General features: G+C 50.7%; 5 protein-coding genes across 16 annotated transcripts; 2 read left to right on the plus strand and 3 right to left on the minus strand.

Moving 5' to 3' along the window:
- Positions 1-62,893: 62,893 nt before the first annotated feature.
- On the minus strand, positions 62,894-77,445 carry METRNL (meteorin like, glial cell differentiation regulator). The gene is made up of 4 exons (XM_057536475.1): positions 77,050-77,445; positions 71,615-72,000; positions 64,394-64,453; positions 62,894-63,398 (listed from the first exon to the last, which is right to left on the minus strand). Exons 1-4 carry the CDS (start codon positions 77,208-77,210, stop codon positions 63,076-63,078), a joined length of 930 nt encoding a protein of 309 aa, XP_057392458.1. The 5' UTR covers positions 77,211-77,445; the 3' UTR covers positions 62,894-63,075.
- A 20,409-nt stretch (positions 77,446-97,854) lies between these two features.
- On the plus strand, positions 97,855-214,440 carry B3GNTL1 (UDP-GlcNAc:betaGal beta-1,3-N-acetylglucosaminyltransferase like 1). 11 transcript variants are annotated; one of them, XR_009006370.1, is made up of 13 exons: positions 97,855-97,933; positions 99,427-99,543; positions 99,640-99,739; positions 119,366-119,430; positions 144,526-144,591; positions 155,280-155,375; positions 184,195-184,290; positions 189,547-189,671; positions 202,089-202,380; positions 202,829-202,903; positions 209,959-210,063; positions 211,596-212,854; positions 213,088-214,440. XR_009006370.1 is itself a non-coding variant. In XM_057536571.1 (13 exons), exons 1-12 carry the CDS (start codon positions 97,871-97,873, stop codon positions 210,037-210,039), a joined length of 1,089 nt encoding a protein of 362 aa, XP_057392554.1. In that variant the 5' UTR covers positions 97,855-97,870; the 3' UTR covers positions 210,040-210,063; positions 211,596-214,440. The 11 variants fall into 11 exon arrangements, 5 of the variants coding, with proteins under 5 accessions (XP_057392554.1, XP_057392551.1, XP_057392553.1 ...); XR_009006372.1 differs by having other exon boundaries at positions 211,596-211,817; positions 212,641-214,440; XR_009006371.1 differs by having other exon boundaries at positions 211,596-211,753; positions 212,531-214,440.
- A 75-nt stretch (positions 214,441-214,515) lies between these two features.
- TBCD (tubulin folding cofactor D) lies at positions 214,516-390,423 on the minus strand. The gene is made up of 39 exons (XM_007185929.2): positions 390,087-390,423; positions 388,752-388,802; positions 371,354-371,451; positions 370,281-370,382; positions 368,875-369,021; positions 366,865-366,920; positions 360,470-360,602; positions 344,418-344,463; positions 342,763-342,895; positions 338,443-338,579; positions 337,745-337,805; positions 336,619-336,693; positions 332,043-332,137; positions 290,236-290,392; positions 281,009-281,066; positions 276,656-276,685; positions 272,325-272,410; positions 265,652-265,732; positions 260,705-260,778; positions 259,043-259,160; positions 257,675-257,735; positions 256,312-256,334; positions 251,069-251,100; positions 242,624-242,686; positions 241,621-241,697; positions 240,078-240,150; positions 237,545-237,663; positions 236,250-236,341; positions 235,393-235,533; positions 231,900-231,983; positions 231,222-231,380; positions 231,005-231,143; positions 229,747-229,868; positions 227,227-227,304; positions 224,114-224,203; positions 223,564-223,651; positions 222,416-222,522; positions 220,026-220,110; positions 214,516-214,774 (listed from the first exon to the last, which is right to left on the minus strand). Exons 1-39 carry the CDS (start codon positions 390,292-390,294, stop codon positions 214,760-214,762), a joined length of 3,594 nt encoding a protein of 1,197 aa, XP_007185991.2. The 5' UTR covers positions 390,295-390,423; the 3' UTR covers positions 214,516-214,759.
- Positions 321,481-323,863, plus strand: ZNF750 (zinc finger protein 750). The gene is made up of 2 exons (XM_007185928.2): positions 321,481-322,982; positions 323,122-323,863. Exons 1-2 carry the CDS (start codon positions 321,541-321,543, stop codon positions 323,789-323,791), a joined length of 2,112 nt encoding a protein of 703 aa, XP_007185990.1. The 5' UTR covers positions 321,481-321,540; the 3' UTR covers positions 323,792-323,863.
- A 941-nt stretch (positions 390,424-391,364) lies between the features above and the next one.
- On the minus strand, positions 391,365-401,714 carry FN3K (fructosamine 3 kinase). 2 transcript variants are annotated; one of them, XM_057536852.1, is made up of 6 exons: positions 401,292-401,709; positions 398,913-399,064; positions 397,944-398,035; positions 397,487-397,569; positions 392,708-392,830; positions 391,365-391,804 (listed from the first exon to the last, which is right to left on the minus strand). In XM_057536852.1, the coding sequence occupies exons 1-6, from the start codon at positions 401,430-401,432 to the stop codon at positions 391,466-391,468; spliced, it is 930 nt and encodes a 309-aa protein (XP_057392835.1). In that variant the 5' UTR covers positions 401,433-401,709; the 3' UTR covers positions 391,365-391,465. The 2 variants fall into 2 exon arrangements, with proteins under 2 accessions (XP_057392835.1, XP_057392836.1); XM_057536853.1 differs by lacking the exon at positions 398,913-399,064 and having other exon boundaries at positions 397,944-398,031; positions 401,292-401,714.
- Positions 401,715-407,905: the final 6,191 nt, after the last annotated feature.

The following is a 407,905-nucleotide window of genomic DNA, read 5'->3' on the forward strand; positions in this document are numbered from 1 at the left end:
TCCCCAGCTTCACCCCAGACTCCTGGAGACTATGGGCAGGTCCCCATCTCTCAGAAACTTGGTTTCTGAAGCTGAACCCACAGAGCTGTTTGGGGGTGAAAGAGACAATGCTGGGACATCATTTTGTACAACTGCCCTGACTGCTGTTGATTGCAGAAGGGGCGCCCCTTCCTCACCCCCCTTGAGGAGACCCGTGCACAGACCCGAATGGGCTTGGAAAAATTGTCCCAATTTATCTCTCACATGTTTGACTCGGGCCAAACCCAAATTTCTTTGGCCCAAACCGTCCTCACCTCCTCCAATGTCAAACCATGTGTTTCTAAGAAATGAAATCCACGTGTTTCTGAATCATTTCTCCTTAAATCATCCGGAGGAAGAGCAAGAAGCGGTCGGGTTTTGTCCCCAGAGACGCCTTCCGAGCATCCCTGCCAGCCTTGCCCAGCCTCCCCTGAGTGACAGGAAGTTCCCGTTGGCCAAGAGACATTCTGCCAGCTTCTAGAAAGGCTCCAGCGGAGCTGAGGTGAGAAGGTCCTAAGTCTGATGGTCACGGGGCCTGGGTGTCCAGAACCCACAGAGCTCGCTCAAGGGGATGGTGGGTGACCTAGGGTGAGGCCACATGCTGGGCCCAGAGGAAACTGCCCTCCACAAAGAGTTGTGACAACCCCCCACCCCGTACTTCTCTGTGGTCAAGTATAAAGTGAACTTGTCTTCTGTACACACTTCATCTGTTGATTCCCCAGGCAGGCCCCGGGCAGCTGCGATGCCCAGGAGGTCATGGTCTTGACCCCTATGGTCTTGACCCCTGAGTGCCGGCTCAGGCACAAGGAATTCTGGGCCAACTGGAACCTTCACCCGACCTCAGCCCCCTCCACCGTGGACTCCAGCAAGCCTGGTGATGTCACAGCTGGAACCCAAAGAGGCAGGGTCGGGGCAGCACCTTGGCCATTGCAGGCCCCGGGAGGACTGGACACAGCTCAGCATGGCCAGAGCCCTGAGTGTGGGGATGGGGGCGGGGGAGTGGGAGGGGGTCCCTTCCTCTTGGAGGCAGGCTGCCCAAGAGTGACTGTGAGGTCTTCCCGGGGAGGGGCCAGGGCCAGCACGGTCTCAGTCTCTCAGGCCCCACCAGTGCCCAGCGTCCTGACACCCAGGAGGCTCGGAGCTCATCTGGGGGTTTAACAATGTCCAGAAATCTTTAACAAAGTCCAGAAATCTTTATTCCACTCAGAGTCTACATACCGTGCACCACATTTGGAATTATGCAAACTGTTATTATAAATAAATCACATACATTAAAAAAGTGACCAAGTGGAAAATAAGCTGGGTCTGACGCCTGCCAAGTCACACCCCCCCCTACCTAGTGACCCTGAGAAGCCCCAGTTTCCTCGTCTGTGCCCCTGAAGCCTGGGGCACCGGGACTGACGCAGGACACCCCCCTCCATGGAAGTCCCAGCACTGGGGACTCGAGGTGTCCTGCCTCCTGAGACTCAGACTCAGAGCCCCAAAGGGGACAGTCCCCACTTCCGCCACAGAGCGCCCCTTGTGTCCTGGAAGTCTGTATTGTCCTGTGCATACCACAGCCCTTTGTTCTCCAAAGTAGGTACACCAAGGGATGGGCTAGATTGTCTGAAGGGCCGGGAGCCACGGAGGGTGGGGGAAACAATGCCCCTGGGGGTTCCCAGAGACCCCCAGAGGCCAGGCCAGGCCCCCTCCAACTGTGGCATCCAGAGTGATTTAGAAAAATCAAGACCTATGGCTTTGCCTCAGACCTGAGCTCATGGAGCTGTTGCCTCACTAGTTAGAAGCAACAGGGAGTGTCCACTGCTGGCCCAGGCGGGACTGGACAGGACCCTCTGCGTTCACACTGATCTGTCCACGGGCCTCAGACACGTTTTCGTTAAACCTGGGGAGGGGTGGGGGGCCACTGACATAGATATTCGTGGTTACATCACCTCTGCATAGGATTTCCTCACCAAGTTTGCTGCATATTTTCCAATCTTGACAGAGGAGTACAGGCTGCATCAGGTGAGATCTCTTCTAAACACAGAAACAGACGCTGTTTGGCAGGAGTATCCTCAGCCTTCATGTCACTGTCCAGCCAGTGGAGACTTTATTAACAAGCCACTTGCATTGCAAGACCAGCTGCTCCGTAAATAAATTATCCCTGGATGTGGACCCCAGCCTGGCTCCATGTGAAATTTGATGGCTTTGACGAAAGGGCCTCCATTCACAAATATCTCCTCTCGCCAGCTGGTATTTCACCATTAGAGATTCACTCCTTTGGCTGAGATGTGTCACTAACATTTCCTATGAAATGCAGGTATCTGGATGTGGAGGACACCAGTATATTATCAAGCACCAGCCCCTCTGTGGGCTTTGTTTGGCTGACACCATACCATGGAGAAGGAAGCCAAATTCAGAGATTGAAGGAATGGCACAGTGGTTGAGAGGATGCCCAATGGTCAGCACAATTGGAGGAGAATAGTGAGAGCAGTGGACATCTTTGAGGTCAATAGAGAGACCCCCCACCAGGTAGGAGAGAGGCGCAAGTCAGCTGTGGTTGCACCAGACAGGGAAGACCAGCAGAGCTGAGGGAGCTCCGTGTACCCCAGTCCTCAGCCTTCACTGCAAGGCATCGGCATGGTCAAGGCTGCCAAGACTCCCCAGGGACCCTCGCTCAGCTGACAGGAGGTCACAGCCAAGGTGGAGGCATCAACTGAGCACGCTTGCTGAGCCAGCACAGGGTGGGGGGATGGGGGTTCCAATGACTGGAGGAGGGCAGGCATTTACAGTGTGTAGGGCTATTGAAGGCTGCCAAAGTAAACCCACGTGTGTGCAGTTACATAAACTGCTCAGCCAGCCTGAAACGCCCTCCCGCCCTTGCCCCATGACAGCAAGAGCCTGGACCTGGGCACCTGCACCTGCACCTTCCCCCGGTGGGCGGGTGAGGGGGCCTCAGGTCCTTCTCTGGGTTCAGTGCATGAATACCAAGGCTGTGGGGTCCCTGGGCATCTGGAGATAGGAAATGCTACATCCAGGCAAAAGCCCGCAGTCATTTCCAGGGGGAAGCTGACTTGTCAGGAAACCCGGGTGCGGGGCTGAGCGGCCAGCACTGGGGGCCAGGACCCGTGCCAGCCAGCAGAGCCCCAGATGTCCCACTCGCACACCCCGCCGTCCTTTACAGACCGAGCGAGGCCTGCGGGCAATCACACACGCGTGAGAGCGCGCAGACACAGACGGAGAGAGACACAGGTTGGGGGGGAGGGAGAGCCCTAACCAGCCCAGAGCTGTCCCAACCCACTGGTCTAAAGGGCTTTTCTGTTCGGGGGAGTTGGAGTTCTGGACTCACAAAGGAGGCATTTGGGGTCCTTCCTGCCTCCTCATTGCAGCTCCGACCCCCACTGGCTGCACCAGACCCGGAACGAGAAGGGGTTCACCGACTCTACTCCCTGACGCCGTCCACCTCAACCCCCGAGGGACAGAGGGACAGCCTGGCACTGGGAGACACGTGTGATGAAGGATACACCTCCCCGCCCCTCTGCCCCTCCCAGCCCCTCCTAGACCTCCCAGCTCTTCCTCAGCCCCTCTCAGCCCCTCCTCAGAGCTCTCGCCTAGCAGGGAGGGGTCCAGCCCTTATGCCAAGGATCAGGACCCTTCCCACCGCCGTGGGAGGCTCTAGCAGCCACTGAACTCTTCCTTCTCCACTCGTTCTTTCTGTGAGTATTTCTGAACCTCCAGGTGATGCTGGGCGACGTCTGGACAGTGGGCAGAGGGGAAGAAGCAGACCTGCTACACCAGCCCTCTTCCCCGCAAGCCTGACTAGGCACAGCCATGCGGGGTGTTTGAGGGACCCCGTCCCACTGGGGTATATATGCCCACCTCAGCCCCAGCCCGGCCCTCTCTAGGCTTTTGCACCCCCAGCCTGGCCCACCATCCACTCCAGACTGTTCTGTTCCAGGAGGGCATGAGCGTATTATTTGAGAGTGTATGCTAGTTTGGTGTCCCCTAAACTAGTCTGTAAGTAGATACAAGGAAGCATTTGAATGAAGACCCCAGCCCTGGCATAACCTTCAGGGCCCACAGGTGGACCGTGGGCCAGCGCATCTTCTCGGAGGCCCCGAGTCTTCTTTGAACTGGCTCCCATGCAGACAAAGAAACCAAACAGCACCTTCTCCGCTTCTGACTCAGAGAGCCATGGCCGCTGGCGCCTGCCCTGGGCCTGATCAGCAGGCATTACCGTCTTGGGGCGAGACTTTGTGGAGGAATGAGACCCCCACGCCTGATGACACCCGCCCACCCAAGTTTCATGGCTGGAGGGACCGAGGCAGAGACACCGTCTCACCTGAGTGTGTCCTGGGCTGGCCCAGCAGAGAGCAAGGTCCTGACAGGAAGGCCGGGAGGTGACCATGGGGTGGCCAAGGGGGGAATGGCCTAAATGGGCCCCGGCCATCCCTCCCCTCCACGGTCCAGCCCCTTCTAACCCTTTGTTCTGATGGTGACAAAATATCTCTTCACTCCTGTCGTTTACAGCATTCACAAAGAAACTGATGTTACTCCATTCAATGCCAAAGAGCAAACATTTATTCAGCAAACATTAAGTACTTAGGGTGTGAGAAAACAAAACAGTAACTCCCCACGTGCGGTGAGAGCTGAGTATGCCAGGTGCTTCCCTCCTTGTTTGGGGGAGCGTGGGAGAAGGGGGCCCTGGGCCCCACCTTGGCGTAGGGATGGGTGGGCACAGGAGAGGCAGGTGAGACCAGACTCGAGGCTGACATGCTGGTGGGGCCAGGAAAGAAGGGAGTGTGGCTTTGGGGGTGGTAGGGGGGAAATGTTAGTGACACATCTCAGCCAAAGGAATGAATCTCTAATGGTGAAATACCAGCTGGTGAGAGGAGATATTTTTGAATGGAGACCCTTTCATTAAAGCCACCAAATTTCACTTGGAGCCGGGTTGGGGTGCGGCCAGCTGGGGCAGGCAAGAAGTCAAAATTAGGGATCTGGGGAGTTTGGGAATGCACTGTGATTACCAGGATGTGGAGCCAGACTTCAATTCCACTGGTAGGAGAAGTCAGAGATCTTGGGGCAGGGCAGGTGCAAGCCAGTGGGCCTTTGGTGCAGGGGTGGAGGCCGTGCTGGAGGAGGCTGGGGCAGGGGTTGGTGGGAGCAGCAATTCAGGCTGGAGGAGCCCAGGCAGCGGTGGAGGCCTGCAGGAAGGTGTGGTCAAGGGTTTGGACAGGTCGCATAGGTCTGTGAGGGGAAGGGAGAGGCCAGAGCAACTTTACATAACTTTACATAAACATAAAACTTGATTCAATAAGGACAATTTTACATTAAAATTGTAACTTTATTCTGTATTAAAGTCAGTTACGAAAGAGACCACAGAGGTTAGAAAGAGAATCCAATGACCAGGAGGTACAGCACAGCAGGAGCCCGCAAGCCTGTGTGTGTGGGGGACCAGGCACGAGGGAGGGGGGGCAGCTGGGGGAGGGGCTGTGCCCACCCACTCAGCTGGGCTATGCCTCAGCTCCATGCATCTCTGGAACAGGGCCTGGCTTATCCTCTGTAGATTTTTCTACCTTTTATTTTTTCTGGGTATAGAGGTTTTACATGCTTTATTTGTTGCCTAGGGCTGCTGTAACAAATTATCACGACCTGCGACCTGCGGGGCTTAGAACAACTGAAATTTACCCTCTCACAGTTTTGGAGACTAGAAGCCTAAAATCCAGCCTCCTCTAGAGGCTCCGCAGAGGATCCTTCCTGCCTCTTCCAGCTGCTGGGGGCGCCAGGAGTCCTTGGTTGTGGCCGCATCCCTCCCATGTCTGCCTCTGTGTTTACACGGCCCCCTCCTCCGGGTCTCTTCTTCCATCACAAGGCACCAGGGGAACTGGCTTGATCATGGCTCTGATGTTGGGCATCTAAGCTGTGTCTTATTCTTTCTGATTATAAACAACGCTGTGAGAACGTGTTGGTGCCTCACCTTTGTCCATTTCCGTTGTCCTCGGGACAGCTTATCAAGAGTAGAATGAACAGGCCCAAAGGTGTGCACTTTCTTAAGGACACTGGCAGATTTCTTCCCAGAAAGTGGAGCTGAACAAGATTCTCAGCAGTCACGCCCACCAGCACAAGGGGTAAAATGCAAGAGCCTTATTATTTTGTTCTGTGTTTCTTTAATGACTGGTGAGAAAATTATTTTTTACATGCTTATTAGCCATTTGAATTTCACAGCTCTGAAATACCGGTTTTTGACCTTTGCCCATTTATCTATTGGCACAAGATTGTGATCTAGGGGAAGGTAACTGCAATTCCCCAGGAAAGGAAACTCTCCCCTTGACTCTACCCACATTGTCACCGAGGCCTGGGAAGCTGCTCCCCTGCTAGACCTGGTCCCAGACATCGGCCTGGGCTTCCCTCACCCCTCCACACACCTCTGATTGGCTCCTCCAATTTAAGGTGGAGGTACCACCACTTGGCTACTTCCCAGGGGCACCCACTGAGAACAGGACAGACCTGACCTTGAGCGCAAAGCAAACAAGGAGAATTGTGCAAATTTGCTGTCAATATGATGACTTGAATGCTGAGAGCCTCACTGCTTAATTAAGCTGCAAGTCCAGTATTTGGATACCAAGACTCTCCTTCCCAGTCACAAGCAGCATAACAAACTCGTGGTAACTGCTGGATGATGGATTGTAAACAGCTGGCGGGATCACGCCTTTGCTGCTCAAAGAACTGCAAATCAAAAAGTCCACATGTTTAATAAACAGATGATGATTCAGAATGTGAATGGAAAAAAGACAAGAGACATGAGTGCTGTCCCTTGGATCCAGAGCTGAGCTGGCGGAGGCGGCCAGCTGAGGCTGGGCCCGATTCTTGCCCTTGGGTTCAGGACACCAGACACCCTGCTTGCACAGCGGTTCCCAGGCTCGAAGTTGCAATCCCTCCCAAAACGATGTGGATGTGGGCAGCCCCCTCTGACAGAGGCCAAAATCACAGAGAGCAGGGGGTTTTAGGAACACCAGGATAAATGCACAGTTGGCCCTGAGAAGGAGAGGGCTAGACCAACCCCTGCACACAGTGGTGCTTAATAAACATTAGCATACAGGAGGGGGTCAGTGGTCACTGGGGCCAGAATGGGAAGCAGGAACCCAGGCGGGGCCACCCTCAGGACGACCCGTCCCACCTCCGTCTAGGTGGCGCTCCACGTGACCTGCAGACTTCATGGTGCACTGAGGAGGGAAGGCCCCAGCGAAGGTGACAACTGATGATCCCAAGAAGCAGGGCGAGGGAAGAGGTGTCCACATATCGTAACTGAAGGGCCGCAGAGGGGTGCTGGGCCCCGAGGATCAGAGCCAGTGCAAAGAGATGCAACTGGAGCCGGACGTAGTGGCCGGTTAGGGGTGGAGGTGAGGATGCCCGTTCACAGCACATAGGAAAGATGGGAAGTTGGCCAGAGGAGTGGGGGAGGGAAGAGCCATCGCTGGGCTGGGTGGATCTGAGCTCTTCCGGAGGCTGAGAGAGGAGGTGAGCACACAGGAGTGGGGCAGTTGCTGTAAGCAAGGCCAGGGAGAGGTGTCAGGGACAGAGGGGACACAGGGAGAGGGGAGGGTGACCGAGGGCACAAAGAGATCTATAGCAGTCAGGAGGGATTCTGTGGGAAGAAGTCCTTTTTTTTAGCTCTGTCCTGACCATTCTGTTTAAAGTGCAGCCCTCACCCCACCATCACCTTATATTCTCCTCGTTCTTTTTTTCCAAAAAACCTATCACTAAATTTATAGACTATCTCTCACTCGAATGTAGGCTTAAAGAAAGCAGATGTTTTTGTCAGTGACATTTTTTCCAGCACCTAGAAACTTGCTGACATATACAAGGTGCTCAATAAACATTTACTGGGTGAGTGAGTGAAGAACAAGGCAGAAACGCTTGCCCTGTAGGGTATCTAGACCTGTGATGGAGTTATAGGGTCAGGATGGTGTTGGCCAAGGGGGCAGAGCCCAGAAGCAGATGGAAGCTCCAGTGCAGACCAGTAAACGGTGCCAGGAGCTGGTTATGCATATTAAAAAAAAGTGAAATTGGATCCCTATCTTGAACCAAACACAAAAGATCGCTTCCAGATGGGTAAGCACTTGTATGTGAAAATCAAAACTGTGAAAGTAAAAGCTACAGGAGAATATGCACTCGAGACTGGGAAAGGTTTGTTAAGATAGGAAAGGGGAAAAATCACAAAGGAAAAGGCAGACAAATTCCACCACATCCCAATGAGGAACTGCATCAAAAGACAAAAGGCAGGGGCTTCCCTGGCGGTCCTGTGGTTAAGAACCTGGGCTTCCACTGCAGGGGGTACGGGTTCCATCCCTGGCCCTGGAACTAAGACCCCGCATGCCTCGAGGTGCAGCCAAACAAAGGCAGAGGGGCAGAGGGCGGAGGTGAGGAAGGGTCTGTGCAGGGACAGAGCAGGGAGCCCACTCGCAGAGGAAGCTATGGGCAGACGCTACGGGCAGATGCCAGTCTCATTATCTCATTAATAATCAGCGAAATCTCAATAAACCCCAGTGAGAGACCACTCCATACCCACCAGTTTCCCAAACAGAAACAGCCAAGCGTGGTGGACCTGAGCAGTCACTCTTGCCGTCCACACTGCCCCCCTCACCAGGCAAGTGGGGGCAGTGCAGTGGGTGTTCTGGTTTCCTTTCTTAGTTTTTTGTTTTTATTTTTTATTGAAGTATAGTGGATTCAGTTGAAATTAGTTTCAGGCGTACAGCATTTTTACAGTTTATACTACATTAACAGTTACCACAGATGTGTAAGAGTGGCTGGCCCCTGGTACTTGGGTTACATCTGCATCTCTGTCCTCACCCCTCAGGGCAGGAGGGATGGTGTGAGTGTCCTGAGGTCACAGCCGGTCACCTTTCAGCAGGTGCTTCTCCTGGGAGCTCAGTGGGGCTGAGTTTTGTTTTTCTTTAAACTCTACATGTATTTTGGAATATACTATCTTTTTGCATGTATGACAACTTTTTAAGGAAATAGAAGATTCCATCCTTCTGGTCAGAGAAAAATGATTTGAAAAATAGGATTCAGAGCTCCGATCTCTGTAGATTTTACATACTTTATGTTTTGCTTTTCCTTAAAGATGAGGATTATGTCTTATTTATACTTTTATTCTCAGTACTTGCTGCATAATAGGTGCTAAATAAACAATTAGATGTCTTGAAAAGAATGGAGAATAAGTTCCCCAAAAGGCTGTGTCCCCAGGAACCCTGTGACTCTAGAGAATTCCAGGGGGTTCAAGGGAAGTAAGTCCAGGGTTGAATTAAGCTGTGACTAAAGAATCAGTAAGAATGATGCTAATCTTTATACAGATGCTCTTTTTTTTTTTCAAACTGGGTGGTGACCCATTAGTGGGAGTAACTTTTTTAAAAAATTAATTAGTTAATTAATTTATTTTTGGATGCGTTGGGTCTTTGTTGCGGTGCGTGGGCTTCTCTTCTCATTGCGGTGGCTTCTCTTGTTGCGGAGCACGGGCTCTAGGTGCGTGGGCTTCAGTAGTTGTGGCATGCGGTCTTAGTAGTTGTGGCTCGCGGGCTCTAGAGCAGAGGCTCAGTAGTTGTGCTGCACGGGCTTAGTTGCTCCGTGGCATGTGGTATCTTCCCGGACCAGGGCTCGAACACGTGTCCCCTGCATTGGCAGGCAGATTCTTAACTACTGCGCCACCAGGGAAGTCCTTGGATGCTCTTTTTAAAACACTTCCCAATACACATCACCTCTTATTACAAAGTTTTCTTATTAGTTATACTTATCTATTCTATGGAAGAGTTTAGTGTATATATTTAATAAGAATCATGCTTATCTGAATCTCAGGTGAAATTTGCCCCAGGAGAAGGCCCAGTTGCCCTGTGAGAGTCCTTGGATGGAGACGGGGTCCCCGACGAGCAACCGGGGGCACTCCGGGGACTGGACTCAGGTCCGAGCTGATGCACAGCCCCGAATGATCACAACAGATTGGGCTAAAACAGGGGCCCACACACCAAAGACCACCCAGACGGCCTCACCTGGCCTTGAGGGGGCTGAGGGTACGTGGGGAGTAGAGGCAGGGACCCCAGTGTCACCTGGTAGCTCAGGGGTCTCTAATTGGTGGGCAGATCTGGGCACCTGGATCCCCTGCAACGTGGGCGGTTCCTGGGGGCTGAGGGGTTCTTGGGGTCAGAAAGGTGTTTCTCGTGAAGAACTGGAGGGTTGACCGAGGGACGTGCAGGGAGGGTGAGGAGCAAACGGAGGGAGGTGGGATTTAAAACCTGCCCGCCCCCTCGCCAGGGCAGAGGGCATCACCTGGGCCCCGTGGGTCCCATTACTCCCTGGGAGAGGGCTGGCAAAATCCAGGGGCTAACATAATCCAGGTGATTCTTTGGATTGGGTCCCAAAGGCCCTGGGAGGCCCCTTCAAGCTCCCTAACTCCAGGGACTCCCAGTGTGCGGCCCGAGGTGGACCTGTTGCAGGTGTAGAAATTGTGGGGGGTGTGTCCCTTTGGAGCAGGTGTGAGGGGAGTCAACAGAGAGATGGGATGGGTGTTGGGCCCTGCCAGATCCAGCGATGCCCCCTGTCCCCCTCCCCACTGGAGCAGTGGAAGGTGCTGGGCTGTGCCCGGAGGACCCGACAGGCCCCGGCCGCAACCAGCTTTGCCTCCCCTGGGCCTCTCCTCGCCCAGGACCTCAGCGGGCAGCGGCCCCCATAGCCACAAACCCCGTCCAGGCCAGATGTCCAGGGAAGAAGACGGGCTAAGCAGGGCAGTCACTGGTGCCCTGGGAAGGGCCACGGGGGGAAGACCCAGGGCAGCATATCCCCCAACCCAGGTCCCTACTGAGCTCCCAGGAGTAGCACCTGCTGGAAGGTGACCGGCTGTGACCTCAGGACCCTCACACCCTCCCTCCTGCCCCGAGGGGTGAGGACAAGGGTGCAGATGTGATGCAGGTACCAGGGGCCAGCCACTCTTATACATACTTTTGAAATGAGGTATTTAATAATAAAAAAAAAGTGCCAGGACACAGCCGGATCCAGGACATGCGAAGAAAATAAAAGGAAGAAGTAAACCCAAACTTAACAAGAAGTGGTGAGAAAACGGGGAACAGAGAAAGTGGGGATGGGACCGAACATTTGTGTTTCCAGTTAGCCTATTGTGGTGACTCTTTGGGGAAAGTGCTGGTGACAGTTAGCAAAACGTGGCTGGGAAAGGAGCAGGCAGGGAAGTGAGCAAGATGTGTCTCGCAGATGCAGTGGTTGGCTTTCACATGTAAAACATCTCTCATTTCAGGTCACAAGGGAAAAGTCTTGGATAGTGGCCTGTCTGATGGCACTGGGGACGCAGGACAGCTCAGAGAGCCTGACAGTTAAGTCAGCCACCTGGGCCTGAGGGCGTCTGTCCCCTCCCCACACAGGGACCTCAGCCTCCACTTGGGTGGGCTGTCAGGCTGTCCCCATGGTACACGTCCTGATTAGGCCTCAGTCCGACCCTGACACCAAGCTCGCTCCCGCACGTCCTGTGGCCTTTGAGTGACGGGGGTCCCTGGGGTGCAGCCCCTGGCAGCCCCCTGCTCTGGGCTGACCCCCGGAAGGCAGGCAGCGGAGCCTCGTGTGCTGCTTCCGGGTCCCTGCCTCTTAGCTCACGGCTCTCGTGGTAGGAGGGGCAGCTGCCCAGCTGGGACTTTCCTTTTCCAGATGCTGGGTGTCTCCTCGTTTGGCGGTGTTGCCAGCCCACAGGTACCTCCCTCGGCCTCACCCAGATCCCTCTGCTGAGCCCACAGACGCCCTCCCTGTTCACATGCCCACTTCCCAGGACACAGCCACAAGGCCCATTTCCTGAGCCAAACCTGCCCAAGGTGGGAAGTTTTCCTCGCTCTGACCCTGTCCCTGTCTGGGGGCCCTGAGTCACACAGCCTTGTGGGTTGACCCCGCTGGCCTTGCCCTGAGCTCTGTGCCCCAACTGCACTCCCATCATGTGCCCGAGCTCCTTCTAGCACGGGCCTCCCACCTGCCTGCCCCTCCCTGCTGTGCACAGATGGGTCTCCTCTCTGGCTCCGACCCGAGTTCCCTTTCCAGGGGCCTGTCTGGAGTTCAGTGCAAACGAATTAGGTCAGACTTGCCTAGATGTGAGGAAAGCCCAGCACCCCAGCATCGCTCCTTCCTGCCATTTGTAAAGGCCTGGGGACCCGGGACCCTCTCCTTCTCACCCCAAGCTCCCCACCCTCCAGCCAGCGTCCACTATAGCCCCCGGGTCTGCTCCTTCTGCGTTTGTCTCCGTCCCACTCGCTTTCCCGCCTGGCCGCTCTGACCCTTCATGCTTTCTCAGCCACGCGCCTCGCTGAGGTTTCCCAGCTGCGTCAAACAGCCGAAAGCACAGTCGCTTTCTCAGGTGTTTTCCCAGCAGATCTGCCCAGGTCCCTTCTTCTGAGGCCCCTTCACCCAGAGTGGGCAGGGGAGACACCCAAGACCAGGACAGGGTGTGTTCCTGGCTCTTGCCCAGACCAGGAGAGGCGGAGGAGCCTCTGCACCCACATCTTCACCCCGACTAGAGGGAGAGTGTGCTGACTATCTTGGGCCTGCGGCCAGGCCTGTCAACCCCGCAGGTCAGCCCTGCAGACACCCTCCCCTCGACCCTCCCGGGTCCAGATTTCCTGCTGCGCGTGGGACGGCAGGACACCGTCACTTCCAAGGTCAATTGACGTCTGTCCGCACTGTGGTCCGTTCTGTCCACGGCCCTGCATGATGTCCCAGCATTGACGTGGTAGCAGGAGGGACAGTGGGGGTGGGTTTTGAAACTTCATGCTGGTCTCTGCTCCCAAGTTACCAACAATTTAAGGAATGTCAGAGGTCTGGGGTCAGAATGTAAACAAGGCATCGGCACAGCATCAGCGGGGGGCAGTGACCTTGCTGTGAACTGCAGGGTGTTCCTGACGCCTCAGAGGACCATTTGTGCCTTCAGTCTCGTGAAAACACAACAGGTCGTCTCTTACAAATATGAAGTTCACATCTTAAGCTAACAGCTTTCAAGTTCCAGAAAAATTGCCTACCTGTTATTTTTCTCAGTGTGTTCTTTCTCTTCTTAGGCGTGTGGCATGGGTAAGCAGCCCCAGTATGGACCATCTCGGTACTGCCGTCTTGGTTGCATGAGGGTCAGCCCAGATGTCAGCTCAAGGGCCAGGACAGGACCAGTATCTGTCCCCGAGAGACCTCGATGGCCGGCCTCGGCCCCAGAGGCAGAGGGACAAGTCTGAAAGGGGCTCCTCTGAGGACAGGGTCACAGTGGAGAAACGGCAGCATGCAAATGTCAAGGGGGAGGGAAAGAAGCGGGTTTTGTAGGAAGACATTCCCCAGGAAGAAAGCGGGGATTATTCGAGATCTGATGATTCTGCCATAAGAAACAGAAGCTCTGATAGGAAAATATATACACAAGGGCACGCCGAGGCAGGGGGTGGGGTGGGTGGGTGGCAGTGGTGGGGAAGCAGGACTCACGTCAGGAACTTTCATACTGTTTCCATTTTCTTAGCTTGCTTGGGCGTTATTCGTAGAAAAAACTGATATGAAGGAAGCGATTTGGGAAGGACTGAGGCTGCGTGGACGCTGGGTGAGCAGAGCTGCTTGTCGTTTCCACAGACCCAGGGCCCTGCCCCAGACACCACCTCCCAGGCTGTGGGTGGACGGCACAGCGATCACTGGGGTCATCTCCTTAGTCCCTGAGAATCCGAAGGCTCTGGAGCTGCAGCTGCGCCCACCGGCCCTCCCCACCGCTGCCTCCCGTGGGAGGGCTGGGAGACTCGCAGTATCAACCTGTCTGAGGATTAGTCACCTCGATCCCAAGAGGAGAAGTTGTCCTAAATCACAGAATTAGAGTTTGACACGAGAGAAGAAAGGGAGTAAAGTGGATTCTAGAACGAAAGTCATGATTCTGTAACATGGCTTAGGGGATGCAAAGCTGAACCCCAACCCTGCTCAAGCGTTTGGATTCCACGCTGTCTGCGGAGGATGGAAAGGCACCATGGGGGACTCAGCCGTGTCCTTTGGGACAGTCCTGGGGCTCTGACCGCACACACCTGGACTTTCCTGGGCAGAGCAGAGGCCTGATGAGCCCCCAGCGCCCTGCGTCTGAGTTACTCTGAGTCTCTGGAGCAGGGAGGCGGGTGTACCTGGAGCTGGGCCACCAGTGGGGAGAGAACGATCCTGAGATGGACCCAGAATGTTCCAGCTGCTCTACCAGGAAGAGGGAGGAACGGGCAGGTGGCCAAGCTGTGGGTGCCTGGAAAGCCACGGGGCCTGTCACAGCTGCCACCACACGAGGGCCACATGGAAGCCCTGCCTCATCCCCCAGAGATCACAGACAGCAGCTGCGACGAGGAGCTGAGACGGGGATTCACTGCGCAGTTGATGTGGTCCCCGCGGAACAATATGCCTGCCCTGCTGGCGTCGCTGGGCACGGAGCGGGGGGCCCTGAGAGGGTAAGGAAACCAGAAGAGCCTCTGCTTGCTGGTGATGCTGCTGGGAGCTCAGCCAGGAAGGTGTCCCAGGCTGCAATTCAGAGCGCTCATGGCCTGGTCTTCGTGGTGACAGGACGTGGACAGGCCTGGCGACACTGGCCCCTTTGGGTGTGTCACTTTAGCTGGCAGGGCTCTGAGTGAGATTCTGGACAGGAGCCAGTAAGACTCCCCGAAATCTTCACATGCAGCTCTCAAATGTTGGAGGGGGGGTGGTCCCTGAAAACAACACCCAGGCAGGACCCACATCCTTTGTTTTTAAAATCGAAGTACTTCTCTGCTCTTGCTAAAGAGATCACATGAGCGCCCCAGGCAAGGCCTCCTAACAGGCCATCAGCATCCCCTCATTTGGAGAGTTCCTGTCCCACTGTTCATGCTTAATTAGTTTAGACAGGAATAAAAATATTAACAAGGAGTGCAAAAGCCAAAACCAATGTGGTTCCAACCAATCAACAAGAGTTTATAGGCCTGTTTCCATCTATAACTAGCATCTGTAACTAGATTACATTTGACTCAAATAACATTTTTCATTATGGCTCCTTAAGGGAGAGGAAAATAGAAAAGCCAAGATGGGAGGGTTAGTCTGGTGGCCCTTATTTGCAAAGTACTTCTCCCAGGTCTGGCTGGGATCCTCACTGTGGCCACTTCCCATCCTAGAAGCTGGGGTCAGCAGGAATGAGTTGGGGCCCGAGTTCAGTGCGGCCCGGGACCAGCACAGGGAGGAAGAGCATGCAGATACTGTGGTGGTAACTGGCCAAGCCCATCCTCCGATGTCTGCCCCGCCCCACCTGACACCAACACCCAGCTGTGCCCCCAGAGGTGAGATCCCACCAAGTATTCTATGCTGACCGCACTCCAGCCCCAGCCCCATTCCAAGCATCACTGCGCAGGAGACAAGGTGGAGAGATGCCATATGCTGAGGAGTCTGGACTCCAGCAGGCTGGGTGTTTGTCTTTCCTGTGGGGGAGAAGGGTACCTCTAGAGTCAGACTGGCTGCCCTCCAGTCATCATCGGAGAAAAGAGGTTGGGGTTTTCGTATCCAGGCCATGTGGGAGTTCACCAAAGTCCAGGTAGGCCCAGGGTCAAGGAAAACAAAAAAGGGGAGATGCTAACATTTACTGAGCCCTTTCTAATGCCAGCCACCTGCTAGGTGCATAGCTGTGTCATCTCACATGACCAAAAAGCCCAAGTTAAATGACAAACTAAAGAGTGCCACTGGGGATCAGCTTAAGAGGCAGGGTCCAAGGCAAGGAGCAGATGCTATGAAGCAGAAGAAACATGAGGGGGGAAAAAGGACAGAAAATACCAAAATCAGGAATAAAAGAGGAGTCATCACTACTGACTCTACAGACATTAAAAGGAGTATAAAACAACACTATGAACAACTTTATGTCAATAATTAGACAGCTTAGATGAAATGGACAAATTCCTAGAAAGACACAAATTACCAAAGCTGACTCAAGAAGAAATAGAATCTGAAGAGATCTATAACACGTAAAGATATTGAATTAATAATTAACATCAGCCCACAAGGAAAAACCAGATGACTCCACTGGTGAATTATAGCAAATACTGAAAGAAGAAATGACAGCAATCATTCACAAACTATTCAAAAAAAATAGAAGAGGGGGGAATACATCCCAATTCATTCGATGAGGTCAGTATTATCTTGATATTCTAGCCAAAGACATAACAAGAAAAAAAACCATATCCCAATAACCTTCATGAATATAGACACAAAAATCCTTAGCAGAACATTAGCAAACCAAATCCAGCAACGTTTAAAATTACTCCCCTTGCAAGAGGGTATAACACCCAAATGTTGGTTTAATATTCAACATTTAGTTAATGGAATACACTGTTTATATAATAAAGAACAAAACCTACATGATTATCTCAATAGACTCAAAAATAAAAAATAAAAAAGGATTTGGCAAAATCCAATACTTGTTCATGATAAAACATTTTCACAAATGAGAAACAGAAACGGAAATTCCTCCCCTTGACAAAGGGTATCTATGTAAAACCTATAGCTAAGTCAAACTTAATGATGAAAGATTGATGAAATGCTTTCCCTCTAAGATCAGGACTAAGGCAAGAACGTCCACTCTTGCCACTTCTATTCAACATTGCAGAGGAGTTTTAGCCAATGCAATAAGGCAAAACGAAGTAAAAGTATCTGTGTTGGGAAGGAAGAAGTAAAACTGTCATTATTTGCAGATGATCCTATGTACAATCCTAAGAAATCCATCAAAAATACTAAAACTATATGCTACTAAAGTTCAGCAGATCACAGGACACAAGATCAGTATTCAAAAATCAATAATATTTCTATGTAACAGCAATTACAATTCTATACAGTGGCAAAAAATAATAAAATTAAGAAGAAAATTCCATTCACAATAGCATCCATTTCTTTTAAACTTAAGAATAAATTTAGGGCTTCCCTGGTGGTGCAGTGGTTAGGAATCCACCTGCCAATGCAGGGGACACAGGTTCGAGCCCTGGTCCAGGAAGATCCCACATGCCGCGGAGCAACTAAGCCTGTGTGCCACAACTACAGAGCCTGCGCTCTAGAGCCCGCGTGCCACAACTGCTGAAGCCCGCGTGCCTAGAGCCCGTGCTTGGCAACAAGGGAAGCCTCCACAATGAGAAGCCCATGTACCGCAATGAAGAGTAGCCCCCACTCACTGCAACTAGAGAAAGCTCGCGCACAGCAAAGAAGACCCAACACAGCCAAAAATAAATAAATTTTTTAAAAAAAGAGTAAATTTAGTCATAACAAAAGAAGTCCAAAACGTGTACACTGAAAACTATTACAAAGCATTGCTGAAAGACATTAAAGAAGATCTAACTACATGGAGAGGCATTTCATGTTCAGGGACTGAAAGACTATGTATTTTAAGGTAGCAATTCTCCCCAAATGGATCTGTAAACTCCACATGACCCCTACTGAAATCATTTCATTCTCTTTTTGCAGAAAATAACAAGCTAATCCTAAAATGTATATGGAACTACAAAGGACACAGAATACCAGAACAATTTTAAACAGAAGAACAAAATTGTAGGACTTAACGTTTCCTAATTTCAACACTTAGTACAAAGTGACAGTAATCAAGATAGCGTGGAACTGGCTTTAAGGACAGACATATAGATCAATGGAACAGAATTGAGGCCCAGAAGTAAAATGTCACATTTTTGTTCAGTGGATTTTCAACAAAGGTAATGCAGAGGGGAAGGGATAGTCTTTTCAACAAGTGACACTGGAACAATTGTATATCCATATGCCAAAAAGGTGAATGTAGACCGTTTCCTCACACACACACACACACACACACACAAAACCACTCAAAAGGGATCATGAACCTAAATGTAATAGCTAAATCTATAAAACTTCTAGAAGAAAATGTAGGAGAAAAAGCTCTGTGACCTAGGGTTAGGCAAAGAGTTCTTACATACAACACCAAAAGCATAATCCTTAAAAGGACAAACTGATAAATGGGACTTCATCAAAATTAAAAACGTTAGCACTTCAAAAGACATCATTGAAAAAGTGAAGAGATAAGACAGAGACTAGAAAATACAAATTATGTATTTTACAAAGGATTTGTATCTAGAATATATAAAGAACTCATAAAACTCTATAATATGAAGACAAAAAACCCAGTTTAAAAATGGACAAGACGGGCTTCCCTGGTGGCGCAGTGGTTGAGACTCTGCCTGCCAATGCAGGGAACACGGGTTCGAGCCCTGGTCTGGGAAGATCCCACATGCTGCGGAGCAACTGGGCCCGTGAGCCACAATTACTGAGCCTGTGCGTCTGGAGCCTGTGCTCTGCAGCAAGAGAGGCCACGATAGTGAGAGGCCCGCGCACCGCGATGAAGAGTGGCCCCCGCTTGCCGCAACTGGAGAAAGCCCTCGCGCAGAGATGAAGGCCCAACACAGCCATAAATAAATTAATTAATTAATTAAAAAAATTTTAAAAAAAATGGACAAGAGGTTTGAGTAGATATAATAAATGAATAGCTTGTGTCCATCAACAGATGAATGGATAAAGAAGATGTGGTATATACATAGTGGAATACTACTCAGCCATAAAAAAGAATGAAATACGGCCATTTGCAGCAACATGGATGGACCAGGAGGGCATTGTGCTAAGTGAAATAAGTAGGACAGAGAAAGACAAATACTATATGACATCACCTATACATGGAATCTAAAGAATACAGCAAACTAGTGAATATAACGAAAAAGAAGCAGACCACAGATATAGAGAACAATCTCATAGATATAGATATGGAGTGGACTGGGAGTTTGGGGTTGGTAGATGCAAACTATCACATTTAGAATGGATAAACAATGAGGTCCTACTGTATAGCAAAGTGAACTATATCCAATCTCCGGGGATAAACCATAATGGAAAAGAATATAAAAAAAGAACGTATATATGTGTATAACTGAGTCACCTTGCTGTATAGCAGAGACTGACACAGCATTGTAAATCAACTATACTTCAATAAAAAAATAAAATAAAATAGAGTACAAACTAGTGGTTACCAGTGGGGAGAGGAAACGGTGGAAGGGCAATATAGGGGTAGGGGATTAAGAGGTACAAACTATTAGGTATAAAATAAGCTACAAGAATGTATTATACAACATGGGTAATATAGCTAATACTTTATAATAACTATAAATGGAATATAATCTTTAAAAATTGTGTATCACTATATTGTACACCTGTAACTTATATAATATTGTACATTAACTATACTTCAATAGAGAAGTTAAGTGTATCTAAATATATATGAAAAACTGGACTAAGTACCTCACATATTCTGTCATTTAATAAAAATTAAAAATAATAATAAATCAATGTCTTTAAGCACACAATGTTTTTAAGCATGAAAAGATGCTCAACATCATTAGTCATTAGGGAACTGCAAATTAAAGCCCACAATGAGATACTACTCACACCCACTAAAATGACTGTTATCAAAAAGACACAATGACAAGTGTTGGCCAGGATGTAGAGGAACTGGAGCGCTCATACATTTCTGGTGGGAAAGCAAAAACGGAAGAGCCATGTCAGAAAATAATTTGGCAGTTTCTTTGAAAGTTAAATATAAACTTACTATTTAACCAAATGATTCCACTCCTAGGTATCGACTTAAGAGAAGTGAAAACATATGTCCGCACAAAGACTTGAATGTGAATGTTCACAGCAGAATTATTTATAATGGCCAAAACCTGGAAACAATTCAGTGTTCATTAACTGGTGAATGAATAAACAAGATGTGGTCTATCCATACAATGGGATTCAATTCAGCAATATAAAGGAACAAACTACTGATGCATGCTACAACATGGATGAATCTCAAAACATTATACAAAAGACTACCTATTTTACCATTCCATTTATAAGAAAGGTCCCTAAAGGACACATTTATAGGGACAGCAAACAGATTAGTGGTTGCCTGGAGTTGAGAGGGGCATGAGGGATGTTCTGGAGGTAATGAGAATTTTCTAAAACTTTCAGGGTTATGGTGATCACTGAGCAATTTATAAATTAACTAAAAAGAGTGCATTTTACACTTAAAATGAGTGAGTTTTATGCACATTATACCTCAGTAAAGCTATTTATAAAAAGCAACATCAGGAATACTACAGACTGGTGTTGCTGCAGTTTGAAAGAAGAGCACACAGGGAGGAGAGGAGTAGGCTAGAAGGGCTCCCCCTCTCAGGGGACTGACTCAACAATAACCAAACTCCTAGAGGCTGATGTACAAACCAAAATGCCAACACGTCAATTTACCACTCATCTGCCCATCAGTATTTCCTCATTCAATAGGCAACTATTCAAAGGAAGCCAAGTTATGATCAGAAGATTAACAGGGAATCAGTGCTAGCAGAATAGACAAATGAGCCTAAGAGGGGAATTGTTAATATGTAGTGGGGACCCCCACCTCCACCACAGGACTATGCCTCCCACAAAGGTCAGAATCCCATATTCAGGGCCAAAGCACCCTCCTTCCAAGCAATGCTGGAGAACAAAGCCAGATCTGTCTCCCTGGGCTCCCTTTTCTAGGTGCCATGCCGGCCACACCCAACCATTTATACATCTTTTCAGGCGGAGCAATAAAGTGCCTTAGAGAAGCACTTCTGTATCAGCCTGGCCAGCAAACACCTCACAGTCAGAGCCAACCTGTTAGGCCATTTCCCAAATGGCTCATCTCTTACATTTGGATTCTCCTTAACCTCATTTTTAACTTTACTTTGGGAGCATTATGTGCCAATCTGGGTCAGCATCCCTGCTCAAGCGTCGCTCTCCCTGGCCTGGGCTGGGCTGCTCAAGGACCCAGCATTTCTCCATCGGAGTTTCTCCAACCGGCGAGCTGACAGTGCCAAGGAAACTGCTATGTGATAGCTCAGCCATAAGGCTAGTCCCCAAATCTCTCAAGGACCCTGTGGTGTCAAGTGAGCTAAAACACACCCGGCCCCAGGCCCAATCCTCCCCCAGACCCCTGTACACACACAAAGGGTTAAAGACCCTGCAGAGAGTGAACGACGTCCAGCCTCCACACCCAGATCGCTCTGCTCGCTTCTACAGCAGGAGTGCTAAACGGGGCTTCTGTGACGGACGGAGGATGTGGCCCAAGCAAGTGGCCCAAACAGGAAAACCCCAGAGTCAGGGTAACTGGCTGGTGGAGCCTTGGGCTGGTGTGCTGAGTGGTGGGTAACGGTCCCTGTGTTGTTCTCTCGGTGCAGCTGCAGGGACGGGTGGTCAGCTCCTCCACTGCCAGGGCCACTGATGTGCTGGAGCTGCGCTTCCTGTCTGATGGGGCCCAGAGCTCTTGGAGCTCGGTCGGTCTGAGGCTTGTGAGCACCGCAGTGGCACCTCTGGGAGCTGGGTGTGGCCACGTGGACTGACCGCCGGCCAGCAAGCCCCACAAGGGTGCCTGCCCACGTGGCCTGGCAGTGGCCAGCCCTCCTAGGCAACCACAGCCTCATCTCCTGGTGGCCTCTGCTTCTTCGCTTTGTGTTGCTGGGGCCAGCCACCCAGGAAAGAGGCAGGCATGACCTGTGTCAAACTGTGCAGATCCCGGGGCTCGCAGAAGAGCCTCCAAGCAGTGTTTGCTGAGAGCCAGAGGCAGAACACAGAGTCACCACCAGCTGAGGCTCCCAGGCCCCTCCTGAGCTGAAAGGGAGAGGCTAAACCCCAAACGCCTGGGAGCATGGACAGCTCCTGCCTCCCAGCTGACCCTCCAGCCCGCTGTGAGGTCACCGAGAGCCGTCAGCCTCCCCAGCCTCTGCCACGGAGTAGGACTGGAGGCAGCGAGGCCAACAGGAACCTTCCCGTAGGTGGCCCATGCCTGGAAGCGGGGGTGTAAAGGGCACATGCGGCTGCATGTAGTAAGCTCAGCACCAGCACCACTTCCTGAGTGTTACGTGGGGGATCTGGAGAGGGGATTAAACTCTTCTTCTAATTAAAAACAGAGAAAACTTTAAAAGTACATACAACAAACACTCTAGGACCATTTGAGGTGGAGAGAGCAAAGGAAAGGGGAAAAGTAAAGAAAAAAATGGAGGCAGAAAGAGAGAAAATTGGCAGGATGGGGAAAGGAGGAAACTGGCAGAGAGAATGAGAAGCAATTGCAGGGACCAGGGCAAGTCAGTGAGTGTTCACAAACCAGTCCATCCCACCTGCGTCTGGCTGTGCTCTGGGCTCCCCGTCTTTGAAGGGTTTACAACAAGGGTTGTTCCTGGATCCCTAATAGCCACTCCAGTTCTCCAACTATATGAGCTGTGGCCGAATTCACATCCAACTAGCTTTGATCAAGCACTGAATATGTAAAGCTTTGAACATGTAGTTCTGCCTGGGCAGATTCTGACTGAGGGGGCCTGGAGGGGATGATGGGAGACACACTTTGTTCTTAGAAGTCCCGTGGTTGACTGTGACCCGTGGAGACCGAGACCCAGCTGGCCAGAAGCTCACATGTGCTGTCCACTCAGCTTGGAGGTGGGGGCCCTTCCTACAGGTGAGGAAACCGCTCCTTAGTGTAAGGGTCCTGACCAAGGTCACAGACAGTGGGCTGTAAGGACAAGATTCCAATCCAGGTCATCTGACCAAGTTCAGGGATTTCAGCTGCTCCGTATGAGGAGCAGAAGGGATCGTACTGTAGCCCAGACCAGCCCAAAGTCTGCATCAGATTCTCACCTTGGAAGAGAAGACCCATGGACAGCTTTTAGGGTGTCTAAACCTTCTGAGTCCAGTGTGAAAGTGTGCGGTTTTCTGGGAAGAGGATCTAGACCTTTGAAGACCTTTTCCTTTTTTTCTTTTTAAAATTTCCCTTTACTTAAACGTACATACGTGTAATTTTCAATAAAAGCACAGATGTCATCACATCATGATTCTTGAGTGAAGTCTGTTTTGTTTCCTCCTGTATTTTTGCTTTGCTGATCCTTCTTCCCCCACCACCACACCAACTCCAAGCCCTTCCCAGGTAACCCAGGTCAAAAACCAACCGTGTGCCCCCCACCCCATGTTTGACTTCATGTTTATATACATGGTATGCAAATCGACAGTGGCTGAGCAAGACATGAAGCAGAGGCAGCTGTACCCCCTGGCAGGGAGAAGCGTTTTATCACCAACAGTGTTTAGAATTGCTGATGCATGGTGATAATAAAAAGGAGACAAACTTCTAGGCACTTGTATTACTGTTTTAACATGCTCTACAGACACGGTACCCAATTATGGTCTACACCCGGGACAAACTGCACCATCTTCCCACATTGGTATAGCACTGGAAATACACGCACAAACGTAGACAAATATATAAGAGTTTGTCATTCCATTTTTGTAAAACTGTCACCCCTTCCATGTCAACATAGTTCTTTTTTTTTTTTTAATTTATATATTTTTGGCTGTGTTGGGTATTCGTTGCTGCACGCGGGCTTTCTCTAGTTGCGGCGAGTGGGAGCTACTCTTCGTTGCGGTGCGCGGGCTTCTCATTGCGGTGGCTTCTCTTGTTGAGGAGCACAGGCTCTAGAGAGCGTGGGCTTCAGTAGTTGTGGCATGTGGGCTCAGGAGTTGTGGCACGTGGGCTCAGTAGTTGTGGCACGTGGGCTCTAGAGTGCAGGCTCAGTAGTTGTGGCGCACGGGCTTAGTTGCTCTGCATCATGTGAGATCTTCCCGGACCAGGGCTCGAACCCATGTCCACTGCATTGGCAGGCGGATTCTTAACTACTGCGCCACCAGGGAAGTCCTCAACATAGTTCTAATTCATGTTTTTTACTGTGTGCATAACAGTACATGTTATAGATGAGCTATTATTTCTCAACCATTTCCCCACTGATGGGATTCATATTGCTTATAGTTTTTATTGTGTCTTCATTCTTGAAGACTCTTTTCTCTTTCTCCCTGTTTCTCAGAGCAGGCACCCCCCACTGGATCCTCAGTCCTTGGAAGACTGACCCAGGGATGCTCTGTTGTTCCCCTCACCTCCAGCTCCGAGATCACAGACCCAGGATGCCCGCAGCCTTTAAAGCCTCTGAAGAAACCACTTATCTCTGAGCCTCACCCTTGAACTTTGAGAGCCTGCAGATCTTTATCAGGGAAGGGTTTTAGTTAACTCCCCCTTTTCATATCTTTTCACCTTTTATTCTTAAAACGATGAGCCTGCATAGGAAACTTACGTATACATATAGCTGATTCACTTCATTGTACAGCAGAAACTAACACAACACTGTAAAGCAATTATACTTTAAAAAAAAAAAGAAGAGTGTGTGTTCCAAGCAGAGATGGGATGCCTGTCCCTCCCCTACTCCCCAACTCAAAGCGACTGAAAATCTCCCACCGACATCCCATCCCTCCATGATGGGTCACCCATCTCATCCCAAGGTGAAGTGTGTCGTGCTAAGGTTGGCCGGAAAAGAAAGGTTGAACATCCCTTTGAAAAATAACTGAAATGGAAATTTCAGAAGAGACATAGGCCACAAGCTGCCACCACCCCATCCTCCCCCAGAGGCTGTGGGGTCCGAATACATCTCATGCCTGTTCTCTCCATGAGCTGAAACATGACTGGACTAAACAGGAAAATCGGGACTGGGCCCACTCTTTTTTTTTTTTTTTAATTTTTAAATTTAATTTTATTTATTTTTTTATACAGCAGGTTCTTATTAGTTATCCATTTTATACATATTAGTGTATATATGTCAATCCCGATCTCCCACTTCATCACACCACCACCACCAGCCCCTGCCGCTTTCCCCTCTTGGTGTCCATACGTTTGTTCTCTCCATCTGTGTCTCAGTTTCTGCAGACTGGGCCCACTCTTGGAGGCTGTTTGCACCTTCCGTGCCCACGAGGGCCTCGTTTCAGCCGCTCGAGTTTCTCTTGCCTGGTTTCTTCCCTTTCCTTTTCTTCCTTGTTTTTCTCATCATAACCCATGCAGTCTTTCCCCAGGTTATTCAGTGAAAGTTGCAGGGTTTGGAGGTTGCTACCAGCACGGAGCTGAATACAGGTAGGTTCTTTAAGATGAAACTGTACTTTGAAAGGTGAAGAGTAGGGCCCCTGGAGCCTGCGCCCTGGTCCTGTTCTTCCTTCCCCTGACGCGAGGATCATCTGAGTATCAACTCCCTCCTCTAGAAGTCGGACGTGAGCTTGATCTTCACCTACGTGGTCTCTGTCTAGTGCTTACACGAACCTGGTGATCAATGAACTTACCTACAGACTATAAAGACTTTTCCTTTTTTGTAAGTTATTATAATCAATTTATAAAATTAATAGAAAACAGTTTATGAGACATTAAGCCGGTAGCGTGGAGCCCAGGGATTTTGACGGGGGCTGGGGAGGTGCGGGTTGGGGGCTGTGGGTGATGCAGTGACTCCTCAGGGGCTGAAGGATGGAACATTACTGCCTTGCACAGACCTGCGCTCCAGGCTCACGTCCTTGTCCTGCCCTGCTGGTCCCAACTCCAGCCGTCGTGCAGGTCCCTCGCTCCACCCCAGAGCTCCAGCCACCTCTCGGGGCCTCGCTCTGTCCTGTGGGTTTATTTTAAGCCCAGGCCTCTCAGGTAATCGTGTCCGTCGATTCGAGTGGACAAGGCCACCACAGGCAGCCAGCTCCTAGGAGGAGCCGTGAGGTCCAACCAGGAGGGAGTAAAGCTCTCAAGTCACATCAGAGGAGGAGGAGAAAGTGAATCCAGGATAAACTCCAAGTGATTCTGCGGGTGAGGCATTCAGGACCCTTGAACAACCCAGACTAATCTCTTCTATTTGCCTGTATCCGACTCAGACATTCTTTGGAGATAAGTCACCCAACAGAGTATCATTCACCAGGAAAAGTGCATCTTCGTTCGTGTGTAACTACATCTCCCCTCCAACTTCCCTTTCACTCCCTGACATCTCACCACGCAAATAACAGAACGGGAAGTGAGAGTGAGGGAACAGGACCGGGGTGGGGCTTCCTGCCTGTGATCTGAGCAACCCTGGGGGACCTCCCCTTGCCCAGGACAAATCCCCACTCTTTCATCACGGCCAAAACCCCAGCACCACAGGTGGAAACTTCGGAATTTGTCATCACTCATTACACCATGCAGCTTGGTATTTTGCATATGACTAACATATAACTCCCTAGTAAGATAAAACGAACACAAAATCAATTATCTTATTAAATAAAGCAAATAACACTACAGCTTCTGTGTAGATTTCCCGTCACCGTTGCCTTTTTTCACGGTGCTCCAGTGCAGCTGGGAGACGGTGTGTGGGCGTTCCTGTCCTGACAGCGAGATCGCAGGATGCCTAGAGCAGCAGGACCGCCTCACTGTGTTTGTCAGGCGTACACTATGGAAGTAACTTACTCGAGTGAGCGTGTCTCTGGAGAGAGACCCCGCATGCGCTGGAAGGTGGCTCTGTCCAAGGCTCTGAGGCCGCAGACTTCAGCCCCGGCATCTCCTGGTCTGTGCACTAGATCGGTGAGCCATGGACATCAGGGTTTCTGTGAGGGCTTTGGGAATAGGTAGGTGAGGACGGCGTCTATTGACTTACAACATTACTCTCACTGACCCCGTATGATCCAGGCCCCCAGGCCTCACAGGGGACATTCCACAGCCCCGACCGAAGACCAGGGGCAAACTTCAGACACCAGGGTGGGCAGTTTGCCTGGGTTACCCCTCGAGGAGATGGTGATTGCAGCCACCGTGGCACACATGGGTCCAGTGGGGATGTAGGCTTGCTCTGCCCTGTCTGGACCTGTGGCTTCATCACAGCCGGTTGAGATGGAAGTTGGGGGTGCAGAGGACTGCGTGACCCCCACAGCTCCCAGAGGGCCGTGTATGTGCTCATTTCAGCTTAACACGTGTCAGAAGCTACCTGGGCAAATGGGGTCCAGTGGGGGCACTTACTGATTTTATAGAGTCTCCTAGCAGAAGACCCATATCCCCAGGAAGGAAAAGCCTCTAAGCTCTAAGCTATGAGTCCTAACACATCCAAGGGATTTGCTGACCACGAGTTGGCAGAAGGGAAGGAAATCTCATCTGAGAGTTACCAGGAGGAGAAAGAGAGGCTTTGGAGAGAATGACCAATTTACCTGTTTTGTAAGTCGCCCAGAAGGGGCCTTGGTGAGTGGGGTGTGGGCACACAGGGGCACAGGGACGATGTAGGGTGGGGGCGCAGGAGGGCCATACAGACTTCCCCAGTGCCGGCAACCACAGTGCTATGACCGAGCATCTTTGTTCCATGGCCGCACAGAAGTTAGACAACCAAGGCCAGGTACTGCTGAGCCCCAAGCCATACGCTGCCGCGTTTAGGATGTAAACAGCTGTACATGCACGCAGCTCGTCCTAAGCCAAAATGAATATTAGCAATTCATGAACTATCCTAAAACCCTCGACGCCCCTCGATTCACTTCCTGAGCCCTGGGGACCAAGAAGCAACACCCAGTCCTGCCTTCCAGGCTCTTGGAGCTCAGCGGGCAGATGAAGACAGGCCAACACTTCATTGCAGTTCAGGGACAGACACCTGGGAGGCAGAGTGGTCCAAGCAGGATGCAATCACTCTGCCCGGGTCAGGCAGACCTCAAACAGAGCAACACCTGAGCAGGTAACACACGCTCACAGATGAGGGATAGGAGGCGCCCCAGCAGGGATGGGCAGCCTCGCCCACGCAGAGCCCTTGTAGCTGGGGAGGAGGGAGTTAGGACGGCAGCCGGCACCTTCTGAACTTCACCCTCAGGTCAAAGAGTGATCTCGTGAGACCCTAACAGAGCCTTGTTCCTCTCCAAGATGGGTATCGTGGCCAGCGGGCTGCCCGGCACCTCTGTGAGCCCCAGATAACGTGGCAGCTTCTGAGATCTGAGCACATAGATAAGGAACCCGGACACTTTGTCTTCTAGTCATTTCTGCTTAACTCACCCTGCCAGGGGGTGGGGGGCAGGGGGTTAAGAAGAAATGCTAGTGAGGAAGCAGGCGGGCAGAGCAGGGCACGGGTAGCCGCAGGCAGAGCCACCCACCCACGGGACCTTCCGAAAGATACTACTCCCTGTGCCTTGACTCTCCAACCGGCAAAAAGGGACATGACACAACCTACCTCCTGGGACTCACCTAGCCAGTACATGGAACAGAATAGAGGCCGGAACATGGGATGCTGACGTGTGCAAATGTGGTGCCAATAAGACGTTATGAATAGACGCTCATCAAACAATGAGGTGACCAACTTAGGTTAGACACACACCTCTCACCAGACACCAGCATCGTTCCAAAAGGATCAGAAATGTAAATGTTAAGGAGGAAGATCCTAAGCGTACTAGAGGAAAACATAGAAAAAAGGCTTTTCGTTGCCTAAAAAAATCCAGAAGCCATAAAAGAAAAGATGAAAATGTTTTCACTGAAAAAACTTTTTTAATGGCCAAAACAACTAAACACGAAGTGGAAAGACGAACGATACCAGGCTATTCATACCATGTAGGAAGGGCTAATCTTTACATACAAAGAGCTCTTACAGATCAGTGAACAAATAGTTCACCAAAAAAAAGAAATACAAATGGTCCTTGAACACATGAGATGCTCAAAATCATTCACAATAAGAGGAATAAATTTCAAGACGACATCGAGAAACCATGTTTCATGTATCTGTTTAGCAAAAGCCTAGAGTTTAACCCTACACTGGCGGGCAGCACAGGGACACCTCGGACCCTACTGGGGAGGTGGGTGAAATGGTACAAACCCCGCTGGAGGGAAGGCTCTTGCTCAGTAATTCCACTTTTAAGAGTTTATCAAATCAGTGTAAAAAGTAATGTTTTTACATGCATGTTCACATTTGGAAAACATAAGTTAGACTCCACATTGGACTATACTCCAAAATAAAAATCTGGGTGTTTAAAAGCCAAATTAACAAAACAAGATGAAGTATTAGCTAAAAACATAGGATAATATTTCTATAATCCTGGAATAAGCAGGCTTTTATGTCTTTAGTTTAAAATTTTTTTATTTTGAAATAATTTAAGGGGCTTCCCTTGTGGCACAGTGGTTAAGAATCTGCCTGCCAATGCAGGGGACATGGGTTCGAGCCCTGGTCCGGGAAGATCCCACATGCCGCAGAGCAACTAAGCCCGTGCACCGCAACTACTGAGCCTGCACGCCACAACTACTGAAGCCCGTGTGCCTAGAGCCTGTGGTCTGCAACAAGATAAGCCACCGCAATGAGAAGCCCACGCACCGCAACAAAGAGTAGCCCCCGCTCGCCACAACTAGAAAAAGCCCATGTGCAGCAATGAAGACCCAACACAGCCAAAAAATAAAATAAAGTTAAAAAAGAAATAATTTAAGATTTAGAGATGTTACAAAAATAATATAAAGAATTCCTGTATACCCTTTACCCAGATTCCCTAAACCGTTAACATTTTAACACATTTGCTTTTTTTCTCTCTTCCTCTCTCTCTCTCATATACATGTAACATATATAACCACATATTTATTTGTGTGCTGTGTCCCTCACAGTGTATCATATTGAGACAGGCTGGGACCTGGGACCCTTTGCTGCAGTGCTTGCACTTGCATCTAGACAAACATCTCCTTGAGCAACAGAATACAAAGAAACTACAAGGAACTAAAAATCACTGCATACATGCTCAGTTGGGGCAAATCATGAACAAGATACAAAAAGGCCATAAACCAACTGCCATTTCTGAGGTGCCGGGAGCAAAAGCTGGGTCCCCTGCAGGATCCCTGCACACAGCACCACCAAGGGGGTGGACTGACCACCTAAGCCTCCCCTCCATCCAACCTACCCATCAGCCCCCACCCTCACCCCATCTAAGGAACCAGCCCCTCCTCCTTGGAGAGCGAGCAAAGGGTACCTGTTACTTGTTTTCACTCCATCGTGCTGCACAAGCCCCAGTAAAGCTTTGCCTGAATTCCTTGTCTGGCCTCTTAATTTTTATTGATTGAAGAGCCCAAGGACCCTGGTCGGTAACAATATCAAGAGGCACATGATATCTATTTGTTGCATTACAGATAATGCCAGCTTGGATCACTTGCTGAAGGTGGTATCTGCTTGGTTTCCCCACTTATTTTAAAATTAACAAGTATTTTGTGAGACATACTTTGAGACTATGTAAATATACTGTTTCTCATAAAACTTCTACCTACTAGTTTAAAAAATATTATGCATGTTCAATGTTCTTTACATCCTAAATGCATATTAAGGAGAAAACTGGTCAAATTAGTTATGGCAGGTACATACTATGCAGGTGAGGAAAAGAATACAAAGCTGTACCAATAGGAAAAGCTCTCCAAGAAACAGCATTCAGAGACTTCCCTGGTGGTCCAGTGGTTGGGACTCCGTGCTTCCACTGCAGGGGGCACAGGTTCAATCCCCGGTCGGGGAACTAGGATCCTGCATGCCGCATGGAGTGGCCAAAAAAAAAAAAAAAAAGAAACAGCATTAAATTAAAAAGAATTGTGCATCCCTTAAGTGTGGGCTGTGGTAGGGATTTCCTTCCAAGGAGAACAGGATGGAAAGGGAGAGAAAGAGGTACCTGTCTCCCACATGTTCAGGAATCCCAGGGGGCAGGCAGGGCCCCCAGGGTCAGGCTGGGCGATCATCAGAAACGCTGGCAACCCTGTGCCTTTGCCCGAGTTCCTCTGTGATGACCTGGGTCCGAGAGCCCAGTGTCTGGGGAGCTGGACAAGAGCAGTGAGCAGAATGGATGGTAACAGGCCCAGCACACGGGCACCACCGTGCATCTTCCAGGGATCCTTTCACTGTAAAACCCACAGCAAAGCATCCTTGGAAGAATCTCAGACCCATCGGTATATTCTGATGCAAACGTGGTCACCATGCAGTGTGACGTTACCGTCATGAGACGAGTAAACGAAGGTAGTCGTTGGGGTGTCTGCTGCCCAGCACACGTGTTCAATCACCTTCTTAAGCTCCACAAACACGGGTCACGTGCATACGTGTGTCACAGAATGGTCCTGTGGTGGCCGGGTGTGGGACCACCCTTGGGAAGGACACCTCCAGCCCCTGCCCTCCCAGGGGAGCTGGGGTGGAGGTAGAGGTGTGGCTGAGGAGGACCCCCTGCCCCAGATGGGCTGCAGGGGGAAGGTCTCCCTCTGAGGGGAGGGGGGACCTTTGTCATGGCCACAGTGACCCTCCAAGCATGGTTGTGCCTTTCGCCACCAGAGAGAGCGGCCGGGCCTCCACCCAGCCCAGAGGAGGACACATCGTGGAGTGGCTTTGGGGAGTGGGCCCCTGAGTGGGCAGCAAAGGGAGTGACGGGGGTGATCACGGTTCTGCCCAGGAGAGACCAGACAACCCGAGTCATTGCAAGCGGCCTCTCGAAGGGCACAGCACCTGCCGAGAGTCCTTTCCTCACACCTCTTGGTGCTCTGAGGTCTCAAGGGGCCTCGACAGGCCAGCAGCCTGGCCAGGGGAGCAGGGCAGGGTCTCAGACATCTGTGCTGGTGAGGACTGACCGCCACTGCAGTGAGCAGCGTTCTTTATCTGAGACTTCCTCCTTCCCCATTTCATTCACTTCTCTTAAGTGATGATAGTGGTGACGTTTGCAGTTGCTTTATTTTTATTTTTTTTATTTTTAAAATTTATTTATTTATTTATTTTTGGCTGCGTTGGGTCTTCATTGCTGCACGCGGGCTTTCTCTAGCTGTCATGAGTGGGGGCCACTCTTTGTTGCGGTGCACGGGCTTCTCATTGCGGTGGCTTCTCTTGTTGCAGAGCACGGGCTCTAGGCGTGCGGGCTTCAGTAGTTGTGGCACACGGGCTCAGTAGTTGTGGTGCACGGGCTTAGTTGCTCCGCGGCATGTGGGATCTTCCCGGACCAGGGCTCGAACCCGTGTCTTCCGTATTGGCAGGCGGATTCTTAAGCACTGTGCCACCAGGGAAGCCCTGCAGTTGCTTTATTTTTAATTTTGGTGGGGATCGGGCAAAACGAAGTCCGTTTGAATCAGTCCTCAGACTTGGGATACTTAACTGGTCCCTGAAATTCAGAGCCAAAGTGCCGGTTTTCTGGATTCTGGTTGAAGCTTGTTCTCCTCGAGGAGTCAGATCTTGTGCAGCTGGGACGCAGACCAAGTTATAAATCATACAACCTAAGTGTCCAAAAACCACAAACGGGCTATTTCCCTAGATGCCCAGGCATCCATCAGAACACACAGGGCAGTGTCACTCAGAGGAGAACAGGCCCTGGGAAGCTGGCCACCTCCAATGAGGCCAGAACCCTCCACTTTCTTCACAAACACCCCAAACAGTAAATCTCACTGTGGTGTACCCCCAGAGACGAAATGGGATGCGCTGCAACCTCCTGTGGGAACTATTAACTCAAGCCAGCTGGTGTGGGTGTCCGCAGTTGTGCCTGGTCCTGACCTCCGACCCACACTGCCACCTGCTCTGAGCTCCGGGAGGCAGCACAAGTTCTCAGTGACTGTCCACGGCAGGGGGTGTGGATAAAGGGACATGCACGGGGTCTGAGGGCCGTCAGCTTAGCCCAGAGACCTGGGCTCAGACGTGGTGGCTAGTCCAGCTGAACCTTGGAGGCCTGAGCGGCCCCAGCCTCGCCAGTGGCTTCACCACCTTCCCCCAGTTTCTCACCTGTGAAACGCAGACAAGGAGCTGTTTCGAGGAGCAGACCCCACCTGGCCATGCCACCCAGGCCTGGCTGTCCCCACCGCCGTGTGGCTGTCACACTGTCAACGGAGCTGTCTCAGTTGCCACCAGCGTCCAGCAGTGCCTGGGGCCCAGATCAGGAGCCTAAGGGGTGCTTCCGCGGAGTCGATGGACGAGACAACTTAGGGGTGAGCCCCAAACTGCTGCCTTGAAAGGAAGCCTCACTCACCGCCCACTGGGGGCTGCTCCCCCCCACCCAAACTCACAGGGAAACAGAGCTTCCTGCAGGCACCTGGGACCCCCTGCCCAAGTGGAAGGACGGAGACCAGACCTGCGCAGCCCACCCAGTGTTCCCCGCCCTTCCCGTTCAGGCTCCACTGCAGGGACCCCTCCCCGGGCCGGGTCAGGCCGGGCTCCCCCTGCTTTGGGAGCCACGTCCATCCCAGGGCACAGAACTGGCCCCCCTGGCGTGGCCTGTCCCCTCCCCACGCAGATGTTTCCTGCTAATGTTGCACATTTCTGCTTTAATGCGATGCCTGCCCAGCACTGAGCACGTGGTGGAAATGTGCCGACACAGCCATTTATCTCCGTGTGTCGCAATTCATTCTCTCGGGGCAAAGTTCCAGCTGATGCCTCCAGAGGCCCCGAGGCTGAGCTAGAATCTCAGTTCTCCAAGGACCTGGGCTGCCTGGAACCCAGGGCGCGGCAGGAAAGGCGGCTGGGGGTGACGCATCTTGGGCCAGGGGAGCCATCCGACCACAGCAGTTGGGATGCGAGGATGTGAGACGCGAGGGCACTGAAGTAGCCCTGCGCCTGCGCAGGAAGGCGAGCGCTGCTGGCCCTGCCCGGGCCGTGGTCCCCACACAGGTGGGGAGCAGTTGCAGGACCCATCTGAGAGCTCCCTGCCTGCTGCTTCCTCCTGAAGACTTGTAAGGTGGCAGCAGTCGCCCCCTGGGTATTACAGGAGGTGAGAGCCTGTGGAATGGAGTGCAGGCCCGGAGGAGGAAGCTGCCACCACGGGGGCAGGCGGGGCTGCCAAGAGGCAGGCGGGGCCCGGGCGGGCAGGTTCCCCGGAGTCTGACCCCGAGGGCAGCATCCGGGTGACGCCCTTCTTCCTTGGGCTTCTCCAAATTAGCTCCACATGCAAGCCTGCCACCACCAGCCCTGGGCCAGCCCCCAGCAGCTCTTCCTCGTTCACTGGCTGGACTCCGGTCAGCTGGTCTGCACCCTTGGCCTTGATCAAACCCGCAGGTGGTGTTACACCTGCCAAGCCTGCCAGGGGCTCCCATCCCCCGCACCTGACGACCGAGGTCTCTCCGGGATCCCACCCCTCCCCTCGGGCTGCAGGCTGCTCCTGTTGCAGCCTTGGCTTCGGACATGCAGCTCCTTGGCTAGACTGCTCTTCGCCCCCCCCCCCCCCGCACGACTCCTGTCGCTTTCTCAGTGAGACCCACCCCAACCTAGAGTCGCAACACCCCCTGCACACACACGCCCTCCACCTTGAATTAATATACTATGCAGTGTCTTACTCATCTGCCTCACAAACACGCATGGCAAAACCAGAATGTAAGCTCCATGGGGGCATCGACTTTTAATGTTTTTACTACGGAAAATTTCAAACGTAAATGCAAAAGTAGAGAAAACAGTATCATGAACCCAACCTTCCCGTAACCCAGTTTCAGGAACTATCAACTCTCGGCCTGTCGTATTCTGTCTCTGCTCCACCTTCACACATACCACATTTGCCTGTAAATGCTGCCAAAATACAAGAACCTTTAAAGAACTTAACCACACTAACATTATCACCTAAAAATTTAGTAGCCTTAAAACCAAATAAACAGCCAATGCCCAGAATTGCCCAACTGTCTCATTTCATATAGCTGTTTTTTTTTAAAAATCAGAATCCAAACAAGGTCTTAAAAAGGCAATTTGTTAATATGCCCCAAGCTATATGAATAACACTCTCCTTCCTTTTAATGTCTTGTTGAAGGAACTGGGTTGTTTGCCCCGTAGAATGTTCCACATACTGGCCCCAGCGGGCTGCGTCCCCGGGGTTGCTTGACTGTCCCTCTGTGCCTGTATTTCCTGCAAGCCCGTGATGGACACAGAGGTTGGCCTGAGTCAGGTTTGCTTTTCAGCAGGACCATGTCCTCGCTGGGTTGTGGGCTTCCAGGCATGTCCTGCCCAAGGCTGATTTTACCTTCCCCACCTCCCTGCATCTGTCAGCTGGGTGTTTCTCTAAGAATCTTCTTGTTGACTGTGTGGTTACTATTCATTCAGGAAAAGCAGGATAAATGCCTGCTTCTTTCCTCTATCCATTTTCAGAGAAACAAGTTGGTTTCCAGCATCTCTCAAAGGTGACTGAGAGCCCCCTACCTTTTTTTTTTTTTTTTTTTTTGCTTTTGCTTTGTTTTCTGGGTAGTCATGGACTCATGAATTGTAATTTATTTAACACGTTTCAACCCATTTCAGTCATTATTCTTCCTGATGCTCCGCTGTCCTGTCTGTGACCAGTGGGGCCCCTTCCCATCAGCTGCATGTCCTTGGACGACCAAGACCTTGGAGGTAAGTCAGGATGGTCCAGGCTCACGTGGGTGCCCAGCCCTGGCAGCCCAGGCCCCGAGGAAGAGCCAAGGCGAGCCTGTGCCGTGGGCCCGAGGGGACGAGCACACACGTGGAGAACCTCGTCTCCAGTCAAAGCCCTGCTTCCTGTGCTTCTCCATGAGCTTCCGTGGGGCTCCTGCAACACTCTTTCTTCTGGATGTAATAATGCGTGTTCTCAGCCCCTCAATACCTCCTCTCTCCCTTTTCAACCTGCACTGACAGCTCCTGCCCTGTTTTCCTGATTGTTACAGGGTTTTCGGCTCCGAGGGCTTCGTGGCTTCCAAACCTGGATCCAGAGGCCCCCACGCCAGCCCTGATGCCTGCCCCAGGCCGCACGCTCCACGCTCAGTGCTTCTGAGCTTCTAAAATGTTTCTAAAAACCAAACCAAACCAGACAACGGCACTGGTGCTGCTCCCTTGATGCCGTCGTGACGTGTTAATTCCATGACGTTCATTCCTCCTACAGGTGCCAAAGTTTCGGCAACGGGGGCTCCTGCCCTCCTCCACCTCATTCCCCTGCAAGCTTCCTGCCACTCTGTCAGCCTCTGAGTTCTTTCCCTGGGACCCTCCTCCACGGGTGTGTTGCTCATGCGTGTGGGAGGACCCCTTGCCTCCTGTCTGTGCATGCTCCTCCATCAACTCCTCCACTGTGTTTTCCTGGTTTGGAAGTTGCCTTGGTCACCACCGTCGCCACCATCGCATGATCCAAGCAATGCTTTTTTTTTTTTTTTAATAAATGTATTTATTTATTTATTTTTGGCTGCGTTGGGTCTTCGTTGCTGCGCGCGGGCTTTCTCTAGTTGCAGTGAGCGGGGGCTACTCTTTGTTGTGGTACGCGGGCTTTTCACTGCGGTGGCTTCTCTTGTGGCAGAGCACAGGATCTACGCACACAGGCTTCAGTAGTTGCGGCACGTGGGCTCAGGAGTTGTGGCTCACGGGCTGTAGAGCACAGGCTCAGTAGTTGTGGCTCACGGGCTTAGTTGCTCCACAGCATGTGGGATCTTCCTGGGCCAGGGCTTGAACCCATGTCCCCTGCATTGGCAGGTGGATTCTTAACCACTGCGCCACCAGGGAAGTCCCCAAGCAATGCTCTTCACTCCATCAGTTCTCAGACTTCTGGTCCCTCAGTCCCACTCCCGTCCCCTCTCCCCAGATAAAGCAAAAATAATTTGTATCGCCTGCCAACGCCACCTTTGACAGGAGGACACGCTGCCGACCTCAAGCAGTTTCCCCCATTTCATTTGTGGGAAGGACGTACACATTCAGAAAGCAGAACTTTCTGCCTCTTTTAAATCCAAAATAATCTAAGATCTGGGCTATATTGTATAGTTTTCTAGCACCCTCATCATTTTGGTTAAACAAAATGCTCCAACACACATGCACACACACGCGTGCTCCCTTACCTGCTGACTGGTGAGAAAAGCCCCAAACTCCTTTGTGCCGAAGCAGGCTCTCCCCTCCCCCAAAGTGAGGCTGTGTCAGGTGAGGCCGTTCGCCTACAGACACCGGCCCCACTCGGCCTGCAGGTGAGGTCATTTACCTGCAGACATGAGTACCACTCAGGTGAGGGCGTTCACCTGCAGCACAGGCCCCACTCGGTCCTCAGCGTGTCTTTCGTGCCCTTTAGATCCCACCTTCCTGTTGGCAGCTGCAGGTCTGCCTGGACTCTGGTTCTGCACGTTCCTCTTCCCCTTTTCCTTCCCCCTGACATCTGCTTCTCTCTCTCTCTCTCTCTCTTCTCTGTCAAACAGCTTCATTGAGAGAGAACTCACACACCGTAAAATCCACCATCTGAAGTGTACAATTCAATGGTCTTTAGCACATTCACAAGGTTGTGCAACCATCACCACCACCTAATCTCAGCGCATTTTCATCACACGAAAGGAGACCCCACACCACCAGTGGTCACCCCCAGTCCTGTCCCCCAGCCCCTGGCAACCACTAATCTATTTCTTTCTGTGGATTTGCCTTTTCCGGACATTTCCCATAAATGGAATTGTGGCTCTTTTTCACTGATTATCATGTTTTCAGGGGTCAAGCACATTGCAGCCTGGTCGGCACTTTATTCCTTTGTGTGGCTGAATAATTTTCCACTGTGTGGAAGGACCACATTTTGTTTACCTGTTTGTCGATTATGGACGTTTGGATTATGTTATTATTCATAATAACACTTTGGGGTTATTATGAATCATGCCGTGTCCAGGGATTTGTGTGGATGTATGTTTTCGCTTCTCTCAGGTTTACACCTAGGAGTGGAATTGCTGGTCCTATGGTCACTCTGTCGAACACCTTGAGGAGTTGCCAGACTTTCTCCCGTGACAGTGATCAGGGCTCCCATTTCCCCGGCTCCTCCCTCGTCAGCACTTGTTACGTCTGTCTTTCGTTGTAGCTGGCAGACTGCTGAGGACCCGCGGCCGCGCCTCTCGGCTCTCAGCGGCTCCCTCCACGCTGCCCAGCTGTGCTCGGCCTCCCGAGCCTGGGCCTCCACCCCAGGGAGCCAGGAGCCTCCTTGCCTCCCTGACTCCCCACTGACCTGCCCCTCTGCTTCCACTGGGGCCTCAGGATGCTCCTCCCTGCTGCCTGTCCTGTGGCCTCGCACCCACACAACAAACTTTTCCACATTTCTTTGTTAAAATAATTAAGCGTGAATATTAAGAACATGCTTTTATGTCAAATGCACTGTAATGACATTTGTCATTACAAATGCCCAAGTGCGGACAAAGGTTAGTGTTTCACCGTGGGTACAGCATGACACCTCGCAACGCAGGTGGGCAGAGACGTGAACAGTTTACGGGAGGGACAGCTTAGCGCTCCTCTGAATCCCGAGCTTCACAAACCCCGTCTCCCAGCACAGTTGGGAGTGAGGACGGGCTTGGGAAGGATCGCCCTGGATCCAGAACATTCTCCCCATCCTGCCCTCACACCCTTGCTGTCCCGACGGCTTCTCCCGCTCTTTCCTGGTTCTTCGTCTTGTCCGTTCCCTGCACCTCCCACACCTCCCCATTTCCACCAGGACAAAACCCCAACCTCTGTGCCAGGCCTGCTCGCTTGGCGCTGTTGCTGCAGAACAAGAATTTGTGACTTAATAAGGAGCATTTACTAGCCTCATAGATTCTATGGGTCAGGAATTTGGAAGCCACGTAGCTGTGCTGGGCTGGGGTCTCAGCACGTCTCACCTGAAGGTTTGAGTGGGACCGGTGGCTCCTCTGCTAGGGCAGCCCTTCATGCAGCTGGGGGCTGGTGCTGGTTGTTGGTGGAGACCCGTTGCCCCAGGATAAGCCTCTCCCAGGCTGCTAGAACGTCCTCTGACAATGGCTTCCCCCAGAGTGAGTGTTCCCAGGGGGAGCGGCCCTTCCTCTGGCCCAGCCCCAGAGAACACACAGCAGCCCACCCTCCACCTTCCACTGACTGGTAACAGAGCACGAAGTCTAGCCCACACCTGGGAGAGAGGGACTGGGCCCCACCTTCTGGACAGAGTGACGTCAAAGAATCTGCAGATGTTTCCACAACCATCATGCCGGCATCCAAGGCCCCACAGCCTGTCTCACTGCTTTAGGAGATTCACAAGAAATGCAGGTTAAAGGTTCTGACAAGTCCTGCAGGTAGGAAACCTGTTTGATTTTGTTCAATTCCAAGTTAATGAGCACAGAGAAGACGTATAGCAACACGTCGAAGGCCAGCATCTGGTGACCAGTGATTGAGGGAGCAGAGCAAAGGCAAGCTCTTTGGGGGCAGAGCCCATGCCGCACACGAAGAGGCTCTCCACCAGTGTTGATCGAGTAAACGATACCTTGACAAGATGCTCAAACACCCAGATCAAATTCTAAGATGGGAAGTGTCCGTGTGACAGAGATTTCCAGGCCTCCCTTACACCAAGTCACATGCTGTGGAGTAAACTCTGAGCCAGATATTACATGTAGCTTCCATGAAGGCAGGGAACACGCACGCACAGGCCTCCCGACTCCTTTTCTCTGCTGTTGGTGTCCTTTGTGGTCCAGGTTCACTGAAGGAGGCTTCCACCTTCAGGTCGAGGCTGTAAAACAATTCATCTGTGCAGCTTACAGAATCAGATCTGCTATTTATATATTTAATTATTAATTATTTTTTAAATTAATTTTTATTGGAGTATAGTTGATTTACAATGTTGTGTTAGTTTCTGCTGTACAGCAAAGTGAATCAGTTATACATATATCCACTCTTTTTTAGATTCTTTTTCCATATAGGTCGTTACAGAGTATTGAGTAGAGTTCCCTGTGCTATACAGTAGGTTCTTATTAGTTATCTATTTTATATATAGTAGTGTATATATGTTAATCTCAATCTCCCAATTTTTCCCTCCCCACCCCCCTTTTGGTAACCATAAGTTTGTTTTCTGTATCTGTGACTCAATTTCTGTTTTGTAAATAAGTTCATCTGTATCATTTTTTAAGATTCCACATACAAGTGGTGTCATATGTCTTTCTCTGTCTGACTTACTTCACTCAGTATGACAATCTCTGGGTCCATCCATGTCGCTGCAAATGGCATTATTTCATTCTTCTCTTTGGCTGAGTAATATTCCATTGTATATATGTACCACATCAGATCTGCTATTTTAAACCAGCCCCTAGACCTCGTGCACTAGGAAAAAATGTGCGGAAGCTTGGTTCTGACACCACCTTGCTGAGGGGCAGCCAAGCTTGCTGGCCTCTCTGCACAGTGAGCTCATTTCTGGTCTGTGTGTCCTAAGTTTCTCTTTGCCACTCCGCCAGCATCACCTTGTGACCTTCAAATGCTTTGGGTTCAATCTTCCAAGTCTAAGCCATCCTTCCAGAAGACCCATTCCTCATCAGACTCTGCTTTTTTCCAGACAGCACTCCATGTCTGTGCAGGCCTTGTCAGTGCCTTTATTATTCATCTGCATTGACATCCTCCCAGCCTATCTCCATCCTTGCTGGCCTAAACCCTCAATTCTGCCCAGGGGGACACCGCAGAATAAACTGTGGCCCCCAGAGAGTGTGCCCAGTCGATGCTGTCCTACCTGAGGCATGGTGAATGGTGGGATTGGAGGCTGGGGAAAGGGAACACAGGTCTCTGAGGAAGGACATCTGGGATTGGGGTGGGGGCCCCCAGCCTACACGGAAGACAGCCCCCACCCCAGAGGATGAGTGGGTGCTGCTCCCTGGCCCCCAGTCAGCACAGGGCCCAGCGAGAGCTGGGGACACTGTTCGCTGTGTTTGCCCTTCTTGGCCTTTTCTCATGCTTGGCCTCCTTTTTCATATTTGGTCAACGGTCCTCCGCTCCCATCACAATTTTCTCAGTGTTTGCCCACCAGGGCTGCCTGTCAGCTATAAGAGGGCCCACAAAGCCTCCTGGCCCTGTGAGGCCACAGTGGTCCCGGGGCCCCAGCTGCCCCCGCACACATTCTTCACCTGCCTTTAATTTACTTCTGACACCGGGGGCCCTGAAGTCTCCGGCCCCAGCCGCCCTGCAGGTCCAGCTCCACGGCAACCCCACACGGGTCCCCAAGCTAATGAGAGCTCTGGAGTGGCATCGGGAGGGGCCGCTGCCGTGGAGACAGCCTGCGGTCACCCAGTTACCACGGCGCCAGGCGGAGCCCTGGGTCGGCAGAGGGAGTCATCTGGAAATATCCTGCTTGCTAAACCGTCTTTGCTCGCACAGAAATTCTGCAGTCAAATGCTCTGCCTCTGCGTTGTACCTCCACAGCCTTGCACAGAAGTTCTGGACTGAGCCCCTTGCCCGGCTCCGCAGCCAGAAGGCCTCCAGGGCAGGCGCCTCCCAGCTCCTGTCTACCCCGTGGATGTGCCCTGAGCTCAGGGGGACCCGTGGAGCTTCGGGCAGGGGAGGGCTCAGGGCAGCATGGACCCTGGACGGCAGGGTGGTGTCCCGAGGGCTGGGACAGGAGCCTGCCGAGTCCTATCACCCCACACCACATCCCCTGTCCCCAACACACTTTTCCTCAGACCCCACCACGGAGAGCCCCGTGGCCACCCCTCGCCAACTTGGCTGCCCCCCGGCCCGGGCCACAGTGCCCCCGAGGACGGCACCCCTCTGTCCACCTCAAGGCCCCTCAGCACCCTACCCCCAGCAAAGACACCTTCACACAGGAAGGAGTGGAAACAAGGATGCAAAGTTTGCTGCACAGCAAAGGGAGCTGTGTGATGAAAGCCCACTCTGTGCCCACCTTCTTGGCTCCCTGAGGAGCCCAGAGGGGCCAAGCAACTTGTCCAAAGTTGAACAGCCCTGAGTGGCAGCCCTGATGTGAGCTGAGAACCAGGCTTCCGACTCACTCTCCCCAAGGAGAGCGTTTAAGGAGGCCAGACACTCGCCTTAAAGGGACGAAACAGAGGGCAGCCACCCACTAGAGCACGGGCACCTGCCAGCTGCCCTTGCCGCCCCATCTATACATGAGGCGAGGCCAATTCCCCGAGGTGCACCAGGACAGGCGCCAGCAGCCTCCACGGTGCAGTGGCTCAGCTCTGCTAGGGATTGGAGACGGCCCCAACCGGCCAAGATGCCGTTGAGAATCAGAGAGCTGCATCTCAGGGGGCACCCCACCGGACGGCAGGGTTTGGGTGCAAAGCTTCCAGGGTCCTTCTATGACCCGGTGGAGCTGTGTCCAGGGTTTGCTGTTGAGGGTGGAGCGTGGGAGCCACGCCAGGCCTGATCACCCTTGAACTTCCAGCAAGTTCATAACACAGCTCGTGACCCCGGGGTAGAACGGAACTTCCAAAGCTGAAAAGACTATCTCCACCACTTTCACACACTTTGTGATGTTTAACGTCACCGTGCAAATACCGGACTGGGACTCAGGTCCAGGACCACTCAGCCCTGAACAAGACTTGGAAAAACTCAGAAAATACAGACCCTTGAGTTTGCCTAAGCAATCCAGGCTCCTTCCTGTACTCAAACCTAGGCTGCTCAGACTCAAACGGCAACTGACCTGGCTCCAGACCCTGGAAAGCCAGCTTTGCCTCAAGCCCCCAACATGAAAGGGCTTGAGGAAGATTGATAGGAGGACAGGCTAATGCCGCCCGTCCTCTCAATAAGAGGCCGTTTCTTTTTCTTTTCTTTTTTTTTTTTTAATAGATGTAAATAGTAGGACAGAATTCATTACTAGAGGCATAAGGAGATACTTTATTCATGCCATGCTATTTTTTAAATTAGGCGACTTGGCAGGTTAGAAATGAAGTCACATTTCAACCTCATGCGGAACTAGACTGGCATATTTTTGTTCAGATTAGGTTTTTTGTTTGTTTTTATAAGGAAGTTTTTAATTATTATTTATTTATTTATTTATGGCTGTGTTGGGTCTTCATTTCTGTGCGAGGGCTTTCTCTAGTTGCGGCAAGCGGGGGCCACTCTTCATCGCCGTGCGCGGGCCTCTCACTATCGCGGCCTCTCTTGTTGCGGAGCACAGGCTCCGGACGCGCAGACTCAGTAAGGGGGCCATTTCTTGGTGAGCACAGCCCTCTCCTCCCTTCCTAACCATCTCAGATTTCTTTGGGAGAAAACAGTGGAAATATCTAGAGAGAATTCCTGCGAGGCTTTTGGTTTTACGGGAGGCATTGATTTGAGGGAGATCTCTTTTGCTATCTCTTCCTTCCCTTAGTCTCCTTTGTGAATCACGATACAAAAGGAATGGGATTTTTCAGAAGAACAGAACTCACAAGAGCATGCAGGATCGCCTACAAGGTCCTTTCGAAGCTTCCTGCCAAAGCCAACCCTTGGCCAGCGTGTGCATTTCTGGGGCAACAGTGGGCTGAAGGCACAGCCTGGCGCTCGGGACAGGGGTGCTGGTTGCTGCTGGGAGCCCTTCACAGCTCACGTCGTCAACACTTGTCACTCAACGCTGCAGGAGTGTGATGCCACTTTCCCTGACCCTCACCACTTTCTCCTTTCCAGATGGAAGGGACTCTCTTCCCACGACGTCACGGAGACCCCTGGCCTCCTCATGAGCAACGTCTGGAGAGGATGAGGAGGAGAAAAGTCCCATGTCCTCTCAGAGCCACCAGGTCCTCAGCCCCAGGGACAGCATGGAGTGTCGGGCCACAAAACACAGATGGGATCATTGGTGTTGCCGTGCACAGACGGGTGCGTTCTTTACAAGAACTATGGGGGTTTCGTGAGTCTTGTCCTGTAAATAATACAGTTGATTGGTTGTTAAATGTCTAAAAAGCAGTCTGCCGGGTGTTAAAGACCAGTGGCGTTTGGACCCCGAGTCTCCAGCCTCCAGCTTAGCCAGGACACGTGCCCAACCTGCTCAGGCTCAGGTCGGTGGCCACAGGACAACACCACAATGGTGTGTCAACTGACCGGCTTGCAGTTTGGTTAAGCTGCACCCTGCTGCCTACTTCAGAAGTGAAACCCCATTCTCAGGAAGGGCTGTGCAACCCCGAGGAGAAGAGGGAGCTGGAGGAACATCTGGTCCTCAAGTTGCAGTATTTTTCACGCCATTGGACATGACTGGGACTCCCAGACTCTTCTAGAACTCTGCAGAAGGCTCCATACAGACCAGACAGGCGTTGATTACCACCCTGAGCTTATCTTTCAGGTCGTGCGCAGGTTCTTGTCATGTCACAGCTAATTATAGGGCAGTGAAATGGTTCTGGCTGTGCTTTGCAAGCTCAGAGCAAAAGCCCTGATTCCTCCTGTGTTCCTGGCCTGCAACAGGGCAGGGGGCCATCAGGTGGATGGGGCTGCAGAGCCTGGCTTTTGAGTTCAAACAGCCAGGGCTCCCCAAGGTAGGGGCGTGTGGTGACCCACCCCCTAAAAGGGAACCAAGCCTTGTCCAGTCTCCCAAAGGAGAGCTCCTCCCTTTGGGATGTTGGGCAACAGGGGACTGTCACGCCCTGAGCTGACCCTGGGCTTTGGAAGTGACTCAGGCCCACCCCCCAGCCCTTACCCACAGGATCCCCTCCCCTTTCCAAGACTGACTACATCCCCTTCTCTTCCGAAGACCTTGGTTGCAAGCTCTGGTCCACCTGGCTCTCCCATGAACCCCACTCCACACCCTTGAGACTTAATCATGTCCCATCAGGGGACGCATTCTGAATGATTTCCCTGGACTGCCATTTGACTCCTAGAACTTTTAACTCTGCATGTGCCTCTCACAACCAGGCAGCTCTAAGTGTGGGGCCGTGCATGAGACACAGCACCGGCACAGTAGGAGCTCAGAAAATGAATACAGATGAATGAACATGACTTTAGTTATGCTTAAATATAGTCATTTATGAAAACAATATAGTGTAAACTTTAAGAAATAAGATCGATCATTTTAAACCTAGTATATTTTACAAGGAGACACCAGTTCTATACCTTTTTCACTGTCTTGGCTCCTCCTCCTCCCATCCTGGCCCCTACTCCTCCCATCCTGGCCCCACCTCCTCCCGTCCTGGCCCCTCCTCCTCCCATCCTGGCCCCACCTCCTCCCATCCTGGCTCCTCCTCCTCCCATCCTGGCCCCACCTCCTCCCATCCTGGCCCCACCTCCTCTTATCCTGGCCCCACCTCTTCCCAAGCACCCAAGCACCACTGGGAGGGTCAGTGCTAGAGGGGAAGGGGCACATTCCAATGTTACACCCTAAATCTGAGGTTCTCTCTAGTTTCCAATAAACAAAAGGGAAGGTGTGCAGCCCTGGAGGGCTTTGGGCCTCTGGCCTCAGGGAATTCTCAAACAGCTTTTTTTTCAATTGAGGTAAAATCCACATAGAAAATTAACCGTTTTAACCCTTTCAGAGTGTACAATTCACTGGCATTTAGTCCATTCACAGTGTTCATCACCTCCATCTAGTTCCGGAATATTATCATCATCCCAAAAGGACATCCTGTACCCATTAGCAGTCATTCCGCATCCTCCGTCCCCAGCCCCATGCAGCCACCAATCCGCTTTCTGTCTGTAAGTCTGCCTGCTCTGGACACTTCGTATCAATGGGATCATACAACATACAGCACGTGGCCAGGTGTCAGCAGCATGTTTCCCAGGTTCCTCGTGCGGTAGCACATACTGGTGCATCCTTCCTTCTCAGTGCTGAGCAGTGTTCTGTCGTGTGGAAGCACCATGTTTTGTTTATGGGAGCAGCCGGTTTCACACTGGGGTGTGGGCACGGCCCACCCACTTGGCCCTTCCTGAGCTTCCGGCCCACAGGCCGGTGGACTGTCCCAATTAAGGAGTGTCCAGAGGGGGCCTGTGGGAGCTGGGCAGGCAGGGAGTGTCTGACCATCAGCGTCAAGGCATTGGATGTTTAATCGTTTTCCTGTGTGGCCACTGACCATTCCGGAGGAACGTGATCCACCTGGAGAAAGGAGAGCTGGTATCCAGTTCCTAGGACTGACGTATGGGAAGGACCAGCACTCGTCAGGAGAAAGGAGCAGAATCTGTCCTTGCTCAGCTCTGCCCGTGGCCTGTGGGTGAATAAAGGGCAAAAATTGTACATTTATGGGACTTCCCTGGCGGCACAGCGGTTAAGAATCCGCCTGCCAATGCAGGGGACACAGGTTTGAGCCCTGGTCTGGGAAGATCCCACATGCCGTGGAGCAACTAAGCCAGTGGGCCACAACTACTGAGCCTGCGCTCTAGAGCCCACGAGCCACAGCTACTGAGCTCACGTGCCACAACTACTGAAGCCCGCGCGCCTAGAGCCCGTGCTCCACAACAAAGAGAAGCCACCGCAATGAGAAGCCCACACACCGCAACGAAGAGTAGCCCCCGCTCACCACAACTAGAGAAAGCCCGCGCTCAGCAGCAAAGACCCAATGCAGCCAAAAATAAATAAGTAAATAAATAAATTTATTTAAAAAAAATTGTACGTTTAGTTTGTCTATGCAGGAAAAACATCAGAGCAAAACCTTCCTAAAATACACCCATGACCACTAACACCTTCAAGAGAAAACCATTTAGGAGGCTTTTCTAGACCAGTCAGTGGTCTCTAAGTGGGATTCCTGTGTCCCACGCCTGTCGGTGTGTCCCCAGCTGCATGGGAGGAGGGGGCTGGAAAAGGTGCTTGGCGCCCTGGCGGTGACCACACACACCGGGCCTGCACACGCTTCCCGGCTACCTGCCCCAGGAGCCCCTTGTGAGAGGCACACACCTCAGCTCTGGGGCCTTCACCCACTCCCTGAAAGCCCTGTGAAGTTTCTGGGTCTGAAAGCAGCGAATGCCGGGCCAGACCAGCCCCCTCTCAGGAACACAGGTGGCTCCTTCTCACAGAGAATGAGTTTCCATCTGTTTCACCTCTAACCAGCCTCTCCCTCCCAGCCAGCCTCGGACACCCAGCAGGCGGTCTTCTTGGGGGGACGCGCTGCCCACGGAGGGGAGCTGCATTTGAAGTTGCCCTGAGCCAGATGAATAAGCTTTTTATGGTCCCCCCACGCTGGACTCAGCCGGAATGTCAAATGGTAATTAGCAGCAGACCCGGCTCTGTCCCTGGTGATATTATCATCAGACTTCTTGGGTTTCAAAGTGAGCAGCCGACATGAAACAGTGGGTGGATTGGCCTCCAAGAAGGGCCTGAGAAGTCTTGGGACCAGGATGCCCAGGACTGAGTGGCCAGGACAGGGGGGAAGTCCCCACAACGTGGAGCAGGCCTCAGGGTCTGCACGGATGGTGGTGGCCAGTGTGATGCCCTCAGCCTGGCTATGACCGCTGTCCTCACCCCCGCGGTCCCGGGGCCCTGCACACCGTACTCCCACCTCAGCCCTCAGCCCCGAGGTCACAAAGATCAGCCACCATGGCCTCTCAGGCTAGCCAGTGTGTACGATCCCTGATCCTAGCCTCCTTGGGGGTGCTTGGGGATAGGCTGGTGTCCACATTCAGACACAGGCTGTGCTCAGGGAGGGGAGGAGACTTTGCAGGAGAGAGCGGGGCTGGGGAGACCAGGGCCTGGCCTACTGTGAGGCCTACTGTGAGGTGAAGCCTCCCCTCCTCTCCCTCTCTAGATCCTTCTCTGCACCAGGAAAGGGCTTGGTATCTTAGAAATGTAGCTAAGAGTCCAGAAGAAGCTACCACAGCAACGAACTCCCTGCCCCCAATGCCAGCCTGTTACCCCAGAGTGCCTGGAGCAGGAGGGCCTCAGGAGCCCCCTGCCCTGTGAGCCAGCAGCTAGGGCCCAGGAGGTGGGTCCAGTTCCCTCTCACTCAGGCACCAGGCTGCCTCTCTACACCCCGGGCTGACGCTTCTGTAAGTTTGTGTGAAAGACGGAATGAGAGAAGAGCAAGATGGTCACCATGGTGTTGCTTATCGTTAGAGGGGGAAAAGGAGTTTTAAACCCTAAGTGTATGTCAATTGTATTCGCAAAATAAAATCTGATGCAACCATTAGCTTTCATTTATGGTCATGGAAATCTGTCTGCAAGACATTAAATTTTAAAAATCAAGCCAGAAAACAATCATATAATGTGATCCTAATTTTGAAAAACCTGAAAACATACCAAGGTGTGTTTACAAGTGGAGAAAAGGATCTACACCAAAGATTACAATAGATGATCCTGGGCCACGACCAATGGATACTTTTCACTTATTTTGAAAGTAGGAGAACAATAGTCATTTTGTGAGTTTTAAAAAACAAGCCCCTCAAAATCTGTTCTCAAAAGTGTTGAAGGAAGTGTCCCATATCCCCCAACCCAGGGAAGACCAAGCCACATCTGGAGACACACCATCAGTTGTTGCTGGAGATTCGCACACACCCACCTGCGTGCACATTTGCACCAGCCCGTGCACGCACGCCAGAGCCAGGGTTCAGCATCTCCTAGGAGGCTGAAGCCTGGGGGAGGGAAGAGGACCCCCTCTGAGGGTCCACACAGGTTCCTCCAGGGCGCCTCTGGCTCTGGCGGCTCCCAGGGACTCGCAGGATTCCTCACCCCATCCTCGCCCAGCACCACCCCCAGTGCAGACCCCTTGGGCCTCTCGCCAAGCCCTTCTGCAAACCTTCTCCTGTCCATCTTTGCAGCACATCTTGTAAGTTCTCCTGTTGGTTAGACTTTGGGAAACTTCTGCTACTGTCTGTCTACTTCTATTTCAACGTTCTGCCTGACCACACTCCTTTCAATACGGAGAAAAAAGGAAATTAATCCCTCAACACACAATCTATCCTCATAAAGAACTCGCTGCCCCGCGAGTTCTTCATGAGGATAGATTTCTCCAGACACTGGGGAAACAAAAATGGCACAGGGACCAGCCACACTGCGGGCTCCAGGCCCTGGACTGGCCAGGCTCCGGAACTGGGCAGCCCCAACCCTGAGCGACCAACTGAGGCCCCTTCCCTGCAAGTCAGGCTCGGGAATCCTGCGCCCCTCTTCCGCCGAGGGTCCCGGCAGAACGTGGAGCCCTTGCCCTTCACCCCTCTCCCTCTCAGACAACAGAGAAAACGTTGGATGAAGAAGGGAACCCCGGCACTCTGTCCGGTGGCGCCTGAGGACAGAAGTGGTGTCTCCCACCAAGGAGTGGGGTTTGCAATCCCAGCCATCTGCGCTGAGAGAGCGTTGACTGACACATGAGTTTGTTGTCAGGAAAAGAAAGAAGAAACAGACTCAGGACAGCGAGGCTGGAGAGATCCTGACCCTCCAAAGGTGAAACCCTAAGGACCCAGGACAACTTGGGTTCCAAGTGCATCAGCTCTGCCAACTCCTGAGTCCGTGGGATGCAACAGGAAACGAGGACATTTTGGAAGAGAGGAAATGTGTGTTTGGTTTTGAACAAAACATACTGTATTTGCACACCCATGTTCATAGCATAATTCACAGTAGCCAAAATGTAGAAACAGCCCAAGTGTCCATCGATGGATAAACAAAATGTGGACAATGAAATATTATTCAGCCTTAAAAAGGAAGGAAATTCTGGCACAGGCTACAGCATGGATGAAACTTGAGGGCACTGAGCTCAGAGAAGGAAGCTCAATGAAAGACAAATTCTGTATGATTCCACTCACATGAGGTCCCTAGAGTAGGCGAATTCACAGAGAGAGAAAATAGGATGGGGGAGGGAAGGGGAGTTGGTGTTTAACGGAGACAGAGTTTCAGTTTGGGAAGATGAGAAAGCTCTGGAGATGGATGGTGGTGATGGCTGAGCTGCAATGTGAATGTACTTAATGTCACTGAAATGTACACTTAAACATGGTTAAAATGGTAAATTTTAGGTTGTGTGTATTTTACCACAATAAAATAAATGTTCAAATATATACATAACCCCTGTCATGGGAGCACACACACGTATGCATAAACACACACACAGACATATGGCTTAAGCAATTCTGAAAGAAATGCACCACAAGGCTGACGGTTGTCAGCTCTGGTGGTGAGATAATGCTTCTTTCTCTGCCTGATCCTTGCTGTGATTTCCAAGTTTTCTAAAAGGGGCAGCAGCATTTGCACAATGGAATAGAAGTTATAAAATGCACATCTTTCCCCAACTGAGCCCGCTCTGCTGGCCTTTCAGCCTCCACACAATGGGTCATTCAGCCGCTCTGCCCACTGCCCGTGCACTCGGCCATAAATCAGCCTGACGCTGAGCGCCGCCTGCACCCCCTCGGCCTCGCTCCTGCCTCCTCTGGGGCTGCGACAGGGCCCCATGTGACGCCCACCTCCTTCCCACGCACCCCCAGGCCCGGGCTGCCCACACACAGCCCCTGGAGGACAGTGACCCACATCAAGGCAGTGCTGGGTACCAGCCAGCATCTTTCATCTCCTGAAGAGAGAGACGCTTTCCCAGCTGCACCACTTTGCCGTCGCCTCGGCTCAGTAAAATAAACAGAATCGGTGGCATCTACCGGGTTTATTACGCATATTCCCCAAACGCATAATTATCTTTCTACAAGGCACATTCTTGGTGCATTGCCATGCCTCTGTGCCAGAACCCCAGACTGCCTTCCTGCATTCCTGGGCCATGACACCACCACGCCACGGCCTGCTGTGCTTGGCCAGATGTGTGCGGATCAGTCCGCCATGCCGGCCCGGCTTGGGGCAGATGGACGCTGCAGGCGGGCATGGCGGCCGCTGGGGTGAGGGGGCTGCCCAAGTCCACCACCAGTCAGGAGTCCCCTGATCCCGGCCTTGACACTTCCTGCCTGCTGCAGGACCTGGACCCCTGGAGGTCATTGTCCCGAGTCCTGGGTTGACTGCCCTGTTTCCTGTTCTGCAGAGGAGAGAGCCCACTAGGTCTGAGGTCCAAGGGCGGTCAGCAGGACTGGGGAGGACCCTTCCTCCTGGCCCTGAGCTCTGCTGTGAGCGGCCAGCCAGGGACGCTGTAAAATGAAGCCAGAGGGTCAAAACACCCTTAAGGCTGCTCCAGGAGGGTGGACCAGGACCTCTGGGCTGAGAGGCTGGTGGGCCAGCTTGGAAGGGACAACTTGACCCAACAAGCACATGGCGGGGTACCCACAGGCCAGGACAACCCCCACCCAGTCAGAGATGACCCCAGGAGCCACCTGGAACAGCCCAGCCCCGGGGCCTGGCAGGCCGAGATCATCTTCCTCTGAGCTGCCGAGGAGTCTGGGAGAGGGGAGACCCCTCACCTCAAACTCACTGAGGGCAACATGGATCTCAGTTATTAGAGTCGCTCAGGATCCATCACACCCATTATGTGTTCTTGATCCAAATGCTGGACGAGAATTCTGAGTTGCTCTCTCAGCTGTGTGGCCTTGGACTAGTGGCTCACCCTCTCTGTGCTGTGGTTTCTTCACATCCTCATAAATGAAGTTGGTGATAGTGCATATCTCACCAGGCAGTTGCGCCACAAACAGAATGTGGGTCCCGGTGTGCGCCCAGCGCTCGGCGTTTCCACTGCACAAATGAAGCTCGGGCGATTGAGGGGTCTGGTCCGTCCAGTTGGGGGAGGGGGTGCTGCCTATCTCGACTGGGAACCTCACAGCCTCCTGACCCCCCTGCTTCCCAGACATGCAGCCCAGGCCCACATCTGCCACCAGCTCCCACGCTGGCCTCATCCTCCTTCCGAAACCCCAGCCTTTTCACTAAATCCCCTGTTCAGAAGTCTTAACCGGGAAGCACATGGGCCACGGGGACTAGGGTGCCCGGAGCCATCGTTTAGCTGGGTGCAATTTAATGTCGTCATTGTGATGGGTGACTGGATGATGGCTCGTTTCTCTTTCTTCTTATTTTTACCGTTCTGACTTTTCCATTTTTCTTTCATAGCATGTTTTTCATGTGTTGTTTGAGATTATAAAGCCCTATTTTTAAATCCTCAGCACCGTCCCTCTCCTTAGCACATCTTCCCTGCTCTGGTCAACCTGACCCAGGCCCACCCCCATGCTTGAGCCGTCCCCACCTCTGCCCGGGCTGCCCACCGCCTGCCTTCCATCTTAGTGCCTGACGTGCCCCCGTCCACCTCTCACCCTCCGTCTGGGGGCTTCTCCCACACAGCTGAGCCCACCTGGACGGTCCTCATTTTCCACAGGGCCCCCTGGAAGGGATAACAGGTGATGGCAAAAGAGGGAAACTGGGCCTGTGAGAAACTTCATCCATTCCCACGCCTCCCCTCCTTTGTGACATGGACATCCATCACTGGTCATGGGACTTGAGTCTTCTGGGCCCTGCACCCGAGGGGAGCCCCAGGAGGAGGACTGGGGAGGAGCCCCAGGAGGAGGACTGGGGAGGAGCCCTCTGGCTGGGTAGAAGGAGTGGGGAGAGGGGCTGTCTGAGGTGCAGGCCTGTGTCCCAAACAGCCTCACACCAGCCCCTGTGGCCCCTGTGAGGGGAGATGGAGACAGAGGACCCCCTGCTCCCAGCAGGCGGCCTCCCACCTCCTTGTGCTCCCACAGTGCTCCCAGAGCCCCCGGTTGGCCACACACCCAATGAGGTTCTGGGGTCCCCAGCCAGAGGACTCAAGGCACCCTGGTCTTTGGTCCTAGGTCTGGCAGAATCACAGAGGTGGCCCCTTCATCATGCCCTGTGCACAGTTTCTGGGGTGACCTTGGCCTCTCAGAGTTGTCCTGGAGTCTAGGGGTGCTGCCTTCGGGCTCTGAGCTGCCTGGAGCTCCCAGGCACCGTGCTGGGGGATAGGAAGCGGGGGCCTACTGTCTGCCCCCCATGGACCCCTGAACTGTACCAGGCTGACCAGCCCAGGGACATGGAGTGTGCAGTATCCGACCCACCTCCTTAGATCTCCTCTGCCTCAGCAGCCTCAGCAGCCGTCCACACCCGTCCCCAGCCCACCGTGACCTCCCCTCCCTGACCCTCTCCGTCCTGACGAGCGGGGAGCCTGGGCTTCCGTTCACGCTCCACAAAACTGCGGTGAAGGGATTCGGTTCAACAAAACGGCCCCCGAGTCTACTCCAGGTTCTCCAGAGGCGCATTTTACACAGGCTCCCCTGTTCCCCGCATCCACCCCACACAGACCATCCTCATCTTCCTCCCCTGCCCCCAGACCCCCTGGAGTTGCTGATTCGCTCAGCCCAATGACCAAATTCCCTCCTGCTTCCACCCGTGTCCTGGACCAACAGTTCCAGCCTGGTGAGGCCAGGGTCACGACAGCCAAGACCACCCACAGTGGCCCTCGGTCCAGCAAGTGTCTCTCCAAAGGACCCAGGAAGTTTATTTCAATTGCTCCGATTTTCATTTTCTTCACGAGGCCCTTAAAATCCAGATTTTAAAAGCACTCCAACATCTGTCATCCCGACAATCGCCAAGAGCAAACGGAGACAGGGCCTGAAGTGGGCGTCCTGTGGGCTGAGGGTCTCCACCCAGGACCAGTCTGGTCCCCCGCAGGCAGAGGTGTTGTCCACCGCACGGCACTGAGGCCTCAACAAAGCTGGGTTTGAATCCTGGTGAGAGACTCTCCTTGTCAGGTTCAGGTCATCCTCTGTTCCTGGAGCCAGGGGGCAGGGGTCTTGGGCAGGAGTGTGGATGGGGGGCCTGGGGGGCATCCTCACAGGTTTGTCATGCTTGGCCTCATCTCATGGCCGGATCCATGAGCCAGAGCTGACCACTCAGAGACGCAACCTGCTGTGAGCTGAACTGTTGGTCCACACGCATCTTCAGTGTTTGAGGACATGCAAGTGACCCCAGGGAAGGGGCCCAGCAAGCCAGGACAGAGGCAGTTCGCACACTGCATCCCCTTTGTCCACTTGAGCCAATTCCCTTTGCCAGGAAAGGCGTCCTTGAGAGGAGATGCCCACGTGTCCCAGAGCCGGGAGGGAAGGTAAGGAGTAACCATGAACTCAGTTCCACCTGTTTCCGTCTGTTCATGCTCGCTGCTCAGGCCAGGCAGCCCCATTGCCCCGGGATGGGCCAGGGAGCTGGACGGCTGTCCAGGTGGGGTGGGCAGAGAGAGGGGGCTCCAGCCCCAGGCCCACTAATAACTACACTTGTGAGTCCATGAGATGGAGTGGGAGAAGGCAGAGGACCCTGGGAGCAGCAAGGATGCGGGGAGAGAGGTTGTGGCCACCGAGCCTCCTCCTGGCTCCCTGAGCTGCAGACTTTCCGGGCTAAGGGTCATCCTTCAGTCCTTGCATTTCGGCCAATATTCCCCCGGCGTGGGCCCCGCCCCCTCCCCATGCATGACAGTTTGCCAGGTCCCCATGAGGGCCAGGGGCCTGGTCCCCAAAGTGCCTCGTGCTGGGCTCAGGTGTCACCACTCAGACGAGGGACATGGAGGAGGCTGCACTTCCCTCTGACCAGCGGGCCTGGGGCATCTGGGGGATGTCCCCATCTCCTATGACCCCCCCACGACTGGACCTTCAGGGTCTGCCCCACCTGGACCAGCGCATACGCCCCGGTATCTGCAGCCAGCGCATGTGGAGGCCCCTCTGGAGGGTGGAGGGTAGCTGCCAGCGCCCGGCTGCCAAGAAAAACAAGAAAGACGGTGGGATTTACATCCCCAGCTCTCCACCCCCAACCTCCCCCAAAAGGCCAGGCAAGTTCACATAGGACAGGAAGCAGTGAGTCTGACGGCTGGACCGGCTCACTCACATCTCACCGGAACGTGCCCGCTATCTCATCAGGAAACGCGGGCCAGCCGGGTTCAGCCTCTTCTACGTGGTAGAGGCAGAAAGGCCTCTCGCAGAAGCTGGGGCCCTGGAAGGAAAGCGCTTCCACCTGGGGACTTGGAGTGGAGGAGCCGCGTGGGCTTGGCTGACCTTCCTTCAGCCTCAGGAGCTCTCCTCTTGCTGAGTGGGATTTATAAGCTCATAACCCTGGGATGGTAACGATTTGCACATGTGTGGTCAGCGTGTGTCCTGACTTTTTGCTTTGATTCGGTGTCAAATGCTGGTGTAGGTGGGTGTTTGGTGGCAGGGCCGGCGCCAGGGAGGGAGCAGGGGCAGAAGTCACACGGTTTTTGTTATGGATGGCATGGTCACATCAAGGACACCTGGCCCGGGACTATGTCTCCTTCTATCTGCGTCCAAGTTACACTGAGGTGGACCAGGCAGAGGCCCAGGTGGAAATGGAAAAGATATGATTGGAGAGAGGTGGGTGGGCCTGCCTGACACCAGTTATCTACGATCAAGAATGTGCCCTGGACTATTTTTATGCCATCTGTATTTTCTTTATTTTCCTCCTCTTCTGGTAGAGCTCCTTTTGGACATTTGGTCCAGCTCATTAGAGCTAAAAAGGAAAGAGGGGTGGAGGTCCCTGTGCTCCTCGCCAGGGTAGGGTGGTGGCATGGGGGCCGCGAGAAAGCTCTTCCGCACTGCCCCCCAGCCCTGGTCCACAGGACCACCGAGGACTCAGGCAGGGGAGCTGCAGAGGGGCCGTGGGGTCCCCAGCTCTGACACTGCAGGTGTCTGGCTGGGAACCAGGAGGCCCCTGCGGGTTCAGGTGTGGGGACGACACCGCACACACACACAGACACACAGACGTCCCCCTGCCTTTCTGGCACAGAGAGATCTTAGTTTTCTGCCTTCCCCTCCCTCCCAAACCCTCACACAGAATCCACAGGGGCTTTTGTTTTTTTGGTGTTTTTTTTTTTTTTTTAAGCACTTTTTTCTTCTTACCCCAATCAAATTGATGACTAGGAAAGTATGCGGCTTGGTAAGCAAAATTCTTGTGAAAACGAAATTCCAAAGCCCTCGGCAGCCGTGACCTCCCCGCACGGATACGCACCAAATCATGCTGTTTTTCATAAATCGCCACCCGCCTGGGGGCAGCACACAATGGCCAGTGTTGACACTGGATTCCTCATTGTTCCTGAGGCCTCCACCCCACGTGCCGCTGCTTGGGGTGCGCCCCCCGTGTGGCTCTGCGTCTGTCCCCAACCCCGGAGCCCAATCTGCCCTTGGGTGGACGTTCACCTGTGACTGACTGTGGAAGGACAGGCTGCACCCCGGGGCCAGGTGCAGCTCCAGCAGCGCTGGCCACGGCCCAGCAGGCTCCTCAGGAGGGACAGGACCCCCTGTGTGCCAGGCCCTATGCACGGCACTGGGAACCGAGGCCCCGCCCTCCTCCCAGGGCTCAAAGCCTCCCTGGGAGACCAGACCTGCACGCTGCATCCCGGGCTGACTTTGTCCTGATGGGTCTGGGGGAGGAGAGGTGGAGGAAGGGGGTGTTCAAGGTGCCCAGGGCTTTGGCTGCATGTCCCTCCCCCAGAGGACCCTCCAGGACCCCTCAGGGCTGCTTCCCTTGGCCTCCGCCCCAGCAGCCAGCCCCCCAGACACTCCCCCCTCTCACTGACTGGTTGTCACAGCACTTAACCACCTGCCATCTGGGGTGGAATCTCCAAGCAGGCAGGGCCCTTGGATTGTGCCTGCACACAGTAGGCCCTACTCAGCACTTGCGGAATGAATGTCAGCTCACACTTCTGGGGTCTCACCAGCTCCCCTGGGGCCCCACCAGTTATGACCACACAAAGCAGCCTCACAGAAGGGCGGCCCTGGGGGAGGGGACAGCACCCAGACCTGCATGACCGATCCCACTGATTCCCTGTCACATGACGCCCAGAACCACTGCTTATGCAGAAAGCTGCCCCAAATCTTACTCTGCAGAAGGGAATGCTGACAGCCTGGCCAGGCCAGTTCCCACCACGCCGGCCTGAATTAAACAGTTTAATCAATTAGTGAGATGGACGCCTCTGTGTCAGCTGCAGCTCTAATGAGGGGCTCCCCGCCCCCACCCGTGGGACGCACTGGCCTTCTCCCTGGGCCCCTCAACAGGGCCGGACTCAGCCCTTGTCCTCCCCAGGCGGATGCAGCCCCAGGAGCGGGTCTGGGAACCTGGCCCTGCAGCACCAGCTAGACACTCGGCCACACAGGGCCAGGCCCTCCCTGCAGCCAGCTTTCCTTCCAGAACCCAAGTGGCAGAGACAGGAAGGGCCGGGGGCGGGGGTGGGTGGGTGGAGGGGCTTATGCAACCGTCTCCATTTGTGGATGAGGACACAAAACTCCTGGGGACCCTGGACGTGGCCCAGTGGGACTGAGGTCACAGGGACAACGGGCGGGGAAGCCAGCACTCCCTCCCCAGAGTTCCTCAGCCTTGAACACATGCACACCACGGATAGACGCACAGACACACGTGTAGACACACATGCAACCGCACGCACAGACCCCCAGGCTGCAATCTCCTTGCAGTTTCCTTCCCAGAGTGTCAGCACAGGACCAAGCACAGCACCACCCTGCAGAGACTCAGGCCTGGAGCCTCCCCCTGATCTGTCCAGGTCAAGGCCCAGGGTCAGGGTCAGTGCGAGGGCACGTGTGTGAGCACGTGTACGTGTGTGTGGGGGGCGCGTCTCTCTGTCTCTGCTTCCCACTCCTTCCCTGGCGTCCGCAGCATGAGTGGCTCTGGGCACTGATCACACCAGCTGTGTGTGTCCTTCTGACAATCAGACTGGACTTTTCCCAGCTGTTTGGAGATAAAGCTGCCCACCCCCTCGTGACAATTAGAAAGTTGCTCATGTATTTACAATGGCGGGCGGGGCTGGATGTTTCAACGCCTGGCTTCAGTGAGCGGGAAAGGCCAGCGGGAAATAAAGCAAACCTCGGCCCAGCCTGATGTCCTCTGACTTCCTTTCTAAAAAGACAAGGGGCCATGTGTCGCTGGTGTAAATCTCTTCTCTTCTCCGGGTGCCGACACGTCCTGGGATGGAAGCCTGCCATGGGGGCCCACAAGCGGGGGGTCAGGGCCGTGTGCCCACCCGGCAAGGAGACCCTCACCCACACCATGGTCCACGGCCACCAGGCCCTGAGGTGGCAAAGGAAGTGGCTTTAACATGCAGGACGATCTCCACTCTCCACGGTAAGGCTCCCACAGAAGGACACGGGAGCCCAAGCTCACACGTGCTGGCTGTGGACTCCACACCCCGACCCCCCCAGGACCGCCCGCCTCCATCCACACACTGCCCTTCATCCACCGAGGTCTTGTCTGGTCTGAACGGCGGTCTGAACTGGTGGTCCCAACTGGGGGTCCGGCACTGACATACCCACATCATGCTCAAAAGCGCTGAGGGCCGTGGGGGCCAGGGTGCAGGCTGCCTCGGCCTCCAGGAGCTGGGGGCAGACCCTGCAGTGAGAGTCCGCCCCCAGCCTCCTGGGGTGCGAGCACGCTGGACAGAGGAGCAAGGGGGCCCTCTCAGGGCAGGGAGGTGCCTTCCCACCCTGCCCTTCTTCCCCTAATGCTGTGGGGAGGGCAGAGGACCGAGGGGGTGCCGGGAGGTGCCTTGGCAGCACTTGCAGCACGTTGGGGGGTCACCTTGGAGAGTGAGAAAAGGCCGTCCATCCATTTCTGGGGGCAGGATGCAGTGTTCGGTGGGGAAAGCCCCAGGCCGGGCTCCCTGCCGTACGTTCCTACTAGAGCTTTCAGGGCATTATTGACCCCAAGCTCCGGAGTCCCCATCTCGGTGAGGGGCCACCCCAGGGGCAAAGCCAGTTGAGGCCACGACAGGACCCCCATGGGCCAGCGAGGACCCGGTGAGTCCAGGCCCGGCTCCCACCACAGCTGCACCTGCAGCTGCCCCAGTGTGGCAATCCCAGCCCTTCTGAGCCCACCCTGTCATGCCACGTCTGTCTCAGCTGTGCAGGTGAGTGGAGCCCAAACACAGGGCAGGTGGAGCATCTTGGGGGTGACAGGGGAGGTACCGAATTCCAGCCACAAAAGAAGAGAAGCTGGGGAAGGTGGGGGGTCCACAGACCTGGGGTGTGTCTGGCAGACAGGAGAGAGCAATGGGGAAAAGGCCCAGCACTTCAGCACGGGCAGGACCCACGAGGGGCCACCCACAAGGAAGAGGGTCCCAGGGTGCTGGGCAGACAGGGGGCCGCAGGCAGGCCTTGTAGGAGGTCCCTGGGGCCAGGGGGGCCCATCCCGATTGGTGAACGCCAGAGGACCCCAGCCTCGATGTCAGGGTGACTCAGGACATGTGAGCCCAGGTGTGGGCGGTGCATTCCGGCAGTGCTGGAACGACACCGGACTCTCCTGGCAGTGAGCTCAAGGCAGCAGGTTACAGTGTAGTGTCAGGTGGCAGAGAGAAGAGGGAAAACACCTGAGTCAGGGGTGGCGAGCACAGAGAGAGACAGAGACAGAGGGAGAGACAGAGGGGGCGATGGTGGGGAGAGAGCATGATCCCTCGTACATCAGTGAGAAAAACCACAACTGCCCTGCGGTCTCCACCTGTACAGAATCACTTAACTCTGAGATTCAGATAAAAGTTATGAACCAGTTTTCTAAAACTGCAGGTAGACGCATAACACAGCATTCTACACACAACTTTAGGGGGAATTCACAAGCACCCAGGCTGCCCAGGCACCCTACCAAGTCCCCTTGACCCCAGGTAAGAAGGTACCTGGGTGGTCTGTCTCCTGTAGATGTTGTAACAAATTCCCACAAACTTATTGTGGCTTAAAAACAACACAAGTTTATCATCGCCTGGTTCTCGAGTGTCGGCAGGGCTGGTTCCCTCTGGAGGCTCTTCCTCTGCCTCCACGGCCAGCACCCACTGTCGAGTCCCCACACTGCGTTTCTCTGGTTCTCTCTCTTCTGCCTCGTCTTCCTTACAAGGGTTCTTTTAAGGACCCCTGTGATGACATTAGGCCCACCAGAATAATCTCCCCATCTCATTAGCAATCTTAGTTCCATCTGTAGCTTTAACTCCCCTTTGCCATGTAAGGTAACACATTCACAGGCTCCAGGGATTTGGATGAGGACATCTTTGGGAGCCATTAGGCTGCGGTCCACAGTGGGTGAAGATGACAGACAGGATATGGACCACATACGTGGAAACGTGGCCCAGACGTCAGGGAGCCGAATGCGAATTGCTCCTCCGACACTTGAGTTGTTTTCTCAGTGCTGACAGGAGGCAGAAAGCAAGGGGAAAGGTCACTCGGTGCACCATCCCTGTCGCTGTCCCCCACCCCTCCACCCCAGGGCCTTTGCACAGCCTGTTTTCTCCTCCCACACACCAGCTCCTGCCTTCCTCAAGGGCTGGCTCAAACCCCACCTCGAACACCATGGTTAAAACTGCAGTTCAGCCACCCCCACCTGCCCACATTCTGCACCCCAGACCCGTCTCTGCCCTTCTTTTCCCTTTGGACTAGTCGCCACCTCAGTGTGATTCAGCATCCGTGGGTTTACATACTGACAGTCGCCCAGCTCCCCCCCAGGGCAGGGTCCTGGTGCTGGAGCTGGAGGGAAAGCCCTGCAGGTACATCTGACTCAAGGCCCCTTTCTTGCCCAGCAAAGAGGAGGCTCACAGACAGGGCGCGTGTCAGGCCAGCCAGTCCGGCCTGGGACATCCACCAGGGCCCTTGCCTGGGGCCAGCTGGCCACCAGTGGCCGGGACAGGGACACCTACATGCAGCAGTCTTGAGGTTCCCCTGGGTCTCAGTGGATCACACGAGCGGGTGTGGGTCATGGCCAGCCCCTGGTGGCACGTGGCCCCTACACCTTGGTCCATCCTACCCCAGCTCCTCCGGACAGGTACCGTGGTGCTGGAAATGAGGTCTGGGGCATGATGAGCAGCCCCCAGCTGGAGGCGGCAGGGTCAGCCTGACTCCCCAGGCAGTCGGGACGGGGGAGAGGTGAGTGGCCCCCTTGTATGGGGGTGCAGGGGCCTGAGCCCTCAGGAAGCCCAAATGAGCAGGAGGAGAGGGCCAGGGCCGGCGTCCCACGTATGTCTCTGGGATGGCACGGGATAGAGAGGAGAAGAAAGCACCCTCAGCACAGTGCAGTCGTCAGGAAGCAGAAGAGCTGCCCACAGACGCCATGACAGCCAAATGGCTCAGAAAGTGTTTACTGATCTTGATGTCGTTGGACAGGCCTGAACGAGCATGTCCAACGCTGCAGAGGCCAAGAGAATAAGGACACCCCTTAGGGTTTGCCAGGAGGAGGTGTTTCTGGGGTGGTTCCAGGGCCTTGGCCAACATGTGCAGGTTGTTCAGGATGGGAGGGAGCGGACACAGAGGGTGCGGGTGCGGGGCACAGCTTAGCAGGAAGAAGGTGGGATCCGGGGCACGCTGGCCGGGACTCAGGGCTCCTACACGCCTCCCCTTCGACCTCTGGATGCAGCCAGAGGAGGGCCGGCAGCTCCATCCATAGAGTGGCCGGGGCTGCCCGGAGCCAAGACAGAGGCACTGTGCCGAGACCGCACGGCAGAGCTGCCACTCAGCCAGGACCCTCCGGAGACCCTCCGAGTGCCTGGCGTGGCCCCTCAGGGCTCCACGGTGTGTCAGAGAGTGGGCTGGGGCACGTAGGGGTCTCAGACCCCAAAGGGGGCTCTAGGCAGCAGGAAGGCACGGGTCGGAGGGAGGTAGGGGTTCTGTACCCCCTCAGAAATGGTGACCTTTCCAGCTCCTCCCCAACACCCAGCGGCCCTGGACTGCTGCCGGTGCTCTGCTCGGCCAAGGAGAGGGAGCTCCGCGTGCCAGCACCAGGAACCCACCTGCAGGGCCAGACCCTCAGCACCAGACCCCACCCTCTCCCCACCGTGTCCGACAAGCCCTGCTCTTCCTCCAGACTCTCACCAAGAGACCTCCACCCCCAGGCGCTTCCTACAAAGCTTCAGCCTCACATGGAGGGAACGCTGCTGTCCACCGGACATCAGCACGTGGGGTCAAGGTCCCGGATCCTCCTGGGGCAAATCCCCGCGTCCCTGTACTGACATGAGGAGGAGGAACACCAGCCCCGAAACCCAACAGTCTGGTTCTGCAGCACCCGCGTGCCCAACCAGCCCAGAAAACCCAAAGCACAAACCCAGGAGCGGGTCAGCTCCTCCCCCACCGTGGGCCTGGCACGTCTGCTGCCGTCACAGGCATCCTTTTGGCATAAAGCATCACAATCATTAGCCACAGTAGGACCTGTGTCTGCCACCAACCCTGTTGCTTCAGGTCATCACCCTGCTTCTTGTTGTGCAGGTATTGAGCACCTGCTTCCTGTTGTGACCTGCAGGAGCCCACAGACCTGAGCCAGCGCACACCTGAGGCAGGGCATGCCAGAGTTGGTGCACACCTGAGCTGGTACATGCCTGAGCCAGGGCACATCTATGTCAGCTCACACCTGAGCCAGGGCACACCTGAGCCAGCATACAGCCCCTTCCCATGGTGTGCCTGAGTTTTCGGTGCAGTTGGCTCGGTGTTCACTGACCGGTGTCAGCCTCTCCCAAGTCTGTTCATCTCAGCAGCTGCTTGGGAGGAATCGCAGGCTCAGGTCTGATTACATGACACCCCAGCAACGCCTGTACTGGGATGAACAGTGTCTCCCAAAACTCCTATCTACCCAGGACCTGTGAATGTGAACTTATTTGGAAACGGGGTCTTTGCAGGTGTGATCAAGATGAGGTCTTACTGGATCACGGTGGGCCTCGATCCAGTGATTGGTGGATGTGAGAGAGAGGAGGGAAATGTGGACAGAGACACTCAGAGAGAAGGAGGCCAAAGGACGGCAGAGCAGAGACTGTGATGTGTCCACAGACCGAGGACCAAGGACTGTTGGCAACACCACAACCTGGAAGAGACAAGGAAGGGTCTCCACCTGGAGCTTTTGGAGGGAGCGCGGCCCTTGATTTTGGACTTCTGGTCTCCAGAACCATGAGAGAATAAATGTCTGTTGTTTAAGCTCCTGGGTTGTGGTCATTTGTTTCGGCAGCTGCAGGACACTGACTCATCCTTGAGGATATGGGGCCCAGATCAGGCCCTGGGTATCTAGACACTTGCCCTGAGCTCAGGCATTTGGGGGAAGCTGAGGTCAAAGGGCAGGATCTGGGTTAACAGGAAGGAGGAGGGCAGATGCTGAAGGGGATGGGGGTGGTCCACCAGGAAGGCGGGGGGTACATCTGGTAGAGGCCGAGCATGGGGGTAACAGCCTCACTTATAGTTGGGCCCAGTGTGAAAGGTCCCTAACGTCAGGGCCGTGGGACTCCCTCAGAGAAGCCCTGACGTGGGCCCCCAAGTAAGTGCTACACACCGCTGACCAGGGCCGAAGACAGGCGCGCCATTGATCCGTCAGAGGCTGGTCTTTATTCCCTGGAATGGAAACAGCCTGCAGCCCCAAAATGACCATGGCTGGCAAAGTTCATTCTTTAAAAAGCAAAAACAAAATGAAAAAACCATAGGTATTTGGCTCCATAAATTTCCATCATAAGAAACAACTTTGAATGGTACCCAAGCCTGGTGTCGGGTATCGGCTGTGGGCCACGGTCCCCACACTTCACCCAACACACCAGCCAAATGCAGTGACTGCAGATGCTCAGAAAACAGTACGAAATGGCACACGAAGGCATTTTACGACACAGGAGTTTGCTTCCTATGAACATTTCTTTTTTAAAAAAAATATAATAACTTAGTTGGCATGTTACAGCATCTCCAATCAATCCATCAGGGAGTCCTTGGCCAGAACCAGTGTGTACCTCCCCAGCCGGAGCGCCAGGCACCCACCCCAGTGTGAGTATCCATCGCTGCGGCAGCGGTCACCCAGCAGTCACTCTGTGCCTATCTCGCAGGGGTTCAGCCCCCTCTCCTCAGCGTCCCTGTACATCCTTTGGAAATCCTTGAAGCGCGGGGCGCAGCCGAGCCAGGCCTCCCCAAAGTGCATGTGGCCGGTGAAGAGAAACTCGCCGCGCCCAGGCCGGACGCCGCACTCCAGCAGCGTGGAGACGCGCCCCCGCCAGCCGCCACCCTCGCCCTCTGGGGCCGGCCGGAAGACCCTGCTCTTCTGCCGGTAGAGCCGGCTCACGTTCAGGTGGATGGCTGACTCCTGCTGTTCCGGCTCGTGGGTGACATCCTGGATGGAGCCTCGGACGACTGCAGAGGAAGGAGACGGGGCGGGGGGCGGGGGGGGTCAGTGGTCAGCGGGGTGCTCACCAAGCAGACAGCACGCGCCAACCTCCCACCCCCAGCAGCAGAACCGGGAGCTGACCCTGAACTCTGCCTTCCAGAAATTTTCATTAAAAACCACCATCCACACGCAAGATGTTGCCTGGGGGTCGTCCCCGTCACACACACCGTCGTGGGCAGAGATGCTTTTCTACCAAGGGCCAGCCACAGAAGTGGAGAAAAATAGAATATACGAATCACGTTGTGCAACAAGTTTTCAAGTTAAAACAAGAAAAGTCACTGCAGTTAATACTCAAGATGTGCCGCGGTTCCGTATCGAGATCAGACAGAAACGGTGAAGCTTACAGGGGAGGAAGGTGATGGGAAGGAGAAGGGCAGAGCAGGCACAAGTTCGGGGACACTGCCCGGCCCCAGATCCCCTCTGTGCAGGGCCAGTGAGAAGAAAGGGGTTGTACTTCCACCACCCAACTGCCCTGGGAGCCTGGGGGGCTCAGAGCCAGGTCCTGCTGGGCCGGCTCCATCGAACTCACCCTGAATGCTGCCACCCTTAACTCGGGAGCGTTTGTGCCAACATCACAAGCAGGCGGCTGAGTCCCTGATCCCAACCCTGGCCCCACCAGGGCCTCCAACGCCTGCTGTGCTGCCTGCAGGGGACCTGGAGGCAGGCAGGGCACGGAGGAGAGGCTAGAGCCAGGACTTAGACTCACGCACCAAGTAGGAAAATGCTCAGTATCACCTCGAATAGGAATTCCCACCTTAAATAGGAATTCCCAGCTCTCTCCCCGCCCTGCACACAGGTCCCTTCTTGGGCTGGGGTCACTCTAAAGAGAACGGAAAGGAAGGCATTTTCCTGTGACTGCTATCAGTGATGGAAGGGGGGCCAAGCCCAGGGTCTTCAGCAGAGTCTCCTCCCCCCAGAGGGTTTAGTTCCCCCACGTGGCGGGAACTGCCAGCACACTCACCGAAGTCACTGGTACAGACAGCCAAGAGCACCTCAGTGTGGCTGCAAGGGCGGCACGGGGCTGTGGGGAGAGAACAGGGTCAGGAACAGGGTCAGGCGGGGCCAGTGCATGAACATGGGACCCTCCCGCCCACCGCATGTAGACCACACAACATAAGTCCTCTGACGTCGGGAGCAACTGTCCAGGCCCCGCACCTCTGAAACCAGGGTGCCAAGAGCAGGTGGGACCTCGACCTTGGCTGCACAGATGGGGAGACGTCTCCAGGGGCCCCAGGCTCACCTGGGCCACCTACAATGGCGTGAAAATGGAGGGAAAGTGCGGTTTTGTGTTCGATCACACTTAGCTCATTACTGTAGTCGTGCCGGGTAAACAACCCCTGGGCTCATGTGTAAATGGCTCTTTGGCGCCAAAACCAACCCGAGCCGATCTGAGGCCACGCCCCTGGCACCAGCCTGGCCGAGAGCCTCACTCAGCCTCTGTGGCCAGGCCCCAAAATGCCAGGGCCTCCCACTCACATTGCCTGCCCCCACGGTCCCATCTGCCACCTGGATTCCACAGGGGTCAAGGCACTGCCCAGAAGGACCAGGTGACCCTGCTAAAGGCACTGGTGGGCATGAGGGACATGTCCACCTGCTTCGGCCGTGGGGTCCTCATCTAACCGACAGGACCGGGTGGTCACCTCCAAACACCTCCAGACACCTTTCACAGCAAGCCCAGTTCACAGGGTCCCCTCTGAGACTCCCCAGACCTGGGCCGGGGCTGATTACTCCAGACAAACCAGTCCTTCTTGGTGGACCTCTGCGCCCCCCCCCCACCCGGTACAGCTCTCACCCCACCCTTCACCTACTGCCTCAGGCTGGCGTAAGGCCTCCAGAAAGGCTGGGGGGAGACAGAAACCTCGAGGCTCTGGGGACTCCCCAGGACCATGGCACTCCTAACTCAGCGGTGGATTTGGGGAGACACAAGTTTATTATTTGGCTCTGACGTTGCACGTTTCCTCACCTATTTCTAGTTTCTAGGGTTGGGCCCAAATTCCCTAACAACAGAAATGTTAGGCGTGAACTCTCACTAGGACAAGTTGCCCTCCGCCTTTTCATGTTCTGAAGGCCCCGCAAAGTCCCCAGGATTGGCACTCACTGGGCCTGGATGAAGCTACAACTGTCAGCACACCTGGCCAGCTGCCCTCGAAGCCCCTGAGCCGGGCTGAATTGTCACCTGCCCAGGGGCTGCAGTGACTCGGGGGCCCTCGAGGAGACAGGGAGATGCACAGGGGAACAGGAGGGGCCTCCGGGACCTGGAATATGTGTGGGGGCAACAGAGACCCTGGAGTCTCTGATGTCCTGGGACCCCTTGCGGATGCCCCCAGGCGGGGGTAGATGTGCATGTCCCAGGCTAGTCCAGCGAACGCATGACTCCTGCCCCCAGGCGGGGGTAGATGTGCATGTCCCAGGCTAGTCCAGCGAGCGCATGACTCACGGGAGCTTCTGTTAAGTTATCAGGAAAAAGGAGAAGCCGCAGAACAAGAACAGCCTGTGAGATGCCTCTGAAGCACCTGAGAGCACCGAGCGCCTCCCTCCCCAGCTCCAAATCCGGAGCCTTCTGCCCACCTGTGGCTTTCTGTCACGAGTGTGGACCCCCAGCCTCAAGGCCTTTCTTAAAAAAGAGGGTGGCCAACTGGGGGTCCCCTACTTCTAACCCGCTGGGGGCCTGCTGCCCATGCTGGGCCTGACAGAGACCCCAGAGTGAGGAAAAGGGGGAGCACAGCCCTGCAGACATTGGGGAGGCTCACATCCCACAAGAGGCGGCGTTTTATTCCGGCCTGTGTGCCGAGGGGCCCGCGGCAGTGGGGAGACCTCCCGTCCTGGCGGCTCCCCCAGTGCCCACCGGGTCAGAGGCCCCCGCCTGGGGCCTCGGAACCAGGCCACGCGAGCTCCAAGCGTGGGTGAACGGGAGGCAAGGTCCGCACAAGCTCTTTAGAAGTTGAGACAGGCCCAGGCCACAAACCGTGGTCGAAACCCAGGCCTGGGTGCGTATGATCACCAAGCCCTGGAGCCTCGAGCTCTCTGTGCGTTGTAGGCCCCGGGACCTCAGCTGACCGCTGGGGAGAAAGGTGGCGTGAGCTTGTCCTGGGCTCCCTGCCCTGACTCGCGCCCAGTCCCACGCAGGATGTACGAGGACCCCGGTGGGCCTGGGGGCAGGCGGTCAGCAGCCTGCAGACCCTCCCGCCCAAAGCTTCAGCGAGCCGGTGCCATTGACAGCTGAGCTAACAAAGCCCCCGCGAGACTCTCTTATGACTCTGAGCTTTATGGAGTGTAGGCACCTTTGTGGAGAACCCAGGCTGTGGACGCCAAGAGAAGCAATCTGGAAACAATTATTAATCGGAGTTAGGCTCGTGGAGGCTGAGTGGAATGCGCTGGTTCCTGACACATCGAATCTTGTTTCCTTGTGGGGAAGATGGGGAGGGGGCAGCCCAGGGGCCGGGTGGAATTCTGGCCTGTGGTTCTTGGAAAGGGGAGGGCTGGGATGTGGATGTCGGGAAGATTACTCTGGAATATGCATAAAATGAACTGAATGAAGTAGGAAATAAGAGGGTCAGGGAGACCAGCCGGGGGCTGCAGCAGGGATGCAGGTGAGAGCGGCAGGTACAGGTGGGGAGGGCAGCATCCCTCTGTCAGGCCCTGGGTAGCCCGATGCCCAGGAGAAGTTTGTAGATGGTGGGATGCTGGTCTGGCGGGTGAGACTGCCCAGGTAAGGATGACTGGGGTGGACACGATGTGTGAGACACCCTCTGGGGTCTTCAGTGCAGCCGCGACAGGTGGTGAATGAAGCATTTTAACAGGGAGGGGAGGAAAGGGAGCAACATTGCTAGAATGTGAGCGGTATTCGCTGAGCAGAGAGCCTCCTCTGATCATCATGACAACCCTGCACTCACCCCAACTCCAGGCCACAGGCTGACATCGCCCCAGAGGACCCTGTGGGACCTGGCCGGGGCTGGTCGCCCCCTGCGAAACCCCATCTCCCACGTGCAGGCACAGGGAACGCTTAGCCTCACCAGCTATCTCCCCCGCACCCACTCCCCTCCCTCCCTCTTCCTGGTGAGGAAGCCAGAGGAGTCACACCTTCCACCCCCAGAGTCCAGAGCTGGGTAAGATGAAAAGTAATTTTACAATGATTACAGGGGCTGGAAAAGCACTGGTGCAGGAATCTAAACGAACCTTAGGGAAACAATTAATTAAGTTCTCTCCTTTACTGTTTCCAGGAAATAACGAAGTTTCTTTTCACTTCTGAACGTTGCTGTTTATGTCCCACGGCCCGTCAAACCCACCCCTAAACTCTAAGGTGCCCAAGTGGGATCCCAGCAGGGGTCTGCACCTCCCAGGCCCCCCAAAGGGATCATTCACCCCTGGCTCATCAACAGAGCGGTTTCAAAGGGGATGGGGAGATGAAGCACATCAGAAACTGTGGAACCCAGGCCACCCCACCCAGCGCCCATGAGCAGCGATGGGAGTCACTCCTGGGCCTTCATGGCCGGCACAGGGGCAGGTCCTCTTGCCCCCACTCCCCTCCGGCTGTGGGTCTAAAACACCCCTGCCCAACACCCCCACCTCACCTGCACACCGGGGCCCTGCTCTGGGTGGACATCACACAGAGCCCAAACCCCAGAGCGTGGATGTGGCCGAGCCTGTGAGCCCCTGCTTCTCAGCCCCTAAGTAGTAAAAGAACATGCTGGAATCCAGGGTCCCCCCAAGCTGCCCCAGGAGAACCACAGAGACGGGGTCTGCATCTGTCCCCTAGAACCAGACCGAGTAACACCCCCGCCCTCCCTCTTTGGCCACCCTAACGCGTTCCCCAGCCCACTGGGCAATGGGGGTCCTGGTGGTGCCTGTTTCCCCAGGTGTGCTGGGACCCTGGGGAGGATGGTCCAGACGGCCTGGCCAGGTCCACAGTGAGGCTTCAGCGCACAGTGCAGGTGTGGCCTGGAGCTTCTTCCATTAGTGAGTTGCATCTGGCCACTTGCCTGCCTTTTGTATCCTGCCAGATTTTTCCAGCGCCAGAGGAAGGAGTGCCGTGTTACTCAGGTGTCTGGCGAGGCCCTCGGAGGAGGGGGAGGGCGGGGGAGCAGGTCCTCCCCTTCCTGCCACGTGGCAGCCAAATCCCAAGTCCCCAGGGGGCTGAAGTCCCACTGCCACCCGCCTGCCCCTCTGTCTCTGCCTGCCTCTCCGTCCTGGCCTCTTCTTGCCTGTTGGTGAGTCCCACTCCATACGAGGAAGCCGATTATGCAACACGATGGACACGAGGCTGACATGCTCACCATAAACACTCCCTGTGGAACCACCCAGAGCTGCGGCAGGTGAGCAAGGCTCACGCACACCTCTCCTTCGGGATCCCAGCCCACGGTGCCTCTTTAATTTCATATCAACACAAACTGGAACTCGTGATTCATCAGCGAGGGAGAAGGCTCATCCACCTCCCCAGCAGGTCGGGTCACGGGCATGTGCTCACCTCCACGGCACTCACACCGGGGCTTCGGCCTCACTGGGGTCTCCCCGCTGCAGCCAGGGCCAGACAGGAGAGCACTGCCATCTGAGAGCCCGCCTGGTCAGGGGGAGGTCACTGCTGCCAGATGGCCGGCACCAGCATTCCACATTACGTACCCATTCCTTTGGCATTAAAAGCTTAGAGGCCCATCCCTGGGGAGAAGGGACACACCGGACTCCCTGATCCCTGCTGCCCTTGCCTCCTTCAGGACAGAGAGGTGCTAGGTCTGCAGCTCCCAGACCCCAGGAGCCTTTTGTATCTCCATCTCAAGTTCTGACAGTCACTGTATCTGTGCTGCCCCAGGCCAGTGCCCCAGCCACTGGGCAGATGGACAATCACACCCCGCCATCCTCAGGGTCTCCGGGATCCCTGTGAGCCCCAGATTTAAAGAGGCACCCCAGGGCCAGGCAGGCGTATGTCTGGGGGATCAAGGGCACCCCAGCAGCCCAACGTCCAGCCACAGCCACGTGTCCTGTGTGGCGCCCCAGCCAGACAATCTACCCCATCACACGGGGCCTTCTCCCTGCGACCCCACGGGCCTCTCCCAAACCCACTCACTGCCCTAGCCTGGAAATGTAGACCTGGGGTCTGGGGAGCACAGACCGTGCCCCCAGGGAGGGGGAAAGAAACAAAGTCTCAGGTCCCTAGGGCTGAGCCACAGGCTCTGAGTCACCCCGGGTGGTGACCCCACTGTGGATTTTCCACCAGAGACTCTGGTCTGTGCCAACGGGAGCGCTCAGGTGGCAGCACGGAAAGCACCTTATGCCGTGGCCTCCAAGAATCTGGTGGGAGCCTCACAGCAAAGTGGAACAAAGCTCCAGCCGGACAGAACATGTGACCAGCAGCCGAATGGCCTCAACCCATCAACATTTTAATCAGTAAAAGGAATGTTAGCAAGTTCCTAATATCTGCCCCATCAGCCAACTATCACCATGGCCAGAAACATCGAATTTGGTGACTGGGTTTTTCCAGATTTTGGTTTTATTGCGAGTTTATCTCTAGAGTCCCCCACCCCCACCCCCGCCAATGAGCCTGGTGATCACGATAAAGGCTGTTGTGGTTAAAGTTTTATTCAAGTCCTGGGGTTTATAGCAGCTTTCAGCATTCCTGATGGGGTCCTACCCAGGCAGGCACAGGGGCAGGGGGGAGGGGTCCTACCTGGGCAGTCAGGCCCTGGGGGGAGGGGTCCTACCTGGACAGTCAGGCCCTGGTGGGGAGGGGTCCTACCTGGGCAGTCATACATTGAAGCTCTATAACAGACCAGTTTAGTTTGAGAGAGATTTAAGGTTTTGAAAACTCATCTGAGCCAAGAACACAGAACAATAAAATGTAGATTCCCACTCAGGAGAAAGTCTGCATTTCAAATCCTAGTAGGTCTGGTTTTTTCCAATGGAAGATTTTATTCACTAAAATGTGGAAATTATACTATTTTGGGGGGCTGGCCTAGCCCTCAAACCAGGTGTTTCCACCTCAGCAGTGCTGACACCTGGGGATAAGTCATTCTTCGTGTTGGGGTGTCCTGTGCTGACACCTGGGGATGGGTCAGTACCACACTGGGGTGTCCTGTGCTGATGCCTGGGGCCAGGTCATTCTCCGTGGTGGGGCTGCCCTACAGACTATGGGGTGTGAACAGCATCCCTGCCTCGCCTCCAACACTCGATGCCATAGCGCCCCCCACTGACCATCATCCTGGCCGGTCACCGCAGGAACAGCCTCCCTGGAACCTGCCCCCACGATTACCCAAGCTCACACCTTCCCCTTGGGAGGCATCTTCCTACCAACTAGCTTTGGAATTGAAGCAGATGGTGCACCTGAGCCCCACCGCCCCCCACCCCATGCGCTCGGACCCCACGAGGTCATCTGTGCCTTGCAGCAAGGGTTGCACCTGGCCTGGTTGTCCCTAACTAAAAGACAGGACCCTGAGTTTTCCCTGTGTGAGAGCTCTTGGGGCCACACACTCCTCTCTGCCCACAGAACTTTCCAGAGACCAACACTGCCTTCCACACAGGGCCCCACAAAGCTGTCTGCTGGCCTCAAAAAAGAAAAAGGAAGGAAAATCTAAAGCCAACTCACCAGCCCTCGGCCACCCAGAGACTCCCTCCAGGACCTCACCTGAGGTTCCCAGATCATCACAGCCACTCAGCCGCCCTGCATGGCACGGTGCTGGTGCCTTCACCGACACCCACAGATAAAACGGCTTGTGAACCTGGGAATGGCTCACAATTCAGGACATCCCAGCTCTGCATGGCTCTGGAACATGAATCAGCCTCAACTTCCACCCAAAACTCAATGTTTCAGGGACTGCAGCCGACGCCAAAAACACTCGGCCAACTCGCGTGTCAGAAGAAATTCTGGGGCAGTTTGGATGGTGACAGCACCCATTTCAAATCACAGTCAAAATTGGTCCAGGGGAGAAGAGCATATTACGGGCCAGGACCGTGTCACAGCTCTGCTCTGACCCGTGGCCATCATCCCAGGTCCAAACTGCCCACGGCACTAACGGGGCACCTGCTCCCGGGAGGGCCCCTCGGCCACCCTCAGGCAGACCTGCCAGGCCTGAAGCACGGACTCGAGCAGCATGTTCAGAGGCTGTGCTGAGGTGGGGGCGGGAGATGATCGGGGGGTCTGGGAGACGAGAGAGGACCCCTGAGGCCACCACCCCACCCTGGGCACCACACTCACCTGACAGGGTGTGCAGGTCCGGCCCCGCATGCCGGCTGGTCAGCTCGTACTGGAAGCCCGTGGTCCTCCTGCTGATGTCCTGCTGGGGCGTCGCCTCCACGAACAGGCCGCCCTGCTCGAAGCTGAAGCACGGGGCCTGGCCGGGCCCGAGGTCCCCGTCCCGCACCAGCAGTTTCAGTTCTCCAGTCTTTTCCAAATAAATATTGGCCCCCGACGAGCCCCTGAGGGGCTTGATGCACAGAGTCAGGTGCCGGGAGGGCGAGAAGGTGTTGGGCCGCAGGTTCACGATGAGCGCACCGGTCGGGTACATCCACTCGACAGTGCCCGCGGAGCAGCGCAGGTACACCTGCTCCACCTCCTTCCTGTGGGCCTCGTGCGTCAGTCCGCTGTGGACGGGGAGACTCGTCAGCCGGGAGACGCCTGCTCGGGCGTCCGAGCACCCCTCACCCACAGGCAGGCTGGCACCGTCTCCACCCTGCAGCCCAGGGCCCAGCTCCAGGCAGGGGTGGCCACACGGCCTCCCCCGCCCAGTTCCTTCCAGCGCACCGGCTCCGAGCGCTCTGGTAAGTGTGGGAGCTTCTGGCTCCCAGACCCTCTCACCACCTGGACGCTCTGTTGGCCTCTGAGCCCGTGTCCTTGGGAAACCCCTGAACAGGGGCAGTGATGGGTGCAGTGGAGGTGAAAACCAAGGAAAAGACGGCTCTTCCAAAAAATAAACAGGGAAACACCAGTGGGACTTCGGCACCAACCCAAGTTCCAGATAACCAAATGAGGGCCAGGAAATGTTGGTAGATTCCCACTGAGTGTGAAAACCAAGGAGCAGATTCAAGTTACAGGAGGCACGCTGGAATGCAATGCACATATAATAAATAATGCACTCCAGGGAGCAGCTTTTAAACGAACTGGGAATGTTAGCAATTTGGGGGGAGGTTGTGTAGGTTGTTGGTGAGTTTTGTCTTCAGGATCCCCGTTAGGCACAGTGTTCATATTTTCCTTACGGTGATGATTTGACTGCTTTTTCATTCATTTGCAAACCTGAAGACCCTGCATTGCCAATCATATTTTTTTCAAAACAAACACAAATATCATCAAAGCAAGATGCAAAAGTAAAGTAAAGGTTCTCCACAGGGAGACACGGGAAAGAATTGTGGAAAAGCAAAGGGAGGGGGGCACAAAAGGTCCGCAGATAACCTGTCTTCCCGATGGGGACTGCTGGGGGAGTCCAGTGGGTTTCACTCCTAATAAATGCCAAACAGGAAAAAATGAAGTGTGCTATGCTCTTGGGGAGGCAGGTCTTGAGTAAGTCATAACATTATGTTTTCGAGAAATTGAAACCATCAAAAACGTTCAAGTTTCCCCTACTCAAAACTGTAATGTAAATGTCAGCTTGTGGTAACGGTTACGTCATAAACACCAAGCAGCCCGGGAACTCAACGGTGACTTCAACTAAGTGTTTTATTACATGAAATTTGGTTCTGATCAGATCTCAGACAGGTTCACCCACATTCTTAGGATTTTTATGTGAAATAAACAATACTATATTCAGATCCCTGGCCTGAGTGAGTTACCAGAAACCTTTTCCACAGAGGAGAAAACACATAACATATGGTTTGCATTTACTGTTGGTGACTCACGCTCCAGGCCCCGAAAAGCCTCACTTTTCATACAACGGCCAGCTGCAGGCTAGGGCTGCACAGTCACCCTGCAGACCACATCAGAAGGAGGTGTCAAGGAGGTGGACTCCCTCCTCACTCCACTCCCCACCCCCAAGGCCCTGGGTCATGAGCAGCCTGGCCTCAGACACCTAGCAGGGCCGCACACACAGAACAGACTTAACAAATTACAGTCACATAAAACTCACACAAGCTCATCTGACACATAGGAGGGGATGGGCATAATTATAGTGCTGGGTGACAAAATTAGACTAAATGGTGTGTGGTTGCCACAGATGACTATAATCAACTCTGCTCTTACGCAGCCAAACAAACTTTATCACAGTGTCCCTTCTCTCCTGGCTCCAGCCTTGAGGGGCAGCTGGACACTTGCGCCGTGCCCAGGCACCAATCCTCAACTCTCTCTCCCAAAAAAACCACCCCATCCAAGGCTTCGCTTCCCTCTTGGTGGGAGGAGGGGGACCTAGGGGTTGAGGGAGTGGAGAACTCACACCAGAGGCTGTGGGTACCTCTCACAAGGTTGCCTTAACCCCAACAGTGGAGGGTGAAATGGGGAGGCCCACCCTCCACCCACATCTTGGCAGGGGCAGAGGGGGCCCTCGTGGGGACAGATGGCCAGCCCACGCTGCCCAGGGGGAGGCGGACCTGAGGCTGGGGGCTGCCATCCACCAGCCTGAGTACATGACCACGTGCATCCATTTACTCACAAGTCACTCGCCTAAAAGAGGACTAGGAACGAAACGACAGTGGACACATGAGAAATAAAGCGCCCATCACTTCACCCTCTAACAGGTCCAGCCCGTCCCCGGAGCCTGCACGGGCCCTGCTCTGCCTCTTCTCTCTCGTTCTGCTAAAACATCGGGACCAACAAGACTCTCACTAAGCACCCAACACAGGAGTGTCCACACTCTCATCAGAGCAAGAGCTCCATTCATACAGACACCTGCTCAGCAAAAGTGCTGGAGACGCAAAAACACACCACATCAGTAATGGTCACTGATGATGGTATGTTACAATTTTCACATGACATGCAAGTGACATCCTAACTAAGAAAAATGAAATAACTGCTTTCTGATGTTATGACAAAGCTACAGGATGCAGAAAAAAACTGTGGTTCTATTCAACCTTAGGAAACCGAGAAGACTGATTTGATCTTGGATTATTTAAACTGAATTAATGCATTAAAAAAAAGAGTCGGCAAGTGTCACCCCCCAGGAGGACACACCTGTGGAGCACCTTTACGGGAAAGATGGCAAATTCCAAGTCGCTATGGGGACTGTCTGACAGGGTCAGTGTGGTGGCAGCAGAGCCCACACCACTCACACCCATAGCCTGGCTCAAACCCTGAGTCACCAGAAGGAAGTGATGGTCTCTTTTTGACTAAAGTCAGGAAGAGCTTCTGATCAAGGGTGAAACCAAAAGGCTCTCCTGCCTGGAGTTACTTTTCATTTCCCCACCTTGCAGGAGAGATAGCCCAGGTGTGACATAACCGGCAATGCCCAGCCCATCGCAGTAGGAAAGTTCATGGTCCACCTTTACGACCAGGGCCTAATAAAGATAGGGCACGTCCTGCCCCTGCACAGGGAGAGGGATTTCAAAACCTTCTACTTAATTGCTTGGAAACACCCAGAAACACATTAGGCCTGTCAAATGTGAGTGGCCAGTGTCATAAAAAACAACCCCCTTCCTATCAGGGGGTCAGAATCCACCCGGCACATCAGGGCTTGCACCACCCTGTGCTGTCTTTAGAACGGCTCATAAAAAGTCGTAACTGCTACAGAGTCAGCAGGCAAACCAGCGCACCAGAGTAAGAATCTGTCAGCTGATTTGTGAAAAAAAAATGATAACTGGGGGCAGCAATTACAATGCAAGGGGGGCTTATGCTCCAGGAATGTGACCTGGCCCTGTCTCTGCTCCAGATCCCGCCCACAGCTCCTACAGCCACTGCAGCCGCCCTTGGCCGGGTTCTGCCTTTGGGTTGAGTGGAGGACACTGGAGGGTGTCCAAGTCCAGGGGTCCATTGGCAATGACGGAGGGAGAGGGGCCCTTCTTCTCCAGGTAGATAAGAGGATGCACAGGAACAGGAAGGTGAAGGGATTCCTCTACCCCCTGCAAACACCTGCGTGGTCCAGGAGCAGGTTGGCCCCCTGACCAGTCCTCGCTCACAGCTCCCTCTGGGCTCCAGGGGAGGCATCCTCTTCCAGGCACATGGTCCTCCAAGAATGTGAAAAGGATGTCAGCTCCTCCTCTGGAAACTCAAGCTCACAGGGTGGGACTGGGTTTCTGTTTTTGATCTGCTGAAGGAGGACACCCCAAGGCCTCAGTCTGGGGATGCACTGATTCATCCAGCAGAGGCTGCAAAGCAGGGAGTTTAATTACCAGCGAGGGGGAGAGGGCAGCCCCAGAAGAGTGTGTCAGAGTCAGAGGCTCCCCGCCAGCTCTGTGCTGGCGCCAGCATTCTCCGGGCCAACCCTCCCCCAGAGCTCTGATCTGCCACTCAGGGCTCCAGTCTCAGCTCTACCACCCCTGCTGTGGTGTGAGCTGGGAGAACTTCTGCAGCAGGGAGGGTGGGCAACACCAGCCCAAGCTCAGGAGCCCAGGACCTTCACTCTAGGAGGCTGGGAAGCGGAGAGAAGGGAGCAGGGTAATTGCCAGTTTCCACAGAGAACTGGGTCTGTACGTATCCAAGAGGACCAGCAACTGCCCTGCTGACGCAGAACCCAGCACAGTGGCACAACACTTACCTTCTCGGAAAAAACTGTCTTCACTCAAAATAACCCCGTGACACCCCACAGCATGAGGTGTCTGCCAGCGGGAGTCTTCCCATCAGAAGGCAGGGACTTAGGGGCCCTGCACGGTGGGACACCGGGACACACCCAGACCTAAGGGCAGCCCCGGCCCATAGCGTTTTCGGAGAAGAAGACGCTAGCATCTCCCTCTGCAAACTCCTGAATCCGCCGCAACTGCCGAAGCCCGAGCAGTCTTCTCCGACAGCGAGGTGCCTGGCTCGGGGCCGGCGCCCTGGCGGACGGAGGTTCTCTGCGCCCTCACCCCCACCCCCGCCCACGCTTGTGACTTGCCTGTCACACTGCAGTTTTTTTAAAAAGTCCTCGGCTGCCTGCCTTGGCAGAGGGCGTGAAGGGGGGTCGCAGAGCCCAGCGCGCGCTGCCAAGGGCGGCCTGACCTTCACGGGGCGGGGCGGGGGGCTCCGCCAGGCCCCGAACTCGCCCCGCGCAAGGTGCCCGCCCGCGGGTCTCCGCCCGCACCGACGTGGTCAGTGCGCGGTTAGCGCCAGGGCCCCCGCTCCGACCACCGGAGCCGCGGCTCCCTCCTGCGGACCCGTCCGTCCCTTCCCGCTCGGCCCTGAGCGCAGGCCCGGCTCCTCCCGGCCCGGGGCGCGCAACTCCTCGCCGAGGGCAGAGCCCGGGAAGGGCCAGAAGGCCGACCCCCGCCTGCCCCCAGTGAGGGGTCGCGGGGTCCGGGCTGCGGCTCTCGGGGAACCAAGTGGGGAGCGGCGCGGTCCGGCGCGGGGCGAGCGGGCTGCTGGACCCGACTGACACCACTGCGCTGCAGGCGCGCCTCCCACTGGGCGTCCGCCGGGCCAGGGGACCGGGACGCCGCGGGCTCTTTTGTTCTAAAACTGGGGGCGGGGGAGGGCGGGGACGGCACTCAGCCTGGAGAGCGGGCCCCCGAGCCCCCGCGCGCTCGGCCCGCGGGGAGGGGAGTGGACCCAAGGGCTGGGGTCGCGCCGCGCGAACTCACCTCCCCTTCCAGCTGCACAAGTCGCTCGAGTACTGCGCGCCCGCGCCGCCCAGCAGCACGGCCAGCAGCAGCAGCAGCGGCGGCGGCCCAGGGCCCGGGGCGGGGGGCCTCGGCCACAGCTGCCCCGTGCGCCCCCCGGCCGCCCGCGCCGCGCCCCGCATGCTCTGGCTCCGGCTCGGCCGCCGGCCCCGCGTCCGCGCCCACCGAGCAGACCCTCGACCCGGCGCTGCCAAGCGGCCGGGCTTCGAGTCCAGGCGGTCAGGTCGCGCGCCCCCCGCGCCCCCAGGGCGGCTGCCCGCCCATCCCCGCCGGAGCCGGGGCCGCCCGAGCCGCTGGAGCCGCTGGAGCCGGGCGCGGACCTCCGCGCCCGCCGCCGCCGCCTGAGCCTCTGAAGTCTGCGAGTCCGCGGTCCCGGTCTCTGCTCAGCTGGGGGGCGGCGCCCGCCCGGCCGCTCCGCCCCCGCGCGCCGGAACTCCGCCCAGTGCGCCTGTGCCCCGCGCCCAGGGAGCCCGGCTGGACGCGGCGGATACCGGAGTCAGCGGCGTGGCGGGGACACTAAGCGCCGGGGGGGCGTGTGGCCCGAGGGTGGGACAGGCTAGGACGCCGCGGAGAGGAGAGGGCCGCGTGAGGGACTGGGAGAAGGGTCTGGGGGAGAAGAGCCAGGTTGGAAAGTGGAGTTTCGAGCGGGAGGGGGACGGGCAGCAATGCGTCCCCAGCCTGTAAGATGCGGGGGCGGGGTAGAAACCCGAGACCCCCAGTACGTGCAGACCCAGGCCGGGCGCCTGGCCAGCAGGTCCGTCCAGCAGTGGTGGTGCTGTGGCCCCATCGTGCAGACTGAGTCTGGAATGGCCTCTGGGCTGAAGCAGCGGCACCTGGCCGAGCCACTGCTGTGTGACCAGCCTGAGGCCGTCAGAGATGTTCCTGGCACCCACCCTGCACAGGATTTGAGTGTGCTTTGCGGAAGTTCAGACTCTGTCCCGTTCTGCGGCCCACGGGGGAGGGGAGGACCAGCTGTGGCTGGTGATGTGGCTGACTCACCGTTGAGTGTGCGGGGGACCCTGGAACACCCGTTCCACAGAAAGGCTCTGAATTTGCCTGTCGAGGCCACCACTGCTGTGCTCCCTGCTGGTCCCCACCGTCCCTGCTCCAGAGTTCGTCTAGTACCCGATTCACCAGCTTTGCACTTGATTCTTCGTGGTGGGGACCCTCTTGTGCATTGTAGGCTTTTAGCAGCATTTTGGCAGTGGCCGTCCCCCCCAGCCCCAGGCTTGGCAACCTGAACTGTCCCCAGATACTGCCAGATGCCCCCTGGGTGCCGAATTTCCCTCTGAGGTCCCTGTTCTAGTGGGACCCAGCCTGGTGAGTGCAGCGTGATGAAAGCAGCTGCCTTCACCAGGTGGTCACTGGGGCCCCCAGGTACCTGACATCCAGTGGGGGAGACAGGGGGACATAGGCAGCCCAGAGGACACTGGCCTCTGGAAGGATGATAAGGGTCTGCCAGGCGGAGGGAGGGAGCCGTGGCACTCCAGACAGCCACCCCTGGGATCACAAAAGCAGGTTTTTCTGCTTCCTCAGACTCTGGTGTTGGTCTGAGCGAGCTCCAGAGCCTGAAACAACATCAAATGGTGGAGAAATCTGACCTTGTTTTAACATTTCTTTTCCAGGCAAGATATATTTCAGGAGGAATTTCGAGTGACCTGCGGGGGAGGGGAGTGACTTCCTGTGCCTATTATTTTCACGTTGCACCCTTTCATCTGGTTAGAGGTTTGGAAGTCTAATTTGGTTGTAGGGATGGAATCATCACCCTCTGGAGAAGCCAGAGCCTGCAGGTCCAAAACAGATGGGGCTGAGGGACAGCCGCCCTCAGGAGTGCTGGGGCAAGAGTGGGGGCGTCGTTCCCCCTTGAAGGGGGTTACAGTTGAAGAATCTATTAGGGCAGCCCTGGAACTGAGCAGGTCAACCCACCCAGCCAAAGCCCGGAGCAAAGACCCTGCCTGGTCAAAAACAGTGATGCCATCCCAAGACCCAAAGTCAGCTTTGAGGCTGGAGGACTACACACGTGCATTCTGGGCTCGGGGGCCTGCTGCACCCCTCACCACACCCCTGTTGCTGCAGGTACCAGGGTGCAGAACTGCTTTGAGAAGTGAGCCAAGTGAAACTGCCACCCAGGCCGCTGGGGAGAGGGGTCTACTCGTTGGAATCTGGAAGCTGCAACCACCTCTGCGCCCGCCGAGCCTGTCTGCACAGCAGCACTTCTCACCCAGGGCACTGCAGGTGGTAAAGAAACGCTTTATAAGCAGCCTGGCCGGGCCCATCCACCCCAGAAGGGCCCTGTGGCTGGTCAGGGTCCAGGTCTTCACACAGAGGAAGAGGCGGGGCAGCTTTAGGGCCCTTTCATATTACAAATGCGGAGTCAGTGCTGCCAGCCTGAGTGACCTGCTCAGCGTTTTAGAATCCTCTAGTGACCGCTGGACCAAAGGGGAGAGCCGTCTCTGGGGAGACACGGAGCTGGTTCCCATCCCAGGCTCAGGGCTGTGACCTAGAAGGCTGCCAAACCACCTCTGCCCAGGTCCATTTCCCTAAAACAAGCTCAGCACGATGGTGCATGCAGGACTGACAGAGCAATGACACAGGAGCAAATGCTGCAGTCTTCAGTTAATAATATGTCGGTATTGGCTCATTGATTATAGCACCTGGGCACACTAATTGGAGATGCCAGTAAGAGAGGAATCTGGGGCAGGGGAGGGGCTACATGGGAACCCTCTCTACTACCTGCTCAGTTTTCTGTAAACCTAAAAATTTAAGACTATTAATTAAAAAACAAAAGTTCCGGCAGTCTTCTTGGAAGAATCTGATAGGATCTTGGGACCATCAGACCTAAGTCTCTGTGACAGGCCCTCACTTCTGGAGACACAGGTGCCTCTGGATTCCTGGAGGGTCCCTGAAGCAGGAATTTCCAGATTTCCCTCCTCCTGACAAGCACCAGCCTCAGGGTGGGGCCGCAGCAGCAGAACTGGTTCCTCATATCTGCGCTCAGCTCTGGGCCTCCTGGGCACCTCTTCGCCCAGCAAGGTGGGGCTGATGAGCCCTCCTGGCCGTGCAAAGCCACTTCCTGGTGCTCATGGTGTCAGCTCTTGGGGGGGGGGGCATATGATGTTTGGGGCTGAGGCAGCAGGATGAGGTGGGTCATGTCTGTCTGAGGCCACCCAGTGACCACCTGCCCCGCTTCACGCCCTAGGGCCTGGCAGGGACAGATAAACCCTGCAGGATCCCAGGCAGTCAGAGAACCTTGGGGTGTGTTAGTCCATGGATGGCTGGGGGGGCACTTCCCAGTGAGCCTTTCTGCCAGTTAAACCCAGGAAGGGACCACAGCAGTGCCCCCACCCCCACCCATAGTGGTAAAGGAGACGGGCGCCATGGTGTCCGAGAGAAGCTGGGCACCTCCCTGCATTCACAGTCCCCCCAACACCAGAATGCCCACTGGAAGGCAGAGTGCAGGACCAGACCCACTGGGGTCAGACGGCAAAGCTGCCTGTCCCCACACCTGGGTGACAGCCCCATCGTCCTGCCCGAGTACCTTCCACAGCCCCAGGAAGCCAGAGGAATGGGGCACAGGCGGCAGAGGGACGGGGCTCAGCGATGGCAGAGGCCACACAGCACAGCTCAGCGTACCCTTGAGGTGCACGCTCTGGGCCTCGCCTCTGCTGCGTATGGCGGGGCGGTGATGCGGGCGCTTGCCCACAGAGCTGCCAGCCACACCCCATAGGTCCATGCAGAGCACGTAGTGAGGGAGTCCGTGGCCCAAACTCAGGTCAGTATCAACCTTCACTTGTGATCTGTTCATTCACTCAAGAAATGTTTCCCTGATGCCTCCTGGGCACATCTCTGTGGGGAGTTCCAGGGCTGCAGCCCCTGACTGGGGCCAGCCCGAGAGGCAGCAGTGGTGGCCTTCAGTGAGACCATGACCCATGGTTACGGCCGGACAACTGCAGCTCCCAAGTGTGCACCTGACCTGAAGGTGACCCTGCTGCCGTCTCTCCAGTCGTTCTTTTTTTTTTTTTTTCTTTTAACATCTTTATTGGAGTATGATTGCTTTACAATGTTGTTAGTTTCTGCTGTATAACAAAGTAAATCAGTTATATGTATACATACATCCCCATATCCCCTCCCTCTTGCATCTCCCTCCCACCCTCCCTATCCCACCCCTCTAGGTGGTCACAAAGCACGAGCTGTGCTCCCTGTTCTATGCAGCTGCTTCCCACTAGCTATCTGTTTTCCATTTGGTAGTGTATATATGTCAATGCTACTCTCTCACTTCGTCCCAGCTTACCCTTCCCCCTCCCTGCGTCCTCAAGTCCATTCTCTACCTCTGCGTCTTTATTCCTGTCCTGCCCCTAGGTTCATCAGAACCATTTTTTTTTTTTAGATTCCATATATATGTGTTAGTATATGGTATTTGTTTTTCTCTTGTGGACTTACTTCACTCCGTATGACAGTCCAGTCGTTCTTTTAAGTGTGGCAGGGACCCACCACCTGAGGAAGGAGGCTCGCTGGGGTGGGGTCTGTGGGGCTGGACACCCTTTCCCAGCCTCTGAACGTCAGGGTGTGGCAGGCCCTGTGGGTGATGGATGGACCTGGGCTGTGACGTGGCCCTCTTCCTGGTCTGGTTCACACGGGCAGTGGGGTCAGGGTCTGTTTCTGAGTCTCATTACCTGCAAAGTGGGTGGGGTCTCGATTCTCAGGGAGATGTAGGGTGTGTGACCTCATCGCACAAAGCCTCATATCAGGTCACAGATGTTGATTCGGGGGTCAAGGTGCCATCTGACTCTCAGCAGGACTCGGGACCTTGTGGGGGGCACCTTCTTCCCAGCCCCCTCCCCACCACTCTCCCTAGAGCATGAGTTCTTTGAGCCACTAACACGGCCCAGTCTCTGTAAACGCTTTCATTTTTTGCCCAGTCTTGAGGTCTTCAAATGTGTATTGATGGTCATTCTATTATTCAAAATGTCCAGTCACCTGAATCTGCTCATTGAAGAATCAACTTCCTCCCCTAGAAACTGGACACTTCCAGAAAAACGTTAAAAGTTTTCCCAAACACGTCCAGGAAATTCTCTCTTTGGCATTCAAAAAATATTTTAGAGGACTTGCCAATCACGTATGTGGGTCACGTGAAAACACCCAGACCCCCCCACCTGCTGAGGGAAGTTCGCACGTGGACCCAGCACCTTCCCTGCTCAGCCCCCCGGGCCTCCATCATTTCTGCCACTCTGTTTCCTCCTCCGAGGTCATTTTTGCTGACCTTCTCATAGGGACGTAATTATTGTAATTGTGGTGAAATGATGGATCACGAGCAAATGTTTGTAATTTGACATTTAGCAACTGCAGCCGGCAACATGTAATTACGACGTGAAACAGCCCGGAGAGTGCCGGCTGGCCCCAACCCAAACACCTTCACGCAATCACCTCCTTAACCTAATCTGCTGGCGTGTTTGCCGTCTGTGCGGCAGCGAAAGGTGGGAGGGAAAAGTGAGGGGCTGCTGCCAGTCAGCCAGGTGTGTGCACTGGGTGAGCAGTGAAGGACGGCGCCGGGGGTATGATTATCCCTGCGCCCTTATCGCCGTTGTTTGCTGCGGCCACCTCGTCCAGCCTGGCCTTAGCGGCATCCCACGCTGCCAGGTGGTGAGGTGTGGTGACCCCACAGCCGTCACACCAGCAGGAATGTCTCTGTACTCGGAGTCCCTTGAGGCAGCGCCCCTCAGGGGAGAAGGACCCCAACCCTGCACCACATATCTGGTGAGTACGTGCTGCTCATGGTTTAACAACCCTCCTCCTCACTCAGCTCACGCATCACTTCTCCTGGGAAGCCTGCTGGGCTCCATCCCAGCAACTGTCCCTGGCAGCTACAGGCCAGGCCTGGCAGTGCCCCCAGCGTGTGCACGTTTCTACAACCCTGCAGTTGCACCCGCCCTGTCATCAAGGCTCCTAAGCTGGGCTGGGATCACCCCTGCGCCTGGAGACTCCAGGGTGGTAATATTGAGAGGGCAGGGTCCTGGCTCCTGGGGGTGGCGTGCCAGGGGCCAGGCCCAGAGATCCCGCTTCTGTGCATGGGTGCCAGCCTCACTGCCCACATCCTCACCGTGTGCCAGGCTCACCGCTCAACTGGAGCTCCCATATGTTCCCATATGGGAGAATGGGAGTAGATGCTCCTCTGTCTCCCAGTAGGTGCTCACATGGGCTGCTCCCTATTCAGCTGCCGGTTGAACCAGCTTCTGATGAAGGACTCAGAACCACGCTGCCTCCCTGAGGAGGGGAGTTTCTGACACAGCAATTACCAATTTACGTCCCAGTTGTGCATTTTCAAAAGTCTGAAGCTGCACAAATCAGGTACCGTGCACCCAGCATCACACACCTTCCGATCCATCCACCCACTGTCAGCGCGGGCACACCTTTATGTGTCTTGTGTGTGCACATTTGTTCATTTTCCACTGGGCCATTTATAAGTTGCAGAAGTCATGACCCTTCGCCTTTAAATTCTTGAGGAAGAGTCGCCTGCCCCCAGGATCGTGCCAACACCACTGTGGTTCCCATAGCAGGTGAGGAGCTCACAGGGAGATGAGATCCCTCTGCAGAGAGGTCCGAGTTCCTGTTTTCTCAGTTGTTCCCAAAACCTCCCGTATGAGGAACACAGCCTCTCTCTGCCCCTCCCCCAGCCCGCAGCCCTGCCCCGGGACCCACCAGCCCAGGGCAGGCGGCCCTGGAGGTGCCAAGCCAGAAGTCCCATTCGTATATGAACTCCCAGCCACACCTGCTGACAGCTGGACACAGGGTGAAGGGGACCCTGTCCAGCCCCCTGTGGCCCTGCAGCCCTGCGCTTGCACATGGTGGCCTGTTCTGTAGGCCCAGGAATCTGGGCATCTGGCATAGAGAAAGTGACCAGGGGAACTCTGGCCTTCAAGGAAACCAGGTATGAAATCCCCTTCCTGCCCAAGAAAAAGAGAAGGCAGGTTCAGCAGAGGGTCTGTGCACACGCTGGACCAGCCCAGGCCCACCCGAGCTCTCCCCGCCCAGGTCCCCCGGTGCAGGCACACCTTGGCCCCAGGGGAAGGGACACATGCTGGGGACAGGGGTGGGGGGTGGAGTGCACAGTGTACAGTGCTGTCGCCACCCGGGAACTGACCGACTGGACTGGGCTCCCCCCTTTGTGGCCCCAGCTGGGAGCCCCAGGGACAGGCCCTCCCTGAGTCAGCTCTGGGTCACCCGCACCTCGGTGACTCAGCCCAGGGAAGCAGGCGGGGGCGGCTATAAAACACGCTTGTCTGGAGTCTGTGGGGTGGGGCCTCACCCCCCTCATGCAATTAGCTTCCCTCTCACTCGCCCAGCCCTGGGGAGAGGCCACAGCAGGCCGGGCAGCTCAGGGCTACCTCCACTGGAGCGGCTGAGGGCAGGCCTGTGGGCCCTGCCATGGGGCTGGGGGGGAGAGAGGGGGACGCCCCAGTTAATGGAGGAGGCCGGAGGTGTCACTGCGGCCATAGGCCATCGTCCAGTTGCCCCGAGGGTTCCATCTGGATGGACGGTGAAGATGAACCAGGAGAAGTAGGGAAGGTAGCCTTGGAGGACGGCTGGGGGTCCCCTCGTTGAGTTGGTGGCCCGTGCAGACATGGTCGTGTGAGATCCCATGTGCCGTGTGGTCCTCACCTTCCCTGGGCCCCAGAACCCCGTGCAGGATGGGTGTGGAGTGCGGACCCTGGGGGTCTGGGGAGGGTCCAGGGGGTGATCACGTGGGCTGGGCAGACCAGGAGACAGTGTCGAGGGGACACAGGCAGGGGCTGGGGGACGGACAGGTGCTGGGACCTGGGGCGGGATTGTGCAGGTGGGGCCGACGGCATGAGGAGTGTCAGGTCAGGTCACGGGTGCGGCCCCCTAAGGAGGACGTAGATGAGCTCACCAGACAGTGAGTTGGTTTCATTACAAACTCGTTCTTCTGGCCTCTGAAGTCATAGTGTGATGTGTGCTCTCCTTAAAGAAGGCAGAGGAAACATTTATTCAAGAAAATACTGGGTGGGAGCTGGGAGCAGGGCCCAGGTGACGGTTTGCCCCAAGTTAATGAGAAGATGTGGGTGGGGCCACTCAGCCCCCAGCCCCGTGGCAATGTGCCCAAAGCGGCATTTCCCCCTCCCGCAGTGGTGTCAGCCTCTCCCCCAACATCCACGTCTGAAGGGGTCAACCCTGTGGTTCCTGGGGAAAGGGTGACAGCCTCCCCTGAGGCCGCTGAAGGTGGGTACGAGGTGTGACCCATGAGGAGGTGGGCTACACTCCGGAAGAGTGACTTGAGTCCTCAGATTTATGGGAGCACACGCGAGGGGATAGAGGAGGGTGTGGGGTGCAGTGGAGGGAAGATCAAGGTGTTGACAGGGGCCCACGAGCAGAGACTGCAGCTGAGGTCGCAGTGCGGGGGCAGGAAGGGCTCTGACTGGTTGGCTGGCTGTTCGGCTGAAACACGGTCCAAGAGACAACCCCCTTGCGAGTGAATGGGAAATGCGGGACCTGCCTCGGTTTCCTGCAGAGGGGAGGGGCTCGGAGGCTGAGGAGACAGCATCAGGTGAGACCCGCTCACCCACCTGGGAGCATCCAGACACAGCTTATTCCCCACAACAGTGAGGAATAAACCCGCAAGGGGAGCCCTGGCACCCCTGAAGGGCTCCGATCCCCTTCTCTGTGGGTCAGAACTTAGAGTGGGAGGCACGGCCGCTCGGTCGGGAACCCTAGGTGCAGTGAGAGTGATTGGCTCCTGGGGTGGCCGGGCCCTGCGGGGGCGCTCGGCCGCCAGGATCAAGGTGGGTGTGTTCACCACGATGGACAGCAAGGAAGCAGGTCACCTGGCAGACTATGGCCTTGGTGTTCCTAGAAGTGAGACAGATGGGAAGCCTGCTGGATTCTTACTCCATCTGTGTAAGCAGAGAAGTTCTAGGTCATGTGAACAAAAGTCTAACCCGAATCATGAAAACAGAGTCATGGCTTTGACATCAGTTCCCAGACTAGGGCCAGTTTACAGGCCCAGAAGCCCCCAAATGAAGGGGAGGCCAGGTGCCCTCAAGGAAGGACCCCCAGACACTGCCAGCAATTCATATTATTACTCTTCCTCCGCCGCCACCCCCCTTCCCCAAGGGACCAGCGGCCTTTCACCAGCGTAACTGTGCCTCAGGGAAAAGGAAATACTCAGAAATTTCGGGGATGACTGCACGCTGCTGCCTCTGAACTGACCCTGATTCCAAGACCCGAAACATCACTGGTGTTGTGGTCAGAGTGGGGCTCATGGAGGTCAGGTGGTCAGTGGAATCTTAGCTCAGGTCCACCTCCCAGTGAGTCCAGTGGGTCCCAGAACCCATCCTGTGTCTATTTCCCCAGTTCCAGGCTTGATTGGAATAGGCACCCTCAGCAGCTGGCAGAATCCCACATTGCTTCCCTGACCTGCAGAGTGAGGGCTCTTCTGGTGGGAAAGGCCAGGTGAAGCCACTAGAATAGCCTCCACCTAGTGAACCAAAGTGACACTGCATTCCTGGAGGGACGGCAGGGATTAGTGCCACCATCAGGGGCTTGAAAGATGGCGGGGCTGGCGATCCCCACCACATCCCCATTCAACTGTCCTATCTGGCAGAAGAGAGTGGGTCTTGGAGAGTGACAGTGGATTATCATAAACTTAACCAGGCGGTGACTCCAATTGCAGCTGCTGTAACAGCTGCGGTTCCATTGACTGAGCAAATTAACACATCCCTTGGTACCTGGTATGCAGCTAGTGATCTGGAAAATGCCTTTTAATCCATCCTAGTCCATAACGCCCACCAGAAGCAGTTTGCCTTCAGCTGGCAAGGCCGGCGATACACCTTCACTGTCTTAGCTCAGGGGTACCCCCCCTCTGTAGGCCTATGTCACAATCTAGTTCTCGGGGAGTCTGAGCCATTCCCTTCCACGAGGTGGCACGTTGGTCCCCTGCCTTGATGACATCATGCCGATGGGAAGTAGTGAGCAGTAAGGAGCAACTACTCTAGACTTACTAGTCAGACATTCGCATGTCAGACGGTGGGAACTACATTCAACTAAAATTCAGGGGTCTTCTCTGTGTGGGACGTGCTGAGACATCCCTCCTAAGGTGAAGGATGAGCTGCTGCATCAGCCCCTCCCAGAACCACGGCAGAGGCACAAGCCTCGTGGGCCTCTTGGGATTTGGGGGCAACCTATCCCTCACTTGGGTGTGTTACTCCGGCCCATTTTCTGAGTGACCTGAAAAGCTGCTGGTGTGAGTGGGGCCCCGAGCAGAAGAAGGCCCTGCAGCAGGTCCGGCTGCCCTGCAGCTGCGCTGACACATTCTCTGCATGTTATTTGGGGAAAACCATCTTCACTTGGATTTACCGTTCCCCATCTGTAAATGGACCTGACGAAATCACGGTGTGGACCCTGCAGGGGCTGTTGGGGCCCAGGTGGTGTGTGCCTAGGCTCCAGGGTGGGTGAGGGCCCTGCTTTCCTTTGTGATTCAGGAGCATGGACCCTCCTCTCCCTCCATCCTCCCCACTGCCCAGTACTGACCCCCCTTAGCCCAGAGCAGCAGCGGCAGCCACTGGAAAGCACTGGTGTTGGTTTTACCCTGGAGCGTGGAGGGGCCATCTGACTCCAGGTACCCTGGGCCCCTCGCTGATTCCTGGTGGGGAGGCGCCTTCCCACCACCCCTCGACTCTGCCGGCCAGCCTCACGTGTGATGGAGAAAACGAGGTGAAAGATTATGATTGAGTCTAGAGAGCTCATTGAAATGTTTAAAGTCATCCTTCTTAATTTAAAAAGTAAATACTTATTGAAAAAAGGTCAATTCTTCTAGAGGTGCTGAGAGGAAAAAGGAGGAATTTCTCCTTGGTCCTCCCGGCCATGCCGCACAGTCAGTGTGTTTCCCAGTGTCCTCTGGGTGCTGCAGGTGTGCAAGTGTGCGTGTGCACACGTGTGTGCACGTGGAGAGCTCTGCAGGGATTCGGCAAACTAAGTAAGGAGCGTCCACGGTGGCCCCATTGCACCCTTGGCCCCAGCAGGAAATCTGCAGGGCGCTATATGGACCATGAGGCCGGCGTGGGTGCCTGTGGGACAGGTTCTGGATTTCAAGCCCAATTTTAGAGAACAAATTGCCAAGCTGGGGGCTGGCGGCATGACTTTCCTTCTCGTGGTCGTGGTGTCGCCCGGGGGACGCAGCACCAGCCGGGCCGCTGGCATTAGGGTGCAAGGAGAAAAGACTTAAGCCTGTTGGTGTCAACAGGAAGCCCTTTTGTTGGCGTCTTTGAATTCTGTCTGTTCTCACTTCTTTCAAGTCCGGCCGAGGGCGGGCAGAGCGGCTGCCATCTCCCTGGGTGACCAGCCTCTGAATGTCCACAGTCTCCTTTCCTGGCGACTGCCCAGCCCGCCCACCCCGCGGTCCCCCCTGACTCTTTCTAGGGTCTCAGGCCCCCCGAGGCCGCAGCCATAGGCAGGGATGCGACATGGCTCCTGGGGTGCCGGCCCGCTGAGCCCGGTCCCTCCCGCCCACCCCTCACCCAGCGAAGGTCTAGACTGGGCCCTCCCCAGGAAGGAGTCAGACTGCCATCCCAGGGTGGTGGTCAGGGCGCTGCTACCAGGTGGGCAGGTGGGAGCCCCCAGGTCCAGCTCCCTAAGGCACCCATGTCTTGCTCAACCCTGTACACAACAGGACTCTGAACCAGCGACAGGCTCTGACCTCAGCAGATGTGTACTTGGAAGGCCCGGCGTGACCAGTCTCCAACACGTCCTGGGGGAAGGGTGTCCTGCACAGCATGCCATGGCCGTTGGGTACCTGCTCCTCACAGCCCATCGCTCCGGCCACGTGGGGTCATGTTCTGGACATCGCCCATCTCCCTTGTCCTCTGCACTGTCTCCCCGAGGTCATGAACTCCAGCCACACCCTTCACGTAGCCCAACTTGGGAGGCCAACTCCAGCCTCCAATACCTCCTTCCCTGACTCGGAAGAGAGGCAAGAAGCCACTGGACTAACTGGCATGGCTTGTGTGCCTGTGAGCGAGGGCCATGAGGTGGGAGGAGGGACGGGCCCTGGCTGCGGCCTCAGGTCATGGTCGATGCCCCAAGGCTCCTGCAGTCACCCTCACTAGCTGTGGGGGAGGGAAAGGCAGCACTTTCCAGAAGGGCCTTCTTCTCTGGCTGTCTGAGGGTCCCAGGGCCAGACCCCATCACCAGTACTCACCACTGAGGGCCTGTTGCCGAGAGCCTGGTTCCTGGTTCCCAGCTCCACCGTGGGGTCCGTGACCCTGTGCCCCTGCCCACATCATGGGACTGACGATGGCGGCCCCTTGGGGTGACCCCAGGAACTGCACCCCCAGGATCAGGCTGGTGTGCAGAGCTGTTCTTGATGACACACTTCCAGGCTGTCTTGTTTTGTTTTGTTCTTTCCATTCTCCTGCTTGCAAGGGTGGTTTCTGTGTATCATAAGCAGCTTTAATCATTTCCTGAAAAATCACTATTTTAGGTAAACTGCGAGGATTTTTCCTTCCGAGAAAGGTAAAGTTAGGAAGGATCATCGAGCTTTCTAACAAAGCAGTGATACCCCTTCCAAGTCCCATCTGGGCCTTTACTCTCCGTCGCCCACATGTAAAGTGCCTCGTCCCCGCCGGGCATACTCCCTACAGAAGAGGAAGGTTTTGGAGGCACTTTCCCTTAGTTAAACGCCATGTGTTTCCTGTACTTCCCAAAATGTCCAAGCAGGAAGAACTAAACCTCAAAAAGCAAAAATAACTGTGTCTCCCCCCAGATGGCCCTCAGCCACAGAGTGCCATCTGTGCTGCCCACACTCCTAGGTCCTGGGTTACCATTTCTTATAATTTTAAATCTGAGCTGAGCCAACCTAACCTAACCCCACCCCATTCCCAAAAAGATTAAAATTTGCTTTTCTTAGCTGGCTCAGAGGCCTTTATCTATGGCCTGTCTCAGTGAGGTCTCCGTGAGTCCCTGCAGGGCAACAAGACAAAACACAACCTCAGATACGTGAGCAGAGGGAACGAGGTGAGTGGGTGGGTCAGGCCTGGTCGGTGCGGGCTCTCCACGTCCCCCATGCCCTCCAGACCTGGGACCAGGACTGGCCAGTGTGGTCAGCCGGATGCAATGCCTGGGCTCAGAGTGTCCGCGGGGTGAAACAGCCATCACTGGGAGAGGAGGGGAATCTGAGAGAGGCCTGGCCTGGGGCCTCATGGTGACCCTACCCTGGCCGACACGGCACGCTGCTGCTTTCTGTAACGTTTCTCCAAATTAGGGCAGACAAGAAGCCAAGGGATAATCCAGTAAGGGTGACAGGTAACTCGGTGTCACCCTTCTCACCAGGCAGCCCACGGGTTTGTGCCCTCACCATCCCCTCCCTTTCCAGTCAGGAAGCAGGCTCTGCATCCCACAGGCTAGTCATGGGGAAGCTGGTTCCCCAGGTAGCTCCAAGGGGTCCTCCTGACCTGACCGCTGGCCTCACCTCGTGGTCACATGTGGCCCGGACCCTGACAGCCAGGACATGTGTGCACGGTCATGGGGCAGGACCTGGGCCAGGCAGTGGCCAGACAGAGAGGAGGGCAGAGCTGAGTCTGGGAAACAACCATCACCGCTGTTGAAGATATTCTTGCACTTTCCTGGTAGAAACAGAGATAATGCAGAGGAGGAATCCCACAGGAAATGGCAACCTGGTGACATTTCGGGGTGTCCTCACCAGAGTGGAGATGGAGGGACCATGGGGGAGTCCCTGAGCCTGGACTCGGGGGCTCCTCATGCTGGACATGGCCCACGAAGCCCAGGCTGTGGTCCCCTAGGGAGGACATCGCATCTGTCCCTGATGGTGTGGCTGGTAATGCAGACCATTTAGGGCGTCGACAGTCAGGGCTGGCCCTGCAGGGGTGGTGACAGCCCAGAAGGTCAGGAGTCCGAGCCTTCTTACGTCCCAGAGTCACCCTGAAACATTCTGGGCCGGGAAACTCTCCCAGGGTGAGCCGACTAGGGAGGGGTGACCAGGCCCCACGCCTGGGGTATGAGAGCATCCTTGCCCCCACCTGCTGGGGGGTTGGGCAGGCTTAGTCCTGTCTGCCTGGGACTAGGTGCCCCTACCTCTCTGTGACACCGTCAAGCAGCTTCACGTCCCCTGAGCCCTGGCTATGCCCAGGCCCTGTCGGTCGGCCACTGGTTCTTGCTGGCGCTTGGTGACCAACAGTCCTGATTTTCTGGGACTGACGGGCTTCTGGGATGTGGGATTCTCAGAGCTAAAACCAGAAAAGTTCCAGGCAAACTGGAATGAGTTGGTCAAGGCCGGTTCTGCTGACACTGGAGGGAGGAGGCCTCTGACGTGGGTGCCACGCTGGCAGGAAGCTCTGCCACTCCTGGCCACTCAGGCCTCCAGGGGACAGTGGGACCCACGAGCGGAGAGGGGCTACATCCACCGACAGTATTGGCAGGGCCTGGACTCAGCTGCACCTGACGTGGGTCTTACCAGGACATTGACAACCAGCCAACCCCATGTTTTCAAAGCCAGTTTAAACCAGTTCAGCCAGGAGTTCTGATTCACACGCTCTCCAAATGCACGTGTTGGGCAATGGCACAGAGGGAGGTCAGCACCAAATCTGAAAGCCAGATTTGGGCTTTGTGAGAATGTTCCTCGAGGCTTCGTGGACCAGATCCCATCTGGACGTTTCCCCTTGTCACCTTGCACGTCCCGGCTCAGACCCGCTCCATCCAGCTGACCCTCCCCTGTGATGGCTCCAGCAAGGGCCCCACGTGGACTCCAGGCAGGCAGCTTTTCTCCCCGGCTGCCCCGGCAGCTCCCTCACAGTCTCCCCACCCCAGCCCCTCCCTCAGGGCCTTCACACCACTCAAGCAGGCAGCCATTATTAGTCTGTTTTGAAGGTGAGGACGTGAAGCTGAAGGGAGGCTGTGCTGAGCTGGGATCTGCATTCCACCCTGGTGTCCCCACAGGACTCCACGTGGGCCAGGAACTGGCTGCCGCTGCCCTGGGGCGAGATGACTCAGGGGTGCCCGGCGGTCAGAGAAGGCCTTTCTCCACAGCCAGGCCACTCCAGGCTACTCCAGGGTGGTAGGTCTGAGGCAGGACCTAGCAGGCCATGCAGAAGCCGGCCAGCTCCCAGCTCACCAGGGGGCAGCCGAAGGCATCTCACAGGCACTGCAGTGGCTGTCGGTGCCTCCCTCGGCTCCAGGGGGAGTGAAGGGCCCACTGGCTGAGAGGTGAGGCCAACAACCCTTCACCTGTTCAAGGCTTTGTGGTTTGGGCCTTGCACAGCTCCATAAAGACCCCATGCAGCTTCCTTCACTTGGCCCTCTGCAAATCACCAAGTCTCACCAGCCCAGCCAACAGCCAACAGCCAGATCCCAGTGCCAGGAAACCTGAAACTCAGGTTTCCTGGCACCAGCACAGAGTTTATCAGCAGTGCCTCTAATTCCGTTTAATAGATCTCCACACATTTGTGGATCTTCTCAGGAGAAAACTCTGACTTGTCTTTCAGCCAATCTGCTGTGGACAAGCAGAGGACAGACGGAGATCCCTCAGCGGGCTGGCTGCAAACTTGCGATTTGTTGAATCACTGGTTGGAGCACCAGTCGTTAGACTGGGACAGACTGGCAAGAGCCAGTGTTTCGGGGCCAATTCTCCTTTCCTCCCAAGTCTGGCAATACTTAGTGTTGCTGGTTATTATTTCTTGTTTTTCTGTATCATTAGTTCAGGAAGCTCAACAGTCATGCCAACAAGCACAATGGGCAGTATAAAAACGCCAGACGTGTCCTCAAAAGACAAGATTTGCCCTAAAATACTCTTGCATTTGAATGTTTGTTTTAAAAAAACTAAACACGCTCCTATTTGCTTAGGGATCCATCCATTTTAATAGATTTTTTAAACTTCGCAGGATGTACCAAAGCGATGCCAAGTTCACTTACAGAGAGATCTCCCCACTCAGGAAAGGCAAAAGAGTCACGGACATCGGTAACCAGTGAGAGGGCTCAGCTCGGGGAGGGAGTCCTCACAAACTGTGGCTTTGATGACATTCCGCTCACTTGTCCTGGGCAGTGGAACCAGGGCAGGGATGTGAGAGAAGAGCCCCCACCCAGCTGCCAACATGGGTCCCAGGAGGGGACCGTGTGAGCCCAGAGTTGTCATATAGTCCAGTTCTAAGAGGACCTGGAATCCAGACACTGTGGGACTCCTGAGAAGCTGGATGTGGCTGGGTGGTGGTGGTGGGGGTAGAGTTGCAGCCGCGTCCACAGACTTGGAACTGCACCACGTGAATTCCGGGAGAACCTGAATTATCACCTGACTTTACTGTCCATCCTGATCAAAATAACCAGCCGTTTATCCAGACAGGATATACCTGGTGTTTGGCAATTTCTACACTGACCATGTGAAATTTCGAGTTTTTTGATAATATTATTAAGACTCTAACTAGATCCAGTGTAGACACCGTCTCCTGTTCTAGATTTCATTACAGGTAGACTGTCCCGCACGCATTCATTCATTCTTTCCTTCCTTCTTTCGTTCCTGAGCATGTACCCTACGCTGTGCTATTCTGGGTCAGAGGCTCCAGTGAACAGCTGAGCAGTGTCTTCATGGACCTACCTTCCCAGAGTGAGCGAAGCAACACGGGGATTTCAGGGATGCTGGTGAGAGGGGCGCAGGGCTGAGGGCCGACATGCCCTGGGTGCAGGTGTGCAGAGCCAGCCGGGGCCTCCCTCAGGCCCCCACTTGGGCCCTCTTGGGAACCAGCTCCCTCACTTCTCAGCCTCCGCGTCCTGGCCCTGCATCGGCAGCCGGCTCACGTGGCCTCTGGACTCTGCCAGCCGCGGGGAGTTGGCAGTGGACAAAAAGACGTCCCTGCCCCCACTGAGGTGGCAGCTTAGGGGGAGGCAGTGCCGTGAGCACTTAGCGGGAGGATCCCGTGCAGATGGGGCCAGCGGGGCAGTGGGGTCTCTGAGGAAGTGAGCTGTGGGGAAGGGCCTAGAATGTGAAAAGATAAAAGTGTGTCAGCGTTTGTACTCGCCCCCTCACGCTGGGGCTTTATGCATTGATTTTCCTCACTGCCTTTCATAGCCTGCGACTCCTCAAGCTGGTGGGTCCAGGGCCAGGTCCTTGGAGGGGAGGAGGTGTTGTGAGGGCAGGACGCTGCCCAGAACCATGAAGGGGTCAGAGGTTTCCCTTCATCTCAAGCTAACAGGATGGCTGGCCGGCCACATTCTCCAGGTGCTGACCGAAAACACAGGCTCCTGGGGTAGAGTGAAGCAGTTTATAACTCACAGTACAAGCGGTGGCCAGAGGGTCAGGATCAGCGTGTGTGTGTGGGTTCCCAGAGTCCCCATTCCCCAGGGGTGACACGACAGGGCCCAGACAGGTGCTGCACGTCCGCCCTTCCTCCTGGAGGGCACCATGACCTCATTCCTCAAGGCTGCTCACAAAACAGCCCAGGTAAGCAGCGTGCCCAGCTGGGGGCGGGAGGAGCACGGCAGACCCACGCAGGAGTGTCTCGCGACAAAGTCCAGTTAAGGAAGCTTTGAGATCCAGCCTCAGGTCTCAGGGTCAGGGAGGCAGTGCTGAGGGCCAGGCAGTGGCTGTCCCCAATTCACATAGAGGCCACCGATTCCTTGGTGGCTGCTGGATGCTGTTCCATCACCAGTGGGTCAGGGTCCAGTCGCCTCTCGGGCCTGGGGACCTGTGAGTGGGCAGCACCCCCGTGTGGGCCAGTCCTAGGAGGCGGAAGGCCCGGCCACGGGCTGAGGGAATGGACGGCTCCTCACAGGGAGGGATGGCTGGCGTTTCCCTCCTTGCATCTGCCAAACTCTCACTCTGCCCCATAAAAGGGGAAACCCGGTGCTGGACCCAGCCCCATGACGCACCCCGCTTCTAAGGCAGCCTGAGGTAGCCTCCTCACTAACCGTCTGGCCAGGCCCCAGTGGCCCCGGCTTTGACAGTGACACCAGCAGCACTGGCTGGTGGCCCCTGAAACCTCTGGTGTCCCCACCCCTCCTCCAAGTTCTATCAGATGTGAATTTATACAAGCCCTTTCTCCCACAGATGACATTTTCCTGTTAATATCTCGGAGGAAGATGTCTGACTGGCCTCTCCTGGCCTTTCACCAGACACCGTCCGACTCACGGACAGGGGCTCAGGCGCTAACAGCCTGTGCTGTGCACGCGGCTCCCACAGGCACCTGGCACCCACCTGTGAGTCATCCCGAATTTGAAGGGCAGTTGCTTAAATCACTTCAGAATGATCCACGTGTGCTAAGTGTACAATGTGGTGGCTGGAGGTGATGCTATTTTGAGTTTCCATTTGCCTTCCTGATCACACATCAGGCTCCTCTGGCCCTTTGATCAGCCCTCCCACCCTCTTGGCCCTGACTCTGAGTCCAGCCAGGGCCACTGCACACCTGGCCTGCAATGTGCTGTGCATCCCCGTGCTGGGGGTCACCTGTGAGATCCTGAAGTCACCACCCTGAAGTGCAGGGGAGGTAAGGCTTCTGTCCCTCACACTCAGGTGGACAACTCTCCAGGGCTCTGGGAAGGTCCAAGGGCTCAGCTCCAATTGCCCATGATGGAGGCCCCCACAAGGCATCATGCTGGTCCCGGACTCACTCCTCCCCTGTCTCACTCCCCTGCCCCAGCTTCCTGGGAGCAAAAACCTTCACTGCAAAGACCCCGACTCAGTCTCTGCTTTCTGGGCTAAGGGGGTGGGCACCCAGGCCAGGATAAACATTCTATGTGATACCTGAATGCTCCCATCAAATCCACACCAAACGTTTGCCCAGCTGTTAACTGAATGCTTCCTGTGATGGGAACCTCATTATTTCCCAAGGCTGGTAAGAAGTCCAGCTCCAGTTTCTTCTCAACACAGTGAGTCTCAACTAGCCTTTACAAAAATGAGAACGTAGAAAAGAGGACACTGGTGCACATCACACAGTCACATAGCTGGTTGCTCCCTCATGAATGGATTTACTATCAGGGCACTATGGCCACCACAGGCAGCCCATCTCCGACAGTCCAAGTGCACTGTCGTCCACGGTGCTGGGTGGCTCCTGACCTCCCAGCAGTATCACTGCCCAGTGGAGGTCCAGCTGGAGCTTTGTTGGGGTTCATCCCATCAGGAAACTTGGACAGGACACTTGCTTGGAGGTCTTGCAGTGTGGGCTGTAGGGGAACATCCAGCTGCTGGCATTCAAGCTTGACCTCACCCTTCACGGGTGCACCCAGGGCAGACTCATTCTGACTTTGGGCCCAGTGTGGCCGAGTCCAGACCTATGCCCATCTTTGCTTCCTATACCCACATTGTAAGAGGGCTGTTGGCATTTTAAAATTTGGAGGCCCTGGCAGTTGGCACTGAGTTTTCTGAATACAACCAGGATTCGCCAACAGTCTGCAGAAACAACATTTAAAAATAAAGAAAAATGTCAGTCACTGGGTGAGCCAAGAGCTGTGGGAGACCTGCATCACTTCCTCTCCAGGGGCCCATGACTTTGTCACCTCTTCATCCTACCCCACATCCTCCCTATGTCCGTGTCCCTCTGGAGTGGTGGTGTCAGGCCCCATAGTCTGGTTCCTCTGTTGAGAATGTTCCTACCATGAAGAGGAGAATCTCAGCAGCACATCCCCCCAAACCCTGCACTTCTGAAGTGCCTCTTGGCACTCTGAATGTTTGCAAAAAGCAGACTCTAGCCAAATTTTTATTAGGGGGAAGGCAGTGAAAAGCAAACTTCTGGCAGCAGGAGATGTACAGGAAGCAAGACAGGAGCAGCCAAGCCCAATTCCGATAGCATGTGCTGTGGAGGTGCCAGACGCCGTGGGGACCCCTTATCTCTTCCTCCCACTGATTACTGAGGCAGTCCAGCTCCAAAGCCCACAGCACATTCTGGAAGCTATCATGCGACTTTTTACCTAGTCCCTTAAAATGAAACTATTCCTAATACACCAACCCCTGGAGCACATCAAGTCCTTGGAAACAAATTCTCAGATTGTTTTTGTCCCTTATCCTTTGTAGATAAGGATGCATTTTTACTCATCTGACCTAAGCGTTTCAATGTGTGCAATAGGCTTTGAAAATATTGATGCAGTTTAAGGAAAAATGACATTTGAAGTGATGCTTACAAGACATGAAACAGAAGTTCGGCTTTATCATAATTGCTACTTTGTAGAATGATTTGCATTTAACATTCGTTTGGAGCGGTAAAGGCTATGAACGCGCTCACTGACCCAGATGGGTCGGGGCACCCGCGTGACAGGCGGTCCCCTCGGCCCCCGGGCGGCGCGGGACGCCGGGGCCAGGTGCTCCACAGGGGGCCGCTCAGGCGTTCCGTCGCCAGTGCAGGGGACCATCACCTGCTCTTCACACAGAACCTTTCCTGGTCAGAGAAGGGACACACGTGGGAAGGCGTAGCCACCGGGACAGCGCAGCGTCTTCCCACAAACACCACCTTCTGCACAACCCAGGAACTCCTGTAACGCTTCACTGCGGACCTCTGAGCAGATCAGATGAGCTCCCTCCGGGCGGGGGGGGGGATGTGCGTGTGTGTGTGCGTGTGTGTGTGTGGCTGTGGCGGGGGGGAGAGTGGGAGGGGTCTGTGCCTGTGGCTGGACTGTCCTTCCGCCGCTCTAGGCCGCGCCTCTCCACTGCCTGCAGGTCCCCGCTGGATCGACGTCCCTCTGCACCAATCGGAGGCGCCTGGCCTCGGCTCCGCCTCCCGGCGAGCCGCCCGCGCACGCTCCGTAGGCCGAAGTGGGCGGGGCGGCCCGAGGAGCGCGCGCCATGCAGGCCAGCGGGTACCCGGCCGCCGCCGCCCACGGCCAGGCCAGCGCCCCAGTCCAAGTGGTAGGTGCTGGGCTGGCGGGGGTGGGAGGTGGGGATGGGGGTGGCGCCCTGCCTCTCCCCGCCCCTCCCCGCCCCTCAGCTCCAGTACCCCTCCTTGACTCTCTGACTCCCCGACTCTCTGGTCGTCTCCTGTCCCCTCCTCTCCTCTTCTCTCCACTCCGTCCCTCTCCCCTCCGTCCTCCTCCTCTCCGCCCCGCTCCCCTCCATCCCTCCCTCCCTCCTCTCTCCTCCCCATCCTGGGTCTCCATTTCCCACACCACCACCGCCTCTTCTCTTGGGCAGCCTGTGAGGGTCTCTGCCCAAATCAACGTTAAAGCACCAGCAAGAGTGCGAGCAGAGATTAATCAAGGCTCATCTTTGGCAGAAATTCACATTATGTTTTGTATTGTAGATCTTGAAAACAGTAAAAAATTCTTTCCTTTAAAAAATAATTCCAAAGTAAAGTAAATATGTAAGTAAATTAGGGAACTATTTATGTGTATAACATAAATGCAGGAAAGGATACCACTGTTGAATCAGATCCTCAGAGTAAAGAACTTGACAGAACTGTATTTTCAGTGCTTATATCTGTGAGCTTTTCATAACCATATTCAGATTTAGCATTTAAAACATCTATATTCTGTATAGATATAGAATTCGTACATATATGCATGTATGTATGTTTGCACGTGTATGCATATGTAGACACACGCTCACACCTGGATGACCTGTGTTTCTGTTTTCTTACTTGGGAATGTGTCCACTCTTCGTTAGGGTATAAAGTCAAGGGTGAGGACCGACTGTAACTTCTATCTTTGGGTATTCTGTATTGCTTAATGTGGTAATATACAGAATTAAGACAAATCCTGTAATCCGTTGTTTTGTTGGCAGTCAAGGTTCACTGGCTTTACTCCATTACACTTCATAAATTTTTGTTTTATGTGGGCCCTATGAGAAGAGGACAGTGCCAAACTATCCTAAACTGAGTAGAGCAAAGGAAGAGACAGCTGGAGGGAGGTCACCTCCCCTTTTCCCAGCCCCACCCCCATACTTTGTTAAAGCAAGTATAGGGGGGTACTTAAAAGGGTTTCTTTGTTGCAGTTTCTCTAACATCATGGTTTACTGAAAATGCTTATTTCATGAGTGGGTTCAAGATACACAGATGCTTGTTTCAACCAAAATGATGATGTTTCTGACCACTGATTGGGAAACACATGAATTTGCCCGTTGAATTGGGAACATTTTTGATGCCTTTCAGATTTTTGTTTCCTTTTCAAAAGCATCCAAAAGACCAATTCTGGGAAATCTAAGACAATAAATCTTGAGAGGAGGCATATACACCTTTTTTTTTTGTCAGGACATATTCTTTCCCTGGAAGCCTTATTCTGGGTTACTCTGTTCTTGCCCTTTGGAAATAAGCATTGTGCGGATGGTAATGGGGAAGTAAATTAGAGCCATGGAAAGAGTATTCAGTTTCCACACTTGTTTCTCAATCAGTTTGTTTTGAATTCCAGTCTGTTATCCTCCCGGTCCATGACGCTGAACTGTGGCTGGACGAGTGCTTGGGGTCTGTTTTGCAGCAGGACTTCGAAGGCTCCATGGAGCTTTCCATTTTTAATGATGCCAGTAAGGTATTTATGAACTTCCTGTTGGTGATTTAGCCCTAATGTAAGTCACCTCTGACTGGAGGAAAGTTTCCTGACCTGCCAACGTCCTTGTGCTTTCAGGACAAGTCCATGACTATCATTGAAAAATGGAAAGAGGAGCTGGAAGGTTCCGGCATCCTCGTGGTCATTGGAGGGCACGATTCTCCTTCTCCCCGAGGAGGTCAGTAACCGTGTTTAGTTTATTATTCTTATCGACTTATGTACTTAAATAGTTTCCTGTTGTTCAAATCCTGGTGAAAATTATCCTGAGTAATACTTGAGTATACCACTTATTAAGGACACGGTAAGCCTGGCTTTCTTATGCTTCAGTAAGGATTTGTGTACATCCACTGCTCATTCTTTACTTATTCAGCCCAACAGAAAGCCACTGGGTGTTTTTATTCCTGGTGTGATTGGTCATTATTGGTCACCTCTAATTTTAAAAACTCTTTTCTTGTGACATTAGATTTGTTTTTGTCCATCAAAAAAAAAATCTTCTTAAAGAAGCAGCTTTTGGTTTCATTGATTTTCTATATTGTTTTTCTTTTTCCTATTTTGTCTGTTTTCTATTTTGACTCTGAATTGTATTATTTTCTTTCTGCTCACTTTGTTTTTTTTTTTTTTAATTATTCTGTTTATTTATTTTTGGCTGCATTGGGTCTTCGGTGCTGCGCTCGGGCTTTCTCTAGTTTCGGCAAGCAGGGGCTACAGTTCGTTGTGGTGCCCGCGGGCTTCTCATTGCGGTGGCTTCTCTTGTTGCAGAGCACGGGCTCTCGGCGCGTGGGCTTAAGTAGTTGTGGCACGTGGGCTTAAGTAGTTGTGGCTCGTGGGCTCTAGAGCACGGGGTCAGTAGTTGTGGCACGTGGGCTTAGTTGCTCCGCGGCATGTGGGATCTTCCCTGACCGGGGTTCGAACCCGTGTCCCCTGCATTGGCAGGCGGATTCTTAACCACTGCGCCACCAGGGAAGCCCCTTTCTGCTCACTTTGGATTTAATTGGTTCTTTTTGTAATTCTTTTTTTTAAAATTAATTAATTAACTTATTTTTGGATGCGTTGGATCTTTGTTGCTGCGCGCAGGCTTTTTCTAGTTGCAGCAAGTGGGGGCTACTCTTCGTTGTGGTGCGCGGGCTTCTCATTGCAGTGGCTTCTCTTGTTGTGGAGCACGGGCTCTAGGCACGCAGGCTCAGTAGTTGTGGCTCGCATGCTCTAGAGCGCAGGCTCAGTAGTTGTGGCACACGGGCTTAGTTGCTCCGTGGCCTGTGGGATCTTCCCGTACCAGGGCTCAAACCCGTGTCCCCTGCGTTGGCAGGCAGATTCTTAACCACTGCGCCACCAGGGAAGACCCTCTTTTTGTAATTCTTAAGGTGAAAGCTGAGGTCATTGGTTTGAGACCTTTCTCATTTTCTAACATAGGCATTTAGTGATATAAATTCCCCTCTAACTCTTGCATTAGCAACATCCTACAAATTCGGATATGTTATGTTTTAATTTTCATTCAGCTTCAAAATACCTTCTAATTTCCCCTTTGATTTCTTATTTGATTTATGGATTATTTGAAGTGTAGTATTTAGTTTCCAAATATTTGAGGGATTTCCCAGACATCTTTCTATTATTCATTTCTGATTTAATTCCTCTGAAGTAAGAGAACATACTTTTTTGACTTGACTCTTTTAAATTTAGTAAGATTTACTTTATAGCCCAGGATAAGGCCTATCTTGGCAAATGTTCCGTGTGCACTTGAGAAGGTTGTGTATCTGCTGGTGTTGGTGGAGTTTTCTGTAAACGTAAATCAAGTCCAGTTGGGCACAGTCTTGTTTAAATCTACTGCATCCTTGCTGATACAAGGTCTACTTGTTCTCAGTTACTGAGAGGGGGTATTGAAATCTCCAACTCTAATTGTAGATTTATTATTCTTCCTTATAGTTCTATCATTTTTGGCTTTGTGTATTTTGAAACTCTGTTAATATTTGAGATTGTTGTGAAGAATTGACCCCTTCATCATTATGAATAACCCTCCTGACCTCTGGTAATATACATTGTTTGATATTAATATAACTGCTCTGGCTTTATTTTGACTAGTGTCAGCATAGTGTATCTTTTCCATCATTTTTTCTTTTAACCCATTCCTGTCTTTATATTTAAAGGATGCCCCCTCCCTTATAGATTCTTGTAGACAACATATGATGGTGCTTTTTAAATCCAGTCTGACAATCTCTGCCTTTTAACTGGGATGTTTACATTAGTTACATGTAATGTGATTATTGATGTGGTTAGGTTTGAGTCTCTCTTCTTGCTATTATCTTATATTAGTCGCATCTATTCTTCATTCCATTTTCCTCTTTTTCTGCCTTCTTTTGGATTAATTAAATATCTTTTATAACAGCTTTATTGAAATACAATTTATATACCATACAATCCACCCATCAATGTATACAATCAAGTGTTTTGTAGTATGTTCACAGATGTGTGCGGCCACCACCACAGTCAATTTTAGAACATTTTCATCACCTCACAAAGGAACCCTGTATCCTTTAGTTATCACCCTCCATACCCCATCCCCCCCAGCCCTACGCAACCACTGATTTACTTTCTGTCTGTAGATTTGCCTATTTTGGACATTTCATATAAATGGAATCATATAATATGTGTTCTTTTGTGACTGGCTTCTTTCATGTAGCAAAATGTTTTTAAGGTTCATGTTGAGGCATATATTAGTACTTCATTCCTTTTTATGAGAGAATAATATTGGGTTGGCCAAAAAGTTCATTTGGTTTTAAGTAAAAATAAAAGACATTTTTCATTTGCACCGAGAACTTTATTGAACAATGTATTCATTAACGAAACGAACTTTTTGGCCAACCCAATATTTAATTGTATAGATATACCATATTTTGTTTATCCATTCATCAGCTGAGGGACATTTGGGTTGTTCTACCTTTTGGCTGTTGTGAAGAGCGCTAGTATAAACATTTGTGTACAAATTTCTGCTTCAACATAGGTTTTCATTTCCTTTGGATATATACCTCGTAGTTGAATTGCTGGGTCATATTGTAATTCTATGTTTAGCATATTGAAGAACTGCCAAACAATTTTCCACATCAGTTGCACCATTTTACATTGCCACCAACCATGTATGAGGGCTCCAGTTTCTCCACATCCTTACCAACACTTCTTATTTTCCGTGTTCTTTTTTATTATAGCCATCCTAGTGAGTGTGAAATGGTTTTTCATTGTGGTTTTGATTTGCATTTCTCTACTGACTCATGATATTGAGCCTCTTTTTGTGTGCTTCTTATCCATTTGTATATCTTCTTTGGAGAAATGTCTATCCAAGTCCTTTGCCCATTTAAAAATTGGATTGTTTGCCTTTTTGTTGTTGAGCTGTAAGAGTTCTTTATATATTCTGGATACTAGACCCTTATCAGATATATGATTTGCAAGTATTTTCTCCCATACTTTGGATTGTCTTTTCACTCTCCTGAGAATATTCTTTGATGCACAAAAATTGTAATTTTGATAAAATCCAATTTATTTTTGTTGTCGTTTTATGTGCTTTTGGTGTCCTATCTAAGAAATCATTGCGTAATCAAGGTCATGAACATTTACTCCTTTGTTTTCTTCAGAGTTTTATAATTTGAGCTCTTTTATGTAGGTCTTTGTTCCATTTTGAGTTCATTTTTGTATATGGTGTGAAGTAAGGGTATAACTTCATTCTTTTGCATGTGGATATTGAGTTGTTCCAACACCATTTGTTTAAGACTATTCTTTCTCCATTGAAAGTTTTGGTACCCTTGTGAAAATCAGTTGACCATAAATGAATGGGCTCATTTCTGGACTCTATTCTTATGCCAGTACCACACTGCTTTGATTACCATAGCTTTGTGGTAGGTTTTGATATTGGGAAGTCTGAGTCTTCCAACTTCGTTTTCCTTTTTCAAAATTGTTTTGCAATTTCATATGAATTTTAGGATCAGTTTTTCCATTTCCGCAAAAAAGACCATTGGGATTTTGATGGGGATGGCATTGAATCTGTATATCTGTTTGGGTTGTGTTGTCACTTTAACAATATTAAGTCTTCCAATTCATGAACACAGAATATCTTTCCTTAGGTCTTAGGTCTTCTTCAGTTTCTTTTATCAATGTTTCATAACTTTCAGTGTACAAGTCTTTTGCCTCTTTGGTTAAATTAACTCCTCAGCATTTTATTATTTTTTATGGTAGTGTGAATGGAATTGTTTTCTTAATTTCCTTCTCAGATTTTTCATTGTTAGTGTATAGGAAAACTGATTTTCCTGTGTATTGATCTTGTATCCTGCAACTTTGTTGAACTTGTTTATTAGCTCTAGTAGTTTTTTTGTGAGTTTTTAGGATTTCCTATATTTAAGATCATGTCATCTGTAACTGAGATAGTTTTACTTATCCCTTTTTAATTGGATGCCTTATTTCTTTTTCTTGCCTAATTGCTCCAGCGAGAACTTCCAGTGTTTAGTAGGAGTGGAGAAAGGAGACACCCTTGTCTTGATCCTGATCTTAGGGGGAAAGAGTATGGTGTTTCACCATTGAGTATGATGTTAGCTGTGGATTTTTATAAATACCCTTTATCATGCTGAGGAAGTTCCCTTCAATTCCTAGTTTGTTGACTGTGTTTTTCTTTATCATGAAAGAGGATTTTGTCCAATCTTTTTTCTGCATCAATTGAGATAATCATGTAGGTTTTCTTCCTTCAGTTCTATTAAGGTGATATATTATAATGATTGATTTCATATGTTGAACCACCCTTGCATTACTGGGATAAATCCCACTTGGTCGTGGTGTGTAATCTTTCTAATATGCTGCTGGATTTAGTTTGCCAGTATTTTGTTGAGGATTTGCACATAGATATTCATAAGGGATATTGGTATGTAGTTTTCCTTTCTTCTGATGTCTCCGTCTGACTATAGTATCAGAGTAATGCTGGCTTTGTAGAATGAGTTAAGAAGTGTTTCCTTTTCTTCTATTTTTTTTTTTTTTTTGGAAGAGGTTGAGAAGGATTGTTGTTAATTCTCTAAATGTTTGGTAGAATTCACTAGTGGAACCGTCTGATCCTAGGCCTTTTTGCTGTTGTTGGGAGATTTTGATTACTGATTCAATCTCTGTATTTGTTATAGGTCTGTTCAGATTTTTTACTTCTTCTTGAGTTAGTTTTGATAGTGTGTTTCTACAAATGGTCCATTTCATCTAGGTTATCTAATTTGTTGGCATACAGTTGTTCATAATATTCAATTATAATCTGTTTAGGTTTCTGTTAAGTTTAGTAGTAATGAACCCACTTTCTTTTTCTTTTCTTTTTTTTTTTTTTTGGCCCTGCCTCATGGCTTGTGGGATCTTAGTTCCCTGACCAGGGGTCGAACCTGCACCCCCTGCAGTGGAAGTGCAGAGTCTTAACCACTGGACCATCAGGGAAGTCTCCCCACTTTCATTTTTGATTTTAGTAATTTGAAGCTTCTTTGTTCTTAGTCTAGCTAAAGGTTTGTCAATGTTGTTGATCTTTTCAAAGAACCAACTTTTGGTTTCATTGATTCTCTCTATTGTTTTTTTAGTCTTTATTTCATTTATCTCTGTTCTGATCTTTATTATTTCTTTCCTTCTGCTAGCTGTGTTTAATGTGTTCTTCTTTTTCTAGCTCCGTAACATGTAAAGTCAGGTTGTTGACTTGAGATCTCTTTTATGTAGACATTTATATATAAATTTCCCTCTGATCACTGCTTTTGCTGCATCCTGTAAGGTTTGGTATGCTGTATTTTTATTTTTATTTATCTCTTAAGTATATTATAATTTCCCTTATTTGACCCATTGGTTACTTAAGAGTAGGTTGTTTAATTTTCACATATTTGTCCTTCCGTTATTGAATTCTAGTTACATTCCACTGTGGTCAGAGAAGATACTTAATCTGATTTCAGTCTTTAAAAAATTTTTGAGATATGTTTTGTGGCCTGACATGTGGTCTGTCCTGGAGAATGTTGCATGTGCACTTAGGAAGAATGCATATTCTGCTGTTATTGAGTAGAGTGTTCTGTATATGTCTGTTAGGTCTGTTGGTTTATAGTGTTGTTCAAGTCCTCTATTACCTTACTAATCTTCTGTCTTGATGTTCTATCTATTATTGAAAGTGAGGTACTGAAGTATTCAACTACTATAGTAGAATTATCTGTTTCTCCCTTCAATTCTGTTCATTTTGCTTCATTTATTTTGGGGCTCTCTTGTTAGATGCGTATAGTTTTATAATTGTTATATTTTCTTGATTGACCCTTTCATCAATATATAGTGTCCTTTGTTTCTTGTAACAATTTCTGACTTAGGGTTTATTTTCCCTAGTACTAGTTTAATCACTCCAGCACTTTTTTTTTTTTTTAAACATTTATTAATCATCTACTTGTGGTGGGCACTGTGCTATGGCCCGGAGATTCAAGCATGGCCGAAATGATATAGTCCTTGCTCGCAGAGGACAGTGGGGGAAATGGACCTCGCGTGGCAAATGTATTCCTGACACTGTGTTGTGTATATATCTTTTTTTATTTTTATTTATTTTTCTATTTTTTTATTTTTTTTAAAGATTGATTGATTGCTATGTTGGGTCATCGTTTCTGTGCTAGGGCTTTCTCCAGTTGCGGCAAGCGGGGGCCACTCCTCATCGCGATGCGCGGGCCTCTCACTATCGCGGCCTCTCTTGTTGCAGAGCACAGGCTCCAGACGCGCAGGCTCAGTAGTTGTGGCTCACAGGCTTAGTCGCTCCGCGGCATGTGGGATCTTCCCAGACCAGGGCATGAACCCGTGTCCCCTGCATTAGCAGGCAGACTCCCAACCACTGCGCCACCAGGGAAGCCCACTCCAGCACTTTTTTTTTATAATAATTTTTTTTTGTTAATTTATTTTTACTTATTTATGGCTGTGTTGGGTCTTCGTTTCTGTGCGAGGGCTTTCTCTAGTTGGGGCAAGCGGGGGCCACTCTTCATCGCGGTGTGCGGGCCTCTCACTATCGTGGCCTCTCTTGTTGCGGAGCACAGGCTCCAGACGCGCAGGCTCAGTAACTGCGGCTCACGGTCCCAGTTGCTCCGCGGCATGTGGGATCTTCCCAGACCAGGGCACGAACCCGTGTCCCCTGCATTGGCAGGCAGATTCTCAACCACTGCACTACCAGGGAAGCCCCCAGCACTTTTTTGGTTGCTGGCTGAATGGAATATCTTTTTCCATCATTTCACTTTCGACTTATTTGTGCCTTTGGATCTAAGATGAATCTCCTGTAGCATTTAAATGGATCATGTGTTTTTTTAATCCATTCTGCCAATCTTTGCCTTTTAATTGGAGCATTTATATTTAAAGTAATTACTTTCGAGGAAGGACTTTTGCCATTTTGCTATTGTTTTCTATATGCCGTCTATCTCTTTTATTCTTCAATCCTCCATCAGTGCTTTCCTTTGTGTTTAATTGGTTATTACTAGTGTGCCATTTTTACTCCCTTCTCATTTCCTATTCTGTGTATTTGTAAGTTATTTTCTTAGTCATCACTGTGGGGATTACAATTAACATCTTAAATTTATAACAATCTAATTTGAATTAACACCAACTTAGCTTTTATAGTGTATGAAGCTCTGCTCCTGTACAGCTGTGTACCTCCCACTTTATATCATTTTTGTCACAAATTACATCTTTATTATTTGCCCATTAACATAGATTTATAATCATTGTTTAATGTGTCTTTTAAATCATATGGGAAAAATACAAACTGAAGATAAAATAATACTGGCTTTTATATTTAGCTACATAGTAATCTACATCAATGTTTTTCATTTGTTTGTATGGTTTCAAGTTACTGTCTAGTGTTCTCATTAGAGCCCGAAGGACTCCTGTTAGCATTTCTTGCAGGGCAGATCTGTTAGTGAATATCTCCCTCAGCTTTTGTTTATCTGAAAATGTGTTAATTTCTCCATTTTTGAAGGATAGTTTTGCCAGATACAGAGTTTCTGTATGTTATAGACCTAACAATACATTACTTACATATTTTTTTAAATTAATTTCTTATTGGAGTATAGTTAATTTACAATGTTGTGTTAGTTTCTGCTGTACAGCAAACTGAATCAGCCATACATATACATATATCCACTCTCTTCTAGACTCCATTCCCATGTAGGTCATTACAGGGCACTGAATAGAGTTCCCTGTGCTATACAGTAGGTTCTTATTAGTTATCTTTTATATATAGTAGTGTGTGTATGTCAGTCCCAATCTCCCAATGTATACTCCCCCTTCCGTAAGTTTGTTTTCTACATCTGTGACTCAATTTCAGTTTTGTAAATAGGTTCGTTTGTACCATTTTTTAAAAATTCATTTATTTTTATTTTTATTTTAGTTTTGGCTGTGTTGGGTCTCCGTTTCTGTGCAAGGGCTTTCTCTAGTTGTGGCGAGCAGGGGCCACTCTTCATCACGGTGCGCAGGCCTCTCACTTCCGCGGCCTCTCCTGTTGCGGAGCACAGGCTCCAGATGTGCAGGCTCAGTAGTTGTGGCTCACGGGCCCAGTTGCTCTGAGGCATGTGGGATCTTCCCAGACCAGGGCTCGAACCCGTGTCCCCCGCATTGGCAAGCAGACTCCCAACCACTGTGCCACCAGGGAAGCCCCCATTTTTTTTTTAATTGGGGTATAGTTCTTTTACAATGTTGTGTTAGTTTCTGCTGTACAGTGAAGTGGAGTTCCCTGTGCTATACAGTAGGTTCTTATTAGTTATCTACTTTATACATATTTTTGTATATATGTCAATCCCAGTCTCCCAATTCATCCCACCCCCCCATCCCCTGCTTTCCCTCCTTGGTGTCCATACATTTGTTCTCTACATCTGTGTCTCTATTTCTGCCTTGCAAACTGGTTCATCTGTGCCATTTTTCTAGATTCCACATATATGCATTAATATACGATATTGGTTTTTCTCTTTCTGACTTACTTCACTCTGTATGGCAGTCTCTAGGTCCATCCATGTTGCTGCAAATGGCATTATTTCATTCTTTTTTATGACTGAGTAATATTCCATGGTATATATGTACCATATCTTCTTTATCCATTCCTCTGTCGATGGACATATAGGTTGTTTCCATGTCCTGGCTATTGTAAATAGTGCTGCAGTGAACACTGGGGTGCGTGTATCCTTTTGAATTATGGTTTTCTCCAGATATATGCCCAGGAGTGGGATTGCTGGATCATATGGTAGCTCTATTTTTAGTTTTTAAAGAAATTACCATACTGTTCTCCATAGTGGCTGTATCAATTTACATTCCCACCAACGGTGTAGGAGGGTTCCCTTTTCTCCACACCCTCTCCAGCATTTATTGTTTGTAGATTTTTTGATGATGGCCATTCTAACTGGTGTGAGGTGAGTTTTCATTTGCATTTCTCTAATAATTAGTGATGTTGAACATCTTTTCATGTGCCTCTTGGCTATCTGTATGTCTTCTTTGGAGAAGTGTCTGTTTAGATCTTCCACCCATTTTTTGATTGCGTTGTTACATATTGTTTTATACAATTTTTTTTTTTTTTACTACTGCTACTTCAGTTAGCAGAAGAAATATGCATTTATATTGTCTTTTATAATTAACAATTACTTTACTGGTGCTCTCTTTTTTTCTTTCATGGATTTGAAATACTCTCTGGAATCATTTGGGGTCAATCTTTTTAATTTAAAGAACTTCCTTTTATCTCTTGTAAGGTGAATCAACAACAGTTTCTCTCAGTGTTTGTTTATTTGGAATGTCTTAATTTCTCCTTTATTTTTGAAAGATAGTTTTACTGGATATAGGATTCTTGGTTAACAGTTTTTTCTTTGAGTTCTTTGAATATGTTATCCTACTGCCTTCTGGCCTCCACTATTTGTGCTAAGTCAACTGTTAATCTTATTGAGATTTCCTTTCTTTTCCCTTGTCTCTTTTAAGATTTTCTCCCTGTTTTTGGCTTTCAGTGTTTTTACTATGACGTATCTAGTTGTGAATCTATTGAGTTTATCCTGCTTGGAGTTTGTTGAGCTCCTTGAATGCGTAGATTAATGTTTTTCACTGCATTTGGAAAGATTTTAGCCATTATATCTTTGAATATTTTTTGTGCTTATTGCTCTCTCCTTTTCTTTTGGTACTACTATTATGCATATATTAGTGTCTTTAATAGTATTTCAGATTTCTCTGAGGTCGTGTTTATTTTTCTTCATTCTTTTTTCTCTCTGTTCTTCAGATTGCGTTATTTTTATCCATCAAGTTTGCTAATTTTTCTGCCAATTCAAATATACTGTTGAGTTCCTCTAGGGAATTTTTTAGTTAGGTTGTTATACTTTTCAGCTCTAGAATTTCCAGTTGGTCCTTTTTAATAATTTCTGTCTCTTTATTGATACTCTTGATTTGATATGACATTGTCTTCATACCTTTCTTTGCTTCTTTAATTATGGTTTCCTTTAGGTCTTTGAACATATTTATAATGGTTACTTTGAGGTCTTTGTTAAATCAGACACTGTGATGTTCTCACTAGAAGTTTCTGGGCCTTCTTTTTATTCGGTGTCTGGGTAATGCTTTCTTGTTTCTTTCAATGTGTCCTAATTTTTGTTGGAAACTGGACATATTAGATAATATATTATAGTAACTCTGGGTACTGGTCCCCCCCATCCCAACTAGACTTGTTATTATTATTGACTTGTTTGCTTGTATAGTGACTGGTTGGATAATTTTAGTAAAGTCTACTCCTCTGCCCTTGCAGTGTGAAACCTCTAATGATCTCTCTCAGGAATACAGCGCTGGGTGTACCCACAGTCACCCTGAGGTGGCAGTGGTGTGGGCTGGCCTCTCTTTCCCTGACCACACCCAGCTGTCAAGCTCCACTTATTGCTGACTGCTTTACTGTTTTCAACAATACCTAGGAGCATAAATTGCTATATAAGAATAATTCAAGTGAATTCAGATTCTTTCAAAGGAATAGTTCTTGAGGTCAGTGTTTAAAGTTTGTTCTGACACCAGGAGGGCTCTTCTCAGCTGTCTCTTACCCGTTTATGTCTAGCAAACTGGTCGTCCCACAGTTTAGCCTATATTGCCAATTAATCTACCAATCTCCTTTACCAGCTGCCTCTCACCACTGTTTTGGGTGTGCCCTAGGGCTTGAACTTCACACCCTGTTGCAGATGAAGCAGGTGGTGGGCAGTAACCCCATGTCTCTCTCAATATGGAACCCCTACCCCACAAACTAGGGCAAGGGCATTTGGATCCCCAGTATTCTTGGTGATACCACTCCCAGTGTAGACAGAGAGTCCATCCCAGCATGGGGGCTGAGTGGGAGAAGGGAGCCCCACTTTTCAACTGCACTTGCCTGGGACTCAGCCTCAGCAACAGGTACCTGGAGTCAGGATGAGAAATGCTGATGCCGTATCTCTCCCAGGAAAATAGCTTTCTGACGGGCCTAGCAGAAGAGGGAACCCTGTATTTTAGGCTGTACCTGTCTGGGGTGGGGTTTCCTCCTTGGGGGAGGGAGGGAGCAGGTCTTGGCTCAGATACCTAGACCCTCACTATTACTGAGTTTCAGTAGATTTTCTTGAATAAATATTTTTTTCATATGCTGTGTGTTAGGGCCATTTCCAGAGACTGTAAATGGTTGGGTTTTTAAAACATAATTTTTAAAAAATTATTTAAAAAATAATTTTTAAAAATTAAATTACTTAAAAAATAATTTTTACCAGTTTTGCTGGCAAGCAGTCTGTGGAACTTGTGCTGTCAGGCCAGCTCCAATCAAAATTTCTTTTGGTTCTATTTTATCTCCTTTGTTGGCTTATTAGCTATAATTCCTTTTTTGCCTTGTTAGTGGTTGATTTGGAGTTTACAGAATATACTGTCAGCTTACCAAGTTCAGCCCCTCAAATGTGTGTACAACTTCACATATAGTGTGAGAACCTCATGACAGTGCATGTCCTTCTCTCCCTTCTTGCCTTTTTTGCTGTTGTTGTCATGCATTCTACTTTTACATGTACCATAAACCCCACAAACGTTGGTATTAACTTAGTTTAAACAGTCAATCATCTTTTTAAGAGATTTAAATAATAAGAAAGAAAATTACTCATTTACTCATATAGTTAGTTTTCAGTGCTCTTCATTTCTTTGTGTAGAGCCAGATTTCCATCTTCTATGATTTTCCTTCTGCCTGGACTTTTTAAAACATTTCTTGCAGTGATGGTCTACTGGCGATGAATTCTTTTACCTTTTGTATGTCCTTATCTGGCATGTTTGAGTGTTGGCTGGTGGATCCTGTGATGAAGAAATTTCATCACAAGCTTTATTATCCTTCCTTTAGTCCCTACTTGCTGCCCCCAGAGCACCTCCCCATACAGGTGAGCTTGCCCCTTAGGTAACCTGCCTGTGCTTCCCCCCACAGGTGAGCTTGCCCCTTAGGTAACCTGCCTGTACGGCTTTGGCCCACCCCCCCCACCCCCTTGCTTCCCTTCCTTCTGTTCATCCTTCCATCTTCCTCTGTTCCGTGCAATTCCTTTCCTTTTTGGAGTGGACAGGGGAGAAGAGAAGGAGGAGGCCTGAAATGGCTGTCTTCTGTATTTGTGGGAACAGCTTCTCCCAATCCTGCTGCTGCCTCCTGAACCTGCTGTTCTTTTGCTTCACAGCGATGGAGGGAGGGGTGGGCAACCAGCTCCCCACACAGTGGTGGGTGGAGGAAAGAACACAATCCAAAAGTTCTTGCCAAGCGAGCCTCTGGACTGTGGTGTTTGGGTTTCCTTCCACGTCAGGGTACAACCTCCTTCTGTCTCCTCTCGAGGTTCTTGCAGTCTTTAAATCGGAAGTTCAGAGTCTATGATCTCCTTTTGTTTCTAGTGTTGGACTTGGGTAGAGAGGGTAGACTACCAGTTTCACTGGTTCCCTGTCTTGTCCAATGCTAATAGTTTTTCACATTATCTCAGATTTTCTATTTAGGTAATCTGATCCTGAATAAATATTATAATTTTGTTTCTTTATTTCTAATTTATTCTTTATTTTTCATATATTTTGGGGGTGGGGTAGAAGAACAATGTGGAATCACATTAATGAATCCTTTTATTGTGCTGGCTTAGTGGGAATGTTTGTAGTGTTTCAGTGTTAAAAGTATGACATTTACTATTGCTTTCTGATAGATACCTTTATCAAGGTAACTTGATATTTCTAATTTAGTAAGCCTTCATAAAATGAGGCATCAGGGACTTCCCTGTTGGTCCAGTGGTTAAGACTCTGCACTTCCAATGCTGGGGACGTGGGTTTGATCCCTGATGGAGATCTAAGATCCCATGTGCTGCACGGTGCAGCCAGAAAAAAAAAAAAAAAGAGGCGTCAGTGTAGAATTTATTAGATGTCTTTTAGGTATCTGTTAAGGTGATTGCCTATTTTTTTCTCCTAACATTTTTATTGTAATAAATTACATTAGTATTTTTCTTAACAGTGAAGCACTCTTGCAGTGCCAGAACTAACCAGCCGTAACACTATAGAATTTCATACAATGCAATTATTCAGTTTTCTTAAGGATTTTTATATCTATATACTTATGGAACATTGGTCTGTAGTTTTTTGTGTGGGTTACATGTCTGGCTCAGGGTTGAGAGTAGAAGGTCTCGGACTTGCTGATGTAGCTTCATGAGAGCAATAACTGTGTAGAACAATTCAGCCCACTTTTGTCTCAACCTCCCATGTAAACTAGCCTCACAGCCTGCATTTAGATGGCAGGAAAACCATTTACTTATTTTCACGAATAAGTGTCTACTTTGACTAATTACAGATTTTTTTTTAATACCAGTTGGTGGTTAAAAAAAAAAAAAGAGGAAATTCAGGCATACAGAAAGGTCTGCAATGAAATGTAAAAGCTCCACGCCCTAGGAGCAACCAGTGTTTTTTAGTTCCTACTGGATTTATTTAACTCACAGTGTCAGTTGATACTTGCTATGAAAGAGGAAACATTTAGCCCACTGTAGGTACTTCACACTTCCCTTCTCTGTTTTCCCCCCTCAGAGTTTTGGTTTGTCATAATATATCTATATTGTCAGGGCTTATAATCTTTACATTCTGTTCTGTAACTCTTGTTGTTTTATGTACTTGACTTAGTTGATTCCAACAGTTTAAACCTTGCAAAAACAGCACTAATGGTTTTTTAAGTAACTGTTATTCACTGCAGACCACCTAGTGGATTAGACTTGGAGGAGGAACTGAAATAAATCTGCTGCTAACCCCATGCTGCACACTGAGGGGATTCCCAGGTGTCAAAATCTATGGAGCCTTTAAAAAATCTTCTGCTTTATTCCCTTCTACTGTATACGCATGCACCATTGTTTGGGTTTTTAATTTTTTTATTCTCTTTTTATTTTATTTAATTTTCTTTTTAATTATGTTCCTTTTTAAGTTCTCTGAAGTACTTCTTCAAGTAATTTTTCCGTATCCAGTATGTGGATGGTAAAATATTAGAGTATTAACATGTCTGAAAATGTCTTTATTTTGTACTTATACTCAATTGACAGTTCGTCTGGGTATAGAATTCTAGGTGCAAAATAATTTTCCTTAGAATTTTGGAGGAGTTGCTTCATTATCTTCTGGTATCCCCTGATTCTAGTAAGAAATCTTATGTAAGTCTGATTCTTGTTATTTTTTTTTTTTTTCGAGAGTAGGAACTCTCTTTTTTTTTTTTTTTTTTTTTTTAATTTATTTATGGCTGTGTTGGGTCTTCGTTTCTGTGCGAGGGCTTTCTCTAGTTGTGGCAAGCGGGGGCCACTCTTCATCGCGGTGCGCGGGCCTCTCACTGTCACGGCCTCTCTTGTTGCGGAGCACAGGCTCCAGACGCGCAGGCTCAGTAATTGTGGCTCACGGGCCCAGTAGCTCTGTGGCATGTGGGATCTTCCCAGACCAGGGCTCGAACCCGTGTCCCCTGCATTGGGAGGCGGATTCTTAACCACTGCACCACCAGGGAAGCCCTCTTGTTATTTTAAAGGTATCTTTTCTGCAAGTGTCTAAGGTTTTTCTCTTTATGTTTTGAGTTTTGAAATTTCACGATGCTGGGTCAAGTTGTGGTTGTTTCTTCATTCATTCTCTGTTTCTGTAAAAATGGTTCCCTTTGCATTTTTAGCTTTAATTGTAATCTAGCGTGCTTCCAGTAGTTTGACTTTACAGTTTTCATATAAGACTTGAAAACAGTATGCCTGCACACATTACTAGAGCTGAAAGTGGAGGCAGGACAGATGATGAGACTGTGGCTGGTGGGGTTGAAGGTGGAGGCAGGGCAGATGATAAGACTGGCTGGTGGACAGGTTCCTGTAGGTTTTAGGAGTCATGTCTTTCTTTAAAAAGTAGTCCTCAACTTTGGTTGCATGTTAGAATTGCCTGGAGAGGCTTTAAGAATCCTGATGCCTGAGTCCTACCCTAAGATGTTCTCGTGTAATTGGTCTGGGGTGCAACCCTGGCATGCGGGTTGTAAAAGCTTCCCAAAACATACTGAGGCACATCCAGGGTTGAGAACCACTCCTTTAAAATCCTCAGGAATGGTGTAGCTTCACCTCCATAGTGGGCTTGGTCTTAAGGGAACCTTGTAGCTCCTGACACAGCTGAAGGTTTGGGATCCCTCTGGAATACCCCTCAGATGAGATCCAGGGGGGTGTTAGCTCGGCTACGAGATCCTGTTCGGACCCAGCGGGTGACTTGCCAAAACAAAGGCTTGCAGCTATTCAGATCCTTTCCAGGTGGGTTGGTGGGTCAGTAGGGTTGTGGCATAGGATTGAAGCATTCGGGGTAGCTCTCAGGGGAGAGGCGTGAGCCGGGGAGACAGTTCTGCTCTTTCTAGATGCCTCTTGTCCTCCAAGACCCCTTCTCATCTTACCGCTTTCTCTCTGCTCTTTTCTGCTGGTGTTGGGTGGTCGGGGGACTCAGTGGGTCTCACTTGCTGATTCTTGCTTGTGCACCTTGCAAGCTCACGTGGGTCTCGCCTGAGTCCTGATTTACTCAGAGTTCACACTGCCCCCGTCGATGGCACAGCTGGGATCGGAGCTCTCTGGGGCCCGCCCTCAAACAGATTTAAGCATCTCTGAACACTGGCTCTCAGGTAAGATAGTGTGCTTCTCCACGAGGGGCTTAAATGCATCTCCTTCCTCTGAGGGCAGCCAGGGCAGGTACCCTTCACTTTACCTTTTGCAGCTTCCTGCCAGCATTTTGTTTTTGTTTTTTTGGAAGGGGGGCAAGTAGGGGGTGGATGTTGGTGAAAATGAGCTAAGAAATAGTTGGGCTTCAGAGAATGAAGCAGAGACTTCTCTCCCAGAAAGTGCTCCCCTGCCCTGCCTTGCGTTCCTCACAAATAGCAGCCAGCGCACTCTACTTAGGAAAGCAGAAAATTGTATAAAATATTTTAGAAAAAAATTTTAAATCAGAAATAATTTTAAAATCTTGGTCTTTTAAAAGAAGAAAGCCTTTTCCCTGCTATTTTAGAAGGTTCCTGTGGAAAGACCGTGTTCTCTGACATCGCACAGTGACCCATCGCACAGAGCTTGTGGTGGGTGAGGGCAGCACATGGTCCTGCCTTCTGGTGCAGCATCTGAGATGCCGAGGGTGGGCGGCGGGGCAGGTGCTTGAGCGAGGGGGCTCTGGAGCCGCTGCGGGGTTGGGTCCACTGCCCCCACCCCGTGCCTCTGTTTCCTTCTTTGTGAACAGGCTGTAGCATTAGGTGCCCATGTGGGTGTTGGGAGGGCGTAAGGCAAGCTGATGTGTGCCGGGTTCCAGAGGAGGCCACACACAGTGGGCCCTTGAGAAGTCTTAGCAGCTGTTCTGTTATTGTCTTCCTCCTCCTCCTCCTCCTCATCTCATGCATATTTTTAGTATTTTCCCCCAAATTATTTCTTGTTTTCATTATCTTTACTCTGTTTGAAATAGAAAATTTTTTATAAATCAGTTACTGTGCAACATCCATTTCAACCTGCTTCTGAAATGTGTGTAAACAAATTGTGGTTTTTGAAACTACTATGAGCAACCTTTCAAAGTATTCTTTAGTTAAGATGTTTCACATCTTCCATAGTTGAACAAAAGTAAATTAAAGGCATTTTGATGACTCTTGTGATTGCTTGTCTAATCTCCACTTTAAAAGCAAGTTTTATCATTCATAAAACACTTTTTATAGAGTAGATATAACTTGAGCCGTACCATATTTGTATGTATTCTATAAATAATAAAAAAGTAAATTGTAACGTTGTGAAGAAATGATTCTGCTGTCTCATTGAAGTTGGATAAGGCAAGCGAATTCATGGGAATCCTGTGTTACACATTAATAAAACAGTTAATTTGGATTATGTCAGAAAGGACATATTTTCCTATAACATTTTCTTAAATAGGAAATGTTATATCGACTATTGTATAATGTAGATCCAAAGTGTCTATTTTCAGGAGTGTTGGGTATTTAAATTGGGTTAAGATTCATTTACTATTATTTCATATCATAATAGAGCAAAACATTTCTTAATAATGTGGTCACTTGCTAAAATTGAAATAAAACACAATCCCACCCTCTTCTCTCCAAGAGTAAGGAATGTTAATATCGCACCGAGGCGGGAGTTTTTCCTGCTGTGGCCATGACAACCGACTCCCCTCACAAAGGGACAGACCTCCCCAAACATCAGGCCCTGGCACAAACATTTGACTTTTCAAGGCAATAATATTAAAGCAAATTCCTTATCTTTGCCAAACACAAGATTCATCGTGAGAAACTTTCAGCTTCCTTAGTAGATGCATTTTCCTTCATTACCCAAATTCTTGGGTTTGATTTTTCCCCTTCTAAAACCCAACGCTAATAAAACCACTTTTTAAACACAGCTCCTGTTAATTTCAATGTGTCTTTTCCCATTTTTCGTTTTGATTCCATGAGCTCTTTCTCTGGGCCTGCCTTGCTTTGTGGTGATGGTGGAGATTTACCTATAGTTGCTAATCCATCCCCAGGGGTCAGGAGCCAGGCCCCTGTCTCCCCTCGTGTGCACTTCCTTCTCTTGCTTGTTATACCTGTGGTTCTTTGAAATCTGTGACTGTCCTGCTAACTGGTTTGGGTTGGCCAAGCTCTAGGATTAATGCTGGAAATTAAGGTGCTACCTCATGTGAAAACAGCCAGAGGCACTGCTCTGGGTCACACCCTTTGACGCCCTGCATGAGGGCCAAGGTCCTTACTTCTGGTTGCAGTGTGGTTTGTTCCAGAATGTGGCTGAGTAACAGGAGGGACCTGCCTTCTCCCCCTGTTCCCCTTACAGCAGAAAACTGGGGAGCACCTGGGGTGAGGCCTGGGGTAGACACTTTGCTGGTATCCCCTGGGACCAACATTTTTCAGGTTGTCTCAGCTCTGAGTAAGAGGGATTTATTGTTTTAACTCTGCCCACACCTGTTCTGCTTTGTGCCACTTTCCTCGGTGACACCAAATCTAAGTGTCTCTGTAATACGATTCAGGCACCAGAATTTCCTTTCTAGGGAAGGTGGGAATTGTGCCCCTCGAAGGCCCCTTGGCCCCCTCTTTTGCACTAAGTGCCTCCTCTAACCTGCCCCGCCCTCAGCATGCAGACCGAGCTTGCTGCGTGTTCATTGCTGCGCTCTGTTCCTTGTTCGGAAGCCTTATCCCGGCTGCCCTCCCTTGGAAGCTGCCCGTGCTCCCAGTGCTGCTCACTGCCCAGTTCATCCCTCGGGACCCCATTCTCTCGATGTAAACTCACGTCATCTCTCTGGCCCCCTCTGCCGTGGTCTCGTCTTCTCTCCATAAGCCTCCCTAGAGCTTCCCACCGTTCATTTGGCATTTAATATAGGTTGTCGGTTACCTCTCCTTCCAACTCAGTTGCAATCTCTGAAGGCAAGGATTCTAAAACATTTCTTAAGATATAATATCCGTACAGGAAAGTACACCTATCATCTTTGTACAGCTCAATTAATTTTCACAAACTGAACACACCGTGCAGCCAGCACCCTGATGAAGAGCGGCATCACCGGCCCCAGAAGCCCCCCTCCCCAGGGGAAACCGCTTCCCTGATTTCCGGGTGCGCAGGTGAATCTGCTGCCTTTGTGCTCCATGCGCCGTCCCCGCATGGTGTCTGCTCCCTGTGCTCGGCGGTGCAAGGGGCACCCGCGCCGCGTGCGGCCAGGATTGTCCATCCTCCTGTGTATTTTCATACGCGTGGTGTACTTTCCATCCCAAGAGGGGTTCTTGGGCCGGTCATGTCTCGGTGAAGTAGGGTCTGTACCTCCCGGAAGAGCTGGGGGTCCCAGTATGTGCAGGAACAGTGGTCACTGAAAGGGCCTGTAACTCATCACTGAAATATGTGTTCAGGAAACTGCCCACGAAGTGTCCAGTCCAGTGAGCTTCTACCAGCCGATCGCACGTGTGTATGTGGCCCCAACTGCTGGGTAACCGTATCGTGACTTTTATCAGCAGAGACTTTATAGAAAGTGTTCCTGCCGGTTCTACTCAAGTCCTTCCATTCAGGGACATTGTAATTTTGTTTTTTAAAAAATATTCCCCAGGGTTTAGCTTAGTGCTATACTGGATAAATGTTTGCTGACTTTATTTTCTTCCGGTGAGCACATCCTGCTTTAACACTGGTACTGGATGGACTGTCGTCTCTTATCATTATACTTACTGCATCAGTTTCTTCTAAAGCGGCCCGATTTTTTAGTTGGTGGTGCAGAATGTTCCTAGCTTTCCTACTGTGTGCATCACACTGAATTTTATGAAAGAGAATCCATTGAAAATTGAATTCTAAAAGAGCTTTTCCTTTTCTTTTTTAAACAGTCGGATATTCTAAAAATCAAGCAATAGCACAGAGCTCAGGGTCTTACCTTTGCTTTTTGGATTCGGTAAGTAACTCTTTGTTTTATTTAAAATGTGTGACTACGTGTTGGTTGAATAATTAAGAGGTATTACATTTTAGTGTGGTTCTTGAAAATCATTGTTCTAATATGTTACAATCAGCCTTTAAGGTTGATAAGTTGTTGCTGTTTAATTGCTGTACCACCTAATGAGGGAATTGATTTTTGATAAATAGGGTTACATATAAACACAAAATTGCACAGCAGAGAAACATATAAACAAAGTGAAGGTAAGCTAGGAAGGTGTTGACAAATACAATGCTTAAAAGATTAAGAGCCTTAAATAGAAGTAATTCATGCAAGTTGGTGAGAAAACACAAAGAAAAATGAGTGGTAGATAAATAGGGAAGGACAGGAGTCCATACTCTCAGAGGTAGACATGCAAACAATGACCTTTGAAAAATGTTACATCGTTTGGATCAAACACAAATTAAATTAACTGAGATACTACTTTTAAAAATCAAATTAACAAAGTTCTCTACAAATGTGGATACTCAGTGTTTGGAAATGCAATGTGAACTGGTAGCATTGACAGCATAATTTTGCATTTTGTATTAAGAACTTTAAAAATGCTTGTGCCCTTGACCCTGAATTTCACTTCTAGGTATCCTTGAAATTCTGAAAAAGATTTATGTACAAAGAGGCTTTAGTGTTATTTATAATGATGGAAAATTAGTTAATGGAAACAAGTTAATACTGGATAGTAGATTAACAGTGAAGTGAATTGTGGTCAATCTGTATGAGAGACTTACTGTAATGTTCATAAAGAATTTTTTTTAAATTAATTTATTTATTTTTGGCTGTGTTGGGTCTTCGTTTCTGTGCGAGGGCTTTCTCTAGTTGCGGCGAGCGGGGGCTACTCTTCATCGCGGTGCGCGGGCCTCTCACTATTGCGGCCTCTCTTGTTGCGAAGCACAGGCTCCAGACGCACAGGCTCAGTAGTTGTGGCTCACGGGCCCAGTTGCTCCACGGCATGTGGGATCTTCCCAGACCAGGGCTCGAACCCGTGTCACCTGCACTGGCAGGCAGATTCTCAACCACTGCACCACCAGGGAAGCCCCATAAAGAATTTTTAATAACATGACAAATGATTATGATGGGTGAAAAAAAGAACACATAATTGTATGTGTAGTGTATACTCAACTATAGATTTTCTTTTTAGTGACTTTAAGGCACTCTGAGAACATTTATCTGTATGCAGTCTTCCTTTGGGCTCCTCCAGGTCTGAGGGTGAGGCGCTGCTCCAGGTCTGGGGGTGCAGGGCTCCTCCAGGGTGGGGCTGCACTCCTTTTGTCTGACTACTGCCCTTTGGGTTCCTTTTCCTCTACGTTTATTTGTTTTGTTTCTTTGATTTTCCATCTTTGTGGTTTTGTTTCTTCTGCTGTGTCTGGGCTCATCCTGGTGCTTGACCTCTGACCTTAAATTGGACCCCGAGCTCCTTGCTTGCAGCCCCTCCCTTCTCTGAAGTGCAATGTAAGGCAATCGTTTTCTTCTCATGACAGCTGTGGGGTGTCCCATAAGTTCTGAACAGAAATTGTAGTTATCGTCGTTGTTTTCCAGTTTCCAGGGTGATTTCTTTTCCTCTTTGTGAATTTAGGTCCCAGGGTCTCAGGGGCACAAAACTGGATGAACCCTGACCCTGGGTTCAGGACGCCTCCTCGTCACTGGTCCATGCATCCGTCTTGTTGTTTGCTTCTGTGTCCGCGACTGTGCCTGTATGTTTATTTTGATAATGCTCGGCACCTGTGAGCCTGCTGTCCGAGGCTAATGCGAGCTCCCTGCTCCGACCTCGTTATGCTGACTTCTGCTCCTGGCAACCACCACACAACGCCCTGTCCTCACCCCCTGCTGAACTTTTTGGTATCTATGCAAATCTGAGAAAAATCAATTAAAAATTCTTAGTTGTGTTTAACTTTATAAAAAGAGTACCAGGCTGTATATAATATTTTTGAACTTTTAAAACTTAAATTGTTAAGGTCCATCCATATCGTTGCACGTCATTATAGTTCATTCCATTGTTTTAAATTGAGGTAAAACTTATATACAGTGAAATGCAAGATTTCAGTGTGAAAACTGTGTACAAAGTGAGCGATGTGAGGGTTTTGACACTTGTATACACCCCTATAACTAACAGCCCAGTCAGGGCGGAGGATGTTTCCATCACCCAGAGCTGCTTCCAGACAGCGTGAGTGACGCCACGTGGTGTGAGCACCTGCGTTTAGCTTCCGCGCCACGTCGTGGTCACCCGTGACCGTGAGGGGCGGTGGGTCGCTCTGTGCTTTAACCCGTGGTGTGAAGCTACCACAGTTAGTTTCTGTGCTACTGCTGGTCGACGTTTGAGCAGTTGCCAGTTTGGGTTATTTTATTTTATTTTTAATTAATTAATTTATTTGGCTGCATCGGGTCTTAGTTGCGGCATGCAGGCTCTCTAGTTGCGGCACACGGGCTTCTCTCTCTAGCTGTGGCGCACGGGCTCCAGAGCACGTGGGCTCAGTAGTTGTGGTACACAGGCTCTCTAGTTGTGGCGCGCAGGCTCTAGAGCGCGCAGGCTTGGTTGCCCCGCGGCATGTGAGATCTTAGTTCCCTGACCAGGGATTGGACCCGCTTGCCCTGCATTGGAAGGCAGATTCTTAATCACTAGACCACCAGGGAAGTCCCCTGTTATTTCAGTAAAAGTGCCATAAACATCCTGATGTAAGTCTTTTTGTGGGTGTGTGTTTCCCTTTCTCTTGGGAAGATACCGAGGGGCGGAGTTGAGGAATCGCAGGTGAAGGGACCTGCTGGGCGCAGTATGGCCGCTCTGTGTCACTCCACCTTCTCCCAACATTGATGGGTCAGCCTTGGTTTCAACCGTTCTAGCAGAAGATGAAGTGCATCTCATTTGTTTTCATTTACATTCCCTGGTGGCTAGTGATGTTGAGCACCTTCTCATCGGTTTATGGGCAATTCATAAATCCTCTTTTGTGAGATGTCCAAATCTTTGCCTGTTTTTTAAAAAATGGGTTGTTTGTCTTATTCGTGAGTTGTGAATGTTTGCTGTGTATTCTGGATACAAGTCCTTTGTCAGATATGTGTTCTGAGTATTTTCTCCCTGTCTGTGGCTTGTCTTTTCATTTCTTAATGGTATCTTTTGATGAGCAGAAGTTTTAAGTCTTGATGAAGTTCAAATTATTGATTTTCTCTTTTATAATTAAATTCTTTTTTTCTGAGAAGTCTCTGCTTGCCCTAAAAAAGTTATTCTCTTTTTTTCTTACTTTTATGTTTAGACCCATTATCCACCTTGTGTTCATTTCTGTGTCTCATGTGATAGGAAGCAGGCGTTAATTTTTTCATATGAATATTAAGTTGCACCAATGTTGAAGAGACTTTCTTTTCTCAATTGAATTGCCCCCGTGCTTTGTTGAGAATCAGTTGGCCATGTCAGTGTAGGTTTATTTCCAGACTTTCTGTTCCATTCTGTTTCTCTATTGTCTGCAGCTCATTCATTCGTCTGCTGTACAACATTCCACTGGGCAAACACACTGCGTGTATTCACCCATGCTCCTACTGACGGGCACCCGGGCCGTTTCCACGCTCTTGCCCTTGTGAATAGCTGCTGTGGATGTCCTTGCACGCACCCCCTGTTGTACACATATGAGACTTCCTCTTGGGTTCACACCCAGGAGTGAGTGTCCAGGACTCAGGGGATGGGCGGGTTCGTCTGTGGGGGAGGAGCTTGCTGCTGTCATGTGGCTGGAGACGTCCGTCCCTCCTGGCAGGTCACTGTGGGTCCCGAGCCTCCCCAGCACTGGCTGTCCTCAGGCTCTTAAATCTTGTCCAGCAGGTGGGAGCAGAGTGGAGCCCCTCTGTGCTTTGATTTGTGCCCCCTGATCTCGAGCTGTGGTCAGCCTCACTCCACGTCAGTTGGCCATGTGAGTTTCCTCTTTTTGTGACACGTGTTGACATCTTTTTGCCCATTTTCCTTTTTCCAACTTTGAGAAGAGTGGCAGGGATAGTACCAAAAACTCTGTTTTGAAGGCCAGCATTGCACCCATCAGCCCGGAGCACTTCCGTGTGTGTTTCCTGTAAAGAAGAACGTCTCCTCCGACCCAGAGCAGGAATGTCTCGCCGACAGGTGGCTGATACTAGTCCCACCTCATTCACGTTTCACCCAAGGGCCCCAGAACCCATGTTGCCTTTACCTGGGAGTCTTTCATCTCCTCCTCTGGAGCTTTCCACAGCGCCTCCCTGACTTTCTTCATCTTGATGTTTTCGAAGATTCCCAGGCACTTTTGTAGAATGCCCTTAAAACTGAGTAACGGTGTTGGGCCAAGTGTCTCTGTCCAGAAATCTCAGAAGGGGCGCTGCCTTCGTCTCACTGTCCCCTTGGGTGCCTGTGATTTTGATTTGCCCCAACCCTGACGATGCCCTCTGGTCACTTGACGAAGGAGGCGTTCCCCGTCTGGGGGGCTCCCGTAGAGACTTCTCCTTTGGCCCACCCTTCTCGGGCAGGGGGTGTGAGGATGGTGGCAGGGCCTGCGGGGAACAGGCCTTGGCCCCTGAGTGTGTGCTTGTGGGAAGAAGATGGCTGTGGTCTCCAGTGAAGGCTGGGTGCGAGTGTGCCCGCTGTGTTCGGTCTCAGCACGGGAGTGATGCCAGCGCTGCACGACCACAGATGGAGCGTCAAAATGGACCATTTCTGCATGAAGAATGGGTTCATGAGGCCCCTTTGCTGGGGCATCGAGGTTGCATTTTGACTTGTTAGCCACCTGGGATGCAGTCTGGTGCCCGTGTTTGGATTCAGAACATATTTCACTAGGAGTGATAACGTCAGGGGAGACCGGCTCCCATGCTGCTCCTGGGACTGGAGTTCATTCATTCAGCAAATCGGTACCTGGATATGCCAGGTGCAGCAGCGGGTGCAAGGGATACAGCAGCGAACAGACGGACGGGGACAGCGAAAGCCAGAGCTCAGGCGACATCAGGCCCCGTGCCTCTGCTGCCTCCCTAGCCTCCCCTGAGAGCGGCCGCTTCACCTCCTGCAGCCCACGCCCCCGGGCCCTGCCCTTTCTCTCTCTCATGCACCTGCCTTACCCACCACACCATCCCCTCCGGCTTCTCAGTGGCGCTCTCACCCCTCTGTGCAGTGGCAGGGCCTGCCTGCGCCTGGGATTTCCCACCCCCAGCACTTCAGATCTGCACACGGCATTTATCACCTTCAGTACTGCGTTCTTTATTATCGTCATTGTCTGCCTTCCCTGATAGAATGCCAGCTGCACACAGGAGGGACTAGGCCCTGTTTTATCACTGATGTTTCTGAAGCACCTGGAACTTGGCAAATAGTAAGTATTAATAGATACTTGTTAAATGAATGAGCGGAGTTTGGGTTTATGTGTTCAATTTAAATGGTTCAGTTAGATTGAATTAGATACTTCTGTATACTTGTCTTGGAACCCAGCCATCCTGTTGGCTGTCATTTCCGTGGAGAGCGATGTTCTGAGTTTCTGAGTCTGTTTACAGGTTGACTTTCAGAGCCCGTCACTGTAGTGCAGCCCTTCAGAGAGTGTGCTCTTAGTAGCTTGTCCTGCAGGCTGCTGCCTGGGGGCCAATAGTGCCTTTCCAGAGTGTTGGAAGGGCCTCCCGGGGTGACCTTGGTGTCACTCCTAGTCCCAGATGTGTCCAAGGATATTTGTTTTGGAGAGAAAGCGAGTCACACAAAGATCCTGATTATCTCAGAAGGTGTCTGTCAGCAGTGTTTCGGGTGAGCAGGAGGTCGCCACCCATCCCCTTGTGGGAAGTTGAAGTCCGCAGAGACAGTCCCTCCAAGCCCAGGAGGCAAAGCACAAAGCTCAGGGACACAGGGATTTGCCCCGAAAAGAAACCCATGCAGAGTGGGGCTGGCGCCTCCCACGAGAGCCTCCCACGAGGGCTCTGGCCTATGGCCTTCAGACAGAGGACCCACGCTGTGTGATCTGGGCACCATCATCAGGAAATAAATTCCTACTTAGAAGGGGGTGTCTGTGGCCTTTCCTAAAAATGTGTTTTGCATTTCCTTATGTCGTCTTTGATTTCTTTCATCAGCATTTTGTGGTTTTCGGATACAGATCACGTACATATTTTGTTAAGTTTGCACCAACACACTTCATTTTCTTTGGAGCAGTTGTTTGTGGACATAATATCTCTAATTTCTATGTTCGTTGTTAGTATATAGATATGTGATTATTTTATGTGTTGATCTTGTAGAACTCACTGGTTCTAGGTTTTTAGATTAGATTCCTGAGGATTTTCTAGGTGGACAATCACATCATCTGCAAATGGGAGCAGTTTTATTTCTTCTTCTCTGATCTGGAGGCCTTTTATTTGCCTTTCTTGCCTTATTGCTCTGGCTGGAACTTCCATGCACGTGGAGCAAACATCTTCACTTTCTCCTGACCTGGGAGGAAGCAGTAGCTTTTCACGTTGTGTGTCATCCTCTGTTCCTAACTTGCTGAGAATTTTTATCATGTGGACAGGTGTTGGATTTTGTTGCATGCTTTTTCTGTGCCAGTTGGAACTTATTGGTTTTTAAAATATGTTTTTTACCGAAGATTTATAAGATTTTTTCCATCTTCTTGGAATTTGGGAGTTTTTCTGTGTGTGTCAGGAATCATTTCTGGAATGAGGCGAGCTCTTTCAAAGTACAGACTTAAGGTTTTTTCAAATGAGATGAATTTTTCTATATTGGCTCTTAATTTCTTCCTCTTAGCTTGTTTTCTTCTTTTGGGTTCTTGTGTTTGAATGTTGGGTCTTACAGTTTGCTCACTTCCCTTTTGATTTCTGTTTCTCTGTAACTTTGAATATTATAGTTCGACCTTCCAGTTCATTTACTCAGTTGTGGGCTGTGACCACCCCTTTCACCTTCGCCATTGCTGTTAGAAGTTAGATGTTATGCTTTCCATTCCTCCGTGTTCTAGGACACCTTTGAGAGCTCCTCTTTTTTGTCCTCTCCTCCAGCATCTCTAGAGAGCTGCCACTTCGCTCTGTGTCCTGGGTCCTCGTAGGCGCATTAATGGTTGATTTTGTTTGTTTATGGCTCTCTGCACCCTTGGAGGCCAGGCCACACCATCCGGGGGCTGTGGCAGCAGGTGTGCCAGGAGGTGTGGGGTCTCCACTCCTGGGACTCAGCCCTTTTATCCACAGGTGGGTGGCCCCTGCTGGGTCTGGGAGAGACCTGCTTCCAGGTGTCCTGGGTTTCTGGCCAGTTCAAAACCCAGTTCTTTCCCAGCCTCAGGGGTGAAGAGAAACTTAATCGTCTGGCTACCCCTTTCCCCAGTCCTCCCGGCAGATCTGCTGACCTTCCTGGTGCGCCTGGGCACCCCAGCCCTCCCCAGGGTGTCTGCGGATCTGTAGGCTCCTGGGGCACGCAGTCGGTCTTGGGGCTGCTGGCTGCTCTCCCCTCAAGCTCCTGTGCAGTTGTGGCCTTTTGCTGCCCTCTGGGCTGGCCGATGTGTTCAGTGTTGGAGGGTATCAAGCACAAGGTCTCGGCCCGTGTTTGCAGCACTGTGGTCACCTCCCCACTCCCTCTCTCAGCAGCACGGCATCTGCTTGCCTGGCTGCGGAAGGTGGCTTAGGCCACGCTGACTGTCAGAGGGCAGCAGGGGCCTCCCTCACCACATCCAGGCCAGGAGGCTTCCATGAGGCTCAGCCCGGGTCTTCCGTGTTCCAGGAGTGTTACCAACCCACTTAGATTTGCCAAAGTCATCTTCGTTTCATGGTGGGGTCAGCTTCCTGGACTGTCCCCACTTTCCCCTCCAAGCAGGCGTTTACACCCAGTAGGTTTAGTCATCCCGTGAAGTGTGCTCCACTGAGGCCATGGAGGCTGTGAGCTCGCCCGCCCACCCACGCCTGCCGTTCGTCTTGGGTCCTGGAACAGTGTTCTGCTACAGTGCAGAGAAGCAGCACAGCACCTCCGATGGCGTCTGTGTTTAAGTTAGAAACGGGGGTGCCCGCCTGGAAGATAGCCTGGCATGGCGGCAGTTCCTAAGCTGGCTGCAGGAAGAGCCACGTGAAGGGTGATCTCTCTAAGATACGGCGCTGCATGCTAGCAGGGATCTGTTGAATCCACTGGGCTTTTCTCTTGCGTTTCCCAGCTTCCAGCTGTCGGGGCTAGTGGAGGACGCGGTGCTGGGGGAAGGAGGCTGCCCTTGCTGGGTGCCCGCAGGCTGCCTGCCCAGCCCCAGGGGAGTCTCCTTCCTGACAACTGGGAGAGCTGCTCGGCCGCCTGGACACGCGGGGGGAGGTCTCGCTCTCAGGAGGGACTGTCCTGGACCTTTGTGTCCTTGGCTCTTGTATACCCTGCCCTGACCCCGTTCACCTTTGGGTCTAAAAGGAAGCGTGGGACAGAGCAGTGTCCTGCCTGGGTCAGGCCTGAGTCCTCCCCATGCCGTGCCTGCAGCAGTCTGGCTTTTTTTCTCTGTGAGATCAGAGAAGGAACCGGCACAGAATCTGAGTGGTGGGCCTGGGGTGGGGGGGGATCTTTTAAATAACTGATTTGCAGGTGACTGAAAAAGTGATTTCAGCCTCTTTTGCTATTAACCATTTTTTCCAAACTGCTGGTAAGTTGAAGCATTGACTGATGTAGATATTAGCGGTTTGTGTTTCTATTTCCCCTCCAATTCTTCCCTGCGCGTGTGGGGAGGGGGTGGAATGTTGAGACAGCAGGAAGAGGATTGAGTGCCTCCCGCCACGTCCCTCCTGGGAGTGGAACACAAGACCACGCGCTTTACTTTGAGGGTTTTTGAGAGCAAAGCATTTGACCACAGGGCATGGTGGTTACCACGAGGCTACTGAATAGTGTTATTTTCACTATATTTGGAATGGTGTACTGGCCAGTAACTTATTAAATGCAGATGTTGCCAGCCGAGTGAGGAAGTTTGTTTCTCCTGTCTCTGCATCACATGCCACCTAATTTTTTAAAACTTTACTAACGTATAGTTGATTTACAATGTTGTGTTAATTTCTGCTGAACAACAAAGTGACTCAGTTATACATATATATATTCTTTTCCATATTCTTTTCCAGTATGGTTTATCACAGCATATTGAATATCGTTCCCTGTGGCCACCTGATTTTTATGTTTGACTTGTCAATTTTAGCATGGGCTCATTCAGAAAAGAATATTGGCATCAGCTAGAGATAATCTGCTACAACTTTAGAAAACAGTTGAGAAATGTTGTGCGTTCAGGTCTGAAACAGGTGGAGGCTGCTGCTTTTCCAGGTGTGTCACCTAGAAATTTCAGCTCCGCAGGTAAGCACTGTTGCCCCCCCCAAGCAGGAGACAAGTTGCTTGGAAGCCCCAGGAGAGGTGCAACCAGGCTAGGAGGAACCAGAGCATGGGGCACTGGGGACTCTCCAGGTCCCTTCTCCCTGCCAGCCTCTCTGTCGCTGAGTCCTCACCCCTGTCTTATAGCTGCTGGTTGGCAGGAGGTTGTGTGTTTTCATGTGAATATATTTATAATTGAGCTGAACTTCAGTTGTTTAAAATCAAAGGCAATTTTGCCACGTTTTAAAGTTATACTTTTCCTTCTGTCTTCAACAATGTAACATAGTAAACAAACATTCCCCCTCCATTAAAATAAATAATTGACAGGAAATTCAAAGTTTTCTGTAGAAATTGTTTTACAGGCTTTATCAACTAATTTGAGTGTGTTGATGCCGCTGTGTGGTACGCGGGGTCGGTAGGTGGCATGGTGCTTTTAGCTGGATTCACTAAGAAGCTGGGTTGCAGACTTCCGGTCCTGAAAGCCCGCGCGGTTTGTTGCCTGCAGGGGCCACGCTGGGAGCAGCAGTCAGGATGGCCAGCCCTGCCCGCCTCTCCTTCTCCAAACACACCACTCACTTTCCTTTCTGCTCTCCCCCACCTTTTCTTTCCTGAGAAAAAAATTATGGGCTTGTGTTTCAGACCCAAGACCTGGAGGGTATCAGCTGGCTCAGGAGCAGGGCCATGTGATTTTAGTGGTGGCCATTCCCAAGGAGGCTCAAGAAACAGGTGTTGACCTTAATTTAATGAGGTGGAGGAATGGGCGACCCCTTACTTGATGGCAGCTGCCAATCGGTAAATATCCATGTGTGTAGACTCTTCTACTCCTGTTCTTTGAAAGAAGAAATAGTCCTTATTCTTAACACTCATGTTCAGAAAGATTTTCCTTGAACAGAGGAAAGACAGAAAATAGTTGAAGACAGACCTGAGACGTCTCGGCACCGTAGCTACTCGCACTCCCTCGAGGCCCGTCCCTCGGCACGCCACACACTCTTGTTTTTGTCAGCACCATAACCTGTTGTGCCTGGAAAGCTCTGCTCTTGCTAAGTGCCACTAAACTTGATTTTTAAGAAGAAATGATGCCTCAGACAGTAGTGAGCTTTTGAGATATTTTTTGTTTGTACAGAGTGTTTTCATTTTAAGGCTTAGGAAAGGGGGATGACCCGGGTGTTTGTTCAGCTGCTCTTTCGCAGCGCTGGTTCCGAAACCGCCGGCCAGGGAGAGAGCTTGCTGGAGACGGGGATTTGGGGCCCGCTGCTGCAGGCACTCACACTCCCGGGCTCCCCGACAGACTCGGCTTTAATGAGCTCCAAAGTGGTTCTCTGGCGGCCAGCATGGGCTGCGTGGGCCTTGGGTGGCCTCCGCCTAAGAACTTGCATTTTCCCGCGTTCTGGTTCTCAGGTAGGTCAGTGCTGGACCGTGTTGTCCCAGGTGCTCCATCCATGGTGTTCCCGAGGTCCGAGCGGTCATCTTGTCCATCGCGGAGTCTGGCTCTTGCTGCTCGTTTTGCTGTCCCTCTCTGTCTTACCGAACTGCGGGGGCTGTGAGAGCAGAGGTCTCTCTGTGTCCTGCACGGGGTGTCCTGGGCCCCGGTGAGCACTACGTCAGAGCTGCCTGCCCTGCCGAGCCCACAGCCAGGGTGGGCTTGCAGAGAAGAGGAGGCAGAGTTGTAAGGAAAGATGGTGTGGATTCCACCCCGGAGAGGGCACGCTTCGCTCTGCACGCATGTGCTCCGGGTGGACCCCAGTCCGGCTCAGGACCAGAACCAGGACCAGGGCCAGGGCCAGTGCCAGGCGTGTCCTCCCACCGAGACTCCCTCTGCCCCCCTTCCTGCCAATCTCTTGCTGGTGGGAGGGAATTCTTGTCTTCTCTCCTAACTGAAGGTAATTCCTTCCTCCACTCCCCCAGGACAGAGCAAGTGGCAGGGGCGGGGCTCCAGGAAGAAAGGGGCGGAGCTGGGGCAGAGCAAGAAGCAGGGGTGGGGCGTTGGCAGCACTTGGGTTCTGGGTTCTGCTGGAAGCGCTGTCAGCAGCGGAAAATGCACAACTTGAATTTGTGCGTATATGGTAAAATTGTGCGTTTGATTCTAAGTTATTTTTGTGTTCTTCTTATGCTATAATTATACCTGTAGAAAAATTGTATATGTGTATAGATGGGGACTAGAAGGGAACTTAGAACAGTGAAAACAGTACCTTCTGAGGATGATGATGTTGTGTAATGTATAAAACTGAACATTTCTGGTATTGCTGCTATGGAGCTTGTGCAGTAAACCCAGAATTATAATATTTTCAAAAAGCATCATGGAGTGAAGTCAGATTAAGTTTTTTCTAAATACTGAGTTTACTTTATTAGAGACATTATACTTTAAAAATCCACTTGACTGGGATATTACTTACATATAATAAAGTACACTCATTTAAGTGTGCATTCAATGAGTTTGACAAATGTATACACACATATAAAAACCATCTCAGTCAAGTTTAGAACGTTTCCATTGCCCCAGAAAGTTTTCACATGCCTCTTTACAGTCATTCCCCCACTTCTTGAAGCAACTACACATGTGATTTCTTTAGGTTAGTAATCTAATTATCTGTTCTTTTGACAGATTAGATTTCCCCCCCTGTTCTAGAACTTCATATAAATGGAATCATACAGTATATATTCTTGTGGTTGACTTCTTTTGCTCATTATATGTTTTTGAGATTTATCCGTGTTGTTGCTTATACCAATAATTCAGGTTTTTTATTGCTGAGTAGTGTATTCCAATGCATGGATAAACCACAAATTGTTTATTTATATAGCCATCCATTGATGGACATTTGGATTGCTTTCCAGGATTTGGCTATTATGAGTAAAGATGCTGTGAAAATTTGTGTACAAGTCTTACCATGGACATTTGTGTTCGTTTCTCATGGGTAAATATCTAGAGATAGAACTGCTAGGTGATATAATACATGTACATTTAACTTTGTGAGAAACTTCAAAACTATCTTGCAAAGAGACTGAGCCATTTTACACTCCCCCCAGCAATTTTCGAGAGTTCCAGTAGTTTCATATTGTTACAGCACTTGGAATTGTCTTTTAAATTTGAGCCTTTGTAGTGTGCATGTAGTTCTATCTCATTGTTTTGGCTTACATTTCCCTGATGACTAAATATGTTGAACATTTATTCGGGTGCTCAGTGATCATGCATATATATTCCCGTGTGAAGTGTCAGTTCAAATCTTTTGACTATTGTTTTTATTAAGTTCTTTGTCTTAGTATTGAGTTTTTAGATATAAAAACTGAATTCTTTATGTAAGTTCTTCCTCCGGGTTTAGTTTGCCTGTTTATCTTCTTTTTTTTTTTTTTTAAAGATTGATTGATTGATTGATTGATTGCTATGTTGGGTCTTCGTTTCTGTGCTAGGGCTTTCTCTAGCTGCAGCAAGTGGGGGCCACTCTTCATCGCGGTGCGCGGGCCTCTCACTATCGCGGCCTCTCTTGTTGCGGAGCACAGGCTCCAGACGCGCAGGCTCAGCAGTTGTGGTTCACGGGCCCAGTTGCTCCACGGCATGTGGGATCCTCCCAGACCAGGGCTCGAACCCGTGTCCCCTGCATTAGCAGGCAGATTCTCAACCACTGCGCCACCAGGGAAGCCCCCTGTTTATCTTCTTAATTTCCTAAAACCACCTTTTGATGAACAGAAGTTGTTAATTGTTACAAAGTCCGTTTTACCCATTTTCCCTTTTAAGAATTAGACTTTCTGTGTCCCATCTAAGAACCTAAGAAATTGTTTTCTACCCCAAGACTTTCTTCTCTATTTTCTCCTAGAAGTTTTATAGTTTTATCTTATACATTTAGATCTGTTATCTATTTTTAAGTTAATTTGAGGGTATGATGTAAAGTAGGGTTTGAGGATCATTTTTTCCCCTATGATAACTGGTTGTTACTATCCTTTCCCTATTGAATTACCTTGGCACCTTTGTTGAAAATCAAATAACTGAAAGAAATACAGATCCATTTCATTTCTGGACTCTCTGTTCTGTTCCATTGTTCTTTGTATCTATCTTTATACCAAATCCATACTGTCTTGATTACTGTGGCAGCTGTAGTGATAAAGCTACAATGTCGTTTTATTGAAAAAATCAGGTATTTGTCAGTCCTCCAACTTTGTTCTTCCTTTTCAAAGTTGTGTTCACATCTGTTTAGGTCTTTTGGATTTCTGCAAAATTTTAGAATCAGCTTGTCAAGCCTGCTTGGATTTTTATTGGAATTGAATTGAATTTATAGTTCTGTTTGGGAATCTTAATATTGAATCTTCTAATACATAAACATGGTGTATCTCTCAATTTATTTGGGCCTTCTTAAATTTCTCTCGGAAATGTTTTGTAGTTTTCAGTATACAGGTCTTACATAAATTTAACAAAATACTTCCCAAGTATTTTATGGGTTTTGATGTTATTGAAAATGGTATTAACAATTCATCTCCCAGTTTTATAGTTGTATTGCTATAAATATACTAAATTACCTTATTAGTTCTAGTTTTGTTTTGTCTTGTTTTTGTTTTTTGGGGTAAGAACTCACTATGAAGTGACCACGGCACCTGTGAGTGAAGACTGCCTCTTTCTCTCTGGTGCGTGTGCCTTTATTCCTTGTTCTTGGCCCATTATCCTGGCTGGGACCACCGCCCTCCCCCCCCACCCCAGGCAACACTGAATAGAAGTGGTTCTGGTGACAGTCCTTGTCATGTTCAGATTTTTATTTGTTTCATCATTTACAGTAAATTAAATTTACCGTAAAATTTACAGTAAATTAAATTGTGTGGAGCAGAAGTCGCTCCTTTTCATTGCTGTTTAATATTCCACGATATGAATATGCCCAGTTTATCCATTCTGCCGTTTGGACATTTGGGTGTTTGAACAATGCTGCTAAGAAATCCTTGTGCATGTATCTGGGTGCACACACACAGATGCACACGTAGGGGTGGAACTGGGATGTCTCTGTTTACCCGTGTTCGGTGGATGCTGCCGGGTTCCCACAGTGGCTGGTCAGTTTGCGCTCCCTCCAGTGTACAGGCATCCTGGCTGATTTGTATCCTTCCTCACAGCTCTGCATGTGTCTTTAGCCCAGCGTGAACGTGTGTGTGGCCTGCTTCTGGCCTCTGTGTTCTGTCCAGTTGGGTTACTGATCTGTCCTTTTGTCTGCCGATGCCACAGTGTAGCTTTAGAGAGCATACTGTAATTTGATGCTATATGTTTTCTTGTTCATCTACCTAATATTTTGGGCTGTTTTTTTAAAATCTTTTTGCATTTTTATATAAATGTCAGAGTAATTTTGTTAATTTTCACAAAATCCCCTCTGAGGATTTTGACTGGAATTATATTGAATCTATAGATCAATTAGGTGAGAACTAACTTCTTTATGATATTGAGTCTTCCTAACAATGAATATATGTTCGTTGATTTATTTACGTCTTCTTTAATTTACCTCAATAGCCATGAGTAGTTTTCATAGCAGAGGGCTTACAAGGCCTTTGTTAAATTAATACCTTGGTATTTGATTTTTTTAAAAACATTTTTATCAGCTCTACTGAGATGTAATTCACATAAAAATCCACCCATTTAAAGTGTACAATCCAATGGTTTTCAGTATATTCATAATGTTGTGCAACCATCACCACAATCTAATTTTAGACCTTTTCCATCACCACAAAATTAAACCCGATACCTATTAGTAATGACCCCCTCATTCCCCCAACTCCTAGCCATGGGCAGCCACTAACCTCTTTTCTGTCTGTATGGATTTGCCTGTTCTGGACATTTCATATAAATGGAGTCTACACTATGTGGTCTCTGTGACTGGCTTCTTTTACTTAGCATGATGTTTTCAAAGTTCATCATGTTGTAGCATGTGTCAGGACTTCATTTCTCTTTACTGTTGCATAATAGTCCATTTTATGAATATACATTTTTTTTGTCTGTTTACTAGTTGATGAACATTTGGGTTATTTCCACTTTTTGACTATTATAAATAATGCTGCTATAAACATTCCTGTACAAGTTTTTGTGCGGATAGATGTTTTCAGTTCCACCTAGGAGTGGAATTGCTGGGTCACATGGTAACTCTAATTTTAACATTTTGAGGAACTGCCAAAATGTTTTCCAGAGTGACTATACCATTTTACATTCTCACCAAAGAGTTATTTGATCTTTTTTGATACTATTGTAAGAGGCATCATTTTTAAAAATTTTGTACATATGAAGAAATTATTTATTGATCTTGTATCCAGAAACCTACTATTGTTTTTTTTTATAAATACCATCTATTCTCTTTATTAATCTTTTTTTTTTTTTGGCTGCATTGGGTCTTTGTTGCTGCGCATGGGCTTTCTCTAGTTGCGGCAAGCGGGAGCTCCTCTTCGTTGTGGTGCACGGGCTTCTCATTGTGGTGGCTTCTCTTGTTGCGGAGCACCGGCTCTAGGTGCGCGGGCTTCAGTAGTTGTGACTCACGGGCTCTAGAGCGCAGACTCAGTAGCTGTGGCGCATGGGCTTAGTTGCTCAGCAGCATGTGGGATCTTCCCAGACCAGGGCTTGAACCCGTGTCCCCTGCATTGGCAGGAGGATTCTTAACCACTGCGCCACCAGGGAAGCCCCCAGAAACCTTATTAAATTCATTTTTAATTCTAATATTTCTCTGTTGATTATTTTGGGTTCTTTATGTAAGCAATCATTTTTTCTCTTTCTAGTAAGCCTTGTATCTTTTATTTCTTTTTTTGGACTCAAGTCTCCAGTGAATTGTTAAATAGAAATCATGATAATGGGCATTCTTGTTTCCTTTGCAGTCTCAAAGAGAGCATTGAAACCTTTCACTGTTAAGTACAATATGTTGTTTACTGTAGATTTTTTTCATATATAGCCTTAATAAGTTCTCTCCAAAAGCTGAAGAAATATAGGATGCCCTGAGACAGAGAAAGGGTACTGGGATTGGGTGGAAATGCTTCAGAAAAGTGTCATTTCTGTTCCCCTCCATTTTAACTGCTCTCCCTCCGCTGTGAGCTCCATCCCTCTGCAGTTGTCACTCACAGGACTTCCATTTAGGATCTCTCCTTCGATTGAATGCCAGTAACACTCACCTCTGCAATAGACTGAAAGATCTTCAATGTCAGGAAGGATGTTGTGTCTTCAGGGTGGCACTGGTTACTGCTAGATATAGAACTTGCAAATATTTTCTCCCAGTCTATGGTGGTCTTTTTACTTTCTTGATAAATTTATACCTAAATTAAAACACAAAATTTTTAACTTTTGAAGAAGCCCAATTTGTCAAATTTTTCTTTTCATCATTTGTGCCTTTGTTGTCATATTTAAGAATTCTTTGCTTAATTCAAAGTAACCAATATTTGCTCCAAGTTTTGTTACCTAAGATTTTTAAATTTTAGCTCTTATATTTAGGTCTGTGATCTATTTTGAGTTAATTTTTGTGTGTGATGAGGGTCTGCATTTACCTTTTCCCTGTGGTGATCCACTTGTCCTAGCAGTTTGTTGAAAAGACTATCCTTTTCCCATTGAACTGCCTTAAATCAACCATAATTGCAAAGGTTATTTCTCTATTCTGTTATGTTCTACTGATCTCTATATTTATCTTTAAGCCACTGCTGTAGCTTTCCAGTAGTGAGTTTTTTGTTTTTTTGTTGTTTTTTTTAAATTTTAGAACACCACTTTTTTTTTTTTTTTTTTAATTTATGGTTGTGTTGGGTCTTCGTTTCTGTGCGAGGGCTTTCTCTAGTTGCGGCAAGTAGGGGCCACTCTTCATCGCGGTGCGCGGGCCTCTCACCATCGCAGCCTCTCTTGTTGCGGAGCACAGGCTCCAGACGCACAGGCTCAGTAGTTGTGGCTCACGGGCTTAGTTGCTCCGCGGCATGTGGGATCTTCCCAGACCAGGGCTCACACCCGTGTCCCCTGCGTTGGCAGGCAGATTCTCAACCACTGCGCCACCAGGGAAGCCCCCAGTAGTGAGTTTTGAAGTCAGAAAGTGTAAGTCCTCCAGCTATAATATTTCTTCCTTTTTCAACATTGTTTTAGCCATTCTGGATCTTTTGTATCTCCAAATAGATTTTAGGATCAGCTTGTCATTTCTACAAAGAAGCAAGTTGAGATTTAGATTTCTGTTGTATTGAATCTGTAGGTCAATTTGGGGAGAATTGCTTTGCTGAAGAATTTAGTCTTCCAGTCCTTCACCATGGGATGTCTATCTGTTTATTTAGGTCTTTAACTTCTTTCAGCAATGTTTTGTAATTTTCACCACACAAGTCTTGTACTTCCTTTGTTAAATTTATACCTCGATATTTCGTTCTTTTGATGCTATTGTGAATGTAAAATTTTCTGAATTTTATTTCAGATTCTTCAATGCCAGTATATAGAAATACCATTGATTTTTGTATCTTTTTTTTTTTTTTTAATATTGTTTCCGTTTTATGTTTTGGTTTTTTGGCCATGAGGTATGTGGGATCTTAGCTCCCCGACCAGGGATTGAACCTGCACCCCCTTCATTGGAAGGCGAAGTCTTAACCACTGGACTGCCAGGGAAGTCCCGATTTTTGTATCTTGATCTTATATTATGTGACCTTGCTGAAATTAATTCTAGTAGTTTTTTGGTGGATTCCTTAGGGTTTTCTAAATACAAGATCATGTTGTCTGCAAATTGAGGCAGTTTCTTCCTTTCTGATCTGGATGCCTTTTATTTCCCTTTCTTGCCTGATTGCACTGACCAGAACTGCAGTGCTCTACAGAAGTCACAAGAGCAGATATCGTCCCTGTTTCCAACCTCAGGGAAAGCATTCCATCACCCACCATTAAGATTTAGCTGTAGGGGTTTTGTAGATGCTTTTCATTGGGTTGGGGAAGTTCCTTTCTGTTCCTACTTTGTTGAGAATTTTTATCATGAATGACCATTAGATTTTGTGACATGCTTTTTCTGCACTTACTGAGAGATCATCATGTAGTGATTGTTCTTCTTTCTTTCAGTATGATCTATGACATTAATTGGCTTTCAGATGGTAAAGCAACCTTGTATTTCTGGGATAAATCCCACCTGGTTATAGTATATAATCCTTTTTATACATTGCTGGATTTGGTTTGCTTATTTTGTCAAGGACTTTTTCATCTATATCCATGTGGGATATTGTTCTTTAGTTTTCTTTCCTTGTAATGTCATTTTCTGGCTTTGGTATCGGGTAATATGAGCCTCAAAGAATGAGCTGGCTGCCTCTTCCTTTTTCTGGGAGACTTTGTAAAGGTGGGATGTTCTTTATTCTTTGAATGTTTGGTAGAATTCACCATCTGAGCTTGGACTTTTTTGTTTGGAGGTTTAAAATTACTAGTTCAATTTTTTTTTTTTGGCGTTTTATAGATCTATTTCGATTTTATATTTCTTCAATCAATTTTAGTAATTCATGTCTTTCTAGGAATTCATTCATTTCATCTAAATTATCTAAATGTTGGCATGCAGTTACTTATAGTCCTTTTTAACTTCTATGAGGTAAGAACTGCTGTCTCCTTTTTCACTCCCGAATTTAGTTATTTGTGTCTTCTGTTTTTCCTGGTCTGTCTAGCTCAGGAGTCCACAGATGACAGCTCACAGGCCAAACCCACTGGCAGCCACTGTTTTTGTATAGCCTCTAAGCTAAAAATGGTCTTTTTATTTTTAAAGTGTCGTAAAAACAAAACAAAACAAAAAAATACAAAGAATATTGACAGAAACCGTATGTGGCAGCAAAAGCTAAAATATTTACTATCTGGCCCTTTATAGAAAAAGTTTATTCATCTCCAGTCTAGCTAAAGATTTGTTAAATTTCTTGGTGTTTTCAAAAAAACCAACCATTATTTTAATTGATTTTCTTTTTTTCTACTTCATTGATTTCTGCTCTAATCTTTATCTTCCTTCTCTTTACTTTTGGTTGAGTTTGCTCCTTTTTTTTTTTTTTTTTTTTGGTGGTTGGTTCCTAAGATCTTTCTTTGTTAATAGAGGCATTAACAGCTATAAAATTTTCTCCAAGAATTGCTATAGCTATTTTGTGTCATGTCATGTTTTCATTTTCATTCACCTCATAGTATTTTCTAATTTTCCTTGTGATTTCTTCTTTAACCCATTGGCTATGTAGAAGTACATTGTTTATAGCCATATATTGGTGGTAGATTTCCCCAAATCCTGCTGTTTTTGAATTCTAACAATTTTGTTGTGGTGAGAGAACACACTTTATATGCTTTTAGATCTTTAACATTTTCTGATCCCTGTTTTGTGGTCTAGTATGCAGTCTGTTGTTATTGGGTGGGTGTTGCATAGTTAGATGTCAGCAGGTTGATGTTGTTGGGTAGGTGTCCATAGAGAGAAGTCAGCAGGTTGATGTTGTTGGGAACATGTGCATAGAGAGAAGTCAGCAGGTTGGTATTGTTGGTTGATGGTGCAGTACTTTGTCAAGTTATTCTATCCATTCTTGATGGTGGGGTATTGAAGTCTTCAACTCTTATTGTTGAATTGTCTATTTCTCTCTTCAATTCTGTTCATTTTTGTTTCTGTTTTTTCACTGCTGTTAGGTACATGAATATTTATAATTGTTGTATCTTTCTGATGGATTGACCATTCTGTCAATGTTTAATGTCCCTCTTTGTTTCTATTAAAGTTCTTTGTTTTAAAGTCTGTTTTGCGAAATTGAGTTATCTGTAGTGAGGTGGATAGACCTAGAGTCTGTCATACAGAGTGAAGTAAGTCAGAAAGAGAAAAACAAATACTGTATGCTAACACATATATATGGAATCTAAAAAAAAAAAAAAAAAAGGTTCTGATGAACCTAGGGAAAGGAATAAAGACGCAGGCATAGAGAATGGACTTGAGGACACGGGGAGGGGGGAAGGGTAAGCTGGGGCGAAGTGGGAGAGTGGCATGGACATATATACACTACCAAATGGAAAATAGATAGCTAGTGGGAAGCAGCTGCATAGCACAGGGAAATCAGCTCAGTGCTTTTTGACCACCTAGAAGGGTAGGATAGAGAGGGTGGGAGGGAAGCGCAAGAGGGAGGGGATATGGGGATATATGTATACATATAGCTGATTCACTTTGTTATATAGCAGAAACTAACACAACATTGTAAAGCAATTATACTCTAATAAAGATGTTAAAAAATAAAATAAAATAAAAGTCTGTTTTGCCCCGTATTAGTATAACTACTTCATCTCCCTTATGGTTATAGTTTGCTTGGTGTATCTTTTTCCATCCTTTCACTTTCAGTGTATTTGTGTCTTTGAACCTGAATTTTGTCTCTTATAAATAGCATATAGGTAGAACTTGTTTTGTTTTTGTGTTTGTTTTTTTTAATTGCAGTTTGACAACTTTCATCTTTGATCAGAATTTTGAATTTATTCACATATTTCAGTTTTTTACGATTGGATTGATGCCTGCCATTTTGCTATTTATTTTCTATGACTCATATTATTTTTGTTCCTGTGTTCTTTGTTTACTGCTTCCCTTTTTAAAAAATTAAATAGATATTTTCTAGTGTACTTTTTATAATAAATTATTGATTTTTAACTCTTTTTTAATTATTTTCTTAATGGTTGCTCTGGGAAGTCTTTTATTATCTGTTCTTTCGTGTGTTTTTACTTATGTGCCCAGTTATCTTTGTGTACTGGTCACTGTATTTGAATACTTCTCTGTGGAGTGAATTTGAGGCCTTGAATGAAAGTTCTTTCCCTCAGAGATTTTCCTTTGCTTCTTCCAGGTGCCTGGGAGAACCACCATCCTGGGACCCTTGTTATCCAGTTTTGAGGCTCCCAGGCCCTGTTAGGCTATGTATCTCACACACCTCTTACCTTGAGGAGGTAACCAACCTGCCATGGCCTGAGCTAGGAAATGTTGTCATTGAATAGCAGTCCCACCCCCACCCCGCCGAGTCTTGAGCAGACACTTGGCTCTGATTTCCATTCCCTGCAGCCTCACAGGGTTACCAGAACCATCGGTCGGAATTTCAGCTATTTCTTGTAGATCAGTGAGGACTTGAGGGTACAAGTGGCTTGTTTCCTCTCTCGGCTAATGCTTCTCAGAGATTTGGGCCCAGTAGTTCCCCACAATCTTGTTAACTCTCTGTTTAAGACTCTTTCAATATCTTTTACAACTTTCTTAGTTGAACAGAGCAGGATTGTTTGTGTGCCATTAGCCTGTCATTTCTGCAAGTGGATTTGGAGGCATTTTGACCTGCCTGTGGGTCCTGCCCTGCCCTGTACAAGCTAAGTAGCAAAATCACGGGCAGACAACTTCTCTCGAGCTTACTTACTTCCCCTCAGTATCTCGGAGTTTGGGAAAACGTAGGTAGGTCACATGTGTGAGTCCCTTGACACCGTGCTTTGGAAATAGGCTCTCAGTGTGTGGGTTGGGTTTGCTCTCTTCTCTTCCCTGTCCTTCAGGATCCTCTGTTTGGAGTGTGGGTCCTAAGGTTGAGGTTTGACCAGGGAATTTCTATCTGTGTCTTCAAATACTATTTGTCTAAAAGTCAAGCATAAGAAGACTTAACAAAAACAAAAAAATCAACTTTGCTTTCTTCCGCAGAAGATCTTGGCTGTAGACTATTATTTCCTTCATTTGCAAGTGGTCCGTCCTGCCCCTCACCCATCCTGGGCGTTGGTCATCCCTGGGAGTCCACAGCCTCGCTCCCTCAGGACCACCCTCCACTCAGAAGCTGCAGAACTCAAAGATGCAGGTTTCTTTTAACTCTGAAATTCTTTGGCTAGATTAGTTTTTCTCTACCCAATATTTTTATGGTCAGAAAGGAAACAGTGTTTCATCTTGAATTAGTGTTATTTTTATAATACATTAAAATTCTTTTCCCTTGGCTGCCAAGAACATTTCTTACCTGGTTATCATGGTGGAATCCTGCACACTTTAGGCAAATAAATATGGAGGTTTTGAACCCTCCCTCCTGTAGTAAGGAAAGTCCATCTGCAGATACACCTTGGGATCAGGACATGCAGACTCGGCTTTTGCAGTTCGTGCTTGATGACCCTTTGTATCCATCCTTTAGGCCCCCCTCCTATCTGCATTTCAGATACCAGCTGACTTTTATTAAAACCAGCTCCTGGTATGGGGTACCAGCTGTGAGCACAGTGACCTTGACCAGGGCAGGCCCCTCCCTGGGATGGGTGCTGATAGGCATGGCCTCCAATGAAAGGTGGTGGGATCACAGCCCACGAGCAGAAACACATCTGGACTTGTTATTAAAATATCACATCACTTTTCATGTATTATAAGGATCTTTTCATGCTTCCATCTTTCAGCAACTTTTTCCTCTTTCAGAATGGTCTTGGGAGAACAAGGAGCTTATCTATAATCTGCAGAGTCACCGTGCAGCTGAGACAGTCTGTTACTCTGTTACGCTATCACTCAGTGTGTTCGTCCTTGACCTTCTCAGCTGATAGTAAGGGGTGTGTTAAATGTCTTCCGTATTCTCCTCATACTTGCAGATGTTCACTTTATTCAGACACCCGGCAGCAGAGGTGATTCCGGTAAAAGAGGTGATGGAAGACTATATTAGAATGTTCTTGAGAGCTAAGACTTTCTGGACAATTTTGCTTTTTGCGTAGATCCTTGAACTGTAACACTGGACCCTCCGTTGATCCTGTGTTCAAATTTTAACCCTGACGTGTAATTGCTATGAGATTTTGGATGAGTTCCGTAGCGATTCCAAACCTTGGTTTCCTTGGCTACAAAATGGGGATAATATTAGCTGCTCTGTCTCCCAACTATAGAAGATTGTGATAAATATCAAAAAAAGAGTGTTGTGTTTTGTAAATGGTGAGGTGGATTGAAAATACAATTCAGTCCTGAGAAGACGCTTCATTTGTTCTACAAATATTTTTTAAGTCCAGCCAAATACAGGAGCTGAGCTGGTCCACACGAGATGCCCCATCCCAGTGGACATCTTGGTGCCATTGAGTAAGTGTGGGAACTAGAGGCCAGAAGGCTTGTGGTGTGGTTCCTGGGGCGCTTGCCTGGGTTTGCAGGAAGTGGGGCTTGCATGTGTGGTGGTGCCACTGCACAGGGTCCCAGAGGAGGTCACGCTGTGAGCAGAGACTAACCCTAACCCTGACCCCGACCGTGGCTTCCTCTACCCTCCCCACTTTCTCTTTGAAATACTGGCCTGGTCCTGTGCTGACTTGTGCACCTTCCCACACGTAACCAGGAGTCGGGACTGGTTTAGGAAACCTCAGAAATTTGTAGGATTCTGTGTGAGGCTACCAGACACAGCCACTTTTCAAGAGTTTGATCAATACACCTTCCCTTTCAGGGAAATTTCCCTGCTTTTGTCTCTGCCCTGCTGCCTTGCTATACCCTTAGTGGGAGAGAAATAGGCTAAACTCTAGCATAACTTCTTTTTATCCTCCTCACATCACCCACCCTTTTCTGCTTCAGTTTTCCTTGTTTTCCTTTTTAAGATTCCCAGCTGTGGTTGACCATGCACATGCCTGCAAGCGTGTTCCTGATGGGAGCCAGGGAAGGATTCAGGCCTGGAATAGCCAACTTCTCTGCTCCTGTTCTGACAGCTTCCTCCCTGCATTTCTGTTCCCGCCTTCACACCTGCTTCCTGCCTGCTGAGGGCGCTGCTGTGCCTGGAGGGGCCCCTGCCCTGCCTGTCCCCCTCCTTCTCCCCGCCTTGCCCCCTCCTCCTCCTCCTCCTCCTCCCCCTCCTCCTCTTTCAGCACCTCCCTCCCCACCTCCTCACATTAGCCACAGGCTTCCTCCCAGCTTACTTCATCCACAGCTCATTTGATTAGCACAATGCTCATGAGGCCATTTTGCAGAAATAAGAGATACAAATACAGTTCTTTTAGTTTACCTTATTGCTCAGTTTAAAGATAAATATCCTCCCAATGACATAGTTGGCATATTTGTACCTTTAAATAAAACACTGAAATCTTTTTGATTTTTTATCAATTTAAAGCACTTTTTAAAATTGTGAGATGGAACATACCTATGGAAAAATACACAGAACATACATGTACACTTTAAAGATTAATTAGGCAGTAAATACACGTGTAACTACCACTCAGTCAGGAAGTACTGCATTGCTAATACCTTAGAGGTACACCCTGACTCCGTCCCCACAAAGTCATCACTATTCTGACTTTGGGATTATAATTTCCTTGCTTTTCTTTATGATAGTTCACATTAAGTGTATATTTCTTAAATAATCAGGTTAGTTTTGCTTGATTTTGAGCTTTAAATAAACGGAATAATACTATGTATATTCTTTTGTCTTGCCTCTTTCACTCAGCATTGTGTCTGTGAAATTCATTTATGTTGTGTGTAGCTGTTGTTTAATTTCACACTTGAATGGTATTTGACTGTAGAAATGCGCACAATTTATTTACCTTTGCTGGTATCTGTGAACGTCGGGCTGTTCCCCGATTTGAATGACGCTGTGGTGAATGTTCTCTACATCTCTTCTGGTACATACGTGTAAGACTTTTTCTGCCCATGTGGTGAAGTTACTGGGTCTTGGGGATCTGAGTCTCCTCCTTTCTGGACGTGCCCCGCTCTCTTCCCTGGGTCCTCATCCCTGCCAGCCGTGTGAGTCCTGGCTGGAATTGTCCAATGTCCCGCGTGTCCTACACTGCAGCCTGGGTGCTCATGTTTCCCGGCCGACTGACAGGTGGGCTGCTGGGCAGCATCCGAACTGCCTGTTCTGGTCTCTTGCCTACTTTGCTGTCAGGCTGTCTGTCTTCTTGCTTGTTTGTCAGAGTTGCTTCCAGGGAGTGTAACATGTGTTCTCTCCTGCAGGACGACGTGATGATGCCTCAGAGGGTGAGGCTGCAACACGCAGCTGCTGTGCGACACCCAACAAGTGTGAGTACGGATGTTTCTGCATGTTTCTGCTGCATTGTTACACCTTTCAGTAGAACTGCCATTACAGCTTTTTAGATTAAGATTCTTGCTTAGGATAGGAAGAGTCAGTTTGTAATCAGACTGCCCCCTTGGAGAATGATGTGTGCCTGGTGTGTCTGCGCCCTCAAGGGTGTTTTCCTTTGAAGGAAAATGTGCTTCTTGTTTTGGGTAGCACTGGTTACTTTCAAATGGGTCCAAAGTATTTTTTTGGTTTGGTTTAGTTTAGTTTGGTTTTATCAGCATTTCAGAAGCTGTGTACCTTGGACATGAAAACACAGGTTGAGAGCTGTAGGGTGTATCTGTTAAAAAAAAAAAATGCTATTAGCTACATAACCTCAGACTACGTTCTCATCTTTAGAATGGCCTCCCCTTTGGCCCCCATGAGCCAGGCTCTCCAGGACCCGTCCTCCTTGGCACTCGCTGGGTGAGAGCTCACTTCCCCCCGCAGGAGCCCCATTTCAGGGAGCGTCTCCCACCCACTTGGACCTGGAGGGGACATCTCGGGCCCATGGATTACTCACTCCCGTGTGACTCAGGGTCAGGGGTGGCCCAGGCGTTGATCCCCAGAGCTGGTATCTGACCACAGAGCCCACTGCTCAGATCTCTATGCTGAAATTTTAGTAACAACATCTTTGAATTACTGTGATGATCACTGGTTTTGAAAGTGGGAAGGAGAAAGGTCTGGAACTGTCTTAAGATACATGGTGTCTGATTGCCTGGGAACAGCCTCCGGGTTTTGCTCACTTCTGCTGCAGTGCCATGTCCACCCATGTCCACACACTAAAGCATCTCCAGGCCACGTGCACACGAGCCCCTGGGATCTGATCCCAGGTGTTGGTGGGGCCTGAGACTCTGCATTTCTCATGGGCTCCTGGGTGCTGTGTTTGGGGTCCGACTGCCTGGCCACTGGGCCTTCACGAAGGAAAGAGCCTGTTCATGGCACAGGGCTCAGGGCTCAGAGAGTGGACCCTATGAAATGTGTACTGAGTTAAGACAAAGGCTCAAATATACACTTCCTTCAGATACAGTTTCTCAAGGAGGTTGACGGACGTTTGTTCACCCAAGATGAATTCTTTCTCTTCCAATAGCCCCTTATTTTGGAGCTCTGAATTTAGCCCACTGATTTTCTGCTTCTAGGAAATGTAGCCCCTCATGCTCTGTCTCCAGCTGCCCAGCCCCTGCACACCTGACAGTGACTCGGGACTTGGCTGTCATGTAAACAAACCTACGCACTCCGCCTGAGGGCTATTGTTGTCTTTTCATGGAATAGGTGATGTTTTACAGCCTTGAGTTTGATTCTGAGGATTCTTATTCTCAGAATTGTAATTGCCCTTATATTGCTTAAATTTAAACATTGTTAACGTTGACATGTCCTTGAAATACGCCTGTAAGAAGATAAAAATGGCCTTCGGCTACTTCTTTTTTTTTTTTTTTTTTTTAATAATATAATTCCATTTATTTGAGATACCTATAGTAGTCAAATTCATAGAGATGGAAAGTAGAATGGTGACTGTCAGGGCTGGAAGGGGGAATGGGGAGTTGTTTAATTGGGGGCGGAGTTTCAGTCTGGGGGATGAAAACAGTTCTGGAGATGGATGGTAGCAACAGTGGCGCAACAGTGTGAAGATACTTAATGCTAGTGAACTGTACACTTAAAAATGGCTTAAAAGGTCTATTTTATGCATATTTTACCTTAATTAAGAAAAGATCTGAGGTGTCACTTTACGGTTTCTCCTTTCCGTGTTTCTTTTTGCAAAATAAGCAGATGCACACCCAGCCAGTCCCTCCACTCCTGCCCTCCCTCCACGTCTCACGTTCACTTAAGACAGAGCTCCCCCTCGTCACCACTCTTCCTGTAGACTTTAGGCTCCTCTAGAAACGTATCCAATGTTATACAAAGACTATGGCGACCTGGGAGTTACTTCACTGTTGGGAGGAAAATTCCCAATTTCCAAGTGTTACTTCTTGAGACGCCACTCCACTGCTACTCAAGCTGGAGCTTCCAGAAGGCTAGATGTGAGGGAGGTTCAGAAGTGCCCAGCGCCTCTTTATTGAGAAGTGGCCCTTCGGCCAAGGTAGCATCATGGGGGCCAATGCACGCCCTGGGGTCTGATGGCAGGGGGCTGGTGTCACCTGACTCACCAGGACTTCTGGAATCCTTGGGCCGGTCCCCTACGGCCCAGAGTCCGTTCTTTGACCAGAAGGTCAGGAGTGGTAGTAACTAGACCCGCCTTCGGGGAGGGGCCCACAGCCTCTTCTCTGGCCCAGCAAGCCAGCACTGCCTACCCCAGTGCCCGCCCCCAGCGCCCCCAGGTCCACCCACAGCGTCTCACAGGTCTGCTCCTCCCAGCAGACTCCCCTGCTCACTGACCGGGGCCTGGGGGTTTGTGTGTGTTCTTGCCCTGAATGGGGCTGGGCTGCAGTATCAGTCCCTTTTGGGGTTGTGCCAGTGCACCACGCCAGCCTCCCTGTGAACCTGCTCTGTCACTGGGTCCTGGGGACCACCCCCGTGAGGCCCTGGGTGCAGCTGAGGGAGAGGTCAGAGCCGTGGGTGGGTGACCCGTGGAGTGGTCTCCATGGCCGTGAGGCCACTCAAGCTCATGCCTTGGTGGTCTGACAGTACCCAGCTCCTGGTGGGCAGTGTGGCCACGTGGTGCCCTAGCCACGCCACCTTGAATGGCCCACAGCTCCATGTCACAGGGTCCTGGGGTCTGTGCTGTGACGGCCCCACTGGGGCTGCAGGTCTCCACGTCGTTGACTGCCACCAGATTCCTCCAGGACTCTGCAGCCTCAGGGCCAGATGGCAGGCCCGTGCTTCTTCGGACCCCACTCTTAACTATGGTCAAGGGTGAACAGGACCCCAAGTGGCCCAAGGAGACCTGCCAAGTCCTGTGCCTCTCTCTTCATGGTCCCTCACCTGAGAGGTAGTGTTGCGGCGCCCAGACCTCTGGACCCAAAAGTCTTGCTCATCAGACGCCACAGGATGTCCTCAACACGGTGGCCAGCACGACGAGAATGTCCAGCGTGCAGACCACTGAGCGATGTGAAGACAGCAGAAAGGGTCCCAAGTGCTGACTCGCCGATGCAGCATGTGAGCGGGACGTCTGCTTCTGCAGGGGTGTGTGGGACCAGCACCGCCTTCCTTCAAGCCTCCAAGGTGGCCCAGTCTCTGCTTTTTCCCCAGGATGTGATATTGTATTTGATTTACGCTCGAGGCTGGGATGGCCTCCACCTGGCCCTTCTCTTACACTAGCCCCTAATCACACCCCAAGGAACCCGTGTGAGGCTCGGCTGGGTGCTAAGCCTGTGCTTTCTGGTTACACGTTCAGGAACCTGGAAGTGGTCACTGGTTGGACCTGTGTGCCCATGAGCCCAGTTTATTACCTGACTTGTGGACCCTTACTCCAATGGGCGTGATGGGTCTGGTGTCCCCTGGGCCCTTGTGTCCAGCTGCCTCACGTGGTCAGTGTCCCCTCCCGGCCTTAGATCCTGCATCTGCGGTGCATCTCCCCTGCCGTCACAGGTCCATCCTCGTGGGTGGGGCCTCTCCTTCAGCTGGTGGGTCTGAGTCTGAGAACTGGCCCAGATCTGGAAATGGTCAGGGGTGATTTTCACAGTTTCCAAGCACTTAGAATATATTCTACATTGAAAAAAGAATTTTGTCTGAAGAATTTTGTAACCAGTGTATACATTGTAGAGAGTGAGATACTTTCAGATACATTGTCCGCCCCCCCTTTTTTTGTGTGTGATTGGTTCACATGTGAAGTTACTTTTGGTTGCTCTCCACGTGTAAGTTCAAAGACCTCGAAATCTAGGGATATATAAGGAATTTGGAAAAAATGTAGACAGTGTCAGTTAATCTTAATTAAAACACATTGGCTTGTGCCTTTATAAAGTTCTAGGTTACAGCTTTTCTTGCTAACCTTGTATTAAGTGCACTTGATACTCTGCTCCCAGCGCTGGAGCACCTGTGCCGCCTCCAGCATCACAGGTTTGCAGCGAGACCAGGGGTTCAGAACAGTCCTGTTGCACCAAAACAAAATCAGCTTTAGAAGGGTTGTTACTGTAGTGCTGGGTTTTTTAAAAGTCATGACCCTCAAAAATCTTGATTTGCAGTTGCTGGTTGGTGGTTTTGCTGATTATATCACATTGTTTGGAAAGAATGAAATGAATGCTAAGTATATGTTTGTCCTTGGTCATTACTTTTTTAAGGCCATTTATAAGAAAGCCATTTAATTATGAGGGTGGCAGCTTCCATAAATTGTGCCGCTGCATATTCTCTGCAGAACTTCTGAGATGTTACATGTCAGGCGTCACCGGTGTAGAATTTCTCCACCCACTTATTGAGCATTTTGGAGCAAGGATCCGCTCTGGGACAGGAGTTGGGTGGGGTCAGGGAAGCCGCTGTGTTTGGTCTGGGCCCCTCCCTGGGGGTTCACCTGCGCACGGGTGGAGGTGAGAAGCTCTGCATTCTCAGGAATATGGAGGTGTTGAGGATGAAAGTGGGAAGGAGGCGGGGAGCACCTTGCAGAGGTACAGGGCACCCCAGAGCTTTTCCAGCACACGTGGGCGTGTCCTTCCCCGTGGCCTCAGGACAGTCCGATGACAGGACTTCCCTACGTCCCCGATGTGAGTCTCCAGGGGGCTCGGGAGGGGTCCTCAGTGACCTGGCCTGGCTTGGAGTCGGCGACAGGCTCATGCCTACCATGCCCTGTGGGAATGCAAGGCGGGAAGCAGGAGCTGTGGACCCGTTTCTGCCTTCAGGTGGCGCCAGGGCCGTCACCTCACCTCTGCTCAGCGCAGCCTCTTCCTGCCCTGTGAGTGCAGCTGCTGCGGCCTCTGTCTGCTGAGTGGCACTGAATTGGTCGGGCTGAGCGTGTGCCCTGGGAGTGGCACAGGCGCTGCAGAGAGGGCACAGCTGTTTGAGGGGCCGGTGAGGGGCTCACGCTGGCACGAGGTTGGGAGGCCGGTGGGTCTGCTGTCAGCATCTAAAGCCCGGCGGACGCTGCGCCACTTCCAGCTCCGTCCTCACCGCACCTTGGAGCGAGCACCATCCGTGTGCCCAGCGGAGGCCGGGAGAAGTGGGGCGCAGATGGGGGCCTTGCTCAGTCACTCAGGACGGAACCTGGTGCTGGGCCCTGTGGTCCAACTCTGCCTCACAGCGCAAGAGACCGGCTGGGGAGGCCCCTGGCCCGCGGTGCCCAGGGGTGGGTTTGCAGGTGGCGGGGGCGGGGGTGGGCTCTGCGTCCACGGTTGGCCCTGACGGAGCCTGGGGGGTGGGACGTGCTGCAGGCCAGGTACGGGTCTCTGGGAATGCTTGATATTTGTAAGGTGGGCGTGAGGCAGGAGGAGGAGAGGGTGACTGGGGGGCTGCGGGGAGACTGCAAGGGCCCTGCTGAAGACGGACCCGGTCCAGAGTAACGTGCTGGAGCAGGATGCCCGGGAGATATGAGCCGATGAGGGCAGCTCCTGTCCTACCGTCTGGAGAAGTCTCTCAGGTTAAAAATCACAGCGACAGAGCTCGTGTTCCTCCACATCTGTCCCACGTTGATGTGACCGCCACACGTGAAAAACACACGTCTGTGCATTTAGGTTTCGTGGAGCGTGGCCTCCACACACCCCAGCCACATCTGATAGGTACCGTTCCAGACGAGTAAGCACAGGTGAGCCTCTCAGGAGCTAGAAGGTGTTTGAATGGCCCTGTTTCCTAGTGGCAACTGTTGTCCAGGTAAGTAGAAGTTGATCGATAAGTAAAGTCATTTTTTAGAAAAGATTTTTGATGACGAGAAGCATTTGGGAGGATGAAATAAGGAAAATAGCTAATCTAACTTAAAATATTAAAACATTGCTTCCATTCCTAAATGTATCCACTTAAAGTATTTTAAGGATTGGGTCCATAAGACAATTAGGAGTTCTTAATGAAATCTAATTTTAATTTATATTTTACATTTTAGTAATCTTTATGCATAAATATAAATTAGGAACTAATTTCATAAGTATAGCTAATTGATAAAATTATAGCCTTACATTTCTCTTCCCCCCCCCCTTTTTTTTTTCATCTTCAGACCATGGTTCTGAAAGCCCTGCTTAGAGGAACCCTCTAGCAACACCATGAGGACGGTGGGTGGGGAGGATGGGCTGCCTTCCTCTCAGAATTTGTGTTGCCAAGTCCCGGGTTCATTTTATAACTTCCCTACTTGAGTTTGCTGTGTGGGTCTGCGGTAACAGTTCTCATTTCCATTAAGAACTGAGGTTAGTGAAGTTTACAAAATTCAGTTTCTGAATAAGATCTTGCGAATGGGTGCTGATCCCAGCAACGTCCAAGCCAAGCCGCCCCGGAACGGCACACCTCCTAACACGGCCACACTCTTGTCCCTTCCCTGCCCGGCTGGTTTCCTCTGTTGTCTTTTCCATTTTATTGACTTTTGCTTTTTGTTACTTCGTTCCTTCTGCATTGCATGTAATTGGTTTTCATCTCCCGGCTTGTGTTTTGCCTCGAACCTCTTTCCTCCTGGTTTCCTCTTTCCTACCTTTTGGTTTTGTTTTGTTTTATGATTCCATTTTATCTGTACTATTGCTTTATCAGCTATCCCTCTTTGTTTCATTATTTTTCAGTGGTTGGCCTAGGGTCTGCAATGTGCATCTTACCCCTCACACGCTACTTTAAATTAATGGCATTTTTATTAATAAATAAATGGCACTTAAATGGCGCCATCTCACATGGAGCATAAGAAGATTACAAAGTTGCATCCTGTCACACAGCTTATGCTGTAAACTCCACAGCGTTTGCTTTTATTTTTACCAAAGTCAATTATCTTTTTTTTTTTTTTTTTAATGCACACCGTGAGAGCTGTGAGTTTGGGGGGTTTTTTTTGTTTGTTTGTTTGTTTGTTTAATTAATTAATTTATTTATTTATTTTTGGCTGTGTTGGGTCTTCGTTTCTGTGCGAGGGCTTTCTCTAGTTGCGGCGAGCGGGGGCCACTCTTCATCGCGGTGCGCAGGCCTCTCACTGTTGTGGCCTCTCTTGTTGCGGAGCACAGGCTCCAGACGCGCAGGCTCAGTAATTGTGGCTCACGGGCCCAGTTGCTCCATGGCATGTGGGATCTTCCCAGACCAGGGCTCGAACCCGTGTCCCCTGCACTGGCAGGCAGATTCTCAACCACTGCGCCACCAGGGAAGCCCAGTCAATTATCTTATAAAGAGGTTGCACATGGGAAAATGTCTTCTGCTTTTACACATCTGTTTACCATCATTGCCACTTGCCATTCCTTGGTATAGATCAGGTTGTTTCCTTCTCCCCGGAGAGCTTCCTTCATCTTTTTTTGTAATTTAAGTCTTCTTGGGATGAATAATTTTGGCTTTTGTTTTTCTGAAAAACTATTTCTTTTGCTTTAATTTTTGAAAACTATAGTACTTGGCTAATGAATTCTAGGTTGAAGTCATTCTTTCTTTAAAGACATCTCTCCCTTGTCTGTTTTCCATTGCTTCTGCAGAGAAGTCTGCTGTCATCCTTATGTCTGGTTCTCTGTGTGTAATAGGTGTTTTTCTCTGGCTCCTTTTAAGATCTTCTGTTTAATACTGTTTTTCAGCAATTTGATTATGATGTACAAGCATGAGTTGTTTTTTTTTTTAAAGGTTGGCTCTGCTGGGGCTTTGTTGAAGTTCTGGGATCTGTGGTTTTATAGCCTACATCAAATTTTGAAAAAATTTGACCATTATTTCTTCAAGAATTTTTTCAGTCTCCCACTCTTTGGGTTCATTCAGCCTGTGTCTATTGAGCACCAACTGTGTACAAGGTACCGTGCTGGCCTGGTGTCCACAGTGGTCTGGCGTGAGGGCAGGGCAGACAGCACAGGAGAGGAGCTTGGCATCCCACTGCAGGTGCCTCTTTTGATGGTTTGCCTTTGTCTGCCCTGTGGTCCAGGCCAGCATTCTTTTAAAAAATGTTAAGGCAAACAAAATATCCTCACTTTTGTTCTTTGTAGACCAGCACTCACGGTGTTCAAAGCCTCAAAGAACAGCCAGCCCCCGAAGCTCCAGCTTCATTTCGTGTTCACCTAATCCTCCTTCTCGGTGTGAGACTCCACCCAGCGTGGTTCAGCCTTCATCAGAGGCAGAGAATGGAAGAGGAGGTTTGGGGAGGGGGCTCAGGCACTCACCGTGGAAATCGCACAAGTCAGCTCATGTCCCAGAAAGACCACGTCTGCCGCCCCTCACAGTCTGGCTGGAAGTGTGGCTTTCGGCGCGGGCTGGACTGGGTGGCACTCTGCTGGTCTGCCGCCCCCAGCAGCTGTTCATGACGCAGCAGTCATGGGGCCAGGGCCTGGGTGTCTGTATAGAAGTTAAGCCTCTTCATCTTCATGTTTGGGAATACTTTTGAAACAGGATTTCTACCTCACAGCTTTGATCCACATTTTTGTTTTTTGACTCAAAATCTTTCCTGTTCAGCAATCGAATGCAAGACAGTGTCAACAAGGCCAGAAAAACAGATGGAATAGACAGTTTAAAAAAAATACACTTCGGTCAGATCAGGTGTGGTACCTCGCAACTGGGCAAGGTGATCATTCAAGGGCTGTTCTGATTTACAGCTGAATTTAGTATGTGTTTTTAGGAGAAATATATGAAAAGTTCACACATAGAATTCAGCAGTATGTAAAAAGAATACAGACCTATGGCCAAGTGTGTTTTATCCCAATCATGAAATGGATGAAAGACGCTTCCCTGGAAGGTCAGGCAGATGAGAAATTATCCCCTGGAAGGAGATTCAGCCTTTTGAGCCATCGGGGGTGCATGTTACAACCATGACAAGGTACCACACACACCTGTCGGAAAAGCCAGAATAAAACACATGGCAAGGATGCAGGGAAACTGGTCACACACGCTGCTGTGGGGTTGGAAGTGGTGCAGCTGCTCGGGAAAACAGCAGTTTCTTTAAAAATTAAACATGAAACTACCATACGACCCACAGTCACGCTCCTGGGTGTTTATCCCAGAGAAACGAAGACTTAACATTCACACAAAAACCCCTGTGTGAGTGTTTGCAGCAGACTAATAGTAATAGCTTCAAACTGGAAACAGCCCAGGTGTCCTGTAGAGGGTTAAGCTGTGGAGTATTTTTCAGCCAAAAAAGGAACGAATCTCCAGGGAATCACCAAGTGAAAAAAGCCAATCTTGAAAGGCAACACACAGTGTGATTGCATTTATGCAATGTTCTTGAAAAGACAGAATTACAGCGCTGCAGTAGCAGGTTCACGGCTGTGAGCTGGGTGGGGGGGTGGGGGGGAGGCGCAGCTATAAAGGCACCACGAGGGGTCCCTGTGGCCGTGGAAACGCCCAGGGTCCCTGAGCCCAGTGGAGGCCACGTGTTGGCTTTTCAAGATGTTACCATTAGAGGAAACCGTGTAAAGGCTACATGGGATCTCTGTGTATTATTTTTTAACACTACATGTGAATCTACCATTTCTCAAAAAAAAAAAAAAGCTTAATTAAAAAAAAAACACAACAAACAAGGACCTACTGTATAGCACAGGGAACTCTACTCAATATTCTGTAATAACCTATATGGGAAAAGAATCTAAAAGAGAATGGATACATGTATATGTATAACAAAACAAACAAAAAACAACCACACAACAAAATTCAAGCAAAGCAAGCAAAAACCTTCTCAAAACTCTTCAGTAGCATAACTGCATTAATATAAATTAATCATCATGTGTACGTGCTGTGTATATTAGAGCAAGATTTAAGAAACTCAAATATCGTGGGGTGACTTTTGATAGTTTCTCAGTAAGGAGACTTGGGCAGTGATGTAGGTTTGCCGACCACTCTGACCTTCCTCACCGTGTTCCTCGGCGGTCAGGGAGGTGGAGAAGGCACAGCCAGGGGATTGGAGGTTAGTGTCGTTTCCCCGAGGCCAGCCAGCCTGTGAGAGCCTATCAGGACCCTCACCAAAGGGCAGGCTCTCTGCTGCCACGGGCACCCCGGCTGCCCTCCCCCAGCCAGAAAGGAGGAGAAAGGCCCCCTCCTGCTGCTGCGAGGGGTCCCTCCCTCAGAAACCAGCCCGTTCCCTGCCTCTGAGCCCTGGGGCTGCTGGTGTCTGAGCATCAGGACCCCTGATATCTGCGGCAGGAACCAGCCTCTCTCCAAACCTGCCTCACCGACCAAAGGGCCGGACCTTTTACCTCTGAGCAGTCTTAGAGATGTGTAAATGCGCTGCAAGCAGATACCCCAGCAGAACGTGCAGGGGGGCTTCCCTAGGTGCTGGGCACTGTCGGACAGCAGGACAGGGCTGCCGGGGGTCAGCGTGCAGAGCTGGGTATGCGGAGAGGGGATCGTGTCCACGCCAGGAGGAGGCAGGCCCGGGTTCCAGGACCAAGGGGGGAAGGAGGTGGTGATGCAGGGTACGGAAGAGGATTTAGAGGACAGCTAGCGCAGATTCTTCCTGGGATGGGGTGTGCTTGTCTGGTGGCGTCGTGGGGTGGGGGGCCGCTGTGGCAGCCTAGACAGAGGGAGGTGGCCGGGGGAGTGAGCTCTTAGGGCTGCGACTCTTGTTTATTTAGAGGCTGGAAGGAGAAAGTTATTGAGAAACGGGGCTGTTCCAGCGGCTGCAGTGGATTTCTTTTAAGTCCCGTTTGTTATTGTTTCACAGATTATCGGTTGCCAAGTGAGGAGGGAGCCCCCCAACTCCACTGAGCGATACACGCGGTGGATCAACCAGCTGGCGCCCGACCAGCTGCTCACCCAGGTACGCCTGCCGTCTGCGGTTGGCCCCGGCCTCCCCGAGAGGGACTTTTCATGCTCTTAGCACCTGTGTCTGCCTGCCTCCTGGGTGCCAGGCACAGTCCGGTAGGCGCTCCCTGGAGAAGGGGGACGGCGTTTCAGAGGAGCCCGGCCTGGGAAGGAGCCGGAGCCAGAGGGCAGGTGTGGAGGGCCTGGCTGGAGACCTGGGAGCAGGGCACCTACAGGCCAGCCGCGTAGGCTGAGGTGGATGGATTCAGAGGGCAGGAGGCGGGGGCTCGGGCAGCGCCGAGCTGCTGCAGGGGTGAGGTGTCCAGGAAAGGCCTGAGTGTCTGGCGGGGCGAGGCCATCCCCGAGCAGGGCAGCTGGAGGGGGGCCAGGTCTGGGGGAATGAGCTGAGATGCACCGTCTGGGTGGAGCTGGTCAGCAGACATCAGGAGCCCTCGGAGCTAGAAGAGGGCGTGGGCTGAAATCAGACTAGAAGCCGCCACGAGCTGGGCCCCGGCCTGGAGGAGGAGGCCAGGAAGAGGTTCTCGGTCTCAGCTGTGGGGTCCCGAAATCCACGGGACTTTGGGTGGGTCCACGACCGTGTGCTGATGACGTGTTGAGTGAGGACAAGAACCAAAGATTCTCTGTTCATCCACCTTTGAAAACAAGCCGCTGCCTCAGCGTGCCAGCAGCCACTTAATGCTCCGTAGCAAGTCACCCCAAAACAGAGACTTAAAACAGCCCCGGCTCTTGGGGGTGGGCCCAGGCCTGTTCCATTTGCCTCCTGGCCCAGCCCTGGCTGCCCCGCCGAGGGCAGATGCTCCAGACTCTTCCTCCTGCTGGACGAGCTGCTCCCAGGACTCACCCCCCCGCCCCATCCCACCCAAGACCGGAGAAATGTGCTCCTCAGGGTGGGGGCCCCAGTCGGGGGGGAGGAGTGGGGAGCAGCCCCCCAAAGCCCAACCAGGAAGTAGCTCTAGAAGGCCTGGAAACATTCTCCCCCCAGTGAGGTGCTGGGGTCTGTCCCATGTTGCGATTTCCTGTGATCCTGCCATATAATAGTGCTTTTTTCTAAACTCTGAATTTTGAAAACTGAAATCTTGGTATAATGGAATGATTTATAATGATAATCAGCTTCTGAAATTAGAGCTGCTTGTGATTATGGCATCAGGTGTTCTGTTCACTGAACTCAAAGTGACGCGGCAGAAACCCTGAGAGTTTCCTCTTGTGGGGCTGTTTCACATGCTTCTTTGGATAATCCAAGATTATTTACCCTTTCCTCTTCAGTGTTGGGTTTGCCAGTTGCTTCTGTTATCAAAATGACTTCACCAGCTTTTAAGTTCTATGCCGTTCATGCTGGTCCACACACACAAAAAGCACTTTTGCATTTGGATTTACTTTTCCCATTTTGAGATGAATATTCCAGTAATGGCCTAATAGCTACAGGTGGTGCACTAATAACAGGTAATAATAATAGGTGCACTAGTAACAAGTGAGGGCAGCGAGGGCACTGGGGAGGCTCAGTCACTGCTGCTCCCCCAGCCGTGAAGAAAGGAGAAGGGCCGGTGTATGTGGCCCACGTGGCCTCCTCGGAGCTGGCAGGGTCTCTGGTGTTGGTGGCGGGAGCTCACGGGTTGATGCTGACGGTCACGTGGGATGGTTGCGGCTCTGTCCCGTCTGCACCAAACGGCCCTGGATCACCGACGGCCACTGAGCGTCTGGTTGCTGCAGAGCTGTCGGGAGGGCGTCCTTCCACGCGGAGGGGTATGTGAGGTGGTGGAGCTGTGAGTCCACAACAGCTTCAGGTCTCTGAGCAGAAGGGAGTCTTCTCTCCAGGTTGTGAAGGTACCTGAAGGACAAACCTTCGACCTTAGCATCCCGAGTTGGGAAGAGGGCCGAGGGCTCTGGGTACACAAGCTCTGCGTACCCCTTGCATCTCAGTTGGCATTTGGATACGAGTCCGCAAACCATCATTGGTGCATGGAGAATAAGCACTGGGTCTGTGACTCCTGTTGCCATCCCTCTCCTGGTCCTTCCGTCCGTGGAGCAGGTCCAAGCCGCGGGTCACGGTTCTGGGATGTACCACCTGTTTACAGATGCCCTCCCAGGACGTGCACTGATGGTTTCAGAACAAAGAATCACAGCCGCCTCAGTGAAGAGCTAGTAAGAGCTTTCATATCCTAACTGGGAAATTAAAATATCCCATTGAGTGTGAATCCCCTGGCCTGCGGTCAGCCCTGAGTCCCCCTCAGATGCGCAGCTCTGCACCTGCAAGGGGGCTCTGAAAACGCTCACCTCAGTCCCGAGTATTAGAGGGTCTGTGAGTAAGTGTAGAGGTGGCTGCGTGAGAGAAACTGCTGGGTTGGCTTCTGCCATGTGCTGGATTTTCTGGGAGAACGTGAGTCACGCAGAAACTGTGTGACTGAACACTGACGATATAATTTACATGCAGCACATTCTCAGCCAGAAATACAAGTTCTGAGCCGAGGGCAGACTTAACTGTTTACTGTTAAGCATCATAGAAATAATTAAGGTAGGGTCTTCCTAAACAGTGTTTTTCTTTAGCAAGTTACGGGAAATTAAAGTATAAAGTTTCTCAAAATAAAGTGAAAGAAGATCTCTCTTATTTAAGCCATTTCTCAACTGTTACAGTCACAGAAATCACCAGCACTCTGCGGGGTCTTTGTTCATAGTCTAAACTGAGTCACGTTTGTGAGGTGGAGAGCAGCGTAATTTGGTTTGATATTTGTGTGTCTACTTGAATGTCTGATTAGATACCCACCATGCACAAAGTTGAATCAGAGTACTGTAAAATTAACACTCTGCTAATTCCAAATAAATCAAGGGGTGGCAACTTGTCTGGACAAATGGCCTGTGCCAGCCTGAAAATGCACCTGTTTTAGGCAGTGCCCACTTTACACCTTCAGTGAGGGGCTATTCCCAAGGGACCTGCATCTCTTGGATGGGGATGGGGGGCAAGGGGAGGCAGGGCCAGACCCCATCCCCGCCTCAGAGGCTGCCCCTGGGGGGGGGTCCTGGCAGCTCCAAGGAGGGGTTGGGGGCCCTGGCAGCTTACATGGGTAGCTGGGTCCTTACGGAGGCCAATGAGCCCAGCCCTGGCTGCCTGGAGTACGTGCTCAGGTTCACAGCGGAAGGAAGACAGCAGGAGTGGGTGAGGCGCCCCCTTTAGCCCAGCCCCACCTGGGCCTTGTCCTCCACGCCTGCTCCCAGCTGCCCTTGCACCTCTCTCCAGGATCTGTGCTTCCTTGGTGTCTTAGCCTGCTCGGGCTGCCATAACAAATACAACAGACAGCTATTCCTCGCAGTCTGGGGGTTGGAAGTTCGAGATCAAGGTGCAAGCAGGTGGTTCCTCCTGAGGCCTCTCTATTGGGCAAGGAGACGGTCGTCTCCTCCCTGAGTCCTCACAGGGCCTTTCCTCTATGAGCTCACTCACTCCTAGTGACTCGTGGATCAGGGCTCCACCCTTATGACCTCATTTAACCTAAATTACCTCTTTAAAGGCTTCATCTCCAAATGCAGTCGCATGGGGGATTAGGGCTGCAGTGGGCTTTGGGGGACACAATTCGGTCCATAGCATTTGGACACCCTCTTTGGCTCCTCCACAGCCCCTGGTGGTCCCCCCTGGTCTGGGCCCCCTGCCCCTGGGCCCACAGGACACAGTGGTATGTGGACAGGGCTGCAGCGAAGAGAACAGCCCCCCTTCCTGTACAGCCTCTCCTTCGTGGCCCCGTGCGTTCCACAGGCAGGGTGTCACCCAGCTTTCATCTGCCCACAGCGTCTGAACAGCTTGGCATGAACGTAAATGGGAAAAATTTACAACCCACCTGCCAGCACTAATGCACAAACTCTCACTTTATCCAGTATCCAAGGACTCTAGACAAGCAAAATTTCTAGATAATTAGTTTCCCTCTGTAAGTACAGACTCTTTACCTAAACCAGCACTCCCCAAACTTGTTTGATCATAAAATAGCTCAAAAACTTGAAAACAATGCAGATCCCTCATCTACTCCCGTGGAGCTTCTGATTTAGTGGCTCTGGAAGTGTGCATTTTTAACACGTGCCTGAATGTTTTTGATGAAACTCTTTGAGAATGTCATTCCAGCCTCTAATCTGGAGGCCAGGCTCCTGGTGCCTGCACAGAGAAACTGCTTCCCCACCGGATCGTAGAGTCATTTTACAAAGCCTAACCAATTAAAAATTTTGTATTTTGAAATAACTCCAGACTCACATAGAAGTTGCAAAAATAGTAGAGTTCCTGTGTGCCCTTCACCCAGCTCCCCATTCGTAACATACCCACAGCACGATGTTCAGACCAGAAGACGCACACTGGTGCAACCCTGCTCGGGGCTCACACGTTCTTGCTGGGGAGGGGTGGGGGGTTTACGGGATTTCGTCACGCGTCCGCACCAGCACAGGCGGCACAGCCCCTGCCACAGTCAGGATACGGGGCTCTCCTGCACCCCAGAGAAACTGCGTCCTAGTCACACTTCCTCCTGCCCCTGCCCCTGGCAACAACCTCTCTGTCCCCTTCGCTGGAGTTTTGTCATTTGAGGCAGTTATATCAGTGGAACCATGCCTTTTTCATTCCGCATTGCGCCTTTGAGATGATAGTTTGTTCCTCCTGTTGCCGAGAGAGTCCAGCTGCAGGGACGTGCCCGTCATTGTGGGGCTGTGACAAGTAGGGCTGCCGAGACCCTGACGGACAGGCTTCACCTCCTGGGATGAGCACCGGGGTTGAGACTGTGCATCTGTGTTCAAGTTGGAAGTCCATGCGAGGCTCCCGGAGTGGCCACACCATTTCCCCTCTCGGCACTTGGTGGTGTCAGATCTTTCGTGCCAGTCGTTCCGTGGTGTCTCATCACTGCTCTGCCTTGCATTTTCCTAACGGCAGTTTTTTATGTGCTTATTCACCATCCACTAAGCGTCTGTTCTGATCTTTTGCCCATTTTCTTACTGGATTGTTTGTTTTCTTGCTATTGAGTTTGAGTTTCCTTTTGGACAGAAGTCCCTTGTTAGGTGCGTTTGCAAGTCTTTTCTCCTTATCTATGGCTTTTCTTTCATCTACTTAACAAGAGTCTTTCACAGAGCCAAAGTTTTTAATTTTGGTGAAGTCCAACTCATCTATTTTTTAAATAGATTGTGCTTTGGGTATCAATGTCTAAGGATGCTTTATGTAACTATAGGTCACACAGATCTTCTCCTAAAGTTTTATAGTTTTACGTTTTACATTTAGAGCTATGATTCATTTTAAGTTGATTTTTGCATAAGGAGTGAGGTTTGGATCAAGGCTCTTTTTTTTTTTTTTTCTTCTTCTTTTGCTTACAAATGTCCAAGTGTTTCCACACCATTTTTGCTGAGAATACTACCTTCCTTTATTGCTTTTGGCCTTTGTCAAAAATCAGTCGGCCGTGCTCGTGTGGGTGTGTTTCTGGGCCATTCTGTTGCATTGATCTGTGCGTCACTCCATGGCTACACTCTCCTGGTCACTGTAGCTGTGGAGGAAGTTTGAAATCAGTTAGTGTGGTTCCTCCAACTTCATTCTTCTTTTTCAAAATTATTTTTGCTATTCTAATTCCTTTGCCTTTTCAAATACTGAGCAGTTCTTCAGTTCTGAGCAGACACAGACTGGGTGTCCTAAAAGACTCAGTTCTGACTCCACCTGCCTGGAGACGGCATCAGATCCCACAGATTAAGGGCTCAGTCCTACAAGACTGCCTCACTTCAGCCCAATCACAAGTCCAGGTCGTCACCTGTGCTTTCACCTGACTGGCTATAAATCAGGGTTCCCACAACCCCCTCCTCTGTCAATTAATTTGCTTGAGCCATTCACAGGACTCAGAGAAACATTCACCTATGTTTACAGTTTACTGTCGTGGATATGATGAAGAATACAGGTGAACAGGTGCATAGAGTGGGGTCCAGAAGCGTCCTGAGAACAAGAGCTTCTGTCCCCAAAGAACATGAAGATCCACCCACATTTCATGGATGGTGGCCTCTGGAGGGGGGGACCTTGCCTGTGTCACCCCCGTCACCCCTACCTGAATTTCTGGGACAGTGTTCCTCCTTCATTCTGTTGCCCAACCCGAGGCAGGTTCCGCTCGGGTCTAGCTCTAACCTGGATTCACACTGAGAAGGGGCCCCTGAGAAACCGGTGCCCAGCTCTTGCTGATTTGACACAGCACAGTCCAGCATAGTGAGATTTCTTATTACGTGGAGGAGAGTAAATTAGCTAAGAATAATTCGGAAAAATTTGCTAGAACCAAAGATGTGGACTGCCAGATGAAAAGGGCCCTTGGGTATCTTGCCCAGGGTACGAGAGAAGACCTTGCCCAGGATTTAAAGCCCTTGGGCAGTTCAGAGAGAAGAACAGCAGGAACAAATGTGGTCTTGGATTTCTCAACAATTGCAGTGGAATCTATAAGACACTGGGGCACAAGTTTCAAAATTCTCACAGAAATGGTTTTGAATGTTGAATTCTATGCCTAACGAAATTGTCAATCGTGTGAAAATATAACAAGGACTTTTTCATATAAGGATTCAAAATATTTGTCTCTTACAAAAGCTTTCTCAGAAATTTACTGGAAGACATTCCATAAAATTAAGAAGCAAATTGAAGAGGAGGAAGATATGAGATCTAGGAAGGAGGTCTCCAACCTGGGAGGGAGGCCAGAAGCAGCCCAGGAGGGAGTGGGGAGATAGAATAAGTGCTTTGCACACAAGCAGCACAGGCCTCCTTTTTCTTAAATCATAGAAACACTCAATTAGGCAGCAAGGAAAACAACGGAGAGGCCTTTGTGTACAATGGGATGTGACAAGGGTGACCACACTCAGCCAGCTCCTAGTGCTTGAATGCAGCCGCAACAGCAGAGGAGCAGAAAGGCACCAAGAAGAACAGAGATATAGAAGCTCACATAGCTGAGACAGAGGAAGTTCTGGGCAGATAACCGCTCAAAATGAGAAGACAGAGAAGTGCAGCAGCGGGAAATACCAGACGCTCATGTTTTTATTCTAATCCAGTACCTGTGACCTTCCGACGGCCCTGACTTCCTGACTGCATGCTTCATCCCCTTGTCTCCGTCTCCCGAGGCCACTGGGCTCGCCCTGGGTACCGAGAGGGTCATGTCCAGCCCAGCTGAAGGACACTCGTGTGTGTGTTTGATGTTCTAGTTGTTCACGGAGGGGACCAAGCCACCCTTTACTCTGGTCACCCCTCCCCTAACAAGAGCACCCCCTGACCATCTCTTCTGTACTTGCCATTCCACATACATTTTCTTTAAAAAATAGAAAAAGGAAAAAAAAAAAAGAAAAAAAAAAAAAGAAAAAGGAAAACTTTTTTAAAAGTTGAAACATTTCAGGGCTCCAGAAATGCAGAGAATACGCCTCCCTCTTTGCTGCAGTGCGTGCCCTTGGACGACCCCCTTGCTGCTCGGTCTCGTGCGCAACCCAGCCCCTTGTCCCTTCCTGGACAGTGTACCCAAGACCCCCGCTTCAGGTGCTGCTGCTCAAGCCCGTGAAGGTCCCCGCCGTGAGGGCTGGGTCCGGAGGCTGCGCGATGTTCCTCCGGTCTCACGTGAGACCCCAGGGCCCTCAGGGCAGCTGCAGCCTCTCCACTGCTGAACGTTCCTCAGCTTATACCCTGAGGCAGTCACCCCCGCAGCCAGCAGCTCCACTCCGGGACATCAGTCTTGGTCAGCCGCACCACCTCCCTGCTTCCTGACCCGCCCGCGGCCTCCCCGAAGCGGGCTGACAGAAGTGCCGACCCTGGTGATCTGCGTGGGGAGCCACGCGATCCTTCTCTGTTGACGAGGACCCAGGAGAGGCAGGAGAGTTTGATAGGATGCTCTTGAGTGGCTGAGAGCCAGGGCAGGGAGGCGGGTGTCCCCCACCCACCCCTGGGGGCAACAGGGCAGAGGCTCACCCTGTGGGGTCAGAGCCACAGGGGGGCAGGGGCCAGCTGGCCCAGGACGCTCTCATGAGGTCCAGGGCTCAGGCCACAGTGCAGGTCAACAGCGGCCCTGGTAAAAAAGCGCCGGTGTCCTGCTCCCCGGGTCCCTGCTGGAGTGGGTGCCCCCCTCCCACCCCGCCTCAGGTTGCTGCCCCGGAGGCCCTGGCCTCTGTCTCCCCTCCAGCCAGCGCTCAGTTTCACTGTTGGTAAAATGCAGGGGTTTAGCAGCTACACCCAGACTCCAGGGCCAACCATCTGTGTGACCCACGCATTTGAAGATATTTAGCAAAACTAAGTGAAGGTAACTTCGGCCAGTTGAGAAGGCAGGGCGTGAGGTGGAATCACAGGGGTTCTTTCCTGCCCATGGGACCGGGCCTCCCACGTGCCCCTGACCCCACTCTTGTGTCTACTCTGTCGTAGCTACTTTGAAAGACCTTTCCTGTCATCCAAGTGGAGTCTCTACAGCCAGGCGGTTAGAACCCACCTGGGTCTACCAGACAATTACATTTCACATATTCATTCAGCTCGGTGTGTCTTTCCCTTAAAAATTTGTCCTTCACAGCTCAATGGTTTTTACCTAATTCTAATCAGTTAACATGCATAAAATTTTAAAAGTACATATTTTTAAGTGGATTAACCTGTACTGTTTTTCTTCACTTTCTCATTTAAAAGGAGTATCTGCATTATAGAGCCATGGTACACTAGCAACTTTTAGTTGAAAAAGTGGTTACTTACCAACTTTCTCCAAAAAGTACTATTGAGTAAAGAAACTTTGTATTGATGTCTGTGTCTTTATTAAATCCAGAAGCCATAGGTTTTGGATTTCATATCAAAGTTTCTTTTTGTTGCTATGTGGGTGTTAAAATGTCAGAATCCTGGAAAATTTGTTATCTGTCTAAAGATAGTCTTGCAACAAATTAGAATTTAGAAATGAGGATAATAAACCACAGGAATCTGGAAATGAGTCATACAAACTTTGCTCTTTTTCTCTAAGAAGAATTCATATCACTTCCTGGTAAGATATAGCTAATGAGGTCTATAAATTTCATTAAATGGTTCATTTTCTTTCTTTAACTCAAGGGCTTCTCCTTTCTAAATAAAAAACTGAGCCCATTTTAAGTCCATTATCCTTACTTTTGTGTTTTTAAAGCACCAAAAGCATTAAAAAGTATCCATCCGAATCCATATGTTTTCACGCGCCTTTCTTGAGAAGAAAGAAAGGTGCACTCTGTTCAGGACAGAGTATGGCCAGTAGCTTATGGAATGTTTCAGTTTCTGCTGTATACTCCCCAAGGCACACTGGAAGATTTTTAACTTGTATGAGCTCCATAGAATTTATTTTTGCAAAGTGCACTTTCTGTTGGTGGCAAAATAAGGGGAGAGCCCAAAAGCAAACTCCCAGGTCCCGGAACAGCAGCATGGCCCCTGAGCCTTGCCTGGGAGCCCCTTCTTTTCAACAAAGTTCTAAGAAACTAGATTATCTGATTATTCACTTGGTGACATATCAGAACCAGAAGAGGGAGTGACACCTCAAGAGTGAGAGGAGACAAAAATCGATGAAAAGGAATCATTAGCAACTGCAAGCTTGGTGTTCCTGGGGAGGTCTCCTCAGCCCACCTGCACTCTCACCTGTGTGCACGCCTCCCCTCACCTGTGTGCACTCCTCCCCCTCACCTGTGTGTGTTCCTTATCTGTCCTAATGAACTAACGGGCCATTCTGTTTCTCTTCAGCTGGAACCGCCCCCCACCCAAACGCATGACCTCTGTTCACAGCAGGACACCAGTAGTGGCCTCGTGACCTGAAGCATTGTGTCACCTTGCCCACCAACCAGGGTCCTTCTGCCCCTTCAGAACTTGCCTTTTCTCACCCAAACATGAGCCAGAGGAGCTCACCTCGGTCCTCTGGGAACCAGGGCCACAGCCGCTGCCTCACCACAGACAGGTGGCCTTCGTGCATCTTGGGGGGCTGTTTGGCTCCACTGTGAAGAGGTTTGATCCTCTGTCTGGTTGGTTGTACATCTGCAGTGTTTGGGAACAGATGTCTGACTCATAATTGGATATCAGAGTAGAGATGCTGTTCGGCCCTGATGTCCAGCTGCCGCCCTCACTTCAGGTGCTGCAGGAGTTCGGGGGCATCAGGTGTCTGCATTCTGCGTGAGCGCCATCACAGGCGGTCCGAGAAAAATCACTGGGATGTGTCCTGATGCTGCAGATAGGACCTGTCATCCCAAATAGGTCCTGTGCTGCAGAGGGTACTGGCCTGATCTGTTCACATAACAGCTTCTGACCATTTTAGAAAAACTCTTCTTTTACATACTCACCCCTCCTCAAGTAAAAAGAGCTCTTTCCTGAAGACACGCTTTATGGTCCAGAGGGAGGGATGCAATTCCCGCAGAAATACAAAGTACTAGTGAGGTGAAGACAGTATTTGTAAAAAATATCACTGAAAACCAACTAAATGACTTCCCATATGCTGGAAACAAAGGCCACTTGCTGGGACTCCTGGACAGAGGGTGGTGGGAGGGCCGGGCCCCTCCTTGTGGGTAAGGAGGGCAGAGAGGGGCCGGCCAGCTGGGCTGGGCTGGTCCCAGGACCAGACTTGGGGGGTGGGGGAGCTGGGACACCAGCGGGGCGGAGCCAGCTGCGGCCCTTCCTTGGAGGGACAGAGGGATGAGGTGGGAGGTGGGACCTGCTCCCTGTGCCTTCAGCCTGCCAGAGGCAGCCCAGGACGCAGCTCCATCCACATCCTGCCATTGTGCAGCCTTGCCGGGCGTTTCTGGGGAAAAGGAGCTCCCAGAGCAGTTTGCTGGCGAGGTGCGTTTGTGTTCCCAGGTGCCCTGTGGTCAGCTGCAAGGTCTGACGCTGCTGTCCATGGGCCAGCTCTTCCCACCCCCGTGGCCGCGGGCAGCTTCCCTCCTTGCGGCCTGAGCGCCCTCTGCTGGGGCCTGCACATCCTCACTGTGCTGTCATCTGAATAAGACTAAATGACCCGTAACTTACCTAAACATATGATAATACAGAAAAAAGCAATGAAAGCATTTTACACCTCTTGGATCTATTTATTTAGGTTCCAGGAATTCTGACTTCTGGGGGACTGTTTCTGCAACTCTCTGTACTGCATTTAATCACAGACCCTACAGTTGGAGGAGAGGTGAAGGGGAGATACTAGCCTATTCCAGGTTTAAGTAATCAAAGAAGCAGTTTTTGTTTAAAGTCAATGCTCCACTGCTTACCACTTAAACCAGGGGTTGGCAGACTGGCTGGAGGGCCAAATCTCTTCTGCTGCCTGTTTTTGTAAATAAAATTTTATTGGCACACAGCCATGCCCATTTGCTAACGTCGTGTTGTCTGGGGCTGCTTTTGCACTGCAGTAGCAGAGCTGAGTACCTGTGACACAGACCCTAAAATGTTAGCATCTGGACCTTTACAGAAAAAGTTTGCCGACTCCAAGTGAGGCAGTGGTGCGGCTAATTTGCCAGCACCAGACTGTAATGTCCTTAGTAGGTGTGTTCTCTGGGCCAGGAAGTGGTCTGCGGTCACTATGGGATCATTCTGTCTTTCCCAGAAAGCTCTCAGGGAGATGGTATTATCCACACCGTTTTCCTTGCGGGGAGATTGAGGGCTGGCGGCGAAGGGCATTGCTGGGCCTGAAGGCGTTTGCTCTTCCCATTTGCTTATTTTCACCACCTTGGCATTTATCTCTTGCATTCATCTTGAATGTCTTAGACATGTGCCGTTTTTGCGTGGCTCTCTCTCTGTCTCTTTCACAAGAAAGGAGATGCAGCAGATTAGATCAGGGTTTAGTTCTGTTTCTTCTCACCCTCAGAGCCTCTCACCCAGATCATGGCCGGGGTCAGCAGCCCGGGTGGGCCAGGGTGTGCGGGTCAGCAGCTCAGGTGGGCCAGGGTGTGCATGTCCAACAGGTCCTCAGGGGCCTCACGTTGAGGCCAGAGGAAGGGAGGGTCAGGTGCAGTCCCAGCCCCACACAGGGTCTCTCCTGGAGGCCTGCTGTCTGGTCACTGGCATTTGGAATCACTGAACACCTGTGCAGTGATCTGTGACTTGCATGCAAGTTGTATGGCAGAGGTAGATGGAAATATTTCCTAAGAAAACCCTTTTCTTTGAAATTTAAAAAGTGTATAAGTTCCTCCCACCCCTCAACTTGCCACACACACACCGTTTAAAGAAACACAAGAGTTTACTCAGCAGACGTGTTTCTCTTTCTTCATGTGCTTTAGCTTAAATTGTTCATGTGGCCGGCCCAGCCCATGTGAGGTGAGCAGGAAGCAGATAAATGCCATCCGGCCTCTGGTTCTGATGCTACAGTAACTGTAGCTGATACAATTGAACTTCAGTCGTGGAAAGGACAGTCCTGGGGAAAAGAAAGATCACAGCTCATGTCTGAGTCATTTAACTGATTAAAGGGGATAACCTGGAGCAAGCCAGCCCCCACCGGGACGTACGAAGGTGCTGGAGGGAGCCAGGCCCACCGTGGTACCTGCTAGAATGTGCTGGCGAAAGTCCCGGTCCCATGAATCTGTGATTCATTCTTATCCTGGCCTCCTCGCTAAGAAGGAAGCTGTCTTAGGTGTCAGCTGTGTGTTGAGTGGCCATTTCCCATGTGCAATTTACTGGAGGTAAAGAATGAGCATAGGGACTTCCCTGGTGGCGCAGTGGTTAAGAATCCTCCTGCCAATGCAGGGGACATGGCTTCGATCCCTGGTCCAGGAAGATCTCACATGCTGTGGAGCCACTAAGCCCATGTGCCACAACTACTGAGCCCATGTGCTGCAACTACTGAAGCCTGCACACCTAGAGCCTGTGCTCCGCAAGAAGAGAAGCCACCACAATGAGAAGCCCGCACACCGCAACAAAGAGTAGCCCCCGCTCACCGCAACTAGAGAAAGCCTGCACACAGCAAGACCCAACGCAGCCAAAAACATAAATAAAAATTTATTTAAAAAAAAAAAGGATGAACGTAAACTGCTCGTTGGAGTCAGATATAGTCTGGTCTGGAGAATCACGCAGGCAGGGACCCTTGAAGCAAATGGGGACATTCTCATCATAGTTCGTTTGCTGTAGTTCATCTGGCGGCCCCAATCCAGTGGAAGCCAGCGTCCTGTATTCTCGGGTGTGTCTGGGCGTTCATGTGAGTATTAAGGCAAAGGTAGGATGCAGCCCCTCAGCCATAGGCGGCAGGAGGCTGCTGGTGTCTTAAGTCATGGGTGACTGTTGGAAGCAGGAGCAAAGGAAAGCTTGAAAGAAACCATCATGATGAGCCAACTTCTCTTAAGAGAAGAGAAGTTCTTGGATTTTGAAAATAATTGCATTGTTCTGACGGGGCCAAAAGAAGTGACCACCGAACTTGTACTTTCTTTGCTCTTTCTTGTTCCGTTTTTATTCTTTTGTTCCCGTTATCCTTTCAGATAATGCAGGGTTGTGGCAGTGCCTGGTGTGTGTCACAATTTCATTCCTCTTCATGGCTGAATAATATTCCATCATGTATATGTACTGTTTATACCACATTTTGTTTGTCCCTTCACATTTTGATGGCCACTGGGTCATTTCCACCTTTTGGCTATTGTGGCTAATGCTGCTGTGAATATTGCCCTACATTGTCTGTTTGAGTCCCTGTCTCTGATTCTTTGCGGTATATACCCAGGAATGGAATTGCAGGATCATTTTATGTTTAATGTTTTGAGGAATGGCAGCTACACTGTTTTACATTCCTACCAGCAGTGTAAGAGGATTCTAATTTCTCTACATCCTTGTCAATACTTACTGTTTTCTGGTTTTGCTTTTGGTTTTGTTTGTTTATTTTTGATAGTAGCCATTCTCACAGGTGTGAGGTGGTATTTCATGGTTTTGGTTGGCACTTCCCTAATGATTAGTGATGTTGAGCATCTTTTTGTGTGCTTATTGGCCATTTGTATATCTTCTTTGGGAAAATGTGTATTCAAGTCCAAGTGTGCGGGGTCCAGAGTGTTCACTTCCCTTCTCCTATCCCTGATGTGCAAAACCCCATGTATTTCTTTTTTTCAATAACTAACTTCTGGGGGATCGTTCGTTATATTTTATACTACTTGAATCAAATATGTATTTCTTTAAAAGAAAAAATGTTTAATGATTTAGGGTAAATATTTTAAAGAAAACAATCATGAATGTGTCTTCTGGACATTCTCTCATTAGGGAAGGTTTTTTAATATGGCTTTTCTGGTTTAATTCTACATTTAATTGATTTTTTAAAAACCTCCAGTCCTGGGGAGTTCATCATAAAAACTTCTTGCTTAAGAATTGCATTTGATTTCTCTGAGTCTTGACCGGAGAAGGAGGAGAGGAAGCAGAGAGCTGGAGAGGCCTCCTGCTGCCCCTGCTGGAGCACGAATGGATCCGAGTCCCCGGCACGGTGACTGTCTCCGCACGGGGTGCTGGGGCTCTGAGTCAGATGACCTTCAGCAGGACCAAGGGCACAGCCAGGCCAGGGTGAGGAGGTCTGGGGCCCTTTCTGTTGGAGCTGTGATTGGAGCCAAAATGTCCCCAGGTGTGGTTAAGGATCATTCGGGGTGAGATGTGTATTGGAGGAGATGCCAGTTCATGGGAAGGAGGTGAGAGTGAGGGGAGGCAAGTGCAGCCTGAGAAACAGTGAGCCCCTCGGGGTGTGCAGCCCCAGCGAAGCTCAGCAAGAGGCGTGAAGGCCGAGAGGTGCCCTGGGAGTGGCGGGTGGGGACGGAGGCCCCTCTCTTTGTTCTTTTTAGAGTGAGAAAAACATTACGAAATGCTTTGGAAACTGTTCTGTCTTGTTCAAATAGGATTGGGGTGGGAGGTGGGGTGAGGTGGGGAGTCAATAAGACCGAGAAAGTATGAAGCTTTAACAAATGTCTGGGAAGGAGCAGCTCCGAAAAATTATAGGTGTTCTGCTCTCGGCAATTATGTATAATCTGAAATGATTCTGTGTAAATTGGGGGTTAAGGAAATCTCCATGTCACTGCGGGGGAGACTGCCCTGCGAAGCTGGCTCCAAGGGAGGCTTTGTTGCACGTTCAGAAAAAACCTTCCTCCTCCCCCCACCCACCTCCCCTCCCCCAAAGGGAGGTTGAAGAGGGAATTTGGAGATCAAAGCACAGAGCCAAGAAGATCCTTATGCAACAACAAGTCCTAGAGGAGGGGTCCCAGAGGAGGGGTCCCAGAGGAGGAGTCCTGACGCAGCCCATCACCCTCTCCCTCCTCTTCTCCCAAAAGCCTGTAGTGTGGTTGGAGGACAGACGGGAGGTGGCGGGGCAGGACCACCAGGACCGCAGAGAGGGCAGCGGGATGTGGCCTGTTTGTAACCACGCAGCCCAACTGCTCCTAAAGGTTGGGAGGAGGGCCACAGCTGACCCGACGGATGAAACCTGGACGTGGGGTGAGGTGGTGCGGGCAGGGGCAGCGGCCCCAGCCTGGGCACTTCTTGTTCTGAGGACGGTGGGAGGTGAGCGGAGGGTGGGTGTGGACCATCGGAGAGGGCAGATGGGGGCCATGGGACTGCCCACCTCGATCCTGTGATTGGGGAGGTCCGGGTCATGCCCATCAAGCAGCGTGAGCCCGTGATTTTTCCAGATGCCTCACGCCTATTGACTGTGCAGCCCCCGGCCTCCCTGAGGTCAGTACTGTTATGAGGAAACAGCGGGGGAAGTTAAGGAGATTGCCCAGGACTCGGGGTGGAGCCCACTGTCCAGGTCCTTGCTGGGGGTGACCTCCCCCTCAAGCTCACCATGTCCAGGCCAAAGTCACCATCTTTGACACCCACCACCCTCTGCAGCCCCAGCGCCCAGGGTGTGGGTGCCCCACCTCTGCCAGCAGCACCCCTGGAACAGACATGTCTCTCTATCCTCCCTCCACCGCTCCTGGTCATTGCTAAGCCCCCTGTGCCCCCGCCCATCCTCTCCTGCCTGTAACACACAGGGATGACTTGGGTTGGGTTCCCCAAAGCAGAGCTCAAGACCGGAAGGAGGTGGGGGAAGCAGATAGGGCAGGGAAGGAGCCGGCCCAAGGCCAGCCCCAGGCGGCTCCACGGGGATGCTGGACCATGACCCACACACCCAGCTGGAGGGATGGCACTTCTGTTCCCCCACATCAGAGGTTCGCCAGCTTTGCCGCCCCCAGGGACATGGTGTAACCCTGGCATTTCTAGAGGAGGGGCTCCTGTCCCCCTGAGGGCAGTTCCCCAAGGGTGGGTGCAACTTGAGCTTAGTGTAATGAAAAGGATAATTTTCCCCTGGAGTTAGTTTAATAATTTCCTCAAATAATGACAGGAGGGCTTTTCCTGACATTGTCTTTTTATCGTTTTCATTGACTCAGTGTTGGGTGGCTGGCAGCCAGCTGGGCCACGGGGGCGCTAAGCACTGAGCTGCCTTCAGGGAGAGCAGCGCCCTTGGCACCCGTTACGAGGAGGCTGGGAGTTGGGGTCCACCGGGCTCAGTGCGCCTACTGCTGCCGCGGGATCCCTGGCGTCGGCCAAGTTAAAGAGCTGTTTCAGGTGCTGGGTTGTGCCCACGTCAAGTCCACCCAAGAATGCGGTCGACACGTGAGCCGTCAGGCTGAGGAGGGGCGGCCGTCAGAGCAGCGCGGAACCTCCTGGTGGTGCCGGTGTAGGGTGGCGACAGCCCGTGGTCTGCAGGGCGGCGGAGGCCTGCTGCTGCCCCATGGCCCACGTCCCCCAGCATCCTCCCGCTGAGGGCCCGGCCGGCACAAGTGGGGCCCCTACAGGCAGAGCCGGGAGAGGCAGGAGGTGTGGCAGTGCTGCCGTCCCCTCGCCGGGCCCCTCCTTCCTCTCATACACACGGGCAACGGGCGCCTGGGGGTCCTGGCTGCCGCCCTCTTACTCAGCTGCTGCCCGTCGTCCCCAGATTTAAGGCCTTTTCACAGCCTTGGTGCAGGCCACGTCCCCCTGCAGACCCCGCCCCTCTGGCTGGCCCGGAGACTCTCGCAGGCCTCCCACCCCTACGGGTGGGTCAGTGTGCGATGCTCTGACCTCTGACCTCTAGCATCCCACAGCTGAGTCTGACCTGGAGAGCTCTGTGGGACCTCTGACTCCTCGTGGCCTCGTCACGTGGTCTCTGGGGGCCAAGGGCCTGTGGAGCCAAGGGTGGGATGGCGAGGCACAACTGAGAGGCACCGGGCTGCCCCTCCCTGGGGACTCCAGTTGAAACGAGCGTGTGCATCCTGCCCAGGACACTGCGTCCACCTCTGCCCGTGCAGTCAGCCCCTCACAGAGTGTCCACCCACTGCTTTCGCATCACAGTGGACGCTCGCAGCCATGTGTACCTGCACGCGTGTGAGCAGAGCACATGCACAGGCCTGATTCCCTCGGGTGGGTCCCGCTCCTGGCGCTCACCCGATCACCCACTGGACACTTGATGAGCCCTGTGGCGAGTGGGACACCGCTGGGCACCGTGGTCAGAGGGGAAAACAAGACAGACACGCCCCACCCAGCCATGGAAGTGCAAACAGCTAGGAGTTCGGGTGGTGCTGGGCACACCAGCCGCCTCGCGGGGTGACTTGGAGCTTCCGACACGAAGAAGGGATGGGCCCTAGGCCAGAGGCGCCTCCTGGCCCAGACGTGGGCTGGACCGCCGGGCCTAGACAGCAGCACTGGGCCCCAGGAGATCCGAGAGGTGGTTCTCAGGGCCGACACTGGCCGCTCAGCAGGCGAGGGAGCCATGTGGGTGCTGCCCGTCCCCAGTCCACCCCCAAGGTGGGAGCAAAACGAAGGGGTTGTTCTGCAGCAGCTGGAACCAGCTGTGAGCACTCCCTCAGGTCCCACCACCTGGGCAGGTCAGCAGCTGGCCTGGGCGGTGTGTGCCTGCAGGTCGCCAGGCCAGACCCTCACCTGCCAGTGAAAACCAGTCAAGCCGCCAAAACCTTTCCTCCACCACCGGCTGCGTCAACGTCGTAAGTGGCTCAGCAGATGTTTCTGGAACCAGGATTTTACATTTACCAAATGTAAATCGGGCTCCATCCACATGGGATGAGTGTGGATGCATGTGAACTAAAACGCCGGCCCTGCAGCCCAGCGTCCTGTGGGCAGAACTGCCCGCGTGGAGCTCTTGGCCAAGGCGTCCCCGTCCTGCATCGCCTGTGTGGGTGGCACGCATGTGCTCTGTGTCATCCATGCAGGATGGATGACATGCAGCCCCCAGGTGGGTGCTGGCAGAGCCCTCACCCCTTGGGGGGACATCATGAGGCTGAGAGGCCGCAGAACGCGGAGAGGTGTGAGGACACGTGGGGTGTCGTGGTCGACACGGCACCATGTGCGGTTCTCGGGACGTGAAGCTGCTTCTAAACCTGCTGTAAACCCGTGGTTTCTCTCTCATTTTAGGGGGGAGCCTGAGTGTTCTGCGTTTCATTCTCAGACTTGACTTTTATGTCAAGCCAGTATTGATTTTCTACTCAAAGTATTCTATTTTGTTTTATTTTTCTTCTTTTCTTTCTTTATTTGGTTGCACCAGGTCTTAGTTGCGGCAGGCGGGCTCCTTAGTTGTGGCTCGTGGGCTCTTTAATTGTGGCTCTCCAGCTCCTTAGTTGCGGCTCGCTGGCTCGTTAGTTGTGGCATGTGAACTCTTAGTTGCGGCATGCGTGTGGCATCTAGTTCCCTGACCGGGGATTGAACCCGGGCCCCCTGCATTGAGAGTCTTAACCACTGTGCCACCAGGGAAGTCCCCAAAGTATTTTAAAAATTGTGCCCAATGCTGTAGCCTGCCCGTTGTAGGCTGTAGTGTTTTCTTGCTTAATCCCACTTAGTAAATTACTTTTTAGTGCTTTAGTCCCCGGGGGACACGCTGACTGCATATCCGGGAATGGACGTGGGCCTTCTCTTCCTGTTCTCTCTGATTAGGATTTGGGATTTTAAGGTCTATCTGAAATATTATTAATGTGTGTTATTCAGTTCATTTGGGAGCAAGATTCCAAATCCTGGCAGTCATCTTTTTCTTCCAGAGAAGAGTATCGTACTAAAGCATTAAATCTACCCTCCGTCCATTTCCTCCATAGATTCAGAAAGAGCAGGGGGGCCTGGTTCCTGGTGCTGGAACCACTCAGTGAAATAAAATGATGATGCATAAGCGTGGGCGAGAAGGGTTGATGAATCCGACGGCTTCCCTGGGCCATGTGTAACCAGTTCTCGTGTGATGGCTTGTGAGTAAAGGGGTGCCCGAGCCCGTGATCCTCTGTCCTGCAATACTTCCAGAAAGTTCAGTGATTCAGACACCCTGAGTGCCCTTCTGGGGCCTTTCCTGCCAGGGCCTACGGGATGGTGGACATCGCAGGCCAGCGTGCTGTCTCGTAACAAACATTTATTTTACCAAGTGTGCGTCTGTGTAGGCCTGACACTTGGGTTCCTTGAACTAACCACACGTGAGAACACTTCCCGACAGCGTCCTCAACAGCTGTTGAATATTCACATGCTGGAAGCCTTGGTGCCTTTTCTGAAAGAGCTGCTGGCAAATCTCTCTGGAACTTCGAATGATTCCTTCCATCAGCCCAACGCTGGAACTGAAAGTGGAAAACGTTTCCAGGACGTGGAGGTTCCCCTGGGTTCAGTCTGAAGGTCAGAAGAGAAGGTGCACAGGCCCCTCCTTGTGGGGAGAGACGCTACGGAGAACACAGCAAAGTGACCGATGTGCACACGGGCGCCGGAGCTGGCAGGACGGGGGAGGCCTGCTCTGGGCCTCGGGGACTGTCCCTTTGGGGCCAGCGTGCAGCCTGCGAACAACACGCCTGACCCGCGGAGGGCTCTCCAGGTCCCGCTGCTATGATGGCTCAGCCACAGAACTGGAGGAAACAGGCCCAAACCTTTGCTGCTCGGCTGACAGCTGCTCCCCAGGAGCCCTCGTTCTGGATGTGGGGTTCATGGGGCCCTAGGCACCTCCAGCCCCGTGTCCTTTCTGGGGACATAGGGGGTGCCCAACGGCAGCTACAGAGGACTCCGGCCCTGAGTGCTATGCCCCACTACCCAGCTCTGGGGGTGACCCTCTTCCTCCCCTCCCTCCACACCAGCCCCGGACAGGGCAGGGCTGCCTGTGGCATTTCTAACTTCTCTTACCTTCTGGTCGTGGTATTTCCACCACTTAGGCCACCCAACACACACTTACGTTGGTTCTACTTATGTACTGCTGCTTAACGAGCGACTCCAAACTTACGGCTTAGAACAACTTGTCATTGGTAACGGTTTGTGGATTAAGTGGGCAGGTGAGTCTCTTGGGCTTGCGGTGGGCTGGGGACCAGGGCTGGGGGTATCTGTGGTGCCTTTCCCCCAGATCTGGCACCTGGTCTGCTTGGCTGGAGCAGCTGAGAATTTGTCCATTTTATCTGGTCATTGAATTTATTGGCATAAACTTAATAGTGTTCCTTTACTATGCTATTAATGTCTGTAGGTTTTACAGTGACTTAGGTTCTTTTATTCCTCATACTGATCATTTGTGTCTTTTATCTTTTATTTTAATCATGTGTAAGTTAGAGATTTGTCAATATTATTGGGTTTTTTTTTTTGAAGAATAAGCTTTTGGTTATTCTTGATTGTTTATTTTCTATTTCATGGATTTCTGCTCTTGTATCTATTATGTCCTTTCTTCTGTTTACTTTGAGTTTACTTTGCTCTTTTCCTCTCTTAAGGTGGAAGCTTAGATCATTGGTTTGAGACTTTCTTTTCTAATATAAGCATTTCAAACTATAAAATTTTCTCTAAATATTGTTCTGGCTGCATTCCATGATTTTGATGTGTTGTTCCTTTCTTTTTGGCCTAAAATCTTTTCTAAGTTTCTTGTGTTTTTTTCTCTTCGACCCATGGAAATTTAGAAGTACGTTGTTTTAATTTCCTAGTATTGGAGGTCCTGACAAAGCAGTAAGCAGCGCAGGAGGGAGGGCTTGTGCTCACGGAGTCCACACCCACCCAAGGCCTGACCCTCAGCCAGTTCTGGTGAAGACCTGGCTCTTCGCTGACTAAACCCCTTCCTTCTCGCCGGAGCCGCCTGTTGTCTGAACTAGCCTTTGCCATTTCTGCGCATTTCCTCCTGCTTCATGGGTCTGTACCACTAAAGAACAGATTGAATTGTTTGGGGACAGATACTTAGAAATATGCGTGATACAGCAGAAATTGACACAACATTGTGGATCAACTATACTTGAATTAAAAAAAAAGAAATATGACATGAGCCACAAATGCAAGCCAAAATATAATTTTAAAAATTTTAATAGTTAACACTAAAAAGGTAAAAAAAGCAGATGAATTTAATTATAATAATATTTTATTTAATCTAATATATACAGACTATTATCCTTTCAACATGTGATCAATGTGAAAATATCAACGAGATATTTTACGTTCTTTTTTTCATACTAAGTCTTCAAAATCTGATGTGCATTTTACACTCACAGCCTCATTTCATGCGCCTGTGTGCCTGGGGACTGGGTCTGTTTTCTCTGGTCAGTCCCACAACCGGGGGAAACAGCTGGAAATCAGGTGTGCAGCTGCAGTCACTCGCCAGAAAACACATCTGGAGTTTTGGCAAGTAAGCATTGAAAACAGGAAGCTCAGTTTTGCTTTGTAATGGTTTCCAAATAACAGTGTGAAATCAGCTTTTTTCTGACAGTCAGGGGAAGTTATGGAGCACGTTTCTTGGGACTGATGTTTTGTATTTGCTAGAAAATGCTGGGTTCAGAGGGCCTCAGGGGCCCTTCTGTGGCATTTGCCGGCGATAGGCCTGGTTTCCCGGACCCTCCAGGACGCCCCCCGCCGCCCCCCAAGCACCCAGATGCTGGGATGCTGGGAGTCACGCGTCTCAGAACTGCACTGATGGCTTCAGGACACTCGTGCTGGCAGCTTCCTTGGCGGCAGCAAAGATTTTGTTAAAGATTTTTAAAGTTTGTGTCTTCGCACCTCAGCCGCAGGCACCACTGACCTGATCTCTGTCGCCAGTGACTAGAATTCACATTTTTAGGATTCCACGCAAATGCAATTGTGGTGGCTGCTCTTGCCTGACGCTCACCTGAGTTGCGTGCATATCAGCAGCTTATCTATTTGCTGGGGCGCGTCCACTGCGACTGCACCTCAGTGTCCGGCCACGCGTTGTTCATGAACATTTGGGTTCAAACAGTTTTTGTCTGTTGTGCAAAAAGCAGCTTGGAACATTCGTGGACAAGTTTTGTGCGGCGTGTGCCCAGGAGCAGAGTGGCTGGTCGTGCGGAGGGTCTGAGCATCTGCTCAGCTGCTTTGCAAAGTGGTTCTGTCTCACCATCCCTCCTGCAGTGTGTACGATTTTCACTTGGTGTTGTCAGTCTTTTTAATTGTAGCGTCTTGAGGGTGTAGTGTGTTTCATCCAGTTAAAATTTCATTTCTCTTCCCAATTAGATACCAGGAGTACTCCTCCCATCCCCCCACCCCACCCAGGTGTAACCACCAAAAACATTTGCAAACATCGGGGATGGGGGTGGGCGCACTGGAAATGTTACCTTAAATGGAAAAAGGGTCTTTGCAGATGTGATTGAGGACTTTGAGACAGGGAGATTGTCCTGGGTTATCCAGGTGGGACCTAAATGCCGTCATAACTGTCCTTATAAGAGGGGGCAAAGGAGATTTGACCCAGAAAGACAAGGAGGCACCAAGCTGTTGGCTGTGAAGACAGGAGAGGGACTGTGAACCAGGAAGGGCGAGGGATGCTGGCAGCCTCCAGAAGCTGGACCAGGCGAGGAACGATGGTCCCCCCGCCTCTGAATGGAGGAGGCCCTGCTGACACCCCAGTTTCACACTGCGAGACTCATTTAGAACTTCTGCCCTCCAGACTGTATGAAAATAAACTACTATTGTTTTAAGTCACTAAGTTTGTGGTAGTTTGTGACAGCAACCACAGAAAACTAGTACAATTACTGCAAGAAATGAAATAAGACCTAAGTGAATGGGAGATACACGGTGCTCATGGGTTAGAGGACTCAGTGTTGAGATGTCCATCCTCCCCAGACTGATCTCTATGTTCATCATGGTCCCAGTCGATATCACAGCAGGGTTTTTTTTAAATAGAAATTGACAAACTCATTCTAAAATTTGTTGGACATACAAAGGCTTTAGAATAGCCAAAGTTCATCTGAAAAAGAACAAAGCTAGAGGACCAGCACTGCCTGACTTCAGGGCTAATCCAGACAATATGTGTTGGCGTAAAGATAGACAAATAGATCAAAGAAACAGACTAGAGTCCAGAATTGACCCGTGTGGACACAGACAACCGATTTTTTTATAAAAGTGCAAATGCAGTTCAGTGGAGAAAGAGCATAATCTTTGAACAGATGAAAAACTTGGATACTTTTATGCGATAAAATTGAACCTTAAACCTCACACCATACATGAAAGTTAACTCAAAATGGATCCTAGAACTAAATGTAGAACTTAAAACTATAAAACTTCCAGAAGAAAACAGAAAAGTATCTTTGCAACCTTGGGTTAGGCAAAAAAGTTCTCAGATAAGATACCAAAATCACAATTCGTAAGAGAAAAAAATGGATAAATTGGACTTCATCAACATTACAAACTTCTTACCATCACCCTTCTGCTTTCCATAAAGAATATGGGAGTAAAATCTCTGAGTGGGGAATGAAACAGGAGAGAAGGGGACAGGACACAACCTTTGAAATAATGACATAGCCCAAGGACATGACATAAACTGATTAGAACCAAATGGGTCCAAGATGGCCAACAAGTTGACTTCCACTAGACCTTGAACCTCAGTATACACTCACTGTAACACATCAGCCAGCTAAATGACACACCCACAGGGGCCATGACAGTTCCAAGACTGACCATAAGGATCAAAAAGTGGGCAGTGGCCCAATTCCTGGAAATCCCCGCCCCTTCCCAAAAAAGCTGGAATACTCCTCCCACTCATTAGCCTAGGAAATTACCCACCCCTATAAAAACTGACAACCCCACACCCTGGTGCCTTTCTCGAGGTGGCCCACACTCTGTCTGTGGAGTGTGTTTCTCTCTAAATTCACTTCTTACCTATCAAAAAAAAATTATAAACTTCTTTGAAAGACATTGTTTTGTTTTGTTTTTTAATTAATTATTTATTTTTGGCTGCATTGGGTCTTCGCTGCTGCACACAAGCTTTCTCTAGTTGTGGAGAGCAGGGCCTACTCTTTGTTGCAGTGCGTGGGCTTCTCATTGCGGTGGCTTCTCTTGTTGCGGAGCATGGGCTCTAGGTGCACAGGCTTCAGTAGTTGTGGCATGCGGGCTCAGTAGTTGTGGCTCGTGGGCTCTAGAGCGCACGCTCATTAGTTGTGGCACATGGGATTAGTTGCTCCACGGCATGTGGGATCTTCCCGGAGCAGGGCTTGAACCTATGTCCCCTGTGTTGGCAGGCGGATTCTTAACCACTGTGCCACCAGGGAAGTCCCGAAAGACATTGTTAAGAAAATGAAAAGACAGGCCAGGGGAATGGGAGAAAATATTTACAAATAATATCTGATAAAGGACTTGTGCCCAGACCTCTGTAGGACTCTCAAGACTCAGTGATAAGAAAACAAACATCCCAATAAAAAATGGGCCAATGATTTGAATAGATGCTTCATCAAATAAGGTATTTGGATGGTAAATTAGTTCAGCATCATTAGCCATTAGAAAAATGTTAAGTCCACAATGAGATACCACAGCACACCTATTAGCACGTCTAGAGTGTAAAGGCTGGCCATCCCAAGTGTTTGCGAGGAAGTGGAGCAATGGGATCTCACACAGTGCTGGTGGGAATGCAAATGATCCAACCACTATGGAAAACAATTTAGCAATTTTTTTTTAAAGCTCACCATACAACTGCCTTATCATCCAGCCACCCCCTCCTGGGTGTTTACCTGAGAGAAAGGGAAGCCTCTCCACCCAGAGACTTACACACAGATGCCCACAGCACAAACTGGGAGCAGCCTGCATCCACTAATAGGCAAATGGAAAAACAGCTGTAGTTTTGAGCGAACAGGTGATACTGAGTGTGAGAAACCAGAAAAGAGCACTACCGCGCGACTCTGTGAAATTCTGGAAAATGCAAGCTAACTTATTTGTGATAGAAAGCAAATCAGGGAATTTCCTGGTGGTCCAGTGGTTAGGACTGCACACTCTCACTGCCAAGGGCCTGGGTTTGATCCCTGGTTGGGGAACTAAGATCCTGCAAGCCACTCGGCCAAAAAAAAAAAAAAAAAAAAAAGCAAATCAGCAATTGCCTGGGGAGGGAGACAGGGAGCTTGCCAAGGGGGACAGACAGGGGCACGAGGAAGCGGGGAGGGGGCTGGTTCAGGGGTTTGTACGCTGGTCACGTTCATCAGACTTTAAATATGTACCGTGTATTGCATGTCAATCATAGTCAACAAAGCTGTAAGAAAGTCATTTGAGTCGCTCTCTACACAACCAAGAGGAGATGTCAGTGGGCAGCCAGGTCTGTGGTCTGGAGCTTGGGGGCAATTAGGAATGAGTGGTCAGTGCTGATGGGCTGCTGGGTGGGAGGGTCCGTGGAGCAGGGCTCTGGAGCACCTAACACTGGGGGTCAGGGCGGAGCAAAGCTGGAGGTCGCTGAGTGTCTGTGTCCCCCATTCCTGTATCGAAGCCCTGACCCCACAATGTGATGGGATTGGGAGGCGGGGCCTTTGAGAGTCACTAGGGTCAGCTGAGGCCGTGAGGGTGGGGCCCCGTGATGAGCTGAGTAGCACAGACGCTGGAGCTCTCGCTGCCGCGTGGGAACATGGGGAAAAGGCCGCTTGCAGGCTAGGAAGAGGCCCCACCAGACCAGACCCTGAGCTGTGGCGTGAGCCGCCATCCGCGGTGTCCATTTCAGCAGCGCCGGCAGAATGAAGCCTCACAGGTGAGCCGAGCCCGTGTGCATTAACCAAACATTCGGCTTGGAGGCCTGGGGGCTGAGAGTGTGTGTCGCTCGTTAGAATCGGTGGTAGGAGCACACGGTGGTCACGTGACGAAGCCAACGCGGCCAGACGTGGCGCCCGTGCTCGCAGGTGGGGGTGGGGGTGGGGGTGGCTGTAGCCAGCCCCGCGTGGGGACCTCAGACCTCCTCCGGGGGCTTTGCCCGAGCCGCCCCCGCCCTCTGAGGCTGCAGCGCCGCTGGGTGTGGGAGCTCGTGTGCTGGGCTGAGGAGGGTGTGGGCATCCCCTGTCCTGTGCCCCTGATAAGAGTGGAAGTGAGCCGACTTAGGTACCCGGGGTCTTCAATTCCCGCACGTCCCTCTCGCAGGTGGTGGGCTAGCCCTCGGGGCCGCCTGCCCAGGGCAGTGGGGGTGGGGTGTGTGTGTCTCTGTGTGTGCGTGTGTGCGTGTGCAAGGGGCTTGTCGGGGTTGAAGGCTCTGTGCCCGGAGCCTGGGGCCAAGAGATGCAGGGTGTTTGGAGCTCCCTGGGGACCCCTTCCCTCCTGGGGGCTGCCGTCCTTCTCCCTCCCTGCCTCGGACCCTGACCCAGACGTCAGAGCAGGCAGTGCAGCCGAGGGGAGGAAAGGGAGCCTGGTGCCCATATCCTTCATGCCCCCGAGTGTCAAGGGAGAGAGCCCTGTGTTCTGGTCTCTAGTTGTTGTTGGCGGAACCTCTGTGGCCCAGGCCAGGGGTCGTGGCTGCCGGCAGGGCAAATCCCAGAGAAGCCAGGAGCCACTCTCGGCCCCTCGGTGGGCTGGCTGGACTAGCCTGAGCCTGTGGGGCAGTGGAGGCAGAATCGTGACCATGCCAGGGAACTGGCCCTGGAGTCCTGCTGACCTGCCCGACGCTGGGGCCTGGCCATGTTTCACATGTGGGGGACAGGAGGTCTGGCCTGGCCACTTGGACACGTGATGTGAGTGCAGTGAGCGACCCAAACGGGCCATTCGTGGAAGAAAGGTTGGTTTTCTTCTAAGACAGTTTTGGTCAAGATTTCTTGTAATGAGTCTCTGGGATTTTAGAGGCGGGATACACTCATTAAGCCTAGGCCACTTTCTCCCGAGGGCCCCACAGCGTCCCCCGGCCAGCTGGTCGGTGGCCAGTCTGGACAGGACCTGGGCCCCCTGCTCTGCCGCAGGATGAGGAAGGGGGACCCAGTGGCAGCCTCGAGGGGACAGACAGTGGCACCTGTGTACAGAGGGCGGCCGAGGGACTCACTGCCCGCTGGGCCCCCTACACGCTACACTTCACACACCAGGTTAAAACATGGGATTCGTTCACGTGCACATAATTCAGTTTAAATGGTGACTAGAACTGATGACTGGCAAACTTCTAGAAGGGTTGTTAAGACCCTCACAAGTTCTGTCTTGCTGGAAACCACATTGAAAACTCGGAACCCGCACGTAAGTAGCTGCTCCACTTCCTAACCTCGCGGAGGGGTGTGAGGGACCCCATTGTGCCTTCGAGCAGCACCCACGTCAATCACCAACGTCCTCGTCACCACTCCAGCCTCGTTTCTTCCCTGTGTCGCCAGAGAGAAAATTCCACAAATGTGTTTCCCCACATTTGTGGTCTGTGAGGCTCCAGAGTGAGCAGAGAAGTCGAGAGGCGGGGACTTCTGGGGGGCCCTTCGGGGCTCACTGCTCTGGAGGCCCCAGTGCACAGAGGCAGCTGCAAAGCTGGTATCCCCTTGGCAGCCCTGTCTCCTCTGGTCAGTCTTCACGTTGGACAGTGTGACGGCCTGGAGAGGTGGCCGGCTGCTCTGTGTGTGTGTGTCTGTGTGTCCATGTGTCTCTGTGTGTGTGGGTGTGTCTGTGCGTATGTCTATATGTATCTATGTGGTTAGGAATGTGTGTGCCTCTGATTTTTTTTACACAGATGTCCCCTCCGAGGCATCATTAAGCCTGGAAAAACCATTTGAATAAAAAATGTTTAAGAAAAATTAAAGTAAAACAAACTCTTTTCCTTTTTGGTGTACAGTTTTGTGAGTTTTAGCACATGTGTACATATTTGTGTAACCACTACAACCCGGCTTTGTTTTGTGTAAAATGGTGATAAATGTTTGGACCTCACCCTCATTAATGTTCCCCAGCTTCAAAAGAAGCCCAGTGACCTGTGTGATCGAGGTTGCACCGCTCACGGCAAAACTCCGGCTCAGGTCACACCTGTGGCTCAGACGCAGAAGCCACTTGGGGCGCCGAGTGAGCTGGTGGTGGAATCATCTTGAAGCAAAAGTGCTGAAGAGATGCTTGCTCAGGGCTGAGCGAGCTTGGCGGGTGTGGGCTGCATGCGAGGGGCGACCTGTCCTGAGTGACCGTTTGCTGCTGGACGTTCACAAGCCACGTCCAAATACGGAAGAAACATCCCAGGCACGGAGGGATGTGGGTCTGTCCATCCTGCTCTGTTCCAGCTCAGCTTCCGGCCTCTGGCTCCCTGTCCCCGCAGCGCAGCCTCTCGCTGTCAGTGATTCGGGTCCAGGACGGACTGAACGTCCGCCAGTTTCTCACAGAGTCAATGGTGCAAGCGCAGATTTTATAACATAGTAGAAATAAAGTAAGACTGCAGAGCCCTCAAGCCCAGCTGTCCACCAATCGTGCTGGACGTGGTGAACAGACCCCCACGTGGTGGCCGTGCAATGCCTTGTCACCCCTCTTCATTTTAGATGCTTGTTTTCGTCGGCTCGCTCAAGCAGTGATTAGAGCACGCCCCCCGAGAACCTGGGTGGTGAGCGTCAGCCACAGAACGGGACCTGGTGGGGGAGCTTGAGCCCATGTGTCAGCCTTGGGAGTTGGACACCACTGACCTGGCTCTAAAGCCCCTTGAACCTTTGTCCCGACAGGGAAGGGCTGTGCACGTTTGCTTGTCACTTTCTGAGCGACTTTGTGGGGAATAACCTGTGGGCTGTGTGGTGAGGCGTTCTTCTCTGTTAACTGTGTCCACACTGATTGCTTCCAGGTGTTCACCTCCAATGGCCCCACCGTGATCATGCCCACCTGGTTCTGCTCCCGAGCCTGGTTCTCCCACGTGGGCCCATTTGACGAGGGCGGGCGGGTAAGTGCGGGCCCCGTAGATTCCTCCTCTGGGCTGGGCTGGGCCGGGCCGGGCTGGGCTGGGCCGCCGTCCCCCCCCGTGAGGGCCTTCGCAGCGCTTCCTGCTTCCCGGGCCGTGCGTGCTGAGCCTCCCAGGGCGTGGCCGGGGCACCGCTCGGCCTGTGTTGTGCGGGAAGCAGGGGATTTCTGTGTGAAGGCTGTGGGCGCTGGGCGTCCGCTCCTGGCTCACACCCGCCCGGCACGCTGGTCTCCGGGCTCCGGCCCAGAAATGGGGACGCGACGCTGACCTGCTCCCCTCCCACCCCGACAGTCTTAAGGGTGAGCGCTCCGACACCGACCAGAAGGTAAATCTTAGGGTTAGTTTATTTTCCCTTAACCCCCCCTCCCCTTAAATTGGCTTTGAGATCGCAAGTTTTGGTCCTCATGGTGGAAGGGGTGGGCCAGGCATGTTAAGGCCCATCAGGCCGGAAGGTGGGGATAACTCAGGCCCAGGCTCACCGTCTGCCCCAGGACCTTGGCCACGGTCCTGCCTGCTCTGACTCTCCTCTCCGCTTCGGGGGGACCTTCACTGCCTGCACAGGGGCCATGTGGAGCCTTGGCTTGGAGTCAACCCCCTCCCTGACCCCACCCGGCATTCCTCTGCCCGCCCCCCTGCCCGTCACGCACACAGTCTCGTTTTGGAGGGAGAGGCTGGCTCCCCCACTGCCCCCTGCCCTGGACCCTGGCCGGACGGTCCCTCATGGCCGCCCAGACGTGCCCTCCAGGAGCAGTGCTGGTCTCACGTTTACAGACCAGGGGCTCGAGGGGAGCATGGTGCCCTGAGGGCTGGACTGAGGTTTGGGGACTGGTCCTCAGCTGATTCTCCAGGTCCAAGAGGCTGCAGTTCTTGCCCATGGAGAGAAGGGCAGGGAACCAAAGCAGCCGGGACAGTCGAGGTGCTAAAGGACGCAGAGCAGGAGGGTGGCGAGACTCGGGGGTGAGGGTGGCTGAGCGGTCGTGGACACGGCGGCCATGAGCTGGAACCTGCAAGGTGCACAGGCTTTAAATTGGGAAAATGCACTCGCAGAGGCAAGGTGGGGGAGGGGAGTCGGAGATTTGGAGGAAGGCGCCATCTGGCGCCCTCAGCATCCAGCTGAGGGGTCTGGGTGTCCCCAGGAGGCAACCGTTTCAGGCCCTTAAACAAAAAGGAAAGTGACAAAAATGGTGTTTGTTGGTTCAGAACAGGGCTCTTCTGAGGGCCGGTCTGGTCTGGGTGAGAAAGTCCTGGAGGGGGAACGGCCTGGAGGGGGGTCGTGGTTGCTCAGAAGAGCTGCCACCCAGCACAGCAGACACTTGGCAGAAGTGCTTTTGCATCTGTTGGAAAGATCCCCAGGCTCAGAGTCGCTGTGGGAGTTATGAGCTGTCTCCCCCTCTCCAGAGGGTGTACCCCAGGCTCCTTTGCATTTTAGCCATTCTGATTGCAGTTCTGTAGTTTCTTGTTGTATTTTAATTTGCATTTCTGAGATGACTTATGACGTTGAGCAATTTTTCATGTGCCGATTGGCTACTTGTATGTTATTTTATGAAGCGTCCAAATCTTTTGCCCAGTTTTCAGTGGGGTGTCTTCTTACTGTTGAGTCGTTGGTGTGCTTGGTCAGATACTTGCTTGTGGGCATTTTCTCCCACCCTGGGTCTCAGCGTTCTGGGATTTCCTCTCGCTCCCACTTGTGTTCGTCCCAGATTCTATCCTGAGGACGTCAGAGCAGCGAGGCTGGGGCTTCCACCCGTTTTGTGGGTTTTATCTCCCCGCCCCGGGGCTTCCCACTCTGGGCATGGGGCTCACAGATGCCGTAGAGGTTGGCCACTCAGCCACCCAGAGCCAGAAGTCGGCACCTTCTCTTGTGCATTAAAAACCTCTCTTGGTATCAAAGAAGGTTTGTATTTTGTCATCTCTGTATTTATCTCTCTTTAAATGCCCTTGGTCCCAAGTGCTCTGCTTAAACCTTTCCTGGTTGGCTTTTTTTTTCGGTTTTTGGAAGTATTCTGACTCCCACCTGTTGCCTGAACAGCAGCCAGTAGATCACCCTGTTCCCTCTTTCCTTTCTCCTCCTATTTTGTTGCGTGATTTCCGCTCTCGTCAGAACGCAACCCCGCGTGCTGAGTCCCCAGCTGCCTGTCTGTGTCCCTGGACTCAGCCTCACATGTCAGGCTGTCCGGGCCTCCGCGTTCCTTGAGTTCCTGCACATTCAGACTGTGGTTCTGGACATGTGAAGGAGGTATGGGCTGGACAGAAAACCCTGAGTCACACCTTCCCTTGCATGTCTTGACAACACAGCTCCCTGTTGCCTTGCTTTGCCTGACACTCCTTCGATTCGCTCGGCTTTGTAAGGTGCTTGACCTTTTCCTGGAGGCTCTGAGAATTCCTCCCTTGTTAAAAGACTCATGGTTTCACTGGGATTGGTCTTAATGCAGACCTGGTTCCGATGTGTGGAACCAGGTCTGCTTTTATCTCTTGTTTGGGTTATAGTTTTAAGTTTCAGCTGTCTGCCATTGTTGTGATTTTCTGTTTCAAAGACTCATTATACATTGGCTAGATTTTCTTTGACTGTCTTCCATTTCAACAACTTTCTCTTAACCCTCGTTACTTATGTTGTTATTTAATTTTCATTTTCTTGTTTATTTTCCTACATTTCTTCAGTGTCCCTTACTAAATTTTTATTCAGATCTGTTTTCCCTGGAGGACTTTCTAATTTAGTCTTCGTTTCTCATATAATTTTGTCTTTTTCTTCTATTTCTTTTTTGAGTTCAGTCAACCCTCTTCTATTTAAAAGGTTTATTGGGGTATAATTCACATACATATGATTCACCTACTAAAATGTGCAGTTCGGTGAATTTTAGCAAATTCACAGGGATGCACAACCATCACCACCATCTGATGTTACACAACAGTTTCACCCCCCAGAGAAACCCACGTGCAGTCATGCCGCCCTGGCCTCCCCAGCCCAGGCTAATCCTCCTCCTCCTCCCCTTCTCATGTCTGTCCTCCTTTTTGCAGGGGTCCAGCTTTGTTAGTTACTGAATTTCTGATTCAAGACAGGTCTCCTCACTCTCAAGCCTTGTGGAGGACGTGTGATTTCACTTGGAGGGTTATTCACAGGGTTTTTTCTCCTTCATGGTTTTTGTTGTTGTTGTTATTTGGGGTGAACTTCTGTCCACGGAAGTGTTCGTTTTCTGTTTCTTCTCACACGGGCTTTGTATAGCCGCAGTTCATGGGATTCCTACCTCAGGGTCGCCCCCTCTGTCGCCCCAGGGAAATGCAGCGGGTGTTGAGGGCAGGGAGGGGAGGAGGGTGTGTCTCTCCTTCTTTGTTTCCTTTTGTCCCACAGGGTCCTAATCCCCTTTCACCGCATCTCTGAGGGCGCCTAACCATCCAACTGCGTTCTCACACCCCAGAGGCCCCAGGGCTCTGGGTGACCCCCCCCCAGGTCTGCCCAGGCCCCCATCTCCACGGGGGACCGGGGCTCAGCACCCCGTCTTCCTCGATGTCACCTCTGCACCCCATCGCGGCCTCTGTGGCTGTTTGCGGCCAGTCGGCGGTGCCCAGGCTCTGTGAATCGGGGCTGGGGGTGCCCTCCACGCCCCAGCCGCCGCCTCTGGCTAAATTCTCACTTGTCTCTGCGGTTGAGGTCCTCTTGGTCATGAGAAGAGAGGACATTTTCTCTCCTTCCTAAATCTATAAAGCGCAGAGTCACAACGTGCTCTTGAAAGGTGCCTCTGAAAATGCAGAAAATTAGAAAAAGGAAAAACTACGCAAATGACCCGTGACCCCATCACCACACATCTGCTTTGAACTTTTGTGTGGGGTCCTTTTGTCTTCCTTTTACTGTGGACAGCTTTTAGCCAAGCTGCAAACACAATTTTGAAACTTGATTTTTAACTTAACATTTTGTTATAAATCTTTTCATGTCCTTGTGGCCTTTGTGAAAACACTACAGTCACCACACAGTGGTCCATCGAGTCACTGATTGACTCAACCGCCCGACGCTGCAAGTGAAGTGGTTCGCGTGTTTCCGCGTCACTAACGAGACTGCGCCGATTTCCTATTCGGCTGGCTTCCATCGCGTTGCCCTGACGGCCTTGCGGTGTGTCAGGGACCCCGGGCGGCGATTCCCTGGGCAGTGGTGGCTTTGTTCAGGGACAGAGGCGGGCAGGATGGCGCCCAGTGTGGCAGCTCAGGAGTGAGAGCTGAGTGGGCTGCTTCCGGGGATGGCGCTCAGGCCCGAGCCAGGAGGCAGCGGAACTCGCGCCGGGGCGGCCACAGACAAAGAGCATCAGTTCATCGCAGACCTCAGAGGCCAGGTGCATAGGGCCCAGTCAGGGGGTACGCTCTGGCCAAGAGGCTGGCCAAGAGGGGCCAGGGGTCCCATCTCCCCCAAGGATGACGGCCACCAGGCTCCATCAGGACGTCGAGACCTCAGAGGCCAGCTGTGCCGCCTTCCTCTCGGGGTGGACGAGCTGGGGGGCAGCCGTGGCTTTACTGGAAGCAGTGGGCCCGGCCGTGGTGCTGGCATTGCCTCGGTGAAACCGAGCTCGGGGTGGAGAGCCAGCGGAGGAGGACAGGCTGGGGCCGGAGAGCAGCAGCCTCTGGGCTGTCAGGAAACCAGCCTCTGCCCGGAGCAGGGGTCCTGGCAGTGTCCCCAGCTGTTGCCGGGCTCTGCTCACCAGACACACCCTGGGTGACCTCCTGTCCAGACCCCCTGCTCACTTGGTTTTCACCTTGAACTTAAGAAAGTGAGGGGAGCCAACTTGGTGTCCCCACCAGGACTGAGATCCCCCAGACTGACCAGCAGCATGGCTGTGATCCCAACGGCCAGCCCTGGTCTGCGCTTCTCCAGGAGGGGGCAGGAGGCCTGGGTTCTCACAGGACGGGAACACCCAGTGGGACACTGCAGACCCTCGGAGCAGCATGCCATCAACAGGGAGGGGGCGGGTCAGCGGGCCAGCAGTGCGGGCCAGGGGTCAAGTTTGAGGCTGTGAGTGGGGGTGACACTGGGGCTTGGGTCCACCCCTCGGGCACCTTCTTGTCCTGAAGACGCCTCTTGTGGTCACGCTTGTCCAGTGCCGGCCACAAGGTCGGGGAGCTGGACGTGTTGTTTTCCCGCTGAGGCCTCACGGGTCAGGCCAGGCTCAAGTGGCTGGGGCGCCGGGCGGATCCGCGTCTCCCGTCGCCTGAATGAGGCTCTGTCGTGAGCGGATACACGTTTCTTTCGTCCCGCAGGGTGTCCCCGAGGACCTGCTGTTCTTCCACGAACACCTGAGGAAGGGCGGCGGGCTCGTCCGCGTGGACCAGAGCCTCCTCCTCTACCGCTACCACCCCGGCGCGGCCACACACTCCGTCCTCGAGTACGCAGGTCCCAGGTCCAGACCGCGTGGGGTCAGTGGGGCAGACACAGGTGACCCAGTCAGGTCGCAAGGCAGGAAACCTGGGAGCGTGGCCGGCACGGGGCATGCGGCCTCCCGGGAGGGACGTTGTCCTAGGTCCACGGACCAGCATTTCCCCGGGATCAAGGCCAAATGTCTGTTCTCACTTTTTTGAAGTGAGGTAGGATTCACGTGTAGTTGTTCTCTTGAGGTTTTGTTCTCACTTGCTTTGAGTTGATGGGATTCTCAGAGTGAGCCCAGCCCCCCGCTAACGTGATTACAGGCGGGCTGGGGGCACCCTCTTCCTTCTCCGTCCACCAAGGGGAGGGCTACTGGGACCGAGGTTGGGCCGCTCCCTCTGTGGGGCATCACAAGGACACTAGCCCCCTCCCTCTCATGGCCCACACGTCCCCTAGGCCCCAAGGCTAGAGGCCAACTACCAGGGACAGGGCAGGGACGGTGCCGAAAGTACAGGCAGGGTGAAGGCAAGGGAGGGTGTGTTTTTCTTTCTTTAGTTTGAACTGTGTGTGTGTGTGCGCATGTGTCTTTGTGTGTGCACGTTTGTGCACGTGTGGGTGTTACATTTCAAACAACTACAAGTACGTATCCCCCTTGGTGCTACCGTAATGCTGCTCTCTTAGGGACAGGGAGGAATGGGGCCCTGAAACAGGTCTACGATCAGGGGATCTTTTGATTGTAAAGAGCGTGATGCAGGAACATGCATTTGTGTTTCTGGAAATAGAAGAGACTCTGTTCTTCCCCTGGAGGGTGTGAGACTCGTTAGAAGGTGTGGCTTCTCAGTTTCTGTCCTGGGAGGTCTCCTGTCCACTGTCACAGTGGGTGTGATGTGCACTGTCACAGTGGGTGTGATGCTGATTTGGGCACGTGTCGTCGGTGGGGGGGGCGTGTCCCAGATTGCGGCATCCATATAGTTTATTTATTTATTTATTTTTGGCTGCCTTGCGTCTTCGTTGCTGTGCGCGGGCTTTCTCTAGTTGCGGTGAGCGGGGCTACTCTTCGTTGTGGTGTGCAGGCTTCTCATTGCAGTGGCTTCTCTTGTTGTAGAGCATGGGCTCTAGGCGCACGGGCTTCAGTAGTTGTGGCACGCGGGCTCAGTAGTTGTGGCTCGCAGGCTGTACAGCGCAGGCTCAGTAGTTGTGGCGCACGGACTTAGTTGCTCCGTGGCATGTGGGATCTTCCCGGACCAGGGCTCGAACCCGTGTCCCCTGCATTGGCAGGCGGGTTCCTAACCACTGCACCATGAGGGAAGCCCCCAGCATCCATACTGACTTGGGAGATCCTTGAACTTTTGCACATGTGCTATTCAACACTAAAACTTAGCTTCTTTGTTTTCCAGCTTTAAGCAAAAGAGTTCGATTTCTCTTTTGTTAAGTCTGAATTCTCTTACAGTAGATTTAGTGGAGCATCACTGGGAGTTTGTTGTCATGAATTTGACTCAATGCAAGTGTGATTTGCACACATGGGGTAAAGGTCATTTTCTAGGGGGACATAACAATCCTAAATGTGTATATCCCTAATCACAGAGTTTCAAAATACATGAGGCAAAAACTGAGATTGGAGTTGGAGATTTTAATACTCCTACCTCAATAATTGATAGAAGCTGGGGGTGGGGAAGTCTGTGAGGATCAGAAGATGTGAACAACACTGTTAGCCAACATGACAGGAGACATTTAAGGAACACTATAGTCAACTGCAGAATACGCATTCTTTTAAAGTACAAGATAGACATTACTTTGGAGCAATAAACAAATCTGAATAAATTTCAAATGATTGAAATCATACTGGTTATGTTTTATAAATTAGAAATCATTAAGGCATCTTTTTTTCTTTTTTTTTTGGCTGCGTTGGGTCTTTGTGGCTGTGCGTGGGCTTTCTCTAGTTTTGCGGCAAGCGGGAGCTACTCTTTGTTGCGGTGCACAGGCTTCTCGTTGCGGTGGCTTCTCTTGTTGTGGAGCACAGGCTCTAGGTGCACAGGCTTTAGTAGTTGCGGCTTGCGGGCTCTAGAGCGCAGGCTCAGTAGTTGTGGCACATGGGCTTAGTTGCTTCATGGCATGGGGGATCTTCCCAGACCAGGGCTCAAACCTGTGTCCCCTGCATTGGCAGGCAGATTCTTAATCACTGCACCACCAGGGAAGTCCTAAGACATCTTGAATATACAAAATATTTGGAAATTAAGCAACCAAGGGAAAAAATCACAGAGGCTATTAGGGAAAAAATTTAACTTGATGACAAAACAGTATGTCAAAATTTGTGGAATTTAGCTAAAGCAGAGTTTATAGTAAGTTTTTATAGCTTTAAAAGCTTATATTATAAAAGAAACTAAAGAATTATCTAAGTCTCCACCTTTAAAGGTTTCAAAAGTAATAGCAAAGTAAACTCAAAGTAAATAGAAGGAAAGGTATGAAGAAGGTAAAATTGAAAATGGACAGTCAGTAGAAAAAAAATCAGCAAAACCAAGAATTGGCTTGAAATAAAATCAATTGACAAACCTCTAACAAGATTTATTTTTAAAAGAAAACACAGGTTACCAATATACTGGGAATTAAAGAGGGGACATCATTACAGATCCAATAGATATTTAAAGTATAAATAATAGAGAATTCCCTGGCAGTATAGTGGTTGGGACTCCGTGCTTCCACTGCAGGGGGTTTAGGTTCAATCCCTGGCTGGGGAACTAATATATCCTGCATGCCCTGCACACAGCCAAAAAAAAAAAAAGGTATAAATAATAATTAAAAATTAGGTTAGTAATTTAAAAGCTTTTCATAAAGAAAAGCCAAGCCAGATGGCTTTACTGATATATTCTATCAAAAATGTAAGGAAGGGCTTCCCTGGTGGCGCAGTGGTTGAGAATCTGCCTGCCAATGCAGGGGACACGGGTTCGAGCCCTGGTCTGGGAAGATCCCACATGCCGCGGAGCAACTAAGCCCGTGAGCCACAATTACTGAGCCTGCGCGTCTGGAGCCTGTGCTCCGCAACAAGAGAGGCCGCGACGGTGAGGGGCCCGCGCACCGCGATGAAGAGTGGCCCCCGCTTGCCGCAACTGGAGAAAGCCCTCGCACAGAAACGAAGACCCAACACAGCCATAAATAAATAAATAAATAAATAAATAAAATTTAAAAAAAAAATGTAAGGAAGAAATAATACCAGTCTAACATAAATTCTTTCAGGAAATAGAAGAGGAGAAAGATCTATTGGGTGTTGGGAGGGAGGAGCTTCACACTCACCCTGTGAGACCAGCATGACTCTGAAGTAAAAAATGCTACAAGAATATTGCAAGAAAATAAAATTACAGATAAATATCCCTTATGAAAATAGATACAAAAATCATTCACAAAATATTACCAAGTCAAATTCAGAAATATATATGAAAGGATAATACATCATGAATAAAAGTCTGGTTTAACATTCAGAAATCAATTAGTATGATTTAATACAGTAACAGAATAAAGGATAAAAATCACACAATCAGTGCAATAGATGCAGAAAAAGCACTGGGAAAAATTGAATACCCATTCATGATTTTTTAAAAAACTCAGCAAACCAGAAATAGAAGGAAACTTTCTCAGTCTGATAGCATCTACTCAAACCTATAACTAACCTCATACTTAATCATTAAAGACTGAAAGCTTTCCCTTCTAAGATCAGGAGGAAGCGATCTGATCTCTCCTCTCACTACTTCTATTCCACATTGTAATGGAGGTCAGTGCAATGAGACAGGAAAAAGGAAAAATATAAGTATTAGAAAGTGGAAGTAAAACTAGCATCATTTGTAGATGGCATGATTGTGTTTCATAGGAAATCAAAACCAATAACTTAGCAAATTTTCCAGAATACAAGTTTATAGAATTGCAATGAACAACTGAAAAAATGCAGTTGAAAAAATGTACAACGGCATCAATAATAAAATACTTTTGAGTAAGTTTAGTAAGGTATGTCTATGTCCGCTAAAACCTACTCCAAAAAAGGCTGAGGGAAATTAAAAGAAAACCTATAAAATAGATGGAGAGATATACTACATTCATGGATTGGAAGACTCAGTAATGTTAACGTCAGTTCTCTCCAAATTGATCTGTAAATTCAATGCAATCCCAGTAAAAGTCCCAGGTGGCTTCTTTGTAGAAATTGATAATCTGATCTTAGAATTTGCATGAAAATCAAAGGGCCCAGAGTGTCCTAAACAATCTTGAAAAGAACAAAATTTGAGGACTTATTGTGCCTGATTTTAAGACTCTCTCTGAAGCTACAGCAATCAAGAAAATGTATTAATAGAATAAAGATAGACATACACATCAATGAAACAGAGCAGAGAGTCCAGAAATAGACTCACAATTGATTTTCAACAGTCTCCAAAGGCATTCAATGGAAAAAGAAAAATATTTTTAACAAATGGAGCAAATGGATATCCATATGGAAAAAAAATCTCATGTCCTTTAGAAAAATTAATTCTAGATAGCTTAGATATAAATATAGAAGCAGCTAAAATATACAGCTTCTAGAAGAAAACATCAGGGAATATCTTCACAACTTGGGGATAGGAAAAAATTTATTAGAGAGGACACCAGAATCTTTAGCCCTTTTTTTTTTTTTTTTTTGGCTGTGTAGGGTCTTACTTGCAGCACATAGGCTCTTCGTTGCAGCATGCGGGCTTCTCTCTAGTTGAGGTGCGCAAACTCAGTAGTTGAGGCCGGGGGGCTTAGTTGCCCCGGCATGTGGAATCTTAGTTCCCCGACCAGGGATCGAACCAGTGTCCCCTGCATTGGAAGGCAGATTCTTAACCACTGGACCGCCAGGGAAGTCCCTCTTTAGTGCTTTAAAATTGATAAATTGGACTTCATCAAAATTAAGAACTTTTGCTCATAAAAAGACACCATTAGGAAAATGAGTAGACAAACCACAGACTGGGAGAAAATATTCATAATCTATATATCTCACAGAGGGTTAGTATGGGGGAGATATTAAGAACCCCTATCACCCAAAAATAAAAAGAAAATCTAATAAAAGTAGGCAAAATAGTTGAACGGACATGCCACTTAACAAAGAAATAATATATAAGGTCAATTAGTCCATGAAAAAGGTTTCATCATTATCAGAGAATGCAAATTAAACTCTGCACACCCACTAGAAGGGTTAAAATTAATGTCTGCAATTCCGAATCATGCTGAGGACACGTATACATTGTTCTCAGGAGTGTAAACACAGTACATTCTCTTTGGAAAACTGTTGGGCCTTATTTTATTAATTTAATTGATACCTGCCCTATGCCCCAGCAATTCCATGTCTAGGTGTTTCTCCAAGAGAAATGAATACATTGCTCAACATTTCTCTGTTAGTAGCCAAGAATGGGAACAACCCAGATGCCCATCGGCAGGTGATGGATAAACACTGCTGTAACGGAGCACTCCTCAGCACTAGAAGAAAACAAATGACTGATACCTGCAAGAACGGGGATTAATGTCAAAAAAATATATGGTTAGTAAAAGAAATCAGATAAAAAAGCATGCATACTGTGGCTTCCACTTGTACAGAGTTCTCCAACAGGCAGAACTAGTCCACAGTGATAGAAACGAGACTGTGGTATTCTCAGGGGAAAGGAGGTACAAGGGAGATTTCTGGGGTGGTGGAAGTGTCCCACCTCTTGATAGGTGTGTGGGTTACACGGATGTGCATGTTTGTCATAACCGTCTGACTTGTATGCACACTTAAGATCCTTGCTCTTACTCTATGTGAATTTCATTAAAATTTTTAAAATATCTGGCAAGTGTTTCTTCAAGGAAGTAACCACTTTCCCACAATCCATAAATGGAGTTGGAAACTCTGGGTGAATAAAGTACAAAGATGGTTTTCTGGGCATGAATCTGTAGAGCTGAGAAGTGCCTGGACACCTGGGATCCTCTGCAGAGCCGAGAAGTGCCTGGACACCTGGGATCCTCTGCAGAGCCGAGAAGCGCCGGGACACCTGGGATCCTCTGCAGAGCCGAGAAGCGCCTGGACACCTGGGATCCTCTGCAGAGCCGAGAAGTGCCTGGACACCTGGGATCCTCTGCAGAGCCGAGAAGTGCCTGGACACCTGGGATCCTCTGCAGAGCCGAGAAGCGCCGGGACACCTGGGATCCTCTACAGAGCTGAGAAGTGCCCGGACACCTGGGATCCTCTACAGAGCTGAGAAATGCCTGGACACCTGGGATCCTCTGCAGAGCTGAGAAATGCCTGGACACCTGGGATCCTCTACAGAGCTGAGAAATGCCTGGACACCTGGGATCCTCTGCAGAGCTGAGAAGTGCCTGGACACCTGGGATCCTCTGCAGACCTGAGAAATGCCTGGACACCTGGGATCCTGTGCAGAGCTGAGAAATGCCGGGACATCTGGGATCCTCTGCAGAGGTGAGAAGTGCTGGAACACCTGGGATCTTCTGCAGAGCTGAGAAGCGCCTGGACACCTGGGATCCTCTGCAGAGCTGAGAAGTGCCTGGACACCTGGGATCCTCTACAGAGCTGAGAAATGCCTGGACACCTGGGATCCTCTGCAGAGCTGAGAAGTGCCTGGACACCTGGGATCCTCTGCAGACCTGAGAAATGCCTGGACACCTGGGATCCTCTGCAGAGCCGAGAAGTGCCGGGACACCTGGGATCCTCTGCAGAGCCGAGAAGTGCCTGGACACCTGGGATCCTCTACAGAGCCGAGAAATGCCTGGACACCTGGGATCCTCTGCAGAGCCGAGAAGTGCCTGGACACCTGGGATCCTCTGCAGAGCCGAGAAGCGCCTGGACACCTGGGATCCTCTGCAGAGCCGAGAAGCGCCGGGACACCTGGGATCCTCTGCAGAGCCGAGAAGCGCCTGGACACCTGGGATCCTCTGCAGAGCCGAGAAGTGCCTGGACACCTGGGATCCTCTGCAGAGCCGAGAAGTGCCTGGACACCTGGGATCCTCTGCAGAGCCGAGAAGTGCCTGGACACCTGGGATCCTCTACAGAGCCGAGAAGTGCCTGGACACCTGGGATCCTCTGCAGAGCCGAGAAGCGCCTGGACACCTGGGATCCTCTGCAGAGCCGAGAAGCGCCGGGACACCTGGGATCCTCTGCAGAGCCGAGAAGCGCCTGGACACCTGGGATCCTCTGCAGAGCCGAGAAGTGCCTGGACACCTGGGATCCTCTGCAGAGCCGAGAAGTGCCTGGACACCTGGGATCCTCTGCAGAGCCGAGAAGCGCCGGGACACCTGGGATCCTCTACAGAGCTGAGAAGTGCCCGGACACCTGGGATCCTCTACAGAGCTGAGAAATGCCTGGACACCTGGGATCCTCTGCAGAGCTGAGAAATGCCTGGACACCTGGGATCCTCTACAGAGCTGAGAAATGCCTAGACACCTGGGATCCTCTGCAGAGCTGAGAAGTGCCTGGACACCTGGGATCCTCTGCAGACCTGAGAAATGCCTGGACACCTGGGATCCTGTGCAGAGCTGAGAAATGCCGGGACATCTGGGATCCTCTGCAGAGGTGAGAAGTGCTGGAACACCTGGGATCTTCTGCAGAGCTGAGAAGCGCCTGGACACCTGTGATCCTCTGCAGAGCCGAGAAGTGCCTGGACACCTGGGATCCTCTGCAGAGCCGAGAAGTGCCTGGACACCTGGGATCCTCTGCAGAGCCGAGAAGTGCCTGGACACCTGGGATCCTCTGCAGAGCCGAGAAGCGCCTGGACACCTGGGATCCTCTGCAGAGCCGAGAAGCGCCGGGACACCTGGGATCCTCTGCAGAGCCGAGAAGCGCCTGGACACCTGGGATCCTCTGCAGAGCCGAGAAGTGCCTGGACACCTGGGATCCTCTGCAGAGCCGAGAAGCGCCTGGACACCTGGGATCCTCTGCAGAGCCGAGAAGCGCCGGGACACCTGGGATCCTCTGCAGAGCTGAGAAGTGCCCGGACACCTGGGATCCTCTACAGAGCTGAGAAATGCCTGGACACCTGGGATCCTCTGCAGAGCTGAGAAATGCCTGGACACCTGGGATCCTCTACAGAGCTGAGAAATGCCTGGACACCTGGGATCCTCTGCAGAGCTGAGAAGTGCCTGGACACCTGGGATCCTCTGCAGACCTGAGAAATGCCTGGACACCTGGGATCCTGTGCAGAGCTGAGAAATGCCGGGACATCTGGGATCCTCTGCAGAGGTGAGAAGTGCTGGAACACCTGGGATCTTCTGCAGAGCTGAGAAGCGCCTGGACACCTGTGATCCTCTGCAGAGCTGAGAAGTGCCTGGACACCTGGGATCCTCTGCAGAGCTGAGAAATGCCTGGACACCTGGGATCCTCTGCAGAGCTGAGAAATGCCTGGACACCTGGGATCCTCTACAGAGCTGAGAAATGCCTGGACACCTGGGATCCTCTGCAGAGCTGAGAAGTGCCTGGACACCTGGGATCCTCTGCAGACCTGAGAAATGCCTGGACACCTGGGATCCTCTGCAGAGCCGAGAAGCGCCGGGACACCTGGGATCCTCTGCAGAGCCGAGAAGTGCCTGGACACCTGGGATCCTCTGCAGAGCCGAGAAGTGCCTGGACACCTGGGATCCTCTGCAGAGCCGAGAAGTGCCTGGACACCTGGGATCCTCTGCAGAGCCGAGAAGTGCCTGGACACCTGGGATCCTCTGCAGAGCCGAGAAGTGCCTGGACACCTGGGATCCTCTACAGAGCCGAGAAATGCCTGGACACCTGGGATCCTCTGCAGAGCTGAGAAATGCCTGGACACTTGGGATCCTCTACAGAGCTGAGAAATGCCTGGACACCTGGGATCCTCTGCAGAGCTGAGAAGTGCCTGGACACCTGGGATCCTCTGCAGACCTGAGAAATGCCTGGACACCTGGGATCCTGTGCAGAGCTGAGAAGCGCCGGGACACCTGGGATCCTCTGCAGAGCTGAGAAGTGCCTGGACATCTAGGATCTCTTCCATTGTTCCTGAAGGTTCACGTACATGTGTCCTCACCTTCAGCTCCTGTGAAGCAAGGTAACGTGAAGGCATGTCTGTGATGACCCTGGTGGTGACCTCCTGCTCCCCACCCATGGTGTGGCGGGTGCTCATGTATCTGGGGGGCCAGGCAGCCAGCCAGACGGCTTGCGCCACACACACCCTCATTCTGTTTTCATGCGATAATTCTTTTTTTTTTTTAACTTTTTTATTTATTTATTTATTTATTTATGGCTGTGTTGGGTCTTCGTTTCTGTGCGCGGGCTTTCTCTAGTTGCGGCAAGTGGGGGCCACTCTTCATCGCGGTGCGCGGGCCTCTCACTATCGCGGCCTCTCTTGTTGCGGAGCACACACTCCAGACGCGCAGGCTCAGCAATTGTGGCTCACGGGCCTAGTTGCTCCGCGGCATGTGGGATCTTCCCAGACCAGGGCTCGAACCCGTGTCCCCTGCATTGGCAGGCAGATTCTCAACCACTGCGCCACCAGGGAAGCCCAGATAATTCTTTTATGTTGAGACTTTTTCTCTTTTTGCAGTGTGAGGCTTTGCCACCCACAAGGTAAAAGAGGTGATCTCATGTTAGTTTCTGTGTTGGATTAAAGTCTTTGAGCAGCAAAACCTCACAGAGCAACTAGCGCTAATTACACCCTCAGGCTTGTCAATAATTGATTTCCTTCAAACTCTCTCTCAAGAAGCCCTCTGTTTGAGAGGCTCCCTGAATCGTGACCTTTGCATTTTAAATTGAGAATGATTAGCATTTATATCATTTAACAATTTTCACTATGAAACACTTCCGACAGCCAAAAGGCATAAGGAATCATCTTTAAAACAAAAAGTTACCCATTTCCCCAAACCTCCTGCATCTCCCAGGTTCCATTTCGTGGTGTCCTGAGTGGGATGTTTATTTGCCATGAGATCCATTTCTCTATACTTTTACCACATGTGATGTCCTCTAAACAGTGTGCTTTCCCTCTTTAAAAGTGTGATGTCGGTGGCAACGCTCTGCCTCATTCTTCCAAAGTCACCATGCTGCTCACCCTCAGGGCTGAGCTCTGTGTGGTGACGTCGCTCCTCCGTCTTCGTCACCGCGTGGACCTTCCTGCCGTCCTGCTGCTGAGGGTCCACACACGCCACTGCTCCCCGCCCCCACCTCCGGCCCGCTGCCTCCTGGTGCGGTGCGCATCCCTGACACTGCCCTGCTTTCCAGAAGGTTCTGGAAATGCCGACCTGTGGGTCTGAGGAAACCTGTGAGCAGCTCCCACACACCCAGCTCTTGGTGGAGCCTCCTCGCAGGGCTAAGAGTGGCATGAAGGACACACCTGGGCTGTTCTCCCGAATAAATAAGAACTGAGCAGCACGGTGGAGAAGGGGACCTGCAGGACAGCGGCAGCAGGAAGGGTCTCATTGTCCACAACACGGAGGTATTGGTGGCAGTTTCTGAGTTGTGTGGTGTGTCCTCAGACCAGAGACCAGACTCCGGAGGCACAGGGAGGGCGCAAGGCAGGGGCTGTACCCTCAGGACCCACAGTCCCTCCAAATCCACTCCGCGGGCGGTGGGAGGTGGGGGTCAGCTCTGTCCCTCCCACAGGCGCCGTTTCCAGGTGAGGCACCCTGCGCTGCTCAGACCCGGCCCGTCACCCCTGCGTCTGGTGGTCACGCTGGTGCGGGCCCCACACTGTCCTGGTCCCTGAGCATTAAGTGGAGTCCTGGTTGGGCCATTTCATTTCCTTGTGTCCCTAAAACCTTTGGGCATTTTTTTGGCAGTTTCATTGAATTGTTTATCAAATTGAAGAGAGTTGACTGGATAAGAAGAGAAGCAATTAAGTCACAGAAGCAGCCAGACCTTTTGCCAACAAAAGTAATTTAAAAAGTAGGAGCCAGAGAGGAAACCGTGGAGCAGAGGGCGAGACCTGCCTAGATGTCTGTGGTCCCTTATCTCCTGCTGCCCCTGTGGTGGTAGGCGTGCCTCCTGGGGTCCCAGGCAAGGCCTGGAGCGTGGTGCAGGTCCTGCTGCTGGTGGGGACCCGGGGCCCACCCCATCTCTTCCTTGCTGTCAGGGTCTCATGGGTTTGTCAGAGCTCACTTGCAGGAAGTTCAGTTGTTTTGTTCTCAGAATTGTCCTTCGTTTCTTGGATGCTGCCAAAGCTGCGTGTTGAGTGCTGTACCTGGTGGTGTCTTATTTGGGCTGGAGTGTGTCTAGCTTGTGCTAAATGGCCCAGACTGGGGAGTTATTCACCTTATTCACCTTTGCAAGCCCCAGTACCCCCCGCCCACTGAAATTATGGCTGCTCAGCACAACCCTAATTGAGACATTTCAAGTGGGACGTGGGTGGACCAACCACAGAGGAGCCCAGCAGTCAGAGCCCACCCCTGGGCACGCGGACACCGGTGCCCAGTTGCATTAGAGTGGGCATCACTGTGTTGTGTCCGTGGACCCCACGCCCTCACCTGGAGGAGCTGCTCCCCTGAGGTACCTTGTGGGACCCTCAAAGCTGGTCGCCACGGAGAAGGTGGCGGGGCAGTGGCTGCTGAACCACGGGTTCAACACTTGCCACACAGAGCCCCAGGCCAGACACCAAGAAGGAGCTGAACCCACACTGTAGAACGTGGGGGAGCTGCAGCAGGTCTGCACCTGGCCTAGAACAGTAGGTCTTGGGGCTCTGTGAGAGGGTCCACGGAGGGCACTTCCAGGTGTAAACTGTGATTTTATACAAGGGTGTGCCACCCTTCCTTACGTCAGAGGTTTCTCTGGGAAGGAAGACCCGGGTCAAGTTTGGTCCACTGTGTACCTGCAGAAGCTCCCCCTTAACCCTCCCGATTCTTAAGTGATGGTTTCACACCTGCACCTTGGGTCCTGTCCCTGTGTCCAACCACTGGAGACAGCTGACATGCTGTTCTCCCCGGGCACTGGGCCTCAGGCAGCTGCAGGCCCCAAGGGCCAGCCTGGACCTCAGGTCTGCATGCGGCAAGGGGCCAAGGGAGGGGGTCCCACCTGGGGAAGGTGACCCCGCCATCTCCACAGCTTCCACAGGACACTGTGGCCCCTTCCATGTGGCCGCTCGAGGTGGGCAGTCACGTCCAGGCCTCTCTGATCATGTTTACCATGGTCGCAGGTGCCAGACATCAGCGTGGCTGGGTTTCCCTCGGGCTCCCCAAGCTCTGTGCCTGGTGTCCCGCACGCTTCTTGAGTGTGTGGACGTGAGCTCAGCACATCCGAGGATCCATGGAGGCCGTGAGGGCGGGCGAGGGGCGCGACCTTCTGGTCCTGGCCTCCTTGGTTCAGTCACTCAGCCAACAGCTGCAGCACTGCCCCAGGGGCCCCAGACCAGGGGGACTTGTGGGCAGGCTCAGGGGTGGCGGGAGGAAGGCCTTGGGCGCTTGGAGGCCCTGCCCTCCTGGGTCACGACCCCCCACCCCCCATCCCCCACAGGACCACCATCTGGACCCACCGCGTCCGCTTCCTGGAAGAGTGGGCCCTGCCCCACTGGGCAACCTTCACCATCTGGAACGCGGGCCGGCAGGGCCGCCGGCTCTACCGCAGCCTGACAGCAGGGTCACGGTGCAAGGTGGGGCCCACCCCTTGTCCCACCCCTCCCCCATCCAGCAGCACTGCCCCCACTGCCCCTGAGGCTGGCGTCCTGGGTCCTCCCCAGGTGGTCGCCTTCTGTGACGTGGACGAGAACAAGATCAAGAAGGGCTTCTACTGCTACGAGGACTCTCAGGTGCGCCCCCTCCCCACCGAGCCCCACGGTCATGCACAGGGGCCGCCCACACCGCACTCTGGGGCGCCGTCCTGGGCCTTTTGAGTAGACGCTGCCCAGAACCTTCCTCCTTGGGAAAGGCCATCTGGGCCCAGACAGCTGCCAGGCCTGGCAGATGCAGCCCTCAGGCTCCTGGGGTCTCCAGGACCCCAGAGGGCACCTGTGCCTGCCCCCACTTGCCCCTGTCCCTGCTGGAAGGTGCTCCTCGCAGGCTTGGGTCTGTCCGCTGCCCACCTCAGGTAAGTCCTGTGGCAGCCATAGGCGGTGGGTGGCGTTGCTGGAGACCAGGTCCGGCCCTGGGTCTGGCCGTGGCCCGGGCGCCTGTCTGAGGGCATCGAGCTGTGAGCGGGGTAGAGGTGGGGGACTGGGGAGCAAGGTGGAGCAGCCTGTGGCCCTTCTCTCCTCTCAGGAAAGGCCCAAGCCCCGGGTCCCGGTCCTGCACTTCCGAGCCGCACAGCCACCCTTTGTCATCTGCGTGAAGCTGGTGAGTGTCAGGCTGGGGCATGTGTGGCTGGGACAGTCCCAGGGTCAGGAGGGTGGTATGTCGTGTCCACCAGGAGGCTGCGGGCTAGGACGGGAAGTGATGACCGCCGCTCTGGGGGGCCAGGAGAGTGATCCGCATGGGGGCGGGGACAGGAGACAACAGGGCCACCTCCAGCCAGGCCTGGGGTGTCGGGGGAGGTGGCGGCGATGGTGCCCCATGAGGCAGGTTGCATTTCCCATGAGAGCTGCAGGGGACAAGGCCGCCCAGAAGCACCTGCGCCGGCCCTGCATCCCCCGACCCCCACCAAGTGACTGCCGTCCCAACGGTTTTCTCCATCACCCCCTTGCCTTTTCTCCCTCTTCGCGGCCACGCAGGACAGGTGCTCGTTTCTCGGCTCTAGGCCCGACGCTGGGGTCCTGCAGCAAGGCCTGTGTGCTTGAACTCCCTCCTTCCCTGAGTGGGTCCCATTTCCTGGCGTACAAGTTCCCACCACGAAGCCTGCTGGTGGGCTCTGGTGATGGGGACGTCCTCCTGATTTTGGAGCCCTCACCCCCGCCCTGCTGGCCTGTCCATCTCTTCTCCTTGGTTTCTGGGAGCTCTGCATTGAGTGGTGCTGGCCCTTAGTCGACTAGTGTTTAGCAGATGTTTTCTCCCAGCTGTGACTTGTCCTTTCACAGGTTCTTCCCAGAAAAACTTAATTTTATTTATTTATGCATGCATGCATGCATGCATGCCTGCAGCGCCGAATCTTGGTTGCGGCATGTGGGATCTTTTAGGTGCGGCATGTGGGCTCTTTTAGGTGTGGCATGCGAACTCTTAGTTGCGGCATACCTGTGGGATCTAGTTCCCCGACCAGGCCCCCTGAATTGGGAGAGTGGAGTCTTATCCGCTGGACCACCAGGGAAGTCCCGTGAAAAACTTATTTTTAACACAGTACATTTATCAACTTTTCTCTTGTGATGAACACTTTTAGTGTCCTCCTGTTTTGGAAATTCCTCCCCGTGGTCAGAAAGATAGATTGTCACAAATGCAAATATAAAGTGTCTTTAATCCACCAGGACTACAGGGCCCAGGTCAGCTCATGTGGGGCGGGGCTGCCCCAAAGGGTCCTCAAGAGGCAACAGTAGTGGCTGGGTGAGCAGGTCCCTGTGCTGTGCCACTGGGGACGTGGGATGACGCACAGTGTGTGGGGACACAGGCCACTGCTTCCAGCAGTTTCCAGCCTCTGAGGTTGAAACCTTGGTAACCAGGGTGCCCGGCCAGAGGCCTTCCTGGAGGTGGTGGCTTTAGCAGAAGGGAAGCAGGTGCATGTTCATTTGCCAGCATTCACCAATAGCAGTGGGGAACCAAGCAGGACGTGCCTCTCACCCCACATCAAGTGCAGACTCTCACCAAGCCTTGGGCTCAGGGAGCCTGCAGCCCCTACACACTTTCATAGCGTAGGTGGCCTATTCCACGTGTATGTGGAGGGCGCCAGAGAAGGGGAGAGCCCTTCGTTGGTGGCTGGTTTTAAGATCCCAGACCCCCTTCTGCACTGACTGGCATTACTCTCAGCTTCTAATTGCGGTTTACCGTGTGGTCCAGGCGCCTCCACAGGGGCCCCACCAGGCCAGCGCATCCTGATGGGGAACGTCACCTCCCTGAGGCTGTGCTCCCATGGGGCCCGAGCTCAGACACGGGGGACAGCGGGCGTTGTAGCGTGTTGGTCAGGTGGGGTCGCATGCAGGACCGGAGCACAGGCTGGATGTCCCGATTCTGCCCCTCGCTTGAGGTGCCACTTTGGAGAAGTCACCCAACTGTCGGGAAAGCGGGCGTGAGAACAGGCTGACCCCAGGAGCCTGGCGCCAGGAGTGGCCTCAGGGTCCCAGCTGGTCCCTGCGTGGCCAGGCCCAGCCCTGAGCTCCAGCCCCACAGAAACTGAGGCAGTAAAGGTGTGGTTTCCTCTGTTCAGTTGGTGGAGACTTTGCACGGCCACGGGTGAGCTGAACACTTGGGCCAGAACACAATCTCATGGGCACAACAGGCTTTGTCAGTTTGAAGAATGAGGCCGTGTGAAAATTCAGGTCAGATTTCCACGTGGAAGTGTTTTCAGTTCTCTCGGACGCGGAGCTGGGGTGGAATCACTGGTCTTAGGGCGACTTATGGCCCCCCCCCTGCCGCCCAAAGGTTCCAGTTTCTCGTATCCTCGCCCACCTCGTGACGTGTGTTTGTTCGTCACGGCCATCCTGGTGGATGAGTGGCTCTCACGGCGGTTTCCATTTGCGTCTCCCTGACAACTGAGGACGTGGAGCATCTTTTCATGGGCTTATTAGCCATTTGTCTGCCTCCTTTGGAGAAGTGTCTGTTCAAGTCCTTCACCCATTTTCTAATCGGGTTGTTTGTCTTTTTGTTGAGTCCTGAGAGTTCTCTTTATTTCTAGACTCAAGTCCCCAGTTGGATGCATTGGCAAATGTTTTCTCCCATCCTGTGGGCTGTCTTTTCATTCTCTTGATGGTGTCCTTTGATGCACAAAAAGTGCTTAACTTCGACAAAGTCCATTTTATCTATTTTTAATTTGATTTCTCCTGTATTGGGTGTCATGGCTAAGAAACCACCACCCAACCTAGGGTCATGAAGATTTACCCCTGTGCTTTTTTCTTAAGAGTTTTATGGTTTCAGCTCCTTCATGTAGGTCTTGGACCCATTTTGAGTTGATGTTTGTGTGTGGGGTCAGGTGGGGGCCAGCTTTGTGCTTTTGCAGGTGGCTGTACGCTGAGTGTCCCAGGGCCAGGCAGCCAGGTGGCTCCAGTCCCAACGTGTCACCTTGAGGTTTTCTTCTGTTTGACTGTTTGCCAGCTTGAACCTGCATTATTTAACTATCACTACGTAACAGACTACAAACTTAGCCTCAAACGGCACAGGTTTACTACCTCACGTTTCTGTGGGTCAGAAGTCCAGGCACCACAGGTGGGTTTCAGCTTCAGGTGAGCGTGGTGGTGTCTGCCACTGATGATGTCTCAGCAGGAGGCCCGCCTGGGGCAGATCTGCTTCCAAGATCTCGTGGTCGTTGGCAGAAGTCAGATCTCCAGGGTGTTGGCTGAGGGCCTCAGTGGTTTGCCAGCTGTTTGCTATGCAGGCCCCCCAACCATGGCAGCTTATTCTGTGAAAGCCAGCAAGGCGCAGGGTCAGTAGCAAGACACACGTCACACTAACGTGTGACCTAATCAGAGAAGTGACATACCAGGGAAGGGGGTTCCACGGGATGTGGGTGCTATGAGGCAGGCTCATGGCCATCTGGGGCCTGCCTGCCACAGGGACAGACCCACTTGGCTTTGGGTTTCTTGGTTTGAAAGCAGTTTCCTGAGAGGCCAAGACAAACAATGTTCCAAGTTGCCAGGAGAATTGGATGAATGATTATGGGGCTGCAAGGAGCAGTTGTAAAATGAAAGTTTTAATTCTACACAAGTGATACCTAGCTTTTCAGAGATAGGCTCTCTTAAGGGTCTACTTCTCAGGGACCTGAAGTTGCCACGAAGGGAACACCCCCACCCATGCAAACCCTTCCCAGAGAGCAGACTTTGGGTGGGAAGGAACCCATCCCTGTCACCCACTTTGTTTCCTTGGAGGGTCTAGAGGTAGAAACACAAGGTGTATGTGATTTTTTTTTTTTAACAAACAGCAGCATGTTATACATACTTATTTCGCTTTTTTCACATAATAGTATATCTTGGAGTTAATTCCATATAAATCTGCTCGTGCCACCCAACTGTGTTGTTATCTTTTTATGAAGGAAACTTTCCAGCACATTTCAGCCAAAGCAGCCAGCCCCAAGCCCCAACTCCCCCAACCTGGGAGCGAGGCAAATTCTAGCCTCATTTCTTGTTTCCTGAAAAGATTAAAAGCTAAAAAAAACTACCATAATACCACTATGTCACCCCAAATTTCCAGATATCCCATCAGTGTTGAAATCTAACTGCCTTGTAGATGTGTTCTATCTTTTCACACTTGCCTGTTGGAATGCAGACCCAGTGTGACCTTTGTCTCCCTCACTTTCTTACGTTTGTTGACGAAACCGGCTTGTGGTTTATTTAACGTGTTTCCCAAGGCTCAGGTCCAGGGTCTGTTCTGCTGGCAGGAACACCTTCATCGCTGGCTGCAGGAGCTTCTGAGGGATTCATGTACCTCACTTTAAAAATATCTGCATCCCACTCGATTACATGGATGTGTCATACATTTATTAACCAGTTACTTATCGATGTACCTTTAGGCCAGTTTTAGTGTTCACCATTAAGAATAATGCTGCCGTGGATATCTTTATATGTGCATAATTTTGCTCAAGTGGCTACACATATGGGATAAATGTCTGAAAGGTGCTGGTCAAAGAGTGTGCCCGCTATCGGTCGTGAGACCAGCCATTCTGTCCCTGGAGGCTGAGCCAGTTCACACACCCAGCCCCCACCATGACCCTTCTCCAGCAGTGTGACCAAACCTTCCACCTTTGCAAACCACAGGTGAAAAACAGTAAGTTTATGGTTCCAGTTGGCAATGTCATATTGTAAGGAGGGCATCTTTTCACATATTTGTATTCATCTTTATTTCCCTTTTGGTACCTTATCCTTTTCATTGGCCCATTTCTCTGTTGGTCTCTCAGTATTTTTCTTTATACAGTAACAGAAACAAACTACTGTCTGTGATGTGTTGCAGATTTTTCCGTGTCATTTAACTGAATTTATATCTTTTGCCATTTAGAAGTTTGTTATTTGGATATAATCAAATTAATTTTTCCTTTTATGGCTTTTGGGGGTTTTATTCCTTCTAAGACCATCATTTCTCACTGTGATATTTAAAAAAACATGATCCAAGTCTGGTCCTCAGACTCCTGTTTTTTCCTCATATTTTTGGTACAACTGGAATTTATTTTGTTATAAAGATTATAGTAGGGATCCAGACTTTTTTCTTTCCATTTGGATCCTCAGTGGTCCCAACATCATTTGGTGAGAAACCCACATCTTTTCCAGTCAGGAAATGGCATCTTTGTGTGTTGGGTATGCATGTGGATTTGGAGCTGTTTCTGGAGTCCTGGCCTTTTTCTACTCAGCTGTCATGCACCATTACTGACTATAGCTTTATGATGTTCACCACTGAGTAAGGCTAGTCTTCCTTCATTATTCTTTTTAGAACTTTTCTCACGTTTTTCTTCTTTGAATAAACTTTATCGTGAATTCTTAACACCTTCGGAAAATGGCCTAAGTGTGGCCCACCAGCTGCTTCTGTAAATAAAGTTTTACCAGAACACAGAGGACGTATGGCCACAAAGCCGTAAATGCTAACTATCTGCCCTTTAAGAAAACTCTGCGGCCTCTGTTCCAGAACCTGCCGCACAATTTAATGGGCGACATGCCCTCCCACAGCGCCGCCCGATTCTGTACTTTCTCCGCTAATCCGTTTGGCGCAGAGTGCATGTCTGTGGTCCATGTGACAGAGTCGGCTGTGTTTCTGTGGGTCCGGTCTCCTCCACGTCATGCTTGAGGCCTGCTCTCCTCTTCCCGTTGGCGCTTCGGGACCCAGCTGTGGGCATCACACCAGAGCTTCTCATGGAGGGTCCTGACGCTCTTCACAGGTCGTGGGGTGGCCACGTCTTCTGCTTCGCTAGACAACGCCCAGGAGGCCAGGCCAGGGGACACGCCCAGAGGCAGGGAGGGAGGGGTCCCTCTAGGCCTCGTGACTGGATGGTGGGGCTCATTTCCATCTGATCCCCACTGAGGCCAAGACCTTTCCTGCCTCTGTCGGGCGTGTGGACTTCCTGTCTCCTGGTGTTTCTCATCAGCTTCTCGTCCGCGGGACCGTGTGTCTTCTCCTGACCTGAGGAGTCCTCTGTGCCCTCTGGGTTCTAGTCCTTGTTGGTTTCATATCTGACCTTTTTAATTCTCTTAAGGGGGTGTGTCCACTCATGGACACATGAGTACCTTCCTGGTGGCCCCTCTACAAGCCCAGGTCTGTGGCTGGGCTGGCCCTGAACCCACGTGTATTTCCTTTGAAAACTTGGAAGCAGAGAGATAATGGGAGGAGAAAAGGGGGGCTGAGAACGGACAGCAGGTAGAGGACAGAATGTGGAAATTTCAGGTGTTTTCCAGGTAGAATGGTTTTCATTTAAATACTTCTAGCAAAGCCCCGGTAACAGCAGTAAGAGGAGCAGAAACAGCCCAGGACAAGGGTGAGTCCCCGTGTTGGGTCCAAGGACAGACGGATGACACCCAACAGGAAGGAGTGTGGTGGTCAGGCAGCCCCTCCCACGTCCTGGCAGAGAGGCCCCCGCTTTGCTGGTTATGGAGGCAGGAGGGGACCTGGCAGGTAGCGCTGGGACGAGGGACAGGAGCCTGCAGATGTTTCCCAAAACCCCACCGTGGCCCCGCACGGGAGGGCGGCCGAAGCACCAGTGCACAGGGCCAGCTGAAGAGTTTGGGGACCCGCCCCCAAGTCTCGCACCAACAAGGGTACAGGGAAGACGTGGGTGGGGCCTGCCTCCTGTCTCGGCCTTCCGGGTGGGTATTGGAGCAGGAGGTGGGAGGGGCTCTGCCAGCAGCTGGCTGTTGGGTCGCAGTTTCTGTCCCCAGGGCCGCCTCCCACCTGTGGCCCTGGAGAGACCATGGGGGTGGGGCGGGGGGGGCCACCACAGAGACCCCAGGATCAGTCAGGACAGGGGAAGCTGGCTCTGCCCTGGACCAAGAGATGAGCGGAAGGGACTGCCCATGAGAGCCTCACCTCCTCCCCCGAGTCCCTGTCGGGGGCCAGCTGCCTCCTGTGGGGAGGGGCCGAGGCCAGGCTGGGTGGAGGCACCTCAGAGGACCCCCTGCCCCCAGCCTCCCTGGTGACCTATGGGACATTGTGGCCAAATGCCAACAGGTTCTCTTCTGGCACTTTTCTCCTTCTAGCAGTGGAGCAGAAGTTCATAGTGGACCACCTGACAGGCGGCCACAGGCAACCCCAAACCCCAGGCCCCCAACGGAGGCTCCTGGGGTCCCCAGTGCAGGCCAGGGGAGGCCTGGATAGAGCCAGACCTGTCGCTCCTCCCCCAGGACCTCACAGGGGGCGCATTTGAAGACAATCTGAGGTCACTGAACCTGCAGGAGGGCCGGGATTTCCTTCACTTCAGCTGACGGACCCATGGCAGCTTCTCCCAGGTACGTACGAGGCCCCCAGCAGCCGCAGCCCAGGGTCGAGAGCAAGTAGGGAAGGATGGCCCCGTGGCCCCCAGTGGGGAACGCGCCTGGTGGAGGGTGGCACCCAGATGCCCCTCAAATCCCCTTCACCAGGAGGGCGCGTCTTAGTGTTCTTATCAGGTGTGGTTTACATGTGGTAAAGCACACAGTCGTGAGCACAAGCCGTGAGCAGCTCCTCTGCCCTCGGGGAGTGCGTGGCCGCACAGTGCACCCTCCCCAGAGAGCCTCCCTGGCGTCTGTGGCAGACGTTCTAGTCACTGCACGGCTCCCCAGCGCCTGCCGCGTTCCCAGCTCCGGCCACTGTGCAAAGTCTGGTCCATGTCTGGCTCCACCCATGTGGGGGCCGCATGTGTGAGAGACACGGAACTAGACAAGGCCCACCCCGCGGACAGGGGCTGCGTGCTCACGGCTTGTCTGGCGGGGAGCTGACCCCTCACCGAGCGCAGCAGAGTCCTGTGGGCGGGCGGAGGGGGAGGCCCCGCTGTGCCTGGCGGGGGGCCGTGGGCGTGAGCGGTAGGGGAGCGAGTCTCCTTCTCCGACTGGTCCTAAGTTGGATGTATGGCTAGAACTGGGGAAGCTGGCAGTTGTGACCACGCCCTGGCCATTGGGGACCAGTGGCTACAGAGTTCTATGCTGAGACATGGTCTGGAATCGTCCTTTGTGCATTTGGTCTCTCGGTCCCAGGAGGCCAATGGCTTGTCCCTAAAGGTGACGCACGGCTGCTACCCCCGGGGACCTGTCTCCTTGATCCAAGAACAAATCATCGATGTGTTGAATCATTAGTGCCATCAATGCTGGAGTTGAGTGATGATTCCCACTGATGGGAGCCCTGCCCTAACAGTTCATGTGAACAAGGCAGTAACTCCTGGGTCCGAGGAGGGTCGGGGGCCTTGAACAATCAGGAGTGGCCTCATTGTGGAGTCACGTCTGAGTCAGAATTCTCCGCCTTGGTGATTTAAAAGCATCGGGGTCTCTGCATGTAGAGTCTCGGAAGACCCTTCCCAAAGCACACGAGGTGTTGGTCAGAGGCAAGAGGATCAGTGTTCTGGCCACAGGACTCCAGGACCTTCTAAAAATGCATGTTTATTTTTATACTGTATGCTACTATTGTCCATTAAAAAAAAATTCTACGTGCTTTTAAAAATCTACACATTAGCCATTATTCTTTTTGTTACATGGTCGTTGTTTATTGTTTTCTCTGCCCAACATTCTCTCTTGCACCTGCATTCACCTGGCAGCAGGAAAATGATCTCTTAAGCTTTATCCACTAGAATCTGCCCCCAGAATCTGCCTGAAGATATTTCTGTCATCACAGCTGGGAAGGGGGTTTGCTACTGGCATCTAGGTTGTTGCTAAACATTCTGCAACACACAGGACGGTCCCCACAACTAAGAAATATTCGACCTCAAATGTCAACAGTGTCAAGATTGGAAACCAGCAGTGGCATTAATGAGATTTGTTTTATCTGTAACGACCTATTTTGTTCTTCCCAGAATGACAGCTGTACTAGCTTCAGTCCAGCCAAGGCGAATTGTTTTCTCTCAGCTCGATGAGGATCTCATTCCAGTGTTAAGTCCACTGTTGCCGCTCAAGAGGGGCAGCTGCCCGGAGCACCCAGTCTCCCAGCAGTTCCGCTGCAACATGCCCAGACGTGAGCTTGTCCTGTTTGGGATCTTCTATCACCAAGTGTGTGGCACCGTCTCCCGAGACCCCAGGTGCACACAGGGCAGGTTCTCTGGTGTCTCTTGACTTTGTTTTCATATTTTCCAGTTGTTTTTCTGGATAAAATTCCTTCAGATCTTCCAGTTCCCCAGTTCTCTCTTCAGCCATGTCTAGATGGTTGTTTAATTCATCCATTGAGCCTTTTTTTCCCCTAATTTCCTCTTGATAATTTCTAACCCTTTTCAAAACTGAATTCATTTTATATTTTGTGTCTTCTGGGGTCTGATTTTATTAAGGTCTTGCTAATGGTGCCCTGTTTCTTTGTGCATTTTGTGCAATTTGGGGATGTGAGCTTATGTTCTTCTCTCTGTGGGGCTCAGCCTGCATCCTTCCAGAGAGGGTTTTGTTTGCCTCCTCTGCCCAGTGTCTGTCAGCACCGCTGGTCGGGGGCCAGCGTGATCGCATTTCCCTCCACCAGCACCAGGCAGAGACCGAGACAGGTGTGCTCCTGTGGGTACCTACTTCTCACTCTCCTTGCTGCTGAGGGTACAGCTATTTAGGGCCCCAGCTGTGTGTGGGGTCTTCCAACTAGATTTGGCCCTGGGCCTTACGCTGTCACATCCACCCTTCCCAACCAGCCTCCAGGGCTCAGCAGACATGGATCCTGGGGACGCCAGGGACCTGCTCACTGGGATGGTTCACTCTGTGTCTGGGACATGGCCGTATGCTCACGGCCACACCGCTCCCCTCACATATCCTGTTCCAGGCACGAGGCTTCTTGCTGCTCTTCAGACCCACCCACCTCACTCCCACTGGGGCCACAGGTGCCCTTCTCTGCCCCTTTCGGGGGGGACTCCTGACCACTCCCTCTACCAGGTGGCAGCCCAGCCCGACTTGCTTCAGACCACTGCTTTCCACGATGTCCACCTCTGCTGTTGTCTGCTTCTGGCCACGTCGTCAGTCCTGAGGGGGGACTCCCCACAAATCCGTCACCTGGACCCAGGTGGGCTCCAAATGAAGGAGGAGGTTCCCAGCCACCAGGCGCCTGATGAGAGCAGGTGGTGACCAGTAGGATCTGACACGGCTGAAGGTGCGCAGGGGTGGCTGGACACTGCCGGCTTTGTTGGTTTTCCTCGGGTTGCAAAGTTAGACCAGCAATGAAAGAAGAATTGCTTCATGATACAGTATCATCAATCAACGTGGTAAACTGGCCTGTCTCCATGTCTCAGAGACCATGTCTCTGGAATCTTGGTGGTTTTTTAAATTATGCTAAAAACAGTTCATTTTATTCCTTCTCAAAAGCTCCTTGCTTGGTTTTCTCAGCCAAGGTCTAGGTGCTGCTCTGTGGACCCCGTCTGCTGCAAGGATACAAGTGGGGCCTCCTGTGGCCGCCCTGCAGGAGAGCCTTCCAACCAGCGTGGCCTCATGTGGCCTGAGGCCGCCTGGCCATCCAGGACCCCTCACCACATGACAACGTCCACCAGCTACGGGGCCTCTGGCTATTCTTCCATTGAAAATGGAAAGCTCTCTACTTATTTTCAAGAGGAGACAGACATGTTTTAAGGCTTAAATGAAATTAAAGTTAAAACCTCACGCAAGACTAACATGGGCTTCCACTCTCAGGGAAGGTCAGCGATCCTGGCATGTCCAGTGGCTCAACTGGAGCAGGAGAAACTCACCTGGCAAAGGCAGCAGGAAAACACGTCTCAGGATTGTACCAACAACAAACACCTACCATGGCCTCCAGCCGTGGACCCGTGGGCGCACACGTCCCAGGAGGGGCAGTCTGTCCCGTGGCCCAGGTGCAGGAGCACTGTCCTGGGCCCATGGCCGGACGACTTCACCTCAGATGTTCTACCCGCCCGTCCACATCTGTCCTGCAGCCAGACCTCAACCCGTGAAGCAGCAGGTGGAAGGGTGGGGATGGCCCAGGAACCTGCCACACAAAGGCTCCCGTAGTAGGTGGCCTGACCCCTCAGCACTGAGACTGGCCACGCAGGTGCTCAAGTGGGGAACCTTTACACACATCGGCCTCACTGGCCCCTGGACAGGCCAGCATGAGTGCCAGCCCATGTGGACAAAAGCAGCCTGTCTTTGCTTCAGAAGTGGACAAATGAAAAAAACCCATTCTGGACAAATGAAAAAAAAGTTCAGACAATGTGGTTCTTCTCCCGTCACCAGAAAACCGCTCCCTGGAGGCCACACGTCGGCAGATCTGTGAAGCCACTGACCGTGCCCTGCTTCCGTCGAGGGTTTAAGCTGCCGTCACAAGTCCCCTGTGTGGCTGGAACTGGTCCTGGTGGGATTCTGAGAACACGGGTCAGCTCTTTCTGACTGAATGAAATCGCACGAGGGCGGGTGACGTGCGTGCGACGGCCACGCACGCTGGGCACTAGAACGGGGTGAGGAGGGAAGACGGCCCCCACCCGCGCTGCAAAAGCGACCCAGAGGCGGCGCTCGACGGTACCCACCCCCACCCCGAGGCATGGTGCCTTCTCTGCCCCTGCAGCATCTGACGTGTAACGTGAGTCGCTCAGAGCTTGTCAGCGGCTACGAGCAAGCCCAACAAGGCCATGGTGGACGTGGCGACAGGACAGCCCACGGGAGGCTGCAACTGGCCTGTCCCGGGCCTGTCCCCCCTGGGGTCACCTCTCCCAGCGGGTCTCGGTGCAGGAGCCGGGACAGCCTACAACCCCCTCTGGTTCCAGCTCCCCCACCGGCACCAGTGTCAGGCACAGGCAGATACAGAACTGCTCAGCATGTGATTTTATAAGTAAGACACAGGTTAGAGATTAGGACAAATGCACCAACAGCCCAGGTCACTGTGGCACAGGATGCATGGAAGGAAATGCCACCTCCAGGTGACGAACTCCGGGTCCCTCACACGCACCAGCCAGACCGCCGCCGTCCATCCAGGTCCTCCATGCTGACCATGCCCGGGCTCCTCCTCCCAGCCAGGCAGGCAGAGGCAAGGACTCAGCTTCCCGGACCGGCCTCAGCGGACACTGGGCTGCGGAGGACACATGACAGGGTCAGGCCGGTCAGCGCTGTCTCCCCAGCCCTCCCTGGGTCGCGCTTCCTGCAGGAAACTGCATCTGTGCCGTTTCCCCGAACGTGCCAGGAGCCCCGTGGCCAACACAGCCTCTGGGCAGCAAGCAGGGGGGGAGGGTGACTATACTGTCCCCCCAGCTTCATCCACCTGTGCAACATTTTCCTAATAAAAATGCAGAAAGCACGTTTCCTCAGGAAGCCAGTGTTGTGTTTGGCCGTCACACGAGGAGAGGGGAGAGTTGACACTCAGCCTGCCATCCCTGTCACCCACAGTGTCACCTGGGGGCCGACCAGAGCTGCCCTCACCCTGCATCTGAGGGGGTCCTGTAGGGGCCCCAGAGAAGGGCCAGGCAAGGTGGACACTAGTTACAGCATGGTCGGGGGGAGGAAAGGGGGAAAAAGACGTCACCTCAGAAATAACTTAGCCACAAGGAGAACAGAGGTAAGAGCCCAGTGAAGAACTGAAGGACAATGAAGAGAGAGGCGGCTGAACGGAAGGCAGGCCACAACCACCTGCGCCCTGGGAAGCGAGGGGCGCCCCAGCCAGAGCCCCCCGCCCGGTGCCGCCCGTCCTGACTGCCGTACGTCGGGAAGGAATGCTGTCCTGATGGGCAGTCACTAACAAACAGCAGGAAAACTGCAGGAAGTTAACAGAAGGGGAAGTGAAATGGTAAAAATGTCATTAACCAATCCAAACAAAGAGAAGAAAGGAGCAAAGAGACAGGGTTGAATAGAAAATGGACAGATGGCAAACTAACCCAGTAAATCCAAAATCACACATTAAATGTAAGTGGACAAAACACTCCAATTACCAAAAACGGTTAAACTGGATTAAAAAGAGATGAGACCTATCTACTGTTCATAAGAAACACATTTAAATGTAGGAACACAGAAACTGAAAGTGAAATAATTAAAAAAGATAAACTACATAAACACTAATCAAAAACTCCGCTGTGGCTCTATTAACACCAGACAAGGGAGACTTCAACCCCTCCTGTGGTTTCCCTGAGGACGAGAACACGAACCAGGAGGAACTCTGCCCTGGACCTGCTGCTGCAGCAAACACCTTGTGCTCTGGTTACTTAGCTCCTGTTCCCCCAACAAGGCTGGCCTCCAACAAAAAAGTACAAAATACAACAAAAGGCAAGAAAGAGCAGTCTGAAGAGACAGTGCAAATGTAAGAACCAGACTCAGAAATGGCAGAGACGTTGGAACTATCAGACCAGGAATGTGAAACAGCTGTGATCAGTGTGCCGCGGACCCTAGCGGACAAAGTGGCACCACGCAGGGAGGGACAATGTAAGCAGCGGTGGAAGGGCTGGGGACCACAAACACGGTAACTGAAACGGATGCCTCCGACGGGCCTGTCCTAAGACCAGACGCGGCCAAGGAAGCAATCAGTGAACCTGAAGACAGGTCAACAGAAACTTCCCAAAATGAAAGGCAAAGAGAAACAAAAATGAAAAAAAAAAGAATATCGAAGAACTGTGAGACAATTACAGAAAGATGTGCAACATCTCTGCTCCAAAAACCATAAAACACTGAGGGGGTCCATGCATGGACACACCATGTTCATAGTCAGAAGACTCAGAGCAGAGACGGCACTTCTCACCAAATCGACCTTCAGGCTGCAGGCAACCTTGGCCAAACTCCTGAAGCACAAACTGACAAGTTGATTCTACAGGTGGGGTGGGAACCCAACAGCCAGGAGGAGAAGACAATCAGGAAGAAAAAAGGACCACAGGATTGAGACAACTGGGCACTGTGACCCACTGTGAGACCTAAACCCATCCCTGCATCTCTAGGACTGAGACCTACATCTGTATCTGTAGGACAGGCTGTGCTGGCTCACGGATGGACAAAGAGACCCAGAGGACAGACAGTCCAAGAGTAGAGCCACATGTGTGGCCTGACGACACGACGTAGCGAGAAGGGAGCTGGGTCAGCTAGATCGTGAGTCCAAACGTAAAAGGTGAAACAGTAAAGCTTTTAGAAAAAAACAGAATGTCAACCCTGGAGAAGATCAAGATACCCCAAACAGGACCACATTAGGTCTAAGGACAAGAAGGCCATCCCTGGAGGAGGGGACATTTGCAGGACGTGCGTCCAGAACAAAGTCCCTGAAGACAAAGTATAAAAAGACAGACAACCTGGAGAGAACATGAGAGATCTGACACATGACGAAAGACGATGTCCAAATGGCTCAGATCTCAGAAAAGGTGGTCACACTCCCGTCACCAGGGAAACCAGCGGGCCCACCTCCTGGAGCTGCCATGGTGGCCCTGAGCACACACGCTGCCAGGGAGCCCCAGTCGCTTTGGAATCTGCTGGTCAGCATTTCCCACCGTGAGTCCTCGGCCAGGTGAGTCCACCGGAAATGGGAACCGGTGACCCCTGCAGCCTGAGGCTCACGTCGGGGGGTGATCAGGGCAGACACCCGGGTGCGTGGAGACCTGGGACCACGCACTACAACCGCCACGCACTTCTGCACGGACGTCCTTCCTCAACAGGAAGCTCAGGAGCAGCCTCTCCAGAGCCAGGGTTCAAACCCAAGGCCAGAGGGACGCAGCCGATGGGAACAGGAGGAGGGCACAGCCCCTCCCCAGGACCACAGTCTGTGCTGCTGCGACCCACTCCCGCTCCTGCAGGACCCACAGACTGAAGAGAAACTGAATTCTGATTCTCTGCCAAGGACACACAAAACAGTCTCAAGTCTCCCAATGACACAACCTGGAAGAACAGCCTGTGGCCCTCGATCTCAGAAAACCACAGCTACAACGCACACACCACACTTGCCATGGAGGACGGCAACTTCAGCAGACACCAGCAGGCCCTGGGAGGCCCTGGAGGTGACAAAGTCCCAAGTGGGATGGGTGTCCCGGGGGCAACCGACACGGTGGAAGGCTGCTATGCTGCTCTGAGGGCGAGAGAGGCCAGGGCGCTCGGCAGAGGGCTGGTCCTGGGTGCCGTGCTCCCCAGGACACACGTGAGACGTGCCTGGCTGGAGAGAGCGTGCTGGCGGGGTCAGGGCGGGGGATGGGGCGAGCGGGAGCAGCAGCAGAAACGCTGCCCCATCGCTTGGGGGCCCCCGGCTCAGCCCACGGGGAGGAGCTGGCAACGGGCACAGGCTCTGGCTTGCAGGGTGAGGCTGGGGGCAGGTGGGAGAGGAGAGTGGGGGCCTCAGCTCTGCTCCCGTCCCACGGCCCTGCCAGGGCCGCCTCCCTGGGGTCCTGAAAGCCCTATGGGGACTGCGACATGGAAAGCGAGGCAGGCAGCATGGCCTGGAACGTTCTAGACCCTGGAATTCAGGAAAGGAGCTTGTTGGAGCTGCATTTGGAGGCCTCACAGAGAAGGGGCCCCAGGTAAATCAATGAAGTTGGAACACACCCTCACACCATACACAAAAATAAACTCAAAATGGTTTAAAGACTTAAACATAAGACACGACACCATAAAACTCCTAGAAGAGAGGACAGGTAAAACATTCTCTGACATGCACCAATGTTTTCTTAGGTCAGTCTCCCAAGGCAATAGAAATAAAAACAAAAATAAACAAATGGGGCTTCCCTGGTGGCACAGTGGTTGAGAATCTGCCTGCCAATGCAGGGGGCACAGGTTCGAGCCCTGGTCTGGGAAGATCCCACATGCCACAGAGCAACTGGGCCCGTGAGCCACAACTACTGAGCCTGCGCGTATGGAGCCTGTGCTCCGCAACGAGAGAGGCCGCGATGGTGAGAGGCCTGCGCACCGCGATGAAGAGTGGCCCCCGCTCGCCGCAACTAGAGAAAGCCCTTGCACAGAAACGAAGACCCAACACGCCAAAAATAAATAAATAAATAAATAAATTCATTTAAAAAAAAAACAAATGGTACCTAATCAAACTTACAAGCTTTTGGACAGCAAAGGAAACCATAAAAAAAAACTGAAAAGACAACCTATGGAATGGGAGAAAATATTTGTAAATGATGCAACAGACAAGGGCTTAATCTCCAAAATACAAACAGCTCATACAACTCAACAACAAAAAAACAACCCAATCAAAAAATGGGCAGAAAATCTTAACAGACAATTCTCCAAAGAAGACATACAGATGGCCAGTAGGCACATGAAAAAATGCTCAACATCACTAATTGTTAGAGAACTGCAAATCAAACCTACAATGAGGTACCACCTCACACCAGTCAGAATGGCCATTATTAAAAAGTCTACAAATAACAAATGCTGGAGAGGGTGTGGAGAAAAGGGAAGCCTTTTACACTATTGGTGGGAATGTAAGTTGGTGCAGCCACTATAGAAAACAGTGTGGAGGTTCCTCAGAAAACTAAAAACAGAATTACCATATGATCCAGCAATCCCACTCCTGGGCATACACCCAGACAAAACTATAATTCAAAAAGATACATGCACCCCTATGTTCAGAGCAGCACTGTTCACAATAGCCAAGTCATGGAAACAACCAAAATGTCCAGTGACAGATGAATGGATAAAGAAGATGTGGTACGTATATACAATGGAATACTACTCAGCCATAAAAAAGAATGAAATAATGCTATCTGCAGCAACATGGATGCAACTAGAGATTATCATACTAAGTGAAGTAAGTCAGAAAGAGGAAAACAAATACCGTGTGATATCACTTATATGTGGAATCTAAAATATGGCACAAGTGAACCTATCTGCAAAACAGAAACAGACTCACAGACAGAGAACAGTCTTGTGGTTGTGGGGTGGGAAGGGAGAGGGAAGGACTGGGACGTTAGGATTAGAGATGCAAACTATTATATATAGGATGGATAAACAACAAGGTCCTACTGTATAGCACAGGGAACTATAATCAATATCCTGTGATAAACCATAATGGAAAAGAATATGAAAAGAAGAATGTATGTGTATAATTGAGTCACTTTGCTGTACAGCAGAGATTGGCACAACACTGTAAATCAACTATACTTCAATTAAAAAAATTAAATTAAAAAAATTTAAAAAAACAACTTATAGCAGCTAGGATGTGGGAGAACTTAAATACTCAGTTTGGTCTACTGTTTGGATAATGATTAGTAAACACTTCAGATGTTATAGTAAAAATTCTATTGATTAATAAATATTGAAAAAGCTAGAAAAATATTTTAAAATAACGTCTATTTTAAATCATAAAAAAAAGAAAAAGGGGCCCCAGGTCCCCCATGTGGCCTGAGGGGACAGGTGGTTACCTTGGGGACGAGCTGAGGCCTGGGCACGCCCAGGAGGTCACACAGGCGGTTCCGCTGGGCTCTCACGACCGGGAGCTCTGCATCCCTGGGGAGGAGGAGAGGGGGGCAGCATCAGCCGCAGGAACAGTCCGTGCAGCCAAACCTGCCAAGATCTTTCAGCTCTCACTACACTTCCTGTCGGGTGTGCAGAAAACCCAAGGCACCTTAGATTAGGTAGGAATCAGGGAAAAAGGACGCCTCACTCCAGAACCTACACCCCGGCAAGCCTAGCTCGGGCGGGACACCTGCACAAGACTTTGCTCCTGAGCCCTTTCTTGGGAAACTGCAGAGGACGAGCCCCACCAAACAGGGAGCCCCATGAGGGGCACTCAGCCCCCAAACAGCCCAACCCAGGGGCCGGTGACAGGAAATGCTAAGACAGTGGCACAGATTTTATCCCATGGGTTTTAAGTTTTATTTGACTTGGAAAGCTGTTTAGTTATAACTTTCATTAAAAACAAAAATTAAATTTAGCAATACCATAAAGAAAACTGGGCATGTTTTTCTTTTAGAGTAAGAAAAAATGAGCTATCTTTAAATCCTCTGGAAAGTTAACCCCGCCCTGAACTGTGAGAGGAGAAAGGCAGGCGTGGGGAACTCAGGGGAACTCTGGGACCCACTGGGTGTTGGTGGTTTCATGTCATGCTCCCTTCACTGTCCTTTTCAAGCTGAAGAGTTTTGAGTGTGATGTAGAACGTGCCTCCGTGCTTTTAAAGCTGACAACGTAACAGAAAAATGTGTCCCGTCCCAGCTGCTCACAGAGCGGAGGCATCCACGTCTCCTGAGGCCACGTTTTCTGCTCTGGAATTTTCACTGAGGCACCCGCAAGATGTTCACCAGAATGCCCTCCTGCTTGAGGCCAAGTATCTCCCTAGAAAACCTTAACGCAGCCCTAAAACCAGAGGCCCTTTTCTGTCCTTCAGGCCACAGTGGCTCACATCCGAGCAGGGTAGCTGGGCCGTCAGGCCAGGAACGGAAGCTGCATCAATGTGAGGTCTGTGCGGAGCTCAGCCCTTGTAGGAACGTCACTGTTTTGAGGGTAGTGCATGTGAGTAGGTTATGCACATCCTTTCCCGCGTAAGCAGAGTGCACTGACCCCAGCGACGGAACCCAGTCCTGGGGGACCCTCATCACTGGTGCCTGAGCAGGACGCTGCCTAAATAACCTCTGAACTTTGGTCCTGTGTCCAAAACAGGGCTGAGGAGAGTGGTCACCCTGTAGGGGCGTGTGCGAGCGCCTGAATGTGCACATGTACATGTGTGTGTGTGTGTGTGTGTGTGTGTGTGTATGTGTGTGTGTGCAGTGCCTGGAATGGGACAAGCATCACTCCCGTGTTTGTCATCATTCAGTGTTGCCCGCTGGACCCATGCTCACGGGCTACCCCTTTCCCTGCTTCCCCATCAGCCCCCTCCACCCCCATTCAACACCCCTCTTTCAAACCTGCCGTCCAAACTCACTGAGAGTTGAGGAGCCAACAGAAATGGCAGGAAATTGTGCCTAAAACGAACCTGGAGACCCGACCTGGAACAAGGGGTGACCCTGGCTGTCTGGGAGGGAAGTGGGTGTCTGGGGTGGGAGGGAGGAAAACTTATTCTTCCTGGTTCCCTCCGTCTGTTTGATTTTTGAATGTGTCCACACGTGGCCTTTTCCACCAAGAGTGAGCAAAGGCCAGTGGACGGCTCTCCTCTGTGGCGAGTCTGGGCCTGGGGGCTCCTGCTGCAGCCACTCAACACCCTTCCGCTCCTTGGGGGCCACAACTGACACACGTGGCACGTCCCCGAGGAGGGAGAAACTGCCTGCCACGCCACACACTCCCCTGCATTTCTGACACCACAGTTCAGGGGGCAGGAGCTGCCATTCTCGAGTGATTTCAACCCCAATAAACTGCAGAAACAGGTGCACCAGCACCCACCGGCACCCAGAGCCATGACGTGATCAATAGAAAAGCGACCACAGAGAAATAGGAAGTCAGCCTCTAACCAATCAGTGCTCAGAACAACCCACCTTTTCACTTACAAAAATTGTATTTGAGGAAAAATAATTTCACTTTGAAAATCTTCCAGCCTGAACACCCCAGGAAGATACCCCTCCTCCCTCGTCTGGCTGCCCAGCCCCTCTTGGGTGTAAGGAATGAGCCTGTGCTACAGAAACACAGACACGTGGGTGAGGAGAGATCGGTTACAGACACCACTGCCTCCTCGTAAACCCAGAGCTGAGGCGGAGGGCTGGAGCCCGTCTTCCCTCTTTGCTCTGGAGGGTTTGGGGAGAGACCACGAACAGGCTCTGGGCGTCCCGCTCACTTTGGCGCTGCACCCGCCACACTCTCGGGGAGGGCAAGGGCCCACACTCACCAGGCCGTGCCGTTGAGCACAGCCATGACCTCATCTAGGACATCCGCGGCCACCACATCGTAGGTCAGCACCATCTCGTACACCTGGCTGGCCGTGCTCTTCCGGATCTAGAGGGACAGAGCGAGTTGGTGGGAAGGGAAGGCCCGTGACAGAGAGCAGAGCTGACGGGACCCTGCCCGGAAGCAGGGACGAGGGCCCAGGCACCTCCCAGGGGCCCAGAGTCCAAGTAAAACAGGAAAGGCTCGCCGGGCAGACGGTTAAGAGGAGATGACCTTGGACCGCCGCTCAGGAGACCGGGGCCACAACCGATGAGTGACCACGAGGCGCGCTCCGCCAGGGCCGCCCCGTTCCCCTGTGGTCCCCCAGAGGCCCTTATCAGGAGGAACATCATTCTTACTGAAATGCTTCATTAAAAACCTGCACCGTATCAGAGAAGTCTTCTCACCTGCTTTCTTTTCTAGCTGTCCCTGGGGGGGACTTATTTAATGGAACAGGTGCTCTCGGAATCCCAAGGCCTCCCCTAGAGCTCCTGGTTTGGCAGGTCAAGGCCTGAGAATCTGCATTTCTGATAATGGGGGAAGGGGAGTCCAGTGACCCCACTTTGAAAACAGCTGTGCTAGATGAGAGTTAAAGTTACTTTAGCTGTTAAGGAAGGTGTCACATTTGAGTTATCTGAAGAGCATTTCTTCTGCCAAAGGGAAAGAAGAGACTTCCTGGGAAACCTGGCCCCAGGGTGGGGGCTGTGAGGTAGGCGCCTTCCAGGAGCCCCTGAACCAGAGCCTGCAGGACCCCGATGGGCTGAAACTCCCCACCCCCCCACCCCGTGGCAGGGCACCTGGGTGCACCTGCGGCCAGGATCCCAGGGGGCAGGGGTCCCAGCCAGCGTCGGGTGTTTCCCTGGCGCCTGGGCTCGCTCCCTGGGGCTCCAGGGGCACATCTGGCCCCAGGCCCTTCGCCCCCAGGGGCCAGGATCAACCATCACACTGCAGCTGCTGCATCCACAGGCACAGCATGCCCCGCCCACCCTGACGAGGGCCCGCCCTCCATCAAGGTCCACTTGCGACAACACCAGGAAGCATCAGACCCTGGCGCCAATGTGCAGGCCGGGACGCTGGCCCCAAGTGGGGCCTGGAGCCGCAGACACTCACCACGGGGAAAGGGTGGCAGAGCAGGAGGAACAGCTGCAGGAGGACCTTCCTCCTCACGTCGCCGGGGAACTGCACCAGCCCAGAGAACCTGCAGGGACCCCACACTCTGGTGAGCTGACCCTCGCCCAAGCCTGCTGCCTGGATACCCCACGCCTTCACTTCACTGGGGGGCCTGCCGGTCTGCGTGGGACGGGAGGCCCCCCATGTGCTGCCCGTGGTGACCCCCAGGCCTCGGCTGTTCCACTGGGGAGGCAGCCCTGGGTTCACGTCCACTTTCTCCCCGCAGGTGGGGGCATCCAGATCTCCAGAGTGTCGGGGAATCGGGGCTTTTTCTATGACAACACTCCCTGACCCAACGCCCACCTGTCTGGGAGGCTGGTCCAAGGGTGGGCAGGCTGTGGCTGGGCCCACCTGCTCCACCAGGAACACCGGTCGGCGTGACCAGGGCCACCCGCCTCTCACTCTGACATCAGAACGCCCCTGACCCCGCGCTCTCGGCTGCCGGGCCGGCCCCTCCCTTTACCGCCTCAGTGAGTTACTTGGAACTCACACCGCGATGCTGGCCCTCAGTTTCTGGACGTCTTTGGACTTCTTGATCTCTTCCTTACAAAGCGCGAGCAGCTTCACACAGAAGGGGTGGCTGGAAGGAAAGCACAGGACCCAGAGGTGGGCTTCCAGGGAACATCTGATGATGGTGGCCACCCCCGAAGAGGAGAAGTCTCGTCCCTGGGGACATGCACCAGGGCACGTCAACACCAGGGCATGTAACTGGCTCCTTTGCAAGTGCAGCAGGGGACAGACACCTGCTGTCTCGTGCACTCAACAAACCACCTTCCCCGCGGCACCTCCCCGGCCTCACAGACCCTCAACAGGAGGGCAGGCTGACCCCTGGTGGGGCCTCGACATAACAGGAACACCCAGAACTCGGCCCCGCTGCAAGCCCAGCCAACGTGTGCCGTGTCAGCCGCCAGGCTCAACCCAAGATCAAAGCAGGACGACCGAATCGTGACCAGGCCCCACTCACTCACTTCCAGGTCCAGGTCCTTGGAGGGTCAGGGAGGGACTGGAGGCACCCTCCCCGGCTCTGCTTGGCCGAGGAGAACACGGGGCCACGGTGGCCACGACCAGCGTGAGTCTCCGTGAGATGAATGCTCCTCTCCTGCGGAGCCGCAGCCCCAGGCCAATTCTGGCCATACGACGAGGGCTGAGGCACAGTGGTCTGAGTGGCCCCACACTCCCTCTTCCCGTCCACTGGCCAGATAACCTGGGATACGGCTGGGGGCAGAGCCTTATGTCACCAGACTCCCGGGCGAGGGCGCAGGACAGACCTCCCGCCCTAGGCAGGCAGCAAGCAGCCGCCCATGGTGGCCATTTCAGGGTCAGCCTGTGACAGCAGCTCCCCTGACCAGAAGTGGTCCCAGGGAGACTCTCCCGTCTTCTCAGGCTAAAGGAGACCTCAGCCCCCCAGGGGCACCGCCGCCACCTGCCATCCACGTGGCACCACTGCCCTCTCGGCCGGCCCGCCCTCCAGCCCCACCCCTCCCTGATCCATCCGGCTTCTCCCCACAGCTCGCTGAAATGTCTGTTAGGGACCAAGTGACCACCAGGTCGCTGAGGGCCGCGGTCACTCCTGTCCTCAGCCCACGTGACCACTCGGCACACATCATCGACGCCCCCGTGACTGCCCCTCCGCCCCACCTTCTTCCTGGTAGATCTGCTTCCCCTCTGCTCCCCATCTCCCTAACAATGGGGCACCCCTACAGCTCTGCCACGGCGCTTCTGTCTACACACCTCCCCTGGCCACCTGTCTACACCTGCCCCCCTGGTGGCCTCATGGGACCACATACCACCCATTTTCTGAGGACATTCCACCGAGTTCCAGCCTGGAAGATCCATCTCCTCTGGAGGAGATCTAACAAGCATCTTAAACCAAACATCTCTGCTATGAACTGAATGTTTGTGTCCCCGAGATTCCTACGTTGACGCTCTAATGTGGAACATGAGAGTGTTAGGAGGTGGGGCCTTGGGAGGCGATTAGAACATGACACGGAGCCCACGGTGGGATCAGTGCCCTGCAAAGAGGAGACACAAGAGGTGGTCTTTCTGCCATGGGAAGACACAGCGAGACTGCGTCCCTCTGCTGATCTCGGATATTCAGCCTCCAGCACCGGGAGGAATGAGTTTCTGGTGTTTAACTGCCCGGGCTGTGGTACTTCTGTTACAGCAGCCTGACCTGCTAGGACAGCCTTCCAACTGGACCTCCAGGCCTCTATGGTCCACACCGACTCCATCCAGCCTTCCTGTCTGAGAACCACTGCCCCCTTCCAGTGGCCAGTCCAGGAAGCCCACAGTCACCCTTGGCTGCCTCGTCCCCTCATACCCACACTGATCTGCAACCGGTGGTTTTCAGCAAGACGCACGGGGGCCCACTGCTCTCTCCAGCTCCCCAGCTCCCATGTCTCCTGCACGGCAGCACCCCCTTCCCTGGACCCCAAGACTCCCCTCCAGTAGCAGCAGCTGGAGTGCCCATGGCCCCCCGCTGCGGGAGGTGAGCCTGATACTTGCGGTACTATTTTCTCCTACCATTTCATTTTGAAATTTTCAAACCAGGAAAATAGGTTAAGATCTGAAACAGAATATTTAGTAAGCAGTCATACAATGTATAAAAGGATCACATCCCACAACCACGGGGCGTATCCCGTGAATGGACAAGTTGCTCTGACAGTAGGTATAAGAAACATGCTGTGATGTACCATCAGCAAATTAAAGGGGAAACCCTTTGATGTTATTCAGTTAAAAGAGCATTTGAGCGTCTCAGCAAAGACGTAACAACAGGGACCAGATCCACTCCCACCTGGAAGAACTAAAAGTGAACAAAACTCACTAGACAGCAGGCTGCAAAGGACGGTGACCACTGAGGCCTGGGAGGCAAAGGAGGTGAGCCTGCAACTGCCCAGCTTCCTGCCTGCGGAGGGGACATGCAGGGGACCTGGGCAGAACCTGGTGCCACCCTGAGTTTTCGGTGTGCAGGGCAGAGGGCCCCCAAGGATTCACCCAAGCCCTGATCAGTGCAAGGACACTGCCCCAGACTGGGGAAGAACCCCCAGAAAGATGACACACAACGACTGTCACCCCCAGCCGAGCAGGAAGCTCTGAGATCAAGCAGCCAATCAAGCAGCAGAGACCTCAGAAGTGGGAGAAAGTTAACCCCAAGGCACCAGAGCCTCAGACAGGGAGGCCGACGAAGCAGCTGCGGTGTACCTGTGCTCGGCGGCCGAGGAGCCCCGAACACAGCAGAGGAGGGGAGCGGCCTCTCAGACCCGCTCCCTGCGCCCACACCCACCCGGCCTGTCTGAGGTGGGCTCTCCACCTGGACCAGATCCCAGCACCGTGCCCATCACGGCCCTCTGCGATCCCCATTCACCGTCCTGTCTGCCGTCCGTAACTGCCCTGACTGCAGGCCCCCGTCAGAGGGGACGCCTCACTTGCTGTTTCCTGCCTGGACAGCAGGGCGGCAGCAGGGGCCCCCACCCCCACGTGGGAGCAGCCAATGCTTCTCGGTGGCACTTACACGGTGTATAAAAACCGACCCTGAACGTACTAGAAAGCTATCTCCTAGAAGCCGGATTTCTGGACCTCACCAGCTGTTCTCTGAACACTTACTTCTCCTCGGCGGTGAAGATGGCGAAGCAGCCGTTGGCTAGCATCTGATCCAGCATCTTTAGCAGCGGCACAGACACCCTGGGAGAGAAGACACGTGTGAGACGCCAGGTACCAGAACCCAGCAGAAGGGAAGACCTGGGCACAGGGGGAAACTCAGTGCTGCTGAGATGAGGGCTCTCCCTGGACGGCCGTCAACTCAACCCCAACCAAAATCCTGGCAGGACGTGTGCGGAAAATGACAAGCCAATTCTAAAGTTTATATGGAAATACAAAGGATGAAGAAGAGCCCAAACAGCTACAGGAAGAAAGGACGAAGCTGGAGGGCCAACACTGCTCAATTTAAATAATTGTGGCGGGGACTTCCCTGGTGGTCCAGTGGGTAAGATTCCGTGTTCCCAGTACAGGAACGTGGGTTCGGTCCCTGGTCGGGGAACTAGATCCCGCATGCATGCCACAACTAAGAGTTTGCATGCCACAACTGAGAAGTCCGCACGCGGCAACACAGATCCCACAGGGCCACAGCTAAAGACCCGGCACAGCCTAAATAAATAAATATTTTAAAAAAATAATAATTATTGTGGCAAAGCTCAAGTGATCAAAACCGTGTGATCCTGGTGTGAAGACAAGCATCAACGAAGAGAAAAGTCCCAAACTGGGCTGCACATCCACAATTTCTGACAATGAGGCAAAAGCAACGCAGAGGGAAGGTCAGTCTTTCCCACACGTGGAGCAACTGGGCGTCCACAGGCAAAACCAGGACACAGACCTGGACCTGTAGCTTGCATCACACAGAAACCAACCCCAAACGGACCTGAAGTCTGAATGGAACACTCAAACTATGAAACTTCTAGGAGAAAATGTAAGAGAAAGTCTTTGTAGCCTTGAGTTAGGCAGAAATTTCTTCGATATGACACAGAAAACACAATCCATAGAACAACAAGAGTACAAACAAGTTTATCAAAATGTAAAATATTTGTTCTTAACAGACTGTTAAGAGTGTGGAAGACAAGCTAGAGACTGGGATGAAACATCTGCAAATCACGTCTCACAAAGGACCTGTCCAGTATGTATAAGAAAATCTCAAAACCCGGCAGCAAGGTAAAAAAGAAGCACCCAGTTTAAAAATGAGCAAAAGATCTTAACAGATACCTGACCAAAGAGGCTATGCAGACAGCCAGCAAGCACCCGAGAAGATGCCCGGCACCCTCAGTCAGGAGGGAAACTCGAATTACAGCCACGACGAGAAACCGCACCCCCTTGGATCGGCTAAAAGGAAAGGACCGACCACACCAGCTGTGGTGAGGACATGGGCGCCCAGAACTCTCAGAGGCCATGAGCAGGAGCAGGAAACGGTCTGTCAGCTTTGAATATTCCCCCGCCCTGTGACCCCAGCCAGTCCGCTCCTTAGCATTCACCCAAGAGCAAAGGAAAGACACCGCCACATGAAGGCTTGTGCGTGAACGTTCATCACAGCTTCACCTGCAACTGCCTCAACCTGGAAACAACCCCAGTGCCGGTCCACAGGTAAACAGACAAATTGTGATGTAACCACACAATAGAACATAACTCAGCACTAAAAAGGCTGACTCTAAAAGAAACATGCTGCATCCGAGAAGCCAGACACTAAAAGGGCACACACTGCATGATCCCACTTAAGTAATGTTCTAGAAAATGCCAACTAAGCTACAGTGACAGAAAGCAGATCAGTGGTTGCCTTGGGGCTGGGGGACCCTGGGGGGATGGGGTTAGAAGGGGCAGGAGGCAACTGTGGGTGACAGATGTGCTCAGTGTCTTGATTGTTTTCAGGGTTGCTGACCTGAGTCAAAACCTCTCAGACTGTACACTTTACGTGTGTTTTGTTAGATGTCTTCTACGCCTCCAGACAGCTGCTCGTGGAAACAACAAAGAGCAATGGCCTGAGTTCCTGTTTGCTGAGAGCTATCTGTGCATCCCAGGGACAGGACAAGGCCTGCATGAGGGGACCTGCAGCCATGCGGTGGTAACCGGGGGCCCAGATGCTCCGGGACAGTTGAGAACGGAGTCCAGGAACAGCCCTCTCAGAAGGTGCAGGAAACATCCCGAATTCTGAGGTAGGGCTTTTGGGTCTACACTCCATTTTCTTGGAAAAGCAGTTAACAAAATGCTACAGCAAAAACATTTAGAAAACAGGTCACGTTCCAATCCTAGCAGGCTGAGATCTCATCTTCTCGATGGTCGTGGTTGTGTGTGAACCACGTGTCTGAGCAGTGGCACTGACATGTCAGTGTGCGTGACGAGGGAGCACCACAGGCCAGAGCCACACGAACTCTCCTGGCTCACAGCCTCTGTCACCTTACTTCCAACGTATACAACCGGCCCAGAGTGCAGGCTGCGAGGGGCCCGGGAGGTGACTCTGATCACGCCCTTGCCTGGCTGTGCCCACGTTCCTCACCTGGGCCCACCCTACCTCCCCTCAAAACCCTGCTGGGAAATGAGACCCTGGGGATCTGAGAAACCGCTGCAAACAGCACCACCACTCACCTGTCGTTCAGAAGGCTGTCCTCAAAGACCTGCAGAAGGGTCCCAGTGAAGTCCTCCAGGGCTTGCGGGTCGTTCTGAATCCCCTTCATGTACTCAAAGAGGCCCTGTGTTGAGTACCTGACCTGTAATACGGCATTCTTGTAAGAGGGACAAGACCACGCCACTCCTGGCACCCCCTGCCCCAGGTCTGGCCGCGGTGACAGACTCAAAACATCCGCTACAGAGGGTGAGGATCCCTCAGAGCCTGTCCGGGCCGGGCGTGAGCAGGCCACAGTGCAGACACCCGAATCGGAAACGCAGCTCTGGACGCAGCAACACAACCCAAGCCCTCACATGCTGTTGCTAAATTTGGACCCCTTAGATGCACGGTATCTGGGCGACCACCGCTGCTGGGGAGCAAAAGCAGAGGCTCCTCCCCTCAGGTCAACAGCTAACACCATCGCACAACCAACACCCAACTGGTGAGTCCTCACGAAGGAGTCTGCAGAACAAGAAAGCAGATGCAGGCCTCCCTCTGACAGCACACACTGGATCACGTGACACAGAATGTAGGAGGATATTGTGTGTTAATTATTACAGAGAAATGCAGTCACAAAGATAAGCATGCGATGGAAAAGCACGAGAAACAGATTTCAGAACAAACTGAATGGTAATGAAGATACAATTACTGAAACACCAAAAAATGCAACAGTGGGAGGGAATGAGCAGGCTACACAGAACTGCAGAAACTGCAGTAATTTGAAAAGAAGCGTGAAGGCGGAGAGGACTGACTGTGGGCGGGAATGAGGACGGTGGAGAACTTTCCAGAAGTGACGAAAACCAAGAATCCACTGGTTCAGGAAACACAGAATCAGGGCCCAGGGAGTGATGAGGGGCAAGAGGGAGAGGGAGGGGCCCACGCAGGGGCGGCAACACAACAGAACGGAGACAACACAACGAACCACCAAGAAAATGCACAAACAGGAAAGAGGAACCTGGAGAGACAGGTTGGGGAACCATAGGGCGCTTGATGTGCAGGGAGGGTGAATCGAGACCGGCAAAAAAGCCAGGGAGTGCAGGAGCTGCACGCATCTGCATCTGCAGTCTCCCTGCCGCTAAGCTCACGCCCCACACGCTGTCCAGTGGATCAGAGGTAACGCCCGCCCCCCACCTGCCCCGCAGGCACACTGAGCCCCAGCAGAGGCTCCTGAAGGAAGGATGGAAGGAAGGAAGGAGGCAGCGCTCCCTCTCGGGAAGGCCCACTGAGGCGCCTGCTCACCGTGGACTCGGTCAGGCCGCCCACGGACACAGCCAGCCCCAGCAGCACGTGGTAGCGGTAGGCAGGCAGCCCCAGGAGCTGGGCCACGCGAGGGAAGGCCTGCGACGGTGCGCCCCAGTTCACAGAGGCCACAGCAGACCTGCAAGACAGAAGCACGAGCTGGAGGGGCCGCCCCACTGGGAACAGAGCTGCCCCACTGGGAACTCAGCGCCAGTACCTGGGGAAAAGCCTCTCCAGCTCCTCCCGGTGGGGCACGTGGGGGATGGCGGGGCCGTCCCAGTGGAGCAGCGCCAGGAACACACGGGCTGCGTGCGCCCGGAACCGGTCGATCTTCTCACTCGCCTGCTGGGCTAAGCAGCACATGATCCGCTGGCAGCTGCAAACCGAGAGCGCAGGGTTAGCTCGGCTGGAACATGAGAGCGGGCACACGCGCCACCCTGGCTGCGGGTGGGAACGGGATCTGACAGCCCAGAAGCCTAAGTGGGAGGTCTAGAGTGGAAGCAGTGAAGACTGATACGGCTACCGGATGGGTGGTGTGTGAGAAGAGACGGAAGAAACGGGAGGACGGGGTGCCTGCAGCCAGAGGAGGAAGTCGGGGTGGTGGTGCTGCGGAAGCAACGCCCGGGTCTCCTCGGGGGCCTCGGCAACAGAAGGGGCACGGTGATCCCAGGCCAGCAAGGTACCCGGAGGCAGCCCGGTGTCCAGGGAACCAGCGGGGGACAGGATGGCCAGTCCCCAGCAGCAGCAGGCGCTCGGCGCAGGGGTCCTGAGCCAGGAAGCTGGCTGTCCTGCAACAGGCCTGGACCCTGAGGGAGGCCTAGCCAGGAGCAGGGGCTGTGGAGTCAGGAGGGAGGACCCGGCAGACCCTCTCCACGCAGCGGGAGAACACACTCACACTGGGGCCTCGATCAGCTCTGGCTGGTCCCTTGCCAGCAGAAGAGTCAGGTCCATAAGACTCGTCATGGCGGCCTCGCGGACCCTGCAGAGACATGGAGGGGGTGAGGCGCCGGCTTCCTGCCCCAGGAGCTATGTGACCATCAGCCACTCTGCGGGGTCGGGTTCAGACACCCTCAACCCAGGGCAAGAAACATGTAGGAGGCTCGACAAAGGCCGCCGGCAGCCTTTCCTCGACAAATATTTCTCTCACACATTACCTTGAGCAAAGACACCTGTTTGACACCTGAAGACTAATGGCCAGGTCCCAGCAAACTCTCTCACAAGTGCACACACAGAAACAGCGCTGATTTTCTCACGAACCTTTAAACACAAAATATACCCACTCTACAAAGTTTTTTTCCCAGCAGAAAAACTCTCAAGGGCTTTTTGGCTTTTCGAGGGATAGATGTATGTAGAGCAGCTCATGTCTGCTGGCCTAACTGCAGAGTGAAAGCATCATTTTAAACTTGGGACAAAGAACACTCAACCCAGGTCGGACACAGCTGGGCAACAGGGACCACAGACACTGTCCCACGTCACCAGGGCCGGCAGGTCCTATATGCCTGGGGCACCCACCCTCCCGCCACCACACGGGAGATAGCCTGTGCTGTTCGGACCTGCACGGACAGAGGCCCCGGCCCCGGAGAGGCCCAGCAGCCAAAGCACTGAGTGCAGGTGTGGTGGTGCTCGGAGGCATGAGACGGACACAGGCCGGGGCCGAGGGAGCTGGACAGGCTCAGACACCAAGGCACAGCCGCCAGCCAGCTGCTGCTCAGGACACAACATGCACGACCCTCTGGAGGCGCCAGGGTGGGTCAGGGCATAGAGGGAGGGAGGAAAGAGCACCCCCCCTGGACCCCCAGCGCCCACAGGCACAGCACTACAGGGAAAGGCCGGCGAGAGGAAACAGGAGCGGCTAAAGCCTGCAGCACACGCCCCTGGGGCCCTCAGCAGCTCCTAACTGGACAAGCACAGGGTGTGGGTCCAAAACCCCAGAAGCCGGCAGCTGGGGGGGCACATGTGCAGGAGGAGGGCCCTGGGAAGCCCCTCAGTCAGAGCTGCGGGTGTGGGCAGAAGGGCCAGCCAACCCCAGCCCTGAGGACAGCAGGTGACCCACCCACACAATAGGGGGCCTGACAAAAGGAAACTTAAATCTTGCTGCAAGGAAATTACACAACCCAAAATCTCTGCAATTTTGAATTCACAATTTCTGGATTTAGTTAAAAGTTACAAGGAATGTTAAAAAAGAAAAAAAAAAAAAAAAGACCAAGTGTTACAATAATGAGAGAAAGAAGACGACAGAAATAGACCCATGGATGACACGGATAATTGGAGTAAATGGCCAGTCTTTAAAGTAACCATGAGGAACACGCTGAAGAAAAAAAATAAAGAAAGACGGAAAACAAATGAAAGAGATGAAGACTTTCTACAGAGAATTAGGATCTCTGGAAAAGGACCCAACACTGCAGAACTCAGATAAACCTCTGGAATTAAAGATTCACAGAGGGGACTTCTGCATGTGCACAGCACCGGCTGGCCCTCCTCTGTTCACTTGATGTTCCGCGTGCTCTGGGGGCAGCCACGGTGGCAACTGCAACACCAATGAAAACCCACTGCCCTTCTGGCTTGAACTGTGCAACCAGGGTCAGAGAGTAAAGGGCTCCCCTTAAAGGGGCCTGAGAAGGGGCCCCCACGTTCACAGAGGACCACCACCCACAACTCCACCACGCAGCCAACACAGCAGAACCTGAGCGGCTGCCCGTATCGGGTGAGGCAGAGACCACGGCACTGTACTCAAAGGGGGCCCACTGCCTGCTGCGAAGCCCTCCGCACCCTCTGGGAGGATGAAGCAGAACCAAAGCGTCCTCAACAGAACCCTACCAGTGTCCAGGATCCACTCTAGAGCCACAGGCCACGCAAAGAACCAGGAAGAGGGGCTCAGTGTCCAGGGCAGACACGTGAGCCCCGGCTGTGGTCAGAGCATCTTTACCCACACAGACCCTAAAAGGCACGGCTGCCACGGCCTCGTCCCACGGAGGACAGGGAAACAAAGGGCTCAGGTGGCCGTGCTGGGCTGGGGCCTCCCAGAGGACATGGGCCCGGGGAGGTGCTGTGGCCCCCTTGAGAGCCCCCATGCTCCCACTGTCTGGGAGGACCCCGGGGTTCTAGATATGCTGTGCAGACACGTGCGCAGTCCTCAGGCCCCCACGGGAGCCGTGCCCCAAATGCCATCTCAGGATGAGAAGAAGGAAAGGAAAGCAGCGGGTGAGATAAGGGAACACTCCTGGTGGATGAAGAGGCAGGAAAGGCCAGCAGACAGAGAGAAGGGGGAAAAACCCAACCAGGTATGTTATTAATGAAAATACAAGACGAAATTAAAGCTAACTTCTTTTCGCATCGTTGTAATAAACAAGTAAACCACTTCCTCTCAATGTCAGCGACACCTCACCCGGTGCTCGGCCCACAGTGAGCCCCTCGTCACAAGGCGCGTCTACAGGGGGTCTTGAAGGAGAGAATGTGAATAAAAACACTTAGAAGAGGTTCCAACATAAGCTGTAGGAGAACCTCTCAGCTTCTCCAAAATGGCAACTTAGTCTCTTATTTCTAGTAAACAGAAAAGTACTTTTGCAACCTTGGAAAGGAAATACAAGCGAATCCAGGCAGGGATCCGAGCACAGCGGCGTGAGCGTCTTCCCCGTGCTCGGCTGACAATGACACAGACCTCCTTCAGGTCAACAAGCAACTGAAGGGCTCCTCCCAAGACTGAAGTCTGTGCACCTCAAGTCTTATTCCTAATCAGGCAGGAGCCAAGATGATGATATACAACGGGATCCCTGGAGAACTGCCCAGGTGCTCCCTACTCCCCTTCCCCAAAATGGTTTCAGATCCTTCCTGCTTTAAACAGTTGCGTGGGGGCTTTGCGTGAACTTTATTAGGTAAAACTGGAGAGCAGACAACTGGGGCTTAGACGAGGGAGACACAACAATGTTTGTATTTTATGAAGTTAATTTTTTTTTTTCAGTGAAGAGTAGGACAGGGACTTCCCTGGTGGTCCAGTGGTTAAGAACCCACCTTCCAATGCAGGGGACGCGGGTTCGATCCCTGGGCAAGGAACTAAGATCCCACTTGCCGCGGGGCAACTAAGCCCGCACGCCGCAAGTATTGAGCACGAGAGCCACAACTAGAGAGAAGCCCACGCTGCAACAAAAGATCTCGCATGCTGCAACTAAGACCCAACGCAGCCAAAAAATTAAATAAATAAATAAATATTAAAAAAAAAAAAAAAAAAAAAGAGGAGGATGCACACACAAGAGACGGGGACGGAAACCCCGGCTGCCCTGGGAATAAAGGGTCTGGGCTGGGGCCAGGGCAGCAGCATGAACGCCCCGTCTCTGGCCTCGGCAGGACATTCCTGAGAGGAGCAGGGAATGAGGGTGACGCGTCCGTCTCACCATGCTCCCACGTCCCCGCGGCTGTCGGTGGTGTAATCGCTCAGACAGCCCAGCAACGTGCAGTAAACCTGGGCAACGTCCTCTCTGCACACAACCTCGTCTGGAGTCCCTTCTGCTTGCACACCGACAGTCTGGCAAATCCTGAAATTAAAAACATGGGAAACATAGCTAATGTCTGCAAATCCCATGCAAGCTCTCCTGTCTCTCTCATCATTTTGGCCTGATGTGTCTTTCCTGACAGGATGACCTCTGAACAGACCCATAACTCGGAGGCAGACTCAGAATCCCCAAGTTTCTCCCACACTGATGTAATGCTGAGTGACGCTCTTCTCCAAACCACATTTCTAGTGTCTACCGTTTCAGGGTGCACGGGGTGGATGGGTTGGGGGGATCTGTGGCTGGTCCCTCCTACCCCACCGCCCCCCGCAGAAGGGGCTCCACCCAGGCTCGTGGGGAGAGAAAGGGCGGCCCCTCCCGACGTGTGCGTGTGTGACTAGCGTCAGCGTTCCCTCCACATGTGCCACTCCCCGTCCTGGGGGCCGCGGTCTCGAGTGGAAAGCTCAGCCCCAGTCCCTGAGCAGGTCCAGTGTCCCCAAAGCACAGAGATAAGTGCGCTATGGGTTTAATATTCATTATAATTATGACAAAACTGTAACGATCCTCTAGGAGCTGAAATGTTCTTGGACAATCCTCTGAAGAGAGAAGAAACTAGAAAATAAAAAATAACATTTGCCTCAAAGTAGATTCAGCCCCCAAGACTGGGCTTCTCACACAAACTGCCGTGAACATCCCTTCATGCTCGGTCACTGGCTTCCGAGAGAACAGCGACGTTGGGGAGGAAAACCTGCAGGGCTCACCTAGCGATTGCCTTCAAAGCATCCCGCCTGGACTCGGCAAAGCTCACGTCCTTGGGAGAAATGTGGGTAACAGCCCTCAAGCCTGCTAGAACCTGAAAAGCAATGACAAGTCATCAACAGAACTGTCAGTCTCAAGATGAATGTACTTTCCATGCAAGTGGAGACCTGGCCTGGTGCCCTGCTGCTCCCAGAATGCAGCACAGCATGGCTGGTGGCCACCCGGGTGGGCCATGCGCCCCAAAGAACACACGGTGTGGGGACAGGGGGTTGCCCCCAACCCTTCCCACTGCTGGGCTCCCACCCCCACCCCACCCCCTGGCGCCCAGGCGGCCTCTGCAGATCTGCCTCCTCCTCCGGGGCAAGACCCTGCACTCGCGGCCAGCATCCCCTTCTGCCCCCGGCTTGGAGCTGAAGCACAGGGCACACAAAGCACCTGGCTTCTCACATCTCCACCAGTTACTTCTCCAAGGAACAGTTCAGTTCTAAAAGCCAGGTGTTTCAAACACATAAGCCCCAGAGCAGGCTTTGGATGGTCTGTCCCCACTCTCGGTACGTAAGTTGGTCTAGTGCGTCAGATCCCAAAGTGTCCTGAGCAGGGGCAGGTGATACAGGTGAGGGGCATGTGTGTGCCAGGCACTTGGCAGCAGCGACATCTGGGAGGTGGGCTGGCAGGACCATGACTGATGTCTGAGTTAAGGGAGAGGGGCGCGTAAGCATAAGAGTTTGGTGGGCTGAGGCCAGCTGGGTCTCCAGGGTCTGACTCTGGCACCCACTCTCCCGGGAGCTCAGGACCCAAGTCGGGGTGTCAGGAGAGCTGACAGATCACCCCTGAAAGGAGACAGGCCAAGGACGGTGGAGCTCAAGGGAGAACCCCCCCTGCCCCCAGCCATGCCAGAAACACAGGGCCCAGTGCTGGGGAGAAAGGGCAGCTCCCCAAGGAGGAGTCCTGGGGTGGGAGACCCAGCGCCCTTCACCACGGCCACAGGGGAGGCCAGCATTTCCAGACAAGGCTGGAGACATTCGTTAACACAGAAAACACTGGGTGATGCACCACAGACAAGTAAAGGCCAGGTGTGTTTCCACGGAGGCCGCAGCTCCCTACCCAGCCTGGGAGTCAGCAATCCCGAGTCGCCTTCAGGCGAGAACATTAACCGGCCTCTCAAAGACCACTTGCTGCCCCCGGTGCTCCCATACCCTTTCTTGTGCACACACGTGCTGGCTTTCAGGAATTCCTTCCGCCCACAAACCCCACTTGCGTCTCACACGACACCCCGCCATGCTCAGGCCAGCCTCACCTGCCGGAGCCGGCCCTTCAGGACAAAGGCCGGCAGGGCGCCCAAGGCCAGGGCGAAGCCACAGCGAGCCATCTCCTCGGGGCTCTGAAGTTCGGCGAGATACTGCTTTACCAGCTCCTCTGAAAAGATGGAACCAGAAGGTGACCACTGTTGTCCATTATCCACAAGACACACTCTTCACATACGTTCCAGAACACAAGCAAACAGTGCTGAAGGAAGAAGGGAGGGGCTACTTAGGCTCCTAAAGTAGATGTATTTTCAAAGTGGTGTAAATCAAAACAGATTGAAGAAAAGAGTACTTATTGGGTGGTTTTAAGGTTTTCGTAAGCATTTTAATACATGATTTCACTCCTGGGAAAATAAAGCCAAGACAGTTTTAACAGTAGTCAACACAGTCAAACTTTCATTTTTTATTCACTGAGAACACAAATACCTTCCTCAGAAATGAGGACACTTCCTCAAAGACGGAGAGCAAACGTGGTCCCAAGCTGGACCCCCAGGGCTGAGCGCTCGGACACAGCGGGGGTGCAGGGACTGCTCCTCACGAGACGCCCATGGCTGGTTGGGCAGAAACAGGCAGAGCAGTCAGCCAGGCTGAGTCAGAGCACGGGGCTGGGAAAACAGACCTTCCCACACGGGAAAAAGCCCGTCATGGGAACTGCAAGAGTACCTGGAACTGAGGTTGTGAGAGGGAGAAATGGGAAAGAGGGCCCTGAAAGTCCAGGGCGTGATTCAAGAATTCTAGGAAGTGAAGTGGAAAAACCAGATCTGTTCTGAAAACGCAGCTCAGAAAGTCAAGAAAGGCCAGACACCCTTACTCTGTTACCTACCACAACCGAAGAGATTCTTGTTATCACTGCCTACATTTCAACGAAGCATGACTTCTATGACGTGAATGTGAAAACCTTACATCCTCATATATTAGGATAGGAAAAAAAAGCTGGAACTCCACTCGTATGTACACTAAGGTTTTATCTTTGGTGGAACTTAAAACAACACACTTCAGCAACAGCATGAAAATCCTTCTCTACAACTCACTTGAGTTTTAACATAACATGTTAATTTCAGAATGTCGTTTGTTTTTATAGTCAGAGTGACATGACATGTTACCCTTTTCTTAGGCAAAAAGTAAAATATGACTTGATCATCCCAATTTAATATAAAGTAACATTACAGTAGTCCCTCAATATCCAACAGGGACTGGTTCCAGAACCCCCCGAGGAAACCAAAATCCACAGATGCTCAAGTCTCTTTTATAAAATGGCGCAGTGTTTGCATATAACCCACGCACACTTCCCATACGCTTTAAATCATCTTTGGTGATGTGTGATACTTAACACAATGCCAGTGCTGTGTCAATCGCTGTAAATATAATGTCAATGTTATGCAAATAGGTGCCTACACAGAAAATTCAAATTTTACTTTTTGGAACTTTCTGGATGTGGAACCCGCAGATACAGAAGACCAACTGTGCTTTCTGTCTCTTTATGTAAAATTGCCTACGGTAAAGGAACATAGTGTAACATCATTAATTTGGAAAGTCTGTCAGAAGATCAAATTACAGAATATTTTCTTATTTTTGAAAAAATTCACAGAAAGTAGATTTAGACTATTGCACTCATGATTCTTCTACACTTACGATAATTTTTAAAGTGTTTTACTTTTGAAGTAACTGTAGTGCATGTTCTATATAATGGTATAAAGGAAAGCTACGGGGCCACATAACATGTGAATATGAAGCTTCTTCATACAAAACTAACACTCTTGAACTAGACCCTACAAACAGGACCATGTGATGTGTGAGATAAACTCCAGCTTAGAGGTGGTTCTGGAAAACCCGACTGATGCAATGACGTGTAGTGAGGCAGCTACACCGACACTGTTCCCATGAAGAGGAAAAGAGCAGAAGTGTTAACACGTGAAGGACACTTGCCAGAAAAGCGCTGCCATGGGTCACACAAAAATTCTAAAACACACTACAGTGAAATAGAAAAGTCAATGAAGTAATCACTAAATGAACAGACTCCAAGGAGAAAGCATGAAATCAGGAGGATGTGGCAGGACAGCAGAAGCAGACAACTCTGAGCTGACAGAGCCTGGGAAACGAGTGTGGAAAACAGTCACCCGATGATGAAGGCCGGGCACCAAGGGACAGGATGGAAGAGCGGCCTCCACAGAGACAGGGAGCGCAACCATGGTAACGGGAGCCTCCAAAGCACAAAATGGGGGAAAGCGGACTTAAAAACAGAATTTAAGCAAACGCTGCTGAAGTAAGTAAGAGTTGATTCTACACGTAAAGTGGTAAAATCCAGGCAAGTGGACCCCGCGTGGCCTGCAGAGCCCCTCTGGGCGCCAGGTGAGGGTGGGACGGGCTGAGGAGGAGGCGGTGTCTCCACGGCCTGGAGCCCGCTCTCCCCCGCCCCCCCCCAGGCCCCATCCACACCGCAGCGGGAGGGGCAGTGGGAGGGGCACCCAGGGCACCGCCCACCACCCCAGCCGCGGAGGATGCGCCCGAGTGCAGGCGCCCACTCACCCTGCGCGGTGGAGTCCGCCTCCCCAGAGAGGTACTCGTTGCAGAGGGCCGCCAGGGCCGACACAGCGGCCTCCTGAAACGAAGCAGATGAGAGTGAGCAGCAGGCTCCCGGCCCAGGAGCAGCCGGGCAGCCCTGCGATCAGGCCAGTGACTCGGTTTGAAAGACCCAGAGGCTGAATGACGTCATCCCTTCCGGTGCATCTGCTGGTCATCGGTCACATACAGTCATAACTTTAATATTCTCTGCAACTAATACACTGAAGAGAAAACGATTATTTCCTCCATACAATGCAAATTCCATGTCTTCCAATGTGAACAGGTAACAATAAAACGTGGCATTTTATTCTTTCCCAGCAGAAGTAATGAAGGAAAAGTGTGGTAAACACCCAGAAGCAACGTGGCAAGGCCCCCAGGCGAGCCATGTACAGACCTCGTTTGGAGAGGAGTTGGGATCCATGGGTGCTGGGAACAGGAGGGGCTGGACGAGGAGGAGGAAGGGCCAATCTGAGGGTGGGGCAGTGAGAGGGACAAAGCGCAGGTGCGGGGCTCACACCGCACGCAGGACCCTCGGCCCCTCCTGTCGCCTCCACGGTCACTCACCTAAGCCTTTCTCGATCGTACAGACAGTCAGGGGCAAATGCGGGGTTCATGTGCTCTTCCTGCTGCTCCCCCAAACCAGGGAGCCCTGGCAGAGGTGCTGGGGGAGGGATGTCCTCGTACAAATCAGAGGAGCAGACCAAACCATGGTCACGACTGGTATGAATCAACTATGAATATGTTTTTAAAAGGAAATTCTAAGGCACTGATTGTGAAGAACTCAAATTCAACTAGTAAAACTGTACCTGGATTCTACAGAATGATAAAGTTACTTTAAAAAAGGGAGAGGGACTGAAGATTTGTTCTATTAACCCAGCAGAAATGCTGAGACACACAGGAGGCTGGAGAACTGTAAAGGAGACCAATATGTACTTTCACTCCTTCATCCTCAATATCAAAGCCTGGTCATTAACAACACCCAAGACTGTTATCTCTGCAAGGGGTTAGGGGTTGCAATGCTGCTAGTCCAAAGTTCACCTGTCCTGGGGCAGGACAGTAGTGGCCACTGGGACGGGGACACACACACACACACACACACACACTCTTGCTCGCTCGAAATGACTAACGCTGACGTGCTGACATGATTCTGGATGCAGTTTGCTCATCGGTACATGAGCATCACGAACAGAGCTTCCAATCCTAAAATTCTACTGCTCAATAGGACAGAGAGTGTATAGGGGAAATGTTTATAAGGTAAATATAATTAATAAAGCCAGAAACAGTAATAAAAAATTTAAATATTCTGGTAAATAATGGCTGCATTAGTGTTCTTGATCATAAATTACAAAGACAGTATCATCCAGAATTCCAAATGTAATTATGACATTTATCAATCATGTTGGTCTATAAAAGGAACTCATAATGCACGCAGCCCTTTGAAATAAACACTAAAATAAGTAATTATTTCTACACAGTGCAACAGCCAGAAAGCCCTCGCTCCCCACACCTTTATCTGTTGTCGAGAGTGACTTGAAATGAGGTGAAGGTTTCTCAAGGTGTCGTTTATCAGCCACTGCCAACCATCTGTCAAAGAGACAGATTCATTCAGTCAGTAAAGAACATTTGTATGAAATTAAAAACAACAACACACAGATCTTCTTCTACCTCTCAAGTCAAAGTAGATGGTGATCTTTGAGAGGAACCTGGAGGAAACCTAAGGTACACGTTCTCCAGATTGAACAAAATTCTAAAGGCCCTCACCCTCTCCACCTAAAGGTGGAAAGTCTTCTTTCCACTGTTGAAATGTGAAAACTGTCATGTGGGGAAGTTTCTGTTCTTTTATTACACCTTCAAGCTTCAGGTGGTCTTTTCCTGTACCTCTCCCCCGAACAATCCCCCCAGACCCCCACCAATAAAAACCCATTCAATTCAATTAGATCCAATACTTGGAAACAAACACTAAATCTATTCAATTTTTTTTCAAGTTACAGAACTTCTGAGGCTGCAGACCAAAGAGCCAGGACAGCCCAGTGGTGGAGGTGACCCCGAGGCTTTTCTTACTGCTTCTCTGTGGCCAGGTGCCACGGAATGTGGAGAGGCTCCCAGACCCGCACAGGGCCTGGCCGCCACCCCCAGGGAGAGCCGTGGCAACTGCTGGCCCTCCCCTCATCCTGCGAGAGAGTGCCCCTCAGGCTTGCACCATCCATCTGGGGGAGGAACAGCCGAGAATGCCGGGTGCTGGGCACGGCCGTGACAGGCAGAGCCCCAGTCAGCAGCTCTAAGGAAGGAGCTTGACCCCTTGGAAGAGAAGGGAGAGTCTCTGTTTTTGTGGGGAGAGTCTGGTGGACGCTCACTGTTTACAATGGGTTCTTACAGCAACTTCAAAACAAGGATTCTAACAGGATGGAACTTTCCCGTCTACCCTAACAGGTTGGTCTTCACTTTTTAAGCTGAAGTAGTTCTGGAAGAAAAGGCCACAATGTGAATCACTGGAGAAGAGAGGCACTTACCGATCACGGCGTCACCTCTGAAGGGCATTTTGGAAAGGGACAAGTTTTCTATTAAAATGCACACTAGGAAGAAAAAGGATGAACACAATGTCACTTCCCCATAAGTGCTCATCACAGCACCTACCCTGCTACACCTGAGCCCAGAGCTGCAACACCAACTCCCCCCCCCCACCCCCTCCCCATGCCTTGGTGCTGGTGTCGGGAAGCAAGCCCCCAGAGTGGCCTCAGCACCAGACCTGGCCCAGGCTCAGGGGCAGCGCCAGGACCCACGAGGAGCAGCATCAAGTGGGTGCCCTCAGGGAGCCCCACCCAGTCAAGGGAGTGCCACATGGAGGCTGCAGGTTTGACCCCCATACGAATCCCCAAAGATGACTCAATGCAGAGGACTTGGCTGCTGGGCCATCGACACCCACAGGTTACCAGGAGCTGTGGATGAACAGCAGGCACCTGCCCAGTGAGGACCACAGAGAAGCAGGTTCTCCTGGGGCACGGGGGCTCCAAAGACAAAGGAGATGCCCTGGTCTCAGGTCAGCACCAGGGTCAGGACAGGGTCAGAGGAGGTAACATTTATCATCCCCATAGGGTGGTCCCCAGGTGAGCTGCGGTACTCAAAGCTCTGGTAAATTCCCCACCTCTGTGAATAATGTAGTGTCCGTGTTTATAACTGAACTACCACTTCCGTGGGTGGGAACATGGCCAGTATAGCTACTGACTGGCCACGACTGCAAGGATGCCTGAGCTTCCGTCTGGCGGCCTCACCGTGATGGTCCCGCCACCAAGGGGGCTCCACCATGGGGACCACTGCAGTGACCTGACCTGCCCAACGCATCGCCCGGCACCCGCCGACACCTGCCAACAGGCCATGTGCCCCGGCCCATCGTGACCGCACAACTCCTCATGCTGCCCACTCACGACACAATAAGAGGGCGGCCTCTGCACTCCCACCTTTGTCACTAAAACAGAAACAGCATAGTGGTTTCTTCCTACTGAGTAAGTAATTTGCGTTTGCTGAAAAACATCTAACACTACAGAAAAATAAAATAGAAAACTACCATTGACATTGTGGGGGCCATGCATTTTGGGGATCCCCCCCATGGACCCTCACAGGCTGAGAGGGCACAGGCACACCTCCCTGTCGGCTCTGTGCCCCCACTCCTTCTTTGTCACTGAGCTCCCACCTTGACCCTGAGACTAAGCTGAGCTGGAGCATGGCTCCTGCACCTCCCTCCATGCTCAGAGGGTCACAGACCACCGACACCCCACACGGCCAGGCTGGGCTGGGTGACACCGCAGCAACAAAGCCTCAAGCTCAGCGTCCACGGCAACAAAGGCTCCCCCTGTTCACGCTGTACATCTGTCACGCATCAACAGGGGTGCCCGTCACTGTCACCCAGGGACCCCAGTGACAGGTGGCGGCCGTCATCTGAAATGCTGCTAGGCTAGTAAGGAAGCCAGCTCTGCAGAGTCTGCGTGAGCATGGAAGGCTCCCGACAAAGTGACACCATCCCTCCTCCTCACAGCTCCTGACTCACACTATCTGTGACCACAAACGTGGCCCTGTCGAGCACAAGGGGGCCCGGGGGCCAGAGGCGGGATGTTGCAGCAGAATCAGGACGGACACAGACCCTCGCACACGGCTCCTGCCGCCAAACTGCTCTTCTTCTCTAACAACATAACCAACCGCTGGAGAGCCCACGCTCTTTAGTAGACAGGTAACATCCCACACTGTGGCTGTAAAACAATTTATTCAGTATTTCCTGACAGGCTAAGCTCTCCTTCCAGTTTTCGTCACTTCAAACAAGGTGGTAACACACATCCCTGTCGGCACACGGACTGCCTGTCTGCCCATCAGGTTGCCCGTCACCCTTACACGTTTTTTGGTGCAGAGTCCCAGGAGTGGCCCTGCAGGGCAGAAGACTGCACATTTCTAATCATAAGAGACACCGCCCACAGCAGCCTGAAAAGACAAGACTGTAACAAGGCACACTCCAGAGCGAGAACCCCGCTGGCAGCAGGGCCACCAAGCTCTGACGTAGCCAATGTGATCGAGGAGACGCTTCCTCCTCGTGGAGCTAATCAGCATCTCCCCAGCGACCAGATGAGGCTGGGTACCCGTCACCAACTCAGAGCCCACCTGGGTCTACGCTCAGGTGAAGTGTCCACTTACCTGCATGGCCCAATTCTCAGATGGATTGCTTATCTTCTATTGGCAATTTTAAAAGTCTTTGCAGCCTATAAATAACAACTTCACCTTTCAACTGCTGTACAAGTATTACCTCTAAATCTATGTTTTGTCTACTAATTTTATACATGGTCTATTCCGCCATACGAAAGCTTTTAATATTCATTTAAACAAACTATTTTCTGTTGCTCTTTACTAGCTGCAGAACTACTGTTAATTCTGTTAGGTGGTTATGTGCCAAGAGCCAAAACCAAAACGAAACAAATTTAAAAAACAAAAGAAAGTGTTTACCAGTTAGAACTAACCAGTACAGTGTTACTACAACACAGTGTCTGCATCTGCTTTATAATTCTGGGGTGGGGACTGGTAGGAATATGCTGAGGGAACAGATAAAACAAGAGGAGCAAATACTGATGCTCACTGAAGCTGGGGGCCCGATACATGGGACCCATTACTCTATTTCTCTTTGCTTTGTGTAATTTGAAAACTTCCACATTAGGAAGTTTTTTAAGGGACCAACATGATCCTCTAATGTCTCCTAAAATTTCTTTGAAGTTTTTTAAATTATATTTTTTTATACTGAAGTTTTTAGCTAATCAGTTAAGTTTCTGTTCATTAGAAGTTTAGTTTTGTATACGTGTGCAGTAGGGACACAGTTTTGTTTCCTTCCACACGGCCCCTTGTGACATCATCATCCACTCAATAAACTGCTCTCTTCACCGAGGTTGGAAACACGTCTTCTTTGTCACACGTCAAATCCCACATATGTTTTTACTTCCGATTCTCTCTTCTATTTTGCCAATCTATTCGCCTGCTCCTAAGAAATGCCATTCTGCTTTGAACAGAGCAGTTCACAGGACATCTTAAGGACTGGAGAATCCAAGCCTCATTATTATTAAAAATAATTTTCTTGGATATTCTCCCTGCATATGAACTTTAAATGTATTTTATCAAGTTAAAAAATAAGAAAAAAAACAGCACATGGGAAGATGTTCAACATCACCACCCGTTAAGAAAATGAAATTGAACCCACAATGAAATATCACCGCAAGCCTACTAGGACCGCCAAGGTTAAAAACAGTGACAATACCGAGTGCTGGTGACATGTGGAGAAACTGGAACTCTCTCACACATCGCTGGTGGGAACGTAAAATGGTGCAGACGCTCTGGAAAGAGTCTGGCAGTCTCTCACAAAAGGAAACATATACTTAACCATATGACTCAGCAGTGAAACTCTTGGGCATTTATCCCCAAGAAATGAAAAGTTATGTTCACACAAAAACCTGTATGCAAATGTTCTTGGCAGCCTTATTCACAGTAGCAAATGCTGGAATCAGCCCAAATGTCCTTTCATGGGCAAAGGGTTAAAACAAACTCTGGGGGCTTCCCTGGTGGCACAGTGGTTGGGAGTCTGCCTGCCAGTGCAGGGGACGCGGGTTCGAGCCCTGGTCTGGGAGGATCCCACATGCCGCGGAGCAGCTGGGCCCGTGAGCCACAATTACTGAGCCTGCGCGTCTGGAGCCTGTGCTCCGCAAGAAGAGAGGCTGCGATAGTGAGAGGCCCGCGCACCGCGATGAAGAGTGGCCCCCGCTTGCCACAACTAGAGAAAACCCTCGCAAAGAAACGAAGACCCAACACAGCCATAAATAAATAAAATAAATTTTAAAAAAAACAACTCTGATGCAACCAGACAAGGAGACAAGAAAGACAACCTATGAGCACATGAACTGTCTGCATGGGTCTCAGGGTCATTATGCTTATGGACAAAGTCAGCCTCCAAAAGGGGACACCACGGGACTCCATCTACACAACGTGCTCAAAATGGCCAAGTACAGGGGCAAGCAGAGATCAGTGGCTGCCCGGGAGACAGGGAGGGCACGAAGCAGGGGCAGCAGGAGGCCACGCAGGGGGCAGTCCTGCACCCCCACCGGTGCTGGCTGGACTCCTGTGAGCACAGCTGCAGAAACCCGGACGCACGTGAAAACTGCTGAAAGCTGAGCGGGGTCTTTTGTCTGTTTAGCGGGGAGGACGCCAACGTTGACTTCACGGCTTTGACATGATACCCTAAGATGCTGTCACGGGTGGGGGGGGCGGTGCTGGTGAAAGCAGCAAAGAGCTCTATATACCGACTTTATAACTTCCTGTGAGTTGACAATTATTTCAAAATAAAAGGTTAAAAAAACTAATACACTAGGTAATACAGACCACCCCACAGCTAAGACGTTTTTAAAACACTGGACAAAATTAAAATCAAACAGTAAGTGCTCGGAGTCACTGCTGAGCCAGCAAGGGAGGGAAGGCCCAGCGAGGAGAGCAGCTTCTCCTTGACCTGTATCGGGGGCCCCGGAGGAGGCACTAAAATCCAGGAAGACAACCACGGCGTCTAGGAGCCTCAAAGGGGTGGTGGTGGTACAAATCTGGGAGTCCAGGGCTTCTAGGGGGGTTTGAATCCAAAGAACCACACCCTAGAAGTGAGTGTAAAGTTTGGGTCAGCTCGCTGAAGCCCAGCACTGAATCCCCCACGTCTGGCCAGAAGCAAAGGTAAAGGTTCTCTGGGAGAGGAGACGTTTCTAGGCCTCAAAGTACTGCTGTAATTTTTCATACCCAACATCCAGGCCTTTACAAACAGAACCACAGAAGGACTAGATGATGGTATTTTTTAGAGACAGATTATAAACTGTGCTTATCGTGTTCAAAGAGGTGAAAGAAATGACTGAAAGCCATGACAAGGATACAGAAACTATGAAAGATAAACAGAAATTATGAAAGATAGACACACAAGAATTAAGAATTCAACAGATGGGTTCAACAGCCAATAAGACACAGCTGAGGATGTGAGGGGAGTAGCCACTCAGCCTCAAACCTTCCCAGCGCCGTCCCCAAGAAGAAGTAACGAGAGGTGGCCAGTCCCTGCTCCTCCCCTTCCATGTGTCTGCCAGCCTGGCGGCACACTCTGGGAAGCACGCGGCAGCGGCCCAGGAACGCTCCGGAGTGCACATCCTTTCCGGCACTCGCTCCCTGTCCTAAGAAGGCAGTTCTCCCGGGCTCTGACGGTGTTTGTGACGGGTGGCGGGGCGACACAGCCGCAGCAGTCACTCTGCAGCCGTGAGCAGCTCACCCAGCTGGCGTGGGAGGCTACATGCAACATGACCCCAACTTCCTGAGACATGAACCAATAAGGAAGGAACAACCACCGTGAAGGAATCCCTGAAACAGTGGCTGTCCCCAGCTGCTGGGATGACGGGTGATCTTTTTATTTCCTCTTCACTGTGAGCGATGGTTTCTGTGCAAAGTCACTGCTTCAACACAAAAACAGACGCCCTGCACCCCACCCCAGGCCAAGCCAAGCCCCTAAACCCAGAAACGGTTTGCAGATCACAAGCTGTCGATGACACACAGGGGAGCGACTCAGAGTCTGAGTGTCAGCCGGCAGAAGCCAGCTCATGCTTCCAGAGTCCATGCTCCAGCAACGCCGGTGAAACCCATGAGAACACTGAGCTGACGAACCTCCCAGCAGAGAAGTCCCTGAGGGCAGGCAGGAGGCGAGAGACGCGGGCCTCAGGCGGGTCCCTCCGGGTCGGGTGGGTATAGTGGCCAGAACACCAGGTCAGCTGGCCCTGTGCACCAGGCTCGGGCCTTCCCGTCCACTCGCGCCCCAGACCTCAGCAAGGCGTGCATGTGGTCGGGGGCTCACACGGGGGTTCCTGCACAGAGTCACCAGCAGTCCATCCGTAAACAAGGTGAGGCCCCTCAGATCCTTGAGACCGGCCGGTTCCACTAGGAATCATCTCGGGAACTGAAATCAGGCTTTCCTAGTGCCGTTTTGTGGACTGTCTACAACACGTCTGTGCTTCCCTCCTCACATTCATAAAGAGAATCACCAAAAGCAAACTACATCCCTTGAAGACGCCTTAGGGAAGCCTGTGCCTTACTCGACAGTAATGAACCGGGACACGAGGTCCCGCAGGCCTCATCCAGAATCGAGCATCTGGACCGCTTTTAGAAGGGACCTCTGTTCAGCTCCCCTCCCACTGCCTCCTGTCCCAGTTCCTCCCTCCGCACCCGAGGTGGCCTTGGCTCTGACATCTGTGGGTCCAGGAGGGCAGCCCCAGGTATCTCTGCTCTCAACCTGGGCAGTGCAGAGTGAGTCCTCAAGCTCCTTGACTCAGTCAACCCTGCTCTCCTGAGATGTCTGGCTTCCTGTGAAGTCGTTCCGGCTTCGTTTCCCCTTCTCGCTGAGGGGACCCGTCGTCTGCTCCGCTGGGGTCACCCTGCATCCCTGGCTTGCCCCTCGAAGGTGTGTGCGCCTCCACACAGACCCACACACGTGGCCCCGGTCGGGCCTCTTGTGCTCTGGACCCAGCAGCACCACTCCTGTCTGCCGTCAGGTGGCAAATGCCGGTCGGTCCCCAGTGGCAGAGACAAGGAGCCTGTGCACGGTGGACTGGCCTGTTAACGACACTGCTTCTCACACTGCTCCTAGGAGCCCAGGACTTCTTCCCACATTCAGGTGGGAATGCGTCTCCTATGTGGTCTGACTCAGACATGTGGAGCAGTCCTGGGCAGACAGTGTGCTGCCAGGCCACGGTACGGTCAGGAGCTCTGTGACAGCTGTGGCTGGGGGAGACCCTGCCCACACGCCCTCACTGCACCCTTGGCGCCCGTGCTCGGTCCTACCCAGGCCTCACCCCACACACGCCCTGCCCCCTGCCAAAGGAACTACCTGGCCACCCAGAGGCCCAGCACTCTCCAGCTTGGTGGCCACTCTGAACCCCAACACCCTCCCACCAGCCAGGGCCATCCCTTCCCCCAGGACTCCACTCGCCACGCCGCTCCTCCTTGGACGGAGGTGTGACATGCCAGGCCTGCATGAAGTCACCGTGGCCACTGGGCCCTGAATATGCACAGGCTGGGCACGAAGATCAGAGCAGGAGCTCCGGGTGGTGGGGGGCCGTGCGGAGGGCCTTGCAGCTGGGTTGCAGCAGAGCCTGGCCAGGCATCACCTTCCTGGCCTGCAGACCAGCTGAGGTCTGAGTACAGGGGGTGTCCGGAAGCTCAGCAAGGCTGTCTGTGCAGCCCCTCCAAGGATCTGCACACTACCTCTCCTCCTATCAAAACTGAGAATCCCAGTCAAGCAAGGACTGAGGCAGAAGAAGAAAGCCAGCAGTTCTTTGTGAGGAAGAGGATTTGGGACAGCTGAGAGCAGTAAGGGACCCTGTAACCCCCTTCCCAGGGACAAGTGGCTACTAGCAGACATGAACTCTTGGAGGGGCAGAGGGGACAGGCAGGGGCGCACGGCAAGAAGATCCAAAAGGAACAGTGGGAACTGGCAGGGTGGAATGCTCCAGAAGGGGACAAGAGTCCCAGGACGGAAACAAACAACCACATGCACCAAAGGGTCCAGAAGATAAGGCCAGGGGACCACACCGATCACCCAAGAGCTCAGGCTGGTCCCAACACGTGACTTCAGCCTGGCGGGAGGGGGACAGCGAGGCGCAGGGAGGGCTGCAGATGCTGCCCCGCCCGCCCTCTGGGGTGCCGAGCAGCCCGCGTCCCTGGCCAAGCAGACGTATTCTGCGGTCGCCCCCTGCAACTCCAGAATGCTGAAGGCACGTCTGTCACATCGACACCAGCTGACCCCGCCCACCCTCCCCCTCCCTGGGTGAGGGGCTCTCCCGGACCCCGGCCCAGCATGGGGCCAGGACTGACCCGGCGCCTGATTCAGCACAGAGTCCTGGGTTTTCTAGTAGGTTTAGCTGAAAAGGCTTCAAGAAATCTAGATATTTACATGTTGGCATCTCTTGAGTTCCCTGCAAACATTTAAATATAATCTTAAAAACTGTTCTTTGCTCTACAGTTACATTTAAATATTGTATTGAAGAGGGAAAGATGGCAACATTCGACATCCCTAACTTTATCATCCCCCTCTCACCCATCCCACCCCAGCCGCCAGCAGCCCCGTGGCTACTAAAATATATCAAAACCCACAGAAGCTGAAAATTAGAGCCTCGAGTGAACACACACAGGAGAAGCAGTGGGCTGGGCAGGCAGCCCCGGAGTTACCATGTGCAGGCCAGGTACACCGCCATGCTAATTCTGACCAGAAAACCACCCTGCCACTTGTCACTGCAAAGGGACCCATCAGGGAACTTCACAGTGTTGAAAGCAATGAAGTAAATGCCCTTAGGACTTTTTGTCTTCCCTCAATGGTGGGAAAAAAGGACCACAACCCAAAATCTGCAGCCTCCGTGGCTCAGACCTACCTGCTTGTCTCATGAGTTCTCCTCCCAGACCCCTGAAAATTAATGAAAACATTCAAGGTTAAATCTCTTGTTACACAAAACAACATAAAATATCCTCACCAAGAAACAAATGTAACTTCAGGCTCCAAAAAGTATTATGATGTTAAATAGTTGCATTTGTTGTTGGAAGGATGAACTACTTTTTATGAAAATATGTGCTGTGACCACCTTCTAGATGATTTTCAGTTTTTACTGGAGACTCTAATCACTGGTACTAATCACATCACACAATCACACATAACAAATCCCAAATACTGTTCAACTCTTACTTTGTAAAAACTAAAGGAACTTAAGGCACTAGAAAGATATCATCATCCAGCAGGACTGGGGAGAGGAAATGCTGGCCGTCTGGACCCTGATTGACCTCGGACGCTGACAACGGGAAAGTGGTGGACGTGAATCTAAGAAACACTCCAGGGAGACGGTAGGAAATTTATGAGACTGCCTCCTGGCCCAGGTAGAGGAACAGGATTCGAGTTTGCCCCCCTGCCTTAAATAAACAGAAAACTGGATGAAATAAACAAAGGTTCAGATGCCGAAAAACAGAGGTCTTGAGAGGAGGGAGGGAGCAGCCAAGTGCCAGAGCCCAAGGCACAGTAGTGAAGCCCAGCGGAGCTGCCTGTCCTGCGGAGTCACGAGGTTGAGATGGAAGGTGGGGAGGCCGAGGCGGCCGAAATCTGAGGGGCTGGGGAGCAGCATGGACAGCGCTGACCTTGAGCTGCACGTGCGAGAAAAGAAACTACCTGAGCCTGAGAGGAGAGAAATGCTCCTGAAGAGAAGGCAGGGCACTTGCAGGAACCCATACGGGCGGGAAGAAGCCCCCATCAGCCAGAGCACAGGCCTGGTCATGCACGAGGCATCAGCAGAATCCTCAGAAGGGCCACCTCGGCAGCCGGTCAGATTGTTCTGGCCCCATCAGGCCTTCAGAACAGGGCTTGAAAGGATTCAACCGATCCCACCAACCAAACACCACCAGAAAGCAGCAGCCGGTGCCCAGCGACAAAAATACCACAAAGCCTGGCACCCAACAGAATTACCAGGAAAACACGGCCCACAGCTCCAAGAAAACCAATCCACACAACCAGACCCAGAAGCACCCAAGACGATGGAATGAACTTGCGGGGTCAGAATAGCTCTTAGTTTCTGCACATGTCCAAGGAGGGGAGGAGAGAGACTGAGGCATAAGGAAGACACGAATGGAACCTCAAGAAACAAAAAACACAGATCTGAAAATAAAAACTGCACTGAATGCAATCAATGAAGACAGGAACAGAAAGCAAAATAATAGAAATAAAGAGGTTTAAAAAGATATTGCTCAAAGACTAAGTGAATCATGTGAAAATGACAGAGGAGTTCATTTAAACAGGCTCCTGTGGGTCAAATAGCAACAGCTTGAGCAACAGAAAGAATAACAATGATGTTACTGGATTACAACATACTGGGGGGCGGGGAGGACCCATGAGTCTATAGTGATACATTACAAAGAGAGAGACCAGGGTGGGAGTGGGGAGGAACATTGCTCTCACCAGACAAATTGGAAAACGAATGAGGGAATCAGCCAGGCACCCTCTGGCAGGCCGCAGAGCGACGATTGATTCAGGCCAGGCAGGCAGGCACTGGACACCGGGGATCCACACATCTCGAAGCCACCCCCTCAGGTCAGTCGCTAGCTGCAAGGGGACACACCTCGCTCACGGGCACGTCTGACCTTCTGGAGGCCATCCCTGAACCCAGGGATCAAGTCAGCGTCTCTACTAGGGGACAAGTGCACTGGCACAGCCCCTTCACAGGCAACACCAGTGTCCACGCCAGCCATACCAGCCACGCCAGCCATGCCACGGGTAAGCCAGGTCCAACCATCAGGGAACAACCCAGCAAACCCACAATGTGGAATGGTACACAACACAACAGGCCTGAACTCTTAAAAAGAGACTGTATCATGAAAAACAAAAACGGAGGGGACTGAGTAACACCAAACACAGTACATGAATTTGAGCAGGTCCCAGCTCAAAGGGGAAAGACTACGGAGAGCATTTGAAGATGACCTGAAGGAACCTGCGCTCACAGGTCACTGAGGTCACACCGACTCTCCTGGGTGTGGTGGGGACACTGGTTGTACATGGTTACACAGGACAAAGTCTCTGCTCTTCCCTGATGCTTTCTCAGGTTTTAAAGAGGAAGCAACATGCCCGCAACTTACTTTCCATAAAGAGAAACGATACACATATAAAGAGAGAGACACACACACACTAGCTGAGATAAAACAAACAGTCAAAATGTTATTAATAATGGGGGAAAGGTGAACAGGTATTCACTGCACTAATTTTATTTAGACCCATAATCCCTCAAGATAAACTGTTGGGGGTTAGAGAAAATCAGTCCTTGCTATGCCCTCTCCCAGGAAGACTTCTGAGCACAGTCTGCCAAAGAGAACACAGTTCCCAAGGTCATTCAGATCGCTGAGAAAGCGACGGGAGGCCCCAACGAGACCAAGGGGACCGGGCACCCCTGGGGCCACACGGCCACGGCTCCCAGGACACCGGGCGGCCTCCCGAGGGCTGACTGCTTCACTCACAGAGGGGCAGGAGCACACCCTCCAGGGGACCAGAGCATGGGGCTGGTGCAAATCCCACATGCATCTCACATATCCCTCCAAGATCAAGATCCATCTCCCTCAACTACGTGAGCTGCCATTTCCATTTACCCACAGTTCACATTTCTTTAAGATTAAGACTTTCACGCTTCTGTTCTGCAAATGAAGGCCTGTCACCACTCCTGCAGGAGGGCCTGACACTGCCAGGTGACATGCAGGGACTAGGAGGTGGCCATCACAAGCAATGAGGCTGCCATGAACTCACGTGTCACAGGATATTCACCGAGGGCTCCCCAGAGCACTCCAGGCCTGCTGACGGGAAGCACTTGATGGGTTTGAGAGTTCAGGCATTCCCAGTGAGATAGGAGCACCAGGCGGCCTGGCCAGGAGTCCTCACCCCCCTGCTCCTCCCCAACAGGGAATTTTCCTTCCAACCTGCTGGACACAGCGAGCGCTCAGAGCTCCCAGTGCACGCAGAGGTCCTCCCAGCACAATCCCGCACAGCCAGCCAGCACTGACCACCCCAGGGTGTCACGGGGCAGCCCCGTCCGCTTGTCAGAACCTACGGGATGCTCCGATCCTTTTGCCGGTGCGGGGGGATATGCAGGGCACATGGGACACATGGCTCTAGCACTAGGCAGACCTAAGGGGTCCCTTCAAGAACAGAGGATTTATTTCCACAGCCAAGGCCGCTTCCTGGAGGTGAGGGCCAAGGAAGGATGGGTCTGGCGCTTTGTCCCAGATGTGGGAGGTCACCTCCCAGTCCCTAGAAGGTTCTGCCTGACAGGATCCTCTGTTTACCTGGGCCGGGGGCCCTGCTGAAAGGTCTACACTGGTGCCATCTATGGTGGGGCCTCAGGTCACAGGGAATCAGCTCAACCCAGTGGAAACCCTGGACGCCAAGGCCCGGAGGCGGGGGGAGGTGGGGGTGGTGGAAACCCTCCCTGGGTGGCAATAGCTGTGCATGTGTCACGAGTGGCCACAGGGAGGATTCAGCGTGACTCCACAGGGAAGGGACCCAGGAAGCTGGTGCCTGGTCTATCCTGGACTCTGTCCTGTGGGCCTTTTATGTTGCTGATTTTAATCTGTATCCTTTTGCTGCAATAAGCCATAACCACAAGCATAATGGCTCTGCTGAGTTCTGAGTCCTTCTACCAGCAAGTCACTGAGCCTGAAGGTGGTCTTGGTGACCCCCAAACTCTCAATAAGAAAATAGTCCAAGGAAATAATGGGGCTAAGCTGGATCTACAAGGTCAGAAGGACTGGACACCTCACATTCAAGCCCCAGCAAGAGCCTTCTGGCCTGGTCCTGCAGGGCCATGTGACCCCCCCTTCTGTGGTCACTGCCAGGGCCTCTGGCCAAGACCTGTGTGGGAGTCACACTTCATGAACAAACGCTGCTGAGGCACCCACCCAGGCCCGTCCCACCCAGAGGGCCTCTGTTGCACCAGAGGCCACGTGCATTATCTTCCTACACTGGCCTCACTGGCCTCCAAATCAGCAGAGGGTGACGCCAGCTAACTGTGAGGTCACCGAAGCGACCTCTGAGAGAAGCCCCCGTGTGGCCCCAGCCACCCTGGACGGGGAGGTCACAGCAGGCCCTGGGCTGCCAGGAAAGCTGGAGGCAGGGAGAGCAGCCAAAATGAGAACAGCTCAAACAAGAACAGGCTGACGTCCACTGCCCTGCACCGTTTTACATTAAAACACAAGAAAAACGAGATGCAAGCCACAGACTGGGAGAAAATTCTGGCAAATCACCTGTCTACAAAGAGCTCATGTCCAGAACATGACGAGAGTGCTGACAGCTTGGTAAGAAGACGACAGAGCATGAGATTTTTTTTTATGAGCAAAAGATGTGAACAGTCACTTCACAGAAGAGGGAGGACAGCCAGTCCACACAGGAGGTGTCAAGGTCACCAGGCCCCAGGTGTGCAAACTAAAGTGGTGGTGAGCTACCCCACACCCAAGGATCAGCCCCAGCTTAAGGCTGCCCACGCCCAGCGCTGATGAGGACACCTTAGACACACTGCACCGCATGACCCAGCAACACATCCACACCAAGACTCGTACACCAATGCTCACAAAACCTTTATCCCGAAGAAGCCAAAGCTGGAACAACCAGATGCCCATCACCTGGCGAGCAGATAACCACACCAAGCACACACACCACCGACCACCACACAGCACTACAAAAGAACACACCACTGTACACCAACCACACAGTGAATCTCAGAAACAGCACGCTTGGTGACAAAGACCAGACCCCAAGGCTCCACAGAATGGTTCTATCCGCATGACATTCAGAGGGCAGACCCTAGCCACCAGGGCGGAGGGGACCCACCGCAAAGGGCAGAAGGCAGATCCAGGCGGTGCCGCTGCTGCAGGTGGACGGTCCACAGCCACCAGCCCCGTCAGACTCCACAGTCAAATGAGCAAGCTTCTCACCACATCATCAGTGAAGCTCAGAATCCAACCAGGCCTTTCACGGCTCTTCACCCCCTCAAACAGGATAAGCACAGACAACTTGGCCAGGACCACTCGGGAGACACCCATGACTAGGGGCCCAATATTTTCTTCACAAAACATAAAACTTGAGGTGTGTAAAGCTTACCTGTATAACTGACGATCGTAAAGCTAAAAATAAAGAATTGAAAGTTACTTAGTTATTTAAATTACTAGGATTTAAAAAATAACACAGCAGGTATATAACAAGCATCAAAAGGATAACAAAAAGAAACACACAGGTGGGCGTTTCCCAGGAGGGGCTGACGGAGCCCACTCCACTCTCCAAGAGCACCTCACTAACAAGCCCCTCCCTCACTAAGACCCACCGTGCATTACCACATTTAATCCTCACAACAGCCCAGATCCCTCCTTCCCTCACCTGGAAGAGAAACCAAGCGTCAGAGAGGGGAGGAAGAGGGTTGCCAGCCAGTGAGGGGGACCTAGATACCCGGACCTGCCCCCCTGACAGCCCCTCAGGCAGTAAACTAATCCTAATGGTCCTTCTCCTTGCAAGGAACTCAGAGAAGCAATTCACAGCATCACCACTAACTACCAACCCAGCCACCACTCACTGAATGTTCATGCTGTGCCAGAAACTCCACTCAACCCTCCGAACGCATTCTTTAATTCTCACAGAAACTCAAGCAAGTAGGTTCCACTATTACCCAGGCTCTACAGAAAAAGGAAGCCGAGGACGGGGGACGGTCCCCGCACTGAACCGCCTCCTGCGTCACACGGCGTCAGCCCGGCTTGACAGTGTCAGGTGAGCACCAGACTCCACTCTAAAGGTGAGAAATGCACCTAAACAGATGGTACGGTTTTGCCAAAATGGAAAAGAAAGTTAACGGCACCAACAGGATGAGGAAGGAAAGACGTCAAAATGGTGAATTAATTACATAAAGAGCTAAATCTTAAAGAAAACAAAACTCTACTCAGAACAACAAACAGTAAAGCCGTTTAACATCTCAAGAGTGACTTCCAGGTTATCCTATAACATTAAGACCTACAGTTCATACTTCACCAATTTTGACTCACAGAAGCCTTTGAGAATCTCAAAAACCCAGAAAAATGCACACACCTCCTCCCCAGAGAAGTGCATACACAAACCCTGGGTGTGACTTCAGACTCGGGGTTCCCCCACCGTGGAGGCACAATTGGGGGTGCAAGGCCTTCGTGCTTGTTCTGTGTGCCACTGCCCACCCGCCCTTGCGTGAGGACGCGCCCCGAGCGAGGAGGGTGGCCAGGCTGCACAGCAGGACTAGATGAAAGGCGGGTGCTCTGCAATGTCCAGCGGAGGACACTTGGCCACACAGAAGAGCCCGAGCTCACCCCAAGGGTTTGCACCATAGCCCCAGGACTGACCCTCGGGGCTTCACTTGGGGCTCAGGAGCAGAGAGGGCTTGGGGGCAGGCAGGCGCCAGGTCCCAGGAGACCTAGAAGAGGGGTGGCCCCAGAGGCTGCACACTGACCTGCTGGTGGATCTGCTTCAGGCCCTGCACGGCCTTCTCGTCTAGGAAGTCCGAGACGGGTCTGCGGGAGTTCAAACACAACGTGTGAGGTCCTGGGAGAGCATCAGGGAGACACGCATGCAGGCCTGGCGCCCCGCCAGCTCCCAGCCCGCGAGCACCTGCAGGGGCATCCCTGAAGGTACATCCACCAACTCAAGGGGGCAGACGGAAGACCTTCTCAGTCCGCGGTTAGCAGACAATAGAGACAGGGCTGTGACGAGGCGCCTGCTTGAGAGCGGGGACCCCAGGTTCGGGAAGCATCTGAGGCCCCGGGACGGGGAGCAGCCCAGCTCCCAGGTGCCCCGTGACTTGCTTTGGAAAAGAGTACAGCGGCTGAGGCTGCGGTCAGGGCCCTGCAGCCAGCGGCCTCACTGCCGCTCTGGACAGGCCTGCTCGGCACCCAGAAACCTGGATTTCGGGAGGGCTCTCCCCATTCCCTAACTGCCCAGACTGTTTGCACAAACCACGTGGCTTATGCTGAAACCTGATTTCTTCTGGGAGTCTGGGATTTGGGTTCATGGCAGGTAGAGAACCCACACGACCAGCCCCCAAAAAACCCCCGGGGGCCGGTCTCTCTGGCCTTCCCTGGGGGGACACGTGTTGTCACACGCACTGCCAGGGGATTAGGTGAGTCCTGCACAGCTGCACCAGGAGAGGATTCCATAAACGCCAGGTCCTCGGCCAAGCCCACAGGTGCCATTTCACCCCCTCGCAGATGTCCTTCAAACGGACTGTGGGGAGAGGAGCAGGGTCAACTCGGACCTGCTATCATTGTGTCCCCAGGAAATCACCTCGAAGGACAGGAAGCGACTTAAAATACAGTTTTCCCCAAGCTGGAGTCCAAGAACCACAGCACAGACATCACAGTGTGCTGTGAGCTTTTGCCTTTGAGGAAAAATCAGTTGGAAAGTCAAGTAGGAAGACGAAGCAGCTGCTTCACAAAACATTCTCAACATTCGGACCTTCTCAGCAACCCCACACTGCGTGTCTATTGTTATTTATACCAACTGAGCCAGCAGAAAAGGCTCCTGGTAGACACTTTTAAATTTATATTCTCTGGTATTTTAAATTATCGAAAGTGATAAATGAACAAAGAATACTGAATATATGAGCTACTCAACAAAAGCTCTGAAAACGTGTCTTTGCTTTTACAATCTGTTTACCTCAGAAAGAGCGAGGTGACAGGAGAAGCCCAGAGAGGTGGGGTCCCCCAGAGAGGACAGGGGACCACGGACAGACGTCATCAGGAGCACAGGCCCCTGGAGACCATGCCGCCGGTACAAAGGAAGGGGCGCGTGGACAGGGCCCCAGCTGTGACCCAGCTCCTACCTGCCCTGCTGCACGGCCAGTGTGTACAGGCTGTGGCTGACCTCTGCGCAGGCGAGCACAGCCCCGTGCCGAGTGTGTAGGTCTGGACTCTGTGTCATCGACAGCAGACGTGGGAAAACTGCAAAGGACACATGGGAGATGCACACAGGGTGACAGACGCGAGGATTCAGGATCCAGGGGAGAAACAAACCCACTCAGTTATCTCTGTCAGGATCATTACCTCACAACCAAGGCTAAACTAAAGTCTCTGACATGCCAAACTTCGTCAGCAGACACAAGGGCAGCGAGCAGGAATGTGAACGAGGATGACACTTGCCCCCAAACAGCACATGCTCTTCAGGGCTCCGGACACAGGGTGGTGACCCAGGGTGAGAACAGACAGCAGGGAAGAAGGAAAACAGACTGTTTTCCAGGTCTTTCCTGCTGTTCAGGGGCTGCCAGGGCTCTGCCTGGGGGGCAGGGAGGACAGAGGCCGGGCTGCAGGACCCTACAGCCAACACACGGTGCCTCAGCCTGGAGCTCGCCCTCTCCTGCTCAGAGCAGAGGAAGCCCCCAAGCCTGTGCTCTGGGGACAGAAAGCAAAGTCAGAGAGTCCTTGAAGCCTGGCAGGGAGCGCAGACAAGGAGCCGCACCCACAGCGGCTCTGCCCCACCAGCCCCACCAGCCAGGGGGAACCACAGTCACAGCCGGGCACAGGCCATGGAAGCCGACAGCGTCCTTGCCAGGAGAGAGCCCACACAGGCGCTCAGACGTGGCAGCTGGTAGCGGTCAGTGTTTAAGAATCAGGGAAATCCCTTATCCTGGGATGGTCAGCACTCTTGAACTGGGAAGAAAGTGTCCCCTTCATTCAAGCAGCAGGATTATCATAAAAGGAAAGTAAACACCAGGTGAGATTCCTGACATTAAGCTTAATTAACAGACCATGAAGCTGAAAGGGCCCTTCGGAGCTAACAGGCCCCAAATCTTCATTTAAAATCCCAGAGTGTGTGATTAAAACCAGTAACTCCAAATGAAGAAACATGATCCAACCAACAGTTACTTCTCTAATAAATGTCAGTGGGAATAAGTATAATGTGGAGAAATTTGTGTATTGTTCCCTAAATTAAAATCAGACGCCCACTTATTCCAAGTAGAAAAAACATGATGGAACATATACGGGTTCTTTCCTTAATGATAAGGGCATGTCACCAATTCAGACTGGCTGTTCTGTTCTTGAGTAAAGTGCGCTCAGGCCTGGCCCAGGAAGTCAGCAAATCCACTGCAGCCCCAGGGAAGCAGCTCACTGTTTAATATGTTATATTATGAGTTACTTCACTTGTTGTTTTAAGGCTAGTTCTGAAACACACAGTGTACAGCAGATCCATCGATTCCTGCTGGGATGGCGCAGGAATCCTGCGGCTCCTGGGGACACACACACCTCCGTGCTCACAGCACCTGCGCTCCCAGAGGCCATGGCACCTGGTTTGTGATCTGTCCCTGACGAAGCAGAGACCAGTTCTTCAAGCCCTTCTCAGCAAGAGAGAAACCCCCAGGCCTTGAAATCAGTGAGGGGGCCTCCGGGGCTTCCTGCTGCGTGTTTGTGCATGTGTCCGTGGTGCACACGCATGTGCAAGTGTGAGTGCACATGCACTTGCATGTGCAAGTGTGAGGAGGAACACCTACCATGACGGGCGCTGTGCTCAGGTGCTCGCTGAGCCAGGTTCCGCAGTGCCTTGGCCGACAGCTCCCTGATGGCCCTGGAGGATGGGGCAGAGAACACTGTTAGTCCTTCATTTCTAGGATTCTGGCTTTATTCAATTACAGAGAGGACAGTGCACGTGAGCTGTCAACTGACCACTTAGTCAAACACTATGAAAACAAACACAAACTAACAAGCAAATAAGAACCTCTGCTCATAACAAATGAGGGAGAGAGACTTCACCAAGAAGAGGCACTACATGCAAGTCCCTGTCAGGATACAGCTGCCATCTGCACGGCGCTGGATGGCAAAGTATGTCTCCAACCTCCTGCACCCCAAGGGACGCAGAGGACGCGAGTACTGGGGAGCCTGTGAAACCACCACTGGGAAGATCGAGGGCTAAATGAGGGAAGCTCGTGAGGCTCAAGCTAATAAACAGGAGGCATACATCACATCAGTGCAAACATTTCCAATCAACGCACATTTGTTATATTCTCAACACACAGAACAGAAGGATGACCCCAGGACGGGTTAATGAAGCCGAGTTCCCTCCTGAACCCGCCAGGGGCCAGACAGGTCTGATCAAACCTTGAGGGTGACTTGTGAAGCTGACACCCTCCCCCACGCCCCCCTAGCCCCATCCCGGCACTAAAAGTCAGGAGGGCACTGCCAAGACCTCCAGACAGAACAGGAAGTAGTCACTTCCTTAAAATAATAATTAGGAGGACTACAGAACAAGGCAGAACATGATAACGACATTAAAGAAGAAACACGCAAAAGGGGGCATCTGCAGTTTGATCATTATACGTTCCAAGTACACAAGCACCAGAGAGAAGCACTTGGAGGATGAAAGTGGATGCTGGGGCAGGAGATCCTTCCCCTATTGTGTACGCCCGGGCCTCTCGACGCCCCCAGACCAGCTTAGGGCTCTGCTTCCAACAGAAAACAGCCAGCTCTTCAAGGCAGGGAGGTCTCATGTGCTAAAAGCCCATTCAGGAAGCCACTTCTGAAGGCTGAGTGATCAGGTCTCAGAGCAGAGAAAGTCCCACAGTTGCCAAGGAGGTAGCTATTCTAACAGGCTTAGTTACACTTACCCTCAAATTAGTGCACTTCGAGGATAAGCCTTCTGTATTTAAAAATATTATATTTACCATCTAAATGTCAGACCTCAAACTATAAAACTCTTAGAAGAAAACAAAGGGGAAAAGTTTCATGACATTAGATTTGGTAATGTTTTCTTGGATGTGACACCGAAAGCTCAGGCAAAAGTAAAACTATATACATTGATAATAGGTAAATTGGACTACATTAAAATTTTAAACTTCCGCATATCAAAGGATACAGTCAACAGAGTGAGAAGGCAACCTACAGAATGGGAGGAAATATTTGCAAATCATGTATCTGATAAGGGACTAACATCCAGAATATATAAAGAACTCTTACAACCCAACAACAACAACGAAAACTAAGAAACTGCATTTTAAAATGGGCAAAGGACTTGAACTATTTCTCCAAAGATGATATACAAATAGCCAACAAGCATATGAAAAGATGCTCAACGTCACTAATCATTAGGGAAATGCAAATCAAAACCACAATGAAATACCATCTCACACCCCACACCCATTAAGATCGACACTATTTAAAAAAAAAAAGAAAGAAAGGAAGAAAGAAAATAACAAGTACTGGTGAGGATTTGCAGAAATTGGAATCCTTGTGCATTGCTGGTGGGAATGTTAAATGGTACAGCCATTATGAAAAACAGTATGGCTTTTAAGATTAAAAACAGAATTACTATTTAAGCTCACAATCCCACTTCTGGGTATATACCCAAAAAACTGAAAGCAGGGTCTCAAAGAGATATTTATACACCCATATTCATAGCAGCATTACTCACAATAGCTAAAATGTGGAAGCAATCCAAGTATCCATGGACGGATGAATGGATAAAGAAGATGTGGCATGTATATACAATCGAATATTGTTCAGCCTTAAAAAGGAAGGAAATTCTGACACATGCTACAACACGGATGAACCTTGGAGGACAGTATGTTGAGTGGAATCAGCCAGTCACAGAAGGACAAATCCTGTAGGATTCCATATGAGATTCCTAGAGGAGTTACATTCATAGAGACAGACAGGAGAATGGGGGCTGCCACGAGGAGGAAGAGTCGATGATTAACCGGGACAGAGTTTCAGTTTTGCAAGATGAAAAAGTTGGCTGTACAGCAAGGGGAATGTACTTAACTGAACTCTACACTAAAAATGATTAAGATAAATATTACATGTATTTTACCACAGTCAAAAAATTTTTAATTATGTTTATTTTGATACATAAATTATTTGGGGTGAGTACGTCTAAGTATCAGAAATTTTTTTCTAAATTTTATTGAATTATAGTTGATTTACAATGTGTTAATTTCTGTACAGCAGAGTGATTCAGTTATACATATATATTCTTTTCCACATTCTTTCCCATTATGGTTTATCACAGGATATTAAATATAGTTCCCTGTGCTATACTGTAGGAGTTTGTTGTTTATCAGAAAATGTTTAAAAAGAAACCCAAAACAATGGATAATACTTCTCAAAAGTGTATACTATTAAAAGTATAATAGAATACCTATACTAGTGAAGGTATAAATACACCACTAAAGAATGTCTGTAAAGAATTCTCTAAGGCTCCCCATTTTCCACAAGCCATGTATTCACAGGAAATTGAATAGACCCTATTTATGAACTTTTAGCTGATATCTCCTCATGGATGTAATCCAGGCCAAAAACAGAGAAAGGCAGAAATATCTCCATCTCTGAAGAATCATAAGAAAATTAGGTCATAATCATGCTCTGTGAATCCCAACATTTGAGAAAATGTGAGCAGGCGTTATCGTGAGGACCTTCAAATCTGACTGCAATTTCCCCTCCATTCTGTGATTCATGCATCCTGGAAACTTCAGGTTTTTAGAGCTTATACTAAACATAGTATTTCCACAAATAATGTTTTAAATAAAATTAACAACACCAAAAAAAAGAAAAAAATAGAAACCAAATAGCAAAATGACAGGTATAAATTGATAACCACTTCAGATGTGAAAGGACTGAAGCCCTCAAACAAAAGGCAGACGCTGTCAGGCTGGACGTAAAGGCAGGACCATCTGCCATCCCCCTGACACACAGACAAGGGTGCAGGACAATAGTGGCTGTGAGAGGCCTCTTTTTGTAAGGCCCCAGCTTCTAATGGTTTTCACATTTTTAAAGGGTTTAAAAAGAAAAGGGGACTTCCCTGGTGGTCCAGTGGTGAAGAATCCACCTTGCCATGCAGGGGACGCGGGTTCGATCCCTGGTCAGGGAACTAAGATCCCACATGCCAGCGGGGCAACTAAGCCCATGCGCCACAACTACTGAGCTCGCGCACCTCAACTAGAGAGCCCACATGCCGCAAACTACAGAGCACTCGCCCTGGAACACGCATGCCACAACTACAGAGGCCGTGCGCCCTGGAGCTCGTGCACCACAGCTAGAGAAGAGAAAACCTGCACACCACAACTAGAGAGAAGCCTGCGCACCAGAACGAAGATCCCGCGCCCCCCAACGAAAGATCCCGCATGCCTCAGCAAAGATCCTGCGTGCCGCAACTAAGACCCGACACAGACAAAAATAAATTAAATAAATAAATAAATAAATAATAAATCTTAGAAAAGAAAAAAACAATAAAATACATGGGACAGTGACCTAAAATGTTTACTCTCTGGCCCTTTAAATAAAAAGCTTGCCGACCCTTCAGCCGTAATAATATCAAATTACACTTTAAGACAAGAAATCTAACGTGAAACAAAAAGGGGCATTTCATAACAATAAAGGGTCAATACATCTGGAAGATACAAAAGTTAGAAATGTAATTGCACCTAACCAGAGAGTCCCACCCTAAATATGTGAAGGAAACCTGACAGAACTGAAAGAAGAAATAAACATTTCAACAACAGCTGGAGATTTCAATAGCTCAAAAGTTTAGTCTAACACCATGGATGACACAGTTGCAATTTTGGTTTTAAATGTCCTATTGACTGCAACTAACACCCACTGTAAGCTGGGGTTCTGGACGTAGAACCTGAAGAAGCTACTTGGCGTTCGTGTCCCTCAGACCACGGCCTGAGCACCGGCAGCCACGCCGAGCCTCCCACGAGAAAATAAGCTGTCTTCCCAGAGGTGCTGACAGAAGCACTGATACCCGCTCTGGGTTAGGCACTGGCCCTCCCCTTTGAAGGGACACGTTCAACTGCTGGAAATGCTAAGACACCTTGAAGCTGCTTCGTAATCACGAAAAAGCTACAGGCCTGCCTGGCTCCAGGAAGGATGGAGAAGACGGCTAAGCGGCCACGTGGATCGGACTCGAGCTGGGATGCCCTGGCCGCAGAGCAGATGAGGCAGATCCCACAGCCTAAGGTCCTCGCCCTCAGGAGGCCACCCGCCCTCCATGACACGGGAAAGTTTCCACACCCAGCAGACTTCACTGAGGTCTCCAGAAGTAAAACGGGAGACAGACCATTAACCAACACATCAGGCATGAAGACTGGAACTTACGTTACTTCTCAGGAGTTACTTTAAAATATGAAATCTACCTAGATGGGAGGGGAGTCTGAGGAGAATGCATACATGTTTATGCATGGCCGAGTCGCTTTGCTGTGCACCTGACACTATCACAACATTGTTCATCAGCTATACTCCAATATAAAATAAAAAGTTTAAATGGTAAAATATATATATACATATATATAATATATATGTATATAAACTGAAAAAAAAAAAGAAATCTACTATCAGACAATATACTCAAGGCTTACGAGCTCAATTTAATCTCTCCTTTGGGAAAAAATAAGAATTCTTATTTGACAGATAAGCTAATTAGGCAAACACAAAAACACAAAACCTACCCATCCCAATGGTTTATCTTCATGGTAACCAGGTGGTCTATCATTGGTTGTGTGTATTCAGGAAAGCCGGCAATAGACATGCTGGAAAAAACAATATTCAGAGATGGTGAGAATGAGGAACAGGAACTCACACACTGCTTATGAAAACGTAAAATGGTACAACCACTTTCCAAAAAAGTTCGGCAGTTTCTTATAAATATACAGAAATCCCCTTATAAGTATGTATCCAAAAGAAATGAAGATATATACATCCACAAAAAGACTTCTAAACAAATGTTAGCAGCTTCATTCATCGGAGCCCAAAACGCAAAACAACCTAAATGTCTATAACAGATGGACTAACAGATAAACTGCAGAACAGCCACAGACTCAAAACAGCTCAGCAACAAAGAGGAACAAGCTACCAACACACACAGCAAGCATGACTCTCAGAAACCACTGTGCTGAGAAAGGAGCCAGGCACAGGGGGCCATCCTTTCTGACTCCACTCGTGTGACATTCTACAAAAGGCATCAGCGAGCTACGGGTGGCGCCTGGAGCCGAGGTGCTGAGCCCTCCATATCTCAGCGACGGCGCTGGTCACCCAGGTGTGTGTGCTGCCAGCACTCACTGAGCTGTACGCTTCATACGAGGGCAGCTGGTGGAGCATAATTATGCCTTAAAAGTAAGAGTTACATCTCCTGAAAATACCATAGGAGAATTAAAAAAAAATAATCTCCAAGTGGGACAGGCCTTTCTAATTATGACTCGAAACCCAGAAGCCAAAAAAGAAAAGACTGGTACATTCAAACACTCAACCAAAAGAGAAAAATACTATCAGGAAAAACACACCATAAACAAAATCAAAAGTATCTGCAACTGCTATCACAAACAAGAGCCTTCTGTATAATGGAGTTCTTCCAAATCAATAAGAAAATGCCATCACCTAGTAGAAAATCATTAAAGTTTATAGAAAAGAAAGAAGATGCAGCTCAAACATTCAGCCTCATTCAATGGGAAATGGAAAGGAAACTTCTGTCCATCCGTCAAACTGCCAAAGTCAGAGGGGTTGACAGCTGCTGCTGGAAGGCTCTAGAAGCGTACAGAGACACTGCTGCAGACAGCGTCTTGGCACAGCCTCTAGAGAGAGCAAGTGGCACTGCCCAGGAAATTGAAAATGTAATGCCCTTTGGTCTAGCAATTCCACTTCTGTTAATTCACTCAGATATAACCACACAGGTGAGAAGTGATATATACAAGAATATTCACTTCACATCGTTTATAACAGTGAAACACTGGACAGAAGCCAAGGGCCAGGAAGGGAGATCTACAGGTCACACTCCATGTCCAGATATGGAAGGCTCTCCAAGACGCAGGACGTCACAGGCAGCCTACGGTGTATAGGTTCTGCTGTATGTAACAGTACACACAGAGCTGCCTCCTTACTGCTAAGAGCTCATCATTATTACTGCAGGCAGACCTCGTTTTACTGAGCTTCACAGATGCTGCATATTTTACAAATTGAAGGTTTGTGGCAACACTGCATCGAGCACGTCGGCACCATTTTCCAGCACCATTTGCTCGCTTTGTGTCTGTGTCACATTCTGGTAATTTTTGCAACATTTCAAACTTTTTCAATATTATTATTGTATGTGTTATGGTGATCTGTGAACAGTGATCTCTCATGTTACTACTGTGACTCGCTGAAGGCTCAGATGATGGTTAGCACTGCTGAGCAATAAAGCATTTTTAAATTAAGGCATGTACATTGTTTTTTTAGACATAATGCTATTGCACACCTAACAGACTACAGTACAGTGTTAAGATAACTCTCATACGCACTGGGAAACCAAAAAATTCGTGCAACTCACTTTAATGTGATACTCACTTTATTACGGTGGTCTGGCCCCGAACCCACAATATCCCCAAGGTGTGCCTGTACTTGACCAAGCCTCTGAAGATGAGCACTTCAGGGGTTCCAACCTTGTGTACTGTGTGCCACCGCTCAGCGTGGACAGAAGGAAGTCGACACACCCGCAGGCATGATATGAACCCAATCTCTCTAGAAGACACAAGGAACTGGGGCCAACAGGGACCCCCAGGGTAGAACCAGGTGCCTGGAAGGAGAGGTGAGATGCACTGCTTTTCCCTAAACACCCCCTGCACCTTCTGAATTTTATACCGTGAACATGTATCACTTATTCCAAAATATGCACTTTTATACTTCATGCCTCTAAAACACCCAATTGCTTACAAATATTGTCTGAACCTGCCACACCATCCACATAACCCCACCACGGACCTCACCACCACCCACGTGTTACAAGGAGGCTGAGAGACAGAGCGGATGGCACAGAAGGCCAAGAAGGGAGAAACAGGATTTTACCCAAGTCCTGTGAGGGCACACTGCATGTGCACAGCATGAACAGGGGCGCTGGGCGGGCATGCGTGTGCTACAGGGTGTGAGGTCTGGGAGAGTCGAATCAGGGAAAATCTTTGCTCTGGGCGTGACAGGGAGAAAAGCAGATGCTTCACCAGCAGCGAGGTGGATTGAGAGCCCCCCTAAAGATGATGAAACCGCTTGGGAGAGAGTCAGAAGAAGAAAACAGAAAAGTGAGGACAGCAGACAAGCTGCTGAAGCTGTCAGAAATGGAGGCAAGACACAATTCCTGGTCCCACATAACCTACAGGCCCCTGGCCCACCCCACAGATAGACCCACCCCAGGCCAGCATCCTGAGCCTCCAAAGCTTCCAGAGACGCAGGCAGAGGCAACAGTGGCCTCTAAGAAAAAACCAGACAGAGGTCGGCCACCTAAGTTCTAGTCCAAGCTTTGACACCAACTAGCGGCTGACCTTGGAGAAGACGCACTGCTGGCACTGCCGGCCCAGACAGCGCTCGGCACTTACTGAGCACTCAGGCTGCACGGCGGCCAAGTGCAAACCAAGAGGGGCGTCCACCACAGGGCGGAGGACTGGGGGAGGCGAGCCAAGGAGGATGCATGGCCTGCTGGGGGCCGGGAGGCAGGGTGGTGGTGTGACAAAGAGAAAGCGCTCCGTTCTGCACTCAGACAAGTGACGGGGGTGGGGTCGTGGAGGCTCTGCAAGTGTACAGGACAGTGAAAGCTGGGCTACGGTGACAGCTGACCGGACAAGCAGAGTGAACGTTTGAGGGCTCTTAGGGATGCAAGAGTGACAGAACTAGGTCACCAACCGGACGTGGGGAATGAGAGAAGGAGAAGCAAAACTGAGTTGATGATGTGGATGGCATGCTGTTCACCGAGTTAGGAAATAAGAGAGAAAGTTCACTCTGAGGTTTCCTTGGTTTGAAGAACTCATGGGACAGGAACGTGCAAAATGATTGGAAAGCAAACTACTAGAAAGCAAAATGTGAGAAAATCCTTCTCTAGAAGGATGCACAGTGTTGTGGTGCCAGCAATCTGTTAAGGAAATTCACAGTTGCAAGAAGACCAACCAATAAAAATTGCTCACGACTGCTCGTTATGTCACAGCAGAAAACAGCTGGGCAAGTGGAAGCACCACCCACATGCACACATCCAAAGCCAAGGGGCTCGGACGACCACCAGCTGGTGAGTGGGAGACAGGCTGCAGCCCACGCGGTGGACCGCTACTGAGCAGCATGGATGAACGATGACATACAGTGACAGGAGCCCGCACACCACGTGACTGTCCTACAAGTTCTAGAAAAGGTCAACTCCAGTGACAGAAGGCAGCTCAGAGGCTGTCAGGGCCAGGGCATGAGGGAACTTTCTGGAGCGACAGAAACATTCCCTGTGTTGACTGCAGCAGTGGTTACACATCTGCCAAAACCCACATTTTAAATTAGTGGATTTTACTGTATGTAAATCATATGTAATGAAATAGGAGAACAAAAATAAAGCTGATTTTTAACAAAGGGTTTTGTCTTAGGAATACACAGGACGCTGAAAGAACAAGCCACGGACCAGGAGAAAACATCTGCAGATCATGGACCTAAGAAAGGATTTGTATCCAGAACATAGGAAGAATTCTCAAAGTCTCAGTAAGAAGAAAACAACCAACCCAATAGATAAACAGGCAAAAGATCTGTCAAATAAGCCCATGAAAAGATGCTCAATGTCATTAGTCATTAGGAAAACACAAATTAATGAGCTCCTCCTGCACATCCATTAGAATGGCTAAGATTAAAAACACTGACCACACCAAGGGCTAGCAAGGACAGGGTGAAATGATGCAGCCACTCTGGAAAACCATCCAGCAGTTTCTTAAAACAATCAGGATCCAGCCACTTCACTCCCAGGTGTTTAACCAGATAAAGGAAAGCACCTGCCCACAGACAGACGTGCACACGAAGGTGATCGAAGCCCTAACCTGGAAACCCCTAGACGTCCCTCACAGGGGAAAACGTGGTTCATCACACGAGGGAACTAGGAACGCGTGGGCACTCACGCAGGGAGGACAAATCCGAGAGAGCAGGCAGAGCACAGGCGGCCAGAACAGCACCCAGAGCCCACACCACACGACTCCATTCACCCAACGACCCAGAGTGACAGGAACAGACTGGTGCCTGGAGAAGGGGCGCCCAGAAATCCTGTGGAGACGGGTCTCTATCTGCATTGTGGTGACAAAGATCTGTGCCCGTCAACACTGATCAGAACCTACACGTTAAATACGTGCAATTTCCTGTGTGTCACCAGCACCGTGACAAAGCTCTGAGTCAAAAGTAGAGGTAAGACGATGCTGGTCCCCCCCCCACCTGATGGTCTTCGTCCACGTGTTTCAATTCCCATCCGTGTGTCACACACTCCCGTCTCCAGGAGAATCATCCACACATCGGCCCATGCGTCCACTCAGATGTGCTGTGAGCCCCGCATGTTCAGTGAATCTGAGCTCCGGACCTTCCCCAAAACCCACAGGCGTTTTCTCCCTCACTGGTGCACCCCAACACCTCCACTCTCCTGACCACACCCACTCTCGCCAGAGGACCCAACCCTGTGCCCTAGCTGTCCCCTGACCATGTCTCACAACTTGGGAGGGGCCCTGACCACCCTCTGATCATCCCCCACCTTGTAAGGGGGCCCTGACTGTCTCCTTGCTTCCAGTTACCAAAACGCAGTCACAGTGGTATATTCAAAATGCAGATGTGACCGTCAAACCTGGTTCCCTGACCTCAAGACAACCCAAGGCCCCACTTTGGCTCAGAAGCCCCACCACCCCAGGCTGACTCTGGACCCTTCCCTGCAGGACTGTCCCCTACCCCACACCAGGCTCCCTGGGCACAGTTCCCTCTGCCCTGCCGTCCAGGCTGACAGCAGGACCCTGGGTGTCAGCCCTGCCTTGGGGCAAGGGAAGAGCTCCCCCAAGCGCCCTGTGGTGATGGGGTACAGCCACAGACCCTGCTCCCCATGACTGCTGGACCCCTCCTCACAGACCGCCTCTCACCCACGGAAGTGTGCAGAACCCTCTGTGGAAGACAGACCCTGAGCCAGACCATCTATGAAACGCAGACCAGCTCAGAGACCTCAGCCACAGGACAAGGACGCCAGGGCCAAAAACTACGAGTTCTTTTACCCATGAAACTCAGGCAAAGGTCAGAGATTCTCCATGTAAAGTATATGTTCAGATATTAACAATCAAAGGAAACAGAATTAAAATAGGAAAGAACTGATATAAGGCACAGAAGACCATTAAATGTTGAGGAAAGGTGGAAAGGACACTAAAAATACAGTGTGTTTGGTCAAAGATTGTTTCTGGGAAGGAGGCCAAATGCTACATTAAAAAAAAAAAAAAAAAAATCTGTCCATGCTGGTTATGGAGAAATGTAGTTTCTGCATGGTCTGCACAGCAGGGGTATCAGGGAATCTACCCTTAAGACCCATAATGGTTAACAATTTTAAAAAGCACTGGCGTGTTTCCTCTCCCAATTTAAGGCAAATAAGTCACTTCATAAAATCATGCCCATCTTGTACTAGTGTTGCAATGAGTTAACTAAGACACGCGGACTCACTGCCCCACTACTTACCTACTTATATTAAGTTTTGATGTGATTTCTGCAAACCGCAGTTAGGGATGTTAAATATTTATTCCTTGACTTGATTTCTCAAATACCTCTTTCTTGCTCATCTCATAAACAAGCTAGAGATAACTTCAACTTGGGAAACACTACCTTATTGAAACAGAAGAAGAAGGACAGTCACTACCAATCTAAGAATTCATTCTGAGAAACTCCCCAGTGGAGCAGCGGCCACACAGAAAGCAATGCACAGTTTTGGCTTGTGGCTGTTCTCTGGAGAAGACCAAGCTCTCAACGAAACAGCTAGTGAAACAGGCCGGTTTAAGAGAAAAATAATCACCACAGCACTGTTCTTGAAACTCTTCATACCTCTTTAAAAAATGAGCACCCTTCTCCGGACCAGATCCTGCACCCCCTTCTCCAGGCCACCCCTGCCCTGCTACTGTCCCTTTGGATTCATTTGCATTTTGCAAAGTTTTATGTAAACAGAATCATACACTATGCACTCTGTCCAATCAATCTGAAACAAAAGTTTCAAAACAGTTTTCAATTCCTTTTTTAACTTTTCACACATGAATTAAAATTTACTCTTAGTGGACCTTCCAGGCTGAAGAAACCAAATGGTGGAAACTGATCTGTGACTCAACGAAAACATTATATTTTATGATGAATATTAAAACTTACCTTATAACCAGGAAACAGTTAGATCTGTTACCAACAGTAAAGTAGTCAGCTGTGGTCAAAATATCAATCCCATGAGGGAAAGTGCCCTAATGAAAAAATAAAATGGAAAAAAAGGAGACAAAAATAATTTTATTGAGTAAAGGCATTTTCAAAGTTTGATAATCATATGCACATATGTTACTTTTATGAACAAAGAAGCATGATATAAACTGAAAGCTAAAACTACACGCCACTTAACCGAACTCAACCAAGGACTTTCAAGTCAGGTCACTTTACTAACTGCCTCTCCAAGGCTGGACACTGTGCTAAAATTATTTGAACCACTTAAAATTTTTTTTCCTAACAATTCAAGCATTTCAACTTTAAAATGTTGTAAGAGCCCTTTCTTTAAACCACACACCATAAAAACACATCAGGTTTCAGCAGAATTAAAGCTTCCAATTTCATTCAACCCGTGCCCCGGCGGCCAGAAGGACCCCAGAGTCCCCTCTGAAGGGCCGGCACCTGCCTGGGCTATGAATCCTGGACAAGAGCCCACCCCCCACAGCTGGCAGGAGAATGAACAAGACAATAACTGGGAGGTCCCATTGGGGGCCTGACAGCCGACACCCAGGACCAGACTCTGAAACAGGGGGTTGGGGAGTTGGGGACAGCCTCCCTTAACACACCCAGGGACACACTCCCGGCCTAGGTCCAGGCCCCGCCCCAAAGTCTGCAAGTTATTATTGATACCACTCTCTGGTAACAATACTTGAAAATCTGAAAACAAGACAAATAGTTTTTTTTTTGGCTGCGTTGGGTCTTCGTTGCTGCGTGTGGGCTTTCTCTAGCTGCAGCGAGCAGGGGCTACTCTTCATTGTGGTACACAGGTTTCTCATTGCGGTGGCTTCTCTTGTTGCACAGCATGGTCCCTAGAGTGCGTGGGCTCAACAGTTGTGGCGTGTGGGCTATAGGGCTCATGGGCTTCAGTAGTTGTGGCTCGTGGGCTCTAGAGCACAGGCTCAGTAGTTGTGGCGCACGGGCTTAGCTGCTCTGCGGCATGTGGGGTCTTCCCAGACCAGGACTCGAACCCTTGTTCCCTGCATTGGCAGGTGGATTCTTAACCTCTGCGCCACCAGGGAAGTCCCCAAATAGTTTTCTAAAAGGACATAAATGACAAACTTTCGACCAAGGAGTGAATGCCTTGCTGTCACCAACCATAGGAGGGTGTGTTGAGGCCTGGGTCCCCAGAGCCCTTCCCCACTCTGAGCAAGCTGTAGACTAGGGACCCACAGACTGCTAACCTCCCACACCGTCTCGAGGGAGCCCCACACATGAAGAACTTGGGATCTGACTCCAAACTGTCAACGGACCCCAGCGTGTTCGTCACGGACACAATGTCAGGATCAGAGGTTTGGTTCCCAAGCGAACCTAAAAGCCAATCAGTCTCCCAGCACAGCTCAGGGCAGGGGACGGCCCCCCACCACCCAAGGGGCCACCGCGCGCCGGGCTGACTCCTGCTGGACTCCAGTCCACCCCAGACCAGCCTGAGGCCGCGTCAGATAAAGGCCACTGTGGCTGCAGGAGGAGGTGGTGCCCTCTGCTCCACCACCCAAGCCTGCCGCCCCCTGGGCAACGTTCAGATGCCTCCTGACACCCCAAGATCTTCTTGGTCCGGCCACTGCATACCCAAGCATCACAGCTCTGTCCAGACAGCTCATCCCTGCAAGGAGGGACAGAACGGACAGAGGGGGCTGTGTTCCAGCAAATCCCTCCTGAGGTTTCTCTGGGAGCCAGGAGTGGAGGCTCAGGACCCCTCGCTCAGGCCTGAGTCCCCGGTGGGCAGGGGCGAGTCTGGACGGAGAGGTGGGCCCCCCACCAAATCCTCCTGCAGATTCCCCCGTCGCTGAAGGTGGCCAAAGACAGGGTCTGTGCTCGCACCCAGGAGCCCGGAGGACATCCCACCCCAGGGCCGTGGACAAACGCGCCCCCTGCTGCCCCTCACTTGCGCTCCATGCCCTCAGCAAGTCCACCACACACGGCCGCTAAGAGCCTCGCCCCACGTCTGGGAACGCATGTGCCCTCTCCACGCTCCCCTCCCGCGCCCCCATTTCCTTTGGCAGGTTCACATCCTTCTCCTCCTCGTTCCAGCCAAGCTGCAGAAGGACATCACCAAGTGCAGGCCCACAGTACGCACCTCTCAAACATCAGCATGGCTTCCCCTGGACCGCACAGGCCGGTTTTACCGTAAACACCAGTGCACGGGGAGACAGGGAGGGTAAGGGCACAAGGACCCTAGCTGCTCACCTTCCTTCTCTGACGGACCCCCCAACCTGAGTGGCCCCCACGCTCCGACTGCGCAGGGAGCAGTACTGCCCAGCTCCTGACCGCCCTGGTGTCTTCTGGAACCTGGGGCTCTGCCGACAGGGGTGCCATGGGGGCTGGAGGTGGGCGGGAGACGCCTCTTCTCCTGGGCTCTGACTTTCAGGGTGCCCAGGCTCCCCTGGCTCAGCCTCCAGCAGTTCCCTTCTTGATCACAGCCCCCGCCCTCCTCTCCAGGCCCGGATCTTGGCCTGCGGGCCCCTCGACAACCCCACATTTCTCCCTGTCAGCCTCCCTCGTTCTGCAGGCAGCACTTGCTGCCCTGACACAGCGAAGCCTGTCACCGCTAGAGGTTGGCATCTCTGTCTAGTGACCAGCTTTCTTCTAAGTTTTCAGGGCTCCAGGTAGACAGGACTAAGGGACACCCAAGGATACTGGGTCTCAGTCACCTCCCAGCCACGGAAGAAAGGCTGTGACCTTACTGGGCTCCTTCCACAGACAAGCACACCCACAGAATGAGGCAGCACCCCAACAATTTCAAGGTAGCACGAATTCAAGTTCAAGATGAGTGATTTGGTTCCCTCTGTCTTTGGCGATGACTGTGGAATCCGAGACTTCATTTGGACCCATCTTGGCATCAGTTTAGCCTTAACGCTGCATTCAGAACTGGACACCTCACCTCAAGGCCCCGGCCCCTCCACACACACGCTCACAGCTCACAGCACAGGCTGCAGAACCTCCAGCGAAGCCGCCCTCCTCTCCACCCCTTGGCTGCTCTATCGCCTTTGATGGAAGGTCAGCAGGTCGGCCGCCCTCCACAGACCTGGTCCAGCCTGAAGCCCCGCTGGCTCCTCTCTCTGCTCCACCCTGAGTGCTGGGGGACCCCTCACCAACACCCAGGCCACGTGGACGGAGGCGCCTCGCCCAGCAGCCCACACTTCCGGGAGAACTTCCCACCGTGCCCCAAACGTGACCCCCGTGGAAGCCACAGCTGCAGCATCACCCCCTCTCCCTGGCCTTTGGCGGCCCAGGAAGGGCAAGCGGACCCAGCGCTGGGAATGCAGGCCCCGGTTCAACAGCAAGGCCGGCCCCGCTGTGGGAACCCTGACAGACTCGAGGGCATCCAAGGGGACAGTCCCTGCACGCACGCTTTCTCGCAGATGTCCAGGCAGGAGTCTTGGAATCCCGTGTTTGTCCAAGCCTTCCCTCTTGTGCACGCCCACCTCTCCTGTCCTCCCACCTGCTGAGCAGCCACTCTGCGTGGGCTCCCCTCGGTCCTGCAGCCTGACCTCTGCCCCTCAAGGCCCGTCACCGCTTGTCCCCAGTATCACCTGCTGATCCCCAGGCCCACAACGCACTCACCTCTCTGGGCTGGAGGAGGGGATCACCGTCCAGATCTCTCTCCTGGCGCCCTTCTGAGCATAGCTCAGACCTCTCTCCTGGGCTCCCTGGCCATGGGAAACTGACCCTTGAGACGGCCCATTTGCTGCCAGACTGGCCACGTGTCCCAGGGTGGTCACTGTCACACACAGTATGAATGACTTGGGGATAAAGGCCACACCTCCCAGCCCAGGCTGACCGTAATAAGAGGTACAGGGCCGGGGGCACGACGTCAAGTCAGGAGGGGCCATAGGGCGGCTGGCAGGCGGAAGCTGGCTCCTTCCACACGTGGGACAGGCAGGGGTCACGTCTCTGCCCCCGCCCTGCCAGGCTCCTCTGCCCACACCCCTCCAGCGCCCACGGGCAACTGCTGACATCAGAAGGCTCCCGGCAATGCACAAGGCACTGATTTCTGACGTGTGTGAAAATTACTTACACATTCAAGTTTCCTGTAAAACAACAACTCATTGTTTAAAACTTGTGTCAATACTCATCTGAGTCACGTTATGAGTGAATCTGCAACCGGAAGTCACAGTGTGAAGTACTAGCTTATTCTAGGTAAATTCTTTACCCACATTTGTAGCTTTACTATTTCTACTTCTACATCTACAGGAAGTTTTAGGAATGAAGATTTTTGAAAATAGCCATACCTGTCTTCCCACGTTCTCCTGGAAAGCAGCCTAGGAAGAGAAGCACAAACACAGCGGTGAGTTAGGTGTGTCCTCGCTGGACGTGAGTGATGGACACACAGCAAACCCAGTGCAAGACAAATGAGCCATGACTGTTTTCTAAATAAAGGTCCTCACTGCTGGCCACTCAGAGCCTCAAGGGTGGTTTATCTCTCTGTTTTTACATCCTGGTGTGCTTTAAAACCATGATTTAAGAATTCAAGTTTATAAAATCAGCTTAGCGGCCAATGCTGAGCTTCACACCAAAGCCTAATTCAAGGCCTTAGATACAAAAATAAGAATAGAGTCATATCTATTTGGTTAACTAAAAGCCCAAAACACAAATCATTTTCCTGGGGATGTGTGATGACCGCCCACAGGACGGTGACGCTGAGTGCCGGTCTCCCCCCCAGCACCTGCCACGGACACGCTCCACGTCCTGCTCACAGGCCCAGAGCCGGACTGTTCAGAAGGTCAGAACATTACCTCAGAATGAGGCATCCTTAGGTGGACCTTCTTGCCACCAGCTAGCAAATGCCCAAGGCATGCAGCTGCGCACAATGCAACCTCATCGCCACGCGCCACCCACCAGAGAGACAGGTCAGAGGGCAGAGGTCAGGTGGCTGGTGGCTTCAGGGAGCACTTGGGAGGGGTGACCCTGCCTGCAGACGCAGCCCCAATGCCTGGGGCGGGAGGAGCTTCCTGGAAGTGAGGTCGTAACCTCTAGGACTTTCATTTCAGCTACAACTTCATCATCCCCTGTGGGGCGCTGGGAGGAGCACATGCAGTTGTGCACAAGGAATCAAGACAACGGAACACAAAGACCCCCACGTGATGTTTAAATGTGCACCCGACACCTCTGGCAGGTTACAGAGAAAACCAGAAACTTGGTCGTCTCTAAGACCTCGCACTTGGTGGCCCTGGGAGGCACAGCTGGACTGGCACTTCCCCAGGGGCCCTCGTGCAGCTTTCACACTGGGAGCAAGGAGACTCGACTTTTGCTATGTACCATTTTGCACCTTTTGCAATAAATTCATTAAAGAAAATTTAAAAGCAAAAATGAAACCAACCAAAAGGCAATGGAAAAAAGATACAATGCCAATTTACGTAACATGCAATATTTAGGAACACATTTACTATTCTGGTGACATCATTTAAAAGGTAAAAAATAATACGAGATTTACATGAAAAAGCACAAGTCCTAAAATGGTGACACAATGTTGAAAAAAAAAGAAATGGGAGGAATGGCTCTACCCAGTATTAGGGTTACTAGAGAGCCATGGTAACCCAGACAAAAAGACAGACACAGATCGATGGGACAGAACAGAGAAAACCTTTAGGATCGAGAGCTAAGCAACGAATTCTCAGATTCTCAGGCTTGACACCAGAAACATGACCCATAAAAGAAAAAACTGGTAGGTTGGATCTCATCAGAATTAAAAAACTCTTGTTCTTGTGAAAGACCTTGTAAAGAGGATGAACAGACAACCCACAGACTGGAAGGAAGAACCTACAAACCACTCGCCCAAGAAAGAAAAGACTCCTAAACTCAACAATAAAAACAAACAACCCCGTGAAAAAAGGGGCAGAAGACTTTGCTGGGGCTCAGGGCAGGCCACCCAAGCCACATATTGATATTTTGAATTAAAGTTACTTGAGAAACGGCCAGTAGGAGAAAAATGATATTAAAAACACTCTGACTGTAAAAGCAGGAATAGATCTCCCATGTGAAGGTACCCTCCCCATTCCAGGAGGAGAGAAAGCGTCCTCATCACCAGTTAGGGAAATAAACCTTGTCACTTCTTCATGAGCCCCTTTGTTAAATCTTCACAAATAACCGTTTCTTTGTCTGAAAATGATATAGAAACAGCCTGCTTTGGTCACTTTGTGGGTCCTATTTTTATGAGACCTCCGTGTATACGAATTACCTTGTTTCTTTTTCTCCTGTTAATCTGTCTTGTGTCAATTTCATTACTAGACCAGCCAAAACCCACCAAGAAGGACTGGTGTGGGGGGAGGAATTTCCCCCTCCCCAACAACTTAAGCAGACACGTCACCAAAGAGGATACAGGTGGGAAACATCACATGAAACTTGCGCAACATCACTAGCATCGCCATCAGAGAAATGCAAGTTAAAGCCACAGTGAGGTATCACCACACACCTACTCAGAGTAACTAGCGCAAAATTAATGACAACACCAAATGCTGGTGAGGCCATAGAAAAACTGATCACTGACAGAATGATGGAGGGAAGGTACAACGGTGCAGCCCCTCTGGAAAACAGCAGGGCCCTTTCTTACAGAACTAACCATGCAACTACCATATGACCCCAAAATTGTATTCTTGGCATTTATCCCAGAGAAATAGAAATTGTGTTCACACAAAAACCTGTCCATGAATGTTTACAGCAGCCTAATTCTTAATAGTCCCAAACCAGAAACAACCGAGAGGCCCTACAATACATGAACAATTCAGGCAGCTGTGGCACAGCTGGCCAGGGGACGTGACTCGGCCAGGGAATGGCAGGAAGGAGGGGTTGACAGTACTGCCACAGCCTGGATGGACCCCGGGAATCGTGCTGCAGGAAAGGCAGTCCCGAAGGTCACACCATGTGAGTCCACGTATATCACATCAATAAATAATACGGGGTTTAGTACTAAACATCCAATTCGACGTCCAACGAGAAAGACTGGGACTCGTAGCTACACCCAGGCTTCAAGGACATCTAATGTCAAGAGAAGTGTGGCTCGCTGGCCCCATTCTGTCCTCCTGAACCTGCCGCCAGAAACCGGTGGCCGCTGGGGAGACACATTTGGGGGCCTGCTGGGCACTTTCTAACATGTACAACAACTAGCATTGAACAACCACTTAATGGGACATCTTTTCACAAATTCATAAATATATTCACCGTGATTAACCGGGTGGGCCTCCAGTTGTCACCCTCCGCGACACCCAAGTATGACGGGAAGGCCATCCTCCCAGGGCTGCTGGTGGTGGTGAGAGCCTTCCGGCACCTGACAGCCTGGAGAGGTGGTGCCCCCAGGGCACAGGACGGAGAGAGAGGACAGCTCACCACCCTCACTGAGCCCCCACCTCTGGGTGCTGGGGAAAGAGGCCTGAGGTTGCTGGGCGGGCTCCCAAGGAGAGCACAAAACGTGAGCACAAACAGGAGCCAAAAAGGACGAAATACGTCTTCACGAGGAAGCAGCTTTGCGGTGAGAGAAATTTCATCCCCAATAATTAGGGACTTGTCCTGACATTTTCAAATGAGCTTCAAACAAAAGCACCTTTCACTGCCTTAGCCTTGCACCACTAGGTAAGCAGGGGTCACTTAGGTGGTGTTTAATGCAAAGAATTTCTGCTGATTTTAAAGGATTTTAATTTTAATTTGAAAAAAAAATTATTTCTGTTGTTTTATTCCACCTCTTCCCCAGGGTAAAAAGTATCGGTGCTTCGATTTTATTACTGCTTCCCAAAATTAGCTCTTAGGTTCCAATAAACAGAAAAGAAAATATAAAAGGCAATTTTTTTTTTAGGCCACACTGCGCTGCTTGCGGGATCTTAGTTCCCTGACCAGGGACGGAACCCCGGGCCCCCTACAGTGGAAGCACGGAGTCCTAACCACTGGACCGCCAGGGAACTCCCCAAAAGGTAATTTTTAAGTACAGATTTAACAAAAGATTCTTACTGTATCTCAATGAGTCTTACAATTACTGCCTGAGGGTAAATATCAGGGCACAAACGTGAAGACTTCTCAAAGAATCACCAGCCTTCCTACTGATGCTCAAGACAAAAGAAGAGAAACTGCAGGACACAGATGAGGTCCTGAGCTTTCCTGGGAAACTTTTTCTTGAAAGTTTCAAGGACCCCATGTACTTCAGGGAACAGAGAGCAGGCAGGCCATCGGGAGCTGCAAGGGAGCACGGGGCTCTGTGACCTGATGGAGCCCCTGCATCTGAGGACGGAGGCTGCGCTTCCGTGTCACCCCACCAACCAGAAGGCGAGGCTGCAATGCTGACCCCTGGCCAGACACTCACTCGTCAAACAGACAGCAGCACCCACTGTGCACACTTGCCCACTCCTGAGCTGTGGACCCTCCAGGCCCCCTCTCCATCCCCACCTGGACGGGGGCAACCCGTCCTGACCCACCCTCCACAGGCTATAGTCCACTCCTCGGCTGGGACCCAGAGGGAGTGGGAGCCACCCTCCATGGGCCCCCATCCCCTGGGCGTCCCTCCTGCTTCACAAGCCAGTGACCACAGCCTCTCGGGGGAGCCGGTCACAGGTCAGAGCCACCCACACCCTCAAGAAAAGGAACAGGACAGGAAAACTTACAGAGGCTGCTCTCCTGCAGTTTACATCTCGGTCAAACACGGCAGCAATCACCAGTGCGCTGTGAGAAAGAGGGAAGGCGATTAATGAAAGGGAATCCGCACAGACACCTGGGACGCTGACCCCATAGTCTCCCTCCTCCGCATGCCCACAAGCCCGTCTGTGGCTCGGGGGCCTTGGCTAAAGAGACGCTCATAGGACAGCGAGGGTGGCCAACCCCGACTTCATGAAAGCCAGCAGAAGTCACAGGGAGGGTGGCCTCGTGTACGGGCCTCACAGGGCAGGACGAGGACGGCAGGGTCGGGGCAGGATGACAGGTACAAACAGAGAAACGCATGGGCAGCCAGCGGGGCCCAGGAGGCCAGCAGGAGCGATGAGCCCTGCATCTCCCCAGAGACTGTGGGCAAGCACAGAAAGCAGCTCTAACAGTCCTACCCCCCCCCCAAGCCAAACCACGACTGAGCTCCGCAAGAAGGAAGCCCCCAGGCTCATACTGTCCCCCAGCTTCACTGAAACCTCCCTTCACTACGTGATCGCCCTCAACCATCAGGGACAAACCAGAAGGTACTCAAGTGCCCAGTCGGCTTTGGCAACAACAGAAAACAAAGTGGGAACAAAGTGCTGTTTCTAAGTGTGACTTGTAAATTTGCATCTCCTATCAGCCCACAGAGGAAATGTTTGAAAAAGCGTTATTCAGACACACAGAGATCACCTGAAAGGGGTGCTGCCCTCCCACCCGACAGCCATTCTGTTTGGTACTGAAGTTGTGGAACGCAACCCTACAAATCTGTCAAAACCCACAGAACTGTTCACGACAAAGAGTGAGCTTTCCTGAATGCAAATTAAAAAGAAACTATAGGAAGTGGGGTCCTGCAACAGCAGAGGAAATGTGCCTGCGTTACACAGAGACACTACACTCGATGGACGGGGAGGACACACAGGAACTCTCTCCTCTGGGGCGCGTGTGTTTCTCACGGGGGAGGGTTAGCAGTTCTGAAACAACTGCATGTGGATGCTGCAGAGGAGGGAGCCAGGATGAAGAAGCACTGCTCACAGGAGGCCAGGGGACCCGGCGCTGGGCTGGAATCGCAGGTGTCCACGCAGTCGGCCAGGCCGGAGATGCAAAGGATACACTGTGGGAATGGGAGTGGAATCCAGGTATTGGATTCTAAATACTACTCTCCACTATGAGGAACACAGACTCCTGGAGGTGGTCGACTCCAGGGCTGGGTTGAGGGAAAAAGAAAAGCCTGGGGCATCCTGTCATGCTAGAAATTGAGAAACCATTAAAAACAAAGGCGCGTGGGGGCAGGGAACACACCGCACAGAAACCAACCTGAAATTGCTCCCAACAGCCAAAGGCAGAGCAATCTGAGCAACAAAATAACAAACAGTGCTAGAGGATAACCCATGATCCACACTGACATAAGTAAACAAAGGAGCAAAAAGCAGAGCAGACATGTTTTCCTATGAAAGAACCACCATGGCTAGCCTAGCGCAGTACCTGATGGGCGCTGGGTGTGAAAACTGGATAGTTATATAGTCTCAAAGTACCCCCAAAATGTTTATTATTTATTAAAAAAGACCAGTCACTTTAAAGACCTCAACTGGCAGAGTGAGTTTGGGACGCACCCCAAATGCGACACCAAGAGGGCAGGCACGTCACCAAAGAGCAGCTGCGGTTCAACCACTGGCCCCACACGACGCTCATTCCTCGGTCCCCTTTGTAAGAGGTCGACATTCAGGGAAGCTGGTGAAGGGCTTTTATGGGAAAGTCTATTATTTTTGCAATTGTTCATTAAGCCTAAAGTTAGTTCAAAATTTAAAGTTTTTTTGAAAAGCCACTAAGTATCTGAAGATTTTTAAAGATCTAGTATCAGTATTTGGGGTCCTTTTACTAGTTGAAGCTGAAATTAATTTTAGCAAAACTCTATTAACAGAACATTATTCCCTTTTCCTCTCTCAACTCTTTATTATATTATAAACTACAGCCAAAATGAGATTTTTTAAAAATACTGGGCTTAACACTAAAGGAAATTCATCAACTTTAGCAGGACCAGTTAAAGATTAATTGATTCCATTTCAACATCATAATTGCTTTTGTTAATAAAATCTTAGAAATCATTAAACTGATCAAGACATTTACTACTGTGATCTTTCAATAACCAAAAATTACACAACTACTGTTCTTTTTTTTTTTTAATTGAAGTATATAGTTGATTTACAATGTTGTGTTACTTTCAGGTGTACAGCGAAGTGATTCAGTTATACATATGTGTGTGTGTGTGTGTGTGTGTCTCTATTCTTTTCCAGATTCTTTTCCTTTACAGGTTATTAAAAAATATTGAGCATAGTTCTCTGTGCTATACAGTAGGTTCTTGCTGTTTATTTTATATACAGTAGTGTGTATAATGCCATTTGCAGCAACATGGATGGACCTAGAGATTACCATACAAAGTAAGCTAAAAACAAATATATGATATTGCTTATATGTGCAATCTAAAAAAAAATGATACTAGTGAACTTACATACAAAAGAGAAATAGACCCACAGACATATAAAACAAACTTATGGTTACCAAAGGGGAAAGGTGGGGAGGGATAAATCAGGAGTTTGGGATTAACATATACACACTACTGTTCTTAACAAAAACATGTTTGGTGTTTTATTCTTTTTTTTACATTTTTATTTATTATTTATTTATTATGTTTATTTTTGGCTGTGTTGGGTCTTCGTTTCTGTGTGAGGGCTTTCTCCAGTTGCGGCGAGTGGGGGCCACTCTTCATCGCGGTGCGCGGGCCTCTCACAATCGCGGCCTCGCTTGTTGCGGAGCACAGGCTCCAGACGCTCAGGCTCAGGCTCAGTAGTTGTGGCTCACGGGCCCAGTTGCTCCGCGGCATGTGGGATCTTCCCAGACCAGGGCTCGAACCCGTGTCCCCTGCATTGGCAGGCAGATTCTCAACCACTGCGCCACCAGGGAAGCCCTGGTGTTTTATTCTAAATGTATTCTCATCATTGATGGAAATTTAAGTATTATATTTGCATATTAGTAACAGCCTTTTTTATTTTTTATTAATATTTATTTATTTATTTATTTGGTTGTGCTGAGTCTTACCTGTGGCAGGCGGGCTCCTTAGTTGTCAGGTTGCATGGCATGCGAACTCTTAGTTGCAGCATGCATGTGGAATCTAGCTCCCCAATCAGGGATCGAACCCAGGCCCCCTGCATTGGGAACGCAGAGTCTTATTAACCACTGCGCCACCAGGGAAGTCCCAATAAGAGCCTTTTTAAAAACTCCATAACATCATATGTATTCTAGGAAAAGATACTAACCAAGAATTTCTGCTTTCCTTTAACATCTGACACCAGAAAAATGTTGACGTATCTATACTGCCTCTGTACCAAAAGTTCACATTTTACACTGAATTCTTGAAATTTCCTGTCAATCTATTTATCCTAAATTACAATTTTTAAATTATGGAACACTGATTAATGAGAGAATAGAAAAAACATAGAGAAGAAACTTAAAATCACCTGCCATCCTAACCCTACAGGCCACCATAACCCCTGTAAGGTCACTACTAAGTTATGCATCGAACCGCTCTGACCACCAGCCCTCCCAGCTGTGGACACCCTGGCCCTGCCCAGGGCAGGCTGAGGCCAACTTCAACCTAGCTCCTTGGTGCAGCCGAGACCACTGAGCCAAGTCCAAGTTCCACTCCGTGCCACCGCCGCGCCGTGCAGGTCAGCCTGCGGGGCCTGCTCTGTGGTGCCAAACGGAGACAGCATGGCTTCAAGTCTGTCCGTTTACGCTGTGACTGAGCCAAAACGTTAATGAACTCCTGTGCCGAAGGGTCCTTGCCAGCTTTGTCGTGTGTGTTACCTCCTTCCAGCCCCTCCCCTGAACCACAGTCGGCAGCCACAGGGAAGGGGCTCTATCTACTTCACTCTTCCGGCACACGCTCCCCATAGTTACCTGGCAGTGACGGGGCCCAGGCCAAGCTCGGGCGTCCCCACCACAGGTGACACCGCTTACATTCTCCTGCAGACCCTTCTCTGTGTTCGGCCTGAGGTGGGTCTGTGGGCCTCCCGCGCCCCCGTGGCAAGGCCCAGCCCACTTGGCTCGGTCCCTGTGGTCACTTGCCACACAGCAATGGCTCCTGGAGAGACAGTGTGTCGTGGGAGCCCGGCAGAAACCCCCCTGAATGGCACGCAGCGGCCTGCCTCTGGGCGCAAGCCTCCTGTTCCATCCCGGTGAACACACCCTGCCTGTGGTCACAGGAGCAGACCCCGAGCTCACAAGGGCCACAGGGCCAGGCCACCGACTCAGACACACAGGGTGAGGCTCGTCCAAAGGCCAGCTTCCGAAGGGCTTGCGTTGGCTACAGCCTGAGAACCTGACCCTGGGGCACCAGAGACAGGCCCAACCGCCTCCATCAGGTTGCTTCTGCATTCACAAGTAAATGGCTTCAAATATTGGCTGCTTTATCCATATTTTATCAAACTTCACAGAACACAGTAGGACAAATATAACAAAACCACTTAAAAAGCACAGCTCTTAGTCAAATATAGACTCAAGTTAATTCAACAAATCCACTGTGTATATACCTATGAATGCAACAGGTTTTAAATACTGTTCTGATTTGGACTAAATTTTGAAAATTACTCCAATTTCACACTTTCAGAACAAAACTGGCTTATCTAGAAATACTAGCATGTTTCAAATAAAAGTAGGTATGACAATATTGGTTAAATATAAACATGAGAGCTCCCCCAGGGCCCCCATGTCCCATGTGCTGTGAAGTTTTCCTCAGCAGGATGGGGCTGAGCATGAGTCATGTGCTTTCACTTAGAATTTCAGAGAGAGGTGCAGGGGCCAGACTGTAGCCAGCAAGGACCACACCGACCACAGCCACTGGGGCTGGAACACTCTCAGGTATCTTCAGCTGTTTGCTTTCACTGGGAGAATTCAGGTAATACTTCACCAGGATTTCCCAACACAGAAAGATGGTCTGTGTCAAACAGAAAGGGACTTGCTTTCTTGTCCGAGTCAGGGGAGCTGCGTGCCTGGACCTGCTCCGAGCTCCAGGCACCTGGTTTTAGCAGGTACAGCAAAGAGCAGATCTCACCCGGAACTCAACTGTTGTTAGTTTGTGTAATATTTTGTAGCAATAAAATACAAAATATACTTTTTACCTTAAGTAACAGTAATCTTGTCATTTCAAAGTCAAAAACTTTTTAAAATATCAGACTAATAATTTCTTACCCATCCGTGTTGTCTGAAAGTTGTAAGTCACATTGGTTTTGGAATAAATTACAAGACGCGCCTGTGGCTGAATTTCTTTCCCTAAATCAGAAGAATCAAAGCTCATACCAGCTGACACAACAGTGAAACACACAAGACATCTTTCAAGTGCTTTTCATTCACAGCGGAGCTAAAATGGAGTCTGAGGGGAGACCTAACAGGTGGATGCGGGGAACACTCTGGTCAATAACTGCCACAACTTTTCTCGAAAAACAGAAAGGTTATCTTCCCCCTGGAAGTCTGCCATCAAGAAACGCTGAGTGGGAACAAGACGTAGCTTTGAGCAATGCTTGCCATTTCCTGATTTTTCAGGACAATCTTGCCCTCGAGGAAGAGATCTGCGAGCCAATCCCCAGGCACTGCCCACGCTGCCCTGCTCGCCCAGCTCGCTCTGCGAGGCTGAGTCGGGCACTGCCCCTGGTGCGGGAGGGGCCCTGCAGGGTTGATGTCAACAGGAGCTCGGCTTACAAAAGAGTTTCAGGTGAGGAAATCGCTAGAAGGTGACAACCAACACACATGCTGGCAACAGGGATCTTTTTTCCTTTTCTTGCAAATTAGCTTTTGATTACTGGTGAGATGGTACTTTCTAGATAATGCACAACCAACCTCTACCATTTTAACTTTATGTGTTTCTTTCTCCCTAAATTACACTTGGCTTTTCAGGAAGCTCTATGTACTTATCCACAAAATAATTATTCCATCTCTTCATGTGTCTGCATATAACGCTTAGGAAATACAGGTTTTCAAAATCGACCAACACTAATTCAAACCATGATTAAAATAACCTAAAAACTTCCTTTTTGGTATTTACAAAACAGAGAGGGTAAGCACATATTCACAGGTGAGGTGGAAAAACAGTTCCTCAGGTTCCTTTAGGAAGGGGAGCAGGCCGGAACAGTTCCTTTAGGAAGGGGAGCGTTCCTTCCCTGCACGGCTCTCTGAGCCGGTGGCCGGCCACACTCTGACCTCTTCCTCTGTATGGGCTGAGCCCAGTCCAGCCTCATTATCACCACCACCTGATTCTTTTCATCAGCCATTTCTAGTTCATTTACGGAATTACAGTTTGATCTCAACTGTCTACTTTTGCAGGATCTACTGAAGAGTTTGTGGAAGTATAAAGATATCAAGATTTTATCATGTGCCACGATGAATGGGCTTAAAAGCTGACAATTAAAATGTGGTCACTTATTACAAACCAAGGGAGGCTGATCTCAAAGGACACACCCCAACCGATACTCTGGGGCAGGGAAGCGAGCACCAGCAGCGTCCTGCAGACTCACCTGGCACTGTGACTCACCCCCCAACCCGCCCGCCTGCCCGCTCCACCCCCCGGGCCTGCTGCTTAGATGGACCGGGAAGGGCTGGAGCACAGGCTCCCTCGGAACCTGCCAAACTGGACTCAGAAAGCTGCCAGGCATGGCTCCAACAGGCACTTGCTGACCCAGTCCTGGGATGGGCACAGGGGAAGGGGACAAGAGGGGCCTTTCTGAGCAGAAACTCCATGAGGCACTAACTCCAGGGTCAATTAGGAGAAATTAGTAGGGCTGTGAAGCAGGAGTCTCTGGGCTCCCCTGCAAGCTGGTGGTTTCAGTGTATGTAAACTCATCAGTGATTGCTTGGGCGTACCCAAGACGTCAGGGAAATTCAGCCTCCACGGAGATCAAAGGCCCCAAGAACCACATGAGTTTCTGTGGACGGACGCTGCCACCAGTACATGCAGCTGTGATCTGTCCCTCGTGCTGAGTACCATTATTTAAAATGAGTCCCAGCTCAGAAAGCTCGGTGTCCTGACCACCCACCTGCACTCCATCCCCCCCCACATTCCAGTTCCCCCAGGGGCCCCACAGTAGGACTCGGCCCACCCCTCAGCTGCAAGCAGACCTGCATCACCCTCGTCCAGCAGGTGGGCCGCACAGGCCTCCAGCCAGTGGCGTCGCTGGTCTCTTCAAAGCCCTCTCCCAACAGGCGCCAGTCCAGGAAGTAACCCTCTCACCAAAGGGGGTCTTTCCTTTTCTGAGTAACAGGGCGTCACCCTGAAGTAAGATGTGCCGGTGCCCCTTCAGCCTCCAGGAAAATTGGACAGGAGTCTGTGAAGGGCCGCCTACGCCGCCGGGAATCCACACTGACAGTCACACCACGTGAGCAAGGGCCAGGCTTAACACTTACCAGCACTTCTGCTCACCGGCTGGTACTCTGCATTATAAAAACCACTGCTGAGATTAGCATTGCAATGGTATCTGCTTTTGGGTGAAAGAGGCTCCCTTCCCAAGCCCAGGGCCTGCACAGAACCCTGCTCTCTGGCCCACGTATGCCAGCAGGGACAGCAGGACTCAGGACCCTTCACACTATTTCTCTCCAAGTTGGTGACTTGTGACTCTGACGTTCTCACCTACGGGGCAATGAGAAGCTTCTCCCCGAAGCAGAGGACATGGTGAGTGGTGGCCGCCCACCTCTGTGCCCAATGCCTCTAAGGACCCTTCAGCCCTTGGCAATGCTTCTCCCATTGGGCTGAACCAAAGAGAGTCCCTGGAGAAAGCAGGGGCCCAGGTTCCTGCAACCTTCCAAGCTCTCAGCCGCAAAGGTTAAACTGAAAAATGAAGCCTTGTCGGGATGATTTAACTCTGAAATGGGAATGACCATTGGGAGCCAGATTCCCCCAAAGCAGTCACACATCTGCTTCTGGCAGAGGCAGCGTGGCATTTGCAGAGCCAGGCCTGGCTCAGCTCCAGGCAAGCGTCCTTGGAGGAGTGGGAAGCCGCGACACTGAATGAGACAGCACCCATCTAAGGGTTCATCATCCTGTGACTGCTGATGTAAACAATGAGCAAAACACACTTTTTTTGCCTTCATTCTCTAGTTACAGAAGCAACTTCCAAAAAGCTGAGGAGCAGAACAAGAAAGCAGTAGGCAGCGCCTTCCCTGAAGCTGCATTAAACAGCAAACAGTCTCATGTTTGCAGAGCTGGGAGAGTGGGGAACGCACGCCCGAGGGCAGGAACAAGGGACAAAGGCACAGGCAGCCTGGTCTCCGAAGCCAGGCCTCAGGCCACGGTCTCTCCACAAGCCTACTGCCCTCCCACCCCACCCTTCCCCTCCCAAGGATGGACAGGACCAGGAGGAGTCAGACACCTTTACAACTTCCTGGGAAGCAGTGTATCTCCCTAAGCAGGGATCAGAATCCTCAGGCTGCTCTGCAGGCTCCTCCTTCACGCGAGGGTAAAGATTGAGAGATACAACCTGGCCACGTGTCCGGAGCAGTAAACAGGCCTGAGGACCCTCTCCTGACCCTAGAGTGGCCCACGCCCTCCACGGCTTTCCCCCAGGCCCTGCTGGTGCTCAGAAGGTGGGAGGGACCCGACGCTCGGACCAGAGGAGGAGGATGTCAGGACAGAGTTGCCGTGTGGATGCTTTGAGACCTGGGGGGTCTCCCGCTCTTTTCACGGCACCTCCTTTGTGGCAGGCAGCCTCCAGGACCTGAGAATAATGTTGCAATCCATCTCCTAGTAAAAGCCATCAGGTCAGTGTTACAACCATGACTAACCCAGAGGCTGCCGCCATGCTTGGCCGCCTCCTCCAGCTCCTTAATCAACAACCAGAAGTACAGACCTGACCTCCTTTTTCAAGTCAAAGGGACTCCATCCAACAGGAGACAGGGAAAAAATTAACTTACAACATCACTATACTGAGGACACATCTGTTTTGAATTTTCCCGGGCACAAACATAGGATCCTAAAAGTAGGGCTCACGCCCACGCGGGTGGCACAGCCTGCTGCCCTCACTGCTCTGTCCAGGAAACCAGGGAAAATGTATTTTTCCAACCTTGTGAGGCTGAGCTGGTTTTCACTGTACAGGTGCAGACAGTGAAGCAGGCGAGCCAATGCTGTCACTCCTCCATAGTGATTGGAAAATCATTTAACAGGCTTTACCTTGAGATTGCGGCCACGAAGGGCTTCAGTTCCTGAGGCTCGTAGGCCCGTGCGAAGGCCCAGCACACATAGCAGGCGGCGTCCCTGACGTTGGAGCCCACGCTGCAGGCGCCCCGCTTCTCCTCGTATGTCAGCGCCTTCAGGATCACGGTGACAACTGCACATGGGAGACAGAGACCGTGAGGCGGCCCAAAGCAGCACTCAGCTCCACAGACGCTGCACCTACTGTACCACAACCCTGCTGGCACCTCAGCCCCGGAGAGGCAGGTGTGAGCAACACACATGGTCCCCCACCCAAAGTCACCCTGAAACTCACGACCTGCTCAGAAAGGGCATCTGCAAGGAAAACACAAGTCTACCAGCTCAACTCAGGTGAAAACGTTTCTTAAAAGTTGCCCCAAAACTCCTAGAGAACGGCACGGACATGCCTGTGGGGCCCACCAAAGGGACGCTGCCGGGCCCAAGGAGACACAAAGGGACACAGAGGCCACCAGCAGCAAGGGGAGGGGCTGGCATTTCACGGGAGCAGGAGGAGGCTGAGCAGCATCACCCGGGACACCTTCTGATGAGGAAAGAGCATCTGACCCAGAGGACACCTGCCCCGGAGTCTTGCTGTCAAGGGGACCACGAACGATAGATGGGCTTCTAGTTCTGCCCAAAAGCAGTTACCAGCTGGTGAGCAAGCTCGGAGGGAGGAGACCCCACTCGGAGGGAGGAGACCCCGTTACACAGGTGTCCTAACTCTGCTCAGAGGGCATCTGTGACCTCACCGAGCTTTGGGGCTGAGAACTAGGATGACAAAGTAAAGCAAGCCCATGGTCATTCTGTGCTAGCTTCAGGAATAACCCAGATACATTTAATTATCTAAAACACCTGTGATATTTAAAGTAATTTGAAGTACATACAGATTGTCCTGGTTCCATTTTAAAATGTCTTACTGAGTTTTGTTTTGTTTTTTTTAATTTTTATTTATTTATTTATTTATTTATGGCTGTGTTGGGTCTTCATTTCTGTGCGAGGGCTTTCTCTAGTTGTGGCAAGTGGGGGCCACTCTTCATCGCGGTGCGTGGGCCTCTCACTATCGCGGCCTCTCCCGTTGTGGAGCACAGGCTCCAGACGCGCAGGCTCAGTAATTGTGCCTCACGGGCCTAGTTGCTCCGCGGCATGTGGGATCTTCCCAGACCAGGGCTCGAACCCGTGTCCCCTGCATTGGCAGGCAGATTCTCAACCACTGCGCCACCAGGGAAGCCCTCTCACTGAGTTTTTAATAGTGCACATGTAATTTCTGATATAAAGAGAGAATTTAAGACACATGGTAAAAGCACTGTAATGTTTAAGGGAGCTGAAATTGTACTGTATTTACCTATTAAATTTATCAGATTCATGTATTTCAAGTACTTGGGAAAGGTTTGCTTATTAGAGACATGTACTTAAAAAGAAAATATATAACACTCATGCATAGGGTTTTAAAAGTATAAAGGTACTGAATTAATTTTATAAATGAACAATTTTTTAAAGTCTCTTAAAATGATTATAATAGTAAAATGTAATAGAAATAACCTTCAGAAAAATTTTAACTAACAATTCAAAGGTAGAGTATTAATTTTTTTAAATCACACTCAATGAAATTCTGTGAAGATTGAACATCAGTTCAATCTACTGATCCAAAACAGACAACGATGCTGCCATAAAGCACACTAAACAGCTCCCACGGTGTTTAGAGAAGTATTAGAAGTGAAAATGAGTATCTGTTCTGAGAAGATGGCGTGGCCGCACATCCCAGCTCCCGGGCACCAGGGCAGAATCGCTTCCGTGGATCACCATCCAACACTGGGCCGCCGAGCACAACAGTGGACGGGCAGGTACAGAGCCCACGCCCCCGGGGAGGCCAGCGTGGGAGCACATTCTTCTATCTGTGCACACGGCCAGAGTCTCCCTGTCCCAGCAGCACCACCCCTCAGGCCACACGTTGCAGACATGGCGAGAGATGTCCAGGGTAGAACTGGAACATGGTAGCGTCCCATGTGGGGCAGGTGGTGCCAGACAACTCGTGCACGATTCTCACGTGCATGAACTGGTGTGAGCGTGTGAAGGTCGACGCACAAGACAGCACAGGAGACAGCACAGGAGATCAACCACTGAACAAAGCGAACAAAGAAAAGCCGGAGAGCCAGCGGTGAAACAGATAGGGTCATAAAATGCACCAAGTGACCAAAGGCACAGCCAGAGGGGACAGCCCTCCCTGCGGCAGCCCCACCCTCTCAGGCACATCTGGACTGGGATCTCCCCTGGGTCTGGGCACCTCACTTCTCTCTTCTCTATCTTCTCTCTCTACTGTAATCTGCAGTCTGAGAAAAGACACTCAAGGTACGGATTTAAGAAAAATGAAGCACCAATTATTTGCACATGCAACTATCATCACAGAAATTATCTTCCAAAGAAATGTACCTAGAAACAGTCTTAGGCAAAAAATCAAAAGAAACAATGGCAGAACTATGAATATTATATACAAATGTCCCCTCTGCCTTTTGCATCTAAGGACTTTTGATTCTCCATAGAGAGCAACAAAAAATAGATTTGATTCTGTACCATTTATTTTGTATACATATGATGATTACTTTTAATAAGATTTGTAAATGTTCACATAAATTTACTTAAAATTACACAAGATAAATGTACTCCAAAATAAAAATCTCAAAGACATTGTGTCATCAGTTACATGCATCTCAACCAGGACTGAGGAACTCAAGAACATGTTTCCTCAATATTAACAGCGCCGCAAGGGCACCTGCACTCAAAGTTCTGGCGGGGCACCCACACTGTGGACACCAAGGTCACTCACGCCTGGAGCTGGCCTTATCCCTCCTCTGTGCACGCTGAGGATTCCAAACATGGGGCCACTCTCTTGCCAAGTTCTCATGTCTTCAACCCAATGGCAGTACGACACCCCACATGGGATATGCAAAGGCCCCTCAAATTCCACAACGTCTGAAACAAAGCCCATCTCGCCCACACATCCTATGTCAGCCAGTGGCCCATGCCCCTCTGGGGCACAGTTCAGGGCACAGTGGTCATCCCAGGGCTGCCCCTCCTTGCTTCCCTGTGTCCAGTCAAGGCCTGCCCCGCCCCTAGCAGCCACACCTCTGCAGAGGACCCCTTCACTCTGGTCCAGCATCTCCCTGCCCAGCCCCTCCATCACTGTTGGACCACTACCAGCCTCAGCCTCTGGTCAGCCTAGTGATTCACCTCAGCAGAGCAGAGCCCAAGCTACCCATGGCTCCCTCTCGTGAGTGCCCCAGGGCCACTACACCAACTCCCCACTGGCCTCGCATCTCTCTTGGCCACAGCCAGATGCATGCCACCCCTCCCACCTGCAAAGCCCCCGGAGCCCTCTCTGCCTGGCATCATACCCTGGGAGCACCAGGCAAACTTCCCTGAGCAGGAGCCACTGAAGCTAACAAGGGTCTGCCTCCACCAGTCAGCACACCAGGAACTAAGCTCAGCTTTCTGAAAGAGTACCTGTCCCTCTTTGTCTACCGCCTAAAACTGAAGCATACGGTTAAGGCTCACGGAGCATGTATACCCAATGTTCACTGAAGCACTATTTGTAACAGCCAGGACACAGAAGCCATCTTAATGTCTGACAACAGATGAATGAATAAAGAAGATGTAGTGTACATATACACAATGGAATATTACTCAGTCATAAAAAAGAATGCAATAATGCCACTGGCAGCAACATGGATGGACCTAGAGATTATCATATTAAGTGAAGTAAGTCAGACATAGAAAGACAAATATCATATGATATCACTTATATGTGGAATCTGAAAAACAGTACAAATGAACTTATTTACAAAACAGAAATAGACCCACAGACATAGAAAACAAACTTATGGTTACCAAAGGGGAAAGGGGGGAGGGATAAATTAGGAGTTTGGGATTAACATATACACACTACTATATATAAAATAGATAACCAACAAGGTCCTACCATATAGCACAGGGAACTATACCCAATATTTTGTAATAACTTCTAGGGGAAAAGAATCTGAAAAAGAATATATATATATTATATAGATATATATATCTGAATCACTGGGCTGTACACCTGAAACTAACATGACATTGTAAATCAACTATACTTCAATAAAATAAAATAAAAAATAAAAAGACTCACGGAGCATGTATAAATGCCAAACCAAACCAGAGGACACTACCACAACTGTTTCAGATAAAGTAGTTAAATCTAATTAGCGATTTTAAAATTATTATCCAAACTTGAACTAAATCAAATCTGTAATGCTTCAAATTGGTCTTCATTTGTCTTACCTGGAAAAGTTCTAGTTTACCTGGAATTACTCCTAGTTTTCTAGTGTTGTTCATATTCACTCTCTGTGTTAAGAGGGTAGCCCATTCATGGCCCAATGCATGTCAAAACTAACAGGCTGTGGCACCTTGAGGGGAAGCATCGCATAAACTCGCTGTCACTGCCGCCCCAGATTCTCTAAAACCGCCACTTTACCCAGCTGCCCAGACACTTCTGGGGAAGACCGTTCAGCAACTCTATAGCCTGAAGGAAATCTGGATGCTAACTGCTGAGTCCCAATTTATCCGTCCATTGGACAAAATCAATTTCAAAATAGACAACTATGAATGACAGCGGTCAGTACTGTTCACTTCTACTTCAGGTGGACGTCGCACTCAACTACTACACTGAGAAATGCTCAGGGCCCCCAGGGAGAAGTCCACCTCCACAGGGACACGGCCCCGCCCTCGACCTGCTTGCCTCCGAGGCCCCTGAGTGGCTGGGGGAGCCTGACCCCAGGTAATTGTGAGATGGCTCGTGAGGTCGACCAGTCACGAGGAAAAGGACACGCACTGTCATCTGTACCCACTAACAGACGTCTGCCTCAGCACAAGAGACCCCCTCATGGCTGACTGGCACTTATTGGTGGGAAAACTGGCAGACTAGGAGGTCCAACCATAGGCTCATCTGGCCCACTTCTCTGTCTCAAGGGTCGGGACCTGCGCACCCACCACCCGTGTGTGGCTCCGGGCGCCAGTCTTCACCCGCTCCGCAGACTCCCTGGCTCTGCTCCCCGGCCCATCCGCTTCTCTGTCTCAAGGAACGGAAGAAGGTCAGTTTGTGAGAGGGCAGTGGGAGCCGTATGCTGCACTCGGGCTCAACCCTACTTGAGAGAGAAAAGACCGGTGGGAAACATGGGCTCTGAGTTCGGTGTGGCAAGGTGGCCCCCACAAACCCCAACTTTGGTCCCTGGCACCCATACATATGCATGTGATGTCCTTGGTTAGCTGCCTGGCCCTCCAACGACATGAAGGCGCTGGACTTCCCTGTGTCCTCCTGCATCCTCCCGCCGAGCTAGGTCAGAGAAGTAGAGACCCAAGCCCGCCTGGGCCTCAGGGTCTCACTGCCAGCCCTGCCCACCCACGTGGCCATGCTGCTGCAGCTGCCTGGCAAAGCCTCCCTGGCAAGTTCCACCCCAGTCCTTGGCACGGGCAGTTTCAAAATCTTTCTCTCGAAAGCTCCAGTGACCCATTTATAACACCTGCCACAAACATCAGTGGCTGACATCCAAGTGCAGGTGAAGAAGTGCTGCCAGCAACAAACACAGGCCTCGCTGCTGGACTGGGGTCTGAGAGAGGGGACTACGCAGCCACTGGCAGCAACGGTGGGACACCTGCCTCACAGTCACTGGAAAGGAATTTGATTTTCATGAAGGAAAATAGCTCGGAAGGAGAGAAAGCAAGATGATGGATTTCTTCAACAAGAAAACTGGAAAGTGGGGCTCTCGGCTCCAATTCATCCCAAGGTGGTAGTAAGTACCGTGCCCCGGGGGTAGAAGGACGGGGTCGGGCCTGCTTCTGCTGCTCCTGGGCAAGGCCCACGGCTGCCCCCGACCTCTCAGGCCTTCACCAGCCTCTCCTGTGCGAAAGGATGCTCTGGGGTTCCAGCTCTGATATCCAGGGACAGGAAGACAAGAGACAGACCAGCTCCAGTCCATGCAGGGTACTGAGCAATCACAGAGCTTTGCGGAAGGAGGTGGTATATGAAGTAGAAATAGTCTTTGCCCTAAACTTTTATAAGAAGTCATTATCAGAGAAAAAAATTCAAAAACTAACAACTCTTTCCAGATCCAACAGGTTTAAAATACGGAAAACTCTTCAATAGCACTGAACAAAGAGCTTTCTCACGGTTCCAATTACACACTGCAAATACATGTCAAATATATAAGATTCCCCAGAGGGCTTCCTTTTGGCAACCCAGAGTCCAGCAATGTAATTTAAATACCCTTCTCTCTAGACAGCATGTCATTTGTCTAACGCCAACAATCGCCTAAGGACAAAGCAGCCTCCAGGTGAGAGAAACGACTTAACCCTCAGAGCACCAAGTCCCCACTGCAAGGCTTACAGATGCACATCTCCAGAGGTCAGGAGGAACCCAGTGTACTTTTCAGCATCCACAAAAAAATCATCACACAGCCAGCACAGAAGTTATGTGTTTTGATAAGTAATGAATTATACTAATTTAAAAACAAACTCATCACATAAGGAATATCACTGCATGGGGCCAAGTCTCCCAGGATCACTGGGCCATGTCTCCTGAGATGCACTAGAATGATATCTCCCAGGATGCACTAGGCCAAATCTCCCAACACGCACTAGAATAACATCTCCCGGGATACACTTGGCTGAGTCTCCCGAGATGCCTCTGAGCCTCGGCACATGATGGCGCTGTCTGGGGAGCCAACACTCAGACCACGAACCTGCCTGCCCAGAGTCTGAGCCCAGGAAAGTACCAGTTTCCCGGGAGCAGGTGTGGCCATCACCACAGAACTTCTACTTCATCCACCAGTACAAACAGCCATCATACCTTCCTGAAGAATGCAGTCCAACTTGCTCAGAAAAAAATATGTTGAATTTGCTGGGGGAGAGGCAATGACGGACAGAAAATCTGGTTCCACAGACACGTAGTTGTCGGTTCCCACAGGACATCTGAAAAACTGTCCCACAGGCCCTTAGCTGACCTGTGGGCAGCACTGCCAGCCACAGCACCAACCACTCAGACTTGCGTGCTGGCCTTCCTTGGAGGGTGAGGGACCCCCACCCCACAGACACTGGGAGACCCCAGCCAGGGCTCGTCTCCACAGCGCATAACGGAACGGGATCTTAGCAGCATCCTGTGCGGTTTGGGATGGGCCCCTGGTTACACTCTCCCCCAGGTGCCTGAAGCACACTCACCTGCCACAGTGGGAGCACCCATGAAGCCCTCTCCCTTTCCACAGAAAGTCACATGGCTGTGCTGGTCCAAGAGCCCTCCCACGCATCCTCCCTGTGAATAAGATCCCCGCCACCACTGCCCACGGTGCTGTGGCTGAGAGCCAAGGCTCAGCTGTCGAGAAGCCAGGAACAGACGCTCTCTCACCAGATGCTCTGAAAACACAAGTTCCCAGCACATGTGAAGCCCACAGTCCAGGCTAAGTGGGTACAGCCATTACTGTGATGCATATTTAGCCAAGATAAGCACTCTCCTCACAAGAGAAACACAACGGCAAGACAGAATGAAGTTACTGTTTTAGCCGGCAAAGTCTTGCCTGAGGGCAGGACCTTCTGAAATGCTTGATACAGTCACAAAGCAAGACTGAGGCAAACAAGAAGCACCTACTCTTCCATCTGATTGTGCCCTATCCCCTCGGTGTACAGGGCAGTTCCTGCCACATCACCTGCTCAAAAGAAGTGATTAGCAAATATTCCTGCATAAAGCATCTCAAACCTCAGTAGATCAATACACTTAAGAAACTTTTAAAGCAAATAACAAATGACGTAAATGTGGTATAATGGATAAAGATGGGATGGCAAATACACGTAAGGAGTTCACATATATCATACGAACATCCCAACCTAAAAAGAGGAGAAACAGCAGATGAAGAAAGTTGAAAAAATGTGAATGTTGAAAATAAGGACAAGAGAGCCATTTCTGAAGATCACATGGACAGAACCTGACTTTCAACGAAATCCCCAGACGTGCATGTTGATGCAGCAGGCCATGTGGCCATGACCCACCTTGACCCATCCACAGAGCTGTGGGCAGAACGCCTACAAGCTGACCCTGAACTAGCAAGTCCACTGCCAGGCACTTGTCCTGAGGAGACGGTGCAGGCAGGCGCTGGTCTATGCTCAAGCCACTCACCATGGGACTCAGGAGGAGTGGGTAACAAAGTGGTGAGGGCAGCTCTGCAGTCAGACGGACCTGATCCTGTGTGCCTGGGCCTCCCGGGGAGTGTCCCCAAGTTGTCACGAGAGCCACACTGCTGCGACCATGGTTTGTAACAGCAGAAATAAAGCCCTGCTATAACGGGGAGGGGGAATGGGAGGTAATTAAATACAACAGAACCATTCAATGCAACTCACACTGCCACCCAAAATAATATTAAATGACAGGAGGACACTCAGAACCCCCAAGTACACTGTACTTAGTCAATGGCTCATGTGCTGAAACCAGTGACAATCAGTACTCACTCTGGGCCAGGCCCTTGTCCAACTGACCTTGAGAGGCGGGAACCGAGGCACAGAGGGACAGCCCAGGACTTGGACTGCATAGCCAGCCCATGCATCACACTGACAGAGCCCCAGATCACTCGTGCTCACGACCCCCACCTGCCACAACATCAACAGGGCTGATCTCCAGGCATCAAGATTCCAGGTTTCCTTAGCTTCTTCTTTATGTCACTGTCCCAAATGTCCATAATGAACACACATGATCCTCATGATCATTAAAAAAAGATAACACAACACTTTAAAATGTGGTTCCGCACTTTTCCACTATTCAGGGGGCACTGCTTGGCCGCAAGGCCAAGAGCAGGTGAAGGACTGCCTGGGACACAGGACAACCGCTCCTCGGGGTCCACCGGCCAGTGTGGGTCCCAGGAGTCTGACACCTGAGACAGGATCGCAGTGGGGATCCTTCTCAACATCAAACACATTTACTCCATTTAGAGACCATTCCTACGTGGAACATGGATCAGAGAAGAGAGGAGGACAAATCAAAGAAGAGTAAACATTAAAATGACCTGTGTGCTCACTTCAGCAGTACATATACTAAAACTGGAATGATAGAGAAAATTAGCATGACATCACTTATATGTGGAATCTAAAATATGACACAAATGAACCTATCTACAAAACAGAAACAGATTCACAAACACAGAGAGCAGACTTGGGGTTACCAAGGGAGAGGGGGTTGGGGGAGGGATGGAGTAGGAGGTTGCGGTTAGCAGATGTAAGCTATTATACACAGAATGGATAAACAAGGTCCTACTGTATGGCACAGGGAACTGTAGTCAATATCCTATGATAAACCATAATGGAAAAGAATGTTAAAAAAAAAAAAAGAATGTATGTACATGTATAACCAAATCACTTTGCTGCACAGCAGAAATTAACACAACATTGTAAATCAACTATACTTCAATAAAAAAATAAATATGAACTACAAAAAAAAAAAAAAAAAAAAGGACTTCCCTGGCGGCACAGTGGTTAAGAACCTGCCTGCCAATGCAGGGGACACGGGTTCAAGCCCTGGTCTGGGAAGATCCCACATGCCACAGAGCAACTAAGCCCATGCGCCACAACTACCGAGCCTGTGCTCTAGAGCCCACGAGCCACAACTACCGAAGCCCGCGCGCTCTAGGGCCTGTGTTCTGCAACAAGAGAAGCCACCACAACAAGAAGCCTGTGCACTGCAACCAAGAGTAGCCCCTGCTCGCCGCAACTAGAGAATGCCCACGTGCAGCAACAAAGACCCAATGCAGCCAACAAATAAATTTTTTTAAAAAAAGAAAAAAATTGAAAAATAAAAAGATCTGACACCAGTTGAGGTGACAGAAAGACAGAAGGTAAGCCCCCCACAGCGGTACCCCACCACACACACAGGGGTCCTCCTCCAGCCCACAGCAGCCCACCCCACCCCAAGCAGGTGCCCCACCCAGCCCACAGTGGTCCCCCCCTCACCCTTGGGGGTGGCCATGACAGAATGCCAATAAAGCCGGATGGCTGACAACCTTTGAGGCCATGGGTTCCTTGTCACTGCTACCACAGCATCCACCCAGGTGAGATCAGGTACCTCTCTTTCCTCCCCTTCAGCTCCCTGGGCTCCCAAGAGGTTTAAGGAAGGTACTGAAAGTCAAAGCAAGTGCCCAGTACAGGAAATGTCACTGTGACTGCTGTGGTGAGTTTCCACGAGGCTGGACAAGCAGGTACACTTTCCACGGGAACTCCTGGTTAGACTGTTTATAATAAATATCTGGTGTCTGAATGGTACAGAAACAAACCGTTCTAAACTAGCTGGTTCCAAGTAACCCTTCGAGTAACCTTGGGCTCAACGTGCTCAGCCAGTTTACTCGACCTTCTGCCGTGGGACACAATGCCAAAAACACAGACTTCACATGATCCCAGGTGTCCAAAACTTTAAATAAAGATCTCAGTCAGGAGAGTGCTTTTCTTTAAATAATTAATTTTTAAATGTCACTTTTTGGACTGTACTGTAAAATAACCAGAACAAGTATCTTTCCTATTTTAAGAGACAATCTCACATCTTTTTTTAAAAAAAGTCAATTAAAATACACCAACATGTTAAGATAGAACATAAGCAAAAGCACCTCCTCTCTTGGGTACAGTAACCGTCCAAGCGGACAGCGGTGGCTCCCTCCAGAGCCCGGTCCCCCCAGTGTGCTGCCGCGGAGGCCCCACCCCAGGACAGACTTCAGGGGGTTAAGATCTTTAACTCGTCATGGCTGAGGTCAGGGGCTGACTTTCCATCCAACCAGTGTGGCCTGGCAGTTGACCTCCTCCTGGTCCAGGTCTGTGCCCACGTCCCCACCATGCCTCGCCCCCTGGACGGCTGACGTGTGGTCATCCCAAGGAGTGGCATGATGGGTCTGTATACCGTGAGACAACTCAGTGCTGGCTGGCACTTCTGACCGTGGTGAGGCAGGCTGTGAGTAAAGAGATGACCTCTACAGTACTAGTTCTCTGGCGCAGGGGAAATGAGCTTCCGGTCCCGTCAAATGAAACGACCTCCACGTGCTATGAAGATGACACTGAACATGAGGCAAATATGAGAGACTGAGCAACTGAGCCTTCAGGAGGGACGAGAGGCCTCCAAGGAGGAAACGGAAATCATGGGGTCCCCGAATTCCCTACCCCCAGGCCCAGAAACAGGACAGCCTGCACGCTCTGCCACCACCACCCAACTGAGTAATAAAGAAACAACAGGACAAATTGACAGGCCTTCCCCACAGCCACCCTCCTGGGGCCAGCTGGTTCCAAGCAGGCCGGAACAGGAACCGATAGCTGGACCTCCATCAGGGAGCACTCACAGGGCCATCTGCCCCATCAGCTCACTCGGAGGCTCAAAGAACTACTGAAGAAGGGCAGGAAGTGTACCCACCGCAGAAGGTGAGCAAAGACGGGAGGACAACAGCAGTGAGGACAATGTCCCGGGTAGACGTCGGCAGAGGACATAGCGGGTTTTATATTCTGAGGACAAACTGCACTTTCCATGAAATCAAGATGCTGGACCCCTTCACAGAGACCTGGAAGAGCAAGTGAAGTTAAAAGGCACATGGAAGGTTCCTCGTCTTTCTCTCCAAGAAATGAGCCCACGAAGAAGACTCCACGGGAAGAGGAAGGACACCGTGCAGCATTCACTTCATTTAAGATGCTCCTAAGAACAGACTCATGGACCATTTCCAGCATTGAGAACTGTGATGTGTACATGACAGAGACATTTCTCTGTTTAATCCTGATGGTGCTATGTTAGCTCACTGACCTGCCCCTGAATGTGAACCGGCATTTGAAAGGCTTGAGGACCACACCTCCCCTTGAGTGCGGGTCCCCCACCCCGAACCACGCCCCGACTCCCGTCAAGGTGGTCCAGGCAGGCATCAGAGCACCAGCATGTGGAGAGGAGTCGGAGCACAGCCCCCAGAGTGGCCTCCCAGCCACACCATCTAGCACGTTGCCTTGCACACAGCAGGTAAAAATGTTCTGAGTGAATCAGAGTGTTTCTCCTTCTTTCTCCAATGACACACATCCCTTGCAATTTTTTAAACTGCTTAAGCCATCCCTCCTGGAAACATTTCCCTAATGTTTCACACAAGCATAATCTTCTTTATAACTGAAGGATAATAGATACCTCTCTACCGCCTTTGAAATATACTTACCATCAGCAATCTTCCAGCTTCTCCAAATTTTATGTATACGAACAACAGAGTCTAAAGCTTTTGGAGGAAAACCTCTTTCCTCCCTCCCTCGCCCACCTGTCACGTAGCCTAAAGTAAGTGTGACCACGCATTTGGTCTGGGAGTAAGGTGAGTGCCTGGACACTGTGTGGACGATACAAGGACAGGGACAGGCGGGACCGCGGTCTGGTTCTCTCACCACCAGCCCCTGGGCTACTGGGAAGTCACAGAAGAGACTAAGGTCCAATCCTCACATCTCCAACCACATTAACAAGCCTCCCAAAGAGGGAGCATGTGAAAGCAAGCAGCTACTTTCCATCCGGGTGACCTGCCCCCACGTCCCAGCCACGCTGAGAAGGAGCAGAAGAGCCGCAGCACAAGGCGAGGCTGCCTGCTGAGAAGATCTACTAAGGAGGGCGCCCAGGCCTCCATCCAGGTGGCCTCCTGGATGTTTAGAAACCTCCGCAGGTAACTGATTCCTTGGCCACGGTGGGAACCAACTGCCTTAATCTAGCTCTCGGCTGGAAAACAGTTCCTAAGCTGAACATCACCCCACTGCGCTAAAAGTCAAATAAAACTGCTTAGAAATAATCCTCAGAAAAATACAACCTTCTACTGACAGACTCCCTTTTAATTTTTTCAACCCTGAAAACCCAAATTTTCAGTTTCTCTAAGATCAAAACATTCTACTCCTTCTAAGTCCCCAACAGGCCTCCCCCGATCTGCGAGGAGGAAGAGCCTCCCAGGAGGGAGCGGGCGGCCCCGCGCCTCATCCCCGCTGGACCCAACCCGGGGCCACCCGCCCTGCAGAGCCTGCGGCCACAGCACACACCTCCCGCTGAGTCAGGGCTATGCATGAGCAGCTGTCACCTCGTCAGCAGCCGTGACGAGCAGCACCACAGCGCCTGGAGCGACGCCATCGAACAGGGGCTCTCTCCTCACCCGGCTGTGGTTTATTACATTCGAACTAGAGGACGCCAAGTGAGCCCAGGGGAAGCTGTCACTGGGAAAACACAGGCACGAACCCATCCCACTGATGTCGCCCATACCGGGTCCAGGTGCCCACCTTGTGTCCCAGGGGCCAGGACGAGGGGACAAAGCTCTCCCACCACCCCAGAGCTGAGGTGAGATGTGAACTCTCATGGGGGCAGCCTGAACCCCCAGGAGGAGGCCCCGCCCTCGGCTGACACAAATGTTTCCCACTTTCTCAGTCCCGGCAAAGCCGGAGCATCTACTGGCTCTCAGTTGTCACACTGGGTGCTGGCTCCCCAAGGGGCCTGCCCAGCCTTAGTCTACGTTCTCTGTCAGAACTTTCTTGTCAAGCCACCTAGGTAATGGTTCTTGTCAAATTAAACTCTCGTGATCTCTGAACGACCCTCCTCAGGGAGAGATAACAAAGGCTCTTTCCCTCTGCCCTCCGCCTAGGACACAGCACCAGGGGACCAGTGCCTGTCCGACCAGTCTCTTTGCCCAAGGCCACGGAGGGGGCGGGACGGGGGAGGGGAGCTCGGCTGTGCCGCTGGCGCAGGAAACGCCCACAGCTGATGACAGAGTGGCCCAAGTACAACAACTTGAAAGAAGCAAAAACAAGCGCTCCGGAGAATTAAAGGCTTAACCAGGAAGTCAGGGACCAGTTCTGCCACTGACTCACAGCCTTGGATTCCTGGCCGCAGTGCCCAGACCTCCACTGGCCCCAAGAGTGTCCATGGCACAAATGTCAGGACTGGCAGGCCTGGAGAACCATGTTGCAGGAGAACCCACCTCACCGAGCTGAGGGTCACTGGACCAGACGTGCGGCCCAAGGTCAGACGGCCAGGACGAGGAAGGAGGGTGAATGTTAGACAACAGGCCACTCGCGTTTGATTGATGACACGCCCGCGCCTGGCTGGGGCCAAGTTCTCTGAAGAGTTTTCTTCTCTAATCTCACCACCCGGGTCACCGCCCTGGACAGCTGGGACAGGGGAGTGTGGATGGCAGACTTCTAACCACAGGCCGAGGATCTTTCACAGCCACGCTGCTCCGGACCTGCCCCAGTGACCTCCCACATTGACCTCCCAGGGTGATGCAGACCCTCAGGCATGGCTATGCCTGCACGGCAGGGAGAGGTCCCACCAGGTAGGGGCAGAGTGTGGCCTCATCCTCCCTTTGTCCAGAAAATGGCAGGTCCCCCCCACCACGGGCCCCTCCTGATGACACAGCCCAGGCAGAGCTCCGTCCTCACTTCTTCAGCCCCCAAGCGCCTCCCTGCTGCCCGCTGCACCCCCGCAAAGATCTGGACCCACCTCAGGGCTACACTTCGACTCCCACAGCACCCAAGCACAGGGCAAGCAGAGAACCCTGCAGCAGGGCCTGGCCTGCCACGCAAGAAATCAGGTCGGTACGTCTTCTCCTGGAGTGACCACTGGGCTACTCCCCAGGGCGCTCCTGCAGGCTCACTTCCTGAAGCCTGGGACCAGGGCCCCACCGGCGTGGAAGGCAGAGCAGCAGCCCCACGGCTTTCACGGTGGGGGCCGGGGAGGGAAGCGCCCAGGGGGTTCCTTTAGGAGCGAGAGCCACTGTGCACCAGGCAGCATAATAGCATAAATATTATCAACATGTCTAAAATAATGAACTATGTGGACAGACATTACTTTCTGAGCACACTGTATATAACACATACACGTACTTTCTGAGCACACTGTATATAACACATACACAACCAAATCACTTTATATTCATAAATGTCACAATCTTAGTTTTGACCCAAACTATGAATTTCAACTCTTAAATACAACATTTAAAGCCACATTATACAAGATGTTTTGTAATTTGCATGGCTTCTATACATGTGTTAAGTATAAATTCTAAACACATACCACTTAGAAATGCAAAATACTTCTTTCATCAAACTATAAATTCTTTCATAAACAATCTCAATTCTAATTAAAGAAGTACCAAATATTTAAAAACAAAAAAATTAAAGATACCCTTTAAAAACCCATACACGTTCATGTGTGTATATGTACATACACAAATACACATTCACACCCCAAAACTGCACACATAAAAAGAACTCAAATGAAAGAATTAAAACAATGGTACGGGGGACTTCTTTGGCAGTCCAGTGGTTAAGACGCCATGCTTCCAATGTAGCGGGCGCAGGTTTGATCCCTGGTCGGGGAACTAAGGTCCCACATGCCTTGTGGTGCAGCCAAAAAAAAAAACAATGGTGAGGGAATTCCCTGGCTGTCCAGTAGTTGAACTTCCGCACTTTCACTGCCAAGGGCAGGGGTTTAATCCCTGGTCGGGGAGCTAAGATCCTGCAAACCTTGCAGTGCGGCACAAAAAAGAAAGTGAAATTTTTACATCAAAAATGACACAATACACATATAGGATCAAGAAAAATACACAGCCACAGAATTGGTGAAAATATTTGCAAATTGTCTACCTGATAAGGGTCTAGAATCCAGAATATACAAAGAGCTCATACAGCTCAACAACAAAAAGACAAACAACCCAATTTAAAAATGGGCAAAGAACTTGAATAGACATTTCTCCAGAGATACACAAATGGCCAACAAGTACATGAAAAGATGATCAACATTATTAGTCCTTAGGGAAATGCAAATCAAAGCCATAATCAGATACCCACTAGGTTGGTTATAATTTTTTTTAAAATGGAAAATGACAGGTGCTGGTAAGGGTGTGGGGAAACTGGAACCCATGCCCTGCCAGCCGGACGTAAAGCAGCAGCGTACTCACAGCGGCCAAATCTCCATTAGTTGACACATGGATAAACAAAATGTGGTCCGTCCTTATAAGCTGAATTGTGTACCCCAAATTCACATGTTTTAGTCCCAAGTCCTAATACCTCATAATGGGACTGTATCTGGAGATGGGGCTTTTAAAGAGGTAATTAAGGTAAAATAAGACTACCCGGGTGAGCCCAAATCCAACAGGGCTGCTGTCCTTATAAGAAGAGGCGCTCAGGACACAGACACAGACCAAAGGGCGGACCACGCGAAGACACAGCAGGAAGGTGGCCATCTGCAAGCCAAGGAGAAAGGCCTTGAAAGAAACAATCCTGCCAGCACCTTGATCTCAGGACATCCAGCCTCCAAAACCGTGAGGATAAATTTCTGTTGTTTAAGCCACCCAGTCTGGGTACTTTGTTATGGCAGCCCTAGCAAACCATACTGTGGAGTATTCTTCAGCAAAAAAATGAAATACTGACACGTGCTTACAACATGGATGAACCTTGAAAACATCATGCCAAGTGAGAGAAGCCAGTCACAAAGGACCACATGCTATATGATTCTATTTATCAGAAACAACTAGAATAGGCAAATCCATAGTGATAGAAGGTAGATTAGTGGTTGTGCAGCACTGAGGAGGATGGAGGTTTCAGGTGACAGCTAAGGGGCATGGGGTTCCTTTTGGGGCAATGAAATGTTCTAGAATTGATTGTGGTGATGGTTGCACAACTCTGTGAATAAAATAAAAGCCATTGATTTGTACGCTTTAAATGGGTGAACCATACAGAATATAAATTATATCTCAACAGACCTATTTTTAAAACCTCATAGATAGGTAGTTATTATCCCAATTCATCAATAAGGATACCAAAGCACAGGTAAGTTACCTTTCTATCTCTATAGGGGTCAATTTTGGTAAGTTATATTTTTCTAGGACTGTCTATTTTGTCTGAGCTATCAAAGTTATCAGCAAAAGATATTCTGGACATGTGGCTTTTATTTTTCACAGGACCTGTCTCACAGCCCCCATCCGGGTGTCTTACTATTATTTATACGCTTCCCGTCCTGCTCTGTCAATAAGCCGGAAGTCTCTCAGTCTGTCTCTTTGGTAGGCCTTTTGGCTGTTGATCCTTGTAGACCTGTGTCTTCTCCCTCACTCATTTCTCATGCTCCCCTCACTGTCTCCCCACCCCTCCCCTCGCTCCTTCCCTGGCAGTTTGAGTCTTTCTTCTCTTACAATATTCTGGGGCAGCGGGGGAGGAAGGGTCAGCAGCAGTTTCTACAAAGGGCCAGAGCCCAAGCAGTCAGGCTTTGCAGACCACTGGCTGCTTCCCTTTTCTTTTTTTGAAAACAATGTTGAAAAAAGGAGAAACCATTCTTGGCTCCAAGGCCGTACAAAAACAGGCCAAGGCCAGCTTGGGCCCGCAGGCCATAGTTTCACAACTCCTGCTTAAGGTTTTAAATTTCCCTGTAAGTACACTACTAGCTGTATCTTGAGAGTTCTGATACATAATAATTTTGTTACTGTTCATTTCTATCTTTAAATTTTTATTATAAAATTTCTATTGGGATTTCTTCTTTGATTCATGTGTTATTTAGAAATCCATATATTTTCAAACTAAAAATTCATGTCATACCTTTATCCTTCTGTATCTGACTTTTAATTTCATTGCTTTGTGGTCAAAAAAATGTAGTCTGGGGCTTCCCTGGTGGCGCAGTGGTTGAGAATCTGCCTGCCAATGCAGGGGACATGGGTTCGAGCCCTGGTCTGGGAAGATCCCACATGCCGCGGAGCAACTAGGCCCGTGAGCCACTAGGCCTGTGAACCACAGCTACTGAGCCTGCACTTCTGGAGCCTGTGCTCCTCAACAAGAGAGGTCGCGATAGTGAGAGGCCCGCGCACCGCAATGAAGAGTGGCCCCCGCTTGCCACAACTGGAGAAAGCCCTCGCACAGAAACGAAGACCCAACACAGCCAAAAATTAATTAATTAATTAATTAATTAATTTTTTTTAAAAATGTAGTCTGTACACCAGTGGTTCTCTGAAATTTCTTGAGACTTGTTTTATGGCCTTACTAGTAAACGTGCAGCATTTGTAAATGTTCCTCTGTGTCTTAAGATTGCATCCCCTCAACCACAGCTGCAGAGCCCTACACAAACCCACGGAATCAGGCCTGTTTTTCTGTTGTCTAAGTCTTAGATACAAGGCTCCCTGCTATTCTATTTCATCCCACTATTCTAGTTCAGAAATGAACTGTCAGCAATCAAGAGAGGTGTTCTGAGCTCTCAGGAGGACACCAGATTCGTCCATTTATCCCTGCAACCCTACTGATTTCTGCTTCTCACAGCCTCAAGTTTCAGGAGGAGTCAAAGCCCCTGGGCCATGCGCACCACCTTGAGGGGGATGAGCCCCTGCTGAGAGACTCACAGGAAGCCTGCTCCAGCCTGTCCCCTGGGTCCTGGACAAGCATGGTAACCAGCTGCTTCAAAACAGGTAGAGTAAAAGGCAGGCGTTGTAAAATTACACAAGAAAAGCACACACATGAGGGAGAGTCTGCAGACACCACAAAAGGATCAGAAGCCCAAGCACTTTGGACAAAAAACAGAACCTAAAAGACACTATCAGAAATACAGGCCTAGAATATTAAACACATAAAAAGAGGAATGGAAACCATAATGAAGAAAAGAGGAAGATCTGAAAAAGAACTGAAACAATGTCTGGAAACAAAAGGGAAAAAGATTCATGCCGTGGATGGATTTCGACGGTGACCTTGGGGGCCAAGCTCGGGAAGCGAGCCCAGCCAGCAGAGCATTGCGACACCACACACATGAGGGCCGGCACCCGGAGTCAAGCAGAACAAGGGAACGAAAGGGGGCCTGCCCTCACTGTCTTTAGTCTGTTCATGGCTCTTTTATTGCTATGTTTTCACTGATGTTATTTGTAGCATGAGACAAAAAAAAAAGTCTGTGTGCTAATTTTTCTCCTTGTTCTTGTTTACTTTAACCAAGTAACTTCTACACGTGGTTGTAAACATATCCCGAGATGAGAGGTAAAAAGCACCTTTTAAATACAAATTCAGGGAATTCCATGGCGGTCAGTGGTTAGGACTCCGCACTTCTACAAGCAGAGAGCACGTGTTCAATCCCTGGTCAGGAAACTAAGATCCCACAAGCCACGTGGCATGGCCAAAAAACAAATGTTTTTAATTTAATGAATAAATAAATACATACATACATACAAATTCAACAAAAGGAGGTAAAGTGCCACATGACCTGCCCCTGGAAAACCGTAACCAGCCCAAGGAGGGACCAGTGAGGACCCTGAAACACAGGCATGATACTGTCAGGCAGACAGAGGGGAAGAGGTGAGGAAAGCTGTGGGAACCCTCGAATCTTGGCCCAAGGTCACAAACCTGAATCAGTCTCCCAGCCAAAGCTCACGGTTTCAAGTTTCACTTCAGACACAGAAGCCACAGCCCAGTTCACACTGGGCTCCAAGACCCTGTCCAAAGCAGAACCCCTCCCCCGCCCTGGCCCCCACGCGGGCTTCCCGAGCCAGGAGGAGCCCCGGGTCCAGCTCAGCTCTGCTAGGTTCCACACCTCCCTGGGGCAAGGCGTCATCGGGGAGGAGTCGCGGGAGCTGCAGGCACTAAAGCTGCCCACAGGCCACACACACCGAAACCGGCAGCTCCGCTGCCACCATCCCTGAGCACCAGACACAGGACAGCCTGGCGGGAAAGGGGCCGGTGTGCTCCCCTCCGAAACATAAAGTAGCTCCAGTTCCATAAATATTCAAATAGTGGCATTACTAGAATAATAAGCAAATTAAAATTTAAGTAATGCATTACACATCTCAGACTTCAAGTTACAAATGAATTCCTCTGCCTCATCATCAAAGGAAGGTAAACGTCCAACAATAAAACTTCCCCGAACACTCTCACACCCCTTGACCTGCCTCACCAGACGGCTAAATAAACTCTACTTTCATTTCTATTTTTCAACTGTTTGATAAGCAAAAATCGATTGATACCCTCAGGGTTTTTTTTTTTTTTTAATTTTTTTTATAGCTACTTTATTTATTTATTTATTTATTTTTTGGCTGTGTTGGGTCTTCGGTTCGTGCGAGGGCTTTCTCTGGTTACGGCAAGTGGGGGCCACTCTTTTTTTTTTTTTTTTTTTTTTAAAGGTTTTTTATTTATTTATTTATTTATTTATTTATGGCTGTGTTGGGTCTTCGTTTCTGTGCGAGGGCTTTCTCTAGTTGCGGCAAGCGGGGCCACTCTTCATCGCGGTGCGCGGGCCTCTCATTATCGCGGCCTCTCTTGTTGCGGAGAACAGGCTCCAGACGCGCAGGCTCAGTAATTGTGGCTCACGGGCCTAGTTGCTCCGTGGCATGTGGGATCCTCCCAGACCAGGGCTCGAACCCGCGTCCCCTGCATTGGCAGGCAGACCCCCAACCACTGCGCCACCAGGGAAGCCCCGGGGGCCACTCTTCATCGCGGTGCGGGGACCGCTCTTCATCGCGGTGCGCGGGCCTTTCACTATCGCGGCCCCTCCCGTTGCGGGGCACAGGCTCCAGACGCGCAGGCTCAGTAGTTGTGGCTCACGGGCCCAGCTGCTTCGTGGTATGTGGGATCTTCCCAGACCAGGGCTCGAACCCGTGTCCCCTGCATTAGCAGGCAGATTCTCAACCACTGCGCCACCAGGGAAGCCCCCCTCAGGGTTTTTTTAAAAATGAGAAACCAAGTACATCACCTGAGAAAGACGACCATGGTTCCAGCTCCCGGCTCAGCTGGCGTGTGCCCCATGCTCCCCACACTTGGTCTCATGGGCCCAGCTCTCACATGTGCAACAGGGGAGGACCCTGAGGGCCTGGTGGGCTCAAGCCCAGCCCCGGCACAAACCAAGCTCAGCTCGAGCGAGGTCCCAGGCGCCAGTCTCCTGCGGGGCCCGTGGGGGCAGCCTCCCGGCACACATGGGCTGTATCAGGACAACAGCCCCAGAGCACGTGTGCAAACGGCAACAACCTGCCCCCCCACCCCCGGCCGGCACCTCTGAGCAGCACGAGGGTGGGGCCGGGAGCCTACGAGCAGACAGGCTGCAGGGCCAGAAGAGAGCCCAGGAAAGCGGCAGGACCCTCCGGGGCAGGGCCTCCCCTCCACCTTCAGAAAGATCCTGCCTTGACCAAGACATAGAGGCCAAAGGCCAGCAGCAGAGCTCGGCACCAAGACGCAGGCAGAAAGGAGGACGTGGAAACAACGCAAGTCCCAGGGAGAGGAACCAAGCAGGAGGGGCCCAAAGTGGGGCCACCTCAGGACCAGTCCCCCTGGACAGGCTGCTCCCTGTGGGGCCCCAACTGGAAACGAATTATAGTCGAGGGACCCTGATGAGCACACGGGCCTGAGGCACGAAGCAGGAGGGGGTGTGGGGCGGGGTGGTCAGCACAGGGCGGGGGCAGCAGGGGACAGTGTATGTCCTCGTCCCTCATACTCGTTCTCCAACCAATGAACAAAGGCCTAGTGAGCAAGTGTGTGTACTCGTGTGCACGTGCATGAGTGTAAGCTGCCATGAAAGACACAGGTGCCCTGCCCTAAAGCAGTCCAACCACCCACGTCCCCCCAGGGGAGCAGCATCCTGCCTGCTGGCCTGAGCCCCACCACATCTCACGTGACCCACGAAGGTGGAGCTCACGTCTCAGGGGAGTCCTCAGAGACAGTCTGGGCAGCTAGGTGCCCCTCAACCTCAGGAACCATCCCCCACTCCCCTTCTCAAGGGACCTCCCCGGGGCCATGAGGACAGGACCTTTCAGAACATGTGTTCATCTCAAGAACTTAACAAATGCCCTCTCGGCAGCTGCTTAGGACTTACTGTCTCTAACGACAACCAAAATTAGAGAAATTGAAATTATGCCTTGAATTTTCTGTAGAGTTTTCATTTCCTTTTCCTTTCCTCTGGATGCTGCACCCCAAAAGGAGTGCTAACAATTAAAATTAAAACTAACTTGTATTTACTTGTAAGGTCAAAAGTATAAGCGATCTGCTACCTTCATCAAAGATGTTTTGTTCTGTGACACATACCATTCCCAGCATACAAATGCAATTCGGTGGGATGTTGTAATTAACCCATCAGGTTCCGAAGAAAACCCACGAGTAGAGGCCTCCAAGGTACCTTCTACAGAGGGGAAGGCTGACGCCCAGGTCAGATAACTGCTCCAAGTCACAGGAGGACGAAAGAACAGAGCCAAGACTCGAGTGTCTTGGCAGCAGCCACAGAGCACAAGTCCCCGATCCAACTCACAGACACAAGCATCCCTCTCCCAGTGCAACCTTTCCACTGCCTCTAGGACTCTGCTCTGTCGTCCTTCAGGCTGGGTGACCTCGGCCAAGTTACTTAACCTCTCTGTGTTGCTTGACTCTGCAAATCAGGCTCCTGACAGTTCCCATTTTGAAGAGTTGTTGCAGTGATTAAACGGATTAACGCAGATAGAATGCTTATTTAGCACAAGGCCTTATACCTAGTAAACACTCAATAAGTGCCTAACCACCCCCCCGCCCACCCCCGCAAGAGAGTGAACTCTTTCTGGCGATGGCAAGCAGGTGAAGGAGGGGTCACAATGAAAACAGAAAACCTTTGTGAAAGAAATGGAGACTACAGGGAGAACCACACCACCTGCCCAAAAAACCATCATTAAAATCCTCAGAGAAATAAGAGAAGCTACTGCAACTACTACCTAAGAATAAGATACTAAGAAAGGAACGCTCAGAGAACAAGCACGAACTCTTGGAAACCAGAAATAATAATAGCAGAATAGAAATACTTAAAAGAAGGGTCGAAGAGAAAGCTAAGGAAAGTGAGAACACTGAGGACAGAGAAAAGGGCCTGCAGGAGAGAAGCAGTGGCATGTGGAGAATCAGGGAATCACCATTTATACAAAATTTCTACAATAGGTAAAACTAATCTATGAAGGAAGAAAATCCAGCCAGCAGCTGCTTCCGGGTGGGGTGATCGTAATGCTCCACTTCCCAGCAGGGGGTATGCTCAAGATTCAGGGAATGGTACTCTTGGGATCTGTGCCCTCATCACATGTGAACTCTACCTTTAAAAGAAGAAGTGTGAACGGTTAATAACAAGCCTGAGGTGTTCAGGGGTAAAGTGAGTGATGTCTGTCACTGACTCTGAAATGCAGCAAATACTTGAGATGGACCGATGCGTGGATAAGGGGAGGGAACGTGGAGAGCCATGAGTGGTAGGGCAGAGGAAAATGTTCACTGCAGACCCAGTGCTGGGTGTCTGAGCATTTACTGTCAAATTCTTACAATTTATCTGTATGTTTGAAATTTTTCATATTAAAATGCTGGGGGGAAAGAGTCAGGGATCCGAATCACATCAAACTTTTCAGCAGCACTGAAAGCTAGATCACTTTCAAAACACTGACAGTAAATGCTTTCTGGCCTAGGCTTCTATACCCAGCCAGACTATCAACTAGGAAGAAGGGTAGAAGAAAGACCCTTTCAATCATTCAGGGTCTCCAAAGATTCCCCTCTTGCATTCTTTCTCAGGAGCCTACAAAAGGGCTGTGCCTCATACCCAAACAAAAGATCAACCCAAGAGAGAGGACAACATGGGATCCAGGAAGCCTGGCTTCCAATTCAAGAAAGAAGTAGAGGAAATCTCGGATGATGGGGAAGGCTTGGAGGCTTGGAGGTAGAGGGGCCAAAGAGCTACATTCCATTTCCCATAAAGGCAAGTCAACAGACAACACCCGAAACTGGGAGCACTGAGGTGGGTGGAGGGAACAAAACTGGCAATAGAGTAATATTATTTGGAATCAACGAGGTAAATATCAAAATCCTCAGCTAAGAAAAGGTTCAAGTGGGGCTCCTGGCAGGAAGGATGGGAGGGGAGCAGCCAGCTGACACCCTCCCACTGAGAGGTGGGGCCCATCCCCTCCCTCAAACCTGGGGAGCCAAGTGTGACACCGCGGTGCTGGGACGGTTCTCTGCCTAGCCTCTCGGAAGACTGGAAGTTTCTGCCTTGCGCTCTGAGTCCCACGCGGAGTTAAGACTGATCACCATCCTGGAGAGGCCTCTGGAGTGAAACTAAAGGGAAGAGGAGGGCCCCATCGCTCCCTCAGGATACAAGGCAGGTGAGTGCCCACTAACGCCACAGGACGCAAGGCTCGCCCAGCACAAACCAGACTCTTGACCCACAAAACCTCGAGATCATAAAATGGTAGTTTTTTAAAGCCATCTGCTTTGGGTGGCTCGTTACCAGCAAGAGGCGAGGGGAGCAGCAGGAACTGCTGTTCTTTCTGACAAGATTCAGAACTATTTTTTCACTCTCTAAATTATGTGGATGTCTAATTTGGACAAAAGTAATTAAAACTTTTTTTTTCAACTCAATATGAAGGTAAAAAGCCAAGTAAAATCTTAAGCCTTAAAAGAAAAAAAAACTAAAACAGCAACTGGCCCGGCAGGCCCACCCTGGCACCCGCGCCCACGCAGCGCACACCCCTCTCCCTACTCACACACCCGCACCACACGCAGCCCCTCCGAGCGCAGGGAGGCAGCCACAGACTCAATAGCAAGCAGCTGAAGGGGAGGGGGATGCCCTGGATCGCAAATTAAGTGCCTTACTTATTTGAAAAGAGAAGAAAAGGGCCGAGCGAGGGCATGCAGGCCGTTCCCGCGGCAGCACACGGCCACGCGGCGGGGCAGCAGCGCTCAGGGCTTGTCCCGGGCGTGCACCGGCAGGTCCCGGAGGTGGCTGAGGCGGCCCCCCTCCTGCTTTCCAGGAGGACCCGGGCAGGCCTCCCAGGCCCCGGGGTGAAGGGTGACAAAGGCTCCGCCAGACCCTCACGGGGAGGACACAGGGGCTGTCGGCATCTGTCAGAGGAGATGCATTTCAGGCTAAATATCAGCATCTGCTGCTGCCTCCTGTACCGGCTGTAGCTCCCCTGGGAGGCCTCTATCCTAAACCCGAACACGTGCAACCCCCGCGTCCAAGGAGAGCCAGGCGGCACTAACGTGGCACTCACAAAACCTGGGCAGGGAGCTGCCGTGAGGCACGGAGGTGGCACTGGCCGGCTGGCTGGGTGGGTGCAAACACATGAATCGTAGCTGCGGGCGGGAGGAATATCAGGTGCATCTCTACGCCCCGAGGGCTCGACTCCTACATTAAATCCCTCCCACTGGAACAGCCGGCTCCAGTTTCAGCGAGAGCAAGCGTGAGAACAGGTCCTGCTCCGGCCAGGCAGCCATAGCCACGGCTTCCACCTCCCCGTCTCTGGTAAGTACCTACTATTTCTTCTCAAATGCGAGTTTTCTTTCAGTACTCCTCTCAGATGTATCTTAAACTATCTGCTCAGTGAATCACCTGCCCAGAGTTTCTCTGCCCCGCTCTTTTCTCTGCGGATTACTCAGGACCCAGCAGGTGCACTGCTGGAAAGGAGACCATTGTTACAAAACTTTTAATAAGGCTTACACTTTATTCTAAGAGTGTAAACAAGTTTATGTGGATATATGAAGTTCTCATTTCTACCGTAAAATTCATAAACTTTATTTTTTTTGATGTGGACCATTTTTAAAGTCCTTATTGAATTTCTTACAATATTGCTTCTGTTTCATGTTTTGGTTTTTTGGCCGCGAGGCATGTGGGATCTTAGCTCCCCGACCACTGATCAAACCTGTACCCTCTGCATTGGAAGGCAAAGTCTTAACCACTGGACCACCAGGGAAGTCCCAAAATTCATAAACTTTAAACCAAAACTCAAATTGATGTTATTGCTTATCTGTTCCTCACCTTAAAAATAAACTACAAGTTTAAATATAAAAGGATCATGTATATGCATATATATAATTGCTGATCTTAATTTATAATTTCTTAAATTTTAAAACCTTTTCCTCGGGTTTAAAATAAGTGCTGTTTTGACATAAGCTTACCCCCCCAAAAAAAAAAACACCTTAACTAAAGAGGATCCCTGTATATACAAAAGGTGTTTTCTTACTCTATATAAAGTTTCTCATAAATCTGCATGAAAACCATTATTGACCAAATTACTGGTCAAATTTGACCAACATCAGACTTAATGCAATCAAAACCTGTCTACGTTTGTTATCATGATCTGTATTTTGTATTAGCCAAGTCCTTGCAATGCTTTAATGTGGTGCTTTAAGGTGAGGAGGCAGGCTGGTGGCTGGGGGTTCTGGCCCTAGGGAGGTGCCCCAAACGTTAAAGCTGTGCATTCACTGCTAAGCGCTCTGTCTGTATCCCAGGATCTCTGGCTGAAACCAGAAAGAGCCCCTGGTGGTCTTCCTGGATCCATTCTTCCAAACTATATGCCAGAAAACTGTCTTTTTCCCTAGGTCATGGTTGCCCTGAAGTTTATCCTTCATTTTAAAGAACCGAAAGTCTGGGAGGGAGTGGTGGTTAATCACTGGAAAAGCTCAATTGGAGTAAAACTCACAAATCTCGTTCTTGCGACACCCCAGTGGGTAGGTGACAATGGCGTGTCCCTGAGTTATGCAATAATGCCACATCACAGTATCGTAATTATAGCATGCCCTTCAGAACGCGCTACCTGGTGAGGCTCCCTGCCAGGCAGCTGGACACCACCGGGGAGGGATGAAGATTATTCCAGTGCAGAAGTTAGTGCACATGACATGCATAGCGAGCCGGCACATCACAGCAATGCCCTATAAAGTTAAGCTATAATTACCTCTATTGTGTCCTATCAAAGTTCAAAAAAAATCTTTCTCTTGCCTATACTTCTGAGTTCAAACCCCTTAGAAAATTATTAAATATGCCAGCCACTCACCATCACCCTAACAGCCGGCAACTACATTCATAGTCCACACTTAGGAGGCTATTGAGAGACATGCACTGGCACCTCAGTGCTTCAGAAACAAGCAGATAAAGCCCCGTGGACACAAAACCACGGGCTGCTCAGAGCGCCGTGTGGGCACCACCGTCCAGCCTCCCAAGCCTGTGGGAGGGGAGGCCAGAGCCAGCTCCCGGGCCTCTGCAGGGGTGACAGGCTCCTGGGACACAGGCAGGGGTGACAGCGCATGAGGAGTCACAGGAGGGTGTTCTGAAATGGAGCAGGCTCAGGCCAGACGCTGTGGTGTCTCTGTGGCGCTGCTCCCCACCCTCTCCCCTCAGCATTGGGACCCGACTCTGCTGAGGGCACAGCTCTGAGGGCAGGGCTCGTGCCAACAGCTGCTCGCAAGGCAGGCAGGCAGGCAGGGACGCCCTCCTGCATTCGAGGACAGCACCCTGACCCTGACCTGACATGCAGGGCTCCCAGCACCTCCTGCTGACCCAGTGGGAAGTGAAAGAAGGGTGAAAAACACTGTCCCACACACATCCTTCTAGGACTAGGCTAACATCTGCATTTTTAGCTAACATGCTAACAGTGCAGTTCTCTGAGGAAAGCCAAACCCAGGGCTGTGCTTTTTTAACCTCTTCCTGTGCAACCCCCCAGACTGTACCAGCCTTCCCAGGGCAAGGATAGTGAGACACGAATCTTATCACCTTTAGAAAAAACTTCACCTCTGATTGCTAATCTGAACTTACTACAAACAGTTAAATTCTGGATTATATTGTTTAGACAACAACACCCTTTTTCCGCTGCCAGCCTGCACCAACCAGGCCTGGCAGATATAAACTGACCAGAGACGGGCAAACCCCATCTCTGCAGATGGCCAGACCGACAAAGTCCCGGGCACTCAGCTTTAGCTCCTCATCCTTGTGAACCTCACCTGGGCAGGACAGAACTCACAGACTGACATCACCTTCCTAGAGGCTGTCCCCCTTGGAAGTTTACAGAAGCCTCAATCTTATCCCGCTTACTTCTCTGACATTATTGCATTTTTATAACCGAGTGAACTAGCCTGTCTCCTTCAGCATCCAAAGCAGCTGCGCTCCCTTGTTTTAACTAGCGAATTGTGTAACCCTGAGAGGTCAGTTTACTCAAAGTTACTAAAACTACTGCTCCTGTGACTCCATCCAGGCTTCCCTTGCAACAATTATACCCTAGAATACTCTCACCTCCCAGAACACCAGTACCAAGGAAACCATCCCCTGAAAACCTCTTTACTGTCCCTGTAAGCTAACTGACCACAGAACAAGAAGTTCAGACCAAACCAGTGGGCACAACATCATTTGACGGAAAAAAGGTATATATTAACATAAGAGCAATTATTTCCCAAACTATTATTTGGGGTAATGCTATGATAACTTACATACAACTTGCCTCCTATAAACCTTTGAGAAAACTTAACCAAAGTGGGTTTATTTCTACTTTTGCCTAAAAGTATGAGCAATATTAAATAATACTGCTTCTGAAGCTAACACCATCATTATCTTAAATCCGAGGGGGTTTTCAGCTGGTTTGGGCTCGCGTGTCCTGGGTGCAGCAGATGTGTGTCTGCGTCCACTCCTGGTACCACCAGGACTTTGGGCTCACACTTGATAAACATTTTTGCAACTGTCATCATTTTGATCACGATGCTTCCAGCTAGTGATGAAATCATCAGTTTTCAGATCTTTGCCATAACATATCCTATACAATCATGGGAACCTGACTTGCAGAGGTTCTCACGCCTTCAGAACCAGGGAGCATAATGGGACGTGCCAGCACAGGCCGCCCTGACTTATCAGGCTGGCCCCGAGCTGGCTGGAATCGCTTCCTGACGGGAGGCAGGAAATCGTGCTTTTATAGCCCAGGGCATACCTGCCCCACAAGGTATGAACTGAACTCACACAGAATTATTTCGCATTCTCCCTTACTAAGAGGGGAAATTAGGAAGATGCAAAGTTGTGACCACGTGTTTAACTGTGCTGGGCTTTCACATTGCCGTGCAGCTCTCACAACTGCTCACGGTGGGAGAGGAGGAGGGCAAGCAAGCTGCAAAGCCGCAGAGCCAGGCACCAGGTGCCGCCAGCCTGGCTTCTGTCCACCCGACACCCTGCCAATGAGCACCCCCAAAGAGGGCCTGGGGACGCCCTCTCCAATTAGGGGGCAGCCAAAAATCTCATTTCTCCTCCGAAGTACGTGCCTGAGCACCCCTGCTCTGCAGAAACTCTCCCCGCAACAGAAGGCTGCAAGCCACCCAAAGCACCTCTTAGTAAAGAAACATGCCTTTGAGGGAACGGGACAATGAAACAGGTTAATAGAAGCAGCTTCTTGGGGGGAGAGTGGTTCCTTGTGTTTTTAAGAAATATGAAAAAATGAGTAGAGGAACCAGTTTGCTGAGAATAAGATCAGATAGCTTTTTTAGAATTTAAGATATCCAAGTGAAATTAAAACCGCACTCCCTCCCCCCTTATACCCTCCTCCTACAAGCTACCCATTACCTCATCTGATGCGTGAGATGGCAAGGAGAGTAGCTATGTTTTATTTTGTGAAAACAAGTCTCTTAGATTTCCCATGTGTATTTCTCTATTTTTAAAGGGCTGCTTTCCAGCTCAATGTTTTAACCAACCCGATGTCTAGAAGGCGATGCTTTACACAAGCAATTTCACGAGACTCAGAACTGTCCATATTTACTTATTCCTTGAAGCAAAACTGCAATTGAAAAGTTATTTCCTTTTAACTTTATTTTTTTAAGTGTTTAAAAATATCCAGAAGCTAAATCTTTTTTACATTTTTTATGCAAATTAAAGTGCAGGCCTTGATTCCTCACACCCACTCCCCCAGCCCTCCCCACCCACAGGCTTTCTCTAAGACACAGTCACCCCATGGGCTGGTCCTGGACACGCAGCCGCGCCCGGCCCTGCTGAGATCCTCCCAGACCTCACGTCTTTGTTCTCAGCTTCGGGTTATGAGGCAGAGAGAGAGCCCAGGGGTGTGCAGAGCAGCCTCTGAAGGAAACCCGGGGGGGGGGGGGGGGTTAAGCTTGGGGGATAGGCAAGGACAGGAGGACCCTGGGGAAGATATCCAGAAGCCCCTTCGTACAGGTTAAAGGCTGGGGATGGGTTCCTCCCAAGATCCAACCATCTGTAAAATTAGGCACCACTCACTCTGGTTTCCTCTTTTTAAAAAAAAAAAAATATTTATTTATTTATTTATTTATTTGGTTGTGCTGGGTCTTAGTTGCGGCAGGCGGGCTCCTTAGTTGTGGCATGCAAATTCTTAGTTGCAGTATGCATGTGGGATCTAGTTCCCTGACCAAGGATGGAACCCAGACCCCCTGCATTGGGAGCGCAGAATCTTAACCACTGCGCCACCATGGAAGTCCCACTCTGGTTTCCTCTTACCAGGAGGGTTGCTAAGCTTTTCTGCCTTCGGTTAAGGCCAGAACAGGCAGGGATGGGCTAGCGCATGAACTCACTCCACGCCATCTGTGAGGTGGGCAAGTGGAAGGCAGCAGTGCACGAGGACATCTGCTCACTCACTGACTCACAGCATCTTAATATCATTCAAATCAACATAAACACAGCACTTATGTTTGTATTTGGGCCAACACAAATGCTACCGACCCAGAAAGCTGACTTTTCATTTGCGAATTTAGAAACAGGGTGGGGCGGGGGTGGGCATTTTTAAATGTTCTTCACTTTTAAATACTCCCTCATAGAAGAGAACACTGTGATTAAACAGGGCAGATGGACTGAAGGTTACAATCACACGTGCCTTGTTCTCAGTGAGCACAAATGTGAATGTCACACACACGCATGGGCCCAGACCTCCTCAGGTTCACGTTAGAGCAGTCAGGCCAGCACAGTGATGGGACTCAGTCCAGAAACTCCAGGCACATGGATGGGGGTGGGATCTCAATGGTCACTCAGCCTGGTGGGTCCACAACCTTCCTGGCACCTGAGGCCTCAGATCACAGGCTAAAGTTTCCCAAAACTCAAAGAATTACAGGTTTTCTCTGAAATGACACTAAACACTCCTGCAACCACACTCGCCTGGGACCAGACTTGAGAAAACAGAGAACGCCGTAGGGGTGGCGCCCGGGGTACTGAGGAGGGGTGGCTGATGCCCGTCCCATACCTGCCGCGCAAGAGTACTTACGCCCTCTGCACCTGCAGAGGCCTCTGCTTCACCCCCTCCGTGACCCCGGGGAGCACAGGCTGGTTCTTCGTTAGCCTGTTAGCCATCGTCCCAACACTAAGGCTCTGCTCCTCCATTGCAGCTCCCGGTCCCCAAATGAGCAAGACTTCCCAGTCCACCCGTGGAGCCGGCTTCAAGTAAAAGTACTCAGAAAGGAAAGCGAAGGAGAAGCACTGACCTGCTTCCTTAAAAATCACCAAAGCTGAACTACGCAGGAGCCGGCAGGGCTCAGACGCCTAACCACAGAGGGAAAATGAGCCTTCTCAAAGAGCGAAAACCAAAAAAGCCGCATTACATCCCCAGGCCCCCAGGAAAGCCCTTCAAGTACAAGTGTTTCCAGTGTCCCTTTACTTGCAACGAAAAGTCACATCTTTTTAATCACATGAAATACGGTCTCTGTAAAAACTCCATCACTTTAGTGTCCGAGCAAGATCGCATTCCCAAGTGTTCCAAACCGAACTCTTCGGACCCTAAGCCAACCAATCAGTCCGACCCCATGGCAAAGCCCACCTCCTCCAAGCCCGTCCCAAGTGGGCTCTCACACCTGGACGCCAAGCTCCAACATGGCCTCGCCAAGGATGACATCAAGGAAAATGTGGACCTGCATGCGTGCGGGCCCCACAGGTGCCCCGGACAGAAGCCCACTCTCCACAAGGAAGCAGCACCCCTGAGTCCAGCTCCAGAAGCCACCGCGGGCACCCAGCCTGTGCTGGAAGGCGCTACCCGGCCTTCAGCATTCATTCCAGTCGGCGAGCACAGACTCAAAGGGCAGGAACTCACCGAGGCTCCTGAAGCGCTGACCCTGACCCAGCCCCCTGCCAAAGCTGCCTCCTTCCACACCAAGTCTGCCTTTCATGCCCCTGGCTACCCGTGGAAAGCTGGCTCACCTTTCCTCACACCTGAGTTTCCACATAAAATCCCATCCACAAAGGGGTTTGGTGCCACTTCCCCGTACGTGCACCCCACCATCGCAGAGTACCCACCTCACTTTTACACAGAGCACGGACTGGCCACCATCTACTCACCGTACCTACTCGCAGGGAACTCACCCGAGTGTGACAGCCCCCTGCTGTCCGTCTACGGGGCCCAAGACCAAAGACATTTCCTGCCTCACCCAGGGCCGATCCCTAAGCACCTGAACCCGGCTCCATCCGCGTACGACCATTACAGATTCTTCCAGCAGTATCACTCCAATCTGCCGATTCCTTATGGATTTTATAGACCAGAGTCTGCATTTTCCTCCTACGGCCTCAGACCCCCACCCGTTGCTGGTATTTCACAAGATCAAAGCTCACACCTACTGGAAGAAGCTGCCCTGGCCTACCCGGCCTGGAGTCCATCCAAGTTAACCTCTTCCAACTCCCACAAAAAACACACAGAGTTTGAGAAAGAGAGTCCGACTCCCGAGGCTAAAGACCTTTCCAAAGATGGGCAGAGGGACACGGAAGGGACCAAAATGAGCCCACGTGCAGGCAGCGCGGCCACAGGCTCCCCGGGAAGGCCGAGCCCCACCAATTTCACGCAGACAAGCCAGCCCTGTGCCGGGCTGTACAGCCTCTTGGACATGCCGGCCTCCGGCGCCCCAGGAAGTCTCCATCCACCAGAACAGAGCCTCACAGCCTTCAAGCCTGTCAAGAAGAACACGGAGCGCCCACATTCCCAGGCCCCAGAAAACAGAGCTGCATCTCCAGAAAGGTAAGAGAGTCCATTTTCAAAACCTCCGAAGTAATGTCTCTGGTTGTGCTTAATCAGAGGAGCTGGTACTTGCCCAAACCCCCCACGGGCAATGGCCCTCAGCAAGGTCCCTGTGACTCCCTCTCTGTGTCTCTTCCAGCCTCGAGGCCATGAACGAAGACGCTCTGGCTCAGATGGGGAGCCTGGACGCTGCACCCTCCAGCCCAGAGGACGGCTCCAGGGCAGCCCCTCTGAACCTCTCCACGAAACCAGAAGCGGAGCCGGCCGCTACACACACCACGGCCTATGGAGAATTTGTGGAGCCACAGGACGCGCCCCTCAACCTCTCGGTGAAGGACCCCTGCAACGCCCTGACCTCGAGGCCCTCCGTCCGCAGCCGCCCGAGAGGGGCCGAACCCGCGGCTGCCCCCACCCCAACTCCTGCTCCGCAGTCGGAGACAGCAAGTTCCGGGGGCGGGCCCGACCCCAGCTCTGCAGAGGCCCCTGTGCCCAGCCCCGCCGGGAAGGCCCAGGACGCACGCTCGGCTGACAGTGACGAGCAGAAGCAGACTGCGGCCGTGGCCCTCTGCCAGCTGGCGGCCTACAGCCCAGGGAACGTCGAGCCCGCTGCCCAGGAGCCTGCCTGCCAGCCAGACGCACCCACCCCCAGAGCCCCTGAGAGCCAGGAGGCTCAGTGCGACCTCAGACCCAAAGGGCAAAAGAGGACGAGCCCCAGGGATGCAGGGAAGGCCCAGCAGGGAACCAAGAAGGCAAAGCCCAGCGACACAGCCAGGGTGTTCACACTGCGGAAAAGAACGCGGGTGTCGTAGAGCCACCTCTGGCCAGCCACAGGCTGCAGCCACAAGCACGCCTTCCACTGTAGGCGAGACAGCAGCAAACCTCCATCTGGCCCTTGCTTTTTCATCTGGTAAATTTTTACAACGCAGTTTTCTTCTTCTCAAAAAAAAATTAAACTAAACCTGCAACTCAATTCAGTTTTGTAAATACTAAGCATGAACACTAAAAGGTGCTTCTACTTTTGGTTGTAAAATATTTGAATGACTCACACTGTAGGACCTGATGAAATGCATAGAACTAAAAGGTAACTTTTAGGTGTTAGCATCTTAGAGAAAATCTCTTTAAAACACTTTTCTTATAAATATCTCAGCACTAGAACAAACTTTTAACTGTTTTTCTATTAAATCTACTGTGTGTTTTGAAGTAAATAACAATTACTGGGGAAAAATGTCAGGAAAAGACATTTCCAGTACTAGCATTAAAGTTCTGTGTGTAAAAACACTGTGATTTGTTATGACTGAATAATACACAGACAGCAAGAGGCTATTTATACAAGTAATTTATTTCCACTGGGGAGAATGCATTGCTGGGGAAGCTATTCTCTACATGCTCTGTCTTCACAACTCATTCAGACTCGTTTTCCACTTCCTAAAATGATGTATATGTTGCTAATTTTCCAATAAACTCACAGGTGAACTTTAAGGATACATAAAAAGAAGACAAGCATAAACAACTCTGTGTTATACAATATTTTGCCACAATAAATAAACCCAATGAAAAAGAGAAAAGAGCTGAGGCAGCGATTAAAACTGAGGACGAGGGTACATCTGTGTGTGCATGTGAGGGCGTGTGCATGTGTGCATGTGTCTGCTGTCCACCGGCAGTCATCCAGCCCGGGGGAGCGCAGGCATCCGGGGGCACCTTTGGAGACCAAGCGTACAGGGCCTGGCTGGCTTCACATGGGCCCTTCCCCACTGTTCAGAGGGTGTTTCTCAGCAATGCACTGCCTGGGGGCGGGGCGGGGGGTCAAGAAAGGGCCTGGAAACAGTGGCACCAAGCTGAGCTGACTGGGTGAACCCTCCCTCCACAAGATGGGCAGTTTCAACTCACACTCTGACCAAAACAGAGGTGGTCCCAATAGAGCCATCCAATGAGCGTTCAAAGAAAAAGCACTGCTAAAGCTAACACCTGCCGTTCCCAGTGACGTGCACGTACAACAAGGTCTCTCAGTGCTCAGAGCTAAAAATTAAAATTTTTTAAATAAAAAGTTGATCTGGAACCTTGCCTTGTTCTAGATATAAGCACTACTCACCGAAAGATAGCCTGAACTAAAAACCCATCTTGTTAATAGTTGCATTCCAATAAAATGTTATTTTCAGTTGTTTTGATCAAGTTTGTACTAATAACTAATCCTGTAAAAACTCAATCTAGAAAACTTAAATACTTACTACCTTTTGGCAGAACAAAATGTAAGAGTTAAAGTTTGCATTCACAGACATCCTCTTGCTGAAGATACTTGACAGGGAGAACAGCAAAAGATTCTCAAGCACAGAAACATGTTACATTAAGGAAAAATTCTCTAGGAAAAGTAAATGGAAATACAGGTTCAAGGAGACAAAGAATAAAATCCCTGCATTTTAGATGGAGGATGGTGGATTCCAAGGTACCATGATGACTGGATTCCACCAGACATATTTAAAACAGTGATGCAGAAGCTTTGTTTTAAAATGACACTATTCAGGATGGCAAATAACCTGCCTTGCAGCAAGTTAAATCTATACAAAACCACTGATACCAACTCACAAGAGGGATGCAGAGCTTGTCATATTCTTTTAAGGCAAATAGGAGGCCGCTGTTACAAACTGCCCCTAAACCATCCAGGATGGCCCACGAGCCCCTGCCGCCCGTCCGAGGTGTGCCTGCAGACAGCCACACAACCACGAACCCAGTGCGTGCGCTGTCACGACCAGAAACCGATGCACACCTGTGCAGCCTTCACTGGCATGCCTGGGCTCTCCTTTTTTTTATATACCAATGTGCTTTGACAAAGACCAAAAACAGGGTACCCCTGCCTTCCAACAAGTCCATACCCTGTGGGAAGCAGAGCCAGGCCTCAGAAGCCTCCAGGATTGGGGCCCAAAGTCTCACGCCCTAGAGACAAGCTCTCGCCTCGTGCCTTACACACAAGAACATAAATCTTCCGGGGCCCAAAGATTCTGAGGACACTGTTGTATAGCTCACCCAGAACTGTCCGCCACCATCTTAAGTGACAAGAAGAGGAACCAGAGACGGTTAACGACTGTCCGGTCTCCTGCAACCACACAGGCCGGGCGCCCAGCGCTGCCTCCAGATGTTCACGGTGGAGCCATGTGTGCCTTCAGCCCTGTGGACTCCTCCCACCCAATGCAGTTCCTCCAAAAGGTCACCTGCGCACACACAGCCGCAGAAACCATGCAGGCTCTCTGTATCTATCCTTACAAGCACCATGGGGTCTTAGATCTTTGTAACAAAAAAAAGAAAAAAAACCAGCCTTGGTGGTTTTTCAATGACAGTACGTTTCTTCATTCACATATAACCCAACTTCAGAGCTGGAAGTTTCTAACCTTTACATACAAAAAGCGATAAACCCTCAAAAAGTTAAATACAGAATTACCATGTAACCCAGCAATTCCACTCCTAGGCATACACCTAAAAGAAGTGAAAACAGGGATTCAAACAGATATGTGCACCCAATGTTCATTAGCAGCATTATTCACAATAGTGAAAAAATGGAAATAACCCAAGTGTCCACTGACAGACGAACAGATAACTAACAGGTGGTCCATCCACACAAAGGAATATTATTCAGCCATAAAAAGGAATGAGGTCGTGGCACAAGCTACAACATGAATTTAATCTTGAAATTCTGAGTAAGGGACTTCCCTGGTGGCGCAGTGGATAAGACTCTGTGCTCCCAATGCAGGGGGCCCAGGTTCAATCCCCAGTCAGGGAACTAGATCCCACATGCATGCTGCAACTAAGAGTTCGCACACCACAACTAAGGAGCCCACGAGCCGCAACTAAGGAGCCCACCTGCCGCAACTAAGACCCAGTGCAACCAAATAAGTAAATAAACAAATAAATAAAAATAAATACAAAAGTTTAAAAAAAAAGAAATTCTAAATGAAATAAGTCAGGCACAAAGGACAAATCTTGCATGACTCCACTTATATGAGGTTCCCCAGAGCAGGCAAACTCACAGAGGCAGATAGATTCATGGGTGTCGGGGCTGAGGGGAGGGGGAAGGGGGAATTAGTGTTTAAGGGGGACAGAGTTTCTGTTTGGGAACATGAAAAGTTTTGGAAATAGATGGTGACAATAATGGTTGTACATCATCATAAATGTAGCTAATGCCACTGAATCGTACACTAAAAAATCATTAATATGGCAGATTTCTATGTCATATATATTCTAAAATGTTTTTTAAAAATTAATAGTGTAATAGACTAAAGCCATTGACTTAGATACTTAAAATAGGTAAACTGTATGTTAGGTGAACTATATATCCCAATAAAGCTGAAAATAACTTCTAAACGGATCCTTGAATTCACATTGAAGAAAACAAAAGTACTAACAAGCCCCTTTGCAACAGTCTCACCAGCAGCCCACAGCCATCTATCCCTACCCCTGGTTTAATCTTCGACCAAAATACTCCGCTCCCAAGGGCGGGAGAGGGCTGAGATGAAATGAAGCACACACACACTTTCACTCAAGGAGAAAAGCATTTTAATATAGAAAAACACAACTCCTACTCCACACACTAAGCCACAGACGTCTCATTATGGCTGTCACTTTTCTTACAGGCTGGAATGTCCAAACAGCTCAAAACTGCACAAAGGTTAAAAATCAGGAAAGCGCACAATCATCAGGAGAATGGGAAAGTGCCAGGAGGGGTCAGGAGCAGTGAAGAGTGGGAACCCAGGCACAAAGGACCATGGGGAGGGACTGGTCAGGAGACAAGAGAGGTCAGCACTCTGCAAATGAAGGCTGTGGACACAGCCAGGACTCACCCACCGGCGCAGGCTGACCCCAGGCCCCACGGCCACTCCACCAGGGAGGCGGTGTGGCAGCCACAACTTGCGGCCCCTTCCAGAAAGACAGGAATGACTCTGAGGCTGACTTTGGCTTGAGGATCACCCCCCCCAGAAGCCCTTCCTTAGACCACACAGCCCACCAGGACACCGCCACCCTTACCCCAGCTCCACAGCTCTCGGGATCAGACGGTGGCTCTGCCACGCTTACCAGCATTTCCCTAATAACTGCACAGTTCATCCTGTCTTGGTGTCTTCTCACAGTACCCAGACTAACGCTAGAATGCTATTCAGATGCTAGTTTTTGGATGATGTCGCAGAATACAGCCAAGTAGGGAGCGCCACGAATTGGTCCCTCCACCAAACCAACCAGTAAGCTGGCAAAAACAGAGAGAATCAAGTTTTTCAGCACTCTGGAATCTAATCAAAAACCTGCCGCAACCAGGGGAGTGCTTAGTGAAGAAGGAGGCTACTAAATTTCAACATTTAAGAAACCTCTGGGGACTTCCCTGGTGGCACAGTGGTTAAGAATCCTCCTGCCAATGCAGGTGACACAGGTTTGATCCCTGGTCCGGGAAGATCCCACATGCCGCAGAGCAACTAAGCCCACGAGCCACAACTACTGAGCCCATGTGCCACAACAGCTGAAGCCCACATGCCCCAACTACTGAGCCCACGTATCACATCTATGGAAGCCTGCGCACTCTAGGGCCCGCATGCTGCAACTACTGAGCCTGTGTGCCGCAACTACCAAAGCCCACGCACCTAGAGCCCATGCTCCACAATGAAAGAAGCCACCACAATGAGAAGCCTGCACACCGCAATAAACAGTAGCCCCCGCCCGCCGCAACTAGAGAAAGCCCACGCACAGCAACAAAGACCCAATGCAGCCAAAAGAAAAAAAGGAAAAAGAAACCTCTGTTAGGTCACTGGCTAAATGCTAAGATAACAGAACAGAGACTTCAGTGACCAAACATAACAGGGAATACAGTCGTTGCAAAAAAAAATCTGGAAAAGGTCACTAAATAAAGAGGTGACTAACAGTCTTCAACAGCAGCAGCAGCAAACTGCTGGCAAGGGAGGAGAACATGGTTTCCAGAGTTATCACATAATAATATGTCAGAATGTCCAGTTTTCAACCAAAAAATAACAAGGCACACAAAGAAACAGAAAACTATGGTCCATTCACAGGAAGAAAAAGAAATTGACAGAAACCACCCCTGAGGAAGGCTAGACAGTGTCTTACAAGACAAATACCCTAAATCAATTATCTCAAATAAGCTCCAAGAGCTAAGGGAAACAAGAGAACAATGTCTGAACAAACAGAGAATGTCAATAAAGAGACAGACTATAATAGAGACCACAAAGAAATTCCAGAACTGAAAACAGAGTAACTGAAATGAAAACTTCAGCTGAGAAAGGAGAACAACAGCAGATCTGAGCAGGCGGAAGGAAGGGCCAGAGAACCTGAAGACAGGGCAATCCAAACTACCCAGTCTGAGGAGCAGGAGAAAAGAGAGTAAAGAAAAATGAACGGTAAGTGTTAGACCCATCACCTCTGGAGCCTACTGCAGGACAAGACCACTGTCGCCTGCACGACCCCTCCCAGGCAGGAGACAGTGCAGCTCCACAACCCACCGGCCACGCAAAAGGTCTGCAGAGAGGCTCAACCCATGTGGAGGGCACCACAGGCAAGAGACAGCCAGCCACTCAAGTGAAGATCATGGGCCAACTCATCATATGTGACATCTCAGTTTTTTGGCCACAGCTTGACACTTTTCATCTACAACAACACTCTCATTCTGGCTGCCTGTGGTCGGTGGACACTGCTGACATCATGAGATACGACAGACACACACATGCCAGCGGGTCTCAGGCATGAAAAGCAGAGAGAGGGCTTTGGTCTCCTTCAAGTTAAACTGGAGTCGGCACCACACAGGCGGAGACTTCCTCTTGACCCACCCCACCCTCACATACCCACACACCCACACACATCTATTTTCACAAATAAATGTGTAAGTCACTTAGGATGGAACAAGAGTAAATAAAAGCACAGTAGTACATCTCCGTGGCCTTGGGGTAGGCAATGACTTCTTAGATATGACACCAGGGGCACAAGCAACAAAAGAGAAGACTGATAACCAGACTTAAAACTTACAACTTCGGTGCATCAAACAATACCACTGGGAAAGTGACAAGACAACCATAGAGGAGAGAAAATATCCACAAATCATACATCTGATAACAGACGTATCTGTGAAGAACTCATAACAATAAAAAGACAAATAACCCAATTTTTTAAATTAGCAAAGGACGTGAATAGACATTTCGCTAATGAACATATCCAAATGGCCAAGAAGCACATGAAAAGATGCTCAACACCATTAGTCGGTAGGGAGATGCAAATCAAAACCACAGTAAGATACCACTTTACACCCACTAGGATGGCTATTTTCAAAAAAAAAAACAGAGAAAAACAAGTGTTGGAGAGGATGGGCGGAAATTGGAACCCTCATACACAGCTGGAGGAATGTAAAGTGGTACAACCATTTTGGAAAAGGGTTTGCAGTTCCTCAAAAAGTTCAAGACAGATTTAGCATGTGATCCAGCAATTCGACTCGTAGGTCTATACCCAAGAGAACTCAAATCACATGTCCACACAAAAACTTGTATACAAATGTTCAGGGCAGCATTATTCATAATCACCAAAGGTGAAAACCCAAATGTCCATCAACGATGACGGGATAAAACAAATGTGTATCCATACAATGGAATATTACTCAGCCATAAAAAGGAATGAAGTACTACTGCTACGTGGTGCAGTAGGGATGAATGTTAAAAACATTACACTAAGTGAAAGAGGTCAGACACGAAAGACCACTACCGGAGATTCCATTTATATAAAGTGCCCAGAAAAGGCAAAGTTATAGAGACAAAAAGATCAGTGGTTGTCTGGGGCTGGTGGTGTTGAGGGAAAATGGGGAATGACTTTTCCTGAGTATAGGGTTTCTTTGAGGGGAAAATGAGATTAGATTAAGATGGTGGTTGCACAACTCTGTAAATATACTATAAACCACTGAACTGAACACTTTAAATGGGTGAACTTTATGGTATATAAATCATATCTCAGGGACTTCCCTGGCGGCGCAGTGGGTAAGACCCCACGCTCCCAATGCAGGGGGCCCGGGTTCGATCCCTGGTCAGGGAACTAGATCCCACATGCGTGCTGCAGCTAAGAGTTCGCATGCCACAACTGGGGAGCCCACATGCCACAACTAACGAGCCCTGGAGCCACAACTAAGGAGCCCACGGGCCGCAACTAAGACCTAGCGCAACCAAATAAACGTTTTTTAAAAAATCGTTATCTCAGTAAAGCTGCTACAAGAATAAGCAGAAAGAGCCCATAGAAACCGAGGGTCCTCTGCCCTGCTTGTGCTTCACAACGCCAAACGCACAGCCAGCACCTGCAACACCCCCACAGCTCAGTTGCTGAGCTGCACCCTTCTTTGCACAGACGTCCTTGTTCCGGACAGAAGTCGCCCTCGGGGTACACGGTGTCTGTGGTGACACACTCCCGCACAGGGCCCTCTCCATCCTTCACAGGCATCCCTCCCTTCTGTCCACAGAGGCACAGCGGGCCGCTCCCAGGGACAGTCCCCACCCACCACAGACAAGCGCCCCCATGCGGCCGGGCCCGAGAGCTGGCACGTGCAGGCCTGGAGTTCGGTGGCCCATCTGCACCAGCCGCACTGTGCCCCTGCTCAGGCCCACTGCCGAGCTTCCTCCCCAGCCCCTCACTCGCGTGAGCCTTGTTCCCAAGAACCATGATGTCACGCCAGGGGCTAAACGCAGCGGCAGTGCACACATTCTTAACGGGCGATAGCACCCTCATGAGGGTGAAACTAGTTCTGGGGGACAAGACAATCTCAGACATCGCAACAGCTCGCAGCCCTCCAAATCCAGACCTACAGTGTACACGTGCTATTAAAATTTCACAGCGGGGAGAAGAGGCATCGGGAATCAGAAAGGCCAACATAAGAAAGAAGGCTGAGAGCACAGGTCTGGAGGGCTCTCTCCTGCAACACTCATGATGGTCAGGGAGGGCAGAGGCGTGGTGTGTGCTGACAGCTGGCCACACCGGGGAGGGGGCCGGATGAAGCACCTCGACATGCACAAATGGTCTTGACCACACAAAACTGAGCTTCATACTCACCGTCTGGGAGTCGGGAAGGGAGCAACAGGCCTCGTCTGCTCAGTTCCGCCAGCGCCAGACAACCGCCATGCCAGGCGTTGTCTGTCTCCTGGAAACTGAAAGCACAAAGAGCCTGAGACCCAGCACGATGTCCCCCAGAGCCCAGAGTGAAAATCCACCCCCTGGGCCAAAAGCCTCACTAAAACCCTGAGTGAGTTTATAAAATATCTGTCAGTAACGAGATAAAGTACTCCAAATCAACTGAAGATAACGGCCATGTTCAGATCTCTGGAGAATGAGTAAAAATCCTGGGTCAGCCTCACACGCCCCAGGGAGAGCAGCCCACACACGTGCCCACTGCACCTTCGGGCCAGATCAGCTAGCTCTCTCAGCCGTTTAAGCAGTTGTGCCGCTCAAGAAATGCTGGGCTCACAACACAGTGACTGCACCAAATGAAGGTTAGGAAAATGTTAGCAGGAAGGGCAAGGAGACCCCCTTTTCATGGAGCCCCTGCTGGCTTCAATGATGAATATTGAGATTAGTAAGTTAGAATAAAACGGCATATACAGAACTTTTTTTGTACTGTTTGAAAAAGATTTTCAATAAACAATTGAAAAGCCAGTCAACTCATAAGCAAAATTTCGTATTTAATAAAACTTTCCTGAAGTGGTTTGGAAGCTCTCATGTTTAAAGGTGCAGCTCTGGCATTGTAACTAGCGAGAATAACTCTTTCTTACATCAATAACTGTTTCTTACATCAATAACTGTTCTGAGAGTTTCCACACTTGGCTGCCAAAATATACATGGAAATATACTTCACCCAAAACACCAGAGAAATTATAGGACTCTCTCCAATTCTGAATAAATTAATTTGATGGCAAAGAAATGTTTAGGAAAACCAAATAAATTGCATCACTGGCTGGCAACAAACACAAGAATACTCAGATAGGATAGAAACTAGGCTTATCTTTTCACTCAAAATACACTTAGCAGTGTCTCCCACGTGCCAGGCCCTGCTCTGGGCTCTGCGGAGACACGCTGACCAAGACAGACACAAAAGCTGCCCTGGACCTCGCCAGCAACCAGTGACTCAATTCCAATTATAACTTTCTTAAGTTCCAGATGTTTATTAAATGTCTGTCCCAAAGACTATATGACCGTTTCCACAATTTAATATTGTACTTTGTGTACTTCAGGATTTTAGTTGGAGAGAAGTGCTTTATGCTTTCCATAAAAGATTTAATAACATTTGGAAGAACCTGATAAAAGGTCAGCAGTATGATGACTCAATTATCACTAAAACAATCGCCAGTCACGCCTTTGTTTCTCAACTAAATGTGTGTGTGCTGTCGCTTGTCAATAGCTGTGGACAGTGCAGGACCTTGTGTCAGGCTGTAAAATGCCTGTGGCCCAAGGGAGACCGAGGAGGACCATGTCGTCCTGCCCACACTGCTGCCTCTGCTCTGCCCGCTCCAGGAGGACGTGGACCCTCTCCAAGGCCCAACCTGCACAGCGGGGATGGACGCAGAGTACCGAGTACCGCCAGAGCGCCCAGTGCCTGAGGGCGAGCTCCTGCCCCAGAGCCAAGCCTCAGACAACCATGGGAAGGCCCAGGGTCTCAGAGGAGTGGAGACAACAGCAAACAGAAGGGCCGAGACAGCAGGTTCGGGAGAGAGAGAAGCCAAGACGGGCTCGGGGCCACTGGCCTCACATCGGCAAGGGCACCCAATGAGGACCACCTGGAAGAGCAAGAGTGGGGCGGCGTGGAGGGCGTGGGATGAGCAGAGAAGTTCTTATCCTTCCAGCCACCTCATACCCACTGTCCCTAGAAGGACACGGAGAAAGGGGGACAGTGCGTGCAGGGTGCAGAGCAGAGGGGGACACCCCATCACCTTCATCTCCTTCTGAACTTTTAACTGCAAAACAGCACTAGAACTCAAGGAAAAGCCTGGGAAGGAGCCGTGAAGAGCACTTCCTGCTGAGACAGGGCTGCTCCTGCGGCCACAGCGGCACCACCACGGCACACCCAGGACCCAGGCCGCAGGGCTGAGGCCCATCTGCTGACTGGGGACCCCCGCGGGCTTAGTGCAGATGGCAGACACAGAGGACCCGGCAAGGCCTCCCGGGGCAGGCTGCTTGCACCCACCCTGGACTGGTGGTGGGTCTGGGCACCATCTCTGGGATCCTGTCCTGAGGCCATCAAGGGGCTAACGCGTGGTTTCCTAAGTGGTGGGAGGGGTGGGGGAGTGCAGGTACTGAAGGGCACCTGCACATTCTGGGGCGGGACCTGGGAGGGGAGCAGAGGGCCAGAGGAGGTCCTGTGGGGCTCAGTGGGAGGCCCCAGCCACATAATCTGGCCCAGAAACAGGGCAGGGAGCGAGGTAACAGTCCCAGGAGTCGGGTGTTCTTACATGTGAGGGAATTAATGTCCTATTTCTGACCCACTGCAGAAATGGCTGGCGGCTCACCACATACCCCAGGAGGACACAAAAGGAGGGAGGAGACCAGAGCGGCCTCTGTGCTGGGTCGCCAGCCGGCCCGGCCGCCCTGCCAACCTCACACCCCAGCCCAGCTGGTCCCTGCTTCTCCCCATCTGCGCTGACTCCTTTCTACGGCCTGTTCTGCAATCAGGAGTTTCACGCCCATTGTGTGCGGTCCTGTCCAGGGAAAGACTGCCTCCCCGAGGGCCCACTCAGGCCCCTTCCCTCAATGTTGCGTTGGTCTTCTGGCCTTGGGAATCCGGAGCAGTGAGACCATTTCTACTCTCCACAACCCAGACACAAAGATCAGAGGAATTCATTAAAACGACAAAATAAAGGCAAAGCAGCGTCTGGAGATTAACTAGGATGAGTGAAACTGGACTAAGGTTGCAGGCCGAGAGAAAGGAACATACATCTGACCAGAGAAGCATGTTTTGGGAGAAAAGATGTTAGCATTCAGGGGAGACACGTTGGGGTGACGGGCTCACAGCCCTTGAGGCAGAGGCACAGCGGCTAGAGAAGTGACGGAGTTTGAGAGCTGGACGGAGGGGACCGAGGAGCGCGTGGGAGGGGAGACTGCAGAAGGAGTAGCAGAAGGAAGGCTGGACAAAGACGGCTTCAAACAGCCAGAGTGCTGTGCGGAAACACTCCAAGGAAGGAAAGAGGAAAGCGAAGTGCCTGAGGCAGACAGACTCCCCAGGGGAACAGGTTGGGAGGAAAGGCTGGAGGCCCTGGCTCCTCCATCCTCCCAAACCCCCCACGCCCCTGGTTGCCCTGAACCCACACCTCTTCGCCCGGGACCAGTGGGGTGCCCGCATCATCTCGTGCCCATCAGCAAGCCCCCAAAAAAGAACTCCAGGAAGACACCCTACAACAAGCCAGCAGAGTCATCATGCAGACCCACGGTTCTACAGCGTCCCGCGAAGGAGCACATGTCTTCTGCCACAGGAAGACACAGTGGCCACACACGCAACATTACTCTGAAACAGTAGTGTGAAACTGTCTCCTGCAGTCCTTAAACCTCACCAAGCAGGCTCGGGGCCCAGGGCAGGAGGAGCCGCGCCCCTGGGACCCCGTGGGCCGGCTTGGTGATCGAGGCCTGAGTGCCCATGAACTCCAACAGCACAGCTCTCACATGCATGCGGGCCCCGAGAAGAGAAGCAACTGGCTGACAAGGGTGGGACCACAACTGGGGGCCGAACACAACACCCATTCTCAAATCACCTGCTTCTGAAACCAAGGGGCAAGCAGGGCAAGAGTCCTGGGGAGCAGCTGCACTAACAGGGCCTCCCCCAGCCCACCTGCACTGCTCGGGGCTCTGCCCTTTGCCCCTGACCTGCAGGCCCCAGGCTCAAACTCCCACACCTGCCACCTGCACCTCCCGGCCCACACCTGCACCTCGGGCAGGCCGAGGGTCCCCAGGATCCCCTGAGAGGTGAGGACAGATGCAGCACAACCATTGGCACATGTGGATATTAGATTTAAATCTGATGAAATTAAATAAAATTTGGAATTCAGACCTCAGTCACACTAGCCTCTTTTAAGATCTCAACAGCCCCAGATCTAGAACAGGCCGTCATCACAGAAAACTCTCTCGCACAGGGCAGCCCTGGTTTCATTCCAATGAAAACAGGTTTCCTTGAAGGATACGTTTCTGTGTGTGGACACGCGTAAAACTGACTTCTTTCTCCTTAAGGTTTTTAAATGTAATGGAGTCTAAGCTGACGAAAGAAATATAGCAGGGTGGGATGAATTGGGAGATTAGGATTAACATATATACTAATATGTATAAAACAGACAACTAACGTATAGCACAGGGAGCTCCACTTCACTGTACAGCAGAAACTAACACAACATTGTGAAACAACTATATCCCAATTTAAAAAAAAAAAAAGACGTATTAGGGGAACACACACACACACACACACACACACACACACACAAAGAAATATATCAGAAATAACTAGAGTCCTCAAATGTAACTTCAAAAGGAAAAGAAACGACTTCAGAGAATCTGATAACTAGCTCAACTGAAAGAAAACGTAGGAGGAAGTAAGGAAAGAAAAGCCACTGCTCTTACCCAGAAACACATCTACCCCTCTAATCTCCCCACATACCTGAAACAGTCCAGCACAGACCCGGCCACATCATCCGCCAGCTCTTTGGGAAGTCTTCCAGCCAACCTACCGATTCTGAAAAGGAGAAGCAACGTCAGCAGCTGTCAGCATCACCAGCCCGTCGAGGGCACACGCTACGCTAGGAACGTCCCGAGTGACTGTCCTTCTCTCCAGAGGATGGCAAAGAGGCTGATTCTGCTCCATAAAGGCCACCTGCCCCATCAGGGAGCCCATCACACTGACATACAGAGGCAGGACAGGCATCTGGGGGACCAAGGCAAAGGGAGCCCACAGGGCAGGTGCACTTCTCAGACAGTCAACGGCTCCCAGCTCAGGCCACCAAGGTCCATCCCATGCTGCATGCCAACCGGGCCGGCTCCCATCAGGTCACTGCCCAGGCTGGGTCCCGGCCAGCGGCGCCCCAGAAAGGCCCACCCTCCCAGCCCATCGTACTCCAAGCAGACAAGACTTTGGGCTCCGAGGTTGGCCAAAAGCCCCCGTGTGAGCCTCCTCACCCCGGCATTCGCTATGTGAGTGGATTGGCACAGACACCCGGAACCTCTGTGGGGAGGGCCCACGGGCACCTTCACCCATTTTCCTTTTCTCCACAACATCTCCTTTGTACTCTGCCCCCTAACCCGCCCTGGCCTCACTGGGTGCGCCCGGGCGCCTGTGTTGGCTGTTCCCTCAGGCGTAGCAGAGGGGGATGCCAGCCCCTCCTGGGGGCTCTGGAATCCAGTGAGGCCGTGCAGCATCCGCTGCCTACATGGGGGGCCGCCCCTGGCTGTGGAGGCAGGAGGTGGGGGTCGTGGCAGTGAGGACGTGAGGAGCAAGGAAAGGAACACCTGAAGGTAAAAAAGGCAAATGTGCTCATTCCAGCCAGAAGGGCAAGAAAATGAAGAAGCCACTGACCAACCTCAGTGATTTTCTTGAAAATCAGAACAAAAAGCAGTAAATGTAAATTAGGAAAAAATCATTCTACCTTTTAAAACTCTCGGAGCTGTTTGCAGCCCTCCAATTCCACAGGAAGTACGGAATGATTAAGAAGACTCAGGAGACCTGCAGGCATCTGGGGCCTAAGCTGTGAGCCCCCAGCCCAGCCCCCCAACCAAGTGCAGTCACCTACCCTTTGGCCGCAGACCACCGCACGATCGTGTCCTTGTCCTTCAGCCCAATCAGCAGCTGCTCTGGAAGAGCACAGGAAGGCCGGTCTGTGAGCCCCACGGAACCACCCAGAGTTCTAGATGAGCTCTCAGTTCCCAGCTTTAAGGTAACCCACCCTGCACATCACTCAAAACAGTGCCATAAAGGCAATTACATGAAGAATCTCAATTCTAATCACAATAAAAGAACATTTCCTTCTCTGTGTCTTTAAATCATCACTGAAGGGCAATTTCTGTCCTAGCTCCTAACAGTCACTGGGCAGAGAGCACCAGCGAGGAAGGCCAGAGGCCGATGAGGGAGGCTTCCCAGAGAAAACAGCCTCTGCCAGAGGCTGCAGAGAGCAGCCCTCCTAGGGACAGGGTCTTAGAAATGGTCAGCCGCTAGGAAAGGCCGCACAGAGGGCTCCCAAGCAGTACAGGCCTTGCAAGCCGGTCAGTGGAAGCCCTGGTGGAGGGCACATGGCAGCACAGGAAGCCTGATGCGGAGGCAGGACGGAGCCTGCGGAGCTGCACGGCGCACTGCGACCAGGGCAGTCTAGGGCCACAACGGGGGGCGGGGGAGACAGCAGATGCACACAGCCCCAGCCTCACCTCCCACCCTGCAAAGACCAGAGGTGGGGCCAGGTCCCCTGCAGGCCGAGATGAGGTGGCCCCCACTCACCTATCACGCTCTCCACCTCCTCGGGGACGTCGTCCTCTCCGTCGCTGTCAGGGGTCTCGGCCTGTATCCCTGGATCTCTAGGACTCTGGACGCCGAGCTGCAGGCTCGCAATCAAGGAGCGGCAGCCACGCTGGTACCTGCAAGGAGCAAACAAACACACCTCAGACCTGCTGCGACAACTTGGAGCTAGAAGATCCTGATGACTGAATTCAACAATTTAGTGTCACTGTGAAAATTCCATGTGCTTTACAGGTACAGGATGGACAGGAAGGAAACTGAGCAGTAACTGTCACCAGCATGGATTGTCAAGGAAGACAACAACCTCACCTTAGCCACAGAACATAGATTCACCTTCTGGATGACGCAGAAACCCTCACGTGTCGGAAAGCTTTCTTAGCAGAAAGGCAGGTGGCAAAGCGTGACAACAAGAATGCACCCAACAGGGCTTCCCTGGTAGCACAGTGGTTAAGAATCCGCCTGCCAATGCAGGGGACACGGGTTCGAGCCCTGGTCCGGGAAGATCCCACATGCGGTGGAGCAACTAAGCCCATGAGCCACAACTACTGAGCCTGTGCTCTAGAGCCTGTAAGCCATAACTACTGGAGCCTGCGCTCTAGAGCCCGTGAGCCACAACCACTAAAGCCTGTGTGCCTAGGGCCCGTGCTCCACAACAAGAGAAGCCACTGCAATGAGAAGCCCACGCACCTCAACAAAGAGCAGCCCCCGCTCGCCGCAACTAGAGAAAGCCCACGCGCAGCAACGAAGACCCAACGCAGCCAAAAATAAATAAATAAAAATAAATAAATTTTTTTTTTAAAAAAAGAATGCACCCAACAGAAATGGCAGGGAGGGCACGTTTGAACCCAATGGCCTTGGCCTTATTTCCACAGGCTCTGCCTCCAGGTCCCACCTGAGCAGAGCCCCACCCCCTGCCTCCGGGCCAGACACCGCCTTCCACACCAGGGGCCACAGCTGGTCCATGCCAGCTCCCACAGATCCTGCCTCCTGAAAGGCTCTCACCACTTCCTGCCGCCCACACCCCCCGCCCCACCTGCTGAGGCCACCAGCATCATCTCCCACAGCACCACGAAGGGGCCAGCAGCACAGGCCAGCTCAGCTGTCTGACTGCACAGCCCCTGAACCTCTGCTTGCCTCAGTTTCCCATCTGTAAAATGAGGCCCCACCCAGAGGGCTGCAACGAGGCCAGGTGGGAGGATGTGCACAAAGCACTCAGACCAAGCCCTGTGCAGAGAAAGGCCCAGGAACGCCTCCCCTCCTAGAAGCGGGACAGGCACGCTTGGGCCTGACTCTGGGGCAGCCCCATCTCAGGACAGGGCCTGGGGCATAAAAGGTGACAGGTCGAGTTACATCATGATTATTGGGGGCTGCAGCCTAAGGCCAAGTCCAGGTCCAGATAACTGGGGCTTCGGAGACAGAGCCAACTCAGACACTGTTTAGCTGTGGCCTTGAGGCCTCAGATTCCGTGAAACAAGGACGGTGTGGGCAGTTCCCAAGATGGAGGTTCAATCAACTGCCAATGGCCAGTGATTTAATCAACCCTGACTATGCAATGAGGCCTCCAATAAAACCCAAAAGGAAGACTTCCCTGGAGGTCCAGTGGTTAAGACTCCGAGCTTCCACTGCAGGGGGCGCAGGTTTGATCCTTGGTCTGGGAACTAAGATCCCGCATGCCACATGGCCAGGCCAAAAAAAAAAAAAAAAAGGAGTGGGTTAGGAGAGCTTCCAGGTTGGTGAACACAGGGAGGAGCAGGAAGGGTGGTGAACTCAGAGGGTATGGAAGCCTTGTGGCCTCTCCCCAGGCCTTGCCCTCTGCATCTCTTCCACCCAGCCGTTCCTGAGTTATAGTCTTTTATAATAAACCAGTAATCTCAAATAAAATATTTCTCTGAGTTCTATGAGCCACTCTAGCAAATTATCAAACCCTCCAACCTGTAGCCAGACTGTCAGAAACACAGGTGACAACCTCAACTTGCAATTGGGGTTGACAGAGGCAGGAGAGGTGTTGAGGTGGGGGGAGACAGTCTAGTGGGCTGAGCCCTTAACCTGTAGGATCTGGTGCTGTCTCCACAAAGACAGAGTCAAAACTGAGTTACACAGTAGGACACCCAGCTGGTGTCCGACAACTGCCTGGTCTGGAGAAAAACACACATCAGAGTTGTTGTCAGAATCAGAGCAGCAAGGGGTAACTGAACCAGGGAGAACGTCACCAGGCACCACAGGATTGTTGTCAAGATCATAAAGCTCCCAGAAAGCAGCAGGCACTTGGCAACGACTGTCGACACGGTTACTGTTCTCCTCCAATGAAGACACACAAGGACTTTACCTCACAGGAAAAGTTCTCGATATCATCCAGCAACCAGGGACCAGACAGGCTGCCACTGGACTTTCCCTCCTGACTTAACCACAAATCTAGACAAAGTGTATATACCAACCGCTGGCAGGCACAAGATGACCACCAAGGCAGGGCTACAATCCCTCCTCAGAGCAGGGAAGCCCCCAGGTGCACCCAACTTCCCCTCTGCTTCCTCCCAAAGGCACTTTCTAAACCACAGCACAGGAAAGTACAGCCCGAGCACAGCCGCCGTCCTGCTGGGCAGAAAAAACAAGTCATGACTAGTGAGATGGCTACTAAGCGGGGACAGACGCTGAAGGAAGGGGAGCTGAGACGGCATCCCAAATTCTCCCTGGATCCTCAGGCAGCTGTGAGGCGTGTGAGACCCAGACGCGCCATCAGAGAGCAGCTGGGAGGCCAGGAGCCAAACAGAGTCCAGAGGGCAAGTAACGCTGGGCAGTCACTGAAGTGTGGGTCCAGCAGGAAGGACTGAAAGGCCACGCGTGACACGTGAGCAGCTGCTGCAGGAGCAAGGGCCACACCCCGGCGGGGGGAACTGAGAAGGCCTGCGTCCCAGACAGCAGGAGGGGCAGTGCGGCCAGTTACCTGCCTGTCCCTAAGGGGAAGGTAACCAAAAAGGGAATGAATCTAAAAGATAAAAAGAAAATGTATCAGAGGGGATAAAATGAAAAAAAGACGGAAGAGAGAGAAAACAAAGAACAAGATGGGAGAATGAAGCCCCCACGTTAATGGTCACACTCAGTGTACAGAGAGATACAGACTGAACAAAGTAACTGGGCTGCTAAACTACTCTCCTTCCCACGTAAACGCTTGGAGTACCTGTGATAGTTCATTTTAATGTGTCCAGTTGACCGGGTCACAGTGCTGAGATATTTGCTCAAACATTATTCTGGTTATGTCTGTGACAGTGATTTTGGGTGAGATTAACATTTAAGCTGTGGGCTTAGTAAAGCAGGTTGCTCTCCCCAGTGTGGTGGGCCTTGCCCAATCCATTGAAGGCCTGAGGGTCACAGACAGGCTCACTCTCCCCCAGTGAGAGGGGTACTTCCTGCCTTCAGACTCAAGCTGAAACATCAGCTCCTCCCGGCCTCCAAGCCTGCCAGATCTGGGGACTTGCCAGCTCCACAAGCATAAGCCAATTCCTTATGATAAATCTCTTTACACACACACACACACACACACACACACACACACACACACACACCCCAATTGGTTCTGTTTCTCAGGGGAACTCTAATACAGCACAGAATGTTAATTTTCCACAGCATCTGCAAAGTAACCACTAACATTGAGTCTCATAAACAACTTACAGAATAAGCTGTATACAGAACACCCAAAAGGTATTTCAGTAAAACATCACTAAAACATAACACACTTCTCTGGAATTTCCTATAATTGGAGACAAACTTAATCAAATAATTCCTCCCAAACCACACATATGAATACCTGAAATAAAACTGAAGACTGCTAAAATGCAGTACCACCCCCAGCACAGTAAATAGTCTGTTTCCGTGGAAGCCACTACTTCAAAAGAACCCTTAAGACATCGTTTCCATCCACAGGCAGAGACAGCTCTCCCTTCTGAGTAAATCTCGAGGAAGGAGCCCAAGACCCAGACTGAGTTGACCAGAATGGAGCTTTCCCTACGGTGCGACCTGCCGGTGAGACTGCCCTACACTTGAATGACAGGCACTCTCAGTGAGTGCGAAACAAGCCTTCCTTGTCGTCAGTTCCACTTCAAGATTCTACCTGGAAGATGTGGGGTCAGAAAGTAACCAAAAGAAAAGCTGTTCCTTTCAAAATCAGAAACACTCCTGAGACTGGGAAAAAAATGAAAGCAGGAGGACACGTCAATCAGCCCGCTGTGTCCAGCCACCTGAAACACCTGGCCCCGTGCCAGCCTCCCGACACACCCTGGCCGCACAGTCACCATTCAGTCCACCCACCTCCACTTGGCCACCTGGGGCTTCAGGAAGGTCAGGCCCAGCCGCTGCACGAGCTTCACCCCAAGCTTCCGGAGCAGGGTCTGGTTGCTGTCGGGGAGCCTGCAGTCGTCCAGGCACTGGAGAACGGTGGCAGCTGTGAACACAGCACGTCCCGCTCAGTTTGGTGGGAAGGGTTTGTGTCATCTCCCAAACCCACCAACCCCACCTGACACGCACGACACCAAAACCAGACACTTCCACAGGCCCCCCGACCCCAGTCAGTGTGAAGGCCTACATCTACGCTGGACCCCTTGAGCTCTGCTTCACAAAGACCCCTTCACCCCATGTCATTTACTAAGTGCAGCTGGAGTCGGACCTGCCCAACCCTCTCACTGTGAACCACGGATCTGGAGATGGAACGTAGAGGAACCCAGGGAGGGAAGAGCGTCCTGGGCAGGGAGAGCGGGCACGTGCCTGGCAGGTGGAGCACACGCTGCAGGCCACGAGGACCATGCAGACAGGCTTGAGCATGAGGCTGCAAGAACGGGGAGGGGTCTCTACAAGCAGGGAAACCGTGTGATCGGGCCCCCCTGCTGTCAAGGCTATTTGGGGCAATGAGGAGGGCGTCGGGGGAAGCGGAGGCCAGGAGAGCACACAGGACCATGTTTCGTGTGAGACAAGGAGGGGGCGTTCAAGACAAGTTGAAATGGCATCTGGGTAACTTCCCAAAAGACCCAAACGGTGCACAGTGACCAGCGTGGGTACAACTGACAGTAACTCAAGATGGACCTGGGGTCTGTATGTGCGAGTCCGTCGAGGACAACGTGTGACGATGCTGAATGGCGACTGCTCATGCTCTCAGGTGTGACAATGACATCAAGGTTATGTTTCCAAAAACAGGCAACAGATGCCAGTGGAATGATAGGGTGTCTAGGTGGTGGGTGAGGGGGAGCATGGATGAAACAGGAGTGCCCATGAATTAAAAACCTGAAGCTTGTGATAGAAATATGAGAGATCACTATACCAGTCAGTCTTCCTGTATGTGTATGAAATGTTCCATGATGAAAACTTCAAGAAATAGACTCTACTACCTAAATCTGATTCATAAATCTTCTAAAACATAGACTAAGAAATTTCTTTTGTTCCAGGGAGTAAGCCTTCCTGCAGCGAAAATCACTATATTGATTTTCATAAGTTGAGGTTCAATCTAAAATTAAGAGAATGAGGCAAAAAGGGCAAACGATGTAGCCATGGTGCTGGGAAGAATGCAGTTGGGCCCCCAGGAAGCGAGCCAGAAACCTCAGGGCTTCATCTACATCCCAAGGCCCGCAGGATCAAGACCAGGCAGTCAGGGCATCAGGAACCCAGAACTCCTCCCTAAGAGGCCTGAGGCCTAACAGTCAGATTATTCACACACACACACACACACACACACACACACACACACACACACACACACACACACACACACACACACACACACACACACACACACACACACACACACACACACACACACACACCCGAAAAAAAAAAAAAAAAGAACTATGATAGTATCCAAATACAGCAAGTCACAGATTTTTGTGCCTGTGAATAAACTGTTAAGGAGACACATTTGATCATAATTCAGGCAAACTCATGTCACAAACACACCCTCACTTACAAATAAACCTTACCGTAGGGTAAACAGTCTTCACGTTTTCCATGCTTAAATATTTGTGCCTTAAAAAAAAGAAAAAGAAATTCTATTAGAATTTGCAAATACATTTACAAATTTAAAACATAAATTATCAAAACAATTCATTGCATCTTCCAGGATTTTTATTCTAGACACTCGCCAGGAAATAACAAGAGAACAGTTTCTGTACATGACAAAGAAAGGAATTGTAAGGAGAGTAAAGAATCGTACCGGGTTTCCATGACCAGCGTGTAACTGAAGGTACCAAAGGATAAGAGTTACAGGTCGAATTATCCCACACAAAGGTAAGGCACCCACATACTCATCTTCGTTCTGAGCCGACAAAGGAGAAAGGGCCCCTCCTGCTTCTCACACACGTGGTGCTGGCAGCCTGTCAAAACCTCAAAAACCTGGATTCCTCAACCTGAAATTTTACCCTCCACTTTCAACTCTGCAAGACTTGGGTATCCAAGCCCTTAAACGAAGAACCCTAAAGCCAAGCAACTCTAAGAAAACAGCTAAGGAACTTCTTCTCCTTCAAGAATACTATTTAACTGGCAAGGTGAGATCACTTCTGTCTTAGACCGTCTGAAGGTACGTGGGCCCGACTGCACTGGACCCCGTCCCCCGACACCAGGTCCTGCTGGTGAAGGAGCTTCTCAGCCGAGGTAAAGAGGGTGAACACCATCCCAGACACTCAGTCAATGGTGTTTCACGTGGAGACCAACCACCCGGGGGCCCTGGACACTCTGAGGCAGGCTCACAGGAGAACAGTCCACAGGGCTCAGACCCACAGGCCCAGGACATCCCAACACTCAAAGCACCGTGGAACCTCCCAGCCAGTGGCCCATGGTTCCACCGCCTCTCCCAGCACACGTGACAAAGGCCTCACCTCGCCAGCCCTGCTCTGGCCCTCTGCTGCGACAGCCCCTCGGCAGAAGTCATGCTTTCCTTCATGCTTTCTGCCCTTCTTCTCCCCCCAACAACTCAACCCCAAAACCATGAGCCAGCCATCAGACTAGGAAGTTCAGGGCATTTCATTCCCCCACACCTTCCCGTGACCCACACTACAAATGGAGAAGGACCCCCAGACATCCACGGGCCACATCTGAAATATCCCCATTTCATGACTGGTAAACCACTCCCAAAACACTTGAAATCTTTGTCTTTACAATCTGGGTTTATGATGAGGGGAAAGTCACCTGCATCCCCTAGCTTCTTCCTGGTGAACTTTTTTTTTTTTTTTTTTTTTTTGGCTGCACTGGGTCTTCGTTGTTGCGCACGGGCTTTCTCTGGTTGCGGCAAGTGGGGGCTACTCTTCATTGAGATGCGCGGGCTTCTCATGGCGGTGGCTTCTCGTTGCGGAGCACGGGCTCTAGGCATGCAGGCTCTGTTGTTGTGGCACGTGGGCTCAGTAGTTGTGGCTCATGGGCTCTAGAGCGCAGGCTCAGTAGTTGTGGCGCATGGGCTTAGCTGCTCCGCAGCATGTGGGATCTTCCCAGACCAGAGATCGAACCCATGTCCCCTGCATTGGCAGGCGGATTCTTAACCACTGCGCCACCAGGGAAGCCCCCTGGTGAACTTTTAAAGGAGTCAGGGAGGTGGGTCGGTGGATAGGAAGGAGGAAACCATCCTGCAGCCGGATGAGTCTGAGCAGGACGTGCGAACCCCAGGTGAGCCACCCACAGCCCTGGGCACAACGCCCGCCACTCTCCTCCTGCAGCAGAGGCCACGAGAGCAACCCCATCTACGCTGGCCATCAGCCTCCTGCCCCGACTGCCACAACAGGACCAGTGGACTGGCTCAGAAGGACAGACACCCAAGCTGGTGGCCGTGGAGCTGGTCTGGGACCAGGAGTAAGGAAAGGGCGGGCCACACCATGCAGCCCACTGCCGTCCCTCACCTGCCTCGCATCCCTCCAGCTCTGCCGCGGCCTCCCCCAGGAGCCAGGCCAGGCCTTCATACAGGACTCAGACAGTCAAGACCCCAGCAGTAAAGCTTACAGAACAGACCACTGTGGCTAGATATCTCTAACTTTAACAAAACTAAATGTCAGGGGGTTCACATAAACAACCTGGATGCAACGGTCTCAGCTCCAAACGGCCTCACATACAAACCAGGACAGAGAACCTGGCCGAGGATGGGGCTTCACCGAGGGTCCAGCTCCTCCTCCAAGCAGGAGGCCCAGCCTGCAGGGCTGAGGGGGCGTCTCAGGGCTGGCCCAGCCCAGGTCACAGCGCCAGCGTGCCCTGCAGACACATACCACCTCCCCTCTGTTCTTGGGGCACAAAGCCATCCACACGGCCAGTGCACACAAAGACAACCCGTGCCACAAGGAAACAGCTGACAACACGACAAGCACACAAGTTATAAAAACCACTCAGGTCTCAATCAACTTTCAAAGTTATAGTAATTATACACTTAAAAACGCAAATAAATGTCTTGGTATAAAAATAACTAACATAAATTTTGCCAAATTTTCTAAAACTGTGAAGCTCACTCTAGTACGCCAACAGCTCTATGGTAGAAAATACCACCAGGAAGACTTACCGTCTCAGCTGCTGAAACACCAGAATCACTGCTGTCCTTTCTGAACCCTGCCCACCCCAAGCTCCGTGCTGAGTCCGGGCGGCAAGAGGGGAGGCCTTGCCACACCCAGCTGCATGGCGGGCAGACACAGCCAGATTAACAGACATGAATGCACAGTTAAGCATCACTGAACTCGAAGTACCCACTCTGTGTTCTCTTCCAGTGGACACTACAATCAGAATTACTATCATGTGCGAAACAACAAAACTTTCTTTTGTTTTAAAAAGAAGTCCTCAAAATGGTATGCTAATTATGTAGAGTACACACTGAAGTATTTACAGGCAGTGGAGTGATTTAATTTAAAACAGTTCAACAGCACAAGTGTGTGGTTGTATATTTTATTTTAATACACACACGTGTGCACATGTGCACACACACACGTGTATACATAAAAATAAAGTCAGGGATTCAAGGACTTCACAAAAGAGCCTACAGAAGCTAAAAGGATAACAAAGGAATTTTATAAACAACTTTACAACAACAAATTAGACGGGACTTCCCTAGTGGTGCAGTGGTTAAGAATCTGCCTGCTAACGCAGGGGACACGGGTTTGAGCCCTGGTCCGGGAAGATCCCACATGCCGCAGAGCAACTAAGCCCGTGTGCCACAACTACTGAGCCTGCCCTCTAGAGCCCGCAAGCCACAACTACTGAGCCCTCATGCCACAACTACTGAAGCCCACGCGCCCTAGAGCCCAGGCTCCACAACAAGAGAAGCCACTGCAATGAGAAGCCCGCACACCGCAACGAAGAGTAGTCCCTGCTCGCCGCAACTAGAGAAAGCTCGTACACAGCAACGAGACCCAACGCAGCCAAAAATAAATAAATATATATTTATTTATTTTTTTAAAAAAAACAAATTAGACAACCCAAAGGAAGTGGACAAATTCCAAGACAAATTCCGAATAAGCAAAAATGACTTAAGAAATAGAAAATCTGAATAGACTTGGATCATGTACAGAAATTTAAATTAGTACTTTAGAATCTTTCCATAAAGAAAACCCCAGGCCCACATGGCTTCACTAATGAATTCTAGCAAACATTTAAGGAAAAAATACATCCTACATAAACTTCAAGAAAACAGAGGAGGAACAGTTCCCGGTCCTCGCCTGATACAAAAGCCACAGACATCACAAGAAAACGGCAGATCAACATCCCTCATGAACAAACATATAAAAATCCTTAGGACTTCCCTGGTGGCGCAGTGGTTAAGACTCCACACTCCCAATGCAGGGGGCCTGGGTTCGATCCCTGGTCAGGGAACTAGATCCCACATGCATGCTGCAACTAAGAGTTTGCATGCCACAACTAAGGAGCCAGCAAGCCGCAACTAAGACCTGAAGCAACCAAATAAAATAAATTAATTAATTAAATAAAATAATTTTTTTTAAATCCTTAACAAAATACTAGCAAAATGAATCCAGGAACATATTAAATGGACTTTACTCCATGACCAAATGGGATTTATTCCCCATTTGCAAGGAATGCAAGGCTGGTTTAACATTCAAAATTGATTTATATAATATATCGTATTAGCAGAATAGAGAACAAAAACATACAATCAGCTCAGTAAAAGCAAAAAAAGCACCTGACAAAATCCAACACCCATTCATGATAAAAGCTCCCCATCAACTACAAATAGAAGGGAACTTCCTCAATATGATAAAGAGCATCTATGAAAACCCACAGCTGGTATCATAATTAATGGTAAAAGACTGAACACTTTCCCCTAAATAAATAGCAAGAAATCGCAACAAATTTTCGATGGAGTGGTGAGAAGGTGCGCCACACTAGAAGTGGGGCTACAAGAGGAGGATCCAGCTTGTCCCAGATGACCCAGAGGGGCTCCACAGAGTCAGCAAAAACACAGAGCAGAATCTTCCAGAAGGGTGGAAGGAGGTCTAAGCAATCAACAAAATAAATTAGAAGTAGACTATATTAAGGGCTAGTGAAGAAAAGAAAAAGATAAGCAAACTACAAGAAAATCAAAACTGTACAAGTTGTGGTCCACATATGAAAGAAACAAAAACAAGACAGGATTCTGATCAATGGGAATGTTAGAAAGTAAACTCCATCTGACATTAATACCAGGCACAACGCTCCTTCATAAGGACCCTGGGACTGCAGAGCAGAAAACGAACCCCTGTCATGAATGTTATTGACTGTAAAAGTTACAAACCAATAATTCTAAGCCCAAGACTTAGAGAAGGATACAGAACGGAAGGGAAATGTGGCCAACTCGTATCACGTACAAGTGAACGCACACAGGCACCGGCTGAGAAGAAGCAACGAGCGAGGCAGGCGGCAGGGGAGGAAAAGCACCATGACATCCTCTTACAAAGAGGGGTGGGATCAGGAGACCCTGTGGAGAGGGGATGGCAGAGGAAACAGGTCCAGAGCACCTAAAAACAGTGACATTGTCAACAAAGCTGGGAGATGGCAGGAGGGGCGTCAGCAAGCCAGCAGATGGGCTGGAGCACATCGGGCAGGAGGAAGGGGCAGCAATCACCCTCAGCACAAAGCGGGCTGTCTCCGGGAGAAGGGGCTGTGCGGACAAGAGCGGACAAGGGCTGATGTGTTTTCATCACCAAGCCTCTGGATTGCTTAATCTCTTCAAGTGTAGAATAAAAATGATTTTTCAAAGAAGAAGGAGCTCCTCCTACTCTACCCGTTGAATGTGCTGAGGATTCTCCACGAATGTCGCACAGAGAAGCATCCAGACCCCTGACCACCTGTGTGACGGGGCAAGAAGGCGCCCTCTCTGAATCTCAGTTTCCTCAGTAAACGACATGCGGCAGTGACGGTACCAGTTCGCTGAGCCACTCAGAGAATAAAATGCAAATGAACATAAAACGCATTATATTAACCAATGAGATCAGAATTGTCTCCTACCTGGTAAATACAGACATATTCCTTTCGTTCGTCCGAAAACTATTTTAAGAACTCTTCCCTAGGTTTCATTTACAAAATTTAAAGTTAACTTACTCCATGTAAATTCAAATGCATCCAATTTAATATACTTTAGACATAAGTCATCCATTTTCAGAACAATTAAATCCTGAGCAGAAACACCTGGTTCCTTCCATGCGAGGACTTGGAATCCGGGAGGGAGCCAAAAGCACCAAAATACCCACTTACAGTCTGTAGACCAGTGGAGTGATGGGGTCCACACAACGTGCGATGAGATGCCTAACAGTGCCGGGGGCGGGGGGGCTCAAAAACAAACCTCACCGAGAAGCTTCCCTTCAGCAGCTCTCAGCGCAGGGACAAGGTCTACCGATGGGCACCCCATGCAGGCGGGCCGCGGGTACACTGTTCTACTGGAGCATCGGGTCAGACGGGCACCTTGGCCTGTTCACCCCCCTCACTCCTGGCAGCTTTGTTATGAATAGAGCAGAGCCTCCTTTTACTCTCAAATACACAGTGTGGATAAAAATCATACGGTCACCCTATGTGGTAAGTTCTCTGACCTCCTCCCCTCCACAGCCAGGGTCTCTGGGGTCAATGCCTCCCTCCCTGGGGCCAGGGGTCTTCCAGCTGCTTCAACCAACGGAGCCAGGCGGAAGCAACACTGCGACTGCCAAGCCCAGGACCCTCTGCCTGGGACGCTGCCCCTGGAAACCCAGCAGCCACGTGCAGAGGCGCCACGCAGGAGCCACAGTCCACAGGCCCAGCTGAGCCTAACCCTTCTAGTCACCCACACGGTGCGGGCTTCCCAGGCAAGGCCCTTGGCAGCAAGGGGCAGAGACAAGCCCCCCCCGCCCCCGCACCGGCCCATGCCCTGGCCTGTCAGGACCCACAGAATCCACACACAACAGCTGCTGTGCGAAGCCACAGGCTTAGGGGGTGGCTTGTCCATGACAGACACAACTCCCTCCTCAGGATCCGTGTGAGGGGCTGAAATCTCACCCTGCAGGCACCACCCTGGCAGCAGTGTGCGGGACACACGGGGAGGCCACTCTCAACGTCCGGGAAGCTGAGGGGGGCGCCCAGACCAGGGCAGACGGTCTGCAGGGGGAGGGAGGCTGGACAGGCAACGGCAGGAAACAGAACTGACAGCACCTGGTGACCACTTAAACGCTCTTTGGTCTCATTCACTAATAAATAATAAGAATTTAAAATACGAGGAAAGGCCCCAAATGCTCTCACACATGAACATCCTTCATTTGCCAAATTCCTTACAAAGTCTAAGTAAGAGAAAAGAGCAAGTAGTGAAGACTTCCCAGGACAACTGTCACTGACACAGCCCGCCACTGGGCATGCGTAGATGGTGACAGGCCCCCATGGTCCCCACCCCCACAGAGGGGACCAGCCCCAAGGCCAGGCTGCAGGCCACTGTCTGGACCAAAGGGGACCCAATACCCCATCTTTTATGGGTTCAAGGTGAGTTCTTTTTATCCCTACACTTTTCCTGACCTTGAAGCCCACAGGATTTCCCAGGGGCGGGGGTGCTCTGTACACACAAAGGCAAAGGTCACAGGAGTTACGGACTCTCCCGTGAACAGACTCAGAAGGGCTAAGGGGATGAAAAGGAACAAAAATCACAGAGGGCCAGGGCTTTGATTTTGTTTCTTGGTCTATTTTTCCACGTAAAGTAGGGCCGTCTTCACTGCCCTTCCCTCCTGAGAGCACACGGTCCAACCCGGCATGTGCACAGAACAGTGACCCTCAGCAACGGGAGGAAGCGGCCGACAGAAATGCTCTGATCTTCAGATGGTCAGGAGGCTCCATCAGCCAAGCCACTAAATGGGGAGTGTACCCCATTTTTCATGGAAGCATAAAACATGAGCCAACTGAAAACCACCAGCTGGAAGCACACACTCCATACAAGCCATCACACCACAGAGAGACGAGACCATACAGCACGCCCATCTGAGGAGAGATGACCGCCAGGTCTGTTCCTGTTGTTCTAAAAACTAGCACAGCACAAAGTGCAAACAAATGCATTTCTCAGTAATCACTCTAAACCACCACACCTTCCAATCACTACCCACCCAAGCCAGCTCTTCTGCACCGTGCAACCAGCTTCCCTCCCCAGGGCATGTTCTCCAGCCATAAATCACAGGCTATAGGTTGTTGCGAGCAAGTCCGCCCGGCTGCCAAGCAGGAGATGCTGGTCTGAGGCCCCTGAAGGCACCACTGAGTCAAGGGCAAGAAAAGCAGCTCCACCCCAGGCCCTGGGAGAAAGGGGCCCACTCCACACGGCTCAGGGGTGCCACTTACTAGCACCCAAGAACTACCCTGCGAGCTGATGAGCACTGGCACTGCGGGGCACCTCGCTGCATGATGGCCCCACTCCCAGTCCCTCAGAAAGACGTGACATCCCAAACACACCGACCAGCAGACAGGATGGGGCTCAGGCAGGGCAAGCTCCCCTGTTCTGTGCTCCTGAGTCCTGTCCCAGGGCAACAGAGGGGACCACGCCCCAGTATCACAGCTGTTCCTGGATGTGCACACACAAAGGGGACAAAACATAAACAGAAAGGACCATCAGCACTGACACACAGTTTCAGGCTGGACGCCACTCCAGAGCTTGACTGATGGTCCTTGCTGGAGCCACAGAGCCGAGCCAGGACCAAACCTTCCATGGAAGGCAACAAAGCCCAAGAGCTTGGCGCCCTCTGAGTAATACCCAAGGGCGCTATACAGACGAATTCTCTTAACTCACACTCCAGGCCCCCCTTCCCTGCAGGTCAGAGGAGAAGAACCCCACCACCTGCACCACCCTCCACCCCGCCCACCCTGACACACACACACACACACACACACACACACACACACACGACTACTGGCTTGCAAAAATAAAAGGGAGGGGGAGGGCCACCACCACCCCAAGAAATGACAGTAACCTGAAACTATACGGGTGAGCACTAAGAAATACAGAAGGACAACTGGCCTGAAGGCCGTGCCCACCAGACTGCGCTCAGGACCAGCCCTGAGGGAGGGGAGGGGGCAAGCCAGCCCAACCAGAGGCACCTGCCACCCCAATAAGAAGCAAGACATCTGTTCTCTCGAGAGGTGCCTGGTTTACTTCCTCAGGACTGCATACATTAAGGGGAAAACAAAAAGCTTCCAAATGTGGAAAAATTTTAGTTGTTGAAATTGAGTTTTCAATGGCTAGGATAAACAGCTGATTATTATCAGCTAGGACCCAGAATGAAAAAATACAATTCTGATAAAATACATTTATATCAAGTAAACTATAAAGGATTTTAAGTACACAAATATGTAAATAAAAATTAACTTCAAAGAGAAATGTTTAAATGATCAAAATAATCACATTAGTTTTATCTTCCCATTATGTGTTAAATCTTTTCCTAACCTAACAGTGAAATCCCAATCATAAACACACACCTTCACAGGAGGGGAGACAGCCCGGCCCACCCCAGTCCCTGACTGCAGCTTCCTGCGTCCTGTCTGGAAGATGAGGCTGCACGATGCCCAAGAGCCCAGAGGACACTTGACGACTGTGACCTCCTGTTTTCAGATGTCAATCTGCTCATAACGACGTATTCCACCACCTCAATATCTACCCAGCTTCCTCAAATGTTCTAAACAGCCCCCGTGAAGTCAGGATCCTAATAACAAGCTGCATTAAGATGTTCCCATTTAAATGACCCCTCCTAGACCCTAGCGTTTGGGCTGCCTGTGGTCCTACTACTCGGAGGGGCCCAGCTTTCCAGGGCAGGGGGCGGACGACTGGGAAGCCACTCGGGGTGGCCCTCGTCCAGCCCACCCACCCCAAGAGAGCGTGGTCAGATTCTACAAACCATGAGCAACCACACAAAGGTACAGGCACAAGCAGGCTTTCTACCGCCCCTAATACAGGAATTTCAAACACCATGAAGCAAAAAAAGCTAAAAGCTCTTCCCTTAAAAGGGTCAGAATCAGTCTGAAGAGCAGTAAAGATGCTGCCACACCTCGACCTCCACTATGGGAAGAGCAAGCCTGAGGATGGCAAAGACCCGCAGGAACAATCTTGGAAGGAGAGCCAGACCAGCCGACGCCAGTCCCTCCCGAACATGCCTTGTTAGGACCACTTACTCAGTGCTGATGATTCTTCAGATAAAAATCGATTCTCAGTCGATTCACAAGTACCAGAAACACTGATCATACATCTCCTATTTGCCTAACAAAGTGACGTGTAAAGGATGCAAAAGGCACAATTCCTGCCACAGAAACTTAGAAACAATCAACATAAAGCCTGCAGTTCCCAGAGCAGAGGTCTGAGGAGGCGGCTGTGACACACAGGGGAACGTCCCGAGAAGAGCTGGCTCGGGCACAGGAAGTGGCAGAGGTCGTGCTCTGGTGCCAAGACCTGGGGGAGGAGGGGGCTCTGTGCGGAAGTGAGACAAGAGGAGATACAAGGAGGAAAGGGAGGAAGAGCCTCGCCTGGGACCAGATGGGCAGAGCTGAGCCCACTGAGGGGCTTTGACAGGGCAGGCGACCTGGGCAGTAGAAAGGAGCATGGGACCCAGAACACCCAGAGGCGGTGTCACTGCCCAGAGGGACCCTCCAGACTGGGCCAGCCCCTGAATGGAGGGAGGGCAGCAGCAGGCAGATGGCCGAGAGGACCCTGGACAGGGTGGAGGATGGGCCAGGGAAGCGGCCAGCACAGCCCGGCGAGCACCGGACCAGTAAAGGAGGGCAGGGCCATGGAGACGCCTCAGGCCACCTCCCCACCACCTTGGGGCTCGGCCCTGGACTCAGCCTGTGAGAGCACAGACAGCGCCGGCCGGCATCCTCCTCTGCGGCTGGGTCTCACTCGGAACTCAGGCGGGAGGAGGGAAAAGTCACAGCACAAGACGCTACCTGGACCTGCGGAGCCTGAAGCACAACAGGTGCACAGAACCAGGGCTCTGGGACCAAGGACAGAAACTAAGGACTAAGGTCAGTGGAGAATCGGGCACAGACAGAGCCTGAGGGACCCCTGCGCTGGAGGGAAGGTGAGGGTGGCCAGGCAGCCAGGTAAGTGGGGGCTACGAGGTGGGGCACCACGGTGGAGGGACAGTGGCCAAGCAATCTGCATTTGTCACACAGAGCACAGCGCTCTGTGTTCGTCTCTCATCCAAGAGGCAAAAGCACTGCGATGGCCAAGCCCCTTCCCGTGCAAGCGTGGGCCCAGGCTGGCTGCCTGCAAGCACACACCTGTCCAGCAGGACACGTCACCCCCTCACACAGCAGGTGTACAAACCAGGCCGCCGGTGAACGGAGACAAGCCTCACACCGTGCGTGTTCTAACAAGACCTGTGCACTGGGCAGCCCGCCACGCATAAAACACAGTCACATGAGATTAAAGCAGCCTCAGAGTTGGCTGCTCCACATCTTAGACCCACAAGGAAACTGAAGATGCCTTATTTCACCTGAATCCTACAGGAGCACATGAACATTACATAAACATGCACACCCTGAAAATGGTCACATTCAAATGGTTCTACCACGTTTTCCTCCACCGGACACCCTGCCCCAGGCAAGTGCTATGACTAAGAAGCCCAGTTTGGTTAATTTGTCCTCTGGCCAAACAACTTTAATGAAACCACAGGGTGCCGTTTCCAAAGACTCCTGAAAGAACAGGAATCAAAGCCACATGAGAAATGTTCTGGGTAAGCAAGGGCCTTCTCTTCAGGTTCAAAGATGAGCTCACGCCACGCTCTGAGGCCAGAGGCCTGCTGCTTCCCTTCCACAGACGGGGGCATGGAGAGGGGCTGCTCCCGCTGGGATCTCAGGTGCTGCTGCAGGACCCGCTCCTCCCTGGGGGGCAGAGCCAACCACGTCTGGAGTCTGGGGCGTGCATCTGGGGTGCGGCCTGCCCATCCGAGGGTGCAGACCACCTGCTCGACAGCCACCCTGACCTGGACACGAGGCTCCTCCACGTCCTTAAACCACATGCCAAACCAGGGCCCCCGCCCTCCCCACAAGGGGCTCAGGCTGTGGGACTGTGGGCATCTGCCGTCTTCACTTCCCGGGTCTTTAATCTTGTTTGTGACTGCTTTACCCTTTAACAAGGTGTACTTGTGACAGTGACAGAACGGATAGAAGAACCCTCACTGTGAAGGGGGGACAATCCCAGCAGCTGGCAAACAGAATGGCGCGCCCCTGTCCGCTGCCCGCCCTTGGGAAGCACACAGAGCCACCTGTCTGTCAGTCTCCAATCTGAGGAGCCAGAGCGGAGACGGCATGCCTGCCAGTGTGAGCAGAGCGCAGCAAGTTCAAAGGACCACCAGCCTCAATTTTTAATATTGTGTTTCCCTTCCTTGAATTTCCTAGATTTCCATTAATCCTAATGCTTAAAGAGGGACTAAACCAAAGGGTGTTTCAAAGATCTACAGTAGAGGCCTTCCAATGAAATGAAGTTGCCAAACACTTATTTCCCTGCCAGAGGGTTAAAAATCATCCCTGCCAGAGGAAGAGGCTTCAAGGGAAATAAAAATCAAGCGCCAGTTTCGATGGTACTTGTTACAAGTCCACCTGTTTCGCCTCACCCACACTAATGAGCAGGTGGATAGAATGAAGCCAAGTGCACCGAAGGAGGCAGATGCAATCCTGAAGCGCAGCACACCTGCAGGTTTCATCATGCACAGCGGACACCCAGCCTCCCCGTTCAGGTCTGACAAGCTCATGGTGAAACCGCTCCCGCCCGGGAGAGTTCAGCACCAACACTGTTTCCTCCTGCCTGGGCGGCAGTAGCAGCAATTAAACCAAATTTCTCCTTCAAAAAAAGGAAAGGAAAGAACGTGCATGATTCCAGAAAGACCCTGGGTTTTCCAGAGGAAGCACTGGGCTTCTGAGGGCTCCAGAAGGAGGTGCCTGCACTGGGAGCCGTGGGAGGGCCAGGCCCCCCCGACCTGGCAGGACTCTTACACCAGGTGATACCCTCACTGAGGGCGCATCTCCCCGACAGCTCCGGGGTGCGGCTGCCAAAGGGCCTCGGCCCCGCAGGGCTTCCTCCTCTGGGCCGACAAGCGGGCAGGGACACAGGGTTCGACTTTGCTAAGCCTTTGGGAAAATCGTTTTATTCCTCAGGAGGAAGAGAAAACGGAGGCCTTCTCTCCTCCTGAGTGTCAAACGGGGAGACATCCCAATAAAAAGCACTTCCCCACTCATGGCCAGTGAAGGGGCCAGCAGGAGGGCAGCAGCGGGCTTGCCAATGCCTGTGCCCCACTCGGGGAAGAAGGAACAGAACTTGGGAACAGGGTTTCCCTGGTGGCGCAGTGGTTAAGAATCCTCCTGCCAATGCAGGGGACACAGGTTCAAGCCCTGGTCCGGGAAGATCCCACATGCCGCAGAGCAACTAAGCCTGTGCGCCACAACTACTGAGCCTGCACTCTAGAGCCCGTGAGCCACAACTACTGAAGCCCGGGCGCCTAGAGTCCGTGCTCTGCAACAAGAGAAGCCACCGCAGTGAGAAGTCCACACCGCAATGAAAAGTAGGCCCCGCTCGCCGCAACCAAAGCCCACACACAGCAATGAAAACCCAACATAGCCAAAAATAAAATAAATTAATCAAAAAAAAAAAAAAAAGAACTTGGGAACAACCTAGTGACAAGCAGTAAAAGGATCAAAAACGTTAAAAAAGAAAAAAAAAGGACCCGTGGGCCCAACCACGGCAGAACTGGGCAGAAAAGTGGCCCCACAACCTTCTCAAGCCAAAAAAGCACTGGCGCCCCCCAGGACTCTCGCTGGTGGCCTGACGCACAGGCCCGCCGCTGCCAGCCCAGGCAGGGGTTACACAGGCCTCGCCAGCTGCAGGCCCCAGGGGTGGTCACTGCCGGCCCCAGCCCCATGGTGGAGGCACCTGCGGCTCGGCTACCCTGACCTGAACGCAGCAATGGCCTCTGGAGAGGCAGCTTCCAGGCCAGGGGGGCCTGGCAGGAGAACCCAGCAGCCTGTCAAGGACACAGATTCCAGACTGGGGGAAGGAGGTCTAAAGCAGGACAAAAGTGAGTCAGGAAGCAGCACCAGCGTCTGGGCGGGTCTACCCTGCAAGGCCAAGTGGACTGACAGGCTTGGCCGTGTTCGTCAGACCCTTGTTTCTCTGTGACCTAAGACTTCTCAATGTGACTCATGCAAAAAACTAAGAATCCACTTACACTCAAACTTTCAAATAAACCTTCTCAGCTGCATCCACCCATCCTTCACCAGGGCTGGATGCCCTGCACTACCTCCCTCCCCCGCCCGCCCAGGACCCCTGCAGCGATGTCCTGGTGACCAGGACCACCCCCTCCCCTCTTGTCAACACTCAGCACCATTCCTGGCCAGCCACCTCCAGCACTGACCCCCATCATAGCAATAAAGTCCTCCTTAAGCACCTCACCACACATGCAGCTGGAACGAGAGCCACCTGCAGGCACAGGCTGATACCTATGTTCCATCAATATTACAGGTGTGCAAGCCATAACAAATTTTTAAAAAACCTCAGAAACACAGAAAAAATATTTAAATTATTGTTAAACTGGGGCTTCCCTGGTGGCGCAGTGGTTGAGAATCCGCCTGCCAATGCAGGGGACACGGGTTCGAGCCCTGGACCAGGAGGATCTCACATGCCATGGAGCAACTAAGCCCGTGCGCCACAGCTTCTGAGCCTGCGCTCTAGAGCCCATGAGCCACAACTGCTGAGCCCGCGTGCTGCAGCTGCTGAGGCCCGTGCGCCTAGAGCCCGTGCTCCGCAACAAGAGAAGCCACCACAATGAGAAGCCCGTGTACCGCAGCGAGGAGTAGCCCCTGCTAGCTGCAACTAGAGAAAGCCCGCGTGCAGCAATGAAGACCCAAAGCAGCCGAAAATAAATAAATAAAATTTAAATAAATTATTGTTAAACTTAAAAAAAAAACCCAAAACCTGTTGCTACTATTGTAGCAAGGAAATTGAAAATATATGCTCAAACAAAAACTTATACACAAAATTTCAGATCAGCATTATTCAGAGTAACGAAGAATTCCCATACAGTGGAGTATTGACCGTTAGAAGGAACAAAGCACTGACACAGGCTGCAATGTGGAGGAATCGTGAACACATGATGCTAAAGGAAAGAAGCCAGACTCAAAAGGTCACATTGCACACGATTCCACTTGTATGAAATGTCCAGAATAAGCAAACCCAGAGAGACAGAAAGTAAATCACTGGTTGCCAGGGGCTGGGGGATGGCAGGGGAGGAACAGGGAGGGACTGCTAATGCGTGTGGGGTTTCCTTTAGGGGTGATGAGAGTATTCTGGAATTAGACAAGTGGTGATGGTTGTACCCTGTGCATATACAAAATAATCACTGAACTTATATACTTTAAAAAGGTGAATTATGTGAATTACATCTCAACTTTTTAAAAGTCAATTTAAGTATAACATATCACATTTATTTACAGAATGAAAGGACACATGAGTAAACAGATCACGTCATCAGACTACAGGAACATGTTTTATTTTTCCAGGTTTCTTTTTAAAACATCTTGAGATACCCTCATCATGTAAATGACAATCCTTCCTGAAGACAATGGCATCATAAATGAAAAGACACAGATGAGAGAACATTCTAGGTGCAGGGCAGGCAGGGCGGAGGACTGTCCTCTCCGATTCTCCCACCTCCTGTCCCTCCGCCCCAGGACATCACACCAACAGCCCCACTTCCCCCAGGCCCTCACGCCTCCTACACCCCGTCAGAACCTGCAACAGCCAAGGAAAGGAGATGGGATGACACCCAAGAATATGACATCACGCTGAGTCACAGCCCAAACGCCACCATTTAAACATAGTCCAAATGCCCTGCTCTCCTCAAAGTGGGCCCTGGGCTCTCCAGCTTCAGAAACAAGGGCAAGGACGAAATCACACCCACTGCAATGAAAAAGCAAGGACCACAAGGTCCAGGGAGGGGAGCCCTGATCCCAGAGCATCAAGTGTGGCAGCCTCCCCTCCCCCGCAGAATTTAAACTCAATTGATCTTTCCTCCTAGAAAAGGCACCACCAGACAAGCAAAGCAGGCAGCCAGGAAACGGTGGGAGCTCTCAGGCCAGGGGCCAGGTCTGCGCTCAGTACAGTGGTTACAAATACCCTGAGTATCTGAACAAGACCAAATTTCAAATCACCTTATTTCCTTCAAGCTGGCTCCAAGCATTTTTCTCTGTAACACAGCCGAGCAGCAGGAAGCTCGAGAAGGACACGCCCCTGCCTGCCTGCTGGCTCCAGCTCTGCAGGCATCGGTGCCCCCTGGCGGCGATGCGCAGGGCCACCAGTCCACCCCCTTCCCCACAGCAGAAAGCCCATCGCTAACAATGCAGGGCCAGCCCTCAGTCACAGGGCCCGGTGCAAAGCAGCAGAGAAAAGAAACCGTGTTCACTGTCCTGTCGGGGTTCAACATCTCCTCCTGTGTTCCAACCACTTCCCCACAAAACCAAGGTAAACAGGGCTTGTCCCCAGGGTTCTGACAGCCCCGCAAGCTGACCGCTGACCGCCCCGCACCACCGGGACAGTGTTTACCAGGGCCTGCAGCATCCCATCCATGGTGATGACCCCCTCGATGGTCTGGAAGGAGGAGGAGGCCAAAGTGCATAGGCTCCAGTCCAGGAAACTCGCCATCTTCTTCTGCTTAACGTCGGGCCGCGTGACAAACCTGCCAAAAGGGAACAGACATGTAGGTGACAGCTCGACCGAGTCCCCAGCTGCCAAGAGCTCATCCTTTCCTGGCCCACTGCCACTCTCCAACCTAAGACCCTGGCTCTCAGGTGGCAATTCGCACCACCACTTCTCTGGGGTCTCACACAGTCCCCACGCCCCCCACTTCCCGCCTCCTGAGCCCCCTCATCCCGAGACCCTGTGTAGCATGGGACCACCTTCACCTGAGCCCACCCACGCCCACTCCTCGGCCCAACTCTGTATCCCTTCACCTTGGGACCCCATGCTGCCATCTGTGACCTCCCTCTCTGCATCTGCCATGGGACTCCTTCCCCGTCCTCTCTGCCTGCTGCACACGCCATGCAGAGCTCCAGCTGTGTCCACGGCCCAATCGTCCCCACTGCAGGCATCTGCTCAGTGCTGCACTCCCGGGGTGCTGGCTCTCACCCACCCTCCTGTACACTGGTCTGGGCCGGCAGCCACCCTCGGGCCCCCACACCGAAGCCCAGGCCCCCTTCACTCCTCTCCAACCAGTGCACACACCCATCCCCCAGCTCTCTGACTAAGGCTGAGCCCCTGCCCTCCTGGGGGAACTTGCAGTCTTGGGGCAGAAACACAGGAAGGAGGCAAACAATGAGAAGGAAACAGTTGAGTGAGAGGAGGACGGCAGGCGCAGGGACAGCATCGCGGGAGGTGACCTGTGAGGACCTCTCGCTCCCCTAGCTGCCCCCACAAACCACACCCAGAGAGGGCTCAGCACCAATACCACAGAAACAAGCCAGGTGGCACTCGCCCCGGGAGCAGCACTCAACATGCCTGGCTCTGTCCTCTGCACCCCTGCAGGAGTCTCCTGTCCTGACCAGAAGCCCCCACAGGCCCCTCTTCCCTCAAAACCGCCACTGCCGCCCCGCGCGAGAAGATGCTCAGCCAGCGCAGGGATTACACTGTGGCCACGTAGAAGGTCTCCGTGTCGGTAAAACAAAGCTGCCACGAGTGTCTTCGCCCACCCCCTTCAGGGTACACACCCAGAGACTCGGTCACCAAGGATTTACCAAACTTTAGGATGCTGGTTACAAAGGCGAACTCACGTGCCACCCCCGCCAGCCAAGAACTTGCGTTACGGCGGGTCTGAGAAGGGGGCCCAGGAATTTCATAAAATCTGCACCTCAGAGTGATCATCTAAAATGGATAACTGGTAATATATACCCTATCTCAATGTCCTTGGCCCTGTTTAAAGCCCCTTGATTCTGGAGGGGGCCACAGGATGAGGGTCACACCCACAGTGACCGGATCCTCAGCCTGAAGACAACAGCCGCCGGCACTCACCCTGCACATGGGCAGGCACAGCGCCTGCAGTGGGGTGGCCCTCAGGACAGGCAAGGTCACAGGCACAGAACGGCCCACAGGGCTGGTAAGCGGCCCTGCTGGGACCCAAAGTCCAACTTGGAGACGTGAGTCACCGCGCCAGCCACTCAGGGGCCACGCACCCTGCTTCCTCCACCCACTCATCTGCTGAGCAGGCAGGAGGCTGATGTTCTGTGTGCAGCCTGTGGCGGCCAACTTCCATTCCTGGGCAAAATCACACAAGGTGAGTTTCCAAATTACAGTAAAAACCTAAGGCTCCTTTGAAAGATTTAAGCAAATAGGTTATTTTATATTTTTTTTATTTTTCTCTCTAAAAAAGAAAATGTTATGTTCGCAGCAGAGGTCCAGAAGTACAGATAAGCAAAAATAGAAAATACCTATCCCACAGATGTAACACACAGAACGAGACCCTTCTACACAAACTGAAAGATCTCTGAATCCTACACTTCCTTCCCTTTTAGGAAAAGTTACATCACAGACTACATCTACTTTCAATGTGGAACTCAGCTAACATGTGCAGGTGTTTAGAGACCCCACTGTCTTTCTCTCAGGAAGGTGATCTCCACAAGAGTGATCAGCAAAACCTTAACTACAGGACTAGACCTACCAGAGGGACAAAGGGCAAAACACCAGTGGGACACACTGCTGCCCTGGACCCTTGTCAGTACTGTTACCACAGAGCATCTGGTCTGAGAGTGAAACAGTACGGGTGAAGTGACAAACCCTATTTTGTGTAAGAACTTACTTTGTGTGTGTTTTTAAATTAATTAATGGAAAAGTTAAATATTCACAAAATGGTGATAGAATTTAGCTACCTGTAAGAAGGAAAAAAATCTATCATATATCCTATACCAAAAGAAATTCCAAATGAATTAATAATTCTATATTAAACAATAAAAAGGTAGAAAAATATAAATGATTCTTTGTAAAATCTCTTAATAGGGTAAGCCTTCAAGCATAAAAGTAAAAATAACTAAATAAATAAAAGGAAAAAAGTTACTATTTTGACATTAGAATTAAAACTTTAGTCCAAAGAAGAAAGTAAAAGGCTACCAACCCACTGGAGGAAGTATCACACCCTCCTCTAGCTAACATCCTTCAAAGAGAAAGCTCATACGACTGGAGAAAAAGCACCAAGAAGCCCTCAGATATTAGAAATCAGGTCACTACATGGGACATACGATGTCTGAAATAAGACTCATGAGTTAAAGCCCACCAGCGATCAGTGAAATACAAACTAAATGTCAGTAATGAGCAAAACAATGCACAATCCAACTGGGGGAAGAGAGTTGTTCTTGAGGCTGCCCATGATTGCAGAAGTCCTGAAAACCCGCTCCCAAGAGTCACCCAGTCACCCAGTCATCCAGCAACAGGTGTACAGACTCAACAGTGTCCTTGTGTCCTGTGACTCAGAAGTCCATCTCTAAGGGCCTAGCCTAAGAAAATAATCCCAAATACCAAAACAGGTTTACACCCAAAGCTAGTTATTACATCATTGCTTATAAGAGGAAGGACGTGAGAAAGCTGGTCAGAGTAACTAAAAACAGTGGAATCTAAAGGAGCCATTTAATCAACGGTAACGTGAAATTAAGTGAAAAAGCAGGTGCTAACTCAAAGAGATTGTGCTATGCAAACTCCATACAATAACAGCACAGAAAAACACCAAAAAAATACAACACATGTATTGTGTATTATTATTATAAATGTGTGGGGTTTTCCTAATTTTCTATGTTCCAAAATTTCCAACTTTTCTACTTGGAGCATACCTTGATTTTATAGTTAGATTAAAAATATCTGCTTTTTAAAATTAATGTAATCAATAAGAATAAAGGCATATCTTTCCATTGAAGAGCTTCTGTAAAATAACACTCATAGCCACACGTCTTGGCGTAAATGTAACACCAAAGTTACAGAAAATGCAGCTGACGTTTAAAGGTTCCAGTTAATGAAAGGAAATAGGTGCAGCTCCAGAACTGCACGTGGTAAGAGGAAGCGATCAAAGCTGACGGCAGAGAGAGTAAGACAGGCAGCTCCCTCGTGAAATATCAGAAAACAGATGCCAGTGGGGACAAAGGCCACACGTGACCACCCTTCACACCCAGGGCCTCCCTGTTAATAATCCACCGAAAAAGACAGAAATATGCGAGTCAGAACCTGCCCGTGAGGTGGGTTACTCAGAGCAGCTCTAGGACCTGAGGGCATCCGCCCTTTCTAGAACTGAGGAAAACTGGCTGCACCTACAACCTGGCACACCGGCAGGAGCTGGGTGGAAGACGGGCCTCAACCTCAAGAACACTTGCTCGTCCGACCACTAGATGGCGGTGGAGCGTCCCGCCAGCAGTGGACAGGCAGCCAGGGTCCCCAGCTGCCACCTTTCTGGACACCAGAGAGGGAAGAAGCGTTTAGGGTTTCACCTCCCCCACCCCACAGGTGCAATACTCCACCAGGTCAAGCTCAGCAGAACTCTACCAAACCCTCAGTACTGCTGGTAATAAAAGATAATAAACAATAAAGATATGTTTCATTTAACAAATTTACTAAACATTTGTAAGATCACATGCAGTGTTGCTAAATATGGGGAAAAGGAGACTTCCGACTGGCTCAACCTTTCCAGTAGCTGCATTTAAAACCCCTAGAATGTTCATTCCACTTCTAGGAATTCATCCCTAAGAACCAATCAGAAATCAAACTCATACAAAAGGAGATCAGACTTGTGGTCACCAGAGGCAGGGGTGGGGAAGGGGGAACTGGAGGAAGGCAGCCAAAAAGGTACCAATTTCCAGCTGTAAGATAAATAAGTACTAGGTCTGTAACGTACACCATGATAAATATAATGAACACTGCTGTATGTTTCCCATGAAAGGTGTTGAGAGTAAATCCTGGGGGGAGAGGCAATAAAGGGGTACGGGGAAAAGGGATTATTATGAGATTATATGAAATCATGTGTGTGAAACTTCTGAAAATTGTAAAGCAGTATAGAATTTAAAGAATCTTTCATTCAATTAAAAAAAAGGAGAGTATATCCTAAGGGTTGTCATCCCAAGGAAAAAAATATTTTTCTGTATCTTTAATTCTGTATCTATATGAGAGATGATGGATGTTCACTAAGCCTACTGTGATAATCATCTTATGATGTATGTAAGTCAAATCATCATGCTGTACAACTTAAACTTGTACAGTGCTGTATGTCAATTATATCTCAATAAAACTGGAAGGGGGACTTCCCTGGTGGCGCAGTGGTTAAGAATCCACCTGCCAATGCAGGGGACACGGGTTCGAGCCCTGGTCTGGGAAGATCCCACATGCCGTGGAGCAACTAAACCCGTGTGCCACAACTACTGAAGCCCACAGGCCTAGAGCCCGTGCTCTGCAGCAAAAGAAGCCACCACAATGAGAAGCCCGTGCACCGCAACAAAGAGTAGCCCCCGCTCGCCGCAAAACTAGAGAAAAGCCCGCACCCAGCAACAAAGACTCAACACAGCCAAAAATAAATAAATACATTAAAAAAAAAAAACTGGAAGGGGAAAATACAGCCGATCAGAACAGTACAAAGTTTCATGTAGAGTGTCCCAGGCGGTGCTAATTTTACTAACAAAAAGTCCCCACGTACAGTGGGGTTGGAGGAAGAATAGATCACACCATAATCGCATCTGGAAGACTGACCAAAGCTCCAGGCCTACCTGCCGGCACCTGGAACAACCCTGCAAGTGTACCCACGGGCCACAGACCAACATGCCCATGGGCAATGGGGGACAAAGGACAGAGCAGTCACATCTCTGGGGATGACAGTACATGTGAGTTTTATTTTGTAATTTTTTACTTTTCTTTATTTTCCTGAACACACGATTACTTTCACAGTTAGAAAGAAAGCCATGCTTTTTCATTGTTTGTCAAAACCATGAGAAGCCTGTGTCAGTGAGTTTCTCCTCCCCCAAGGTAAGCATCGCAGGCGAGCTCAGGTGTTTCCTTCCTCACTCCTAAAATCAGCTTCTTGCATTTAGGCTCTGCCCTCTGGTTTAGCCAGTACTTTCACAAATACCTCACCAATGCCCCCAACTGCCCCATAAATCAAGCATGTCTCTTCACGCCTTGTGCAAGGTCACGGCTACACACCTAAGACAAGGTGACCCTGAAGGAGGTGTTGCCCTGTTTTCCCGATCAAAACATCCAAAAGCTTTTAGAGCCAATTTTTAACTTTCACAAATGTAGAGGGGAAAAAAAGCCAAATTTTCTAACTCGTTTATGCTATATACATACTTTAAATCACATGTCATGAAGAAGATTAATTTAGAAAAACTGCTTTCTTCCATTCTCGCATTTCATGAAACAGGTCTACTCAGCTTTCACATGTGTCTTTGCCACTTTTTTGGAGACTCCAGGCCCTGCTGCCTGGGTCATCTTACCCAGCTCATCAGATAAACCCATCTTTGCCTGTTTCAGGCACAGCCTGTTGTTTTTAGTTAACACAGGATGTTTGGGGATTTTTATCCCAAGCCACAATGACGCAATCACAGCCCATGATCCCCACAAACCATGGTGTGGACTGCTTTCTAAGTGACTTCCAAAGGCTCTTCTAACTGCCACCCCCCGCCACCAAGAGGGGAGGCCTGGCCCCGACGAAACTGCTACACCTATTCTAAATCTGCGCTCCCTTGACGGGCCCACAAACTCCTAACCCAGCGTCAGGTGACCCTGAGCCCCTAACCAGCACTGTCAGTGGTCACATCAGGTTCAGAGGTTTCCTGCACCCAAACAGCATTGGGTTCCCTCAAGGAAAGCAGCAGAGTCCTCAGGACAGCAAAGACTTCCCCAAGCCTATCATCCCAGCATCCTCTCTGATGACAACAGACACACACAGGTGACACAGACAGTCAGCCTTCTCAGAAAGCACTTACTTGGACACGAGGACAGCAGCTGCGTCTTGGGCCTTGTCGCTGACGACCAGGTAGGACTACAAGGAAGCGTAAAGGACAGGCACCGTTAAACACACGATGTAGACCTCAGGGACCCGCTCAGCCACCTGGTCCCACACTCAGCAGCTCCACAAGAGCCCAGGCTCACGGACAGAGGCCAGATTCCAAAGCTGCACGAACCACTCATAACGTGAGCTCAGGGCTACCGCTGCCACGTGTGTGCTCACCCTCAGCAAGTGCCCAATCCTCATACAGTGTGTGGTTACACCCCTTGAAACCCACATTTGCAAAAGCAGCAGAAAAATGAAGAGTGTATGTTGTTACCAAGAGTGTGCACAGAACACTCCTAGAACCCACCAGCACTCTGGCATTCACAACAGCTAGGAGGCCCCACTCAGACGCAGGAGGGCCGAAGTTTAACGCAATAATAACGACACCTTAAGAGGTTTCCACTTCTCATCTCAACTGTTTTCCAAATGATACACTTAAAAGATCTTTTTTCTGGAGGACAAATTGTTAGAAATTAGGTCCTCTCCCCAGGCAATCCCACTTAGGAGACAAGCACTCAAAGGGTTAACGGAACACAGCTAGAAACAAACCACCTATCTAGAAAAGACTATTTTAGAAATGAAGATACAGTGGAGCACCTTTTCCCTTAAAGACTCTGAGGGAGATGTCTACTTACTGACACAAGACATTCAGACAGTCCTGCTCAGGGGAAAAGCAGGTCCCAGAACAGCAGGACACCAGGGGCCCTAGTACACAGGGGCCGCGTGGAGCACTGTGAAGAACAGGCAGGGAGCCAAATCCCTAGGTTCAAATTTAGATCCGCCACACGTGAGAAAGTGAGCTGGCTAAGTCACTTATTTTTACACCTGTTGCCTCCTCAGTAAAATGAGGATAAAAACAGTGAACTGCCTCATTAAGTAGGATGAAAGGAGTTAATGTATGAAAAGCCTTTAGAACAGTGTCTGGCGCCCAGTAGGGGCTCAAAGAAGCTTAGTATCAGTAAGTGTCGGGGGCAGGCTCTAAGATAGGCCCTGGTCCTGCCCACCAGTGCCCATGTCCCGTGTAATCCCTCCCACGCAGTTGGAGGACACGCTGACTTGCTTCTAACCAAGAGAATTCGGCAGGGGGTAGGAAGTCATTTCCATGATTGGGTCACACGTGAGTGTGACATGCATCTTGCTACAGCCCCTGCCCCTTGCTGGCTTTCACAGAATAAGCTGCCATCGTTGGAGGGGGGGGGGGTGCAGGGTGGGTTCCAAGTGGCAAACAGCCAGCAAAGCACTGAAGCCCTCGGCCAACACCCTCGAGATCTGACTCCTGTCGATGACCATGAGAGCTTGGAAGCGACCTGCCCCCAGGTGAGCTCTGCCTGCAGCCTGGGGAGAGCTCGAAGGACAGGGCCCAGCGAAGCCACAGCCAGATTCCTGACCCACAGAAACTGTGAGATGATGAATGTGTGCTGTGTTAAACCATTCAAGTTCAGGGTAATATTTTCCACAGCAAAAGATAATACAATAATCTATGTCTACACATATAACATCTGTATCAGGAGAAGTTTGAAAAAATACACAAGTGTTATCTCTTGGTATTTGAGAGATTTCACCTTAATATTTTTCCTGCTTTTTATTTTCTGATTTTCCTACAATGATCATGTATTATTTATGTAATGTTAAAAATTAAATTAAAAATTAGATTTTAAATGGACCTTTAATTTGTCTTACCATTACCCCCCGAAACCTATTCTAAGCTATCATCAGAGTATCTGCACTATCTACAGAGAAATGAGTTTTGCTAGAGTAATTCATCCTGACCCCTTTAGGAATTATCAGTTTCATGGTAAGTTATGAAATGGAATTTCACTTCACTGAAAAAGAGTAACAATGGCTGAAGAAATAAACAAATGTCACAAGTGTACCTAATTAAGCCCTAATGGCATGAGAAAGGACACTGGTCAGCGGCTCATTACTTCACAGCCATACTCACCTCTGCTATCTGGAGGATACGGTCCATGGTGGACACTCGCTCTTGCCCAGGCTGATTGTGGAGGTTGCCGTCAAGGCGTGAAAAATCAAACGGGATCAGGCAGGTCACGGAGAGCCACAGGAGGAGCACGTAGCGGGTCTCCCAGGTCTACAGGGCCAAGTCAAAGCAACGTGACTCCTGCGCAAGGGCATCCACGCAGTCCTGCCACCCCCTCCCGCTCAGCGCCCACCCAGGCCTCCAAATGCCAGGGCCTCGGAGCCAGGCTGCAGAGCACCGCACCCCACCACATGCCCTGGGGCATGCAGCCAAGAGAAACAGCAAAAGGAACAAAGAAAAATCATAACATGTCAGTCTAATGGCTTCTCATCACTGGCACCCTTCAGCATGAAATCAGCTTTTCAAGAAAATGGAAAACAGAGAAAAAGATTAAAAAAACATAAGACTTAAGAATAAAGAAAAAATTCTCAACTTCCAGTCACAGAGGAGTCAATAAAACAAGATTCTGCTTTGGTCCCAGACTCCCCATCAGAGGCATGAGAAGCAGAGGAGAGCAGGGCACATGCAGAGCAAGACAATTCCCTGAGTTTGCAGTTACAACCTGCGTGCCCTTCTGAATGCGTCCTGTGCCCAAGAGCGCTCCCCATCACGCTGGACTGCAAGGTTGGCCACTGGCGGGCATCTGGGAACCTGGTTTTCGGGGAACGTTCCCACCATTCCCTAACTGATGAGGGTCACTCTGTGCCCAGGCCGTTTGTACAAACCATGTGGCTTATGCTGAACACCTGCTTTCCTTCTGGGTTTTAGTATGTGCCTGGCGGAGTACCCAGATGACCAGCCCGCACAGGTGGGTGCCGGCCTCTACGACCTTCCTGGTGGACAACACCTCATACGTGTTCTCACAACTTGGTGCTGCGGAATCACAAGTGCCTTGCGTGACCCAACAGGGAGACGATTCCGGAAGCTCACTCCTGGTTTCCTTTGGACTTCACCCCATGTGCCTTCTCCCTCTGCTGATTTTGCTGTAGTAAATCATAGCCATAAGGATGACTACATGCCAATTCTTGTAGTGATCCTAGGAAATCACTGGACTTGGGGTGGTCTTGGGGACCCCCAACATAGTTCTATTTTAAGTTAAAAAAATTTGGATGATGATATAGTTATCATCACCCTGTATGGAGGTTTATTGTTTTCTTTATAAAGGGCATTTTTTTAAATAAAATAATTCAAAGTAACATACATAAAAAGAGAAAGCCAAAGGAATAAATGAAAAGAGAGGGAATGACACAAAACAGTACAAGATAAAACTGAAGGAAACAGGAAAGGAAGCTGCCAGTGCAGGAGCAGGGAAAACCAGGGAATAAGTCGGGGGGACAGGAAATGAAGAGGAGGAGGAAAGGGACACTCACTTCATGGTCTTTAGGATTCTGATCTGTAAACATATCTAAAACAGGCTTCACATCAGCTACTTCATGTGGAAATAAACGAAGAAATGTTTTATATCCTCGAACCTATCAAATAAAGACATTGAATTATTATATAATTAGAAAATAAAGTAGCAAAATTATTTTTTTCTCTATTACCAAAAATCACCACCTATGCCACCCAATGATCAAAGAGAATTACATCACATTACAGTGATACAACTTAGTAAGACTAAACAATAAGAAAGCTACCTTTACTTCTTAAATCATTTCATAAATATGTTGTCCCAATTTGACCAACCAATCTTGGTTCATCAGAAATATAGCTACGTTACAAACGAACAAGTTTTGCTTCTACCTTGATTATGAGGAATAAGTCCTCGGGAACCCAAAAGGTCCCAAATTCATTAAGGCTTCCATGAAACGCGGTGGCACTACACCTTCAGGAGAGACCCTGCATTCAACCAACTGAGGGCAAGGAGTGTGCACACAGGCCTCCCTCCACCACACAGCAGGCCCCACAGAAGCAAAACCCCAGCCGAGATGGCCAAGTCTCTCCCATGGTACATATGGACCAGCACACACATCACCTGGGAGCCTGTAAGAATGCAGAATATCAGGCCTCACACCAGACCCACTTACTCAGAATCTGCATCATAACAAGATTCCTGAAAAGCCATCTGCACATCCATATCTGAGAAGCACTTCCACTTCCAAGTTTATTTCCTTTTTCCTTGTAAGAAACTTTTCTCAGTTACTCACATATATATACGTATATATGTATACATATATCCTCTCCGTCCCTTTCTGGCTAGCTGGTGCTTGATCCATTCAAATACAAGACGCAGAAAACAATGCTGAAAAGCACTGTTTCAGCCAAAGGGTCCCCTGGATCACTAACATCTGATCTCCAGCATGTGGTAAAAAGAGAAAGCATGAAACCCACAACTTTTGTATGAGAACAATCTTTCCTGAGAGATACCATTTTGGAAGGTACTTCTGAACCGAGTATATTAAGAAAGTGTTCTGTCAACTACAAAGTGCTATGTAAATATTACCTTGGTGATGATGTAAAGAAATTTAAAAGCCAGATGTACGAGGTCAGCCGGAGATTTCTTATCTCGCACAAATTCCAACAACAAGTTCATCATCCATTCTAGGGAAAAACATATATAAAATATTTCCTGTTAAACATCAACATGACATTAAAACAAAATGTCAAAAGAAAAAAGGGCTATTTAGAAATATAAGAATGGTTTAATATTAGTAAATCTATATAATCCAAGTAGCAATAGAGCAAAAGAAAAAAAAACCACTTTCATCTTCACAGTTTCTAAAAGGGCATTAGAGTTAATACAACATTTATTCCTGCTTTTAAAATGTAAGGAAAATATTCTTATTTTTTATTATTATTCTATATCAAATCAATATCTAATACCATGCTTTACAGAAAATACCTCTACAACTACTATGACCTAATAACAATCTGGTTCTAACCAATGTAATAAGAGAGAAGAAAAAGGATTTCCACTTCCAGTTATACAGGAATAATTGATATGGAACTGCCTTACCACCAACAACAATTAGAGAACAGGACAATTATATTTTCAGACACTGGAACAACAGGCAGCACATGGTAAACCAACTGCAATCTACAGCCACCCAGGCCATCCACCAGAAGGTAATTTTTAGAACCCAGTGCAGGGGGGGGGGGGGGGGGGGGGGACTCAAGCATAGCAAAGACTGGCGTTCAAGGAGGCTGAGTCAGCTGAAATTTGCAGGGCAGCATGCCAGAGGAAGCTAAGCAGAGAATGAGCTCCGGAAGTCTGCAGAGGTCCCCTCGAATCTTTGGGTGAATCTTCACAGGCACGGTGGTTAGTCCACTAGGCTGGGTAAGAACTGCCAGGAAGCACTAAGGCAGAGTTCCCATAGCTCATATAGGGCTGGCATTCAAATTCCACAAGGCCAGAGTGCAGAGTCCTTGTTGAGCACCCAGAGCAACCAGCAGACATTCCAGAAATGTCTCTCCTTAGTAGTAACGCTAAATTGGAGAAAAACAAGAGAAAAAGCTATACCTGCCCTAACAAACCTTAAAGGATATACATGATATACAATTAACTAAACTGTCTTGCCAAACTTCAACACTTTAAAGACAAAAAACTTAAACCCAACAACATAACCATCACAATGTCCATGATCCACTAAAAATTTGCTAGACATATAACTAAAACTGCTGTGACCCCTAACAGAAGGAAAATCAGTCAACAGAAATGACCAGGGACTTCCCTGGTGGCGCAGCGGTTGAGAATCCGCCTGCCAATGCAGGGGACATGGGTTCAATCCCTGGCCCAGGAAGATCCCACATGCCACAAAGCAACAAAGCCTGTGCACAACTACTGAGCCTGTGCTCTATAGCCCGTGAGCCACAACTACTGAGCCCCCATGCCACAACTACTGAAGACCGCGTACCTAGAGCCCGTGCTCCGCAACAAGAGAAGCCACCACAATGAGAAGCCTGCGCACCACAACAAAGAGTAGCCCCTGCTCGCTGCAACTAAAGAAAGCCCATGTGCAACAAAGAAGACCCAACGCAGCCAAAACAATAAGTAAAAAAATAAATTTATAAAAATTAAAAAAAAAGAAATGACCAGAAATGACAAAGATGATATAATTACTAGATGTAAACTTTAAATACTACAAAATATCCTCAAGGATGTAAAAGAAAACATGAACAATATACAGCACGCAGACTTCTTAGTTGCAGCATGCAACTAAGATAGATATTTAAAAAACAGAAGATATTTAAAAAACAAACAACTTCAAGAGCTGGAAAATGAGATCCAAAATGAAAAATTAAATGGGATTAATAGCAGATTAGACACTGCAGAAGAAAAGATCAGAGAACTTGAAGACACAGTAATAAAAACTTCTACCCTAAGGGGAAAAAGGAAGTAAACAACTAAACAGCTTCAGCAACACTGCCACAGTATCAAGTGTATCTGCAGATGTGTGACTGGAGTCCAAGGGGAGAGGATGGAGGCAAGGGCAAAAGAAATACCTCAAGAAATAAGAGGCAAAAAATTTTCAAATCTGATAAAAACTATAAACCTATCAATCCAAAAGGTTCAGCAAACTCAAAGCAGGATAAAAAGGAAAAAAACCACACCATGGCCTGTCATAATCAAATTGTTGAAAACCAGCAGTAAAAAGAAAATTCTAAAAGCAGCCAGAGAAAAAAGCACACACTACACAGAGAAATAGAGATGAGTAAAGACAGACTTCCTGGGACTTCCCTGGTGGTCCAGTGGTTAAGAATCTACCTTCCAATGCAGGGGATGCGGGTTCGATCCCTGGCTGGGGAACTAAGATTCCACATGCCGCAGGGCAACTAAGCCTGCATGCCACAACTAGAGATCCCACGCACCACAACTACTGAGCCCATGCACCACAACTAGAGAGAGGCCCATGTGCCGCAATAAAAGATCCCACATGCCGCAACGAAGATCCCGCGTGCCACAACTAAGACCTGACACAGCCAAATAAATAAATATTGAAAAAAAAAGACAGACTTCCCATCAGAACCAATCAAGCCATATCTTTTAAAATGCAAAAAGAAAAAACTGTCAACCTAGAATTCTATAACCAGCAATATATCTTTCAAAAAGGCAAGTGAAGGGACTTCCCTGGTGGTCCAGTGGGTAAGACTCCGTGCTCCCATAGCAGGGGGTCCAGGTTTGATCCCTGGTCAGGGAACGAGATCCTACATGCTGCAACTAAGAGTTTGCATGCCTCAACTAAAGACCCCGTATGCCGCAACTAAGAAGTCCACATGCCACAACTAAGAACTGGCACAGCATAAATAATTTTTTTTTTAAATGCAAGTGAAGCAAACTATCAAACAAAAGCTGAAAGAATTCAACACCAGTAGATTTACACTAGAAGAAATGTTAAAGTAAATTCTTCAAACAGAAAATAACTACCAGACAGAAAACTACAATTTACAGAAAGCAAAGAATAAAAGTGGAAATAGTAAATACATGGATAAATATTAAAGATTTTTTTCTCATTTTTAAATTTCCTTGGAAAAATAACTGTGTTTAAAGTGAAAACAATACACTGTAAGGTTATAACATACACAGAGGCAAGATGTATGACAAATTGGCGGGAGATGGGAGTCCTCCTATGAGGCTCTCACGTTATACACGAAACACTGTGACATCATGTGAAGGTAGACTGTGATACATATTGAGAACACATATTGTAAATCCTAGAGCGATCACTAAAAATATAAAACAAAGGAACAGCTAATGAGACGACAGTGGAAACAAAATCAAATACCAAAAAATGCTAAATTATTACAAAAGAAGGTAGGAAAGAGTAAAGAAGAAACAAAACATAATGGGGCAAATACTAAGCAAAGAGCAAGAATTCAGAGCTACATTAAATGACCTAAACACTACAATTAAAAGGTAAGGATTACCAAATTGAATTTTAAAAATAGGAAGACCCGACTACATTCTCCCTACATGAAATGTGCTTTAAAAATAAAAATGTAGCTAGTTAAATGTAAAAGGGATGGACTTCCCTGGTGGCGCAGTGGTTAAGAATCCACCTGCCAATGCAGGGGACACAGGTTCAAGCCCTGGTCCAGCAAGATCCACATGCCATGGAGCAACTAAGCCCATGCGCCACAACTACTGAGCCTGTGCCCTAGAGCCCACGAGCCACAACTACTGAGCCCACGTGTCACAGCTACTGAAGCCTCCACGCCTAGAGCCCGTGCTCCACAACAAGAGAAGCCACTGCAATGAGAAGCCCACGCACCGCAACAAAGAGTAGACCCCGCTCGCCACAACTACAGAAAGCCCACACATAGCAACGAAGACCCCATGCAGCCAAAAATAAATAAATAAAATAAATAAATTTATTTTTAAAAAAAAAAAGTAAAAGGGAGAAGAAAGATACACCAAGCAATCACTAACTATAAGGAAGCTGGAGAGGCCACATCAATATCAGACAAAATGGACCTCACAGGGCTTCCCTGGTGGCGCAGTGGTTAAGAATCTGCCTGCCAATGCAGGCGACACGGGTTCGAGCCCTGGTCTGGGAAGATCCCACATGCCGCGGAGCAACCAAGCCCGTGAGCCACAACTACTGAGCTTGCGCGTCCGGAGCTTGTGCTCCGCAACGGGAGAGGCCACGACAGTGAGAGGCCCGTGCACCGCGATGAAGAGAGGCCCCCGCTCGCCGCAACTGGAGAAAGCCCTCGCACAGAAACGAAGACCCAACACAGCCAAATATAAATAAATAAATAAATGAATAAATAAATTTAAAAAAAAAATGGACCTCAGAACAAGGACTATTACAGAGAAAAAGAGAACTTTTTTTTTTTTTGGCCACTCAGTCTTCAGGATCTTAGTTCCCTGACCAGGGATTGAACCCGGGCGCCCTGCAGTGTAAGCGCAGAATCCTAACCACTGGACAGCAAGGGAATTCCCAAAGAAGACATTTTATAATGATATAAGGATCAATTCATCATGAAGACTTAACCATCCTACAAGAGCATACATGAAATTAAAGAACTTCAAGATAAAGCAAAAACTGAGAAAACTGAAAGGAGGAAGAGACAAATCTATAGAGTTGAAGATTTCAATACTCCTCTCCCAAGAATTGATAGAACAACTGAAAAGAAAATCAGTAAGGACATAAAAGACCCAAACAACACTACTGACCACCTTATTTAAATGACACTTACACAGCACTCCAACCAAAAGCAGAAAGACATTCTTCTCAAGTACACACGGAACTCTGAACAAAACAGACCCATATGCTGGGCTGCAAGTCTTAATAACTGTAAAAGGTTGCAATTTGCACCTAGGAAATGCAGGGTAAAACTACAATGAGATACCACTACACACCCACTAAAATGACTAAAATCAGGAAGACTGACAATACTAAGTGCTGATGAGGATGTAGGGTAACTGGAATTCTCACAGATTGTTGCTGGCAATGTAAAATGGTACAACCTTTACGAAAACATGGCATGGTGGCAGTTTATCATAAAACCTACCTTTACTATACACCCAGCAATTCCACTCTTACATAGAAATGAAAACATACATCCACCCAAAGAATTGTCTGTGAATGTTCATAGCAGCACTAGTAACAGCCCAAAGCTGGAAAAAACCCAAAAGTCCATCAACAGGTGAAAGAATAAAGTATGGTTCAACAGAAAAGGAACAAACTGCTGTTACACATGCAACAACACGGATGAGTCTCAGAAATACTATTTCAACAGAAGAAACCAGAGAGTAAGTAGAACACTGGTTGCCCAGGGCCAGGGTGGGGGTCTTGACTGCAAAGGGACATGAAGTGACTTCTTGGGGTGCTGGAAATTTTTTACACCTTAATAGTGGGGAAGGTGCATACATCTGTCAAAGCTCAAACTGTATACTTAAAATGGGTGTGTTTTATCGTATGTAAATTATATCTCAATAAAGTTAACTCCTAAAAAAAGTTTTAAAGGAAGAATGAAAAGATATACCATGGATAAAGATATCAAGTTAACATTATTTAAAAACTATATAATTATTTACCTTTTTAGAAAACTCAAAAGAAACCGAAAAAGTAGTGAAGTATTTCATTATACACTAAACCTTGAAAACGTTATGCTGAGTTAAAGACACTAATCACAAAAGACCGTATATTGCCTGATTCCACTATATGAAATGCACAGAATACACAAATCCACAGAGACAGATCATGGTCACCAGGGACTGGATGGAGAAGGAATCGAAAGTGACTGCTGATGATGAGTATGAGTTTCTTTTTGGAGTGATGAAAATGGTCAGGAATTAGTGGTGATGGTTGCACAACTCTGTGATATACTAAAAAACAATGAAGTATACATTTAAACGGGTAAACTCTAAGGTATGTAAAAAAAAAAAATTTTTTTTTTTTTTTGCTGTGCCGTGCAGCTTGCAGGATTTTAGTTCCCTGACCAGGGATCAAACCCAGGCCCACCGCAGTGAAAGCATCAAGTCCTAACCACCGGACCGCCAGGGAATTCCCTATGGTATATAAATTATATCACAATAAAGCTGTTATTTTTTAAAATATGTGTGTATACATATATTCCATGACAGTGTTGCCATTTACAAAATAAGTATACAAAGTATATTTTCGCTGTACACCAGCAAAAATCAGTTAGAAAACATAAGATAGTTTCACAAGCGCAATAAAAGATAAAAAACATACTTAGAAATAAACCTAAAAAAATGTTTCCAGGAATCACCTAAAGAAAATTACCACACTTTACTGAGAGACACAAAAGATGTGAATAATTTAGAGACACAATATTATGTTCTTAGAGAGGAAAATTCAATCTTGTAAAGATGTCGAATCTCCCTACATGAATTTGTGGATTTAACAGAATTTCAAAAGAATTTTCTGGGGGTGATAAAATAATTCTGAAGTGCATCTGCATTAACGAAAGGGCAAGACAACAGTGAGAAAAGTAAGAAGATCGGATTCTGACAAAACAAATTACAGTGCAATTAATGCAAACCAAAACGACAAGGATAAAAGAGCATAGAGCTAGATTAAGGGAACAGAACAGAAAGGCTAGAAACAAAGGCTAATATATGTGAATATTTAATACACATTTACAATGGCATTTCACACTAGGGTTGGGGGCAGCCTGCTGGACTATTCAACAAATGAGGCTCACAATAGGGATAGGAAAAATAAACTTCTAAAGCCAACTACCAAAGGCCAAACACAAAAGAAGAGCCTGATAGTTCTGACAATATACATATATTTTAAAATTGAGTACACAAAATATACTATGTAATATTAAAAGGAAAAAGCAAACATCATGAAGTAGGTCCAGGACCAGCATCCACGACTATTGTTTCCTTTTTCTAAAAGGAACCTTTTCCAGTTCACTTTACACTAAACTCTCAAAACTCATTCAGATCACTCTGAACAACTCACAGTAAGTGTTACTATTTTGTGATCCACTAGGAAGACAGGTTTCGGGCAAGAATAAAGGCAGCGCCACAGGTCCAAGGCTGTGACTTAGAGAGACGAGTGTCACACCACCTTTCACCTCCTGAGCAATGGGCATTCCTAATGGGAACTGCCATGAACCCAAGATCGACCATAAAAGGTGGCCTGGGGAGCCCACCGCCCTGCCCTTCCCCTGCAACACTGCCAGCCTCAGGCAGGCTCACGTCTCAGACATCAGAAGCATCTTCCCTGTACCTGGCCCTCACCTAGTACCCACCAATCTTCAGTTACCACTCATGAGGCCTGCAAGCTTTCCCAGGAAGAAAGAAGACAGGGCTGATCCCAAAGAATCCTAGAATCCAGAATTTAGAAGATTTTTAAAGCACTTGTTTAAAACAGCCTTGAGGACTTGTAGATTTCTCATCATCTTCAGTCTGAGGGTCTGAGTGGACTGTCTGCATTTAAATCTTGGCTGGAACACTAACTAGCTGTGTGTCCTTGGGTAAGTTAACCTCTCAGAACTCTGCTACATTTTCTTCTCTGTAAACTGTGGTTAATAATAATGACCTTGCGGGACTTCCCTGGTGGCACAGCGGTTAAGAATCCGCCTGCCAATGCAGAGGACACGGGTTCGAGCCCTGCTTCAGAAAGATCCCACATGCTGTGGAGCAACTAAGTCTGTGGGCCACAACTACTGAGCCTGTGTTCTAGAGCCTGCAAGCCACAAGTACTGAGCCACGAGCCACAACTACTGAGCCCGCGTGCCACAAATACTGAAGCCCATGCGCCTAGAGCCCATGCTCCAAAACAGGAGAAGCCACCGCAATGAGATGCCCGCGCACCACAACAAAGAGTAGCCCCCACTCGCAGCAACCAGAGAAAAGCCTGCGCCCAGCAACGAAGACCCAACACAGTCGAAAATTTGAAAAATAATAATTTTAAAAAATTTTTTAAATAAATAAACTGTGTGCAAAAAAATAAATAAATAATAATAATGATGATCTTCCACAGGTATTACAAGGTTACTGTGATGATTAAATTAACTGATGCATTTAAAAATTGTTTAGAACAAGGTAAAAACATCAAGTGAATGGATATGAATGGACAATTCACAAAGGGAGAAATACTGTGCAAATGTAACAATAAATGATTAAAAAAAAAAATTCACCTTCACTAGGAAACAACAAAATGCAAAATAAAAGCACATGATCCCTTTTCATCCTTTAATAGATAACTTTATGTTGGTAAAGATTTCAAATATTCAAATCCAGTCTTGGCAACAATGTAAAAAAAAAGGACACTTTCATATACTGTGGATGGAAACATAAGGTGAATCTGAAGCATCAAAAGCCCACCACTCCCACTTCCTGAAAATTACTCTAACAAAATATCTGGAAATTGCGCAAAGAGGTGTTAAGGATGTTTGTTGGGCTACCTGCAAGAGGACAAAACTGGACGAAACAGGAGTCCACACACATCTGCCTCTCACTGCTCCTAAGACCCAGTAAAATAAAAGTACAGCTGCACAAAATGTAAAGTCCTGACCAGCTGCAAGAATAGGGAGAAAGCGGTTGTAAAGACTTCTGCGAGAGGGACTTCCCTGGCAGTCCAGTGTTTAAGACTTCGCCTTCCATTGCAGGGGGTGTGGGTTTCATCCCTGGTCAGGGAGCTAAGATCCCATATGCCTCATGGCCAATAAAACCAAAACATAAAACAGAAGCAATACTGTAACAAATTCAATAAAGACTTCAAAAATGGTCCACATCAAAAAAAAGACTTCTGGGAGAAAGGCAGCTCCAAATTAAGCAGGCAGAGAAGGCCATGTCATACATGCCCACCTGCACAGCCAAGGAGAGCTCAGAGTCAGCAGGTGCAGTGGGGCCCAAAGCAGGGAGGGGTCTGCGATCGCTGTAGCCCCAGAATCACTCACCGGGGACCAAACTCGGAACAAATACTTAGGTAAATAAAGGATTCTCCAGAGGAGACAGGAGTACCCCAGGTAAAGGCCTTCATTCTGGCATCTGGAACATCCTCGATGTTAGATAGAAATCTCAACCAACTCACTTGTTCTAAGAGAAAATCTGTCCCTCAACTCACCATACTGCCCCACAAGGAGCTGCCCATCAGAATCCCATTCAGGAAAAGTCTAGATGAAAATGCTCCAAGGCAGAAGGAAGAAGAACTACAATTCTGCAGCCTGTGGAAGGAAAACCACATTCACAGAAAAACAAAATGAAAAGGCAGAGGACTTTGCACCAGATGAAGGAACAAGATAAAACCCCAGAAAAACAACCAAATGAAGTGGAGATAGGCAACCTTCCAGAAAAAGAATTCAGAATAATGATAGTGAAGATGATCCAGGACCTTGGAAAAAGAATGGAGGCAAAGATCGAGAAGATGGGGCTTCCCTGGTGGCGCAGTGGTTGAGAATCTGCCTGCCAATGCAGGGGACACGGGTTCGAGCCCTGGTCTGGGAGGATCCCACATGCCGCGGAGCAACTGGGCCTGTGAGCCACAATTACTGAGCCTGCGCACCTGGAGCCTGTGCTCCGCAATAAGAGAGGCAGCAATAATGAAAGGCCCGTGCACCGCGATGAGGAGTGGCCCCTGCTTGCCGCAACTGGAGAAAGCCCTCGCACAGAAACGAAGACCCAACACAGCCATAAATAAATAAATCAAAATTGTGTAACTTAAAAAAAAAGATCGAGAAGATGCAAGAAATGTTTAACAAAGGCCTAGAAGGGGCTTCCCTGGTGGCGCAGTGGTTGAGAATCTGCCTGCCAATGCAGGGGACACGGGTTCGAGCCCTGGTCTGGGAAGATCCCACATGCCGCGGAGCAACTAAGCCCGTGCGCCACAACTACTGAGCATGCGCGTCTGGAGCCTGTGCCCCGCAACGGGAGGGGCCGCGATAGTGAGAGGCCCGCGCACCGCGATGAAGAGCGGTCCCTGCACCGCGATGAAGAGTGGCCCCCACTTGCCGTAACTAGAGAAAGCCCTCGCAAGAACTGAAGACCCAACACAGCCAAAAATAAAGAAATAAATAAATAAAGTAGCTATAAAAAAAAAAAAATTAAAAAAAAAAAAAAATTAAAAAAAAAAAAAAAAATTTAAAAAAAAAGGCCTAGAAGAATTAAAGAACAAACACCAAGAAGAATTAAAGAACAAACAAAGAGAAATTAACAATACAATAATTGAAAGAAAAACAACACTAGAAGGAATCAATAGCAGAATAACTGAGACAGAAGCACGGATAAGTGACCTGGAAGACAGAAAGGTAGAATTCACTGCCGTGGAACAGAATAAAGAAAAAAGAATGAAAAGGAATGAAGACAACCTGAGAGACCTCTGGGACAACATTAAACGCAACAATATTCGCATTATAGGGGTCCCAGAAGGAGAAGAGAGAGAGAAAGGACCCAAGAAAACATCTGAAGAGATTATAGTCGAAAACATCCCTAACATGGGAAAGGAAATAGCCACCCAAGTCCAGGAAGCGCAGAGAGTCCCAGGCAGGATAAACCCAAGGAAAAACACGCCAAGACACTGAGTAATCAAATTGACAAAAATTAAAGACAAAGAAAAATTACTGAAAGCAACAAGGGAAAAACGACAAATAACATACAAGGGAACTCCCATAAGGTTAACAGCTGATTTCTCAGCAGAAACTCTACAAGCCAGAAGGAAGTGGCATGATATATTTAAAGTGATGAAAGGGAAGAACCTACAACCAAGATTACTCTACCCAGCAAGGATCTCATTCAGATTCTACAGAGAAATCAAAAGCTTTACAGACAAGCAAAAGCTAAGAGAATTCAGCACCACCAAACCAGCTCTACAACAAATGCTAAAGGAACTTCTCTAAGTGGGAAACACAAGAGAAGAAAAGGACCTACAAAAACAAACCCATAACAATTAAGAAAATGGTAATAGGAACATACATATCAATAATTACCTTAAACATGAATGGATTAAATGCTCCAACCAAAAGACACAGGCTCGCTGAATGGATACAAAAACAAGACCCATATATATGCTGTCTACAAGAGACCCACTTCAGACCTAGGGACACATACAGACTGAAAGTGAGGGGATGGAAAAAGATATGCCATGCAAATGGAAATTAAAAGAAAGCTGGAGTAGCAATACTCACATCAGATAAAATAGACTTTAAAATAAAGAATGTTACAAGAGACAAGGAAGGACACTACATAACAATCAAGGGATCAATCCAAGACAAGACATAACAGTTATAAATATATATGCACCCAACATAGGAGCACCTCAATACATATGGCAACTGCTAACAGCTATAAAAGAGGAAATCAACAGTAACACAATAATAGTGGGGGACCTTAACACCTCACTTACACCAAAGGACAGATCATCCAGACAGAAAATTAATAAGGAAACACAAGCTTTAAATGACACAACAGACCAGATAGATTTAATTGATATTTATAGGACATTCCATCCAAAAACAGCAAATTACACTTCCTTCTCAAGTGCACATGGAACATTCTCCAGGATAGATCACATCTTGGGTCACAAATCAAGCCTCGGTAAATTTAAGAAAACTGAAATTATATCAAGCATCTTTTCTGACCACAATGCTACGAGATTAGAAATGAATTACAGGGGGAAAAAAAGTAAAAACCACAAACACATGGAGGCTAAACAATACGTTACTAAATAACCAAGAGATCACTGAAGAAATCAAAGAGGAAATCAAAAAATACCTAGAGACAGATGACAATGAAAACATGAAGACTGGGCTTCCCTGGTGGCACAGTGGTTGAGAATCTGCCTGCCAATGCAGGGGACACGGGTTCGAGCCCTGGTCTGGGAAGATCCCACATGCCGCAGGGCAACTGGGCCCGTGAGCCACAATTGCTGAGCCTGCGCGTCTGGAGCCTGTGCTCCGCAACAAGAGAGGACACAACAGTGAGAGGCCTGCGCACCGCGATGAAGAGTGGCCCCCGCTCGCCACAACTGGAGAAAGCCCTCGCACAGAAACGAAGACCCAACACAGCCAAAAATAAATAAATTTTAAAAATAAATTAATTAATTAAAAAAAAAAAAGAAAGAAAACACAACGATCCAAAACCTATGGGATGCAGCAAAAGCAGCTCTAAGAGGGAAGTTTATAGCAACACAAGCCTACCTCAAGAAACAAGAAAAATCTCAAATAAACAATCTAACCTTACACCTAAAGGAACTAGAGAAAGAAGAACAAACAAAACCCAAAGTTAGCAGAAGGAAAGAAATCATAAAGATCAGAGCAGAAATAAGTGAAATAGAAACAAAGAAAACAATAGCAAAGATCAATAAAACTAAAAGCTGGTTCTCTGAGAAGATAAACAAAATTGATAAACCATTAGCCAGACTCATCAAGAAAAAGAGGGAGAGGACTCAAATCAATAAAATTAGAAATGAAAAAGGAGAAGTTACAACAGACACCACAGAAATACAAAGCATCCTAAGAGACTACGACAAGCAACTCTATGCCAATAAAATGGACAACCTGGAAGAAACGGACAAATTTTTAGAAAGGTATAACCTTCCAAGACTAAACCAGGAAGAAACAGAAAATATGAACAGACCAATCACAAGTAATGTAATTGAAACTGTGATTAAAAATCCTCCAACAAACAAAAGTCCAGGGCCAGATGGCTTCACAGGTGAATTCTATCAAACATTTAGAGAAGAGCTAACACCCATCCTTCTCAAACTCTTCCAAAAAATTGCAGAAGGAACACTCCCAAACTCATTCTAAGAGGCCAGCATCACACTGATACCAAAACCAGACAAAGATACTACAAAAAAAGAAAACTACAGACCAATTATCACTGATGAATATAGATGCAAAAATCCTCAACAAAATACCAGCAAACAGAATCCAACAACACATTAAAAGGGTCATACACCATGATCAGGTGGGATTTATCCCAGGGATGCAAGGATTCTTCAATATACACAAATCAATCAATGTGATACATGATATTAATAAATTGAAGAATAAAAACCATATGATCATCTCAATAGATGCAGAAAAAGCTTTTGACAAAATTCAACACCTATTTATGATAAAAACTCTCCAGAAAGTGGGCACAGAGGGAACCTAACTCAACATAATAAAGGCCATATATGACAAACCCACAGCAAATATCATTCTCAATGGTGAAAAACTGAAAGCATTTCCTCTAAGATCAGGAACAAGACAAGGATGTCCACTCTCGCCACTATTATTCAACATAGTTTTGGAAGTCCTAGCCATGGCAATCAGAGAGAAAAGTAAATAAAAGGAATACAAATTGGAAAAGAAGAAGTAAAACTGTCACTGTTTGCAGATGACATGATACTATACATAAAGAATCCTAAAGATGCCACCAGAAAACTATTAGAGCTAATCAATGAATTTGGTAAAGTTGCAGGATACAAAATTAATGCACAGAGATCTCTTGCATTCCTATACACTAACAACAAAAGATCAGAAAGAGAAATTAAGGAAACAATCCCATTCACCACTGCAACCAAAAGAATAAAATACCTAGGAATAAACCTACCTAAGGAGGTAAAAGACCTGTACTCAGAAAACTATAAGACACTGATGAAAGAAATCAAAGATGACACAAATAGATGGAGAGATATACCATGTTCCCGGATTAGAAGAATCAATATTCTGAAAATGTCTATACTACCCAAAGCAACCTACAGATTCAATGCAACCCCTATCAAATTACCAGTGGCATTTTTTTACAGAACTAGAAGAAAAAATCTTAAAATTGGTATGGAGACACAAAAGACCCCGAATAGCCAAAGCAGTCTTGAGGGAAAAAGACGGAGCTGGAGGAATCAGACTCCCTGACTTCAGACTATACTACAAAGCTACAGTAATCAAGACAATATGGTACTGGCACAGAAACAGAAATACAGATCAATGGAACAGGATAGAAAGCCCAGATATAAACCCACGCACCTCTGGTCAGTTAATCTATGACAAAGGAGGCAAGGATATACAATGGAGAAAAGACAGTCTCTTCAATAAGTGGTGCTGGGAAAAGTGGAAAGCTACATGTAAAAGAATGAAATTAGAATACTCCCTAACACCATACACAAAAATAAACTCAAAATGGATTCGAGACCTAAATGTAAGACCGGACACTATAAAACTCTTAGAGGAAAACATAGGAAGAACACTCTTTGACATAAATCACAGCAAGATCTTTTTTGATCCACCTCCTAAAGTAATGGAAATAAAAACAAAAATAAACAAATGGGGCTTCCCTTGTGGCTCAGTGACTGAGAGCCCACCTGCCAATGCAGGGGATGTGGGTTCGAGCCCTGGTCCGGGAAGATCCCACATGCCGCAAAGCAGCTAGGCCCGTGCGCCACAGCTGTTAAGCCTGCGCTCTGGAGCCTGCAAGCCACAACTACGGAAGCCCGCGTGCCTAGAGCCTGTGCTCCGCAACGGGAGAGGCCACCGCAGTGGGAGGCCCGCGCACCGCAATGAGGAGTGGTCCCCGCTTGTTGCAACTAGAGAAGGCCCGCGAGCAGCAATGAAGACCCAGTGCAGCCAAAAATAAATAAATAAATAAAATAAATTTTAAAAAAAAATAATAATAAAAAAATAAACAAATGGAACTTAATGAAACTTAAAAGCTTTTGCAAAGCAAAGGAAACTACAAACAAGATGAAAAGACAACCCTCAGAATGGGAGAAAATATTTGCAAACGAATCAAAGGACAAAGGATTACTCCCCAAAATATATAAACAGCTCATGCAGCTCAATATTAAAAAATCAACCCAATCAAAAAATAGGCAGAAGACCTAAATAGACATTTCTCCAAAGAAGACATACAGATGGCCAAGAAGCACTTGAAAAGCTGCTCAACATCACTAATTATTAGAGAAATGCAAATCAAAACTACAATGAGGTATCACCTCACACCAGTTAGAAAGGGCATCATCAGAAAATCTACAAACAACAAATGCTGGAGAGGGTGTGGAGAAAAGGGAACCCTCTTGCACTATTGGTGGGAATGTAAATTGATACAGCCACTATGGAGAACAGTATGGAGGTTCCTTAAAAAACTAAAAATAGAATTACCATATGATCCAGCAATCCCACTACTGGGCATATACCCAGAGAAAACCATAATTCAAAAAGACACATGCACCCCAATGTTCATTGCAGCACTATTTACAATAGCCAGGTCATGGAAGCAACCTAAATGCCCATCAACAGACAAATGGATAAAGAAGATGTGGTACATATATACAATGCAATATTACTCAGCCATAGAAAGGAACAAAACTGGGTCGTTTGTAGAGACGTGGATGGATCTAGAGACTGTCATACAGAGTGAAGTCAGAAAGAGAAAAACAAATACCGTATATTAACGCATACATGTGGAACCTAGAAAAATGGCAACCCCCACCCTCTAAACCCAGTAAATCAACAAAGAGAAACAAATCCACACGGAAAAAGAGAACAGAAGAAACAGTAGCTAAGAGACTTCAGCAGTGACTTCCAAGTTGTAACTGAGCCGCACAGGGGAAGCACAGAAGCAGAGCCCAGCGATGGGTCACAGTCGGGAAGCCAGAGGCCTGAGGTGCCGGGGACAGCCCAGGGTAGGACGAAGGTGGGGCTGAAAACAGGAGTGGTCCAAGGCTCCAGGCCACAGCACCGTGCCCATACAGGCAGAAGACTAAAGGTTTACTTTTTTTTTTTAATAAATTTATTTATTTTATTTTTGGCTGCGTTGGGTCTTCCTTGCTGCACACAGGCTTTCTCTAGTTGCAGCGAGCAGGGGCTACCCTTCGTTGCGATGCGCGGGCTTCTCATTGCGGTGGCTTCTCTCGTTGCGGAGCATGGGCTCTAGGTGCGCGGGCTTCAGTAGTTGTGGCTCGCGGGCTCTAGAGCACAGGCTCAGTAGTTGTGGCACTCAGGCTTAGCTGCTCCGCAACATGCGGGATCTTCCCGGACCCAGGCTCAAACCCGTGTCCCCTGCACTGGCAGGCGGATTCTTAAGCACTGCGCCACCAGGGAAGCCCTAAAGGTTTACTCTTGAGAGTAGAGAATACCACAGTAACTGGCCATATTTGGGTTTTTTTAATTTAAATCAAATAAAATTTAAGATTCAAAGAAAAAAACAAAAAATAAAATAAAATTCAGTTCCTCAGTCATACGAGCCATATTTCAAGTGCTCAACAGTCACAAGTGGCTAGTGGTGACCTTACCAGACAGCACAGATCTAGAACATTCCATCATTGCACAGAGCTATCCTGGACAGAGATGTCCTGAAGAGGGGAGGCTGAAGGGCTTAGAGCTGGAAGCCAGGCTTGGTGCCCGACTCAAAAGGGAATTCTGGGCTAGGAGGCCCACAGCAGGACCCTTCCCACAGGGCCACAGGGCCCAGCAGCTGGATGTGTGCTCCCCAGGGAGGAAAACCGGACCTGTAAGACAACTTTGAAATATACCAAACCAAGGACAAGCACTCTTATAAAGTAAAAACAACTGTCAAAATAAATTCAAGAACATCTTCTACATGCAAAACAAAGATCCAAAAGCAGAACTATAAGGGAAAAGCTTAGGGACCCAGAGGATCACTCTTGGAAATTCACAGGCACACCAGAAGAAGGCAGAGCAGAGAAATGATCAAAAACACACCAGAAGTAAAGTTCCCTGTACCAAAGGATGCAAGTCTTCAGCCTAAAATTGTCCAGCTAATGCCCAGCATAAGAAAAAAAGCCTAGAGCGAGTCATACCCTCCTAAAATATCAGGTTCTAGAAAAGCCTCCTGAAAAAGAAACTCAGACTTGGACATGGCATAACTGGATGAAGGAAGACGATGGACCCATGCCTTCCATCCCCACCCAGCCAAGCTGCCAACCACACATGAAATGTATTTATTCTGCCTGAGACAGCTGAGAGTTCAGAAAACTTACCTTCTACAAAACCTGTTAAAAAAGAAAAACTAGCATGCACAGCACCAGCCCACTTTTTAAAAGGCACCTGTGTGCACGCTGAGGCTAACCCTTGGTGCCTCCCTGGTGATGTGTCTAAGATCTCCACAGCCCTGGGGGCAAGTAGCGATGATGACCCCATATCACAGGCAAGAAAACTCAGACACAGAGCAGCTAAGTGGCAGAGCTGGGGTGTAAATCTAGGCGGTCTAGCCCCAGGGTTTGTGACCCTAACCCCCATCCCATGCTGCCCTTCAACTGAAGTTACTATCGCTACTTTCCTCCTCCTCAAGTTCACTGCCAGGAGCAGGTGTTACTATTGTAGGCCCCACTAACCAGTAAGACCTGGGCACTTCATCCTGATACCCTCTGCTTGTGCACAGGCACGCAAACACACACACACTCCATGCACCAAGGCCTCTGTGATCATCTGTAACTGAATGATCAAAAATCAAAATCCTCAGCCTCTGTTCTTACCTAGGTGTGGGTCCAACAGGTGAGGCTGCTCCTGATATCTGTCCATTATTACTAAAAAGAAAAACAATGTGAGAATTAACATGCACATGAGCCTCGGAAACACTCAAGTTTTCCCACAGTGACTTGCAGGGCAGCTCCCAAGAGCACAGGCCAGCTGGAGTGAGGCCCCACCCACCTACTTCCTCAGGGCCACTGTGCCCTGGCCTCTGCTCTCTGCTTGCTCAGCACACCTTCTTCTCAGGTCCTCGCTTCTTCCTTCCTTCACGGCCTGCTGACAGCCAAGCTGAGTGCTCCCCTTCATTAGACACACACCTTCCACACCCTTCACTCTCCTCTGCCACACACACCAAGCCATGTGCCCTCCCAGCCCTCACACCACGGCCTCCTTAATCCCAGGCAGCCTAGTTTCCACTCCTACCAGCAGCTAGAACTGCTCCTATCAGATCCCACGACCACCTGGGCTATGGCGGTTCTTATGCACCACACACCTCCACATCTGACCACTCCCTAGGAATGGGAAAGTGGGCTTTCACTGGTCCCTGGATATACACCTCACCCTCAGAACAGTTCTACGCCAGAGGTATTTTCAGTGCTAACCGCAGCCCACAGACAGCCAGAGAAACAGCACAATCAAGCAACCAGCCCAAGTGGCAGAGGGGTATTCAAGCCCAGGGACGAGTTGCCGAAGTGTGTGCTCTTTCCACTCAGCCGGCCACACTGCCCCCTCCTGAAGTTCAGAGTTGTCATTACAAACCCATGAAGACAAAATTATATAGAAATTTCTTTAGCTAAAAGGGTCCACGAGGACGGTTTTACTGAATCACAAAACCCTACATAGTTATCTAACCACGGGATCCTAAGGAGTCATTTGGAAGTTATCCGTTATAGACAACGGCAAGGGTCCGTCTAAACTTGGAGAACCTAGACTAATAACTAAGCATCCTACGGTGCGCCTATCCGATATCCTGCGCCACCCTGCACAGTCTTGGCAGAGCCATGGGAGCTGCCTACAGCTAAGGCTCTGGGTGGGGGCCCCGCAACCGCACAGCCAGCCCGGCCCCCGCCCGCTGCAACCTGTTCTCGCCTCTCCTGCTCCCACTGCCCCGTCCACACAGCTGTCTCGGAGGAAATGCTCTTTGCTGTGGTCCCAGGACAGGCTGGGGACAGGACTGGGAGATGAGCCGCCCAGGGGAGGTCCACCCGCCCCCTCCTGACGGAGGTCGGCCAGGAGGCCCACTGCCCTCCACCTCTCACGCGCGCCCGTGTCTGGGACCGCAAGAAAGGAGACCTGCACAGCCTGCGCTGCCCCCCTCCCCTCCTCCGGCCCGCGCGCACCCCGGAACCGCTCCAGGGCGCCCTCCAGGGCCGCGCGGTCTCCGAGCACCGCCGGTAGGCGGCCGAGCAGCTCCTTCGTCTCCGCGCTCTCGCCAAACGACTCGAGAGAGGCGCCGCAGGCCAGCGCCGCGTCCTCCGCCGCATCCTCCGCCCGGTCCTCCACCGGATCCTCCACGGCGCCCACGGCCGGCTCCTCGCTCAAGGCCATCCTCGGCGGCCGGACGGTGCCCGCAGACTCGCAGCCGGCTCCACACGCGCGCGGGGCGCGGGGCGTGGGACACGAGGCACCGAACGCTCAAGACTGCTGAGACAGAGAAGGCGGCAATGACGCCGGCCCCGCCCCACGACCTCCGACCTTGCGCGCCGGCCCCGCTACAGAGCGCGCCGGCCGCCAAACTACTGCGCGCGGAGGCGGTGCCGAGCCCGAGTGGGGCGGGGCCAGAGGACTGGGTGGGGCGACAAGATCCCACAAGCCGGCTGCGCAGCCTTCCCCGAGCACGCGCGCTGAGTTCAGGTCCCGGCCATCTTTCTGCAAAGCCGTCTGCAGGCGCGCAGGGCTACAGTGGGAGTGGCTCCAGCTCGCTAGACAGGCGCTTTCCAGACAACAGATGAGTGGGTGCTCGTAAAGCCCCGAAATAATTGGTGATTCGGGAGGAGTGATAACGGCGCGGCTCAGGTCTTCCGAGATGCACACACGGGTGGCCGAGGTGCCCGGCAGCCCCGCCCCTCCACGGTGGCAGCCCGACACGCCGACCCCCTGGACACCCCGACACCCTGACCACTCCAGGCACCCTCCAGGGCACACCCCCACCCCAGGCTACCGCCCCCCCACACACACACACACCCTTCTTATCGAGCAAAAAACACCAGCTGCAAAACGGAGCGCGGGAGAGCGGCTGGGCAGTGGCTGCAGCACATGGGGGGGGGGGGGTCTTTCTTCCACCTGTCCACCTCAGTAAGGTGGACCTGGAGCCCTGCTCAGCCCCAGAGATACTGCTCAAGAGGTGGGCCCATCTCATGGTCCCCAACTCTGCCTAAGCCAGAAACAGGAGACCCGAATCCACAGGGGGCCATGACATCAAATTTCACCTAAGCAAACCCCAGATCTGTGTGAATTTCTGTACAAATGTCATGGAAGTATCCAAACTCCAAGTTCCCCCCAGATTGGAATAGGTAATGAGCCTGCCGGAGACCTTTCAGGTGGTCTGGGCCCCCATAAATTAACCCAGCTGCATGGAGGACGGAGACGCAGGTGAAACTAAGACACACACAGTTCCATCCCTGAAACCACCATGGGCTTTATTCATCTCTGAAGCCGCCTCTGGTGCTGCCGCCCTGGTCCTTTGGCAAGCAGCTGGGCAGGGGACACAGGCGGCCTGCTACTTGAGAAGCTTCCTCATGGTGCCCAGGGATGGGCTCCTGTACTGCTTCCCGAAGTGGTTCCAGTGGTTCAGGTAGTTAAAGAGCTGATAGAGCAGCAGCCGCCTCTCAAACCCTGGAGCCTTGGGGACCTTCCGGTGGTAGGCAGTGAAGAAGGGCCTGGGAAACCCCCCGAACATCAAAGCAATCGCCAGTTCAAACTCAGAATGACCGTAGAAGGAGGCCGGGTCGTAAATAATGGGGCCGGTGTCGTCCTCTGCCACATTTCCTGACCAGAGATCCCCATGAAGAAGGGCGGGGACAATTTCTAGGCCACAAAACAAATCTGGGATCTTCACCTAAGAAAATAATTATTGTACACAGAGTTACCACAGGCCTGGGAGCCACCGTCTCCTTATCCAGTACTTGGAAATAAGGCAAAAACAACCTTGTGTTTGCTCAGGGTCCAACCACCACTTTGTACCAAGCCCAGGGATAAGGATCCTCTGACTCCAGGGAAATGTAATGTTGTCTTAGTATTTACTACTAATTTAGGTCCAGAAGCGCTACAATATTAATGATTTCCATACAATAGAGTAGAGAACCTCAGAGGTTATGGTTTTATTGTCATGTAGAATATGAACTATAACCTGAGTGGAGTCTTTTTGTATGTAACTTAGCAAACTTTCTGCGCTATTCTTTTATTTCACAGCACATATATATCTGCACCTCTTTTGTAGCCTGATTACTTCAGCAATGAGTTAAATAAAATTCCTTTGATGCATGCTGATAGACTGATATGCGAGTTCTGTTTTTAACATTTTGAGAGTTACGTTTTGAAACCAATCACTCTGGTTTCAAAGTGCTACCCACACCTGCTACCCACACCTGCTCTAAGAGGTAAGACGTTTTTGTGCCTTGGTGAAAAAAACAGCATAAGAATGGACAAGAAAGTAATAATAAATGCCACCATTTACAAGCCAAACACCTACATTTCACATGAGCAAAGTTTGAGGTTAAGTACCTGGTGACCAAGCAGGTGAGAGGTGCACTCAGGGGTCAAGTATGCCCTCATGTCCCATCCCCATCTCAGTTTCCCCATCAAGCCAATAGTCAGGACACTTATGGGTCCACGACTAGGCCAGCTCTGCTCCAGGCTCAGCAGTCCCCACTCTGGCTCTGTTCTAGCAGGGGGTCCCACACAAATGTGGGAGGCTCATAAGAGAACAGCCCCTCTCCCAGAGGATAATTGCTGTGCCCACCTGTAGCTGTGACCACAGTTCTCGTGCCTCTCGGTCAGCATAGTCCTTCTCAATGAGGTCCAGCTGTGCTTGGAGCCGGTGCTGGGTGAAGAAGGTTGGCCAGTCATCCTGCCAGTCGTTCACCTGAGCAACAAGGGAAAGGAGGGGCTGGTGCTGCAGCTGGTGGTCACAGGACAGAGTTATGCATGGCATCCACCTAAACCCTAAAGCGACCACTAAAAGAGCACAGCAAATGTTATCGGTGTCCAACAAGGGAGATAAGATGGAATCATTAAAAATACTTACTTAGGGACTTCCCTGGTGGCGCAGTGGTTAGAAATCTGCCCGCCAATGTAGGGGACACGGGTTCGGGCCCTGGTCCGGGAGGATCCCGCGTGCCGCGGTACAGCTGGGCCCATGCGCCACAGCTGCTGAGCCTGCGCTCTAGAGCCCGCGAGCCACAACTACTGAAGCCCACACACCTGGAGCCCGTGCTTCCCAACAGGAGAAGCCGCCGCAGTGGGAGGCCTGTGTGCCGCAACGAAGAGAGGCCCCCGCTCTCCACAGCTGGAGAAGGCCTGCGCGCACAGCAACGAGGACCCAACGCAGCCAAAAATAAATAAGTAAATAATTTTTTTAAAAATACTTAGTTAATTCAAAAGAGAGATAAAGAATAAAAGGGGAGCAAAGAACAGAGAAGACAAATAAAAAAGAAATGACAGGGCTTCCCTGGTGGCGCAGTGATTGAGAATCTGCCTGCCAATGCAGGGGACACGGGTTCGAGTCCTGGTCTGGGAAGATCCCACATGCCACGGAGCAACTGGGCCCGTGAGCCACAAGTACTGAGCCTGCACGTCTGGAGCCTGTGCTCCACAACAAGAGAGGCCGTGATAGTGAGAGGCCCGCGCACCGCGATGAAGAGTGGCCCCCACTTGCCACAACTAGAGAAAGCCCTCGCACAAAAACGAAGACCCAACACAGCCATAAATAAAATAAATTAAAAAAAAAAAAAAAAAAAAAAATGACAACAGTTCCAAACCTAACCATATCAATAAGTACATTAAAAGTTAATTCGAAAGAGAGCATAAAGAATAAAAGGTGGGACTTCCCTGGTGGTGCAGTGGTTAAGAATCCGCCTGCCAGTGCAGGGAACACGGGTCCGAGCCCTGGTCTGGGAAGATCCCACATGCCGCGGAGCAACTAAGCCCATGTGCCACAACTACTGAGCCTGTGCTCTAGAGCCCACGAGCCACAACTACTGAGCCCATGTGCCACAACTACTGAAGCCCACACGCCTAGAGCCCAAGCTCTGCAACAAGAGAAGCCACCGCAATGAGAAGCCCGCGTATCGCAACGAAGAGTAGCCCCCGCTCACAGCAACTAGAGAAAGCCCACGCTTAGCAATGAAGACCCAACAACAAAGACCCAATGCACAATAAATAAATAAATAAATAAATTTATAAAAACAACAACAATAAAGAAAAAAGAGTAAAAGGGGAGCAGAGAACAGATAAGACAAATAAAAAAGAAATAACAGTTCCAAACCTAACCATATCAATAAGTACATTAAATGTGTCTAAACACCCCAGTTAAATGACAGAGATCAACAGGTTAGAAAAATAAAGCAATTATTTTTAACCCAATTATATTTTTTAACCAAATTATAAGCTGTGTACAAGAAATGCACTTTATATATAAAAACAGAAACAGGTTAAAAGGATAAAAAAGATAAATCATGCTAACACTAGTCAAAAGAAAGCTGGAGCAGCTATATTAATATGGAAGTAAATTTCAGAGCAAAGAATCTCACCAAGTATAAAGAAAGTCATCTCACTATGGAAAGGAAGTCAACTGATGAGGAAGATGTAATAATCCTAAACAATTATGTCCCTAATATATGGCAAATAAGCACATGAATAGATAGATGCTCCACATCCTTAGTCATCAGGGAAAATAGAACCTCACTGAGATACCTCACAATCACTAGGATGGCTACAATTTTAGAAAAAGGAAAATACCAAGTATGCGAGGATGCCGAGGACCTGGAACGCTCGTACACTGACGGTGTGAATGTAAAATGGTATAACCACTTCAGAAAATATTTTGGTAGTTTCTTAAAAAGTTAAATATAAGCCTACATTTGACCTAGTCATTGGCTCCTAGGTACTTACCCAAAATAAATGGAAGCATTTGTCCACACAAACTCTTGCACATGAAGGTTCATAGCAGCTTTATTTGTGAAAGCAAAACCCGGAAACAACTCAGATGTCCATCAACAGGTGAATGGATAAACACACTATGGTTTATCATACAATGGAATGGACTTTTGACACAGGCAACAACATGGATGAATATCAAAATGTTTGTGCTAAGTGAAAGAAGCCAGACAAAAAGGAGTACACACCATATGATTCCATTTATATTAAATTACACAAAATGCAAACCTATCTATGGTGATAGAAAACAGATCAGCAGTTGCCAGCGGCAGAGAAGGGCAGGAGGAAAACATTACAAAAGGGCAGGAGGACACTTTTTTTGGTGATGGATATTCTCATTGACCTGACTGCGGTTAGCGGTTCACAGGCGCATACATATGTCAAAACTTACCAAACTGTACTTTTTAAATAGGTGCAGTTTATTTTACGTCAATTATACCTTAATAGAGTTGTTTAAAAAAAAAAAAAGATGCAAAGCTTATTTTATACAAGGGTTACTTTGTGAAATTCCTTAAGGGAGGAACTTTCTGGAGAGCATGCATCTCTGGTCAGAATCCTCAGCAGGGAGACTCCCTCTGCAGAGGGCTGTGGTGGCTGAGGCCCTGGGTTCACCCCCTTGGTGCTAGGTGCACCTCAAGAGAAGGCGGCAGGCCCCCTCCCCAAACAGCCTGAGGCATATGGGATGGCATGCCCTCGTGCCCCATCTGCCTGCCCAGGCCCCTAGTGTCCCAGCCTCGGTCTACCTCCTAGATGACCACGTCATGAAGACATAGACTGTGTGTTTGGAGCTGGAGACCAGCACTGGCTAGCCCTCCACCTGAACCAATGGGCCGTGATCCCCTCACCCACGAAAAGACATGACCTTCCCCTGAGCTACCAAAGGCGGGGCCGCCTGGGTGCATAGCTGGTGGGAGGACCCAGCTTTCACCTGGACCAGGTGGGTCAGGATGTGTGGCGGTCAGGGCCTATGCTCTGAAGCCAGACAGGGCCAAACCCTGGCCCCTGCGCTTACCAGCTGCATGACTCAGGCACCACCTGGCTTCTCTGCACATCATTTTCCTCATCTATAAAATGGGTCAATGGCAACCTGCCTCCTGGTGTTGCGATGGCAACTGGGGAGTTGAGTCAGACACGGCAGCAAACAAACTGTGTCAGTCCTCTGACCGAGCCAATGGCCCCAACGGGGCTCAGCTCACTAGGTGCCACCATTCACGGTTGCCCCATGAACGGCTGCAGCCCCTAAGGGCCCACTCAGTCCTCCCAAGGAGCAGGGAGCCTCCTGAAACTTCAGGCTGGTCCATCCAGGCTATGTCCGTCAGACACTACATCCAGTACCATCCTGTCACAGCACAAGGAGGGGGACCAGGTGTCCTCCCAGGTTTCCTGCCCCTTCCTGGCCGGGCTGCAGCTAAACTAGGTTGGTTCACTGATCCTGGACTCTGAAGGGGCACTCAGGGGCTGCCTGTGTCCCTAACAGGCCAGCCCCATCCTCACCTGCTTCACACATCAGGGTTCTGTGTACAAGTTCATTCCTCAGTTCTTGAAAAGCCACTGTGTGAGGTCAACCAAATCTCTGTAGACTCATAGCTCTTAAACTCAACATCTGAAGCAGGATAACAAGCCACATTTGGCCATACTGGCCTGGGACCACACTATCGTGCTGGTCCCTAGCTCCAGACAGGTGTGTGCTCCAGACAGGTGTGTAACCCCCAGGGTAGCTGGCTTCAGCAGAGATTCATGGGGTCTTAACAAGCCTGGTAAACCACCAGGTACAGTTCTAGGGACCCCAGATGTGAGGGCTACCCCTTGACTAAGATCCCTAAATCTGCCTCCAGCTTCATAAGGATCTTGCCCCTAGTGACCTCCGCCTGGAGGAACAGCCCTCTGCCCACACCAGGAAGACATAAAAGTATATCTATTGTACAATATGATTCCATTTATATGTAATGTCCAGAATAGGCAAATCCTAAAGACAGAGATTCATGGCTGCCGGTGACTGAGGGCGGGGTAATGGGGAGTGACTACTAATGGGTATGTGGTTTCTCTTTGGGGTGATGAAAATGTTTTGGAGTCAGACAGTGGTGATGGCTGCATAACACTGTGAATATACTAAAAATCACTAAACTGTACACTTTAAAAGTGACATTTATGTCACTGAATTACATCTCTATAGTACTAATAGTTTTTTTTTCAATTGTACTAATAATTTTTAAAGGCCCCAGGAGAGGGGCTGAGTGACCAGGACTTAGTCCCTGACCTCTAATGCTGCCTTACCCCCACCCACTTCCATCCTCCACACTAGCACATGCCCTCCTGTGATATGGCCCTTGCACCTGCTGTTTCCTCTGCTCAGAATGCTCTTCTACCTGCCCCACAGCTCCCCACCTCCTCTGAGCTCTGCTCAGTGAACCTCGTCATCTACTCTCCCCAGCCCACTTATCACAGCTCACACTCTGCTTTCAGAAATCAGATAGTCAGACTTGCTGGTGCCCAGCAGACTGGCACTCTGTCACACACAAGGGGTGGGGTGGCCAGCATTGGGGCGTCAGGAACTAAGCAGAAGCATCCTCCCCCAGGCACTCACCTGTGGGATGAAGCCGCAGCACGTCACCGTGTGGAAGCCAAACTTGGTCACATACTGGGGCCCGGCGCCCTCAGCCCTCTGGCCTGTCAACAGAAAGTGCCGCTTGTCATTCTCTTAAACGTCAGACCTCAGCAGAGCATCAGGATGGGCCTGGGCTGCACTCCTGGAACATGGGTGGCTGAGGATGTACTACATGTGGTAGCAATTGGTCCACACATGGACCAGCAAGGACATGCCTATCTCAAGCACACTGGACAGCAGAGCTGGATATAAAAGGGGTCATGAGCTGATTCTACTAGCTTATGATCAAAATTCTTATTTAACAATCTCTTGTTTCACACTGCAGTCTACAGGCAGGTGGTGTGCAACCCAACCCATTACTGAAATGTCCCCCCTGAGCACCAACCCAGGGTAGATGCACCCAGGTCAAGGGTGCACAACAGCAGTCTGAACATACCCACTCTGTTCTCCTCCTCCCTCAACTTCTCCCTGAGCTTCTGGTTGTAAAGGTGCAAATCTGCCATCTGGTCTCCTAGTTTTGATGCCTGACTGAGGAAAGAAGAAATGCAGCCAATTAAAATAAGAAACAACAACCAGCTAGCATGTTCCATTTTGAGAAATGTTTTAAATACCTTAAAAACTACTCTCTGTTCTTTAAAAACTGAAAAAAATGAACTGTAGGCAATGACCTCCAAAAAACAAAATAGTATAAAATCACCAAGAGGGGTAGGCTTCTGTTGAAGCCCACGGAGGTACTGGGAATTAAGGGACAAATCAAGGGAAAAGGTAATGTTAAGTAGAAAAAAAAAAAAAAAGGCTCCCAAATTTTGTAAAAGCAAATGTAAATCACATATAAGAAAAAGACTGGGGTGATAATCACACACCAAAATTTAACAGTGACTGCTCCCTGCTTCTGGGATGACGGGTGCCTTTAGTTTTCTTTACATGAGTTTGCGTCTTCCACCATTTTTTAAACAATGAATATACATAACTTTAATAATTAGAAAAACAATTAAGGACTTCAGATAATTTCTAGATCAGACCTCACTGCCCAAACTGAGCTGGCACGGGTGCCCTCTGAGCACAAAGCAATGGATGGTTCAAACACGCTTATCTGGCACAGCTTTGTGGAGCCAAACTAACCTCAAACTGACCCTGCATGGAAAGCAAGAGCTCCTGTCTCCATCAGGGATGGCAGGTGTGGTTCTTGGCCCTGCCTCTGCTCCCTGCACGGAGATATATGGGCAGCTCAGCAAGAGGCTGCTCCCCCTCTCTCTCGTCTCCCTCTCTCTGTCTCTGTCTTCCTCTCTGTCTCTCTCTCTCTGTCTCCCTGTCTCTCTCTCTCTCTCTCTCTCTCTCTCTCTCTCACACACACACACACACACACACACACACACACACACACAATACTCTCTCTCTCTCTCACCTGCTCAGGCCCCTCATCTTCAGATGCTCCATCACAAAGGCAGCCCCACCTCCAGGCAGGTCAATCACCTTGATAGGCTGAGGCGCCCGCACCAGGCCGGTGCTCCGAAGAGCCTCCAGGCTCGCCATCTCCCCCTCAAACATCTGCCGGGCCTGCGTCCAGAACACGGCCGTGAACTCCGACGCCAGCAGGGGCTACGCAGCCAGGCTGAGGCTCACAGCCCTGGACAGAAGCCACCATGTGGGATCGCAAGTACCCAGGACCTCCAGTTGCTGAAAACTGGCTGGAGAGCAAGGCAACCGCCCCCAGAGGGTGGGACGCAATGTGGCCCCCTTTAGATAGGAAGGGGCTGCACCGAGAGCTTAGGGTGGACAGGATACTGAGGCCTGCACCAAGCGCTTGCTCTGAGAGGTAAGGAAGCACAAGCCATGGTGGGGTGGGGTTCTGGGGGTGCTGGGGAAACCTTCGGGTGCTAGGAGTGCCATGGGGGTGCTGGGAGGTGCTGGGAGTGCCATGAAGGTACTGTGGGGTGGTGGGAGTGCTATGGGGTGTTGTAGTAGACCATGAGAGTGCTGGGGGTATAGTGGGGTGCTGTGGGGTGCCACACGGTGCCATGGGGGTGCTGGTGGGGTGCCTTGAAGTGCAGGTTAGTGGAGGGTATGGGGCTGCGCCTGGGTCCCCTTCCAGGTTACCTGCCCCCACGATGCCTTGAGCACTTACAGCAAATGAGGGGCAGCATGGGGGGCATGCCAAAGTGACTGGGGCACACACTTGGGGCAGGGGAAGGCAGGGGCTGGGGGGGTCCAGGGCTGGTCCCCAGAGGCAAGCACCCACCAGGGCCTGGAGGCTGGGAAGGAGCCATGCACCCCACCCAAGAAGAAGACAGCCACTCCCCAGGGCAGCGGAACAGCCTCCACTGGGACCCAGGGGTCTTCCTACTTCTAAAACATTTTGTACAAATATCCCAATTTTAAATTAGGTGAACTCTCACCTTAGGTACACTATATCTGGGTTAAAAATGTGTTTGTTAATATGATTTGCGAATACATCTGGCTATAGAACTAACCTTTGTGAACAAGATCAAAGCATCTATTTCCACACAGGAAAAGAATTCCATCCTTTAATTCAAGGACCTGAGGGGAAAACGTGCAAGGTGTCCTCCTAACTGCCAATCCACACCTAGAATCATGGAGCGGGGTGTCCAGTGACCCCCAGCCATGCTCCCAGGGTGAGACCCCAAACGTACAGGGGAAGAGGACACCTGGGCTCCAGATTGCCCACATCCTGAGGGCCTCACCTATCACCTGTTCTCGTGTATTGATTGATCACCTACTGTGTGCCAGCACTGAAGGTTTCAAGGCTGAAAAATGGGATCCCAGCCTGGAAGAGCTTTCAGGAACCAGCTGCGAAGTTTCCAGGGCCACCGTGAACCCTGAACCCAATACCGCTTCCCAGTGGGCGGGCCTTATTGTTTTGAGGGATTTGGGTACTGAAACCAGATTCTTTAACAGTTCCTGGTGCCAACAGAGCAGGGATGCCGGACCAGTGCTGACCCATTGTCCATCCTAAACGTTGGCAGTGCTGCAGGGGGACTGGAGGGGTCACTCTGGGATTTTCTCCAGCCCACAGCCAACACCCCCTCCCCACTGCCGCATTTCAAAGGGGCCTGGCCCACAGAGCACCAGGGGCCTCCTTGGAGCTGCCCACCAGGGCCAAGGGAGCGCCATCCTCAGCATCTGAGGTGCACACACTGTGGTCAGTTTTCTCCATCTGTAAAGTGTTACTATTTTCCATGTATATTTAACAGCAATATTTTAAGCAGGCGATGGAAACCAGGTCCAAACACAAGCATGGCCTGTGAGTAGGAGGAGCAGAAGCCTGGCCCTCTGTGTCAGGCAAGGGTTCTTCCTTCCTCCTTCCATCTGCCGGGGAGGACCCAGGGGCTGTGGGGAGCGGAGCCCAGAGCTGAGCCCCAAGGGAGTGGCAGAAGCAGCCCAGGACCCCAAGCTTCACCACCCCCCATGCTTGAATGGTTGAGAAATTAAAACAGACACCAAAAACTCCTGTGCATCCAGGCAAAAGGAAGTAAATTAATCCCGCAGCAGACAAAACCTCGGAATCCCACAGAAATCGCTTGAGCCTCTGCAAGGCCGCAAGCTGACCCCGGGGCTGTGACTGCCAGGCCTGGCCCAGGACCAGACCACGGCGCTCCCTCTCCCTGAGCCCCTGAGCGTCTGAGCCCCTTCGCCACCCTCCTCTCCTCCCCGCCTTCCTTCCAGCCCTCCCCCACCCTCAACCCCTTCTCCCCTCCAGCTCCCGGGGCAGGCTCAGGCCGCAGGGAGGGGTGGGGTGGGATGGGATGGGGTGGGGGGCACGCACCAGCGTCCTGCGGTTGACCTTGATGAACACGGGACCGGCATCCGTGTCGTAGGCGCGTCCCTCGCTGATGCAGCCGGCCCCGGGGCTCCCGAAGGCGCGCAGGGTCGCGGTGCGCAGCTCCGCGCGCAGCAGCTGCTCCATGGGGCCGGGGGAGGGATGGGGGACGGGAGACACGGGGACACGGGGGACCTGGGACCGCGCAGACAGCGGGCCCGGACGCGAGCTCGCCGCTGCCGAGGCAGCTGTCCGTGGTGGAGGCGCCGGTCTGTGCGGCCTAAGGGCTCCCAGCGCCCGGGTGTCCGGCCTCCCGGTCTTCCTCTCGCAGGAGGGTGAGGGCGGGGGTTCAGTCAGGCCGGGCAAGCGCTCGCCGCCCCCACCCCGTAGGCCAAGCCGGGCGGACCCAGCGCTATGGGAGGAGGGCGGAGCTCTCTGATAGCGGGACAGACGTGGGGGCGGTGCCCTTCCGTGTGTCCACAGTCAGTGAGTCTGGACCCGCCTGGGACTCGCCCAGGGCCCTGTAGGGCCTGACCTCCCTGTACGGAGGCTCCCTGAACCCTCTCTGGGCCTCGGTCCAGAGCCCTCCCACCCAGCAATACCCAGGACAGTCCAGGGGAGATTGCCGTCCCTGGGATGCGGGTCACAGGCCTTGCTAGGTCTCACACAGTCCACAGAAGGCTGGCGGTCTTGACCACGTCCTGCCAGGCCCCAGGCACTGCCTGGTGACACCGGTTGCTGGCACTGGGCTTGCTCGTCAGGGCGCCTGGTGCCCATCAGAGATAGAGTCTGCTCTTGGGGTTCTGATACCAGGCAGCGGACCACACCCGGAGTGGGACTCCTGATTACAGAGGCTGGCTGTCCCAGGAAGGGAGCTTCCTGGCACAGATGTGCCAGGACTTCCCTGGTGGTCCAGTGGTTAAGACTCTGCTCTCCCAATGCAGGGGGCCCAGGTTCCATACCTGGTCAGGGAACTAGATCCCGCATGCCACAACTAAAGATCCCACATGCCGTAATGAAGATCCCACGTGCTGCAACTAAGACCCAGTGCAGCCAAATAAATAAATAAATATTAAGAACACACACACACACACACGTGCCATGTGCACAAAGGCATGTACACATGCCCTCACACATGCATGGCCGAGAGCAGGTGGGCAGGAGACTGTTTGGCATCTGGACGAAGGGTCTGACCCCCGCAAGTCTCCCTCCTCCCAGCTCTCCCTCTCAGTCTGGCGAAGCCCAAGCTCCTATTGCATCCTGAAAAGGGATCTGTGACAGTAAAGATGAGCTCTCGCACTTCTGCAGACGTCTTTATTCTCAATGAGCAGTCCTGCTGGGTATGGAAGGCAGGCTGTTCTTGCACCACTGAGATGGCTCTGTGGCCTCACCTTCCAGCTCCTGTGCTGTTGAGAAGCTGGAAGCCAGTTGGATTCTTAATTCTCTGTGTGGAAACAATTCTCTCTCTGGAGGCTTTTGGATCCTCTCTTTGTTGCCGGTATGTGACAATTCCCCAGGGAAGTGCCCAAGATGAGCCTCCTCTGGGCAGGACAGGTGGGCCATTTCAGGATAGAAACTTGGGTCCTCCAACCCTGGGAAGTTGCCTTCAGCTTCTTCAGCTCTTTCCTTATGATTTCCATCCTGTTTTCTCTGTTCTCTCGGAATTCCAAATCTTTGGTCTAAACCCAGTCCCAAAGCTGCCGGGGTCAGGTGCCCATGAGCTCCACCCTTCTGCCCCCTCCTGCCCTTTCTTGCAGGAGACGCTGGTCTTGACTGAGCCCCATTCTGGGCTGTGGCCACGGTTTGTCCAAGTAGGGTGAACATGCTGGGTGGCAGCCAGGCAGGGGCACACCATCTTACTGGTCCCGAACCCAGGCACTTGGGGCTGCTCCCCAGGCCTCCCAGCTCCCATCTGAGTAGCCCTGGGTCCAAGGACAGAATCCTCAGCATGAAGACACATGCCTAGGAGAGCACTCTGACTTTGCAAACCAGCCTGCCCTCCTCCCAAGCCTGCATTTGAGTTTTGGTTTGTGGTAGGAAGCTCAACTGGGAGATGTGACTCAGACACATCCAAGCAGCCCCTTCCCCACTACGGCCAGTCTCCTGGTTCCCCAAGAACCAGAATGATGGCTGCAAAGGTGCAGAAGGCACCTCTCAGCCCCAACTGTAGCTAAAACTCAGGCAGCTATTGCAGGAGTTCTCAGGAAATGTATCTGGGGGTGTGGATTGGGGTGGTAGTACCAGCCAAGGTACTGGGGTCACTGTGCAGAGGAGCGACTCTCCTGCTCACTCAGATCCTTACGGTGAATACCGAGTCCGGTGGCACCGAGAAGGGAAACACAGCCCATGGCCAAAAGTGTCCCATTGCTCCGTGTTGAGGGGAGTCTCAGGAGGGTGGGGAGGGTGTAACGCTGCTCAGAAAAGGGGCACCAGGAAGGTAGCTGTAGGCACAGCCCCAGGGCCATCACAACAGCCCGTTCTGATATCAGGCAGCTGGGGCAGGGGTTAGGATCCTAAGGCCTGGCTGCCAGCAGGGCCGGTGGACGTGTTCCAGGTGTCAAGGCTAGCCCACCATCCTGGCCTTCACCGTAAGCATACTGGGTTCATGCCCCTCACACAGATTCTGGGAAAGGGAGGGGTATTCTGCCGCCTCTTAGGAATTCAGAGTCGGCTGTGATGGGGCGGCTGTTCCATGCCCACCCCAGTCCCCCACCACTCTGATCTCTGATCGCTGTTTCTGAACAATTTCCAGGATATCCGCACACATCTGCCCAAGAGGAAACCCCAGCCGGGAGGCAAGTTCTCACACAAGGAGCTTTTGGAAGCAATTTCACTGGGAGAAGATGAGGAACACAGAGGAAGCTGCCCCCCACCCCTCACCCTGAGAGACAGGCTCTAGACATGCTGAGCAGTGTTTACTGGCAGGGCTCTCGCCAGGGAGTTAGTTCATCTCCAACAACCCCATGGGTGTTGTTACCTGGGCCCACTTTATTTTTTATTTTTTTTAAATTTATTTTATTGAAGTATAGTTGATTTACAATGTTGTGTTAATTTCTGTATAGCAAGGTGATTCAGTTATACATTTATATTTTTTCATATTCTTTTCCATTATGGTTTATTACAAGATATTGAATATAGTTCCCTGTGCTATACAGTAGGTCCTTGTTTATCTGTTTTATATATAGTTTGTATCTGTAATCCCAAATTTCTAATTTATACTTCCCCTACCCGCTTTCCCCTTTGGTAACCGTAAGTTTTTTATGTGTGTTTCTGTTTCATAAATAAGTTCATTTATGTCATATTTTAGATTCCACATGTAAGTGATATCACATGGTTATTTGTCTTTCTCTGATTTACTTATGATAATCTCTAGGTCCATCCATATTGCTGCAAAGGGCATTATTTCATTATTTTTTATGGCAGAGTAGTATTTCATTGTATATATATACGACATCTTTCTTTATCCATTCATCTGTCAATGGACATTTAGGTTGCTTCCATGTCTTGGCTATTGTAAATAGTGCTGCTATGAATACTGGGGTGCATGTATCTTTTTTTTTTTTTAATAAATTTATTTTATTTATTTATTTATTTTTGGCTGCGTTGGGTCTTCGTTGCTGTGGCACGGGCTTTCTCTAGTTGCAGCGAGCGGGGGGCTACTCTTAATTGCGGTGTGCGGGTTTCTCATTGCGGTGGCTTCTCTTGCAGCAGAGCGCAGGCTCTAGGCATGTGGGCTTCAGTAGTTGTAGCACGTGGGCTCCAGAGTGCAGGCTCAGTAGTTGTGGTGCACGGGCTTAGTTGCTCTGTGGCATGTGGGATCTTCCCGGACTAGGGCACGAACCTGTGTCCCCTGCCTTGGCAGGCGGATTCTTAACCACTGCACCACCAGGGAAGCCCCGCATGTATCTTTTCGAATTAGAATTTTCACCTTTTCCAGATATATGATAGGAATGGGATTGCCAGATCATATGCTAACTCTAGTTTTTTAGGTTTTTTGTTTGTTTTTAAATTGCTCCTGGTTGAAAGTCAGTGGGTTTTTTCTTTTTTCTTTTTTGACTGTTCTGGGTCTTCATTGCGGCACACAGGCTCTTCATTGTGGGCTTCTCTCTAGTTGCGGCGCGCAGGTTTAGTTGCCCCGTGGTATGTGGGATCTTAGTTCCCCAACCAGGGATTGAACCCGCATCCCCTGCATTGGAAGGTGGATTCTTAACCACTGGACCACCAGGGAAGTCTTATTTTTAGTTTTTTAAGGAACCTCCATAGTGTTCTCCATAGTGGCTGCACCAATTTGCATTCCCACCAACGGTGTAGGAGGGTTCCTTTTTCTCCACACCCTCTCTGGAATTTATTTGTAGACTTTTAATGATGGCCATTCTGACTGGCGTGAGGTCGTACTTCACTGTAGTTTTGATTGGCATTTCTCTAATAATTAGCCATGGTGAGCATCTTTTCATGTTGTCCATCTGTGTGTCTTCTTTGGAAAAATGTCTATTTAGGTCTTCTGCTGGGCCCACTTTAGGAATGGATTCAAAACTCACGTAACTCACCTAAGACTCGCCTCTTGTACTGGTCCCCCAGCCCCTAGTACAGCATGGTTTCCATTATACCAGAGGTGGAAGGTCTCCAGGCTTCTAAGACCATCCACTAGGATGGGTTCCTCACCCCTCCACTAGGATGTCATAGACACACAGTCCTGTGTGATGCAGGGTAAAGGTTTGCTAGATTCATGTCTGTTTGGAGCAAACTGGCACCTTCTTCCAGGGGTTGGGTGCACTGCTCTCTGAAGCAAACTGAACTTTCCAAAATGTGCATGTTCCTCCCTGATTTTGGCTGTAATTTCCCAGATTCCCTCTGAATCCCAAACAGAATCCAGCCCATAACATCATCCCATAACAGAGTCCCAACAGTTTACAAGTGTCTTTCTGACACTGCCCTGCAGACGTGAAGCTCAAGACAGCACAGTGGTGGCCTGTGGCCTCCACGGCTGCTGAACCACCCGAGTGGGACTTTGCACAGCAAGACGGAACCCTGTCAGAACCCCGGCTTTTTTTTTTTTTTTACAGTCAGGGCACCCACCTCGATCAGACCCTCTTCCACGAGAGTTCCCTCTTTGTCGTCTCAGCTGGTGTTCTGAGCCACAAACCTACAATGAGCCTGAGAGCGATCTCAAAACCCAAGCCCTGAAGATACACACTTCACTCCCAAGATAGCCTTCCAGGCCTTGCCTCAGTCTGTTCTGGACGCCACCAATTATACAATTTCCTGGTGTTTCGGAAGCAGCAAGTTAGATCTGAAGGAGGGGAATGTGAGAGGACATGGGGAGAATATTCCCCAATCCATTTGTGCCAGCTTATCCTCAGATGCACAGAGGGGCCTTCAGGGAACAGAACACTCCACAAGCAGCAACTCTTGGGGGTCCAGTGGCCTTTGGGCCTGAGGTTTATACAATTTTGGCAACCCTTTATATAGGAATATATATACTTATGAATATAAAATTATATACAAAAGTAGATATTTTAGAATAAGCAATCGTAGCAAACTGCAGTTTAAAAAGCTGACAGAGGGGACTTCCCTGGCGTCCAGTGGTTAAGACTCTGCGCTTCCACTGCAGGGGGCATGGGTTTGATCCCTGGTCAGGGAACTAAGATCCTGCACGCTGCGCAGCACAGCCAAAAAAAAAAAGCTGACAGATACTGTGCCATCACAAAAGCAGGGAAACATCATAAAATTGTCGCTTGCGTGCCTGCCATACCTCTGAGGTACTCCCCGATATCTCTGCCTTGACTGCACTCGCTGGCGGCCTACCTAAGATGCGGCACTCCAGGAAAAGCTCCAGCCTTGGCTCTAGTCCCTGGTAATGCTGGGCTGACATGGCGGGCAGCCACCATGGGGCAGAAGCAGCCACTCCCTGCACCTGGCACAGCCCCCAGGCACAGGCTCCCCCATCCACCTGGTGGGATTCCTCAGCCCAGGGCCGGGGCCCAGGAGGGGAAGGGGGGACCAGGGATGCCTGCTGAGAGGTTTGTGGGGGACAGGTCTCTCCCCAACATGCCTCCTGGCCCAGGCTGGGCCTGACCCAGGCACCGGATTTCGCTTGGAAGTTTCACGGCAGGTGTCCTGCTGGGGCAACCTCAGCCCCCGAGCACAGTGAGAAATTTCCTCCAACTGAAATACGTCCTTCCTGTGTCATCTTCCGTCCATCAGACGCACTTTGTGCATGGAGAAATTTTATTTATTTTTTATGCCACTGCTGCCACTGCAATGAAGAAGCATCAATAACTGAGAGTTAAAAAAGGGTAATAATTAAAGTGATAAAAAAAAGTCACAGTCCTCTCTCCCGTCCCACAAAAAACAAACTCTGAAGGCATCAGTTCTGCTTCTGAATTCCACTGAGGGGCCCTGACCTGTAAACAGAAACAAAAAGAAGACGAGAGGCAAACATGTACACATCCTATCAGACCCACCTCATGAGACACTGTCCTCTCTAACACCCGCATCCTCCAAGCCCTGAGCCAGAGCTAGTAGGGGCCACCAACTGGCTTCTTCCGTGAAATGCAATTTGATAGCTATCTTCAACCTTCCTTTACTGTTAACCAAATCTCACAGGGTGAGAAGAACAG

Source organism: Balaenoptera acutorostrata, chromosome 20 (genome assembly GCF_949987535.1).
Source record: "Balaenoptera acutorostrata chromosome 20, mBalAcu1.1, whole genome shotgun sequence".
NCBI lineage: Eukaryota > Metazoa > Chordata > Mammalia > Artiodactyla > Balaenopteridae > Balaenoptera > Balaenoptera acutorostrata.

What these genes read in the sequence shown, in the direction of transcription:
- METRNL (XM_057536475.1), bottom strand. Translation starts at nt 77,210, where the DNA reads ATGCGGGGCGCGGCGCGGGCGGCCGGGGGGCGCACGGGGCAGCTGTGG. An exon ending in TTGTGCAGCTGGAAGGGGAG is followed by an intron (nt 72,001 to 77,049) that starts GTGAGTTCGCGC and finishes CCCCGTCCACAG; the next exon opens with CGGACTGACGCACGAGGCCC. An exon ending in GGACCTGCACACCCTGTCAG is followed by an intron (nt 64,454 to 71,614) that starts GTGAGTGTGGTG and finishes CTCTCCCCACAG; the next exon opens with CCCCGTGCCGCCCTTGCAGC.
- TBCD (XM_007185929.2), bottom strand. Translation starts at nt 390,294, where the DNA reads ATGGCCTTGAGCGAGGAGCCGGCCGTGGGCGCCGTGGAGGATCCGGTG. An exon ending in AAGATAAACCATTGGGATGG is followed by an intron (nt 260,779 to 265,651) that starts GTAGGTTTTGTG and finishes CCCATCCTCCAG; the next exon opens with GGCCATCAGGGAGCTGTCGG. An exon ending in TACGATCGTCAGTTATACAG is followed by an intron (nt 251,101 to 256,311) that starts GTAAGCTTTACA and finishes ATTAATTTTCAG; the next exon opens with GGGTCTGGGAGGAGAACTCA.
- FN3K (XM_057536852.1), bottom strand. Translation starts at nt 401,432, where the DNA reads ATGGAGCAGCTGCTGCGCGCGGAGCTGCGCACCGCGACCCTGCGCGCC. An exon ending in AAGATGAGGGGCCTGAGCAG is followed by an intron (nt 398,036 to 398,912) that starts GTGAGAGAGAGA and finishes TTCTTTCCTCAG; the next exon opens with TCAGGCATCAAAACTAGGAG. An exon ending in AACTGTGGTCACAGCTACAG is followed by an intron (nt 391,805 to 392,707) that starts GTGGGCACAGCA and finishes TTATTTTCTTAG; the next exon opens with GTGAAGATCCCAGATTTGTT.
- B3GNTL1 (XM_057536568.1), top strand. Translation starts at nt 97,871, where the DNA reads ATGCAGGCCAGCGGGTACCCGGCCGCCGCCGCCCACGGCCAGGCCAGC. An exon ending in TTTTTAATGATGCCAGTAAG is followed by an intron (nt 99,544 to 99,639) that starts GTATTTATGAAC and finishes TTGTGCTTTCAG; the next exon opens with GACAAGTCCATGACTATCAT. An exon ending in TTCTCCTTCTCCCCGAGGAG is followed by an intron (nt 99,740 to 119,365) that starts GTCAGTAACCGT and finishes TTTTTTAAACAG; the next exon opens with TCGGATATTCTAAAAATCAA.
- ZNF750 (XM_007185928.2), top strand. Translation starts at nt 321,541, where the DNA reads ATGAGCCTTCTCAAAGAGCGAAAACCAAAAAAGCCGCATTACATCCCC. An exon ending in AGAGCTGCATCTCCAGAAAG is followed by an intron (nt 322,983 to 323,121) that starts GTAAGAGAGTCC and finishes TGTCTCTTCCAG; the next exon opens with CCTCGAGGCCATGAACGAAG.